Here is a 487,587-nt window from a genome sequence, read left to right as displayed (position 1 = left end):
CCCTGCTGGGGTCAGGCACTGACATCAGCACGTTCACACTAACTATTGTAAGGTCGGATCTTAACAAATGGCACCACGAAACAGAGGAAAGCTTCAAGTGAGCTTTATTAAGGAGCGCTCCCGGGCGAGGTTCACTGGTCCGAGAGAAAGGGGCCAGAGAAGTCGCACCCAGGCAAGGATTGGGCAAAACTTTATAGGGGAAGAAGGGAAAGGGGTGTGGTGAATCTGGGAGGGCGCAGGGTATTCCTTATTTGGTGGTCTTTTCGGGTATCCTGGGGGACCGTTAGTCCCGCCCCTCGAAAGGCGGGAAGGCTGGGCTGGTTTCAAAGTCCCCAGGTCAGTTCCTGGAACTGGGTGGTCCGGAATATCTCCAGGACAGTTTCTGGAACTGGGTGGTCCGGAGAATTTCGTTCTGATGCAACCTGTGAATCTGATTGTGTTCCCCTGCCTCGGGCCAGTTGGCCTTACAACTATACATTTAATTTTCCTCATTTTCTCCCATTTGGGCCCAGGAAGCCTCTGCGGGGAGCTCAGGGTTGTGACCCTGGGCGGGGATACTGGGGGAGGGAAATCACTGTCCCAGCAAGGCAATGACTGCTGCATTTACGGTGGAAGTGCTGTGACCCTCTTTCTTTCAAGCAACCTGTTCACAAAACCGAAAGGCGAATTCCGAGTCTGAGCCCCGGGCCTCGGGGCCCACTGAGACCCCGACGCCACTGCCGCCTCCGCGCGCAGAGCGACGCGCCGCCGCCGATACGTTTAAATAAGGCGCCTTCTTCTCATTGGCCGGGGCTGCTGCCGGGAAAGGTGATTGGCCCCGCGTGGAGGCGGGCGGGGCCTGGGGATCCCATTAGTGGAGGCGGGAAGTTTAAACAGCAAAGAATCTGCGCTGTTTGCTCCTGTTTCTAGTTTGCGAGTCTGTGCCACGCTTATTTGCCGGGTCCCGGCGATTGCACGAGAAGGGGGGCGAATTCGCTCCAATTCCCGCAGCTTCCCGAGAGGACACGTTGGGCGTTCCTCCACGGGCGGCTCGGAGCAGCCTGTTGGGCCCAGAGGCCGCCATGGCGACCAGGCGTCGGGGGCGCGACTGCTGTGAGCGGAGCCCCCGGAACCGAGGCCGCGGGCGGGGCCGCGGGGCCCCCGGGCCGAGGAGGAGGCGGCCTCCCCGCCGGTCCTGTCCCTTAGCCACTTCTGCAGGTCGTCCTTCCTCTGCTTCGGGGAAGTGCTCCTGGGAGCCTCGCGGACGCTGCCCCTGGCCCTGGACAACCCCAACGAGGAGGCGACCGCCGTGAGGTTGTCCCGTGGCCCGGCCGCCGAGTGCGGCTTCACCGTCTGGCCGAGCGCCTTCGTGCTGCAGGTAGGGGGGGAGTGGGCCCTCCGCGGTCACCCCGCCGCGCTCCGGGAGGGGCCTCGGAACGAGCAGCAGCGGACCTGAGGCCTGGAGATAAAGCCAGGTCCTTCCCTCTAACTCTGAGTGAGCCCTGGTCCCCGGGGCAGAGGAGCCGGGTCGGCGGGGACTCGGCGGTGACAGCGCGTCCACGCGCCTGCGCGGAGCATCCTTAGGAGCACTTTCCTAGCTTTCTGTTACAGAGAAGCGTTTTTCATAGGCTTCGGCCCTCGAGAAGACTTGCGGTTCTAGAGTAATGGATGGCACTTTTAAAATTAATATTCTTTCATCTGTCTCTCTATCCATCCATCTATCCATCCATCCATCTGTCTGTATTTAAAACTGCCAGGAGTACTTTGGTTAGAGCAGGGTTTTTTAATTGCTTTTCATCAGTCATCTTAAATATCCACTTTAGTTTCCATAGGGAAACTGATTCCACAGAGTGAGGGTAACTCTAATACTTATCATAGAGAAAGAGTGAGCTCCTTTTTAGCTGAATGTCTATAGCAACAAAGCCAAAAACACCTCTTCAGGGTTGTTTTCAACAAGTATGAACACTTCAGTGTTTTACTCTTTTGTTTCCTTTGCTGTAGTGTAGTTTTTTTGTTTTTGTTTTTTTTTTCTAAAGAGATGGGGAAATAAAGATATATGTATCAACAGAATAATTTTCATTGCAGTGCTTTTGTGATAATAGTAATCTGTAATAATGCAATAGTTAAATAATACATCCATTAATTGTATCTATCAAAATTATTTTAAAGAGTTCTTTATGCTGCAGTGTACTTTTTATTTTTTAATTTTTGGCTGCATTGGGGTCTTCGCTGCTGCGTGCGGGCTTCCTCTAGTTGCGGCGAGCGGGGCCTACTCTTCGTTGTGGTGCGCGGGCTTCTCGTTGCAGTGGCTTCTATTGTGGCAGAGCACGGGCTCTAGGCCTGCGGGCTTCAGTAGTTGTGGCACTTGGGCTCAGTAGTCGTGGCTCGCAGGCTCTAGAGCTCAGGCTCCGTAGTTGTGCCGCACGGGCTTAGTTGCTCCGCGGCATGTGGGATCTTCCTGGACCAGGGCTTGAACCAGTGTGCCATGCACTGGCAGGCGGATTCTTAACCACTGCGCCACCAGGGAAGCCCTGCAGTGTAATTTTAATGGCGATTCAAATTTTGTGACTTTTGTTTCAGAACTTCCTGGGTAGCTTTTCTGCATTGCATTGACCAGAGCAATGCTCCCATTCCTGTCACCAAAATCCAAAGAATTTACATCCTTATTTTGACTGCTCTGGTCTTTCCATTGATTAGAACCTCTGAAAGTGTGAAAAGGAAAAAAAAAAAAAAAAAAAAGCTGAGGGAGTCTTACTCCTTGTCTAAATAACAGCTTCCTAAGGCAGTGAGAAGAGGCTCTAATCTGAGGTCCATGGGCTTGTATCTAAGCAGTGGTTCAGCTACACTTAAGAACCTGCCCTTCCCCTTTAGTTTATAAATGCTTGCTTTACATGGAAAGGTATATATTTTTTCTATCTACGTAATACTTTTTTACTTATTCTTTTTTGTTATGTGGAACTAAAGGTTTGCTGTGTTATTTTTTTTTGGTTTTGTTCTTTTGTTTTAGAATTTACTCTTTTATAGTGTAAAAGCTCACTGTTCTTTTTAAAAACCAATTGTTTATGATGTGTTATGGTTTCTGCTTTAAAACAAAACTTGTCTTTTATTAGCTGTTGATTTCCCTCAGCTTCAGGTCTGAGTGTGCTGATTCCACTTAACCCACCAAGCCACTAAGATAATACATACAAACATAATGTTCACCGTTTACAAATTCTTTTAAACTCTGTTGCCTTATTTAATCCTTACATCAAACTCATGGAGTCCTTATCCACATTTGTAGATAAGGCAACACTGTCAAAGGGTTTGTGTCCAGTGGATCAGGGTAGGCAGCTCAGTTCACTCTTCTGAGTCTTCCGTGTCTATTTTCTCATCCATTGGTTGGAAGTAATGCCAGCTGCAGTTGTGCATGGTGCTCAAATGACAGAAAGCTTCAAGCAAAAGTCTGGACTCTGTGTCCTGAATAAATGTTCTCTTCCTGATTTTTAATGAGGAAATATGCTCAGAGGGTGGAAATATTTACGCATGGTTTTATTCATAGCAATTGACAGAGCTGGGATTCCCATCCAGGTCTTATAATTTTAAATCCCATGCGCTTTCCCTTATATTGATTTATAGACGTGAGACATGGTTCCTCCCTAAAGACATATGTTAGGAGGTTGAGGGAAAAATTCTAAGAACAAGAAGAAGCTACATCAAACAGCTATCAAGGAGGTTGGGATGTTTTGAGGAGACCGGTGGTTCTCACATTTAAGAATGCATCAGAATCACCTGGAGGGCTGGTTAAAGTACTTTTGGGTCCCCACCTTCAGAGTTTCTGATTCCATATGTGTAGAATAGGACTAGAACTTGCATTTCTAAGAAGTTCCCAGGTGATGCCTCTGCTACTGGTCCAGGGACCACATTTTGGAAAGCACTGTAGTAGAAAATAAATATTAGAACATCCCTTAACTACAACACACCCCACACCTTCAGTGAATTAGCCTGTCACGGTATGACTAAGCAGCGTTTCTCTGAGATGCCTCAACCACGTGCGTCAGATTTGTCTGGATTGCTTGTTAAATGAGGGAGATTTCTACTCACCACTCCACACTCACTAATGTGAATTTCTGGGGGTAAATGCAGAAAACTCGATGTACGCAGATGGCATCTAACGAACCACTAGGTAAAGTGTTCTACTTGCCAAATAGTGACAGAAATTCACAATTAGTATAAAAATAGGTCTACAGTACAATGTATCTAGGCCTAATAAGGAGTGAGGACCAGAAGACTGTCATTTGGGATATTTTTGTAGAGCAGATTTACTGGGGCCAATCCAAGGAAAACTTTTTTAAATGATCTTTTGGGTTTCTTTTAATCTCCTAGTCATTCTTTTTAAAACTTCAATAATACTGGTGTGTTAGAATCTGCATAGGACTGCTGTAATGTAGGGGGTTTGTCATTTGGGTCTGAGTCTTCAAAATAACATTCAGTTAAAATCACCAGCCATCCTATTGAATGGGATTAAGCTACGTGGTGTTTCCATCCTGACTGCACGGTACCTCAGTGGTGAGCTTTAAAAAAACCACCGGTACCAGGACCCCGCTTCAGCATCACTCCTGGGGAGGACATAGAGGAGGGTCGGGGCATTTTTACTTTTTACAAACCCCTCAAATGATCTCTGTATCCAGGGTTATGAACAACTCAACTGGATGGTTTAACAGACTCATTGGTGCCCGTTCTGGAAATAGGAGCTTTTGCTCTGCAAACGAGTAGAGGCCAACATGAGGCAGCTCGCACTTCTTCAAGAAAATAAGCCACCCGTCTATTGTGCAATGAGTTTGATTCTAATTTGATGTGACTGGGAGACTTGGATGAACTGACTGGCAAGGCAGCCCCAAACCTGACTCTTCCCTCCTTCACAGGCAGGCTTCTCAAACAGTCATGGTCATTGCACTTATGGCCACAAGGGGGCGGGCCAGATCCATTTAATAACAAGGCAGCTTCAGTTGTCACTGGCTGCAACTACCATTTTCTGATTTGTCACTAATAAAAAGTTTGTAAACAAAGACCACAGAATCTTAGAACTAGATGGAATTATGAGAGATCATCTTGTTTATTGATTGACAATATTTTTTTAATCTTTTCCCAAAGGAGGGAGATGCAGCCCACTTTTTTAATTGTAATTCTGACTTTCTGCTGTCTTTCAGAATCTAGATAAAATAGTAAGATTCTTATCTCAGACACATGGCAATGCTTCTGTTCAAAAAATTAACAGTGATGCATATCCAAGAATGCCATTACTGAAGGTAATAGAGGCATATTTAAAAGAAAGTAGTATAACAGATCTGTTCCCTCATTTGTTTGGTTACCTAAGAAATTTTTTTAAAGGGTGGAGTTGGGGGGTGGGGGAGACCAAATAAAGATTTACAAAAGGGAAAAGATAAAATGCTTTATGTTTTATTTCTGTTTTTAGACCTCTGAGGGTATTTGTCTCCATAAAAGCTGAAGTTTTATAGCTAGACTATCACTGCAGTCTGAAAAGCAGGTATCAGTCATAAATCCCTTTGTGTCTCTCAGAACTGACTCGCTCTCTGTGCCTTAGTCTATATAGATTGTTACAAATGATGGAAGGGCTTCCTCATGGGAAGTTGGATGGAAGCGGAGAAGGCAGAGAAAAGAAAGATGGAGTGAACACTTTGAGCATCTTTTTTGCTCATGTGCTCTCCTCCTGGATTAGCCGATTAACCTTTCAATTAAGGATAAAAAGACTAGCACTTCATTTTGTTATGCCTTAAGAAAGAAGGCCTTTCTTTCTTATGCCTTAAGAAAGAAAATAGACAAACTAAAAATCAAAAGCCTTTGCAGCCACAAAACATACACCTAAGTAATGTTTATAATTCAAATCTACTAAATAAATTACATATATACAACCATCCCCAACATTTTGAAAGATATAATTTTAATGAGAAAGTCATAACTGAAACTTCCTTTGACCCCATAGATAATGTTAATGGCCAAAGCGAAGAGAATAGTAAACTTATTCTTACCCCCAAACTGTTTTTCAACTTTGAACATCACACAAAGCCAAGGAAATTTTCTAAGTCCAGATTTTTTTGTGAATAATAGCTGTGTAGCTAATAATGAACCAGAATTAGTGGAATGTCTTTCACCAGATATGTTTGTAAAGATTATTCAAAGCCTATGCATTTGGAATCAAAACGTGTGCATGAGATTTTCTGCACAATTTTAAGTCCAGATTCTTTCATAAATGATAATTACAGACTAAATTAGGATCTAGAATCGGAGTCAATTAGTCCAATTCTACCCCCAAGTCAATGTGTAAAAGATAACATGGCATATATATCTCAGCATATATGTGAATTATCACCATCATCAAATGAAAATTCTCACAACCTCCTCAAGATGAGAGAAGAAATGAAGTTTTACCTTGATTCCTGAATGTCAGGGTTCAAAATCTCCAAAAGCTATTTTTGAAAAATCCAAGCTTTAGAAATGAAGTCAAATTATTACACTTTTAAGAAACCATAACCAGCCTAAATTTTCTGCAGTTCAGGATATTTCTAATCACAGCCATAATAAACAACTTAAGTGATGACTGCATGAGGTAACCTAAATTACAAGACTCTGATAGTGCCTGGCACAAAGTATTCGACTGTTAGCTGTCACTGTTATTTTTCATAGTATTGAATTCTTTTCTACCTCTTCCAACCTCTTTTTTGTCTTGTTTTTCTTATCTGTGTTCTTGGCTCCGGGCACTTGGCAGTTCAGTGGAAGGCCCCGTTCCTGGTGTGTCACGTCCACTGCAGGGTCAGCTCAGGGTCACCCCTGCCAGGAGGCTGGCCTGCCGTTTAGGTGACTTAGCTCTCCCTCCCCTTGTCCCATGACTCCTCATGTGTACTTCTCCTTATGCAGTGTATTGTGATTCTTTCTACACTTCTGTGCTAGACCGAGAACTTCCTAAGGGAAGAAAATGTTTTATAAAAATTCAAATTGCATTTCAGAATTTAATTTTAACAAATCAAATTCTTTAAGGGCTTAGCTTTCTAATTTATAAAGGGGGTGGAAGCAGAGAAACCAGTTAGGAGGCTCTCCCATTAGTCTGGGTTAGAGGTGATCATGTTGGAACCTGGACAATAGAGGTTGTGAGGAGTGGTTCGACTTGGGATACAGTTTGCAGGTGTAAGTGTCCTGAGAGCTCCTACCAAGGATGAAGTGTCTCTCAGAGCTTACAAGTTAAATAGATTACGTTGTGCTGCATGTCATTTATTTACTTCTGAAAAAATGGTTAAAGCTATGAAAAATCTTGAAATTGACATTGAAGTTAAGCGGTTAATTCTTGGAAGAAAGATGTGGGTAAGAACATTACAGAAATCTTGAGATTAATTCTTTAAACTTTAAATTCTTCAAATATACTCTAGAAATGTTGTATTTCACAGTTTGGCTTTGCTGTCTAAAAATCTCACAAACTTAAATGTGGTCATGTATGTTAAAGAGTGGAAGTATACTTTATTTAAATTATTTCATGTATGCGACTTTCCTTTTTTGCCACTGAATTCTCCATGAAATTTTATTTACTGTCTCTATTTGATTAGTGATCTGAGCTTACTTGCTTTTCACTTGCATTTCAGGAGAATGACAGAAAGTCCTGAACTGGCTGTTGTCATATAATCCTTTGTGGCTACAAATCAGCCTAAAGGTAAGTCACCATTTGATTTTTGAAAAAAAAGATAATTTTTTTAGTATATACTTTTAATAGATTCTTTAATAAAATATGGTTTCACTTATAAAGACATTTGGTTAGCTTAATTGACCTCTCAGTATGAAATTTAAAGTCCTTTAATAAATGCTCATTAGGTTAATAGACCCTGTCATTATATATTATTGCCATTTTGTTATACAGCAATTTTCCTGTTAGTTTCTTGAATATATAAGATGTGGTACTAGATGTAACAACAAGTATAATAAACTCCTTTCTGAGCATTTACAAATGACAATACTAGGATGTTTTAAATACATTTTCTAGTTTAAATTTTTATAAAACCCAGTGAGGTATGTATTATTATTTCTACTTCACTGACGAAACAGAAGCTCAGATGTTAAGTGACTCGCTGAATGACAATGACTGGTTGGGACTGGAATCTACAGCAATCTGATGCCATTGGAACCATTTTGATGGAACATTGCTCATAAAAAGTTCATCGGAATTTGAGTTTTTCACATGGTGCATGGTTCAATAATATTTAGAATGTTAAAACGAACTGAATTAGAAAACCACTCGGGGGACTTCCCTGGTGGTTCAGTGGTAAGGAGTCCTCCCTGCAATGCAGGGGACATGGATTCCATCCCTGGTCAGGCCACTAAGATCCCACATGCCACAAGGCAACTAAGCATGCGTGCCACAACTACTGAGCTCACGCGCCTCAACAAGAGAGCCTGCGTGCTGCAAACTACAGAGCCCACATGCCCTGGAGGCTGCGCACCACAACTAGAGAAGAGAAAACCCGCACGCCACAACTAGAGAGAAGCCCGCGCACCGCAATGAAGAGATCCCGCGTGCCGCAACTAAGACCCAAAGCAGCCAAAAATAAATAAGTAATAAATGAATAAAAATATATTTCAAAAAAGAAAACCGGGGACTTCCCTGGTGGCACAGTGGTTGGGAGTCTGCCTGACGATGCAGGGGACACGGGTTCGTGCCCCGGTCCGGGAGGATCCCACATGCCGCAAAGCGGCTGAGCCTGCGCGTCTGGAGCCTGTGCTCCGCAGTGAGAGACCCGCGTACAGCAAAAAAAAAAAAAAAAAAAAAAAAAAAGAAAACCACTAGGAGTTGACTGTTTTAAAAAATTAATCTTTTATTAAAATCCTCAATGTTTTCATTTCCTTTAGTCTTTAACTGGTGCATTCTTCTATTTTCTTTAGTTTTTTTTTTTACCATTATCATGTCGGAAAATCTGATGGTCCTCAGAGAGATGCATGCCCTCAGGATTCTGCAGCAGGATGGGCACAAAACCCAGGGTGTACCTGTGGTAGCCAAGTCTGTATATCAAAGAATACTGCTTGTTGGTTTTTCCTTTAAATAGTTGCTATGCTTAACTTGTATAGTTTGTTTGTTGGTGTATTCTCCATTACTGAACTTCAGCTGTGACTTTACATTTTGTTCAGGCAGTTAAATTTTATTTAAAAATGATTAATTGATTTTAGCTTATTAACAAAAAGATTTAATTGATTTTGATGAACTAGATTAACTCATGATGTTAATTTTCTTCCTTCCCTCTCCCTCCCTCCCTCCCTCCCTCTCTCTCCCTCTTTCCCTACTTCCTTTCTACAACTCATCAGTTCTCTACTTAGTGCAAATCCAACAGTGTTGACAGTGACCTATTTCTTGGCCTGGGTTATATAGCAGTTAGCTTTATAATTACTCATAATTATACAATGTGTAATAGTTGTAAATTGTTTTTGTGCCTGCATGTTTCACAGTATAAGGTAAAAATAGTCTACTTGCATGAAATTTATTAGTGGGAACCATCACTACATATGATTTTTATTTAAGGACCGGGTACATTTTAATACTAATTATCTTGTAAAAACTATTAACATATGAATGAATAGGTTCTTTTTTTTTTCTTTTGACATAAGCAAGTTTTCTGAGGTAAAATTCCCAACAGTATAAATGTACCCTTTATTTAGGTATGCAATTCAATGAGTTTTGACAAACGTATACAGTTGTGAAACCACTACCACTGAGATAAAATATTTCTGTCACAACAAAGTTCCCTTGTGCCCCCTTGCAGTCACTTCTCTCCCATTTAACCCCTAGGTTCTGGAACCTGCTGATGTGAGTTCAGTACCTTTAGTTTTGCCTTTTCTGCTTTGTCCCATAAATGGAATCACACAGAGGTAGCTCCTTGTGACGGGACTCTTTTACTTAGCGTAATGCTCTTGAGGTTCATCCATGTCGACGCATGGCTTAGATTGCATCTCTTTCTCCACAGACTGCTGTTCCACGGTAGGGGGATATATACCCGCTCTGTTTGACCACCCCCCAATTCATAGATGTTCGGAATTTTCACTGGAAAGAACAGGAAGGTGGAAGTGCATATAGTGGTAGGGATTCATGTGAGGAAGGTGGCTGTGATGCCATTTCCTCAGTGAAGAAGGAGATCATAAACATTAGCTCAGAAGCAGATGGGGGACGGTGTGGAGGGGACATTTGGAAAGAAGAAAACAGTCATCTTGGGGAAAGAGAAAGGAAGCAATTTCTAGGTAATTTCAATCATTGGCATAAAATCAGCCAGCCTGGTTGTGCAGGTTTTCTTTAGCAATGTCCAGCTGTGCAGGAATGGAGAAGGCAGATACCTGGATTCAACTTGGAATCCACATAGAGCTTTCCAGTTGCATTCAATAGGGAAGAGCACCAATGGCGTTAACGGCATTTGCAATGGAGATTATACTGAGGGACCCAAGCTAGACGGGAGGGAAAGGAGACCAGCATTGTGCTGGGTGACAGGCACGGGCTGAGGTCCCCTGAAGTGGACACCACAGTGGGAGGAAGCTGTGAGCCGTGGAAGTATTAAGTCAAAGGGTGTGGATGAACCCCAAGAGGTGGTTCGGGCTGGAAGGCTCAGGCTGAGCAGTCGGTGGCCGGGCACTTTCTGAGGGTGACAGCGGCTGTCTTGTGATTGTGTGACGGGGGGTGTGCTGAGTGGACCCAAAGGAAAGGGGGCAGAAACGGAGAGGTGAGGGGTCGGCTCTTTAGCTACAAGGCTGCTGAAGTTCTGAGATGGGGCAGGAGTTGAGGGAAGACCAGGAACCAGGTTTACAGACAAAACGCTGGGGTTTGGTAGCTGAATAGCCTGAGCTTCAAAGGATCCAGGATCATCCTTCAGGGAAGATGGAGAGAAATAGTCTAAAGTCATAAACGGCCATAACATGAAGCCTCCCACCTGTGTGAGGGCCTGTGAGGGAGGTGATGTGTCTAGGAGGGACCACATTTCAGTTAAGACAAAGCGATGGACGTGAGTCTTCTAAGAGAGGAACTGGGTTAATGCAAGGTTTCTATTCTTCTCACAGACTTAAACCAGATTGGGTGTTGAGAAGAGATAACTTGGATGAAATCGTGAATCCTCTGAAAGCTATTCAAATGGTGATGGACACACTTGGCATTCCTTATTAGCAAAGGCAAACGTCTCAGTATGTACAGGAAAAGAAATAGGAAAGCTGATCACATGTATGGAAAGTGCTTTTTGCTTTCCTTGTACAATTTTTAAAATCTGACTTTGTGTTAAAGTTAAAAAGGTATAGGTAACAAACAAACTTTTTCTATTCTTCGTTTCTTTTATCTAAAATTTAAAATTCTTTTTAAAATTCATTTAAAAATCTTTGCTGATTAAGAAAATACTGTCTTTTGGATTGCTTGTTGCTAGTAGCTAGGCTTCCTAACAGGCTTTCTTTTAATTTTTATATTGTTCACTCAGTCCAGAAAGAGTGATAATTAATCTACTATAGTTCTACTTTCACCAAAAAGAGAGAATTCCGGGCTTCCCTGGTGGCGCAGTGGTTGAGAGTCCGACTGCCGATGCAGGGGACACGGGTTCGTGCCCCGGTCCGGGAAGATCCCACATGCCGCAGAGCGGCTGGGCCCATGAGCCATGGCCGCTGAGCCTGCGCGTCCGGAGCCTGTGCTCTGCAACGGGAGAGGCCACAACAGTGAAAGGCCTGCGTACCGCAAAAAAAAAAAAAAAAAAAGGAGAATTCCGATGGAAATATTTATAGCTTCTTTATCAGAGGTAAATATAATGCAGATAATTATTTACTTACAATTTTCATTTGAGGGCATGTGTATTTGTTGGTATGTGTAAAAAATTCCAACCTATATAGAGGAAGAAGGAAATAGTCCAAAAACCTGCTTATTTCTAGGAATACTTAAGGGGGGTCTACATAAAGCAGTGCTTCTGCATCTTGCATAAATTATGGACCCTTTTTTTCTCCAATTATACAGAAGCCTATTTCAGAAACCAGTCTTAGAGAGTAGAGTTTTATTCTATGAATAATATTCCATTATTACTGCAGATAACTTTTGTATTTGGAATAGTGATGGTTTATTTTGAATTATCTAAATGAGACCAAAATGAAACTTGATCTAAACTTTGCCCTTGCTTTGCCAAAGCATCATTAATTTTCATACCTGCTGAACATTGTTGGAGTATTAGAAACAGGCTCTTCCTGCCATCAGTAATTGTGATGGATCTTTATCGAGGTACATTTGAAGAACAGTCCGGTGACATTTATATTCACCTTAACAACGTTATTAAAGACATAGGTTACTCAGTGTCTTCCTTCTACTGTTACTGTCTGTCTGAGGCTGTCTGGGTTCCATGGCCACTTTCCTACAAGATCTTTCAATTCCATGTGTGTTCCTATCTGCTCTAAAATAAGTGCTGACCTACTGGACAGGTAGCAGTGATCTGCTTCCATCACACCCAGGCAGTTTTCGAGTGAAAATCCATCCTGATTTGTAGCCTCGCTGTCAGCGTGCAGGTGTTTGCTCTTCAGCAACTTCTGTGCTCCACGTTTAGAGATGCTGTTTACGTCAGCGGTTTGAAGTATCCCGTTGTATGCCTTGCTCAAGGCTCAGAATGTACACTTAAAAATTCTGCATTTCTTTGTAAATTTCATGGCAAAAGAATCTTTAAAATTACTGGGTTAAGGATATATTTGCTTTAGTTTTTAGAGGAGCACACACAAATACCTACCACTTACTTTGAAATGCGTCAAAAAAGGACAGATGGATAGATGAATAAGTACATGATTTTAAAAAGTATAATAAAATGTGAACAGTAGAATCCAGGGAGAGGTTATGTTTGAAAATTTTCAAATTAAAAAATAATCTTTGAAAATAAGCAGAGGCCACCTTATATTCCTTAACTGGAAGTCACCCAAATGTCCATGAAGAGTAGAATGGGTGGATAATTCGCGCCATATTAGCAGAGTGGAAAACTGCAGGGAAGGAGTTACCTTCTACAGCCCAAGACCAGAACGAATCTCACAAGCAAAATGTTAAACAAAAGAAGCCAGATATTTTAAAAAAAACCAAAAAACTCTAGGATTTCATTTATGTAGAATAAAACCAGGCAAAATTGACCTATGCTGTCAGAAGCCAAGATTGTATTTATACTGGGAGTAGACCTTGCCAATGACCCGGAGCGGGGACTCTGGGAACTAGTGTATCCTCTTGTTCTGGGTGCTGGTTCACAGATGTGTTCAGTTAGTGAGAATCCATTGATCTGTGCACTAATTGTACATGCACTTTTCTCTTAATATGTTGCATTTTAATAAAAAGTTCCTGAACTGAAATAATAATAGTTCCCACCTCACAGTATTATTTTGTAGTTTAAACTAAAACCCATTAGAATGTAAACTCCATGAGGACAGTCATTGGAATCTATTTTTTCACTGCCATAAACCCAAGACTAGAGCATGTCCTGATATAAACCAGATAGTCGAAGCATTTTTCATGAATGATAATTCAGCACAGTGCTTCTCTAATCACCTGCCACAGCATACAACCTCTCTCAACATTAGACTTTACAATCAATAACATTATTCTATCACTGCTCGAGACAATTAAGGCCACTTTTCCCTTTAGCAGTGCAGTCTAGACAACACTGTTTTCATATCAGGGATCCATTAATTCATGTACCTAAGTTCATCCCTTCATTTGATCTACAGTGGTAAAGAAATCAATGGCCACCAATGAACTTTACTCCATGGACTTACATTGGGAAATTAACATTGAAAATTTACCCTGTTTTTTATGCAGCCTGAGTTAATTATTTTGCTGCTGTTATCGTTGACCTCATCGGTGGTCATGTTCTTATTGGACTGTGGCGTGAAAAGTACTGTCAATTAATGTAGTTGTGTATTTTTAGTGTTTTTCTAAACTGTTTTAAATCAAATATAAGGCTTGTTACAAAGGGACTTAGATGTTGTAAATAATTAACTTTTTTCAGGAGACGTATTGTGTACTTAATGAGGAGTCCCTAGTACTTTAGAATGGTTAAACCCTTTATTAAGCACACCATAGAAGATGAGGTCGAAAGGCTTGGCTCTGATTATCATATTAATCATCTCAGGAGAACTCAGTGCAGAAGGTAAAGTTAACTTTAAATATTCTTTATTCTTTAATAATTATAAAGGGAAATTCTAACATTATTTCTCTTGAGCTTTTAATATAGTCTTTCATTTTTATGTACCAATTTTATAAAAAAGATACTTATAAATATAATTTGTTATAATATTTAGACAGACTTTTTCCTTTGAGAAAAACTACTAAACTATTCTTAGAGTAACATAGCTTAGAAAACCAAAACAAGACAAAAAAAAAAAAACCTTTTACATCTTTAGTTTTGAGGGTATAGGAAACCAGGATCTAAAGACTTCAAAGTGTTTTCAGGCTAACAGGCTAACGGTACCACCATTTGAAGCTGTAAGTTAACCTTAATTCTAATTTCAGACCAGAATTCATTCCTAACACTGCACAGCTTGTACCATTTTAATTCTTTGCTCTTAAAGAGAGAGCTTTCATGTGGGAAATTTTAAAAAGAACCATAAATCATCAGCAAGATCTTTGACTGTTGACACCTTGATTTTTATCCTAATTTTTATTCTTTGGTTGAAGACGGTAAGTAATGATTAGTAGGAGGACCATATGATTCTTTATGTAAATGAGGACATGCCTCAGGGTGAAAGCAGGTTTTATTAATACTCAAATGGGACAGCAGGGGTAAATCAGTACTGTCCAGACAAGCAATACCTGTGGACTCCCTAACTGTTAGAAATCTTTCTACCCAGACTGCCTCATGTGTGAGGTGAATGTGAGTGTGCAAGTGTGGGTTATTTAGGAAGAGTTAACGATGTTCTTGGGCTGTAGGGATAAGAAGCCAGGCAAGTCATTAAGTATCAGCAAGAGTAGTAGACAAAGTAGGAAACCACAGCCATAAGCCTCTTTTAAAACACCTTAGGAAATTTCTTGAAATAAAATATCTGACAGATTATATATAATTGCCTTAGTTGAATAGTTTACTACAAATTTTCTGCCAGAAGAGGCTCTGCAATTAAAATTATGAAAGTGAAATTAATAGAATTCATCTTACACGTTTATTTCTACAATAAGATAATTTTTGCATGAAGTTTCCTTTTATTTTTCTGTCTAAATAGGGAAAAAACAGCTGATATAATTGTCTATTATCTATACCATGAAAACACTGCAATATTCTAGCTAATTTTCTAATTATTGTGTAATTATAATCTTCTTTCACACAAACAAAGAAATGTCAGCTGCCTGAAGACAGGGACCATGACCTTATATTCCCATGCTTCCCCCACCCCCATCTGGAATCTTGGGGGCAAGATCAAGTTAACTATGCTCCTCATTTCATGTGACCATCACTGGCCTATGAGAAGTGTCACTTTTGTTTTATTTACACATTTTCCCTCTTCATTCCTGACCCTGAATTCCATTTCCCTTTCAACCCAACTGTTGAAAACCCAACTGTTGGGACGCACTATAATGTTTGATATATCCTTAAATATGCAAATATGTTTGTAAACTATGTCTGGTTTTGTGTGTTTTACATTCATATAAATGGAAGCTTGCCATAGATTTTATCTCCTTATTGTTTCATTTTACTTGCTACTGTTTAAATGTATTTCCTTGTTGCTGAATCTAGTTTGTTGCCCTTTAGTGCTACCTATCTTCATATATTTACTTATCCACTCTCCTAAGGATGGACACATAGTTTCCTCCTAACCTCAAGTAACTCTGAAATGAGTGCTTTCATGTAATCACCTTATTTCTCTGTGACGATTTCTCTTGCCTGTATATATCCCCCATGTAGGGCTATGGGCTCAATTCCTTTTCTTTGTTTCCTGATTTATAACAGATTAGCATTTCCCTCTGCTTTCTGCCTTTTAAAGAGCTGATTTGTGGGAGCTCTTTGCAGACAATACATTTTAACTTCTTGTCACTTTTAGACATTGCAAATTCCTTCTTCCAAAATGTGATGTGTGTGTTTTGTCAACAGTACTTTTCATGGAAAGACATTCTCAATTTTCATATAATCAGATTCATGAACTTTTGCCTATAGTTTCTGCTAGTTCTAAAGAGTCTTCTTTGTAAATCCCTGGTGGTATGGGTATGGAAAATTGTGAGAATTCTCAGGGGACGGGACCTCCCCTGCGCATGTTTTTATCTGCTCCTTCCTTCCATCAGACTCTGGAAAGTTTCTTTTACTCATAATTCCTTGCCCACTTCCCTCAGCCCTGGGAGGGCACTGCTATTATTTTATGTCTCAGGGTAGCAAGAGGGTTGACTGTCGTCCCCAAGGCATTGAAGGAAAAATAATCCCATCCGCCCGGGTCTTCTACACACCTGCCACTTCCTCCCAACACAAACCCTAGGGGCTGCTCAATAACTGCTTTCTTTTAAGTGTATTTATGATTTTAAAGTCTCCAACGTAAGGACAGATTTTTAAAAATAAATGTTTTCTTTGGAGTATAATGTATGCAGAAAAATGCAAAAAATCATAGGATGCCCCTCTATAAATGTTTACTAAATTTTACTGCACCCGGATCAACATATAGAACATTGATCGGCACTCAGAAGCCTCCTAAATGTCCCTTTTTTTTGCGGTGCACGGGCCTCTCACTGTTGTGGCCTCTCCCATTGTGGAGCACAGGCTCCGGACGCGCAGGCTCAGCGGCCATGGCTCACGGGCCCAGCTGCTCCGCGGCATGTGGGATCTTCCCGGACTGGGGCACGAACCCGCGTCCCCTGCCTCGGCAGGCGGACTCTCAACCACTGCGCCACCAGGGGAGCCCCCTAAATGTCCCTTTTTAAAGGACTAAACCTCAGGTAACCATCCTGACTTCTCTGACCATGGTTTATCTGGCATGAGGGTGACGTGCCAGAGGTGGGTGGAAGAGGCTTCCAAAGGGATGCTCTCCAGAGCCATCCTGGAACAGGAGCCAGTGCTGCCAAGCTCCAACTCCCCAGAGACAAAGGAGGAGCCTTCACCCACCCCCTGAGCTTGAACACATCCCCAGAAAAAGCACAGGAGCCCCAGTAGAGCTGTGGGACTGGCCTGGGCCACCAGCTTCCCTGTGGCACCCTCTTCTCCATCCTTCTCTCCCCCGTGGCACCCTCCTCCCATCCTCCTCTCCCCTGTGGCACCTTCCTCTCCATCCTCCTCTCCCCCGTGGCACCTTCCTCTCCATCCTCCTCTCCCCCGTGGCACCTTCCTCTCCATCCTCCTCTCCCCCGTGGCACCCTCCTCCCATCCTCCTCTCCCCTGTGGCACCTTCCTCTCCATCCTCTCCCCCATGGCACCCTCCTCCCATCCTCCTCTCCCCCGTGGCACCCTCCTCCCATCCTCCTCTCCCCCGTGGCACCCTCCTCCCATCCTCCTCTCCCCCGTGGCACCCTCCTCCCATCCTCCTCTCCCCTGTGGCACCTTCCTCTCCATCCTCCTCTCCCCCGTGGCACCCTCCTCTCCATCCTCCTCTCCCCCGTGGCACCTTCCTCTCCCCCGTGGCACCCTCCTCCCATCCTCCTCTCTGCCATGGCACCTTCCTCTCCGTCCTCCTCTCCCCCGTGGCACCCTCCTCCCATCCTCCTCTCCCCCGTGGCACCCTCCTCCCATCGTCCTCTCCCCCGTGGCACCCTCCTCCCCTCCTCCTCTCCCCCGTGGCACTCTCCTCCCATCCTCACCACAGGGAAGCAGGAGAGGACCATCTGCAGAGGTTGAAAACTGCCAATCATGCGGCAACAGCATTGCCGAAGATGAGAGCCAGGGTCTGGGCCTCCCAACATACATCTCCGGAGGTGGCACTCTCCCCTGAACGACTGACATGGTCCCAGACTGTAGAGTTCTTTGGGTTTGGCCTCAGTTCTGGTCCTTGCCTCAGGTCCAAGGAGGGCATGTGAAGCCCAGGCTGTTGCCAGCCCCACCCTCTCCAGAAGCCATCCAAAGGTAAATAACGTTAGTTATTTGGTGGGAGGCTTGGTGAAGGGGCATGAGAACTGCTGAGGCAGAGGATCAAGCAGAGGCTGGTGGATGGGGGTGAACTGCCCCCAGCCCAGCCATAGACCCTGGGACAGAACCACACATCAAAGCGACAAGCACCCAAAAGAAGAATCTGGGGGGACCCTCTTATATCCAGGGGGCCTCCTGCCTTCCCACCACAAAAAGAAAAAGTCCTTCAGACATCGGAACTGCTCCTGCGGCTGAGGGCCGTCATCTTTGGCTCTTTCCCTCTGACCTCTGCCACTTGCTCCCAAAGCCTGACTCTCCCCTTGTGGGAGCGAGGGCTGGAGATGAAAGAACAGGGAGGCCCTGCGGTGTAGACCGTTTCTCACTCTGCGAGCACCCATCCTTCCTGGCCCAGGACTGCTTCTCCCATCACGGCCCCCTGGGCTGTCCAGACGGGAGGCCCTGGGATCAGGAGCAAGGGACCAACCTCGGAGGCTGCCTCCAGGCCTCCCTCTCCGGGTCTCACAGCGGGGTGTGTGCACCTTGTCTGACGGCTCCCGGCGAGGCCGGCTCTGGGTGAAGCCCAGTCCTGGTGGGAGAGGTTCCTTTCCCTGCACGGATGCCCTCGGCCGCCTGGCTTGACCTCCTGCACGATGAGCCAGGGACCCGGGCGCGCAGCCTGGCCTCCTCGCCTCGCGCGCTGTGTCTTTGGAAGCTCCGGGCAGGCTCTTCTCCTCACGGTCACACTGCTCTCTGGACCTCAAGACTGTCCTCTGGCCTTTCTCAGGTTGGCAGGTGGCCTGAGAAACCGAGTTACCATTCAAGCTCTGCAAACTGATGGAGCTGCAGACGGCCCCCACCTGTGGCCGCTGGTGGAGCCGAGGCAAGAGCGGTGCAGTCCGCCCAGCACTGCCGGAGGACCCACCCGGCCTCGTGCGAAGAAAGGATGCTCAGGGCACCTGGGTGCTCACCAAGCAGGAGCGCAGCACGACCATCCAGGCACTGGCTCTCCTGAATGTCCACGAGTCAACCTTCCACCCCCACACACCTGGCACCGCCGACGGGTCTCAGGTCCTCCACGTGCTCCGTCCCCGCGGCATCTCACCCACGGCAGCTGGGTGGTGGCGCCTTTCAGAAGACGGGAAGGCAGGTGGGAGGAGGTGGTGCCTGTGATGATAGTGGCCTCTGCTCTGGGAAGGCGCCTCTGGCCTGCGTGTCCGAGCTTGATGCCACCAGGATCTCTGAGCCTAGGGGTAGTGGCCTGGGTCAGGACCCACGGACGCCAGGCTGCCATTGGCTACAACCACCGCTTTGGGTAAAGGTCTGTGTTTCATCAGTGCCTGTTGGGATTGAGGGCAGAACGCCTGGGCCTGATTTTTCTCGGCCATCTCTGCTGAGTTCCTGGTTGACCCTCGCCCCTCACCCTGATGGTCGGAGGTCTGATGGGACAGGAGGCGGACGCTGGGCTCATCCTCTGAGCTGCCACCACACGATACTCTTGAGAAGATAAAGCGCCAACCACCCTAGGACCTCAAGTCTGGGTGTAGGGTCGCTTGATGTGTCTGCAACAGCACCTCCCATCATGCAGTCTGAGAACCTGAGAACAACCATCCATCCCTCACATTCTGCCACCGGCACCGATCCCTGCCTTCAACCTTTTGTTGCAGTGGGGCCAGTTCTTCACTTCCCGTTTTACTACATTTCTCCTGGCTCTCTCTGCCTGACAGCCGTGGCAGCTTCCAGAACGGACTGGTCCTCCTGAGGGGTAAGAACCCAGCTGGCACCTGATGGAGGGGTTCCAGGCAAGTGTACCCACAGGCAGCCTGCATATCTGATGAGAGATGGGCATTGGACCTGGAGCAGGTCCATGACTGAGCTCTCCAGTGAGGTGACAAGGGCCCAGGCGGAGTGGCTGGGGGCTTGGTTGAATGAGTGGGGGAGGGGCTCCTTCTTCCAGGAGTGGCACAAGTGGGGAAGGTGGGAGGTGGTGAGGTTGGCAGAAAGAAAAAGGAGGGGACTCAGTAGGAAATTAGGTGGCACGGCGGAGACAATCATAGGTCTGTGAGGTTCACCATGAGCATCAACACTCATGTTGCTGTGTAATATCCCTTGTGTGGATAGTCAGGCGTGTGTTTGTCTTTTCTGCTGTCAGTGGGCACTTGGTTGCTTCCAGTTGGTACCACATGCAGAGACTTGCCAGGAACACTCTCTTACACATGTGGCTGCACAGAGATGTGCTTTCAACGTGGTTTGTACACATTCTGTCGTACTGTTTTCTCAGGAGAGGTCGTACCTGTTTACACTCTTACTTGCAGTGGTCTTGAGCTCCCTTTTCTCCATGTCCGCCCCAACCACTGGGGTAGTCAGTCTCTTCCAGGTCAGTCATTCCTCTGGATGTATGGTTCTATCTCACAGTGATTTAAATTTGCCTTTCCCTGGTGACTGATGAAGCTGAGTCCTCTTTGCTAGACCTCGCACCGTTTAATGTAAGGTTCTCACTCAAGTCTTTTATTTTTTCAGTTGGCTGTCTGTCTTTTTCTTAAAAAACAAAACAAGACAAAAGCCATTCATATGAAAACTTGTAACTGCGTATCTTAAGGAGAACCTCATCTATTCTAGAACTTTCCCATCCAATAATACAGTGGCCAGTAATCGCATGTGGCTTTTGAAATGAGACTAGTCCATATTGGGGTGTGGCATGAGTGTAGATACACACTGGAGTTCAGACTTAGTAGGAAAAAATAATAATGCTTTTAGTATATTGGGTTAAATAAAATCTGTTATTAAAATTAACTTCAACTGTTCCTTTTATTAATGTGCCTGCTAGAAATTTAAATATACATATATGGCTTGTGTTCCTATTAGAACGTACTGTTTGACAAAGTTAGGAAAGGCTTCTCTGAGGAACTGGCCTGCCCAGATTTGTTCTGACTCTTGGGTGTTGTTGCTAGCAGATTACTTCCTGATTGAAAAGGATTGGCAAAAAATACCCTAAAATGTTAAGTAATAAAAATAAGTACTGGGTACTTATGGGTACAGAGTGTCTGCAAACACTTTGAATTTAAAAACCTATTGTCACTTCATCACAAATTGTATGGTTTTAAATATATTTTTCAGTGTTCAGCTTGATATTTTCTCATTTCAGAGAAACCCTGTGGTCTTCCAAGTGTGGAAAATGGAAGGATTGCCCAATATTACTATACTTTTGAAAGTTATTACTTTCCAATGAGCATAAACCAAAATCTGTCATTTTCCTGCTTGGCTGGTTATACAACTGAAACTGGGAAACAAGAGGCCCAGACCACGTGTACGGCAGCAGGATGGTCCCCAGAACCACGGTGCTTCAGTAAGTCAGTGGTGGGGTCAACATCACGTGATAACACGGAAATAAATGAGCTTGTAAAACTAGCATCCCCTAAAATATGGCAGGTGTCTAAACCTTTTGGTAGATAAGAACAAAATTGCTGGCCAACTGTCTTTTTTACAAAATGAAAGCATATACTGTAATTCTGTAAATCACGTCTTTCATTAAAATGTTATCTTCTTTATCTGTTTGTAATATTACCCTGTGAAGAGAATACTGATAGTTATTGAAATTGTTATTATCACATTTGCAAAGAAGAGAGGCACCACTGCATGAACACAACCTGAAGGGGCTAGTGCGCCACAGCTGGCTGGGAGGGATTCTGGGAAAAGGTCTGGAGCTGCCGAAGAGGCAAGAGACCTCCAAGAAGCCTGTGTGTGAGCACAGGTCACAATCCACACCTCCTCTCCCGGGAGCCTGTGCAGCCCGCCACCGCCGGGTCCCAGGATCCAGGGACAACTTCCCCGGGAGAACGCATGGCGCGCCTCAGGCTGCTGCAACGTCACACTGGCCTCTGCCACCGCAGGCTCGCCCCACACTCCATGCCCCTCCCACCCCCCGGCCTGAGTGAGCCAGAGCCCCCGAATCAGCGGCTTCTTTAACCCCATCCTGTCTGAGCGAACAAAAGACGCCCTCAGGCGACCTACACGCAGAGGCGGGGCCAAATCCAAAGCTGAACCCCAGGAGCTGTGCGAACAAATAAGAGAAAGGGAAATCTCTCCCCGCAGCCTCAGGAGCAGCGGATTAAATCTCCACAATCAACTTGATGTACCCTGCATCTGTGGAATACCTGAATATACAACGAATCATCCCAAATTGAGGAGGTGGACTTTGGGAGCAATGATATGTATATATATTTTTTCCCTTTTTTCTCTTTTTCTGACTGGGTATGTCATGCTTCTGTGTGAGATGTTCTCTGTATAGTTTTGCTTTTACCATTTGTCCTAGGGTTCTGTCTGTCCTTTTTTTGTTTGTTTGTTTGTTTGTTTTTTAGTATAGTTTTTAGCGCTTGTTACCATTGGTGGATTTGTTTTTTGCATTGGTTGCTCTCTTCTTTCTTTCTTTTTTTATTACTTTTAAGTAACTTTTTTAAATAATTATTTTTTATTTTAATAACTATTTTATTTTATCTTCTTTCGTTCTTTCTTTCTTTCTTTCTTTTCTCCCTTTTATTCTGAGCTGTGTGGATGACAGGCTATTGGTGCTCCAGCCAGGCATCAGGGCTGTGCCTCTGAGGTGGGAGAGCCAAGTTCAGGACATTGGACCACCAGAGACCTCCTGGCCTCACATAATATCAATCGGTGAGAGCTCTCACAGAGATCTCCATCTCAATGCTAAGACCCAGCTCCACTCAACGACCAGCAACCTACAGTGCGGGATACCCTATGCCAAACAGCTAGCAAGACAGGAACACAACCCCACCCATTAGCAGAGAGGCTGCCTAAAAGCATAATAAGGTCACAGACACCCCAAACCACACCACCAGACGTGGACCTGCCCACCAGAAAGACAAGATCAAGCCTCACCCACTAGTATACAGGCACTAGTCCCCTAGCCAGGAAGGCTACACAACGCACTGAACCAACCTTACCCACTGGGGACAGACACGAAAAACAACAGGAACTATGAACCAGCAGCCTGCAAAAAGGAGACCCTGAACACAGTAAGTTAAGCAAAATGAGAGGACAAAGAAACACACAGCAGATGAAGGAGCAAGGTAAAAACCCAGCAGACCTAAAAAATTAAGAGGAAATAGACTGTCTACCTGAAAGAGAATTCAGAATAATGATAGTAAAGATGAACAAAAATCTGGGAAATAGAATGGAGAAAATACAAGAAACATTTAACAAGGACATAGAAGAACTAAAGAGTAAACAAACAATGAGGAATAACACAGTAAATGAAATTAAAAATTCTCTAGAAGGAATCAATAGCAGAATAACTGAGGCAGAGGAACGGATAAGTGACCTGGAAGATAAAATAGGGGAACTAACTACTGCAGGGCAGAATAAAGAAAAAAGAATGAAAAGAACTGAGGACAGTCTCAGACACCTCTGGGACAACATTAAAGGCACCAACATTCTAATTATAGGGATCCCAAAAGAAGAAGAGAAAAGGAAAGGGACTGAGAAAATATTTGAAGAGATTATAGTTGAAAACTTCCTTAATATGGGAAAGGAAATAGTTAATCAAGTCCAGGAAGCACAGAGAGTCCCATACAAGATAAATGCAAGGAGAACCATGGCAAGACACATATTAATCAAACTGTCAAAAATTAAATACAAAGAAAAAATATTCAAAGCAGCAAGGGAAAAACAACAAATAACATACAAAGGAATCCCCATAAGGTTAACAGCTGATCGTTCAGCAAAAACTCTGTAAGCCAGAAGGGAGTGGCAGGATATATTTAAAGTGATGAAAGGGAAAAACCTACAACCAAGATTACTCTACCCAGCAAGGTTCTCATTCAGAATTGACGGATAAGTTAAAACATTTACAGACAAGCAAAAGCTAAGAGAATTCAGCACAACCAAAAGAGCTTTACAACAAATGCTAAAGGAACTTCTCTAGGCAGGAAACACAAGAGAAGGAAAAGACCTACAATAACAAACCCCAAACAGTTAAGAAAATGGTAATAGGAATATACATATCGATAATTACCTTAAGTGTAAATGGATTAAATGCTCCAAACAAAACATAGAGACTGGATGAATGGATACAAAAACAAGACCCATATATATGCTGTCTACAAGATGCCCACTTCTGACCTAGGGACACATACAGACTGAAAGTGAGGGGATGGAAGAAGATATTCCATGCAAATGGAAATCAAAAGAAAGCTGAAGTAGCAATTCTCATATCACAAAATATAGACCTTAAAACAAAGACTATTACAAGAGAAAAGGAAGGACACTACATAATGATCAAGGGATCAATCAAAGAAGAGGATATAACAATTGTAAATATTTATGCACCCAACATAGGAGCACCTCAATATATAAGGCAAATACTAACAGCCATAAAAAGGGAAATTGACAGTAACACAATCATAGTAGGGGACTTTAACACCCCACTTTCACCAATGGACAGATCATCCAAAATTAAAATAAATAAGGAAACATAAGCTTTAAATGATACATTAAATAAGATGGACTTAATTGGCATTTATAGGACATTCCATCCAAAGACAACAGAATACACTTTCTTCTCAAGTGCTCATGGAACGTTCTCCAGGATAAATCGTATCTTGGGTAAAAAATCAAGCCTTGGTAAATTTAAGAAAATTGAAGTCGTATCAAATATCTTTTCCGACCACAATGTTATGAGATTAGATGTCAATTACAGGAAAAAAATCTGTAAAAAATACAAACACATGGAGGCTAAACAATACACTATTTAATAACCAAGAGATCACTGAAAATATCAAAGAGGAAATCAAAAATACCTAGAAACAAATGACAATGAAAACACAACGGCCCAAAACCTGTGGGATGCAGCAAAAGCAGTTCTAAGAGGGAAGTTTATAGCAATACAATCCTGCCTTAAGAAACAAGAAACATCTGAAATGTAAAACCTAACCTGACACCTAAAACAATTAGAGAAAGAAGAACAAAAAAAACCCAAAGTTAGCAGAAGGAAAGAAATCATAAAGATCAAATCAGAAATAAATGAAAAAGAAATGAAGGAAACAATAGCAAAGATCAATAAATTTAAAAGCTGGTTCTTTAAGAAGATAAACGAAATTGATAAACCATTAGGCAGACTCATCAAGAGAAAAAGGGAGAAGACTCAAATCAATAGAATTAGAAATGAAAAAGGAGAAGTAACAACTGACACTGCAGAAATACAAAGGATCTTGAGAGATTACTACAAGCAACTATATGCCAATAAAATGGACAACCTGGAATAAATAGACAAATTCTTAGAAATGCACAACCTTCCGAGACTGAACCAGGAAGAAATAGAAACTATAAACAGACCAATCACAAGCAAAGAATTTGAAACTATGATTAAAAATCTTCCAACAAACAAAAGCCCAGGACCAGATGGCTTCACAGGAGAATTCTATCAAGCATTTAGAGAAGAGCTAATACCTACCCTTCTCAAACTCTTCCAAAATATAGCAGAGGGTGGAAAACTCCCAAGCTCATTCCACACGGCCACCATCACCCTGATACCAAAACCAGACAAAGATGTCACAAAGAAAACTACAGGCCAATATCACTGATGAACATAGATGCAAAAATCCTCAATAAAATACCAACAAACAGAATCCAGCAGCACACTAAAAGGGTCATACACCATGATCAAGGGGGGTTTATCCCAGGAATGCAAGGATTCTTCAATATACGCAAGCCAATCAACGTGATACACCATATTAACAAATTGAATGAGAAAAACCATATGATCATCTCCATAGACGCAGAGAAAGCTTTTGACAAAATTCAACACCCATTTATGATAAAAAAAACCCTCCAGAAAGTAGGCATAGAGGGAACTTACCTCAACATAATAAAGGCCATATATGACAAACCCACAGCCAACATCGTCCTTAATGGTGAAAAACTGAAACCATTTCCACTAAGATCAGGAATAAGACAAGGTTGCCCACCCTCACCACTGTTATTCAACATACTATTGTAGGTTTAGCCACAGCAATCAGAGAAGAAAAAGAAATAAAAGGAATCCAAATCTGAAAAGAAGAAGTAAAGCTGTCACTGTTTGCAGATGACATGATACTATACATAGAGAATCCTAAAGATGCTACCAGAAAACTACTAGAGCTAATCAATCAATTTGGTAAAGTAGCAGGATAGAAAATGAATGCACAGAACTCTCTTGCATTCCTATACACTAAAGATGAAAAACCTGAAAGTGAAATTAAGAAAACACTCCCATTACCATTGCAACAAAAAGAAAGAAATATCTAGGAATAAACCTACGTAAGGAGACAAAAGACCTGTATGCAGAAAATTATATGACACTTGAAAGAAATTAATGATGATACAAATAGATGGAGAGATATACCATGTTCTTGGATTGGAAGAATCAACATTGTGAAAATGACTCTACTACCCAAAGCAATCTACAGATTCAATGCAATCCCTATCAAACTACCACTGGCATTTTTCACAGAACTAGAACAAAATAATTCCACAATTTGTATGGAAACACAAAAGACCCCGAATAGCCAAAGCAGTCTTGAGAAAGAAAAACAGAGCTGGAGCAGTCAGGCTCCCTGACTTCAGACTATACTACAAAGCTACTGTAATCAAAACAGGGTGGTACTGGCACAAAAACAGAAATATAGATCAGTGGAACAGGATGGAAAGCCCAGAGATAAACCCACGCACATATGGTCACCTTATCTTTGATAAAGGAGGCAAGAATATACAGTGGAGAAAAGACAGCCTCTTCAGTAAGTGGTGCTGGGAAAACTGGACAGCTACATGTAAAAGAATGAAATCACTACAGTCCCTAACACCATACACAAAAATAAACTCAAAATGGATTAAAGACCTAAATGTAAGGCCAGACACTATTAAACTCTTAGAGGAAAATATAGGCAGAACACTCTATGACATAAATCACAGGAAGATTCTTTTTGACTCACCTCCTAGAGAAATGGAATTAAAAACAGAAACAAATGGGACCTAATGAAACTTCAAAGCTTTTGCACAGCAAAGGAAACCATAAAAAAGACAAAAAGACAACCCTCCGAATGGGAGATTTGCAAATGAAGCAACTGACAAAGGATTAATCTCTTAAAATTTGCAAGCAGCTCGTGCAGCTCAATATCAAAAGAACAAACAGCCCAATCCAAAAATGGGCAGAAGAACTAAATAGACATTTCTCCAAAGAAGATGTACAGATTGCCAACAAACACATGAAAGGATGCTCAACATCATTAATCATTAGAGAAATGCAAATCAAAACTATAATGAGATATCATCTCACACCAGTCAGAATGGCCATGATCAATAAATCTACAAACCATAAATGCTGGAGAGGGTGTGGAGAAAAGGGAACCCTCTTGCACTGTTGGTGGTAATGTAAATGGATACAGCCACTATGGAGAACAGTATGGAGGTTCCTTAAAAAACTACACATAGAACTACCATATGACCCAGCAATCCCACTACTGGGTATATACCCTGAAAAAACCACAATTCAAAAGAGTCATGTACCACAATATTCATTGCAGCTCTATTTACAATAGCCAGGACATGGAAACAACCTAAGTGTCCATCAACAGATGAATGGATAAAGAAGATGTGGCACATATGTAAAATGGAATATTCCTCAGCCATAAAAAGAAATGAAACTGAGTTATTTGTAGTGAGGTGGATGGACCTAGACTCTGTCATACAGAGTGAAGTAAGTCTGAAAGAGAAAAATAACATATGCTAACACATATATATGGAATCTAAAAGAAAAAGAAAAAAGGTCATGAAGAACATAGGGGCAAGACGGGAATAAAGACGCAGACCTACTAGGGAATGGACTTGAGGATACAGGGAGGGGGAAGCGTAAGCTGGGACAAAGTGAGAGAGTGGCATGGACACATATAGACTACCAAATGTAAAATAGATAGCTAGTGGGAAGCAGCCGCATAGCACAGGGAGATCAACTCGTGCTCTGTGACCACCTAGAGAGGTTGGATAGGGAGGGTGGGAGGGAGGGAGACGCAAGAGGGAAGAGATTTGGGGATATATGTATATGTATAACTGATTCACTTTGTTATAAAGCAGAAAGTAATACACCATTGTAAAGCAATTATACTCCAATAAAGATGTTAAAAAAAAAAAAAGAATGAGGGGCTTTTACAGAGAGTTCTGCAGGAGACCGAAAAATGCTTGACATTGGCCTTAGGAAGCATATATAGGGTTGTTACTCTAGTATTTTATCATTTGAAAGACTCTCCTTTGTATGACAACTTTTTCTCACATAATATCCATTGAAAAATGTGTTTTTTTGAGTTCAAATTTGTGAAAAGGAAATCTGATCGGCTCATCTCAATATTTCATGTGAGGCTACACTAGAGTCAAACTATCAGCTGGCTTCCATGGAGTCAGGTTACCTCTCTTGATTGACACATTCCCCAGGCTCTGTTTTGCAGAGTAAGGCGCTTTGGTTGAGTCAGTTTCATTCAGAAGAAGTGGGTATGTTGCTTATGGTGGTCGATATGTCCAGTGAATATATCTATTTGGGATAATTATCCACTCCATGACTTGTGGACGGAGCATCAATTTAAGCATTGCACTTTTAGTATTAACATGGACCACAGATTAACTGTAATAAATACATCTCACTCATAACTAGAGCATAAAAGTAAATTAAACATCTTAGATGAGATGATGTGAGAGCAGTGAAGTAAGACCCAGAAAAGGATGTTGCAGGGTTAGCATTGCAGTGTCAGGATTGAGACACCCTCTGTGGCCAGACTGCCGCCTGTGAATACTGCTCCAACACTGAAAAGTGGCTTAAACATTCCGAACTGGACTTTCTCACCTATAAAATGCAAATCATACAGCTTCGATGAGATCATCTTTATAAAGGGCTCGCCACACAGCAAGTACAACATATATTTAAACTAATATTAACCTTGGACAAGTCTCTTCGCCTTTCTGAATTGGTTTGTTATGAGGGTCCGTTAATGAGGCTTAAAAAATGATTAAACTCCATACAATGCTAAGGTAAATGTACTGTCCAACACATCACAGTTCCAAGTATTTAGTAAAAATTAGCTCTGTGAACTCCAAGGTTTTGAGTAGCCTGTCTGTGACTCAGTCACAGTTTACATGGACTGACTATGGAGTCTTACTGTGCAGGTAGGTGATCAGAGGCTTAAAAAATAAATGAACACAGTTTTCACATTAAATTGTCTGCATGATTCTTTGAGGATGCATAGAGTAGGTATATGTGCTTTAGTTACATCATGTTAAAAATTATCAAATGCAGTGGCCTCAAAAGTATTAGGAAGTAAACCCAAAAGAAATTCTTTCTATTTTCCATTAATGACAATTAGTTAGAAGAAGATCCCTGGATATATTTTCTAACGTAGATGAGGTAGGGGTGGGATGACTGTGAGAACCGAAGTTAGTACATCCAAGAATTTTATTGTCAAATTGAATCAACTATTTTTTCCCCACAGCAAAATGCCCTAAGCCTGACCTGAGGAACGGTTACGTCTTTGACACAAAATTATTTTACAAAATTCAAGAGAACATGCGTTATCGTTGTGCATCAGGGTACAAAACCACAACAGGGCAGGATGAAGGAGTGGTTCAATGCCTCCCTGTTGGATGGTCTTCTCAGCCAACCTGTAGGAAGGAACATGGTATGTGTTTAAGAATTATCTCCTAAATCTGAAGGTAAGAGCTTGTGAGTTCAATGCTTTCTTATATGGGTAGGCATTCTTGTTTAAATATAATTGTTATTTTATTATGTCTCTCGATGCAGGAAGTTATTATATTGTTTCCCTCTAATGCTGGGTGTTTCCTTAATCCAAGGATTCCCAACCTCTACCACACACCTACTCCAGCAGTTCCTATTTTTTACTAGTAAACAAAGAATTGGAGTGGAATAAAAGGAAAGACCCTTAATGAAACTTTCTGTCACAACATACATAAATTAGTATTTCCTTCATTAGAGAAGAGTTTGAAATAATGCACATTATTTTATACCTCAAACCAATATCAGATAAACTTAAAAATAACCCAATCAGGGACTTCCCTGGTGGCGCAGTGGTTGCGAATCCACCTGCCAATGCAGGGGACATGGGTTCGAGCCCTGGTCCGGGAAGATTCCACATGCTGCGGAGCAACTAAGCCTGTGCGCCACAGCTACTGAGCCTGCGCTCTAGAGCCTGCAAGCCACAACTACTGAGCCCGCATGCCACAGCTACTGAAGCCCACGCTCCTAGAGCCTATGCTCTGCAGCAAGACAAGTCACCACAATGAGAAGCCTGTGCACAGCAACGAAGAGTAGCCCCAGCTCACCACAACTAGAGAAAGCCCACGTGCAGCAGCAAAGACCCAACGCAGCCAAAAATAAATAAATAATAAATTTATTTTAAAAATAACCCACTTATTTGTATATATATATATATGTATATATATAGTTAGTGTGGTGTTATCTATTTAAATTATACAAATCCACAGATGGGACATCATCAAAAAATCGCTACTGCACAAGTTTTCTATTGAATTGTGACCTTTGGCCAAATACACTAGAGTAGAATTTTAAAGACTGAAGACAGGTAGAGTTAGGATTCAAGGTGCATGAAGAAAGGGAATCCAGAGACAAAGGCAAACTTTGATTATTTTTCAATTTTGCCAAGAGCTGATTCTGTCATATATTGTTAAAATTCATAGAAAATACTTTTTGAGATTTCCTTTTAATATTCTAGGTTTAGGGATGGAGTTCATAAAACAAATGACTTTAATTTCTTTTTTTTTTAGAAACATGTTTGGCCCCTGAATTACATCACGGAAATTATTCCACAACACAGAAGATGTTCAAAGTGAAGGACAAAATACGATATGAGTGTGCCTCTGGGTACCACACAGCTTCCGGGAAGAGGACAGAGGAGGTGGAGTGTCACCCGTATGGATGGGCCCTCACCCCACGATGTGCCAGTAGGTTCTCACTTTGAAGACGACTACTTTCACTTTGAAAACTCCCTCTCAGAAATGGGTACAAGTTGTTATGCGAATTATGTTCCTTTTTTCATATTTTTTTGCTTCTGGTTTTAATGATGTTGACAGTAGGCTTTCATCATTTCAAGCTCTCAAAGAGGGAAAAATCCTTTTAGCTCAGATACTTAAATTAAAATAAGTTTAATGATATTCAATAAATATATAAATTGGCAAGCTTTTACTAGGAATAACAAAATTTGGCAAAGTTGCTGATTTCTAATTCAGATATGGCAGGTAAGTAGTGGGTGAATTTTGTTCTAGCAGGAAAAATAACACTTCTTTGTTTTTTATTTGTTCTTTCATTTTTAGAATTAATATGTTCTTCTTTAAGATCAATAGAAAATGGTTATTTTCATCCTGTGAAGCAAACCTATGAAGAAGGAGACGTAGTTCAGTTTTTCTGTCATAAAAATTATTATCTAAGTGGATCTGATTTAATTCAGTGCTATAACTTTGGTTGGTACCCAGAATCTCCTGTCTGTGAAGGTAATTTTTAAAATTTCATACTCACACAAATAAAATATCATGTCTGAATCAGCTTTAATTTCTTTAATTTCTATGGAAAAAAGTCTCTGATGATATCTAATTCTTCTCCAGAGTGCTATTTTTTTAAATAAATATTGTCTTTTAAATCAGTGCTATTTTCAAGAGTCTTTAATACATTTAATCTGAAGAAATCTTAATTTTTACATTAGTTTGTAGAGTGGATATATCTTTTAAATATATTTTTAAAAATCTATTATAAATTGTAAATCTCTCATTATAATGAATAATTGTTGTTGTTGGGAATTAACTAGATCCAGTTGTCCCAAGTTGGCAGCTTTGTGGAGGTACTTTCTTATTACTTAGCCACATATTCCCTTATGTGAAAATACAGTCTTCAGAACAGTGGGGTAAAGAGCAGGAAAAGCAGCAGAATGTTACCCAGATTGAAAATGAAAACTGAGGTCATCCAGTAAGAGCCACTGTCAAATGGGACGTCTGTGGTTCCATTTATATCACTGGCTGTGTTCAAGCAGGTGGTATGATTATCTGTTAAGAGACATCAATTCAATAGTCATATAATCACACCTGCAGTGTTATATGAAGGAGGTCCTGGTCTAGCAGAGGAAACAGATACAAATCATTGGTACAATGTGACAACTGGTGTAATAAAGTCAGGTATAAGGTGTTTGAACAAACACTGAAGGTTCTGATTGATATGGTGTGGGACAGTGTTTACAGAGGTGATGGATAATGTCTGAACTGGGCCTTAAAAGATAAATAGGACTTGGAGGATTGGGAAGGATGGGGAGAGGTAAAGGGCTTGATAGCCTCTATTGTCTCTGTAATGTAGGAAATAGTGTCATTATTAACAGGCAGGAGAAAGACAGGAAAGGAAAACTTGGAAGAGAGTAGTGAAGATTTGAAACAGTTGCTGGGAGGAACGAAAGAGGGGTCACCAGGGTTATGCAGTGGGGTTTCCCAGAACTGCCATCATTCTCTAAATGCTGCCATCATTCTCTAAATGCTCATCCTCTAAATTCTCTAAACAATGACTTTAATTTTTTTTGTTAGAAATATTCTTTTTAAAACTTTCCAGTGGTGCCCAACAGCCTTGCTCTAACAGCAGAGAGGAAGATTGTTAGCAAATTACCTGTAGCATATTATTTCAAAATGAAATGGCAGACCCCTACCTACTTATCACCTGTTCGCCCCACTCCCACCAAATTAAGTCAGGTGCCAACATTCCTGCTATCGTTTTCTAGCAAACAGTCCTTAGATGTAGGATGGGCAGTGTAGTCGTCTGAGTAATGCCTCCCTCCCTCCCAAAAGAAAATATTCATATTCAAGTCCCTGGAACCAGTGAATGTTACCCTATAGGGCAAAAGGGACTTTGCAGATGTGATGAAATTAAGGATCTGGAGAGAGGAATAATATCTGGGATTATCCATGTGGGCCCCAAATGTAATCATAAGCATCATAATTATATAAGAGGGAGGCAGAGGGAGATTTGACTACAGAAGATCAAGTATGAGATGTGATGATGGAAGCAAAGGTTGGAGTGAAAAAGGAAGGGGTCATAAGCCAAGGAGGGCACGCAGCCCCCAGAAGCTTGCAGAGGCAAAGAAGCTGCTTGTCTCCTAAAGGCTCCAGAAGGAACACAGCTCTCCTGATACCTTGATTTCAGCCCAGTGAAACCGATTCTGGACTTTGGCTTCCAGAAATGTAAGAGAATAAAGGTGTGCTATTTTTTAAGCCTCTCCATTGTGGTAATTGGTCACGGCAGCCATGGGAAATTAATATAGTCAGTATTTTAGAATAGTTAAGAGCAGGAGATTTTAATTCAGATAGACACGGGTTTAGGAACAGATCCACCACTTACTAATAATTTACTTACTTCATAAGTTTTAGTTTCTTTGTCTGTAATATGGGAGATGTAATAGTCCCCACTTAAAGTTATTTTAAGATTAAAGGAGATAATGAATGTAACGTGCTGGCTCTTTTAGTTTTCTATTGGCACGAACTTAACAGCTTGAAACCACACACCTGTGTCTCACAGTTTCTGTGGGTCAGGATTCTGGGTGGAGCTGACCTGGCTCTGTGTCCATGTCTAACAAAGCTGCAGTCAAGGTGTCAGGTGGGACTGCGGTGTCATCTGGGGCTGGGCTCGGGAAGAACCTGCTTTCAAGTTCACTGTGGTTTGTGGCAGCATTTGGAGCTTGGCAGGCTGCGGAGCAGAGGGCTTCAGTCTCCTCCTGGATGCCCCTGCAGGCAGCCCTGTGCCCCCTGCCCTCTGACCCACCCCATTCGGAAGCTCGCGATGAAGCAGCTTGCTTCTCTTCCAGATCAGCTGCGAAAGAGCTTGGCAAGAACGGCCTTACCATACTGTGCTGCGAGAGTATGTGTGCATGGTCACACGCATCCATCCTTGTGGCTGTGTTTAAACAGGTCACATGCATCCCATCATCTTGGCTGTGTTCATTGCTTAGAAGCAAGTCCCAGTTCCTGTTCTTGGGGAGGGGCATGACTCAAGGAAGTCAGCCTCAGGATGTGGGGATCCAGGGGGTGGCCCCAGTCTGTCTGCCATACTTCTTAGGGTCCTTGGCACAATGAATGTGCTTATGAAATCTTAACTATTATTTTTTGGTAATTATATGACTAAATATACTGATGTTTCTCCATAAAAGGAAGAAGAAATCGATGTCCTCCTCCCCCTGTGCCTCTGACTTCCAGAATCCAAAGGTACTCAACCACTTACCGTCACGGAGAAACAGTGCGTATAGAGTGTGGACTTAACTTTGAGAGGCAGGGATCAGAAGAGATACGCTGTGAAAATGGAAAATGGACAGAACCTCCCAAATGCATTGGTTAGCAGCACCTCAAATGAGCTTTCCCTAAAATGAAACCTGCGTGCATGTGGAGCTAAATGGTCTCTTCTGTTTCAATTTTCCCTTTTCAGAAGAAAAGCAGAGGATGGGCTGTGAGGACCCGCCCTTGGTTGAGAATGCTGCAGCAAACCTATCCTCCAAGGTCTATTATAATGGGGATAAAGTGACATATGTGTGTGAAAGAGGGTATCACCTCCGGGGACCAGAAGAAATAACTTGTAAACGTGGAAAATGGACCCTTCCCCCTGAGTGTGTTGGTATGTGTGCTGCGTTTCACATCCAGAGCTAAGCCTAGTGTGTAACATTTTCCTTTGTTTAATTCACACACTTACAGCAACGGTCCATTGCTTAGAAGAGTTTGAAACACACAGAGAGAGCACTTACTCTGCTATTTTTCCTGAGCATATGGAGCTCTCTGTAGAATTTAACTGGATATAAAGAATTGGGAAACAAGTTTTTAACATCTTGATGATAGTACTTTTGCATCTGGCCATTCTGAGCCCTCCACCCTCTGAGCCATATACCTGCTCTTTCATCTCACTGAAGGGCACAACCAGGGTACCACTCCTTGGTGCTACCCATCCTGCCATCCTTCTCATTTCTTTTTTTTCTTTTTTTTTTTTTTTTGCGGTACGCGGGCCTCTCAGTGTTGTGGCCTCTCCCGTTGCGGAGCGCAGGCTCAGCGGCCATGGCTCACGGGCCCAGCCGCTCCGCGGCATGTGGGATCTTCCCGGACTGGGGCACGAACCCGCGTCCCCTGCATCGGCAGGGGGACTCTCAACCACTGCGCCACCAGGGAAGCCCTCTCCTCATTTCTTGATCAGGTCCTGGAGAGACCTCCACAGACATGTTTACCGAGGATATCTGTTGTGTAAGAGAAAAGCTATTAAAGATGCTAGAGAAATTAGCCGAGTAGGAGAAAGACTCTGAAGACAGAGAGAAAAATGGAAATTTTCATCCATGGGTTGATTGAGATCTGAGATGAAGAGAGATGAGAAGGAAAAAATAAAAATGGATGATAACAAAGGTCAGTTTTTAAATGGACCATAATCGTTAGGTTAAAGAACACTGTTTACCTTTCTGTACATTTTAAGAATATCTATAGCAAGAGTCCTTCAGAAGCAAGAAAAGTGAAAAATCCGCTGCATACTTGTCCTTCAGCAAAACATTTGCTCTTTAGTTTGGCTTAGTAAATTTTAACAATACTTAGCTGAATAAAGTTTCTCTGATTCTGGTACACTGAGAGATCAATTGTCCTAAATTACATAGTGAAATATTAAAGTACTATTGTATGCGCAACTGTATTATATCATTATGTTGTTATGTTTGTATTAATTTAAAAATAACTTCTTTTCTTAGGAAATACTGAGAATTGTAATTCTCCACCTGATATAATAAATGGAGCTGTTATTGGTGGATTATTAGCAAGCTACCCAACAGGATCCTCAGTGGAATATAGATGCAATGAATATTACTTATTGAGAGGAGCAAAAATATCTCATTGTGAACAAGGAAAATGGTCATCCCCACCTGTTTGCTTAGGTAAGATAGAGAACACATTGAATTAAAAAAATTTTTCCCAGCCTTATTGAGATACAATTGACATATAACCTTGTGTATGTTTAAGGTGTATAATGTGATGATTTGATACACAAATACATTGTGAAATTATTACCACAATAAGGTTAGTTTATTTATCCTTCACCTCATGTAATTTTGGGGGTTGTTGTTATGATGAGAGCATTCAAGATCCACCTTAGCAACTTTTAAGTGCACAACATTGGGGTGGGTTTTTTAAATTTTTTACTTTTATCTTATTTATTTTTTTATATATTGTTTTGTACATTAGGTCCCTGGAACTTATTCTGCTTATAGCAGGACACATTGAATTTGTTTTACCCTTATGTTTGTATTCTTACGTGATTTTCATATAATGTTTTATAGCATGGAAAAGAGAATTTTGTATATATCTTTCATTCTTCAAGAGTTTTACCTTATCGTTTCTGTCAGCAGAAAAACATCCCTAGTATCTTAGGGTTTAGGCTATACTCGTTCTTACCCCACTGCATTTTTTTTTTTAATGTGGTAACATAAGAACAACAAAACTTTACCATTTTAACCATGTTTAAGTGTCCACTTCAGTGGCATTAAACATAATCACATTTGTGTGTCTGATTACATTTGTGTTGTCTTTCTCCTAACTGGAATTTCCCCTGGTTGTTTATATTCCTCGTTGTCTCTCTTATTGTCCTCAGAATGTCATTTGGACAGAAGAATAATCAATCCCAATTCTTTCCTTGGTAGAGCATGTCATTTATAGCTTTCTTTGCCACTGTTTCCTCACTTTTGTTTTATCTTGTTGAGCAGATAAAAACGTTTGTAGTTACTCTATATTTTGGATTAAGGCATGGATTAATTAATGTTAATGTCTTCAAGTAGAAAACTGAGGCAGCTATCTAAATAATTACCTAAATTGAAATTACTTTGGGAAAACAATATTCACCTCTCATTTCAAGCCTATAGATTTGCCTCATTTTTTAACTTTGCTAGTCAGAGTTACATTTAAAAGTAACGTACCTGGTCACTACAGTTGCAAAGAACTTCTTACATTGTGACTTCTACAAATAGAAAATTGCATGATAAACTCCCTATAAGTTAAAAAAGACGTTTAGTTAAAAATATTAGCTCTTTAAACTACAAAAGCAAATCATTGTTATCTACAAGAAAATTAATAAACATACAGAATAAACTAGAAGAAAACAGAAAATATCAGTAACCTTGCCGGAAACGTCAGTGACTTAGATAATGGTCTTTTACACCTTTTTCTACACCAGCTTCCAACATACATATTCACAAAACTGTATGATATCATGAAGAGGCTATGAATCTTGTTTCTTTCACTTAAACTATATTATGAACATGGTTTGATATATTTCTACATTATATTTTAATGGCTATACAGTTTTCCTTAATGCAGATATGCCATAATTTAATTATTTTTTGATGGACATTTAGTGTGTTTTCAACATTTTTATATTCCACACAGTACATCTTGTACTAAATATTTGTACATGTAAATAATCTTTATTTTTTTAATAAAATAAAATTAATTCTATTTATTTCACATGTTTTGTTTTTGTTTTCAGATTATCTGAAGAGGAATTTCTGGATCAAAGAGATCTGGAATTTTAATTAAATTTCTGATAATTGCCAAACTGCCCTTCATAAAGTTTATTCTGATTTATGATCCTAGCATCAGTGAATTAATGAAGTAGTTTCTTAATCTTTGTGAACTTGAATATCTTAATCTTTACATATTGTTAATTAAGCAATTAAAATTACTTTAATTGGATTTATTTGGGTATTAAACAGTTGACATTTTTCAATTTTCTAATGGCCATAGGTGGTTTTTCAATGAACTGATTGTTCATAGTTTAGCGATTTTTCCATACCCATAAGAGCTTTATCTATATAAATTACATTATCCATTTGACAGTCATGTATATTGCAGCTATTTTTTGTTTTCCTCTTCCTTTTATTTATAGTGTTTTTAATATACATAAATTTAAGTTTTAAGTCAGCTCTTTCAGCATCTCCTTTGTGGTTTCTCTCCTTCAAGTCATTCTTAGTTTGCTGTTCACATTCACATTCAGATATATCTTCACCTGTAGTTTTTCTATTGCTCTCATATTTTCATAAATGATTTTGATGTTAAGCTTTTGATGATGTGATTGATATTGCATTGAATGGAAGTACAGTCATCTCTGAGGATAGAGACTGGACCGAAATTGTAAAGGAAAAGCTAGTAATGGAACAATCCCATAGGGAACAATAAGGTTTAAGGAAACCTATCATTTTCTGTCTGGAGCAATTGCCTCATGACATTTAGGCTTGGTGCCCACAGCCTAAAGCAAATACTGAGTGAAGATCATTTATTGTCATCAGGGCAAGAGGAGAGAGCTTTGTGCATCTTACTTGTCCTGTGGGACTGAAAATACTCTCACTACGAATGGGAAAGATGGTGCCATAATTCCCATCTGTGAATTATTCCAGATGTTATGAACTTCTCAACCTCCCCCCTGCTGGTCTTCCCTGCCCTTATCCTACTTCAGCCAGTCTAGTCTCATTACTCCTCCCCAAGTAAGCCAGGTGTGCTCTCACCTCAAGGTAGTTCCCTGTGCCTGGAATGCCCTTCCCTCAAAAAATGACTTGGTTCAGGGGCTTCCCTGGTGGCGCAGTGGTTGAGAGTCCGCCTGCCGATGCAGGGGACATGGGTTCGTGCCCTGGCCCGGGAAGATCCCACATGCCGCGGAGCGGCTGGGCCCGTGAGCCATGACCGCTGAGCCTGCACGTCCGGAGCCTGTGCTCCGCAACGGGAGAGGCCACAACAATGAGAGGAAATGACTTGGTTCACTCCTTAGCCTTCTGCAAGTCTGTTCAAAGATTACTTATTTAAGCCTGTCCCAACCACCTTACCTAGAAGCACAGCCCCCCTTCCCCCACGCCTCCACTATTAATTTTCCTATCGCACTTATTATATGTAGTTTAAAGATGGCCCCAAATTATAAGATCCATATATTTATTACATTTATTGTTGATTGTGTGTGTGTGTCTCCCAGTTAGAAGGTAATCTCCATGAGGGCAGGGATCTTTGTTTTATTCACCGACGAATATCAAGTGGTAAGTGTCCCACAAATATTACACAGTTAATACATTTTCTATTTGAAGATTTTATTTTATAGGAAGGAAATCAGGATGAACCTAAGTGGTTGTTGCCTTAAACAATATTTTTAATGTTTCAAATTAGGTGGTTTTAATTTATGATATATTGAAGATAATACAAAATATATAAATTCATTTGACAGCAATAAAGTGTATCCTTTATCATGTATATGTGTGAAGAGCTTTAATAATGATAAATGGTAAATATAAAATACTGCTTTTGATGCCTGTCATAATTTTTTTTGTAAAAATATATCACTTTCATACTTGTGAGATGAGTAAAGAATTGAAAAGACCCTTTGTTTTACAGAGCCGTGTACAGTTAACATGGATGACATGAGAAGAAATAACCTAGAGATGAAATGGAATTATGAAGGAAAGATCCTACATGGAGATTTAATAGATTTTGTATGTAAACAGGGGTATGACTTGTCTCCATCAACTGCACCCTCTGAATTATCGGTGCAGTGCAACAGAGGTGAAGTGAAATATCCTTCATGTATTAGAAAAGGTAAAACAGTAGTGCTTCCTGACAATTTCTTGGGTGACCAGTATCACAGGTGATCAGTATGAGTTCAAAGGATAAGACCCTAAGCAATCCACCACCCTCATCATCTAATCTATAAAACTGGGAATGACCTGATCAATTTCCAATCAGCACATACCCTTAAATAGGATCTATGCTGACATCTTTTAATTCTGTAAGTCCGTTTTATAAAGAGAGAAATCATGAGATTTTGTACATATCACCAGACTTTCAGAGGATGGATCACCCTCTTGTGAGCAATCAACAACCCTGTAAAGCATTGCTCTCCTCAGGGTTTGCAGGGGAGCATTGTCTCAGAAGAGGGCTTAAGGTAGAGTGAGAGACTTTGTGTACTCCTTGGGCATGGGACTGTCACTTTTAATAAGGAAACAGGAAGAGAATGCATACAGAAAGCATGGCCTCAAGACGGATCTTATATGCTTTCACTTTTGGCAAACAGGGGAAAAGTAAAATCACAATAATTAATACTTCGCTAGTTTTAAACGTGTATTTAATATTATGATATTCTAATTGCAATCATAAATTTTATGTATGAAGTTATTGCAGAAATGCTTTTGATATTTAAAAATTACTTGAGAGATGTCTTAAAAATGCTTTTACATGAAATATATTGTTTTATTTCTGTAGAAATTATAAAAACACTGGCTGCCTATTGTAGCAATTCATTGCAGACTTTATTATTTTTGCAGAATCTAAAAGAACATGTGCATCTCCCCCATTTATTAAAAATGGAGTTATTAAGAGTTCAACAGTCAGGACCTATGAAAATGGTTCCTCAGTGGAATACAGATGTTTCGAGCACCATTTCCTACAAGGGTCTAAGGAGTCCTATTGTTTAGAGGGAGTGTGGACTACACCACCATTGTGTTTGGGTAAGTACTGCCACATATGTCTCTATTTATTAAAATAAAACCATATTTTTCACTTCCTCTTCTCTTCGAGTTGATATAGCACTAATGTAAAATTTAAATTTTGCATTTTTGTTATTTTATTAGTGTGCTTGTTGAATTACTGGTTTCTACTCTTTCCTCTAGATCATAAATAACTAGAATGCAGCTCATTCTAACAAGTACTTTTTAAGTACAAACCATACATGAGGTACTGGGTTGGTAGGACCTATAGGATGGTTAAGCTGTGTGCTGTGGGTAACCAGTCTAACAGTGGTCATTCAGTGTTATTGGTGCTGTGCTAGAAAACACAAGGACAGCGGGAAACAGATACAGGAATGGTCCCCTCAATCTGAAAGATGATAATGCCTTGTTGATGAGGCATCCTAATAAAAGTAACACTATCTCCCAAAATTCTCAGGAGTCATAAAATAGCATATTTTTAAATAAAAAGAAAATATTTCTTTGTGTTTATATCTGACTTTCATTTATTTTCTTATCTTATTTCACTGTCTTGGACTTCAGTATAATGCTGAGTATAAGTGGTGGGTATCTGTGTTCTGATCTCATAACTAAATCTTTCAGTAATTCATCTTTAAATATGGTGTTACAAATACGTTAAAAAAATCAAAATAAAGATATAGAAACCACCTATTTCTATTTTGCTAAGAGTTTAAGAAAACCTTCAGTGAGTTTAATTTTAGCAATATCTGTTGAAACAATCATATGATTATTACATTTATTTTTTTTTCCCTGGAATTACATTGCTTCTTTTTTGAATGTTAAAGCAGGATTGTATTTCTGTAATAAATCCCACATGGTTGTGATGAATTATGCGTTTTATATATTGTTGAATTTTATTTGCTAATACTCTACGTAGGATTTTTGCAACTATTTTCTTGAGGGAGATTGGTTTGTTATTTTCCTTTTGGGTTTTGTATCAAGTTTCTGCTAACTTCATACAATGGGTTGGGAAGTATTCCCTTTTTATCAATTCTCTAGATTTTGTCTAAGACTGGTACTATTTCTTCTTTAATAATTGTAAGAAATCATCAGAGATGCCACCTGGGCCTTGAGGTTTTTTTTGAGGAAAGGTTTTAATGACAACTTCAATTTGTTTAATAGATATTAGGTTATTATTCTCTTCTCTCCGTTTCAGTAGGAAGTGGTTTGTAAGAATGTGTCCATTATATCTAAATTGTCAAGTTTGTTGACATAATGTTCATGACATCCTCTTAATGGTCTTTTTAATGCCTTTAGTGATGTGTCTTTTGTTATACTACTGTGAAGAAGTATGTCTTTCTGATATATCTTGCTGAGGGTCTGTAAATTTTATTGGTCCTTATAAGCAATCAGTATCTGCATTTTTTGATCCTTTCATCAAATGTTGCTATTTCATTAATTTATATTCTTGTCTTTATTATTTCCTCTCTTCTACTTTATTGGATTTATTTTATTATACTTTTCCTAGCTTGTTTAGATGTATACTTAGAGTACTAATTTTCATCCTTTATGTTTTTCCCTAAAAATGAATTTAAGGATATAAATTTCCCACTGAGCATAACTTCAGCTTCATCCCACACATTTTTATATTTTTGATTTTTACTATCATTCAGCTAAAACTTTATAATACCCATTTTGATATCTTCTATGCACTCTGAGTTATGTAGAAGTTTATTTTTTAAATTCTAAACATTGGAGGATTTTCTAGTTTTCTTTTGGTTGTTGATTTCTAGTCTAAATCCATTGAGACATACTTTGAATTATATCTGTTCTTTGAAATTCACTGATACTTAGTCTATTACAAGCATATACTTGTTTCAGGTAAACCTTTTTACTGGAAATAAATTAATTTTGTCCTTGTTGGGTTCACTATTGTTACATACATATCAATTGAATTGAATTTTGTTTCTCATGTTACTAAGTTCATTCTTATCTGTCCAGATTTATGTTTGTTTGTTTATTTTTCTACCAATTATCAAAAGAAGTGTGTTAAATTCTCTCACATGGTACATTTAAAAATATTTATCATTTTAGTTCTGTCAAATTTTGGTTATGTATTTTGATGCTATTTTATTAGGTGCACACAGATTGAAACATGTTGAATCTGTATAATTTGAGTCTTTCTTTACCTATAGTAATGCTTTGTTTTTGTTTGGTTTTGCCGTAAAATCTACTTTAGCTGTACCAACTGGCGTTTGCCAAGTATTTACAAGGTGTACAATTTTTCATCCTTTAACTTTCAACTTTCTGGATTCTTACTTGTAATGTGTATGTCTTACAAGCAATATATAGTTAGTGTATGTAAAATTATACTTATTCAGTCTGACAATCATTTCCTTTACAATGGATTATTTAGTCCATTTACACATTAATGTGATTACTGATATGTTTGGGTTTATAGCTACTACCTTACTATACTAGATATATATCCTATCTGTTCTATGTTCTGTTTTCTCTCTCTTTTTTTTTTTATTGTTTTCTCATGGGCAAATCAAATTTTTTGTTATACCATTTTACTCTCTCATAGCTTGTGGATTATACGTTCCTCCAGACTTCCTTTAGCTGTTATCATAGAGATTTCATAATGTAAAATTGCCTTATTACAATTGAGTACAAATTCGTAGTTTTACCATTTCTCTAGGACACAGAACACTTTATTTACTCTTCCCACTTTTTGTATTATTATGTCATGCATTTTCATTGTACATATATTAATATTATGTTGTCCAACAATATTCTTTTAGATTTACCCATATATTTATCAGTAATTTGTTCCTCATCTTTTTTTTTTAATTTATTTTTTTTTTAATTTATTTTTAATTTATTTTTTGATACAGCAGGTTCTTATTAGTCATCCATTTTATACACATTAGTGTATACATGTCAATCCCAATCTCCCAATTCATCCCATCACTACCCCCCCAACCGCTTTTCCCTCTTTGTGTCCATACGTTTGCTCTCTACATCTGTGTCTCAATTTCTGCCCTGCAAACTGGTTCATCTGTACCATTTTTCTAGGTTCCACATATAGGCATTAATATGCAGTATTTGTTTTTCTCTTTCTGACTTACTTCACTCAGTATGACAGTCTCTAGATTCATCCACGTCTCTACAAGTGACCAATTTTCCTTTTTATGGATGAGTAATATTCCATTGTATATATGTACCACATCTTCTTTACCCATTCGTCTGTCGATGGGCATTTAGGTTGCTTCCATGACCTTGCTATTGTAAATAGTGCTGCAATGAACATTGGGGGTGCATGTGTCTTTTTCAATTATGGTTTTCTCTAGGTATATGCCCAGGAGTGGGATTGCTGACTCATATTGTAATTCTACTTTTAGTTGTTTAAGGAACCTCCATATTATTCTCCATAGTGGCTGTATCAATTTACATTCCTACCAATGGTGCAAGAGGGTTCCCTTTTCTCCACACCCTCTCCAGCATTTGTTGTTTGTAGATTTTCTGATGATGCCCATTCTAAATGGTGTGAGGTGATACCTCATTGTAGTTTTGATTTGCATTTCTCTAATAATTAGTGATGTTGAGCAGCATTTTATATGCTTCTCGGCCATCTGTATGTCCTCTTTGGAGAAATGTCTGTTTAGGTCTTCTGCCCATTTTTTGAATGGGTTGTTTGTTTTTTTTAATATTGAGCTGCATACGCTGTTTATATATTTTGGAGATTAATCCTTTGTCTGTTGATTCGTTTGCAAATACTTTTTTCCCATTCTGAGGGTTGTATTTTCATCTTGTTTTTAGTTTCCTTTGCTTTGCAAAAGCTTTTAAATTTCATTAGGTGCCATTTGTTTATTTTTGTTTTTATTTCCATTACTCTAGGAGGTAGATCAAAAAAGATCTTGCTGTGATTTATGTCAAAGACTGTTCTTCCTATGTTTCCCTCTAAGAGTTTTATGGTGTCCGGTCTTACATTTAGGTGTCTAATCCATTTTGAGTTTATTTTTGTGTATAGTGTTAGGGAGTGTTCTAATTTCATTCTTTTACATGTAGTTGTCCAGTTTTCCCAGCACCACTTATTGAAGAGACTGTCTTTTCTACATTGTATATGCTTGCCTCCTTTCTCATAAATTAGTTGACCATAGGTACGTGGGTTCATCTCTGGACTTTCTATCCTGTTCCATTGATCTATATTTCTGTTTTTGTGCCGGTACCATATTGTCTTGATTACTGTAGCTTTGTAGTATAGTCTGAAGTCAGGGAGTCTGATTCCTCCAGCTCCATTTTTTCCCTCATGAGTGCTTTGGCTATTTGGGGTCTTTTGTGTCTCCATACAAATTTTAAGACTTTTTGTTCTAGTTCTGTAAAAAATGCCATTGGTAATTTGATAGAGATTACATTGAATCTGTAGATTCCTTTGGGTAGTATAGTCATTTTCACAATATTGATTCTTCCAATCCAAGAACATGGTATATCTCTTCATCTGTTGGTATCATCTTTAATTTCTTTCAACAGTGTCTTATAGTTTTCTGCATACAGGTCTTTTGTCTCCCTAGGTAGGTTTATTCTTAGGTATTTTATTCTTTTTGTTGCAATGGTAAATGGGAGTGTTTCCTTAATTTCTCTTTCAGATTTTTCAGCATTAGTGTATAGGAATGCAAGAGATTTCTGTTCACAAATTTTGTACCCTGCAACTTTATCAAATTCATTGATTAGCTCTAGTAGTTTTCTGGTGGCATCTTTAGGATTCTGTATGTATAGTATCATGTAATCTGCAAACAGTGACAGTTTTACTTCTTTTCCAATATGTATTCCTTTTTCTCATTTTCTTCTGTGATTGCCGTGGCTAGGACTTCCAAAACTATGTTGAATAATAGTGGCGAGAGTGGACATCCTTGTCTTGTTCCTGATCTTAGAGGAAATGCTTTCAGTTTTTCACCATTGAGAATGATGTTTGCTGTGGGTTTATCGTATATGGCCTTTATTATGTTGAGGTAGTTTCCCTCTATGCCCACTTTCTGGAGCGTTTTTATCATAAATGGGTGTTGGGTTTTGTCAAAACCTTTTTCTGCATCTATTGAGATGGTCATATGGTTTTTCTTCTTCAATTTTTTAATATCATGTATCACACTGATTGATTTTCATATATTGAAGAATCCTTGCCTCCCTGGTATAAATCCCACTTGATCATGGTGTGTGATCCTTTTAATGTGTTGTTGGATTCTGTTTGCTAGTATTTTTTTGAGGATTTTTAAATCTATATTCATCAGTGATATTGGGCTGTAATTTTCTTTTTTCGTAGTATCTTTGTCTGGTTTTGGTATCAGGGTGATGGTGGCCTCATAGAATGAGTTTGGAAGTGTTCCTCCCTCTGCTATATTTTGGAAGAGTTTGAGAAGGATAGGTCTTAACTCTTCTCTAAATGTTTGATAGAATTCACCTGTGAAACTTTATTATAACAGAATATCTTTATTCTGTTCCACAGCCGTGAATTCCATCATTCTGTCTTCCAGGTCACTTATCCGTTCATCTGGTCCTGGACTTTTATTTGTTGGAAGATTTTTAATCACAGTTTCAATTTCATTACTTGTGATTGGTCTATTCATATTTTCTATTTCTTCCTAGTTCAGTCTTGGAAGGTTATACCTTTCTAATAATTTGTCCATTTCTTCCAGGTTGTCCATTTTATTGGCACAGAATTGCTTTTCGTAGTCTCTTAGGATGCTTTGTATTTCTGCGCTGCCTGTTGTAACTTCTCCTTTTTCATTTCTAGTTTTATTGATTTGAGCCCTCGCCCTCTTTTTCTTGATGAGTCTGGTTAATGGTTATCAATTTCGTTGATCTTCTCAAAGAACAAGCTTATAGTTTTATTGATCTGTGCTATTGTTTTCTTTGTTTCTATTTCATTTATTTCTGCTCTGATCTTTATGATTTCTTTCCTTCTGCTAACTTTGGGTTTTGTTTGCTCTTCTTTCTCTAGTTCCTTTAGGTGAATGGTTAGATTGTTTATTTGAGATTTTTCTTATTTCTTGAGGTAGGCGTTTATAGCTATAAACTTCCCTCTTAGAACTGCTTTTGCTGCATCCCATAGGTTTTGGATTGTCGTGTTTTCATTATTATTTGTCTCTAGGTATTTTTTGCTTTCCTCTTTGATTTCTTCAGTGATCTCTTGGTTATTTAGTAACATATTGCTTAGCCTCCATGTGTTTGTGTTTTTTTTTTTGCTTTTTTCCCTGTAATTGATTTCTAACCTCATAGTGTTGTGGTCAGAAAAGATGCTTGATATGATTTTAATTTTCTTAAATTTACTGAGGCTTGATTTGTGACCCAAGATGTGATCTATCCTGGAGAATGTTCCGTGCGCACTTGAGAAGAAAGTGTAATCTTCTGTTTTTGGGTGGAATGTCCTATAAATATCAATTAAATCTGCCTGGTCTATTGTGTCATTTAAAGCTTGTGTTTCCTTGTTAATTTTCTGTTTGGATGATCTTTCCATTGGTGTAAGTGAGGTGTTAAAGTCCCCACTATTATTCTGTTACTGTTGATTTCCTCTTTTATAGCTGTTAGCCATTGCCTTATGTATTGAGGTGCTCCTATGTTGGGTGCATATATATTTATAATTGTTATATCTTCTTCTTGGATTGATCCCTTGATCATTATGTAGTGTCCTTCCTTGTCTCTTGTAACATTCTTTATTTTAAAGTCTATTTTATCTGATATGAGTATTGCTACTCCAGCTTTCTTTTGATTTCCATTTGCATGGAATATATTTTTCCATCCCCTCACTTTTAGTCTGAATGTGTCCCTAGGTCTGAAGTGGGTCTCTTGTAGACAGCATATAGATGAGTCTTGTATTTGTATCCATTCAGCAAGCCTGTGTCTTTTGGTTGGAGCATTTAATCCATTCACGTTTAAGGTAATTATCGATATGTATGTTTCTATGACCATTTTCTTAATTGTTTTGGGTTTGTTTTTGTAGGTCCTTTTCTTCTCTTGTGTTTCCCACTTAGAGAAGTTCCTTTAGCATTTGTTGTAGAGCTGGTTTCGTGGTGCTGAGTTCTCTTAGCTTTTGCTTGTCTGTAAAGCTTTTGATTTCTCCATCAAATCTGAATGAGATCCTTGCCAGGAAGATTAATCTTGGTTGTAGGTTCTTCCCTTTCATCACTTTAAGTATATCATGTCACTCCCTTCTGGCTTGTAGAGTTTCTGCTGAGTAATCAGCTATTAACCTTATGGGGGTTCCCTTGTATGTTATTTGTTGTTTTTCCCTTGCTGCTTTCAATAATTTTTCTTTTTTTTAAATTTTTGCCAATTTGATTACTATGTGTCTCGGCATGTTTCTCCTTGGGTTTATCCTGTATGGGACTCTCTGAGCTTCCTGGATTTGGTTGACTATTCCTTTCCCATGTTAGGGAAGTCTTCGACTATAATCTCTTCAAATATTTTCTCAGGTCCTTTCTCTTTCTCTTCTCCTTCTGGGACCCCTGTAATGTGGATGTTGTTGTGTTTAATGTTGTCCCAGAGGTCTCATAGGCTGTCTTTATTTCTTTTCATTCTTTTTTCTTTATTCTGTTCCACAGCCGTGAATTCCATCATTCTGTCTTCCAGGTCATTTATTCGTTCTTTTGCCTCAGTTATTCTGCTATTGATTCCTTCTAGTGTAGTTTTCATTTCAGTTATTGTATTGTTCATCTCTGTTTATTTGTTCTTTAATTCTTGTAGATCTTTGTTAAACATTTCTTTCGTCTTCTAGATCTTTGCCTCCATTCTTTTTCCGACGTCCTGGATCATCTTCACTATCATTATTCTGAATTCTTTTTCTGGAAAGTTGCCTATCTCCACTTCATTTAGTTGTTTTTCTGGGGTTTTATCTTGCTCCTTCATCTGGTACATAGCCCTCTGCCTTTTCATCTTGTCTGTCTTTCTGTGAATGTGGTTTTTGTTCCAGACTGCAGGATTGTAGTTCTTCTTGCGTCTGCTGTCTGCCCTCTGGTGGATGAGGCTATCTACCTCATCTTTTCTTGTTTTTCTCTGTTTCTCATTTTTTGTATGCCTGAAAAAATTAGTTCTTTATTATTTTCTCAGTTTGTGTTTGTCTGCAAATCTCTTTATTTTTTTTCTCCTTTGAGGAATATTTTTGCCTGATATAGAATTCTAGCTTGTCCATTATTTTCTTTCAATGCTTTAAGGATGTCATTTCATCCTTTTCTGTTTTTGTACTTTTTGTTAAATAGTCAAAGATCATTTTAATAGTACTTTTTTGAAAGTGAGCATCTTTTACTCTGCTGCCTTTGAGATTCTCTTTGCCTTCTCAGTAGGTTATTTTGGTTCGACATAGATGTTGGTTTCTTTGTGCACTTTATTCTCCTAGTTGGTAGGACTTCTTGAATCTGTGACTTGATATCTTTCATAGGTTTTGGAAATGTTTGGCTAATGTCTTTTCAAATATTTTTAACATTTTCTCTTTTCACTCTTTCTGTGATTCCATAAAACACATGTTACATCTTTTTCCAGTGTCCCCTGTCTCTTAAAATCAATATTTTCTTTCCTTTTATCTTCTCATTGTTTCAGTTTGGTAATTCTCTGCTGATATATTTTCCAGTTCATGAATCCTCTCTTTAGATGTGTACAGTCTGCTTTAAACTTGTATACTGAGTTCTCAATTTCAACTATTATCTTTGCATTTCTAGAATATCCATTTCATATTTTTTTGTAGATTTGAGTTGTCTGATGAAAGACTTCATCTTAACATCTATTTCTTGACCATATTAGTCGCAATTATTTATTTTTAACTCCTTGTCTGCAAATTCCAATATCTGGATCATCTGTAAGCTATATCTATTTTCTAGATCCATTTCTTGCTATTTCTGTTAATGGTTGATTGAATATCAAATATTTATGTGTGGATAAAATTTTAGGATCTTGAGACAATGATGTCATCTTATTCCAGACAATACTCATCCCATCTTCTGGCTGATAGTGTAGGAAAATTTATTCTCTATTCAGTGAGAGACAAAGCTTTCTCTAAGCTTTTTTTCAGAACTTTGTTTGCTCCTGCTCATAGAATGTACCCTGCAGGGTTCTTCACTAGAGTTTGGTGTGTATACCAAGGTCCCCCTTCCTGCCTGGCTCTGATATTCCTGGGAGATGGCCACTGCTCACTGTAGCTTTCCGTTCACTTCAAGTTAAGCTCCTCATTCTCTCTCTGCACGATCAAGAATAGGCAGATGCCCCCCTGGCAAAGCCAGGGCAGAGTATCAAGCTCATTTCATCATACCTCCCATCTCTCTGGGCTCTGACACGTCAAGTCCTGGCTGTCTTGGCTGACCCACTTTTCTATCCTCAACCCCGTGGGATTTCCAGCAGCTCTTCTGGCTCTGTGTTTGTCGCTGGCCCATCTGTATCTAGTCTCTCAGCTTGCGCTGAAAATCAACAAAGCCCCAAGAGAAAAATGGCACAGAGTGTGGAACTCATCTGAATGGGCTTTTACCAGACCCTTAGCCTCTGGAGTACTGCCTGCCTTGAAAATTCTCTGATCCCTTGAAATACTTGCTTTGGGTCTGTTTTCAGAGTTTCTAGTTCTTAGTAGAAGTGCTGGTCTGATATAGGTTACTCTGTCATGGTTGAGAGCAGAAGTTCCGTGAAAAAATTTTGAACTCGTTTTAATTTAAATTGCATGTTTTGTAGAACATTCTAAACAATAGTACCATTTGACCTCATTTTCAAAACTATTTTTCAGTGACTATAAAGATCCTGTTAGACTCTTTCTAATCATTCCTGTCATTTGTTTTCTATCTATAGCGTTTCTAGGATGACATCTGACACACAGGCCTTCACTTGAGAACGACTGAATAAAGAAGTATTTTAGCGTGTCAGTTGTATGATTCATTTGCTCTGTTAGCAACTCTGGACCTTTTTATTTATCTCAGAAGCAACTGCTTGGTGCTCAGTCATCCAGGAGGCAAATATGAACACAAGCAGCCCTATTTTCTGACCCGATTTGACATTTGGTATTTTAAAAATACCAATGTTTCTATCAAGGAAAAGAAACCAGAGGAGTTTGTTGGGTATCCTAGTTCTTATCTTAAGTTTTTATTTTGTTTTGTTTTAATGCATAAGGAGAAGGACACAATAATACTGTCAATGCTTAAAATTTAAAGCATCTCAATCCAATCTTAATAATCCTTAATAACTGAAATTTAAAAGAGAAGAAAATTACTTTGGACATACTTTATACATCAGGTCATAAATTCTGAGTCAGTGTCGAGACTCTAGCTTGTTTCTACATTTCCATAAAATATTATCTATCCAACCATCAATGGTTTGTCTCATGGGTGTTTTAGCTGCACTTTCTGAAGAAGAAAAAAGAAAAAGAACACTATTTCAATGACTATTATTAACTATCAATGTTTTTTAAAAAACACCTTTTTTGCCTTCTGTCTTTGCAAATCTTAATGGCAAAAAGCTCAGTAACTGGCAGGACATACCCTTTTTCCAAATTCAGGGCAACAGAGATAAATGGCAGGCTGTTTTCTGTGAGCTTTGAACATATTTTCTGACTTGAATATGAATTCTAACTTACTTGCTGCTCTAATGCCTGGGAATTTTAAGGTTATTATGAGAAAGCAACACAATGGTTCCTGTTAATACTGAGAGGTATCAAGATAGTTTTCTTTGTTTTTTATTTTTTTCAGAGCCTTGCACATTATCTTTTGATACAATGGAAAGTAATAATTTGCTCCTGAAATGGAGTTTTGACAATAGGCCATATATTTTGCACGGCGAGTATATTGAGTTTCTTTGTAAGAGAGATACTTACATTGAGTTTCCTATTATCGGATCGGAATTGAGAGTGCAATGTGACAGAGGGCAGTTAAAATATCCAAGATGTATTCAAAGAGAAAGGTAAGGAGAGGCTTGTACCTGCAACTATTTTTTTTTCTGTTCAGGTTGTTATTCATGAGATTCATTGTGTTATAATCTCAGAAACATTAGGTTCTACAACAGTCCTACTTTATGGTCATTATAAAGGGAAAAAAACCACGTTGTCTTTATTTTTTTAAACCAAGCCAACTCCTAGACGTATTAACTAATTCAACAAGCTTTCTGAGTGGTCTAAAGTCAAAGCACTGTTTGCTATTTGATATTTGTGACTCTGGCAATTGGGTAAATAAATCAATTTGAGCAATATTTAAATGTGGAAAAATTACCCTACATGTTCTGAGATAAGAGAAAATCACATTTTCTCCCATTTCTCATTAGAGGTTCGTAATAATGATGGGAAACACAGTTTTACAAACTTGATACTGAGGGAAGAGCATATCAATAACAAAGATTAAAATTATGATATTTGTTTTCAGGAACATGGTTCTATATAAGAATTTGGAAGTTATTTCTGAAGTGTTTTCTCATATATATAGCAATTTTTAAAATATATTTTCTACTACTTGATCAATGGAAAACAATCCTGTTCTTTTCTTAGAGAAATGTTAAAAGAATGCAATAAAATAATGTAATTCATTTTATTGGGTCAGAGTTTTGCCCCCTTTGAAGATACATTATAAAATGGGAATTATACTCTAGGTTCAACTAAGAACATTTTTAAATGACTTAAAAGTGCATGTGGTACTCTTCTAATGGTTATAAAGAATGAGCTGTATGAACTACATAAGGACAGTTTTTTAGATACTTGGAACATTCTAGAAAAAAAATTCATAAGACACACACAAGTGGAAAACTTTTTTATTTTTAATTGCAGTGAAAATCAGAGTAGAAAAATGTATGTGCTATTTAAATTTTTTATTATATCTTGCATTTCCTATTTCTAAGAGAAAAAGGAATAAGTAACTTAGGAAAAAAAAATGTAGAAAATGGTGTTAGTGTAGTTACCGACATTGAGTTTTTAAAAAGAAATTGGTGGTATAATTTACCAGGGATGGTTACTTGCTTTTATCAGTACCTCATTAAAACAAGGACCAGTTATATGAAATATTGAAGGGCTAAGACTGTAATAAATACTTGACCAGAAATGATGCTTATTTCAACCCCCACCTTCTCTCTTTTTTTCTTATCAAGGATGTTGTCTTACCAAGAACGCTTAAGAACATGAAAATGAATGGCAAAAAGAAGAATAACATTTTGACACATCATAAAATCCTTTATAAAACATAATTGTTAGAAGAAAAATGTTGAATTAAAAACCTCTGATTTTTTACTTGCATGAAGATTTGAATCTAAACTGTTTATGCTGGACATTTTCTTTATTTATAAATAAAAGCTACACATGCTATTGTTTCACTTCTGGTTTGGATGACTTGACATGTGACCTCATCTTTGCTGCATGTCTTTCATCTATTAAAACATCAATCTGCACATCAAAATATTTCTGGTTCCTAATGCCAGTTCACTGGACTATATTGTCTTCAATATATGTGCAAAAATTCACACGTCTTTAATCGTCTTTGTTAATATCAGGGTTTTCTGTTACTTTGAGTTCAATATTTATTCAAAAGAACCAGCCACACTAGAGCTGAGAAACTATACATCATGTTAGAGGATTTACTTTATTAAATGAGCCGAGACTGCCCTTCAGACTTCCTAAGTGTAAAGAACTTTTAAAATTAACTGTACTGTTAGCTACCATTTGTTAATAATCAAATGGTTTGTGAATTAGTGAACCTTCCACATGTTTAAATGTTGCCCAAAGAACACAGCTATAAAAAAGAACAACCCTTACTATTTTTATATTATACACCGTCAATTTTTTTCTTAGATCGGGTAATTAATGGAATCATGCAGATTCTGAAAAATAAAACCTGAAGTCAGAGAGACCTTCAAGCACCAAAAAAAGGGTGTGTCAATAATACTAGGGCCTGTCAGAGGCCTGAAATACTGCGTTGTCACTTTTCAGTGTGAAAGAGTTACTCACCCAGTTGTTATTACGGCTCATTCATAAGCACTACCTGGTTCTAGTACCCTTGTTAGGACCGGTTGTTGTTCCCAGAACAGCACATTTTTCCTCCCTAGAAGGTCTTCAGTTCTTCTAACTCAAGACCTTATTTTCCCAGTATGATGGCATTCTTCAAACCCCAACGTACAATTCCTGCTCCTGGGCTATGAGAGTTTCTCTGGAAATGAAGCCACACCTGGACTTAGCTCTGTGGATTAAACATGAATTCATTTAATGTTCAAGCATGTATGTTTTAGAACTGTCCTTCCTTGAGTTCATATGCATTATTTCAATTAATCTCCAAGAGTAGTTTTTCACAGTGGCTCTCATAAAATTGAAATTTGACTGAAATATCAATAGGAAAGTATTAATCCTTTCCAATTAATTCGACCAATCCATTAAGAAATGATACTGATCAGGTGTGGTGTCCCAGGAAACATGTTAGGTAATGCAGGATTCAGAGATGAATAAAATTCAGCTCATTATTTCAAGGAACTCACAATAATGAACTACTTAGTTTAGGAAAAGAGTTAAACTTGTATTATTGGTCATAAACTCTGATGCCTGGGGACAGGCACAACACGTGGATGGGTGAAGCAGGTCTAGTGGTATTTCTGGGGAACTGCTCACGGCATGCTCTCTTTAACCTGGGTAGCTTGCTAGCTTCCTGATTTTAGTTTTTAAATGTGGGTTTCTGCATTTTAAAAGTAATTTAGCAATGGTATGTAAAGTTTTGTAAGTTGAAAAAAGGTATTAATCTTTTTCCATTAATTCATCAATGAATCCACTTATAAATGATGTTGAGTACCTGCTTTATCCCAGGAAACAGAAGTTTCGCTCAGGGAGGATAACTGTCATGTGGGAATGTTGTATCCAGCATTGCCGTATCTTCTGGTTTGTTAATTGTGAAATCTACTGATTTTTATATGGGGAGGGGGTGCATAAAAAATCTGTGACTCATCGTGGCTCATTAGCAGCCAATTTGTAAACTCCAAATGCTAAAGCAATAAAAGTGTGAAAAGTGCAGCGATGGAGCATGTAAAAGGAGTGGCATTGAGGAAGCAGTAATTAACTTTTTTGGTATTAACTGGGCTGTAGGAAGATTCCTGGAAAAAGTTAAGTTTACAAGACTAGGGAAGACATTCCAAGTAGAAGGAATGGCACACACAGAATCAAATACTGAGCACACGCTATGTGCCAGGCCTGAGGCTCCACACTGGAGGTAAAGCACTGAATAGGACACGTTATTTCTGCTGTTAGGAGCTTGTGCTCCAGGTAGATAAAAAAGATATTAAACAAATCATTACAAGATGCGGTGTGTCAGGAAAGATCCTGTCTTAGGCAGCAAGGACCAGGAGGGACAACCTAGCCCTGGATGCCCAAGAAAGGCTCCTCTGAGGAGGTAATACGGAGGCTGAGATTTGAAGGGAGAAAAGAAAGCATTTCAGGTAGAGGAAAGAACACGTAGAAAACAGCAAAGAGCATGGTGTTTCCAAGAAGCTAATAAAAATGCATACTGGATTGAGCGGAAAGGAGGGAAGGCGAGAGTAGAGGAAGGCCTTTGTCCGCCAAATTAAAGATGTCGGAAGTCAGTGACTGAAATGAGATGTTTACAGTGTTTTTTTTTTTTAAAAAAGAAAAAAAATGGTTCTGAGAAACCTAGGGGCAGGACAGGAGTAAAGACGCAGACGTACAGAATGGACTTGAGGACACGGGGAGGGGGAAGGGAAAGCTGGGACAAAGTGAGAGAGTGGCATGGACATATATACACTACCAAATGTAAAATAGATAGCTAGTGGGAAGCAGCCGCATAGCACAGGGAGATCAGCTCGGTGCTTTGTGACCACTTAGAGGAGTGGGATAGGGAGGGTGGGAGGGAGACGCAAGAGGGAGGAGATATGGGGATATATGTGTATGTATAACTGATTCTCTTTGTTATAAAGCAGAAACTAACAACACATCACTGTAAAGCAATTATGCTCCAATAAAGATGTAAAAAAAAAAAAGAAGAATAAGATGAGCAGAGCTATCAACAGACCCTGGGGTTTAGAAAACCAAACAGTGGTTTTCAGAGTCTGTAAGAGAACAGGAAACTCTAGGGCCTTGAAAAATAAGAGTAGGTGAGAAGTAGACATAGACTAGCCTGCCTAGGGACCGAAATCCATCTCGAAACTGTCTCAACCTAAATTGGATAAAGGTGATGTGAGGTAGCTGGTGTTTCTAGCCTAGTTGTCAGCTGGGAGCACAATAAACTCTCTGGAGAAGATGACATCATTCACAACCTTGCATTGTACCTGAGTTTTCACATTTAATGTCCTCAATTAATTTTTTAAAAGTAAAATTGTATTTTTTTTGAAGGAGAATACAACAGATGATAAACAACCTCTTCAACTTCTGCTATGAATACGCACAAGTAAAATTCTAAGAGATAACAACTATAAGCTCTGAACAAAAGCCAAACTAACCCCCAACCCCAAACAGAAGACCAAATACATGGATGCACAGCAGAATGGAAAATAGCAGATTGTGGACGGGAGGATTCAGCTGAAAGAAGGTAATGGAGCTAGTTCTCTCAGGCAGTAACCCATTTTTACAGGTTACTGCCTGAGAGAGCTCTGCAATCAACACGTTTGCAATGGAGTTAAACCTTGGACTAAAAGAAAAAGCCCACAGCATTCTAGCCAGAGGTACCAGTGAAGTGGGTGTGGGGCAGTCACATCCACTGAGAAAGGAGGCGGACGGGTAGATCAGACTAGTGAGAGCAAAGAGAGGGCCCCAAATTTCGTGTGTAAATTCTACATAAATCTCCAAATGACTCTTGGATATCTATGTATTGGGCAAATTCAAAGTAACTCAGATAAGAATAAAAAACAATTGAAATAAGATTTGAGCTGCCACCCCAAAATCAGTGTTCAGCTTGAGCCGACCAAGTTGTTAAAAACATTATTTTTTGGAGGACTAGAAGAGAATCCAGAGTCTCCACAATATAACATTCAATATGTCTAGGATACAAGACAAAATTATGTGATATACGAATAGAAGAATGTGGTCCAGACACACCTCACGGAGGTTGTTGAAGAGCAAACACCTACATGCTGAGAGCGAGGCTACAAATCAGGATGGATTTTCACTTGAAAGCTGACTGGGTGTGAGGGAAGCAGATCACTGCTACCTGTCCAGTAGGTCAGCACTTATTTTAGATCAGATAGAAACATACATGGAATTGAATGGTCTTGTAGGAAAGTGGCCATGGAACCCAGACAGCCTCAGAGAGAGAGTAACAATAGAAGGAAGACACTGAATAACCTATGTCTTTAATAACGTTGTTAAGGTGAATATAAATGTCACCGGACTGTTCTTCAAATGTACCTCAGTGAAGATCCATCACAATTACTGACGGCAGGAAGAGCCTGTTTCTAATACTCCAACAATGTTCAGCAGGTATGAAAATTAATGATGCTTTGGCAAAGCAAGGGCAAAGTTCAGATCAAGTTTCATTTTGGTCTCATTTAGATAATTCAAAATAAACCATCACTATTCCAAATACAAAAGTTATCTGCAGTAATAATGGAATATTATTCATAGAATAAAACTCTACTCTCTAAGACTGGTTTCTGAAATAGGCTTCTGTGTAATTGGAGAAAAAAAGGGTCCATAATTTATGCAAGATGCAGAAGGACTGCTTTATGTAGACCCCCCTTAAGTATTCCTAGAAATAAGCAGGTTTTTGGACTATTTCCTTCTTCCTTTACATAGGTTGGAATTTTTTACACACACCCACAAATACACACGCCCTCAAATGTAAATTGTAAATAAATGTTCATCTGCATTACTCTTACCTCTTGTGAAGAGGTTATAAGCAAAGTATTTTCATTGGAATTCTTCCTTTGTTGAAAGCAGAACTACAATAGTTTATCACTCTTTCTTTATACCAAGAAACAGTGGCAGCTGAACAATATTAAAATTAAAAGCAAGCCTGTTAGCAAGCTTAGCTACTAGCAAAAAGTAATCCAAAAGACAGTATTTTCTTAATCCGCAAAGATTTTTAAATGTACTAGGCTTTCATTGCTACAATGAAAAATTAGAAGTTATAAAGATAATAAAACCTGGAAAAAAATCACCTATTGAGAAAAATTCAACAATTTTGCATAACAGATTGCACAATGTGAATTTCTTCCTCTCAAGCATTAAGCCAAAATACGGTATGGGTAAGAAGCTATATTAGGGATAGATAAATTTTCCAAGGTTGTAAAAGTATGGATTTTTTTTTTTTTTTTGCGAAAATCATAACTATGTAACTTTATATATGTATACATTTAAAACTAAATTAGGTACTTTCCTGGCGGTCCAGTGGTTAAGACTCTGCGCTTCCACTGCAGGGGGCACAGGTTCGATCCCACGTGGCTTGCAACACGGCCAAAAAAACCAAAACCAAAACAAAACAACCAAAAAACCCCACTAAATTAAAAATGACACTCTATGGTTATAATGACATCTACTGGAAATCTGGGTTAATTACAGACAAGAAGGTGAATAAAATTCACCTAACTTCACCAGTAATAAACTCACCTAACACAGAACTAGATTGGAGTTAACGTATTTATATTCCTTCTTTAATACAATGTAATCTCTCTGTAGGAAACAGCAACTTCTAAAGAAAAAGGCTTAATTACCCCTCAACCATTCCTTCCAACAACACACACACATACACACACACACACACACACACACACACACACACACACACACGCCTTCCAGCCTTCAGGAAGCCTTGGAATCCTGATATGGATTTATCACATACATTTAAGAGGAATATCCTTCACATGAAAATAGAATATTATGTAAAATTTAAAAACTTTTAGTCTGAGTTCCAACAATAGAAAAACTGGACATCTAGAACTCACCTTTCACGTATAACTTCATAGAAATATTTCTTGTGCAAATACTAATTGGTTATAACCATCTTAGAGGAAATTAACACCAATAACATTTTATGTTGATTATATCCTAGTGGTATAATTTACCAAGTAAATAAATTGCTTACACTAAAATTCTGTTAAATGAAAGAGAAAAACAAACCATTTGGGAGAGTCAACAAAAACTATAGTATTTGGCATATTCTAAGTAACAAGAGTTCTCCAAACTCCAAACACTTCATTGGAAGAAAAAAAAAATTCTAAAAATTTCTAGTTACTTTCAATATATTCTTTAATATGTCAATATGGTCTTTATTCTAACCAAATCTCAACAGTCTCTGACTAGGTTTAATCCTCATTCCAACAAAATAATAAAGTTAAGTAGTTAAATGGTCTCTCCATTTCTAGCTACTACTGATTTATTTCAAGCACTTTAAAACTGTCCTGGCCCCCATAGCTAGACAGTCTTTGGGACCCGATCAGACTGCAGACAGCCACTGGAATTAGCCTTCTGTGGCTCTGGAATCACACTGGCTCAGTATTGGTAACAGTGACCCAAAGCTACTGAAAATAACAAGTGAATCATCTTCAGGTCTGTGCTCAGTGACTAGACAATGAGTTTCTACTACAAGCAATACCTTGCTCTTCCCAGGTCAAATTACAGCCCCACTCAGTTCAAAGTCAGGAGTTTTTAATATATGAAGGGGTAGGCTGAATTTGTCTAATTTCCTCAGAGCGGCTCATTTGCCCATCTTGATGGTCCCGTCAGTCAGGAAACAGGGGTGCTGTCTATGGCATTTGTGGGATTATTTTATCCTCACTTCTACGTGAGTTGGCAGAATCTTAAATTTTCAACATTTGTTTTAGATAAATGCCTCAATTTACCTATAAAACAGGAATAATAAGCTAATCTTTTCCCTTTAGGAATATGATTATATTCAAACTAATATAATATTTTAAGACAACAGACATAGATAACAGTGTTGGAATCATGTCATGACATTAGTTTGTTATCTGCATAAAGCTATTAAATAAAAGAAACGAAGAATATAAAAAGTTTATTTGTTACATACCTCTTTTGAACTTTAATACAAAGTCAGATTTTAAAAGTTGTACAAAGCAAGCCAAAAGCACTTTCCATACATGTGATCAGCTTTCCTATTTCTTTTCCTGTACATACTGAGACGTTTGCCTTTGCTAATAAGGAATGCCAAGTGTGTCCATCACCATTTGAATAGCTTTCAGAGGATTCATGATTTCTTCCAAGTTATCTCTTCTCAACACCCAATCCGGTTTAAGTCTGTGAGAAGAATAAAAACCTTGCATTAACCCAGTTCCTCTCTTAGAAGACTCACGTCCATCGCTTTGTCTTAACTGAAATGTGGTCCCTCCTGGACGCATCACCTCCCTCACAGGCCCTCACGCAGGTGGGAGGCTTCATGTTATGGCCGTTTACGATTTTAGACTATTTCTCTCCATCTTCCCTGAAAGATGATCCTGTCTCCTTTGAAGCTCAGGCTATTCAGCTACCAAACCCCAGCGTTTTGTCTGTAAACCTGGTTCCTGGTCTTCCCTCAACTCCTGCCCCATCTCAGAACTTCAGCAGCCTTGTAGCTAAAGAGCCGACCCCTCACCTCTCCGTTTCTGCCCCCTTTCCTTTGGGTCCACTCAGCACACCCCCCGTCACACAATCACAAGACAGCCGCTGTCACCCTCAGAAAGTGCCCAGCCACCAACTGCTCAGCCTGAGCCTTCCAGCCCGAACCACCTCTTGGGGTTCATCCACGCCCTTTGACTTAATACTTCCACGGCTCACAGCTTCCTCCCACTGTGGTGTCCACTTCAGGGGACCTCAGCCCGTGCCTGTCACCCAGCACAATGCTGGTCTCCTTTCCCTCCCGTCTAGCTTGGGTCCCTCAGTATAATCTCCATTGCAAATGCCGTTAACGCCATTGGTGCTCTTCCCTATTGAATGCAACTGGAAAGCTCTATGTGGATTCCAAGTTGAATCCAGGTATCTGCCTTCTCCATTCCTGCACAGCTGGACGTTGCTAAAGAAAACCTGCACAACCAGGCTGGCTGATTTTATTCCCATGATTGAAATTACCTAGAAATTGCTTCCTTTCTCTTTCCCCAAGATGACTGTTTTCTTCTTTCCAAATGTCCCCTCCACACCGTCCCCCATCTGCTTCTGAGCTAATGTTTATGATCTCCTTCTTCACTGAGGAAACGGCATCACAGCCACCTTCCTCACATGAATCCCTACCACTATATGCACTTCCACCTTCCTGTTCTTTCCAGTGAAAATTCCGAACATCTATGAATTGGGGGGTGGTCAAACAGAGCGGGTATATATCCCCCTACCGTGGAACAGCAGTCTGTGGAGAAAGAGATGCAATCTAAGCCATGCGTCGACATGGATGAACCTCAAGAGCATTACGCTAAGTAAAAGAGTCCCGTCACAAGGAGCTACCTCTGTGTGATTCCATTTATGGGACAAAGCAGAAAAGGCAAAACTAAAGGTACTGAACTCCCATCAGCAGGTTCCAGAACCTAGGGGTTAAATGGGAGAGAACTGACTGCAAGGGGGCACAAGGGAACTTTGTTGTGACAGAAATATTTTATCTCAGTGGTAGTGGTTTCACAACTGTATACGTTTGTCAAAACTCATTGAATTGCATACCTAAATAAAGGGTACATTTATACTGTTGGGAGTTTTACCTCAAAAAACCCCCGACAGTGTCAAAAGGGGAGAAAAAAAAAAAAAAAGAACCTACTCATTCATATGTTAATAGTTTTACAATGTAATTCATATTATAATATGCCAAGTCCTTAAATAAAAACCGTATGTAGAAATCGTTCCCATTAATAAATTTTAAGCAGACTATTTTTATGTTATACTGTAAAACATGCAAGAATAAAACCAATTTACAACTATTATACAGTTTATAATTATGAGTAATTATAAAGCTAACTGCTGTATAACCCAGGTCAAGAAATAGTGCATTGTCAGTGGTGCAGGATTTACACCTAGTAGACAATTGTCCAGTCATAGAAAGGAAGGAGAGAGAGGGAGAGAGAGGGAGGGGTTCTAATGATTCCTGCATCTAATTTATATCTCTAGACCATTTCCCTAATTTATATCTCTAGACTATTTCTTCTGCCCAGAACCAGAGAGCAACAACGAATGTCCTTACAAGAAACACAGAGGAGGGAGAGGGAGAAGAAGCCCTGTGAAGACTTAGGCGGAGGACAGAGCTATCGAGCAACAAGCCAAGGACACTTAGCCACCAGAAACTGGACGAGCCAGGGAAGGATTACACCCCAGAGCCTCAGACCAGGTGAGGCCCTGCTGACAACCTTCATTTCAAACTTCCAGTTTCAAGAACTGTGAGAGAATAAGTTACTGGTGTTTAAGGCCACTAAGTTTGTGCTAGGTAACTAATACAAGGTCAAAAAGAACTTCTCTAGGAGGAGAAATTTCAGGCATCGGGGTGATTATGCAAGGAGTTGGAGGTTGATGTTTTGGCCATCAGAGACCTTTGCCACCTCCCCAGTAGTGCAGCTTGTCCTACTTGGAAGGGAAAAAATGATACGGCAAAGCTTATTGAGAGCTAATTATCAGCCTTAGCACGTACCTTGTTAGAACCAGGAATTTACCCAATAACTACTAAATACTCTTGGCTGCAGTGTTATTACTTCATTAACTGCTGAGATCGTCTCCTTTAGATTTACCAAAGATTTTCTTCTTGTTCACATGCTGTTTCGCCATTGTCAAGCACAGTCTCTTGCTCATAGTAGGTGCTCAATAAATGTTTGCTAAGTGGATGAATGAATGAATGAATGAATGGTGACACAAAACTATAGGGTACATTTACTGCTCACCTTGAAACCATTCTGGTTCTTACAGGTGTTTCTGGAATAAAGGAAATGCTCATAGATTTCTTCTTTTGTTTACAAAGGATTCTTTCAGTATTCACTTTATGTTTATGAGCTGTAAGTTTATAGAGACTATAAATACGGTCAACAACTTTGGACCTACTTCGAACATCCTACAAAAGAAAATGTGCATTTATTAAACTAATAAGAATTCTATATCCCTTCTATGCTAGCAAAATCAATCACAGTATACAAACACTATGCAGTAAATTAAGAGCTTTTAACAATAAAAAAGCCAAGCTCTCCAAGTTCAGCAGTTAGATTGGTTTAAATTATGAATTTATAAGACAATTATGAAGAAGGCAAATATTCAAAAATTGTACACTTAACTCCATACTAAATAAAAAAGCAAACATTTAAGTAAATATACCTATTATACATGGTTACCAAGTCCTGTGAATTTTACCTTCTTTTTTTTTTTTTTTTTAAGATGTTGGGGGGTAGGAGTTTATTAATTAATTAATTTATTTTTGGCTGTGTTGGGTCTTCGTTTCTGTGCGAGGGCTTCCTCTAGTTGTGGCAAGCGGGGGCCACTCTTCATCGCAGTGCGTGGGCCTCTCACTATCGCGGCCTCTCTTGTTGCAGAGCACAGGCTCCAGACATGCAGGCTCAGTAGTTGTGGTTCACGGGCCTAGCTGCTCCGCGGCATGTGGGGTCCTCCCAGACCAGGGCTCGAACCCGTGTCCCCTGCATTGGCAGGCAGATTCTCAACCAGTGCGCCACCAGGGAAGCCCCGAATTTTACCTTCTTAAAGTTTCCAGCGTTACCCACTTACCTCTGCCTGATGCGACCCCAGGTCAAGTACAGTCTCTTGCCCAGACCACTGTGTGTCTACACTTGCCTCTTTCCTTAATGGTCTCCCTATACCCACACGATCTCCCAAATCCATTCTTCGACCAGCAGCCAAAGTGATGTTAAAACTTAAACTGGAACATATCTCCTTGCTTAAAATCCTCCAGTGGTTTCCCACTGTTCTCAGGATAAAGGCCACAGTCCTATCATGGCCTGCAGTCACCCCTGCTGACTGTAACTCCTGGAGAGGATGCTCAGAGGCCTCACCGGAGAAATGCTTGTCACGTCTTTATGTCACAGCAGGGGGTGAGGAGTTGTGCACATCTGGATTTCTACCTTGCTGGGACAGCTGTTGCTTCTCTCAAGTACATGGGAGCTGGTTGCTCCTAGGGCTGTGACAAATTCTACTTCTAGAATTCAGCTTCTCTGACACATAAGAAACAACTCATATCAGCACAAAGAGCAGGTGTGAACACATGCAAAGCCCTATTTAAGTTGTGATAACTGCTTAAAAGTCTTGGACTTAAGAACATGTAAAGATAACCTCAAAGGAAAAAAACTGATGAATACTTACAGAAGCTCGATTTGTCCTCTTCAGTAAAACAGCTAACAAACAACAAGTTTTTGTGAAAATGCTTCTACTCTTGTCTGCAACTTTGTCACCGGGCTTTTCTTGGTACATTTGCAGAAGCTCCAGCAGTGTATCTACACAGTTTTCTACATCGTAAACTGCTGAAGTCGTTTTCTCATACTGGAAGAGAACAGAACCAAGTTAGAAATTATAATAAACATAGATACTGGGCTGGCCAAAAGGTTCGTTCGGTTTTTTCCGTAAGATGGATCTAGTAGCATCAGTTTTCTTTAACTTCATTCAAAACAATTTTGTTAGATTGTATATGGCAGCTGTCATATCAGCGTGCATTTAAAAAAAGACTAATCAAAATTGATGAAGTTTTGTGTAGTTATTTTAATACTGAAGATGGAAGGAAAAAAGCAACATTTTCAGCATATTCTGCTTTATTATTTCAAGAAAGGTAAAAATGTAACCGAAATGCAAAAAAAAGATTTGTGCAGTGCATGGAGAAGGTGCTGTGACTGATCAAACGTGTCAAAAGTAGTTTGTGAAGTTTCGTGCTGGAGATTTCTTGCTGGACGATGCTCCACGGTCGGGTAGACCAGTAGAAGTTGAGAGCGATCAAATCGAGACATTAACTGAGAACAATCAGTGTTACAACACGTGGGAGATAGCTGACATACTCAAAATATCCAAATGAAGCGCTGAAAATCATTTGCACCAGCTTGGTTATGTTCATCACTTTAGGTCTACGTTAAGTTAAGCGAAGAAAACCTTCTTGACCCTATTTCCGCATGCAATTCTCTACTTAAATGTAATGAAAACGTTCCACTTTTAAAACAAATTGTGATGGGTGATGAAAAGTGGATACTGTACAATAATGTGGAATGGGAGAGATCGTGGGGCAAGTGAAATGAACCACCACCAACCACACCAAAGGCCAGTCTTCATCCAAAGAAGACAATGTTGTGTATAGGATGGGATTGGAAGGGAGTCCTCTATTATGAGCTCCTTCCAGAAAAGCAAACGATTAATTCCAAGAAGTACTGCTCCCAATTAGACCAACTGAAAGCAGCACTTGACGAAAAGCATCTAGAATTAGTCAACAGAAAACACATAATCTTCCATGAAGATAACACAAGACCACATGTTTCTTTGGTGACCAGGCAAAAACTGTCAGAGCTTGGCTGGGAAGTTCTGATTCATCCGCCGTGTTCACCAGACGTTGCACCTTCGGATTTCCATTTATTTCTGTCTTTACAAAATTCTCTTAATGGAAAAAATTTCAATTCCCTGGAAGACTGTAAAAGGCACCCGGAACAGTCCTTTGCTCAAAAGGATAAAAAGTTTTGGGAAGATAGAATTATGAAGTTGCCTGAAAAATGGCAGAAGGTAGTGGAACAAAAGGGTGAATACGTTGTTCGATAAAGCTCTTGGTGAAAATGAAAAATGTGTCTTTTATTTTCACTTAAAAACCAAAGGCACATTTTGGCCAACCCAGTACTTTAGAAACACCAACCAAAAAGGAAGCCAGACGTGATCAGAAGAGGTTCTGCTGTTCTGATATAGCGCAGTGTACAGGCTGTCAGCTCCGGAGGGAGATGGACATGAACCCTCCACCACTGACCACACGCTGGTCCTCGGGCGAGGACCTTACCTCCTGTAAAAATGATTATCCCTTCACTACAAAATGGGAAAGATAATACCATAAGAACCATCTTAGAAGATGAATGGGAGCACTAAATTAAATGATGCATGAAAAGAACTAGCACATAGTTAGCAAGGCCTTAACTAACTTGCTGTTATTAATATTATAAAAACAGGAGAAATAAATCATAAATAATTATAGTTTCTATGTACAGTTATGTTAACAGAGTAAACATTCCCCCCCGAAGACTCTGGCACATAGTAAATGAACTTTAACTCGGGGATCTGAGTTCTAGTGATGAGCAAGCATAAACCCAACTTGCTAGGGGAGGTTTCTTGACCAAGGAACTCTTCATTATCAAGACGGAAACTACCTTGGCGACGTTAAGCAAGACCTGCACAGCGTATCCGATGACCTCCATACAAGGGACACTACGGTTACAGCTTCGGATCAAGACAAATATTTTAGAAATTGCTCCACTCTGGGCCATATTCTCACAGCAAAGTGAAGACAGTCCAGTAACTACCTCTGAAAGGGGGAAAAAAAAGAGATACATTCACAGCAACAAAATCAGTATCGTATTATTATATTCTTTGTACGACTCAAGGGTAAAAACGCATTTCTAACCTTATACAAGATATTGTTAAAACAAACTAACCCAGGTGCTTTAGAGCCTCAAGAATAGCGGAAAGGTACTTGTATGTCAGGAGATAGTGCAGGGCAAGTGCGGTTCTGTGGTAGAGCTTGTTTTCTTCTCGAATCTCCCGGTTAACACACTGAAGTCTCTGTCGAATGGCTTTAATTTTTGAACAATCATTTTTCTTCCTCCAAGAATATCCTCTCCATAACGCCTTAAAGAGACAAACCAGTAACTTTAAGATTACAACCTCTGATGTTGTGGACTTAACATCTACATCTACTTCCACAAAGTAAATGTTTTCAGTAAAATTATATGATGTGATCTTTGCAACTTTGCAACTACAACTTCAATTCAGGTTCTAATAAATAGCAAAAGCAATTTTTCTAGGAAGAAATACATACAATATTCCTGTATATAAGCTAAAGCATCATTCACTGGCCAAAGACGGCTAAATCGATTCAAAAGGCAAAAATGCTTTTGCATCTTTCAGTCATCAACTTCCTCTCTGGAATGTGAAAATAAAGGGCTTAACAATGAAATTATGGTAGCATAGTGCATATGAATTATTCTATTGGCCAATCACAGCTTTTTAAAATGAGTATGACTGTGCTTTTTAAAATGTTAGATGTTGGGGATTCCCTGGCGGTCCAGTGGTTGGGACTCGCCGCTTTCACTGCCGTGGCCCGGGTTCAATCCCTGGTTGGGGAACTAAGATCCCGCAAGCAGTGAGGCGCAGCCAAGAAATAAAATACATAAATAAAAATAAAATTCAATAAAATGTTGTATATCGTGTAGATGAATTGCAAACCAAAGTCTTGAACTAAAATCATAATATTTTCAGTTACCTGGATTTTAGTGACTCTATTATCAAGCTTTTCCTGCTTTTTACGGAGGAGGAAACGGCGTACGGCTTTCTGTATTACTGATGCAGCCCTATTTTGCTGGCTTATACGTTCTTGAGCTTCATTCTGAATTTTCATGAAGCGATGTTTCTGAAGAAACCTCTTATGCTGTAATCTTGCTCGAAACCATCTCTGTTTAAAACATATGAATAGTTTTTTTACTTCAGGTTTCTTAATGAAATAAATAGAACATTTATTGAAATATCTTTCAACCCTCCCCAGTGGCATTACACTTCCACTCTAGTTGGTGCAGAAAATTCCAGGCCACAGTGGGTTTAAGTGTGTGTCTGTGTGTGTGTGTGTGTGTGTGTGTGTGTGTGTGTGTGTGTGTGTGTGTGTCTGAGAATTTAACCGTGCACAACATGTTCCTCATTTCATAATTGATATAAATCTTATCAAGCTGTATATTATTCTTCAATTTCTTTACTCAATATTTTATATGTAAGTATATTAACATATACTGTACAAACAGGATTCTTATCCAGAATACATAAAGAACTCCTATAATCATTAAGAAAAATAAAACACTCAACAGAAAAATGAGCAAAGTATGTGGAAAAAAAAATTTAAAAAGCATACCGTACACAGATAAAAATTTGAATAACCAACACAGAGGAAAGATTTTTTAGAATTGCTAGCAATCATAGGAAATCCAAACCAAATATGAGATGTAATTTGCCATTCATCAAAATGACAAAATCACAAAGTCTTGTAATGTCACGGGTTGGCAAGGAGGTCGAGAGAGAGACAGGAGCCCTGGGTGTCGCTACATGAGGGGTGAATGCGTACAATGCGCCAGAGGATAACCCACAGCCTTAGTCCTGAGCCATAAAACGCAACTCACCTCTAAGCCAGCCAACCACCCTGATGGCCACATGGCAAAAGCTAAATACTACATAACTTTAGCAGGGGTATTTGGAAATTGTTTACGAAATATTAAAAAGTTTCAAACAAAAATTAGGTCATAGTTTTACTGCAAAGGAAAAGCTAACCTGAATACGGATGGCTGAGTTAACCTGTTTATCATCAGCATTCTTCAGAGCCCTGTGAAGTCTGTAGGCTCTTTGAATTCTAAGAGCAGACAGGTGATAAAAGGCAGCTGCTGTGAAGTGAAGAAGCCTAATTTTGGCTCTCTGTTCTAAAATCTAAAGGAGAAAAAAAGATTAACAACCAAATAGTTGACTCTTAAGACAATCAACCAATGTTTATTTTTGTATATCCTTAATACCAAATTATATAAATTAGCAACAATAAACTAACTTGTAACTATTAAAATTATCTACATTGTAACCTGAAGTAATTATACTCCTTTACTATACAACACTTTCAATGGTGTAACCCCTAACTGAGGATATAGAAAGCACAATTATATTTGGGCACTTCACTCCAGAATTTAACTAGACTACCCAAGGGCAGCTAGATAAGGCTTTGAAGGTACTAATTATAATGGGAGAAGTCTAGGAATAGTAAACTGAGAAAGGGTTAGAGAGCTCCAAGCAGAACCGTTGAAGATGGTGACGTTAAATCGGGCAAACATTTGACCTGACTTCTCCAGTAGTGGTCTCGCCACATCCAGCACAAGACTTCTGCAGCAGAAGCTCCCTCCAGGGAGGGGCCTTTGGCCTTCAGAGTTTCAATTTATACTCAGTGAACAAAACACAAAAGATTTCTCCTTTAATTTAATTATTTTCTGTTTACCACTGCTTCATGTACTGGATGCTCAGAACGTCAAGAATTCCCTAGGGAGGACTCTCTCCTGCTGAAGGTGTGGAAGTTATCAACGGAATGGTCCTACAACCCCTGAGAGAGTTGCTTGGTGGTAGCAAAAGGTGACTTGAATAACAACCTCCTTCACGTGTGGGGAGGGGGAAGGGGAAGCTGGGACAAAGTGAGAGAGTGGCATGGACTTATATACACTACCAAAAGTAAAACAGATAGCTAGTGGGAAGAAGCAGCATAGCACAGGGAGATCAGCTGGGTGCTTTGTGACCCCCTAGAGGGGTGGGATAGGGAGGGTGGGAGGGAGACGCAAGAGGGAGGAGATATGGGGATGTATGTATGTGTATAGCTGATTCACTTTGTTATAAAGCAGAAACTAACACACCATTGTAAAGCAATTATACTCCAATAAAGATGTTAAAAACTTAAAAAAAAAAAACTCCTTCACATGTGGAGCCCTCCTCATACTTCAGTTCCTTTGTTAAGATTTATTACACGAGAAAAGTTATTTTGCATTTTTGGTGAGCATCTATGGGAAATAGGATCACAGAACAAAAATCTATGGCAACCAGTGATCTTGTTACATGGGGCTCTTCAGAAGCTGAATAAATTCTAGTTAATGGCTATATCAGTTCTGAAATTATTCTCCAAAATCTCAAATTTCTTAACACAATTTAACATCAGGTATTTCCACTTCATAAGACTGAGATATCCTACTTAAAAATACTTACCCTTTTTCTTACTAACCAACCACGCACCAGTGCTTGTAGAACAACTGTAGATTTTTTTAATTCAACATATTTTCTCCTTTCAGACTTCTCAGTCTTCCTGGCTCGTATGTATCTTTGTATGGTCAAAGCAGCTGATTTCTGCTGGAGAAAGACCTGCCTTCCTTTATATCCTCTGAAATTTGCTTGGATCAAACAAGCAGCTTGAAATCTCTATAAGGAAAAATTTGCAAGTGACACTAATAGATAGAAATAATAGTTCAACCCACTGGAGGTTCTGGAATTTCTCAATGAAAAATAAGATGGTATAATTATGATTTTTTTTTTTTTTACATTTTTAAGAATGTCATATTTCACAGATTTTGAAACCCACAGAGGGCTACAGCTGAAAATGAAGCTTTTATGAAGGCGCAAACCAGGGACCATAGATACCTGGTGTTTTTTCCCTCCCTTCCTCTTGATACTTTTCATTGTGAATGAGCAAAGAACTAGTATTACTACAGGACAAATGCATTTAATACAAAAGCTAGCTACACTCTAGAGAACAGAATGGGCATTGTAAGCAGCTGTGAGGGAAGCTGTCTGCTGCTTCGAGAACCAGTGTACTCCCAGCACATCTTAGATTCCTCAATTCTAGAACATCCTGATAATCAAATTCCAAGACACATAAAGCATCTGGATTGAAACGAAAACTAGGTTTGTTTTACAACATAGACCCCCCCACCTACTAGCTGAGTGACTTTGAGCAAACCCCTTTATCTCTCCAGACCTCAGTTTACTCATTTGTAAAATGGGAATGCTGATAATAGCTACCTCACAGAGTTATCATGAGGATCTGATTAGTTAGTAAATATATAATAGAAGGTGTAATAATAATAGTGTGTATATAATCATACATAGTGAATATGAACATCAAAATTTACAAGTAAAATTTTGATTTCCTTAATAAAAGACCATAGGTACCACCATTGTTCTAGAACCGATGTTAAATATTTTAAATAGATTACCAAATGTGGCTTAAAGAGTATGTGTTGACTCATACAGACAGGATATGCTACATCTATTACGATTTTCTTCAAATAAATCACTTCAAATTGGGTTTGAGAATATGTTATAAAAACAGATACACAAACAAAAATACAAATAGTATGTTTATGAGTGAATAAAATTTTTTTTTTTTTGCGGTATGCGGGCCTCTCACTGTTGTGGAGCATAGGCTCCTGACGCGCAGGCTCAGCGGCCATGGCTCACGGGCCCAGCCGCTCCGCGGCATGTGGGATCCTCCCAGACCGGGGCACGAACCCGCGTCCCCTGCATCGGCAGGCGGACTCTCAACCACTGCGCCACCAGGGAAGCCCGAGTGAATATAATTTTTAATTGACTGCAATGATGTGTTTAAAGCAAATGTATAGTTAGATCTTTAAATCATTTTTTGTTTTCTGTTTTTTAAAGTAGTTCTTTACATATGAACTGTTTTTTTAACACCTACTTTTGTCGTTAAGAATTGCTCATGAGCTGTTCTTCCAGAAAGTACAGCTCTCCACTTTCTCTGAATGATGATTGTTGATGCTCTCACGTTCAAAAACCTAAAAAGTGATTATTGGAAAGCAATTTCAAATTAACTCATTTAGTAAGTATTCATTGCCCACCCCCTATAAATACTAGAGGAGAAAGAAAATATAAGAAAGGCAATGAGAGAATAAAAAAAAGTAGAAAAGGATAATTCATACTTAGGTTCTAGCAATCAGAACTTTACAAACACAAACACACACACACACACACACACACGGTAACACAATGAAAAACAAGTTTTACAATTGGCAATATTTCAGTGGTCAAGAAATATTAAGTTCTAGAATGACAAAAAATTCTGAACGGGATCAGAAGAAAGTAGGATTAGCCAGATCTAGACAAAGCCTAGATAAAGGGGAGGTGGTAGAAAAAATGGTAGAGAATAAAGTCTGAGTCCACACTGTGAGTGAGTCTTTGAGCAGACAGGTGTGGCTGAGAAGACAGCCTGGGAGGGTGGAGTGGCATCAGGCAAATGAGAAACAAACACTTGTTTGAAAGGAAAGATGGCATCATCAAAAGATTTAAAAAGGAATATTCTGTAAACAGAACTGGAGAAAAATTCTAAATGTGAGGGCTAGAGATTAAACTTTAGGCGTCAACATAGCAGTGACAACAATCGAGAATCGGCAGGCTCTTTCATCTGTTCATGGTCCTGTGGAAAAGGGAGAGAGATTAACCTATGTCATGTGGCCACCTTTCCTAGAAAGTAAGGCTGAATATCAATGGGAAAAACTGGACACTGGTCCTTAATAGCTGAGAGCAGCAATTATATTTTTATTTGTTAAGCCCTGACTCTGCCCATGGAATTGATCAAGAAACGCCTGTAACACTAGTGTGCTCTCCCAAAATGATCTTTAAAACCATCACTGATATAATAACTCATCAATTCTGGGAACTGATGAAAAAATTCTTACACTATGAAATAAAAAAATAATATAGACTATCTGGTAAGAGCTTCTGAAAATGTGTTTAAAAGAAATGAACTAGGAATAGGGAAATACGAGTAACATAGATAAGTTGGTAATTAGGTCTTCGTCATTAAGGATAAAGAGTACAGGGGTTAATACAAAGAAAAAAAAAAAGCATAAGAAAACAAATGTTGCCAGTAGCTAAATCAACAGACAAAATGGACCCGTGCACTAACAAGGAAAACAAGACTTACTAGATCATTTTATTAACTTCCCATCCTCAGTCCCTGAGTCCCTCAGTCCCTTATCCTTATGAACCTGAGTTAATCAAGTTTAATATTTTCTCCTGGATTATACCATCAAGGCTGTATCTCAAAAAATAAGACAGTCTCAGAGATAATTTTGTTACATTATTGCAGGAAACACCAGCAAACCATACAAATTAAGCATAGCAACTATTTAAAAGAAAACCCAACAAGCAGTATTACTTGACACACAGACTTGGTTACGGCACATGCGCGCGTGCATGCACAACCCCGCCCGCCCCCCCCCCCCCAACACACACACGCTCTCGCCCACGCAGCTGACACATTTACCGTCTTCTCTGCAGTTTGGTACGGAAGCAACCCTGAATGATTCTAACAGCTCTTAACACAGCCAGATACTCTTTACGTGCTTTCCAACACCTGTACCAGGCTTGAATCTTGCAGGCAGCTTTCACTTCACGTAAATATTTCCTGGCTTTATGTCTCCTCCACGCAGTCTATTAAACATATAAACATAACAAATATGCAATGAGATGTCTAATTATTTTTTTGTAAACTGGAAGACTCAGTATTGATAACAGTTAATATAAGGTCAAGCAGACAGGATCAACTGCAGAAATGCAGTCACACCCCAGCTCCACTGTGGGACTCGCTCACTCCGGACACATGAGCCCCCTGAGAACAGCGGGCTGACCTGTGACCTCCTACTACCTGCTTCAGCACATACCCTGCGGCTGGCTGCTGGCTAAGCCCAATACAACCCTGGAAAGTATTTAAATTGTAAGCTGCACGCAAAGCCTGGGAAGCCAGGTGTGTGCACTGCCCTCACCTTCTCAGTCCATGTGAAGGAATGAAAGGAAATGAACACACTGATGCCTCCAATTCCAGGGAAGGGACGGGAATTCTTCCCACTGCCCTCCCCACACACTGCAGACACATCCTGGGTTCTGGGTCCATCCTGCTGCAGAATCCTGAGGGCATCCATCTATCTGAGGACCACCAGATTTTCCGACTTTGGCAACCTTGTGGCTGACTAAAAGCTTAAGTAACAGCTACAACTTCTTAAGTGCTTAGCGCTATACTAAGCACTATAATTCTTTACAGTAACATAGGTAGGTAATACTATTATCTCTAATTTAGAGATGAAAACAATGAAGGCCCAGAGGAACTGACACCAGTAAAATTACTTGTTGATGTCACAGGTAATAAGTGACAGACATATCTTATTTAATCCTTATAAATATCTTGTGAGATGATTATTAAGATCTCTATACAAAACAGAAATTAACGTCAAGAGACTTGTTACCACATAGCCAGTAAGTGATAGAGTCAAGATTTGAACCTGAGTCTATCTGACTTCAAAACACCTACAGCAAATACAATAGCTCCACCTAACATGGGGATCAGGCTCTAAATTCAGTTGACAGGCGAGAATGATATGTATGGTCAAACTGAACTCTTGTGATGTCCTTAACTCAGAGTATTTCTATATGGTTTTTATGTAAACAAAACCGAATACCAACATAGTAGTATTCATAGTGGAAGCCAGGTATCAGTACTTTTAAAGATTCCAAAGTGATTCCAATGTGTGCTAAAGTTTAAGACCACTGGTTGGTATGTGTTAAAAACTAGATTGCAACATGCACTTTTATAATTTAGTTATATAAAAGAAAAAACAGGGCTTCCCTGGTGGCGCAGTGGTTAAGAATCCGCCTGCCAATGCAGGGGACATAGGTTCGAGCCCTGGTCCGGGAAGATCCCACATGCCACGGAGCAACTAAGCCCGTGTGCCACAGCTACTGAGCCTGCGCTCTAGAGCCCTCAAGCCACAACTACTGAGCCCGCGAGCCACAGTTACTGAAGCCCGCACGCCTAGAGCCCGTGCTCTGCAACAAGAGAAGCCAGCGCAATGAGAAGCCCGCGCACCGCAACGAAGAGTGGCCCCCGCTCGCAGCAACTAGAGAAAGCCCCTGTGCAACAACAAAGACCCAATGTAGCCAAAAATAAATAATTTTTAAAAAACCCCCCAAAAAACAACAACTAATTACTAAAAAGAAAAAAAAAAAGAAGAAAGAAATAACAGTTGAATTTTCCTAAGGTTGTTATTTTGGCTTTTCTAACATAACCCCAACTAACACACGCGCTTGACACCCACCAGTCCTTGACTCCTGGCAGCGTCTGGAACTTGGGCGCTCCTTTCTTCCTCCCTCAACCCTTGGTTTCTTCATACCACAATCTTTAGCTTTCTTCATTCCCTCTTAATACCATATGTTGGCTTCTCCTCTCAGCACCCCTGAATTTTGATGCTCTTTAGGGCTCCAGTCCTGGGCCCTCTTCTTTTGCCCACTTCATGCATTCTCCCTACGTGATCCCCTATCTCCCACAAGTTCAGTTATCACTGTATGCCAACAATGTAGAAGTCAAATTCCAAAATCCGTACTGCTGTCCAAATTACAGCAAACATAGCAGCTGGACGCGTGGTGGTCACGTCAGCTTCACGTACCCCAGGCCGAGCTCATCGGGCTCCAGACCGTCTCCTCCCGTTGTTCCCACGTCAGTGAAGGGTACAATCTACTGAGTCACCTCAGCCATAAAGATGGCTTGGCTCCTTGTTTACGCTCTATACAAGGCCAATCCCATCCTCCACTCACACTGACCCTGACAACCCTGCTGTCAAACGGTGGTTCACTTTCCCTGACCTACTGCCTGCAGTCTCCTGGCTAGCCGCCCAGCATTCAGTTCAGTCCATCTTCCACATCCCTGCCTGAGTAATTTTTTTTTTTTTTTCGGTTGCACCACATGGCTTGGGGGATCTTAGTTCTGTGACCAGGGATTAAACCCGGGCCATGGCAATGAAAGGGCTGAGTCCTAACCACTGGCCTGCCAGGGAAATCCCATCTGAGTAATTTTTAAAAAAATAAACTATGATTCTGCTCTTCTCCTACTTAAACTCCTCTAGAACTTCTTTTAGTCCAGAGGATAAAGACTAAACTTTTTCTCTCTTACACAGCTGCCCACATCTCACTCCTTGGATCGCATCCTGGTCGCCGGTCACCCTTTATTGCACACCTGTTCTCTCTCATTTTTGAACTCCGTGTTACCTCCTACAGCTGGAATACTCCTTGCATACATTTTACTTGGCTGTTTCCAGTTCATCCTTCAGCTTAACATCTCAACTTAAATCACTGTGACTAGCTTAGGTTTCTCTTCTCTGCATTCCCAGCAACATACATTTCTCGTTCTGTATTATCATGAAGAAATTTCCATACACTGAGGTTATGGGCAAGTCATTCTGGCTAATACAGGATTTAATTTGAACTTTATGTTAACTAGAACAGCCTCTTTTGTGGCCTATTAAACATATACTGTGTATCTGCTTTAACCATTAAAGAAAAGAATGCATTTAAAAATCAAAATGGATTAACTGTGGTTCAGGCATCCACAGTGGAGCCGGGTGGCCATTGTGGATGTGGTTTCAGACATGCTCCTACATCACTGAGAACGTGAACTGTATCAGACTCAAGGACACCACCAGCTGTTCTCAAAAACAATATCTGCTCACAGCTGCCAGCTGCAACCTGATGGTCTCAAGGTCTCTGCTTTTAACTGTGCAACCATAGTTGCAACAAGCTTAGGGTGTCACACTCAGAACAATCCCAGTTCTGTGCCGTCTTCGGTGAATTATTTTTGGTATCCTTTGCCCAACCTCAAAAATGTTCCATTTTGGAAGGTAAATGAAAAGGCCACGTAAACTAAGTATTAATCTTTACAACCTGCTTAAGCTCATTTTATAAATTCTAAGAAATACTGGTCAAAGAAAGAATGAAAGCTTTATATTTCAATATATAAATACCTGGATTTTTATGGTGCTATCTTTAATTTTCTGAAACTTCCGTTTCTGTATAAATCCTTCCATTCTAGCCTGAATAACGATAACACTGCTTCTTATTTGTAAATAAACTTCTCTTTGATGTTTTGCAGACAAAAAGGCTCTGTGGTGATTTTGTAAAACGACTGCTGCTTCTCCATACAATAAAAACTGTTTTCTGGTTTGCCTTTTCCTGAAATACCGCTGTAAAGTGATAGCTGCCCTTTTCTGCTGAATGAATCTTCTTCGATACACAGCCATCTGAAGGAAGGACTGAATTCGCACAGCAGCACGCTTGTGCTTTTCCAATCTTCTTGTGACCATTTTACGAAAAGCTTTTTGAATTGTTACTGCAGCCTTTCTTTCAGAATGATACTCTGCTTCCTGTAAGGGACCAACCAGAGAAGCTTTACACCGCCTTTGAACCGTAAGTGCTGGGCTTTGGCCAGCTTCATACTGAGTTTCAGTTCTGTGACAGCAGAATGCAGTTTGGGCAGCAGGGACTGCCATTTCTTCTTCGGGCATGTTTTTAAATTTCTGTCTAAGTTTCATGCCGCTAAGCGCAGCCTGAATAGGTCTTACAGATTTGTGAATGGCTAAAAATTTTTTTCTTTCCATTTTTACTCTGGCGTATGACCTGTAATAATTCTGTATAACAACAATTGCCATTCTCTTTGCCTGATAATCCACTCTGGCCCTGTACATTCGGTAGAATGACTGAATTCGGGTGGCAGCCAGGTGCATGAGTTGGATACCCCTTCGTGCCTTAAAGCCTCTGTAGTAAGACTGTATACAAATGACTGCCTGGGTTTGCACTGCAACTAGTGTTCTGTACCTTCTTTGAACAAAATCTACCTTTGCTCTAAAGTGGAGATGGTGCCTCCTTGTTTTAAAGGCTCTAAAATGCTTCTGAAGAGTAATGGCAGCCTGATGCTGCTTTTCCTGAATCTCTCTCCTTATAATCATATCCTGAAAGTCTGCTTGGACACAGGGTGCTGCTTTCTTGAGTGCATTGTGTTGAAGAGCTTTCTTTTTATTGGCTCTATATCTTTCTTGTATTACTTTTGTAGCCCACTGAAGCTTTTGGTAGAAAAAATACTGCCTGTACATTCTGTATGTGCTTTGTATTATGACAGCAGCTCTGTGCTTTTCCCTTAAAAGCTGTCTTGCTTTCATCCCCTTATAGGCAGCCTGAATGACCACTGCAGAATGCCTTTGTTGGACATAATGCTCTCTTTGCAATTTTGCAGCTCTGTATGCTCGGTAATGTTGCTGAATGAGAATCGAGGCGTGTTTCCAGGTCTGAAAGGTAAGGTGTGTTCTGTGCATTCTGAAAGTTGCCTGGATGAGGGCTGCGGCCCTGTGCATCTCCTGTAACTTCTTCTTTGCCACCAGCCTTCGGTAAGATGGCTGGATTGTAATGACTGCCTTCTGTAACTCCAAGAATTGGTGCAAGTGATGTTTGGCACAAATGGTGGCTCGATATTTCCTCTGAACAAAAATAGCTGCTTTCTTGAGGGAAAGGAACCTTTTCCTCATCACTAAAGATCTAAACCTGCTCTGAATCAGGGTTGCAGAGGCATGCATCCTTTTCAATTGTCTTCTGGTTTGCATACCCCTGAATGCAGCCTGGAGGACCACAGCAGAGTGTCTTTGCTGGAGGTAGAGCTGCCTCTGCAGCAGTTTGGCCCTGCTTGCCCGGTATTGCTGCTGGATGACCCGCGAGGCGTGCCTCCAGGCCTGGTATCTCACACGTGCACGGTGCCTTCTGAAAGCCGCCTGGAGAACGGTAGCAGCCCGGTGCATCTCTTGCACCTTCTTCCTCACCACCCACCCTCTGTACCAGGACTGGATTTTGAGGGCTGCCTTTTGTAACCGTAGTAACTGTTGTAAGCGATGCTTTGCGCAAACATTTGCACGATATTTTCTCTGAATCCACACAGCGGTATTCCTGAGAGACAGGAATCTCCTTCTCATCATCAGAGTCCTAAATCTCCTCTGAATCATAGCCGCGGCTGAGTGCATGACTTTTAAGTGTCTTCTAGCTTCCATCCCCCTAAAAGCAGCCTGAATGCAGATTACGGAATGTCTCAGTTTGTTATACCTTTGTAATTGTATGTTCCTTTCCCTCACTGCCCGGTACTTTTGCTGCACCATTCTTGTCACCTTCTTCAACTTATTAAAATAAGCTTGTTGTCTGTGTCTTCTGTAGTGGGACTGGATGAGTGTTGCTGCGGTCTGCATCCTTCTCAGGGTCTGTCTAACTCGTCCTCCTCTGAAACTGGCCTGGAGAATGGTAACAGCTTTCAAAGTTGTCAGGTACTTTGCACGTTGAGTTCTACCCTGATGATATGCTCTGTACCTTACCTGAATTATGACGGCTGCTGTTCTCATTTGATGATATCGCCTCCTTGATTGCTGCATTTTAAACACGGCTTTAATAAGAGTGGCTGCTGCGTGCAGGTGCTGAGTCTGTCTTCTTACTGTAACACCTCTATAAACAGCTTGGATTTTCACAGCCGCCTTCTTTAACGTAAGATATTCCTTACGCTGACGGTCTGCAATTTTAATATCTCGATACCACCTCTGAATTATAACAGCTGACGCTCTGTAGGTGGCGTACTTCTTTTTGGTTTGGTAAGCTCTGTAACTAGATTGTATAGCGGCTGCCGCCTTGTGGTGCTCCTTTATTTTTTTCCTCACTCTCATACCTCGGTAAGCTGACTGTAGGATTACTACTGCTGCTTTGGTTTTCAAATACAAATGATGCTGTTTTCTCCCAGTACTGTAAGCCCGATAGTACATTTGAATCAGACAAGCCGCTTTTTTCATGATTTTCCACTTCTTTCGCTGCACGTACATTCGGTAGCACGACTGTATGAGGACAGCACATTTGTGTTGCTTCTGAACCTGTCTTCTCGCTGCTCTGCCCCTCCACGTGGACTGGAGCATCACTGCTGCAAGGCGGAGCGCAGTGTACTCCATCCGTTGCCTCCTCCCTGCAGCCCGCGCTCTCAGATGTTGCTGGATGACGGATGCTGCCGTTTTTACCAACCCGAACTCTTTCTGGGCCTTGGCCATTCTGAAAGCAGACTGAATCTTCACTGCAGCTTGATGTTCCCTTCTGATCTGCTTCCGAACTTTCCAGCCACGGTAAGCGGACTGTAGAGAAATCACAGCTGCCCTTGTCTTTAAAAATTGTGTCCTTATGTCAGAAGCAGTCTTGTGTGTCCTGTACCATCTCTGAATCTTGAGAGTAGACTGAAGCACAGATCGATATTTCATCCTCTTACTGTAGCCTCTAAAAGCAGTTTGAATTTTAAGAGCAGCTGTAGATTGTTGTTTGATTAGCTGGCGTACCTTATAACCTCTGTAAGTGGCCTGCAAGCAGATAACTGCTCTTTTGACTTGCAAGAAGTTCTTCCTCTGATTGACCTGCGCTTTGTATGCACGATAGTAACTCTGAATGACAACAGTTGCTTTATAGATTTTCAGGTAGTACAGGCGCATCTTTCTCATCCTGAAATGAGACTGTAGTGAAACAGCAGCTTTTCTCTGCAACCTCACTTGCTTTCGAACCAGGTACCCTCTGACAAAAGCTTGTAGTTTGATGCAAGATGCCCGCATGCGTTCTTCTCTCTTTAGTGCAGCTGCTCTTAAATGTAAATATTGTTTACGAGTTTGCTTCATCTTGACGATGGATTGTAACTTCACTGCAGCATTTTTTAGCCTCAGAAATTTTTTTTTGGAAACATAAGCCCTGTAATATGATTGAATCCTTATAACAGATGTGAGGATGTGAATAAACTTTTTCCTGGCCTGCATCCCTCTAAATGCAGACTGCAGAACAATGACAGCAGATCGTGTCTTCTGGTAAGAAGCTAGAACTTTCTTGGCTGAAATGTAAGCTCGAAAATGAATCTGAATTACAAGGGCAGCTTTCTTCATCTTCTTATATTTCTGTAGTTGTTGATGCTTCCTTATGTGTGCCTGCAATCTGATAATATTTTTCTTAAGGTTTAGAAATCGAAGTCTGTCCTGTCTCATTCTCCAGTATGACTGAAAGACACAAGCAGCGGTGATCTGTTTGCGTAAATTACGAGCTTTCATTCCCCTGAAAGCGGCCTGTAGTCGGATGGCTGCAGCCCGTTTCTGCAAATAGCTGGTGCGCTCAACCTTTCCTTTCAGATATGCTTTGTAGTACTTCTGGAGAGAGAGGATAGACTCTTTTTTCCTTTTATATAACTTTTGGGCTTGAAAGCACCGAAATCTTGTCTGAATGATGACAACACAAGATCTAATATGAATGTATTTCCGTAATTCTCTCTGCATCCTGTACCAGGATTGTATGACCATGGCAGCTTTCTCTTCTTTAACCTGTTTCCTGACACACCGTTCTCTAAAAGCTCTTTGCAGTGTTATTGCAGCTTCTGTTTGTAGCTGCATTTTACGTTGCCTCCATCTTCTGAACGCAGACTGGATTATAAGGGCTGATGATCTTAGCATTTCATATCTCTGTTGATCCTGCTTTCTTCTTAAACAAGCACGCCAATGCCTCTGAATTGTAACTGCAGCCCAAAGGTATCGTTTGTAAGAAGCAACAGCAATGATCATTCTTATCCTAGATTGCAGGATGATTGAATAATATTTCAGCTTCAGAAACTGTTTTCTAGTGGAATATCTTCTCCAATATCTCTGAAAAAGGTAAGAAAGGACACAAAGTAAAATAGACACATCTTTCTATACTTAACACCCTTGAAAGTATTAACGTTTCTAACATTTTGCTTAAAAACAAAGACATTAATTTTAAAAGCAATATATTTTTAAAGAAGATACTTATCTCTTTTGTTTATAGTTTAGTTTCTGTGTTGATACAACTGTAGCCAATCCAAACTAATGATATTTATATGGCATTTGTATTCAGGAGACATAAGAAATATAAACAAGTTTATGCTGTATTAGAATAATATATTAGAAGATTTAAAATGAAACTATAGTAATATTCTGCTATCTATTGATTCTAAGTAATTTCCTATGAATGTATCTCTGGATCTTATATTTTCCCCTTTTATCAAGGTTGCTAAGCTATCTTATAATGATTGAAAACTGTTTATAGGAGGGACCCTGTGTTACAGGCCTGGTAACATCAACACAGGATTTTGAGAAATATCACTGAGTCACAGCACTCTCTGAGTCAGTATTTTCATTAAGAATAAAATTTAGGAATTCTAGATACATGGTTAAAAAGTAGGATTCTGGAAAGACTTGAGAAGTAATAAAGCTTTTTCCTCTTGCTTCCTTCCCAACCACCCCACATTCCCTAACTCCTTAGTTATCCCAGCAACATGCGAGCTACAAAGTCTCAAGCGGATCCTGGCTACTGGTTATCAAGCTCTGGACGTTCTTCTAGCAATAAGACCATTCCTTTGTCCAAAACACTCCAAATATTGCTGAGATGTGGCAGGGACTAATGGAAGGATTAAAAGTCTCAGAAAAAAAACCATCAAAGATACAACTAAGAACCAAATGGGAATATTAGAACTGAAAACACAATAACCAAGACAACAGCAACAAAAAACCTCACTGGCATGGCTCAGTAGCAGAATGGAGATGACAGAAGAATCAATGAACTTGGAGATCAATACAAATTCTCTAGGCTGAACAAGAAAGAAAAAAAATGACTGGGGAAAAAAAGAGAAAGAAATGTCTCAACAAACTAAGAGTAGAGGGGAACCTCCTCAGTATAATAAGAACATTTACACAAACCTACAGCTATCATCAGATTTAACGGTGAGAAACTAAATGCTTTCCCTCTTAGACCAGGAATAATACAAGGACGTATCCTCTCACCAAGCCTATTTAGCATCTACTAGAGGTCCTGCCTAATGCAATAAGAAAAGGACATAAAAGCTATGCAGACAGAGAAGAAATAAACCTTTTTTTTGTTCATAGATGACATGATCATTTATGTAGAAAATTCAAAGAAATGACAAAAAAACCTCCTGGAATAAGCAATTATAGCAAATTTGTAGAATATGGAAACATTAACATTATTAGCAAAAAAAAAAAGAAATACTTAAGAATATATCTAACAAAATATGCACAAGATCTGTCAGAGCTACAAAACTGTGCTGAAAGATAACACAGAATATCTAAATAAATAGAGATATATCATATTCATAGATAGGAAGGCTGGATTTTGTTAAGATGCCAGTTCTTCCCACCTGGATCTATCAATTCAATGTCGTCTCAATCAAAATCTCATCCAGTTACTTTGTGAACACTGGCAGACTGCTTCTAAAGTACATAAGGTGACGCAAAATACCCAGAATAGCAAATACAATAGTGAGGAAAAACAAAGTTGGAGGACTAACATCATACAACTTCAAAAGTTATTATAAAGCCACAGTAACTGAGACAGTGTGATACTGGCAAAATAATAGAAAAATAGATCAATGGAACAGAATAAGGAGCCCAGAAATAGACCCATGCAACATAGTCAACTGATGTTTGATAAACAAACAACACAACTGAATGGATAAAAGATAGTTTTGTCGGGCTTCCCTGGTGGTGCAGTGGTTGAGATTCTGCCTGCCAGTGCAGGGGACACGGGTTCGTGCCCCGGTCCGGGAGGATCCCACATGCCGCGGAGCGGCTGGGCCCGTGAGCCATGGCCGCTGAGCCTGCACGTCCGGAGCCTGTGCTCCGCAATGGGAGAGGCCACAGCAGTGAGAGGCCCACGTACTGTAAAAAAAAAAAAAAAAAAAAGATAGTTTTGTCAACAAGTGGTACTGGAAGAAGTAGACATCCATATGAAAGAAAAGTGAGTCAAGCACTAACTCTTAACCTTTCACAAAAATTAACTCAAATAGATCATAGATCTGAATGTAAAATGCAAAACTATAGAACTTCTGAGAGATAACAATAGAATATCTAAGTAACTTTGGGTTTGGCAATGGCTTTTTAGATATAATGTCAAAAGTATAATCCATGAAAGAAAAAAAATTGATGTCAGAGTTTATTAAAATCAAAAAAAAAAAGTCTGCCCTGTGAAAGACTGTTAACAGAACAAAAAGATAAGCCATAAACTAGGAGGAAATATTTATAAAATATAAATCTGATAAAGGGTTTGTATCCAGTTATACAGAGAACCGTTAAAACTCAACAATAAAGAATTCAAAAATGGGCAATAAGAATTTTAAAATGGGGAAAATATCTGAATGCTTCACCAAAGAAGATATACAGATTGTAAATGGCATATGAAAAGATGCTTAACATCAAATGCACTAGGGAATTGCAAATTGAAACAGCAATGTGATGCCTATACACATCTATTTTTAATGGTAAAGTCTAAAACAGTGACAACACCAAATGCTGGCCAGGAAGTGGAGCAACAGGAACTCTCACTCATTGCTGGTGGGAATGCAAAATGGTACAGCCACTTTGGAAGACAGTTTGGCAGTTTCTCACAAACCTAAATATAGTTTTGTCATATGATCAAGCAATCCCATTCCTAGGTACCTACCCAAAGAAGTTGAAAACCAAGTCCACAGAAAAACCTGCACACAGGTGTTTATAGCACCTTTATTCATAATGGCCCCAAATTAGAAGCAACCAATACGTCCTTCAATAGGTGAAAGGATAAAAACGACTGTGGTACATCAATATGATAGAATGTTATTCAGCAATAAAAAGAAGCAAACTATCAAGGCAGGAAAAGACATAAAAGAAACTTAAATGCATATTGTGAAGTGAGAGAACCTATCTGAAAAGGCTACATATTGATGAGTTCAAATTATAGGACATCCTGGAAAAAGCAAAAGTATAGAGACAGTAAAAAGATCAATGGCTGCCCAGGATTTTGCAGAGGGATAAGAGATGAATACGTAAAGCAGAAAGGATTTTTAGGGCAGGATTTTTGTCAAAGCACAACTATACCACATAAAGAGTGAAACCTATGGAAACTAAGGACTTTAGTTAATTAAAATGTTCATAAATTGCAAAAAGTGTACTATAAAAAAAGAAAGCAAAGCTACAGAAATGAAAAGTATCTGCATTAACAGGATATTATTCTCATGTACTCTTTAAAATATTTATTATGATTGAAAGCAAAACTTATAACATTACCTGATGTGATTTTATTTGTATGTAGGTTTAACAAATAAGACCGCTAAAACATAAAAGTGGGAGGAGCAAAGGGACCTAGATAGTGGTAAGTTTTCTACATTCCATTTAAAGGGATAAAATATTGATTCTAAGTAGATTAAAAGTTTTGTATACTGAAATGCCTATAGCAACCAAAAAAAGGCAAAAAACCAACCAACCAACCAAACAAACAAACCCCAAATAACCAAACCCCTGTACAAGGGGATAAAATAATAACTAAAAAGAAAAATGATAAACTAAAATGTAACACTAAAATGTATTCAAATAATTGAAAAGACAGGAAAGGGGAAAGAGAAGAATGAAAGAAAGTGAACATTCAGAAAACGAAACAATAAAATGATAGACCCAAATCCAAGCATATTGATAAATATCTGAAATATAAATCGTATAAATCATCAATTAAAAGATAGAGATTTTCAAAACATAAAAACTATATGTCAAGACTTTAAGCCATATATAATGATGTAAGCAAATAGTAAGTAAAAGAAAGGAAAAAAATATACCCTGCGAATGATAATCAAGTGAAAGCTGGAGTGGTTATAGTAAGAGCATGCAAGGTTGACTTCAGAGCAAAGAAAATTTTGAAGGATAAAAAAGGAACATTACACAATGATAAAAAATGATTTAAAAAAATTCAACTCACCAATGATAAAAAATGATGATAAAAAACAAAACTCAACTCACCAAGAGGACATAAAAATTCCAAATGTGTATGCACCTAACAAAACATCTTCAAAATACAGGTAGATAAAACCAAAGGGAGAAAGATATATCCACAATTATAGTTAGAGACTTAAATACTGCTCTCTTGGTATAAGACTAAATAAACAGAACACCAGTCAGGATATAAAAGAACTGTTAAATATCATCACCCAAGTAGATCTAATTGACATTTATAGAACACTCCACCCAACAACAGAATACACATTCTTTTCAAGTACACAGAACATTCACCAAGATCAAAGACCAGCAAACTCTGTCTGTAAAAGGCCTATTAAGAGAAAATAGTTGCAAATCACTGACAAACAACTTGTACCCAGAATATAGAAAAAGTCTCAAAACTCAATAAGATAAGCTCTCAATTATAAAAATGGGCAAAAGATTTCAAGAGACACTTCATAAAGAAGATAATCGAAAGGCAATTAAGCATTTGAAGACATATACATAGCCATTAGGAAAATAGAAACTAAAACCAAGACACCACTACACATCCATCAGAACGACTGAAAAACATGGAAATCCGTGTTGCTAAGGATATGGAGCAATTAGCATCCTTACACTTTGGGGGTGGGCAGCAAAGTGGGTTAAGCCACTCTAGATACAGTTTGGTGATATCTTATGGAGCTAAACATACACTTACCAAATGACCCAGCAATCTCATTCCCAGCTGTTTACCCTAATGGAATGAAATCACCTAAAACTGGAAACAATGCAAATACCTCTCAACAGATTAATGTATAATCAAATTGTGGTACATCCATACAATGGAATACTATTCAGCAATGAAGGAGAATAAACCACTGATACATGCAACAACTTGGATGAGACTCAAAGGCATCCTGCAGAGAGGGAAAAAAACCAGTCTCAAAACTTACCTACCGCATGGCTCCCTTATGCGACATTCTCAAAAAGGCAAAACTATGGGAATAGAGAGCAGAGCTTGGGTGCCTGGGGCTGGGTGAGGAGGGAGAAAGAACCGCAAAGAAATAGAATGCAACAGCTCTTCTGGGAGATGGAACTGTTCTGTATCCTGATTGAGGTGATGATTTCACAACTGTGTTTAAACACATGTGTATGTGTGTTTAAATCTGTGGAACCACACACCAAAAAAAGAAAAGCACATTTTACTGAGGGTTAATTTAAAAATTTTAATTTTAATCAACGTAAAGTTAAAATTTATTAAATTTAAATTTAAAAAAATTTATAATATACCTAGGAACAAATGAAGATATTTAAGACCTCTTGCATCAGATCATAAAACCATTTCAGGAGACTTTTAAAGAAGGCCTAAATAAATAGGAAATAAATACCACGTTTAGTAGCTAAAGATATCAATTCTAACTAAACTGACCTATTCAATTAAATCTCAATCAAATTCCAATATTTTTTAAACTTCAGATTCAAAACGTGTGAAAATGCAGAGGACTTTAGAATAGCCAAAAACTTCTTAAAGAAAACAAAGAAAGTTTTATCTACCAGACATCCAGATTTCTTGTAAAACTAGAGTACATGGCTCACTGGTAGACAAAAAGAACAATGAAATAGAAAAAACTCTAGAAACAGAACCACACATATAAGAATATTTTATGTATGCTAAAGATAGCACAGCAGGGCTTCCCTGGTGGGGCAGTGGTTAAGAATCCGCCTGCCAATGCAGGGGACACAGGTTCGAGTCCTGGTCCGGGAAGATCCCACATGCCGCGGAGCAACTAAGCCTGTGAGCCACAACTACTGAGCCCACGCGCCTAGAGCCTGTGCTCCACAACAAGAGAAGCCAACGCAATGAGAAGCCTGCGCACCACAACAAAGAGTAGCCCCCGATCACTGCAACAAGAGAAAGCTCGCACGCAGCAACGAAGACCCAACACAGCCAAAAATAAAAAAAAAAAAAAAACTAATTAAAGATAGCACAGCAATGAGGCAAGTGTGGTCATTTCAGTAAATTGTAACTGAAACAATGGCTATCCATATATACAAAAAGAAAAATGGTCCCTAACACAAATCATATGCAAAAATTAATTTCAAGAGAGATCTAAATGTGAAAGACAACACATTAAAGGATTCAGAATATAATACAGGAGAATATCTTCAAGGCCTTAGGTTGAAAAAACACTCCTTAAATGGTTCAAAAAAAAAAACAAAACCCACTAACCATAAAAGAAAATTAAGATCTTTCACTGAAGACATAAAACTATAAACCACGGTCTGGGAGAAGACATTTAAAACCCACATATCCAACAAAGGTCTGATAACCAGAATAGATAAAGATCTCTTACAAATCCACAAGAAAGCAAACAATCAAAATAAGAAACGGAAAAAAAGATCCTTGAAGAAACACTTCATGAAAGAAGACTTTCAATATGAAAATGTGTTCAATGTCATTCATTATCAAGGGAATGCAAATTAAATCTATTCTAAGATACCACCACACAACGACCAGAATGGTGACCAGGATGGCTAAAATTAAAGAGATAACTTCCAAGTATTATAAACAGCTGGTGGTGCTATAACCACCTTAGAAAAGTCCTTGGCAGTATGTACTAAAACTGAAATATATATACTCTAAGACAAACAGTTGTACTCGTAGGTATATGCCAAACAGAGTGAATATATTTCACACCAAAAGGCACGTTCATAAAAGCTTTAGTCATAACAACTCAAAACCAGAAAGCCAGATGTCCATCAACAACAGAACAGACAAATAAATTGCAGGATATTATAAAATGAAAGTTAAATCACAGTTACACTCAACAACACTGATAAATCTCCACAAATTTCATGTTCAATAAAAGAATTCACACTGTCTGAACCCCTCTATGTAAAATTCAAAAAACAGGCAAGACAATATTAGAGCATTTAAGAAAGATGTATAGGAAAAAGGCATGATTAGCATACATTAGAATAATGGTTACCTTCGGCTGGGCTGGGGGATTAACTGATTGAGAAATGCCTTCTGAGAGGCTAGCAATATTCTATTTCTTGACCTAGGGTGTGGTTACGTAAGTACTCACTTAGTGAAAAACCATTAGGCTCTACATTTGTGTTTTGTGCAATTTTTTATGTGTAATATTCCACATTAAAAAAAAGGTTCAGAGAAAGAGAATTTATTAAATCAGAATCTCTCACTTTCAGTAGTAGTAGCCAGAAACAAATCTCCAAGTTTATAAAATAGATAAAATTCAATGGCATTTACATAGGGTAAATTTAAATAGTACACCTCTCTGATGTTATTAAAATAGAATGTAATATCAAAGACTAACATTTGGATGTAAGGAATATGTCCATTAAGTAAAGTAGATAAGTTAATTTTTTTTTTTTTTACTCAGTAGAAAAATTACATAGGCATTCTATAAACTGATGATAAGTAGTATTTCCAGCACTTGCCAACTAAGTGGGTTGGAGAGGAAGATGTACACTGTTATCCCCAAAGAAAAATTTCCAGGACTCATAGTAAAGATGCAAAAGAGAGTGTGGCTGGGTTTATGGATATACAAGGTAGAAGGATACAGTGTGCCAGCATGACCCACAGTGGAAGATTGCAAACTTCTAATGTAAAGCAAAGAAGACAGCACGGGGTACAGAATTAGACTGTTCCCTCCTTCAGAGCAAAGGAGGTGTTTCGATTTGTTTGACCTTTATGCTGAACACAGCCAAGAGTTTTAAATGTAGCAGGGAGGTATCAAATATTTGTTAAGCTTAAGTACTACATAAAATATAGAAGCCTAAAATATAATAATTTAAAACTTTATCATATTTTACTTTCTTAAAAATGTCATTAAACCCTTTTAAATTCAAAAATTCAGAATACTATACCTGAATAACAGATGCTGATTTATTTTGAACTTTTTCTAGTTTTTCCTTTTTTAACATTAATAATTTTCTCTTCGCTAAGAGTCTTCGCCAATATTTCTGAATGACCAATGCTGCGTTGACCTCCTTTTTGAATTGTCGTTTAGTTAGAAAATTGATTACAGCTGACTGAATAATTCTTGCAGCTTTGTCTCTCTTCTAGAAAAAAAAAAAAAGCACTTACTCACTTAAGACCCTAAACCATTATTTGTAAGAAAATCACCTGTTAAATATTAATCAAATCGATCCTGGAAATAAAATGTCCCCCAGACTTATTGTAAAATATGCTCATCACTTCTGGGCATGTTGAAATAGCTGATATATTGTTGAACATATTGAATAGACGTGCAGATATATTTATATGATAAAACAAAGATTCCTAGGAAATATCATCCTAAAATAATGATCACAGACATGTTTGATTTATCACAGATCATCGGTAGTCAATATAAAGTCAATTTAAATGTGGTATGTGTCTCATTATGGTGCAGTGAATTCATGTTTGATTTGAGAAAGGGATGGATTGTAGGAGAAAAAAAGAGACTCTAAAACAAATGCTTTACAGTATAAGGTGGTACTGTTCTGCTACAATTTGAAGAAAGGAATTCACAAAAAAGGAAAGGCAAAATACCCTCCTTTATCCCCAGAATACATGGTGGCTTTAAGCCATACAGGCTGAAGAGAACAGAGTACTGGGTTGTGATAACTGATGCCAGCATTGCCCTGCAGCATCGGTGGCCAGAGAGGAGCTGGCTGCCCCGGGAGCGCTAGAGGCCAGTGCCCTGCACATCTCTACTTCTTACTTCTAATCATGAATTAGTATGAATAATAAAAGATTAAATACCAGGTGTCAGGCACCATTCTAAACACTGCAGGAATGATTCACCCAACCTCACAACAACCATTAAGAACAGATGAACAGGCACTACTCTCATGGCCATGAGGAAACTGGGGCTGAGCGCTCAGGTAGATAGTCAGTCCACCAGGAGGATGGCCAGGATTGGACATAGGTAGTCTGGCTTCAGAGTTCGTGCTCTTAATCATTTTGCTATACTCTTCAAGGCTAGATCTGTCACTTCAGTTCACCTGAATTAGAAACTGGAATATAAATTATTCATCTAGTGAAAAGGAACAACTTAGAGATCGTCTGATAACCCTTTGCATTGCTGTCTGGGACCACGCACTACGCAAGAGTGGGCTCTACACAGAGATTAGCAGTTTGCCTCTACACAGAGATTAGCAGTTTCCTAGGGAAGGGATCAAACTGCTATTCTGACAGAGGAAAAAGGGAACTAATGGACTGAAACATATACTAAGGAATGGCGGGGGCCATATATTGGATCACACCCTTGAGTGAGGAAAGACTAGAAAGTTCTAAAATTAGGCTGAGGAATTATGTCCAACAAGTGGATTAAGCCATCTAACGTCATTGTCAGTGCCCTGTGAAGCCTGTGGCCTTTAAGGCTACAAAGATCCAAGTTAAAAGCACACCCCCCTTCACCAACACCCACAATTTCAAAACATATCACAAAGCTACAATAATCAAACAGTGTGGAACCAGCATAAAGACAGATATATAGAACAATGTAATAGAATAGACTGCCCAGAAATAAACCCCCATGTAACTGGGTAATTGATCTTTAACAAGGGTGCCGAGACCACTCAATGGGAAAGGGACAGTCTCTTCAATGAATGGTGTTGTGAAAACTGGTGTTTGGATACCAACATATCAGAGAGTGAAGCTGGACCCTTATCTCACACACTATGCATTTATTAACACAAACTGGATGAAAGTCCTAAACATTCAACCCAAAGGTATAAAACTCTTAGTAGAAAACATAGGGTAAAATTTCATAACATTGGATTTAGCAATGATTTATAAGATATGACACCAAAAGCACAGGCACAAAAGCAAAAATTAGACAAAATGGGATTACATCAAACAAAAAATTTTGTTCATCAAAGGGCACAATCAACAGAGTGAAAAGGAAACCTACATACTGAAAAAAAATTTTGCAAATCATATATCTAATAAGGAACTTGTATCTAGAGTATATAAAGAATTGTTACAACTCAACAATAAAAAATCAAATAACCCAATTAAAATATGGGCAAACGAAGATATTTCACCAAAGATGACATACAAATGGGCAACAAGCATATGAAAAGATGCTCAACAACACTAATCATCAGAGAAATGCATATCAAAATCACAATGAGATATCTCTAAACTACTACAAACAAACAACCAGAAAACAACAACTGCTGGCAGGGATCATGGAGTAGCTGGAATCTTTGTTCACTATTGGTGGGATTGTAAAATGCAACCCACAGTGACTACTATTGGAAAACAGTATAGTGGTTCTTCAAAAAAATTCAAAAATAGAATTACCATATGATCCAGCAATACCACTTGTAGGTAGATCTCCAAAAGAACTGAAAACGGGGTCGAAAAGAGGGATTTGTACACTCCTGTTCATAGCAGCATTATTCACAATAGCCCAGAGGTGGAAGTAACCCAAATGCCCATTGAATGGATAAACAAAATGTGGTATATACACACAATGGAATACTATGCAGCCTTTAAAATGAAGGAAATTCTGCTGCAGGCTACAACATGGGTGAACCTTGAGGGCATATGTTAAGTGAAAGAAGCCAGTCACACAGGGATGAATATACTGTATGATTCCACTTATATTAGGTGTCTAAAGTAGTCAAAATAGGAAGTAGAAAGGTAGTTACCAGGGATAAGTGGGGGAGGAAATGGGGAATGGTTAATGAGTACAAAGTTGCAGTTCTCCAAATTGAAAAACTTCTGGAGATCTGTTTCACAACAATGCAAATATACTTAACACTACAAATGGTAGTGATCTGTAAACTTTAAAACTAGGAATAACCTAAAACACAGTTAAGATGGTATATTTTATGATATGTGTTCTTTACCACAGTTTAAAAGAAAAATATTTCAGGGGAATAAAAAGCACCCAACTGATTAGCTTAATAAAGAATACAATGCAGTTCAAAAGTAGCTTTTGAGTCAAAAGCTCTAAGGACCAGGGGCATTTTTGGATGCAATAAGTTGATGTAAAATGAAACTGAATTCAGCTTGTAGATCATCTCAATCTCAAGCAAACTAATGTGGAACAATTGTATGTGACATTAGAAAAGCTACAGAAGGAAAGTAGATAAGTTCAAAGAGCCAAATATATTACAAAAACTAGCAACTATTTGAAAACTTACATAAACCAATGGCAAAAGTTCCCATACCCGCAGTCACTGACCACATGTCATCATTTTTAATTCTACCGTGTGGCTGAGCCAACGTGTTACCAGTTTATTTTTATTTTGCTTTGTATATGTAAAGAATTTACTTTGCTTTGGAACTGGTGCCTATTCACTCAGGAAGAACTAAGAGGTAGAATGTGTCGGGGACCCTTGGATAACCCTGCTTCATTCGTCAGGGAATTTGGGCTGTTTAGCCAATGCTTCTCCATCACAACAAGAGCTTGAACCATTCTATTCTCAATAAATAGTTTATCTAAATTATAATAATGACTAAAGGAAAATATAGAACCTGGAAAATAGCTACCTCAAGGTAATGTTTATGTGCTTACTACCTTGTGATATTCCTACAGGAATATGAAGGGAACCTGCTGCTTAATGTTCCCAATAGCAAATGAAGAGGTATACTTGGATCTCAGTGTAATTGTATAAGAAAAGGAGTATTGTCACCTGGAGAAAGGAGAGAAGCAGTGGTTTTCAAAAAAAAAAAAGGGAAATTTCCAATACTTGGACAAAGGAAATAAATCAAGAAAAGGAATCTTGTGAGGAAAAAGCTAAGAAATTTCTGCAATTGATATGTGTGATTAATACAAGACTACCTTGAGCAGAAAACTAAGATTTCATTACCAAAAAAAAAAAAAAAAACTAATTGATACCTGTTTCTTAAAATCTTAACTGTCTCATTTATTGCCATATAAAAAGAATTAATGAACTAATTTGAGGACTGGCCAGGAGGGTGCCCTCCCTGAAAACTTTGCTAAAACAATTCTCCGATAAGCCTCCAGAAGTGCAAGTTATCCTCCAAGGATATGTGGGCAAGGAGGCGGACCCTGGGAAGATAAGGGGTGAAAGAAGGCACAGAGAATACGTGGCAGCAGAGAACACCCCTTGCGAGTGTAAGCCACTGCCTACTTCCCAAAAGTTACTACCAAGACTTAGTGGGGCCAGAGCAGATTATTTCAATTAGTGTTATTTCCAGGTCTGATATGGTGTGAGAGAAAACATGGTATGTTTATGATTCACCAAAATTTAGCTACTTTACAGCTACTAAGAACTTTATCGTAAGTGCATTGTAATTCAAAACCGAGGCGCAATCCTGGGTGAAATGTATTTCTGAAACAGATCTGATAAAATTTCTTAAGCATGGCTGCTTCTTTGATTTCTCCAAATAAATACAGCATCATTAGTGGAAAGAGTACTGAGATAAAAGGATTAAAATAGTTTTTTCAATTTGATCAAGGAGACCATTTCTCAGATTGTTAAAAATGATATTTTTCTCAGAACTCAAGAAAACTCTTATTTTATGTTAATGCAAAATTCATACTACTGGGGTTGCAAAGGAAAACAGTAAATAACATCCTTCTCCCTGTGCTCAGGTCCTAAACATTTTGAGAAATAAAACGATGGAAACCAAAATGCTGCTTTTAAACTAACAAAGGATAACCTAGAAGACAGTTCCATGGCAGACAAAATGAGCTGGCTAATTGAACTGCAGAATCAGGCAGGCGACACCCAGGCCCGAATGGCACTGGTTGGGGTCAAGCCTTCCAGAGCACAGCATGAAAAATTAAAGGAAAACTCCTGTTTCCCGGAGGCAAGTCAGAGTCCAGGAGGAAGGAGGGAAGAGCTGAGTCAGACCTCCCCAGTTAACTTTTCACCAATTTACAACGTGGTTAAGGTACTCCATGTCCCTTGGGGCAGAGGCTGGAAGAAATATTGAATGAAGGAAACATGAGGAGTTAGGGGAAAATGTTCATCCCCAACTCGAAACACACACAATTATGAAAATTACCTCAGTAATTTCCTACCTCGGTAAAACGTAAGAACAGTATCAAGAATCAATCAGCTGACATCTTATGAACTATAGTTTAGGTTATAGTGTTTTTTCATTTTTGAGGAGTACCTGATGGCGTTTTAGATCCTTTTTTAGCTTATATTTTCTCCAAGTTGTTTGTATAAGTCGAGCGGCTCTCGTTTCTTTACGAAGATCCAAAAGCCTCGCACAAAGAAATGACAAATAGGTAATAACCACCTAAGAGATAACATAAAAGATGAAAACAGAAGTTTCCATGAGACAGAGAATATAAAACTTCCTGTCGTCTGAGACTCTGATTATTAAGAGGTATTATTGGTTAAGAAACTTTTACTTACCTTCTCGTCGGGAATTGTATTTGACATATCTGAGTGATGGATCATAGCAGGTATTCCACCGAGGTCTCTAGCTGCAGACCTGACCAACTGAAAATTCTTCTTTTCATTTTCTAGGAGTTCTTTGTATAGTTCCGAAGTATTTTCTGCAATGCAAGTAAAAGAGAGAGATCAGATTAGACTGCTCTTGCCAGAAATCACACAGGCCAATGAAAAAACTGGAAAAGTTAATCAACCAAAAGGGACTAACCCTGATCAAGTGCTTTAAGAGACAAATCCAGGGAACTTTCATCAGATTCAGATGATGAGTTTAACACCACAGAACCAGTTTGCGTACACTCTACGGTTTGGGTGGTACGCTGACATATGGCAGCAAAAGGCACATAGCAAGGATGGTAGTGGTGGATCAGGTAACATAACACCCGGCCATCTGAGAAAGACACTGTAAAATTCTCCACCTGATTGGAAATATCAGAAAAAGAATGAACTGTATTTAGATAGGAATATAGATTCTAATGGTTTTGTAGTCCATATTTCCTTTGAATAGCTGACTATCACGTTAATTTCTAGTAGCGCCTAGTATAATACCACATGCACGGCCAAATCCTCACCTATAAAATATCAGTCATATTGTTGTTCTGGGTTGGACAGTGTTCATCAAAAATTCATGTCCTTCCCAGAATCTCCGGATGTGACCTTATTTGGATACAGGGTCACTGCAGGTTTAACTAGTTAAGGTGAGATCACACTGGAGTAAGACGAGTTCTTAATCAGACGTGACTGGTGTCTTTATAAGAAAAGGAGAGACGCAGAGACAGACACACAGGGAAAATGCCGTGTGAAGATGGGCAGTGATGGGAGTGATGTGTCTACACAGCAAGGAAGGCCAAGGGTTGCCAGCAGGACCGGAAGTTAAGAGAAAGGCATGGGACACATTCTCCCCTAGAGCCTCAGCACTAGGGTCTTCAGGGCTCTCTAGTGCTTAATTAAAACATAGACGATTACCCATATATTTGATGGTTTTTCTGTTTTATATTCCTTACCAGATATTTTATTCATGTGTGTCAGGACCATTTATTTTCATGTATTTATACTTAAACGTACATTTCATACAGAAATACAGGATCGATCTAACAAATGATTATAAAAGACACAGCTTAGACTCATCTCCTCCTCTCTAACGTCCCTCTGTGGTTTATTTGCATTCCCTCTTGTAATGAGGGTGTGATCCTTTGGCCCACAGTTCAATGCAAGCATCTCCTATTAAGACTCCCAACTAGGACATTTTTTTTTCTTGGTGATACATAAAATAATCGTGCATTATACAATTGGTGACAGATTAGATGACACTAGGTATGTGACAGTACCCTTACTCATTAGAGGAAAAGTTTGCTTATACATATCAACTAAATTATTTAAGAAATTAAAGAAAATATTTCACATGCTAAGTTTGACTTTAACCAAAATTTACTTAAAGAAACTGGGCTAAAACAAAGAACTTACTTTTTTATTATAGAAGTCACAGACAGCATTTACCCAATCCATCAGTAGCTTTACGCTTTCACTATATTGTTCAAAGTGACCACTATGCCTTTTGTCTTTTTTCTTACTGATAACAGCATCAGAATGGCATGACAGTGCAGGCATTGTTCTCTTCATACTCTGTGTGTGCTTTAAAAAGTCAATTTCTTCCTTTAACTGATCTAAATTAAGGGAAATATCCACCTGAAATACGAAAAGAGGATACATATCTTTATATTTTTCATATATTATTTTTGACCCACAGAAGCTAAAGTCTTCTATTATCATGATTTTTTTTTTTAAGGCAAATACAATCTACGTGGAAGTGATGGAATGTGTAAGTGGTTAAGTGCATGGGATCTGCGGCCACGCAAGCCTGGGTTCTAATCTCCTCTCTGCTTCTGTTCAATGCTGAACCCTAACTCCAGTCTCCTCCTTTCCCTATGAAGTAATGACAATTAGCTACCTTATAGGGGCATTGAGAAGATTAGACTGGAATATACTTAAAGCAGTTACCACAGTTCCTGGGACAGAAGAAAGTCTAGTTAGTAATAACTACTACTGTTAGTCTTTATTTGATGAAAAATGCTTTTATAAATCAATATTGAAAATTGATAAAAAGTACAAAATGTACCAAATGTACAATACCTGAAAAGCCAATACTATCTTCCAAAGCAAAGCCAGAGTTTTTTCTTTGTGCCTATCCACAATATCCTTAGAGAGGATTGTATTTCCTGCAAATGGAAAGATAGTCCGTTAGCACAATATGTGTACACATCAATTTTTAGTGAGAAGAAAAGTTTTATAGTTACTCAATTTTTACCATGCTCATCATTCAACTGAATTCCTCGTGATTTAAGAACTTCAAGAACAATGTCAACATTGTGCATCTTTTGAAGACGACTTATTGCAGGAATCCTGAGTTTCTTTGAGAGATTCCAGTTTCGTGTGAGAAGTTCCATGGTTCGCCTAACAATAGAGGAATTTTCAGATGAAATTGTTAGATAAAAACATACATGAAAAATGAACTTCATTTAAATAAAGTAATCACCCACATCAATCTTCCCGATTTAAAGGGTTTTAGGTTAGAAAGACCCCAAAATACTATCTCAAAACTCTGGTTGCTCCACAGTTAGCAAATAGAGTTATTTCTCATTTAAGTCGGGGGGTTAAGGTCTGTGAACAGAATGTAAGAATGAAAAATAAGATGCACACACACAAATGCACACAGGAACAGAACAACAAGGTTCTATAGGGAAAGGAAAGGAAAATGGACATTTATTGAGGGGCTACTGTATTCTACACATCAAGTAAGTGCTTTCTTTTATTTTAGTCCCCATGGCAAATCCCACAATCAGGCATTATTATCCCATTTTTGGCAGATGAAGAAACCAAAGCCCAGAAAAGTAAAGTAAATTGCCTGTGATCATACAGCTAGTAATGACAGGACTAGCTGTATCAGAGCTAAAACCCAGTTTTACAGTTTCCAAAGCCATGCTCTTATACCTATACCAGATAAGATAAAAATGCTTGAGTGCCTACCTTAAGAAGTCATTTATACCACAGTTTAAATCAAACTCTTAGTATCATGTAGTGTTTTACACTAGACAAAGATCCCTGTTTCCACAGAAAAATCAAGCCCCAACTGATTACCATATATAGTTAAAATTTCGCAGAATTGTTTACAGAACCGTATTTCTAAAGGTTAGGAAGCAATGTACGATCATTGTAGGCCAACCACTCAGTCAATGTCTGAAGCGTTTCTGCAACACTAGACTGACTGCCACCTACAGCATCAGTGGATTAACCGTTCCCAAGTATCCTCAAATGACCTTGAAGACCTATGGCCATTTTGCTGACACTGAAGAAAACAGAAACTTGGTATGCAAGATCGAGTCTCTTAACTAGCAAGAGTTCCTGACCAATGACAAAGCATCAACACCCAACACTGGGAAATCCTCAGTAACTCCTATAAAAGCACAAAAATGTCCTTCATTGTCAAAAATAGCACTGAACATAAAGCCAATCACTGCTCCTCCTGGACAGTGGAAAAAGTCTAAAATCGTGAATTCCTACTGGCCAGAAAACAGATGTGGTGGCTTGGATTTATGAAATGAAAAATGAAATATAAAAATAATATGGAAAACATTATCAGCAAACGCTCTGGCCTATATGGAAATTACTCAAGTGAGAGGAAGCTACAGTAAAGTTCAAAAGACTGTTACCTTGCCATGAGAATATATGATCAGAAAAGAAAAGAAAGTTCATGGAGACTTAATTTAGAAGGCAACAAGGGACATGCATGCTGTTTTTGAAGAACTGGGGATTCACAGAGATATAGGGATCCCTTCCTCACAAATGTCAAACGTAATATAAATTAGAGAGTTTCCTAGAAACAAGACGGATGTCTTCAATCCACCTGTCCTAAAGAAGCCAACCAAGGCACAGTGTAAAGCCAGACATCCGGAGCTGATTTCCACCACCACTGTATAAAACCTGGGCAAGCCACTTTATGTCTTCATCTCACATGTCCTCACGTGTAAAACAAGGTTAACACGACTAAAACTGGTCTCAAACGATGCACTCATGAACCCACTGCAGACGTAAAGCATCATTTAAATGTCTGCTAATTTAATTAGTTCCATGCTTTCCCCAACTCCTATTCTGGGGTATCAGTGGTTCCTACTCAGACACTGTCACATGCCAGCAGGAAGAAAAAAATGTGGATAGGAGACAAGGTTTCTGGGCCTAAAATTGACAACATTTTCCCAAACTTATCCCAACTTTTTTAAACCCTAGATTTATCCCATTACGTAAAGGAGCAAGAAAGATTGTGTATGTACAGAAAAAAGTGTTTTCCAGAAAATTTTAGTCTATTCTAGTGAGCAAAATAATTCCATTTCTTATACTTACACAAGACGCACCCCACACTGCAAGTCTACAGCAAGATTTGTAACAGCAAAATCAAATTCATCGAAAGGTGTCTGAACATGGTTCACAGGTAATCCCAGGAAGCTCAGGTGACGGGAAAGGTCACCTTCACCACCTAGGAAGTTTCGTGAAAAAGCCAGAAGAATTTCTTTACTAGCCTATGGAAAAACAAGTGGCAGCTATTATATTCTAGAATTATAATTTTATTTACAATGAAAACAAATTCTTCAAATCATTCTGTGCATATAGAAATAAAATTAATAGTAGTAAAAAAGACGGTCAGTTTCATATCCCGTAGTAACAATGCGAAACTCATATATTTCCAATTTAAGACCTTTAAAGAAAGTGCTCATAATTAATAATACACTCTAAAAATTAGCATTAATTTGATAACATACTAAATTAGGAAAGAAGTTTTCTCCCAAATTAATTCCTCAGAAGCATAGTGACATTCATTCTCAAATCAAAGTTAAGAACAGGGTGATATGCTGGTGAAATGTCAACCAATAAAAAGTTAGGCAGGGTTAGAACTACTGGGTAGGCATTCTTATTCTACTCCAGAGTCCTGTTCTTTGGGAAACTCACTTTTTCTAAGGAGGAAATATATAATAAAAACAGGCAAAAGTCTTAACTGTGAAATATAAACCAAATATAAACTGAAAACTATACCTTGAACTCAGCATCTTTACAGAAGAGACAAGGATCGTGATCAATAAGTCTGGAGATTTTAGCATAATCAAGGAAACAAACCAGCAGCAATAGCTTTTTCAATGTAAACTTAGACAAAGCTTCTTCATGACCTGAAATAAAATACAAAAAAGCCTAGCAAGTTAACCTGTACCCAAGTTGTTTTTTTTTTTTTTTTTGGTTCTGAATCTAGTTTTCTATATTTATTTATTCTGTTGTGCTTTTAGTCTATATATCCCTACTAAGGATTCTTGAGATGTGTTTTATATTTTAAAGTCAAATTATCTTGGAATTCTTTATAAGATTATAAAACTTCGTATGTTTACCTTTTTTTCTGGCTGGGTTGGTTGCTTTGTTTTGGCAGGGGGAACGTAAATTGGTGCAGCCACTATGGAAAACAGCATGGAGGTGCCTCAAAAAACTAAGACTAGAACTACATGTGATCCAGCAACTCCACTGCTGGGTATACATCCAAAGAAAACAAAAATGCTAATTCAAAAAAATACATGCACCCCAATGTTCATAGCAGCATCATTTACAATAGCCAAGAGATGGAAGCAACAACCTAAGAGTCCATCAACAGATGAATGGATAAAGAAGATGTGGTATGTACATAATATATAGACATATAGATATATCTGCAGTTGAGGCAGAACCACTTACCATCTCCATATAGATGAGGAACGGTCGGGTGCCGGTACTCGGCTGCAATATCAGGATTCCAAAGCAAGCGATTCAGAATAAACATTGCCAACCCTGTGACGTCACTGTTGTCTTCCAAAGGGATGAGTTCTCCATATATTGTCTAAAAAGAAATTCATGCTAGAGTTGGGACTGTGTCAGCTCTAAGGGGCAGTGGGATGCAAAAGGGGAAAGACAGACAATGACGGTCTAAGGAACTGGCGCTGTTCTACGTCCTAGATAGCATGGGAATAATAGGAATATTTGCTACAACTCTTTGGACTGAACATATAAGTTTTGTGCAATTTTTAGTGCATATAGTATATTTCACAATGAAAAAGAGACGAAAGCTCATGACTAAGACAAATTCTTAAAAATCATGTGACAAGTAATATTTACATTTTAATTTTTTCCTTTAAGAACTATCAAATGTAGGCCTGTTGCTCAAATTTAATTAGAACTGTCCCACAGAGTATATCATGAAGGTACAACAGACACGTAAATAATTCTAAACTTTCGAATAGTTAACAAATGGAAAACCATCTGTAAACCATGGTTCTAAACTATCTGGGACGCTCAGATCTGTATATAATCAATGACTAAAATATGTCATTAATTTGACATCAATATGATTAGTATTAACGATTTTTAAAGCAATTAGAAAAAACTAAAAATATATCAAATTATATTTTATAATCTTACACTGACAAAACTAGACAAAAGCATGGGAAAGTATTAATATCTGCCAAAATACAGAAATTTTATCTTTGTTTACTTTTTTTTTTTTTTTGGCCTGTGATGCTTTTTTAAGATACTCAAAGGTCACACCCACTAGCAGAACCCTAAGGTGTGGTGTAAAGTAGAATGTTTTGTCCACAATTATTCATCCCTTCCTTCCCTTTAAAAGGTCTTATTCCCGAGCTTCCCTGGTGGCGCAGTGGTTGAGAATCCGCCTGCCAACGCAGGGGACACAGGTTCGAGCCCTGGTTTGGGAAGATCCCACATGCCGTGGAGCAACTAGGCCCGTGAGCCACAACTACTGAGCCTGCGGGTTTGGAGCCTGTGCTCTGCAACAAGAGAGGCCGCGATAGTGAGAGGCCCGCGCACCGTGATGAAGAGTGGCCCCCGCTCGCCGCAACTAGAGAAAGCCCTGGCACGGAAACAAAGACCCAACATAGCCAAAAATAAATAAATAAATTTAAAAAAAAAAAAAAAGGTCTTATTCCCAATAAATGGCATAGACTTGCTGTGTCTCTTGCAAGAGAACAAATATTTCTGCCTCATTTGTGTCTGGACAGATAATGCACTTTGGCCAGAAATACGGTTGGTAGTGATGCACACTACATGTAAGCAGAAGTTTTCAAAGGCATTGCATGTTTCCACCGAACTCTCCTATGTTTTACTTCTGCCACAAAAAAGCTATGCCCCAAATAGACAGGTTCTACTTTAATTGAGGTTCTGGAACTATTTGACATGTAAAAGCACAGCCAGGTGATATATAATTTTCTAATTAATCTTTCACTGAAAGAAATAAGAAATTGAATTGAATTTCAAATCAATTGAAATAAGAATTAAAGTAAGAAGTCTTAGCAAGGACACTATCGAGCTGAGTGACCAGAGTAGGCTTCTTATTCATTGCCTCAATTCCTTGATAAATAGCCAGGTTATTGTAAAGATTCCTTTCAGTACCAAAGTTTTTTAATTCAAAAGCCTAGAAGTAATTGAAGCAAGAATGAGATATCCCACATGACAAAAGTAAAAAGCCTGAACAAAATATGAGTACACCAGTAAAAGACTAAAGGAAATGGAAACACTGAGGATTGTAATAAAAGAATATTTTTAAGAGTCAACTCCTAGTGGCTTTCTAATTCAGTTAGTTTTAACATTCTAAATATTATTGAACCATGCCCCACGTAAAAAACTCAAATTCCGATGACGTTTCCATGAGAGGTGTTCCATCAAAATGGTTCCAAAGGCATCAGACTGGTGTAGATTCCAGTCCCGACCAGTCATTGGCATTCAGCGAGTCACTTAACATTTGAGCTTCTGTTTTGTCAGTGAAGTTGAAATAATAATACATACCTCACTGGGTTTTATAGAGATTTAAATATGGAAATGTATTTACAACACCCTGGCATTGTCATTGGTAAATGCTCAGAAAGGAGCTAACTATACTTGTTATTACATCTGGTACCAAATTATATATTGTATATATTTAAGAAACTAACAGGAAAATTGCTGTATAACAAAATGGCAATAATATATAATGATGGGGTCTATTAACCTAATGAGCATTTATTAAGGGACCTTAAATTTCATACTGAAAGATCAATTAAGCTAACCAAATGACTTTATAAGTGAAACCATCATTTTATTAAAGAGTCTATTAAAAGTATATAATAAAAAGATGTTCCTTTTTTCAAAAACTGAAAGGTGTACTTACCTCTAGGCCGATTCGTAGCCACAAAGGATTATATGACAACAGCCAATTCAAGACTTTCTGTCGTTCTCCTGGAATACATGTGAAAAGCAAGTAAGCTCAGATCACTAATCAAATAGAGACAGTAAATAAAATTTCATGGAGAGAAATCAGTGGCCAAAATGGCAAATCACATATATGAAATAAGTTAAAGTATACTTCCACTCTTTAATATACGTACATGATCACATTTAAGTTTGTGAAAGTTTAGGCCACAAAGTGAAACCATGTACATATATTTGACTCTGAAATAAAAAATTTCTAGAGTATTTTTAAACAATTAATGTCAAGATTTCTATAATCTTCTTACCCACATCTTTCCAGAGGTGTCTGTCTTTTCGAACAATTAACCGTCTAGCTTCAATTTCAATTTCAAGCTTTTTCATAGCTTTAACCATTTTTTCAGAAGTAAATAAGCGACACGCAGCACGACGTAATCTATTCAAACTGCAGCGAGCGGTATAAGCTCTGAGAGACACTTCATCCTTGGTAGGAGCTCTCGGGACACTTATTTTATGTTGACTCTCCAGTCCCAAAAGAAGAGTGGAAGCATTTACTGGGTAAAAACGAAAGAAAGAATGTTTTTGGTTAAACAATATTTATATACATTTTAAAACCCTGCAATAAATGCAATTGAAGATGGCCAAGACAGAACCTATTCCCCGCCCCTTCCAGCCTGCTTCTTCTCTTTCCCACCTCAAAATAAAGGTGTCGCCATTCACTCAGAACCTTAGGCCATGCTATCATTGCAACATCTTTGCTCTTGCCTTCAAACTGTACCCCAAGTCTAACCATTTCTCACAACCACTATTGTCCAGGTTCCAACATGATCACCTCTAACCCAGACTAATGGGAGAGCCTCCCTGACTGGTTTCGCTGCTTCCACCCTCTTTATAAATTAGAAAGCTAAGCTGCTAAAGAATGTGATTTGTTAAAATCAGTTAAATTTTGAAATGCAATTTGAATTTTTATAAAACACATTTTCTCTCAAAAAGAGAACTAAAAATCATGCTTTGTTTACTTTTGGAAAATAAAGAAAAGTACCTCAGAGATCGTCTAATCAAAGGGCCTTTTAATGTAAAATTCCCATACACACTTCTCTGACACTTACAGACCAGTGTCTGCTGGAACACTGCAGCAATGGAGAAAGCATCTCCCTAAAGTCAGCCTGGGTGTTGCTTTGGCAAGTTAAATATTTTAAAGGGTTTTTCCTTAACTTGAGTAGAACTGATCCCTATACCAACTTCCATGGGAGAGCAGCCCAAGTGAAGCTTCCTTCTCTCAGGAGAAAACTCTTTAAATATTTGAAGGATATCATGTTTCCATCCTGTTCTATACTTGAGTTTCTCTCTTTTCCAGAACAAACACTGAAATATTTTTAAAATTCCCCATATCAACTGGTTTTCAGAGCCCTCATAATTATATACTTGTCTACAAACTTCTTAAACTAAGGTACAGTGGAGACAACATCCCTAATCAGGCCACATAAGACTTAAATTGATTCACCAGGACATTACACTTTATTAATGCAGCTAAGACTGAACTGGATTTCTAGGCAGCCATGTCTCACTGTTAGTGCAGATTGAATCTATACTAAAGTAAAACCCATTCACTGCAAAGGCTAGAAATTGAACTGGCTGAGGAGCAGGAAGATAAAGCAAAAAGAAAAAGTAAAGTTCGGAACTTTCAGCACAAAATTCTCACCCGCACGATCTTGAGTATTTGTGTTAATGATCTAGCGAGCCATGCCATTAACTACAATATAATAAACATGTATAACTAAAGAATGAAGAATCACGTTAAAAAACTACCTGTTAAGGGACTTCCCTGGTGGCGCGGTGGTTAAGAATCCACCTGCCAATGCAGGGCACACGGGTTCGAGCCCTGGTCCGGGAAGATCCCACATGCCGCAGAGCAACTAAGCCCGTGGGCCACAACTACTGAGCCTGCACTCTAGAGCCCACGAGCCACAACTACTGAGCCCACGTGCTGCAACTACTGAAGCCTGCGTGCCTAGAGCCAGTGCTCCGCAACAAGAAAAGCCACCACAATGAGAAGCCCACGCACTGCAATGAAGAGTAGCCCCCGCTCGCCACAACTAGAGAAAGCCCACATGGGGCAACAAAGACCCAACACGACCAAAAATAAATATAAAATAAATAAATTAATTAAAAAATATATATTAAAATAAAAATAAGTATTTTTAAAAACTACCTGTTAAAACAAAAGTATTATTTAATTTAAACATTAACTAAATGTTTACCTTCAGAAATATTTGTTTTTACAGTGAAGTCATCAGGAGTTAATATAAAATTTAGCCACCAAGTAAAGCCCTGTTCCTGCTTTTCCTTCCAGCGTTCATCATAAAACATGTTTTTTGCAGCAAACGGCATTGGGTGTCTAGGAATACCTAAGAATACAATTAGGTTATGGCATAAGAAATTTTCCTTTAAATTATTATACAATCTATAGCAAAAGACCATTTTTACCAGCAAAACCACCTTTAAAACACTGAACAATGTTTGCTTTTTCACTACTTCCTAGAAATAGTTGAAAGCATTTTGAGTATAAAATGTAGTCAAAGTAAAAGAGAAAAGGTATGGCCATACCTCCTGGTTTTTTAAAAATCCCAAGTAAAGTGGGTCAATTTCATTGAACTCTGAGAAAATATCCTGTTATTTGAATACACACTTTAACAATTTTTCAAAGCCTTTATTTGACAAAAAAGTATCAATTCATTTCCATTTGAAATGCAATTAATGCTTCATTCCATGTCAGTTTTTCATAGACTTTAAAGATATTAAACACTTGCCTGTTTTTAGTGGTTTTATGAAGGTCAAATTAGATTGTGCCACAGGAACAATGGGTTTTGTCTTTTTGTTTTTTTTAAAATTAGGAGTTCTGTGTCCTAAAGACTCTAAAATATATGAGAAAACAGAACAATAGCATTAAAAAAATGAAATAAATTCTGTGAATGAACTGCTGTCAAGTTAAGGTTTGGGCTCTCCAAAATCATATCCGTTTAGAAAATGCTGAATAAACACTATGTGCCAGGGTATGAACTCGGGTAATAAAACTTATGTCTGAAGTTACAGACCAGAAACTACAGTATATTTTGTGTCTACAGAAGCTAGGGTTCAGATTCAACCAGTTCACTGTGTGTGTGTATACAGCAGACTCCGTGCCAGGTGCTGAGAACGCAGAATGGAAAGATGTGGTCCCGGCCCTCAGGAAGCTCTCGGTCTAGCACAGAAGTGTAGAAAGAATCACAATACACTGCATAAGGAGAAGTACACATGAGGAGTCAGGGGACAAGGGGAGGGAGAGCTAAGTCACCTAAACGGCAGGCCAGCCTCCTGGCAGGGGTGACCCTGAGCTGACCCTGCAGTGGATGTGACACACCAGGAACGGGGCCTTCCACTGAACTGCCAAGTGCCCGGAGCCAAGAACACAGATAAGAAAAACAAGACAAAAAAGAGGTTGGAAGAGGTAGAAAAGAATTCAATACTATGAAAAATAACAGTGACAGCTAACAGTCGAATACTTTGTGCCAGGCACTATCAGAGTCTTGTAATTTAGGTTACCTCATGCAGTCATCACCAGAAACCTATGAGAAGTGCGCTTTTATTCTCTACATTTTATGGAATCAGGATACTGGAGCTTAGAGCAACTAAGCCACTTGGTCAAAGTCACGCATGCTAGTAGGTGGCAGAGCTGGACAGTATAGCTCCAGAGCCTGCACTATTATTCAGTTAGAAGTACCTGGTGGGCCAGTGAAGGATTAAAGTCCAGGCAGTAACACCATCATATATATTTCAGAAGACAGAATGGACAATGGACTGAAAGGAGTCAAGAGTAGAGATGGAAGCCAAAAGGAAGCTATCCCAGGGGCCTAAGTTAGCTATGATGAGAACTTAAAGGAACACGGAAGCACTGGAGACAGATTAGAGAAGAGTTGTTTTCACAGCAGAACTAACAAGGCTTAATGTCAACTGACTAGGCAAGTGATGGAGAATGAGAGCCCTGATGGGTCCCCGTGTCTCACCCCGGTGATGAGGGAGACAGTGGGTGGTCCCTACAAGTAACCTGTCCGAACGCAGTTCACTCCCTCAAAGGCAGGTTTCACACCAGCTCGTGCTGCTGCTCAATACAAACAAGAAGCCAATAAAGACAGAGGAGGGAAAGCTAAGGCCCAGGGCAGAATCCAGCCCATGGCTGTTTGTGTACAGTCTGCAAGCTAAGAAGAATTTTCACATTTATAAATACTAGTTGGAAAAAAAAAAAAAACCCTCCAAACAATTATATTTCATGACACATGAAGATGGTATGAAACAGTCACACCTGTTCATTTACACATTGTCCATGGCTGTTTTCCCTTCCACAATGGCAGAGCTCAGCAGCTGTAACAGAGATCGTATGTCCTGCAAAACCTAAATATTTACTATCTGGACCTTTAGAGAAAAAGTTTGCTCAGCTTTGATTTAGAAGAGTTGAAAATCTACTCCAATTGTCAAAATAAGGAGTATGACCAAATTGTTACACAATAGTTATTAGGTTATAAGGGTCTTTGCACTGTAACATATTTAAAAATAAAAATATGAGGAAAAGTTCCTCATTCTGAAGGCTTGCAAAAGCTGGCCCCTCCGCCTAGAACCATTTTATTCTGTGGGAACCTTCTTTGGACAGGTCTCACAGCTTCTTGTCAGTCATGTAAAGCCAAGTAAAGTGCCCCCACTTCTGTGCTTTCGTGATTCCCTGTGCATAACTCAAAGGACTGGGAACAACTTGAGGACAGGAATGATACCTTTTCTCCTTGTAGCCACAGAGCCTAGAACAATGCATAGGACATAGTAGGTACCTTATCAAGGTTGAATAAATGCATCTTGAAAAACTGACTTCTTTTTCTGCTCTCCTGGGTTTGTCAGAATAGAAAGAAGGCAGACACTCTTAGTGAGTTACCATGCTCATAAATCAGATATCCAGTGTGTGCAATTCTCTTTAAACCTTGCAAAGAGGCTCAGCTCAGCTAGGCGGTCACCTCAAACAAACTGCAGGTTCAAGTGTCAACACATCAGTGGTTTATTTGCTCATTCATTCATTTACTGTGTCATTCATTCATCATTTAGTGTACACCTTGTAGGAGGTCAAAACAGATATGTTCCTTACATTCAAAGAATTTGTTATCTGGTCAGAATATTTCCATAGGAAATAAAATGATGCGAGCAAAGAAATGGAGTTAACAGGTAGATACGAGATGTCTCGTATGCTGCATTCAAATTTGCTAAGGGAATATACATAGAGGAAAAAGTCATCAGGGAATAAAGTACTAGAAATCAGTGAAAGATTTGAGTTAGTGAGAAAACAACATATATGAAAGTTAATAAGAGGATACATGGTCAGGAACAAGATAAGGATGCCCACTCTCATTACTTTTGTTCAACATAATCTTGAAAATCTTAGCCACAACAATTAGGCAAGAAAAAGAAAGAAAAGCCATCTAAATTGGAAAGTAAGAAGTAAAAACTGTCACTATTTGCAGATGACATGATGCTATATATATAGAAAACCCTAAAGACACCACCAAAGTACTGTTAGAACAATAAACAAATTCAATGAAGTTGCAGGATATAAAATCAATGTCCAAAAGTCTGCTGCATTTCTGTACACTAATAACAAACTATCGGAAAGATTCTTACCACATCAAAAAGACTAAAATACCTAGGAATAAATTTAACCAAGGAGGTGACAGGCTTGTACACTGAAAACTATAAAACATTGTTGAAAGAAATTGAAGAAGACACAAATAAATGGAAAGATATTCCTATGTTCATGGATTTGAAGAATTAACACTGTTCAAATGACTATACTATCCGAAATCTACAGATTCAATGCAATCCCTATCAAAATTCCAATGGCATTTTTCACAGAATGAAAACAAACAATCCTAAAATTTGTACGGAACCATCAAGAAAGACCTCAAATAGCCAGAGCAATCTTGAGAAAGAACAAAGCTGGAGGCATCATGCTCCCTGATTTCAAACTAGACTCAAAAGCTACAGTAATCAAAACAGTATGATATTGGCATAAAAACAGACACACAGATCAGTGGAACAGCATAGAGCCCAGAAAAAAACCCATGCACATATAGCGAATTAATTAATGACAAAGGAGCCAAGAATATACAATGGGGAAAGAAGAGACTCTTCAATAAATGGTGTTGGGAAAATTGAACAGCCACATGCAAAAATATGAAACTAGACCACTATCTTATACCATACATACAAAAATTAACTCAAAATGGATTAAAGACTTAAATGCAAGACGTGAAGCCATAAAACTCTTAGAAGAAAACATAGGGGGTAAGATCCTTGACATCAGTCTTGGCAATGATTTTTTTGATCCCACACCCAAAGAAAAGGCAACAACAGTAAAAATAAACAAGTGGGACTACATCAAAATAAAAAGCTTCTGCACAGCAAAGGACATCACCAACCAAATGAAATGGCAGCCTACTGAATGGGAGAAAATATTTGTAAATCATATATCTGATAAGGGGTTAATATCCAAACTATATAAAGAACCCATACAATTCAATAGCAAAAAGCAAACCATCTAATTAAAAAATGGACAGAAGAGCTGAATAGACATTTTTCCAAAGAAAACATACAGATGGCTAACAGATACATGAAACCATGCTTACATCACTAACCATCAGGGAAAGGCAAATCAAAAGCACATTGAGCAAATCACCTCACACCTGTCAGACGGCTGTTATTAAAAAGACAACAAATAACAAGTCTGGAAGGGTGTGGAGAAAAGGGAACCCTTGTTGGTGCAGCCACTATGGAAAACATTATGGAGATTTATCAAAAAATTTAAAACAGAACTACCAAATGATCCAGTACTTCCACTCCTGGGTACTTTCTGAAGAAATGAAAACACTACCTTGGAAAGATACATGTTCACAGCAGCATCATTTACAACAGCCAAGGTGAAAACAACCTAAGTGGTCATTGATGTTGTATACATATGCCATGAAATATTAATTAGCCATAAGAAAGAAAGAAATCTTGCCATTTTCAACAACATGGATGGATCCTGAGGGCATTATGCTGACTGAAATAAGTCAGAGAAAGACAAATACCATATGATCTCACTTACATGTGGCATCTGATGGAAACACAAAAACAAACTCACAGGGCTTCCCTGGTGGCGCAGTGGTTGAGAATCTGCCTGCCAATGCAGGGGACACGGGTTCGAGCCCTGGTCTGGGAAGGTCCCACATGCCGCGGAGCAACTAGGCCCGTGAGCCACACTACTGAGCCTGCGTGTCTGGAGCCTGTGCTCCGCAACAAGAGAGGCCGCAACAATGAGAGGCCCGTGCACGGCGATGAAGAGTGGCCCCCGCTCACCGCAACTAGAGAAAGCCCTCGCACAGAAACGAAGACCCAACACAGCCAAAAATAAATAAAATTTAAAAAAAAGAAAATAAACTTGTTTAAAAAAAAAAACAAATAGATACAGAGAACAGATTGGTGGTTGCCAGAGATGGGGCTGGGGGTGGTGGTGAAATGGGTGAGGGGGGTCAAAAGTTACAAACTTCCAGTTATAAAGTAAGTCCTGGGGGTGTGATGTCCAGTGGGGCGGCTGGGTAAGACTGCGCTGTGTATTTGAAAGTTGTCATGAGAGCAAATCTGAAAAGCTCCCACATAATAAGAAACAATTTTTTATTATAATTATGTATGCTGAGAGATGTTAAGAACAACAACAAAAGAGGATACCTGGACGGAATGGCAAGAGTAGCATGGCGAGAATGTTGTTGAATAATAAGACAGCAGGCTGGATAAGGGGAGGTCACATGAAGAGAATCTTAAATGACAGAATAAGGAGCTTGGAAATCATCTGGTGACAGCAGAGGGCCGCTGAAGGTTCTGAGGAAGGAAGCAGGTAAAGCCACGTCCTGGACACCAAGTGCCTCGAGCTAACTGGCACATCACAAGTTTGAGGTTGGTGGATCTCCAAAACTGTCATCCTTGGTCAGTGCCCAAAATAAAAACCTCATGTCTACCCGCTCTCTCTCTTTCTCAAATCACAGTAGGATAGAAAGATGTGGTAGAACATGCACGTTGCAGACAGGGAGACCTGAGTTTAAACCGTGGCTCTGTTTTAGGAGATTTTGTGACCTTGGGCAAGTTACTGGCCCTTTTGAGGCTGATATAAGGGACTTAGAGAAGGAAGTCATTCTATACAGAGGGGACAATTAACAGCAAATACCCTGAGGGAAGAGAATGTTGAAGGGTCAAGGATAACAAGGAAGCCAGGGTGACAGAAGCAAGAAGGACAGAGAGGAACGACGGAGGTTGGGAGGAGATTGGGGCAACACAGACCTTACAGGGCCTTGTGCATCATCATTGTAAGAACTTGGTTTCCAGTGAGACGAAAGGTCATCAGGGGCATAGTAACGGACAATGTTAGCATCCACTTAACAAATATTTGAAAAGTATGGCCCTGGTTGCTACGTGGAAAATAGACTCCAGAGAAGGCAAGGGTGAAAACAAGATCTGTTAGGGGGCTTGCAGAGTCACAGACAGGCTCAGATGGTGCCATCAGAAATGGTGAGAAGTGATCCAATCCTGAATGTATTGATACTTGGAAGGAACAGAAGATAGGATTTGTCAATGGACTGAATTTGGAATCAGGCAGACCGTGTGCATTTATAGAGAAAGGGTAGGAGAGAAACACACTTAGGGACAATCCCAAGCTTTGGGGCCTGAAATGAGAGGAGGTCATAACAGAAGTGCTGTGTCGGGAGTGATACACCAGGTACACGTGTCACGGGAGTGGGGATAGCAAAGGGCTGGTTTTGGACAAATTAAAGATGCTCACTTGGCAGTCAAGTAGAAATATTAGATGTTGGATAAATGAGTCTACAGATTAGCGGTCCATCCCAAAGATATAAAATTGTGAGGCCTCCATGTACAGATAGTATTGAAAGCTGTGAGATGGCCTGAGATCGTTAAGGGAATGAGTGAAAGTATAAACAAGGTTCAGTGACTAAGTCTTCGTGTACTCCAAGGTTGGGAGGCTGGAGAGACACAGTGCTCCAAAGAGAAACCTGAGAAGCGGCCAGTGCCGCGGGAAAAGAACCAGGAGGAAGTGCGGCTGGCAGGATAAAGCATTTCGAGAAGAAGGAGATTCAAAGCATCAGTCTGCCTAAGAGTTCAAGATGAAGACTGAGAAATAACCACTGGACTCAAAGTGTGGATGTGTTCATGACCTTGACAGGAAAAGTTTTAGTAGAGTCGTCAAAATCTGGTTGAAGCGGTTTCAGCCAATAGGTGAGGAATTGGAAACAGCTAACATAAGCAACCTTCAAAGTGATTTTTTTTTTACACTAGAAAGCACCTTTTAATTCAAGCACGATGTTTACCCGGAAAAGTATACAGAACTCAGTGAACTATCACAAAGTGGATACCTAGGTTCTTTCAAAGAGTTTTGCTTAAAAGAAATCAGAAGAAAGGAGCAGGGCCTGAACGGGTAAGTGGTATCAGCAAAAAGTCTTTGTTTCTTTAGGAGCTGGAGGTAAGAACGGCACATCTGTGTGTCAATCAGAAATGACCCAGTAGGGAGTAAAACACTGGAGATGTGGGAGAGAGAAGGCAGCTGCTAAAGCAACGTCCGTGTAGAGGGCATCGGGCTTTTGGTGCCGGTAGAGCCCGGCCTCACTGGGCGTGCAGACCTTTCAGGCTGTAATAGGAGGGAAGGGAGCCGTGCATGAAAACACAGCGGGGTGGTGGATGCTGCGGAAGTTTCCCTCAGTGAGGCAGGAAGCAGGTTGGGGAAGGAGCAGAGCGCCAGCTCCGGAGCCCTCCTGACCAGGTGGTACCCCAGCCCAACCACTTACCACCCGTGACCTTAGGCAAATTACTCAGCATCTGGATGCGTACAATCCCTCATCTTCAACATGTATTCATGACAACATCTACTCGGTATGATTGCTGTAGGTAGGTATGAGAGGAGGAAATAGCAAAGCACTTACAACCGGGGCCGCGGAGAACGCAGTCAGTAAATGTTCACTGCTGTTATCCACCCTGAGCGGAGGGAGGGGGTGCTTGAGAAGAAGGGAGGGATGAGATAGGCTGCAGCAAAGTGATAAAGTCAATAAGCCAGGAGGATAGAGCCAAGAGGAGCTACGGTTAGTGGTCAGGAATTTGAAGACCAACCAGCAAGGTCCAGGCACAGAGCAGGCAGACTTGGGCTGGGATTGGAATTTGCCGGACAAGCACAATGAACGTAAGAGAGGTGAACAAAGGGATTAGGAGGAACTGTGGAATCCAAGCTGAATAAGTAAGAAAGTGAGGATATAATGAGGTGAGGGCTGGGGAAATGGGGCTGGATTAGTTGGGTTCTAGAGAAAATGCTGAGATCATAGCGAGGGAGACGCCTTTAGGACAGTGTGGCCTAAGTACGCTGGAGCTAACACGCCAGGATATTGGAAGGCTCTCCTACAAGAATCTTGAGATCATAAAGAATCATCGTAAAGTAGTAGTTTTGGAGACGGTCTCGTGAGCCAAATGTAAAAATCTCGAGTTATCTCTCACTGTAACAAGGAGAACTCTGGGTGGGATAGTATGAAAAACGAACTTCAAGCTGTTTGTTGCTGTTTGCTTTCTTTTCGTTTGTTTTTAAGGAAGAAAGGAGAAGCAATAGTCTGGAAGCAGATATGAGACGGCGGGCGGTCCATTGTCCCACCGAGATACTCAAGGCCAGAGGAGCGGGAGAGAAGACAGCCAGTGCTGGAGAGAGTTGCATGAGGGCAGTGTTCTCGAGGGAGGGCCAGGCTCAGCGTGGGAACAGGAGGGAGTATCCAGAAGAGAGGTGCTAAGGAAGGGCAGTGAGTCCACAGGGCACAGACCCTGTAAAGAGCTGCGGAGAAGGAGTGGAAGATGGTCCCAGTTAGGCGGTGTGCAAAGAAAACTGAGATAAAATACAGAGGGGGATATTTCCTAGGAGTCTTAGAACTCTTTTAAAATTACCTGTTAAATAACCTGTGTGGCTTGTTTTCCTGTGGGGACCTTGATTGGCGCCTGAGGGAACTGGGGTTAAAAGGTCATGATGGGATTGGCCCTAACAGTTTTCAAGGCAGACAGCGGTAGTACGGCTGTGAGCGCTAGGGAAGGAATGGTGAAGTTTTCCCCAAAGGAATGAGGCGCTCAGGTGCCCCGTCTTCATTCCTAAATAACGGCCAAGTGAAGGCTGAGCAGAATGATGTCCCCGGAGCACGGGGAGTGTAAAGGCCTCCTCTGCATCCCCCCAGGTGGTGTGATGGGGCCAGGCATTCACTGGGTCCTCCCATCAGGGCCTGGACTAAGGTGAGGCACGTAAAGTACAACACTAGAGGCGGGGGCCAAAAAACTCAGTCATCAAGTATTTTAATGCAAAATTTTTTAAAAATCAAAGTTAATGCAGAAAAATCACGATGAACAAAACGTTAAAAGTTTAAAAAAGAACAAGATCACAGTGACTGCAGAATTCAGCCCTGCGCTACGTTTGCTCCATCTTCCACTAAGCAAATTGGTAAATGAAAAGTACACGTAAATTCAAGCTTATCGATAGTAATTTACTAAACCAAAAGAAACAGAAAATATGCCCTGCATAGCTATACTTTCATTAAAGATTTTATTAACAAGACTCACCAGTTTTCTTCTTCAGCTTTAATTTCTCTCTGTTGCTAATACGATTCGAGGTGGAGGTTATCACTTTCTTTGTGTTTTTAACAGTTGATGTTTTGGACTCCACAGGAGAATAATGGATCCTTTTGATTTCTTGTACTTCTGTGTATTCTGTAACTGTAACCTTCAAATTTGCATCTTCTGTGTTTCCCTCACTCTTTCTTTTACGAGCAACTAAAGCTACCTTTGAGGGAGGAGTTATCACATTTTTACAACTCTTAGGTCTACTCAGTATTAAATCTCTAGCTGGAAGAAAAGAATGAAAATCACCTTTCTCTTTGTGATCATCTGTTTCTTTTTCACACTCACCCACTACAATACTGAGACATCTTTTTGCCTTCGGTTTATCAGCCTCCGTTTGGTTTTCTCTGGCACAAGTGGGCTTTCTTTTAGTAACAGTGGCAGAAAGTATTGGGCGTCTCTTAAGAGGTTTATCGTGGCTGTGACTAGAAATATCCTGAACTGCAGAAAATTTAGGCTGGTTCCGTTTCTTAAAAGTATAACAACTTGACTTCATTTCTAAAGCTTTGGATTCTTCAAAAGTAGCTTTTGGAGATTTTGAACCCTGACATTCAGGAATACAAGGTAAAACTTCATTTTTTCTCTCATCCTGAGAAGGTTGTGAGGCCTGAGAATTTACATTTGATAATGGTGACAATTTACATGTTTGCTGAGATACACATATGTATGCCATATTATCTTTTAAAAATTGATTTGGGGATAGAATTGGACTAATTGACTCTGATTCTAGATCCTGATTTAGTCCATAATTATCATTTATGAAAGAATCTGGACTTAAAATTGTCCGATAAATTTCACATACACTTTTTGACTCCAAAATCACAGGCCTTGAATTACCTTTCACACACATACCTGGTGAAAGACACATCACTAATTCTCGTTCATTATTAGCTGCACGGCTGTTATTCACAAAGGACTCCGGACTTAGAAAATTTCCTTGGCTTTGTGTGATGTTCAAAGTTGAAGAATAGGTTGGGGTAAGAGTAAGTTTACTGTTCTCTTCAATTTGGCCACTAAGATTATTTATGGAGTCAAAGGAAGTTTCAGTTATGACTGTCTCATTAAAATGAAAATCGTTTACAATGTTGGCACCTTCTACTTTTAATACTTCCCCATTTTCAGATGCAGGAAGGGATGTGTAGGTAGTAGACTGATGGACAGAAACTGGCAAGCAGGTCTCCCCATGGCACTCTTGGAAAGTGGGACTGATAGGTGATATGGGTATTTTATTTTCTTCAAGGATTAAAGAATTATTTTCTGTTGGGGAACAGCTTTCGTTCGTAGCCAGATTCTCACATGCTTGTAGTGGGCTCCTAACTCTGTCAAATTTTGAGGAAACATTAAATGTTTTATTTACATTTTGAATATTTGAAATCTTCTGGTTATGACCTGAAGAGGCTGATACTTTCTTTTTATTAATGGTATCCCAAAGACTCCTCTGCAAAAATAAGAAAACATACAGATTAAGTTGATAACTATTGAATAGTACCTTTAAGCAAAATTATGTATGCTACCTCAAGACTGTTAACAAAATAATTTTTACATATTATTATTTTCCTAGAGTAAATTACAGAATGATGAAAACTTAGTACCTTTTTCTTTTTCGGCTCTTCTGCATTTCCTAGTAATATAGCTTGGTGTTTCAGAACATCATTTACAAGAAATGTCACGATCTCTCTTACTCGGCCTCCTTTTAACGGTGTCCAGGTAATAGAAATAACAATTTTTTCTTTAGGCTATAATCAAAAGAATACATTTTAAATGACTATAACAGTAGTGATGTATAATAACCAAAATATATTATATGCAACTTAGAATACAGTAGATGATTAATAATTGTTACTCACCAACACTCTATACCCTAACAACATTTAGAAATCAAATATATTTTCCTACCCTATCTCATTTCATTATAAGGAAAAAAGTTACTAGCAATAACAAGCTTCACAACAAAATAAAATTATAATAATCACTCAGTGGTTTTTAAAAATTTAATCACATATTTCCACTTCTTTAGAATATGTACAGAACCTCTGTACATATATAATGTACAATATAATGTACAAATATAATGACCTTACATTAGAAAGAATTTTTCAAAAAGCAATGTAAAGATGATCAGCTAAATTCCTTGCTCTCCACTTCTCTAAAGTCCATATTATCATTATTGATATTTGTTAAATACTTTGTTCCAGGCATAGTTTCAGGTATCTAATATAACTAGTCAAATCCTCACATCCCTAGGAAGCAGATACTGTGATGATGCACGTTTTACAGATGAAGTAATCAAGGTCCAGAATGCTTTAAGTATTTTGCCAAAGTCATACCGCTAGTAATTAGAACCCAGGCAGCCTGAGTCCAGAGTTTAAACCTTAACATCTACACCCTACAGCCTGGCAGGAATTTGCAAAATGCAAAACCCTCACATGACAAAACAAACTCTGTCTTTGTTGTTTTTCAGGGGAAAAAAAAGACAAGTTTTGTTTGTTTGTATGTATGTATGCATGTATTTAGACAAATTAAAATAGAAGTTTTACTGCAGAAGTTGTATTATGGTAATGCTGGAAGGGAGGAGAGATGGTAGACCAACTACCAACATTAGGACCCACGATCACACAACCCGAAAGACAAGAAATAGTAGAGCTGAACTGGTATCAGCCTCACAGAGGAGGTCAGACCTTTACAGCTTTTCCCCTGGACAGAAAAAGCAATTCTCCTGTCCTCTTCATAGTACCTGGGCTTCTCAGAACTCATACTCCTAGAGTTTAGTTATACAGGTGCCTGTTTTTAGTACCAAGCTTGCCTGCCATATAATAAAAGTCCTTACTTTGATATCTGTCTTTTATTCCCTTCTCTATGCTTGGCCATGGGCCCAGTAGAAGCATACTCCAGTTTCATGATACTGAATGAATATCTTTGGATCTTTCTTGTTGAATTATGCTAACTCAGTTAAGTGACCAGCTACAGCAAAAACAACAAGAATAAAATCATAAGAAAAACTCTGGTGAAGGCTAGCCTCCCCCTTGTCTGGCCTTGCAGAATTCCTGAGCTTCTCAACAACTGAGTATCCATAATTAGGTGAGTGTCCGAGACTCACTTTCAGAGCTCTGAAGGCCTCAGTAGATGGATAAACTGGAAAAATCTCAGTCCCAGAAACCACACACACCATCTTCAACCCACCTGTTGTTATCCTAGGTCAGATCAGACTCACACAACTCTAATAAAAGGAAGGGGGATTATAAGCAAAGGTTAGGGTTGGAAGATCCCCCGAATTTAGAGCCTAAATGGGCTTTGTCTCATTTCACTAAATATCAACTCATCACTTTGTTAAATTAATGTTTAACAGCACATCTCTGGTAGGCTAGATCATTTTGGTTCCAGGCTAGGATGTTTCTGGTTCTGTGATGTGTGCTCCCCATATAGAAATCATTAGGTCAGTGAATGTTCTTCCTTTTTTTGTCATATACAGACATACCTTGTTTTATTTTTCTTTATTTCGCTTCATAGATACTGCATTTTTTTTTTTTTTAATAAATTGAAGGTTTGTGGCAACCCTTCATTGAGCAAGTCTACTGGTGCCATTTTTCCCACAGCATTTGCTCACTTTGTATCTCTGTGTCACATTTTGGTAATTCTTGCAATATTTCAAACTTTTTCATTATAATATTTGTTCTGGTGCTCTGTGATCTTTGATGTTAGTATTGTAATCGTTTGGGGTCCAGGAACTGAGCCCATAGAAGACAGCAGCCTTCACTGAGAAATGCTGTGTGTGTTCTGACTGCTCCACTGACCAGCTGTTCCCCCGCGTCTCTCCCTCTTCCTCGGCCTCCCTGTTCCCTGGTTCCCTGAGACACAACAACATTGAAATTAGGCCAATGAACAACCCTGCGACGGTCTCTAAGTGTTCCAGTGAAAGAAAGAGTCGCATGTTTCTCACTTTGAATCAAAAGCTAGAAGTGATTAAGCTGAGAGAGGAAGGCACGTCGGAAGCGTTGACAGGAGGAAAGGTGGGCCTCCTGCGTCCAGCTGTGAAGGAAAAGGAAACGTTCTTAAAGGTGATGACCTATTTAAGATCATTTAAAACTCAAAATGGAGCAACTGTTGTTCAGGCATCCAAAATGGAACCTGGTGGCCATCGTGGATGTGGTTTTAGACACATTCCTGCATCAGTAAGAACCTGAATTTTCTGAACGGTATCAGACTCAAGGATACTGAGGTAGGAGATAGACGGGCCCTTGGGCTGGACAGCTGGTGTTTGTAAGCGGAGGAAAATCTGTTCTCCCTGGACACTCCAAGGACAAAGTTAATGGCAGGAGCTGAGCTCTGCTGGAGTAACAAGATAAGATGACCACTCCTGACTCCTTGGGGGTCAAAAAGGAGGGGGCACCACCCCATAATAGGTGATGCCAAGCCTCTCACAGCCCCTGTGATGGAACCCATCTTGGAAAAAAGATGCACGCACATGTTGGGGAGGGTCCTAGAACAGGTCATTTGTGGGAAAAGAAGTGAGATAATTGGCCAAAGGTGAACAAAGACCCGGAAGGACTGTCCTATATAAAGGGTTTAAATCGCCTCTTCACTGCACTCCTCTTCGTTAGGAAGGACACCCACACCCTTTCTCCCCAGGTGTGTATTGCTTCAGTCTTAAATAAACAAACTGCTTCTCTGTGTGCTCTCCCACTTGTTGTGCTGTGTCTCTAATAATAAACTTTGTACCTGTTTTTACAGTTTTTGCCTCCTTGAAACATTCTCGCTTTCAAACGGGGGTAAGATCCAGGGCCACTCTGCTTCTAGTCTCTGGCCCCTGGTGGTCTGGCAGCTAGGATTCCTGGTTTTCATCCAGGTGACCCAGGTTCAATTCCTGGGCAGGGAACTAAGATCTCGCTTCAAGCCACGGCTCACTTCCGTCTCTCTGAAATCACTACTACCAGCCGTTCTCAAAACAGTATCTGCTAGAACTGCCAGCTGTAACATTATGGTCTCAAGGCCTCCCCTTGTAACTCTGCAACCCTTTTGGACCCCAAAAAATCCTGGCTTAACACGCACCCTTACTTCTTGCCAGCTCCAATCCTAATCCTTGATGAACAACTTACGTCACCTTCCTGTTTTTTGCCTTAATAAGCTTTCCTCATTTTGTAGTCTGATGGAACACAATTCAAGTACTTTTTGGATCTGTGTCTCCTGGGCTGGAGTCCTAACAAACCCAAATAAACACCTCTTTATTTCAATCAGTTCTTGGAATTCTTGGTTAACAAAGGAAATTAAAAGTGCTACTCCAGTGAACACAAGAATGATAAGAAAGCAAAACAGCCTTATTGCTGACATGGAGAAAGTATTAACGGTCCGGATAGAAGACCAAACCAGCCACAACATTCGCTTAAGCCAAAGCCTCATCCAGAGTTAAGATCCTAACTCTCTGCAATTCTATGAAGGCTGAGAGAATTAAAGAAACTGTAGATGAGTTTGAAGCTGGCAGAGCTTGGTTCATGAGGTTTAAGGGAAGAAGTCATCTTCACAACATTAAAAGTGCAAGGTGAAGCACTAAGTGCTGATGTAGAAGCTGCAGCAAGTTATCCAGGAGATCTCCTAAGATAATTAATGAAGGTGATTGCACTAAACAAGAGGTTTTCAGTGTAGAGGAAACAGCCTTCTACAGGATGAAGATGCAATCTAGGACTTTCATAGCTGGAGAGGAAAAGTCAATGCCTGGCTTCAAAGCTTCAAATGACAGGCTGACTCTCTCCTTAGGGACTAATGCAACTGGTGACTTCAAGTTGAAGTTAATGCTCGCTTACTATTCTGAAAGTCCTACGGCCCTTAAGAATTATGCTGAATCTACTCTGCCTGTGTTCTGTAAATGGAACAACTAAATCTGGATGATGGCACATGTCTTTACAACATGGTTTACCAATATTTCAAGCCCACTGTTGAGACATACTGCTCAGAAAAAAAGACTAAATTCCTTTCAAAATATTATTGCTCACTGACAATGCACCTGGTCACCCAAGAGCTCTGATGTAGCAGTGAGATTAATGTTATTTTCATGCCTGCTAGAACAACATCTATTCTGCAGCCCATAGATCAAGGAGTAATTTCGACTTTCAAATCTTATTAAGAAATACATTTCATAAGGCTATAGTTGCCATAGATAGTGATTCCTCGGATGGATCTGGGAAAAGTAAATTGAAAACCTTCTGAAAGGGATTCAGCATTCTGGATGCCATTAAGAACATTCATGATTCATGGGAAGAGGTCAAAATATCAACATTAACAGGAGTCTGGAAGAAGTTGATTCTAGTCCTCATGAATGACTTTGAGGGTTTCAGTTACTTCCTGGAAGTAACTGAAGATATGGTAGAAATAGCAAGAGAACTAGAATTGTAATAGGGAAGAACAAATCTGACTCCATATTAGATCTGTTTCTTTTACTTTAAACTTTGTACTCCATTGCTTTTGCTACAAGTTAAGAATGTTGCCTATAGCCTGAAATATACAGGATAGCCCATTCTCAAGGCTCTGACCTTTAAAGGCATAACACTTTTCCATTCATATAGAGATTCAAAAGCTGCAGAACAGAGAATAACATTTGTCTTGTTGGAGGTTTATAGGAACATCATGACCTGACCTACAGGGACAGCTGCGAGAGCAAAGGATTCTGACACCAAGAAGTTTGCAACAACTAACAAGAGACCCTCCCCTTTTAATATAAAAGAAGCCTGAATTCTAACTCAGGTAAGATGGTTCTTTGGAACACTAGTCCGCCATCTTCTTGGTCAGCTGGCTTTCCAAATAAAGTCACTATTCCTTGCCCTAACGACTTGTCTCTAGATTTATTGTCCCGTTGTGTGGTGAGTAGTACGAGCTTGGACTCGGACAACAGATTTAAAAGTGGTGCTTGCAGATGTGACTGAATTGCTGCAATTTCATGATAAAACTTGAATGGATGAGAAGTTGCTTCTTATGGATGAACAAAGAGAATGGTTTCTTGAGATGGAATCTACTCCTGGTGAAGATGCTGTGAAGATTACCGAAATGACAACAAAGGATTTAGAATATTACATAAACTTAGTTGATAAAAAAAGGCAGGGTTTGAGAGGATTGACTTTAATTTTGAAAGACGTTCTACTGTGGTTAAAATGCTATCAAACAGCACCGCAGGCTACAGAGAAATTGTTCATGAAAGGAAGAGTCAATCAATGCAGCAAACTTCACTGTTGTCTTGTTTGAAGAAATTGCCACGGCAACTCCACCCTTCAGCAGCTACCACCCTGATCAGTCAGCAGCATCAACATCGAGGCAAACCCTCCAATGAGCAAAAAGATTACAGTTTACTGAAGGCTCAGATTGTTCGCATCTTTTAGTAGTAGTCTTTTTAACTTAAGATATGTATATTGTCTTTTTAGACATGATGCTATTGTACACTTAATAATTACAGTATAGTGTAAACATAACTTTTATATGCACTGGGAAACCAAAACATTCTTGTGACTCGCTTTACTGTGATTTTCACTCTATTGCAGTGGTCTGAAACTGAACCCACAATATCTCCAAGGTCTGCCTGTACAACTGACTTAATGGGCATATCTATCCAATTTTGTTCTTATTGAGATTCAAATGAAATTATCTGTTTAGGATAAATTCAAGAGTGTGAACTCTTACTACTTGCTTCTCAATTTATATATAGAAAATTTTAAAAGGGGGTGTCCCTTCTAAAGAGTTACTGTTATTTAACAAACAGTTATTGAGTGCCTAATGGCATACATAGTGCCTGACACAGGATAGGCATACATTAAATATTTAACTGACAAAATTATTGAATGAATGAAAAGTAGACATGGTCTCTGGCCTCATGGACACTATATTCTTCTCAATAAAAGAAATTACAAAATCTAAGTGAAAAGATAAATACAAAAATACAAGTCCCCAATACTGTTATCAATAAAACAAAAAAAAAGGTTTGAGAGAGCCAGAGTGAAGGGACCTATAATCTCTAACTGGGTGATCAGAGAGTATACTACTAATTTTTAAGCTAAGACAAAGTATATGAATGAGCTGGACAGACAGAGCTAAGGGAGGAGCAATTCAGCAGAACGTGCCAGCATGTACACAGCCCTGAAACAAGAAACTGCTTAGTGTATCCCTAGAAACAAATACAGGACCAGTGTGGCTTCATGTCAGCGGGAAGGCAAATGACCTGCGATACATGAGGTTGGAGAGAGAAGCAGAGGACTATGGTATATACGTAATCTCTTTAACAGATTTGGATATTATAAACAGCATTACTTAGGTGTACATTTTGTGGCTGCAGAGGCTTTGTTTTGTTTTGTTTTGTTTGCCTATTTTCTTTAAGGCATACCAAAATGAAGTGCTAGTCTTTTTATCCTTAACTGAAAGGTTAATCAGCTAACTCAGGAGGAGAGCACATTGGGAAGATGCTCAGAGCGCTCATCCCCTTTTCCTTTTCCATGCCCCCTCTCCATCCACCTTCCCATGAGGAAGCCCTTCGTTAATCTGTAACAATCCATAGACTGAGACAGTGAGAGCGACTCAGTTCTGAAAAATATGTCAAGGGATTTATAACTGATACATGCTTTTTGGACTGCAGTGATAGTCTAGCTACAGAACTTCACCTTTTGTGCAGACAAATACCCTCAGAGGTGTAAAAACAGAAATAAAACATAAAGCATTTTACTTTTTCCCTTTTGTAAATCTTTATTTGGTCTCCCCTGCCCCCCAACTCCACCCTTTAAAAAAATTTCTTCGGTAACTCAAACAAATGAAGGAACAGATCTGTTATACTACTTTCTTTTAAATATGCCTCTATTACCTTCAGTAATGGCATTCTTGGATATGCATCACTGTTAATTTTTTGAACAGAAGCATTGCCATGTGTCTGAGATAAGAATCTTACTATTTTATCTAGATTCTGAAAGACAGCAGAAAGTCAGAATTACAATTAAAAAAGTGGGCTGCATCTCCCTCCTTTGGGAAAAGATTAAAAAAATATTGTCAATCAATAAACAAGATGATCTCTCATAATTCCATCTAGTTCTAAGATTCTGTGGTCTTTGTTTACAAACTTTTTATTAGTGACAAATCAGAAAATGGTAGTTGCAGCCAGTGACAACTGAAGCTGCCTTGTTATTAAATGGATCTGGCCCGCCCCCTTGTGGCCATAAGTGCAATGACCATGACTGTTTGAGAAGCCTGCCTGTGAAGGAGGGAAGAGTCAGGTTTGGGGCTGCCTTGCCAGTCAGTTCATCCAAGTCTCCCAGTCACATCAAATTAGAATCAAACTCATTGCACAATAGACGGGTGGCTTATTTTCTTGAAGAAGTGCGAGCTGCCTCATGTTGGCCTCTACTCGTTTGCAGAGCAAAAGCTCCTATTTCCAGAACTGGCACCAATGAGTCTGTTAAACCATCCAGTTGAGTTGTTCATAACCCTGGATACAGAGATCATTTGAGGGGTTTGTAAAAAGTAAAAATGCCCCGACCCTCCTCTATGTCCTCCCCAGGAGTGATGCTGAAGCGGGGTCCTGGTACCGGTGGTTTTTTTAAAGCTCACCACTGAGGTAACGTGCAGTCAGGATGGAAACACCACGTAGCTTAATCCCATTCAGTAGGATGGCTGGTGATTTTAACTGAATGTCATTATGAAGACTCAGACCCAAATGACAAACTCCCTACATTAGAGCAGTCCTATGCAGATTCTAACACACCAGTATTATTGAAGTTTTAAAAAGAATGACTAGGAGATTAAAAGAAACTGAAAATAACATTTAAAAATGTTCCTTGGATTGGCCCCAGTAAATCTGCTCTACAAAAATATCCCAAATGACGGTCTTCTGGTCCTCACTCCTTATTAGGCCTAGATACATTGTACTGTAGACCTATTTTTATACTAATTGTGAATTTCTGTCACTATTTGGCAAGTATAACACTTTACCTAGTGGTTCGTTAGATGCCATCTGCGTACATCTAGTTTTCTGTATTTACCCCCAGAAATTCACATTAGTGAGTGTGGAGTGGTGAGTAGAAATCTCCCTCACTTAACAAGCAATCCAGACAAATCTGACGCACGTGGTTGAGGCATCTCAGAGAAACGCTGTTTAGTCATACCGTGACACGCTAATTCACTGAAGGTGTGTTGTAGTTAAGGGATGTTCTAATATTTATTTTCTACTACAGTGCTTTCTAAAATGTGGTCCCTGGACCAGTAGCAGAGGCATCACCTGGGAACTTCTTAGAAATGCAAGTTCTAGTCCTATTCTACACATATGGAATCAGAAACTCTGAAGGTGGGGACCCAAAAGTATTTTAACCAGCCCTCCAGGTGATTCTGATGCATTCTTAAATGTGAGAACCACGGGTCTCCTCAAAACATCCCAACCTCCTTGATAGCTGTTTGATGTAGCTTCTTCTTGTTCTTAGAATTTTCCCTCAAACTCCTAACATATGTCTTTAGGGAGGAACCATGTCTCACGTCTATAAATCAATATAAGGGAAAGCGCATGGGATTTAAAATTATAAGACCTGGATGGGAATCCCAGCTCTGTCAATTGCTATGAATAAAACCATGCATAAATATTTCCACCCGCTGAGCATATTTCCTCATTAAAAATTAGGAAGAGAACATTTATTCAGGACACAGAGTCCAGACTTTTGCTTGAAGCTTTCTCTCATTTGAGCACCATGCACAACTGCAGCTGGCATTACTTCCAACCGATGGATGAGAAAATAGACACGGAAGACTCAGAAGAGTGAACTGAGCTGCCTACCTTGATCCACTGGACACAAACCCTTTGACAGTGTTGCCTTATCTACAAATGTGGATAAGGACTCCATGAGTTTGATGTAAGGATTAAATAAGGCAACAGAGTTTAAAAGAATTTGTAAACGGTGAACATTATGTTTGTATGTATTATCTTAGTGGCTTGGTGGGTTAAGTGGAATCAGCACACTCAGACCTGAAGCTGAGGGAAATCAACAGCTAATAAAAGACAAGTTTTGTTTTAAAGCAGAAACCATAAAACATCATAAAACAGATGGTTTAAAATATAAGAACAGTTAACTTTTACAGTATAAAAAGTATAATTCTAAAAAAACAAAACCCAAAAACTTTAGTTCCACAAAACAAAAAAGAACAAGTAGAAGCATTATGTAGATAGAAAAATGTATATATCTTTTCACGAAAAGAAAAGCAAACATTTATAAACTAGAGAGAAGGGGCAGGTTCTTAAGTGTAGCTGAACCACTGCTTAGCACAAGTCAACAGACCTCAGATTAAAGCCTCTTCTCACTGCCTTAGGAAGCGGTTATTTACATAAGGAGTGAGACTCCCTCAGCTAATTTTTGTTTTCTTTTCACCCTTTCAGAGATTCTAATCAATGGAAAGACCACAGAAATCAAAATAAGAAAGTAAATTCTCTAGATTTTGGTGACAGGAATGGGAGCATTACTCTGGCCAATGCAATGAAGAAAAGCTACCCACGAAGTTCTTGAAACAACATAAAATTAAATTTCAATCACCGTTAAAACTACACTACAGCAAACAAACAAAAATAAGATTAAAATAATAAGGTGTTCATATTGGTTGAAAACAACACTGAGAAAGTGTTTTTGGTTTTGTTGCTATAGACGTTTGGCCAAAACAAAGCTCACCGGAATAGTAGTTAACCTGACCCTGTGGAATCAGTTTCCCTATGGAAACTGAAGTGGATATTTAAGGTGACTGATGGAAAGCAATTAAAAAACCCTGCTCTAACCAAAGTACTCCTGGCAGTTTTAAATACAGACAGATGGATGGATGGATGGATGGAGAGACAGATGAAAGATAAGAATATTGATTTTAAAAGTGCCATCCATTACTCTAGAACCGCAAGTCTTCTCGAGGCCTGAAGTCTGTGAAAAACGCTTCTCTGCAACAGAAAACTAGGAAAGGGCTTCTAAGGATGCTCCGCGCAGGCGCGTGGACGCGATGTCACCGCCCGAGTCCCCGATGACCAGGCTCCTCTGCCCCGGGGACCAAGGCTCACCCAGCGTTAGAGGGAAGGACCTGGCTTTATCTCCAGGCCTCAGGTCCGCTGCTGCTCGTTCCGAGGCCCCTCCCAGAGCGCGGCGGGGAGACCGCGGAGGGCCCACTCCCCTCCTACCTGCAGCACGAAGGCGCTCGGCCAGACGGTGAAGCCGCACTCGGCGGCCGGGCCACGGGACAGCCTCACGGTGGTCGCCTCCTCGTTGGGGTTGTCCAGGGCCAGGGGCAGCGTCCGCGAGGCTCCCAGGCGCACGTCGCCGAAGCAGAGGAAGGGCGACCTGCAGAAGTGGCTGAGGGACAGGACCGGCGGGGAGGCCGCCTCCTCCTCGGCCCAGGAGCCCCGCGGCCTCGGTTCCGGGGGGCTCCGTTCCCAGCGGTCGCGCCCCCGACGCCTGGTCGCCATGGCGGCCTCTGGGCCGAACGGGCTGCTCCGAGCCGCCGTGCAGGAACGCCCACCGTGGCCTCTCGGGAAGCTGGCGGAATTGGAGCGAATTCGCCCCCCTTCTCGTGCGATCGCCGGGACCTGGTAAATAAGCCGGACACACAGACTCGCAAACTGGAAACAGGAGCAAACAGCGCAGGTTCTTTGCTCTGTTTAAACTTCCCGCCGCCACCAATGGGGGAGCCCGGACCCGCCCACCTCCCCGCGGGGCCAATCATCGGGCAGCAGTCCCGGCCAATGAGAAGAGGGCGCCTTATTTAAACGTGATGACGGCAGCGCCTGGCTCTGCGCGCGGAGGCGACAGTGGCTTCGAGGTCTCTGTGGCCCCTGAGGCCCGGGGCTCAGACTCGGAATTCGCCTTTCGGTTTTGTGAACAGGCTGCTTGAAAGAAAGAGAGTCACAGCACTTCCACCGTAAATGCAGCAGTCATTGCCTTGCTGGGACAGTGATTTCCCTCCCCCAGTATACCCGCGCAGGGTCACAACCCTGAGCTCCCCGCAGAGGCTTCCTGGGCCCAAATGGGAGAAAATGAGGAAAATTAAATGTATAGTTAGTGTGAACGTGCTGATGTCAGTGCCTGGCCCCAGCAGGGGCTCAGTGATACAGGGAGCAAAACTAGGTAAACAAACAAAACCTGAGATTCCCAGAAATTCATAAGTGATGGTCTTGACTGGCATTGCCCTTGACAAATAACTTCTCGGTTTTCATTTTAATTGTAGACATCTGATAATAATGGTTATCGCTTACATGTTACTCTTTGCCAGGCATTGTTTTAAGCCCTGCTCATCTCAACCTTCACTTCAACCCTGTGAGGGAGGTGCCATGATTCGTGCTTCACAGATGAGCGAGGCCGGCGTCCAGCCAGCCAGGAAGTGGCAAAGCCAGGAGACGGACACAGGCAGCTCGGCTGGTCTTGCTGTCACCCCTGCACCTACTGCCTCTAAAGACAGGAGGAGACTTTAAAAAATAACGTGTGGATGTGTGTACGAGTGCACGAAATATATCAGGAGGAGACTTTAAAAAATAAATTGTGGATGTGTGTACGCGTGCACGAAATACATCAAAAGAAAACTCCCTGGGTGGAAAACCAAAATGAGGAAGGTGGGATCTGAAATTATATATTCACTGACACCCATTTTGACCTGATGTTGAACCCGGTTATCTTAACGATACTGAATCACAAGTGTTCATGGAGGTTTCTTAAAATCCTAATTTAGGATTGATGCACAATGAGACCACTACTCCATAATTTTTTAGCAAAATGTTAATGTGAACGACAATAACCTTCATATACACTTAATTTATATTTATTATTTCATACTGTGAATGTTGTTCATCAAATTAACATTACAAATATAAGCCCTTAAGCTTAAGTCACTGAAATGTTTGTTTCAACCCTTTTTAACATGATAGTAACACATCTTGTTTATCTATGCTCTCCCCTCACAGCTTCTCTTCATAAAGCAAAGCTGTTGACGCACAATTTTAGAAAATCCAGAATGAACTGTATGGATTATTTTTTATTTGCCCTCCACTTCCATCCTCCACCCTTTTCCAGCCTGCTCTTTGCTGTGGGATGCTGGCCTGTGTTCTGTATTTGTTACATCCATAGTTTTTTTACTCTGTAGCTTCTGTTTTATTCAAAGAGAGAGGTAAGGGTACTTCCCCCATTCCTGCCCCCCTTGGGCTGGCTCCATCTCAACATTAAAATCACAAGTAGCTGGAGAGGTGCCCTCTCCTCATGGGTCTCTGGGGATCTGGGTGTGGGGATACCATGGTGTTACTAGTCCCAGGATATGGCACTATTGCTTGTTTCCCTGCATCCCTGTCACATCTTTGCAAATGGTCCCTTTATTAAACTTCCTTGAATTCCACTAAATTGGAGAGGGCCAACTATTTCCTTAGTGTCCCTGGCTGATGCAATAGTGGCCTTAGGAAATTGCCTCTTAAGATCGAATTCTGAATTGAGTTGCTCCTATCTGAGGAGCACAGGGATAAACTCCTGCTAGCGAGAAACATCATGATAATCCACGGGATGCGGTAGCATCCTGAGTCCTCAAATCATCTATCTGTGGCGGCAGCATGAGATGAAGTGCATACGAAGGGCAATTTATTCAAAGATCAGGTGGCCGGGGCACACAGTGGCTATGCCAACACTTTATAAATGATTATAAAGCTTAGAGTGTCACCTGGTTTCACCTGACCACCCTGGAGAGCATACATAGGGAAAAAGAAAATGAAACTCTGTTGAACATCCAAGGGTACCACTAAGAACATATCTTGAGAACAAGAATGTGTGGACGGAAGGCCTGAAGAAGCCCCTCACTTCCTGTGGTCTCAGGGAACACATGGCCGAGGACTAATCCCGAGGCTGCTGGTAAATGTGGCAGCACTGATGAAATGCTCGACCCTACCAGCCCTCCTAGCTAAGGGGAGGGAGGGGGACCCTGGGAAGGAGTACGGTATTTGGGCAAAATTTTAAAGGCTGAGAGCTTGTATTTCTCCCTATTCCCACAAACCTCCCTCACCAGCAGAGGCAGCCCCTCCACCGGTCCTTTATATTGATGACATTTGCTAATTAAATCTGATGAGCAAGAAACAGCTGTCAGGAGCTGGGAGGGTCTGAGACTTACCCCGCTGAAGCTTTACTGGAACACAGAGACACCCATTCCTTTACATGTTATCTATGGCCGCTTTCACACTACAAAGGTGGAGTCGAATAGTTCCAGGAGAAATCATATTGCCTGCAAAGCCTGTACTACTTAGTATCTGGCCCTTTACAAAGAAGTTTGCTGACCTGGGATCTAATCCAAGGAACCAAACAACTGGATGTGACAAGCAACATTCCATTATCAAGTCAAAGTGGTGAACACCAGCCCAGGGCTGAGCAGGCCCCAAGTTCACAAGCTGCACAGACGACACGGGTCCTGTAATATCTCCTCCTCCTACACTGTCTCTCTCAGGCTGTACCTCGGGGAAATCGGGGATCTCCTTGACCATTTCATAAAGGAAGACAAAGCCTGGTTTATGGACGGATGTGTATGGTAGGCCAGATGTGAGCAGAGCTGCGCTATAGCCTCCCCTCAGGGTAGATGAGAACACTCAGGGAGCAGAAGTTTGGATGGTACATCTAGTGCACTTCAAAGGGGAGAAGACACATCTCTGCTCTCTGCTGACTCAAGGGCACAGTCAACAGGTTGGGCAGCGGGTCAAGGGTTTGGAAAAAGCAAAATGAAAACTTGGTGACAAGTTAAGTCTGGGGAGGAGAGGTTTGTAAAAGGACATCTCAAAATAGGGACAGGGGGACTTCCCTGGTGGCGCAAGGGTTAGAAATCCGCCTGCCATTGCAGGGGACATGGGTTTGAGCCCTAGTCGGGGAAGATCCCACATGCTGCGGAGCAACTAAATCCGTGCGCCACAACTGCTGAGCCTGTGCTCTGGAGCCCGTGAGCCACAAGTACTGAGCCCATGTGTCACAACTACTGAAGCCTGCATGCCTAGAGCCCATGCTATGCAACAAGAGAAGCCACCGCAGTAAGAAGCCCGTGCACCACAACAAAGACCCAACGCAGCCAAAAATTAATTAATTTAAAAGAAAAATAGGGACAGGAAATTAAGAAATTTGTGTCCCTAGTAAATGCCATCAGAGAATATCCAAGGTAAAGGAAGAGCTCAAAAATCAGGCAAACAAGACAACCTGTCCTGCTTAGGTGTTAGAACCTCTTTCCTCAGAGACCCCATTCCTCCTTGGTGAACCCATGTATACAATGGCCATAGCCGCAGATATGGGGGCTATGAAAGAGCTTAAACAGTCTCCGTCCTTCCAAGGCTGATTGGATATGCCACCGCTGAGAGCCTGACCTGTGAACAGAGGCCAAGCAGAACCCCCAGTGTGACTCCACTCCCCAGGGACCAACCAGTTACCTGTGGCATGTCGGTTACATTAAACCCTTTCTACCACAGAAGAGGTGGTATTTTCCTCTCTGGAGTAGATGCATTTTCTGAGTATAGATTGCTGTACCTGCCCCCACTATCCATGCACAGACATACAGAATGCTTTCTCTAGAACCAATGAATCTGTGGAGGTTTTCAAAATGTGTCTAAAAATTCTTGGTCACTTCTCCCTTCAAGAGGGGAATCTTAATTTGTGTCCCTTGAGTGGTGTGGACTTAGGGACTCACAGTGGCAGATGTGATGTGCTATCACTTCCTAGATTAGGTTATAAAAGACTGCAACTTAAATCCTGCCTGTGTTCTCTTTCATTTTTTCAGCTGGGGGCAGCCAGCTGTGTATCTATCACCAGGCAGCCCTGTAGAGAGAGGCTGTGTTGGGAGGAACTATGGCCAGAAGTGGGTTTGGAGGTGAAGTCTGCTCCAGGATGGCCTCTAGAGACTGCAGGTCCCATGAAGTTTGACTTCAACCTCTGGCCCTGAGCCAGAGCCACCTAGCTCAGCCAGTCGATTCCTGACCCATAGGACCTGTGAGATAATGTCTGTTGTTTCAAGCCACTACATTTGGTCTAATGTGTTACACAGCAATAGAGAATTAGGTGTCCCACACAACACCGCCTCCAGTGGGAAGGCTTGGAATTCACTAGTCTTCTACCAGCTGCCTGTGGGCTCAGTTATGGTGCCAGATGCAGATGACAGCTGGCCAGGTCGGGTGTGTCCTGTCACTCAGCTCTTGCCTTAGACCAGCAGTGGTCCCTCCTGTGGCCAGAGTGTACAGTTCTGGGAATGAGAGGTAGTGGCGAGAGTGTCCCCTCTCACTGTCGCAGGCAACAGCCCTTTCATGGGATTTTCTACACTTCAGACTCCTTGGGGAAAAACAGCACATGACTACTTCAAGCATAATAGTCCACTATTAATATTTAAACATATTAATTAGCCACTTAAAAACCATTAAATAATGATTTATACATTTAACATATAAAATATTTCATAATGATACCTAGCTTATGAAAAATAAAGAAAATTTTAATAACTGTGCCCCAAGACACTGGTTTTCTATGTGTTCATGATCTTTTTATTCAATTTTTCAGGAGGCAGGCAGAGCACTGCATTGTCATGCTGTGAAAATGTGTTCAATAAAACCTAGATATGCTTTATTAGGACCAAAGAACTTTATTTTAAATATCAAAACAACACAAAGAACTAGTTCAATATACAATACACTTCCTAGTCTTCACAGAGAACTGAATTTTTCTATAAAGACATTGGTACTCAGGATACACGAGACAGTCAAAATATCTATAAAACTCACAAGATACTTTACACACAGTTGACAAAATAATGAATCTTGATATTTTAGATTTTTCTTTGCAATCGTTTTTTAAAAGAGTTCTCATGATTAAAAAGAAAACTTAGGATTGGAGACTGAAAACTAGGTTCATAGGCATTTCCACTTTAGTGTACATCATAAATCCCGTAATCAGAACACTTCCTACACAACACGGAGCAGCCAAGTGCCCACCTCTGTGCTCATGTTTTGGCAGCCGCACGCATCGGTTGTAAAACAGTTTTGTCCACAGGGATAAGAAAAGTCCGATTGTTACAAGGAATAAAAATTTTGTAATTACAAAGCAGGAATACCAAGCAACGAGGCGAAATAACAATGAGAAGTGTGCATGCTCTTCTTTCAAGAAATGTTTTAAAATCGCCAGCAGTAATGCAAGCACCGAAATTACTTCTTTACCTAAGAATTTGGAAAAAAGCAGAACAAAAGACGTATATCCATCTTTGTATAACCTCTAGTCTCTGAATATAATTCTTATTTTCTCTCTATATAAATGGCTACAGAGGCTAAATTTAAATTGGGGATTTTTCAACACAGACTCAAGATCAATGCACAGCAAGTTGAAAAGTGAAGAGTAAACACAGTACAGACGCTCTCTCTACCAGACCTTTCCCTCATCCTCCACATGACCTAATGCTGTAACTTCTACCTTATTAAGGCCACTTCCAAAGAGGAAGCTCAGAAAACATGCAACTATTGCAGGAAAAAAGTACCTTGAAGTAGAAATAATTTTAGAGGAAATAAGGGAACGATCCCCCCTTCCTAAACCACTACAGACTTTACTGAGAGGAATGTGCAAAAGAAAGGGGGGGACCTAAAAAGAACTGTCTATGGTTCCTAGAAATTATCAAAAAATTATTCTCACATTATCCATTATTCAATCTAATAGTAACATTTACTGTAACACTATTAAAAGTTTTAGAAATGCTACTTTTGTTTCTTATTAAAAAATACATTTCGAGTCATTTTAAATTTGGCAATGAATCTTAGAATAATCCAACATGACTTTAAAAGTCCCAATTTTTCCTGAGTTCATCAACTCAATTTGTTTGTTGGTTGGGATCTTGCTGCTTTTTATGAGACCCATCTCAAACCATCACCTCTGGCTCAGTTTTAGGCAAACTGAAAAAAGAAGTGGTTCAGTGTAGAGCTGGGTGGTTTGGTAACTGATTATTAACAAGAAAAGGTGGGGGATGGGAGGAGGAGAGGCAGACACACTGCTCTTTTTACTTTATTTGTCAGATTCCTCTAATGAGCATCTAGAGACAGGCTCAGGAGTGGCTTCACAGTAACTAGAAAGGCCACAGTAGTAGAGATTAAAAAAAAAAAAAATCACACTAGTACTTGGTGCCAATTTTCCTACAAAAACATAAAGCAACCTAAAAACAACTGTTGCCTGACCAGCAGGCAACACACACATAAGACCCATAACAACAACAAAACCACAATCATTTTTTAACCAAAACAATCTAGCCAGCAGAGTCAACTCCAAGCAAGTATAGCGCACTGAAAAGGCACAAAGCATTCAATCCAGAGAAGACTGGGCATATATAAAAGGACACTGTCAAAGAGCTGATGCTCCCCGTCTGACTTTCCACCAATGATACAGCAGAGTGATCTGCTAGGAAGAGAACGCAAACAAACTTACACACACACACCAGTTAATGGTGTTTTTAATTCGTTTGCAATTATAGAGTGAAAAGCAATGAATGACATTTAAATACTTGTTAGCCCTTAACTAATAGCTTATAGTCACTCCTCAAAGATGTTTTGACAATTTTAAGGTTGACAGAAAATTATTTATGTACCTACTTCATGATCTACCATCACTTTAAAGAAAGTCACTTAATAAAGCACCAGTTTAAAACCCTATTTTTGCTACTCCTCTTCAACAGATGACTAAGTTACTTACTTAAAAGTATGCAAAGATCACTGCCTTCACAGTCGTTGGTGAAATCTTGCTGGCATGAAGAACAAACCCTAATCTTAAATAGCATTTTAGGCTGCAAAAAATAGGTGGGGTTTCTTACAAAAAAATCTTCAGCTTGTCTTAAAAAAAATTCTAAGGCAAAATTAATTAATAGTGTAGTGTAAAAAGTAAGCTTATTTTTAGCATTTAATAGTGTCCACTTAAAAGATAACATTCAATTAATTAAACTGAGGAAAACTGAGTATTTTTATTTGTAACTGGTTTGTCAGTATGACTATTCCCAGAGTATTTTCTTCTGTTCTCATTTTTATACATATAAACACAAACATTTAATCTTAGTATTCAAACGATTTTTTAAAAAAATCCATAATCCTAGGACTTCAACTGTGCTTCTTTGGACACATATTTATTCAAACAACAAAGAATTTAAATTCTTTTAAACTATTTTAATACCTACTAAAAATCTTTGGTACATTTAAGTAAAAATGGATTAGGTTAACAAATTCCTACATTTGATAAATTATTCAATTTACATAATAAGTGCTAACTGCTATCAACTACAAAATTAATTTAAAACAATAAATTATGCTCATAAAATAAAAAATTCTGCATGAGGCTAAACTTAGTTGCAAGATTCAAAATTTTAAGTATAAAATTTACAGAATTAATGGGTTTTAGAGTTAATGGAGCATTTGTTCAAAATGCTCCAAATCACAATGTGACAAAAGGTTAACTGAAAAGAGCAGGCCTCATTTCATATTTTTTTGTGCCAACTTCAAAAACTTATATACATTCAGTTTGCTCAAATCCATGAGGTTTTCACAATTGTAAAATTTCGTATATTCTAATTTGGAAATTAGAGGCAGATTTGTTTGTCTGTTCACCCGCTGAGGTTATTTCTTCATAAGAATTATACTACCTACCTCCCAGACTGTTTTCAAGATTACATGAGAAAACGCAGTGCCCGGCACCTTGTAAGCATTCATTAATGCTCCATTTCTTTCCCTATTAGTAGCTCTGCCACTTATTAATGATGTAGGCTTAACCTCAGATTCTTTATCTCTAACATGGGAATACAGTATGTCATTTCTATTTCAGAGCTGGTTATGAGGTTTAAATGAGATAACTGTGAAAGCATTGTATAAAACAGTAAACTATTCAAGTTTGTTATCTACAATAATAACTAAATATAATTATGTTTCACTTTATATAAGAGATGTATTCCAGAAAAGTTCTATACTGTAAACCAATTCCTACAATCAAATCATATATTTAAAGCATTAGGAGATTATTATTAAAAGAACCCTAAAGTCAATACCTTCAAAAAGCAAGGTATTCTTTTGAATGTTGAAAATGCAACACCGCAACACCCTCTTTTTCTGCTACCAAACATATAATATACCACACACATATACATATATACCATTTGCCTTTCTGTAAGTCCAAACTGTTCTACATTGGTTTATATGCAAGGCAGGGTACACTTTTAGATATGATTTCTTTTCATCATACTAAGTTTTTTAGTTAAGTCTTGCAGGTCTTTATGATAAAAATCATAAAGATATGTATTTTTTAAAGTCATTTTGAAAGACAGAATAATAGTACCTCATATAGTCAAGTTCTATCATGTAAGTACTCCAGACATAACATTTCCACACGAAAGTAAGAATGCTTTATAAAGAATTAATACATAAGTAGTATCTATCGGTCCTAGGATAATTATAACCAAACTTTAATAAATGAGGCAAAACTCAGGTTGGTTTTATTACTTATATGCGCTACTTTGGTTAACTGCCCTAATTCTCAACTTTTTTTTTCTTGTGTTTTATTTCCATTAGTGTGGTGAGTATTCCTGTAAAGTACCTTCATTTCTTAAGTGCTTCAGGAAACAAGTTTCCACATTATTAAGTGGTTAAATTTTATTCACTAAAACTTCATTATTTTATTTGTGATTTTTTTCACAAGGGCTGGGCCAGACTTTACACAAAAAAAGTGCTTAAAGCAATTAGGAGTGTAAACAAAACTGAAGTAGAAAACTCTTAAAATTGCTATTTTCCAGTAGTTTACATACAAATGACATGCTAATAATAAATCAACTCTGCCTATTCTCTAACCCTTTAAGCAGCTCTACTAGGAAACATCCTAGTTTAAGTTTAAACTGACGTGAAAATATGGAAAGTGCACATCTTTAAAGGTTATTTTACAATTCTGACTGACTTTTTCCTCATTTAATTTTAATCAGTGAGGCTTTGCTCCAACTGCTATTTACTTTTACCAAGTCCTCAACTTTTGTCTCATACAAAAATAAAAATCAAGGATAATTACAGACATTAGGCTTATTGTAAAGCAAAAATAAAGATCTAGATTACATGTAAATCTGTATACAAATAATGGTTCCCTTTAATTAAAAAACATTAAGTTCAATTAGACACAAATTTTATGTTTGTTTGGCACCTTTTCTAACAATCATATATGAAATCTGTAGGTTCTATTTCCCAGAGTTTCAGTTAGCAAAGGTAAATGAGACCAAAAGTAGCTTGTTAAATTTTCACTAATTAGTTATAACTGCCCTTCCCATAGTAAGATGAAGATATATGTTGTGATATATTATTGTTTCTGAAATAAATGGCAAAATACATAAGGTGAACTTACCTTGAAAAATATCAGTTAAAACTGTCATATTTTGCTTTTAACACATTTTCAACTTGTGTAATTTAATGCCTAGACCTGTATTTGCATTTCTTATTCACAATAATTGAAGCATAGGCAAAAACCAACCATCTGGGTAATTATTTCAATTCTACATTTCCTTCAATGAGCTAATCCTGCATTAGTTAGCTTTCTGGCTTTGAGTTTGTCAAAAGACCAAAGGATAGTCATAAACTGAAATTATGGCCGGATGAAAAAAGAACACCCAACTATCCAAGACTTTCTTATAAATTCAAATTCCTGATTTCAGTTTTTAAAAATCTGGAAGAAATAATCATGACACTTAAGTTAGGATAAGGAACAGTTGCAATTATCAGTTCTATATACTCTTGTATTCTTTCTTAAAAGCTACATTATCCTTAACACTTGTTTGGAAGATGGGGAAGGGAGAAATGAGGAATGAGACTAAAGAAGAATAAAAATTTCCATTGATGACTAAAAACAAATACCCTCATAATGTTAACAGCTAATAGTTTTGAAAAGTTAAAGAAACCATTAAAAATTAGCATTAGCCTTTAAAAAAATCATAAAAATGTCCATTTCAAATATTATACCTCAAAATATGTCCAAATATTCATATGTTCAGTAAACAGAGATACATATTTTTCTTGATTTGAAATGGTTCTGAGGACTTGAGAAACTAGAGAAAATGAAAAAATAGCAGCCCCACTAAGTTAAAAGCTGTCAGCTCTAGGCTACCAGTAACACGTAACCACAGAAAAAGTCTGTGGAATGCTTAGATTTACTCATGAATGATGCTCACGATTAGAAATATTTTGTACAGCAGTGGCATTATCAAGGCCCAATAACGTTCCAAGATAAGACTGTTCTCTAGGATCTAGCATTTGTTCAGGTCGGACTGGATGAACTATATTTGCAGGCTGAGGAGTAAGAGTGTATTTCTCCAGGAAAGCTAAGTCAGCTGCTCGTGGGTAATCAGTGGATGGCTGCTGTGGCGACAAGATCTCGTGAGAAGGTGGAGGGAGAGTAGTGGTGTGACGCACCAGGTCACTCTGAGTGTCAGGCATCTGGACTGGAACCAGCGTTACAGGGACACACACTTCAGCAGACACACTCTGCAACATAGTCTTGGCTTCTGACGGGTAAACTTTGGGCTGGTCCATATATTGTTTTGTTTCTGTTTGAAAGATTTTATCATCGGACGAGTACTCTACTGGCAAGGATACAAGCTTCTCCTCAGAAGCACTGAGAGGATCGTCAGGTGACTTTATGCCATGAACGTGGTCAATGTGGTATTTCAGCTTGTCTTTCCGCTTAAATGTTGCATTACAGTGCTGACAGTTGAAAGGCCGGGCATCAGAATGAATGACCAAGTGTTTTGTTAAAGTTTTCTTAATTCTAAAAGATTGATTGCAAATTTGACACTTGTATGGTTTTTCACCTGCATGAACACAAATGAAATTAACTGTAAAACGCAGTCACTTGGTAAGACAATGATTTTAATTAAGTAGCAAATTTTCCATGGGAATTCTTACACGAAGTTAATAAAAGCAGTAATGCATGCTATCACAAAGTGGAGACAGTATAGTAACTGGTAAAGAGAATGAACTCAAACATCCAAAAGATCTTAGTTTGAATTCTAGCTACACCATTTACCAGGCAAACCTGGAGCAAGCTCCCCAACTTCTAAGCACAGTTTCCTCACCTGTTATAGGGAATAATAACAGTACCTACCTCACAGACTTGGTGAAAGGACTGAATGAGAAAATGAAATAATAGTGCTTAGCATTACACTGGCACGTGGTAAGTACTTGATAAACCTAGGCTGCTTGCTTGCTATTATTCCCACTATAGCCCCTAAAAGAGTTGTAAACTAGAGCATTTGATTTCCTCCCACCCAAGAAGGATAAAAGCTAAAACAGCAACTCGATTAACCTGGTTCTTTGGATCTGAATGAGAAGTAGTAACACCAATGTCTAGCCTGATGTTAGAATAAGGAGAGTTGATGAGGATCAAGAATAAGGAAGCTTGGGCTTCCCTGGTGGCGCAGTGGTTGAGAGTCCACCTGCCGATGCAGGGGACACGGGTTCGTGCCCCGGTCCGGGAAGATCCCACATGCTGCGGAGCAGCTGGGCCCGTGAGCCATGGCCGCTGAGCCTGCGCGTCCAGAGCCTGTGCTCCGCAACAGGAGAGGCCACAACAGTGAGAGGCCCGCATACCGCAAAAAAAAAAAAAAAAAAAAAAAGAATAAGGAAGCTTGGCCAGTTTTCAATTCTTCCTGAGTCAGGTTCTCACACAGCAGTTTTTGGTTTTTGTTTTTTTCCCATGAAACATAAATTCCTACAGTAGCCAGGGTGGTTGGCTAATCCCCGAAAGTTATCATTTTGTTACCTTACATGGTGAAACGGTCTCTGCAGATATGATTAAGGTTAAAGACCCTGAAGTGGGGAGATTAACCAGGTAGGCCCAATGTAATCACGTGGGTCTTTAAAAGCAGTGATAACTGAAGATGAAAAGGTCAGAGAGCTGTGACAAGAGAACTCAATCCCGAACTGCTCGTTCTGAAAATGGAAGGAGGAGGCTAGGACCCACGGAATGTGGCAGCCTCTAGAAGCTGAGAAAGCTCTCAGCTTACAACCAGTTAAAAAACTAGAACCTGGGCTCTGGTCTTGCAACTCAAAGAATCGATTCTACCAATAACCCAAATGAGCAGGAAACAGATTCTCCTCTAGAGCCTCCAGAAAGAAATGAAGCCCTACCAACACCGAGGTTTTAGCTTGGGTCACACTTCTCACCTACAGATTTGTTACATCATAAACTTGTATTGTAAGCCATTTGCAAGAGAGGGGTACATAAGACAAAGTGATCAGTCTAACATACATATAATTGGAGTCCCAGAAAGAAAATAAGAGTATAGGTCAAAAACAGTATTTGAAAGAAAAATTGACTGAGAATCTTCCTAAATGAAAGACAAGTCATAGATGCAATAAGTTCTACACATCTTACAAAATACAAAAAGAAAGAAAAAAAAAAAACAACCCCCAAAACACATCTGGGCACACTATAATAAAACTACTGAAAATCAAAGACAGAAAAATCTTAAAAAGCAGTGAATTAAAGAGAGATTTCTTTTAAATGAGCAACAATAAGACTGCCAGTATGTTTTTCAACAAACACTAGAGAAGGTCAAAGAGGAAAAAAATGACACATTTAAAATATTGAAAGAAAAATAACTGCTAATGTAAATTCTATAGTCAGCCAAATAGTCTCCATAAAGTAAAATAACATTTTCAGACAATCAAAACCTAAGAGAATTTGGTGCCAGCAGATATGCACAAAAGGGAATCCTACATGAAGAAGGAAAATGGTCATGAAGGAAGGAGTGGAGAGTAAAGGGTAAATATGGTTAAAAATAAATGAGTTATTTAAAGCAAACAAACAAAATAATAATGTTTTACATGGTTTAAAGTATATGTAAAATTAAAATACATATAACACGTAAAGGCTGAGAGAGATGAGGTGTCGTAAGGTCTTCGAATTGTCTAGAAAAGAGATCAAGAACTAATTTAAGATAGACTCTAATAATTTAAGAAGAACACATGTTGTGATCTTCAAGGTGACCACTAAAAGAATACTGAAAGAACATACAATTAACAAGTAAACTGAGGGAAAATGGGTTATAAAAATACTTCATAATTACAAGGAAATGAAGACAAGAAAAAGAAAGCATCAAGAAACAGACGGGACAAATAGCATGATGACAGATTTGAACCCAAATAAATGAGAAATCATGTGACATTTAAATGAACTAAACATCCTGATTAAAAGAGGTTACCATAATAAAATAATACTCCAAAGACACACATCTTAAATACAGGCCCATATAAGGACTGAAAGTAAAAAGAAAAAAATACCACATAAATATTATCCAAAAGAGAGCTGGTCCTTTATACCAGCATAAAAAGGGACATTTTACAATGATATAAAGGACCATCAACAGTAAGATATAACCATCTGTACATAGTTAATAACACAGCCTCAAAATATATAAGGCAAAAAACTGAAGAACTCAAAATGAAAAATAGATAATTTATAATCAACAGTTAGGTTAGAGATTTTAACATATAGCTCTCAGTAACTTATAGAATAAGTAGACAAAAATATCATATTAGAATGCAGAATATTTGAATAAAATACATTCTCTGACAAAAGTGGAATTAAGCTAGACATTAGTAACATAAAAATACTTAGAAATCCCCAAATATTTAGGAATTGGGCAATACAGTACAATTTAAAATAAAGCACAAATGAGAGAATAAATCAGAAGACATTAAAAACTATTTTTAACTGAATTCTAATGAAAACATAAAATATAAAATGAGTTGTGAACTGTAACTAAAGCAGTATTTAAAGTGTTTAGAACTTTAAAATATGTATAATAAAAAATAAGAAATGCCAAATTTAATGAAGTTAGGCATCTATATAAAGAAGATAGGGAAAGACAGAAATTAAATCCAAATAAAATAGAAAGAATAAAAAAGAGAAAAGCAGAAAAGAAATATACAACAAATATAAAAGAGAAAAAAAAATCAACAAAATCTAGTAGTTTTTTGAAAGATTAATAAAATCAACAAATTTCTAGAAAGAAAAAACAAATTACCAATAGGAATAAAATAAGGTTATCACTAAAGATCCTATAATCATTAAAAGATAAATAATACTCTGAATTTTGCCAATAGATTTTATATTTTAGATTAAATAAAATTCCTTAAAAATGAAACAAGAATTGAAAATCTGACAGCTCTGAAACTATTAAGGAATCTTTAATTGAAACCTTTCTCCAAAGAAAACAAGTTCAGTGGAATTTATCAGTGAATTCTTCCAAATAGTAATGAGGAAATAATGCCAATATTATATAAACTCCTCCAGTTAACTGAAAAAAGATGTATTATTTCCCAAATTATTTTTTGATGCCAGCATAGTCATAATAAAACCTGTTAGGGACATAACAAGGAAAAAAAATAGACAGTATGTCTCATGACCATAGACCAAAAAAAAAAAAAAAAAAAATCCCAAACAAAAATCAATGTATTTTATCACAATAATAAAGAACAAATATATAATCACCTCAATAAAAGCAGGGAAAAATCTGATAAAATTCAACACCTATTCATGACAAATACTCTAACTAAACTAGGAACAGATGATAATTTCTTTATCTGAAAAACAGTATCTACAAAAATCTATAAAAACCATACTCAGTAATGAAATATTGAAAGCTTTTCCCTGGAGACAAGTATTTCCACTATCAATATACCACTGATGATATGAACCAAAGCAATAAGGTAGAGAGAGAGAGAGAGAGAGAGAGAGAGAGAGAGAGAGATGCAAGGACTTAAAAAGGGAGAAATAAACTGTGATTATTCACAGATGGCCAGTTTGTATGCTTTAGAAAATCCAAAAGTAGCTAGAAGGTATTTGTGTTTGGAAATTTATAAGCTGTTTCTAAATTCAGATGAAAACATAGAGGAAAAAGAATAAGAAAGACAATGAAAAAGAACAAAGTTGGAGTATTTACACTACAAGATATCGAAAGCCACAGTACTTTATATGGTATAGTAATGGTGAAAGAATATACACATAGTCCAATGAACAGAAGAGAGTCCAGAAACAAACCACACATATATGATCACTTAACTTAAAACAAATAGGCCATTGAAATGCTCTGAGGCAAGGATGGTCTTTCCAATAAACGGTGCTAGGGCCACTAGATAACCACATGTCAAAAAAACAAAGAACTTTGACCTTACCTAATAATAAACACAAAAATAAGATAAAGTTCATAATCTAAATATGTAAGTCAAAATAAATCGTCAGAAGGCAAAAGAAAAAATATTAATGACCCTGGGGTAGGCAAAAGTTTCTTAAAGGGGATACAATAAACCTAACTAGAAAGAAGAAACCTGATACAAGATTTCTTTAAAATTTGGGACCTTCAGTCATTGAAAGATATCATTACTAGAGTGGAAAAGCCAGCCACAGACTAGAAGACACCTGTAATTTAGATATCCAACAATGAACTCATACCCAGAATATAGAAGGAATTCCCATAAATCAATTTGAAAAAGATGGACAATCCAATTTAAGAAAATCAGCAGAAGAATGAATCATGTGTTCCATAAAAGTGAATATCCAATGACCAATAAGTGTATGGAAAGGTGCTCAATATCATTACTCATCACAGATATGCAAATTAAATCCACTTTGAGACAGTGCAACATATCCAACAGAATGGCTAAAAAAAGAGACACTATCAAGTATTGGTGAAAATGTGGAGCAACTGGAATTCTCATACACTATACACTACTGGTAGGAGGTAAATTGTCACAATTACCTTGGAAAACTGGTTAGTAGTGTCTACCAAAGTAAAACATATGCATATCCTATAAGCCAGCAATCCCAGGGCTAGGCATGTACACAAGAGAAATGAATTCAGTGTGTATGAAAAATCATAGACAAGAATATTTAGAGCAGCTTTATTTATAATAGACCCAAGTAAACACAAACCAAGTATCTATCAAAGTAAAACGGATAAATAAATTTTGATATATTCATATGAAAATGAAACAAACTACTTTCATGGATGAATCTCATAGACATATGACTGAAAGAAACCAGACAAAAGAGCGCATACTGTATGATTCCATTTATATGAAGTTCAAACAGACAGACTAATTAATGGTGATATAAGTCAAAATAATGATTATTTTGCAAGGAGGTTACTGATTGGGAGGGGCCAGGGAGGGTGCTTCTGGAGTTCTGAATGTCCTACATCCTGATCTGAATGGTGGTTACATAGAAGCACTCATTTATAAAAATTCATTTGTGTACTTTATGTGTTATACTTCAATAAAAAACAGCTTAAAAATTCTGCCAAGTCTAAAATCAAGCCCTAAATTTATCAGCTTTATACCCATTTTAACTGAATGTATTACATCTCAACAAGACTACTGCTGAATAGACATAATTACTACTCTGAGGATTACACAAGCAAAGCACATAAGAGATGAGAATAAGACATTTGTAGAAAAAAATCTTATATCCATTTTCCAATGAATTTCTCTAATTGTGTGGTTTGAAAACATACATGAGTTTAGAGGGTAGTTGTAGGAAAACATGATAAATTCATTCCTTGAATAAATATTTATTAAGCACCTACTATTTACAAGTCCTGGGCTAGGCGCTGATCATATCTATTCATTTGAAGCACTTAAGGGTACTGACCTGGCCAAAACTAAAACCAATCACTTATTTGTACCTCTTCTAAAGAAGGAACAATGGAAGAGAAGAAGTCTGTAGGGACTCCGGCAAGGGTATTCCAAAAAACAAGAATCTAACAGTACAGACAATGCAGTAAGGGTACCTGCACTAGAGAAAAGGAATCTGGGGAACACAATTATTCTCATCACCAGAGAGGTGCACTGTTACAACAGGAAAGATGGCTCAGCATCCTTCACCATTTCCTCAGTAAATGATTCCATACAATTATTACCTAATTTTATTCTATAACTACATTTAGCAATTCTCCTTCTGATGAATAAATTTAGCAACTCTACTTCCTTGAAAAGAGAAAAGGACACCTTGGCCAGCACACATTAATATCTCATTCTCTAGAAGGTTAATAGTAAGCTGACACTCTGGTGATTCTACTTCCAGTGGTTATTGAAGAACTCCTTAGAATACTTATAACTATTAGTGCACAGATATAAAATTGAGTTTCTGGACCTGTAAATCTCAGGAGTGGACTTGGGAGCATAGCACCCAGTTCTTGGAACAGCTGCTCTGTGAAGTCCTGTCTGGGTAGCCTGCTGATCACTTTAGATCAAGAGGTGGCAAACTATAGCCTGAAAGCCAAATACAGTCTCTTGCCAGTTTTGGTACATAACATTTTCTTGGAATGTGGTCACATTCATTTATTTATACCCTTCTATGGCTGCTTTCATGTTACCACAGAAAGTTGAGTGGTTGAGACGGAGACTGTCTGGCCCACAAAAACTTAAATATTTACTATCCAGCCCTTTACCAAAAAAGTGGGCTGACCCCTGCTTCAAATGATTTCTCCCTCTCATTTCATAACAGCCATAAACTTTATCTTATTCTGTAACAGAGCTCATTTCCTTAATTTTCAATGGACAGAGGGACTTGCCCCTAATTTCAACTAACTTTGAGATATCCAGAATTGAGAATTCCACGGTCATTGGTCATCAACTAATTACTACAAATCAGTGTTTTCAAAAAACTTAATGCAGTTAGAAAGCCAGCTCTTATTAACTTTCTCCTCTAGATAATTCCTGTAGTTTTACAATTCTTAAATCATCAGTGGTTTCAAATTAACTTTTCGTAAGTTCACCAACTTTTTCAAATCATGAGTTTATTAGGCATATTACTTACAACTAGTGTGGAGACTAGCATTAATATAGTTTCCTCATTTTTTACATTTTTATATATTTATATACCCCCCAAATTATGACTTTCTCATTTTGAGAGAGGTGTAATTTTATTTTTAACAGCAGTACTATATCAGTAATAAATTCTTTACTGAAATTCTTTGCTATTGAAATTGCCCAAATCCAGTTATTTCCAATTTTGATATTTATGAAATCAATTATTTTTCCCTACCAGAACAGCAGCTTGACAAAATCCAAAGTAAATATAAAGCAAGGCAGCCATAAATGCATTAATGGGTTTCTTTCTTAAAAAGAAGGAAAGAAAGCTTTAAAAATTGTTAATTTACATGAGAAGTCAAACAAGAACTATGACAACATATATGAAAAAATCCAAAAATCTATGTTTCAATATATGGTAGCACTGCCAAGGGAAAAAAGGAAAGATTAAAAAAAAATAACTTCCGGAAACCAGCTGAAGCAAATCATTCTACTAAAACTACCTATAAATCACAACAAATCATTCTACTATAAATCACAACTGACTATGTAAAAAGGAAAGCTACCCAACAGTAACTTGGGGGCTTTCCTGGTGGCACAGTGGTTAAGAATCCACCTGCCAATGCAGGGGACACAGGTTCAAGCCCTGGTCTGGGAGGATCCCACATGCCACGGAGCAACTAAGACCGTGTACCACAACTACTGAGCCTGTACTCTAGAGCCTGCGAGCCACAACTGCTGAGCCCATGTGCCACAACTACTGAAGCATGCGCACCTAGAGCCCATGCTCTGCAACAAGAAAAGCCACGACGAGAAGCCTGTGCACTGCAACGAAGAGTAGCCCCTGCTTGCCGCAACTAGAGAAAGCCTTCACACAGCAACGAAGACCCAATGCAGCCAAAAATAAATAAATAAGTAAATATAAAACAGTAATTGGTAAACAGGACAATGAGGTCATATTTTAATTACTCTTTTAAAAGAGAAGAAAATAAAAGAAATGTCTTCAGAGCATCTCATAGATATAGAGGAACCAAAAACAACCAGAAAAGGGGACGATGAGAACTAAAAGTTGAATAAATTCCCTAAGGAAAAAAATTTTCCCAAATTCTACAAAATGATATTCAAAAGTATTGAAGCTTACATAATAATGGAATAGTAGATCAGAATATTGTCTGTTCATGACATCAATTCTAATAAGTAAAAATCTTACTGGGGGAAAAACAAAACAATTTCACCAAGAACAACAAAGTATAAATGTCCATATTTCACTTCTGAATAATTACACAAAAATATATACAAAATACCCATTAGGTTTTACCTGAATGTGTCCGAAAATGCATTTCCAGACTTGATTTGCCTTTAAAAATTTTCTTACAAACATCACACTGATGAAAGGTTGCTTTATATCTAAGAAAATAAAATGGTTTGAGCTTTTCAATATAATTTTAATAAATAACATAATGAAAATACGTTACAACTCATTTACAACTTCATATATAATTCTCACATTAGTAAAGCATAGAACTCCAAATGAACATGGAAATACTTTTTAAGTATCAACCTTATCTCTGATTCTTCCTTCTCCAGTTATATTCAACAAATAAATCTATAAAAGATGTCCTTAGATTTTCAACTTTAAACTGCTTAATTTTAAGCTTTAAATCAGCAAACTTTTGTATTATTATTTTCTGTTAAAAAATACCAAAGGAAAAATTGTAGGGACAGAAAAAAAAAAATCAATGAGAGGGGTAAAAGGGGGTTGACTACAAAGGTACAAAGGTGGACATTTCAGGGGTGATATAGATCTATTCTGTGTCTCAACTTACGGTAATGATTACATGACTGCATGCATTTGTCAAAACCTGCAGAACTACACACTAAAAAGAGTGAATTTCTCCGTATATAAATTGTACCTTAGTTAAAATAGATGCAAAAATGAAACTGCAGCAGTCTCAAAATCTGCATTCATCAAAAGGGGACACTTTTCCTCGGTAGGTACGCTTTATAACAAATAAATATTATAAACTTAAAATAAATTTTACACCTAAGTAAAAAAGAATGAGATACCAGTCTTTTATTTTTATTGTAGATTAATAGACATAAAAAGCTATAAATTACTCAGAAGTTAACTTAGAAGCAAAGTGTAGTGCCTAAGAGTATGTACTTGTGAGTTAAACAATCCTAAACTCAAAATTTAGTTGTTAGGATTAATATATTTGTAAAATGATTAGCATTTAAGTGATAGTTACTAGGAAAGCCATATCATCTCACCTTGGAAGCAATTCACTTCTAATGAGTACATGGAAAAACAAATCAAACACAGGCTACCATAATGTTCTAGAAGACAGCTGGCCTTAACATATCCACTGAGTGTTACTGGAATGTTTAGCATGTTGTTACTAATATTAAATAGCAATAGTATGCCTAGGGTTTCAAATGCCATTCTCACTTTTCAATTCATCCAACTCTACATTTACAAAGTAGCTACAGAGACACCAGGCAAGGCCCTGTCTTCTAGGAACTTACTTCTACTTGATGAAATGGACATTTAAAAAGATAATGTGGATTTAGTGAACTGGGAGTGTCATTGATAAACTTAGCAAAAGACTTGCAACCTGTATGCCTGGCTTATCTTATTCCATGTATATCCATGTTAAATACAGAGATACAAACAGGGTTCCCACGGGCACATAGAGAAAGCAGCAGTGGTAACTCAACTAGGGGCAGTTTTGACCCCCCTGGGACATGTGGCAATGCCTGAAGACATTTTTGGTTCTCACAACTAGGGGTAGGTAGGTGCTACTGGCCACTGCCATCTAGTGGGTGGAGGCCAGGGATGCTGATAAACATCCCACAATGCACAGGACGACCCCACAACAAAGAATGACCAGGCCCCAATGTCAGTAGTATTGTGGCTAAGAAATCTTGGTCTGTACTATGGACAGAGTGACATTTTAAACACGGATATGCTCAAAACACAAACTGTCTCACAGTGTATGTAGGAAAAAGATAAAATCTACAAGGACCTGCATGGGTCAGGCTCTATGTATATATCTCTCCATTCTCACACAGATGCTGAAGAGCAGAGATTTTCAGGGCAGGAGTGATACACAGTTCCACATGGAGCAGAGATGCCTAGTATGAAAGGGATTTAAACAGGTCTACTGGATTTGGCAATAAGAGACTCCTACTGATAGCAACTGGAGAGGGATAGTAAGGTCAGAGGTCACATCCCAACAGCTTACAACAGTGAACAGAAAGTGAAGGAGAGGATACTGAAGGAGTCACCATTTAAAAACATTCAGAAGAAGAGACATTTGAAAATGACTGGTTGGGGGGCGGGTGCTAGTCTTCATCACTCTCCACGTTCTCTCCTTGAATAATCTGCACATAAAGTGCTCACATGTAATTCTTTATACACAGCCCAGACTTCACTTCTGAGAGGTAGACTACTATCCACCTATCGGATTTTATGTTTCAGTGTGCACTGAGCATCTCAAAGTCAATATACACCAAACTCATCATCTCCCTATGTTATATTCTCTAACTCAGTGGCTGGTATCAATCAACCACTCACTTGGAAACAGGAATTCCTCGGAAAGAGGAATCACCTGTGACTGCTCCCATTCCCTCAATAAAGGCCTAAATATTGGTCAAATAAGTACCTTCCACTGTTCATTATTAAGGCTACTGCCTAGTTTAGGTCCTCACCATCTTTTTCCTAGATTATAACAGCCTTCTAACTGGTTGATCTACTTGCCTCCAGATTTATCCACCACTAATCCAGCTTCCATACATCAATAAGAGTGATGTACCTAAAATACAAATCCAATTATGTCATCCTCTTGTTTAAAATCTTCAATGGCTTTTTATCTCTTAGAAGTAAGTGTTGGTTCCACGAAATGATCGTAAGGCTCCATATTCTAGATCCACCCTTAGCAGCCCTTGCAGAGCATGGAGAATACAGATTCTGGTTCCACAAGTATCTAGGCCAGCAGATAGGTCACAGGCCCTGCTGGCGGGGAGAGGATCCCAAAGGTCTTTCATGGGGTCTACGAGATCAAAATTATTTTCAAAATCATACTTTAAACATGACTTGCTTTTCTCACGATGTTGACATTTACACTAAAGAGCAAAAGGAACAGTGGGTAAAAGTGGTGGTGCCTCAGCTCTAAACAAGGTAGTGATACCAAAATGTACTAATGGTCACTGTACATTTTCACCACGATGTACTCACAGAAAGAAAAACAACTGTGATAAAGCAGTAAAATTACTAACTTTATTAAAGTTCACCCTTTGCACTGTGGCCTTTCCGCTAACCTCGTGATGAGGTGGGAAGCATGAAGCTCTACTGCACGCTGGGTACTCTGTGTGCTCGAGGCGCCTGCGAGACCCGCTGTGAGCCCAGGGATCCCTCCCCTCACGGAGCACCATTCCACTTGAGGAAATGGAAGTCAGAGTACAGCTGGACTTGAGTAGGTGGCAGACATTTTCTTGAAAATTCAATGAAGTAAGCCTGTCACTTCAAGGGAAAAAACTGACAGTATTTGTTATCAGTGATAAAATTTGAGCTTTCAAGCTAATTAAGAATTTTGGAAAACTTGCATCTGCCCCTGTGATCTTGACAGCTTCCCAGTTCTCCTTCTGAGAGACTGGAAGCAATGTTAACAAGCGTGATTTGTTGTTCCTGTACTGTGAAATGTGGTAACATTGGGAAAATCTGCATAACTCAGTGAACCCTTATTTTCCAAATGACAAATGCATATTACAGTAGGTTAAAAATCCACTTCAGAGCACAAGATAGACCAATGGACTGAATGGAAGAGTATGAAAGCTTCATGAATCTTGTTTCAGATTCCTCTTTGCAACTACCTTGAAGAAACTACCACTGGTTTAGTTTTGGTGTGGCAGCAAAGGGTAACAACCACAATTTTCTAAGAAGGCTTAATATTCCTCTACTCCTAGTTTTACCAACTATGTATCTGAGTGAGCTAGATTTTCTTCATTTACTTCAAACAAAATAACACATAAGAGCACATGTGACAATCCAACTGTCTTCTATGAAGCCATTAAAGAGACTTACAAAAATGTGAAACAATGCCACTCTTGGGACTTCCCTGGTGGTCCAGCGGGTAAGAGTCCGCACTCCCAATGCAGGGAGCCGGGTTCGATCCCTGCTCAGGGAACAAGATCCGCATGCATGTCGCAACTAAGAAGTCCACATGCCACAACTAAGACTCGGCACGGCCAAAAATAAATAAATATTTTAAAAATGCCACTCTTTAGTATTTGTTTTTGTTCTGTAAAGTAGTTATTTTCCATAAAATGGCTATTCATGTTAGCATGATGGGTATATTATTACTTTAAATGAATTAATAAGTACTTAATTTTTAATCATTTTAATTTCTAATATGATTATATAATTTATTTAGACAATAATGTTATTTTTATATTATATAATTTCTATAAACAAAAGCCCCCGAAGTACTAAATAATTTTTAAGGGTATAAAGGAGTTGAGAAAAACAGTTATAGAATCTGTGGAGCAAGTGAGTTTCCAGTTCTATTTTCCACCCACTCATACGATATGTTGAAGTTTTTATTTTCTACTCCAGACAGCATCATGTATATCTTTATATCCCAACACTTAGCAGCATTCCTTGTATCTAGTGAATACAAGAGTTCAATGACTACAATGAATACATTGATTCAATGAGTGTATCACTGAACAAAATCAATGAAAGAAACAATAAACCAATACATGAAAATGGAAAAAAGAAATACAAATCAACACTCCTTACTCTTCTTCAAATTGGCCTATCATTTACTACATTTACATATACTATGTGTATTTTGTTGATCATATCATTACACTAAGTTTCTTGACACCCTAGACCAAGTCTATTACTTACCATTTGCTCCAAGTACCTAGTCCAAGAACAGAACTTCTTTGAACATTTTAAACTCAACAACTAATCTCAGTTAAGCCTGGATATCTAAACTGTGCTAAAAAGTTGATGTTCAAAGACAGTACATACCTCCTTCAAATAAAATACCATTTTAAATGTTTAGTGTGAATAAAAAGAGGTTTAAATTCTGACAACAAATATTTTCCAGTAACTGCTGTCACATTAATGACAATATATGTAGGCAGTATGTTTATTTATATTTAGTTCTCCAAGAGCCCCTGAAACCAAACATAAATGAAATCCCCAAAGAAAGCCAAGATTTTATACTAGTCATTCACTTCAATGTCTAGCTCCTCCTAGCCATTGAATCAACCGAAAACAAGTATGAAAAATATGCTACATTCAATTCCTTTAGGTCTGCAGAAAAGCTATAGAAGCTAGAGAAAAATCACTGATTAACCCAACATCAATTACATAAAATGAACTATGAGACAACTTTCCTCCAACCCAGACTTATCAAGGTAATGATGATGAGAAACTCTGCCTTTTCACTTACTTTTGCCACACTTTCTCTCCAAGGTGTACACTTTTGTAATGGACAGTGAGATGATCCCTACGACCAAAGCATTTTCCACATTCTTCACACTGATGAGCCTTCTCACCTTAAAGACCCAAATATTTTCGTTATAAGGTGCATTTCAATTTTTTTTTATCTCCAGAAACAAATTATCCAACAGTAAGATAACACGGTAGAAAACATATACCAGGAAGGTAAAGCCACCCTTTATCTGGGCTGTTTGCCTTATATTCTTACTCAAATATCTTCCTTCAATGACTCTGTACTTATTTTTATGGGTGTGAAGCCTCCTCCCCACTTGGAGAAGGAATCAGTAGCCTTTTGCCGTACACTTCAAACCCTGACGTTCAGTGTAACAGAGTAAGATAAATGAAAGGACCTCAAAACTCAGGATGTGTTTTAGGAATATGTAAGTCTGGATATCAAACACCTCAAATGAATGTACACTTAAGATGAGGCTGTCTTATGTTTATAAAAAGGACCTGAACATTTTCAGATCTTTGTGCTTTACTTTTAAAAGATTTTTCATCTGTGGGGATTTCTTACATTTGCAATGAGCCAAAATACAAATATAAAGGAAAATCCTAGATGAGTCCAATTTGTCATCTCTATTTTTTTTTTTTGCGGTATGCGGGCCTCTCACTGTTGTGGCCTCTCCCACCGCGGAGCACAGGCTCCGGAGGCGCAGGCCCAGCGGCCATGGCTCACCGGCCCAGCCGCTCTGCGGCACGTGGGATCCTCCCGGACCAGGGCACGAACCCATGTCCCCTGCATTGGCAGGAGGACTCTCAACCACTGCACCACCAGGGAAGCCCCATGTCATCTCTATTCTTATATCCAGTTACAAAGGCTTGGCCTTTAAAAACCAGCCTCAACTTAACACCCGTGTGCAATTAAACCATGTGACCTCTAGGATTAGGAATTTAGAATTCTGAAAATGGAAATGCGCAATTCCAGTGAGAAAGTCATCAGACCTTCAACATCTCTTAAAAGTGGCTATAACAACCGCAACCTGCCTCATTGGGGTCATTTAAGAAAATGTTATATCTGTTGCATACTTTATATTTTAATTATGTTTAAAATAATAATAATAATCACCTGTTCTACTGGGCTCATAGAGATGGCTCTTTCCCATTATTGTGCTCATATAGGTGGCTCTTTTAGCACTTCCTGAACATCAATCTGAGAGGAAAATACGAAATGAATCCCCAGAGTATAAAAATTATAAATACAGAATAAAGATCTGAAATTGATCAGGATTATTAAGGTACTCTTCCAAAGATAGGGCTTCAAAAATTCACTAGTACTCAACTTTAACACCCCAATTATAATAACTCTCTTCAAGCATCCAAGTTTTGCTAACTTCTTTCAAATCCAATCAAAATGAGAACTATTATCTTGGCTTCTTCCTTCAAAGAAGTGCCAATAGTAATTACTGCACATATCTACATAATATGCAAAATGCAAACCTTGAGAATTTGATTAAAACAAATTTCAAAATACGGTTTGTGGTCATAAAGGGTAACCAAATGATTAAAATTACAGTGATCAAAAAACATGTCACAAAATTATGTCTCTTTCAGATGCTTTTTAAAAAAGGTTTTTACAAACAGCATTACAAAGAGGTGACCAAATATACCAAATCACTTAAATTACAGCCAAAATAAACATGATGTGGTTTTCAGGTGTTTTTGAAAAGGATCTTGGAAACATCATTACAAAACGCGCCTCACCTGAATGTATTTTCTTGTGCTTTGTAAGGTGATCGTGACGGATGAACGTTTTCCCACATTCATCGCACTCATATCTTTTATCGTCGTGATGTACTCGTAAGTGAAGTCTATAAAGAAAAAAAATTGAAGCCCATTGACACTAGTGACACAGAAGGAAAAAAAAAATTGAAGCCCATTGACACTAGTGACACAGAAGGAAAAAACTTGGTTAACTCTAAATAACAAGAGCTGGCTGCTTACTCAACCACGCTCACCCACTATTTGCTCCATTTCTGACTTTCAGGGTCCTTCCCACTTTCACCACCTGACTCCAGGGCTCCCACTCACCAGTTTCAAAGCAGCACTTCAACATCTGCACAGGCTCCCACGACCTCTGGATGATACTCCTTCCTGCCTTTAAGATCCTAAATCTGCTTCTGGGAACCTACCAAATGTCTAGGGGCGTCAGCCGATGTTGCAGAGGGAGCAAAAGGAGGACTGAATCAGATGGAATTAGAATCGGACACAGGGGGTAAGTGCACAAGTGACTTAAACATATGATGATAGCAAATTACTAAGGATTAATCCTATTCTGGACAACTGACACCACTTATACACTGACAGTTGAGAACTTAGCAAATTTAATAAGTAATCAACTTTCTGACAATCACATTTTACTACTTTTCTTCACACTAAACAAATAAAGTGTGGCTCATTTCATAGTCACCCAAAAACAGATTATAAAAGGTTATTATAATAGGTTATTAAAATTCATTTAATTTCAATTACTTTTATCCCCACAATCCTCCAACTATATATCAATACATGCTAGTGAAATGAACAGCCTTCCCATTCAAGTTGTCCAAAGAGGTATTGATTCCCCTATGACTAAAACCAGTAAATGGACTGGACTACATCTAAAGGGGAAACATTCTGTTTAAACTTAAAAAGAGGTAAGTAAGAAATGATAGTGTAAAAACTAGATTCTTAAGAATATTAACAAAATTTGAAATTGTATACATATCTCACAGTAAGTAATCTATTATTTATTCATTAAAAAACTTTTCATAAATTGCAAATGTAGTCAGCACTCAGCTATACAAGTATTACGTAAGTTACAACTATTACTCAGAAGACATTCTAAAACTGAGAATCCTGGAGTTTTCAATTTTGTCATATTTTCACATCAAAATATTCTTTGATAATTAGTACTGAAAAAACACACCAACTTTAGAACACCAGAGTTTTCACGAATTTTGATTCAAAGAAAAATAATGAAATATTTAAATGACAATGACTTAGTAAAGCATTCACCAAACTTAGTGATGAGGAAATATTTTAAAATATTTTATACTACAAAATGAATATTAAAAGGTAGGGGCAAAAGTCTACAGTTTTCTGCACAACTTTGCTTATCACAAGCGCTAAAACATGTTTTAATTCATCAAACAACTAACGCAATGATAAGAAAAGAGAGTTAAAGTGGAGATATAACTTTATTGTACCTAATATTGGGGAAAAAAATGGCTTGACCTACCTGTATGAGCTTCCATGACGAAAACTTTGCCCACAAATACTACAAAGATGAGGCTTTTCTCCACTATGGATTCTCAAATGTTCTTTCAAAGTAGTTCTGCATTAAAAAAAATATATATATATATATTTAGCTACGGATTTTTTAATGCCAATGTATGTATTAAACACAGATTTCTAGAAAGCTTACTAGAACAGTGTTCAAGCTAACAGATAACGATGTCAATTATTCCCTTTTTCATACAATATGTTTGCTCTTTATTGGATTAGTAGCACCAGCACAATAAACATGTTTATTATGTCTCTCTCCTTAAAAAAAGCAAATAATTTAACTTTGGACTCCTTTGCCATTGGTTTGCTCTAAGATTTAATATATAGCTTATGTAAACTTCCAAGAAATACAAATGAAAAATGCTCAATTGTCACTACTGATTAGGTAAAATTGACGTTAGTTTTAGTGGACAGTGTTTAATAATATGTAAGAAATCCAGTTTATCAGTACTATTCCTTTCCAATATGTGCTCAAAACTTGTTAAAAGAATGTTTTAAGGCAAAGAAAACTTTACAGGCACTTGCAATTTCCAGATGCCAACGTTATAAAGGGAAACCAAATAAAGGACGCAACTCTTGCTAGTCCTACCGACCCTGGATGGGCCACTGTGTAACCACTGCTGCATTTCCGACAGTTCTAACATTCGGAGATTTCCCACGTACATACACTGCTGAGTAAGGATGGACAAAGTTATTCTGAGGGGGGAAGAAAGGAAAACACATGGAAAGGTTGTTTTCTTTTTTGGTTTGTTTGCTTTTTGTTTTTATAGGAAGACCTTTAAGGGAAAAAAATTTATAATGTATAAGATAAACTATAATTTACCAATCTGTAAATACAAGTTTTCATATAAATATAGCACATTGATTTTCCTGCCATCATACCCATTTGTTTTTTTTTTTAGGAAAGTGGCATTTCTAATCTTTTTAAAATAATGAACTTCTATATACTGAAGAATATAAATATACACATATTGTTTAAAGAATAGTACCAAACGCTGATATGCAGGATAAGACAGAGAACACTCCCATCCCTTACAACTCCCCACATGCTCCTCCCTGGTCCTATCCCCCACCACGTCCCTCTCTCAGAAATAACCATTTATGTAACTATGCCCTTTCTTTGCTTTACTACCTATATAGTACAAATCACTAAACTATGTATCGTATGTTTTTGAAAAACTGAGTAGCAAGCACAAACCTAAAAATATGGCCACTACTGGATAAAGGGCCCACAAGGTAATAGCAGCAGGGTCTCCATGTCGGCTTGGCTGCTCAGCTTCCCTGAGCGTTGGCACCAGCCCTTTCCAGCCTGTCAGCAGTAAAGTCACGACCAAATACTGCAAAGCACAGGGTTCATCCCAACCAGAGCATCTGGCTGGCTGGAGGGGACCTGGTACTGTAATCTGGCAGAGACACGGTCAAAGTGAGTAGGCTGCTGTGTATATCTGGCTCCTAGGCGTACCATGACCTACGTCTAGTTCTCATGGACAGGTCACAAAAGAACATTTCTGTGAAATGAAATGAGTATCCTCAGTTAAATCAAGCAGCCAGGCAAACAGACAACAGCAGGAGCCTCTTAAGCATACAGGTACTATACAGCCAGCAGAATACAGATGAAAATTTGGGTCAGCGAGGGGGACATGGGGAGTTGCTGTTCATGCGTATGAGGTTTCAGTTACACAAGATGAGTAAGTTCTAGAGACCCAGTGTACAGCATTGTGCCTGTGGTTATCAACACCACATTGTACACCCAAACATGTGCTAAGAGGGTAGATCTCGTGTTAAATGTTCTTAACACAGTAAAACAATAAAGCCTTGGGGTCAGACCTACTCCAGCGTTCTGTCCACTAGTTAACAGAGGAAACATGTCAGCAGGGATCTTAGCACTGACTACCCTCAACATGTCATGGGTCACAGCCACTATGAGTGTGGACTCAGTACCCATCACATAATCACATGTGACATCCTGGGATCTTCATTCACCATCCTGCACATGTGACATCCTGGGATCTTCATTCACCATCCTGCACATGTGACACCCTGGGATCTTCATTCACCATCCTCCCGTGAACTCCCTTTGCCTCTTTACCATATTAAAAGTCCGGTTTCCTGGTCTTCCTCTTCATCAGTTTACTTTCTCATTCTGGTGAAGCACACCTTCTAGGGGCTTCATGAGAAAGATTACAGTGAAAGCTAATTTTTTGACATCATGAAGAGTATCCTTATTATCCTCAGACTTGTTGACAGTTTAAGAACAGAATTCTAGGTTGGAATTTCTTTTTTTTCCAAATTTTGAAGGTACAACTGGACCACCTTACTTCCAGGGCTGCTGCTCAGAGGGAAGTCCGAGTAACTCTCATTCTTAATTCCATGTGTGTGACTTTCTCCCTAGAAAAAACAGAAGCACAGACAGGCTTCTCCTTGTCCCCAGTGTTCTGAAACATCATAGTGCTGCACCTTGGAGTAGGTTTATTTTCACCTAATGTCCTAAGCATTTAATGTGTCATTTCTGTCTGGCAACTCATATCTTTCAGTTCTGGGAAATCATCTTGAACTATTTCAGTGATGATTTTATTCCCTTCCATCTTCTCTGTTCTTTCCTTCTGGACCTCTTGCCTGGTTTCCAAATGTTCTAATCTTTACTTTTCAGTTCTGTATTTTTTTGCTCTACTTTTTTGGAGATCCCTTAACTTTGTCCTGCAATCCATCTGTTAAGGTCTTTACTTTGTGGATCATGCTTTGAATTTCTGGGAGTTCTGATTTGTCATGTCAGTGACTCATTTGTATAACATCCTGTTCTTGTTTAATGGATTCTATATCTTCAACTGAGGATATTAGTAATTGTTTACTTCTTTTTTTGCAAGTTTTCTTCTTCCTGCATGTTTCCTTCAAGTTTTTGTTTCGTTTTCTGTTGGAATAAATCTCCCATGTTAAAGGTTCTCCTTCTGCGTCTTGTAATTCTTCACTGTTTGCTCATGATTAAGTGTGATAGGCTAAACACAGATGGGAGGATCAGGGAGCATGGGTAGGCCTTGATGACTCTGTGTTTCACTGTAGGTGGTCTGGGTGTATTATTTACCAGGGAATATATTTGTCCTTTGGTTGCTCATGTTTTCAGGGAATTGTTTTCTAATCTACTGTCTGAAGGGTAAAATCTAAAAGCCAAGATGTCCAGCAGCAACGGCCTGTGTGGGTGACGGAAGAGAAGCCAATGATCTAACTTAACTTCTAGAGCAGTTCTGACTCTAGTGCTCCTTACTCCGCCTGTCCTTCACCCTAGTTCCAGAGGCATCTGAGACTGCCAGTTCCCATACCTTTCGTGGCTTCTGGGATGTAAGCTAGGTTCTCAATTTCTCCATTGCCACTTTGGGATCTGTCTTCCTCAGATCTGCTAAGTCAGTTACCACTGATACATCTGCTTTCTAGCTTCCAAACCTGTGTTGCTCTTGTCATTTTTCTGTCTCACTGTCTTTGTAGCTTATGTCTTTAAAATAAATAAATGAATGAATAAACAACCTTCTACAACATATTACATAATTTCTTTTATCCTTAAATTTCAAATTAAAGCATAATTCAGGTATCTTGTGTCTTGTGTTACCCTAATCCTTATAAAATACATTCATTAATTATTTCTACATAACAGTACCAGGATGTTTCTGGGTATTTAGATAATTCCTCACCTTTCTCGTACTGATTTCCCACAGATAAAGCAAGTCCATTTTCTCTTTCCACCATGGGTACACTCTATATGGCGTTTCAAATTTCCAGTGTCGTTAAACTGGCGACCGCATATATCACATGGAAAAGGACCTAAAAAGGAAAAAATAGTGTGCATCTAAACTTTAAGAATAGATACTATGTTAAATTTAATACGTATGTTATAAATTCATGCCTACCACTACTAACGTATATATCATAACACAATCTATTATTATTTTTTACACAATTATTATTATTTTACACAATCAATTATTTATTTATAGTTTTCTCTTCCCTTCTAGAGTGTTTATTTTATTCCCAGCAGACAGGATACAATCATCTCTGTATTCCCAAAGCTGAGTATGGCACCAGGCATCTAATATAACAAAAGCTGAATAAACTAATGAGTTTATTATAAACTGAAACAGCCAGTTCCTAGTTTGAAATCAGACCGGGTCAAACTAAAAAATGTTACATACCAAATTTCTGGGGAAAGGAGGTAATGAGAAGCCTTAAAGAACCAACATAACACTAAGAGAGCTCATGGTTTGGAAAGGCACTGCTGCTCCTTAGAGCCAAAAGATCTTAGTGACACTGCCTCTACCGAAAAGACTGTGGCACATTTCTGTTTAGTCGTACAAAATTAAATACACATTTCTTACAGTAATATTGACCTTAGCTGGATTCAAAATTTCACCATGATTTTACCAAATCACTGGAGAGAAGACAGAGTTCTACCGAAGGGCAAACTGAAAAGATGACAAAGGATGTGTGAAAAAGAAGTATAACTCAGCTTGCTTCACCCTCCCCACCCCGATATCTGTGGATTCAACCAACTCCAGATAGAAAATATTTGAAAAAAATTCCAGAAAGTTCCAAAAAGCAAAACTTGAATTTGCCAGGCACTGGCAACCATTTACATAGCATTTATATTGTATTTACAACTATTGAAATAGTATTTACATTGTATTAGGTATTATAAGTAATCTAAAGATGATTTAAAGTATACAGGAGGATGTGCACAGGTCATATGCAAATGCTACACCATTTTATACAAGGGACTGGGGCATCCTTGGATTTGGGTATCTGGAGAGGTCCTGGAACCAACCTCCATGGATACTGAGGGGCAACTGTATTCCTCATTGTGCAATACAGCCTTGAAAATATCTGAAGATGGCTGTCCTGTCTCCCTTTCCCAAACAAAATATTTCAAGGTCCTTCAAAAGTTTTTCAGATGACATGATTTTAAAGCCCTATGTTGCCATAATTACCCACCTCTAGAATATATGTCAGTATCCATTTTGAATGTGTTATCCATAAATGAATGCAATATTCCAGATCAATTTAAAATCAGCCAGATGATTACCTTCCTAATTCTGAGCATTTTTATTAATGTAGTTTAAAACTACAGTTGTTTTTGTCAGTCATATGACGTTACTGGTTCAGACTGTGCCTCTGCTATTAATAAGCCCATCTGAAAAGTGAGGCATTTGGATTCTGTACTATTTTAAAGCTCTGCAACTCCTAATGATTAAAAAAAGTCAGATCATTCCCATGTGTACAACTTTGTATTTATTCTTAATTAATTTTAACTTTTTTTTTAAAGCAGAGAGTTTTTTTTTTTACTTCTTTATTTTCTGCTGTATCAACTACCCCTGCCAGCTTTATGTCATGTAGCATATTGATAAAGCATGAAATATATTATTTTTATCCAAGTTGTCAATAAAAACATTGAATAGGATAGGGAAAAGGCTACTTGAAAGATAATAATTCATTATTGGGAGTAACTGTCATAAATGTACCTAACTGTACTACCATCTGGAACACAAGTCTCCACCTTGGCCATAAGCATGAGGGAGAGAATTCATCAAATACAATATTGAATTTCAAATATACTAAGTTTACTACACTCTCTGAAAAATGAGTTTTTTCCAAGACAAAAATGCCTACCCCCAGGCACTCACAAACCTATCCAACAATCAACAATAAATAAATGCAGTTATGACCATGAACACATCTGCCACCAGAAAACAAAACAAAACAAACCCCATATTTACTCATCTCCAAGAACAGCAGCAAATCCAGTACCCCTCCCCACATACATGACCTCCTTCTCCTAGTGATTCAACAGCAGCGGCCTCCTCCAGCACGACGTGACCACCAACAGTTGCTATGCTGCTCCTAGGAAAATTAATCTACTTACCCAGATGGAACTTCTCTTGATGCTTTAACCGTGCAAATCGTGATTTAAAATGTTCTTCACAATAGGTACACTTAAAAGGTTTATCTTGAGAATGGAGAATCATATGTTCCTCCAAGTGTGGTCTTCGAGTAAAAGATTTCTTACAAATCTAAAAGAAAATGCACATAAAATGTAAGGGAACCTGAATTTAAAATAAAAATACAAAGCTCATGATGAGAAATAAACACATATATTCAAGTAGCTAAAGAGAAATTTCTCCTAAAAGAAAAAACTTACCAGAAGTATAATCAACTATTGTGCAGAAAAAATACCTTGGAGGAATTACAGTAAGAATTTATTTTAAATTAGTGCTAAAGTTAGCTAAATTTCAACACCTTACATTTCTAATAGGCTAATTCCTAAGATCATACAGTAATCACACTATCTTAATCCTGGTCAACATTTCTAAATCCATTAAATTTATATTTTAAATCGAGGGCTTCCGGGAAGATGGCGGAGGAGTATGATGCGGAGATTGCCTTCCTCCCCATAGATACACCAGAAATACATCTACACGTGGAGCAACTCCGGCAGAGCACCTACCGAACGCTGGCAGAACACCTCAGACCTCTCTAAAGGCAAGAAACCCCTCACGTACCTGGGTAGTGCAAAAGAAAAAAGAATAAACAGAGACAAAAGGATAGAGACAGGACCTGCACCAGTGGGAGGGAGCTGTGAAGGAGGAAAGGTTTCCACACACTAGAAGCCCCATCGCAGGCGGAGACTGCAGGTGGCGGAGGGTGCAGCTTCAAAGCCGCGGAGGAGAGCACAGCAACAGGGGTGCGGGGGGCAAAGCGGGGAGATTCCCGCACAGTGGATCAGGGCCGACTGGCACTCACCAGCCCTAGAGGCTTGTCTGCTCGCCCGCTGGGGCGGGCGGGGCTGCAAGCTGAGGCTCGGGCTTTGGTCGGAGCGCCGGGAGAGGACTGGGGTTGGCGGTATGAGCACAAGTCTGCAGGGGGTTGGTGCACCACGGCTGGCCGGGAGGGAGTCCGGGGAAGAGTCTGGACCTGCCGAAGAGGCAAGAGACTTCTTCTTGCCTCTTTGTTTCCTGGTGTGCGAGGAGAGGGGATTAAGAACGCTGATTAAATGAGCTCCAGAGACAGGCGCGAGCCGCGGCTGACAGCGCGGACCCCAGAGACTGGCATGAGACGCTAAGGCTGCTGCTGCCGCCACCAAGAAGCCTGTGTGCGAGCACAGGTCACTCTCCACACCCCCCTTCCGGGGAGTCTGTGCAGCCCACCACTGCCAGGGTCCCGTGATCCAGGGACAACTTCCCCGGGAAAACGCACGGAGCGCCTCAGGCTGGTGCATCGTCATGCCGGCCTCTGCCGCCACAGGCCCGCCCCGCACTCCGTACCCCTCCCTCCCCCCTGCCTGAGTGAGCCAAAGCCCCCGAATCAGCGGCTCCTTTAAGCCCGTCCTGTCTGAGCGGAAAAACAGACGCCCTCCAGCGACCTACACGCAGAGGCGGGGCCAAATCCAAAGCTGAGCCCCGGGAGCTGTGCGAACAAAGAAGAGAAAGGGAAATCTCTCCCAGCAGCCTCAGAAGCAGCGGATTAAAGCTCCACAATCAACCTGATGTACCCTGCATGTGTGGAATATATGAATAGACAGCAAATCATCCCAAATTGAGGAGATGGACTTTGAGAGCAAGATTTATGGTTTTTTCTCCTCTTCCTCTTTTTGTGTGTATGTATATGCTTCTGTGTGCGATTTTGTCTGTATAGCTTTGCTTCCACCATTTGTCCAAGGGTTCTATCCGTCCGTTTTTTTAAAAAATTTTTTTCTTAATAATTACTTTTCATTTTAATAACTTTATTTAATTTTACTTTATCTTCGTTCTTTCCTTCCTTCCTTCCCTCCTTTAGACAATGAATCATCCCAAATTGAGGAGGTGGACTTTGAGAGCAAGATTTATGATTTTTTCCCCTTTTCCTCTTTTTGTGAGTGTGTATGTGTATGCTTCTGTGTGAGATTTTGTCTGTGTAGCTTTGCTTCCACCATTTGTCCGAGGGTTCTATCCGTCCATTTTTTTTTCTTTTTTTCCTTAATAATTACTTTTCATTTTAATAACTTTATTTTATTTTACTTTATCTTCGTTCTTTGCTTTGCTTCCACCATTTGTCTGAGGGTTCTATCCATCCGTTTGTTTCTCTTAATAATTATTTTTTTATTTTAATAACTTTATTATATTTTATCTTATTTTATTTTACTTTATCTTCTTTCATTTTTCCTTCCTTCCTTCCTCTCTCCCTCCCTCCCTCCCTCCATCCCTTCTTTCTTTCTTTCTACTTCTACTAATTCTTTCTTTCTACTTTTTCTCCCTTTTATTCTGAGCCGTGTGGATGAAAGGCTCTTGGTGCTGCAGCCAGGAGTCAGTGCTGTGCCTCTGAGGTGGGAGAGCCAACTTCAGGACACTGGTCCACTAGAGACCTCCCAGCTCCACATGATATCAAACGGCGAAAATCTCCAAGAGATCTCCATCTCAACACCAGTACCCAGCTTCACTCAACGACCAGAAAGCTACAGTGCTGGACATCCTGTGCCAAACAACTAGCAAGACAGGAACACAACCCCACCCAGGAGCAGAGAGGCTGCCTAAAATCATAATAAGTCCACAGACACCCCAAAACACACCACCATATGTGGACCTGCCCACCAGAAAGACAAGATCCAGCCTCATCCACCTGAACACAGGCACTAGTCCCCTGCACCAGGAAGCCTACAGAACCCACTGAACCAATCTTAGCCACTGGGGACAGATACCAAAAACAACGGGAACTACGAACCTGCAGCCTGCAAAAAGGAGACCCCAAACACAGTAAGATAAGCAAAATGAGAAGATAGAAACACAGCAGATGAAGGAGCAAGATAAAAACCCACCAGACCTAATGAATGAAGAGGAAATAGGCAGTCTACCTGAAATAGAATCCAGAATAATGATAGTAAAGATGATCCAAAATCTTGGAAATAGAATAGACAAAATGCAAGAAACATTTAACAAAGACCTAGAAGAACTAAAGATGAAAGAAACAATGATTATCAACACAATAAATAAAATGAAAAATACTCTAGATGGGCTCAATAGCAGAATAACTGAGGCAGAGGAACGGATAAGTGACCTGGAAGATAAAACAGTGGAAATAACTACTGCAGAGCAGAATAAAGAAAAAAGAATCAAAAGAACTGAGGACAGTCTCAGAGACCTCTGGGACAACATTAAACGCACCAACATTCGAATTATAGGGGTTCCAGAAGAAGAAGAGAAAAAGAAAGGGACTGAGAAAATATTTGAAGAGATTATAGTTGAAAACTTCCCTAATATGGGAAAGGAAATAGTTAATCAAGTCCAGGAAGCACAGAGTCCCATACAGGATAAATCCAAGGAGAAATATGCCAAGACACATATTAGTCAAACTGTCAAAAATTAAATACAAGAAAACATATTAAAAGCAGCAAGGCAAAAACAACAAATAACACAGAAGGGAATCCCCATAAGGTTAACAGCTGATCTTTCAGCAGAAACTCTGCAAGCCAGAAGGGACTGGCAGGACATATTTAAAGTGATGAATGAGAAAAACCTGCAACCAAGATTACTCTACCCAGCAAGGATCTCATTCAGATTTGACGGAGAAATTAAAACCTTCACAGACAAGCAAAAGCTGAGAGAGTTCAGCACCACCAAACCAGCTCTAAAACAACTGCTAAAGGAACTTCTCTAGGCAAGAAAGACAAGAGAAGGAAAAGACCTACAATAACGAACCAAAACAATTAAGAAAATGGGAATAGGAACATACATATCGATAATTACCTTAAATGTAAATGGACTAAATGCTCCCACCAAAAGACACAGATTGGCTGAATGGATACAAAAACAAGACCCATGTATTTGCTGTCTACAGGAGACCCACTTCAGACCTAGAGACACATACAGACTGAAAGTAAGGGGATAGAAAAAGATATTTCATGCAAATGGAAACCAAAAGAAAGCTGAAGTAGCAATTCTCATATCAGACAAAATAGACTTTAAAATAAAGACTATTAGAAGAGACAAAGGAGGACACTACATAATGACCAAGGGGTTGATCCAAGAAGAAGATATAACAATTGTAAATATTTATGCACCCAACATAGAAGCACCTCAATACATAAGGCAAATACTAAGAGCCATAAAAGGGGAAATCGACAGTAACACATTAATAGTAGGGGACTTTAAAACCCCACTTTCACCAATGGACAGATCATCCAAAATGAAAATAAATAAGGAAACACAAGCTTTAAATGATACATTAAACAAGATGGACTTAATTGATATTTATAGGACATTCCATCCAAAAACAACAGAATACACATTTTTCTCAAGTGCTCATGGAACATTCTCCAGGACAGATCACATCTTGGGTCACAAATCAAGCCTTGGTAAATTTAAGAATATTGAAATTGTACCAAATATCTTTTCCGACCACAACGCTATGGGACTAGATATCAATTACAGGAAAAGATCTGTAAAAAATACAAACACACAGAGGCTAAACAATACACTACTTAATAACGAAGTGATCACTGAAGAAATCAAAGAGGAAATAAAAAAATACCTAGAAACAGATGACAATGGAGACACAACGACCCAAAATCTATGGGATGCAGCAAAAGCAGTTCTATGACGGAAGTTTATAGCAATACAATCCTACCTTAAGAAACAGTAAACATCTCGAATAAACAACCTAACCTTGCACCTAAAGCAATTAGAGAAAGAAGAACAAAAAAAACCCAAAGTTAGCAGAAGGAAAGAAATCATAAAGATCAGATCAGAAATAAATGAAAAAGAAATGAAGGAAACGATAGCAAAGATCAATAAAACGAAAAGCTGGTTCTTTGAGAAGATAAACAAAATTGATAAACCATTAGCCAGACTCATCAAGAAAAAAAGGGAGAAGAGTCAAATCAATAGAATTAGAAATGAAAAAGGAGAAGTAACAACTGATACTGCAGAAATGCAAGAGATCATGAGAGATTACTATAAGCAACTCTATGTGAATAAAATGGACAACCTGGAAGAAATGGACAAATTCTTAGAAATGCACAACCTGCCAAGACTGAATCAGGAAGAAATAGAAAATATGAACAGATCAATCACAAGCACTGAAATTGAAACTGTGATTAAAAATCTTCCAACAAACAAAAGCCCAGGACCAGATGGCTTCACAGGCGAATTCTGTCAAACATTTAGAGAACAGCTAACACCTATCCTTCTCAAACTCTTCCAAAATATAGTAGAGGGAGGAACACTCCAAAACTCATTCTACGAGGCCACCACCACCCTGATACCAAAACCAGACAAGGATGTCACAAAGAAAGAAAACTACAGGCCAATATCACTGATGAACATAGATGCAAAAATCCTCAACAAAATACTAGCAAACAGAATCCAACAGCACATTAAAAGAATCATACACCATGATTAAGTGGGGTTTATTCCAGGAATGCAAGGATCCTTCAATATATGCAAATCAATCAACATGATACACCATATTAACAAATTGAAGGAGAAAAACCATATGGTCATCTCAATAGATGCAGAGAAAGCTTTCGACAAAATTCAACACCCATTTATGATAAAAACCCTGCAGAAAGTAGGCATAGAGGGAACTTTCCTCAACATAATAAAGGCCATATGTGACAAACTCACAGCCAACATTGTCCTCAATGGTGAAAAACTGAAACCATTTCCACTAAGATCAGGAACAAGACAAGGTTGCCCTCTCACCACTCTTATTCAACATAGTTTTGGAAATTTTAGCCACAGCAATCAGAGAAGAAAAGGAAATAAAAGGAATCCAAATCAGAAAAGAAGAAGTAAAGCTGTCACTGTTTGCAGATGACATGATAGTATACATAGAGAATCAAAAAGATGCTACCAGAAAACTACTAGAGCTAATCAATGAATTTGGTAAAGTAGCAGGATAAAAAATTAATGCACAGAAATCTCTGACATTCCTATACACTAATGATGAAAAAATCTGAAAGTGAAATCAAGAAAACACTCCCGTTTACCACTGCAACAAAAAGAATAAAATATCTAGGAATAAACCTACCTAAGGAGACAAAAGACCTGTATGCAGAGAATTATAAGACACTGATGAAAGAAATTAAAGATGATAAAAATAGATGGGGAAACATACCATGTTCTTGGATTGAAAGAATCAACATTGTCAAAATGACTCTACTACCCAAAGCAATCTACAGATTCAATGCAATCCCTATCAAACTACCACTGGTATTTTTCACAGAATTAGAACAAAAAATTTCCCAATTTGTATGGAAACACAAAAGACCCTGAATAGCCAAAGCAATCTTGAGAACGAAAAACGGAGCTGGAGGAATCAGGCTTCCTGACTTCAGACTATACTACAAAGCTACAATAATCAAGACAGTATGGTACTGGCACAAAAACAGAAAGATAGATCAATGGAACAGGATAGAAAGCCCGGAGATAAACTCACGCACATATGGTCACCTTATCTTTGATAAAGGAGGCAGGAATGTACAGTGGAGAAAGGACAGCCTCTTCAATAAGTGGTGCTGGAAAAACTGGGCAGGTACATGTAAAAGTATGAGATTAGATCACTCCCTAACACCATACACAAAAATAAACTCAAAATGGATTAAAGACCTAAACTCAAAATGGATTAAAGTAAGGCCAGAAACTATCAAACTCTTAGAGGAAAACATAGGCAGGACACTCTATGACATAAATCACAGCAAGATCCTTTTTGACCCACCTCCTAGAGAAATGGAAATAAAAACAAAAATAAACAAATGGGACCTAATGAAACTTAAAAGCTTTTGCACAGCAAAGGAGACCATAAAGAAGACAAAAAGACAACCCTCAGAATGGGAGAAAATATTTTCAAATGTAGCAACTGACAAAGGATTAATCTCCAAAATTTACAAGCAGCTCATGCAGCTTAATAACAAAAAAAACAAACAGCCCAATCCAGAAGTGGGCAGAAGACCTAAATAGACATTTCTCCAAAGAAGATATACAGACTGCCAACAAACACATGAAAGAATGCTCAACATCACTAAGAATTAGAGAAATGCAAATCAAAACTACAATGAGATATCATCTCACACCAGTCAGAATGGCCATCATCAAGAAATCCAGAAACAATAAATGCTGGAGAGGGTGTGGAAAAAAGGGAACCCTCTTGCACTGTTGGTGGGAATGTAAACTGATACAGCCACTGTGGAGAACAGTATGGAGGTTCCTTAAAAAACTACAAATAGAACTACTATATGACCCAGCAATCCCACTACTGGGCATATACACTGAGAAAACCATAATTCAAAAAGTGTCATGTACCAAAATGTTCATTGCAGCTCTATTTACAACAGCCCGGAGATGGAAACAACCTAAGTGTCCATCATTGGATGAATGGATAAAGAAGATGTGGCGCATATATACAATGGACTATTACTCAGCCATAAAAAGAAACGAAATTGAGCTATTTGTAATGAGGTGGATAGACCTAGAGTCTGTCATACAGAGTGAAGTAAGTCAGAAAGAGAGAGACAAATACTGTATGCTAACACATATATATGGAATTAAAGAAAAAAAAAACTGTCATGAAGAACCTAGGGGTAAGACAGGAATAAAGACTGTGTCCTACTAGACCTACTAGAAAATGGACTTCAGGATATGGGGAGGGGGAAGGGTAAGGTGTGACAAAGTGAGAGAGTGGCATGGACATATATACACTACCAAACATAAGGTAGATAGCTAGTGGGAAGCAGCCACATAGCACAGGGAGATCAGCTCGGTGCTTTGTGGCCGCCTGGAGGGGTGGGAGGGAGGGAGACACAAGAGGGAAGAGATATGGGAACATATGTATATGTATAACTGATTCACTTTGTTATAAAGCAGAAACTAACACACCATTGTAAAGCAATTATACTCCAATAAAGATGTTAAAAAAATTTATATTTTAAATCAATGATATGAATAAAGGTTTTATCATGCTTGCCATATATTTGATTAGGAATAGGAGTAAGAAACTTCAGAAAAATTACTTTAAAAAGTTTATCTCTTGAGGTGGTCAGAAAGAATAGACACAACATTTTAAATAAATTTGGCAGACATCAGATTTAGAAAAGGGGAAGAGGAACTGCTGTACCAATATAGCATGTCCTAAACACCAAGCATAACAACCACCACAATACAGCATGTACTATACACCAGGTATAACAACACAGCATCTACTGTACGCCACGTATGTAACAACATAGCATGTACTATACACCAGGTATAACAACACAGCATGTACTATACACCATGTATAACACAGCGTGTACTATACACCAGGTATAACATAGCATGTACTATAAACCAGGTATAACACAGCGTGTACTATACACCAGGTATAACACAGCGTGTACTATACGCCAGGTATAACAACATAGCATGTATTATACTCCAGGTACAACAACAGCACAGCATGTACTATATAACAGGCACAATGCTAAGTAATTCATGGATTATTTTACTTAATTCTCACAATAAACCTAAGAGGTAGATATAATTGTTATCATTTTGCAGCTGAGGATGATGAAACTTAGTAAGGAGAAGAAACCATCTTATAAAGATCCAAATAATTAATAATTAACTTCAATTCCTAGAAGCTGAAATCAGAGAAATGGTGAGAATCTTGTCATGTATTGGGTTGGCCAAAAGGTTCGTTTGGTTTTTTGCGTCAGATGGCTCTAGTAGCACTTAGTTGTCTTTAACTTCATTCAAAATAATTTTGTTAACCGCAAAAAAACAAAACAAAACAAAAAATTTTGTTAGATTGTATTGTGACAGCTGTCATATCAGTGTGCATTTTTTTTAAAAAGTATCAAAGTTGGTGAATTTTTGTGTGGCCATTTTAATATTGAAGATGGAAGAAAAAAGCAACATTTTTGGCATATTACGCTTTATTATTTCAAGAAAGGTAAAAACACAGCTGAAACGCAAAGATTTGTGCAGTGTATGGAGAAGGTGTTGTGACTGATCAAACGTGTCAAAAGTAGTTTGTGAAGTTTCGTGCTGGAGATTTCTCGCTGGACGATGCTGCACGTTGGGGTAGACCAGTTGAAGTTGATAGCGATCAAATCGAGACATTCACTAGAACAATCAATGTTATACCACGTGGGAGATAGCCGACATACTCAAAATATCCAAATCAAAGGCTGAAAATCATTTGCACCAGCTTGGTTACGCTAATTGCTTTGATGTTTGGGTTCCACATAAGTTAAGCAAAAAAAACCTTCGACCCTATTTCTGCATGCGATTCTCTACTTAAACATAACAAAAACGTTCTGTTTTTAAAACAAGTTGTGGTGGGTGATGAATAGTGGATACTGTACAATAATGCGGAACAGAAGAGATCATGGGGCAAGTGAAATGAACCACCACCAACCACACCAAAGGCCAGTCTTCATACAAAGAAGGTGATGTTGTGTATATGGTGGGTTTAGAAGCGAGTCCTCTATTATGAGCTCCTTCTGGAAAACCAAACAATTCCAAGTAGTGCTCCCAATTAGACCAACTAAAAGCAGCACTTGATGAAAAGTGTCCAGAATTAGTCAACAGAAAACACATAATCTTCCATCAGGATACCACAAGACCGCATGTTTCTTTGGTGACCAGGCAAAAAACTGTTAGAGCTTGGCTGCGAAGTTCTGATTCATCTGCCGTATTCACCAGACATTGCACCTTCGGATTTCCATTTATTTTGGTCTTTACAAAACTCTTCTAATTGAAAAAATTTCAATTCCCTGGAAGACTGTAAAAGGCACCTGGTACAGTTCTTTGCTTAAAAAGATAAAAAGTTTTGGGAAGATGGAATTATGAAGTTGCCAGAAAAATGGCTGAAGGTAGTGGAACAAAACAATGGATACATTGTTCAATAAAGTTCTTGGTGAAAATGAAAAATGCGTCTTTTATTTTTATTTAAAAACTGAAGGAACTTTTTGGCCAACCCAATATATAAGTTGAAGCCTAGGAGTAAACAAAATGATATCTGATTACTCCTTTAAACAATATTTACCTAAATAATGAAAAAGTACTTTAGGAGTTGCGGTAGAATAAAAATACGTACAAATTCTTTGCTACTCCTATCATTGTAAAATGGAGATTAATTCCACTCCCCTTATATCTTCCTAGGCTGTAGTGCCTTGTGTGACCAACAGAACATGTTAGAAGTGGTGCTCTGAGACTTCCGAGGTGAGGCCATAAGAAGCCTGAGAGCATTTACCTCGGCTTCCTGGAACAAACACACACTCACTCCTGGAGCCCAGCTGCCATGCCAGAAGGCAGTTCAAGTAGCCCCAGGAAAAGCCAGCTGTCCTTGCTGAGCTTCTAGCTGTTGACCAACACCAGGTTTCCAGCCATGTGAGTGAGGCACTTTGGAAGCAGCCCCAAACCAGACCAGATCATACAGACCATCCATCAGCTGAAAACAACTGAGTGACTTCAGCTGACACCATGTAGAACAGAAGAATTGCCTAGCAAAATCCTGCCCCCATTTACATTACTGACCCCCAAAATGATGAGATACAATGAAATGGTAATTCAAGGCCACTAAGTTTTGAGGTGGTTTGATATATAGCAACAGACAACCAGAAATGGAAGGAAAATTCTAACATTTTATATTCTGTGCAACAGTAACATCACAGTTTCAGACAACTGTAAAAACATGGTATAGTGATTACAATAAAAATAAAAACTAGGATTTCTATTTTTCAGGTCCATCATTCAAAAACTAACTCATACCAGGCTTAATTTACAAAAATATTAGGATAACACTGTATAAAAGAGAGATTCTAAAAGTGATATAAGCTAAGTTTATATTACTTTAAAATTTAATTACTTTCCCAAAAGGTCACAATACATTTAATTTGGTTTTCTACAACAAATTAAAATCTCTTACATCACATTTCCAACTTTCACTCTTAGTCTTCTTAATGGAAGTAAATTCTTGTGCATTTTCAGGATGAAATCTATAAGAAAAAAATTAAAAGGCTGTCAGGAAAAGATTATATTAGTTAAGTCAATATTCTATCTAATATGTTGACAGTGATTACAAGAATCAGGCACTGATTCCTTTCTTAAAGAGACAGGCACATTTGAGTACTTCAAGAATACAGGTATCGCTATTATTTTAATATATGAATATGTGTGCTTAAAGTTATGCAGAAATAGTCAAAGTGAAGCATAATCATACTTTACATATATTCAGGAACCTATCTATTCACAGATAATCTTCAATGCCATTCACTTGACTTGTTTTAGTCTGTATTTCAGTAAATTTAATTTCTCAAAGTTAAATATGCAATACTATACTAAATATTCTTTCTCCCACAAATTTGCATACACTAAAGACAAAGTTGAGCATGCAGAATAAGTTTCCTACAGTTCTAAAATCATATAGGTTGAAAACATACTTGCCAAAACCCAAGACAGAAAACCCAGGATAACAAAAATTCTGTATCTTAAACTTCTATAGCATAGACTATAGTTTTTGTTTCAGTATCAAAAAACTTCATCTCAATAGCAATAGTAAAAAATATGAACTAACATTTGCTGTTCTTTTCTTAATAAATTTGTAGTCTAGAAAATGTAAGCAATGAAAAAATTGGAGACAAGCACCCCATAGATGTTTTTAGCTCACTACGTATTTAAATTAGAAGGCACACTAAAGTATATTACGGAAGCAAGATAATACTTGCCTCTTAACATGCTTGGCTAAAGTCTTCTTGCTTGCATGAAGTTTATTACAATAAGGGCACTTGTGCTCCTTCTTATGAAATTCTGTTTCATTACTGTGCTTCTTTCTGTGAACAGTTAGGTTAGACTTTGTCGAATAGCGCTGGTGACAAATATCACACTCAAAGGGCTTCTCACCTGTGTGAACACGTGTGTGGCTCTCATATTTTCCTATAAAAAGACAGAAATTAAAATTAAATTCAGTACATTTACTACATAGTGACTGAAATTTGACAGTGGAATAAAATCTCCTGATTAACAGTTTATTTAGAAGCCATGAATTGAAAGGAATTTTCAGATTTGGCAGACCTTTTAAAAATATTGTAAAAGGAAATATAATATGTTATGTATCTTATATATTTTCATCTCTCTTCACAAAGAAGGTAATCTGGAAAGGGCACTACAAATCTAGTATACCCAGAAAAATTTATACTTCACTACAGTCCATTCCTACAAGACCTCTCCAACTTATAAGACATTAAGACACAAGTAAATCACCTGTACTTGACTGCATGCTTAACACTAAGCTACTAAGGCCAATATATATGGGCAGTATCAAGGGAAGTAAGAAAAGGAAAAAATGAACAGGTATGATGTACAGACATATTAATGTGAGATTTGTATTATATTCTGAATGCATATCTGAGTTCCAAACAAATGTTACAGGTATTTGCAATAGAAAGAATCAAAAAATTTTAACCCTCCTACACTGTTGGGAATGTAAATTGGTGCAGCCACTATGGAAAACAGTATGGAGGTTCCTTAAAAAAAGTAAAAATAGAGTTACCATATGATCCAGAAATCTCACTCCTGGGCATATATCCAGAAAAGACAAAAACTAATTCAAAAAGTTTCATGCACACCAATGTTCACAGCAGCACTATTTACAATAGCCAAGACCTGGAAGCAACCTAAATGTCCACTGACAGATGAATGGATAAAGAAGATGTGGTATATATATATATATATATATATATATATACACACACAATGAAATATTACCCACTCATAAAAATAATGAAATATTGACATTTGCAGCAACATGGATGGACCTAGAGATTATCATAACAAGTGAAGTAAGCCAAAGACTAATATTATTCTCATTTATATGTGGAATCTAAAAAAATACAAATGAACTTATTTACAAACACAAACAGACTCACAGATATAACAAATCTATCATGGAAAAGAATCTAAAAAAAAAAATATATATATATATATATATATATCTGAATAACTTTGCTGCACACTTGAAACTAATGCAATATTATATATCAACTATAGTTCAATAAAAAGATAAAATAAAAAAAATAGAAATTTTAACACAACCTGTCCAAAGAGAAAAGTGACAATAAAAAATGAAATACAAGGATACATTTTGGCTTAAATCTTACCTATATTCCTACTTATACTAAAATTCTTTTACATCATTATTTAGAATATAAATTTCCACATTACAGAGGCAGAACAGCATCATAGGTAGGGGCACAGACCCTGGATCCAGCCACCTGGAAATGAATCCCAATTCTTTAAATTGCAGGCTATGTGACCTTGGACAAGTAACCTTTCTAAGCCTCAAATCTTTCTCATCTGAAAAAATGATAATGGAATAATAGATTTACCTCAGAGGACTGTTGTAATAATACATAAATACACATAAAACATTTATAACTGTGTCAACCCATTATAAGCTATCAATTAATGTTGGCCATTATTATTAACCTGTAATCAAGTTGTGAATGTGCACATCTACTAGCTTAAAATATAAATCTCAATTAAGGATACCTCTGAGTGAAAGGCAACAAAAATAAGAAAAAAATACTATCAATATGAAGAGTAATTTTCAATGAAAAGCTTAGCTTTGCTTTGTCCTAAAAAAGTATAAATTTTTCTTCAGGCTAAAGCTAACATGAAAGTACAGCATTTCATCCATATACTTTTAAAAAATATATAAATCATAAATATATCATGGAGATTACATAAAACCCAAAATATTCAAAGGCCACTAAGGACAAAAGATAATCATAATTATTCATCTACTTAGTAAATACATTCATCAATTTATTACATGTATCTAAATATGATTATATTTAATAAACACAGTATATTATCTAAAAGTTAACTGCACTGCACTTACATAAGCATATTGAGGAAAGGGAACCAAGGTATTTTTTTTAAGGTGGGGGGAAGGATGACAATCATAAGCAAAGTAAAACAAAAGTATGATAAAAATCCAGTAGGTATTTAGGTACTGACCATATGATGATGATCTATGCATCTTTTACATGCATGTAGTCAGGAAACTCAGCCAATGTTTGGGCACCTACTAAATTAGCTGTGTGATCTTAATCAAGCCAGTAATTTAACCTCTGTCTACTTGCGTTATTAACACTTCATGGGGCTGTGGGAAGTAAACAAATTAATATATACGCGACACTTAAAACATCCTAGCACATAGTAAGCATTAGTAACTATTAGTCATCATCATCATTATTATTATTATTATTAGGATTACTGGCCACAGGACGGGCACATAGATCTATCTCAAGTATAAATATGCATACACCTGGTTTATGAATATGTTATAACAGATCAAACTGGAGTTTCAGCTCTCTGAAAATACTGTAAGAACTTGACTTTGTCCCCTGGCCATTGCTAAAAACGCCTAGTATCTCCTCAGTTCTCCCTCTGCCACTGCCGGGGCATGACCGCATTGATACATGTATACACACCGGAGCACCACCGGTTCCCCTGCTGTGGTCAAGGGATCAGAGCTAATATGGGGCTTGCCTGGGGGAGAGGCGTGCTTGTGTGTCCCAAGGCGAAATCTTTCCACAGACATCACAAATAACAGGTAGGTTCTCAAAAACAAGAGTTGAGCTACATTATGGCTTAGATCAGTGTTTCACAAACTAAAAATCATGTGTCAATAAAATCAATTCTGTGGGTTATGATGATTAGCACTGGGGGGAAAAAAGGAACAGAACAAAGCAGAAAATATCAGAGTGCATTCACTCTAGATTCAAGCAATTATTTTGCTTCAGTGCATGTATGAGCACATATATATATATATACATATATATGTATTAGCATAATAATATATGTATTTCTGATCTTGAACCATCCCCCCCAAAAAAGTTGGAAAAGCACTGATTTTTATTACTTTTTGCAGGGTATAACCAGACCAATACTGCTATAACATAACTTCTTTGGGGAAATGTTTTCTGAGTTGATTTTAATCTTTCTCTATTATAATATGGCATGCTTGTATTGGATTCCTTAATATTTGTTACACATCTACTGGATATGAGAAAAGGTACAGAATCCAAATATCAGTATGTACTAATAACCCACAATTCTAATTTGGCAAAGGTAGGGGTCATTTTATGGAATTAAAAAAAAATGTTTTCCTTGATTGTGAAAGTGTTCACATTTTTCATAAACTTGCTTTTTAAATTATGGAAATGAATCAAGAGTACACAGTATGAGTTTAAGTGACTAAGTTACAAGTGATTTTTGGAACAGGACCATTCTTACCTGGGGATTGACTGCTTGCTTAGCACTGACTCTCAGGACTGAAGGCTAACTTATCAACCCCCTACCACTCAAGTCTCCTGATTTTTTACACCCAAGTGAACAGGAAGAGCAACTTAATAAAAATCTTAAATTATAAGAAAACTCTTAACCAAAACTTTTATTTTCTATGAAAATGCCTTTGCTGGAAAGATCAATTAGTAGAATTTTCCGTTTATTTGTAGTCAAGAAATTCTTGCTTGCAAATAAAAATTAAGTTATATGTAGTTGAATATTAAAGCCATCAAGTGGCAGTTAAATTAAAAATCAAAACCACTTTTGATTGTTAAACTTCCATTTGCCTACAGACCAGTAGACTTAACCAAAACACAAAAAGAAACAAATAAAATCATTTAAAAATAAATTCAGCAAAGTCCAAAGAGACCAACGAAAATACATAAATTTGAATAATTCATTATAACATTTAGAACCTCTAAAGTAAAAACACATTTTTGTTATGTTATTAATTCAAATTTAATGCACAGAGGCATTGCAGGACCTGTTATCTGCATGGATTTGAATTTCTGACCAACAGAAGAGACAGAACTTCTGAGGGAACGCTGAACTCCAAAGTCAGATAAATGTTCAAAGAAATCCCATGCTTAAATCAATTGGTAGGGATGTGTGGGGGTTCTCCTCAGCATAAACACAATCTACACATATATCTGTTTATTTTCTTATGGGGTGGGGGGAATTCAATAATAATGTATAAATCAAATGTTCACTTCAAAGTTATCAAATAAAAAAAAAACCCTCAGTATTCTTTCACAGAACACTAAACTATGCCCCACCATTCTTAATCACCAACAGAAAACAAATAATATTAAGAAATTTCATCCACAGCATTTTTCTGACTGAATCCCAGTATGAATTGTGTCCCAAATCAGGACACACAAAATAAAGATATTTTCACATAACAAAACCTGACCCTGTGCTTCACTCCATATGGGTCATGCAAAATTATTATCAGATTTCGTATGGAGGTTTTACAAAGAGAAACATCACCAAATTAGCTCATTATATCTCATATGCCAAATCTTAAATTAACCTTGAATTTATTCATTTGGCATACCCTAAAGAATATTTAACTAAAATATTTAACATTAAAGTAGAGAATTATGCTACTGTCATTACTCTTTTCTATTCAGAACCAAGCAGAATCTGTCAGGATGGTCTACACAGTCACATTTTTTTTTTTTAAGTTTTTAAACATTTTCTACCTCTAGAAAAGATTAAATTTAATCTAAGGAAAGATTTTAGTTCCCAGTAGGAACGACAAAAAAGATAAATTATCCAAATTTTTTCTCTCACCCCCATCTGTCATCTTCTCACCATTTTTGCCTTTTCACCAGCTAGGTTTTCGGTACAAGGGGAAAGGTCAAAGGACTCTTATTTTGCATGAGAATAGGCTGAAAGGAGGACAGCTGGGAGCCTAAGGAAAAAATACAACTGGATCAGTCTGAGCAACTATTAAGCACGTCAAAAAAGATAAAAGATCCAAAGTGCTGGAATCAAATTACTAAACTACATACTGTGGAGCTAAAGGTTCCAGCAGAACATCTCAGAGCTTATTAATTCTCTCTCCTAAACCCACTCTGAGACAGCAAGTTAAAGACTTCTTACAAGTCCAAAGTCAGAGTCAACCTTTCACCTTAGTTCAATTAAACAAGAGCTTACTGAAAACTTATTATCTGAAATAACCTGGGGTATCATGAAGGATACTAATCAAAAGTAACATACAAAACCTTCACGCTCACAATCTAATGATATAGGGAAATAACAATCAAAATTCTAGGTGGAATCCTATGAAAGGATTAAAATCCTATGAAAGGAATGTGGGTGATATGAGGATTACTGGAAAGTAGCCCTTGAACTGTTTTATTTTAAGAATAAAGAGGACTTCTGATAGGGATGATAAAGGAGGACATTTAAGAAACACAGGTCTTCTCCATCTGCATATTCTTTTCACTCTATCCATCACCAGTCCACTGAAGCCTATATTCAGGGCACCTCTGATCTACTCCTGTCCCACATCCAGTTCCCAATGCTGCTCATCTGCCTGGTCCAAGCCTGCAACACCTCCAACTTCCTTCTCATCACTGAAGCCAGAGTATCTTTCTAAAACTCCTATGGCCGTCATTTCCTTTGTCAAAGTTTTCTCAACGTTCTATCACTTATCGGATAAAAACTCCTCTGTACTGCATACAAACCACTCAAAACTTGACCTCTGCTTACTTGCCAATCCTCACCTCTTGTCATTTTCATTATGCCTCCTTGCCCACCCCGAAATCACCCTGCCTTTAGCAATTTCCAGAAACAGCTACCTCCATGTCTTTGCAGCTGTGGTCCTTCTGCCTTGTAAGTTCCTCCCTATTCTTTAGGTCTGAGCTCAAATGCTACCTGCTCCGTGAAATCTTTCCTAATTCCTATAAGCCTCTGTATTTGTCCTGATAAGATGATCTTATTGTAATATAATTGTATTTGTGCATGTACTCATTAACCTCTAAGATTCTTGAGGACAGAGAATATATCATTTCATATTTATTTGGCATAGTAGAGACACTCAAAAACTGCATTAATGATCAATAAGAGAAGCTAGCATTCCCTACACACCTAAATTTCACACGATATTTTAAGTGATTCACAAGGACTATCCCATTTAATCCTCATAGTAACCCCCATGAGAAGGTACCATTAGCATCAGCCCACTCTATCTGTGAGGAAACAAAAGTACACACACAGGTTAAGCAACTCACATAAGACCTGGATTCAAAAATGCAGGCAGTCTGACATCACCACAGCTCATACTTTGTAACCAATATGATAAAATCACAATCTCAATCTCTTGCTTGCTCTCTTTCTCTGTACTGGGGAAAAGCCAGCAAGCCCCAACGAAGCTAAGCAAGAGAGGGGCTCAATAAGAGGGGTATAATGTAAAATACATCCAGGAAGGAGGCTGGAAATAAGCTGACAATGTGCCTTACTGATTCCCACAATTATCTGATTATCTGAACTGAATTTGGTTAAAAAAGCTGCAAAACGCCTTCTTCTTAGTACATTAGGACCTTGACCTTGAGCACTCTTTCCCCAAATAGTGTGCACAGAACTCTACTTTCCTGGGAGTTTCCAAGGAAAACTCCAAAAGTGTCTAGTGGTAAAATTATTTGAGGAAATGCCAGGTTAAGTAAAATGAACGGGTTTCTTTACTAAAGAATTTGAGAGCATTAATACAGATAGATGAGTATAGTTATCCCTGTCTTACCTGAACACAGAACCCCTTGCTCATAACATATCTCACGGGCCTAGTTAGTGTTCGATAGGACAGTTTGAGGTCTACAATGCCATTTGCAAACTGACCCCTGCCCACACACCTCAAGTCAAATTAGGTCAAATTAAGGTGTAATACAGGAAGCATGTGCTAAGAATACAAAGTCTAAAAAAGAGACTCAACTTGAAAGATGAAATGTTGTCAGGTATCTCAATACAAAAATGTTGTTCTCGTCTCTATACCCCTCACAGCATCTGTTCACAGCTCTTCAAGGGCATTTACCAACCTGAGTTTAACACGCTACTTGTATCCGCACACTTTTCCAACTGACCTACTCAAAAAAAGTTGTTTTATTCATTTGTATAGAAACTTAAACACAGTAAAAATAACAATAAATAATTATTAAATTGGATTGTCAAAAGCATTCTGATTTAGAAAAAAATATTCAAAGGCATAAGAAAAAGCAAAAAGAGGTTACCACTGCTATGCCATAGTTTATACTATCGAATATTTTGAGAGCAAATAATTACCAATGCCTATGTAAATGCAAATGTAACCAATTTCCACCTATGCCAATAACAAGTAACTCAACACTCCAAGACACACTGGGATATATTAAACTGTATAAGTAATTTTACAAGGTCAAATTACGCTTATCTCTTCTTTTTATCATTCTATGCAGTTGAACATATTTCCCAATTTCATAACTTTGATTTATATGTAAATAGCTGAACTGCTGCAATTTAAAATTTCACATTAGAAAGTCCATATAAGACACCTCCAAAAATTATTTTACTAGCAAATATTAGATCTCTTGAAAGTAAATATTCACTGATAAAATTTTAACTTAAGGTTAGAGACATTTCCTATATAGGCTTTTTTAATAAAGAAAAAGTTGATATATTCATTATTATAATAACCCAAGAATACTATTAGGATACTTCCTGAAGTCTCTGTCTACAGAATGAAATTACATTTAGCACAGTTTTATTCCTAACTATGTATTAGAATAATCTGAAACATCCCAATTCTAAACAGTACTGGATACTGGAAAAGTGACTGTATTTATGACTCACATTATTACCATGCTCAAGGGGAAATAGTATACAAATTATTAAATTACATCTAACATAACCTAACTCAATTTTCTATAATGACTCAAAAATATCAGTTACCTATGAAATTAAATTAGCATATAAATCAAAGCTCTACATTCGTAATTATTGATACTCTGGAATTTTTCACACTAAATACAGGAACTAATGATCTGTCACCTACTGCCACGACATGAGGAAGAGAAAATAAAGGGTAATATAAATACTTAATTCCTGAATCACAACAAACCCATAATAACAGGATAAAATATGTATCAAAAATCAAATATCCTCCCTACTTAAGTTTTCTTTTTAAAAGTTACTTTCAAAGTTTAGCTTCCAACTATCACCTTTAAAATACCCATGAAAAGTAAGTTATGAGAGACAGGAAACAAGCTTTCTTTTCTTACCTATGCGGTCAAACGTCTTATCGCATTTGGGACATTGCAATATTTTTTTGTTACTGTTCTGAATGACTACAGGGGTTAATCCCTCATGAATGCTTCCGACAGAATCACCAGCCTCAGCCTCCTCTTCTGCATCATTGGGATCCTTTTCACTGTGCTCTTCAATGTCAGAGTATTCATCTGACATTTCCTCCTCTAGCTCATCCTCTTCAGCATTACATTCACTGCCGGGATCCTCAGAATCATTTCTATCTGACTTTTCCTTATCAAAACTGTCTTGATTCAAATTGTCTGACCCATCACCACTTTCTTGTTCATCATCACTAGTGTCATCAAACTTAACAGGGCACTTCCGATTCCGTTTTGATCTCCTTGTGGAAAAACTTCTCTCCAGCATTTTTAACCCATGCTTTTTCCCTAATAAAAGGGATCTATGGGTTTTCGCCAAATGATTCTCTAAAGACTTCTTATAACAAAAATGTCTACTACAGAATTTACACTGATGATTACTCGACAGTCTTCCAGTTAACTCACTTAGTGTTTCTTCTGGTGACGATTTTTCAGTTAGCTCAGACTGAAAAGTGGCAACATTTTCGTTATTTAGCAGCTTAACTGCATCTATAATATCCAGGAATTTTGCAGCCTCTAAAACAAGTGGGATTTCATATTTGTACACAAAAAATTCTGATGTGTAAAGAAATTCAAGCAAATGCTGAAAAACGGAGTGAGTTACGTGATCCAGGGTGACAACATCCGTGCTTGGATTTTTGCTCAAACACGCATGAAAATAACTACTGCCAACAGCAACGACGACTTTGTGCGCGCTAAATTCTTTTCCTTCTACTATGATAAGTAAGTCACAGAAAGATGGCTGCTTCTGCCTATCATCATTTAAATACTTCAGCAAGTTCTTATTGTACTGCAAAGAACTCAGAAGTTTTCTCTGATCCGGAGAGGGAGGAAGTTCCTGGTAACAGCGAAGAGCTTCGGGAGCTGGTCTTTCCGTGGAATGAGTGTAGGTTACTTGCTCACACTCCACTGCAACATTTCCTTCCGAAGAATCTTTACGGTAGCCTAGATGGATCTTCTCGTCAAGATGTGAAGTAACCTTTCTCCTTTTCTTCATTGCAGTACAACGGTATCAGAACAAGAAACTTCATAAGTGTCTTGAGGGATTTATAAAGGAAAACTAGATTGTCTTGGATCACAGCTTCTGGAGGGGCGTGCCCGAGGGTTGCATGGTCTGCGAAAAGAGTTATGAACCATGAAAAATAACTGCATGGCCAAGCGATCCTAAATCCTTCGCGGCATTGTAAACAAATCCTTCCTAAACGAAAACTAAATTATGATAAAGTCACCGCTTCCACTCATTTGTGGCTGAGATTTTAGGGCGGAGAACAAGGAGGGCCGGGTTAGAAAACACAGCCAACAAAAGAATTTTAAAGGAGGCAGAGCACACCTTGCAGGCCCGATTCCCGAACCGGGTAGGGGAAAGTGGGGCAGAAGGGGAGGCTCCGCGGAGCGCGCCGTGGGTGCAGGTCGAGGCGGCCACCTTCGCGGTGCAGGGGCGCCGGGACAGTGACAACCAGGCCGTCGCGGCCGCGGAACCCACGTCCCCCATTAATACGCTTCCCAGGGGCGGCTAGGCGCACCTCCTCGGGGCCGGCGAGCGTCCAAATGCTGGAGGCGCCCGGCGGGACGGCCCCGGGAGGCGCGGAGAGGAGAGCGGGTCACCCGGGGGACGGCCGCCGGAGCAGAGCCTCCTCAGGCCCCGCCGGGTGGAGATCGCGCCGCCGAGGGCGCCCCCGCCGCCCGCCAACCCGCTCCCCGCGCAGACGCCCCGCGCGTCCATTACCGGGAACCCAGGGCTACCCGTTGGCTCCCGGCCGCTGAGCTCCACTCCGGGCGCGCTCGCTCTGGCGCCGACCCACTTCCGGGTTCAGCCCCCGGCCCCGCCCGCCCTTCCCCTCTTGACGCCCTGCAGCCGCCGCCACAGCCACCGAGCACGTCAACCGCGCGCGCAGCCTCTCGGCCGCCAGACACCCCAGCGCGCGACCCTGCGCCGGCAATGCGCATGTGCGCGCACCCTCCCTACGCATGCTCCGTGAGGCCCCCCGCCACGCTCGCGGCGACCCCAGCGACTTCAGGAGTCCGTTAGTCCGGGTTTTCGCGGCAGTCCGGTGGCCGCTGTGACTGAGCCAGTCGGGGTCTCGCCGGCAGCCAGGCGGGGACCGGCGGAGGGGAAGATGAGGCGGAGTTTCGTAGGGGTGGGCGGAGGCAGCATGCCGCGAGCGGACCGCGTCCTCATGGCTTGTGGCCGGTTGCGGCAGCCCCTCAGCGGAGGGCGAAGCCGTCTCCACAAACGCTGCCCTGCGTCTGAAGAACCCAGCCGGACGCAGCTAACGCAGTTGCACCTAGAATTCATTTTTAACTTTTTATTGTCCACAGAAAACACTGAAAAATGTACATACAAGTATACAGCTGGCAGGACAGGAAAGAAAGCCGAAACAAAAAGAAAAGAAAAAGGTCCACAAGGATAACTTTTGGAGCCAAGATTGTGCGTTTCTAACACAGTCGCAGGTGGTGCTGGTATTGCTGCTCTGAGGACCACATGTTTAGTAGCGAGGTCCTAGGCTTGTGACTTTACAGACACGAGGAAAATAAGGCAGAGGCTGAAGCCAAATAGGATGGGTGACCAGGTTGGTGAACCCATGTCCGAGTCCCCTGTGGATGGAAGAGTTACAGAAAAGTTATCGCTGACACTTGTTAACGGTAAGGCAAACTTTATTCAGGGCGTCTACTACAGTGGGGTTTTGTACTAGGTCAGAGAGATTGGGCGCAATTCCAGACAAGGGAAGGTGGGAATTTGTAGCCCAGGAGCCGGCTGGGCGTGGCTGGCATGTCCGTGAACAGAAAACGGCTAAGAGAAAACAAGAGGGGTAAGGGGGGCGGAGTGGGGGCCGGATTCTGGCTAAACTGACCTGACAAGGGTTCTTGCGGGAGGCAGGTGGGATGATCAGACAGGGCTCGAGGAGGAGGAGGAACCAGATGTCAGATATTAAGGGTGGGAGATTCTGGCTAAACTGAGGAATGCAGGAACCTTGCTAAAACTGAGGAATGCATAGACAAATAACAGAAGTTCAAAAGTCAGAGGAGCCTAATTGAGAAAGGAGTTTAGGGCCACCTGATTAAAGTTTGGTGAAGGAGAGAATCTTTGTTAGACCTAATCCAATCAGTTGAACGTCTTTACCGAGGAAGCTATTCGCCTCGAGAGCATAGAAACTCAGCCTGATTCCCTGAAGTATTTGGACTTAAGGCTGGAACAGCAATTCTTACCCGAGTTTCCAGCCTGCAGTCCTGCCCTATGGATTTTAGACTTATAAGCCCTCAGAATCAATCATGCAAGCCAGTTCCTTAGAATATCTGTCTATCCTCTATCTATCTATCCAGATAGATAGAACCAAACAAATGTTGGTTCTGTTTCTCTGGAGAACCCTCGCTCATACACCAGCAATGAACAGGAAGAAAATAAAATTGAAAAAATCATGCCTTTATGTTTTCCTCGATCGTATAGCACCAACATCCATGTCCCTAAGGTGTCAGAGGTCTTTGTCAGAGGAAGTAGCAGTGGGGCGGGGGGGCCGAAAAGGAAAGCGCAGGGGCAGAAAGCCAAGACAGAAAGGAAATCTACACTCTTCAGAATCTCTTTCCTGTGTCTTCCTTTTGCTGATCTGTCATGGTCTTAATTCAGCATCCTTTAGCAGGCTGTTTCACAAATTTATTTCTGAAAATGAAAATGTTTTTCTTCATTTATTTGTTGAATATCCATTAAACAACCACTCTGTACCAGGCATGTAACATTTTAAATAAACTTAGTCATAAAAGATGTTACTTGATGGCATCAGAGGTATAAAATACCTGGGAATGAATCTCATGAGTTATGTTCAAGACCTCTACACACAATTCTCTACAACAGGGCTGACAAAATTTTCTGTAAAGGACCAGATATGAAATATTTTAGGTTTGTGAGCTACGGGTAGTATCTTTTCCATTTTATTCTTCATTTTTATGACAACCCTTTAAAATGTAAAAATTATTCTTATCTCATGGACCATACAAAAAACAAGCCATGAGCTGATTTTGGCCTGTGGGCCATTGTTTTCTGAGAACTCCCCCTAAAACCCAACTCAGGGAAATTAAAGAAAACATTGAAGAAATATGTCATATTCATAGATTGGAAGAATCAATATTGTAAAGATGTCAGTTGTCCTCAAATTGATCTGTAGATTTAAAGACATCAATGTATTGGACTTAATCAGTATTAAAAACTTCTGTTTTTCAAAACCAATTAGGAAAATCAAAAGGCAAGCCAAAGATTAGGAGAAGATATTTGAGAAACATATGCCCCCAAAATAAAACGGACTCTTGCAACTAATGAGAAGGAAAAAAATATGTAAAATGAGCAAAATATTAGAACAGACATTTCATGAAAGAAGTACATGAAAGATCTTATCTTTAAATTGCATCTTAAAGGAGATGCTAATTAAAACCACACTGAGATACATCCCTGAGCATAACTAAACTTATAAAGACTGACAGTGTCAAGTGTTGATAAAGATGCAGATCAACTGGAAATCTCATTCACTTCTTTTTTTTTTTAATTTTTATTTATTTATTTATTATTGGCTGCTTTGGGTCTTTGTTGCTGCACGCGGGCTTTCTCTAGTTGCGGCGAGCGGGGGCTACTCTTCGTTGCGGTGTGCCAGCTTCTCATTGCGGTGGCTTCTCTTGTTGTGGAGCATGGACTCTAGGTGCTCAAGCTCCAGTAATTGTGGCACACGGACTTCAGGAGTTGTGGCATGCAGGCTCAGTAGTTGTGGCTCGCAGGCTCTAGAGCGCAGGCTCAGTAGGTGTGGTGCACGGGCTTAGTTGCTCCGCGGCATGTGAGATCTTCCCGGACCAGGGATCGAACCTGTGTCCTCTGCATTGGCAGGCGGATTCTTAACCATCACGCCACCAGGGAAGTCCCTCATTCACTTCTTATTGGAATACAAGCACTTTAGAAAATAGTTGAGCAATTTCATAAAATTACACATATACAAGCTAGCCATTCCATTTTTTTAATAATAAATTATTTATTTATTTTTGGCTGTGTTGGGTCTTCGTTGCTGTGCGCAGCTTTCGCTAGTTGCGGCGAGCGGGGGCTACTCTTTGTTGTGGTGCGTGGGCTTCTTATTGCATTGGCTTGTTGCAGAGCACGGGCTCTAGGCATGTGGGCTTCAGTAGTTGTGGCATGCGGGCTCGGTAGCTGTGGCTCGTGGACTCTAGAGCGCAGGCTCAGTAGCTGTGGCGCTCAGGCTTAGTTGCTCCGTGGCATGTGGGATCTTCCCGGACAAGAGCACAAACCCGTGTCCCCTGCATTGGCAGGCAGATTCTTAACCACTGCACCACCAGGGAAGCCGTAGCCATTCCGTCATTATTCAAGAGAAACCAAAGCATTATATCCACACAGTCTTATATACAAAATTTTATAGCAGCTTTCCTTGTGATAGCCCAAAATTGGGATCAACCTAAATGTCCAACAACAGGTGAATGGAAAAACAAATATATAGAATACTATTACTTAACAATAAGAAGGAACAAACTAATGCCAAAGGCAACAACATAGATGAGTCTCAAAATAACTTGAATAAAAAACAAAATGAGTATATTCTACATGATTCCATTTATCAAATGTCTAGAAACTGCAGATTAAAATGACAGTTTGTTGCTTAGTCACAATGGGTGGCATCAGAGTTTGTGATAAATTAAAAAAGGGCACAAGAAAATTTTAATTATTTTGATTGTAGTGATGGTTTCACTAGTGTATACATATATCATAACTGATCAAATTATTTACTTGAAATGCATGCAGAATATTGCATGACAGTCAATCTTAAAGTCATAAAAAAAAGAATGTCACACAGACACTTGAACAGGGACATACAATGAAACAATAGAAAAATCGAAATTCCAGAGCTTCAAATTCACAGGTTAATTTACTATATAAAAAGGTAAAATTTCAAGTCTGTGACATAAAGATAGAATATCCAATAAATGAAGATAGATAAAGAGGTGGCATCAGAAATAAAAGTAAGTTGTATATAACCTCAGTGAATCAAGATAAATCCCAAATGGATCAAAAATTTAAATGTAAAAACTGAAACCATAAAAGAACTATAACAAAACACAAACTTCTAAATAACAGTAAAATGGTGAAGGTCTCTCTCACCACGAATCAAAATTCAGAAGCAATTAGGGAAACAAATTGTTAAATCAACCATATAAACTTAAAAATTTTTTTGCATGGAGGAATTCCAGTATCAGCAATGGTGAATTAAGTAGCTGGAACCAACTCTGCTGTGAACAGCTAGGACAAAATGTTTTTTTAACAAAAGCTACTGTTTTGGATGCATGGCATAGCTACCAGCGTTATGTGTGAGGAATTGTGAGGGCCTGGTCTGCAAGAAAAAGAGGCTCAAAGAGGTGATCTGGCTTTGGGAGGCGGGGGCTTCTCCCTAAAGGCAGTTACTGACTGGAAAGAAGCAACTGAGAGGCTGATAAAATGATTAGATCCTTGACAGACTCATGAGGCAGGGAGACAAACATTGAAATTTAAGGACCCGGAGAAAGGAAGGGCCCTAATAAACACCCTGTGTTTTCAGCTGGGACTCTGAAAGGCCTAACCTATGAGTAAGAACGTACTAGAAATAGACCACCCATCACAGCGCTGAAGCCCTTACATTTTTACTCCTTTGAGAAAGACAATCAGGAATTGCTTCTTCTCTTAGTCTCTCTGCCTGCCAGGAGCAAAACCAAATGCTGTCTTGATTAAGGTGATGTCATCCAGACTCTTAACTTGTTAATTTTTAATATAAAATAGCCAGCATTGAATCAAACACCCACACACACAGAGGATATTTCCAAAAAAGTAAAAGACAGACAAAACAGATCCAGAGGAGATCAAGAAAATGAAGTTATTGGACCAATACAACAACAAATAAACTATGAGTAATATGTTCAAGGAATTGACAGAATATTGAAAATGGAAATGAAATAGAAATTCTAGAACAGGAAAATATGATAGGTGAAATTAAAAAGAATGGATGTGTGTAAACTAAGATTAGAAAGAGCTGAAGAGAAACTATTGAACTAAAAGATAAATCAGAAGAAATATCCAAAATAAAACACAGAAAGCAGGTATGGGTAATACAGAAAAGAGGAAAAAGAAATATGTAGAACACATAAAACACCAAGCACAAATCTTAATAGAACTGCAGCAGCAGGAGAGGAGAATGACAATGAGGAAGAGGCAGTATTTTAAAAGACAATAGCTGAGAATTTCCCATCGATGAGAGACATCAAGCCAGAGATTCAAGAAATACTAGGAACTCCAAAAGCAGGATGAGTTCAAAGAAAAGTAAAATTGGGCATGTCATAGTAAAACTGCTGAAAATTGGAGATAGGAAAAAATTTTTAAAAGCATGCATAGGGAAAAAAAGTATTGGCATTAGAGGAGCAAAATTAGACCAAGAGCTGACTACCCAATGGAAGCCTAGGAGGCCAAAAGACATCTTAATGATATCTTAATGACGCTCAAAAAAGGTAACTGCTGAGCTAGAACAAATCCTTCAAATGAGAGCAAGATAAAAAGTAGTTGAAATAAGCCAATCTTGAGAGAATTCACTAACTACAGACTCAGAGTTCCAGAAATACCAAATGGAGACTTTTAGGCAAAGGGAAAAATCACAGATGGAAGCAGTGTAGTGAAGGAAAGAGTAAAGAATAACATGAATAAATGCAAATTGACTGTGAAAATAATAATAAAATGACTGTGGGATTAACAAAATAATAACATAAAACACAAGATATATTGAATTAAGAATTTCTAAGGTCCTGTGCTGTCCAGCATGTGTTAAAAGTTCTAATTTATATATAACTTTATTAACTCAAGGATGTTTGTTACAACCTCTGGAGTAACTACTAAAATCAAAATTAAACAAATGTTTAATAAATAGGCTCATAGAGGTGGGGAAATTGAACACTGAAGAATCAAGATGAAGAAAAGAAAGTAGAGAAAAAGAAACAGCATTTGAAACAAATAGAAAAATATAATAAGATGGTAGATTTAAAACCAAATGTAATAATTAATTACTTAACTGTAAATTGACCAAACTATTCCATTAAAAGGACAGTCATTGATAGACTGAATGAAAAAAAAGACAAAAACTTGCTACTACAGACTTGATTACTACAAAAACTTGATTATTACAGACAAAACAAAGTTAAAAGGACATGTTTGGAAAATGATACACTATGCAAATACTAACCAAAGGTAGGTTGATGTGTGTATATTAATATCAGACAAAGTAGACTTTAACATAAATGAGTTATTTGAGATAGGACATATCATAATAATATAATTTGCAATCCATGCAGAAGATATAACAATTTCAAACATGTATGCCTGTACTAAATTATCTACATATTTTATAATATATACTTATGAATTTCTATCTATCCATGTGTATACATATTATGTACTATTTTATTTACTTATATAAAAAGATAAGTATACTATTCCATAATATTTTATATACTAATTATATATATAACATTATTATATATACATATTAGTACCAAAAAAGATAACTTGAAAACCCCAAATGTTTGGAAATTCATTAATACATGGGTAGCCCATAGGTAAATAGCCCAAAGAAAAAGAAAATAATCTCAATAAAATTTAGAAAATATTTTGAACTGAATAATAATAAAAATATATCAAAACAAATGTGACAGCTAAAATCATGTTTAGAGGGCAATTTTAACTTTAAATGCTCACACTAGAAGAAAAAGTGAAAATCCTTGACCTATGCATTCATTTTAAGAAATCAGCACACACACACACACACACACACACACACACACACACACACACACACACACACACACACACACACACACACACACCAAATTCCAAAGAGGTTATAAGGCTGGAAACAACAAAGAACAGATATCAATGAAATGGAAACAGTCACTTAAAAGAGAGGGTCAACAGTATCAAAGTTTTCTTTTGTTGTAAAAAAAAAAAAAACAATTTATCATTGATAAGGAACTCTTACCTTCCTGTGTGCCATTTATTAAGTTATTGTCTTAACTTCAAGTCCACCCTTCAAAATTCTGCATTGTGATGCTGGGCTGGAATTCAGTTTTGCAGGCTGGCTACTTGTTAGTTTCTGCAAGGAACAATAGAGATTTTTAAAAAGTAAGAAAAACATGGTTGCAAAGTGACATTCAAGCAAGTGACATTTTCACTCAGGAAAGTGAAAAGACAACCTGAAAATGGGAGAAAGTATTTGCATATAATAAATTTGATGAGGTTCTAGTATCCAGAATATATTTTAAAATCTTATGAGTAAAAAAAAATAAAACAAAATAACCCAGTTTTTAAAATGGACATTGGATTTGAATAGACATTTCTCCCGAGAAGATATATGAAGGCCAATAAACACATGAAAAGTTGCTCAACATCATAGTCAGTATAGAAATGCAAATCAAAACCACAAGTACATACCTACCACTTCACACCAACTAGGATGGTCATAATTAAAAAGATAACAAGCATTGGCAAGGCTGTGGAAGTTGGAATCCTCATACACTGCTGGTGGAAACATAAAATGGGGCACCCACTTTGGAAAATATTTTGTCAGTTTCTCAAAAAGTTAAGCACACGGGTTACCATATGACCCAGCAGTTCCACTTCTAGGTATATACCCAAGAGAACTGAAAACATATGTTCACACAAAAACTTGTAAACAGATGTTTATGGCAGTATTATTCATTTTAACCAAAAGGTGGAAAAAACCCAAATGTCCATCAGCTGATGAACAAATAAACAAAATCTGGTATATTCATACAATTTAATATTATTCTGCCATGAAAGGGATTAAAGTACTGATACATACTACAACATGGATGAATCTTGAAAAACTGTGCTAAGTGAAAGATGTGAAACATAAATGACCACATATTGTGTGATTCCAGTTATATAAAATGGATAGTGAAATTCACAAAGACATAAAGTAGATTAGTAGTTGTAAGGGTCTATAGAAAAAGGGAGTAGGGGAATGAGTGCTGACGGGTACAGGTTTCTTTTGGGGTAATGAAACTGTTCTAAAATTAGATTGTGGTAATAGTTGTACAACTTTGTGGATACACTAAAAACCACTGAATTGTATGCTTTAAAAGGGTAAACTCTGGGACTTCCCTGGTGGTGCAGTGGTTAAGAATCTGCCTGCTGATGCAGGGGACACGGGTTCGAGCCCTAGTCTGGGAAGATCCCACATGCCGCGGAGCAACTAAGCCTGTGCACCACAACTACTGAGCCTGCGCTCTAGAGCCCGCGAGCCACAACTACTGAGCCCGCGTGCCACAGCTACTGAGCCAGCATGCCCTAGAGCCCGTGCTCCACAACAAGAGAAGCCACAACTAGAGAAAGCCCGCACGCAGCAACAGAGACCAAAGCAGCCAAAAGTAAAATTAAATAAAAAAAAAAACCTAAAAAACAAAATTAAACAAAGGGTAGACTTTATATTATATGAATTATATATATATATATATATGTAGTGACTGCCCCATTGTGTGTACCCAACAGCAATGTATGAGGATTGTGAATTCCAGTTTCTCCACATCCTTGCCTTATTGTCTTGTCTTTTTTTTAATCACAGCCATCTTAATGGAAGTGAAGTGGTGGCTCAATGTAGTTTTTTTTTTTTTTTAACATCTTTATTGGAGTATAATTGCTTTACAATGGTGTGTTAGTTTCTGCTTTATAACAAAGTGAATCAGCTATACATATACATATATCCCCATATCGCTTCCTTCTTGCGTCTCCCTCCCTCCCACCCTCCCTATCCCATTCCTCTAGGTGGTCACAAAGCACTGAGCTGATCACTCAATAAAAATGATATATTCATTTTTGTAACTGTAATAGCATAGAAGATGCTTACATAATAATTTTTATGTGTAAAAGAGTACTTTTTGTTCATATGGTATGGTCACATGTATAAAAAAGTTATACTGAGTAAAGATTGGAAAACGTTGCACCAAAATATTAATAGGAAGTCTCTCTAGGTTGTGGGGTGACATAAGATTTTCTTTTCTTCAATTTTTTAAAAAAAGTTTCAACTTTTCTATTATAAACATGTATTTTTATAATGAGAAAAAAATATATATTTTTAAAGTACCATAAAGAAAAGATGTCAGGGGCTTCCCTGGTGGCGCAGTGGTTGAGAGTCCGCCTGCCGATGCAGGGGACACGGGTTTGTGCCCCGGTCCGGGAAGATCCCACGTGCCGCGGAGTGGCTAGGCCCGTGAGCCGTGGCCGCTGAGCCTGCGCGTCCGGAGCGGAGCCTGTGCTCCGCAACGGGAGAGACTACAACAGTGAGAGGCCCGCGTACCGCAAAAAAAAAAAAAAAGTGGAGTAAATAAAGAACTTTGAAGAAGTAGAAATTAAACCTAAAACCAGCAACATTAAAACATTGAATTAGGTTGTGGAAGGTATTCAAGAAGGGTGAGAACAAATCTTAACTTGACAGCTCAATGCCTAGGCTGGTTCCAGAAGGGTTTCTGATAAGAGACAAGACCAAAGGAGCAGAGGGGAAACAGAGGGTGTCAGAATTTGACCCTGGGCTGTCAGAGCTTCAGGTAACAAAGATAAAAATTGTGTTTGCTTTCTTTTGTTAGAAAGCTTTAAGTTGATTTGTCAAGTACAGCAGATGTTTGTTTGGCAAAGGGGCAGCATGGAGAGAAAATTGTATTTCTTAGTATGACCATCTGCAAGGAAGAGGTTTGGAAATCCTCTAATGAGCGTGCTAGGATAGAAGGCACTCAAGTTGGATTATCAGGCTTTCATTTTGCCTGGTGTGTATGGTGTGTAAGGCAAGGCTAGAGAAGAATTGGGAAAATAGAGGGGATTTTTGAGGTCAGATTGAGCGGAGAGAGGAAAGCAAAGAAGGGAGGAATTTCAAGGAGAGATGACAGCTAAGAAAAGAACCTCAGTTTTAGGTGGTACCTGCTCCTGATTTTGATAGTGTGGTGTTGATTCATGAGAAGCAGAAGAAGATTGAGCAAGGGTTCAGTAACCATAGGATTAGTATAGAATATTGTGGAATGAGTTCAGTTTTGGAGTCAAACTGATCTGTGTTCAAAACATACCTCTTACATCCTGTTGGTGGCAGCTTGTATGCTTCTCAGACTATAGTGAAAAACATAGAGACGTGCTTAGCCTTTCAGTTCTTTCTGAAAAATAATAATTTGACAAGCAGTAATTCATATTTTTCCAATTGAAAAAATCATATACATTTTAAAGAAGAATGAAACACTTGCCTGATGATGTGGTATAATATATCTAAACTATTTCTACATGAAATACAGAGTAAAGGATATTCTTTTAGAAAATATTCAATTTATGCCTGTGCATGTCCAATTTTATCTTTTACTTTTTCTTTTTAATTTTTTCATTTAAAGCTCTTTTACTTTCCCAGCATTTAATGGCCTGTTTACACAGTAGATTCTGAAACTCAGAGCAACTCTCTGGAGACCCAGAGGAAATGAATAGTGGTAGATATACATTAGTGCAGGTTATAAAACATAATTACATTAAAATTTTTAGGTGAAAGCACATTTTAATGCATTAAACCTGCATTGCAGAAGCATACTAAGTTTTTATGGATAAATTTTTTTCCCACTGGAGGGTGCAATTCATCAGTGTATCAAGATTTCTACAGTTCCTTTAATGAATATACTTTATAAATAATATCAAAGAACTGATTATTTCCAAGACACTAATGTAGAATGCTGAGTAGATTTTATAAAACTTTAAATAGATAGAATTTCACTAATAGGAATCTGGGCTTTATTCTACAATATACTTGTGACTTAATTAGGATCAAATGATTTTTAAGCCAAGTGTATTCTTTTATTCTCTCTTTTGGATACTATGTATGACTTTCTTGGTTATTAATACTGCAAAAATGTATGCTAAAAATTCATAATAAAGAGAAATACAGTCCTAGTTATTATGAAGTTTTTGCAGTTCTTTTCTTTAGCAGTCTATGTATTTAATTAAAATTCTCTGTGAAATATAGATTATTAGACTCTACACACAGTAATAATGTGTGGTCTAAAATTAAATGTAAATTTATTAAGCATAAAACTAATATATACATTTAATTGAATTTTTTGTTTTCATTATATATCTTTATGTAGTATGAAGGCTTTTAGATAATGTGTGCCTTCAGTATAACACTAATAAAATATAAATTTTAATAACAGCCAATATTTATTGAACACCAACCAACTGGGTCTCAGCAGAGTTCTGTACTGATTAACTTTACATTTTTAACTTATTTAATTCTCACAACAACCTCAACAAATAAGTAACATTTTCCTCACTTCACAGATGAGGAATCTCAGGTGTCACGTGACTTACCCAAGTGCATACAGTTGGTATGAACTGCTGCTCAACCTGGGTGACCTGACTTCATGGCCCAGACTTAATCACTGTTTAATAGCTATGTTAGACGTGTTGGTGCCAACCCCTGCTACCCAAACAGTAATGTGTTGATTTTTATTTTAGACACCTGAAGACAGGCACTTTGCATTGTGGTTAATGTCTCAAAGATCTCCATCAAATATTGTGGCTTTTGCTTGCCTGGAACTGATAGAACTGCTTTAATTATGACTTAGATGAATGGTGGCTCAGACTCTTCTTTTAAATCGTCTGCCCCAGCAGCTCTCCTCTCCTTCCCTACCCATAGCAGAACACCAAGACTGCCACTCAGAGGAAAAGACTGCATTGTCCCATCTCATGCCGTCTCAGAGATGCACAGTTACATAACCAAGTGGGCAGTGAAATGTTAAGTGTAAGTGTTGGGTGGGACTTCCAGGAAGTCTCCTTAAGAAATAAGGTCTGTGGCCTGTGACATTACTCCAACTTACCCTCTCCCACTGCCCACAGTGCCGGCATGAAGAGCAGCTGGGGCTCAAGCAGCCAGGATGACAGAACACGAGAGGGAAGGAACATCTATCTCCTGTAAGCCTCTATTTTGAGTTTTTCTGATATAGGCAGCTCTTTAATCATATTAACAGTTAAGGAGTTTTCTAAGGTTTAAAAACCCATGTTGTCTATCTTTTGATCCTCAGTCAACACCAGACTACAGCCTTTCTCAACAGATGTGACCCTACCATGAGGCCACCAAATATCCTTTCTATATTAATTTTAAATATGTTATTGGGCTAGTGATATGTGTTTGCTTAATTCTACAACATCATTTCTTTAAAGATCATTTCTATCCATAGTTTAAAATTAATTGCAAAACTTGTTCTACTCAGGGTAAAAACTTGCAGCTTGCTTTTACTGTTGTCAATGATTTAAAATATTTTAATTCATGCCAGGTGTTATTTCCCTTTTTGTAACCAGGAGGAGTACTATGGTGTATTCTTCTTGAGGTCAAATAAGTTATAAAGTATTTTTATGAGATTAGTAACATGATTTGGCAGTAAAGAATATGCATGACACATTTTGTATAAAAAAATTGACAAACTTCCTGGATTCCCAGCATTTCCTCTTTGCTCAGACATAAACCTAGATTATGCTGACCTCTCTTTAAACTTGCCACCTACGTCTAAGGAAAAGAATAAAGAAGTTTGCTTTAAAGCCCTTTCCTTGAAGTTTAATCAATATTTGAGAAAAAAAAAATTCATGAAATGTCTTAGATTAGAAGATGACCAAAGGTGTATGAGAGGTAGAATATCATAGAGGTTTTAAGGTTTTTGCCAGATGTAATAGTAACAGTAGCAACATAACATGGTTATTAATAGTACTGTCTTTCACTTATGCAGCACTCATGGTGTACTTGGCACAGTACTTAATGATTTGTATGTATTAAGCCATTTAAGTCATTCAGTTCTCTCCATTCTAACAGAGGTACTGTTTTACAGCTCAGGGAACTGAACCATAACAACGTTAAACAATTTGCTCAAGGTCACTCAGCTAAAATGGAGAAATCAGGACTTGAACCCATGCTTTTTGACCTTGCAATAGTACAATATTACACAATAGTCCTCCATTCAGAGAATTGTTATAATTATTGTATTAAATTAGCTGAATGAAAGATATAATTAGAGAACTATTTAGAAAGCTATACTGAATATAGCTTCTTTCCTTTTTTTTTTTTTTTTTTTTTTTTTGCCGTGGGTCATGTGGGATCGTAGTTCCTCAACCAGGGATCGAACCCATGCCCCCTGCATTGGGAGCATGGAGTCTTAACCACTGGACTGTGAGGGAAGTCCTGAATGTAGTTTCTTGCTCTATGCTTCTCAGACCCTCTTTCTTGGGATTGAAATGTAAATTTGTACAAACCACTGTCTGAATACTTAATAGTTGAATATTTAGTAATTTTTTTTTATCTCCTACCCCTATCTTGCCCCTTCCCCCTTCCCTCTTCCCACTGGTAACCACTAGAATCTCTATATCTGTGAGTCTGCTACTCTTTTGTTATATTTACTAGTTTGTTGTAATTTTTAGATTCCGCATATAAGTGATATCATATGATATTTGTCTTTCTCTTTCTGACTTACTTCACTTAGTATGATCATCTCTAGGTCCGTCCATGTTGCTGCAAATGGCAAAATTTCATTCTTTTTTGTGGCTGAGTAGTATTCCATTGTGTATATACATATATCACATCTTCTTTATCCATTCATCTGTTGATGGACACAGGTTACTTCCATATCTTGGCAATTGTGAATAGTGCTGCTATGAACATAGGGGTGCATTCTGAATTAGTGTTAGAATAATTTAATATTGAATAAGATTTTTAATTCATTTTTCACCAAGTTAATTTCCAAAGGAAACATTCATGATAGTTATCCAAATTTTTCTTTTTATTTCTATTTTTCTATGGCCTCACCAGATATAGGTATTAGGATAGACATTGTAATCAGGTTTAGATTAAGTCTTGGGAAAGAATCACCATGTGGCAAATTAACTCTATCTGATAAGGGGTTGATTATATCTAGTTCCCTTATGGTTGGTCCTGTAGGTAGAAAAATAAAATAAATTATCCACTTTCATGTCTGCCAAGAGTATGCAAAAGAAAATGATATATAGGGCTGAAAATATCCTTTATAATCTATTAAATACTGCCTGTATTTTGCAGAGAAAGATAAAGTCCATATTGATCAAAACACTTGACCAAGATAATTTACGCAAGCAAAAGGTAGCAGTAAAATATACAGAGCATGTACTCTAGTGTCAGAAGATGTAGGTCAAATCGTGGTTCTGTAATTGATTAATCAAGAAAACTTGGAGTGTTACTTAACCTCTGGGAGGATAAAGATTTTGACTAATAAAATTAGCTAATGATACAATAATATTGCCTATAAAATTGTCTTGAGGATCAAATGAGAAGATATATGTGGCAGTGTTTTGCAAACTATTAAGTGTTATATAAATGTTAGCTACTATTAATTAGATTTTGTTTTCCATTATAGAGAGGAGGTACTATAAAATCTACATATCATCAACAACTTAGAAATTGTTCCCATACCAAGGCAAAGGCAGGAGATACTATAGCTTCTTTATAAAATATTTTTATAAAAAGTTTCAGATGTTATTGAAAGTACTGAATAATTAGATTACAATTCCTAGCTTATCATTTTAAAATCATACATTTATAAACTCATAAAATAGCCTTCAGTTTTGTTTTAGTCTGTTACAAAAAATTACAAAGGATTTTGCAAGATCTGCAAGAGAATAAATCTGTGTAGTTTTAAGCCACTGCTTTTGGTAATGTGTTACAACAGCTATAGGGAAAGACTTCACTTTTAAAGAACTGGACTAACTAATGGGGATGACCCCCTAAAACAGTGGAGACCAAATGGCCATGCTTCACAGTTAGGAGTCAGGTGGGTGCACTTATGGTAAAGAGGAGAAAGGTCTGAGTGGCATTCAGCAGAGCTGACTAATGGAGAGGCTGTGGCTCCCAGAACATAGTGCCCCAAAGAGGCAAGACAGATGGGCAGCCCACACAGACACTACTCAGTCTACACAGTGAGAAGAGATCAAGGATGGATGACCAGGAGGCTGTAGCCAGTTGCTTCAAAAAAACTCATGATTCCTTTTCCAATTTTAGGATTTGAATCACTTTTCAAACCCACTGAGTGAAGAAGAGGTCAGGTATCCAATGGCAAGCACTCTTGAAAAGTGTATATGGCAATAATTTACCTAATGCTACCACAATAGAACCTGTGACCAATTCTTTGGGTAACAGGACAAAGGTGAATACCCAGACACTTTAAGGACTGCTTAAAGTCAGAATCTGAGTTGACTTTGTTACTCAGAAACCCCAAATCTCATCACAGCCCTCCTATTAGACTGAAGTCATATGAGGCCAAGTAATAGAATCCTGGCCCAGATCCAGTTCACAGGGGGTCCACTGGTTCCACAAGTATACCCATTGTTTATTTCCCTTCCTTGAAAGTATAATTGAAGAGGACATACTTGATAGTTGACACAACCCTCACTTTGATTCTTTGGCCTGAGGGTGGGTGGGTGAGGAAGGTCAAGTGGAAGTTTTTGAAATTACTTGCCATTGTGGCCAAGACAGTGAATACAAAACACTATTCAGTGTCAAGGAGGAATGGCAGAAATTACTACCACTCTTAAAGGATGCAGAGATGGTGGTCCCCCCTGTATTTCTATTTGATCCACCAGTTTGTTTTCTACAAAAGGCGATGGTCCTTGGAAAATTACAGTAGATACCATAAATTCTGTCAAGTACTAGCCCCAATTGCAGTTGCCATGACATAAAAGAATACCTTTTCTAGAGCCAGTTTAAAAAAGAATGCTAATCATACTGGATGAGCAAGAAATGATAAGTATCAAGGATGCATTGATAAGATACATTTACTTGAGAGGGAAGGAGATTAATGCTATGAGATTTCAGGGACCTGCTACATCAGTAATATTTTAGAGGTCCAGTCGTCTGAAGCATGTTAGGCTATCCTCTTCACAGTGAAGGAGAAATTCTTGCATCTTGTAACTTCCATCATGAAGAATGAAGCAAAAGGCTTGGGAGGCCTCCTTGGGCTCTGGAGACAGACTATTCCACACTTGGAAATACTGCTCCAGCCCAAATATTAAGTGATATGAAAGGCTGACAGTTTTGAGTGAGGCCTGGGGCAGAAAGGGGTTCTGATGCAAGACCAGCAGATGATGCAACCTCCGCTTGGACAATACAACTCAACAGACCGTATTATTTTAGATGTATCTGTGAGATAAGATGCAGTGTGGAATCTATGGTCAAATTCCAGAATCTCATTGCAAGCCTTTGGAGTTGTGAAGCAAGGCCATGCCATCTGCAGTGGAGAACTATCTAGCTTTTGGAAAACAAATCCAGATGGGCTACTGGGCCCTGGTAGAGATGGAATGCCTGGCTATGAATCATGAGATGGCCCTGCTGCCAGGACTGCTCAGCATGAGAAAGATTCCATCAGACACACCAAGTCATAACGTCAGGGCCCCAGCAGCAACCCAGTTTGAAATGGAAATGTTACACTGTGGATTAGATGTAAGTGGGGACAGAGGGCACAGATACTTCAAAAGCCCCATGGCATCTACGTTCCACCCTTCATGGGACCTGGATCCACTTCTTCATATTCATTCCAGGAGCCGTTCCTTCAGGATTCTAGAGGGCCTCTTTTCCTGGGAGAATCTTTAAGGAGAACATAAGTGGCACTAACCACAACACCCTCATTGCAGCTAATCAAAGGGGTATAACTGGTCTTCTGAATCTTTCTTCTCTACTAAGAATTCTAGATGACGCTCACCCTCACCTGTTCTAGGTGGATTAATGGTGGTTTGACCTAGACCCCAATATGTGATGGGTCTGAGCCCTTGGCTCTCCAGGCCTTTCTTAGGGCATAGCTGTTACACTTGCCCATTAGCCATCAAGATTGGTCAAGGGTGTATCAAGGGCCACCTAGTTGGGAGCCAAACATATTTCTCCTGATGCAACTAGGGTATGGTTGGCTAACAATCTGTAGCTGTTTTCTTATTCGATATCTACCTAACGTTTGAGCCAAGGTCATGGTCTTCTCAGGGAAGCCAGTGAATAAGATGGCAGTACATGGGCCTAGCCGTTTCTGCCCAGTGTGAGATCCCTCTTATGGACTCTTTTAATGAGTTCTTTGCTCCAGAACTCCCCACTGAGCTGGCAGACAACTTGTCCATCCTGCATCATGATTTGATTGATCCCCTGCCAAATTGTTTCCTCCTTTTGTCTTTCATGGGTGTTACCTCCCCTCCTCCAACAGATTAATTTCTTCTCCTAACTCCATCTCTGTGTCTGCTTCTCAGAGAACCTGAATGACCTTCACAAAGAAGTAGGGTAGGGTAGAGACATGTGGATGACCTTTGGGAGTGGGCACACAGTCTGAAGATCTTTGTACCATTTGTGGTAGTGGTTTTAAGTGTCCCCACATTCTTTGATACTCCTCTCTTCAAGAGGTGGAGCGTAGTTTCCCTCCCCTCAACTTTGGGCTAGACTTTCTTCTAATGAAGAAAGTTTACAAAGTTTACACTAGTTTACAAAGTTTACACTAGTTTACAAAGGGCACTGTAGCTTCCTGCTCCTTCTCTCATATCACTTCCTCTGGAGGAAGCCAGCTGCCATATCATGAGGAACCCAGGGGACACAGGAGAGCCCCATGTGATGAGCAACAGAGGCTTTCTGCTAACAGCCATGTGAGTGGCCTTGGAAATGGACCCTTTAGTTCCCAGGCTGCAACCCTAGGCAGCAGCTTGACTGCAACCTCCTGAGGGACCCTGAACCAGAACCAGCTGCTTCTGGATTCCTGAGTGGAAGTCGATGCAGATAAATGTTTGTTGTTTCAAACTGCCAAGTGTCAGAGGATTTTGTCACACAGCAGTGGATGACCATATACTTGTAAATGACCATCTGAAAGTATCCACTATTGAAGAAGCACTAAACAGACAAAGTGACTCACCCAGTTGTCATCAGCCAGCCTCTGTCATCAGCCCCTCCTGTGCTGGTAAAATGGTTGCAAGAATAGAGAAACCATGGGGACAGGGATGAAAGCTATTCGTGGTCCCAACAACTTGGGCTCCCATTCACCAAGGCTTATCTGTCTAGTTCTGCAGCTCCTGGAAGCCTGAACTGGCGGCAATGGAGGCCAGCACTGAAACATTCTACGAGGAAACTCACCTGCCAGTTGGTGGCAACATAGCTGCATTGGACCCTTCTGTGAGGCAGGAGTGGGCGTGGAATCCCACGCCCAAGTGGACAACCTTGGAATCCACAGGTTGTGTCAGTTATATCCCATGTCACTGAACAGCTGCTGGCCTGACAGAATGATGGAAAAGTCTGTCAAAAGCACAATTAAGAAGTCAGCTCACATCATCCTCCAGGACGTAATGTATGTTCCAAATCAGTGACAATGTGTGGCTCTGTGTCCTGTGGGCAAATATGTGGGAACCAAGGGTGGAAGCAGGAGTGGCCCAACCTGTCCTCCTTTTGGGGGCCCAGTTGGGGAGCTTGTACTTTCTGTCCCTGCAACTCTGAGACACTGAAGTGTGTTTTGAGGACCTGATTTCATAGGGGAAATAATTTCATTTGGGTCCCACTAACTCTAAGCTACAGTTGCTAGCTGGGCACTTTGGGTTCCTCATGCTAACGGGCAAGCAGGCAGGGAGAGTCGTCAGCATCCTGATGGGGATAATTCGACCTGATCATCAAGCAAAGGCAGGACTTCAGAGATTTGACATATGCAGAGCTCTGTGGCTGGCTCCCCTGCTGCTCCTGGAATCCTGTGAGCACCATGTGGTACAGCCTGTGTTAAACTGCTGTGATGACAGACATGTGGCCCAGGTACCCATGCTGCCAAATATCCATCATGTGAGTGAGACCATCTTAGTCACCTACACACCAGCCAAACCACCAGCCGAGTGTGCTGGAGGCATGAGCAAGCCAGAAGAGACAGCTGGGTGGTTCAGACCACAGACTCACAATTAAATAAATGATCAGATTTCTAAGTACCTAAATGCTAGAGTAGTTTGTTATAGAGCCAGAGTATAGACAAATAACTCACAAGGAGAAGGGTTGTAGGAACCAGGTTACTGGGCCATCTTTCTTCTCAAACACTGTGTGATCCAAAGGTCTTTCCAAGAAAAATGGACATTTACTAATGACTAGAGTTTCTGAATTAAATCCTTTTCTCATCTATCCTTCTGGTGACTTGATTGAAGCCATGCGTGAATCTTGGGGCTGTTCTTTCCTATTTTGTGTTAGGCTTATCCTGAAGCCATGCTCTTGTGGCCTATCCCCTGGTTCTAGCTTTGGTTCAGGTTGGAATTCTCAACCTTATCACATAGTTGTGCTCTTATGAGCTCTAGTACAAACACATTATGGACAGAAGTAAGGCTGTGTGATTATAGCCTTATGTATTATGGAGTGAACTTGAGAAGTAGCCCCGTACACACTGTGTAAGTATGACCTGTAAGGCTTTTATTTTCTTTTTTTGCCTTATTGCACTGGCTAGAACTTTCAGCACTATGTTGAATAAGAGAAGCTAAGAATGGACATCCTCGACTTGTTCCTGATCTTAGGGTGAAAGCATTCCATCCTTCACTATTTAGCTGTGGAGTTTTTGGTAGAAGCTCTTTATCAAGTCGAAGAAGTTTCCCTCCATTCCTATTTTTCTAAGCGTTTCTGTCATGCATGGGAGTTAAATTTTGTCAAAGGCTTTTTCTGCTTCTAATTATATGCTCATATGATTTTTTTTCTTTAAAGCTTTTAATGTGGTTGATTACATTGATTTTCAAATGTTGAACCAGCCTTGCCTATGAGGAATCAATCCCTTTTGGGCATAGTGTATAATTCTTTTCATATATTTTTTGGATTCAATTCACTAGTATTTTACTGAGGTTTTTTTGCATCTATGTTCATGAGATATACAGACCTGAAGTTTTCCTTTCTTCTAATGTCTTTACCTGTTTTAGGCATTAGTGTAATGTTGGCCTCGTAGAATGAATTAGGAAGTAGTCTCTCTTCTACTTTCTGGCAGAGACTGTAGAGAGTTGGTCTCATTTCTTCATTGAATGTTTGGTAGAATTTACCAGTAAAACAGTCTGGGCATAGTGCTTTTATTTTTTGAAGATTATTATTTGAAGATTATTGACTCAATTTCTTCAATAGATATAGGCCTCTTCAGATTATTTATTATTTCTTGTATGGATTTTGTATTTTCTGTCTCTAAAGAAAATGGTCCATTTTATCTAAGTTACCAGATTGGTGGGCACAGAGTTGTTCATAGTACTTCCTTTTATTGTCCATCTGATCAGTAGTGACATGTCTGTCTTGCTAGGTTCCCTATTTTCTGGTCCTTTGGCTAAAGAGTGCAGGCTTTTGCTCGACATTTATTTGTCTACATCTGTTGGCGTTTTTGAATTTCTAGCTTCTTCAGATCCAAGTGTGGGATACACAAGGCCAAAAAACCCCAAAAAAGAGCTTATCATCATATCATTTCTTGAGCCTCGAGTCCACTAGCCAGTCTGCTTTGCTCTATCTTTTAGAGTCTCTCATGTTTTCTTTACATGTATAATGTATAGGGTTTTTAGTTGTAATTAGCAGAAGGAATAGTAAAAAAATATGTATATTGCATTTTCCTGGAAGAGGTCCCAAGAATATTTTTAGATTGTTAAGTGCTTGAAAAAAGAGCAAAAGAAGAATAAAATTTCATGACACATGAGAACTATATGAAATTCAAAATTCAGTGTCTATAAGTAAAGTTTTAATTGTCCATGGCTGCTTTTGTGCTACAATGGCTGAGGATGAGCAGTTGCATCAGAGACTGTATGGTTCAAAACACTAAAATACTTACTATCTGATCCTTTATAAAAATTTGCTGACCCCTGGATCACATGACAGAATGAATTACTAGAACTTTATTAGCAGAGCTGAGTAGAGTACCTCCTCAATCAAAATTAAAAGAATAAAGAATGTGTAAATTCAGATAGACTCTATTTAGGTTTAGGCCCTGGTGAATACAGATTTGGTTGAAATGTTGGTTAGGAAAGGTGATACTTCTGCAGAAGGTTTCCTGCACTCCTACCCCTAGTATCCATATTTTTTACATATTAGTTTACAATACTTATTTCATCAATTCTAAGAAGTATCTTTCCCTATATTTTAACATCTCTGATGTGACTTGCAATCAATACCTTGTCATAGTTTAATTGGCAGCATTTTTTCCTTCTTAGTAATATAAAAAATAATGATGCATCTTATAGTTGATGACATCCTCGATTAGATGAGATATGCAATTGATCTGAAGCCGTCACAAATACATCCTTGAGCAGTTAAGAATGTATACATTTTTGAGTTTAGGCCAGAAGCTACTCAGGTTATATTAACTTTTCCTTAAACATTGACCTCAAGGTCACCCTTTTAAAAAATAAATTCTTTTTAGTGCAAAACCTTTTTCACTTATAATTTTTTCAATTAAATGTTTTTCTAGCAAAGTCCGGTACGGATACTCTTAAATATTTTTTCTACTCTCAAAATGTTCCCCTCAAAACGTGAATGTTTCCAAAAAATTTTCTCATTTTGATTATACATAATTGTTGTGTGTTTGTAACTTTCATTTGCATATTGGAATTGTATAACCAAGGTTGTCACTGTCATAATGTCGACCAATTCTAATTATGAGTCCTAAAAGCAAAGCACCAAACTAACTTTGAAAGGCATATTGCAAGAAAAAAAAAAAAACCAAACCAAACCAATGGTACTATTTTCCACTTATCTAACCTTTCAAGGGCACTTAGCAGTTAGAAGATTATGATAAGTACAGACAGGTTTCATGATTAGAAGGTTCATTAGTAAGAAGGTACAGAATACTAATCACAAGACTTTCATTTGCACTGACAAGGTCTGACCTAGCTAGCATTCATCAGTGACAATGGAATTGCTCCCTGGTGGTATCAACCCCAGGCAAGGCGGAGAAAACATGTTCTTCATGGAGGAATTCATCAAAAGTAAGCAGCGCTGTACCACACACCACTGCTTTCAGGTGCTCCCCAGAGGGTAGCCAGCATCTTCTCCGAACTGGTTTGTTTGGTCTGTAAAATGCAAAATGCTTAGGGGAAGTTTGCATGTTAAAGAAACAGAGCTTAAACTTTGGAACTTGGGAAAAACAATCATCACACAAATTTGCACCTTAAATAATCTAGGTGACCATGAGTAGGTGCTTTGGTAAATGTTAAACCTATAAGCCCAAGAGAATATTATCAACTATGAATATTATTAACTATTAACTATGTAGTAGTTATACATGTTATAAATTCTTGTAAATATTGCCATTTTAAAATATTGTGACACCGAAAGATTACTACATTAATATCACTCAAAATTGCATATTTGAAGCCTGGAAAGATATTTGTACATTTTAATTATTCATGTATATTAAATGGCTCTTTTTCCAAACATCACAATTTTCAACAAAATATACCCTCATCATGTAAAAGCATTTTAGGAAGAATAATTAAGTTCCCAGAGTTTGGTCTGTGAAGGACAAAACCGAGCACTGCCAATCTGCAGAAATTTTCCCATCTGCAGAAATCTTACTGCTAATTTGTTACAGAATTAGCAAATGAAATAATTAGAAATTATACAAAACAAAATATGCCTGAGTGGGAAGCATCCAGTCTCTGGAGTCAGACAAACCTGATTTTGAATTATTTTGATTACTTAAGGACTCTGGGCCTCAGTTTTCTTATCTGTAAAGTAGGACAATACTACCTAACATACAGGGTGGGGGATAAGTGTTAGATAAATGGTGATTATTGTAGCCAACTCTAAATTGTGTGGTAAATATTTTAAATACAAAAAAACTCCAAAAGAGAAAAAGGAGCTCAGTGAAACAGGTGAGAGTCTCCTGGAGGTGAGACTTGGGCTAAGCCTTAAAAATTCTCTATTTCTTACAATAATAACATTATTATTATCTTACATTTTAATGTTTCTGAAATTGATGTTAAGTGGTAAAAAAAAAGCAGGTAAGGATTAAATTATGATACAGTTAGCATTGCCTACATATTTGCCAATTCATGAGATCCCCACAGATGGGTAAATTTTAGTTTTAATTTGGATCTTTATTATTGATTGCAGTGTCTTCACAATAATTAAACTCTGGTACAGCATTAAAACAAAATGTTACTTTTTTTTTTTTTGCGGTTCGCGGGCCTCTCCCTGTTGTGGCCTCTCCCGTTGCGGAGCACAGGCTCCGGACGCGCAGGCTCAGCGGCCATGGCTCACGGGCCCAGCCAATCCGCGGCATGTGGGGTCTTCTCGGACCGGGGCACGAACCCGTGTCCCCTGCATTGGCAGGCGGACTCTCAACCACTGGGCCACCAGGGAAGCCCCAAAATGTTATTTTTTTAAACAAGGTGTGATTAAAGGCCACAGACAAAACTGGTTTCTCAGAATGAATCATGAAAGTTTTTGTTAATCTAATTTTTAAATAAGTACTATAATTATAAATTTCAAAATTAAGAAAGATAAGTATAAGCAGGCATGCTATGAAAAATCTCCAACTCACTTGTGTCTCCGACCATCCAGGTGTCTTATCCAAAGTGAAATAAAGTTACTGGTTTTTCTTTTTAATTCTTCTACTGATATTTTATGCATATATAAGCGGACACAGGTAATTATAATCCCTTCTTTTTGTAACACAAATGTTACATACTTACTATACACACCATTTTTCACATTGCTTTTTTACAATGTCTTTTGGAATACTTTATTATCATGTTCATAAATAACTTTTATTTTTTTAAAACAGCTGTTTAGTATTTCATTAAATACTCAGATCATACATTTTAACCAGTCCCCTCCCTATATGTCCCTTTTGGTAAGAGGGAAATTTCTCAATATTTTATAATTACAATGAAGCCATGAATAATCTTGTACATAGAACATGAAATTTTCAAATTAGGAAAGGCTGATACAAAGCTATTTATTTTGTGAATGGTGTGTGTACAGATTTCTGAACATTTCTGAATGGAGAGGAGGAAATATGATTAGATAGCAGAGGGCTGTAAACTACAGATTCTCTGAATGCAGTGGATGATAATTAATGATGTGATAGAAAGTAGTATGGAACTATTGAAAGTAATGAGTAGTGTTTAAGGAAGATGAATGTTCTGAGTGTGAGGTCTTATTTCCTGCGTTCTGGAGTGTTGGGAGCGTTCAGAAAGGGCGTTAGGAGATTTTCCAGATAGAATAAAACTAGCGGTCTGATAGGTGTAGGCAGTCAAAATGGCGAGGTCAGAGAAGACAAATGTTGCAGGAGGGAACAGGAAGGAAGCCAGAATCTAAATTCTGGGAGGTCAACTCAGGTGAGAGAAGCAAGTTAACACTGACATTCTAAATAGCAGGCAAAGTCCAGAGTGGAAAAATCCATCAAGAGTGGAGTTAGTAAAAAAAGTATTGACACTTAGATTGCTTCCATGTCCTGGCTATTGTAAATAGAGCTGCAATGAACATTGTGGTACATGACTCTTTTTGAATTATGGTTTTCTCAGGGTATATGCCCAGTAGTGGGAGTGCTGGGTCATATGGTAGTTCTATTTTTAGTTTTTTAAGGAACCTCCATACTGTTCTCCATAGTGGCTATATCAATTTACATTCCCACCAACAGTATATGAGGGTTCCCTTTTCTCCACACCCTCTACAGCATTTATTGTTTGTAGATTTTTTGATGATGGCCATTCTGACTGGTGTGAGATGATATCTCATTGTAGTTTTGATTTCATTTCTCTAATGATTAATGATGTTGAGCATTCTTTCATGTGTTTGTTGGCAATCTGTATATCTTTGGAGAAATGTCTGTTTAGGTCTTCTGCCCATTTTTGGATTGAGTTGTTTGTTTTATTGATATTGAGCTGCATGAGCTGCTTGTAAATTTTGGAGATTAATCCTTTGTCAGTTGCTTCCTTTGCAAATATTTTCTCCCATTCTGAGGGTTGTCTTTTCATCTTGTTTATGGTTTCCTTTGCTGTGCAAAAGCTTTGAAGTTTCATTAGGTCCCATTTGTTTATTTTTGTTTTTATTTCCATTTCTCTAGGAGGTGGGTCAAAAAGGATCTTGCTGTGATTTATGTCATAGAGTGTTCTGCCTATGTTTTCCTCTAAGGGTTTGATAGTGTCTGGCCTTACATTTAGGTCTTTAATCCATTTTGAGTTTATTTTTGTGTATGGTGTTAGGGAGTGTTCTAATTTCATTCTTTTACATGTAGCTGTCCAGTTTTCCCAGCACCACTTATTGAAGAGGCTGTCTTTTCTCCATTGTATATTGTATAAAGATGTGGCACATATATACAATGCAATATTACTCAGCCATAAAAAGAAACGAAATTGAGTTATTTGTAATGAGGTGGATGGACCTAGAGTCTGTCATACAGAGTGAAGTAAGTCAGAAAGAGAAAAACAAATAACGTATGCTAACACATATATATGGAATCTAAGAAAAATGGTCATGAAGAACCTAGGGGCAAGACGGGAATAAAGACACAGACCTACTAGAGAATGGACTTGTGGACACGGGGAGGGGGAAGGGTAAGCTGGGACAAAGTGAGAGAGTGGTAGTGTATATATAGACATATATAGACTACCAAATGTAAAATAGATAGCTAGTGGGAAGCAGTCGCATAGCACAGGGAGATCAGCTTGGTGCTTTGTGACCAGCTAGAAGGGTGGGAGGGAGGGAGACGCAAGAGGGAAGAGATATGGGGATATATGTGTATGTATAACTGATTCTCTTTGTTATAAAGCAGAAACTAACAACACACCACTGTAAAGCAATTATACTCCAATAAAAACGTTAAAAAAAAAAAAAAAGTATTGACAGTTGGTGAATTTTGATCCCAGGGAATAAGCTATGAGATCTCTTCCCTGTGTATACCCTGTTCTGAGTTTGGGAGGTGCTGGGAATATTTATGGCTAAGATGTCAAGTTGTGATCAATATCTACAAGTACCTTGCACTTCCGTCTCTCGAGACAAACAAATACCCACCTCTGGCTTCCTTCTCAGCCTGGTTCAGTTCATGCTGGGTTTCCACAGTCCTTGGGGCAAGGATTTTTAGGTAGAGGTGTCTGTGTTCTTAACCACAGTGAACAGGAAATTTCAATAGGAAAAAGAAGAAAATTAGGAATCTGGTGGAAAAGCAGCCAAGAGAATTGGCCCTAATATTATTAGTTAACGTTTCATGATTCCTTATTATGGGCCATATAAATACATTAAGCATTTTACATAATTAATATTTAATAATTACAATAATCATAAATGGGAACTATTATTTTCCTCCTTTAAAGATGAGGAAACATAGATTTAGCAACTTGCTCTAAGTTATGCAAAGAGACAGAGCAGAGCTGTCTGCATACCTATGTACATGCTTTTAAACACTAAGCAAAACTACCACACGTGCATCCGAGTATAGGCGGGAGGCTGGGACTCCAGGCTTCAGCATCAATCCCTGCACTGGAGACTGAATTTAGCAGCAGTAAATTAGTTCTGGATCTCACTACACAGTTGGTTGCGGGGAGGGAGAAAGAGACAGAGAAAGACAGAGACAAGACAGAGACAGAGACAGTGAGATTCCAATGTACTGATAACCTTGGCTTCCATTGCTTACTGTTAGAGACTAAACCTGCAGTGAAGGAGGGCGGGAGGAGCCAGGAATGAAACTTTTTCAGGGTAAAAGGGAAAACTTGGGCAGGAGGTAAAATGTACTTGCTAGCATTGTTCAGCAGTGCATGTCTTGTCCCTGTACTCATCATCCATGGTGTCTCTCTCTCTCACTCTCTTATCTATTATCAGTTTAGATACCTATGTATCTGTGTATCTATCTATATATCTACGTATCTATTTATCATCTGCTTCTCTATTAAATCTTGTGGTCCATGAGGGTAAGGATTATCCTGACTTGCATGCTGCTGTATACTTGACACCTTGCCCAGGGCATTCATTGCACAGAGAAACTATCCGTTGAGTGGACAAATGAATGATGTTCCATTTGTCATTGAGGTAATTTCAGCTTTGATTGTGCTTACAGTTTTGTGGAGAATATTGATATTAATAAAATAATAACACAAACAATTGTAAAAGTATATCTCTAATTCATGGGACAAAGGAAAGGAATATTTTCCTGGTATTTGAAGAATGAATATAAAATGGAGGCTTGGATTTAGGTAGGTGTTCTGGGTTGAACTGTGTTCTCCCAAATTCATTTGTTGATGTTCTAACCCCCAGTACCTCAGAACTTGACCTCACTTGGAAATAGGGTCATTGTGGATGTAATTATTTAAAATGAGGACATACTGGAGTAGATCGGGCCCCTAATCAAATACAACTTGGTATCCTGATAAAGAGGGGAAATTTGGAGCCAGACATGCACCCAGGGAGAAAGCTGTGTAGAGATGAAGGTGGAAATTTGGGGTAGAGCAGCAGGGCCCAAGGAGTGTCAACTATTGCCAGCAAAACACCAGAGGCTGGAGAGAGGCCTGGAACAGATCCCTCCCTCACAGCCCTCAGAAGGAACCAACCCTGGCAGCACCATCATCCCATACTTGTAGCCTCCAGAGCTGTGAGGAAACACAGCCCTGTTGTTTAGCCCCCCAGTTATAATACCTTGTTATGTCAGCCCCAGGAAACGAGCACACTAATCCATGAATGCCTGCCTGAGGAAATGACAGTTGGTGATGACACCAGGCACTGAAGGATGAATTAGGGGAGCATTTACACAAAGAGAGAATAGCATGTACAGAGGCCCTGTGATGGGAGGAAGCCCACCTGGAATTATCTTGCCATTGTTTTTCTCAGTTTTTCATCTGCTTTGCAACCAGATCAAATATATTAATAATTTTTCTTTAAAGGGCTTGTTTTGGTATTAAAGACAGTTTTCCCCATCCCAAAATTACATAGTTGCATCTATATTATGCATTATTTATTGTCTTATATTTTTCATTTAAATCATTCATCCATCAGAAATTTATCTTGATGAACAGCATTAGGCAAAGAAAAATCTTTTGAAAATGATTTTCAATTCTTCTTCCCATCCTTCGTGGGACCACAGCTTTTCGCATCAGGGAAGAGCCCCACCTTAGTTACAAGTGCCTCCTCGCCATGTTGTTTTCTGTGTGATAGGTTTTTCTTTCCCTTGATTTTCCTGGTGAGCGTCTCTCAATGCCCTTGATATAAAGGTTTTCAAGCAAAGTGATTTCCATCTATCCTCCATTCTGTCCACTTGGTAGCCTTCACCTCTGTATCAGTGATTAAAGCAATTCCATAAAATATGGAAATAACCACCATTTACTAAACAATCAAAACATAGACATTGTGTAGCTTTTCATATTTTATTTGATTTGAAGAAATAGTGCAGTGCAGTGGTTGAGAACATGGGCCCTGTACGCAGACCATCTGATTTCCAATCACGGTTCTGCTTGCATAGCTGTGAAACCTCGTGTAATTTACATGACTTCGTTTACTACCGTTTCCTTATGTATAAAATGGTGTCGTAAGGATTTAAATAAATGAACACATAAGGTGCTTAGAATAATGCTGAGCACATAGGAAGCTCTATAGAAGTGTTTGTAGTTGTCCTTGTTGTAGAATGTTGGAGGTGGCTGTTATTTGATTTTCAGAGCAGACCTATAAGGTGCCTTTTAAGAAACAGGTTCAGCGATGTTAAGCTTGTGCAATATCATGTAATTGCCTGGTATGCAGTCAATACTCATTAAATACACATTTAGTGAATGAAGTTATAGACAGGACTGGCTGACATTGAGTCTTGTGCTTTTAATCACTGTTCCTCAAAATATCTCTTTTACTTATTTCCTGCCAAATAAGATCACTTTCTCCAGAATGGAAGCTGTGTGCTTGACTCTCCCTGGCTTCTTTAGTCTTGTCTTAAAAACATTCTGTTAGAAATTCCTTGAAATTTGTCCCATAGAGCTAGCTTCCTCCCCAAGTCTTCAGTGCAATATGGGGTTTTCCAATATTTTAATGTTTTAAAAAAATCATTTCAGTTGGTATTGTGGTGTTAGGAAGAAGGAGAGTTAGATTATCTGCTTAGTGCCAGCTTACCCAATATTCTCTTGTAGTGATATTTTTCTGTATTCAGGATTTTTATCAGTTACCAGAACTTGAACTAGGTTAATATCTAGAACGATGAATAGTTTTCGGTGATGCTGTTACTTTACTACTGGTGGTAGAATCTTTCTGAATATAACTCATTTTGGACCTAGCTATCCAGTTTGTTTATACCCTAGATCAGACATTAGCAAACTTTTTCGGTAAAAAGCTAGGTCATAAATAGTTTCGGTTTTGTAGACCACGTGGTCTTTGTTGTAATGCTTAGCTCTGCTGCTGTATTGTGAGTGCAGCCAGCTGTAGACAACATGGATGTGAATACATGGCTGTGCTCAAATACAACTTTATTTATGGACACAGAAATTTGAATGTTATATAATTTTTACATTTTATGTGTTAGATATTATTCTATTAAAAACCTGAAACTATTTAAAAATGTAAAATCCCATTCTTAGCTTGCAGGTAATATAAAAATAGGCAGCTGTTTAGAGTTGTTCCACAGACCGTAGCTTGTACCCCCCCCTTTTCCTGCATCAAATGGCCACAGTCCCTATCATCCAGATGATTCCACTTTATTCATCACACTGCAGCTGGGATTATCATCCTTAACTTTAAACCACTCATCTAATTATATTACTCCCTTCCTTATGACCCTTTGTTGACCCTCCAAACTCCTTGGCATGACATTCCAGGTCACAAAACCTGCTGAGTCCACCTCGTCCAGACATCTTTCAATACTTCCCTCTGAGCATCCCCTGGTCAAGCTAATCCCAGTTATTTGCTGATTCCATAAATACATTCATATATTCTGCTGTCTCCTGGGTCTTGAATACTTTTATCACACATTATTTCTTGGCATAGTTTTACTTATTCTTAAAAAGTCCATTTAAAATGACATCTCTTCCAGGAAATTGTCTCTGAATTTTCAGGCAGAATTAATCACTTTTGCATTCATGCTTTCATAGCACTTTGAACATGTTTTAAAACATTTATCTTATTATGTTACAATTCATTGTATTCGTGGTTGTCTACACTGATTTTAATATGAGCTCTTAATGTAAATAACTGGGTTAATTTATCTGTGTTTTCTCCAAACCTGTATATATTTGGGACTTAACAAATGATTTTGAATGTTGCAACAATAGAATTAGATTTGAGTGCTCATATCTGCCATACTGCACACAAAATGTGTTTTATAAAGAAGGAAAAAACCCCAACACTTTTGGAAGGAAAATAGTGTATGGGTTTATCCTTTACAAAGCAAAGATTCACTTGGTAAACTAACAAAACTCTTAAATTTGTTTGTTTTGAATTTTTAAGGCTATAGTTTCATTTGCTAAAACTATCAAGGTTTTAAAGAATTAACAGCTCTTTGTGCTGATACCTTCCTCTGCCACTGCCAGTGAGGTCGAAATTATAAATCTGAGATTTGGGGAGTTTTTTCAGTACTGAGCACTTGGGTGCTGAAATAGTCTCAGAGTTCATCCCAAATGTCCTGGGGATGGAAATGGTGATAAAGCTTCGGGTAGCTATGCATCCAGACTCTGAGCTTCCACTCTGTTCTCTTCAGCCTCCCAATTCATACATCTTTTCTCCTCCTCCACAGAGAGGTAGATACATTTATTTACAGATATAAGAATAATTATTGGGAAGAAATCCACAGCCCTAGTATTTGATAAAAAGCTTCCTGGAGATTCTGCAGGCTCGTGGACCTTACAGTTATTCACCTGGTGTAGTACCCGGGCCCCCTGAAGACCAGGGTCAGCACATGAATCCCTCTGTACTCCTTTGCCCTCCCTTGTCCTGAGTGATGCACAAAAAATTCTATGTAATCATTATTTATAGCAAAATAGAAGAAAAAAGTACTATAGGGTGCTGAAAGTTTTAGTCCACTAAGGATTTTAGAAATTAATATTGATGTCAGTGGTGACAACTTGTCAGAATTGTTCATGTTTTTTCTTAGTAGTGTCACAATGATTTATGATATGAATAGAATGTATTTTTTTATATTGTCTCTCCTACTCAAATCCCAGCTCTGTTGCTATTTCTGCTTTTCTGTGGTGGTGATAATTGAATGAGGAGAAGGAGCAAAAGAGCCTCATCTGTTTTAATTTCTGAGTAGGGACATAGATTAACTAGAATCAGGACTGCCCCCTGAACTCAGGAAGTCAGTTTTTACAAAGACACTTGTGTGTGTGTATATATATATATACATATATATATATATATGTATATATATATATTAAGATATATTCACATATATATATATATCTGAATCACTTTGCTGTACACCAGAAACTAACACAACATTGTAAATCAACTATACTTCAATAAAAAGGTGTCTATATATATCTTTATGAAAGATAATAATTTCAAAGGCAATTGTAGGGTTTGAATAAAGTAAGTTCATATATGCCAATAAATTAATTGAATCATTGCCTTTATCTTATTATATGACTTCACAAATTTATATTTGTGTTCTCTCTACAATTCTAGAAAATATCTCTCAGTTAAACTTTTGCAGAACTCTGTAACACAAATAAGTACATTTTAATATATCTAGTAATTTTGTGGTGGGCATTCTCTTCAATGGGGAGTAATTTTTATGTGACAATGTACAGTGATTTATTCATTGGATTTTGTCGTTGTTTAAATTTAAAAACCTCTTAAGGATACTCAGCCTTGTCATGGATTCTTCATTAATTTTTTTTTTTGCGGTATGGGGGCCTCTCACTGTTGTGGCCTCTCCCGTTGCGGAGCACAGGCTCCGGACGCGTAGGCTCAGCGGCCATGGCTCACGGGCCTAGCATCTCCGCAGCATGTAGTATCTTCCCGGACCAGGGTACGAACCTGTGTCCTCTGCATGGCAGGCGTACTCTCAACCACTGCGCCACCAGGGAAGCCCCTCTCTTTAGGTTTATAATGGGCATTCGCTCCTTTTGGTTGCCAGCATCCATTTCCCCGTCATTTGACAGCAGCATCCTAAATTCCTTTGGGGGAGTTCTTGCTTTTTCATTTGGTGTAGCTTGGTAGCACTGCATGGCAAATCAAGGTGCACAGCCCTGCCTTACTTAGGTAGGCCACTCTGGTTCCCTCTTCCTCGACTTTGACAGAATGGGGGAGATTATTCAAATTCATTCATGTGAGTGGTATTATCCTCACAGAATTATGCGATTCTTATTGTCCTGACTCAGCACCACCATGGTTTCGCTCTATTCAAACTTGTTCTCCTAAATTCTCATCTTCCTGTGAGGCATTGAGTATTCTGCCAATAAATTCTTTATTTTCTTAAGGTTACCTGTTACTTATAATCTAAGTATTCTAAGCTCTTAGATGTGGGTCTAGCCAAGAAAAATATTTATCAAGAATCAATACCTGTTGGGACTTCCCTGGCGGTCCAGTGGTTAAAACTTCACCTTCCAATGCAAGGGGGTGTGGGTTCGATCCCTGGTCAGGGAGCTAAGATCCCACATGCCTTGTGGCCAAAAAACCAAAACATAAAGCAGAAGCAATATTGTAACAAATTCAATAAAGACTAAAAATGGTCCACATCCAAAAAAAAAAAAGTCTTAAAAAGAATCAATACCTGTCATGGTTCAGATCCTGGTTGGAAATGAGCATTAATAATTGTAAGAAGGCACCCACATCCAGTGCATCTGGATTACTGGCACCTATGCCGATTTTGGAGAAACAAGGACTCTTCCACCTGTCGGTCGATTGCTTTGGTCTGGCTGTCTCATCTATTCGCTAGGGAACTTCAAAGTGCAGACTTAGCCCCTTAGAGCCGCAGACATTTTTGCCAAAGCAGTACAAGTTGGGAACCAGAGTTAGTCCTATTGTCCTTAGCATGTTTTCTCACATGACTATCAGGCTTATTCTTTCACCTTAATTCCTCTCACACTTTTTCAGCACATTGAGCTTCTGCCTGGACTTGCTGATTTGTCTCCCTTTCTCACTCTGGGCCTAAGTCCCTGTTTTGAACCCAGTCCATGGTCTTGGAACCCTGAATATCCTAAGTATATCATGTCAGAACTCTCCCCGTTGTGGTCTAGCCCAGTGCCTCATGGCATGACCACTGGCTGAGTTTCTGTTCTGAATGGACCAACTTGGAACCTCCTGAGGTTCTGAATCTGCTCTGAGTCCTTTTGTGGTTGCCAAAACTATAAACTTGAAAACACACACACACACAATGTAAGAGCTGTGAGCTTAGTTTATTCAGTGTCTTATGAGGACTATAGCCTGGGAGAAGCCTCTCATACAGCTCTGAGAAACTGCTTCAAAGAGGTAGGGGAAGAGGCTGGTATATATGTGATTTTAGAAAAGGGGTACATGTAATCAGCATATATCTTGGTAGAAGGTTACTGCTAATCACAAGGAACAGATATCTCTGTTAATGATCTTAGTACTTTTCTTAATATGAGGAGATACAAGAGTCCAGTTTCATTAAAAAAATTTTCCTGAAGTATTTCTAACTATCTGAGGGCCTATTCGGCCTATTTCCCCAGAGCACAGAGTGCCTCATTCCTGATCTTCACCCTGAATTTCTTTCAGGGTGTTCCGTAGGTCAGTAAATGCAGTGGCTAATGAGTCAATCCTTGTAGACCAGATGGTGAGTGACAATTTGCACTATCTATCATCTATCTATCATGTTTCTATTTATTGTCTATCTAACTATAACTACTATATAACTACATAGTTATATATTCTACAGAAAATATATCCTTCACAAACTTTCTACACAGAACTTGGAGATTTCAACTTCATCCACTGTTTTGGATGTTACTGAGTGTCTGAACTCACCATACCTTTTCATTTTCTGTATTTTCAATGCTTTGACATCTTTTTCTGACCTTGGAGAGACTGAGAAAGTGCCCCTCCTAGGACTAGCCAATTCCTAGAAATAGTAAGTCTCCTCTGCAAGCATGCCTTTCAGATGCAAACTAACCAATTCAGAGCCCACACCCCACCACTTCCTTTATCAGACTCATACTCCAGACCACTATTCTCCTGCCCAGATCACTCCAGAATCAGGGACCAGACCACTAAAGACAACCTCTACACACCAGAGCCTGCTGCAATTATTCCAGCTAGCCTGCTTACCCTGCCTCACCCATTCCTTTTATATCTTCTAAACGAAACCTGCTTACCCTGCCTCACCTGTTCCTTCCTGCAGAAACAGGAAGGAACACATTTTCCTACCGTTCCTTCTGCCTCCTGGATGACCATGGTGCTTCCTGTGTGGCCCTGCCTAGCATGAGGTGTCCCCTCCTCTTGGGAACTGTGAATAACAAACAAACCATCTTTTCAGTGGCAATCATCTTCTGATCTGCTGGCCTCAATATACCTGAATAATAATAAAACCTACATTTTAAAACAGAGTCTCTTTAACAGGTTATCAGGTTGTGTGCCTTTGCTTGGATTTCCTGGAATGAAGCAAGGCTTAAGTGCTAATGTTTTATTGAGAGGTTTAATTCCAGAGCAGGAGTGTGGGAATTGGTGAATGAGAGAGAGAGGAGTATGGGAGAAAATATAAAGTGGTACTTTCCTTAACTGGTCCTTGCTTGATAAATCACACACACACAAAAACATTATTTAGTTCTGTCTCTAAGGGATTCAGTTTTGGTAATATGTATTTTTCTAAGAAATTATGCACTGAATCTAGATTTCCATATTTATTTACATAGAATTGTAAAAAGTGATCTCTTAGAGTTTAAAAAACGTCCTCTGAGTTAAATCACTGTATCTCCCTTGTCATGTATAATTTTGTCATTTTTCATTTTTTTCTTAATTTATATATATATATTTATATCTGTAGTATGTTGGACACTCTAAAATATGGGACTCAGCATCCACCCCAGAGGAGATTAGATGAAGGTCATCTGATCTGGAGGCGTAGAGAGAGGGTAATAGGGCTTGGAACTGGAGAGGCAGTGACAGGAGACAAAAGGGCAAGTTAGACCTGGTTGAGGGTGGGAGGCATGGGAATCGATTAGAAAGAGATGAGAGAGTCAGCTTAACTATGAGAGAGCCATGGGGATGTTAAACCAACGTCTAAAACCATGCCTGTCCATCCCTGTGTGCATATATTATCCATTACTTATGTGAAAGAGTTGGTCAGCTATTCTCCAGGCTATTCTAGAAGACTTTCCTTTGAAAACTGTCTGTGGCCTGTTGATTATGTAACAGAAAATTCTGTTTCATGCCCAGTGACTCTGGTCTATACTTGGCCCCAACTGTCCCATGTGTCCTTAACTCCTTGTTGTTAAAAAACCAGGACACTTGGAAGGTTCCATGAAACAGAGGGTGGAGTCCTTGACTCCTTGTGGGGCTATGGTGTTGTGAAAGAGAAAGCCTTAGTGTTGGTATTGGGTACACTCTGGTGTAGTAATCAATAGAGTGTTTTCTCTCCTTTTATATCATTTCTCTTGTACTTGTAAGGAAGCCGAGACCTACTTATCTATAAATCTGTAGAGTCTGTATTATCTATACAGACTATAGATAATGCTCATATTAAATTAATGTTTGTTTTATTTAGTTGAATAAGAGATTGTACCAGCAACTAAAATCCATTCATGAAATCTAGCTTTCTTTTCTGTTTTTATAGTTTATAATTTTTCAAAATCTAAAACAAAGCAATCACAAATGGAAAGCTCTCTAACTCAGTAAATGCTACTGGAAAATGGATAACATTATAAACATCAGTGATATATAATCAGAAAACAAAAAGATGAATAAAAAAGAATAAAGGTTAAAAGACTTTTCAGGATTCAAAAATAGCTCTTACTCTTTGAATAAATAGATTTTAAACTTGATATGAAATTTATTTTTGGATATAATTTACAAATAACCTTTACTTATGAAAATAATCAGAGTTTGGGAGGAAGATTACTGAAATCATCATTAATAATAGAGATCATTTGCATAAACAAAAATAATGCAAAATGGAAATATTAGATTGTAGGAATCCAAAATAGAATAATAACCACAGGGTCAAAATGAATTAAATACAAGAATCTCCTGACAGTATTTTATCAAAACCCAGTGTTAAGATGATCCTTAAGCTTTATTTATATCTTGTTACAATTTATGATATTGAAATTATTTAGAGGATTACATCTAAAATTGCCCTATGAAATTTGCCATATTTATCAGCCCTCTGTAAGAAATATTGACCACTTAAATTTATATTAGTAAAGATAATTTTTGACATTCATTTCTTTTCTTTTTTTTTTTTTGATGTGAACCATTCTTAAAGTCTTTATTGAATTTTTTACAATATTGCTTCTGTTCTGTGCCTTGGCCTTTTGGCCACGAGGCATGTGGGACCCTAGTTCCCCGACCAGGGATCAAATCCCCACCCCCTGCACTGGAAGGCGACGTCCCAACCACTGTACTGCGAGGGAAGTCCCTGACATTATTTTCAAAAGACAAGATCTTATCAGATCCAGCAAAAGGGAATTCATATAAAGTAGAAATTTGTGTGTTAGGAAATACCTAGACATACTCTAAAACCTAAAATTACTGCTTTTATGCATTTGCCCTAGAGAAACTCTTGTGCATTTGCACAAGAGAGGTGTGTAAAATGATTATTGTTAAATTATTGTTTGCATAGAGAAAATTGGAAACAACACTGACACCCAGAAAAAGAAATAGTTAAACTATGGTACATCCATCCTGTGGAATGCCATGTGGCGTTAAAAAGTGTGAGCTGGAGGGCTGCCTTGGTGGCGCAGTGGTTGAGAGTCCATCTGCTGATGCACGAGACACGGGTATGTGCCCCGGTCCAGGAAGATCCCACATGCCGCGGAGCAGCTAGGCCTGTGAGCCATGGCCGCTGGGCCTTACGTCCGGAGCCTGTGCTCCTCAACGGGAGAGGCCACAGTGGTGAGAGGCCCGCGTACTGCAAAAAAAAAAAAAAAGTGTGAGCTGGAGAGCTGGACACCACCTACTTCTCGGCCCCTGCCCTCCCTGGCCAGGTCCTGGTCCTTTGTGATCCTTGGCCGCTGTGGTCTGGAGATGGAGCCACTGCTCCTGGTCTGGAGCTATTTTAGGCGCAGGAGTTTCCAGCTCTGCGCAGATCTGTGCAGACAGATGCTGGAGAAGTCCCTTATGACCAGGTACCGGCTGGACCCTGTCAGCCCTGTGGATCCTGGAGATAAGGCTGAGGGCCCTGGGGGGGGCGGTCTCTAGGTCCCTGGGAAGTGGGTCGAGGGAGGAGGGCCTGGGGTGGGGAGGAGGTTGACTGTGTGGTCAGCATAGACACCTGGAGCGGGACCCCCTGGAGACACACACACAAAAAAGTGTGAGCTAGGTAGATTTAATAATGTGCGGAAATACCCAAGACATATTGCTGAGTGAGAAAAGAAAGTTGCATAATAATACACATACTATAATATTATTTAAAAAGAAAAAAATGAAAAGAAGCCAAATAATTTGTCTGTCAGTCTATCAATCAGTCATCTATATATCTGTCAACCTGTAGTCTAGAATGGTATAAAACAATCTTCACAAACAATAACAATGGTTATTTCTGAGGAGGAGTGTGAGATTGGTATTCATCAAAGATTCTTTAGAGTACTTTTACAAGAATACATTTATAATTTACTTATATAATTAAAAATAAGTACCATCATGACAAGAATTAAGAACAATAGATTAGTAGAACTGAGTTTGAATCTGAACTCTATCACTTATTATATGTTTGACCTGGCTGGCTCAGCCTCTCTTTTGTCGAATCGAGATAACTTCATATACTTTATGGAGATTCGATTCTGTGGGTATTAAACGAGAGAGCGTCCAGGAAAGAATCTGCAGTCCAGAGCAGGTAATCAGCTGAAGATAACCAGCGCTCTTTGCACTCTATTAAGTCAATTTTAAACCTCAAGTAACTGAATGATGAAGTATTTTTTCTCACTAGGTTGCATCTGCTCACTAGAGTGTAGATCCATAAGGGCAATGAGCCTGTCTTAACATATATATATGAATTACTGATGTTTACTCTGGTGTCTGGTATACAACAGGCACTCAGCAAATGTTTGTACATTAATATGATACCTATCTATTCCACCAAGAAGAACTGCTGTCCTGAATTCTGGAGTTGTATTTCCAGATCCTATCACATATCCTCATCTTGCTTTTGAACAGGCACCTCAAACTGAACATATTTTATAACTGTACTTATCATTTATATCTACACACCTTCATCTCCTCCTATATTCTTTGTTTTATGACATCTAGCTTATTGATGAAAAGTCTTCAGTACTTTTTACTGTCATTCCACCGTAGACTTTTTAACTTTAAAGACAAATATTGACCTTTAAGATTTTATTTTGTTCACTTTGTCTTATTTCACTTATTTTTGATGCACTTTAAATATGGTATCTTCTAGGGACTCAGTGGGCTTTTTTAAATTCAAGAAGTCATATTTTTTTACTCATATTTAAAAAATATATACCATTAGGAATTACATCCTCCCCATTTTCTTCCTTCGTTCTTCTGGAATAGAGCTTTCTACCTCTCTTCGTTGTTCATTCTTTTGGACCATCTCCTTATCTCATACCGCTCTATTCTGGATGAATTCTTCGGAACCATCCGCTAGTTAGCTGAGTGTAGTGTTGTCTACCATTTAAGCCATCAGTTGAGTTTTTTTATTTCACTGACTACTTCTCATTTTTAGAATTTATATTTGGTTCACTTTCTAATAGGCCTAATTGTTTTTCATGCATTCTTTTATCTCTTTAAAAATTTTAAACAGACATTTTATAGTGTTATTTTAAAGTCTCTTCTGATAGCTCCATTTTCTTTGAGTCTTTTGAGTGTGAATGTTTCCGTTTGTCATGTCTTCTGTCTCTTATGGCAGCGGGTTTCTAGTTTGATCCATAGTTTTAGACTGTGAGCTTATCTTCAGTAGAGGCTGGCTGCCTTCCACAGGAACCCTGTGTGAACAGTGGGTTACAGCATTCCCACACAATGGTTCCTATCAGGCTCCTCTCACTGGACCATTGATTTTCCTATTTCCAAACAAGTACTTCTTTCTTTCCTTTTTATATTTAATAAGATTTTTGGCTTAGAATTTTGCACCCCATGTTCAGTGCAAGTTGAGACCTCCACATGGTGTAGGTTCACACATGGGGCAGGTCTGGGTTCCTGTTTCTCACAGGGAGCCATCTATCCACGTTCAAGAGTAGGAGTCCTGCTTCCAATCTGCATTCCAAAGCCAATGGGAAGAATTGGAATTCGTCCCCTGCATGAAGCCAAAAGGCAAGCGATTTCTGTCCCAATTGGATATTCCCCTCCCCCCCTTTTTAGAGCTAACCTATGTATTTTTACAAAAGTTATAGTTTGTCCAAATGCATGTATTTCAGTGTGTTTGACTTGCAGGAGAGTGCTTGCTCCTTCTTGTTTGGAAGCCCTTGTCTATATTATTTATTTCTGTGAGTGCATTACTATTATCCCAAGTGCCCAAGCTGGAAAAATTATAGCTTTTCTGCAGCCTTATTCTCTACCTCAGTCCTTTCGATCTATCTAGTTTACTTTTACTCTTTTTTTTTCATTTGCTCTGCCCACTGTCTGATTTAGTTTGGGCCCCATCGCTCTCTTGTGGGCTATGACAACATCCTTTTCACTGGTTTCCATGCTTCTCATCTGCCCTCTGCCAGTCATTGCCACGTGACCAAGGGAGTTATCTTTCCAAATGCAAATCTAATTAAATTATGCCAATCCACTGTTTAAAACCTGTTGATTGTTTCCTTTCTTCATATTAGAAGTTAAACTACCTTGATTTTGTGGTTTACTGAGTTTTATGTGCTGACATTGCCCTGTTCATACTTGTATTTCTGCAATATCAGAATATGTTCAGTTCCTTGATCTGCCCATACACTGTATGCCTCTATTCCTATACACGTGCCCTTTTCCTGAAAAGCCATTAAACACCACTTTCCCTCTATTTATTTGTTTCACCCACACTTGAAAATTCAGCTTAAATATTACTTCTTTTGTAAAGATTTCCTAACTTGCCCCAAATCTGACGCATAGTAGCCATTCACTCTTTTGTTTAATAGCTATATCTGATTATTTTCCTATATTCAAGCTCAACGTATACAATTTCTGCACACATTCTTTGTGTAATATGTTTCCCCAACCACTTATTATCTTTGATAATTTTGTCTTTTGAAAAACCCAAATTTTCTTTGCCTCTTTAATTGTGACACTCATAACACAACTTTACAGAAAGTTTTCTAGTACCGTCAGATTCTATGCCTGGAGCCCTTCATTTCCTCTCCAGTCTATCAAGTGGTCTTGTACATTGTCACTCGCTTAGCCTTGAGGTCCATGAGGTCCATGGTGGAACCCAGTTTTATTTTTTTATTTATTTTAAAAAATTTTTATTTATTTACTTATTTTTGGCTGCATTGGGTCTTCGTTGCTGTGCGCGGGCTTTCTCTAGTTGTGGTGAGCGGGGGCTGCTCTTTGCTGTGGTGCGCGGGCTTCTCATTGCTGTGCCTTCTCTTGTTGCGCAGCACGGGCTCTAGGTGCGCGGGCTTCAGTAGTTGCAGCACTTGGGCTCAGTAGTTGTGGCTCATGGGCTTAGTTGCTCCGCGGCATGTGAGATCTTCCCGGACCAGGGCTCGAACCCGTGTCCCCTGCATTGGCAGGCAGATTCTTAACCACTGTGCCAGCAGGGTTTCCAATAAAATTGAGAGTTAGGTATAGAGATTTCCCATATATGCCCTGCCCCGACACATGGAGAGTCTTCCCCATTGTCAGCATCACCTACCAGATGGTACATTTTTTATTAAATAAACTTACATTGACAAATCATAATCACCCAAAGTCCATTACCTTAGGGCTTGCTCTTGGTGTTATACAGTCTGTGGGTTTGGACAAAAGTATAATGACATGTATCCATCATTATAATATAATACAGAGCATTTTTCACTGCCCTAAAAATGCTCTGTGCTCTGCCTATTCATCTCTCCCTGGAGGCCTTTTTAGGACAGATGGAAGATTTGATTGTTCTAGTATGTGGATTTCCCAGAGTCCACATTGCAAAAAGCATAAAGGGATATGTAAGAATAAAGATGAAAATGGAAACCATAGGGTTTATTGAAGGCATAATGTTCTAGAAATCAATGGGGAGACTCTAGTCCTAACTCTGCCATATCTTTCTAGATGACTCTGGGCAGACAGTATAATTGCTCTGCATTTTCATTCTCTAACTGATAAAATACAGGGATTAGAATAGAGGATTAATACTGCCTCTATAATCTGTAATTATTTTACTCTAATTGTTAAATTGCTCAAGCTAAATTATTTGTATTATAGGGAAAGATCTTTAAAAACAATAACTATCATGAACTCTGTAAGAAATAAAAAACTAAAATGGATAAGCCCCACTATAGCAAGTAAAATCCTCTGGGAGTGGGTCAGCATATAACATTAGTAGGAAACATTAAGCCATCAAAATATTATTCCCTATTTAGATACACAAGCAGGAAATATAGAGACTTTAAAATACATAAACTTCTGACAGAGCTCTCAAGTTTTACACAAAATCTGAAATGTAAATTGCGTTTTGAGTGTAACAAGTAGCCAGTTTTAACAAGGGAGCAAGGCCATGTACTAGCACTAACCTTAGAGAATAAGACATCTGACTTTAACTATAGATGTTTCTGTGAAGTGTCCAAGGAAAATACAGTCTTAAGTACTTGAACAATTTAATCTGAAGAAAAATACCACAGTACTTAGCATAAGTATATATAAAAAATAAGCAAATATATTTGCATTCAACAATTATGGTAAAGCAAAAATTCAAGAAACCCCAGAGGTTATAAATATCATGAACAGGATTAGGAATGGGCTCTAGGTTTATGGAAGAAAAACTGCTTCTAAATAGTCTCCAGAACTCTGTCCATTTTATCAACAACCGTAATCTGACTGAGTTGTGAGAGTATGTTTATGAAAAGGTGACGTGTCTGTGAATTGTGTTCTGAAGATGAAGGTAAATATACAGAAATACAGGGTGTTCCTTTAATAGTTGTCAGATCATAATGATTGTGTGCCAAGACGGTCATCAGAAATTAATTCCTCTTTTAAGAATGATTCAGGACACTCACCTAAAGCAGGCCCTTTTCAGGCAGCATTGTTAAAGGAAGGAAAGTAGTACACAAGGTCTGAGGGGGGATGACTCCAGTCCAGCATGAGGAAAGTCTGCACCAGGTTTGAAAAATCACCCCATCCTCCTGTGTAAGTAAGATGCTAAGAATCACAACTGCTTTCCGAATCTAAGTCCCCAGTCTTCTGTGAGGGAGCTGTAGGAGGGGAAGGGGCAGAGGTGGCACCCAGGGGCTCTGAGACTCTGGCTTCTTTCTGAGTCAGGCAGAGCTCGGGAGCTGGACAGGGACCAGACCACCACCAGCACGTCGGAGCATGTCCTCCACGAGACCATGGCGCTTCAGACAGTTACCCACCTTCTCATCTTCTGCCTCAGTCTCTCACTGCTCATCTCCATAAAAAGTAAGCCTCTTCCATTTGTTGAACTTCTGACATTTCCTGACTTTTAAGTATTTCATGGGAAAAGTGTGTAGTGTTGCATGTTCTACAAAATGAAAGGCTTTAAAAAAAAGTAAAAAGAATTTGGTGTGAGCAAGCGTCCTATGTTAAACAAATCAGTGGGACCAGTCAGTGTGAACAATTTTCTGATTCTATGATTTCCAGTAAGTATTCTAATAGAAAATGTTCTTTTTCAGTCTTTTGAGTGGTGAGCAGGAGGTTGAAATGGCCACATAGAGAAGGTTTTTTGATGTATTTATACTTTTATGGAATAGATCTGGCACTTTGTAATTGATATCCTTTAAAAGGAAATTAATCATAAGCTATAAAGCATTTTATTCCAATACTGTGTATGTATCTTCACTTTTAAAGAACTTGGTGTCCCAACATTTGCTCTCACAATCAAGGAGATAGAGTCTCAATTTTCCCCAAAGGATGATGGTTCAAAGCATTTCTTTTGCCAGAGAGAAATGGGCTTCCTTTCTATTGTATGTGCTTCTGTTTTATAAATGGAGTTGTCATATTCCACAAACTTCCCCAAATTGAAACAAGAATAATGTTTCTGAGATAATCTTGTTGGATGTTCGGCAGTGTGGAAAATCAGAGGAGACCAACAGCCTCAGCTGTATGTTTATGAAGGACAGTAGCTATTGAACATGCTTAAAACAAAGACAGGCAGAGTGTGTGCTTGTCAAAGGGGCCATGTGATTTGTGTCTGTCGAATCTGAATATCAATAAGGCAAGGCATAGATCAGCTGCTGTTGAACAAGACTCCTTGGTGTTAGAACACAGAGTTGTGTAATCTGGGTCACCTGCTGTGGCTGCACCAGCGAGAGCGTTACTTGTATGGTTTACAGCTGAGCGTATATCAGAGGTTTGGTGAAAACAGGAATAGATGCTATAGCTAAGGCAGCTGAAGGCAAGTGGAGAAAGACCAAGTCAAACTAAAAGAAGGAACAGTAAATTCACAACACATACCACACACTCAGGACTTTTTTTCAGAGTGGTACTTATTGAAAAGAGTTGTCATTTAAATAGTATTCATCCTCCTTGAAACTTAAAGTGGGCCCCATGCAATCGGAAGTGAGGCATAGAAGTGATATGTTGAGACGTGGGGGGAGAAATGGAGCAAAAGAAATGACAAGACACGGAAAACGCAAGATGAAGTCAGGTTACAGTACATTTTATGGCAAAGACCTTTGTAATTCCAATGCAGGGTATACTCTAATTCCTAGTGTTTGCTGCACTTAGCTTTTAAGGAGATGAATATGTAACCTCTAGAGTACCATCTCTTTTTTTAGGGGCTCAACTGTGCAAATGAAATTACATACAAATAATTTGTCTTCTTTCTCTTTGAGTGGGGGATTATTTATTGATAGTCTTTAAATAAATACTTTGTAATTACTTGATATATTCTCTAGCACAATATTTTTATTAGTTAAAAAAAATTGAAGCTTCATTTTGTTTAATTTTTAGGCAGGCAGACTCTTATCTGTGTTAATATATTTGCCGGCAAGTTGTGATGATATTGCCTTCCTCGTCAAAACACTTAGTTTAGACTTTTATTTTTAACTGACTTGAAAACTTTCACAACCTCAGCCTTCTTTTCCACCCTTGCCTCTTAGTACTCATGACACAGATCCTATATTCCAGCCATATTAATAAAATAATAGCTAATAGTAAAAGTTGCTGACATTGCTAAGCATTTTATATATGTTATATTTCATTTAATCCTTACAACTCCACCATAAGATAGATATGATAATGATCATCTGTATTGTATAGAATCAGATGGCTATCCCAGGTATCTCAGCCTTTGGTACATAGCAGAGAGCTGGTATGTTTAAGACGCAGCCTCTCAAGTCCAGCCCCAGATATTTCATATGTCTGGGTAGGTCCCATGAGTATGTCGTTCAACAAGCTCTCTGTTTCAAATGCAGGTGATCACAAGTTCTACACTACCCAATATATCTTTCTTGAGAACTTTAGTCATCAGAGTTGTAAGATATAAACATCTCTCTCTCTCCTCGGAAGGATTATTTAGGAGAGAAAATAAGCAGTATGAGCTTTACAAGCATTATTTCCATTTAACTTGCATGACAAGTAGAACTTGTCATTAATTCCATTTTATAGCTGAAGAAACAGTGGCACAGCGAGGTTATTTACTTTCCCGAGGCCACGCGGCAGGGAACGGTGGACCTGGGACTAGGACCCAGAGGTCCGACTCTGGATTCTGTGCTCTTAGCTTACATGTACAGACTCTGTTGAAGGGATAGTGTGGAGGGATTAGCGTGCTGCTCAGAACACAATAAAAGCACACAGAAAATTTTAGTTCTTTGGATCATATGCGTTCAATGAATCAATGATTTTTCTTCTTGAACTTTGAAATACATTCTTTTAAAATTAAGAGAAAAGAGTCACCCTTGACTCCATACTATACTTTTTCATGAAAGTGGTGCCTTGCTGTCCTTCAAGGGGCATGCTGTGACCTTGATGCATGAATCTGTGGTGAAAGGCTTTAAAGAAACTACCTTATTAGAGCTACCATGCATTAGGAAAGTGATTGACAGCGGTATTTCATGAGTCCTTTATGCATCTGGAGGTAAATTGAATATTTGTCAATGTAAATTCCACATCTAGTTTAATTTAAAATTAATTGTTTTAACCCATATTCAAAGTGTGGTCATAGTATACAAGTGAAATGTGGTTTGATAAAATTATTATTTAAGTTATTTGAATAATTTCAAAGACTTTGGGATAGCTGAATTTGAAAAGCTGAATTTGAATAGAGTTATTTTAAAGAATGCTTTCTTTTCAATCTACCTAAAGTATAAAGAAATAGAATCTATAAAGACAAAATATGGTCGTATTTATTCAGTCTTAATGCCGCTATCAAGAAATAATTGAGTTTGCTCAATAGGTCAGAGAAGGTTGATGTTATTCATTAGGGAGTAATCGTCTAATTTTCTTTAAAATGTTACTTATGTAGAAACATTTGAAACTTTTATATTCACCATTCCAGTTAACATCTTTGCATGTTGTAAAGCGCTTACAGAATTATCAGAGTGAGAAAAAGGTATCTTTGCTTCTTCATAAATTAAACAATTATCTCATCAGTTTACAGTAGAAGTCTCTACTTCATGAAGGTTACTCACTGTTCCCTGAATCATGCAGCAGAATTAATTTTAGCTTGTAATTTTTGATGCTTATTTTATGTGAATCAGATTTTTCAGGAGAACTGCATTATTTTTCACCTTTGGTGATTTTCAAAAATTACCATTAATGGTATTACAATATAAAATTTTGAAATTCGAGAGGACAACAACAATCAGGGTTTTTAGTTCTCTTTTATATTTTACTGCTGGTTTATTGGAAATCCCTGAGAAGCCCAAATTTCTCCTTTTAGAAAATGAAAATGAGAGTATCCATCTTCCCCATTCACACCATCCCTGTTCACATTAGATTAAACTTCACTATACATACTTTCATTACAATTTGCATTTCTTTTCATAGTATGTGCCAAAATTTGAAAATATTACTTTTGCGTTGACTTATGTTTTACCTATGAGGTTGTAAGACATGGGTGTTTTGCTAACTGATATATCCTTAGTCAGTGGGTAGCTACTGTCCAGCTCAGGGTAGTCACTCAAGGAATAGTTATTAAATGAGTAAATGAATGATGGAACTTTTATAGCATTTGCTATAAGAATTGAATATCTTCTTTACTCATGACATTTTGGCATTATTTTTTAACTCTTACATTGTTTTACTTTTTATAAAAGACTTTATTATTTTAGAATAATTTTACGTTTACAGAAAAATTGAGAGGATGGTACAGGAGGGCCACCTATATCTCATACTCAGTTTCCTCTATTATTAACATCTTACCTCAGTATGGTAGATTTGTTACAATTAATGAACCAATATTGATACATTATTATTAACTAAAGTTAATAGTTTATTCAGATTTCCTTAGATTTTTTTACCTGATATTTTTTTTCCTATTCCGGAATTCCATTCAGAATACCATGTTATATTTGGTTCTCAAGTATCCTTAGGTTCTTTTTGGCTGTGGCAGTTCCTCTGGCATTGTTTTTGATGACCTTGACAATTCTGAGGAGTACTGTTTAGGTATTTTATAGGATCCTCTAGTGGAATTTGTGGGATGCTTTTCTCATGGTAAGACTGGAGTTATGGGTTATTGGGAGGAAGACCACAGAGGTAAAATGTCATTCTCAAGATATCACATCAAGGATCTGTGCAATCAACATGATTTATGACTTCTCTCTCCTTTTTTCTTTTTTTTTTGATTTATGACTTCTGATGTTGACCTTAATCACTTGGGACGTGGTATTTGTCAGGATTCTCCACTGTAAACTTCTTTTTGTTCCCTTTCTGTACTTTCTTCTTAGGAAGGAAGTCACTATGCACTGCCCACACCTAAGGAGAGGAGAATTATGCCCACCTCTGGGAGAGCAGAGCATCTACATAAATTACCTGGGATTCTTCCGCATGGGAGATTTGGCTTTTCTCCATTGTTTATTAATTTATTCGAGTATTTATGTCACTATGGAGTCATGGATATTTATTTTGTACTCTGGTTTATACTACTAATACTGCTACTACTTTACTGTTTAATACTTACTGTCTAATACTACTTTACTGTTTTGTTTCTCAAGTTGTTCTAGCTTTGGCCACTGGGAGTTCCTTCACTCGGTCCTGTTCTCTTTTATCCTACTCCCTATCAACGTGAGGTGCTTTACTTCCTGACTTTCTGGCTCTGCAAGATGTTCCAGACTTGTCTTGTGTATTTCCTGCCCCAGTCCTACCATAAGCCATTGCTCCCGTGAGCCCTGGTTCCTTTTCACTAGAGAATGGCAATAGAAACCAATTATCTGAATGTAAGGTGTGCTTGGTGCCACTGGGGTATCATTTCTTTCAGGCCATCTCAGCTGATAGAGCACAGAAATATATGTGTGTATATACACATTTCCTTACATATATCTATAGGTACCTTGGTACGTATATTAAGCTAAACATGAGTTTATGTTGATGCCTCTAACTTCATTACCACATGGATCATTCTAGCTTCTTCCCCTTCCTGGTCTGTAAATTCCCACTCTAACAGTGAGAAACCTGCCATCTGCCATTCATTTACTTAATTGTTTAAATTCAGTAAATATAATTTAAAAAGTATGTAAAGTATATAGGAGTGTCAAATTCTTAACCCATAATCCTGTAGAAATACCTTTATCAATTTGAGTACACTACTTATGTGCATTTCCTTTTGTCTTTAGTCTTAACACTTTGCTTGTTTCCTTAGGACAGCACCTTTTTCCCCACCCCCTTCTGTGTGATTGTATTATACATTTTTTTGTGTGTCACAATCAACATTCTTTCCTGGGATCTTTGCATACAAAAAAATTCACTCTTTGTGCTCTAAGGTTCTATAGGTTTTGACAAATGCTCCACTACAATAGTATACAAAATAGTTTTACTACCCTAAAAGTCCCCTGTGATATACCTTTTTCACCCTCCTTTCTTGTCCCCAACCCCTGGGCAATCACCGATCATTTTATTGTCTCTATGGTTTTGTCTTTTACAGGATGGCATATAATTGGAATGATAAAATATGTAGCATTTTCAGACTAGCTTCTTTCAAGTAGCAATATTCATTTAAGTGTTCTTCATGACATTTTGTGACTTGACAGCTCATTTCTTTTTATCACTGGATAATATTCCATTGTATAGATGTACCACAGTTTGTTTATTCAACTATTGGACGTCATCTTGGTTGCTTCCAATTTGGGGCTATGGTATTAGTTTCCTAAGGCAGCTGTAACCAAGTGCCATAAACTGTGTAGCTTAAACAGAAATTCATTCTCTCATAGTTCTGGAGGCTAGAAGTCTGAAATCAAGGTGTCAGCAGGGCCCTGCTCCCTCTAAAATCCTTCCTTGCCTCTTCCCAGCATCTGGTGGTGGTCTTCAATCCCTGGCATTCCTTGCCTTGCAGCTGCATCACTCCAAGCTCTGCCTATATAATTACATGGTGTTCTCCCTTCATCTGTCTATAGCTCTTCTCTTCTTTTTACAAAGACATCAGTCATATTGGGTTAGGACCCATCCTAATAACCACATCTGAACTTGATTACATTTACAAAGACCGTGTTTACAAATAAAGTAAACAGGGCACAGGTACCAGGGTTTAGGACTTCAACATATCTTCTTGGGAGACACAGTTCAACCCATGATATCTATTATAATAAACCTCTGATTTATGATGAAACTGCTTAATTAATACCACTTTTATTGGGCAAAATTAACTTTACATGCAAATGAATTATAAAAGGATTTTTTAAAACTTGATAAGTGCTCAGTGTCATATGTCCATATTTTTCTCTTATTTTTCCTCATTCTTTACACTATCCCCACCTTCCACACATTAAACCTTTGGTTTTGAATTGAGGGCTCAGAAATTTCCTCCCACATAGATTTTCCTCATGACATTAGAGTCTGGTTAATATAGAGAGTGGCACCAGAATTGGGCATAAATGTGTTTTCACATTTTCTTGGGACAAATAGCTTAGCACTCTTCCCCTACATGAATGTTCAATACTTTAACCTACTTTTCTTTCACAAACTGTGTTTGTTACTTGGGGCACCAAAAGATTACTATCTTTCATTATCAATTCAAAACAATGGTTATAAATTACTTTGTTGTAAATGTATTATTTGTTGTGTTTATTAATATAATATCATTCTTTATTTTCTTCTTATGATTTTGCCATAACAGTGAAATTGGAGGCAGGAATGTACTTAGTCATCTAGAACTAGGTTGTTGATATTAACACCCTTTATCAGTCTTCTAGGGTTTCCTTCCCAATTTAATAAAAAGCAGTGACTCCTCTGAAGTTTTCCAGCAATATGTTAGGTAAGTTGTCATATATTCCCATGCCTTCTTTTTGTTCTCAGAAAAGTTCTACTACAAGGGAAACTGAAGCCAGTGTACTTAGAATAATAACAGTATGGGACCAAAAAATAAGAAAAAGCATGGCAGTAGGTATGGGCATGACTATTCAGAGCCAAAATGTTTTGGCTGGAGCAGAAAGTTTATTGGTTCTAGAGGGAAATCAAGTAAGATTAGTTGTCCCTAGCCTCAAGATAGGATAATTAATACATATTTAAAAGTTTACTGTTTACTCACTCATTTCTTCATTGACTCCTTTATTCAACTATTAAGTCTACATGCTTGCCACTGCTCAGAGGATACAGTAGTAAACAAAGAGACCACAATCCTTGCTATTGTGAAGTTTATATTTTAATGGGGTGAGACCAGATAAGTCTCAAAAACCAAATAAGTACAGTATGTAATTATAAGCTGGCAGTAAGTGCTTTGGAGAAAAGCAAAGGATGAGAGACAGAGAGCAGTTGAGCCATGAGGATATCTGGGTGAATACCATTTTGGCAAAGAAAATAGGGGCAACTAGTCCTGAGGGAGGAGTGTGCCCAGAGTGTCTGAGGTATTGCAAGGTGTCCAACGTTGCTGGACTGGATTAAACAAAAAAAGAGCAAAGTAGGAGAGGTCTCAGGGGTTTTGTTATCCATATCTCAAGTCCTACAAAGTAGCTATTATTAAGCCAATTAAGACACCTGAGACCATGGTAGCTTACGTGATATACCTAAAACACAGCTACAAGGTGATACAACTGAGATTTAATCCCAGACCTGTCAGGTTCTAAGCCTCATACCAGCTCACAAAAGCCAAGACATGTTAAAACATTCAGGAATTTTGCAAGCCAGTTATTAAACTGCTGGTGGCTTCAATGAGCAACAGTGGAAGTAACTGCATCACAGAAATTGGCAAACACTACAAATCAGGGTGGTATTTTTTTCTTTTTGAAAAAAATTAGTGCTAGATAACTGAGTGTCCACTTCATCTTTAAAACTTTTCCAAATTAAAAATGTTTACAGTTTCAACTGCTCTTCCACTCCTTTGACTAATATCTGCAGAGGCAAAACTTGCTCCTATGTAACCTAGATTAAACTTTCTGTGGTCTTTTTCGTTCTTCACATAATTGTGCTGATAATTCCCAAATGAATGATTCTTTTCTCTGAATCCAAAATTCTTTTATCCTTAAAATAAGTCCACTGTAGGCAAATTAGTGAGAGCAGAGTGCTAATGAGGCTGGGTTTATTGTTCAATCTCAGTATGGTTCTGTTTGCTTCGCACAGAGACCAAGTGTATACAACGAGTACTGGTCAGTCTGATATGCTGGTCTCAAATTTGTCGCGTTGAACAGAAGGAGAGAGAATGGAAATAGCTCTTAGCAAATCAAGCATCACTACTGGAAAAATCAGTTGTGAGTTAGCAGCAATAACTTTTTCATACAGGGAATTCATTATTTTGATTTCATATCTGTCTATAATTTTAGTGATCCTTCCTTTTAATATAAAGAACAAATATTTATATTCAGCATTAATTTTTAAATAAGTAGAGTCAGGACATTCAGATTTGGGCCCTGGCCCATCATTAGTTAATTGCATATCCATGAATGCATCTTTTACGCTAATTTCTCACTTGTAGAATGAGGGGGGTAGATTATATAATTTCCAGGTTCCTGTGAGATCCACGTTTTTTGATTCCATGATTATTCTAAGTAATGGAATCATAGGCTTGGATAAGTAAAGAGTGTTTCTTTTTAAATTAATTTTTTTATTGGAGTATAGTTGATTTACAATGTTGTGTTAGTTTCTGCTATACAGAAAAGTGAGTAAGTTATACCATATACATATATACATCCACTCTTTTTCAGATTCTATTTCCATATAGGTCATTACAGAGTACTGAATAAGAGTTCCCTATGCTATACAGTAGGTTCTTATTAGTTATCTATTTTATATATAGTAGTGTATATATGTCAATCCCAATCTCCCAGTTTATCACCCCCTCCTTTTCCCCTTTGGTAACCATAAGTTTGTTTTCTATATCTGTGATTCAATTTCTGTTTTATAAATAGGTTTATTGGTACCATTTTTTAGATTCCACATAAAAGTGATATTGTATGATATTTGTCTTTCTCTGTTTGACTTACTTCACTCAGTATGACAATCTCGAAGGTCAATTCCTTTAGCTGCAAATAGCATCATTTTGTTCTTTTTTATGGCTGAGTAATATTCCACTGTATATATGCACCACATCTCCTTTATCCATTCCTCCATCAATGGACATTTAGGTTGCTTCCTTGACCTGGCTATTGTAAATAGTGCTGCAATGAATATTGGGGTGATTGTATCCTTTCGAATTATGGTTGCCTCCAGATACTTGCCCAGGAATGGGATTGCTGGATCATATGGTAGTTCTATTTTTATTCGTTTTTAAAGAAATCTCCATACTGTTCTCCACAGTGGCTGTACCAATTTACATTCCCACCAACAGTGTAGGAGGGTTCCCTTTTCTCCACACTCTCTCCAGCATTTATTGTTGTAGATTTTTTTTTTAAATTATTTATTTATTTATTTATTATTTTTGGCTGTGTTGGGTCTTCGTTTCTGTGCGAGGGCTTTCTCTAGTTGTGGCAAGCGGGGGCCACTCTTCATCACGGTGCGTGGGCCTCTCACTATCGCGGCCTCTCTTGTTGTGGAGCACAGGCTCTAGACGCGCAGGCTCAGTAGTAGTGGCTCATGGGCCTAGTTGCTCCATGGCATGTGGGATCTTCCCAGACCAGGGTTCGAACCCGTGTCCCCTGCATTGGCAGGCAGATTCTCAACCACTGCGCCACCAGGGAAGCCCCTGTTGTAGATTTTTTCATAATGGCCATTCTGACCGGTGTGAAGTGATACCTCATTGTAGTTTTGATTTGCATTTCTCTAATAATTAGAGTTGTTGAGCATCTTTTAATGTACCTCTTGGCCATCTGTATGTCTTCTTTGAGAAATGTCTATTTAGATCTTCCACCCATGTTTTGATTCAGTTGTTTGTTGTTGTTTTTTTTTTATATTGAGCTGCATGAACTGTTTGTATATTTTGGAGATTAATCCCTTATAAGTTGCTTTGTTTGCAAATATTTACTCCCATTCTGTGGGTTTTCTTTTCATTTTGTTGATGGTTTCCTTTGCTGTGCAAAAGCATTTAAGTTTAATGAGGCTCCATTTGTTTATTTTAGTTTTTATTTTCATTACTCTCAGAGATGGATGAAAAAAGATATTGCTGCAATTTATGTCAGAAATTGTTCTGCTGATGTTTTCCTCTGAGAGTTTTATAGTATCCCGTCTTATATTTAGGTCTTTAATCCATTTTGAGTTTGTTTCTGTGTATGGTGTTAGAGAATGTTCTAATTTCATTCTTTTACATGTAGCTGTCCAGTTTTCCCAGCACCACTTATTGAAGAGACTGTCTTTTCCCCATTGTATATTCTTGCCTCCTTTGTCATAGATTAGTTGACTATTGGTGTGTGGGTTTATCTCTGGACTTTCTATCCTGTTCCATATCATTTTTCACAGAATTAGAACAAAAAATTTTATAATTTGTATGGAAACACAAAAGACCCTGAATAGCCAAGGCAATCTTGAGAAAGAAAAATAGCTGGAGGAATGAGGCTCCCTGACTTCAGACTATAGTACAAAGCTACAGTAATCCAAACAGTATGGTACTGGCACAAAAACAGGAATAAAGATGAAGAGTGTTTTTGTAATTCACCCTGTATTACGCAGCTTTCATTAGATTATGCTGCAACAATCAAACTCAACATCTTAGCAGTTTACAACAACAAAGGTTTATATTTTGTTCCCACCGCATATTGCGGGCAGGTTGACTGTAACTCTACTTCATGTATCTTCATCCGGAGACACAGGTTGAAGAGGTAATCCCTTTTTAGAACTGGTGTTTTCACAGCAGAGGGAAAGCGCATTGGTAGAACCATGTCATAGCTTCAGTGCGTATGTGACCTATGTCAGTCTGGCTCACATTTAATTCATCAAAGCAGGTTATGTGGCTAAGCCTGATGTCTTTGAACCAGGTATATATTAAGGCAGAAAATATTTGAAACAAATAGTATGGTCTGCTTAACTTTTCCCTTGTTTCCAACTTCCAGAGGGCAATTTCTATACAAATTTATTTAAATAAACATTAAGGATGAATATTAAAAATGTACTGACATTGACAAACATTTCAACAAATATTTATTAAGTAGTTAATATGAGCAAGGTAATGACTATAGAAAATACCATTGTTCTCCAGGCAAATTTACATTGTAGTGGGCTGGACAGATGTATAAAGGCTGTTCACACATTGTTGTCAAAGAGAATAATCACGCTTTAAAGTATTGTCAGAGATCTGTGCATGTATCTAGGCATTCTTTTCCGATGTAGATAGAGAAAATTTAGTCCAAAAAATCAAACTAGTCTTGTGATACGAAGAAATGTTTTCTGAAAATAAATATAATCAAGCTTGCTTTGAAATCATTAACCCTACTAAAATTAATTATATTTTGAGGTTAAGTTCAACTCAGAATTTAGGCAATAGCATATCCGGTTTGTATATTATAAATTCCTAGTTATCTCCATCCTCATTTCATTTACTGATATCATTAGAAACTTGAAAGGAAAAACTGTTTCTCCCTCTATTCACCAGTCTTCTCACACCCAACACAGTCAACACTCTGGTCACCAACTGTGGGGTAGTTTTGCCCTCACCAAGCAATTCTCCAATTCTCTGTGCACACCAACTGGGTGTCCTACATTTCAGCTAAATTCTGACGCTGTCTACCTGGGGCTAGCTCAGACCTCACAGGTTAAGGGCTCTGTCCCACTCCCATCTCCCCCACTTCAGACACCAATTGCAAGTCTAGGTTGTCACCTGTGCTTCTGACTCGCTGGCTATAAATAAGAGGTTCCCACAACCACTTCCTCAGGTTTGATAATTTGCTAGAGTGGCTAACAGAACTCAGTGCGAAAACAAGTTTACTTACTAGTTTACTGGTTTATTATAAAAGGATACAACTCTGGAACAGCCAGATGGAAGAGATGCCCAGGGTAAGGTGTGGAGGCAGGAGGGACGGACTCGGAGCTTCCACGCCCTCTCCAGGCGAGCCACCCTCCCAGCCCCTCCATGGGTTCATCAACCCAGAAGGTCTCCAAATCCCCACAGTTGGGTGTTTTTATGGATGCTTCATTACGTAGGCATGGTGATCAAATCATTGATCACAGGTGATTACCTCAACTTCCTGTCCCTGTCTCCTCCCCAGAGGTCAGAGGATGGGGACGAAAGTTCCAACCCTCTAATCCCTTGGTTGGTTACCCTGGCAACTAGGTCCCATCAGGTGTTTATCTAGGGGTTTTCCAAAATCACCTCGTTAACATAAACACTGGTGTGCTTGAAAGGGCTGTTGTGAATGACAAGGCACTGCTTTCACCTTTATCACAGGAACTATTGATATTTCAGGAACCAAGGACAAAGACCAAATAATATAAAAATGATGCTCCCAGGGCTCTTAAGAAATTACAAGAATTTGAAGAGCTATGTGCCAGGAACCATGGATGAAAACTTAAAAAAAATATTTCTTATTATATCACAATGTCACACACCTCTGTGAGAGGCTGGGTAAGGAAAGAGAAGAGAAATAAAATGCAAAGCTTTACATTTTAAGTATCAATGCCTGAGAATTGCATCAAACTCACTATTATAAGAAGCTATTATTAAAAGATAAACTGAGCCATATTAAAATTTTAAGAGTTTATCTGAGTAAAAATAGATTTGAATGCCAAATTGCACAGTCAGAATTTGGAAATACTGATTGCACTATTTATGAGACCTTCTAAATTTTGGTACACTGGACAGTTTAAAACTTTTGGTGCCCTGAATTATATAGCCTTTGGGTAGAAACAGCATCAGAGTCTGCCTCCAGACTTTGGGCTTGATGAAGAAAAACATTAATGCAAATATAATGGGCAATGAGAAATCAAAAAGTATAATCAAAGGAGAGAGATGCAGTGGGAACCTCATCAATCCAGCCTGTGAATAGGTTCCACCTGTGAATAATGACCTATTGCTTAAACCATAAGAAATAAAGGTATTAAAGACTGTGTATCACCAGTGCATGTGCTACAAGTATAATTTCAAATATCAACATACTGTATATTCTCAAAGGGAATTTGTTGTGAGACGGGTGAATTTCAAAGAGCCATGAACTTTGGGAATAAACTGACTTCCAAAAAATCTAAATATCATACTGACCATGTATGCTATTAAGCACATTTCTCTAAGGCTTTTTTTTCCCTCAATAGGTAATCATGAACACTGGAATTGTTTAGAGTGAAGATTGTCACAAAGATATATCTCATTAATTCTTAGGGTCAATTGTGTGCCTACCATCAATATAATTGTTTATTTTTTAGGTGAAGGGTAGTTTTTATTATGTCCTTTTCCTGGGAAATATTTCACTGTTTATTGATCAAAGCTGATGAATTCATATTTATGAAGGCAACATTTTCTTATGTAACTCTATTTTCTTTTGCTATTTTATGGAATATATGTAACCATATTTTGCAAACTAAATTGGTCAGTGAGATTGTGTGTACAGCAATGGTTTACACAATTTAAAGTGTAAAATAAAGACATGGGGGGTCATTTAAATAATGGGTTTTTTGTATGGGTTCTAAATCCAGATGTTGTGATTCAGTTATTCCTGGTGGGACCCAGGAATCAGGTTTTTTCTTTTCCTTAAAAACAAACCCCACATGACTGTGATGCATGTCTTTTACAGATTAGACTTTGAGACACTAATCCATAGTTTAACAAAGTAGGAGTTGGTAAATGATTGATTCTTAAAGTGTGGTGAAAACTGGCATGAGGGAAGAAGCAGGGAGAGTAGGGGAGTAACAGGGGTAAGAAAAAGGCGAGAAGCAGCCAAGGGCACAGCGCATTTGGGACCTATTAATAGAAAAAGGGAACGGGGGAGTGACGTGAGATGAGGGGCTGCGGGCAGGGTGCACATGAGAAAAGGCTTTAAGTGCCGCAATGGACAGTGATTAGATAGTCACAGGTGCCCAAATGTTTTCACACCGTGGTCCAAAGAGAAAGGATAATATATGCACACCACACTTACCACGTAGTCAGGACTGTTGGCAGCAAGGGTGACCACCTGGTGGCCTGCGGCTCTGGCACCCCTGTAACCTACTCTGGGCACACGTTTGGGAAGTGCCAGGAAGGACATGGGAAGCCACTGAGGGACTTGAAACAGGAACACTGACATGGCCACAATGAGGAGGTTCTGGAGGGCAAGGCTGTTAGGTAGGAGACCTCGAATGAAATGATGGGGACCTGAACTGTGTGGTTATAGTAAGGAGGAAGAAACAAGGGTGGCTTAAAATATTTCGGGGGGAAATCAGCTTCATGTTTGATGAGAAATGAGAGAGGGAAAGGGAGTATTGTGAAGGATGACTTCCAGGCCTCCAGCATGTCCACCTTAAATAATGCTATGATGTCATCGACTGAAATCATAAAGGCAAAGAAGAAAGTAGGGTGCATACTTACACTTTTTTTTTTTTAATGCCTACAGCACCAGGTATTCCCAGACGGTCTCCCACCCAAGTACTAACCAGGCCCGACCCTGCTTAGCTTCCAATATCAGACGAGATCCCGCGCGTTCAGAGTAGTATGGCCATAGTTGCATACTTACACTTTAAACCTGTCTATTTTGAAACGTAATTGAGACATTCAGGTGAAGATGTCCATCAGGCAGTTAGAGACGCCCCTCCAAAGTTTAAGGGAGAAACTCAATTACGGATAAAGAGTCGAATCCTCACTTGCTAATTCAGTAACTACCATTGAGCCCACACTATGGACTGTTTTCCATGACAGGAACAGGGCACACAAATATCTGAGAGAAGTTCTATAAAATATTTTCACATTGTGTATCAAAAGCCTTAAATAAGAATGTTCATACCTAACAACCTAGAAACTCTTTGAGAAAAATAATAATTGAAAATTAGGGCAAAGATTAACATGCCAAGGTAGCCATAACATTTGCATATAGTGGGAAATTAGAAATAACTTTAATGAAATCAATCAAGCACATTTGTACTAAGAAAATGTTTGAAATATAAATTGTGTTGCTTTATGCTCTGGTATCTAGAGATGCTTTCAAAGACAAACAAAATCCAGTAACCAAAATGAAATTAAAATAATTCAAATGTTTCCTGGGCTCTCTTAAGAAAAAAAAAAAACAGAATATAATACACAGAAAAACTGCAAAAAATACTTTCTCCATTTTTATGTTCTCAATATCTCTGACTACTTCCCAAAGTCCAGTCTCTCAGCCTCCCCAAAGCTCCTTTCTTTTGAAGTCCTCATAGGCCCCCCTTTCTTGCCTCTTGGAAATAAATCTCTATCTCATAAAAATTCCCTGTCCTAGATTTTCAAGTTCCATTTCTCTCTTTTTCCATTATATTAATTTTGCATCACAAAAACCCAGGAACAAAGCTGGCGAGGATCAAATGTTTCATAGTGGTTAGGAGAGGGGTAAGGAGGATGAGCAAACAAAGCCAAATTTCCTCTAGTGAATAAGGAAAGAGGGAAAGAATGTCAACACTTATTCAGAAATTAACTTTTGCCTCTCAAAAAATTGTAAGTGATAAAAAACCCATGCGGGATGTCAAATTGTATAGCATGTACAACACACAGTATGTGATGTAAAAAATAGGCAAAATTTTTAATCACCATAGAATAGTATTTGTACTAAAATAAATCTTATTTCAAAATAGTATAGGTATTCCAACAATTGTGGGCTTAAATTTTAAGTCACAGAGCTTCTGCTAACAGAAGGAGCTATATAGGGAAAAAAATATTAAGTAAATATTTGCTGTTTTTAAGATGCTAAAAATATATACTTACTAGAGAGAAATCAGTTTCAAAAATATGTAAGAAATGAGAAATAGTTTATTTCAATTGTAAGGTGAGTGACCTTGAACCATTTTACTTAAACTCTGCATTTTCCATCCCTGCAAAATGGAAATGGTGATTATGTCCAACTGCATTGCAGTATTGCGAGGACTGAATAAATTCATGTATGCGCGACATCCACTCTGCTCTACCAGTAGCTGAGGTCTTAACTTCAGATTGACAATCAAACTCAAAATTCACCATAGGCTTCAGCAAGCACCAGTTTTGGTTATCTTTAAGAAGGTTTGCAGAACAAGCATCATGGCACACAAAACAACTTGGCAGTAGTCCCATATTTCCTAGGTACAGCTCTCAATGTCCTGGCCATCCTGCACACTGGGTGTGTGGCATCACCAGGGGCAAAGTTGACTAGACACAGCTTCAGCCCAGGGTAGCCATCGGCTCTGAGGTCCTTTCAGCTTTTATAATGAGTCCTGTGCCTATACCCTCTGTGGGTCACATCTCCCCAGGTTGATGTGAATAGCCCCCGTGCTCCAGGACAGCTCCATTCCATTAGTTCCCAGTTACTCATAGACAGCCTTAACGATGATTACAAGTGCTTAGTCTGGGACATGGGATTCTCACTTATCTTGCATCTGATTTAGATGCAACTATTCCTCATTTGCTGCTGCAAGACTAAAGGTCGAATCTTCAGGCCTGCTTTACACAGACACATAGTAAGCACATAAAAATCTTACAATCATTGCATTTGTCTTTCAAAAATGGATAAATCAAGTGTTCATTATAATACTATAATTATTTTAAAAAGAGAACAAGGAAATCCACTGCTTGGTTGACATATCTTTTCTTCCTTGATTTTTTTTTTTTAAATGATCATTGCTGAAATTAGGTGTTCACCCTATGCTCTGTCACAATCCTTTCATTTCTAGTAAAATTTAAACCTACTCTGTCCTTGAAAGCAGTTTGTGTTGCAGGTCAATAATTATCATATCATGTAACAATTCAGTGAAGCGGGAGTGAGGGATTTTGACAAGTTGTGGTCTTGAGTGTAAGTGGCTGAAATAGGTCGGGAGTGAAGGCTACTGTAGTGTGAGATTGGTCGTTAACCTGTGAAGGATGATTCTGATCAACACTGAAGTCCCTCTGGCTGGGAAGTGACCTGGATGGTAGTTGGGATAATTGGTAGGAGGGAGTGGAAAGGCGAGGCTCCATGTGCTCCAAGGGCATGGCTTCTAAGAAGATTGTGCAAGGAAATGATGGCTAAACTACTTTGAATGATAAGTGACCATGGATTTGGGGGTCAGAGAGTAAAAAGAGAGAATTTGGAAAGAAATGGAGGAGTGGGGAGAGCTTGGTCAACTTGGCAGAGGCCACAGCTTCCGGAGAAAAATAGCCAGTGAAACGTTCCTCTCTGTGGGGTGTACAAAGGGTGAGGAATGAGAATGTCAGAGTCTCAATTTTAACTCCTCTGTATTACCGCATTTTAAAGCCTCTCTGTCCCTCCAAACTTTCGGTAAGATTTTATTACCTTTCTAGCCTTGGGGAGTGGAATTGTGAAGAATGGTAATAATGGTGGAACTGAGCTATGAACAGTATATTGTGACTCCCATTTGCCTCCCTGCTGAGGCCAAAGTGATGGGAACAAGGGTTTTTGAGAGATCACAGTCCAGAAGTTTTGAGAGGTGATGCTGGCTCAGGAGGCAACCTCTTCCCATTTTCACCAGAGGACGAGCCTGCCAGGGAAACACACATGCTGATTAAATAGTGAAGAGAATCATCTACATAGAATTAAAGCTGTCTCAATAAATCTTACTTTTAAGGAATTACTAATTTATTTATTCTCTGAATTAGAAAAGAATCTACTTTTTGTAAAGTTTTCCTGGCCTGTGTGAGTGTCTAGGACTTCTTAGCCAGCACAGTAAAGTCACAGTGTTTTTCTAGAATTAATCTTCAGGTTCTCAGTACCGAAGGACCCCTGGGTGCCGTGGATGCCCTCTTAATGCACCACCCAGCCCTGTGATTTTATAAAGAAATCACTAACACAGGTATCATTTTTTGCATTATAATTTTATAAAAATTTTGTTTATATCTGTAATTTAAAGGAAAACCTTATGGTCATCAGAGATAATGAATATTTGATTTGATTATTTAACTGAGTCATTTTGTCTCTGGTTCACGGGTAAAAGGAAAACTGTTTTGAATTCTATTAATTTTTTACTTCATTGAGTATTGGACATTTATGAATAAAAGTTCATAAAGATCAGAGAATTCTCAAATTAAACTTAGGTTGATAGATTCATTTATTGTGTAATATTTATATGCTTTTGAAATTCCAAAAATTCACATTGTATCATATATTCAGAGGTCACAGGACAGGTAAAAAGAATTTCTGGAATATAAACTGAATAAATAGGAGTCAATTAAGAAAGAAATGTCCATCGACAGATGAATGGATAAAGAAGATGTGGCACATATATACAATGGAATATTACTCAGCCATAAAAAGAAATGAAATTGAGTTATTTGTAGTGAGGTGGATGGACCTAGAGACTGTCATGCAGAGTGAAGTAAGTCAGAAAGAGAAAAACAAATACCATATGCTAACACATATATATGGAATCTAAAAAAATAAATAAATGGTACTGATGAACCTAGTTGCGGGGCAGGAATAAAGAGGTAGACATAGAAAATGGACTTGATGACATGGGGTGGGAGGGCGAAGCTGGGGCAAAGTGAGAGTAGTAGCATCGACATATATACACTATGGAATGTAAAATAGTTGTCTGGTGGGAAGCAGCAGTGTAGCACAGGGAAATCAGCTTGGTGCTTTGCGATGACCTAGAGGGGTGGGATAGGGAGGGTGGGAGGGAGGCTCAAGAGGGAGGGGATATGGGGGCAGGTATATGCATATGGCTGATTCGCTTTGTTGTGCAACAGAAACTAACACAGTATTGTGAAGCAATTATACTCCAATAAAAACCTATTAAAAAAAAAAAGAAAGAAAGGTAGAACTTGATGATAAAGAGACTGACTTTGGTAAACACTAAGTTGGGAAGATATAATAAAGTTGGTCCTAGCCCTTTGAACAGTAGAGTAACTTTAACCTACTGTAACCAACCTGGTATCTTCTCCAAATCTCCTGATGCAATACCTGACATTTCTCCTCATTGTTTGTTGCTTTTGCTAGTTCAAACTCTCCAGAAGGTTCATTTATGAAAAGACAATTCCACGTTAATTCATCAATCCATCAACATAGATTTACTTTCAGTTTCTTAACTTAGAGACTTGAAACAACAAGACCTAAAGTAGATTACCTGTGGAGAGCTTGGAAAAGATTGTAAGCATAAGAAACTGGTTATCGTGACCCCTATAGTGGGGACCCTGACTGACCCCAGTGCAGCATGGGGATACTGACTTCTCATTGTGAGAAAGACAGATGCTAAAGAAAGATGCTGGAGGCAGTAATAAGGCAAAATTCACTCATGCTTAATTTATCTAAGTCTTGTCTGAAAATTCTAATTTTCACTCTACTCGTGAAGGAAAAAGAAATACAACTAATCAAATGATCCACCAGGAATTGCCTTCCTTCTTAGTTATACAAACTTGGGTAAAAACAAAAAAAGGGGATTAAGAGGTACAAACTTCCAGTTATAAAATAAATAAGCCATGGGGATGTAATGTACAGCAGAGGGAATATAGTCAATAATATAGTAATAACATTGTATGGTGATGGATGGTAACTAGGTTTATTATGGTAATCATTTCATAACGTATGAAAATATTGAATCGCTATGTTGTACAACTGAAACTAATATAAAATTCTAAATCAGTTAAACTTCAGTAAGAAAACCAAGTGCAAAAAAATAGAAATTCGTTACATTTAAAGATTATGTTGCATTTAAAGGTTATATTCTATTCTTAATTTTTTGAGGAATCTCCAAACTGTTCTTCATAGTGGCTGCACCAGTTTACATTCTCATCAACAGTGCAGTAGGGGTCCCTTTTCTCCACATGCTCTCCAGCACTTGTTATTTTTTACCCTTTTGATAATAGCCATTGTAATGGGCGTGAGGTGGTATCTCATTATGGTTTCAATTTGCATTTCCCTGATGATTAGTGATATTGAGCATCTTATCACGTGTCTGTTGGCCACTGTATGTCTTCTTTGGAAAAGTGTCTATTTAGGTCCTCTGCTCATTTCTTAATTGGGTGGTTTGTTTTTCTGATGTTGAAATGGATGAGTTCTTTGTATATTTTTAGATATTAACCCCTTATCAGATATATTACCATATGAGCTAGCTATTCCACTTCTGGGTATTTACTTGAAGAATACAAAAGCACTAATTCAAAAAGGTATATGCACCCCTATGTTCACCACAGTATTATTTTCAATAGCCAAGATATGGAAACAACCCAAGTGCCTAGTGATGGATGAATGGATAAAGAAGATGTGGTATATATACATATGATGGAATATTACTCAACTATAAAAAGAAATACAGTCTTGCCATTTGTGACAATGTGGATGGAACTTGATGGTATTATACTAAGTGAAATAAGTTAGATGGAGAAAGACAAATACCATATGATTTCATGCATTTGAGGAATAAATAAATAAATAAAACACATAAATACAGAGAAAAGAATAGTGGTTACCAGAGAGGAAGGGGATAGAGGGAGAGCAAAATGGGTAAAGGGGGTCAACTGTATGGCGATGGATGGAAACTAGACTTTTGTTGATGGGCACACTGTGGTGTATACAGAAGTCAAAATATTGTTGTTCACGTGAAACTTATATACTGTTATAAACCAACGTTACGTCAGTATAAATAAATAAATAAATAAACATTTTTAAAAATTAAAAAAATAAATAACGGTCATATTCTGAAGGGCACTTCCACTTCTGAGCAAGATGGAATAACAGGGACTGGAATTACCCTCTTGTCTGAAGCAATTAAAAACTTGACAATATATATAAAATAATGATTTTTAAGACATGGCTATCAGGTAATAAGGGACAGTCATCTCCAAGTAATGAGAAACAAACAAGAGAGCCCTAATTTCTTGAGCTAACGACCTTGAGAGAGTTTCCAGGAAACAGCATTGGGTGGGGGGACCCAAGCTGAGCTCAGCAAATCACTGAACTGAGGGGGCAAAGCTGAATGTTTGAGGAGACTCTGCCAGAAAGTATTCTCAGTATAAAGTTCTTGAGAGGAGATTGCTGCCCAGAGACAGAGGACCAGAGACATATGCAGAGGCTTCCTCTTGCATATTCAGCTGAGTTCGGATCAGCTCATGCATGTGAGGAAACTACCCAAGACCCAGAAAAGAATATGACCTGAAATGATGGAAGATAATAGCACCCAGCACTCACAGAGGACTGAGAAGAGTACCTGTCCCCACCTGCCGGACTAGATAACTTCATGATTGATGGGACATTGGGTAAACAGAGGAACCTGCCTCAGTAGTGGTATAATTAGCTCTGGACTCCGCCTACTCTTGTCCTACTCAACAAATCTTAAAAGCAAACCTGAAAGGATTAAACTACTTCCAAATAACTGCATCACAGGACAAAGTTCAAGAATATATACAGGAGGACAAAAATAACCAGTACCTAACAGGGGTAAAGTTCACAAATAAAAGAGGCATGCAAAGAAACAAGAAAGTAAGACCCAAATGAAGAGAAAAATCAATTGAAACTGATCATAAACTGACACAGATGTTAGAATTAGCAGATAAGGACATTAAAACAGTTACCACTGCATTCCAGATGTTCAAAAAGTTAAGTAGAAATGTGGACAGTATGAGAAAAGATTTAAGTCAAACTTAAAGAGATTAAAACAACAATGTATGAGATGAACAGTACCCTGGATGGGGTTAGTGGCAAATTAGACATTGAAGGAAAGATTAGTGACACAGAAATAGAAACTGTCCAAAATTAAACAGAGAGAAAGAGCATTTAAAAAGAAAGCAAAGCAAAACAAACAGAAAACAGAGCATCAGTGAGCTGTTCTACAACTTCAAGAGGTCTAATATATGTATAATTTGAGTCCCTGCAGAAGGGGATGAGGAAAAAAAATACTTGAAGAAATAATGGCCAAAGTTCTCCATGGGCCAAACTTTTCTAGTGGATGAAAACTGTAAACCTACAGATCAAACAACAACCATCCCCCCCCAAAAAACAAAAAAAAAACCACCCAACAAACTCAAAATTCCCAAGCACAAGAAACATAAAGAAAACTATACAAAGGCACATCATAATCTCTTTGCTCAAATAAGTGATAAAGAGAAAAATCTTAAAAGTAGCCAGAGGAAAAAAAGACATGTCATACAGAGGAACAAAGACAAGACTGTCAGCAGATTCCCCCTGGGTGAATAGGTAACTAGTGAGGTACTGATGGCAGGTTGATTATATTTTACCACTTCTGAGGTGGAGGGGCGGTAATTTACTCCCACTGACATGACATTATTCTGTTCTTGGGTTTTGTTCCTCCTACCCACCATATCTATCAAAGCAACACAGTCTCCATAGTCACCATCATGCTATTCTATCCAAAACTGTATCCTTCTTTCCTCATTTCTATTCTATTTTGTATCGGGAATGTTGTTTAGGGTTAATATAGTTTAGATCATGGGTTACAAAAGGTCAGGATAGAATTTTCACTGGATGAGGAGAGAAATGGCCATCAACCAGTATGGTAGGCAACCCTAAGATGGCCCACAGTGACCCCCCGGCAATATTCATCATTGTGAAATCCCTTCTTATTGAAGGGACTGAACCTGTCTCCTAAGGAATAAAACAACACAAAAACAATGGATGTCACTTTTGAGATTAGATTACAAAGAACTGTGGCTTCTACCTTGGGTGCTTTCTCCCTTTCTCTTGCCTGCTTGCTCTCAGGGAAGCCAGCTGTCATACTGTGAGCTCTTCTGTGGAGGGGATCACATGGCAGAGAATTGAGGCCCCAGGATAAAAGCCAGTGAGGAACTGAGGCCCCAGGATAAAAGCCAGTGAGGAACTGAGGCCCTCAATCCAATAGCATGCAAGGGACTAAATAAACTCTGACAAAACCACACAAGTGAGTTTGGAAATGGATCCTCCCCTCATTAAGCGTTCAGATGAGACTGCAGCCCCAACCTAATGAAAGACCTTGAGTCAGAGGTTTCCAGCTAAGCTTTGCCTAGAGTCCTGACACAAAGAAACTGTAAATTAAAAAATGTTTGTTGTTTTGGAGGTGATTTGTTATGCAATAAAGGATAACCACTACACTCATAGATCCTGGAATTGGAGGATGCTGTGAATGACGAGAATATGAGGAGAGAGCATTCTGGTGTTTTCTTTTATAGGAGAAATAACTTCATTCTGTTAGGTGGGAGTATATTGTTTTTTATTTTATTTTTTGAAGTTTAGGCATGGAACAGTGATGCGTGTTGATGGCCAATAGGCATGCATATTATTACACGAGTTTTGCTGAACAACAGTATTTGAAAACCCTTTTTCTATGTAGGCAATTTCCCACTTTATAAGTTATCTCTTCCCAAGATAAGAGTCAGACTGCTTGGTGGCTAGAACACAAGGCAGGAAATCTAGACTCTGCCAATCAGACATAATATATGCATGAAACTTGGATTTGGAAGTGAACAGATGAAATGGCAGCTCTGCCCAATGGAATTGGTGTAACATATTCAGGCAAGCATGATGTGATGATGATGGAGCTGTTTGTTTTTTCTTCAAACACAAGTGGGCGGAATTCTGGCATCCAATACTGAAAGTTACCAAGACGCAGAGAAAATGGAGTTTCCCTTAAAGCATTCCTTGTGGGATGGCTGCACACTTCAGAGCCAAGACCTCTGACTTTCAAGAGAGGCCCCAGGCTACCCAATATTCTTTAATAAAATTCTTTTCTGCTTAAAGTAGTCAGAGAAGACTCTGTGGTAGGCAACTAAAATCCTTTTCCTGGTACATTATAACTTATGGAATGGTCCATTATTTTCCCACTGACTTGTCATTATACCTCTGTATATATGCAAGGTTCTAAATGAACCTGTACTACTACCATATCATATTAATTCTTAGAAAGTTTGGTATGCTCTACCTATCTGTTTCTGAAATTACTGAGCTAAAAATCTTTCACATGGTTGGCAAAAGGACGTGGAAAATTATCTTTGTCATTTCATCTATTTTTGATCTTTTTAAGCTTTGTTTTGTGTGCTACTAGTTCATAATTTTATCTTTCTGGTGAATTATTTTATTTATAATTATTCTCTTATTCCTAATAATGCTTTTTTTTAATTTATTTATTTGATTTATTTTTATTTTTGGCTGTGTTGGGTTTTCATTGCTGTGTGCAGGCTTTCTCTAGTTGCAGTGAGCGGGGGCTACTCTTCGTTGCGGTGTGTGGGCTTCTCATTGCGGTGGCTTCTCTTGTTGTGGAGCACGGGCTCTAGGCATGCGGGCTTCAGTGGTTGCAGCACTTGGGCTCAGTAGTTGTGACTCGCAAACTCTAGAGCTCAGGCTTAGTAGTTGTGGCACACAGGCTTAGTTGCTCCGTGGCATATGGGATCTTCCTGGACCAGGGCTCAAACCCCTGTCCCCTGCATTGACAGGCGGCTTCTTAACCACTGCGCCACGAGGGAAGCCCCCTAATAATGCTTTTTATACAAAATCTGTTTGGTATTAATTTAGGTACACCAATTTTATTTTAGTTCATAATTTTCTGAGATAACTTTTTTATTCTTTCATTTCAACCTTTCTGTATCACCATGTTTTTAGGTTAATTTCTGGCACAGAAACTACAGTTAAATTTTGATTTCATATTTAATTTGAAACTTCCTATCATCTAACTGATGATCTGAGCTCATTTATATGTACTGTGATTATTAATATATTTGGGTTTGTTTATGTCATCCTATTTTGTGCTTTCTGTTTACCATGTTTTTTCAGAGTCTCATTTTCCTTCCCCTCCTTTTATGCACTATTTTGGGTTGATGCAGTTTCTTTTATTCCTTCCCCACCCCCACCTTCTGATTTGACAATATTATTTTGTTTCTATTCTTTTAGTGTTGTCCTTACAATTTAAAAGGCACAATCTGATTTTTTTAAGTCTGAAGTTAATAAATATCCCTGCACTCCTATTGAATAATATGAGCATCTTATTTTCTTTATCTCTGACCACAATGCTAATATATTGTATGTTACTGTGTATTTTCCTTGCATCTCCTTCATCTACACCCATCAATTTACTATTTTGTTATTATTTTTAATCCAGTTAGTATTTATGTATTAACAATTTCTTTGCTTATTGAAGCTTTTGACATATTACCTCTTCCATCTGATTTCAGTTTTCTTCTTCCTTCTGTAGTTGGGCCAATAAATGGGAAACATCCTTCTGAAATGTCATTATTTTCTCCTTAACTCTTGAATGGTATTTTATCTTTGACGCTATCATGTCTCTGTCTTCAGGTCACAGTTTTTTTCTGTGGAGAGTTTTGCTCTCACCCTGATTTTGGTTCCTTTGGAGGTTCTTTTTTCTTTTTCTGGTTGCTTAACACATTCTGTTCATCTTTGGTATATTATGATGTTCCTTGGTTGGGCATTTTCTTTAAATATTTATTTTATTTGTCATGCTCAAGACTTTTTGGGCTTCTTGAATCTGAATTTTTACACCTCTTATGGGTTTTGAGGATATCTGAGCCTTTTATCACTTTAAATACTGTCTCGCATTCTCTCTTTTCTCTCTGTACCCCTTTTAAATGAATACTGGAGCTTTTTCTTCTATCTTTGGAACCTGCTAACCTCACTAATATATTTTTTCTTTTTCTTTTCAGCTCTGTTTAATTTATTGATTTAAATGTTAGTGGCTACATTTTCCTGCCCAAGAGATCTATTTGCCTTTTAAAAATGTACCTATTTTTTAACACAATATATGATTTTTTTTGTATTGCAATTTCAATTTCTTTTAAGATATATAATATATATTATATACAACTGTATATGTGTATGTATAAAATACATGTACAAATGAAAAGACAAATAAAATACAAATATGTATGTATATATACATACATGTATAGTTATTTTTATCGAGTTATGTGAAAGTTATATATGTTGGTCTGTTATCTCAAGAGTTGGGAATTTAGTCTCCTGTTTATTGCTTCTGTAAACTCATTGCTTTTTTTTAAATAACTCATGATTGTTTTTGTGTGTGAGACTCTTTGAGAGGTTTTTAAAATTTCTTTTATTCAGTTTTATGTATTTGATGAGAACATTTTGTGACCTGAGTTAGGGGAACTTCACTCTGAATACTCTTTTATTTGCTTTTGCCAAGTGGCCAAGTGTACCACTGGCTTAGAACCAGTTTTTTTTGCTCTCTTTCTTGTCTGTGTGTGTGTGTGTGTGTGTGTGTATTTGGGGGAAGGGGATTGAAGATCATATGGCTACTGTAACTGGGCCAGGTGCACAGTCCTGGGGTTTGATTTCTTGGAGAGCAAGTGTGCAAGGACCCTGACATCCTTAGCTTCAGTGTTGCCCCCCAACACCCACAAACCAACAGTGGGGAAGATTATTTGCTAGGCCTTCTTTTCACAGAACACCTTGGTTCCAAATCCCCAGCTGCTTTCCTTGGACATTAAAAACCAAGCTCCTGATGTGCAGGATCCACTTTCCCTCTTCCTCGCTCCCTCCTGTCATCCACCAGGACAGACACAGTGTCAATGTACATAATACTCCTGCTGGTTTGCAGCTCCTCCTGCCTTTGTGTCACCTGGTGATCCCCCTTTCCTTCACTTACACATTTAAATAACTTTTGTTTGATTGGATTCAGTGTTTCTGAGTATTTATAATGGAGGGGGGATTTTAAGTTTATTTACATTTGACACGTGCAGAAAGTAGGAGTTAATTATCCATTTATTGAAGTAAAATTATCTGTTAAAATGACATGCTATCACAGGAAACTGTGTTTCTTGTGCCTGGCTCCCTGGCAGTAAATGTAAGTACATTTTTAATTGTAATGGACTCTAATGAAGAAAGAATCCTTCTTTAAAATAAATACTTTTCAAAATAAGGGATGAAACTAAATACACTGTAAACATTAATCATCTTTTTTTATATATATGCCAGTCTCACAGGCAATTCAAAATTGGCAACTTCTGTAAGTTCGCATTTAATAGGTCCTAAGTAAAAGCAATAATTTCAAGAACCAGAATGACAATATCTTAAACCTTAATCAGTAATATTTAAATACCCATGTAAGATAATACATTTCTTGAACAATATACTCTTTAAAAACTCCATTTGAATGCAGATATTAATAATGAAAAAGTTGAAATATGTACGAGAGTAGACATATATGTCTTTTTCTTCGATTCTAATGATTGAGTTTTACTTTCCTTATCACTGTGGGCTAACAAACAGAAGACATTTCTTTTTTTTTTTTTAACATCTTTATTGGGGTATAATTGCTTTAAATGGTGTGTTAGTTTCTGCTTTATAACAAAGTGAATCCGTTATACATATACATATGTTCCCATATCTCTTCCCTCTTGCGTCTCCCTCCCTCCCACCCTCCCTATCCCACCCATCCAAGCAGTCACAAAGCACAGAGCTGATATCCCTGTGCTATGTGGCTGCTTCCCACTAGCTATCTACCTTATGTGTGGTAGTGTATATATGTCTATGCCTCTCTCTCGCTTTGTCACAGCTCACCCTTCCCCCTCCCCATATCCTCAAGTCCATTCTCCAGTAGGTCTGTATCTTTATTCCTGTCTTACCCCTAGGTTCTTCATGACATTTTTTCCCCCTAAATTCCATATATATGTGTTAGCATACGGTATTTGTCTTTCTCTTTCTGACTTACTTCACTCTGTATGACAGACTCTAGGTCTATCCACCTCATTACAAATAGCTCAATTTTGTTTCTTTTTATGGCTGACTAATATTCCATTGTATATATGTGCCACATCTTCTTTATCCATTCGTCTGATGATGGGCACTTAGGTTGTTTCCATCTCCGGGCTGTTGTAAATAGAGCTGCAATGAACATTTTGGTACATGACTCTTTTTGAATTATGGTTTTCTCAGGGTATATGCCCAGTAGTGGGATTGCTGGGTCGTATGGTAGTTCTATGTGTAGTTTTTTAAGGAACCTCCATACTGTTCTCCACAGTGGCTGTACCAATTCACATTCCCAGCAACATTGCAGGAGTGTTCCCTTTTCTCCACACCCTCTCCAGCATTTATTGTTTCTAGATTTTTTGATGATGGCCATTCTGACTGGTGTGAGATGATATCTCATTGTAGTTTTGATTTGCATTTCCCTAATGATTAATGATGTTGACCATTCTTTCATGTGTTTGTTGGCAGTCTGTATATCTTCTTTGGAGAAATGTCTAGTTAGGTCCAGAAGACATTTCTGAGTAGTTTATTCTAGCTTGTAATTACATTAGGGAATTTAATATCTCAATATTTCCTTAATTTTCCAATATTATTTGGTTATCTGTCTTTTCAAATTAATGTTCTTGATTATTGAAAATATCTCACATTCAAAATAGCCTCAAATTACATGATAAAATTCCATTCAATTGACTTTTGTATCAATTCAGTCATCAAAAATTTATGACTTTGTTGGATATTAGTTCATGCTATTATCTTTCTATAGTAAGAGCAGAATTAGTCAGAGAGTTCATATCTATTTATATTGGTCTTTTCTGTTCCCAGAGTTTTTGGTTAACATGGTTAGTGCTAACTAGAGCACATTCCCAGACAATTTGTCTTTATTTATTTAACTTTTAGATTACATATATATGTATAATGCATAATATTATATATGCAACCATGTTTTATTACATACCAGTCTTTCCTATCCTATCTTCTCCTGGGAAGTCTGTGTGAGATCAAGACCTAAGACTGTTTTACTTGACTGTTTGGGTGGGGAGAGTAACTTTTCCCTAAATGGTATGAGTGATATACTCCAAATTCTTACAAAACCACAAACTTCTTTCAACCTATTGGCAGGATGTAGGAGTCTTGATTCCAGTCCTTTTTTCAGTGTCTGTAGATGCTGTTCAGCTGCCCCCTGGCCTCCAGCCAGTCCAAGACCTGAGTGAGGGTGGCACTGGGTGGTGTCATCCAGGTTCTGAATGTCTGACTCCCACAGGACTGAAGTTGGAAGCCAAGGAAATGTGTTAAGTCCCATTAGGCAGACAAGAGCAAGGGTCAGACAGAGAGTAGGGAAGACTGAGAGCAATTGGGATAGCCAGAAGGTGAGAGCAGCTGAACCTGGGGTCACAGGGGGCAGGGGGGAGGATCTTGCCATAGGATAGAATGTCGTAGGATGCAGAATCTTTGAGGCGAATCATGGGACCAGACACTCAAGGACTTTACAGTCTCACTGAGTTTGTGCCTCATCATGTTAAGTGCTGTCGGTTGTATTTTACTGCTAATGGCCCAATTCCAAGCCTCCATACCTGTGGCAGTGCGCCATGTAATAACTGTTATGTATTTCAGCAACTTTGTTTTAGTCACCTTCCCTTCTTCCACCTCCATGATTAAGACTTGTTAATGGAAATATCTGTTGGATAGAACAAGATTGTGAATTAGATTTTCTTTTTTTTTTTTTTTTTTTGCTGCACGTGGGCCTCTCATTGTTGTGGCCTCTCCCGTTGCAGAGCACAGGCTCCGGACACACAGGCTCAGCGGCCATGGCTCACGGGCCTAGCCGCTCTGCCGCATGTGGGATCTTCCCGGACCGGGGCACGAACCCATGTCCCCGCATCAGCAGGCAGACTCTCAACCACTGCGCCACCAGGGAAGCCCTAGATTTTCTTTTAAGTGCAACATATGTCTGAGATCTAATCTTAGTTCTGCTTGAGACCAGATGTACCTAGGATGCTCCTAGTAAATACTGTGTCTTCATAAAGCAAAGCCAGCCTTACTGTGAAGCAAGGCATTGCATAGCTGGAAAGGGGTTTCTTTTGTCTCTGCCGCTGGCTCTAAGAAAGATGGCATCTGAACTCTTTTGAGATTTTTGGTTTTCTCCTCAGACAAGATAAGATATAGACCTTCATTAATGCATGGAAGAATGGGGCTTTAAGAGTATGGACACCCGACTGGGGAATCTGAGTCCCAGAACTGCTTAAGTTATAAAACGGGTCCCCAACCCCCGGGCCACAGACCAGTACCGGGCCACACAGCAGGAGGTGATCAGTGGGCCAGCAAGTGAAGCTTCATCTGCCGCTCCCCACCGCTCCCCATCACTCGCATTACCGCCTGAACCATCCCCCACGACCCTGGTCCGTGGAAAAATTGTCTTCCATGAAACCGGTCCCTGGTGCCAAAAAGGTTGGGGACCGCTGCTATAAAATACAAATTGCTTCATCTTCTTGGATTGTTTTTTCACATGCAAAATGGAGGCATGAATAACGTTCTTAGGAGTAGTAACAAGAAACACTTTTCATAGAAGGTAAGAGCAGAGGGTTTTCAGCCAGGCTGCTGGGGCTGAAGCTTGTCTCCACCACTTACCAGATGTTTAGCTTGAGAAAATTACCTTTCCAAGCCTCAATTTCCTCATCTGTAAAATGAGACTAATAATGATACTTACATTAAATTGTTTATTGTTTTTATGAAGTTTAACTGACATAAGAGTAAATGATTTAGGACAGTGCCAAACAATGCCTGGCACATATTAACCAGTAAATTTTAATTTCTGCTTTTATTATCCAATGAGATCACTGAATTTCTTTTATATTTTATTCTGTCGAAACTGCATTGCCACAGATTCTGAAGTCTCCAGGTAAGAGGAGAGTGATAGACCTCGGGAACACAGCAAAGTGGTTTAATTTTGAGACCCCACTTATCTGAGCTTGAAACGCAGGGTTCAAGGACCGACTTCTCCCAGTAAACAAGTCTCTTCCTTAATTGACTTCCCTTCTTTGCTCTCCATTCCTAATAGGTGAATTTGGTTCTGTCTGACCTGGTAGCCTCAGTATTTGGATTTTCTAATCCTGTAACATCGAGTTTCTCCATGATTGGGTCACTGAATCCTGTGGCTTGATTCTCTACTGTGAACACTTGGGCACATGAAACCTCACTGATTACTTTCCATGATCTCAGCTCTGTCCTCTGTCCTCTCTTTGGACCTTGTCTAACAGTCCTGATATTCAAGCGGTATGATTTCCTTAAAGTTGATAACCTGATCCTAACTATCCCTTTCCGGACCAAGAGAATACCAGGTGTGCTTTTACATAGGTATGAATTAGAGTCTACAAGGTCTGATGAATCACTGAGTGTGTTGAATAACAGAGAGGAAAGAGCCAGGGATGACAGTCAGGATTCTGTTTTGGTCAGTTGTATGGCCAGCGCTTCCATCAACTTTCTAGCTGAGCTATGGAATATGGCAGGAGGAGAAGTGTTGGGTGGGGAGTGCAGGGGTAGGTGATGACTAGAGGAGTCTCATGCTTGTAAGTTGAGTTAGAATGGAGCTGTCAGATAGGGAGTTAGACTCATAAGCCTCAAGTGGAGGAAAGAGAGGTGCCCTGGAAATTCAGATTTGAGAGACATCAGCCTACAGGTGGCAAGTGAAGATGTGATGGTTAAAGATTGCCTAGGGCGACAGTTTACAGGGAGAAGAGAAATGGGCCCCTGAGGAATACTCATTTAAGTGACAGGTTGAGAAAAAAAGAATCCACAAAAGAGCCTGAAGAGCTTAAAGGGGATAAGAGAGAAGTCAGAAAAGTGTGGAATTATGAAATACTTGAGAGGGTAATTTGCAAGAGGGAGAGACCAGAGAATTTGAGTAAAAAGATTTCAAGTCAGAAAATGACTCCACGAGTTTTACCAGTGTCCTTGGCTTGGGTAGGTTCTTGGGGTGGTGAAGCAGTAATCAGATGACAGCTGACTGGGTACTAAGTAGAAGCTGAGTAAGAGTCAATGGTCAGCATGGACAAGTGTTTCGAGAGGCTTGGTTGTTAGGAGGGGAAGACAGATGCTGCAGTGGCAACAGGGAAATGGGTAGAAAAGAGGGCTATCCTATGGATTTTACTTCTTTGGTTGTGTTTTATTTTTAACAAAGATTTGAACATGCTTCATGCTTATAGAGAGAAGTTGTAGACAGAGAGGCAAAACTCAGGTTCTTTAACCTGATTCTGAGCACTGTAGTGTTTTCTCCTTGGACAAGGAGAGGAGAGCTGATAAACTGGTAACAGGAAGGAAAGGGGAGTACAGGGACATGGATGTAGATTACTTTGTGCAGTTGGTGCGGAGAAGTTGAAGAAGGTCTCTCACAGGTTCTCTTTTCTCTGCAAAGAAGGACACTAGGCAATTCCTGAGGGTGAAAAAAGAGGGATGAGGAGATTAAATGCTTCGGGAGACAGGAAGCTTAAAATATTAGTTGGGTTTCTCCACAAAATGATCTATAAATGCAACGTGAGTCTAATAATTTTCCTGATTGAGTGTTTTGGATGAACTTAATGAGTTGATTCTAAAATGTAGTGGAATAACAAAGGCCTAAGACTAGCTAAAACACCCCCAAGGAAGAATAATGAGGTGGTAGGAATATGTCCTACCAGATAATATAGCAAATCTTATAACACTACAACTGAGAAAGTGTGAAATTGGCTCAGGGGTGAATAAATAAAGCAGAGGCTCAGAAAGACCCATATGGAGATGGAAAATGGTACATGACAGAAGTGGTCTTGCCAATTACTGGGAATAGAATAAACTGTATTTAAATGATGTTGCCCAATTATTTGTTCATATAGAAAATTTAGATTTGGTTTCTGTCTTATTCATACACAAAAGACAGTTTCAAATAAATTAAATAATTAAACATGAAAGCAAAATTTTTAAGCTTTTTTAAAAAAGCAAAAGAACATCTTCTTACCTCAGTGTAGGAATACATTTGTTAAAGACACAAAAGTTCTAATTATGAAGCAAATTAGGGATTAGATTCAACTATGTTAAATTAAAAACTGTAATTATCAAAAATACCACAATGGATGTGAGAAAAACAATCAACAAACTAGAAGAAATTTGCAGCGTATATAGTCAACAAAAAATTACTATGTAAAGCACTTCTATTAATTAATAAGAAAATGACAATCAACCCAATAACAAAATGGGTCAAAGACGTGAAGAGTTGTTTCACAGAAGAGGAACCATGGGTGGCTAAAAATATAAGAAAATACGGTCTATCTCGCTAGTACTCAGGGAAATGCAAGTTAATGTCACAAAAATACCATTTTGCTTCCAGATGGGTAAAAATTAGTAAGTTTTACAAAGCCAACTAGATGGGACCGTGGGACCACATGAGGGCAACTCTTGCATATTATTAAAGGAAGTATCAGTTGGCACAAGCATTCTGGAAAGCAGTTTGACATTATTTTACAAATTGACCATAAATATGCTCTAAGACCTAGTAATTCCACCAGTACATGCTAGAGGAGAAATCTTCAGTGTGTATGTGCAATAGGAAATGTGTACAAAAATGTTCATACAGTGTTCCTAATAGCAAAAATCTAGGGAAAAAAATCTGCCTTGACCAGAAAACGAATAAATAAACTATGATATATTTATACAACAGATTATTAGAGAATGTTGAAAATGAATGAACTACTGTTAATGCAACTACATGCATGAATCCTGAAAACCTATACTGAATAAAAGAAGTGGGACTCCATAGACTGCAACCATGATCTAGTTATAAAGCTCATAATTAACCAAAAACTAAGAAATATAAAGGCCTAAAAAGGGTCTAAAACACACAAGATGAGAGTAAAATGTGGCCAAGTGTGAGCTAAGTGTCAGGAGTGAAGGTGGAGTCTGCTGGTCTGCCTCAGACTGACGAATGGACAGTAGTAGGAAGTAGAAAATCCAAGGTGGGGTCGGAGGCCAGGGTAAAAGAACACCAGACAAGATCTCAGGACAGATGTAGGGCACTATCAACACAGGGCACAAGAGCCTCTTTAGGCCAGCTTGAGCTAAAATCTGTCAGTGTTAGAAATCACATCAAATTAAAATCAGAAGAACCGAACACACTCTTGAAATTAAACACCCCTTTAGGCTACAGGAGCCAAGTGGGAAGGGATGTCAAGTTCTTCCTGATAATTAAAGATCCATCCTCAAGGCTTACCTAAAACACACACATTTCCAAATTTCTCACCTCTCATGAAGCTACACTAAATACAAGCATTCTGTGTGTCTTGGTCTCTAGCATCCTACTTTCTCATTATCAGGTTTTTTGTTAAAATGAAGCCTAAATCCAAATGAGTTATTCCTAATGAAGAGGAGATCTTGGTCATTTTTTTCTGTTTATTTTTACTCTGAAGCAAAAGACTTATTACTCCTAACAGGGAAAAGTAAAATAACACATAATAGTACCATGTTGTATTTACATATAGCTTTGGACATTGTTTATAAGTATTTATTATCGAGCTTTACTCTCTCCAACACCTCTGTTGTGGCCAGTCGGATAGGTGTTATCATCTCGAGGTTAAATATGATGAAATTCAGACCTTGAGAAAATAAGTCACTTGCCCTAGCTAGGTTAATGATAGAACCCAAACTAAAATTCAGCTATTTTGATTCATGCTATCCATGGATAAATTCTAAATAAGTCTCTTTAGATTTCCCATATCTATTTACCTTTTTCTAATAGCTAAACTTATTGTAACATTAAAAGAGATTATCATATACTTGGGAAAAACACTGTTTAAAAAATATTATTTAAACTTAGATGTGTTTCAGAAGAATAAAAAGGCAATACTCAAACGATCTTTCAACAAATCTTCAGCATGCCTTTACTAAGTAGAAGAAAATACGTGTTGACGTGTGATAGTCCTGTTGGTGGATAAGGACATATCAGGTAATTCTAGGTCATTATGATACTAAGACCATCCTTTCCTAAAACCTTCCCAATACAGATCTCAAAAATTGAATTTAATATACCCTTTTGAATTGAATTATATTGAATATAATATACCCTTTAATAATTTTATCTAATTTTTAAAAAGTAATTCAAATGCAATTTGATACCTGCTTTTCTAATGACCACATTTAAAAATATATTGATGTTAATTTTAAATGACATTAAATGTTTAACCGCGTTTGGGAGAGATTGATCTGTGAATGGCAGTGGGGTGTAGTAAAAAAGAATGTTGGATTTAGTCAATAAAGGCGATTTATGTTTCGGCCCCATGTTCTGGCTTAACCTCTATGATCCTCATATTCACCTTCTGTGAGTTAGAGGCGTTTATCCAGGTGACCTCTGTGTAGGTACTGTGGCCTGACTTGCTCATCCTTCATCCCACCCTCCTCCTCTGTGCTTTTCTGCATTGTGGAAGCTGGAAAGTTAAAATCTGCCTTTTCTGTTTCCTTGCAGGTAGGGTTCTATATGTAAATTAGGTTCCACCAATTAAAAGCACTTGGAAGGCAGAAGTGAACCCTCTTCCTCTTTTGGGCTGTGTGTACAGGCTTGCCCAGCTGTGATGATAGAAGGATTTGGGCAACAGCATTCTGTTGCCCACTACCTAGGTGTCAAGAGGCATTTGTGGCATAGACTGTGACGATGGTGGCAGTGACAGCCAGGCAGTCCTAATCCCTGGATCATTGCTCTGGCTCTGTGTTTGGCACTTAGCAATTCCAGTGGCAGAGTCAAGGATAGTTCTGTAGAGTTCTGGAAGTCATTTGAAGCCCAGTTGGAGCCCACTCTTGATCCCCTCCAGTGGTGTTGCTTGCATCTCATTCCCTGTTACTAAGTCTGTCTGTACTGAAAATATTTAGTGTTTTTTAATGTTCTATACTGAACCCTAATGCGGTATCTACATTTGCTTTGGGCTCTAATGTTCTTTAAGTCTGTTATCTTCACAGGGGCACTTTCCTCATGTGGTTTCTAATACACAGTGTCTAATTTTTACAGTTATTTTCTTAAATAATTTTAGTTTCTCTCTATGTGGAGTCTGTATATGGTGTAATTTTAATACCATCCAATAATTATCTTCATTTGTTTTGAGTATATGGGAGTCAAGTGTATAAACATGTTTGTTAATGAATCAGTAGCTTTGGGGTGTTAATAAAAATGAAGAGTGTGTATATGTGTTTAAAATTTTTTGTGTAATAATACAGCAAATTAAAGTGTCTGAAGTGATTTAAAAATATGTAATTGTGTTTTCTAAAAGGATTTTTGGAGGTTAGGATGATGACAAGATATTTTATATATGTATATAATATGTATATAAAATATATATAATGTGAGAGGGAGAGAGGAATAGTAATTACATGGATGACTGCTAATAATCTACACGTTTTCACCAGGGTCCTTTTATAAGTTTTATTTTGGATAAACTATTATAGCACCTGAAGAATTATCTGACTTTTATAATCAGCTTCTTGGTGTCTTTGATAATCAGTATTAACTGCACCTGAACACTTTAGTCTTGAACTTAAAAACATTCAAACACCTTCAATCATTGTAAATATTTCCCCCAAATTGCAATTTTTTGTATTTTAAAGAATATGATATAGAAAAATCTATCTAATGCAGGTGATGAATTATTCATTTTATAAACCTATATTTGGGATCTAATTAAAAAACTAAAATAAGAACTGACCAAGCCTCCACATTTTCAGGCTCAATTCTGGGAAGAGCTCTGTTACTGAACTATAGCGAGTGAAACCAAAGAGGATTAGAGGCAAAACAAGCAGTACAGGATTCAGCCTCAGCCTCAGTAAAGAGTGTCTGATAACGCGCAGCCTCAGGGAGCTGAGCAGAGGAACCGCTCTGACCCAGGAAAGTGACCGAGACGGGCACACACAAGGTCATCAGGCTTCAGAGGAGGCACCTGGCCCCGAGCCTCTGTACAGTGCTAGACACGGAGATTCAAACTGGTGTAAAGTCCAAGATATAGGAGAATAATAGGTCCCAGGGGGTCGGAGGGAAATTAAATGGTCAAAGAAGGAAAGCTGTGAAAAAATTCCGACCTATAATCAGGAGAAACTAGGAGAAAACACAGCATATTTGAACTATCAAGAATGGGAATCATCGCGATAACTGTGGCAGAGATTTCTTGTCTGAGATGTAGGGTTTTTCTAAACCCTAGGGGAGAACTTATCCCATGGTGGACGGTCCAGGCTGGCCAGGAAATCGAAAATACTGCCCTGAGAGACAGAGGCAAAGAGGCTGGCACATGCAGTGAGTGGCAGGGTAGGTTTGGGTGGGTGTTGGGTGGAACAGTGAGACAGTGGGAAGAGAATTCTTTGCTGAGGGCGGGACTTGGGCACAGATGTCTCAAGAGCCAAGGATCAAAGAAGAAAGAGAAATCGGTCCATTGCTGACAATTTAGTTGCAGCAAAAGGAAAATGGCACAGAAAATAATGATGTAAACCCCCAAAGTCAAGTACACGGAGGGCTCACTGTGTGCTTCCTTGTCATCCAGTCATTTTCACTGCTAATGAAAGCTCACAGGTGCTCTTTTCTAAAGCAGGGCGAACGGAAATAGCCATTACAACAGAACATTCCCTATTCTACTCATGTCATGTTGTCAGTTGTGCTCTTAGCAACACACTGAAAAAGAAACTTGATTTGTGTAGCCTGACAATTTTCCCCCCATAACTGTGAAAATAACCCTTAGGTGTAAAATGGAGGCCCATTTACTTTTATTTGTTCCGTTTGAATTTCTTTTGAATACATGTGCTACCTGGAGGCCAGTACAACAGTAACTAACATTTATTAACCACGTTTTATTTGCCTTGCACTTTACCTACAATATTTTACACAAGTCTTCAGAGAACTTAGTAAGTGCTTGTGGAGCTGAGAAGTAGTGAAAGCTTTAGACCCACTGTCAGGATTGCCCGGTTCAAGTTTCAGACCTATTTCTAAGTGGCAGAAACCTTCAGCAGATTATTTCCCCAGTCATCAGTTTTCACAACTGTGAATGAGAATGATAAAAACTGTTTTGCAAATGGAAAGGATTAAAGGGCTTTACATGTGCAACTCAGTCCGTTTAATGGATGTTTATTAACAAAATAATGTGTGCCAAACAGCTGGCAAGGCCCTGGGGATGCAAAGGAAAGAAGCTATGGTTTCTGCCATTTAGGTCTTGAGTCTAAAAGAGGAGAGAGAAATACACACAAAAGGAAAAAAATGGCAGGAACTACGAAGGCAGAGAGAAGCCTGGCAGGAGGGTGACTAAATCATAGTCACACGCAGACCACAGTTGGTGGTGCTCAATAAATGCTGATTTTTTGTTTAATTATTTTAAAATTTAAAAACGATGAGCAGAAATGTCCAAAAACTGTCACTGATGTGTAGATGACCTACACTAGTGGATGGCGGGTTGCTCATTAATCTAATGGTACTAGAGCTTGAAGGTGCAGTGGGCAAGAGCCCCAAGGCTGTGTCAGGCTCTGGCCCGTCCTAGCTTAACCTGATGACCCTGGCAATATTCCTGACTCTCCCTCTACCTGGCCCTTCTGCTTACTAGCTACGTAATCTTTTGCAAATTACTTAAATGCTGTCCTATTATGGGAATAACAATCACTTCTACATCATAAAATTACTGTGAAGCTAATCTAATTAGCTAATGAGCTAATCTATATAAAGTGCTTAGAAAACTAGCAAACAGGTTGGACTCAATCAAAGTTATCTATTGTTGCTCATGTTATTTTTAGTATGATGCCAGTGATAGCGCTTGATGTATTTCTTTGTAAAATAGGGAGAAGAATGAGATTTATCTCTTAACTGTGTTATGAGGGTTAAATTTTAAAATGCCTTATTTAACAAATTCTCAATAAATGTTAACTATTGTGATGATAGAGATTTTTAAGAGAAATAATTCCTTACATATGTTTAACATTTCACAATATATCAGATGCTTTTTATAAATATATAAAATATAAAAATAAAAAATGTAAACATATAAATCCAAAAATGTATGAATATATAAATGTATAAAAAATATATGTATGTAGATGTGTGTGTGTGCAATGTGCAAATGTATATCCACTGATGCTCAAAGAGAGAAATAGGACAGATTTTTCTGTTCCCAGTATTACTCACATTTTGTAGTTCACTATTAGGGTAGTTTGGACTTCTGTGAAGATCTTTGAACGTCCTGTTGTGTCTTTCTGACACACACACAAGATTTCCTAGTTGGTACCTAGGCTGGCATAGGTTTTCTGTTTAGTGGATTTTTCCTTCTGCTACTTCTATTGCTTCCTACCTCCAAAAGAATATTTGGAGTCAAGTATTTAGAGAAATTTACTTCTTGACTGTAGTGGTTCAAAGTGAGGGTTCAGGAAGCTTAGAACACAGAGCACGATAGTATAAGCATACTTGCATTAATATAGGCTCTTGAATGTAGTATACAGCACTTCTAGCAAGTGGACATCTGCTGGTCTAACAACATATTTAAAAAAGGAAACTGAAAAAAACCCACACTTGCCCACTGGCTGATAAAATTAAAATAGGTTCAATGAGTGATTTTCGGTGCATAGCTTTCTTCTTTTAACTTTTTCATTTGGGATGAGCAGCGTCAGTTAGATGGCATGGTGTTTATATGTATGTGATTGATACAGTTCCCTGTCCACAGAGGTTACCCTGCAGGGTGGGATTACAAGAAGTCACCATACTGTTGAAAACAAAATAATTAAAATTTCTAGGTCAAACTTCAAGGAAGGTCCTTCTCTTGAGACTCTCCTTGTTGCCTCAAGGAATGACCGAAGCCCAGCTGGTTTGGCAATTTTCAGAATAGAAAAATATAAAAGAAAATCTGAGCATTTGGGGACAAAGAAGAAAACATTCTCTTCCCCTTGCCTTCCCCATTATCAGGCCTTAGTAGGAGGTTGTGGTATCTAAATCCTTCTTCCTTTACTAAGTTGGAAACTGGGGGCATCTCCTCCTGGAAGTTGTTGGACCCCTGGATGTGCAGACTGCTGCTTTGGTGCAAGACTACAGGCTATAGGGAAAAGCAATTCCCAAGATGACGTGAAGGGAAATCTCAGAGTAACAGCCATGTAATTAGCTTGTTGAGCAGATAGTCTAAAAGGGAATGGACTTATAAATTTTTTAAATGTGTTTTTACCATATTGAGAGTAACTTTAGAATTTTGTCACAAACCTCCTAGATCAATGAGAACTAGTTATACAGAAAACTCTGTAAATAAAAATGAAAGAATATATTAATGGATATATAATTAGAGTGTTCTCTGTGAACCATAGAATTACTAGAGTATTCACCTGAAAACCATGTTTGCATAATTATACTAATTATGTAATGACTTTTATTTTAACAAAAAATCAATACATAAGGCAATGTGGGGTGGTAGGAAACACTATGTGCTTTTGTTTGCATTATATCTATTGATGCCCCTTTGGTCAAAGCAAGTCACACAGCCAAACCCAACATCCAAGTAGTGGGGAAGTGTATTCTACTATGGAGGTGAGGAAAGGAACGAATACTTTGCTGAACAATAATTTCATCCACAGCGCCTGCCTTCCATCGAGCCTAGAAATAAATTTCAATTTCAGAAGATTAAAGATCTAAACCTGAAAAGCTAAGCTACAAAATAATTTTTTCACCTTAATATTTTTATTTTGACATAATTTCAGATTTCTAAGGTAATAGCAAGAATGGTAAAAACTATAAAATATTTGAATGACATATAACAGAACTTTTTTTATAATCTTGGAAAAAAAAAGATTTTCTTAAGCAAGACAAAAACCTCTGAACGAAACGGGTTACATACTCATTTGGTTTCTATGGTGTTTTGTGGTGTGTTTTGTTTAATAGCAACTAATGAATAGTTAGTATGTAGTTATCCTTCCATCCTACAGTTTATTTTCATATTTTTATTTTCTAGTTTCAGGGATGTTAAAATTTTTTTTTCATCTTATCCAATATGGAGCAGCATGCCTAAGTTATATAATTTATGGGAAATCGAGGACATGATAATTGAGCTGTCATTTACAGAAAAGAAAGCAGAAAATATGAGAAAACCCTTATCTTTTACTCAGACATGCACAGAACACAGCTACAGAAATGATTTTTAACTGAAGAAGATTTCATTGGGAAAGAACCTTCTATCTCTGGCAGAATTAACAACAAAATCTCTTTAAAGTTTCCAGTAATTAAAGCAAATTGAAAACAACCCCAAGTATTTAAAGATTTATTCTTTTTCTAAACAACTATTTGTACTTATTTTTATATGATATCATAATCTGTCACTGAAACTGGTGTGAGAGATTAAAGATACTTTGGTAATCCAGTTAAAGTGTTGAAAAACAAAGGTTGACATCTTACTTACAACTAACTGTACATCCTAAACAATACAACTAAGGCTTCCCACTTAAGGAGAACCAAAAACTACCTGAATAATATTTGTTTCATAACTGTTTGAAAAGAAGGAAATTTGCTCCTTGCCTGAAATTTGTTCCTTGTCTGAAATTAGTCAAGGCACGCCACTGGGTATCATTTGAGTCATTTCATAGGTGTTTACTAAGTTGAATAGCCAATACTGTAATCAAATGCTGGATAGTGTAGGGATTTTAAGACAAATCTGCATTTGAACCCTTGCCTCTGTAAATGACAGTTAAATTACCATTCATAAAACCACATTAGGGCAGGAAAAACAGCGTATGGCTACAAAATAGGGGCCATTATCCATTCAAATAAAAGAGAGTGCTTTTATACTGTTTCTCCAGAAATTACACATAACAACATTTAATATTATCCTTGTATTTTTCACTTTCTTTAATATATTAAGTACATGAATGCTTTTCCACAATATTTTGTCTGGTTCCATTTCAAGAAGGTAATAGATTCATTAAATAGCACAGCCAAAATTAGTGAAAGAACAGAAAATGTAATTTGAAGAAATATTATACATATATATACCAATGTAAAATCAGGATCCAGTATGTTTATAAATTCAGATCAAATTTCAAAAACTATTAAAAATCTCAGAAAAGAGGCTCTTTGTAAAACAGATGAATTATGTCTATAAGAACAACTATTTTTTGTGCTTTTATCTTGTAGTATGAAGCCAAATAAATTGTTTACTGACAAAATATTGACGTAAATTGATGCAGATTCTGGAAGGCTTCTCCTGAAGGAATTATTATATTATGCTATCCATAATTTCAGAATAATAAGCAATGTAAATGTTCCAGGGTTAGAGCAGAAACAACTCTGGGGAGGTAGCTGTAATACATTATGTAACTCCAATAACAGGCCTAGACTTGTCTTCCCTCATCAAACATATTTAAGCCCCTTTATACGCCAGGTTCTACGACAGGTAGGGCAACCACACAAAAGACTAAGGCACTTTCTCTACTCTGTTGGGGCACATATCCTAGTAGAGAAAGTAGGGTAAGGGGAGGAAAGAAGCTATATGCTATTAATTGAATTTCTAGGAAGTGTCACGTTTTACGATAAGAGTGTTTTACCAATTTTTCATTTAATTTAGAGGACAACTCTGCAAGGTTTTTATTACTCTCACTTGATATATGAAGAGATTAAAATAAAAGGGGATTAAGCAACTTGTCCTATAGGTATACAGCTAGTAATAGAAAGCGAGCGTGATATTGAGGAAAGAGGATGGAACTTGGAGTCAGAAAGACCAGGGGAATAATAGAAAAGATTCATGATGGTGTTAAATTTAGAATTTTTCTGTAACAATTACCTAAGAAAATAAAAATACACCACCTGTAATTATCACAATAAATACAGATACCACAATAAATGGTGGTTGGAAAAACCACAGTGCTTAGTACATTCCTAACTCAGAGTAAATAAACAAACAAACAAAAATCTTTCTGGCAAGTGTATTAATTTTTTTGGCTATTCTTCTACCTACTACGGAAATAGTGAAAGAAAGAATGAATGAATTCAAATCACATTAGATTCCTGGAAAGCTACCGTTTTATTTCTTTCTTTCCAGCTTTATTAAGATATAATCGATATATAATACTGTGTAAGTTTAAGGTGTCCAATGTGCTGATTTGACACGCAAATGTATTGCAAAATGATTACAGCCATAGTGTTAGCTAACACCTGCATCACATCAAATAATTACCATTTATTTTTGTGGTAAGGACATTTAAGATCTACACTCTTAGCAACATTCAGGTATATAATATAGTATTATTAACTATAATCACCATGCAGTACATTAGATCCCCACACCTTATTCACCTTACAACTGGAAATTTGTACTCTTTGACCAACATCTCCTGTCCTCCCTCACCCCCCAGTCCCTGGTAACAATTCTTTTCTCTGTTTCTACACGTTTGACTTTTCTAGATTACACATATGAGTGACATCATACAATATTTGTCTTTCTCTGACTTATTTCACATAGCATATGCCCTCAAGTTCCATTCATAGAGTCACACATCGCAAGATTTCCTTCTTTCTTATGGCTGAAATTTAATATTCCATTGTATATATTTACCACATTTTCTATATCCATTCATCCATTAACAAACTCTTAGATTGTTTCCATATCTTGGCTATTGTGAATAATGCTGCAATGAACATGGAAGTAGAGATATGTCCTAGAGATACTATTTTCATTTCCGTTAGAAATATACCCAGAAGTGGGATTGCTGGATTGTACGATAGCTCTATTTTTAAATTTTTGAGGAACCTCCGTACTGTTTTCCATAGAGGCTGTACCAGTTTACATTCCCAGCAACAGTACACTAGGATTCCCTTTCCTCCACATTCCCCTCCCCCGCCAAACTTGCTCTGTTTCATCTTTTACATGATAGCCATTCTGCCTGGTATGGGGTAATCTTATTGTGGTTTTGATTCCCCTGTTTAGTGGTGTTCAGTACCTTTTAATAGACTTGCTGACCATTTGTATGTCTTATTTGGAAAGATGTCTGTTCAGTTCCTCTGCCCATTTGTAAATCAAATTGTTTGCTTGTTTTCATTACTGAGTTGTACGAGTTCTTTTTTTTAATAGGCAGGTTTTTTAAATTTTTATTTATTTATTTTTGGCTGTGTTGGGTCTTCCTTGCTGTGCGCAGGCTTTCTCTAGTTGCAGCAAGCGGGGTCTACTCTTCCTTGCGGTGCACATGCTTCTCATTGTGGTGGCTTCTCTTGTTGCAGAGCATGGGCTGTAGGCCCACGGGCTTCAGTAGTTGCAGCACGTGGGCTCAGTATTTGTGGCTCGCAGGCTCTAGAGCACAGTCTCAGTAGTTGTGGTGCAGGGGCTTAGTTGCTCTGCGGCATGTGGAATCTTCCTGGACCAGGACTCGACCTGTGTCCCCTGCATTGGCCGGCAGATTCTTAACCACTGCGCCATCAGGGAAGCCCACCAGTTCTTTATATAATATATATTTTGGATATTAACCCTCTATCAGATATATGATTTGCAGATATTTTCTGCCATTCTGTAGGTTCATTTTTCATTTTGCTAATGGTTTCCTTTGCTCTGAAGAAGCATTTTAGTTTGATGTAGTCCCACTTGTTTGATTTTGTTTTTGTTGCCTTTGCTTTTGGTGTCAAATCCAAGAAATCATTGCCAAGACCACTGTCAAGGAGCTTACTCTCTATGGAGTTTTATGGTTTCAGGTCTTACATTTAAGACTTTAATCCATTTTGTGTTAATTTTTGTACATGATATAAGATAGTGGTCCAATTCATTGTTTTGCACATGACTACCCAGTTTTCCCACCACAATGTATTGAAGAGACTGTCCTCTATTCATTGTATATTCTTGGCCCCTTTGTCATAAATTAATTGACCATACATGCATGTGTTTCCATGTGTCTTTTCTGTTACATTCATTTATGTATCTGTTTTTATTCTAATATCATACTTCTTTGATTACTATAGCTTTGGAATATAGTTTGAAATCAAGAAGTGAAATGCCTCCTGCTTTGTTCTTTTCTCTTAAGATTGCTTTGACTATTCAGGGTCTTTCATGATTCCATACAAATTTTAAGGTTGTTTTTCCTATTCTGGTGAAAAATGCCCTTGGAAATTTGATAGAGATTGCATTGAATCTATAGATCACTTTGGGTAGCATGGACATTTAAAAAATATTAATTTTTCTAATCATAGACACAGAATTTCTTTCCATTTATTTCTGTCTTCTTCAATTTATTTTATCAATAATCTTTTTGTTACCGGTATACAGATCTACTTGGTTAAATTTACTCCTAAGTGTTCTATCCTTTTTGATGCAATTGTAAATGAGATTGTTTTCTTATTTTATCTTTTTGATACTTCATTGTTAATATATAGAAATGCAAGACTTTTGTATATTGATTTTGTATCCTGAAACTTTACTGATTTTTTTATTAGCTCTAACACTTTTTTTTGGTGGAGTTTTGTGGGTTTCCTATATATAATATCATGTCATCTACAAATAGAGATAATTTTAATTCTTTTTAATTTTGGATGCCTTTATTTCTTCTTTTTTCCCCCCTAATTGCTGTGGCTAAGACTTCAGTACCACACTGAATTAAAGTGGTTAAAATGGGCATCCTTGTCTTGTTCCTAATCTTAAAGGAAAAGATTTCAGCTTTTCACCACTGAGTATGATGTTAGCTATGGGCTTGTCACATATAGCCTGTATCATGTTGAAGTATCTTCCCTGGAAACCCAACTTGTTGAGAGTTATCATGAATGGATATTGAATTTCATTAAATGCTTTTTCTGCATCTATTGAGATGATCATATGGTTTTTTATCCTTCATTTTGTTAATCACATTTATTTGTTGACAGCTGTTGAACCATCCTTGCATCCCTACATAAATCAGCTTGATCATGGTGTGTGATCATTTAATGTACTCTTGAATTGTTAATATTTTGTTGAGGATTTTTGCATCTACGTTCATCAGGGTTATTGGTCTGTCGTTTTCTTTTCTTGTAGTATCTTTGTATGGCTCTAGTGTCAGGGTAATCCTGGCCTTGTGAAATAAGTTTGGAAGTGTTTCCTCCACTTCTAGTTTTTGGAAGCATTTGAGAAGGGTTGGTTATTATTCAATATTTAAATGTTTGATAGAATTCACCAGTGAAGTCATCCAGTCCTGTACTTTTCTTTATTGGGAGATTTTTGATTACTGAATTAATCACCTTACTAGTAATTGATCTGCTCAGATTTTCTATTTCTTCATAATTCATTCTTGGTAGGTTGTATGTTTCTAGAAATTCATTCATTTCTTCTAAGTAGTTCAATTTGTTGGTGTATAATTGTTCATAGTAGTCTCTTATGACCTTTTGTATTTGTGTGGTATCAGTTGTAATATATTTTCTTTCATATATATTTTTATTTCTTTGAGTCCTTTTTCTTTTTTTTCCTGGTTAGTCTAGCTAAAGATTTCTCTATTTTGTTTATCATTTTGCAAAAAATAGCTTCTAGTTTCACTGGTCTTTTCTGTTGTCTTTTTGTTCTCTATTTCATTTATTTCCATTCTGATCTTTTAAACTTCCATCCTTCCACTAACTTTGGACTTACTTTGTTCTCCTTTTTCTAGTTCCTTGAGATGTAAAGTTAGGTTGTTTATTTGAGATCTTTCTTTTTTCTTAATGTAGATGTTTATCACTATAAACTTCTGCCTTAGAACTGCTATTGCTGCATCCCATAAATTTTAGTATGCTCTGTTTCCATTTTAATTTGTCTCAAGATATTTTTTGATTTCTTTTTTGATTTCTTCTTTGACTCATTGGTTGTTCAAGAGCTTGTTGTTTAACCTACATGCACAATATTTATGGATTTTTTTAGTTTTCTGCTTATAATTCATTTCTAGTTTTATATCATTGTGGTCAGAAAAGATGCTGGATATGATTTCAGTCATCTTAAATTAAGACTTGTTTTGTGGTCTAACATATGCTCTATCCTGGAGAACGTCCCATGTGCACTTGAGAAGAATGTGAATTCTACTGCTGTTGGATGGAATGTTCTGTAAATGGCTGGTTTGTGTGGTCTAAAGTATAGGTCAAGTCCAACATTTCCTTCTTGATTTTGGCTGGATGATCTATCCATTGATGAAAGTAGGGTATTGAAGTCCTCTAGTATTATTTTATTGCTGTTTATTTCTCCTTTCATTTCCATTCATATTTCCTTTATGAATTTAGGTGCTCCTTGTGGGATGCATAAATATTTACAAATGTTATATCCTCTTGATGAATTGTACCCTTTATCATTATATACTAACCTTCTTTGACTCTTGTTTATAGTCTTTGGCTCAAAGTCTATTTCTCTGATATGAGTATAGCTGCCCTTGCTTTCTTTTGGCTTCCGTTTACATGGAATATTTTTCTTCCATCCCTTCACTTTCAGTGTGTGTGTCCTTAAAGCTGAAGTGAGTCTCTTATAGGTAGCATATAGTTGGGTCTTGTTTTTGTTTGTTTGTTTGTTTTTAATCCATTCAGCCTCTCTGTCTTTTGATTGGAGAATTTAGTACACTTATATTTAATGAGTAATGATTGATAGGTATGGACTAATTATTGCCATTTTGTTAATTGTTTTCTGGTTCTTTTAGATTCCTTTGTCCCTCTTTCTCGCTTGTTCTCATCCTTTGTGATTTGACCTGCATCTGTATCCACAGGGCATGGGGAGTTCTCCTTCGACCGTTAAGAGCTGCTTGTTTGTTTGCTCCAATCTGTGGAACTGATTAATGCAAGCCTCATTGGCTATCAGAGCCAGGCAATCCAGAGCCCCATGCCTTGGGCAGTGGCCACAAAAGCTGGAGTGCCAGATATTTGTATAAGCTCCCCCCAGAGAGATACTGACAACCTGGAGCAGGCTAGAGAGAGAGGGGAGGGAAGATGTCCATAGGCTTGCTTCCTTGGTTTCCAGGGAAGAGCTCAGTCATCCCATAGATGCTTGCTAAATTAGAAGCCTGACTTGCAGGCAGCAGCTTTTAGTGTATAAAAATAGATGCTTCTCAGGGAAAGAAAGGGAGGTGGGTATTTTTTTGTCTGTTCCCTTCATACTGAATCCTGGGGGGATATCCATGGTGAGTTTTTTGGAGCTCATTAAGAACTGTTTCTTTGTTTCCTATAGTCTTGTGAGTCTCATGAATGCAAGTCCCATTGGTTTTCAGGGCTAGGTGTCTGGAGGCAGCCCATCCCTCAGATGGGGGTCTTAAATGTTGGGTGCTAGATGTAGGGTCCAAACACTTTGCTCCTCAGAAAGAAGCCGAGAATTTAGAGTTCCCTCCTGATTGTATGGTGCTGTGCTGGCAGTGAGGTTTATGGTGAGAGTGTGTCTCAGTCTTTCCTATCTGTTTTAATGTGGATATTTTCTCATTCACCCAATTTGTAGGAATCACTCAACTATTTTCTGGATTTCTCTCAGAGGGAATTGCTCCATGTGTATCTATACACTCAGTATGTCCATGGGAGAAGGGGGAGTTCAGGAGCCTCCTATGTCATCATCTTGGACCAGAACTCTTATCTGTCAAATTGAATGTAGAATCACGAAAATTTTTGAGTACTATATTTACATATTCTGAACATGTATTATTATTTGCATATATCAAATATTATATAAAAATTAAATACTAAATTTTATATTAATTTTATCTTAAATACTGTAAAATGTTTGTTTAAAAAGTAAAAAAATCAATATTGTATGAAAAAGGCCTTGAAGAGAGATCTAATTTGACTCTAAAACACTAAACAGTTTTAAGAAAATGCTCATTAATATTAATACCACTTCTTTTATAAACTCTAGAAGTCATTTGTCATCTATGGCTTAAACTGAGAAAATTAAATTATTTAGAGAAGAAAATATTGTATTTCAACTTAGAAATATAGAAATATTCAAAATAGAAATATAGTAAATTAATAGCATTTCTTCAAATGACTCGTGTCTTCCTTGGTCTATTTTTAGATGTATTATATTTTTCACTTTTTTTTTAATGAGTTAAATGCACTTTCAGTGAAGTACACAGATATTAACTGTATCATTAGATAAATTTTTATAAACATATACCTTCGTATAAGCAGCACCACAATAGAGATAATAAATCTTCTATCACTCCAAAAATATACCACATACCACGTTCCAGTCATTTCCTACATCCCATAGGTAATCATTGTTACGATTAGTTTTGTCTGCATGTAAATTTTTAGGACAAATAACACTGCAGGGTGAAAAGAAAAATAATGTGTTAATTATAGTATGAAAATAACTTTTACCTCACGAATTCCATATAAAAGGTCTCCCTACCCCAGTGGTCCATGTACCACACTTTGAGAATTTCAGCTCTTACCACAACAGTATGTATCCTTAACTTACCATTGTCAACTTAGAGTTAGTATTTTTCCACTTCACATAAAGTGTGATAACCTTACAACAGTAAAAAAAACTCTTTACCGTCTCTGTCCTTTGTGCTATTCTTGACATATATTTTACCTTTATGTATGAATAAACCCCACAACGTAATGATTATTTTTGGTTCAAACCATAAGTTTTCTTTCAAGAAATTAGGAAAAAAGCATCTGAAGCCTTTTGTATATGCTGAAATATGTACTAATTCCAGTGCTCTTCATTCCTTCCTATAGATACAAGTTTCTTCTGATGTCATTCAGTCCCTTCAGCCTGAAGAATCAGATATGCTTGTGACTTTCAGCTTTTGTTATCTGAATATACTTTTATTTAACCTGAAAATTTTAAAGGACGTTTTCACCAGTATACAACTCTAGCTTGACAGTTGTTTTTCTTTAAACACTTTAAAGATTCCATTCCATTGTTTACTTTTGACCTCCATATTTTTCTAATGAGAGATTAGTCGTCAATCCCTTCATCTGTAGGCAGTGTGTTTCTGATTCTTTTCCTATACTCAATCCTTAGGCATCTTATAGATTTTTCACTATATATTTATTCTAAGTAGTTTTATTATAATGTGCGTAGGTATGATTTTCCTTGTATTAAGCTTGATTAGGGTTTGCTAAGATTCTTGGATTCTTGGCTTTCTTTTTTTTTTTTTTGTTTAACATCTTTATTGGAGTATAATTGCTTTACGATGTTGTGTTAGTTTCTGCTGTATAACAAAGTGAATCAGCTATATGCATACATATATCCCCATATCCCCTTCCTCTTGTGTCTCCCTCCCACCCTCCTTATCTCACCCCTCTAAGTGGTCACAAAGCACCCAGCTGATCTCCTTGTGCTATGCAGCTGCTTCCCACTAGCTATCTATTTTACATTTGGTAGTGTATATCCGTCAGTGTTACTCTCTCACTTTGTCCCACCTTACCCTTCCCCCTCCCAGTGTCCTCAAATCCATTCTCTGCATCTGTGTCTTTATTCCTGTCCTGCCCCTAGGTTCATCAGAACCATTTTTTCTTTTTTAGATTCCATATATATGTGTTACCATACGGTATTTGTTTTTCTCTTTCTGACTTACTTCACTCTGTATGAGAGACTCTAGGTCCATCCACCTCACTACAAATAACTCAATTTCATTTCTTTTTAAAGAACCTCCATACCGTTCTCCATAGTGGCTGTATCAATTTACATTCCCACCAACAGTGCACTAACCTTACACCTAAAGCAATTAGAGAAAGAACAAAAAACCCCAAAAGTTAGCAGAAGGAAAGAAGTCATAAAGATCAGATCAGAAATAAATGAAAAAGAAATGAAGGAAACAATAGCAAAGATCAATAAAACTAAAAGGTGGTTCTTTGAGAAGATAAACAAAGTTGATAAACCATTAGCCAGACTCATCAAGAAAAAAAGGGAGAAGACTCAAATCAACAGAATTAGAAATGAAAAGGGAGAAGTAACAACTGACACTGCAGAAATACAAAGGATCATGAGAGATGACTACAAGCAACTCTATGCCAATAAAATGGACAACCTGGAAGAAATGGGCAAATTCTTAGAAAAGCACAATCTTCCGAGACTGAATCAGGAAGAAATAGAAAATATGAACAGAATAATCACAAGCACTGAAATTGAAACTGTGATTAAAAATCTTCCAACAAACAAAAGCCCAGGACCAGTTGCCTTCACAGGAGAATTCTGTCAAACGTTTAGAGAAGAGCTAACACCTGTCCTTCTCAAATTCTTCCAAAATATAGCAGAGGGAGGAACACTCCCAAACTCATTCTACGAAGTCACCACTACCCTGATACCAAAACCAGACAAAGGTGTCGCAAAAAAAGGATTCTTGGCCTTCTAAATTGCTGTTTTCCACCAATTTGGGGGAAATTTTGGTCATTATTTAATCAAATACTTTTTCCCTCTGCCTCTGGAACTGCAGTTACACATATGAGAGCCTGTCTGGAATCATCCCACGGTTCATTGCAGCTCTGTTCATTTTAAAAAATACTTTTTTCTCTCCATTTTTCAGATTGTATAATTTCTGTTAATTGTCTTCAGATTCAGGGATCCTTCCTTCTCTGGCTCCAGTATGCTGTCAAGTCCATTAAGAATATTCTTCATTTCAGATATTTGACTTTTCACTTCTAGAACTTCCACTTGGCTCTTTTTATAGTTTTCATATCTTGGCTGAGATTTCTCATTCGTTTACTCATGTTCATCCTTTTCTCTGTTTTTTGGTAAAATGTATTTTTAATGGATTTTGTTTCAGTTTACACATTTCTGTATACTTTTTTGTGTATTCATTAACTTGTTTTTTAAATACACTTTAATTGTGAGGTAATTGTAGTCTCACATGAAATTGTAAGAAATGATACAGGGAGATCCCTTGTACCCCTTACTCGGTTTCCCCAGTGATAACATCTTACAGACTATAGTACAATATCACAATAAAGATACTGACATTGATACAATCCACCAATCTTATTCCTTTTTCCTCCTTTTTACTTGTACTTACTTGGATGTGAAATGTGTGTGTGTTTAGTTCTATCATATGCAATTTTATCATATGTGTAGTTTTTTGTACCCACCACTACAGTTCAGATATAGAACAGTTCTATCACCACACATATCCCTCATGCTGCTCTTTTACATCCATACCCACCTCCCTCCCACAGCCTTCTTTCCCCGCCATCCCCAACTCCTGTCAACCACTGATCTGTTCTCCGGTTATAAAATATTTTGAGAATGTCACATAAATGGAATCCTATAATATGTAATATTTGGGAACTAGATTTTATAAGTAAACATTATTCACTTGAGATTCATCCAGGTGGTTGCATGTGTCAATAGTTTGTTCCTTTTTTTTCCTGAGTAGTGTTACATGATATGGATGTACCACAGTTTGTCTAGGCATTCACTCATTGAAGGACATTTGTGTTATTTCCAGTCTGGGGCTATTATGAATAGAGATGATATGAACGATTGTGTACAACTTTCCATGTGGATGTGAATTTTTATTTCTCTGGGATAAATGAACAAGAGCACAGTTGCTGGGTGTATGATACTTGCATGCTTAGTTTTTATAAAAAACTGCCTAACTGTTTTCTAGCATGGCTGTACCATTTTACATTCCTACCAGCAATGTATATATAAGTGATTCAGGTTCTCCACACTTTCACCAGCATTTGCTGTTGTCACTATTTTAATTTTAGCTATTCTGATAGGCATGTAGTGATAACTCACTGAGATTTTAATTTGCATTTTTATAATGATGAAAGATGTTGAAGGTACTTGCATGATCCTATTTGCTATCTATATATCCCTTCTTTAAGTCCTTAAAAATATTAAGTTATTGTCTACTAATTTCAACAATTGTGTCATCTCAATATCTATTTCTGTTGACCAGTTTTTCATTGGTTATAAGTCACACTTTTCTACTTCTCACACGTCTACTAATTTTTTATTATATGCTGGATGGTCAGATGATAATTCTAGGGGTTCCTGATTGTGTGAGCTTCCTTTAAAGGATCTGGAATTTTGTTCTGTCAGGCAGTTAAAGTTTTTTCCTTATAAATCTTGGTTTTATTTTTTCTTTGAGATGTTATGTTTTGGCTTTGAACTTATAGCATCTTCCTTTTTCAATGGTGTGGTCTTTACTCCCAAACCAAGGCTTTTCTGGCTTCTCAATGCTTGAGATGTCCAGTGAAGTCTCTCTACTCTGGCTGGGCTAGAACTCCAACTGTCTATTTTTCTGGTATTTTAATTTATCTCAGTCTCTCAGCAGATGATATCTGGTAAGCTTCCCAACAACCCGTGATGAATAATGAATCTTTTGGACCCTCGTAAGAGTGTCTCTTTGTTCTCTGGTGCTCTGACCTGCAAACTGTAATTGCTTCTGCAGCCCTATGACTTGGTCTTATCCTCCTGAGCTCAGAAACACTGCTGATTCTCTGATTTTACTCCTCTCAGCATTAAAGTCATTCCATGCCCAGAAAGCCCTAGGTGTCTTTATTTGATTTCTAACACAAATCATAGTTCTGCACTATGTTCAATGCCTGAAAATAGTTACCTCATATATTCTTACTTTTTTTAGTTGTTTACGTTGGCAGGACAAGTGTGCCAAGATTGTGCCAGCTCTTCTGTCGTGGGCAGAAGTGAACATTGAGAAAAGGCAGCTGTCCCTTAAAATTGTTAGACACTCAGTGGGAGCTTAATAATCAGAAAAAACAAGTTGATTTAATTATGTGTTCAGCTGTAAGAAGAATGTGATTCAAGACTAGATAAGAAAGATAAATGCACTGTCTATGATCAGTGAGTATGGTCTTTCCAGCTGGTTTGAGTAATCACAGAAAAGCATTTTGTACCTAATTGGCTCAATCAAAATAACCAAACTAGTCACACATACAAAGTGGTATTAAGTATTTCCTGTGTGTCTGTGTGTCATGCACTATTTGACACATTAGAGAAGTTCATTCTCTAAATCTGTTTCCATTTTGTAAGTAAGTTCATTCATATTAATTTTTTTTAGATTTTGCATATAAGCGTATAAGCAATATCATATGATATTTGTCTTTCTCTGTCTGACTTACTTCACTTAGTATGATAATCTTCAGGTCCATTCATGTTGCTGCAACTGGCATTATTTCATTCTTTTTAATGGCTGAGTAATATTCCATTGTTTATGTGTACCACATCTTCTTTATCCATTCATCTGTAGGTGGACATTTAGGTTGATTCCATGTCTTTGGCTATTGTAAACAGTGCTGCAATGAACATTGGGGTGCATGTATCCTTTTGAACCATGTTTTTCTCCAGATATCACCCAGGAGTGGGATTGCTGGACATATGAAAGTTCTATTTTTATTTTTTTAAGGAACCTCCATACTGTTCTCCACAGTGGCTGCACCAATTTACATTCCCACCAACAATGTAGGATGGTTCCCTTTTCTCAACACCTTATCCAGCATTTATTGTTTATAGATTTTTTTTGGTGATGGCCATTCTGGCCAGTGTGAGGTGATATCTCATTGTAGTTTTGATTTGCATTTCTCTAATAATTGATGATGTTGAGCATCTTTTCATGTTCATCTCGGCCATCTGTATATCTTCTTGGGAGAAATGTCTGCTTAGATCTTCTGCCCATTTGTTGATTGGGTTATTTGTTTTCTTGATATTGAGCTGCATGAGCAGTTTGTAAATTTTGGAGACTGATCCCTTGTGGGTCGCATCGTTTGCAAATATTTTCTCCAATTCTTTGGGTTGTCTTTATGTTTTCTTTATGGTTTCCTTGGCTGTTGCAAAAGTTTTTGAGTTTAATTAGGTCTGATTTATTTTTGTTTTTATTTCCATTACTCTAGGAAACAGCTCAAAAAAGACCTTGCTGTGATTTATGTCAGAGAGTGTTCTGCCTACGTTTTCTTCTATGAGTTTTATAGTATCCAGTCATACATTTAGGTCTTTAATCCATTTTGATCTTTTTTTTAATGTGTGTGTATATGGTGTTAAAGAATGTTCTAATTTCATTTTTTTCACATGTAGCTGTCCAGCTTTCCCAGCACCATTTATTGAAGAGACTGTCTTTCCTCCATTGTATAGTTTTGCCTCTTGTCATAGGTTACTTGACCATAGGTGTGTGGGTTTATTTCTGGGCTTTCTATGCTGTTCCATTGATCTATATTTCTGTCTTTGGACCAGTACCATACTGTTTTGATGACTGTAGCTTTGTCGTATAGTCTGAAGTCAGGGAGCCTGATTCCTCCAGCTCAGTTTTTCTTTCTCAAGATTGCTTTGGCTATTTGGGATCTTTTGTGTTTCCCATACAAATTGTAAAATTTTTTGTTCTAAGTCTGTGAAAAATGCCAATGGTAATTTGATAGGGATTGCACTGAATCTGTAGATTGCCTTGGGTAGTGTAGTCATTTTGACGGTATTGATTCTTCCAATCCACGAACATGGTATACCTTTTCATCTGTCTGTGTCGTCTTTGATTTCTTTCATCAGTATCTTATGGTTTTCAGAGTACGGGTCTTTTGTCTCCCTAGGTAGGTTTATTCCTAGGTAATTTATTATTTTTGATGTGATGGTAGATAGGTTTGTTTCTTTAATTTCTCTTTCTTATATTTCATTGTTAGTGTATAGAAGTGCAACTGATCTGTGTATTAATTTTGTAACTTTACTGAATTCATTGATGAGCTCTAGTAGTTTTCTGGTAGCATCTTTAGGATTTTCTATGTATAGTATCATGTCTTCTGCAGTGACTATTTTACTTCTTTTCCAATTTGGATTCCTTTTATTTCTTTTTCTTCTCTCGTTGCCGTGGCTAGGACTTCCAAAGCTATGTTGTATAAAAGTGGTGAGAGTGGACATCCTTGTCTTGTTCCTGCTCGGAGAGGAAATGCTTTCAGCTTTTCACCATTAAGTATGATGTTATCTGTAGATTTGTCATATATGGCCTTTATTATGTTGAGGTAGATTCCCTCTATGCTCAAATTCTGGAGAGTTTTTTTTATCATAAATGGGTGTTGAATTTTGTGAAAAGCTTTTTCTGCATCTATTGAAATGATCATGTTTTTTTATTATTCAGTTTGTTGATGTGGTGTATCACACTGAATGATTTGCAGATATTGAAAAATGCTTGCATCTCTGGGATAAATCCCAGTTGATCATGGTGCATGATCCTTTTAATGTATTGTTGGATTCAGATTGCTAGTATTTTGTTGAAGATTTTTGCATCCATGTTCATCAGTGATATTGGCCTGTTATTTTCTTTTATTGTGATATCTTTGTCTGATTTTGGTAGCAGGGTGATGGTGGCCTCATAGAATGAGTTTGGGAATATTGCTTCCTCTGCAATTTTTTGGAATAGTTTCAGAAGGATAGGTGTTAATTCTTCTTTAAATGATTGATAGAATTCACCTCTGAAGCCATCTGGTCTGAGCTTTTTGTTTGTTGGGAATTTTTTTATCACAGTTTCAATTTCAGTACTTGTGATTGGTCTGTTCGTATTTCCTATTTCTTCCTGGTTCAGTGTTGGGAGATTGTACCTTTCTAAGAATTTGTCCATTTCTTTTAGGTTGTCCATTTCATTGGCATATAGTTGCTTGTAGTAAACTCTTATGATCCTTTGTATTTCTGTGGTGTCAGCTGTAACTTCTTTTTCATTTGTAATTTTATTGATCTGAGTCCTCTCCCTTTTTTTCTTGATGAGTCTGACTAAAGGTTTTATCAATTTTGTTTATCCTTTCAAAGAACCAGCTTTTAGTTTCACTGATGTTTGTATTGTTTTCTTCATTTCTATTTCATTTATTTCTGCTCTGATCTTTAAGATTTTTCTCCTTCTACTAACTTTGGGTTTTGTTTGTTTTTCTTTCTTTAGTTGCTTTAGATGTAAGGTTAGGTTGTTTATTTGTGGTTTTTCTTGTTTCCTGATGTAAGATTGTATTGCTATAAAATTCCCTCTTAGAACTGCTTTTGCTAAGCCCCATAAGTTCTGTATCATTGTGTTTTCATTTTCATTTATCTCTATGTATTTTTGGATTCCCTCTTTGATTTCATCAGTGATCCATTGGTTATTTAGTAGAATATTGTTTAGCCTCCATGTGTTTGTGTTTTTTACAGTTTTTTTCTTGTAGTTAATTTCTAATCTCACAGCGTTGTGGTCAGAAAAGATGCTTGATATGATTTCAATCTTCTTAAATTTACTGAAGCTCACTTTGTGGCTCAGGATGTGATCTGGAGAATGTTCCATGTGCACTTGAGAAGAATGTGTATTCTGCTGCTTTTGGATGGAATGCTCTATAAATATCAATTAAGTCTATCTGGCCTAATGTGTCATTTAAAGCCTGTGTTTCCTTATTGATTTTCTGTCTGGATGATCAGTCTATTGATGAAAGCAGAGTGTAACACTAATAACACTATTATTGTGTTACTGTTGATTTCTCCTTTTATGGCTGTTAGTATTTCCCTTATATATTGCAGTGCTCATATGTTGGGTGCATATATATTTACAGTTGTTATATCTTCTTGGATTGTTCCCTTGATCATTATATAGTGTCCTTCCTTGTCTCTTGCAAAACTCTTTACTTTAAAGTCTATTTTGTCGGGTATGAGTATTGCTACTCTAGCTTTCTTTTGATTTCCACTTGGATGGAATACCTTTCTCTATCCCCTCACTTTCAGTCTGTACATGTCCATAGATCTGAAGTGGGTCTCTTGTAGACAGCATATATACGGGTCTTGTTTTTGTATCCATTCAGCCAGTCTATGTCTTTTTTTTGGAGCATTTAATCCTTTTACATTTAAGGTAATTATCGATATGTATGCTCCTATTAACATTTTCTTAATTGTTTTGGATTTGTTTTTGTAGGTCTTTGTTCTTCACTTTCTCTTGTGTTCTCTTCTCTTGTGAACTGATGACTAACTGTAGTGTTGTGCTTGGATTCCTTTTGTGTGTGTGTGTATCTACTGTAGATTTTCAGTTTGTGGTTACCGTGAGGTTTTGATATAGCAATCTATAGATAAACAGGATTGTTTTAAGTTGCTGGTCTTTTAATTTCAAATGCATTTCCAATAGACTGCTTTCATGCTCTCCTTTTCTCACAATTGCTGGTTTTGATATATTTATGTGCAGATGATTTCTACCTTTACTTTATGTTTGCCTTTACCAGTAAGCTATTCCACTCATAATTTTCTTGTATCTAGTAGTGGCCTTTTCTTTTTGACTTGGAGAAGTTCCTTTAGCATTTGTTGCAAAGGTGGTCTGGTGGTGCTGCATTCTCTTAGCTTTTGCTTGTCTGTAAAGCTTTTGATTTCTCTGTCAAATCTGAATGACAGCCTTGCTGGGTAGAGTATTCTTGGTTGTAAGTTCTTCCTTTTCTTCTCTTTAAATATATTGTGCCACTCCCTTCTGGCCTGCAGAGTTTTGTTTTTTTTTTTACGGTACACGGACCTCTCACTGTTGTGGCCTCTCCCCTTGCGGAGCACAGGCTCCGGACGCGCAGGCTCAGCGGCCATGGCTCACGGGCCCAGCCGCTCTGCGGCACGTGGGATCCTCCCGGACCGGGGCACGAACCCGCATCCCCTGCATCGGCAGGCGGACTCTTAACCACTGCGCCACCAGGGAAGCCCAGGCCTGCAGAGTTTTTGCTGAGAAATCAGCTGATAACCTCATGGGAGTCCCCTTGTACATTTTTTGTTGCTTTTCCCTTGTTGCATTTAATAATTTTTCTTTGTTTTTAACTTTTGTCAATTTGATTACTATGTGTCTCGGTGTGTTCCTCCTTGGGTTTATCCTGCCTGGGACTCTCTGTGCTCCCTGGACTTGGTTGACTCTTTCGTTTTCCATGTTAGGGAAGTTTTCAGCTATTATCTCTTCAAATATTTTCTCAGTTTCTTTCTCTCTCTCTTCTCCCTCTGAGACCCCTATTATGTGAATGTTGGTGTCTTTAAAGTTGTCCCAGAGGTCTCTTAGACTGCCTTCATTTCTTTGCATTCTTTTATCTTTATTCTGTTCTGCAGCATTGATTTCCACCATTTTGTCTTCCAGCTTACTTATCCATTATTCTTCCTCAGTTACTCTGCTACTGATTCCTTCTAGTGTATTTTTCATTTCAGTTATTGTATTGTTCATCTCGGTTCTTCAATTCTTCTAGGTCTTTGTTAAATATTTCTCATATCTTCTCCGTATGTTCCTCCATTCTTTTTCTGAGATCTTGGATCATTTTCACTATTATTACTCTGAATTCTTTTCCCAGTAGATTGTCTATCTCCAGTTCACTTGGTTGTTCTTCTGGGGTTTTATCTTGTTCCTTCATCTGGAACATATTCCTCTGCCGTCTCATTTTCTCTTACTTTCTGTGATTGTGGCTTCCGTTCTGCAGGCTGCTGGATTTTATTTCTTCTTGCTTTGGCTGTCTGCCCTCTGGTGGATGAGGCTGCCTAAGAGGCTTATGCAGGCTTCCCAGTTCAAGGGACTGCTTCCTGCTGGCTGGTGGGTGGAGCTGGGTCTTATTCCTCTGGTGAGCAGGGCCATCCTCAAGAAGACTTTAAGCAGCCTGTCTGCTGATGGGCAGGTGGGTGTTCCGCCCTGTTGGTTGTTTGGCCTGAGGCAACCCAGCACTGGAGCCTACAGGCTGTAGGGTGGGGCTAATGGCAGCCTCCGGGAGGGCTGATGTCAGTGAGTACTCCCAGAACTGTTGCTGCTAGCGTCTTTGTCCCTGCAGTGAGCCATAGCCACTCCCCACCTCCACAGGAGACCCTCCAATAATATCAGGTAGGTGTGGCCCAGGCTCTTACGATGTCATTGCTTTTTTCCCTGGATCCTGGTGTGCATGAGACCTTGTGTGCACCCTCCGTGACTGGAGTTTCCATTTCCCCCAGTCCTGTGGACTTCCTGTGATCAAACCCCACTGGCCTTCAGAGCCAGATTCTCTGGGGGCTCCTCCTCCCATTGCCAGACCCCCAGGCTGGGAAGCCTGACATGGGCCTCAGGACTTTCACTCCCATGGGAGAACTTCTGTGGTATAATTATTTTCCAGTCTGTGGGTCGCCCATCTGGCAGGTATGGGATTTGATTTTATTGTGACTGTGCCCCTCCTGTCATCTCGCCGTGGCTTCTTCTTTGTCTTTATCTTTTTTGGTAGGTTCCAGCATATTTTTGTCAATGGTTGTTCAGCAGTTAGTTGTGATTTTGGTGTTTTTGTACGAAGGTGTGAGCTCACGTCCTTCTACTCCACCATCTTGCTGGCAAGTCCCTCCAACCCTTGATATTTCTAAGATCTTCATGGGGGTGACAGAGGTTCTAAACATTTTTGCCATCATCATCCTTGTGTCAAAAAAATCTGATTTTGAGTTATTTCAAAGTCAGTTTTATGTATGTGTCTGCTAGCATTCTAAAACTAAAAACCATAAAATCCAACGAACTAATTACTTTATTTATTAACAGACAATAATTACTTTATTTATTAACAGACAAGGCAATTCAACATGAAAAAATAAAGTCTGAGGTATGATAAAGAAAGTAAAGAAATAAGTCTGTTTGGTTTAATTTATGTAAGCCATTTTTACACAAAAACAGTGCCAAATTCAATATCATATGAGAATTTTAAAAATGATTACAACCTTGTAGGGAAGGAGATGAATTAGATTATGGTTATCAAAACATGACTTCTTCAGTATGACACCATATTAGGACTTAATATCTTATAAGAAACTATTATAAGAAAATTACCTTTTATTTATTTATTTATTTTATTTTTAATTTTTAAAATTTTTTGGTTGTGGCACGTGGCTTGCAGGATCTTAGTTCCCTGACCAGGGATTGAACCTGGGCCATGGCAGTGAAAATGCCAAGTCCTAACCACTGGACCTCCAGGGAACTCCCAGAAAATTACCTTTTATATTTAATTTGATTTAAACTAGGAGAGACAACACCAGGCAAAGGCATATGTTCTATTGGGAAATTCTCTAAAATGTCCAATGGTGGCTTTAAAAATATGAGAATAGCAATATTTTACATCTACTTTTTTATTACTCACTTTGAGTCTGAACAGATGGTAATGAAGAGATTTGGTCACCAGTTTAAAAGCTTGTCTGTTTGTTTAATTATATTTCTTTTCCCTACAAAGTAAAACTGAAATACGTTGGATCTCTTTATTGCTTGTAATGTGCCCTCCCTCATTCTTCTCTCTCTCTCTGTGTCTTCTTTTCTTTCCCATTAAATTTGTTTACCCTTTTTTTTTCTCCTTTGTTTCCAGGATTTAGGAGCATTTAGAAGCAAAACTGTCTTGGAGAGGGGTGGGGGGGGTGATGGCAAATGGATCAAAAACTAGCTTCTGGTCATTTGGTGGTTACTATAGCAATAATCATGATGGGAGATTTTCAGCCACAAGTAGTTTCTATAACAACATGATAGGGTGCTTTAGAAATAGACCTGAGGTAAATAGATTCTTTAAGCGTCTCTTAACCCCTTTTATACCACAGGATTAGCATCTTCTTGGAGGATAAATATTAGTTGGCTTATTTGATGGAAGCCTTTAAAATATTGCTTTTATGTTGTAAAGATTAAACATTTTATTTTTCTATAGAGACCTGGCTTTAGCTGATAGGATCTTAGGTTCCTTCATTTCAGAAAATAATTGATAGCATCCTTATTCTGTTTCTGCATTGTGAAATTGAAGTAGTCTTTAAAGCTGATTCTTTCATTGTATTGCCCCAAAATGTGGAAAGCGATAAATACTCCTCACTATAGCATCTATCAGTTCTCTCATAGGTCAGATGTGCTTCAAATTAGGCATGGTTTCTATTTGACTTATAATTTACTAGGTATTATAAAAGGACGTTTATTGGAATTGTTTTGAATTTATGGTTTTATCTTGGTAAAAAATGACATAAGAAGAAAATGAAGGCTCCCATTTCATACATAAGTATCATTCAAGAGCCCCTTCTAAGTGAAAGATTAATGGGAGTGTACACCAGGTATATGATGCAAGAATAGATGGTGGTGGGCTGGGGACAGTTTTTCAAGAGAAAAACACACGGAAAGCTTAAATTTAGTGACACAGTCAGTTACATTTCGGGAGACAGGGATTAAGCTTGCTTGGTTCAGTTCCATTATGAATTACTGATTATTGACTCTATGCTGGATATGGGAGGTATATACAATGATAACTAATACATGGGATTTACTTTGAAAACAATTACCATATCAAGTGAAAATATTTTCTATTATTAAGCAAAATATCAGTTTACTTAAGTTTATTGATTAAAAAGTAATTAATTATTTGCTCAAGTTCATCCTTCTTCTTTCCCCATCTACCCCCTCCCTCCACAATATTTTAAGTGCAAAGACACAGCCATGCCTTCCTAAAAGAGGTGATTATGGGCATATTTAAGCCCAGGTGATTCATCCAAGGTACAGTGTCTCATGTCTGCACATGTAGCTCACTTCTATGCATTTTCCACAATAGAACTATCCTTATACTTTTATTATTTTCTATTCAGTTAAGCTGCCAATTCCCAATATGAGACACTGTCTTTCAACTCTCAGGAGGATGTCAACAATCACGCGTCTCCCTCTGAGTTTTCTCTCGTTCCCCTGGTGTTCTGTGCTCGGTAATGAAGGCTCAGCCTTCATTCCGTGTGCGCTTGCCACAGCCTTCTGGGGTAGCGTTTGCCAAATGGGCCCCTGGGAGATGGAAACCCATCCTCCATGTGTGTCACGGGGTGTGCAGCGGAGCTAAGGCGTGCCTGTGCACCCCAGGGCCTGCTCAGAAGGCAGGGCACACGGGCAGGGGGACATCCACACTCCAGAATCTTCCCCAGACCAAAGGCGCAAGAGCATTGTACTTGCTGCACTCAGTGTCACGGGGCTTTTAGCTGAATAAAAAGAAAATGAAATGTATTCACGATGGTTTCCAGGTTATCTAGTAACCACAGTAACTTGGGCTTTCCCCAAGTCTGGCTCACAACCTACAGTGACCAGACCAGCAAATCATTCTCTTTCTGTTACAGTGTGGTGAGCCTTAAAGTGGAAAGAGCAAATTGCCCCCGGGGGAAAACCAATCAATCAGCAAAGCAAACAGTCAGCGTGGACTTACTGCACTATTCAGGAGCTAGTGTTCCGAGTGTGGTGGGAACTGAATACGCAGAGCATATGTACAGACAGACTGAAAAATTGAATGTTCTAGTTCCTGAACTTAAAGTGTTTGTTTGCTAATTATGAAGACAAGTCTCCATAACGTGAAACAGAACAATTCAGGAAATTCATAAATAAGTGTGATGTTGTCTTAACAATGATAAGTTCTGTGTCTGCTCGGGCCAGGAGATGAACAAGAATGCAAAGATCTGGGACGACTCATGGGAACGTAGGCTTCTAAGGATGTGCACGATTTGAATGTACATCATAATTAATAGACTGTTAGAAAGTACCTTGACACCTCTTTATTCATGCCTACTGCTATAATCATATCATAAAAGAAGATAATTTAAATCCTAGAGGACTAATGACTTACTCATAATTATAACCAAAAGTTATTTTTCTAGACATTAGTCCCCTGTACAAAATAATGAGAAAACTGTTGAGATCTGCATTGTCCCACATAGTAGCCACTAGTCACATGTGGCTCTGAGCACTTAAACTGTGGCTAGCTAGGGCTGAGGTGCACTGTCAGTGTAAAATGCACATAGGATTTCAAAGACTTAGTATGAAAAAAGATGTAAATATCTCATTAATTTTTAACTCTACATATTAGAATGATACTGTTTTAGTTCTATTTGGTTAAATAAAATATATTATTTTTAAAAATTTAATTAATTAATTAATTAATTAATTTTTGACTCTGTTGGGTCTTCGTTGCTGCTCAGAGCAGGGGCTACACTTTGTTTCAGTGCTAGGGCTTCTTCCTGTGGTGGCTTCTCTTGTTGCGGAGCATGGGCTCTAGGTGTGCGGGCTTCAGTAGTTGTGGTACACGAGTTCAGTAGTTGTGGCATGTGGGTTCTGTAGTTGTGGCACGTGGGCTCAGTAGTTGTGGTGCATGGGCTTAGTTGCTCCGTGGCATGTAGGATCTTCCCAAACCAGGGATCAAACCCTTGTCCCCTGCATTGGCAGGTGGATTCTTAACCACTGCACCACCAGGGAAGTCCCTAAAATACATATTATTAAAGTTAATTTACCTGCTTACTTTTACTTCTTAATTTAATTGTAATTTTTTTTAGCATCTTTATTGGAGTGTAATTGCTTTACAGTGTTGTGTTAGTTACTGCTGTATAACAAAGTGAATCAGCTATATGCATACGTATATCCCCATTTCCCCTCCCTCTTACCTCCCTCCCACCCCTCTAGGTGGTCACAAAGCACGGAGCTGATCTCCCATGCAGCTGCTTCCCACTAGCTGTTTTACATTTAGTAGTGTATATATGTCAATGCTACTCTCTCACTTCGTCCTAGCTTACCCTTCCCCCTCCCCATGTCCTTAAGTCCATTCTCTACGTCTGTGTCTTTAAATTATACTTTTCACTAGAAGACTTAACATTACATATGTGGCTCACATTGTACCTCTGTTAGACAAGGTAGAGATGCTTGCTATTTAAATTGCAGTCTCTGGACCCTCAACATCAGCACCCCTGGGGGATTATTAGACATGCTGACTTTCGGGCCTCACCCTGAAAGAACTGGTGAGTCAGAATATTGGCAGTGTTCATGAGATCCTCGTGGTTCATATGAATGGGGAAGTGTGAGAAGTGCTTATCTACATACTTCTTAGGTGCTTCCTTTTAATGATTCTATATTCATGTTTCGGATTTTTTCAAATAAATGTTTTAAAGTCTTTTTGGCATCCTAATCTACCACATATTAGCTGCATAACTTTGGGGAATTTATTTAACATCCCTGAATCTCAGTTCCTTACTTACAAACTGGCTGTATTCCCTCCAACCTCTATAAGAACTAAATGTGACATTTATCCCCAGAAACCAATAAATTGGAGGCATTTTTGTAATATCAATAATAAAATTGAAACAGATTATTCTAATTTTTTCATTCTTATATCGTCCATACTATTTTGGTGTACAGTGGAACAAGCTAAAATTTGAAGGGCTGTTTTCACTTATTTTACCAATTTTCTTTATTTTTTTTCTTTAGCCTTAGTTACGTATAATATAATTACTTAAAAATCTGATAAAAATCTAATGGAAGCTATTTAAACTTTCAGGTGCCTTTTTAGAACAAAAGTGCCATGTAGCTAAATTATTCTTCATGATGGTTTTATAATTAATATTGAAATTATGTCTGTTGATCATTGATCGGTTAAATAAATGTGGCTTTATGGAGTGAGAAAAAAAAACTTTTATTTTTCTCCTCATTTAGAACATTTTTAGCTTTACTGTGGGAATTTCAATTCGCTAGAGGCAAAGGAGCTAGTAAAATGTAAGTATTCCATTAAATAAAAGGGGTTATTTAAAAGCCTGTCCTTATTAAAGTGTACATGGATTATAATAAGGTCAGTGTTTCTAGGCCTGATTAGCTTTAAATGAATTTAATGTCAAAGGAACATATTAGACCCTCATTAAAACTTTCAGTGATTGACATTTAGTAAAAATGACCTTCACAGTTTGCATTATTTAGTCATGTTCTAAGGATGACACAGGGCAGGGCACCTTCTCTGGGGTTAGTGGTGTGTGTGATTGCAGCCACAGGCAGGATGTACTTGGTCCATCACCCTGACCCTATTGACAGAGACCTGATCCCATCCAGACCTGTGATCAGGCATATTCTGTGTAGATGAGGACCCCGAGGCTTCTATTCTCATGGGGAGGATTTGAGAGCAAAAGAAAGCTTTGGAGAAGCAGGCCCCTGATTTCATCTGTGACAATGTTAATGATCAGAAATTGTACATAAAAGCACCTAGCAAGATGGCAACCATATGTAGGGGATTTAAAATACCTCTGTGGAAAAATTTCTTGGTGAGTCTATGGACACTCTATAGAGGAGGTGAGATGCAGATGACACCAGTGAGCTTTGGCACAATCTTCTCAACTGGAGCAGCAAAATGGTGCTTCAGAGTTTGCATGTGAGTTAACTGTGCTAAATTTGCAGTTGGCCATGCTGGGCTCCTACATGGACCCTGAGGACAGATTCTCAAGAATGTGTGATGACAGTAAATTTATACTTCCCAGAACTCAAAAACTAATAACTCTTTCCAATATCATATAGTCTCATTTTCCTTGGATTCATTCTTTTATTAAACATGCATTTATTTACCAAGCACCCACTATGTCAAGGTACTGTGCTTGTCAGTAGAAGGGGACCAAGGCAACTATGCTTTGGACTCTGCATTGAAAGGAAAAACAAATAATACTGATAAATCATTACTTATTATACATTTTTATAAAGAACTTTATGTATGTTATCCTTTTTATCCCTCATGATAATAACAATAATAACTATAATACAAATTGGCTGACAACGCTCTCTCTGTTACAAGCACTGCTGGGAATTTTATTTACGTTAAATAATTTAATCTCCACAATAAAATTATGGGGTAGGCATCGCTTTTATAGAAATGAGAACAAGGCACAGAGGTGTTAATTATCTTAATAAAACTCATGGCCTCTGTAAGTGGCAGAGTCAGGATATAAACCCAGGCTCCAAAGTCCATGTTCTGAAGCACTGTGCATATGGCTACATAGTATCTCCCTTAGAAACGAGGAAACAAGCTCCATGACACTGATTCTGCTAAGACCACAGGTATGGGTAACAGCAGAACTAAAATTTAAACCTCTGTCTGTCTTACCACAAAATTATACTCATGCTGTTACATTAAATTGGCCTCAATTTAGAATTTAAAACCATGTCTATAGAAATAGCTATGTATGAGAGAGTGAATGCCTAGTTTTTTAGAGGCCACAGGAATGCAGAGGAAAGGAATGGTCTTAAAGGGCCCATCTACTTCTTTAACTGTCCCGTGAGAGCCTATCATTCTGTGCATTAAAGTAAGTGATTTACCCGATGATTTGCTCTGCTTGATTAGGAACTTCACAGCGAGGCTTAAATGATAATTCAGGTTTTCTTGCTCATTCATCCATTATTCAACAAATTTCTATTGATTACCTACCATGTGCAAGCTATTTGACTACTTCCCGAATAAAGATTGGCCCCTCCTGCCACATTCATCCTCCCCCGGCCGGTCCCGACCCTGGAGTTATATTTCAGTCTCTGCAGAATGCTAGGCTCAAGAAAATTCAACCAGACACTATATTAGGTTGACATTCTTCAATCTGGAAATTTCTCCTCTATCTCCAGTAGCATTGTTTAAAACTTCTATTTCATTCTAAAGGCAACTCATCATGGATGATTTGAAACCTGAACATCCCAAATATTTGCTGTTTGAAATCCAAACTGTGATTGAAATTGTTAGGTGGTTCACCAAAATGACAAGGGCCATCCGATTTACCAAATTTCTGAAGGAAGAGACAATAAATCTTGAATAAAAATTTTTTTCTTTGACAGCTGAATTAAATCCTCTTTATTAAGTCAATGGCTATTCCAATTATAGAAATCAGTAGTGGCTTTTGAGATGTGGTTTAATGAAATATAGAAATCTATATTAACTTCTAAAATATCAAGGATGTAAACATAATATCTATATAAAGACAGTAGATTTTGTTGTTTCTTAATAAAAACAAAAGTACAAATAAAATAAAAACAACTCACTAGCAAATGTTTACTTATTCTTCTATAGGAAAAGATCTTTTATATGAAAGAATATCAGAAACGATTCAGTAGATGTTGCTGGGAATATCAAATTTATGGTCACAGTTCCTCAATTCATCTTCCATTTTTACTGAGGTAAAATTAGGTTAAATGTATATTAAGAATGGAATTAACATTAAAAAAAAAAAACCTGTGCCATAGTATGTCAAAAAAATTACTTTATCCTGCAATGGGCATGTCCTGCTCCCGTCCCAGGCAGCAGCTTTCCCCAGTCCCTGCCCACGTCTCAGTAGTTTGAGGAAACAACACAGTAAAATACCTGCCCCAGAGCAATGAGCTCAGAACACTTTATTTGTAATAGTGGGAGTACAGGTGAGTGTTTGATCTACTTAAATGTGAGGCGTATTTAAAACTGCTAATTTAACCCAGGTATGCACAATAACAGTAGTTCCACCTACAGCCCTTCCTTCTTCTGCTAACAGATTTGATTCTTAGAATTAATATCAATAAAAATGAGGACTAGAGAGTGATATGGGGAGAATTCGGCTAATAAATCCTAGGAAAAGACTAATAAGAGTTGTATACGAGGGCATTTAAATTTAAAAAAAAACAAGGGTCAGTAGTTAGCCCTACAAATACATACACGTGTACACATACACATGCAAAGTGTATACGTATATACACTTTATACAGCAAGGGACATCTTTAAGGTAAGGATCATGGCTTTGACTATTAATATCCACAAAATATTCACTGAGCATTTGCTGGGCATGAATAGGCACTAGGAACACAAAGATATAGCAGATCCTCTGAACAGTAAAACACTTATCACAACTCTCAGTTCATGTGGTATTTCTCTGAGCCCCAAACTTAAATGATACTCAAAATATAGTGAGATGGTAAGATACTCTTGGGTGAGAGCAGATTTTTTCCTACGTCTAAACTGCATTTACCTGGGTTTGATCCTCAGCAACTCCAGGTACTTTACGGGAAAAGTGTCTGGTCTGTTGAATGAGCCCATCGGTAGGCTCTCCGTGTAAGCGTATACTTGGGTCTGTGTTTTGTTTCCTAAAATAAAATTCCTGCAGTGACAATGTGTTAGTAAATGGCACTTTTTATGTTATTATTGTTATTGCTATATTTTGTATTAATCTCGTAACTTCTCTATTAGGAACCCCAAACGATCTCTAAGCATCTTATAACAATAAGACCTAACATTTATTGAGCGTTTACCATATGTCTGCCAAGAGTTTAAATCTAGTGACTTAATCATCACAAAACCCCTAAGAAGTGGGATCTACTGTTCTCTCCTTCCTTGAGGCTGCGCGTGGCAGAGCCAGGACTGATAGGGCGTGTTTCACTTCACAGACTTTGCTCCTCCGTCACTCTCCCTCTCTGGCAAGTCTCTGATGGTTGGCCAGTCCAGACGTTGCCAAAAATGTTGGTAATAAAAAGAAAGTTGATAAAATTTTCAGATTCTTGACTGATGATTATTAAATCAGAGAATTACCTATTTCATAGATAAGTACATTAAAACCATCAAGGACAAAGGAATGAGTAGTCTTCATAGATAGTAATCTGGGAGATATTAAAATGCTTTTCCCTGAAATCACCTTGCAGTGTTTCATTGCTCTGAATAAATATATTCTACCTTATAACTAAGCTAAATTACCAAAATGGCCATTTTCCAAGTAAATCAAATTATTAGAAAATACCCACACACACATAAATAAATACTAAAATTTGAGTGCTCATCTTCTTTAAAACTGGTCAAGTTACGTTTTACTTCTCAGCAAATATATATATATATATATATTTGTATATGTATTTGTATGTAATGTATATATAATGTATAAATATTTTATTTTGTCCTGAACAGAGAGTTCAAATTGCTCTTCAACCTCTAAGGGCTCCCTGCAGGCATCTCCAGAAAGTGTGGGAGGCTGAGTGACTGGACTGCAAGGTCTCCTCCCCTTCTTCAGCCTGAGCTGGTCCACATTCCAATTTTGTGTGTTGGGATTACTCATGGCGTTTTCCTTGGAGGAGTTCTGCTGTAATTAAGAAAAACGAAAAAGCCTGAAACCCATTATTCTAGAACTTCTTATAATATCCAGTAGATGGCAGACTTTACTACAAGAAAATAGTTTGGCATACTGTATAAATTGGTCTGAGAATATCAGTTACACTTCACACCCAGTAAAGTTTTTACCCTGTGTCTAAGGCTCATATGAAAGCTGGAAACAAAATTCTCTTCCTATAAGGTTTTTGTGTGTATGTCCATTTAAGTCTTGTTCTTTAGGTATTATCATTATGAGAATTATTTTGTTGTTCACTGAACGTACACACAGTGTACATGGTATAATGTAATAGTATATATGATAGATTGTTTTTCAACTTAGGTGCACAAAACTGAAATAATCATAACCCTTCATGACACTGCCATCATTGGTCTGTGCATATTCTGCTTTTATTTCCTTAGTTGGCTATTTAATTAGTTGTTTTTAATAAGGCAGTAAATTGCAGTTCCTTTTTATATTTGAAAAATATTATTTTCTTTTTGATAGGCAATTGTCTTTGCTTGTTTAGTAGCTGAAGCATCAGTTAACAATGCCTAGGTCACAGACCGCATTTCTAAGAGGGCCTGTTGGCATCTCAACTAGGGACACACCCGTAAACCCAGACAGCAAATGGTGCCAATAACAACATCACCCCCAGAGAAGACTGAGTAAAAGGATGTGTTTGGTGGATCATCTTGTCCAGTACCAGCACTGAAAACATAATTCGAAGTGCACATGTAAGCAAAGCGATGGGTGTGTGTGCATGTGTGTGTGTGTGACTATATTATAAATCTACCTATTTTGCTTTAAAGGATATTTTTTATTACATTTATTCAGTAATACTTTAAAAGTTACTGAGAGTTATAAGGAAACAATAGTACAGTTCTTACCACCCCCATGCCTGCTTCTCATTCCCAGCCTGCACTCCCCAGAGGCAACTACTTGAAACTCTTCCTGCTCTTTCTTATAGTTCTTCTTTATATATTTTTAAATAATAGGCTAGGCTTTACTTTTCACTTTTAGCTACTGACATAATCTCTTGGAATTCTACTATGATAAAAGTGGATTGAACCTTCCTGCAGGTCTCAAACACACACACACACACACACACACACACACACACACACACACACACAGAGTCACTCCCCCAGCTCTACTTGATATCATTACATTATTACCATTATTGTTATTATAAAGAATTCTCTTCAGTTACATGGTATATTATGACTTCATTTCCTTTCTTATACAACATTCAATTTTCCTAGAATTAATACTGGTAAGAGGTTTTTTTCAATTGTTTTGTTTAATTTTCTAACATATGGTACTCTGTGCATTTTTCTTCCTGGAATCCTTCCTGGAGCTCCACTTTTTCTGCTCTCAGGGCTGGTTAATCTCTAAGCCAGCAGCACACCTGCCATCTGGGAGCGATTTTCAGTAACATTTTTTGCTCCTTTCCTTTGTTAGATCCCTTGTACCCTAGATTCCATTCTCTTTCTTGGCTTACACCCTCATTTCCATGGCCCATATATCTTCAAGAAGCTCCCTGAAAAGTGAAAATTTGAATCCCTGAAAATGTTTCTCTTATCCCTTCGAATGTGATTGATAGTTTAGCTGGGCGTAGAATTCTAATTTAGAAGTTATTTCCTTTCAAGATTTTTAAGGCATTGTCCTAACGTCCTCTAGTTTCCAGTGTTTCTGTTGATCAATCAAATGCTATTCCGATTTCTGATACTTTGTGAATGAACTGTTTCCTGTCTCAGGGAAATGATGTGCCTTGCTGTGGATTTATTTTTTATTCATTTTCTAGGGCACGTCGTAGAAACTTTAAATCTGTAAACTTACTTGTTTTTAATGATAGGAACATTCTTTATATTCTGTCATAACTTTAAGTTTCTTCCCCCTTCTCTCCTTGTCCCCCTCACCTCCTCCCCATTTTCTTTGGTGTCTCATATCGAAAGTCCTCCTTGACTGATCTTCTAGTTCCCTGTTTTTTCTACCTCCTATTTCCAATCTCTTGGTAATTCTTTTGTGGGGGTGAGGTGGGGGAGATTTTTCTCAGCATTAACTTTCAATCACTCAACTGAATTTTTAAATTTCTGCTACTTGTATTTTTAATCTCAAAGATCTCTTGTTTTCTACAAGTTTATCTTTATAACCCTTCTACTCATTTCATTGCTGCTGTATCTTTTCTTGACTCTTTAAAAATAATAATTCTCAAACTTACATAAGTTTTGGTCCTCTCCCTACACTGTCTTTGCCTCTTCCAAGTTACTTTTTTTTTTTTTTTTTTAAATGTGTGTTTTGGTCTTTGTGTTTGATCTTAGTTAGAGGTTTTCCTCAAATGTCTGGAAATCTCATACAATCTGTTCATATTTAATAAGGAAGTACTCTTGTTTCTTAAGTTGATTAGTGAATACAAAAATGTTCATTTATCATTATTTTTTAGAGTATAATTTAAAGTATAATTAAAGGATAACTATGCCCTATATGCTTATGTACATTTCATATATAGCTCTTATTAAAGAGCTATTTGAAAGCTCTTTCTTTATGTTCTAGGATCTGCCAGCTTATTAGGATTTATTCTAGAGTGATCAGGCTGGGTCATTTCAATGGATGACATCCCATATCAGTATCTGAAAGTGTTTTCACTCAGGCTGGCCAAGAGAAATAACTCTGTTTCCTGCTTGGAGTATAAACCTGGTTTCTAGCATTTTTAGAAATGAATTGGAAATGAGCTTGCGGAGTGCCTCACAATTCTGTATAGACATCCACTTAATTCCATCTTCAGCCCGGACCCAGCCACTCCTGCATCACCAGTGTCTCTGAATCTGCCTTCATGGGAGTAACGGACTTGCAGTTTCCTAGTGTGAGAGTTAGAATATGAGCATCTAACTGCTTTCAGTGAGTTTTCCAAACAACCTTCCTTTTTTCAGCCCCACTTCCACGATCATTTCAGAAGTACCTGGAACGCCTAATTCCTGAACCTGTCTGGGGTTCTGTGGCATAAACTGGCCTGGTTCTGGGATTCTCCCACTGCTGGCATGGTGTCTGCTCTTTCTGGCTTCCTAAGACTAGTACTACTCGCCCACTTCCAGTGTGTATGTGTATGTGTATTTATGGCTGTCTACCTCCTCAACCTCTGTCCTGGCTCTTGTAAGTTTATGATGACTTATTCCTTTCTGTATTATTTTAGGATTTGTAGGGGGGTCTGATTTATTGAGGTATAATTTACATACAATAAAATCCACCACTTTTAAGTGGCAAATGCATACGATCAGTGACTGCCAGCACAATCACCATACAGAATGTTTCCATGAAAATTCCTTTATGCCCCTTTGCATTAAGTCCCTTCAACCACTTCCATTCCCTGGTGACCACTGAACTGCTTGCAGTGTTATAATTGTGCCTTCTCTGGAATGTCATAAAAATGGAATAATACAGCAGGTCTGGCTTTTTCATTTAGCATAATACTTCAGAGATTCCTTCATGTTATTCTGTGGATCCGTAATTTGTTTCTTTATATTCCTCTGTAGTAGTCCAACATATGATATATTAAAATTTATTTACCAGTTGATGAACATTTGGGTTTTTTCCAGTGTTGGACATTATGAATAAGGTTGTTAAGAATTTTGCAAGCAATTTTTTGTATGCGCATTATGTTTTCATTTCTCTTGGGGGAAATACCTAGGTGTGGGATTGCTGGGTTACACGGTAAATGTATGTTTAAATTTATAAGACACTTCAAAACTCTTTTCCAAAGTGGCTACACCATTTTGAATTTCCCCCAGCAATGTATGTAACTGATACAGCAATAATAATAATGATAAAAGTAGTCTTTTAAGGTATGATGTATTATTAAAGACAAAAAATGATATTTTATGAATATACTGGGGTCAAATCAGCAAGATGATGTAACCATTCGGAATTTCTATGAACATAAAAACATTGCTTCAGAATATAAAAGTGAAAATTGTCAGAACTAAAAAGAGAAATAGAAAATTTATAATCACTATGGGAGATTATAATGCATCAATCTCAACAGAGAGAAAAAGTAGAAAAAAATGAGTACTGCTATAGAAGCTCTAAATAACACAATTAACAAACTTGATCTAATTGATTCTTGTAGATTTTCCATGGGGCAAAGAAGAACTCACAATGGAAATTAGAAAACATTTTGAATATAATGAAAAGAAATTTTAAGAAACACAGTAAAGCTGCATTTTTAGAGAAAATAATTTTAGTCTTAACTTAATAAATTAGAAAAAATCTGAAAAAGTAAACAGCAAGTTAAATCCAAAGAAAGAAAAACTAAGAAAATAAGGCAAAAGCGGAAATGTATAGGGCAGAAAAGATAGTATAAACAAACTCTACAAAGTCGAAGTCCATTATTTGAAAGACTAATACAATTATTAATACATAGACAAGAAAGATCCGTTATAATAAAGAGGGCATGAAGGAGAGTTCCATTTTCTCCACATTCCCAGCACTTGGTATTGTCAATCTTTGTCATTTAGCCGTTCAAATGGGTGTGTAGTCATACTGTTTTAAATTTCTGTTTCCCCAATGATGTTGAGCATTTTTCATTGTGCTTATTTGCCATTCCTTTAGGTCTTTCATGGGGTTTGGAAGGCAGCAGAAGTAACAGTTATGTGAATATCACCATGGTTAAGTAGGAAACTCTATTCAAATTATCCTAACTTCTAAAATAATGCAGTAAAAAGAAATGGACTTTGGAAACAGACACACGAGAGGTTCAAATCCCACCTCTCTATGACACTGTGCAAATGACTTATTCCTTATAAAACTTAGTTTTACATCTGTAAAATGTTTTACACAAATGTTGTTAGAAATTCAATTTTTAAATTGCACTGTAAGGGCCTTGGATATAAATGCTAATTACTTTGCTGTGTGTTTTTCCACACAAATGCTTCAATTCATGGCTTAAATGAAGATACTTGATTTCTGAAGGAAGGAAAAAACCATCACCATTACCACTAACAAACTGAAGCAAAACAGAACAAAATCAAAAACATAATTTCATAATAGACCCTTGACAGTGGGAGTTAAGAGAGCAGACTTGTAATATTTGATTGTCTTTTTTTCAGTTTGGACACAAGAACTTTAAGTACTCCCAAATGTTTGAACTATTAAATATCTCTTCATTTTTCCTCCCTATTCTCTGCCCTACACCCTCATATTTTTCATACTATTGGCAGAGAATGCCAGTACCTCTCATGTGTTTTTTCTTTCTTCTGAAAATAATACCCTTCCTTCACTTGCATTCATTTAAAAAGACATCTCAAGTACCTTTTCTTCAGTGAGGTTTTCCCTGGTACATTTGCCCTGGGCCCTGTGATCGCACAGCACTCTGCCTTCCATGTTTCTGTGGTGACATTTCTCCCCCTTCTTCCAATAAGTATGTACTGAGCACCTACAATGTGACAGGTAACGTTATAGACCCAGGAAATACCAGAGACAAGATCTTCCCCTTTCCTCCATGGAGCTAAGATTGTAATGAGGAAAACAGAAAACAAACATACACACAAAGAAATAAGAACATTTCATATGTATTAGAAAGCAAAACAATAAAGGTTTAGAAAAGTTCAGAGAAAGCTTTTCTCAGGAAGTGACATTGTAGCTAAGACACGAACAACCAGAAGCCAGTCATACATTTGAAGATGTGACTGGAAAACCAGCACCTGAAAAAAAAAAAAAAATAGTAAAAGGATGAAAGGATGATTAGTTGAGTTTTTCCATAGGGACTAGAAAAGGTTTGCTCTCAGATCAACCCTCCTGATAACATATAAGCATATGTTAATCTTCTGTGCTCACGCACTGGAGGAAAACTGTCAGCTGCCAGAAAGACTCCACTCCACGGAAGATAATTGTGAAAATCTTCTCACTCTTGTGTGATGAACCAGTCAATCATTATCTTCTCCATCTTCTCATCACCCAGTTGGTGGCCAGACCACATTAAAAAGAACAACTTCTCTAAACTCAAAATGGATTAAAGACCTAAATGTAAGGCCAGACACTATAAAACTCTTAGAGGAAAACATAGGCAGAACACTCTATGACATAAATCACAGCAAGATCCTTTTTGACCCACCTCCTAGAGAAATGGAAATAAAAACAAAAATAAACAAATGGGACCTAATGAAACTTAAAAGCTTTTGCACAGCAAAGGAAAACATAAACAAGATGAAAAGACAACCCTCAGAATGGGAGAAAATATTTGCAAAGGAAGCAACTGACAAAGGATTAATCTCCAAAATTTACAAGCAGCTAATGCAGCTCAATATCAAAAAAAAAAAACAACCCAATCCAAAATGGGCAGAAGACATAAATAGACATTTCTCCGAAGAAGATATACAGACTGCCAACAAACACATGAAAGAATGCTCAACATCATTAATCATTAGAGAAATGCAAATCAAAACTGCAATGAGGTGTCACCTCACACCACTCAGAATGGCCATCATCAAAAAATCTAGAAACAATAAATGCTGGAAAGGGTGTGCAGAAAAGGGAACCCTCTTGCACTGTTGGTGGGAATGTAAACTGATACAGCCACTGTGGAGAACAGTATGGAGGTTCCTTAAAAAACTACACATAGAACTACCATACGACCCAGCAATCCCACTACTGGGAATATACCCTGAGAAAACCATAATTCAAAAAGAGTCATGTACCACAATGTTCATTGCAGCACTATTTACAATAGCCAGGACATGGAAGCAACCTAAGTGTCCATCAACAGGTGAATGGATAAAGAAGATGTGGCACATATATACAATGGAATACTACTCAACCATAAAAAGAAATGAACTTGAGTTATTTGTAATGAGGTGGATGGACTTAGAGTCTGTCATACAGAGTGAAGTAAGTCAGAAAGAGAAAAACAAACACCGTATTCTAACACATATATATGGAATCCAAAAAAATGAAAATGGTTCTGAAGAACCTAGGGGCAGGACAGGAATAAAGATGCAGACGTAGAGAATGGACTTGAGGAGACGGGGAGGGGGAAGGGGAAGCTGGGATGAAGTGAGAGAGAGGCATGGACATATATACACTACCAAATGTAAAATAGATAGCTAGTGGGAAGCAGCCACATAGCACAGGGAGATCAGCTCTGTGCTTTGTGTCCACCTAGAGGGGTGGGATAGGGAGGGTGGGAGGGAGATGCAAGAGGGAGGAGATATGGGGACATATGTATATGTATAGCTGATTCACTTTGTTATACAGCAGAATCTAACACAAAATTGTAAAGCAATTATGCTCCAATAAAGATGTTAAAAAATAAAGAAAGACAGCAATGCTCCTACCCGTGGGCAAAGTCATGGTGGCTTACGGTACAGATAGCACCAGCCCCGTGCACTGCATGCAGGGGATCCAGCAACTGGCTCTCTTCCTTTGGAGAGTGTTGTTTCGTGAAATGCAAGATTAGAGAATGATTAATGAAGAATTAACATTAATAATATTACCAATTATAAAAACTAACAATTGTAAAATCTTTGCTATGAGATAGGTATAAAGTCAAACATTTTGCATGGATTATACCATGTCATCAGCAGAAAATAAAATAAAAAACAAAAGCAAACAAACAAACAAAAAAACTAAAAATAGAACTACCATACGACCCCACAATCACACTACTGGGAATATACCCAGAGAAAACCATAATTCAAAAAGAGTCATGTACCACAGTGTTCATTGCAGCTCTATTTACAATAGGCAGGACATGGAAGCAACCTAAGTGTCCATCAACAGATGAATGGATAAAGAAGATGTGGCACATATATACAATGGAATATTACTCAGCCGTTAAAAGAAACGAACTTGAGTTATTTGTAGTGAGGTGGATGGACTTAAGAGTCTGTCATACAGAGTGAAGTCAGAAAGAGAAAAACAAGTACCATATGCTAACGCATATATATGGAATCTAAAAAAAAAAATGGTTCTGAAGAACCTAGGGGCAGGACAGGAATAAAGATGCAGATGTAGAGAATGGACTTGAGGAGACAGGGAGGGGAAAGGGTAAGCTGGGACGAAGTGAGAGAGTGCATGGACATATATACACTACCAAATGTAAAACCGATAGCTAGTGGGAAGCAGCCGCATAGCACAGGGAGATCAGCTCTGTGCTTTGTGACCACCTGGAGGGGTGGGTTAGGGAGGGTGGGAGGGAGGGGATATGGGGACATATGTGTACGTATAGCTGATTCACTTTGTTATGCAGCAGAATCTAACACAAAATTGTAAAGCAATTATACTCCAATAAAGATGTTAAAAAAAAAAACTTCTCTTTCTGCAGGAAGAGAGGGAAGAAATTTATCATTATACATATTTACCAAAGTTTACATGCTATTTTCTTCTGACAGTAGTTGATTTATATCTCATAAGAGCAAACTATTCATTTTGTAATTTTTAAAATTATAAGCCTGTACGCTTACCCACTATTACATTAGTGAGTAATATTGTGAGACAGGAAGTAAAAATAAGAGAATGATGTATTAGATAAATCCACATGCAAAAGACAGTGTTTTGTGAGCTGATGCAATTGAGTTGCCAAATCATAAAGATTCTCTGTGATCATAATGTGTGTAGATTCAGGGAAACTTTGTACACATGCATATAGCCAGTGAATTTGGAAAAGAATCATAGAATTTTTGCTTTCTTGCAGGTTATCATTCCAATTAGAATTTTAAAAATGTATCCCTAGAACAGAGAAGCATTCAGAAAATTGAAAGTCCATAAACTTTACAACATCTGCTTCCTTGCGGTGGGACTTAATCTGTCATCTGTTAAGATGTACACAATATTGTGTTGCTGTGAGGATTATAAATATCTGTGAAACACCTGACATGCTTGGTACAGAGAGTAGACCTTCCACAAATAGTTGGTATTTTCTTCTATTTTTATATTTTCACTTTCCTATGCTTTTCTTTTTAGAGCATAAATGGTGATTGTGATAAACAGTCATAAGCCAAAGTATAGTATTTATTCAAATATTAGTTTCAGTTCGTATATTCAGAGACAATTTTGTATCTCATCTCCCAGTATAGCCCCAAAATTCTCCATGAGAGAATGTGAATTTCAAAATTTGGGATTTATGGGACAATTTAACAATTCACCCCATTGCTCAACAGCACTTATACCTGAGAAAGGAAAATGCAGGAGAAGCAAAGAATCTGAAACCAGCCATTTTTGTTTCTTATTAGAAGTATATGAAAAAAAAAAGACAAATCATCATTAGTGACAAAAGTCATTATTAGACAAATTTGACAAATTCATCACCAGAATGCAGTCAATTTTGTATTTCATTGAGTTTCTTTGAGATGCATGAAGAGCAGAAAGAAGGAACTTCTTTAATTTATTGTCCACCATTTATTTGTAAGCTTCATCCTGATGTTTTTTATTTCCTTGTAGATTCCTTGTGCAATAAAAATGACACCAAGTGCCTCTCAGATTCTTGCCAAAACAATTCTACATGCAAGAATTTTTCAAAAGACGGCAGTTGCCATTGTTCAGGCACAGCCATTAATTTGGACAAAGACTGTGACCATGAGGAAGACGCTTGCTTCTCCAGTCCCTGTCCAGGAAATGCCACTTGTGTGAGCGTCCCAGGAGAGAGGAGGTTTCTGTGCAGATGTCCTCCTGGGTACAGTGGGACCACCTGTGACACGGCCATTGCTCCCTGTGGCACCAACTCCTGCCAACACGGAGGCTTTTGCCATCAGGACCCTGTGCACCCTGTGTGCATCTGCCCTGCTGGATATGCCGGAAGATTCTGTGAGCTGGAGCACGATGAGTGTGCGTCCAGCCCCTGCCACAACGGTGCTGTGTGCCAGGACGGAATCAATGGATACTCCTGCTTCTGTGTCCCAGGCTATCAAGGCAGGCACTGCGACTTGGAAGTGGACGAGTGTGTGTCAGACCCCTGCAAGAACGAGGCCACGTGCCTCAACGAGATAGGACGGTACACTTGCATCTGTCCCCACGATTACTCCGGTAAGTGTGATTCCACTCAAATCCCAGATGATGTAATTAGCATTCCCTTTAATGTGACAGAAGCAGAAGTGGCCTATTATGTCCCATCCAACTGCTTATGAAAATGGCCTTGACAGGAACTCATCAACAGATAGAAAGCTTCCTAAACTACTAAAAATCCACTGAGCTTAAGCATTTGTGTACTGTCACTGTCGTCGTTTTAAATGGAGTCCTACATTGTTTAAAACATAGATTTAGCCTAGAATTAGTGGGCTCTGCAGGACCTAGCCTTCCGGGTCAGGGCAATACAGGCTCCCCGGCAGGGCAGATGCCCTTCGTCCTAGCTAACCTAACATGTGCCCTCTCCTGCCACCGCAGCCTGGTGGGGGCAGGCCACAGGATGGACATGGGTAGATGGGTTTCTAGTGTTGGAGTGTGATAAACACACCAAGGATAGCAAGGCTGACAGAGCATGGCAGATGAGATAAGTCACGAGTTTACTCCTAAAGAAGTCGCTTCTTGTTGAATCTCTTGGAAATAGCAAGTAATAGTGCCTCATACCTATTCACAAAGTTTTTGCTGATGTTGATTTAGTAATAGAGTAACAAGCAGCTCATTCATTACAAGGCTACGTGCTGTTCATCATCCTCGCGCTCAGTCTCCATTCCTCCCCCCTCCCGCCATTCTCCTGAGTCAGCTGCCCATTTAGGTCAGTTTTTCATGCCAACAATCTTCCTTACACCGTTTTACTCTGTGGATTTTCCGTCTACTGTAAGGGGTCTTTGCTTTCTCACGTTCGTTCTAACTTCTGCTCACCACTTTCCCGGGCTTCCTAACTACTAGCTCTGTGACATCATTCTCCTGTTATGCCTCTTTTTCCCTTAGTTCGTGCCACTTTTGTAGCCTCCTGGGGTATTTGGCTTCCAACTTGCCTTTTCCCAACCCTTTGACACTTACTTCTTGGTCATGTCATTCTTTTTCCAAGTATGCTAAGCAATATAATTATTTAACAAATATTCCCCTTCAAAATTTGTACCAGAACCCTCCAGGATCATTTTGCTAATATTACAGATTCTAGAAATGTCTATTTTACAAAGTAGACATATCCCTAGTGGCTCTGATATAAAATTTGCTCCCTCTCCCTTGACCTTCACCTACAGCTAATCCTCAAATTCTGTTGTTTTGACATCCAGGAGGTCTCCCAAATTGAGCTCATCCACTCTGTTGCCAGTGCCTTGCCTCATGCCGTCAGATCTCTTGTGTGAAGCACAGTACATTCTCCAGACCCTTATCTTCCCCAACTGGTTCTAAACAATGCCTCCAAAATAATCCTTCTAAAATAGACCTGGCTGTGCTGTTCCCTTCTGAAGGGCCTTGAGAGCTCCCCACTACAAAGAGACCAATTTTAATGTCTCACTAAAAACCCTCCATAATTTGTCCCTTACTTATGGGTCATATCTCCACCCACCATTCCACCAAACCATTCTATTTCCTCAAGGCATCTTCACTCTTTATTCTAGTGGCTTCCATCCTTCTGGAAGGCCCTTCCTCGATTCACAATATCTACTCTGTGAAGTTCTTCTTTACTTTAAATCCTCAGTTCACCACCCAGCTCAAGAAGTATTTCTGACTTAACTAGTAGCTATGTAGTAATTATGATTATTTATTACTTCCATAGTAGTTTGCACCTCTATTAAAGAACTCCCTGTATTCTGTCCTCTTCTTCAGATATGTGTTTTTTGTTTTTTGGTTTTTTTTTTGCGGTACGCGGGCCTCCCACCGCCGCGGCCTCCCCCGCTGCAGAGCACAGGCTCCGGACGCGCAGGCCCAGCGGCCATGGCCCGCGGGCCCAGCCGCTCCGCGGCACGCGGGACCCCCCCGGACCGGGGCACGAACCCGCGTCCCCTGAATCAGCAGGCGGACTCTCAACCACTGCGCCACCAGGGAAGCCCCAGATATGTGTTTTTGTCTCCTCCCACTAAAGTGTTAGTTTTGAAAGAAGTCATGTCTTATATTTGTTCTTTAATTCATCAATACTTTGGGGGTATTTATTATATTAAGTTAGTGAATTAAAAAGAGTAGTACTCAGCACAGTGAATAATGGTGGCTTAATAAACTGTTAGTGAATTGTTCTAATTAATTCTTCCTTAACTTTCTGGGCACCCTTCCTAGTAATGAAACTGATGTATAATAAATAGATATTAAACTAGACTTTACTTTCTCTTTATGCATACTTCATGACGGTAGAATGCTTGTGTCAAGTGGAAAATTATTTTGTTGAGTGCCTTTGAATTACCAATACTATGCTAAAAGTTATGGGGTGTACTAAAGGAGTTTATAAAACAGTACTTCTACATGAAAAAACCCCTTGTTCATATGCCATACTATCATATCCATTCTCTTAATTGAGTTATAGCAATTGATTTCAATTATTAAGTTTTAAATTTTTTTTTATTGAGGTGCTGTTGATTTGTAACATTATGTTTCATACAAACAGCATTATATTTCTACTTTTGTATACACTACAGTGTGCTCACCACCAAAATCAATTTTATTAATTTTTGAATAAAAATGAGAAGTAAATTTTTGTAGGGCTGGTTTGGGATTGCTTCTGTTTATGAAGGTCACATTTAAAAACCACTGTAGTTTACTAAGATAATATCTTCGGTTTCCTGCTCTTAATACAATATCCTGAATGGTGACTAAAAGGAATCGATGTGAGATCACATGTTTCAGCCATTTTAACTACAGTTTTCTGAAACAGTCTTATAATTGCAGAAACACAGCTTGAAAAATTATGTTTTACAGTCTGCGTGTTTTTACATTTACATTTTAATTTAATTGGATTGCAATGAATCTTTTAAGTGGTTTAAATTTAGGCATAAAAGATGTCAAAGGTGTGTCCCAAATGTGAAATGTAGTAAAACTCCATCATAAGGCATTTCACTGTGCAATAAATTAATGTATCCTGTGGCTGCATCATATCCCTGCTGGGCCTAATAAGAATCAATGCCTTTTCCTCACTAAAACACGCAAAGTCCACAATGAGGACACTTCCCTTGCCCAAACCCTGATATAAAAGTGTTGTTCCCTATTTAAATATGTTCTCCTTTTGTTTTCCAAGAAATCAGCTACATTTTAATATTTCAGCTTTTCAAGGGACGTATATACAACTTACCCACAAACAGCATTTCAGTGAACGACTCAGAAGGCATTAAGAACAAGGTCTATTATTAGCTGGGTAGGCTTGTTCGGAGAGAAATGTGTGGTTTAGGCTTGATCACCAGTCTCCTCCCACAGTGAGGTAGCCGGCGTCTGGGATCTCCTCCGTGGTTCTCAGGCCTGACTGCACAGGAGCAACTCCCCACGGAGCTCTGAGCCAGAGGTGCTCGTTTCTGCCTCCCGAGAACCACATTTAGCTGACGGTTCTAATGCACAGCCAGGCTGGAAGCCAGAAATTAAGTTTATGTGAACCTAATTGGAAAATTTTCTTGCACAGCCCCAACCTTTAGACCCTCAAGGAAGCTTGTTTTTTTGGCGCTGCCCTGTGGTTGCCAGTGTTCATGGCAACTCAGGCCAATTAATGAGAAACCCAAAGAAGTTCTATAGAATCAGGGAAAAAGCTGGAGCTGAAAAGGACAGAAGAAAGCTCTCGGCCCTCAGCACCGGTTCGCGGAGGCTCCGGCTCGCCCCGGCCCTCCAGGCGCATCCCGGAAACTATATCGCAGGCCCGAGCTGTCGCGGGCCATGTCCAAATTTAGAGTGATCATAAAGAACCCGGCTTACAGGAAAAAGCCCGCGTTCCTCTGAGCAGCACAGCCAGAAAACGCAATAAATTTCCAAAGACAGGGAGGCAGGAGAGGAGAGAGTGGTAGCACTTGGAGAGAGGGTTCACCCTAAGGGGCTTCTCCGCTCTGCGCCCTCCTGCCGGGGGATTCACGAGCTATACAGCAGCGGGCTCCGGCTCCAGAGGTGCTCAAGGTGCTGGCGGGAATCTGCACTGCATAAGCAAAAACTCCGTTTCAGCTGAAAGCGAACAGCGGCCAACTTTTTTTTAATGAAAAGAATATTAGCTTTGAGTATGTGACTGCTTTTAGTTCAAGGGCTTGCAATGGATCATTCTGTAATTGAAGTCTTCGTTAGAATTAGCCCGATTGACTAATGAACATTTTTCACGTTAAAATGTCTGCAGCATGAGAAAAATAGAGCTACAGGAGGGCAGGAGGAAGGCCAGTTGGATGCACGGTGAAGCAAAACAGTGTAGGAAAAGATCTTAGTTCCTCAACTGTAAAACAGATCTTTGGTATAAAAATAATCTTTAGGGGGCTTCCCTGGTGGCGCAGTGGTTGAGAGTCTGCCTGCCGATGCAAGGGACATGGGTTCGTGCCCCGGTCTGGGAAGATCCCACATGCCGTGGAGCGGCTGGGCCCGTGAGCTGTGGCCGCTGAGGCTGTGCGTCCGGAGCATGTGCTCCGCAACGGGAGAGGCCACAGCAGTGAGAGGCCCGCGTACCGCAAAAAAAAAAAAAAAAAAAAAAAAAAAAATCTTTTGGGAAATAAGAAAAAACACTATATTAAATGTACTTATCGACTGTAAGATCCATCTCTATTTCAGAAACAAAAATATGTGAAGAAATTCACTTTATATTCAAGAAAATGTCTTAGTATACGGAGACAAGTTAGCACATGGAGACTAGTTAGAAAGCCATTGCAAGACCAGGTGTAAGACGTTAGGACCAGGCCTGGAAGAGGGGTATAGGCGTGTAAGGGAAGAGTAGGTGTACCATCCCTAGGAAGAAGACTCGCTGACATTTATCAAAGCCGGAATATTTCCAAACTTATTTTACCAACAAAAAACTTGAAATCCCTAATACGAAAATGAGAATGCATTAAAAGTTCAATTGCCATTTCCAGCTTAATGAATTTATAATCTCTACCAGTGGTTCTCAAACTTTAGCATGCAACAGACTCACTATTAAAGTACAGTTTCCGATTCAATAGATCTGAGGTGGGGTCCAAGAACTGCATTTATAGCAAGTTCCCAGGCGGTGCTGATGCTGCTAGTTTGGGCACCACACTTTGAGAACCACCGATGTAGACAATTATGTGGATTCTCATGCGGCATCCCTGATTCTTATTTCACAAACTTTATGAGACGAGGAAAAAGAGTCAACACAAAGTAGTTATATGTATATTTTAATATATTTTATTTTATATACTTATATATTTATTTTATATATGTATATATATGTGTATATATACTATTTATTACTGGAAACAGTTCCAGATAAATGATATGGGTAAAAATAAATGTTTGTTGAGTTCATTCAGTCATTAATTTAGTGAACAAGCACATATGTATATATTGGGTCCCTGCAATGTGTCAGGCATTGTTTTGTTTCTGTAAATATAATAAGAAAAGTGATGAAAAAGTCCCTTACATTCAAGAAGGAAGAGATAGACATGTATAAAATAAGTAATAGGTAGATAAAAATATGTAGTAGGGTAGGTGGCGATAAACTCAGTGGAAAAATGTAAAACAAAAAAAGAGGGAATTAGGGATTAAGCTTTAGGTAGAATGACCGGGGAAGGCCTCACTGAGAAGTTGACAGGAGAATAAAGTTCTAGGGAGGTGAGAAAGGGAGTCGGGCAAATGCCTTGTGGAATAGCACCCCTGGAAGAGGAACAGCATGTGCAAAGGCCCTGAGGCAGAGTCCATGGAATGTTGGAGACGCAGCAATGAGATGTATGTGATTGGAGTGAAGTGGACAAGGAGGAGACATAATAGGATCAGATTACTGAGACTTATAGGTCACGATAATGACTTTGGCTCTTCCTCTATGTGAGATGGGAAGTTGTTGGAGAGTTGTTTTTTTTTTTTTAATGTTTGTTGAAGTATAGTTGATTTACAATGTTGTGTTAGGTTCAGGTGTACAAGAAAGTGAATTGGTTTCTTTTCCATTATAGATTATTATAAGATATTGAATATAGTTCCCTGTGCTATACAATAGGTCCTTGTTGTTTATCTATTTTATACATAGTAGTGAGTATCTGTTAATCACAAACTTGTTGAAGAGTTTTGAGCAGAAGACTGAAATGGTTTGACTCGCATTTTATTTATTTATTTAATTTATTTTTGGCTGCGTTGGGTCTTAGTTGCAGCACGTAGGATCTTCGTTGAGGCATGTGGGATCTTTCGTTGTGGTGCACGGGCTTCTCTCTAGGTGTGGTGCATGGGATTCTCTCTAGTTCTGGCACGTAGGCTCCAGGGCGTGTGGGCTCTGTAGTTGTGGTGCACGGGTTCCAGAGTGCGTGGGCCCTGTAGTTTGCGGCTCACGAGCTCTAGTTGAGGCACACAGGCTCAGTAGTTGTGGCACGTGGGCTTAGTTGCCCCATAGCATATGGTATCTTAGTTCCCCAAGATCCTAGTTCACCGACCAGGGATCGAACCCCCGTCCTCTGCATTGTAAGGCGGCGTCTTTACCACTGGGCCACCAGGGAAGTCCCTTGACTTGCATTTTAACAAAATGTCTTTGCTTATTATGTTGAGGATATGCTGAAGGGAGAGGTTAAGGTAGAATTAGGGTGCCCAATGGAGAGTAATACAATAATCCAAGTAAATGGACTATTATTTGAGAGGAAAGAGTGAAAGAGAAGTATCACAATAGCACCTTTTTTCCTTTAAAATTTAGTACAGAAATGAACACTGAAGGATCACGGATCACGCAAACGAAATGAGAGCACACTTTCCCCGGCCTGCTCTCTTCTGCCCTCTGGCGGGATGTCCAGATTATTCAGCACAGGTCTATCCTTCACAATATTTCTAGCAACCATGCAGGCTTCCTTAGAAGTTCAGATCGACCATATCGTCATGCAGCGTCTTTCACATCCACACCTGAGACTTACCCTACTTCTCTGCATCTTTTTACTCATTTAAAATTTCCTATCAGAGCTTTTTTTTTTTTTTGATAATTCTTCATGTTCTTCTCTGAGCTTTCTCCAGTAGTCCTCATCCATTCTGATTGTAAGAGGTAGTGAACTCTGACACTGCAATTACAGTGGCATTTATTAAAGGCATATTTTGAATTTCAGTCATTGTGGAGATTAGAACCTATTCTTGATGTTCCATTATGCCTAAATGTATTTTTGATCAACTAAAGCACTTTGAAGCATCTATGATGAATCAAGTGGGTAATTTAATGGTCATGAAAATAATCTGGGAAAAATAAAAGTATTGTATATTATAAAATATAAGCTTGTTTCATGAGAAATAATATTATTATCGTTACTATTGAAAGTTTTTTTTACTGAAAGTATAATCCTGATTATAAAATTAAGACATAAAACTTGATGAACATACATCAATTTACCGGGAATAATTTTTAATAAATAGTCCATATTTATATAAACATACTCAATATATGATACCAGTTTAAATAACACTTAAATATTGATTCTATGAGCACCTACCTAGATATCTCAAATTTTACTCACCATGTAATATACCCATAACAATTATCTTTCAGACCTCAAAGGAAAATAATGTATAACAGCCTAAAGAGAAATTCTGAATTTCACAGGCTGTATCTTTATTTTATCAAAAGAAAATGGTTGTTTTTCTATATGCTCTTAATTATTAAATTGACCAACTTTTGGTGGTGTCATGTAAAGGCAATTAAACACTGTTCAGGCCTTTGCTCAGGACTAGAGCCATTTGAAGTAGTTTTTATGATGAAATGTAGTTTCTGGCTTTTGACAAATGTGTGTTGAATGAGTGCATAAAATAACAAATGCTATTTGCTCAGCAAATATTTATCACAGCCTTGAAAGGCACTGGACACTGTGCCGGACCGTGGAAATATAAAGATGACTAAGGCAAAATTTATTCAGGGAGGAGGAGTGTAAACAAAAATTACAGTCTCTCTCTGAACAGAGTGCAGAGGAAGCACAAAGGAAGATGCTGCTCAGAGTCAGGAAACGCTCCAGAGAGAAAGCGGACCATAGCAGAGCAGGAATGCACCACTTCCAGGATGCAGAGCTGAGACTTCTGTCCTCTGGCTACATTTATTATTATTTTTGAATGAATAACAATGAGCTGAATGCAAGGGGGAAGGACTGCAGACATGTTTTAGAAAGGGGTGATGTCTCTCCCGTCGTGTTTGCTCTGATGTTTGCTCTGATGATTGGCTTGTGGTTCAGGCAGTAGTTACAGATGACGTGCTCCATCCTAAACTCTGTATCTCTCTGACTCCTCCTCTTAGTGCCTTCCCAGCTATGAGCAGGGTGCGCGGGCTGAGTGAGGAGGAGATATGGTCATACATGGTACTAGCCTGTAATATGAGGAATTAGCAGGAGACAGGGATTCCAGGCCCAGCTTTGATGTTCTCTAGTGGTTTGGTATTGATAAATAACAAGAGTTCTGAGCTTCTGTTTCCTCATTTTAACATATAGGCATAATAATATCACCTAACTTCAGGGACCTGGTGAGAATGACATGACTTAATGAAAGTTTTTTCATAAACTATTTAAGTCTATGCATATGCTGGTTGTCACTATTTTAACATGTTCAATATTGCTACTAATACCATTGCTGTTTGTATTTCTCTAATAATTAGTGATGTTGAGCATCTTTTCATGTGCCTCTTGGCCATCTGTATGTCTTCTTTGGAGAAATGTCTATTTAGGTCCTCTGCCCATTTTTTGATTGGGTTGTTTGTATTTTTGATAATTCAGCTGATTGAGCTGTTTGTATATTTTGGAGATTATTCTCTTGTCAGTTGTTTCATTTGCAAATATTTTCTCCCATTCTGAGGGTTGTCTTTTCATCTTTTTTATGTTTTCCTTTGCTGTGCAAAAGCATTTAAGTTTAATTAGGTCCCATTTCTTTATTTTTGTTTTTATTTTCATTCCTTTAGGGGTTGTGTCAAAAAAGATCTTGCTGCGATTTATGTCATAGAGTGTTCTGCCTATGTTTTCCTCTAAGTGTTTCAGAATGTCTGGCCTTACATTTAGGTCTTTAATCCATTTTGAGTTTATTTTTGTGTATGGTGTTAGGGAGCATTCTAATTTCATTCTTTTGCATATAGCTGTCCAGTTTTCCCAGCACCATGTATTGAAGAGACTGTCTTTTCTCCATTGTATAGTCTTGCCTCCTTTGTCATAGATTAGGTGACCATAGCTTCATGGGTTTCTCTCTGGGCTTTCTGTCCTGTTCCATTGACCTATATTTCTGTTTTTGTGCCAATACCATACTGTCTTGATTACTGTAGCTTTGTAGTTTAGTCTGAAGTCAGGGAGCTCGATTCCTCCAGTTCTGTTTTTCTTTCTCAAGATTGCTTTGGCTATTTGGGGTCTTTTGTGTTCCCATACAAATTGTAAAATTTTTTGTCCTAAGTCTGTGAAAAATGCCAATGGTAATTTGATAGGGATTGCATTGAATCTGTACATTGCTTTGGGTAGTATAGTCATTTTCACAATGTTGATTCTTCCAATCCAAGAACATGGTATATCTCTCCATCTGTTTGTGTCGTCTTTGATTTCTTTCATCAGTATCTTATAGTTTTCTGAGTACAGGTCTTTTGCCTCCCTAGGTAGGTTTATTCCCAGGTATTTTATTCTTTTTGTTGCAATGGTAAATGGGAGTGTTCTTTAATTTCTCTTTCTGATCTTTTGTTGTTAGTGTATAGGAATGCAAGAGATTTCTGTGCATTAATTTTGTATCTTGCAACTTTACCAAATTCATTGATTATCTCTAGAACTTTCCTGGTGTTATCTTTAGGATTTTCTATGTATAGTATTGTATCTGCAAACAGTGACAGTTTTACTTCTCCTTTTCCAATTTGGATTCCTTGTATTTCCTTTTCTTCTCTGGTTGCTGTGGCTAGGACTTCCAAAACTATGTTGAATAATAGTGGCGAGAGTGGACATCATTGTCTTGTTCCTGATCTTAGAGGAAATGCTTTCAGTTTTTCACCATTGAGAATGATGTTTGCTGTGGGTTTGCCATATACAGCCTTAATTATGTTGGGGCAGTTTCCCTGTATGCCCAATTTCTGGAGAGTTTTTATCATAAATTGGTGTTGAACTTTGTCAAAAGCTTTTGCTGCATCTACTGAGATGATCATTTGGTTTTTATTCTTCAGTTTCTTAATATGGTGTATCATATTGATTGATTTTCATATATTGAAGAATCCTTGCATCCCTGGGATAAATCCCACTTGATCATGGTGTATGATCCTTTTAATGTGTTGTTGGATTCTGTTTGCTCGTATTTTGTTGAGGATTTTTACGTCTATGTTCATCAGTTATACTGGCCTGTAATTTTCTCATATTGTGGTATCTTTGTCTGGTTTTGGTGTCAGGGTGACGGTGGCCTCATAGAATGAGCTTGGGTGTGTTCCTCCCTCTGCAATTTTTTGGAAGAGTTTAAGAAGGATAGGTGTTAGCTCTTCTTTAAATGTTTGATAGAATTCACCTGTGAAGCCATCTGGTCGTGGACTTTTGCTTGCTGGAAGATTTTTAATCACAGTTTCAATTTCAGTGCTTGTGATTTGTCTGTTCATATTTTCTATTTCTTCCTGGTTCAGTCTTGGAAGGTTGTGCCTTTCTAAGAATTTGTCTATTTCTTCCAGGTTTTCCATTTTATTGGCATATAGTTGCTTGTAGTAGTCTGTTATGATCCTTTGTTTTTGTGTGTTGTCAGTTGTAACCTTTCCTTTTTCATTTCTAACTTTATTGATTTGAGTCCTCTCCCTTTTTTGCTTGATGAGTCTGGCTAAAGGTTTATCAATTTTGTTTATCTTCTCAAAGTAACAGCTTTTAGTTTCATTAATCTTTGCTATCGTTTTCTTCTTTTCTTTCTATTTCATTTATTTCTGCTCTGATCTTTATGATTTCTTTCCTTCTACTAACTTTAGGTTGTGTTTGTTCTTCTTTCTGTAGTTGCTTTAGGTGTAAGGTTAGGTTGTTTATTTGAGATGTTTCTTGATTCTTGACGTAGGATTGTATTGCTATAAACTTCCCTCTTAGAACTGCTTTTGCCACATCCCATAGGTTTTGGGTCATTGTGTTTTCACCGTCATTTTTTTCTAGGTATTTTTTGATTTCTTCAGTGATCCACTGGTTATTTAGTAGCATATTGTTTGGCCTCCATGTGTTTGTGTTTTTTACAGTTTTTTTCCTGTAATTGATTTCTAATCTCATAGTGTTGTGGTCAGAAAAGGTGCTTGATATGATTTCAATTTTCTTAAATTTACTGAGGCTTGATTTGTGATCCAAGATATGATCTATCCTGGAGAATATTCCATGTGCACTTGAAAGTGTATTCTGCTGCTTTCAGATGGAATGTCCTATAAATATCAATGAAGTCTATCTGTTCTAATGTGTCATTTGAGGCTTGTGTTTCCTTATTAATTTTCTGTCTGGATGATCCGTCCATTGGTGTAAGTGGAATGTTAAAGTCCCCCACTATTATCGTTGTTTACACCATGTTGACCAATAATTTTTACAGGTATCATTTTCTTATACCTGAACTGCTTTCTTTTTGAATATATTAGACTCATAGGAATGGGTTAACTGAGGTCATAACCTCTGCACTCTGTTTATGAGTTAAAACTGGAATATTCTGATATGTCTAGGCAAGAATTTAATTTCTGAAACTGCCATATCATAAAATAAAGGATTTAAGAAATTGTTAATATTGTAACTTTTCAAATACTCAGGAATAACAATTATCCTAATGAAGAGAAACATAAGAAAGATGTTTATGATGAAAAGATTGTAATTACCGAAGGGTGAAATGTATAATATTGGCATATTTAACATAAAATGTGAACTTCATAATTTTCCTATAATCTTCCCAAGAAACTTAAAAAATTAAGCAAGCTATAAGCCACTCAGAAAAGTAGTGTGTTTTTCAAACATAGCATCTTGGAGACCCTGAAATGGGTTACTCCAATTTAAACTTGGTATAGATTTTCTCACTTTTACACATTAAAAATGTATATCTACACACATATAAAATATGGGCAGTAGATTAAGGAAGTCATGACTATTGACTTAGGAAAGTAAGATTTTAAAATCAAGTAACATCTTTGTACATGTTATGACATTTCAGATGGGATGAAGTTTGGAGGTATAGCACAGAGACGGGTTGAGAGAAAAATGGCTGGAGAAGAGGAATGAAGGGCGAGCTGGTTAGAGTAGGGGAGGCGGAAGAGCATTTCCACAGTAGACCAGCACTCTAGGAAGGGTCACAAACAAGGCAGAACAGGAAGGCACTGCCGCTCTCCGCCTGCCCTTAGGGCTGACGAGAAAAGAGCCGTTCTTTCCTCTCCTGGAACGAGGTCTAGCCTCCATGAATATTCTGGAAAGATGGGGATGAAATAGAGTCAAGAACATTCTTAAACTTTCACGAATGATAAGAGGAGGAGGGAATAGGGCAAAATATGAAAGGGGTTAACAAAATGAGCAAAAAGCATGCTTAATATTAAAGAGGTTATTCCAGTTATGACTCTTGCTAAAAGCATACCTTGCAGAAACAAAGAAGATTTAGATAGCTATAATAACAATGATATAATTAGTTAAATAAATAAAATAGTGCCTATTGCCCAAGAGTATCTCTCGTGGTTAAGGGTAGCCAATGGCCTGGAAGAGTTCAAGGGTCATGAAGACACAAGGCATCTGCCTAATTCCAAGCCTAACCTACCCAAAGGAGCTTATTCCACCTGGTGGCAGATGTGATGGGCCCTCCTAAGCCCCCCAGAGATGTGCGGGTCAGGCAGCAGGCATCCTCTGTGAGAGACCCTGGAGGCCTGGGAGCCAGCTCTGCGTGTGCTCCACACATTGCTCTCTGGAACAGGGGGAATCCGGGCCAGAACCCGGCTCAGGAGAGGCCAGTTCCGTATCTTGTGCTCCTGGGGGAAACCAGACATCTGCCAATTACAAGCCCTAATCCACCTAATGATGCCCGTTCCCCCCGAAGGCACAGCTGGCAGGAACTCACTGCCTTGCCTTGGCCAGCCAGGTGGTCTGCCTGGGGACCCTCCACTTGGGGCGCCTGGGAGCCCTAGTTTTTGGGTAGGGAGAGGCTGGGTCCCTGGAGTAGATTCTGGTGGGAATAATAAAGTATTAATAATACTTTAATATATATTATAATATGTAATAAATATTATTAGAAATAATAAAAGAATACATCTATTTTCATATTTTATCAGGGTTAAATTCATCATTGATAATTGATAATTGATCATTGATCATTGATCATTGATAATTACATTGACTAAAATATAGCACAACACCAAGGCACTGTTGATTGTAAAGTCCATGGTGGTTTCTAGGAGTTAAAAATATGAGGGTGGGGCTTCCCTGGTGGCGCAGTGGTTGAGAGTCCGCCTGCCGATGCAGGGGACACAGATTCGTGCCCGGTCCGGGAAGATCCCACATGCTGCAGAGCGGCTGGGCCCGTGAGCCATGGCCGCTGAGCCTGCGCATCCAGAGCCTGTGCTCCGCAACAGGAGAGGCCACAGCAGTGAACGGCCCGCGTATCACCAAAAAAAAAAAAATATATATATATATATATATATATATATATATATATATATATATATATATGGGGGTGAAACATAGCAATCTTGGAATTGATGAAACTTAGTTGTCCTTCAGAGATGAATCCTAGGCTTGTAAAGTCTACTTTAAGTGAATGCTTTTTAAAAGGTGTGTTAATAACTTTTTGGTATCTTTAGGAAAGGTGTGTCTAAATGCACAAGCCAGAGATCCTTTTGGGTAAAAATCCAAAGATGTTCCCACTGAAAATAAAAATCCCGACTCTAATCTCTCATAGCATCTTGCTAATCATTATTTTACTAGCTTGACACTATTAATCAGAGCAGGAAGTGGCACAGCCTCTTTTCATTGTTCCAGGATGTTAAAAGATTATACCTGATATATAGAAATCCAGACCTCTACTGTAAACCCATAGCTATAATGGAAACGTGTGCTATGTACCTCTGCACTGATACTGGGTCCAGATTTGCACTGACAAGTGTTGTAACTGATGTACCGTATATCATTCCTTAAAGACCCCAGAAATAGCATATATAATTCTTATTCAAAAGGAAAATGTTGTGCATAGAGAGGCCTGTTAGATATTAATTATATTGGGTGGACTCTGAAATTTAGGATGATAACTTAAAGCTAAAGTGGAATTATTTCCAAAGTGTGGGCTCTGCAGATAATGAGAAAGGTGATCAGAGTGGTTGGTCAATGCCACACAGTGTGTGTGGCTCCCTCTATCCCCACTGTGATGAGTGATGACAGCGTCGGTGACCAGACCTGCTCCTGGCTGATAACCTGTGATGTGCATTATCTTGCAGTAGAGTTAACCTTGATCTCTAATTGCTGAAAGATGCATATTGAGCTGAAAAATCTCTAAATGCTGATCAGAAGTTTAGGGCACAATTGTTCAGAAACAATGCTTTGTTTAGACATTTGCCAAAGCCACAGATTTGACTTTATGGCTTTGATTTTGACTGGGCCCAGGCTTGTGGAAGCGTTGAGAAGCTGCATCCTGGCATGCCGATCGCTTCCAGGAGAGAAGGTGAGTCACTCCATAGCTATGACATGATCATTCAGTCACAATTCATTGAACATTTGCTATGTCCCAGAATATGTGCTAAATGCTACAGATCTCAGTGTTAAAAGACAAAGACTTTGACCTCAAAAATCTAGCAATTTTGTAGATAAAATTGACAAATAAAGCGATTGCTGTACAATATAATATATACTTTTATATTACAGTGAAGTGGTGCTTAAGGCAGGTCTAAGTGGTTCACTACAGTTTCCAGGATCATGTGGTACTGGACCTCAATCTTGGAGAACTAACTGGAATCAGCCAGGGCAGAAGGGAGGGAGGAGTGGGCTTTACAAGTAAGGAGAACAGCTCTGTGCAGTCTAGGGGCATGAGACACGGTGGGCTGCAAGACCATCCTTGTAGGTGGCCCCAACAGAGTCCACATCTTTTAGAAGCTTCTACAGCACTCCAAGACACTGTACTTTTTCCTAGACAAGGAGAAAGTATTTTAAAAATTTACACACACAATAGTAAAATCAGATTTATATCATATAAAGATCACTGTCAGAAATGTAGAGAGTGATTAGGAAGAGAGAAGCCAGTAGTAGTCAGACCGGATGAGAGATGGTGAGGGTCTGGATAAGTTTACAGCAATGGGGATGGCACCTTAGATCCATTTCTAAGGGAGAAATGACAGGATTTGATGACTAATTAGGATGTGGGAAATAACAAGTGAGATGACGATAGTTGCTAGAAATCTGGCTTGGGTGACCTGGATGATAATCCCATTTCCTGACAGGGATGGGGGTGTAGAGGGTCAGAGAGGGTGGACGGAAGAGAGAGAGTCTGTATTTGGAATTGTTGAATGATGCCTGTGAGATAGTTGGCGGAGATATCCTGTAGATAGCTGGATTCAGAAGGGCGATCTAACCTCGAGTTACACACTGCTAATGTACAGTTTCTATGGAAGTGTCATGGGAAAAACTGCTTCCTGATTTCCAGAATAATGGTCACCTGCTTCCCCCCACTCCACCCCCATAGTCTTTTCTCAAATGCAAGTAAATAAACAAAACATTTTTATTTTTTTCCAATGCACCTTTAATTCCTTGGCCTTTGCTGGAACTTGGTATTTTTCTGATGAAACCACTTTGCACACAACACTTATTAAAGGGTTCCTCTCCCCTTGATTCTCAGGGCCAGGAGGAAAGTTGGCTTTCTCACTCAGCCCACTGCTCCTGAAAGACCATGGTTTGGTTCTTGACTCTCTTCTCTTCCTTGTAAGCTGTTACTTACTTAATCCTGACTCTACCCACTTTCTAACTTTTTGATCAGCTTCAAATTTCTTAACTTCTCTGGGCTTCAGTTTCATCCTTAATAAAATGGGCATCATAGTAGTGCCTCATGGATAATTTTTTGACAATTAAGCAAAATAAAATCATTCACATAAAATGCTTATTAGCACAGTATCTGGTGTGAAATAAACTCTCAGTGAATGTCAGCTGTTACCATTAATAATAGGCAAGGATCTTTGTCTTCAAAGCAGTTGTGGGAGATAAGCAAGTAACAAATAAGTAAAATATAATGGTGTAAGGGCTGTCAAACACAGAGAATGAAACCAGTAAGGAAATAGGGGAAGACTTCACTGAGGATGGGACATTTAACAGAAGCCTTAAAGGAGGACTTCATCAGGTGGACAGGTGGGAAAGAATTTTCCAGAGAGAGAGGGAGAGAGAGCAGTGTGTCCAAACTCGTAGGAGGGTAGAAGTACGTGGTGGGTTTGAGAAAAAGCAAATGGTCTGATAGGACTGGCGTGTAAAGGGATGATAGGATTGTCATGGGAAATGAACTTGAAAATATTACAAAGGTTTTTAGGTACCAAAATAAGTTTTCGGTTTATCTAAATCCAATTAGTAGCTATTGCAGAATTTTATGGACCAAGCTTTTGGAACTTCTTGAGCTTCTTAATTTCGGTGACCTCCATCTCTACTCCACTATAGCCGTACAACGCCACAACTTCAGGTTAGACCCTGCCATTGCTTTACCACCAAAATTCTCACCACAACCCGAGCTTCTCACTTTCTTGCTTCTGTTGAAATCTTACTTCATCTTTAGCAGAATCTCAGTCACCTGGCCTCTCCACACTCATGCTGTCCATCACTCCTTCCATATCTTGATGTCTCCTTAACAAGCCTGAACTCCATGGGGAGCTGTTTTACTGATGTGCCTCTGTCATCTCTATTGTTAACTTTCTTGCCCTTGACCTTCAATTAATATTTTGCAACTTTCCAGTCCTGGAAAGCCCCATTGCCTACTTTCTTTTCCCCTGATTTAAAGTCTATTGACCCACCTCAGATATTATCCAATTGTAGTTATGTATTTACTATTGTTCAGCAGGTATTTATATGTCGTGGTAGATTTTTAAAACCATATTTAATATAGTGGCTGCTCCAAATTTTTCCAGTTTCTAGCTCCTATACTCTTAGCATCACATCTGTGTTTAACTGAGTTTGAAGCGATTCCAGATTCCCTTGCAGAGTTGTCTTTGCTTCCAATTACTTTTCAAAATTTTTAAAGATTCTATTCTCTACTTGGAGAAATTGAGGAAGGAATACAGGCAAGAACAAATGACTGCAGATAATACCTACCATTCACTGAGCACTAACTACATCCAGCCTCGCTAGTAGCAGTGGAGAGCAGAGCGTGGGTCTGGGCGGTCTCCCCACAAAACCCGCGTCCCTCTGCTCTTCTGTGATGAACGGCAGAGGAGAGGGGGAAGAAGGAAAGCAATAGTAGCAGGTACAATGTTTAAAATTCTCTAACTCAGCATTATAAAAAAGTAATTACTTCACTTATTTTGAAAGCACTTGGCGGCTTTAATGTTTCCACAAGCATTCTCTATAAAACGATTTCACTTACTCAGGTCCTGTGTAGTTTTCTCTCTTCGACCATTTTGTGCTACGGTGGCTTGGCAATTATGGTGGCCTCATGTGTTTCCAGAGTTCTAGAAGGAAAATGGGACACTAACAACCTTTTTCCTGGGATTCCAGCACATATCTGCGGTTCTGTCAAATCCCCAGCCCACCTAGGTTGGGGGTGAAGAGTACGGGGCTTCTACTCCAACTGCATTTGTGCTGTATCTGTGACCCTCAGCTTCTCTCCTTTAATCTGAAGACTGGACCGAAACCCGAACAGTTCTGCTTGTTTGAGTATGCTACTCCAGTCTTTTCTATCTTAGGTCTGTGTATCAATCAGGATTTGGTCAGGAAAAAATTCATTCTATATATTTCAGATATGAAGAGTTTAATGTAGGAATTAAGGGCTTGTACACAGAACAGCCTATGTAATTTGTAAGCCCTTAATTCCTATTTGAGGACAGAGGACAGAGATTCTGGTGATGCTTCTATAAGCCAGAGGATGTCAAAGATTGCCAGTCGACCATCAGAAACGAGGGAGAGGCCTGCAATAGATTCTTCCTCACAGCCCTCTGAAGGAACCAGTCCTGATGACACCTCGATCACAGACTTGGAAACAGTGAGGCAATGCATTTCTGTTGTTTAAGCCACTTGGTTTCTGTAGTTTGTTATGGAAGCTCTAGGAAACTCATACAGGACCCTTCTAGGCGCAGGGCCCTGAGTGAGAGCGAAGGTCACGTGCCATCAAATCCAAGAGGCTGGCACTGCTTGTATGATGGCCAAAGGAAGTCAAAGAAGTTTCCAGGAAAGATCTTTGTCCAAAGCACCAAAGTGGGGGTTCTTGAAAGCTCCTAGGAAAGCGCTGAAGTTCTGAAGAATCTCGGGGAAGTTTCCAGCCATCCCATCCTGCAGCAGTGGAATGAGTGGTCTCCAGACTCCCTAGGAAGCTGTTATGAGGCACATCTGTGCATGTGTGGGACCAGTCTAGGAAATGTCCAGAGAATCCTGGCTTCTCTCCCACCTTCCAAACCCATAAGTGCCCCTCATTGGCAAGCTCAAGGCACGAGGCACTGGGAGAAGGAGACTTGAGAAGGTGTATTTTCTGGCATCTCTGTGATGCAGGGGAGGCCGTCTTAGGAAGGGGTGACAGCAGTGCTGTGCCGGCAGTAGACTTTCCGGCATACTTGGGCCGACACTCTGCACTCAAAGTTTGGATGTCACTTTTCTAACACGACAGCCTTCCGCCTCAGGCAATGGGGTGTTCTGACTGGATATCTGGAGGAGGGGGAGGCAGGAGGGCAGGAGTGGCCCTGGCCCTTCTCTTACCCTTAAGGGCATGAAGTGAAGATTCACACTGAAGTGGAGTCTCCTCCCACCAGTGAAGCAGATCTTTCCATATAAGGAAAAGGGAAAAAGAATGACGTAGCAAGTAACCAAGAAGGGGAAAGAAAGGAGGGTCAAGGAGAGAGGGGGGCGTGGGAAGGGAAGGAAGAATCAAGCCAAGAAGCGTTTGAAGAGACAAAAGGAGGACCCACTGAAAGCGCCGTCCTGAAAACCAAGATGAGGTGGAATGGCTTTTTGCTTTAAATTAATTATATAAGAAGAAGGGGAGCATTCTTAGATTATTTTCCAGGAATGCTGCTTCTCTACCAAAGCCAGCGCGTCAACTTGGGAATCTCTCATCGTTTTACCTTTCTACTTAATACTTAAGGGAAATGCGTGTAATTCCAATCCCTCTTTGAAACTGATACCTTTTTTTTTTTTTTTTTTTTTTTTTTTGCGGTACGCGGGCCTCTCACTGTTGTGGCCTCTCCCGTTGCGGAGCACAGGCTCGGGACGCACAGGCTCAGCGGCCATGGCTCACGTGCACAGCCGCTGCGCGGCATGTGGGATCTTCCCAGACCGGGGCACGAACCCGTGTCCCCTGCATCGGCAGGTGGACTCTCAACCACTGTGCCACCAGGGAAGCCCTGAAACTGATATCTTTAAAAATATTTGGGTGTGAGGGAATTTCTGAACTTATTTTGACAGCTAATGAAAATTGCATAGCTCAGAGTGGAACTATCCCTGACCGCCAGGAATTCATGATCTCACATCTTAGTCACCTGTATTGATGTAGAGATGCCACTGTGCATGTTAGCACAGCATTAGTCATAGTGAGTCGCCAAAGCTGATAAAGTCAGAGGATTTTTTTTTCCTGCCCTGTACATTTTTCTTTTGGTGAAGAGTTCCCCTTATTTGTGTTTTCTTCCCCCCAACTCTTTTTATTTTCTTTTGTTTCATACAGAATTATAAACCAATTCCAACAGATTGGTTGGGTTCCTGGATGAACTTTGTGAAAGAATTTTGCAGATATGAATTTTCCATTTATTAGACAATCAGCCACAGAAGTGCTACTCAGTATAACTGCATTCAATTTCTATTGCTACCTAGAGTTATAATGACATGGCGCCATACATAGTAACACTAGTCATAAAAAGAATGTTTCCAGATAGACTGGACCACACTGTGTAGGTATGTTTTTGAAGGTCAATTAACTGTCTATACTTAATGGCTGCATGCATGTAACAGTAAACATCCAAATGAAAACTGAAAGTCATAGTTTTCCAGATGTTTTACCTATGAAGCCAAGCATCTGGAAATACAAAAACATCTGGATGACTGACTGTACTTATCACTTTTCACCCAGCCATTTTGGCATCATGCAGACGTAGACCAAATCACTTTTTTTTCCCATATCAGTAGCAGTGAAAAGCTGCAGTAAGAATCACATTGCTAAGTAATATTAAGAGTAATACAGGGCTTCCCTGGTGGCGCAGTGGTTGAGAGTCCGCTTGCCGATGCAGGGGACACGGGTTCGTGCCCCGGTCCGGGAAGATCCCACATGCCGCGGAGCGGCTGTGCCCGTGAGCCATGGCCGCTGAGCCTGCGCGTACGGAGCCTGTTGCTCCGCAACGGGAGAGGCCACAACAGTGAGAGGCCCGCGTACCGGAAAAAAAAAAAAAAGAGTAATACAAACAAATCAAATAAATCTAAAGTAAATAGTTGTTTGAACTGAAATTGTATTTAAGTTATTGAAACACGTTCTTATACATGCATCAGGATCACTTTAAAGCTAAAGCATTTGAGCGACATTGTTATAAATGGAGCTGCAGTATTTAAAATAATGGTTTATAATGTATTTCTTAAGGATTAGGAAATAACCTAGGTGTATAACAGATGAATATATGAATTTTATTTGAATTATGAAATAAAATTTAGGAAAGTGTTAACAAGTTTTAAACCACTGGTCTGGCTTTATATGTTAATAGTTTTCAACAAATACAGATGACTAAAATACCAAAGGACATAATCCGAAGGTGTTATGGAGAGGTGGGTTGACCAGGAGGAGACAGGAATGGCAGAGACACTGTCATTTACTAACTATGGGACACAGGCAAGTCAGTGCACCTTAAATGTGTTGGGATGGAATAAAAGAACACATGTGACATCACCTCACCCTGCATGTGCACATTGTAGCTGTGTGATAAGTGCCAGTTGCCGTCTGCGCAGAGAGCGCCACAGGAGCCCACAGGGATGGATCATTTTGGGGTGAGCAGAGTTCTCTCTTAGTCCTGATCGATCAGTGTCATTTTAACGGAGTGCTAACACATTATAGTTTCAGTTGCTACATGTGTTTAAAAATAATTATATAAAACTTTAAAAAAAAATGTATCATTTTTATCTTTCATATATTCTTAGAAAGTATTTAAAAAAGAGGTTTCTGTTATTGTATTATTTTACATGGCAGAAAAAAAGATACGAAAACATTGCTGAAAAGCTGTTTCAGAGACAGAATGAGAACACAGGTCTCCACCGGACGGTTCAGTGCTCTTTCTCTTGACCTTTCTGATACCAATGAAAACAGGTACGGAAAATCTCATTCACAGACTGGGTGAGAAATAACCTCAAATGGCAGGCCATTTACCTGCAACAAATACTATTCCACAACTTTCCATCTTTAGTGACATAAAATTTAAGTTCTTTTTCCTCTCAGAAAACAATCAAATTTACTATGCTGGCGTCTCTTTTCACTTCCGCATTTGTAGAATCTAGTCACAGTTGTAAATGGCAGGTGGTGTTAGAATATCCTATTGTATTTTCTATCAGGAAAGAGGGCACAGTATCAATCAAACTACTAAAAACCTCTGAGTTATTTGAAAACTCCTCAATATCATTTTAATAATTTATTACCCTGGGTCATAGGCACAGGAATAAAGATTGACAAATATAGGTAGCCCCCCTTCTGTGTCTTTTAAAACCTATGGGAAAATTTGATTGTGTATCTGATACTGTTTTGGCAGATTCAGTAGTTTGCTATCTCAGTGTGACCATTTTTGTAAATCTTAAACTTGGTTTGCTTAGAAAATAATCTTCACCTACTATTTGGGCAAGGGGGTAAATACAGATTTTTTTAAAATGTAATGTTACCTTAAAATGAAGTAGCTTCTAATAATACCACTAATTACAACGAGTTTAAGTCAAATTGATTTTCTATTTAAAAGCAGCATTTTACAGCACTATAGAAAATGTAAATATTTCTGTGCAAAAGGGGCACTTAAGGAAAGAATTGCACATCATATTTGTACAATAAATTTTGTGGAAAGAACAAGTACTTTTTTTTTTTCTCTAGCAAACAGTATACACCAGGTACTATCATAAACATTTTAGAACACACTGTAATTGTAATAATTATCCTATGGGGTAATTACAACTATTGGTCCCATTTTTCAGGTGAAGAAACTGAGGTAAGGAAAGGTTAAGGAACTTTCCCAAGGTCACACAGCTAAAAAAGGCTGTGCCAAGATCCCAACCCAGGCCATTTGGCTTTGGAGTCTGAGCTTTTACCCACTGTTCAATATGACTCCTATTAAAAATAATCTAAAGACATTGACCGGTCCCCTTCAGGCTTCTAACAGAAGTACAGTAAACAATTACTTTGTCCTAAGAATGATTTGTGTCCTCGGACCAAAAAGCCACGAGCTGTTGTATGCAATAATTCTTTGTAAGTGACAGCTGCTCTGCTTTGTGAACGTCCCACGAGCATGCCAGAAAGTTAATATCAATTACAATTAAGGAGGAAAATTATTTGGGGCAACACCACGTTTCACAAGAGCCTTGCTAAATAAAGCATTGACAAAGAGCGAAAATATTAACGCTTTGCTAAAACTTTGCCTTTCTTTTCTGTGCCGACTTTTTTAAAAGGTGTAAACTGTGAATTGGAAGTTGATGAATGTCGGTCCCAGCCCTGCCTCAGTGGTGCAACCTGTCAGGATGCTGTGGAGGCCCATTTCTGTGACTGTGCCCCTGGCTTCCTGGGTGCTGGCTGTGAGCTCAGCACTGATGAGTGTGCCAGTGGGCCGTGTCTCCATGGAGGGCTATGCGTGGATGGAGCCAACAGGTACATTTTCTCCTACATTTGGGTCATTGGCTTGGAGCGAACTCACTGACCAGAAGCTATTGCACCAGTCATTCTGGTGAATTTGGAGATCTCACATCCTTGGCTTAAAATGTGCAGATTGCTTTTTATACTTTAAATATAAAAAAGTTGTGACATTCACATTTTATTAAAATAATGCAACCTTTGGACGCCATCTGTCTCAGGAGGGAGCATTTTCTAAGTCATTCTTGTAATAGTTTTGAACTGGTTCTGTTACAGAAAAGCGCCAGCCTTCCAAATCCATGAAACAAATGGAATCTACCTTCCGTATCTTTTGTAGATGCAAAAACAAAGCTAGAGATTATTCTATATGTGAATATAAGATTGTATTTATAAAATAACAAGCATATAAATCAAGTGGTGAAAAATAAATCCTTTAGGAATTTTATATAAACAGTGTTGGAAAGGGTGTTGATATTAAATTAATTATATCTTGAATTTCTAGGTGTTTGGAGAATTGAGTGAATACTTTGAAGACAGCAGAATGATGAGAAGTAGCCATGTAATTCTGTTCCAAATTAGTCTATCATTGGCTTTTCAGTAAAAACAAAAACAAAAATAAAACAATAAATTACACCTTAATATGATGCATATAAGAAATTTGGGTAATGGTAGTTGAATTCATATAAATATTTTTGAAAGAACTTTCTAATACTTATTTAAACCACAAGCATCGAGTTATTAAACACTTAAGTTTTAACAGCATTAAAATTTAATATTGCCTTGACACATCCTTCAGCGGCTCAGTGGACAGCAAGATGGGCACTAAAGCTCCCCCTTTACAATAAGGAGTCTAAAGTTCAGGGAAGTTAGGTGACCCCCCCATCCCCCCACAAATTCACACAGTTAATTCTTTGAAAAAGGAGGCCTAGAATTGAACTTTCCTTTATTTAATAAATAAGATAATATATCCCAAATCTGAATTTTAAAGTGAATCAGACTCAAAAGGGCAGCAATAAAAGGCACGTGTGCTTCATATATACCCAGGAAAATAATGTGATTTTAAAAAGAGCAAAGTGGTAGAACATTTTTTTTTTTGTAAATTATAACCATTCTCCACGTCTTGCCTGTGACTTTCAGTTACACCTTACACCCAAATGATTCTCCAGTGGCATGAATCTTCAGGCCTGGAGACAGGTAACTGGGCAACACATAGATCAGAAAGGCAGTTTCCACACAAGCGCTCCAGACAAAAGGAGGATGCTCTCCCAGCCATGCTTCACTGTTTCCAGAAAGCATCAGAACAGAAGGCACACAACGCTTGTAATGTCTATGGAAATGCAAACAGAGCAAGGCTGAACCTGCCAGCTTTCCTCTCTTCACCTGAATGCGTGCCATGAATAATTTTTCTATTGTATCCACATCTCTCTTATGACCTAATTTTTGAGATCATCGCAAGGTCAGCAATTACAGCCTGACTTTATTTTCCCACAGCAAAAAATTAACACATTTGCTATGAGGAGCGTGGGAAAGTCAGAAACTGTACCCCATGAAAGGTTCTTGCAGACAAAGGAAGATTCAAATGGAGACTGATTCCATGACTTGAGGTCTACTAGCCAGCCGTGACCACAGGGCTCTTGTCTCCAATGTCTTACACATAGTAGATTTGTAGTAGGTATTTTTAATCAAGTAAATGGAATAGTGAATAGAGGATTTCTGGCTAGCAAAATTATGTGTAAAAATTATAGTCACTTATATTTGCTAATATTTAAGTTTCCTTAGTGAAATCTTAATATCTGTGTTGGTGGTAAATAGACACACAGCCGTGGTGAACAGGACTGTTACTCTTTATACAATACTAGGTATCCCTCCCCCCAGACACTCATTTTATCTAAGCTGAGTGTGCAAGCCCATGTTTTTGTGATACTAGATCCTCGAGGAGAGACCGTCTAAATTGAAAGCCTATTATGATAAAGTGAACAGTTCTCCCCAACAGATTTGTATTTTAGGTCTGTCAGATAATCCCACTTAATCAGTGAATGATTACAAATAGCAAGACTAAAATATTCTTGTACTCTGAAAATAAGAAAACATAAGTCAAAATTTATATAATGAGAATTTTTCCTATTTTTTTCATAATTTATTGTTTCATTTTTCATAAGGGACTTCTTTTCTGGGCTCTCTATATAAAAAAGTGCCTTGATGATATAAATCAGTTTCTACTGCTTCACAATATTAACAACTTTATTTGGTACTATTCAGTAGTTTTATTCAGTATTTTCTGCCCTTTGGCATGCCGTGTCCATTCTTTATATGCACATTTAATTACGCCAACAACTCTGTCACAAAGGTACCATTACCTTCAATTTACGGGTGAGGAAATTGAAGTATACAATCATGGTTTCCCAATAATTTTGATTGAAAACTGTACTGTAAAATTTTAAAGATAAAAAGCTATTAATATGGAAGCACATAATGCTTTCAGGCTTATAGAGATGATTCCTCAAGGTTTTTGATAAGTATTAAAACCATGCCATGGGTCTGGGGTTGATGGACAAGTGAAGAGACAGGATAACAATATTTGATCTTAATATGACCAAGAGTTGATGTGACAATTTCATTTTACTCTCCAGGTACAGCTGTAACTGCATGGGTAGTGGATTCACAGGGACACATTGTGAGACCTTGATGCCTCCATGTTGGTCAAAACCCTGTCACAATAATGCTACATGTGAGGACAGTGCTGACAATTACACTTGTCACTGCTGGCCTGGTAAGTGACAAAATATCTTCCACCATTTTTTTTTTTTTTTTTTTTTTTTTTTTTTTGCTTAGAATAGAAACAAATCGCTTATAGCAAATAGAAACTAAAAATTCTTCTTTCTAAAGGTTTAAAACCAACTCTTTCTTCTAGTTATCATTGTTTAATTTAATTGTATTCTTCAGTGCTCAAACATATCTACTGCTACACTATACATTGTCTGAAGTAGGTTACCAAGCTGCCCAATCATCAGAATCTTCCGGAAGAAACACAGAGGAAAAAAAGTCAGTGGAAGGGTCGATTTCAGCATGGTCTTTGTGGAGTAAACTTCACTGGAAGATGCTTCCTTTTCCTCCAAGATGTTTTCCTTGACACCTAGAATATATTAAAACCCATGAAACACTATTAAAATCCTAAGTGCTTGTATTATAATTCATGGAGTCAGTGTGATCATAATGGTCCCCATAAAGGGTGTAGGATGGTATTCCAGAAATGGGTGTATTCTCCTAGCCTTTTATAATGTAAAAGACAATACAAGTTACACAACACATAAACCATAACTAAAAATTACACTTAAAAGGTAATTAGACTTGAGTGTAGAGGTGATAGCAGAATCAGGAGGAAACAGTATGTAATACTTGAATCAACAGGCCACCCATAAATATTGATGTTAATTTTGGCAATGAACCTGCTTGACATATTTTAACCTAATTCTTACTAGGATTTTATTGCTAGAAATGAAAGAGCATTTTATCTCTCTTCTTTCTTTCTTTCTTTCTTTTTTTTTTTTTTTGCGGTAAGCGGGCCTCTCACTGTTGTGGCCTCTCCCGTTGCGGAGCACAGGCTCCGGACGTGCAGGCTCAGCGGCCATGGCTCACGGGCCCAGCCGCTCCGCGGCATGTGGGATCCTCCCAGACCGGGGCACGAACCCACGTCCCCTGCATCGGCAGGTGGACTCTCAACCACTGCGCCACCAGGGAAGCCCCTCTCTTCTTTCTTGATCCATTGGAAAATACTGATAAATTTATGATTATTTAAAATCTAGCTGTTGCAAGCTTGCTGATCATCTGCCCCCTCCTCCCCACTCACATTACTGTCTGAGGAAAGGATGACCCTGTGGCCGGGGAGGAGGCATGGAGACCAGGGTCAGTCCTGTCAGTAGCAGCTTCTGATGGAAAGACATCTCATTGCCTGAGGCACGTGTAACACGCTTTGGTTAAATGCATTTTGTAGGTAAAAACAACGCAAACATAAAAGTATAAAAGGAAGTTTGGAATTCTTCTGTGGCTCAGAAATCTATGTATCTCATGTGTCTCCCCACTTCCAGATAACGAATAGGGTATATTTTTATCCTTTGGTCATTGGCTCTGGTCAGTAGGAAACAGTATGTAACACTTGAATCAACAGGCCCCCTGTAATACTGAATTTTTTCCAAAACATGTTATTCCACATTCTTGTCATCAACCGACACTCAACACTCAATCAACACTCTGGGCAGGACCTCAGTCCCTAAGCAGGGCATGGAGCAGACAGCTTGGGAGCAGGACAAGTCCACCATTTGTTAACCAAGTAAACTAGGGTGAGTTACTTCTTAATTCTTAAATTTCTCATCCGCAAATGAAGGATAAACAAAAAAACTACTTGTAGTGGTGTTGTGAGGGGTAAAATTATAAAAATAGAGCCTGGCACATATTAGGTACTCAAAGAAAAGGCAACTATGTATTACTACACACCAAGCTCTACACCAGGAGGTGGAAATTGTGTATGAGAGGTGGTTTCTGTGCCTTAAAGGCTTTGTAATGGAGCCAGGCAGTTAAGAGGAGCTGCCTAAAAAAAGACCAGTATGTTGCACAGCAAAGCCAGTCCTGGTCTTTTTGTAGGCAGCTCCTCTTAACTGCCTGGGTCCAATACAAAGCCTTTAGGGCACAGAAACTAACATGGTATTGTGAAGCAATTATACTCCAATAACAATTTATTTAAAAAAAAAAGACCAGCATGTGTTCCATACATTCAATCCACATGGATTTCAGTGCCATGATTCCTCATATGAGGAATCTGGCAATCAGAAAGACATGGCTCCTCCTTCCAAGGAGCTTAAATTCCATCTGGGATACAGTGTGAAAAAAATGTGTACAGTACAATTTTGTGTACAATAAGAAGCTCTAATAAATTCTGTAAAAGGGATTAAGGAGAGAAGAAGTTCAGGGGTGGCTTGACCAAGGAGGCACCATTTTAGAAAACTTGAAAGATCACTAAGCATATCCCAGAATTGTACCCACCAGCTGTGTGACTTTGGCCATGTTACCACTCTGAGCCTCAGTGCCCTCATCGATAGAGAAAGCAGAGATGATGATGATAATATCCACCTCATAGTGTTGTTGTGGAGACAATTCCAGCAATATAGAAGGAGCTCCCAGCTCAGCCTAGACCATAGGGAGCACTTGATAAATGTCAACTAGATACTAAGATTAGGAGATTGGCCATTCTAGACCCTATGGCCAGCACGTAGCAGCTCATTACTTATTTAAGGATAGAAGAGAGGAAGAGAAAGAAGAGGGAAAGAAGAAAGGGCAGCAGGCACACGTGGAAGAGAGCATGTCTAATTGTGGAACTTGGAGTGGTTGCTTAAAATGCTGGACTACACAGGGCTGAGGGTGGAGAGATGGGGCTGGGGAGCAAGATGTGACTGAAGCTGGGTCATAATGCTGTTTGTGTGCCCTGCAAACTACAGGGCAGAGAAGTGACAGAATCTGACCTGTTAATTTAAAAACAGCTCTCTGGCACTTTAGTGGAAGGTGATTGAGAGAGATAAGGCTAAAGGCAGGGAATCTGGTGTGAGTTCTGCAATAGTTTAAATAAGAGATAAGCCAAATGGCCGGAACAAAGACCATAGTGGTGAGGGTGGAGATGAGGGGATTGATGGCCATGAGAGCACTTTAGGAGGTAGAGATGATGTGGGGATTGAGAAAGGGACACCGATTTAGGACAGTTCTACTTCTGAGTTTCTTGGGTCGCTGGATGGACGGTGATTTTGCCTAAAGAGAAAACTCAGAATGTCTTTGTACCCAATTCTCACAGTTATATAGAAAGAGAAGATTTAATGCTACAAGCTACTCCATATCTAAGAAAAGGAGACCATTCCTTTGGATCACGAGACCACTGCCACTGAGCACGATGGCAAGAATCCACTGCTGGAATTGCCCAGGGTCTTCATTTCAAGAGTAATTAATTACAAGAAGGGTTAGTCACTTTAAATGCCTATCTTGAAAGTTTTCCTGTTACCCAGAAAAGATTGGGTTTGTTTTTTTAAAAAAAACATAATTTAAGAACCCTGGGGTCTTGACTCAGCATCATATTGTTTCTTTGTACAGAGTTTTACAGGAAAACTTGTTAAATCTATTCAATGTAGCCTTGATTGGAGGAATCTATTTATATACATGGTTAAAGGGTACAGCACAGCCCCACAGGGCCCCAGTGGTGGGGACAGGACTGGTAAGACTATAAATCAGAACCTTCCTAATGTTCAGGATAAGAATAAGACAATGCATGAGCCGGAAAGCCAGAAAGGACTTATGAAGGTTCTAAATTACTTCCTAACCTGGCCTGTGTGTGAGTCTTCAAACTTAGAATGAGAAGAAAATTGAAAATAGTCAGAACTTTCGTTAGTAAATCGACTATAGCACAAGTTTTTGTAATGGCTTTGTGACAACCATTATTTAGTGAATATTTGTAGATCCGTAAGTATGAAATAGAAGCACTTAAAAAGTAGACATTCAGGCATAAAAGACTGAGGGTTCTGGGGGAGGGTCACTACCAAGGATTGTGGGACCTTGATCTGACATGTGCTTTTAGTTTCCTTTTTGACTCTTAAGTTTCTTCTTCAGACCGATGACAAAGACCCCAGGGGTCAAATGTGACAAAAGTATTATATTGTTGAGCAACAGAATTTATGTTGTGCTTACGATCTGACATAGGTCCCCATTCAGGTTTTTATTAAAATTACAAAATAAGCGATTACATCATATTCTCATTATTTGCTTATTACGAGTTCATCAATTCTCTAGTTTATCTGCTAAGCTAGGATTATCATCTAAATTGTTGATTAGAACTATCTGAATCTCATTCAGACATTGATTGAAGGCCTACTACTCAGGTGTTGCTCTGTCCTGGAGTGGAGAATAAAAAACAGTCCCTGCTTTTGTGAAGCTTACAGTCTGTTGAGGGAGAAAGCTATCAAATACATCAACAAATGAAAGCTATATATGTAAATAAATTTTAAAAGATAACTATAAAAGTAAGTACATAATATCAATCATTGTAAGACAATGAAAGGAAAGAATTGGGTATATGAGAGAAAAAAGGATCTTACTTAGATCTGACCATGAGGAAAAGAGAACGTAATAAGAGATGGAGCCTGAAAGCTTAGAGTTATCCAAGCACAGTCTTGGAGAAGGGTTTTCTGGAGAGGGAACAATGTTATGAAGGCCCTGGGGTAGAAAACATTCTAGGGACAGGAATGCAGAGATGGGATTAGGGCCAGATAATAAAGGGCCGGTCAGCTTAAGGATTTTAAATTTTATTCTGTGTGAAGAGGGAAGCCATTGAATGGTTTTAAAGTAAAGAAATACCATGATTTGATTTATAACTTTTACAACTCTGGATTGTAAATTTAACGTGGATAGACCGTGCAAGGGAGTTCAAAAAGCAAGTTGCAGAAGGATGCGTGCAGTACAATTCCAGTTATGTTAACACACACACAATAAATATATACATATATAGTTTTAACAGGGCATATGTATGTAACACCAGAGGAATAGTTCTGATAGGGACTTTTTTTATATTTAATATTAAAATGTTTTATAAAGTACTAAATCATTCATGTTTTATTGTTTTTATTCTTGTCCCTAACAAAATGACCCAGCTAAATCCATTCAAATACAAATCACTATTTTATTGTCTCACTGAGTGTTAAGAAGCAACCATTTACCTTTACTTTGAGTTTTAAGAGAAGAATTTAGGGTTGGCTATGTAGATCCTGCTGACTTTACAGCTATTCTCCGGAAAAATATATCATTTTTTTTCCTTGCTTAACATTCAAACAATTGGAATATTTGATGAATTGGAGTCTAGTTAAAATGTCCAGGTTAGATCAAGGTTATCCAGAAGTTCCTTGTTCATCCAATCTTTATTAAAAGCATTGATCGATATTATAGGAGTGACTCCATTGTTACTATTACTCATGTTCGTGGAAGCCTCCCTTACCAGATCCCTTGCCAGCTCCTTGAGGGAGGGCCAGCACCTTGTTAACTGGTGCCAGCACAGTGGCCAGCCTCCGGTCAGGCACATACTCTATGGTTGAGGGGTTTTGACTCAGCAGCTTCTCTGAACGTTTATCCTGCAGGATACACGGGGGCCCAGTGTGAGACCGACATCGATGAATGCAGTAGTAGCCCCTGCCAGTCTGATGGGGAATGCGTGGAGCTGTCTTCAGGGGAAGGGCATGGGCGTCTTGCCCAGCTGCTGTCTCTATCCGGCCACCCCGAAGCCTCAGGTTACATCTGCATCTGTCCACCTGGACTCACAGGTGAGGCCCAGGGCTGGGGAGATGCCTTGACTTTCTAGCGTTCGATGGCAGATCACGCATTCAACCAAATTGTGGATGAGCAGTGAGATCTGTGCCATATAACCTCTGTTGCTGTGGTGCAAAGGGTCCCCCTTGTGGGCCTGAAAAATACCTCATGTCACATATCCTAATTCCTCAGATCATGAGGAAAATGTTAAAAATAGGGATAGAAGAGGTGTACGAAAGGGGAAATACCTGTATACATTATCCTGGGAATTAGAAGCTGACTCAAATTCTTCACCTTATAAACAGAAAATGTTGGAATTTTTATGTCATTATATTTTATAATGATGTTACATTTTATGTTATTCAAATTTGCTTAAATAAGTTAACGTACTTATATTTACACAGAAAAATTATCTAGTCTCAAGTAATCAACTATTCTATAGCTAAAGTTTTTCCCTATATCAACTTTAAATGACTCTAACTTGTTCTACAGCATTCTTACTCTAAAACGCAGAGGAAATGTGCACGTTTGTTTTCCAATGAACAGTTGTGTTTGTGTCTGCTCCCATTTCTGAAAATTTTCAGAAGTTTGGAGACAGTCCCGTATTTGGTAATGAGTAGCAACTTACCTGCAATTGCATGGATACCACTGAGAAAACTAATTACAACCTAGATTTCTATCTTATTCTTTTCTCAATAGATCCAGTGATATCTGAGGAAAATATTTCAGCTGCTATCGGGGATTTCTGAGAAAAGAAAATAAGGAATAAGAAAAATGGGGGAGGGGATCTATTTATTTGATGGCAATGTTTGCTGTAAGGTTGCTGTAAAAGATTTCCTTATTCACTGTCCCCTCTACGAAAAACACACAGGGGAAAAGCCTCTCCAGTGTCAACATCAGTATAAGTATTGTTTTTCCTGAATAGCTTCTAGCTTGCATGCTTTTTCCCTTAGTAAATGTGTGCAAACAAATCTTGATAAATGAAAAAAAGCATGAAATAAATCTTGTAGTACATCACATTTCCCAACAATGTAAGATACCAGAAATCTTATAGGTAAAAGTGGTTTCTACAAGCATATATGTTTTTCTGGAATATATTTCTGTATTTACCCTACCTCTGAGATTACTTAAATTTCCTGTTTCTGTTTCTTACATTTGTCTTTTTTTTTTCTTATTTTTTCTGAATTGTTTGATCCTGGTATAGTGTAAGTATTTTTGTCAGCTACTTTAAATCCCTCTTGGAACAAGGTAAGGGAGTTCTAAAATTTTTTATTGGGTTTAGGGTTATAAAGAAGAGATTCTATCAAAGTCAGAGGCCATTGCTAACGTTGCCTTATCAGATAAAAGAATATGGTTGACCAAAGAATCTGCAGATCCAAACAGGAGAGGCAGTGAAATGTTCCAGGGAAGTGTGTTGGCCTTAATTTCTGAAGAGCAGCCAAGAATGACTATATGAGTTAAGAAGTCCTGGGCTGCCCCAAGTATGGCTTAATGAAATTGCTTATTTTCCACTCGTGTGAATTCCAAAAATGGGTTCTCATAATCAATTGTCCTTCAAATAGTGATTCAGGGTCACAGGTTCCTCTCTTTTTTTTCCATCTTCAAAACGTGGTTTCCAAGTTTACCATGCTCTGTTGCAACAAGCAACTGGTGAAGGAAAGACAATGGAGTGTGGCATCTAGAAAGTTTTTTATGGCCCTAAAAGTGGTGACTATGTCTTCTACTCACATACCATTGGTCAAATTTAGTTTTAGGACCACATTTAACTGCAGCAGAGACTGGGAAATCTAGTTTTGTGGTGTACCTAAAATAAAAAGAAAATGGGCTTCATGAAGAGTTATCCACTTTGTCTTCTCATTCTTTTGACATTTTCTTTGGCAAAGCAGAAGTTTTAAATTTTAGTGATGTTTATCAATTATTCCTTTCATGGATCATGCCTTCAGTGCTGTATCTAAAAAGTCAACTTACCCAAGGTTACCTATCAAGAGGTTTTCTCCCATGTTATCTTCTAGGTGTTTTGTAGGTGTTTCTTTTTGTATTTAGGTCTGTGACCCCTTTTGTGTTAATTTTTGTGAAGGGAGTAAGGTCTGTTTCTAGTTTTATTTTTCTGCTTGTGGCCACCACCGTTTATTGAAAAGACTGTCTTTGTTCCATTGAATTGCCTCTGCTCCTTTGTCAATGATCAGTTGTCTATATTTACATGAATCTGTTTCTGGGTTCTCTATTCTGTTCTATTTATCTATTTGTCTGTTCTTTTGCCTGTACCACACTGTCTTGATTACTGTCTTGAAGTCTTGAAGTTGGGTAGTGTCAGTCCTCCAACTGTGTTCTCCTTCAATATTGTGTTGGCTATTCTGGGCCTTTTGCCTCTCCATATAAACTTTAGGATCAGTTTGTTGATATCTATGTAACAACTTGCTGGGATTTTGGTTGAGATCTCATTGGGAAAAACTGACACCTTGACAATATTGAGTCTTCCTATCCATGAACGTGGGATATCTCTCCATTTATTTAGTTCTTTGATATCTTTCACCAGGGCTTTGTACTTTTACTCATATCAATCTTATACATATTTTGTTAGATTTATACCTAAGTATTTCATTTTGGGGGTGCCAATGTAAATGGTGTTGTGTTGTTAATTTCAAATTCTACTTGTTCATTGCTGTTATGTAGAAAAGCAATTGACTTTTGTATATTATACTAACCTTGTACTCTGCAACCTTGCTATAATCATTTATTAGTTCCAGGAGATTTTTTGTCAATTCTCTCATATTTTCTACATAAATAATCATGTTCCTGCCTTTTAAAAAAATTAACATTTGCATGGTATGCCTTTCTCCATCCTTATACTTTCAACTTACTTATTGAACTTGAAGTGAGTTGCTTCTAAATGGCATATTAAAAAGCATATTATTGGGTCATGCTTTTTCAAAATTATGCTGTCAATCTCTGCCTTTTAATTGATATATTTAGACCATTTACCTTGAAGTAATTATTGATTTATTAGGGATGAACTCTGCCATTTTATTATGTTTTCTGTTTGATTTCTTTGTTTCTCTTTTCTTATCTTTCTGTAGGTTACTTGATCATTTTTTTAGGATTTCATCTTGATTTATTTATAGTATTTTCAGCTGTATTGTGTAGTTTTCATAGTGGTTGTTCTGGGTATTACAATATACACATGTAATTTATCATAGCCTATTGGTATTAACATGTTACAATTTTGGGTGAAGTGGAGGAAAACTTTATTTCCACTTAGGTCCCTTTGTCTTCCCCACTTTAAAATATCATTGTTTTGAGGATAAGATAGTATTATAATTCCTATTTTAATCATTACATATGATTTAGAAAACTCATGCAGAGAAGAGTGTTCTATTATATTTACCTGCCCTCTCCATTGTTCTTCCTTTCTGCCTTTTGCCTCAAGATTCTTATTCTACTGTTTACATTCTGTTTAAAGAACTTCCTTTAGCCTTTCTTTAAGAGTAGGTATGCTGGGACTTCCCTGGCAATCCAATGGTTAAGACTTCACCTTCCAATGCAGGGGGTGCAGTTTCAATCCCTGGTTGGGAGCTAAGATCCCACATGCCTCAGGGCCAAAAAACCAAGATATACAGCAGAAGCAACATTGTAACAAATTCAATAAAGACTTTAAAAATAGTCTACATCAAAAAAAAAAATCTTAAAAAAAAAAAAAGAATAGATGTGCTAGTGACAATTCTTCTGGTTTTCCTTTATCTGAGAAAGTCTTTATTGCCCATTTGTTCCTGAAGTGTAGTTTGTTGAATATAGAATTCATGGTTGACAATTCTTTTCTTTCAGCATTTGAAAAATTCTACATCGCTTCCTTCTGCACTCCATGGTTTCAAATGAGAAATCTGCTATCATTGAAATTGGCAGCTTTTCTCTGGCTACTTGTAGAGAAAAAGTGTGGTAGTGATAACACCTTCAACTCTGTCTTTAGTTTTCGGAATTTTATTTATGATGTGTCTTGGTGTCAATTTATTTGGGTTTTTCCTATTTGGAATTCACTCAGCTTTTCAAATCTGTGGATTTATGTCTTTTGCCAAATTTAGGATCTCTTTAGCCAAGTTTTTCTTTGAATGCTCTTTCAGCCCTACTCTTTTTCTTCTCCTGCAACTCTGATAATATAAGTTTTGTGTCTTTTGCTATTTTCCCACAGATTCCTGAGGTTCTGTTCATTTGTTTTTCTCTCCTTTGTTTATAACGGGTAAATTCTATTGATCTGTCTTCAAATTCACTAATTTTATTCTCTTTCTCTTTCATCTCCTCTCTACTATTGTACCCATCCAGAGAACTGATTATTTCTCCTATTTTATTTTCCAGTTTTATAATTTCCATTTTTTGTAGCATCTAATTCCTTGCTGATAATTTCTATTTTTCCTTTCATTTCTATTTTTCCTTTTATCTACCTTTCCTTTTTATCTCAAGAGAATTTGTAATTGCTTATTAAATCATTTTATGATGGTTACTTTAAATCTTTGTCAGATAATTCTAAAATCTGATCCCGCTCAGGTTGAGTTGATGACATCAGTTCATTTTCTTTTCTCACTCAAGTTGTGGTTTTCCTGATTCTTGGTATGATGGGTGACTTTTCAGTCGTATCCAGGACATTTTGGATATTATGCTAGGAAACTGTTAGTCTTATTTGAATTTTTAAAATTTTAGCGGGCAGTCACCTTTTTATTTTGGGCAAACAGGTCATAGCCCACTTTTGCGGGCTATATAGGTCCAATAATCAGGTAGATTTCAGAATTGTGGCAGTGTTAGTTTAGTCTGCTTGGTATATCTGGTGCCACCAGGGCTCTCACTGATCTCTGCTGAGGATATAAATGACACAGTTTACTTTTTTGCAAGCTATACATATGTGCAGTTCTATCACTTGTTATATTAAAATAAATTTCCATCATGATGAAAAATATAATTGTGAATAATACATTTAATGACAGAGCTCCATTCAAAGAAACCATTAGAGTTGTTAAATATAGCTACAAACATTTCCATTTTTTTAATTATAATTAAGGATGTATTTGTTGCTCTTTACTACATGTACAGTTATGTTCCAAATTAAAAATGGTTTTGGTTGGATATTGAATGCAATTTTTTAGCTTTTTTATAATGTAAAAGTGAAATATACCAGAGTAGAAATTAACTGAGGGTCCCTGAAGACAGTACTCAGAGAGAGAGAGAAATAAAGAGAGCTTAAAGCCATGGAAAATGGGAAATAGTGAAAACATGGGTAAAAGGGGGCAGAGAATCCTAATGAGAGAAACCAAGCCCCTCTGAAGGGGGACCAGCTTTTACCAGGGTTTCTTCTGGGACTTTCAACAGGTAAGGCAAGTTGAGCCCACAGAAACCAGAAGTATTATTTGATAAGATGATTGAGAAAAGTCTGAAGATCCATTTAGGTATTTTAATGATCAGAACTGAAACTTGGAAACTCATGAGCCTAGATGCAATAATGGTTACTCTTCTCTAATAATCTCAAAATCATTAAAAAATATTCTTTGGCAAAATATCCTTACATACTGCCATAGCCAGTTTGTGCCTATAGCTGCAATGCTCAGCTTGAAATGAGAATGGCGCATAAACACTTGATTTAAAGTCTGTGCATTTACTTAAAACCCACATATTCACATAATTTTAATGGCAAACTAAATAATTCTATAATTGGAGAAGGCCTGTAGTTGAAAAACACTGTGCAGTCCAGTCCAAAGCTGTAAATTATCTTTATTTTGTATGACCATCCTTGACCGCTACTAGAAGGAATGTTGGCTGCTTCTTTCTATCATGTTTTAACTTTTCACTTTGGGGTACTGGACTCAGTTCTAGGGATATAATGATGAAAATACATGGTCTCTTCCCAAAGGAAAGTGAAAGAGCGGGAGGAAAAAGATGCACAAGAATACAAGAGGGTATGATAACTGTCACAGTGAAGCCATAAAAAGGTACAGTCAGAGAAATCAGGAAAGAGGACCTATTGCTATTTTTGCCAGATAGAATTTAGTGGAAATTATGAGAATCCAAATGACTTGGTAGTTTTTTAATACAAATGATCATGTTGCTTCTAAAAATTAAGAAAGGATCTCATGACCTGTGTGCTTACCCTTGAAGCATCGTGTTCTAACCAAGTTAAATTGGAAACAATTGACTCATGTCTTTAATGTGAACATTTTGTTTCTGTTTATCAAAATGTGATAGTGATAATACCTTTAACAAGTTTCCCAACTGCTCGTAAGCCAAGTCCAATTTTCAGCTCTAACTTTCACTCACCAACTCCAATTAGCATTTACTCCAGCAAAGAGCAACACCATTGCTGGTCTCTGGAGTGCTTCCTTGTTGCCTCTGAGGTGGAGATTTTATTCTGCTTCACCCATCTGCTCTGTGCATGGGAAGAACTGAGCGGTGCAGCAGGGGATCCTGTGATGTCCTGGCTTCAAACCTTAGGCAGAAATAGAGGGGTTCTCAACAGTAAACACCCTGATGAGTGCCACCTGGCAAAGTGACTGTTCATGGGATCTCTCGTTCTCAGGTTCATCTGCCTCAAGCACAATGTTGTTAAAAATGAAGTGTTCACTTTTCCTTAAAAGTTAAATCCTGTCATTCTACCTAAATCCAACTAAAATAGGCACATAGGGCCGAACATGTGACATTGAAAGCTTCCTGTATTCGTGAAGCAATGAAGCAAGCATATGGGGCAGTCAGCATCTCCTGCCTACAGAGAAATCTTCCATAGAATTTGTTCATTTGTTGTTTTTGGCTCGCTGTTCTTAGAGATGCACTTTTTTCCTTACTTACAATTTCAAGTTTGAGAGTGTAGATCTTAAATAACTTGAACAGATATTAGATACACATATAAAACTGTAACCCTAGAAGAGCCAACTTTGCTTCCATCCTTATTTACTTAATAGGGCATTTATTAATATTAATATTTTCAATAGATTAATCCAATTCATTTACCTTTGCTTTTACGATGAATATTAACATCTATAAACGAAACTCTTTTTAGTACATATGAGCACATTCCTGCTTGTACTACTTTTGATTCTGCTCTCTTAGCTACAACAATTAAGAAAGGTGTGTCACCTCCTTATACATAGATTGATTTTGAAAATCATGTTCATTATGCTTACTACCTACTATCAAAAAAGATATTATATCTAATAGGGAAATTTAACAGTCAAGATTTGGAAGATCAAATGCAGATCAGATCCAGAGATGGACATGTCTGTGAGACCATCAGGACGGAGACAGGGAACAGCGGCTTCACGGGCTGTGGCTGCTTTATTAGGTTAGCATTATTTTGTTGACTTACCATCAAACAAGCTAAGGCAAAGCTCTCAAATGGATAATCAGCAGACAGATGTCAGTTCTCCACATCAAGGATTCTGGCCAACGTGTATTTGAAAGAGAAAACAGTTTTCTAAAGCTAAAGAATAAAACCACTGCAAATCCTTCACCAGGAAATTCATAATTAAATTCTCAATAATCCACATCGTCATGCCACAGGCGCTGTCCTTGCAACTTGGATTCTGTTTTTGTGTGAGAGATGTGGGCCTCCACCATTTCTTAGACCTGTAAGGGAAGTACCATTCTCTAGTAATAGCCAGGGATTGTTAGAACAAGGACTTGAAACAGATGTTCAGAGAAGAGGTTGAAGATACTAGGAATTGTGCTTACAGGAGCCCACACGGCAAGCCTGCATATAACCAGGCCAGCTGCGTGTTTGCTGCTTGTGAGGATGGCCATCTGGAAACCCCATTCTGCTTCTTGCTGTTCAAGATCCCCCAGAGTTTCTTTAAGCATGCTAATCTTTAGAAAGAGCAACATTAGTGACCGCCAGCTGACCAAATCAAAGATTATGGCATTTACCAAAGTCCGCTGCTGGGATTGTTTATTCAGAACATTGTCTTCTGACATTAACACGGAAGACTCTTCAGAAACACCCTTCTCCCCCCGCCCCATCCGCCTCCCTGACCACCTCCACGTACACATTTGTCTGGAGCTTTACTCCAGCCCTGAGCAGCTCAGGTCCCAGGCCTCAGGAAAGCATCCAAAACCTTAGATCAACCAAATCTCTGACTAAAGGGTTGCATCTCTTTTTCCCATGAAAGATTTTGTTATACCTGCTCTTGGTAAAAACCACCCCTCCTTCCGCAGTGGTCCTCTTCACCTCTTCCTAGTCAGCACTCAAGCAGCTATTCTTGAAAAGGCTGAAATCAGAGCTGACTGTAACTTCCTCTGAAGTCCGTCAGGAATGGTCTCACCGTGACTTACCAGTCAGCTTACCTCCATCACTCACAGATGTCCCAGCACCCCAGGTCTCTTCATTCCGGCCCATCAGGCCCTAGTCTCTGATGCCAAAATGCTCTGGCCATTGCCTAATTTCACCTGATTTCCCATCCTTTTCTGAACGTCCCACTCTATGCTAAAGATCTCAAAATTTATTATAAACTCAATTGTCACTCTCCTCAACCTCTTTTTCAAACATTTCTTTCACCTACGTGCTTTAGCTACAATCTAGCTATATTCTCAGGGTACTATTCTTCTGCAGCCCTCTCAAATGGCAGTTGTTTTTTATTCTTCTCCCAAATCCCATGTTCAACTGGTCCCCAAAGTCAACTCAATGTCCTTTTCACTTTATTTCTACCTCTAAGCAACTGCTCCTCCCTCTTCATTCAAATCCCCAACTCATTTGGAAGCATATGTCTTCATATACGATGGCACCTACTGCTCCTCCTTATTACAATCCTCCTCCCACCCCCTGACACCTTCACTTTAGTCATTGAAGATTTTAGTATCTTACTTTCTTATCATTCTTGGAGACACCCATATGGAATATCCCTGCAAACCTTATTTCCCAGTCATTTGACCTCGTTATTTCCAAATGACTCTGACTGCCACCCGGCAACTTCTACCCACTTCTGTGGTCACAGTGTAGACCTTATTGTCACCAATAACTCACTAAAAACCTCATTTTCCATCGTTCTATTCTCTGACCATAACCTCCATTTCTCCAGTTCACTTACATGCCAACACTTTTTCATTGCACCTAGTCAGTTGTTCCAACCAATTTTTTATTCATTGCCTCACCCTCTGTCTCAGCTAAGACTTCAGTCTAGTACTGCAACTATTTCCTTGCGTATAACCTCAGCTCCCCAGATCCTGTCTCTCTCCATTGTACTTACCTGGTAAAAGTACACATAAGATTAAACCTCACACTTCATCTTCTGCACACCTACAGATAATTTGAGTGCGGCTGGAGAAAAACTCACAACTCACACACTTAACTGATGAATATCACTTGATATTTATGACCACAAATTTCCAGGAGACTCCTAGCCCTTAGAGAACACTTCTTTTCGAGGTCTACTTCCCAAGATGACCTTTTTATACTTTCTCTTTCTTCAAACTTCCATTACCTCCTCCCTCTTTGTTACCCTCAGTTATCATCAGGTTTCTAATTTCACTCAGAGAAGAACCACCTCATATTCCGTCCACTAAATCTATTGGATCTGAGATTTGATTTTATCCTACTTACAAGTTCATAACTTAGTATGTTACTGCTTCATGGATGCTGGCAGAAGACATAAGGCTTTTGAGTAAGGAAAAAAAATCAAATATACTTCAATGAAATTTTTTAAAAGTCTGTGCCACCTCTTAGTGGTGCCAGCAGCCTTATCAGAGAATAAAGGCGTGTGGAATGTCCTTTGTTTATCTTGACTATCCGTCCATTGTTGGGGGCCTTTATAAGAAAAAAAAATGCTACTGTCAGATTGCAGAAGGCCTGGAAAGCTGAAAACTAGAGTCAGCTGATCAGAATGGAACAGCAACAACATAACCTGAAAATGTATCTCTAGTGACAAGGTGCCAATGGCAGTCCCCAGGGAGAGTCAGAGATCCACTAGTCGATTTTCTAAGAGGAGACAGGAAAATGCTTCTCTGTGGAATGTGACCTCCTTCACTGCTGGACTATTGGACCAACTGTGGCAGGAGTCAGAGCCTGGCACACAGTGGTCCTTCTAGATCATAGTCATGTCTTCCCTGATGGTTGACCTATTGTTTTGTCTGGTACAAGAATGGATCCAGGCAGTGATAGCAGTGATCTGGGTGGTTCAGGCTTGATGGGCATCTTGATTTAGCCTCATCAGACAATGGGCCCTTCCCCTGGTGATCCGTGTGACTGGACCAGACTGTCCGATGGGCATTTGAAATTTGCTTCCACAATTGAAGGCCCTGAAGAGGAGGATCTTTAACCAGCCAGCCTGTGGTCTTCCAAGTGGCAGATCATTAACTGTAGCCCAAGAACTAGTAAAAACATAAAATGCCTGGTCCATAGGACTGTTGTCTAAGGCAAGGAGGACGAGCTTTCCATTCAGGCCATTGTGCTGACCAGACCTTATCTCAATCAGCTTTCTGGAGTTGTTGGGGCATGGATGACCAATGCTTTCCCATGAACACCATCAGCCTTTAACTTGGTCTGATCAGGCCCAGGCATAAGAGGATCCTAATCTCTGTGGATGGAGGGCCCCATTGAGTAAGTGGTTATATTCAAGGTAGTTGAATGGGGAATAGTTTTTTTTTCCCCAAAGGAATGGCTGCCACATTTTCATGTAAAACCAAAATGCTGCCAAGACCAAATCAGCCGTGATCTTGAATATATCATTCACGTTTGACCAACAGGGCCTGAAGGTCCTCTCCATATTTGCACTGAAGTCCAGGTTGACCATTCGAAAACGGGTCTGTCATGTCCGGGAGTCGCAGGTTGCCATGAATCAGGTGCAGTCAGTTGCAACAGAGATTAGTAGCTGCCTTTGTGTGTGTCTGTTTTCAGAGGGGTGTAATTGGATTAGACCAGGTATATTATACAGAGAAACAGCCTCTATCAATTCCCCAGCATCTAAAGCTCTGATACTCCTTTCTCCTCCTCAGATTCTACATTGTTTCTATTGCACCAGCCTGGAGGGGACAATACATGTGGCAAACCCTAAATGGGAGAAACCCCTCTGACACTTCTGGATTGGGGAAGTGCAGGCATAGAACCCATTATTTCCATTATATGTATGGATGTGGAAGCCACAGCTGTGCATCGATTCAGCCCAGGGTTCCCACCCATAAGGTCACTTTATCCTTTTCCTCTACCAGCCCCATCCAAACTCCATGCATTGAATTTGGATGCCATTTTTATCTCAGGAACACAGACTAAGGACTGTAACCCATGGTGACTTAGGAGATAAAGCAACAACCACCAAAAAACCCACACAGTCTCCCAGCTGGGAGTGCAGGAGTGCTAGGTGGGGGGAGGTTTGCCCTTGAGGAAGAGGGTGGAGGGTTGCCGGAAAGCTGTTCACCCAGTTTGGTCCTTACTCCAGGAATGGAGTCCAAGCGCCAGAGCTACTCCCTCCCCAGGGTCTCCTGATGTCTGGTGAGCCCCTGGGCTGGGAGGCCCCTTTGTTTCTGCCCTTTGCACGCCCTGCCCTCTGCCCTGTCAAAGGAGGCTCACCAGGCAAGAGCAGCTCCACCTCTTGGTGAGACAGTGACTCCACACAAATATTCTGTGTGGACAGGGATATTTGTCCTTAAAGCAGCTGAAGTCATGTTACAGGGGGAGGGAGGTACCAAGGGTCATGCAGGGAGACAGCAGGTCCACACCACACAGTACGTTTTTGCATCATTCAGTTTCAGTTTCATGTGACTGCTTGTGACTCATCCAAACCAATCTATAACATTTTGGTCTATCTGAGGTTCTGTACTGAATAGCAAGGTCCTCATTGTTGACAGAATCTATTTCAGCTTCCAATTCTCCTTGACTCAGCAGCACACACCTGCTGCCACTCAGCTGGAGCTGTGGGGCTTGCTGCCTGTTGCCAGGACAGCATCCTTTCCTCCACCTGCCCAGGGAGATCTGGCAACCACCAGGGCATCATTTGGGGCTGCTTATTTTAACGCTACCCCCTGTTGCTCAATCTTAGGTAGGATGGTGCAGGTCCCCTGCTTTCCTGTCTCACCCATCACTTGGGGGAGAGGCCAGAGAGTCCTGCTCTGTCCCTGAACCCATCCTGAAAGGCCCTTGACATTCTTCTTCCAGAAAGCTGTGTCTCTGTCAGCATCTCATCTTTGTTGCCATAACTGTTGGGTCTGAGATTTAATTTTATCTTCCTTATAGCCAGTGAGTTAGCCTGTTGTTTCATCGATTCTGGCAGAAGACATAAACCTTGGGTTAGAGACAAAGGACTTTATTACTCACAGCACAGCAGGCAGCTTGAGCATTGAGTTCACATAGACTTTGCCAGCATGCAACTCTTACACGGATGTGAGATGGGCTCAAATGGACGGGGTGCATGCAGTGAATGTGCATCACACAGGGGAGCAATCACTTGGGGAATCCACTGCTTTTATAGCAAGCAGCAAGCCAGTCTGACTTTTATCCCAAAGGGAGATGTAACCTCATCCCTCAAAGTTCCTTGCTGCAAAAACCAATGCTAAGTATTGGCCCAGGTAAAGAATGGTTAGGGTCTTGCATTCTTGGTACACCCATCAAGAATCTGCAGGGATGCTGAGTGCCAGGGGCAGACTGAGTCTCTACCACCTACTTATTTACCTGGGTCCTTGCAGGCACAGGAGGGAGGCCAGGGAGATCAGGAGAAGCAGGTGGGAGGGGCCCTCTAGGAGGAGCAGGAGAAGAGCGGAGGGTGATTGCCCCACCCACTCAGGCCCAGGGATCCGGCTGAGCTCCCAGGACAGTCCCCTGCCCTCCAAGGCCCCCCCTTCCTCTCCACTCCCCCCGGCCGCATTGGTCCTGGGGGCATAGGAGGGAGGCTGGGGAGATCAGGAGAGGCAGATGGGAGGGGCCCTCCCAGGCCCCAGACTGGAGGAGCAGGAGAGGAGAGGAGGGCGTTTACCCTGCCCACTCGAGCCCAGGAAGCCTGCTGGGCTCCCAGGTGAGGTACCCTGCCCTCTGAGACCAGGGGTGGGGGGCACACCTGGGCCCCTTCTGTTCCTTGAGCCTAATCCCCACCCCCCCACAGCCCCCAGGGCCTTTTCCAGCCCTGTGGGTCCTGAGCATTGGCCCCGCCCACCACCCAAACCTCACCCTTGCTTAGGCCCCACTCTCTACAGCCAAGGCCTTTCCCACCTCACTTTTTTTTTCTCTTTTCCCTCCTCCTCTTTTTTACTATTGTGGTACTGATGTACCTTCTGCTTGTTGATTCATCTATATTTTATTTTTACATTCTTTCTAACATATCTGTTAGTTTCCTAGTCTAATTTTATTTTTTACTTTGTTATTGTTCTCTCTCTCTTTTTTTTTTTTGCCACCCCATGCGGCTTGCAGGATTTTGATTCATGAGCCCGGGGTCGGGCAGAGGGTCCTGCAGTGGGAGCTCTGAGTCCAAACCACTGGACTAACAGAGAACCTCAGACCCCAGGGAATATTCATTAGAGTGAGGTCTCACAGAGTTCCTCATCTCAGCACCAAGACCCAGCTCTACCCAATAGCCTACAAACTCCAGTGTTGGAAGCCTCAGGCCAAACAACCAGTAAAACAGGAACACAATCCCACTCATAAAAAAAAAAAAACATGAGGTGGCAAAAAAATATGTCACAGAAGAAGGAACAAGGTAAAAACCTATAAGACCAAATCATTGAAGAAGAAATAGGCAATCTACCTGAAAAAGAATTCACAGTAATGATAGTAAAGATGATCCAGAGTCTTGGAAATAGAATGGAAGCACAGATTGAGAAAATACAAGAAATGTTTAACAAAGATCTAGAAGAACTAAAGAACAAACAAACAGAGATGAACAACACAATAACTGAAATGAAAAATAACTAGAAGGAATCAATAACAGAATAACTGAGGCAGAAGAACGAATAAGTGAGCTGGAAGACAAAATGGTGGAAATAACTGCCGAGGAGCAGAATAAAGATAAAAGAATGAAAAGAATTGAAGACAATCTCAGAGACCTCTGGGACAACACTAAACACACCAACATTCGAATTAAAGGTTCCCAGAAGAAGAAGAGAAAAAGAAACAGTCTGAGAAAATATTTGAAGAGATTATAGTGGAAAACTTCCCTAACATGGGAAAGGAAATAGTCACCCAAGTCCAGGAAGAACAGAGAGTCCCATACAGGATAAACTCTAGGAAAAACACACCAAGACACATATTAATAAAACTAACAAAAATTAAATTCAAAGAAAAAATATGAAAAGCAGCAAGGGAAAAACAAAAAATAACATACAAAGGAATCCCCATAAGATTATCAGCTGATTTTTCAGTGGAAGCTCTGCAGGCCAGAAGGGAGTGGCAGGATATACTTAAAGTGATGAAAGAGAAAAACCTACAACCAAAACTACTCTACCAAGCAAGGATCTCACTCAGATTCGATGGAGAAGTTAAAAGCTTTTCAGACAAGCAAAAGCTAAGAGAATTCAGCACCCCCAAACCAGCTTTACAACAAATGCTAAAGAAACTTCTCTAAGCGGGAAACACAAGACAAGAAAAACACCCACAAAAACAAACCCAAAACAATTTTGAAAATGGTAATAGGAACATACATATCAATAATAACTTTGAATGTAAATGGATTAAATGCCCCAACCAAAAGACACAGACTGGCTGAATGGATACAAAAACAAGACCCGTATACATGCTCTCTACAAGAGACCCACTTCAGACCTAGGGACACATACAGACTGAAAATGAGGGGATGGAAAAAGATATCCCATGCAAATGGAAATCAAAAGAAAGCTGGAGTAGCACTACTCGTATCAGATAAAATAGACTTCAAAATAAAGACTGTTATAAGAGATAAGGAGGGATACTACATAATGATCAAAGGATCAATCCAAGAAGATCTAACAATTATAAATGTTTATGTACCCAACATAGGAACACCTCAATACATAAGGCAAATGCTAACAACCATGAAAGGAGAAATTGAAAGTAACACAATAATAATAGTAGGGGACTTTAACACCTCACTTACACCAATGGAAAAATCATCTAAACAGAAAATAAATGAGGAAACACAAGCTTTAAATGACACAATAGACCAGATAGATCTAATTGATATTTATAGAACATTCCACCTGAAAGTGGCAGAATACACTTTCTTCTCAAGTGCACATGGAACATTCGCCAGGATAGATCACACCTTGAGTCACAAATCAAGCCTTGGAAAATTTAAGAAAATTGAAATCGTATCAAGCATCTTTTCTGAACACAATGCTATGGGATTGGAAATCAATTACAGGAAAAAAAACTGTAAAAAACACAAATACATGGAGGCTAAACAGTGTGCTACTGAATAACCAAGAGATCACTGAAGAAATCAAAGAAGAAATTAAAAAATACAGAGAAACAAATGAAAACACGACAACCCAAAACCTATGGGACACAGCAAAAGCAGTTCTAAGAGGGAAGTTTATTGCAGTTCAATCTCACCTCAAGAAACAAGAAAAATCTCAAATGAACAATCTAACCGTACACTTAAAACAACTAGAGAAAGAAGAACAAAGAAAACTGAAAGTCAGTAGAAGGAAAGAAATCATAAAGATCAGAGCAGAAATAAATGAAATAGAAACGAAGAAAACAATATCAAAGATCAATAAAACTGAAATCTGGTTCTTTGAGAAGATAAACAAAATTGATAAACCCTCAGCTAGGCTCATCAAGAAAAAAAGGGAGAGGACGCAAATCAATAAAATCAGAAATGAAAAAGGAGAAATCACAGCTGACACTGCAGAAATACAAAGGATTATAAGAGACTGCTACAAACCTATATGCCAATAAAATGGACAACCATGAAGAAATGGACAAATCCTTGGAAAGGTACAATTTTCCAATGCTGAACTGGGAAGAATTAGAAAATATAAACAGACCTATCACAAGTAATGAAATTGAAACTGTAATTAAAAGTCTTCCAACAAACAAAAGTCCAGGACCAGATGGCTTCACAGGCGAATTCTATCAAACATTTAGAGAAGCGCTAACACCAATCCTTCTCAAATTCTTCCAAAAAATTGCAGAGGGAGAAACACTCCCAAATTTATTCTAAGAAGCCACCATCACCCTGATACCAAAACCAGAAGAAGATATCACAAAAAAAGAAAATTACAGACCAATATCACTGATGAACATAGATGCAAAAATCCTGAACAAAATACTAGCAAACAGAATCCAACAGCACATTAAAAGGATCATACACCATGATCAAGTGGGATTTATCCCAGGGATGCAAGGATTCTTCAGTACACTCAAATCAATCAATGTGATACACTACATTAACAAATTAAGGAATAAAAACCATATGATCATCTCAATAGATGCAGGAAAAGCTTTTGACAAAATTCAACACCCATTTATGATAAAATGGGCATAGAGGGCACCTACCTCAATATAATAAAGGCCATATATGACAAACCCACAGCAAGCGTCATACTCAATGGTGAAAACTGAAGGCATTTCCACTAAGATCAGGAACAAGACAAGGATGTCCACTCTCGCCACTGTTATTCAACATAGTTTTGGAAGTCCTGGCCACAGCAATCAAAGAAGAAAAAGAAATAAAAGGAATACAAATTGGAAAAGAAGAAGTAAAACTGTCAACTATTTGCCGATGACATGACACTATACATAGAAAATCCTAAAGATGCCACCAGAAAACTACTAGAACTAATCAATGAATTTGGTAAGGTTGCAGGATACAAAATAAATGCACAGAAATCTGGCATTCCTATACACCAGTAATGAAAAATCAGAAAGAGAAATTAAAGAAACACTCCCATTTAACACTACAACAAAAAGAATAAAATACCTAGAAATAAACCTGCCTAAGGAGGCAAAAAACTTGTACTCTGAATACTATAAAACACTGTTGAAAGAAATCAAAGATGACATAAACAGATGGAGAAATATACCATGTTCTTGGATTGGAAGAATCAATATTGTGAAAATGGCTATACTACCCAAAGCAATCTACAGATTCAATGAAATCCCTATCAAACTACCAATGGCATTCTTCACAGGATTAGAACAAAAAATCTCACAATTCACATGGAAACACAAAAAAACCACGAATAGCCAAAGCCATCTTGAGAAAGAAAAATGGAGTTGCAGGAATCAGGCTCCCCGACTTCAAACTCTACCACAAAGCTACAGTAGTCAAGACAGTGTGGTACTGGCACAAAAACAGAAATGTAGATCAATGGTACAGGATAGAAAGCCCAGAGAGAAACCCACGCACATATGGGCAACTAATTTATGACAAAGGAAGCAAGAACATACAATGGAGAATAGACAGCCTCTTCAATAAGTGGTGCTGGGAAAACTGGACAGCTTCATGTAAAAGAATGAAATTAGAACACTCTTTAATACCATACACAAAAATAAACTCCAAGTAGATTAAAGACTTAAATGTAAGACCAGGCACTATAAAACTTAAGGAAAACATAGGAAAAACACTCTTTGACATAAACCACAGCAAGGTCTTTTTTGACCTACCTCCTAGAGTAACATAAACAAGATGAAAAGACAACCCTCAGAATGGGAGAAAATATTTGCAAATGAAACAACAGATGAAGGATTAATCTCCAAAATATACAAACAGCTCATGGAGCTCAATGTCAAAAAACCAAACAATCCAGTTAAAAAATGGGCAGAAGACCTAAATAGACATTTCACCAAGGAAGACATACAGATGGCCAAGAGGTAAATGAAAAGATGCTCAACATCACTAATTATTAGAGAAATGCAAACCAAAACTACAATGAGATATCACCTCATGCCAGTCAGAATGACCATTGTCAAAGAAGCTGGAAACAATAAGTGCTGGAAAGGGTGTGGTGAAAAGGGAAACCTCTTACACTGTTGGTGGGAATGTAAGTTGATACAACCACTATGGAAAACAGTATGAAGATTCCTTAAAACACTAAAACTAGGACTACCATATGATGCAGCAGTCCCACTACTGGGCATATACCATGAGAAAACCATAACTCAAAAAGAGACATGCACCATAGTATTCACAGCAGTAGTATTTACAACAGCCAGGACGCAGAACCAACCTAAATGTCCATCGACAGATGAGTGGATAAAGATGGTGTGGCACATATATGCAATGGAATATTACTCAGCCATAAAAAGAAAGGAAATTGAGTTATTTGTAGTGAGGTGGGTGGACCTAGAGTCTATCATACAGAGTAAAGTAAGTCAGAAAGAGAAAAACAAATACCATATGCTAACACATATATATATTGAACCTAAAAAAAAATGGTACTGATGAACCTAGTTGCAGGACAGGAATAAAGAGGTAGACATAGAGAATGGACATGGGGTGGGAGGGCGAAGCTGGGGTGAAGAGAGAGTAGCATCAACATATACACACTACGGAATGTAAAATAGTTGGCTGGTGGGAAGCAGCAGCATAGCATAGGGAGTTCGGTTTGGTGCTCTGCGATGACCTAGAGGGGTGGGATAGGGAGGATGGGAGGGAGGCTCAAGAGGGAGGGGATATGGGGACATGTGCATACATATGGCTGATTCTCTTTGTTGTGCAATAGAAACTAACACCGTATTGTGAGGCCATTATACTCCAGTAAAGATCTATTTTAAAAAAACCCTGAAATCCTTTAAAATTTGGTTGAGTCCTTTTTTATGATTTCATGATTTCTTTTTAACGGATAATGTCAAATCTGTAGGAGTTATTATTGGGAATGTGATTACAATCACTTGTACAATGAAGCACTTTGCCACTTAAGGCAAGGTTGCCCCAGCTCTGTGCCTGCTGTTACCCTTTGGCGTTATCTTTAAGTATTTTTAGTTCATTGGTTTGTGACAAAAGTAGCTTTACCAGTGAGATGTTTTAGTAGTGCTGTCCTTGCTGAGTTGGCTTCTTACATACAACAATGTTTTGTGGTTGTTTTTTCCAGTTTGACTTTCCTGGTTTATCTCCCAAAGTGTGTTTGGGGTAGGGGAGAAAGGAGATAGGATAAAGCTATGTATGGGTAGGCCCTGTTTGATACGTAAAACTTTCAATACTTCCCAAGTATCATACAATCATGCAGATGTTAGCCATTGTTTAAAACTTTTTAAACCCATCCAAGCAAGATTGCTAGCTCTCCACAAAGAAGTTGATTTTTATTTAAATTGGATTCACAGTTTAGATCAATATGTGTTTATTATTTGAATTTTTCCAGGTAGTTACATACCTGTTGTTTTAAATTATACCACCACTTTTATTGAAATATAGTTGATGTACAATATTATGTTAGTTTCAGGGGTACTGCATAATGATTTGACATTTACATGTATTATGAGATGATCACCAGGGTAAGTCTAGTAACCATCTAGCCCCATACAAAGTAATTACAATATTATTGACCATATTCCTTTTGCTGCATTTACATTCCTGTGACTTATTTATTACATAACTGGAGGTGTGTACCTCTTAATCCCCTCAACCTATTTTGCCCAGCCACCCCTCACCATCCCCTCCCTTCTGGGAGTCACCCTTTTGTTCTCTATATCTATGAGTCTGTTTTCATTTTGTTTTGTTTGTTTGCTTTGTTTTTTAGATTCCACATATAAGTGTGATCATGCAGTATTGGTCTTTCTCTGTCTTATTTCATTTAGCATAATATCCTCTGGATTCATCCATGTTGTCACAAATGGCAGGATTTTATTTTTTCATGGCTGAGTAATATTTCTTTGCATATTACAAATCTTCTTTATCCATCCCTCTGTCAATGGACACTGAGGTTGCTTCCATTTCTTGGCTGTTGTAAATAGTGTTGCTATGAATATATGGGTGCCTGTATCTGTTCGAATTAGTGTTTTTGGTGGGTTTTCTTTTCTTTTCTTTTGTGGGGGTGGGCACTAAATACCCAGAACTGGAATTGCTAGATCGTATGGTGGTCCTATGTTTAATTTTTTGAGGAACCTCCACACTGTTTTCCACAGTGGCTGCACCAATTTCCATTCCCACCAACAGCGCAGCAGGGCTCCCTTTTCTCCATATCCTCACCAACACTGTTATTTGTTGTCTTTTTAATAATAGCCATTCTGACAGGTGTGAGGTGGTGTCTCATTTTGGTTTCGATTTGTATTTCCCTGATGATTAGTGATGTTGAGCATCTTTTGTGTGCCTGTTGGCCATCTGCGTCTCTTTAGAAAAATGTCTATTCAGGTCCTCTGCCCATTTTTTTTTTTTTTTTTTTTTTTGGTGTTGAGTTGTGTGAGTTCTTTGTATATTTTGGATATTAACCCCTTATCATATATATTATTTGCAAATATATTCTCCCATTCAGCCGTTGCCTTTTCATTTTGTTGATGGTTTCTTTGCTGTGAAAAGCTTTTTAGTTTGACGTAGTCTCACTTGTGTATTTTTGTTTCTGTTTCCTTTGCTTTAGGAGACATATCCAAAAAAATATTGCTAAGGCTGATGTCAGAGAGCTTACTGCCAATGTTTTCTTCTAGGAATTGTATGGTTTCAGGTCTTACATTTAAGTTTTTAATCCATTTTTAGTTTATTCTTGTATATGGTATGCGAAAGTGGTCCAGTTTGATTCTTTTACATGTAGCTGCTCAGTTTTCCCAATACCATTTATGGAAGAGGCTGTCTTCCATTGTATATTCTTACCTCCTTTGTCATAGACTAATTGAACATAAATGTGTGCATTTAAGTGTATTCTGGGATCTGTATTCTGTTCCATCCATTTATGTGTCTGTTTTTGTGCCAATACCACTCATTTTGATGACTGTAGCTTTGTAGTATAGTTTGAAATCAGGGAGTGTAATACCTCCAGCTCTGTTCTTCTTTCTCAAGAGTGTTCATAGCTGTTCTATAGATATAGATTAGCCTGGTTTACTCCCATCTTTTTTCATTCTCAATCTCTCTCTCTCTTGCTTTGCTCACATCTCTCTTTTTCTATTTTAATGGTTCTTAATAAATACATTAAAATTTTATACGATAGATTCCCTAATCCAAAACTCTGTCAACCCTTCTTGACGGAAGAGGAAATAGACTCACTTTTAATGCCTCTGAGATGAAGCTATGTAATGAAGCTATTTCAGGCTCATTTTCAACTCCTCTCATCATGGTCTGACTCTGACAAGGAAGGTCTTTATGAAACATTTCATAAGTATCACAGATACTCTGCTGCTAAAGCCATATGTATATAGTACAGTCTGCTTAATGGGTTTTCTTTAGAAGCCTCCCTCCTGAAATTGTAGTTTACTTTCTCCTGAAAAACCTCACTAATCCAGATATGGTGATTCCTCTTCCTTTTTTTGTTTTTGTTTCTTGTAAACATTTTATCGAGGTATAACATATGTGCAGAAAAGTGCACACGTCATACATTTATAGCTTCATAAATTTGTTGTAAAGGGAGCACACTCATGTATCAAGAATCCAGATCAAGATAATGATTAAACATATGCTACTCTCTTTTGAAGGAGACAACTAGAATCAGCATAGGTAGTTACAAAAGCAAAACTCAGTTCAAAGGAATGACTTTTAGACAATTAAAGCTGTCTTACAAATGGTACAAGCATCCTCATGAAGAAACAGGGTTCTGTGGGATTGGAATTGCTCATGGGTAGGAAAGATGAGATCCTGGATTGAGTGGTTGGTTGAACTGGATGACTTCTTTGATTCTTTCCAACTCTAAAAATGTATGTAAAAAGCAAACTAAAGATCAATGTCCTTGTGGTAGCACAAGGCAATTATAAATGTGCACAATGAAATTCTATTTTCTAATTATCATTGAAGATGATATTTAGAAGACCCTTTAAAATGACTTTTCAATTTCAGGAAGCACATTAAGAATAGTAGGATGGGTTTTTTGTTTTCCATATTTATAAAATATTTTATTATAAATTTAGAATACTATCAGTGACATCTTGGTAGGAGGTTAGAATAAGTTTCATAAGATGGAAAATTTATACCTACCCTCATTCTTTGGGTCAGTTTTGGCAAATAGTGAAATTTTTATGCCTCTTCTTATTGAAACTAACATAATTTTATTTTAACGCAAAGATGCTGCCTAGGTAATGACTATAAAACTTTTTTTGTAACTCTGCACCCAATATTCAACAATAGAGTTAAGATTTCATTTTTTGTGCACCTTTTCATGATGGGGAACTTTGTCTCTTTAATATTCTTCCATATGTGACCATTTCATTTTGTGATTTAAATGTTTTAATATGTTACTTTGTTTCAATGATTTAATAAGTAGGAAGAAAGAGGCAAATAAAGATAAAAGCTGTCTAATTTTCTACTTAACACCTGGGTTCTGCAGAGCCTAAGGTGATTAAATTGAAGGCAGCATTCCTTCTGTGTCACCTATTAAACAAATATTCTGGAATATCATCAAAAGTTTTGACAAAGGAGAATCATTTCTTGTATGGGAGGTTAAACAAAGGCCAGGGCCTCAAATTTATCTATTTCTTTGAGTGAGCTTTAACACCATTGACCTGGCCAAACTCCAATACCATTCATTATATCTTGCCTGTCTCAATCGCCCTTGAAATTTTAATAAGGCCCTATATTTCTTCTCTTAACCCACTTTCCTACTATTGCTTGGAGCAGCCATCCAGCTGTGGTCTTTCACTTAAGTAGCTAGATTTATCTAGCAGTTAAGGGAATCCCTGTATCTCTCATTCCCCCCACAGAAGCGGGCAGAAGCTCAGAGAATTTGTTCCAGTGAAAAGATTTGAACAGCTTAGACAAATAGGTAAGGAAATTCAAGTAAGATAATCCAATTTCTCGTAGTGCATTCATTAGGAAAAATGATAGACGCAAGCACCCAGCTGAGCACTTAACTTCAACCACAGTTAAATTCTGCAAAGCTCCAAAGGTAAAATGCTACAAGAAATTAAAACACCGGGAAGCTTTGCACCAAGATAACTTCCAGATCATCTGAAGCCTTTTTTGCCTTTGAATTCTCACAGTTGGCTCTTGGGCGCTTTGATCCATCCAGTCTGAACACATCACCACGCCAAGTTACACAAAGCAGCCCAGCAGGACTGAGAGGGCCCAGGAGCCAGCACCGTGTGTGTCTGGCGCATCTCTCCTCGTTGAACTGTCCTCGTTGGTAAGAATTTTTAGCACGCAAATCATGCCTCTCAAAGCAGTAGAAAAAGGAAGAGATTCCTCAGCGCCTCGCTGTTTCCAGTGAAGGATATGTTTCTTTTCATGACCCTAGTATCTCATCTGACAACCATTCCCTTTTGAATTATTCCTCTTAGATCCTGACAAATCATTAATTACTATCAGCTTTATGACTCTTCATTTAAGCAATACCTCACCAGCACCTTCAGGCAACTTCTGTTAAATGGGTCCCTCATTCTGGTTTACTCTCATCCCTCCCCCATTTTAATATTGTAGCTTGTTCAGGCAGTGAACATTGGAGTAATAGGAGAATTTTGCAGTGATTTTAAAGAATATATTATAATAGAGAGATAAGATGAGAATAGATTATGACTATAATTGGCTCACTCAGATTGTCTGCCTAATCCCCATTTACTACATATTTCACCAACAAATTTAGATCATAGCAAGCATGCTGAGAAAATAAACACTTATATTCTTTCAGATGCACAGAATAAGTAATTATTTTCTCTAGGGCCTTACAGTGATATCTCTGAAAGGTTTTCTCCATGGAGAATTAGGACATCAATTTAATTTGTATACGTGTAACTAAAAGGGCTTCCTCGATAAACATAATTAATTTTTGTCCTTTGTAATAAATTCTCTGGCTGTAATGTATATAATTGATTTGGTCAAACCACGAATCTATAGAAAATGATTAAAGACACAAGAGGTTATGCCTATAGCCTTCAGTTTGTCAGATGACAGCATAACTCATTGCAATAGCAATAACGAACATTATTCCTGCCTCAAATTAATATGAAAACTTAACACGACCACTTAACTCACATGAAAAATTTTGGAAATTTACATGCTGATTGGCAAAGTCAAGTACATACCAACCAGTGAGATAGCTGAGCTCCTTAAAAGTGTTCTGCACTCTTTAATGTGAGGGAGCTGAATAATTTATGGGCTTTACGGAGTAAACTCTTCCCCACAGATGGGTTTGATGCTTTCCAAATGGCCTCTCCTCCTTTAGGCTGTAAGAATTTGGCTAAATATGCAATTTTCAAATACATATGGTGTGCCTAGCACTGTGCTAGGCATTCCTTTATTAAGCCAAGTGAAGAGAAACTGATGGTGATTGGGAGCATGGACCATGGGGCCAGACTTCCTTGGTGTAAAGGCAAATTAGTCTATGTGTCTGTCTAGCTCCTCACTTACAAAATATAGATAAAATATTACCCTCATTTACACAGTGCTTGTAAGGAATAAATGAGTTAATATGTGCAAGATGCCTAGAACAGTTCCTGGTGCAGAGAAAGCCCAATATAAGTATTTTCTATCATCATGTGTCCTCCTTGAGGGCAGTGATAGTGAGGCTCACCATTTCCTTTCTAATACCTGGCACCATGCCTGATGCAGACTTGATAACTGGTAAAGTATGTGATAAAGGAATGATGAATGAATGAATTCAGTGAAAATGTCTCACCTCTTTTAATGATATATAGACATTTCAAATTTGTTAATTCATTTAATAATTTACTTATTTATTGGCATAAGAAAGCAAATCTCAGAGAAGATGCTACAGTGGTCCTTCTAAGATGGTAAGATATTTTCCAAAGGACCATCTGTGTTATAAAGCAGCCTGTTTTAAGTGTCAAGTGAACCTGCTTATCAATTGCATCCAGCCGAAGCTGCAAAATTAAAAAATATGCCCAAACCAAAATTATCATTGAATAAAAAATCACACATGTATGTATCTGGATGTACAATAACAGTTATGATCATGCACTCAACAAATAGTAAGAGCAGACTCTGTGCCAGCCACTGTTGCATGTCCTGAAAATATGAAACAGACATTAATCTCTGCCTTTGTGCGATTTACATTCTAGGGAAGGAGGAAGAAAATAAAGGTATATACATAAGAACTCATTTCAGGGTACGTTTTGCTGCTTTTTTAAACTTCCCTGACCTCCCAGGATGCATTTCTTTCTACAGGAGTTAGATTTAAATTCTTCTATAGCAGAAATAGAAAACTGATGACTTCCCTGAAAAATCTCCTAGGCTAAGGTTATTTGCCCACTATTTTTGGTGCAGAATTCTGGAGCTCTGTTCTAGAGTCATTCAAGGACTTGAATGGGCCCAAAGTTACATTTTGAGAGTTCTTGGCCCCCACCCCTATGTTCTTCTCCCCTCTCACTTGCAAACCCCTCCCTCCACCCCACACACCTCTTTGGTTTGTGCAGTAAACGGATCTTCTTTCAGTCAACCCATAAGATAACTGTATCACTATGGAGTTTCAATATGAACCCCAATTAAAACTGTTGATATTTGGGAAAGCTAAAATCGGGATCATACTCACAATTCTTTCCTTGAGATTTTCTAAGATGCATCTGAAACTGCTACCCTCTCCACTTACCTGCTTCTTGCAAATACCTTTACATGACTAGGTGCCTAGGGTTGGTCCTGAGGGCCGAATTAAGGATCTGACGCATATAGAAATGCTTTACTTTTTCCATAGAACTGCTACTTAAGTTAGTTACTCTTTGTTAAATGTTGAATGTCTTTGTCAAATGTCCCTTATACAAAGACCCTTCTAAGAAATTTTAGAGTTCAAAATTGAAAGAAATTTCTTTCAACGATGTGATATGCTGCTTCTCTCTGTGGGACAGTGTGACCTCAGAAAAGTCAAGGCATTTCTCTTTTTGTCTCGGTTGCCATGAAACTCAGAGTTCATTTTTTTCTCTTCTCAAAACTCCTCTGAAGTACTGTCATTGTCATCATTCGAATTTCACAAATGAGGAAATTAAGGCATAGAGAGATTCAGTAACTAATCTTCCAGGGTCACACAGATAGCACAGGGCACAGCGGGGACCTGGACCCAGACCACTGGGCTCCGAGCACTCCCAGGTGGGCCATGCTGTGCCCTGAAAAGAGAAATCCAGAGGCCTGGGCCCATGTCCCTCCTTGACAACCTGGCACCAGTAGCTGGTCCTGGAAACAGCCCTGCCTCTTCAGATGGTCACCTGGTGTGTGTGGGCATCTCAGTTTACGACCCTTGCCTTAATTCTAACTTCAGAGCATATTGTCTTGAGATGGAATTGCATCTTAAATATATTTTCCACATTCTGTAGGTGTAGGCTCTCCTTGAAGTCAGTTAACATTCATGAGTCCCCCAGGCCTCCATAGCTCCCTGTGAAGCCCTCAACAGTGACAATAAAATGGGCACATGAGCACAGAAATACCTTTCACTGTGACGCTTGCAGAGCATAAAGGCAGTTTTACCTAAATTTTTCCCCAAAGCATTTCACACTTAATTGTTCAGCATTTACGGATAATGAGGACGTGAATGACCCCCTTTGCTATTTACATTGCTCCTTTGCCCGCATGCCGTAGTCACTGCCTTAGAGAGAGATTTGGGTACCACCTGTTCTCAGTCAGTTATCTTTTCTCTCCAGTAAAGATTTTGGATAGAAAAAAGTACAAGTAAAAACTAATCTCCTTCATTAAAGGTGGAGAGACGTGTAATAAAAACGGGACTTGCTCTGCACTTCAGAGGATCAGCAGAAACCTTTGAAGGATTTTCTATCTGAGGAGTTTCCAGGGAGGAAGGGATGTGATTTAGTCAGCTAGCCAGCTAAGCTCATTAATTCACGCAACTTGTTTCTAAAACGGGAATCTTCCTTGGAAATTTTGCTATTGCAAACTTTTTTTTTTCCCATATCACAAATTCTAGCCTCTGAGACAAACTGCTGTTGTTAATTTGTTAAATTAGTTGTACAATTGTGCATTGTCATTTGTTAAAATTGTTTTACTGATTCCCAAATTGTAATTTAAATTAAAAAGCAATGGAGGATTTGCTTTTTCCAAAACAATGTCTTTTTTTAATGTAAATAGATAAATGAGGCATTTTTAGAAAATGCTCTCTGTAATTCTCTTTGATATTCTACCCGAAAAGCATGCTATATAATGTAAGATGTAAAATTATGAAATAGGAAGTAAGTTTTCAGGTTTCTCTTCTTTCTTGAGTCTTTTTCCAACTCTTCAGGGTACTGGTTTCAACAGGTTATTTATAATAGTAATAATAATAATAATATATTAGAATATATTATACTCTAACAATACATATTCTATATATAACATTAATGTTAATAGAATATATTAATATATTGACATCAATATAGATACATTCATTAATATTAATTCTAATATAATATATACTATTATAAATACACCATTATTATTAATAGTATTATTCTTACTCTTATAATTTTTAGGCAACCTTTACTTGTCCTGGATTGGGGGAAGGTGGTCAAAGGGTACAAACTTGCAGCTATAAGATAAATAAGTTCTGGGGATCTAATGTACAGCACAGTGACTAGAGTCCTCAGTACCATTTTATATAATGTAAAGTTGCTCAGAGAGTAGATCTTAAAAGTTTTCACCACACACAAACATACACAAGAGTATGTGAGGTGCTGGAGGCGTTGATTAACCTTCTTGTGGCGCCCGTTCCTCAATATATTCAATATATGTATATCAGATTATCATGTTGTACACCTTAAACTTATACAAGCTTGTAGATCATTTATATCTCAATAAAGCGGAAAAAAGAAAAAAACATAGCCTAATTAAAATATTTAAATTCCCTTCCTTTCTCATAAAAATTACAACCCCAGAGTTTCTCCTTGATTCTTGGTGATCAAATGTCTTTTTAAATAGAGACACTTCCTATTAAAATTATCATTTTTCTAGTCTGAGGCCTTTAAGAATATGCTGTGATAGGACTTAACAATAAGGTCATGCAAGCATAGTTACTTATCCATTGCAGGTTCATATATTTTGGAGCAAAAACATTTTTTTTAATTCCTAGAACTTGTCTCAATACTTTCCAAAGAAACTGTTTCCCTGGGCAAGAGTTGAAGGCAGAGCCAGTTTCCTAACAGACAGCAGGAGCGATTGCATGCCAATTGCAATTAGAACAAGCAAGAGAATTCACCTAGAGACCAGAAACACAATTCCTGTTATGGCTCATTCGAAACTCGCCAATTTCTCTCGGTAGTGGTATTCATCAAACAGCTAATGTTCTGAAACTCCCCTAGAGGTTGTTGGAGGGAAGACAGATTTGTTTTTAGGGCGGCATCCTCAGGAAAGAAGGCTTATAAAGTCGCTTGCCTTGTTGACCTGTCCACCTGCTGTAGTAACTGTTGCTCCCACGGGCTAATTTCACCCCACTTCGATAGAGGGGCAAAGGGTCTACAGCCACACAGAGTCTCACAAATTTCTTGTGACTTCTGATTCCCTTCAGAGGAGTTGTTTAACGGTATCATTTCGAAGAGTATAGATATAGAAATGCAAACCAAGTGTCTGCTGTGAAGTTGTGACTGTAATGGATGATGATCACATCAGAAGTTCAAATGGAAAAGGATGTTTGTAGTTGCTTGTAGTTTTACTGTTAACAAGCAAAGTGAGCACCATAAATAAGTCCACAGACCAGCAGGCATCTCTGCTTCTGAGAGCTGCATCCTGAAACTTTATAATTAATTCCACTCTTGGGTTTTGCACATCCAAGGCGCTGAGTTCTTGTTTATTGCGGTTAAACTTAACCAGTTCCCCGAAGTGTATTGCCATGACGGAAAGGCTCTCCAAGAGGTGCTGGTGAGTCAGCCTGTGGGTGCAACAGACAAGAATTAAGAAAAATGTCAGGAAGGATGGGCTAGACCCTCCCATAGTAATAGACATCAGGGTGACAAGTCAAGTTCAAGTCTTAGAGAGAGTCAGTACCTGAGAGGGTCCAGGTCTGAGTGTGATGGGGGATCTATCTGCTTATAGAGTTTGCAGCTGAAACTTGGGGCATCTTCCTGCAGAGGCACCCAAAGGCACATTTTGTTGCAGTGGATGTACTCAAGAGGAAATTAGGGGTGAGGCCAGGGAGGGCTTTGAAGGCTGGTACAGGATACAGCATCCTGTGGTGCCCACATCCTAGAGAGATGTGGGCACCACCTAGAGAGAGCTACCAGGAATCCTGGTAGCTGTGGAAGGTACCAGGATGGTGTGGCCAACACCTGAGGGCCACCTTCTACTCTTATTCCACAGCTGAAGTTCTAATTTTTCTCTCTGATGACAAGGCAAAAAAAACCCAAAATCACTTACATGCAATTATATATATATGTATAAATTTTAATAGAAAATATATATGTATATCAGTTTTGCCACTTGCAAGTGAGGAAAATAGCTCCTAATATCTTACTCTAGCTAAGACCTCAGAGATTGCGTAGCTGGATGAGAAAACCTGCAGGATAAGTGGATCATAATTACAGACTGTTAGGCACTGGTGCTATGATGAAACACAAATAATTTACTTCCATAATTTCCGTATTTCAACCTGTTGTACTTGAACACACTCTGAACAGGAAAGAAATAGATTGCATTAAAAATATACAGAATTATGTGCTTAAGCACAATGTAAAAATAAGACCAACTTGGGAGCTGGCTAGATTGGAAAAAGTATATATTAAATCTTTTTGGAAAATAGTCCAAATGGAAACAAATACATTTCACACCGATACTTGGAATGTTAACTCTTCTTAGTAAGGTATAATAATTATTTCTCCTGGTGCTACTACTGGATACCCATTTTCCAATCTCTGCTGCCATATTGTTGAATGCCAAGGACCACAAAAAGGAGAAAGGGTAAGGGGATGAATTGTTTTCGTGAAAGTAGTTTCATAAAACGTGGACCGTAGAACAACGAAGCCCTTAAGCCTCACTTAAATGAGTCAATATGACCACAGAGAAATTGTAATAAAACATAACTTTAAAAAATACCCTTGATCAAATATAAGATGTGCAACTAGATAAAACTGTGACAGATCTGCAGTGGACCAGGGAGGTTGCCCTCGCGAGGAAATTAAGTCCTATTGGAAATGAGAAAGTGCAGCTGCAGAGCTGGGAATGTCATTTTCTGGAGCTGCCACCACGGTGGCCAAGTAGCGAATCAGGTTACAAATGCAGGCCGCCTTTCAACTTGGCACCTGGAGAGAAAGTCCTTACATGGTGCCCTGGGGAATGTACAAATACATATACTCTGTAGTCATATCCAAACATATACTGGATAATTACATTGAGTATCTCTATTACAACATAAGTCATATCCAAACATATACTGGATAATTACATTGAGTATCTCTATTACAACATAAGTATAATTAGGACTATAAATCAAATCAAACTTTTTTTCCATAGAGTTTATGGTACAGATTTAAAATAGATTAAAATTTAAAAGTACATGCAAAAGAGTCACAGGAATGAACACAGACAAAAAATAGAATTGCTTGCTCAATGTTTTATCTTCCTTTCTAGAAGCAGTCATGGGAACTAATATAACTACTGTTTCTTAAAGCTATGTTTGCTGCTGCTAAATTAATACCTTCAGAATCCCAACCTCCACGATGTGGTTGGGAGAAAATCCACAGGTAAAGACCCAGCAATAGTGTAGCAGAAGAAGGGGAGCTACAGCGGCTCAGTAGCTGATATTTGCAGTTAAATAGCTGAGCTGTTTTCAGTTTTCCTTTGCAAGTCTAGATGAATACACCAGGTATCGTCAGCACTACTAATTGCTTAAAAAGTGGTCATTTTTTCAAAGGATAAAAATTCATTGTTTAAGAGGTGAAACCAATGGGAAAAAAAATACTATTATTTTTACTAGAAAAGGTCTAAAGGTTTAACAGATTTAAATAATCGAACTTTTACAAAAAAAAGTAATTACCAGTGCTTCAAACAATTACTACAAAAAAAAAAAAACAATTACTACAGATCATGTTTCAGCCAATGAAATTTCAGATGTTTGGGTTATGATATATTATTACAATCCTAGGCCTTTATAAACTCTGCTTCTGTTAGTAAGAATGGAATTTTTATGAAGATTAAGTCACTTTGGTCTCTTCTTTTACTTTATTTTTTTCCAAAATGCTTACCTCTACAAAGTGCATTTAAATAAGCATTAGAAAAACAGAATAAAGAGAGGTGAATATCTAGTAACAAAAGGTGCTTCTGTTGAAATATTTTTTTTCATTCAAAACTACAGTGATGGTCTCAAGACCAATTTTTAAATCTCACTATATATAAACAGTGTATAGGCAGCCTTTTAAAAAAGTCACACAAAATTTATGAAGTTTTGGGTGGTATTATATATATCTAGAATTTCTATATATATAGATATTATAAGAGTACTTATTTTATATCAATTAACCACCTAGAGGGGTGGGATAGGGAGGGTGGGAGGGAGACACAAGAGGGAGGGGATATGGGGCTATATGTATACCTATAGCTGATGAGCTTTGTTATACAATAGCAACTAACATAACATTGTAAAGCAATTATACTCCAGTAAAGATGTTAAACATATATAGAGAGAGTACAGTCTCATCCAGTTTTCCCAGTATGTCATGTTATTTTCATAATCATCTTTATAAAATCTTTATTAGATATCAGATGAAAAATGTTCATTTCATTCATAACACATACTTATTAAGCCATGTGGCGAAGTAATAACAATATTTTAAATTTTAAAAATCCAGTATACTTTGAGTTATATTCTATAACCAAATTGTAGTTTACCTATTAAACCACTTGAAAATTTAAAAAAACAAATTATAATTATATATATTAATTTCTATAATTATAAATTATAATTTAGTTTCTTAAAAATAATCCTAATGACTGTAATCTTCAATTTGCTTTTTGCTGTTCCCTTTCAAGGAATCTTGTTGATTTCAGTTTCATTAAAGTCAGTTTCAACACAAAGATACCATTTCTGGTCAATGACAGGATTAGCTGTCAGTCCCTATTTCTCCAAAGGTGGTGATAACATTTTAATTCAGTAGGTTGTCTAAACCATTCACAGAAATCACATTTTATACCAGAAATCCCATTTATGTATTAGGCTGTGCTCTAATGAGACAGGTATCTCCAAGTCATATCTGTGTGTTTCATAACTTGCTTAGTTCCTAAGGCAACCAGAGGAATAAATAATTCTGACTTATGAGGCAGTCGAGGAGCATGGTTTACACCATTTAGTTTTCATACCAACTCTGGGGTGTAGTTATTATTATCAGCCTTGTAGAGAGAAGGAAGGTGGGGCCTCATACCTTAAGTAACTTGCCTGAAGTTACAGTTTCCACATAAAGCAGCAAACCTGGTCCTTCCAGGGCCAGGGCACAGGAAAGAGTAGAAGAAGAAAACCTTATCCTGTAGGAGAGGCAGGAGAGAACCCTGTGTCCAGCCAGAACCTTATACCAATACCACTGGAGGTCTCCCACCATTGGAGAGAGATTGAAGCTCTGTCCTGCACAAGATCAGCTGCACGCACAAGGCAGGATTTGGCTGCCATGGGCAGGAGGGACGGGAGTCCTAAAAAGCCCCAACTCCAAGATCTAAACCTCAAACCCTACCCAAGACTGAAGCTCCCCCAGGACAACGGAGAGCACCCCTGCCCCTACCACCAGCCTAGCCAGCACCCAACAACAAGCAACAGTTCACCACCAGGGAGACAAGAACACAGAGAGATGACTTCTGTGCTTCAGGCACATGGCAACCACTGAAAAAGCAAGAGGCCCAAATATGGCCCAGATGCCGGGAGTAGCAGGTAGGACCTTTAAGATAACGCTAATCAGTATGTTAAAAGATCTAGTGGAAAAGACAGACAATATACAGATTGCTAATTTCAGCAATGAGATGGAAATTCCAATAAGCATCAAATACAACTGGACTACATTAAAAAAAAATACAGTATCAGAAAGGGTTACTTCTACAACCTCATGAGTAAACTCAGCACAGCTGAGGAAGGAGTCAGTGAACTTGAAGACAAATAAATAGAAATTATCCAAACTGAACATAAACAGAAAATAAAAAGAGTGAAAATTGAAAGAAAAAAAAAGACAGTACATCCAGGAGCTTTGGGACAATATCAGTTTAACATACCTATAATTGATGCAAAAGCAAGAAAGGAGATGAAACAAACAAAATATTTAAAAAGAAAGTGGCTAAGAATTCTCTGAAAATAATGATAATGAAAGACATTAAATCCCAAGATAAAGAATATCAGAGAAAACTAGAAAGAAACCACACACACACACACACACACACACACACACACACACACACACACACACACACACACACACACACACACACACACACCCCTACATACATCATTTTCAAACTGCTGAAAACTATAGAGAAAGGGAAAATCTTGAAGTCAGCCAGAGGAAAGAGATATTACATACAGAGAAGAAAAGATAGGAATTTTAGTAGACTTTCAGCCCTTATGTCTTATATGACATCTTTAAAATACTAAAAAATATAGCCTGATCTCAGAAATTTATAGCAGGGTTGGCAAACTGTAGTGCACTGGCTAAATTCATACCAATGCCTGTTTTTGTAAAGAAAGTTTTCTTGTAAAACTTCCATTCATTTATTTTCTACAGCTGCTTTTCACAACAATATAGAGTTGAGTGGTTGTAAGAGGGCATATGGACCACAAAGCCTAAATGTTTACTAAGAGGCCCTTTACAGAAAGAGTTTACCCATCCCTAATTTATACAATTAATTGCTTGTATTAGGAAAGTTTGAAAAATTTCAAATAAATAATCTAAGCTTTTACTGTAAGACACCAGAAAAAGAAGCAAATTAAATCCAAAGCAAGCAGAAAGAACATAATAAAGGTAACATATAATCCAGCAGAAATCAATTGGGATGTAATCTGCTTCCAAACCTTTTCATGTGTTTGCTGACAGGATTCAATTCCTTGAGGGTGGTTGGACTGAGGGCCTTCTAACAATGGCAGTTTGATCAAAGTCACCAACAGAGAGTCACCTGGCGAGGTGGAAGTCCCAATCTTTTTAACATAATCACGCAAGTGAATCCCATCCCCTTTGCCATACCCTATTGTTTAGAAGCAAGTCAGTCCCAGCTCAGACTCAAGGGGAAGGGATTACAGGAGTGTGTGGATACCACGAATGGGGATCTTGGGAGCCATGTAAGAAGTCTGCCTACCATGTGTGAGGATCAAATCAATGAAAGCAAAAGGTTTAGCAAAACATCTCACACTACTCAGCCATTTTTATCCCAGGAGTAAATGAACTAATGAATGAATCAGTGGTTCTGCAGTTAGCCTGAGTTACCACTAGATGGTGGCTGCATCCTTCATAGCTTCTATCATTAAAAGTGGGTCAGAGACTTTGAACACAGGAGCCACCAACAGAAACCAGAAGTAAAAGAACATTCAAAAATGATAAAATAAACAAGGATACACCTTAAAAACAGGAGCATTAAGCACCTTTTCAGAACTCTTGGATCTCTAGTGCTCTTACAAAACCTGTTTGGCTTTTTTCTTCCAGAGTAAACCATAAACCATGCAAACAAAAATAAAAACTCCATTCAGCCTCACTGATGATCAAGATTTCTCACTCAGATATTTAGCCAGCCCTAATTTAAGTTGTCTTTTGTTTTAATTTGGCTCCCGGAGGCTTGGATGCTTTTGTATTTGCTTTTTGAAATATAATGACTGTTATATTTTCTAAATCAAAGCAATGTAAAATATGCTCATTGTAGAAAATTTGGAAACTACTGAAAAGAATGAGGAAAGCTGAAAACAATCCTAATCCCTCACTCAGAAATATTGTGGTATATTTCTTCTGCTTTTTCCTCTTCTCTCTCTCCTCTCAAGTGTTTTCTGAAAACATAATTCGGGTGGACTAAATCTCTGCTTTGGTAAATCAGAGATGCTGCAGTTTACATGAAACTGCATGATGAATGAAACAAAGTAACATTTAGGATTCTATGGGCAGAGATTCCAGTGAGAACTCTGTCACTTGCCAGCTGTGTGAACTTCACCTTTCTGAGACTCAGTTTCCTGATACCTAAATACGTCTGTATTTCAGAGATACTAAAAGGATACAATGAGCTAATGTTCAGGGCCCAGGAGAGTGACTCAATTTTAAATGCTGCATAAAAAAGGATTACGTTTTGTTTGCAAATAACTCTTCTTTCCAATAGCTACAATTTTTTTCATCTCTTATTATAATGACCAAATCTTCTGACAAATCTCAAAAGGTATATTTACATGTAATTATGTATTAAGAGTAACTAATGTGTAATTAATTACAATTAAGTATAATCGAGTGTTAACTCATGTTGGGTTCCAGATTTTACCGTAGTCTGCTACCATCTGTGCATATTTGGTAAAAGATAGATGGACTTATCATGTTGATCTTGCATGCTTCCACCTCACTATTCTAACAGAATGTTATTTCTAGAAATGAGGTTGGATTTTTTTGAACTGATTTTTATCACCTACTAAAAGAATCATGTTTTTACTGTTATACATATTGAATGTAAACTATTGACAGATTTTCTAGTATTAAATCATCTGAATTTTTGGAAAGATCAGAATTTTGAGTTGCTTCCTTTAATAATTTTTTAAAAAGATTTCCTCATTCTGATTTTTTATTATTTTTGTTTTTAATTGTGATAAAGTACACATAACAAAAACATATCTTCTTAGCCATTTTTAAGTGTAGCGTTCAGTAATGTTAAGTACATTCACATTATTGTGTAGCCAATCATCAGAACTCTTTTCATCTTGCAAAATTAAAATTCTACACCCATTAAACAATTCCCCAGGGCCCCCCTCCCCAGGCCCTGGCAACCAGCATTCTACTTTCTGTCTCTATGCATTTGACTAGTCTAGGTACCTCACATAATTCAAGTTTTTCAGTATTTCTCTTTTGACTGGCTTATTTCACTTAGCATAATGTCATCAAGGTTCAGACATCAGTAGCATGTGTCATAATTTTTCCCATTTAAAGGCAAAATAGTATTCCTTTGTGTGTATATATTACATTTTGTCTATCCAGTTACCCATTGACAGACACTCAAGCTGCTACCACATTTTGGCTATTATAAATAATGCTCCTATGAATATGGATGTACAGAGATTTCTTTGAAACCCTCCTGACAATTCTTTTGGGTGTTTACCCAAACTGGGACTGTTGGATTGTATGGTGATTCTATTTTTGTTTTTGAGGAACAGCCATGCTGTTTTCCATAGTGGCTGCACTATTTTACATTCTCACCAACAATGTACAAGGGTTCCGATTTCTCCACATCTTTGCCAACACTTGCTACTTTCTGTTTTTGGTAGTAGCTATCCTAATGGGTCAGGTGGTATCTCATTGTGGTTTTAATTTGCATTTCCTCTAATGCATTATAATAAACTTTTTATTTTAGAACCATGTCACACATACCGAATTATTTCAAAGATATTACAGAGTTCCCTTACACTCCACACCCAGTTTCCTCTGTTATTGACCTCTTACATTGTATGGTACATTTTTCACAATTAATGAACCAATATTGATACACTATTATTAACTAATGTCCATACTTTATTCATATTTCCTTAGTTTTCCCCTAATGTCATTTTTTTTCTGTGTCAGGACCCCATCCTAGATACCACACTACATTTAATTATCATGTCTCCTTAGGCTCTTCTCGACTGGGACAGTTTCTCAGACTTTCCTTATTTTCGATGACCTTCCTGGTTTTGTGGCGTACTGGTCAGGTGTTTTGTAGAAGGTCCCTCAGCTGGGACTTGTCTGTTGTTTTTCTCATGATAAAAGCAGGGTAAAATGTTTTTGGAAGGAAGACCACAGAGATAGAGTCCCTTCTCATCATATCATATCAAGGGTACATACTCTCAATATGACTTCCTATGGTGTTGTTAACTTTGATCACATCTTAAAAATAGTGTTTGGCAGAAATTTAAAAAAAAATTTTTTTTTTAGTATCTTATTTACAATAGTATTATTGTATCAATATACATAAATAAGATTAGCTTATACTCTATTTTGGATAATCTCACATTTAGATGCTGATTTTATGATAGCTAAATATAGTGATTTGAATACTTTTCCATCTTTTTCTGGAAGATATTATCTAACATGGGGATTATTATTAATTTATAAAAACTGTTTAGCACCTGAGCCTTTTGTTGGTAAACACCTCTTGAAATATTTCTCCTAGCTGTTATCTCATTCTATTCCACCTTTAGTCAAGTTTGATCATTTTTATTTCCCAGAAAATTATACATTGTTTTCAGGTTTTTGAATGTATTACTATAAATTATAAATGGTATTCTTTTATATATTTTATTTTTTGTATCTGTTTTTACAGTATATTTTTTATTTGTTCTTAATTTAACATTTTTTCTTGAGTAAATTTATTATGTTATTTACTTATCTTTTTCCCTCCATGGAAATAAACTTTTATAGCTCTTGAACCTTTCACTTCTACTGTGTATTAAGCTTAATAATCTCTGCCTTTATCTGTTTTATTTACCACTTCTGATGCTTTATTATTTTCTACTTCCAAAATTTAAAATTTGAACAGTATTTATTTTTACTGCATTTTTTATTATTTTCTTTTTTTATAAGATCTTATTTTTATTTTTTAGTTATGAATTAAATCAGGAATAAATCATTATGTTCAATGACTTGCTTCTGAAAACAGTTTTAGCCGTTTAAAATGTTTTCACATATTTACTATTTACATTTTTATTGTGGTAAGAATATTTAACATGAGATCTAGCCTCTTAAATTTTTAAAAAATTTTGCTACAACATTGAACATAAGACCTACCCCATTAGCAAATTTTAAGCATAAAATACAGTATTACTGACTGTAGTCACTATGCTTTACAGTAGATTTCTAGAACTTATTCATTTTGCATAAGTGAAACTTTGTACTAATAACTCTCCATCTCCCCCTCATTCCTGTCCTCTGGCAGCCACCATTCTCCACTCCCTGCTTCCATGAATTTGACTATTTTAGGTTCCACATGTAAGTGAGATCATGCAGTATTTGTCTTTCTGCTTCTGGCTTATTTCACTTAGCATAATGTCCTCCAGGTTCATCCAAGTTGTCATATGTGCAGGATTTCATTCTTTTTTAAGGCTGTGGTATCAGTTGTAATGACTTCTCTTTCATTTCTGATTTTATTTATTTGAGTCTTCTCTTGTTTTGCCTTGGTTAGTTTAGCTAGGAGTTCATCGATTTTGTTTATCTTTTCAAAAAACCAACTCTTAGTTTCATCAATTTTTTTCCCTTGCTTTTATTCTCTATTTTATTTATTTCTGCTCCAATCTTCCTTTCCTTCCTTCTGCTAACTTTGGGCTTAGTTTGTTCTTCTTTTCCTAGTTTCCTGCAGTGTAAAGTTAGGTTGTATATTTGAGATCTTCTTTTTTAATTTAATGTAAGCTTTATCACTATAAACTACCTTCTTGGTACTGTTTTTGCTGATCCCATAAATTTTGGTACGTTGTGTTTTCATTTTTGCTTATTATAAAGGACACAACTCAGGAACAGCAAAATGGAAGAGAAGCATTGGGCGAGGGAGTGGTGGTGACTGGCGCTCAGTCCCCTCTCCGACAGGCCACCCTCCCAGCACCTTGAGGTGGTCACCAACCTGGATGTTCTCTGACCCCCGTCGTTTAGGAATTTTTTATGGAGGCTTGATCACGTAGGTATGATCCCTGGAGAATATGGGGTGGGGTTGAAAGTTCCAAGCTTCTGATCTCGGCTTGGTCTTACTGGTGACCAACCCCCCATCCTGAAGCTATCCAGGAGCCCACCAGAAGTTGCCTCACTAGAACAAAAGCCAGTGTTATCATCCAGGAAATTCCAATGAATTTAGGACTTCTGTGTAGGACACTCCTAACATCCCATCACTCAGGAAATTATAAGAGTCTTAGGAGTTCTATGTAGGAACCAGGGGTAGAGGCCATATGTATTTCTTATTATGTCATACATAGAAACCAGGTTTTCCTGCATATTATCATGAACATAGTGCAGTCTCCTAAAATCTTCTGCATCTTCCTTTATACATCAAAATTTGGTCCTTTGTCCTAGGAATCTGCATTTTTAAACACATACCCCCCACTAAGTGATACTTATGATATTAAATTTTAAAGAGTCACTGCTATGAATGTTCTCCCCAGAAAATGCAATAATAACAAATCACAAAATATTTCATATATTTTCGAGAGGTTGACAGACCTCAGATGTCCGTTCATGGGTGCTTTAGACATCTGTGAATGCCAGGTCCAGAGCCCCTGCGTAAAGACTAGAGTCATCTTCCAATACATTAGACTTTTCTTTTATGTATGAAAAAGACTGAATGCATGTTTGCTTTAATTCTGGAAACATAGGACAGTACTGCATTCATTTCATCAGAAATACACACATTATACTGTACCATTGTGCAGAACTGTTTACAGTATCAGTACTGTTGTATAATGCAGTGAACTAGAAAGTAAAGATAGAGGTGTTCATACTTACAAACCTTACAATGCAGTTGGAGGAAAGCAAGTCACAAATATTAAACAATAAATAGCACTACAACGTAGTCAATTCTGGGTTCCATGGAGACAAGCCTGGGATTGTTGAGGGCAGAGCGTCACTGAGACTTTCCACGGAAGGCATTCCATAGGCCTGAACACCCGCTAGGCTGAGCCCGGAAAGAAAGTTGGGATTTTGAACAAGTGGAGAGAGGGAGAACGCTTTGAATGTGCTTCAATTTTCATTCTACTAAAAGTGTTTTAATACAGACCCTTTATGTAGCGGGCAGTGGAAAGTAATGCCGGGGATGGGGGCAGGGGCGGTGTCGTAAATAAAAGCCAGATTGTAGACGGCCTTGAATGTCAGGCCTCACCAGGTCAGTAATTTCCTCAGCCTTGGACGTTATTTTGTGGCTGTGCAGAACAAAATATTAGTAAACGTGTGAGAGAACGATTGTCACTACCAAAGAATGGAAATGCACTTCTTACCATGGCAGAGAGAAAGCAAACATTACGTGGAATAGCAACGCATCCAACCCAGCACAAAGCAGATTTTTGTAATTCATCATAACCTGAGTGTTTTATCATTCACTTTTGACAAGAAGAGGGGGAAAAGGACTAAGCAAGAGCAGAGCCATTTCTGATGATTTACTGATCAAAGCCAATTAGGATAGTTCTGGTTGAACTGGGTTGACTTTCTCTGAAATTACTTTTCAAAGTAAAGAAAACAAGAGTGAGTATGTGCAATGCTGTATTTTCTACTTGTTAGTCCATAAAATAACTAAAAATCACCCCCTCATCTCCGCTGGGCTTCAAAGTGGGACTTTTGAAGTGTAAAAATCAAATGAATCGTAGACCTGAAATGCAAAGCTTTTTTGCAGCTCTTTTGTCTTTCGTTTGAAGATCCCAGCATACTTTTCACACAATAGACTGAATCAAATCTTCCTCTGGGCTCGGTATTTTTATCTGAGCTGCTGTATGGCTCTGAACAAATGTCAGGTCTAGAGAGTGTGTGTATGTGTCTCTTGAATCAAAACTTTAAAATAGTGTAATAATGAAAGAGATCAAAGGAATGGATGCTGAAGAAACAGCCCCATGCACTATGCTGTACACATACACGTCTTAATAAACAAAATAATCACCAGTGGTAGAACCATGTTCATCTGATGTCATTAAGGTTGGGGGGGTGGCCAACGTAAAAGACATAACACATTTTTATAATTCTTGTGGGAAAGTGTTTTCTTTTAACCATTTTGCATTAAAATATTTCAGAAATATATTACACATTTTCTTGCATTTCTGGGTGGAAAAGTTTGCATGCACTTACGTATTTTATTGATGACTTTTGTTATTGATTTATGTTATGTCATTGTCCTATGCGATGAGGCCTTAAGATACATATTGATTTTGTTCCTATTTTCAATGTCTCCCAAGTGCTATACTGTCCTATATTATTTTATGCCAGCTCATTGTATTATTTTCCTTGGAGGCAGCATGACTTAGAAGAAAAGAAAAAGGCTCATCTCAGGAGTTAGGCAGATTGGGGCACCAGTCACACCTTGGCTCAGTTTCATCATCTGTGAAATGAAGGTAGCAACACACTCTGTCGTTAACTGAAATAATTAAATGTCCACATAGCTGAGACCCTTCACACAGTGCCTGCAACAGATCTTGGGCTCCACCTACTCACATGCACTGTCCAGCTCTCAACTGTCATATCTCTTGTTGCTAAAAATATACATGGTAGCTTCCCCTTTTCTTTTCCTGGATACTGGATAATCAAGCTTATTTTAATTGTGTCTAAAATAATAATAAATGGTGAACAAGAGCTTGAGGACATAGTTAATAAATTTGCAATCTCTGTTTTTAAACATAGACGCTTTTAGAATGTATCTTCATGATTATGTTCTGGATGGTTGAGATCACTTCCAGTGACCTCTGGAAACGTGGAATTTAACTGTAATCAACTGAGAGTAAATGATGGATACCAAAAAACCTAACTACCTTCTTGAGCAAATAAAAATGGAGGTAGGAGATTTTGGCAAGACAAGCAGTGCCGGATAAGCCCCTAGCAGGACCTGGACCTACAAGCTTAGAACAACTGTCTCATGGATTCCTTGTAGCAGCCTTCTAAGGAACATACTGCTCTCTCTTTTGTACAGATTTTGAAAGCTGTGACAAGGTTATGAAGATGTTGGAGCTTATTATATTCAGCATGTTCTCTGCCATTATTATTTCCTTAGCAGTGATGCATACAGCACGTCTTTTACTTAGAAATGATGAAAGAATCTCAGGGCTAAAAAAATCATTAGAGGCCATTGAACTCTATAGCCCATCTTTTCTTTAATTTCCTGTATAACATCCATGCTGAATGGCAATCCTTTCTAAATGTGCACGTCTTCAAGGTCAGGAAACTTCCTGTCTTTCAAGACAGCTGATTCTATGCTTTGCAGCATCTATTACTAGGAGATTCTGTGTAGTGAGCATGAATATAACATCCTATGGCATCTTACCATTGGTGCCACTTTTCCCTAGTAGGACCAAACAAAAAATATCATGGGATGGACTTTCAGCTCCATGCAGACCCTTCTGATGTGCCCTAGTACCTGCTTTTCTCTGGGTTAAATATCCTCATTTTCTTCAAGAATTTCTCTAGTGACATGATTTCAATTGTAATATATTACAATTATAATAGCTTTCCTTACTGGATTTGTGCATGTTTTAACTTTTCCCATTAAAGGATTCGAAACAACAAAAATATTTTGAGATCAAATCTGGAATTTGAGAGGGATGATCATTTTCTTTCCCTAAATACTATCATTCCCTGTGACAGCCCCAAAACCACATAAAATTTTGGAAGCTACATCACCATGGATCCATACTTCAAAGATAAATTGGGATAATATATATGACAGTAAACCATAAACTATAATACACTCTATAAATGTTAATAATAATTACTACTGGTTGTTATAAAGTTTATTATCAGTTGAAGCTCCTATGTCTTCAACTGATAAACTATGTCTCCTCCAATTTTGTGGCTGCTTAATCTCAAGTGAAAAGAGTTAACTCTTCTCCTCAGCTCATAGGAAACTGTCTTGTCTGGTTTGCATGGGAATCTTTATTTCTATTCTCTTCTATTCCTTCCTCTATCCGCTGTTCATTTTTTTCTTCCCTCCTTTTGGAAATCTCAGTAATATATTAGACATATAGACATTAATTTGCATGTATTCACGTAATGTTTTCTAAATCTGCATGTATTGTGTTAAAATCCTCATTTTCTTTCTCTCTCTCTCTTTTTTTTTGTCAAGTGCCATGTTATTTAGCTCTATCTGTGTTGCTGGGTTTACATCTGTTTCTAACTGTAATACACATTTTCAGGCTATACATCCCACTGTTTTCTTTAATCCTCATTCTCATGTCCTATCCAGTTTTTTATGCACTCTTCTCAGGCTTGTTTAAATTTTAATAAAATTTAAGGTAAGGAGAAAATGTACAAGTTTACATTTTTCTTTGATAAAGTTTCTTTTAGAGTACATTATTCTTGCCTATACAGATCTTTCTTGATCCTGGTAAGTGTAACATCTTCAGTTAGGATGCTTTTGGATAAAAAGAAAATACACACCTGATAATGAATTATAAATTTAGGAAAGTCTGTTATTTTTAGGAAAATTTAGGATTCACATTCTCAGTATCCTGCCATGTGTTTTGAACGTATCTCCCATGGCTGTAGCATGTTTAATGCAGTTCCGGGAACACATCTGTACAAGACGATGTCAGATTAAAGGGGCATGTCTTTTCATATTAGCAAGGAAAGCCCTTCCCAGAGTCCCCCTAGCAGAGCTCCCTCAGGTCCTGTTGCCCAGGACTGGGTCACATGCCCATGACCCAGCTGTAAAGGAGGATGTGAAAGAATATATTTGTCATTTGCATCATTTATGGTTGTGTTACTGAACCGAGGTTCTGCTGCTGGCCACTCATAAGCCAATAATTCGAGAGGCAAGTGTCAGTAGAAAGGAAAGTTGCTTAAATCAGAAAAGCCAGCAATCTGGGGAGAAGGTGGACTCGTGTCTAGAGACCAACTCTGAAGATTCTGCTCAGCCATGATGGTTTTTTTTTTAATTAGTTGTCATAGGAACATAGTTGCTTTACAATGCTGTGTTAGTTTCAGGTGTGCAGCAAAGTGAATCAGTTATACATATACATACATCCACTCTTTAGATTCTAATCCCATATAGGTCATTACAAGAGTATTGAGTAGAGCTCCCTGTGCTATAAAGTAGGTCCTGATTAGTTATCTATTTTACATATAGTAGTATGTGTATGTCAATCCCAATCTACCAATGTATCCCTCCCATCTTCTTTCCCCCTTGGTAACCATAAGTTTGTTTTCTACATCTGTGACTCTATTTCTGTTTTGTAAATAGGTTCATTTGTACCATTTTTTTAAGATTCCACATATAAGCAATATCATATGATATTTGTCTTTCTCCATCTGACTTACTTCACTCAGTATGACAATCTTTAGGCCCATCCATGTTGCTGCAAATGGCATTATTTTGTTCTTTTTTATGGTTGAGTAATATTCCATTGTATATATGTATCACATCTTCTTTATCCATTCCTCTGTTGATAGACATTTAGGTTGCTTCCCTGTCCTAGCTATTGTAAATAGTGCTGCAATGAACATTGCGGTACATGTATCTTTTCAAATTATGGTTTTCTCCAGATATATGCCCAGGAGTGGGATTGCTGGATTATATAGTAGCTCTATTTTTAGTTTTTTAAGGAAACTCCGTACTGTTCTCCATAGTGGCTGTATAAATGTACATTCCCACCACAGTGTAGGAAGGTTCCATTTTCTCCACACCTTCTCCAGCATTTATTGTTTGTAGATTTTTTGATCATGGCCATTTTGACTGGTGTGAGGTGATACCTCATTGTAGTTTTGATTTGCATTTCTCTAACAATTAGTGATGTTGAGCATCTTTTCATGTTCATCTCGGCTACCTGTATGTCTTCTTTGGAGAAATGTCTATTTAGATCTTCTGCCCATTTTTCGATTAGGTTGTTTGTTTTTTCGATACTGAGCTGCATGAGCTGTTCGTATATTTTGGAGATTAATCCCTTGTTGGTTGCTTCATTTGCAAATATTTTCTCCCATTTTGTGGGTTGTCTTTTCGTTTTGTTTATGGTTTCCTTTGCTGTGCAAAAGCTTTTAAGGTTAATTAGGTCCCATTTTTTATTTTTGTTTTTATTTTCATTACTCTAGGAGGTAGATCAAAAAAGATATTGCTGCGATTTATGTCAGAGAGTGTTCTGCCTATGTTTTCCTCTAAGAGTTTTATAGTGTCTGGCCTTACATTTAGGTCTTTAATCCATTTTGAGTTTATTTTTTGTGTATGGTGTTGGAGAATGTTCTAATTTCATTCCTTTACATGTAGCTGTCCAGCTTTCCCAGCACCACTTATTGAAGAGACTGTCTTTTTCTCCACTGTATATTCTTGCCTCATTTGTCATAGATTAGGTGACCACAGGTGCATGGGTTTATCTTTCTATCCAGGAACTTTCTATCCTGTTCTCTTGATCTATATTTCTGTTTTTGTGCCAGTACAAAAACAGATGACTGTAGCTTTGTAGTATAGTCTGAAGTCAGGGAGCCAGATTCCTCCAGCTCCAATTTTCTTTCTCAAGATTGCTTTGGCTATTTGGGGTCTTTTGTGTTCTCATACAAATTGTAAAATTTTTTGTTCCAATTCTGTGAAAAATGCCACTGGTAATTTGATAGGGATTGCATTGAATCTGTAGATTGCTTTGTGTAGTATAGTCATTTCCACAATGTTGATTCTTCCAGTCCAAGAACCTGGTCTATCTATCTGTTTGTGTCATCCTCGATTTCTTTCATTAGCATCTTACAGTTTTCTGAGTACAGGTCTTTTGCCTCCTTAGGTAGGTTTATTCCTAGGTATTTTATTCTTTTTGATGTGATGGTAAATGGAATTGTTTCCTTAATTTCTCTTTCTGATCTTTCATTGTTAATGTATAGGAATGCAAGTGATTTCTGTGCATTAATTTTGTATCCTACAACTTTACCAAATTCATTGATAAGCTCTAGTAGTTTTCTGGTAGCACCTTAGGATTTTCTATGTATAGTATCATGTCATCTGCAAACAGTGACAATTTTACTTCTTCTTTTCCTATTTGGATTCCTTTTATTTATTTTTCTTCTCTGATCGCCATGGCTAGGACTTCCAAAACTATGTTGAATAAAAGTGGTGAGAGTGGACATCCTTGTCTTGTTCCTGATCTTAGTGGAAATGCTTTCAGCTTTTCGCCATTGAGAATGATGTTGGCTGTGGGTTTGTCATATATTGCCTTTATTATGTTGAGTTATGTTCCCTCTTTGCTCACTTTCTGGAGCGTTTTTATCATGAATGGATGTTGAATTTTCTCAAAAGCTTTTTCTGTATCTACTGAGATGATCATATGGTTTTTATTCTTCAGTTTGTTAATGTAGTGTATCACATTGATTGATTTGCATATATTGAATAATCATTGCATCCCTGGGATAAATCCCACTTGGTCATGGTGTATGATCCTTTTCATGTGTTGTTGGATTCATTTTGCTAGTATTTTGTTGAGGATTTTTGTGTCTATGTTCATCAGTGATATCAGCCTGTAATTTTCTTTTTTTGTGATATCTCTACCTGGTTTTGGTATCAGGGTGATGGTGGCCTCCTGGAATGAGCTTGGGAGTGTTCCTGCCTCTGCAATTTTTTGGAAGAGTTTGAGAAGGATAGGTGTTAGCTCTTCTCTAAATGTTTGATAGAATTCACTTGTGACACAATCTGGTCCTGGACTTTTGTCTGCTGGAAGCTTTTTAATCACATTTTCAATTTCAGTACTAGTGATTGGTCTGTTCATATTTTCTATTTCTTCCTTATTCAGTCTTGGAAAGTTGTACCTTTCTAGGAATTTGCCCACTTCTTCTAGGTTGTCCATTTTATTGGCATATAGTTGCTTGTAGTAGTCTCTTATGAACCTTTGTATTTCTGTGGTGTCAGTTGTAACTTCTTTTTTATTTCTAACTTTATTTATTTGAGTCTTCTCCCTCTTTTTCTTGTTGAGTCTGACTAAAGGTTTATCAATTTTGTTTATCTTCTCAAAGAACCAGCTTTTAGTTTCATTGATCTTTGCTCTTGTTTTCTTCATGTCTATTTCATTTATTTCTTCTCTGAGCCCTGATGGTTTGTAAAAGGAAAAATGGCGAGGGGAAGTGAAGAATCTCAGTGAATCATCAAGGCAGGAGTTTGGGTTTTGCATCATTCTCCATCAAGTGACGGCTGGGTGACTCTCTCTTCAGATGTTATCTTGCCCATGTGACCAGCCTGCAGGAGTCATTAGGGGCTCTTGGGGGTAGAGAGCTAATCATTCTTTAACTATTTAATTCTTCATTCTTACTTCTTCTTATCTGGGAAAAGAATCAACAAGTTAGACAAGGCATGGTGTGCAGTCAGGAGAGTATAAGTCAAAAGTTAGTTTCAATTGCTTAGTAATCTCATTCCTATAGTTAGATTTTTAAGGTTAGAGGGGGACAGAAATTGGTAAACAGGAAAGGGGGAAAAGATCTGCTTTCAGTGGAGGCATGTTCTCCCCATAGGAAGGTGGGTGGGATGAGTTGGGGAAGTGACTGCTGGGTTGAACCATCATTTCTGCTTCAGAGCAGTCATTGTCTTTAACAAGTTCATGTTGCCTGCAAATTTGGTAAACCTTCTACATTTTTATCCAAGTCATTTATGCTCAAGTTCACCTATTCATTACACACACACACACACACACACTCACACTACTGAAACTGTTTTAAAATACTACTATGCCCCAAGCAATTATAGTTCCCATTTTGTTCACACAAAATAACTGTTTAATAGGCTTTATTATGTCCACTTTATAGATAAACTTCAACTTAAAAAAAAAATAGCTACTCGCCTGGGTTCTCCTAGCCTAGTATCAAAGTTGGCATTTGAAAATCAATTTTCAAGGCTCCTGTTCCCTGTTTATTCTACTTCATTATCCTGGCTCCCTGATGATTGCTGGAAACGTCTCTCTGAGCTGATCCATTGATCGGAACTCTGAATATGTTGCTTGTCTTCCCCACCCCATTCTCACCTCTAGCCCCCATGGCCTAGCTTTGTCCTGCAGTCCCCAAGGCCCCCGTCTGCCCAGCTCTCCCTAGGGCTGTAAACTTGGCCAACCTGTGTACCCCATGAAGCAGAACCCAGGCTCCTTTTACCCACCATCCTATTTCCAGCACTGCTAAAAGGTTGAATGAATAATAGATGAATGGAGCACATTCGTCCAGCACAGGTCACAGGTAAAAGGTGAACCAATGACAAACAAGTGAAGAAGTACACTACTGCAAGGACGCCGGCTTTGCCTCTTTCCTGCCTCCCTCACCACCTGGTTTCCACCACAGCTTACCAGGCTTAGATCCATGGCAGACTTTTAAGGCTTGGTGATGTCTCACCCTGTACTGCCCGAGTAAAACCTCTGCACATCCTCAGGTCTGCCTCTCAGAAAATGTTAAAAAACAAATGTCAAGCACCAATTACCCTAAGTACATCCCAAACACCTTGCCTACTCTAATTGTTCTGTTGTACAAGATCAAATACCATTGTATTTAAGACGAGTAGAGCATGGTTATTTTTTCATAGAGAGTGGAATTTAAGCCTGAGAGCATTGCACAAATAACTCTTTTGCCACAGTCTGTTAAGTCTAATGAAAACCCCTGCTGTTTTCTTGATTTCTCTTTTCCAATTTCATGCATAGATATTCAATGGATTTGAAGTTGCCATGAATTTCTTAACTGCTATTCAAAAGCAAAACAGAACAAAAAAGAGTTAAAACAAAACCAAAAAACGGCATTTCTGTTGTGAAGAAAAGTATAAAACCAAGCTCTAATTTTCCATGATAGAAGTTACCAAAAATGGCAATCTGTCCGTAGAGTCCCCCAAAACTCATTTTTCTGTGATAAAAGTGTCAATGTTCACTCTTGTGACTTAAAAAGGGGAGGCCCCAGGTATAAGTAGGGACTAAGAATGTCACAAGTCTGCTTGGTAAGCAGCACAAACGGGTCTTACACTAAGCCCCACAGATCTGGCACCCAAACTAAGTCCTCACAACTCTCTGCCTGAAGGAAGAAGGTGACACACTTTTGGAAATGGAAGAAAATCATCAGAAACTGGTCCTGTCAACCTAGTAGGTGTTTGGATGGATATCTCTTTTTCTACAGAAAAATGTTTGGAGCCAGGACACAAGGTTTTCACATTTTAATGGTGGTGCTCATAGGTAACTCACTCTTTTCTTATTACTTGTATAAGGTAATTGCTACCATTGTTAGAGTTTTTAAGATGTTTATTTAGCAACTACTATTAATGCTATATTAGATATTATTATCAACTGAAAATTAGAAGTTTTGAGGAACAGAAAGTAATGAATAAAGGAAATACTTATGCAAGGAGTCCTTGGACTTTAATTTTTTCTTGATTTCAATTTACTAAAATAAAAAAAACACCTGTCAATTAAAATAGAGAAAGATGAAACATATGTGTATATAAGTTTTTTCAGAAATAATATTCTGATAACTTCATTAACCATGACTTTCAATAAAGTGGGAATATAGCAAGGTCATTTTAATAGCCCGTGATATTTATATTAAACATAAAGTCTATGTCCTTTTTATCCATTAATATAATTTATTCTGATGTAAATATGGGATATTCCAGGTATAGGACTTTTCCCTATCCTGATTATTTTTTGAAATACAATCTTATCATAGAATCATATATGAATATAAAAGAATTTTAGAAAAATAAAAGGAGTGACCCTTTTGAATTAAATGAATTGACTTCACATAAACAAAATAACAGTCAGCTTCAAGCAGTTCACCTCGTACTATAAATACATGGACATAAATAACCAATTCATTGTCAACTAAAATACCCAGTTAAGAAGACTGAATGACACAGGTAATCCCACAAATATTGCCTAATCCTTTTAACTTGATTGACAGCAGATCTTCTTTGCTGAGCCAGTCAAATAGCCAATAAAAGAAGTTTCAGTCTTTCTTCCTACTTTAGTTTTCCGGGTCCATCAAATAAATATGTCTAACCTTATTTTATGTTGGAGATATCAATAGAACAGATTTTAAACAAAGTAAAAGCATAAATTACTGTGTATCATTCTACTTTTAATATCTAATTCTTCTTATTTTCTTCAGACTGTTGACCTAAATTCGGGCTTTCTCTCCTTACTTTTTTTTTTCCTCCATGAAGGTAAAATTTAAAACTAGTTTCTCTGTTTATATTTAAAGAAAATACATAATCAAGTGATTGATAGTTATGTTGTGAAAGATTAAATATATAAATTTTAGGAATTACAAGATAAAATACAGTAAGCAAACGTAAAGAAAGTATCACCCTCTGTACTTATTTGCTGACCAATGATAAATGAAAGGGTACTGTAAATTATAAAGGAATAAATGTCTGATACTAGGCCCTCATAATCTTAGGTGTGGACAATTTTAACAACTGTCTAGCATGTTCCTGTCTCTGGTTTCTTCCCACTTCACTCTGTTACAGATCCCTGGGGGACTGGTCTTTACAAGAAACCACTTTGGTCTTCCATCCAACAACTACCAGCTTATTCCCCACTGCCTTCCAAAAATAAATAAGTAAACAAATTAATTTTTAAAAAATAATTAAAAACTCCCTAAATTCCAGACCTTCTTCACTCTGGCTACATTTAGTCTTTCTGACTTGCTTTTCCTATGTAAATCCTCCATCCCAGCTAGATTGCCAAACGCACTGTCACCTCAAAATGGCGTATGGTTTTCTGTGAAAGAGTTTTTGTGTATTCAGTTACTTCTGCCGATCTTTGTCATACTTGAAAACCTATCTAAAATTCTATCACTACAAAATCTTCCCAGCCCAGCCCAGCCTGAAGAGCTCTCTCTCCAGAGCAGCTGTTGTTCATACAATTCACTTGGAATTCATTATACACTGTTCAGTGTTCTCTTCAGTGTTGTCTTGATTTACACTATCATTTAACATTTGACAAATTTGTCTTGCTTTTCCATTAAACTCACTGAGGGCAAGGACCAGTTTTTATTCCATGTTATCCACAGTATTCTATACATGGTAGATATGTAATCAACATTTGTTTATTGGTGTAATTTAAAATTTTGAGTTTTCTTAAGATTTGTGATGATCTCTCATTCAGTGCTTTTTCTTTAAAACTTGGCTAAATCTTCTCTAATGTTCCCTGAGTTTGATCCTCACATATTTTCCATACACTCTTTGAGAACCTGCCGTATGCAGTGCATTTTCCGTATTTTCAATGTATTTCTGTATTGCCGTTATGCTGTAAGCATATTGAGGTCAGGTCTGTCTCTTCTGCTTTGCGTATCTTACAATCCTCAGTGAGGGTCGTGTACAGAGTAGGGGTTTTGTAAATTTAAGAAAACAGTAAATTAAAGTTTCAACTAAGAGGTCAAAATATGGTAGCTGTCAGGAACCAAAGTGAATTATGAGAGACTATAGTGCAGAATGTCAAAATCAAGACAGATGACAGACTTCAGGCTTTTGAAATGTTTGCTCATTTCAAGTGTATGTGAAAACTCTTGAGAGACAGTTTTGTTTTTTTTTTTTAATAGTTAATTTTTTAATTTATTTTTGGCTGTGTTGGGTCTTCGTTGCTGTGAGCAGGCTTTCTCTAGTTGTGGCGAGCGGGGGCTACTCTTCGTTGCAGTGCACAGGCCTCTTCTCACGGTAGCTTCTCTTGTTGTGGAGCACGGGCTCGAGGCGCGCGGCCTTAGTAGTTGTGGCACGTGGGCTCAGCAGTCATGGCTTGCGGGCTCTAGGATACAGGCTCAGTAGCTGTGGCGCACGGGCTTAGTTGATCCGCGGCATGTGAGATCTTCCCGGACCAGGGATCAAACCCGTGTCCCCTGCATTGGCAGGCGGATTCCTATCTCCTGCACCACCAGGGAAGCCCTTGAGAGGCAGTTTGAAGGAGTGAGTCTGTGCAGAGTTTTCTCTGGAGACTTGCTGCTGTGCCAAGCTGTAGCCCAGCCCTCAAGTGTAGGGTTGGGAGCTACATTGTAACCCCAATGAGTGGCAACAGCTTCAGTGAGACTCCAGTCTCACCCAAATTGGGGGAGAGAGGCGAAGGGCAACTTAGACTAGATTCTCCACCGACCTGAGGAATATAAAAGGTTTTTAAGGAAGTTTATTGTACTTAAGGGTCTGTACCATTTGTGTGAGAGGAACCCAAAGAGGGTTCACATTTGTTTTAAAGCTTATACCCCTTAACCATTCACAACTCTGCTACTTTTATTTTATCTTAGAAAGAGATGTCAATATAGACATATTTCAGGGTTAATAAAATTAACTTATCACAAAGATTTTTTTACAAATGGAGCTGTAAGGTTATATTTGAAAATAACCCTCTTAAAACCAGCCAACATCTTTACAACAAACTTTTGCTGCTGTAACTGCTAGAATTACCAAAAAAACATAGTTTCATCTTTGTACATCTGTGGGGATCTGACCTGAGACCATACTTCCTCTCCCCCACTCCCACCCTTTAAAGAAATATGTGTTTTTCTCTAGAATGATTCTAAAATAGTGTCTGCACTTTTTCTAACATCTTTATTGGAGTATGATTACTTTACAATGTTGTGTTAGTTTCTGCTGTATAGCAAAGTGAATCAGTTATACATATACATATATCCCCATATCTCCTACCTCTTGCGTCTCCCTCCCACCCTCCCTATCCCACCCCTCTAAGTGGTCACAAAGCATCGAGCTGATCACCCTGTGCTATGTGGCTGCTTCCCACTAGCTATCTGTTTTACATTTGGCAGTGTATATATGTCCATGCCACCCTCTTGCTTCATCCCAGCTTACCCTTCCCCCTCCCCATGTCCTCAAGTCCATTCTCTACATCTGCGTCTTTATTCCTGTCCCGCCCCTAGGTCTTCAGAACAATCTTTTTTTTAGCATACTTTTTTTTCTTTTCTCTTTCTGACTTACTTCACTCTGTATGTCAGACTCTAGGTCCATTAACCTCACTACAAATAACTCAATTCCATTTCATTTTATGGCTGAGTAATATTCCATCTTCTTTATCCATTCATCTGTCGATGGACACTTAGGTTGCTTCCATGTCCTGGCTATTGTAAATAGTGCTGCAGTGAACATTGTAGTACATAACTCTTGGAATTATGATTTTCTCAGGGTATATGCCCGGTAGTGGGATTGCTTGGTCATATGATAGTTCTATTTATAGTTTTTTAAGGAACCTCCATACCGTTCTCTATAGTGGCTGTATCAACTTACATTCCCACCAACAGTGCAAGAGGGTTCCCCTTTTCTCCACACCCTCTCCAGCATTTACTGTTTCTAGATTTTTTGATGATGGCCATTCTGACTGGTGTGAGGTGATACCTCATTGTAGTTTTGATTTGCATTTCTCTAATGATTAGTGATTTTGAGCATCCTTTCGTGTGTTTGTTGGCAATTTGTATATCTTCTTTGGAGAAATGTCTGTTTAGGTCTTCTGCCCATTTTTGTATTGGGTTGTTTGTTTTTCTGATATTGAGCTGCATGAGCTGCTTGTATATTTTGGAGATTAATCCTTTGTCAGTTGCTTTGCTTGCAAATATTTTCTCCCCTTCTGAGGGTTGTCTTTTCATTTTGTTAATGGTTTCCTTTGCTGTGCAAAAACTTTCAAGTTTCATTAGGTCCCATTTGTTTATTTTTGTTTTTATTTCCTTTTCTCTAGGAGGTGGGTCAAAAAGGATCTTGCTGTGATTTATGTCATAGAGTGTTCTGCCTATGTTTTCCTCTAAGAGTTTTACAGTGTCTGGCCTTACATTTAGGTCTTTAACCATTTTGAGTTTGTGTATGGTGTTGGAGAATGTTCTAATTTCATTCTTTTACATGTAGCTGTCCAGTTTTCCCAGCACCACTTATTGAAGAGACTGTCTTTTTGTCCATTGTATATTCTTGCCTCGTTTATCAAAGATACGATGACCATATGTGCGTGGGTTTTTACTGGGCTTTCTATCCTGTCCCATTGATCTATATTTCTGTTTTTGTGCCAGTACTATACTGTCTTGATTACTGTAGCTTTGTAGTATAGTCTGAAGTCAGGGAGCCTGATTCCTCCAGCTCCGTTTTTCTTTCTCAAGATTGCTTTGGCTATTCGGGGTCTTTTGTGTTCCCATACATATTGTGACATTTTTTGTTCTAGTTCTGTGAAAAATGCCATTGGTGGTTTGATAGGGATTGCACTGAATCTGTAGATTGCTATGGGTAATATAGTCATTTCACAATGTTGATTCTTCCATCCAAGAACATGGTATATCTCTCCATCTGTTTGTATCATCTTTAATTTCTTTCATCAGCGTATTATAGTTTTCTGCATCCAGGTCTTTTGTCTCCTTAGGTAGGTTTATTCCTAGGTATATTATTCTTTTTGTTGCAATGGCAAATGGGAGTGTTTCCTTAATTTCTCTTTCAGATTCTTCATCATTAGGGTATAGGAGTGCAAGAGATTTCTGTGCATTAATTTTGTATCCTGCTACTTTACCAAATTCATTGATTAGCTCTAGTGGTTTTCTGGTAGCATCTTTAGGATTCTCTATGTATAGTATCATGTCATCTGCAAACAGTGACAGCTTTACTTCTTTTCCAATTTGGATTCCTTTTATTTCTTTTACTTCTCTGACTGCTGTGTCTAAAACTTCCAAAACTACATTGAATAATAGTAGTGAGAGTGGGCAACCTTGTCTTATTCCTGATCTTAGTGGAAAAGGTTTCAGTTTTTCACCATTGGGAACAATGTTGGCTGTGGGTTTGTCATATATGGCCTTTATTATGTTGAGGTAAGTTCCCTCTGTGCCTACTTTCTGGAGAGTTTTTGTCATAAATGGGTGTGGAATTTTATCAAAAGCTTTTTCTGCATCTATGGAGATGATTATATGGTTTTTCTCCTTCAGTTTGTTAATATCGTGTGTCACATTGATTGATTTGCGTATATTGAAGAATCCCTGCATTCCTGGGATCAACCCCACTTGATCATGGTGTATGATCCTTTTAATGTGCTGCTGGTTTCTGTTTGCTAGTATTTTGTTGAGGATTTTTGCATCTATATTCATCAATGATATTGGCCTGTAGTTTTCTTTTTTTGTAACATCTTTCTCTGGTTTTGATATCAGGGTGATGGTGGCCTTATAGAATGAGTTTGGGAGTGTTCCTCCCTCTCCTATATTTTGAAAGAGTTTGAGAAGGGTAGGTGTTTGCTCTTCTCTAAATGTTTGATAGAATTCGCCTGTGAAGCCATCTGGTCCTGGGCTTTTGTTTGTTGGAAGATTTTTAATCACAGTCTCAATTTCAGTGCTTGTGATTCGTCTTTATATTTTCTGTTTCTTCCTGGTTCAGTCTCGGAAGGTTTTGCTTTTCTAAGAATGTGTCCATTTCTTCCAGGTCGTCCACTTTATTGGCATAGAGTTGCTTGTAGTAATGTCTCGTGATCCTATGTATTTCTGCAATGTCAGTTGTTACTTCTCCTTTTACATTTCTAATTCTGTTGATTTGAGTCTTCTTCCTCTTTTTCTTGATGAGTCTGGCTAATGGTTTATCAATTTTGTTTATCTTCTCAAAGAACCAGCTTTTAGTTTCATTGATCTTTGCTATTGTTTCCTTCATTTCTTTTTCACTTATTTCTGATCTGATCTTTATGATTTCTTTCCTTCTGCTAACGTTGGTGGTCTTCTTGTTCTTCTTTTCTAATTGCTTTAGGTATAAGGTTAGGTTGTTTATTTGAGATTTTTCTTGTTTCTTGAGGTAGGATTGTATTGCTATAGACTTCCCATAGGTTTTGGGCTGTTGAGTTTTCATTGTCCTTTGTTTCTAGGTTTTTTTGATTTCCTCTTTGATTTCTTCAGTGATCTCTTGGTTATTTAGTAGCGTATTGTTTAGCCTCCATGTGTTTGTATTTTTTACAGGTTTTTTCTTGTAATTGATGTCTAGTCTCACAGCATTGTGGTCAGAAAAGATACTTCGTACGACTTAAATTTTCTTAAATTTACCAAGGCTTGATTTGTGACCTAAGGTATGATCTATCCTGGAGAATGTTCCATGAGCACTTGAGAAGAAAGTGTAATCTACTGTTTTTGGATGGAATGTCCTATAAATATCAATTAAGTCCATCTCATTTAATGTATCATTTAAAGCTTGTGTTTCCTTATTTGTTTTCATTTTGGTTGACCTGTCCATTGGTGAAAGTGGGGTGTTAAAGTCCCCTACTATTATTGTGTTGCCATCCATTTCCCCTTTTATGGCTGTTGGCATTTGCCTTATGTATTGAGATGCTCCTATGTTGGGTGCATAAGTATTTACAATTGTTATATCTTCTTGCATTGATCCCTTGATCATTATGTTGTGTCCTTCTTTTTGTCTTCTAATAGTCTTTATTTTAAAGTCTATTTTTTCTGATATGAGAATTGCTATTCCAGCTTTCTTTTGTTTTCCATTTGTATGGAATATCTTTTTCCATCCCCTCACTTTCAGTCTGTATGTGTCCCTAGGTCTGAAGTGGGTCTCTTATAGACAGCATGTATATGGGTCTTGTTTTTGTATCCATTCAGCCAGTTTATGTCTTTTGGTTGGAGCATTTAATCCATTTACATTTAAGGTAATTATCAGTGTGTATGTTCCTATTACCATTTTCTTAATTATTTTGGGTTTGTTATTGTAGGTCTTCTCCTTCTCTTGTGTTTCCCACTAGAGAATTCCTTTAGCATTTGTTGTAAAACTGGTTTGGTGGTACTGAATTCTCTTAGCTTTTGCTTGTCTGTAAAGGTTTTAATTTCTCCAGTGAATCTGAAGAAGATCCTTGCTGGGTAGAGTAATCTTGGTTGTAGGTTTTTCCCTGTCATTGCTTTAAATATGTCCTGCCACTCCCTGCTGGCTCGCAGAGTTTCTGCTGCAAGGTCAGCTGTTACCCTTATGAGGATTTCCTTGTATGTTATTTGTTGCTTTTCCCTTGCTGCTTTTAATAGTTTTTCTTTGTGTTTAATTTTTGATAGTTTGATTAATATGTGTCTTGGTGTGTTTCTCCTTGGATTTATCCTGTATGGGACTCTCTGCGCTTCCTGGACTTGATTAACTATTTCCTTTCCCATATTAGGGAAGTTTTCAACTATAATCTCTTCAAACATTTTCTCAGTCCCTTTCTTTTTCTCTTCTTCTTCTGGGATCCCTATGATTTGAATGTTGGTAGGTTTAATGTTGTCCCAGAGGTCTCTGAGACTGTCCTCATTTCTTTTCATTCTTTTTTCTTTATTCTGCACTGCTGTGGTTATATCCATTATTTTATCTTCCAGGTCACGTATCCTTTCTTCTGCCTCAGTTATTCTGCTATTGAGTCCTTCTAGAGAATTTTTAATTTAATTTATTGTGTTGTTCATCATTGTTTGCTCTTTAGTTCTTCTAGGTCCTTGTTAAATGTTTCTTGTGTTTTCTCCATTCTATTTACAAGATTTTGGATCATCTTTACTATCATTACTCTGAATTCTTTTTCAGGTAGACTGCCTGTTTCCTCTTCATTTGTTTGGTCTGGTGGGTTTTTACCTTGCTCCTTCATCTGCTGCATATTTCTCTATCTTCTCGTTTTGCTTAACTTACTGTGTTTGGGGTGTCCTTTTCACAGGCTGCAGGTTCGTAGTTCCCATTTTTTTTGGTGTCTGTCCTCAGTGTGTAATTTTGGTTCAGTGGGTTGTGTAGGCGTCCTGGTGGAGGGAACTGGTGCCTGTGTTCTGGTAGATGAGGCTGGATCTTGTCTTTCTGGTGGGCAGGACCACGTCCGGTGGTGTGTTTTGGGGTGTCTGTGATCTTGGCAGGGTTTTAGGCAGCCTCTCTGCTAATGGGTGGGGTTGTGTTCCTGTCTTACTATTTGTTTGGCATCAGGTGTCCAGCACTGGAGCTTGCTGGTCATTGAGTGGAGCTGGGTTTTAGTGTTGAGATGGAGATCTCTGGAAGAGCTCTCGCTGATTGATATTACATGGGGCCAGGAGGTCTCTAGTGGACCAATGTCCTGAACTCAGCTCTCCCACCTCAGAGGCTCAGGCCTGACACCCAGCTGGAGCACCAAGACCCTGTCAGCCACACAGCTTTTGGGAAATCTGAGGTCTTCTGCCAGCATTCAGTAGGTGTTCTGTAGGAGTTGTTCCACATGTAGGTGTATTTTTGATGTATTTGTGGGGAGGAAGGTGATCTCCACGTCTTACTCCTCTGCCATCTTAAAGGTCCTCTATCTGTCTGCATATTTTAAGAAAATGCTAGAGACATTATATGTATGCCATTACAAAAGTATTAGGAGGCCTATGTATTCTACTGTTTACCATTGCATTAAGCTGCACAAAGTTTATGCATTTTTAATGCATTTTTCTCTTCTTTCTAAGCTCAGTATTCTTGTGAGCTAACATTTCCTGAATGGTTTCTTCTCTGCTCCCTCCCTCCCCCCTTTTCTTCTCCTTTTTTTTTTTTTCCCCTTTCATCTTTCCTTCTCTTTCTTTCTTTTTCAGAAACCACCTTATCTATTTTTAGGTGTTTCAAATTCTTAAAATGTGAACTGTTGGGTGGTCTGAAATTTGGCCCTCTAATGACTCTGGGCTTTCATGGCCTGCACATGATTTTATTTCATCAGAACTTCACGTATTTGGACAGTAATAAACAATACATAGTCTAAGCAGATCTGAAAACTCTTTTAAAAAAAAATAAAAGATGAAAGGTTGTGACTGCTTACCTGGGGCAGCAGGAAAGAGAGAGAAAGAAGGGGAATTGCTGCTGGGCTGTGCTGGGCTGGGCTGTGCTGTGCTGGTCAACAACCATGCTCCCCTCCACCTGCAGGGCAGAGGCCCGTGGACCTGGGGTCCTTGGGGAGTCACGGGAGGAGTGTCAGTCAGTGGTCAGTGTAAAACGGGTCCTGGTCCCCCTCAGAAGGCGCAGGAAGAACAACAGACAGAGTTGGTGATGTCAAGTAAACCTTAGGAAGCCAATGAGGAAGGGGCTGGGGGAGGGACATCGTGAGAACAAGGCCTTGTGGCTGGAGTCTCAGCTGGAGCGATGGACCAGGGGGCTCCAAGGACCCCACAAAGAGCCCCAGGATAAAAGTCACCTTGAAACACCTGCCAGTCTCAGAGAGAGTGGAGCCATCTAACGCCGGCACCAGTCAGGGGAAACTTTCTGAACCCTTCTGACACTCAGGCAGAAGTCTGGAGGTGGGGAGGGGAGGGAAAAAAGAAGGGGGCACCCTTCCTGGTCCTTTTTCAAGACAGCCTGAAGTCGACCTAACAGACAAAGAAAAAAGATTCAATTCCAAAGTGCACTGAAACTTACATTTCTTTTGACTGGCCATCCTTCTTATTGTAGGTCTTTAAAATGTGATCTTAAGACTTATTAATCAAGGCTGAACAGAAAAGGCTTGGGGTCTGTAGGAGATTTTATCCCCCATTAGATATGTTTAAAGGCACAATGGGTGGGAAAAAAGAGTTTTTCTTCAATTATAACTCATGAGCTGTTCAGCATTCCTCTTAATTAAATGCTTACGGTTTGATTTTTTTGTGTTTTCAAAATCCTGTGAAAATCAAATTTAAGTAAACTATCTTCTAATAACAAAAGTTTGAACTTTTCGTAAGTTCAGTTAAATGAAACTTGCATTCTAACATTCCTTTAAAATATAGCCTGTAATTTCTGTGTCAGTTCTGTTACCTATGAGGATGATTATAGATCACATAAATCAGTTTGATTTAGTTTTATTTTTTCTACTCATCCAGCTTTTTATAACACACATATGCACAGCACTGTGCAGGGACTGTGGGAGACTCTAAGATTGTAACACGTTCCCTCCTTTCACAGAGCTTGAAATACTTTTGGATTAACAAAGATTGTATGAAAGTAATCCAAGTAAAGTAAAATATAAGTACAGGAGGGTCCAATCAAGGGTCTAAATATATGGTACATAAATGGCTGTGGGCAAAAATTTAACCACTGTGCCACCAGGTAAATTTATCTCAAAATAGACACAAAAAGAGCACTTTGGGCTCTGGAGTAGATGAGGTTAAATGCAGTATAAAAATTTTAATCACCTTACAAAGGTCATCATTAATCAATTCATACAAAAATTAATTACCTAGTGCCAAACGTGAGCCAGGCATCGTGCTGTGCTTTAGACATACGTTGGTAAATCAAACAGCTTCCCTTCCCTCGTGAAGAGCATGATCTAATGAGATTCCAGCCTAATATGCTGTCCAAGTCAATCTCTCATTATGTAAAGTTATGCAATTTGTGGGTCATTCCGTATGCCCACACTTTCTAAATAGTCTCTCTCAATGATGACAGTGCTATTTGATTTTGTCATGTGAGGGTAATTTCTTTGGTTATTACTTTTTAATTACAGCCAACACTTACTGAGAAGTCACTTATATATCAAGCAATGTTATGAGCATCTTATGTGTCTTTACTCACTTAACCTTTAAAAAGCCCTGTGATACAGATACTATTTTTAACCCCATTTTATAGATCAGAAGACCTAGACACAAAAAATAAATGTAAGCTGCTCACTGCCTAGCTGGGATTCAGATCCAACATTATCAGTATAGGAGCCTTTGATTAAATTTAAGAAGCACACACTTAGGCGTGGAGTTAAATGGGAAAATAGGACAGACATGTTAGTAATAACAAAAAACAAGAATGCACTAAGTTATCAATTAAAAAACAGAAAGTGTCAGATTGGATTTTAAAAACCAGATTGTAGAAGTGCTTTGGAGTTTAGACGTCAATCTTTCTAAGCCTCAGTGTTGTCTATGAAAGAGAGCTAAGTCTATCTGCCTTGAAAACCTCAGGAGATTGCTGTAAACACAAACACATAACGTGGATGATGGTGCTGTCGAAGCCACAGAGTCCTATACATGTGTCAGTTTTTGTTAACACTATTTGTTCATTTGAACTTCGTTAAGAAGCAATAGCCATCACTCTTAAAAAGTGTTATAGTTCTTTTTGTTACCTGGATTAAATGAATTCTAACAATTCTCTAATTAGATACCTTTTTTTGACTTAGAACCAGGAAAAAGAGTAAAAAAAAGTAAAGAAACTAGAAACCGGAACTTGTTATTGGATAGATTTCATGGTTTATACTAGACTTGTGGAGAGGAGGTTATGGGACCTTCCATTCTCCTCAGAACCCCTCCACAGAGAGAGTTGTCTGGACTGTCTGTGTGTCTAGGGATTACGGGGAGGTACAAAAAATGGAGAAGGCAGATCGCTGTTTCCAAGTAGAATAGAGTGAAATTAGCAGCCCAGGGCAAGATAAACAATATCTGGGAACTAAGTCCCCAAGTAAGTAATTTGTGTCTAGCATTGTTCCCAATAGCAATCTAACTCTCTTTTAAAAAAATTTTTATGATATTCAGTGTCACATATATATCTGACAATGATAGTTTGAGTCAACTATTTTTGGCAAATAACCTATTTCTAGAGGGAGAATTCAAGGTTCACCATGACTGCACTTCTGTGCACCATACGTGCAGAATGATGGAATTGGTATCAGCTCCTCAGTCTCTAGTCACATTTCGCTCTGTTACACTCCCTACACCTGAGCTGGTTCTGCACCTCCAAAAGATTATACATGAAGATTATGAGAAAGTTCTATTTTTGATCTGAATATATGTAATTTCAATCTGTTCTTTATCACTGAACAGGGGTCCACTGTGAAGAGGACGTCGATGAGTGCTCTTCAAGCCCTTGCCAAAACGGTGGTACCTGTGAGAACTTGCCTGGGACTTACACTTGCCGTTGCCCATTTGATAACCATTCTGGAGCATTTTATGGAGGAAGGAACTGTTCTGATTTGCTCCTCAGCTGTACTGATCACCCATGTCTAAATAATGGAACATGCGTCCCTCACCTCCACAATGGCCAGCATGGATTCGGCTGCCTGTGTCCCTCTGGCTATACTGGGTCACGGTGTGAAACGGTCACCACACTTTCTTTTGAGGGTGATGGCTTCCTGTGGGTCCCAAGTGGCTCAGTGACAGCCAAGGACTCCGGTTGTACAATAGCCCTCAGGTTTCAGACTGTCCAGCCAGTGGCACTTCTACTCTTCCGAGGTGACAGGGACGTGTTTGTGGTACTGGAGCTGCTCAGTGGCTACGTCCACTTATCAGTTCAAGTCAGGGATCAGCCAAAGGTGGTCCTGTTCATCTCCCACAGCACCAGCGATGGGGAGTGGCATGCAGTGGAGGTGACATTTGCAGAGGCTGTGACCCTTGCCTTACTTGACGAGTCTTGCCTGGGAACATGCATCACGAGAGCTCCTTCTCCATTTGGAAGCGATGGGTCAACATGTGCTTTACAAAACTCCTTTTTGGGGGGTTTACCAGAGGGAACAGCCCACAGTGGTGTTGCTCTGCTTAACGTCTATAATAGACCATCCATACCTTCGCTTGTGGGCTGCCTCCAAGATGTTCAACTTGACTCGAATCCCATCACCCTGGAGAACATCTCGTCCGGCTGGTCATTAAATGTCAAGGCAGGCTGCACGAGAAAGGACTGGTGTGAGAGCCAACCCTGTCACAACAGAGGACGCTGCCTCAACTTGTGGCTTAGTTACCAGTGTGATTGCTACCGGCCCTACCGAGGCCGGAGCTGTCACAGAGGTGAGAGGGGCAGGGCGCCAGGAAGGCTGTGCCTCAGAGCAGAGCTGGGACAAAACAGCCAGGCCGTTCCTGCTGGTTATGAATCATCAGGAGCCCTCAGGACTCTGCGGCTGGCTGCCCACTGACAGGAAAAGGAAGAGGCTGATGATGTACCTTAATTAAATCTGAGTGGATTCATAGGACGCCAGGGTTTCACTCATGCAGAGAAGTGAAAACTAAGCCCATAGCTCCCATCCAAATGGGTTTACATCTTGGTGTTTACAAAATGCTATTACAATTTTACCATTTGTTGTGTATCAGAAACTTATTGCAAATCTTATTTGAAAGAGGAGTAATCTTTTTGGAAAAACAGGACCGTTAGACATGAAACTAGTCAATGCCGAATTCTAGAACAATGCTGCGTGCATAGTAGACTCTCAGTACGTAGTTACTGCCTTGCCCTCCTCTCTATGCAGTTCACACTAGCTCCAAAATCATGCTTAAGTTTAGCACGTTTACAAACCACCAATTTTATGCAAAGGTGTATTTTCCAGAGTTGCATTGGAGAAAACAGGTATTTTACCTATGTGTCCTAAGAAAAAAAAGAAAGAAAAAAGTTTAAAAAAAGTAACAACACTGAAACTTGGTAGATGCCGTAAACTAATTGATCTAATTTCTCTAGCAAATCAGTTTGAAATGCATTTCAAAATCCTTACTTCCGACATTGTTGCAAAGACTGCTGTTGATAGTGATCAATACATACCTGTTTCTTTTTATTATTCTCTTGCATTGCAAATGTTGGAAAGGTAATTGCAACAGACTGCTTTGAAGTGCAGCTGTAATTTACCCCAAGATTTGAGAGTAACGTGAAATAGGACAACATCTGGTAAATAGTCTTCTTTGCTTTATATGAAGTAAAATTGAAACCAGTCTTGGTCTATACCCTACTCCGTGTATGAAGGGCTAAGAATTATTAGAAGCTATTCACGGTCTCCCCCTGACCACAATATTCATTACAAATCACGGACCTGCTTGACTATGAGGCCTGGCGTCTACTAGCTCTATGTAATATTTTAAAGGGAATGGCAAGTTGTTTTGTGATATTTTTAAAGGAGAAAAGGGGAGATTATGCTGAAGCAATGTTCACTTTTTGAAGAAAAATTTAATTGACCTAAGGCAATATTTTTACTACATATACAAAATAACAAACAGATGCTGACTCATTTTGACCAGCTTCCAAGTGCAGTGACCCATGAGGTTAATACTTGACTGTGGGGATGCTAACTGTCCTGGTAAATAGATTCAAGGGATGCCAATCCAGTGGGTTCTGGTTTTCTTTAATTTATTTTTTCCAACTTGGAAAATCACAGAGTCTTTAAGCCCAGTTCCTGAATTGGTTAACTGTCCCCTCTCTTCCTCCAGTTTCCTTTTCCCCCGGCCGCCCCCCACCCCTCCACTATTTTGAAACTGTATAATCCTCATGAAAATGCTTAGCTTCAGAAGATATCTTTTTAGGGAGTAAGTTCTGTAAAATCGTCCCTTTCTGAAAATTCTTGGTATAATTTTAAGAAAAGTTATATTTCTCATATCACCTCTTAGTCATAAATTTAAAGTATTTTGTATTTGCTATCATCTTTGAGGAATGTTTGCTGGGGAGTTTATTCCCATCACAAAAGATGCTTACAAGCTGTAAGGACAACCTGGAATCTTCCTGTCATTGTACATAGATGTTCAGGAGGAGATGGGCTAAAAAGTACAAGGCAAAAACTTCACCCAATTCATGATCCTGGCTCAGCGTTTCCCAAACATGGTACCCATTGCAAGGAACAAGCAGACTGGATGGAGGATTTGGCTGGCTGACGAAACATGACAGACAGACAGGCTTCCTATATTTTAAAGTTGATTTTTTAAAAATGATCCAAGTGTCTCAATAAGAAGAGTTCAGAAAAGAGTTTCTCAAAGCTTAGTTCCCAGAGCTGTCTGCAGGGTCGTCGCGGTGTATCTTATCGCCCTGGCTGTGTCCAGGAACGTGGAGCTTCCAGGATACTGTTCAGGATAAAGGTATCACCGACCTCGTCCCTTCTAGAGAATATTTGATTAAGAGAGGCAATTGACATATGTTTTATCTTCAGTCGTACATCTAAACTTTGACACTCTTATCTGCTTGGAATTAGAGTTTCTTAGATATAGAAGGAGCTTCACTCCATGACTGAATTTTTTACACTGTTGTGCACCCAAGTGTAGTGGCCCAAACCTCTGCTTACACACCTTCAGGAATGGGAAACTCACTCACACTCCATCTTCCCAGAAATCCCCTAGAAGTTGTCTTTTTTGTACTAAAATAATATATGATGACCTATAGCTTCCATTCATTGGCAGCATTGTAACTCTTGAAGCCAATGTCAACCTTACTTACATGTCTTCTTCTTGAGAACACAAATATTTGAAGAAAAGTGTCTTGTACCATCCAAGCCATCACTCCTATCATGCTAAACACACCCAGTTTCTTCTAATGTTTTCCACCTGACATCGTTTTCAGACACTCCATCCGCTGCTTGCTTGCTCTGGAATAAATCTGCTTATCTGGCTCCTAGATGTGCCTGACAGTGCAGAGTGACACAGGACTGTAACCTTCTCATTCCAGAGAATGTTCTTCTATTCTGCAGCCTAATGTCCCATTGACCTTTGGGCAGCCACATTCTATGACTGGTTCACTTTGAGCTGTTCTCCCTCTTGGTGCCACAGATTTCTGCTTTTTCCACCCTAAACCAATGAAGGACACTTAGACCCAAGTGGCTTTTATTTATTCTAAATAAATTTCTTCTTGTTGTAGTCCATCAATCCTTAAAACTTGGTTATTTCTTATCCCTATTTGTCGTCCCTCTTCATGACACATCAACAACACATATGAGAATCATTCTTTTCGTGTCCACAGACAAGTCATATATGGCGTCAGGTGTTTCTAAAATCATGTAGTAAATCATGTGCTCTGACTACTTGCTTGTGATTTCTGAAGAATAGGACTGCTGGAGAGTCAAGCTTCTGAGAAAAAGAAACAGCTCTGTGTTCTGTCTGTCTTTTCATCTGGATCCACAAAGTGATGCTGCAGGCGTCCCAGGATGACCAGCGGGGACCACCCCTGAGGCAGAGCAATTCTGTGCGTATTCCCAAACCTCGGGAACTTCAAGAGCCACATTTTCTTATTGAGCATTTTATCTGATATGAAAGTGCTGCCGTGCATTCAGAGATGTTAGCCTCTTCAAACGGATTGTTACATCTAACAATGCACTTTGAAAGCTACCTGTAGTTGCCTGGAGCAGGTGGTCTCCAAATGCAGATTCAAAATGTAACGTTCCTGTCGAAAATCAAGGCAGAATTCTGAAAATGCAGACTTTTATGCAGAAGGTCTTCAAACACAGATGGTTACCTAAGCAAGCTTCACTATAATTCAGCTAAAATAAAATATGTCCCACCTTTGCTCAAACTTCAGTGGAACCATATGACAACATTTAAACATGCTGGAATGTGCTTTTTTTCTGGTTAGGATTGGGATGTGAAGACTTGAAGATAGCAATATGTTTAAGACAATGCTCTTGTCAAGTTCATCAGTGATTTCCAGATTGCAAGATTCAGTGGTCATTTTTCAGTCCTCATCTGCCTTGACCTCTCAGCAACAGTTACCACAGTTGAATACGCCCTCTTCCTGAAAACTCTTTCCTCACTAGGCTTATGGGGTGTCACTCTCCCTTTGTTCTCTTTCTGTCTTACTCTTTTATCATCTCCTTTACCTCCACATGTCTGATGCTTAAGGGTTCAGTTCTTGGACCTCTTCTTCTCTCTCTAGATTCACTCTCTTGGTGATCTCTTCCAATCTTAGGGCTTTAAATGCCACATTTACACTGACAAATCCAAAATTACTGTGACTAGCCTAGAATGTCTCCCCTGAACCTCTATATCTAACTGCTGACTAGAAATTTCCACCTGGATATCTAATAGGGCATCTCAAATTTAATATGGAATCTCATTTCTCCCCCAAATCTGTTCCTCCTGTTTTCTTCCCCATCTCTGCAAATGGAAACTCAATGCTTCTAGTTACTTGGACCAAAAGCCTTGGAGAGCAACTTGCCCCAGAAAATCCTGGTTTTGGTTCTACCAAAACATTTCCAAAATCTGACCACTTCTCCCCATCTGCACCATGACCACTGATCCAAGCCACCATCATTTATCTCCTGAATTTCTGCAGTAATATCTCTACTTTCTTCGGGGTTCTGCTCAAATATTACCTTCTCAGAGAGTTCTTCCCTGATGACTCCATTTAAAATGACAGCTCCACTCCCTCCTGCAGGTCTTCCTAGTCCCTTTCTCTGCCTGAGTTTTTGTATATCAAAGAACCTATCGCCACCTGACATACTATATAACCTCCACCCAAATGGAATGTCAGCTTTAGGAGTACAAGAACTTGTGTTCCTACTATATCATCAATGATTTTGAAGGTCAGCATTTATTTTTATACTTCTCAAAGAGTTTTCTTGTGGTGATGCACATCGATAGCATTGCCACGTCAATGCATTAGAAATCTCTCTGTCCACAGGAAATGTTGGGTGAGTTCAGAACTCAGCTTTGCCCTAGTACTTTGTGCCCCATGCCTCTCCTTCACCCACCCAGGACCAAAGAAGGAAGAGTCCTCCTCTTCCTTTGTTCAGCTGCCTTGCCTCTTAATATTATTAGGGGTATCTTCCCAAAAGAGGATTTGCAAATCTAATTCTTGGTTTCTGTCCTTTACAAGGAACGGTTAGGTTTGATGCCATTTGTTTGAGCATGGCCCCAAATAGCAGCGATGACGATTGCTCAGTCTGCTTACATGTGTTGCAGGAAGAGCTCTTGCTTCCCAAATTTCTCCAAATCAAGTTGGAGTGCAGTAGTATCTGATATTCCATGTTTAAGCCCCACCTTTTTAGGGCAGTGAGGAAGAGGTTCAAAAGTTTATCGGTGCAGAAATCTTCTCTTTCTCTTTGTGATCAGTGAACTTCAACTATAAACTATAAACCAAAATCTAGTTATTTTCAGAATAAAGTAAACTCAGAAGTTCAGAAAGTCAGGGATGACTTTTCAAATTGTCATTCTATTGAATAAGCCTGTCTTGAACTTTTAAAAATATGAATGTGCATATATGTATATATATATATGCATTACTTGTGTGTCTTCAGATGTTTCCTCTTTGTCTCTCCTCCTCTATTAAAGCGTATGTGGCAGGCAGATTTGGCCAAGATGACTCCACTGGATATGCGGCTTTCCATCTTGACAAGAGCTACGGAGAGGCCTTCACGCTCTCCATGTTTGTTCGAACACATCGTCCATCGGGCTTGCTCCTAGCTCTGGAAAATGGCACTTGCCAATACATCCGTGTTTGGCTAGAGCATGGCAGACTAGCAATGCTAACTCCAGGTTCTCCCAAATCATTAGTAAAATTTGTTCTCAGCGATGGAAATGTCCACTTGATATCTTTGAAAATCAAGCCAAATAGAATCGAACTGTATCAGTCGTCACAAAACCTAGGATTTATTTCTGCTCCTACGTGGAGACTCCAAAGAGGAGATGTCCTCTACATTGGTGGACTGCCTGACAGACAGGAGACTGAAGTTAATGGTGGATTCTTCAAAGGCTGTATTCAAGATATAAGGTTAAACAACGAAAATCTGGAATTCTTTCCAAATTCAACGAGCAACGCAGCCCAAGATGCAGTTCTTGTCAATGTGACCCAAGGCTGTCCCGGAGACAACCTGTGTGAGGTAGGATTATTCATACCAACTATGTCCATATTGTGTGCTAAAAGTTTCATTTTATTAAATAGATAATTTATTATAACTGTTCTTTGTATGTGAATATGGTGTTACTGACCCACTAGCTGTAGAATAATGCTTCATCCATACTTTCCCAGCAGGACTCGGGGATTTATGTTGAGCCATGAAAGTGTGGCCTTGATCTTATTGCCATTATGGTCCATTTAACCAACCAAAATAACTACGTCTTCTACAACCAAATGACTTAAGAATAATTGTATTTTAATTCCCAAATTCTTAATGGCATCCCAGAGGTTTAACTGAATTAATTCATTTTGAAGATACCATTAACTTTATCTTAAATGCCCACCTACCATTGTTTTGAACATCTACTAAGTCAATAAGGAGAAAAAATCTGAGAGGTAACTTCCTTCTGGGAGTTGGATTTGAAATTTTCTGTAATATAATTACTCAGAGCCCATGCTTTACTTTGTATATTTTGTATGCTACTTCAATACGTGAATTTGTCAGCTCTGCATGAGCTTTCAGAGGAAAAGAAGGAAAGGCATTTTATCTGTTGAACATTTATTGAGCTCCAACTATTGCCATGTACTGGGCTTGCTTCTAAATACACAAAAATGAATCATTGTAGCATTACTATAGGGGCACCTCCAATGTGCCAGGTGCGATTTTCCATGGATCAATCCATTTCATTCTGTGGAAGGACTACCGTGCAAAGCAGGCATTTTTATTCTCTCCATTGATGTTATTTACAGAAAAGGAAATTGACGTTTAACAAGGTTGGGTCACTAGCCTAGATCACATGTTAACACTGGAATGGGCATAAATAAAGACGGAGCTCTCAGAAATTCCTTTATCAATACTTCCGTTTTGAACACTTTGTGAGAAACCTTGTGAGAACTCAAATTATGATACGCTTCTGATTCAGAGGCAGAGCTGGAGGGGAGATGGTGTCACTCCTCTGGGGACCCAAGTACCAACTTCCCTGTTTGACTGTTGATAGAATCTTGGACAACGAAAGGGACCTCGGTTTCCTCACCAGTAAAAACAGGAGGAAAAGTCTCTAACTCAAACTATCATTAGTGACAGTGAAAGTGCCTGGTAATTTATAAATTACAGAGAATATAATTACACCTTTGAAAATCCTCCTTGTGCTACAGGAGATCAGTATTGTATATTTTTCTTTATTTCCCTTTTCCTCTCTCTCGATGGTAGCAGTAAGTTTTATTCTATTTATCAGCCAATGGATATAAAAAGTTCGAAATGTAAATATGTAGGAAATTAGCATTCACAGATTAACAGGGTCTTTTCCATATTTAGTTGCCGGCGCTTCTAATGCCTTTGACTTATTGTCTGCTCAGCCCAACCCCTGTCACAACGGAGGCATCTGCTACTCCCTGTGGGATGACTTCTCCTGCTCCTGCCCTGCGAACACAGCCGGGAAAGCTTGCCAGGAGGTTCGCTGGTGTGAACTCAGCCCGTGCCCTCCCCGGGCCCAATGCCAGGGGCTGCCTCGAGGATTTGAATGTAAGTGCACTTCAAACTTATCACCATCCAGTTCAGCTGGGCATTTCAGTTGTTCCATGAGTCAACCCAGAAAAAGAATACAGACAACTCCAGCTCAGCAGAGAAATGTGTAGCTGCTTCTCCCTGCGCGAGTAGTGGTATAACAAACCTAATGGGAGTGTAATAAGCCAGAGTAGCCTCATCCTGCCCCTGGGTTTCTGAGTGGGAAACGGCGGTCATAGCAGCACCAAGCCTAGATCCTTGATCATTTAAGACTAATTTCTAGAGAAAGAATTAACCGGGTGATGTTTGGCTTTTCTTTTCTTGTTACTGGCAATACAGAGTGAAAGTGCCAGTGTGAGCACATTGTCATTGGTTAACTATGAGGCTTCTGGCAATTCATACGTCTCAGTAATCTAAAGCTTCCTCTGTAAGAAAAGGATAAAACGTCTACTTGATAAGTAGGTAACTATGGGTGTGTGTGTGATGATTATATGACCTCGTGTGTAGAGAGCCAAGCGCAGTAGGCACTCGATTGGTGTTGGCCATGAGTATTTCCCTCAATCTGAATGGTTTTCCTGCCCAAATTCAGTACTACTGAACACAATTTACCAAATGTTAGCAATTTGAATACTATCTTTACAATTTTGACAGGTCTACGTGGTAGCCACACTATTATTTATAGTATGTCTTTTCTTCTAGTTCAAATAATGCACAGTTCAGTCTATAGCCAACTGTCTATGTTCGCACTCAATTCTAATCTCTTCCCCTTGTTCAAAGATTTTGCTTCTGAAATTTTTCTCTCACCCGCCAGCATCATCAGTTTTCCCCTCAGTATATAAACATACTGTCAAATTTACTCATTACAAACTATTTCCCTTGATATCCCTCCCATCCCCACCAGCTACCATCTCATGTTCCTGCTTCCTTTCTTAGTGGGAGAAACCCTCTAAGAGTTGTCCTCAATGTGCATCCGATGTCTTTCTGTCCAGTGTTCTTTGACCCCGGCAGTTAGCTCCCATGCACCATCACCATCTCTACCCTGAACTCTGTCAGCCCAGAGCTTCACAAGGGCCTCATCCCTCCATTCCCTTTTCTACCCAAGTGCCCTCTTCCCTGGCTTTACTTTTCTTCATGGCTCTAATCATCCTTGGATGTTTTGTTACACAGGTATTTGTTCACTTGTTCATCATCTTTTCCTTGATGGAATATAAGTTTCAAAAGGGAAGGAGATTTTCTGTCTGGTTTCCCACGTTACTCTTAGCACTTAGAATAGTACCAAACATGTAGGAGGTTGTCAGTAAATATTTGTTAAATAAATATATATTTTTCTTCAATTTAGCTCAGTATTTTCACTTAACTGCTCTAGACTTAAATTACATTATCTGCATACAATTAAAAAAATACATAAAATACCTTGGAAAACACTGCACTAAAATAATGGTCTGGAGCTAGGCGTTGACTGACCTGAGGCCCAAATCAACAACCAAGCCCCAAAGTGACTGAGAATGAGAATACAGTTACTTTTATGTTTCTGTATTTTAAAATCATATATCAAAATGGTATGTGAAATGTATTGCACAGTGTATATACTTGGGGGGCAGTTTCTAAAAGAATACACATACTCTTATGTTTCATATTTAAGAAATAATATGCTACACACATGAATAAAGCTTGATGAATTTGCGTAAAGAATGAGATCAGGCCTCTAATATGACACAGAACTTTAATGGCACCTTTTCCGTTTTTCTGCCCTCTGAATTGCTTGTTTAAAATAGTTTACTACTTATTAATTTTACTGTTAATCTTTTGACAGAAATACTAAAGTTCTCAGTCCCAGTTATATTCTACAATGGGGTTTAAATCATTTTGAACATTTTCACGGGGAAAAAAAGAATAGGGTTTCTAAAAACAGTGGTGGTCCAAGAAGCATACCCTGGGTGCGTACTGCCCTCCGTCTCCACATAAAGGATTTGGATGCCCCACGTCAGAAAGGCGTGAATGATCTTCACTGCTACTGCATGGCCACTACAGAAAGTGGAAAAAGCTTGCCTCGACCTTTCAAAAAGTCTCAGTAACATTTTTTTAATTATGACTTATCTTAAGGGAGAAAATGTAAATTAGTAGGAGGGGTGCAATTTTCCTAACCGGTAGGTATAAACCCTAGCATTCACTTTTGCTATTTTGTATAATTTTCATTTGATGTGACCTCATGACACTATTGTATTTATTTCTAGGGAGATGTGTTGGGAAGATAGTTCTGCTAGAATAACATACTCTTGAGAGTATAGCTCGTGCATGACCCCGAGTTTGCCCTTAGTACTTAATCATTTCTATCTCTGTATCCTATCCGAAAACAGACAATTAAAAACTACAACCCACCTTAGACACAGGTGTGTTTATTATGATAAAGTTCCCTGAAGAAAAGGCAAAGTATAAATGTTAACGTGCACTGCGGTTTTTACTCAGATCACAAGAAGTGATTTCCATGTGCTCAGTCGGTCAATGAAACTAGTTTATACAGCATGACAGACAGTATTCTTCCTTCAGGAGTTGGAGGGCTAATGAGATTTGTCATGTTAACATTTATTCAGAAACATGTAATGAGACACTTCTTGCTCTTTTCCTGCCTAATCCCAACCCCAAATTTGCTGGGAAAAAACACCACAGTCAAAAGCAATAAAATCAAGTGAAATGTTAATCCAGTCAAATGATACATTTGAATGATACCCTTGAATTTACTCCTGCTGTGGTTTCTAATCATTATCTCACTTTTCAGAATTAAGGATTGAGTTATTTTTATAGATTATTCATTTAGTAATATTTACTGAGCACCTGTTTTCTGCCAGGCAATGTTCCCTGCATCGGGTTTAGTGAGAACCTAGACAGAGAAGTTCCGTGATCTCGTAAAAGCTCATGTTCTAGTGAGGAGAGACAGACAAGGAACAAGTAGGAAAGTTAACAGTATAATTTCAAATAGCTACAAGATGCTATGAAGAAAATAAAGCTGAGTAATTAAAAAGAGAGTGGGTTGCGGGGGGTGGGGGGAAACATTTTCACTTGGATAGTTGGGGAAAGCATCTCGGAGGAGGTGACATCTGAGCGCATATTTTGTTGAGAAAGAGTCCGGTATGGGAAGATCGGGGGCCAATATTGTGTCTAAGCAACCGCAAATGTAAAAGGCCTGGTTTGGGAACAAGCTTGGCGTCTTCAAAAAATAGCAAGAAGTTTTTGTGGCTGTAGTACGTGCATGAGGAAGGGTGGCAGGAAATGGGATTGGAGAGTTAGGGGTCGGGTCACATAAACTCTGTCCGCCATGTTTAGGATTTAGGAATCCTTTCTAGATGTGATGGTAACCATGGAGGTGTTGAGCTAAGGCATGGTTGGTACATTGCTCTGCAGCGCAATAGAAGCCAGGACACTGAGAAGTGGTTGGAATAGGCTGTATAATAAAGTGTTCGAGGTTGGGTGTGGTGACCCACACATGAGGTAAAGACAGTGTCTTGAGGTCAATTTCTACTGAAAGCCGGAAGATAATGAGAATAGAGAATTGACTGCTGGATCAGTAACACAGAGGTCACCATGACCTTGACAAGAGCGGTTTCAGTGATGTGATGGGGAACAAGGCTGAAGGTATTAAAAAGAAAATGGAGGATGAGAAAGTTGAGACAAGGTGAATCTAAAACTATGTGGAGAAGTTTTGCTGGAAAAGGAACTAGAGAAATAAGAAAGCAACAGGGTAGAGGGAGGTCAGGGTAGTGCTCTTGGATCTTGCCTGTGTTTTTATTTTTTAAGATTGGAGCAATTACAGCATATTCTTATGCTGATGGGAAGCAACAGAAAGGGAGGGAAAATGATGATGCAGAACAGAAAGAGATTATTACGTCTAGAAGTAATATCTAAAAAAGGTGAGAATGAAACGGACCCAAGGCGTGACTGGGAGAGTTGCCCTTGGATGTGTGCTGGAGCACCTACAGTTTCCCACCTGAGTAGGGAAAACCCACAGTAGGAATACACGCACAGCACTGCTGACACCTGATATGCGGGGGTCCCCCCACCAAGCAATTCTGCTACAGTAGCTGGGTGTCCTACGGGTCATCTCAATTTAATTCAACTCTGACACTATCCGCCCAGACATAGTGTCAGATCTCACAGGCTAAGGGCTCAGTCCCACTAGAAGACCCCCCACTGCACTTCAGATGCCAATCGCAAGCCCAGGTTGTCACCTGTGCTCCTGACCGATCAGCTATAAATCTGAGGCTCCCACGACCCCCGCCTCGGTTCAATGAATTTGCTAGAGCAGCTCACAGAACTCGGGGAAACCCTTAATTGTTTACCATTTTATTAAAGGATATGATAAAGGTCCCAGATGAACAGCCAGATGAAGAGATACATAGGGCCAGGTCTGGGAGGGTCCCCAGTGTAGGAGATTATTTCCCGAGGAGTTGGGGTGCATGACCGTTCCAGTGTGGGTATGTTTAACAAGTTGGAAGCTCTCTGAACCCCATGCTTTTGGGATTTTATGGAGGCTTCCTTATGTAAGCATGACCAATTATTAACTCCATTTTCTGCACTCTTCCTTCTCTAGAGGATGGGCTGGGGCTGACAATTTCAAGCTTCTAATCATGACTTAGTCTTCCTGATGACCAGCCTGCATCCAGGCTCCACCTAGGAGCCCACCCAGAGTCGCTGTCTCATTAGAACAAAGATGCTCCCAGTGCAGTGCTCTTATCACTTAGGAATTTACCAGGGTTTTAGAAGCCCTGTGTCAGGAACCAGGGGCAGAGAACAGGAGATCTTTTTTCTATTATTGTACAGATGAGAATAAGGACAATGCATCCATTATAACAAATGGAAAGCAGAGTGGATCCAGATTTGTTAGGTTTACAGATTAGGTGGGAAACTGAAGCAGTTCTTCTTTCTCCTGTTTTCTCAGGAAAGTAACAAAGGAGATCATAAACAGAAAGGGTTCGATATTTTAAGAGATAAAGCAAGCTGTGAACGAGTGATCTTGTGGAATTGGAAAAACAGTCTAATAGAAAAATGCAATAAGATTGCCCAAAAGTGCTGTGGTCCCATGTGGTCACATGTATGCGGGCGTATATTAGAGCAGAGGGTACGGTAGTATAATTTTGCCCAACCACAGGATGCTACTTGGAGTTAGGCACAGATTGGTGACTCAGCACATGACTGGAGTTTGCCAGGTAGTAAATCAGTCATTTAGAATGCTACTTTTAAGTGCCTCCCGGTCAGCTTACTCAGAAGCCAGACTCCACTGTTAATTAACTGTGTCACTTGAGGCCCAGCTTATAGCTAGACTTGTGAGTTCTTTGTGCTCGATTTCTTTATGTGCAAAACGGGTAACCAATGCTTTATTTGTGGGAGCAGCTGTAAAATAACATTAGAAGGTACTGCATTTCAGTGGAAAAGAAAGAAATGATTTGGGTTTTGGCATCTGACCACCCAAGTTTGACATTCTGGCTTAATTATCTATTAGCCACTTGACCGTGAGAAAATTACTTAACCTCTGTGAGTCTCACTTTCTTCTTCTGTAAAATAGAGATGATAATAACAATGAACCTACATTCGAGAACTTCATATTAAAAATAATATAAAAGCGACTAACAGAGTGCCTAGCCTGTATCATACAATCCATACATGACGGTAGTAACGTGATGATCATTAAAGGTACTTAGGCAAACATTACAGATTTAGTAAAGTTGCTGATTGGCGTTGCCTTCTCTCTTTAGGTATCGCAAATGCTGTTTTTAATGGACAAAGCAGTGAGATATTATTCAGGAGCAATGGGAATATTACCAGAGAACTCACCAATATCACATTTGGTTTCAGAACAAGGGACGCAAATGCGATCATATTGCACGCAGAGAAGGAGCCTGAATTCCTTAATATTAGCATTCGGGATTCCCAGTTATTATTTCAGCTGCAAAGTGGCAACAGTTTTTACATGCTGAGTCTGACAAGTCTGCAGTCAGTGAATGATGGCGCGTGGCACCAAGTGACTCTCTCCATGACAGACCCACGGGCCCAGGCTTCCAGGTGGCAAATGGAAGTGGACCAGCAAACACCTCTTGTGACCAGCGCAGTGGCTACTGGGAGTCTCAGCTTCCTGAAGGATGATATAAACATTTATGTGGGTGAGCGAGCTAGTGACAACACGCAGGGCCTGCGAGGGTGTCTAAGTACAATAGAAATCAGTGGCATTTATCTCTCTTACTTTGAAAATGTTCATGGTTTCATTAATAAACCTCAGGAGGAGCAGTTTCTCAAAATCTCTATACATCCAGTGGTTACTGGCTGTTTGCAGTTAAACGCCTGCAATTCCAACCCCTGCTTGCATGGAGGACATTGTGAAGACACGTACAGTTCTCATCACTGCACCTGTCCCGTGGGATGGTCAGGGGCACACTGTGAACTCGACATTGATGAATGCCTTTCAAACCCCTGTATCCATGGCAACTGCTCCGACAGAGTTGCAGGCTATCGCTGCAGGTGTGAGCCTGGCTACACCGGTGTGAACTGTGAATCAGATGTAGACAATTGCCAGAGTCACCTGTGTGCAAACGGGGCCACCTGCGTCAGTGACACCAGTGGCTATTCTTGCCGCTGTCTAGGAAATTTCACAGGGAAATTCTGCAGGTGAGCATAATATCCACATAAAGTGTGTTTCGAGCTGTGTTCTACATCTTCAAACTGGAAAGCTCTCTGCCCAGGTATGAACATACAGGCTGTGCTGAGCAGGGGGTGACAGTCAACGGCCATCACAGTTTGGTCTTGCGAAGACAGGATCTCACCTGCTGGCATGTTCTACAAAGAGGAAGGGCAGGGTTTGGACCAGACTTTGAGCAAAATGTTTTCTCAGTCATCTCTGTTAGAATGTCTCAGGAACTACAGCCCCAGAGTCTGACAGCCTTAAGGCCTCAGGAAACAAATACATTTACAACAAATGCAAGAGCTGAATTTTAGTATTGTTGGAGGAAGCATGACTCCTACCCCTAAGAGAATACTCTGGGGTATTTCAGGCAGGTAAACTCATATAATTCTGAAAAGACTATGTTAAAGTATAATTTCAAAAGGGTGAAATCATGACTCTCAGAATGAACGTTTTGATGACTTTGTCATTAATTAATGAGGGAACCAGTAAGACAAAAATCAAAATGTCAAAGGATAATCTAATCATATACATAAATATGTCCATATAATATATATACACACTTGTAAATAGGGATGAATTTACCAATAAATGCAAAATTTTTTAATAGCCTATAGGGCAACAAAATTAGTACTTGAACCACACTATTTCTACAGTGTGACAATGGACTGTATCACTTCAAATTCATTTGCACTTCAATGAACAAGATCCATTAGTATTACTATAATTTTCTACAACTTACAGAGTTGTGAACTAGCTTGGTAAAGAAAACCTGAGTCATACACATTAGAAAAATCAGATAATCTTAGAGGGTCTTTTATATAACACCCAGCATTCCACTGAAAGAATACCCAGTGATCTCTTTTGCCCATTTCAAAGCATTTCACAGTTTTTTCTAAAACTATAAAGCTTAGTTCTGGCAGTCACATCCGTTTCATGTAATATAAATAGAAACAGGAATGAATATTTTCCTGCCAAGTCACACTGCTTTAGTATTTCTATGTAAGTAGAATTCATTATTGTTTTTATAACTTATACTTGTTTTGAATTCACTAAACAATTGAGTTGTTATAGGCACGTGAGACGGTTATTTCTAGCAAGCAATAGATTCCAGAATGTGGACAGGAAGGCCTGGAGTTGGCTGGCAGCCTGCAGACATTACACTAATTCAGAAGTGGTACCTTAACTGGATGAATCTCCTAGTAGACAGAATAGGTAGCCACACGTGTAAGAAGATGTATTTGTCTCCATAACATTTATTGCTGTTCAGAGTCTGTGAAGGCATGACACAGGGTTAGGTGCTGAGTGTTGACATTCCAATAAAATGTCACTTCTCATGAGTTAACCAACTCATTGGCCAACAGGTAATCTGAATGCTTAAAAGCAAAAGACATTCAGGATCAAAATTAATAGTACTGCCATGGTGACTTTGGATAAGTAAAATAAACAAATATGCCCCAGTAACCAGTGCTCCAGTATCTTTTCTGCCTAATTCATCAAAGTCACGTTTTCAAAGATTAAAGTTTTGATTCAAAAGTACTTTGTAATGAGGTTCAAAATTGTGTATTAACATATGATGTATACAAAGCTTCATATTTGCATTGCTAATTGACCTCTTTCAACGCTGGTTGACGCTTTTGGCTCCTTTGAAAAGTCCTTAGGGTATTTTCTTTTTTTTTTTTTTTTTTACATCTTTATTGGAGTATAATTGCTTTACAATGGTGTGTTAGTTTTATACATATACATATGTTCCCATATCTCTTCCCTCTTGCATCTCCCTCCCTCCCCCACTCCCTATCCCACCCCTCCAGGCGGTCACAAAGCACTGAGCTGATTTCCCTGTGCTATGTGGCTGCTTCCCACTAGCTATCTACCTTACGTTTGGTTTAAAGTCGAATTGATTAGCTCTTGTGGGAAGAGACACATATAGACCGGTTTCTCCATATAGACACATATAGACCGGTTTCTCCATATTAGCTGCAGCACGCACAGCAGGACAAATTAAATTCATCTGATATTTCCTGAATATTAACTATGTATCCAGTTCCATGCATAACATGCACAGTGGGTCGAAGGACCTGAACACCATAAAATCTTTTTAACCAGTCCCTTCACACCACTGGATTTTATCACACAGTAAAGTTCTGCTTAGCTTCTAACAATTTGTTCTGCCCCTTATAAGGATTCCTTAATATATACAGCTCTGTTGATAAACGAAAGAGCCAAGCTCAGAATTCACACGTGGTCACCACTGAGTGCCGTGTACAAACCTCCTGGACAGCACATGGCTTGCATTCTGCTGAGCTGTGAGTTATTAGATGGGGGCAGCAAGTGTTGGCAGGGCAACTGGAGTTCAGCTGTGAAAGGCAATGGAGAAATCACATGAGGGCTTGGGTACCAGAGTCCTGTCCTTTCTTTCCTGGCCTTTATAGAGATGCAATTTTCCTCTGGCCCTAGCTATAGCAAGTTTCTTTCCAGCGCTAAATTTATTGCCACCCCCCACCCCCCAGCATAGATCTTATCTCACGAATGAACACTGGGTAGCAGTGGAAGATGGATAGCCATGCTCCGAAACAGCGCAGCCCTCCAGCAGGAGCTGTGGACTGAGAAGGTGATTCTGGAACAAAACAGCACAGTTAAGCATTCGTGGCTCAGCCAGACTGAGTACCTAGTTAGTTTGGCATTGACTATATACATGAACTTTTCTAAAACGTTTTCATAAATGAAATGAGCAAGGTGAACAGTGTGGCTGTTACTTTTCTCTCTAGATACACCAGATTACCCTCAGCGGTCTGTGGGAATGAGAAGACCAACCTCACGTGCTATAACGGCGGCAACTGCACAGAGTTCCAGGGTGAAGTAAAATGTGTGTGCTGGCCAGGTTTCACTGGGGAATGGTGAGTCACAGCAGAGCTTTATAGGAGAAAAGCCTGGGCTGAACAACAGCGAGATTATGCAAAGTTTATTTCTCCTCTAAATTTTCATCTCAGTTCCCATAGGAAATCTGTGCTGAAATATAGGTCCGGACAGAGACAAATAATAAAAAAGAAGAAAAATTACAGTTTAGGTCAAAATCAAGAACACTTTTTTAGCCGAGACTTAACTAAGGAAATATGTCTTCGAAAACAGTAAAATGTGATATTGTTTTTTTAGAGGTACTTCTGGATGCGTGTTTCTGTCCCACTAACTCTAGTACGTGATGTAGACACGGTTGTTGGTGAAGGTAGAATGTAATAAACCTTAAAGATTGCCCCTAGAATTACCTTCAACCCTAAAAGTATACACACTTTATCCAGATGAATCTACCTTTCCCAGAGAAACCCTTCAGCTCTGCTGTACCCAATGGTATGGGGTTGATCGCTGGCTGGTTTCGGTCTGTGACTTGCTGAACATGCAGACAAATTTGCATATGCATTTGACTGGCCGAGGTGAGGGCAAGTGCAAGAAGGTGCGTATTCCGTAGCTTTTATCGGATTCCCAAGGGGATCAATGTTCCCAGAATGGTAACAAACTGGGGCTCTACGAGGTAGAGATACTATAACAGCAGGTAACAGATACGCAGCCATTTTTTTCTAGTGCTATGCCAGGCACCGGACAAATTGTTATTATTGTTAGTGTTATTATTGTCTCTAATTGTTATTATTTCCATTTTGCATTTGTGTAAATGGAAGCCAAGAGGTTAAGTGACAGGTCAGGTGCCAATCCAGACACGTGCTGCTGCAAGGTCGCACTGCCTTCAAAGCCTCTGCTCACCTGTAGATGTGCTAGCATAAATGTATGACTAAATCTTTACTTGCAACACTTAAAAGAAAAGGGAAAGAGTTCTCCTCCATCTCATATATCATGCAGGGTAAGATAATACTGATCTCTGATCAAACTCCCTCCGAACAAATTAGATCAATTCAAGTCCAACACGTTGGACAAAGAGATCTTGACTGAATTAATTTTCCCCAAAAGAGTAGTTAATAAAATAATGGGTATATTTTTGCTCCACAACAACTAGAGTTTGGATTAATTTGAATTTTCTTTTTTTCAACCAGTTCTTTGGGCACCACAGAGATACAGCTCTTTCGTCACGTTTACAAAACAGCAGGCAATCTTGGCCACACCTGCATTTTTCCCTTCCAACATTCAATGATAAGGCTAGCTAGCTCTTGCCTTCACGGCTTGTTTTCAGTGGCTGGCTCTAAGCAGCACAGGCAGTCCGAGTATCCACGTGCACGGAGTTGTGTAGCCTAGAGTCACGTTCCACTTTTCATTGCACCATATTATTAACCCAGAGACCATTCGGTTGGCCTCCAATCCCACATATATCAAAAACACTGCAAAGATTTTCTTATCCTAAAGTTTGAACAACACTTCAACTATATATTTAAGTGCTGGTTACTTCCAGCCTTCAATGTCACCATTTAATGCTTAATGGCACATTAATGTTTAATGGCCAATGCACAGAACTCATTCAAAGCCTTGGCTTATTTTTCTCCACTACTCACACCTTATTCCTATTTACAACAAACATTTCCCTCTCCTCCAACGTTTATTTGTTTTTTAAAAAAAGGAAGGTATCTGGCATTTAAATTCAAATTGTTGACTTGAAATGTGGTAAGAAAAGGAAGCTCAGCATTTCTGTTCCTCTCCCAGGAGTCTTTTCATCCGGATAAACTTCTCTACTGAAAATGGATTTCTAAAATAGTGAACACATGTTCCATGGATTCTGTGCTTTCACAGTCCTTCTCCATCATTAGTTAATTCACTGGATGCCAATGGATTTATTTGTTTTGATTTTCTACCTATTAATAACCGCTAATGAAAGCTCCAATAATGTTTATAATGATTGTGTGTATATTGTGCACTGTTCAGCTCAAAAGAGAAGTAGATAAGAAACAGAGAAAGAATAGCTGGAGGAAAGCTAGAAAATACTGGGCAGTCTCCCAAGGCCTGGGGGGATGTGACTTCCATAAAGTCCAAAGATATTGCAAAGCTGTCCTCTAACAAATTGCCTTCTCTTCTGTCGGGTTAGACCTCCAGCTCTGTGCTGTCACCCTGGCAGGTTGTACATGATGGATGCTGTGAACACTCTGGCCCACCCAGGGCAGGGAGTACTTGGCAGGCTCCCTCGAGCTGCCGAGTTATGCTCCGGTCTAATCAGAGGAGTCTCCTTCCAGCCCAGAAGCCTAAGCCAAAAAAGGAAAACAAAATGTCTCAGCTATGCTTGGTATCTAAGGGGATAAGGAGCTGTTTTTCTGGGAAGAAATCTTTTTCCCTTTATGCCTTGGGTTGGCCCTGCCCAACCTACCACCTCATCCCTTCAGTTTGAGCCTAGGGATTAGTGGATGACCCAGGCACGCACGCTTACCTCTTAGGAGGTGAGGAATGAAAAATTGTTTACAGTGGACTTCAACCTTGTGAGCTGCTCTATAGAGATTCCCAAAGCTGAGGTTTTGTATGAATTTCCCAAAGTAAGAAAGACGCCTCAGTTACCCGTCTATCCCAAGGCCTAGCAGGGGGTTTGGCACATGGTTAAGTGCTAAATAAATATCTACTCAATGAGTGATTGGGGAGTGATTGAATAAAACACGTAGTAGTTCATGGAAAATTAGGGGGGAAATGACAGTGTCCCAGGGAAGAGGAAAGTTTCTGTTTACCTTAGAATTGATATCACTTGTTTTTGGAAAATTTGGCTTTTGAAAATCATTCTCCCTGAGCATGCAAATATTACACTTAGCTATGAAACTGATTTATTAGCAAGTGCAAGCTTCTATTATCTCTTTTGGCTTTTTGTTAAAAATGGGTTTCCCAAGGATAATAATCCCAAATCTCTCAGAATAAACCAAATACATTTTTCTGTTTCTGAGGGGCTTTACCCCTTCGCCTGGGGGCACTGATGCATCAGAACCCTCACAGCTGCAGTGGAGGTCTGCTCTGTAGATGCTAGGTCGAAAAACTACAGCTCACTCTCCTGGTCCTCGTGTACCCCAATAAACTGAACTTTTATAAGGTGGCAACGACACTAACACTCTTGAGGGAGAAGTTGACTTATGCATGGCCCCATTTTGTCTTGGTTTCTAGATATTTGCACCTGTTTTCTCTTTCTAATTAACTGTGTATGCATCTGTGTGTGTGTGTGTATGTGTGTGTGTGTGTGTACAAATTATTTTCATTAAAAGAAAAATTTGTGAAAGGAATTTTGAAGATTATCTCCCACATTATCGAGCATATACAACAAAGGGCATGGGGATTGGTCAATTACACCACGCTGGTCTAGGTGAATCAGGCCAGAGTTCTCCCTCCCCATTCATTTCACAGCCAATTTATTGAACTGGGGCCCGGGTTTCTGCTGTTTCCGTTTTCAAGGTGTGAAAAGGACATTGATGAGTGTGCCTCCGATCCCTGCCTCAATGGAGGCCAATGCCACGACTTGCTGAACAAGTTCCAGTGCGTCTGTGATTTGGCCTTCGCCGGCACGCGCTGTGAGCTGGACGTAAGCGGCCTCTCCTTCTATGTCTCCCTCCTGCTCTGGCAGAACCTCTTCCAGCTTCTTTCTTACCTCATTCTGCGCATGAATGATGAGCCCGTGGTCGAGTGGGGTGAACAGGATGATTATTGACGTACCTGTGAACATTCCCAAACTTTAAAGCCATGAATTTCAAGAGATGCCTTGAAATAAAAACCATCTTGAAAATCAAAATAAATTCAAGGACTATTTTAAGCATATTGCAGGCACTTTATGAGTATGTCAAATATTTACCTATTCCGGCTCTAAATGTAAAACAGAATTGTTGTTCTTAATATGAGCAGAAACATCTCACTGTTGCGAGTATTTAGTACAAATGTGCCATCATTCTTAGCGCTTCTGTATTTGAATGACCACTGCAGTAAGAAACAACTTTCTCCCACACCCCATTCTTGTGTGTGCTTTTACAATATAAGTTGCCCTCATCTGCCCTCATCCTCAGTCATTTATGTTCTTTCATTCCTATCTATTATTCATGACATGACAATTTGAAAATTACTGATTAAACTTTTTGTATCCATCTATGCTCTTATACAAGCTGTTCAGATGAAGTGTTGCCAGTTCTCTGGTAAGTTAAAAATATATATAAAGAGAAAGTGGGAAATTCCATGAAATCCCTCAAAATCTAGAAAGAAAATTTTCTAATACAATTGGTATCAATTCTCAAGTTATATACCTCACCAGTATAATTTACAATTCCATAAAAACCTTCCTTCCTCAGAAAAAATGACAGATAAAACCTTTCTCCATTTTTTTCCTGCAATATTTTCTATACAAGTAATAACTTTTTGTTAATTGCTTACAGATTTATGAGCTTATCGACATTTCTATCAAATGGACTAATCTCAATTGCTTTTCAATGCATATTCAATAAAGAAATAAGCATTATTGTATATGCATACACTAAAAATGTAAATTATAAAGCTTGAATTTCTTGGAGGCATATTTTTCTAAAATTTGCAAGTAAATTTATCCTCTTCAACTATCTGAGAACAAAAGCATAGTACCTATTATAATCAAAGTATATTTGGCATTATGACTTTTTTAAGAAATAAATACCTGAAATGACAGATCTACAAAGTAAATTAATAAGGTATGCAAAGATTAATATATTCTTGCTTAGAGTATATAAAATAGTAATTAGAAAATAACTTTATTTGCTAATATTTTTATTGCTTCCACACTGCATGTTATCATTTATGCTAAATATCCTTGTGTGGATATACCTTCCAAAGGAGCCATTATTTGTGTTCATTTAAAGGGAAACTAATTTGATCCTATGAATTAATTTAGAAAGCAACTATAATAACAATGGCCCACCAAATATCATTTTGTAAATGTGTTTGTGTCTTTAGGAGCTGCCCTGGTTTGAAAATATGAGGGTAATTTATCCATTGGGTGATATCCAATACTCATTTAGTCCCAATTGTTTTAAGAAACTTGTTTTTCTTTGGAAATAACCAAGGTAAACTTAACTATACCATGAAATCAAAATTACAAAGTAGTATACTATAAAAGAAAAGGAAATATCTTCAGTTTTATTTTTCAACAATAATAGAAGATTTTATGCAGCAAATTTATCCTGTGGATTGCTAGCAGGCACTTAACTGGGAGAGTCTCATGTTGAAGTCTTTCCTTTCTACTCCCTGCTCCCCTCGCCTCCACACAGTATGTGCCATCCTGCCATCTCAGCTGATCTGTTCCAAAGCTAGATTTCATGGCAAGAGACGTGGGGAAAACCTTCCCATCAATATTTGCATTCCCTTATTATCTGAAGTAAGCATAAAATTGATACAGCCAAAGACCACATGTACAGTTTTCACATTTGCTCCCATTGGGCATATCCATAATTATATACTTACAGGTCATTCCAAGTGTAACATGTTTCCTTCCAAATATATTTAAGAATCACTCACCATCTCTTTCTCTGTACAATTCTGATGGCTCTGTTGTCACTGTAATTGTCAGTAGTTGCTTTTCTGTTTTCCGATGTCTTGTCATAGCTGACTTAAAAACACTCCCTTTTCTCTGTCTTCTTATTTTCAATTGCATTGTGTGTGACTATGGCTTTTGCACATTTGCACAGAAAAATAAAACCATTGTTTCTGTATCTCTACTCCTCATCCTCTGATAACTGTCTTCATTTGGCTTGACTGTGTCTTGCACGCTAAGATGTCCACAAGCCAGGCGCGCGCACACACACACACACACACACACACACCCCCCACATAATGAACACAGAAGTACCTGTGCTGATCACCCTGAATTGTGGTCTCTTTCCCCAGATGTGTTACTGCAGGTAAACACCTGCGGCAGTCAAGGTCAAAGTTCCATGTATTCATACTTTCCCTCTGTGGCAGGTATTCCTCTAGTTGTAATTCTAGTATTGATGACATCCTCAATTATTCTTACTATTGTTTGCATCGTCCCCACCAGAGCTAGCCATAGTTAACTTGGCTCTGAGGAGGGGCCATCTCACCTGAGTGACAGAAATTCACACAAACTCCTCTGGACCCCATTTCTGAAGCATAGCCTATAGTAGTTGAATTTTAAATTTTTTTATTTTGTTCTTTTTTAAGGTTCAACATTTGAACTAAACAAGGCTATATCTCTGTCTTTGGCCATGCCTCTTCCTTCTGTGTGTGTGTACATGAGGAGTGGTTTTTATCACCCTCCTTTTTGGAGAACAGGGAAGCTGAGAAAACAGGGAAGTTGGGAGAAATTAGTGTTTTGACAGCACAGAAAGACAAATTCACTTAACACTATCAAGAACCTTCTCTGTGCCAGGGACTGTGATAAACCTTTTATAAATACATATTTTTTTCAATATAAGGGCAACCAATATCTCTCACTTTCCAAATTCTTCACTAAATTGTATTTAAAGATCCTTTTGCCATGTCTGAGTTTTAAAACAGAAGTTATTCAGCTTTAATTTTGCAAAATTTAAATGGAGCCTCTTCTAGAAATGGTTATACATAAAATTTGAGTTTAGTGATTTAGGAAGAAAACCAGTGAAAGAAATACGAAAATTATTCTCAACTACCAAAATTATTACTAATGTGGACTAATTTCATTTCTCTACTTTACTCTTTTGATTTATTCAACAAATATCTGATGAATACCTACTATGTGCTGTGCCCTGGACTAGGTACTGAGAATACAACTGTAGATTAGACACAGCACTTGCCCGCAAGTTGAGGGTCTTGTAGAGCAGGGGTCCCCAACCCTGGTACCAGTCCACAGCCCGTTAGGAAGCCGGCTGCCCAGCAGGAGGTGAGCGGTGGACAGGTGAGCTGAAGCTTCACCTGCCGCTCCGCATCGCTCACATTACTGCCTGAGCCATCCCCCCGTCGCTGGCATTACTGCCTGAGCCATCCCCCTGCACGCCCCCGCCTCCGGGGTCTGTGGAAAAATTGTCTTCCACAAAATGGGTCCCTGGTGCCAAAAAGGTTGGGGACCGCTGTTATAGAGGATGTAGGTCAACAGAGGAGGAGAGTTCCTGGGTCCGTGTTAGGATGGAACTTAGTGCCGGCTCTAGAGGAGCACAGAGGAGGGGCATTTTTGCCCAGTCTTAAAGGCAGAAGGTCAAAGAAAGTCCCAAAGCCTAAGGGGAGATTCAAAGGCGAACAGACATGAGGTTGTGTCAGGAGGGCTGGAATAGCAGGGGGCATGTCAGCAGAAGGGGCTGCAGCGGTGTGCAGTGTGGCCATGTGAAGTTGGCGGGGGTGGGGGCCGGGGAGGGCGGAGTAAGCCTGAGGCTGCAGAGTCAGCGGAAGTGAGTCCTTGGAAGCCGTGTCAGGGACCTAGGCTTTTCTTCCTAAGAGCAATGGAGAGTCTTTGATAGGGTTCAAACAGAGAGGTGACATGATTACGCTTGCACTTTAGAAGATTACTTGGGCTTCTAAGGAGAAAATGGATTCAAAGCAGGGCAAGACTGGACCCATAAAGACACATTTAGGAGGCTGTTGCAGCGATACAGACAAAAGGGCAGGGCACTTTGAGCTACCTTCTATAGTGAAACGGGATGTAGAGAAAGGGCTTCATTTAACAAAGTTTCAAGCAGTAAGATCTTATGATTGTTTGGGAGAAGCTGTAGATCTGAGTACGTGAAAAGTTAAATTTGGTGAATCTTATTTTTTAAATTTTTGTTAGTTGAATAAATGAATACATGTAAGTTCAATGGATTATCCAAGTACAATTATTAGTTAGTGTGAATATTCCAGTCTGAAGTTCAAGAAACATGGCAAGCTGGGAGTATACATTTCGGAGCCTTATTATAGATCTATTGAACTTTTGTATTTTATTCTCCATATCTGTATTATTTTTTGTATTTTTGAATTTTGTTCACTTGTATTTTTTTTAGTATTTTTCCAGCTTTGTTGAGATATAATTAACATATAACATCCTGTGAGTTTAGGGTGTCCAGTGTGTTGGTTTGAAACACTTGTATTTTGCAAAATGATGACCACCTTAGCATTAGCTAACACCTCCATCACATCACATGATTACTATTTCTTTTTTGTGGTGAGAACATTTAAGATCCTCTCTCTTAGCAACTTTCAAGAATACAGTATTATTAACTATATATGGTCACCGTGGTGTACATTCGATCCCTGGAACTTATTCATCTTACAACTGAAAGTTTGTACCCTTTGACCAGCATCTCTCCATTTTCCCCACTCCTCAGCCCCTGGCAGCCACCATTCTGCTCTCTGCTTCTTTGAGTTCAACATTTTTAGAGTCCATATATGAGTGAAATCATACAGTGTTTGTCTTTCTCTGTCTGACTTGCCTCACTTGGCATAATGCCCTCCGGGAGAGGCCACCGTAGTGAGAAGCCCGCGCACAGCAACGAAGACCCAACGCAGCCATAAATAAATAAATTAATTAATTTTTAAAAAAAGAATATATTTTTTGATACAATAATCTACTATGCTGCTTCCTTTGAAACTGAAAGACTAACACCATCAGTTCTTCCTCATTCACCCTCTGAAAGGCATCTTTATCATCCATAGCAAGAACGGACTGGGCCTGGATGCTTGTCCTGTTCTTCACATGCTTTTGAGAGCAAACTTTGCGGTTGGCATTGCTCTGCAGTCAATCAGTTTCAGGCAAGATCTGTAATTGAATCAAGGCAATAACCGGGGGAAAAATAGAGCATCTGGGAAAGTTTATTTGGGTGGTGTTTTTCTTTTTTAACTCTTATGGTAAAATCATGATGTTAGAAAAATATTCCATTGTAAGTGTAGGGTGTCCTCTAAAGGAATATTAAGATAATTCTCTTTCAGTCATTACACGGAAGTACATGACACTGAAATATTAGACAGAACCACGTGAAATTGCATATTTTGCAAACATGGCAACTTCATATTGTTTTACCTATTACATGAGAAGGGCCTGATAAGTGCCAGGATGCTTCTCCTAAATTTGGAATTATTAATGCAGAACAGAGAATCAAAGAGTTAAAAAGTTCTCATAAACCATCTAGTCCAACTTCTTTCTATAAAAGATGAAGAATCTAAGGCTCTGAGAGGGTATGCCTTACTTGATGTCTATTCATGTCCTTCCCTCCTTTTTTAATTAGCTTTTTTTTTTTTACTACTGAGTTGTAGGAGTGCCTTACATATTCTGAATATTAATCCCTTATTAGAAAGAGAGTTGGCAAGTATTTTCTTGGAAATTTCATAGGTTGTCTTTTCACTCTGTTGTTTGTCTCCTTTGCTGTGCAGAAATTTTTAAGTTTGATGTCGCTCTACTTGTCTATTTTTGCTTTTGTTGCCTGTGCTTTGGGCATTGTGTTCATGAAATCATCGCCAAATCCTATGTCAGAGGTTTTCTCCCCTATGTTTTATTCTAAGAGTTTTACAGTTTCAGGTCTTATGTTTAGGTCTTTAATCCACTTTGAGTTCGATTTTTGTGTTTGGTGTAAGATAGAGTCTAATATCAGTTTTTTGCACATGGATTTCTGGTTTTCCCAGCACCATTTGTTGAGAAGAGACCATCCTTTCCCTGTAATGTATTCTTGGCACCTTTGTCAAAGATCAGCTGACTATAGATCCAAGGGTGTATTTCTGGGCCCTCCATTCTGTTCCATTGGTCTATATGCCTGTCTTTATTCTAGTACCATACTATTTTGATTACTTTGTAGTATATTTTGAAATCAAAACTTGTGAGGCCTCCAGGTTTCTTTTTTCTCAAAATTGTTTTGGCTACTCAGGGCCCTTTGAGATTCTGTATAAATGTTAGCTTTTTTTTTTTTTTCTGAAAAAAATGTCATTGGGAATTTAATAGGAATAATATTGAATATGTAGATAGCTTTAAGTGATATGGACATTTAAACAATATTCTTCCAATCCATGAACACAGGATGTCTTCTCATTAACTTGTGTCCTCTTTCATTTATTTCATTAATATTTTATAATTTTCAGTGTACAAGTCTTTCAGCTCCTCAATTAATTTTATTCCTAAGTGAATTATACTTTTGGTGCTATTATACATAGGGTTGTTTTAATAATTTCCTTTTCTAATTAGTTGTTCATTGTTAGTGTATGGAAATTCAACTGATTTTTGTGTGTTGATTTTGTATCCTCCAACTTTGCTCATTTTGTTTATTAGTTTTACAAGTTATTTGTGGAGTTTTTACAGTTTTCTACATATAAGATGTCATCTACAAACAGACAAATTTTAGTTATTTCCAATTTGGAAGACTTTTATATCTTTTTCTTGTCTAATTGCTCTAGCTCAGACTTCCATTACTATGCTGAATAGAAGTGGCGAGAGTGGGAATTCTTGCCTTTTTCCAGATTTTAGAGAGAAAGCTTTCAGTTTTTCACCATTGAGTATGTGGTCTTTTCATTTATGGACTTTATTGTGTTGAGGTAATTTTCTTCTATTCCTAGTTTTTTGAGTGTTTTTATCATAAAATGGTATTGAGATTTGTCAAATGCTTTTTCTGCATGAGTTGAGATGATCATGTGATTTTTCTCCCTTTATTCTGTTAATGTGGTGTATGACACTGATTAATTTCATATGTCAAACCATCCTTGCATCCCTGGGATAAATCTAACTTGATCATGGTGTACAATCCTTTTCATATGTTGTTGGATTTGGTTTATTAGTATTTTGTTGTGGTTTTTGCACTGACGTTTAGCAAGGATATTGGCCTGTAGTTTTCTTTTCTTGTGGTGTCTTTGTCTGGCTTTGGTATGGGGTCATGTTGATCTTATAAAATGATTTTGGATATGTTCCCTCCTCTCCACTTTTTTGGAAAAGTTTGAGAAGAAATGGAGTCAATTCTTTTCTTTATTTTTATATTTTAAATTTTTAAATAATAATAATTATTTTTTTTGGCCACAGTGCACAGCATGTGGGATATTTGTTCCCTGACCAGGGATCGAACCCGCACCCCCTGCACTTCATGCATGGAGTCTTAACCATTGGACTGCCAGGGGGGTCTGGAGTTAATTCTTTTTTAAATGTTTGGTAGAATTTACTAGTGAAACCATCTGGTCCTGTGGTCTTCTTTGGTGGGAGGTTAAAAATTGTCACATTTTCGGGCTTCGCTGGTGGCGCAGTGGTTGAGAGTCCACCTGCCGATGCAGGGGACCCGGGTTCGTGCCCCAGTCTGGGAAGATCCCACATGCTGCAGAGCGGCTAGGCCCGTGAGCCATGGCCACTGAGCCTGTGCGTCCGGAGCCTGTGCTCCGCAATGGGAGAGGCCACAACAGTGAGAGGCCCGCATACCGCAAAAAAAAAAAAAAAAAAATTGTCACATTTTCTACTACTTACATTAATAACTCTAGTTTCTCCCCCTCATAATCACGCTAAGAGGCATTATTATCTTTATTTAAAGATAAATAGAGACTTAAAGAGGTTACCTGAATTGCTCAAGGCCAAATATATAGGAAACATCAGAGCTTGGGTTCATCAGAGTCTTCCATTTCTCATGCTAAAGAAAGGTTTGAGATTACCAATTAGGAAGGGGATGTAGTGATAATTAGCAGGAGTTCCTTTGTTATTGTGGTCCAAATTGGCAAAAATAAAAAATGTTAGCCATCATCAAGAATGGTTTTGAAAACCAAACAGGAACTTCTTTCCAATTCAACCCTGAAACTTTGGTGCCTATGACTGTTTGCGACACCTCTAGAAAGAAAAGGGCGGTGACTGTGTAATAGAAGACAGGGGATTTGAGGAGTGGGCAGATGGGTCTAACAACAAAATTCCTCTTTATTCTGGCTAAATGAAGAGTCTGAACATTCATGTAAATGAATAGATGGCCTGATTGAGGGAACCTGTTCAGAAAGTCCCAGATTTTCAGGGTGGGAACCATTCATTGAAACACAGTAAATCTAGCAAGTGATAGGAAATTCTTCTTTATGCTAATAAACTTAAACAAAATTCATTAACTTAAGAGAGCAAAACAGAAAAGAAAAATAAACTCGGCAGGGACTTGGGGTTGTTTGTGGATGACAGAGTCATGCACGGTTTCTGAGAGGATTAGGGTTGTGTTTGATCCAGAAGGCTGATGTCAAGGGTGACGCCAACCGGCCCACATCCTCGGGCTCCTGATGGGAACAGAGCACTGGCCAAGGGCACAGCATCTTTCTCTGAACAGCAGTCTCTCTGGGCTCTCCATTTGACTTTCAGGAAAGAGGCACCCAGAATGACATTCTCTTCAAATCACAGTTTTAAAAAGCCCCGTCACTTTTCACTGAGTTTCCGCTAATTAGCATTCAGGAAGGAGTAAATATAGCACTAACACAGGAAAAGGTTCTTAAATGTTATTTTGATGTATCTCAATCACTGAAATCAGGTCTGATTCAGTTCACTAATCTGTTTTCCTTTCATCTTTTCACACATTATTAAGATTTCTGCTTCACCAACTATAATTAATGCCCTTCATTTCTTAATGTGAGGTCATCGCCACCGGCTTCACAGAAATCATGTAACATAGAGTTTCACCTTCAGAACACATTTCTTCATGTCAGAACACATTTCTTCATGTGTCCAAAGTAGAACGGAAACCAGCGATAGGGAGCAGGGCTCCTGGATTGCAGGCGTAAGTGAATTAATTGGTTGGTGTTAAATCACAGACAGCAGAGGGAAATAAGCAGGTTGAAGTCTGCCGCTGAGTTGACTAGCTAACCAAATCATACAGCTTTTTGGCTACCTGTCAAATCAGTTCTCATCATTAAAAAAAAAAAAAAAAAAAACTCCCTGAAGTGATCCTTGACTTTTGCTACAATATTGGACTTCGTGGAAACTGATTTCTAAAATCAGCTATTTACCCATTCATCCACCATTATCAAGGGTCTGCTATAAACAAGGCTCTGAGCCAAGCTTGGTGAGAAACTAAAATAGACGCAAAAGACACGCTCCTGCTCTGAAGAGCTTGGACTAAGGGAACTGGGTGACTTCCACGTATAGCTCCACCCACACAGTTCTCCAATTCTGTAAACCATGGAGATATTTGAAGTGAACGTAATGTCGTGTGTTGGTTATGACACGGATGAGTGTACTACTTATTGTTCAACTGGGATACTTTGAGAGGGAAAGGAAGCACTATTCATAATTACATTGGCACAACAGCCTGAACTGACATTGTTCTAGGAAAACCGAGACACATCCTAGTTATTCCCCCCGGAGAAGCATCATCTCTACCTGACACACTTCCGTTCTCTTCAGAATGTCACTGAAGTCGATCACAGATCATTTTAGAACTCAGATGACCACGTTACAAACCAATTAACTTCCCAGAATGACTCAAAGTGAATAATGAAGTTGATTGCATCTTGTTATCGTTTTCTTGAGTTATTCCGCTTGCTTTTTACTCAAGAAAAACTTTTGGCATTGGTTCCATCTATTAAAAACAGAGTTGTGATCAACAAAACTGAAGACTACTATTATGCAAGTGAATATCATGATGTCGTCTAGTTCAACATAACATGAATTTAGTTTCTCCTAATTTTTCTTTTCAAAAATGGAGTGTGTAAATTCTCATACAGTATGGATTTTCTTCTCGACTGACTTATACTGGCTTTAGGAAAGGAGGCTGCAGCTCACTGAATCCATTGCTAATCTTTTTTGGGAGAGCCAAAAACTAGGCACACTCTAGGAGATTTCATATGTGAACAAATTTAAATATCAAGATACCTGACTTGAAATTCGTACTTGTTTTAACTTTATTTTTCCTTGACACTTTTGTGACTCATAATGTATATTTATGGGTTATATGTATATTATTTTCCCAACCTTGATAAAAATAGAAAAATTCTTTCCTTCTAAAAAGGCATAAGGATCATGGCTATTATCTTCTTCTCACATTGTAATGACTGGACCACAGATTATTTCACGTGGGGTGGAAATCTATTGGAGACTAACTGTATAGAGGAAGAAAGCACCGTATTAAATATAACTCCTCCAAAAACAAACAGGCTATTTGCAAAGAAATATATTTGATCATTTGGAAAGCATATTCATGATTGTTTCATTGTCTACCTGACTTTAATTTAGTTGCACATCAATCTCTGAATAATATTACTCCCACCCACTTCCCCTAACATTTTTTGATAATCCTATGCTGACAGCAAGACTATGTTATAAAGGAAATTTGAGGTACCCGTATATTTGTTATTCAAAGTGGCAAAGCACATATTAATTTCTGATGAATGAATGAAATCACTCTGGTTGATACCTAAAACTCAGGAAAACATCTGTTTTAAAGCGAGTATGTTCCCTCAAATTTTTCAATAGCCAACTTGATGTCGTGTATAGTAGATAATAAATATTAACTAACCAATATAATGAATGAAGTGTTTTTGAGGTGAGTTCAAAGTGGCAGTTTCTAACTTTGAGAACCGTTTGTGTGTATGTGTGTGTATTCAGCCTGTCCCATAGTTATTAAAATTAAGATGAAACTGATAGTGCATATATTAAGTACAGAAAGTTGGCCCATTTTCCCCGCCAAATTCTCAGAACGAAAAAGGCAAGGCTTGGTCTTTAGTAACTCCTTTGGTGATGGTAGTGTCTTGAGGATAAGTGATCTACATTCTCCGTTAGGGGAACGTTACTTCCATCCAAGAAACAAATGCACAGAAACCCTATTATTCATGTTGAAGTGAAATTTGATATAAATTGGCTCTTTCCTGAACCATTTCCCAGAGGAAGCTTAGATTCATAAAGATGTGGGCTCTCACCTCTAACATAGTCACGTGGACACCCAAGGACGCTCTCAGAGCAGCCCTCCGGGATATATTTAATTTGACTTCCTCTTTGCTTTTAGGAAAGCATTCCATTATAGCAGAATGGATAGGGCCCCTAAAAATCTTAGTAATTCAGGAGAGGAGTGCAAGTTTTCTTCTCTTCAAAGATGAATATGTTGAATTGTTAAAATCCATGTCCTTTTAATTCACCTCCTCTAAAACCAGTAGGAACTGACCGCTGTTGCAACTTGGAAAAAAGGCATTTTAAAGAATCTGTTGCTCTTTGCTCTGTGAGCTTTGAATTCTCATTTCATCCTTCTTTGCCTGGTCAAGTATATATGTGCTCAGAACTTGCCAGTGAAGGCTTCCTTTCTCTTCTCCCTCCCCGTCAGGGCTGGGAGTGCCTTCACGCTCCCACACCATCCCAAACACACCTCCATCGTAACATTTAATGGTAACAAGGCTAATAAAGTTTAATAACTGTAGAGCTTACTCTGAGCCAGCCACTGTGCTAAGGGCATCTCACACATTATCTTAATTATTTGTCACAAAAATGCCGAGACTTAGGTGGTATTATCTTCCCATTTTACTGATGAGAACACAGAGTCAGAGGTTAAGCACACCTTTCACAAGCAGATCCAGTTCAGAAGGTGTCGCACCGAGCATCCAGGCTCTGGGTCGTGTGCCCCACTTACCCAGGAGCAATGGTGCAGATGCTCCTCGAGGCTGTGAGCGTCAGGAAGGCTGTTTAACTTTGAAACCTCAGTGCCTGGCAATCCTGCCTGGCAGAGCAGGTGCTTCAGTACTTACTGAAGGGATAAATAGATGGACGAATGAATGATTTGTGGTATGGGGTTTACACAGAGGTGGGGAGGGCAGGGAGAGTTACGCATGGAAGATAATTGACCCAGGTCTTAGAATGAGCAGGAATTTTCTTAACAAAACAAAAACTCATGTTTTCCTGACATGATTTTTGGTTTTGTTTGATTGTTTGTTACCCAAGGGCTAATTAAATTGGTTTTCACAGAAGAAATTAAGTCACAAATAAAGTTGTGTGCCTGCTAGCAAAGAGAGCTCAGGATCCCAAGTTCTCGTTCGTGTGTAAGGGCCATGCTGCGTTTATGATTACCCACTGCCTAGATGATCATGAATTCTTCTTTGTATAACTGCATCTGCCTCTCAAGGGTTTGAGAAAGGAAAGCTGGAGAAGAGCCATCAGAGCCATAAACTTCCTTCGGGATCAACGGAAAGAGGCTTTAAAGACCTAAGACAGGGAGGGAGATTTATGGCACTGATCCCAAAAGACGATAAACATCGGACTGACTGTTGAAGAGCCCTACGCAACGAGAGAGGGAAAGATGCCGAAGAAATTCAGGTGGTGCCAGGAGAAAAGGAGGACCTGGGAAGGAGCTAGAGTTCTTCCCAAGTAGAAAGGGCCCTACGGCTGCCACACACGCCCGGGGACGTGGATGAAATGCCCATATTTGCCCCGAGAACACCATTAGCAAGACCAAAGCTTATCATTTTTCACAATTTGTCTGGTCAGACAAGCCTCACAAAGAAATGCCCAAATGTTCTACCCTTTTCGAATTCAGCTGCACCTGAGGGTTTGAGCCGTCCACTCCCTCCTCCTCATTGCCAACTTATCCTCCCTCTGAGCCACCTTCTTCTGCAGTAACTGCTCCCGTGGGATGAGCTGACATTCTGGGCCTCTCAGCAGGAAATCCAAAGTTTTGTCCTTGCACACGTCCCGCGACGACGCAGGGAACTGCCGAGTCAGTGCCGTCGCCTGCCCCCGAGAGTCAAAGAAGTAACCACCGCATCCACGCATGCATTTCTACAACCTGTCTGACAGTGGGCTGGACACAGGGCGCGAGGAAGGAGGGCAGGGAATCAGGGAAATAGAATCTATAATCCCTGCTCTAAGAATTTCAAGAAAACAACAATCTAGTTTCAGAGGAAAAAGAGAAACTACAAGACATATTGAAAACAGCCCCTGATTTATGTTACTGAGTAAAAGCACAGTATGAATTCACAGAAGTCTGGTCACTATGAGCTATTCCAAGAGGGGGAGTTTTCATGGAGGTTATGGGAATTAAAAGAGGCCATAAAATACGAGAAAGATTATTTGGAGGACAGAAAACGGGAGAGCATTCAAGAGAGAAGGAAGGTCACAAGAAAAGATGCGATTGTGGGAACAAAGTTTGGATGATGTGAAGTACACAGAGTGACCAGGCCTGACTAGGACAGATGAAGGATGCTGGGAAGTGATGGGATGTAAAATCAGATAAATTCAAGCTAGGGCAAGATTATGGATCCAAGCTCCTGTTGAAATCCAGCCCGAGAAGCAAGAGTCATTTCCTAATAACATGATTTAGGCCTCTCCATGCTTTCCTCTAAATTATTACCAATAGGTTGTGATTATCTGTGGGCTGCCACTCACTTTGATTAGAAGGATTACCTTCCACCAAAAATGGTAGCACCTTTCTTTAATGATGGTTTTATTTGACTGATGAAAACGCCTCAATGATATTCTCAGTCTTATTCTTTTCTATTAGAACTCAAACTAATACAAACTGTTCCTTGTTTCAGATATTCTATTTTTTTTTAATAATGCTGTTCAGGCAGGAAGTTTTGTTGAATAGATTTGGTGGGGTGGGGGGCTGTTTTTTCACTAGCTTATTAAAGGCACATATTCTTTAACTTAATTTTTGATTTCTACCAATTAAAATTTCCTCTAGGCATCATTTTGTTAACTACGATTGGCTTTAAGCATCTTTTTTAAACTTCATTTGTATCTTTCTAAAGTTCTTATTCATTAATTGAGGATTTTCAGGCCCATGATGCTCTCCCTTTTCTTCTCAAAGGACCAAAGGCATGTTTTGGTCTGAGGAGATTCAGATTGTCTCCCTTCCCTAAAAATTGAGCAAATTCCCTGGATCAGCACCATGAAGAAAAGATTCTTTGAGGCTATAGACTAATGCTGCTATCATTCATCATCTTAAAGTACGTAAAATTAATAAATACATTTAGTCACTTTTTAAAAATATCCCAATTGTGCAAATCCTTATAAAATGTACCCTAGACCAAGCAGGAGGTGGTTGAAGCATTTCTGTGGTTAGTGCCATCTATTTTCAGAGCTAAGGATGCCAGAAGTTTCTGAAAGTGGACCATCAACTGCCCAAGAAGAGTCACCAGCCCAGGAAACCCCACTGGCTCAGGGACCAGGTGACCAGGGCCCCATGGTGTCTCTTCCTACGGGAGCTGGGCCTTCTCTGATGTCGAGCTGTCCTGATGATCAAAAGTGCCCAACGTGTAGTATCTCATTTAATCTTAACATCAGTAGGAATGTTGTTGCCACTTTACAGATGCCAAAACTAAGGCCCAAACAAGTTAAGTGATTTACTCAGACTCAACACTGATTTTCCTCCAAAATACAATCTTGGGTTTCTGTTTCCTAAATTATAAAACACAACACTTGGAGATTGTTTTTAAGCAGACTGCCCTACCCAAATATTTCAGAAATGTTAGCATTTCTTAATTATAAAATGGGTGTTTGAAATAGGTACCATTATATATAGTTTAAAGAAATGCAAGTTCTTCATGAGACAAACTGCATCCAGGGAACTCTGGAATGTTTTGAAGAACATTTCCAGGGAGAAAATGAAAAAATGGAAATGGAAAATGATTGTAAAATCTCCTCTGTGGCTCTCATGGAATCCAGTACCTATTTATTTTTACCAGTTAAGTCCTGTGAATGCTAAAGATATTCACAGCTGGCAGTATGTACGTTATCCTAATTTGCAGCTTCTTGAGGGTAAAGGTCATGTGTGTTTGAACTGGGATAACTCCATTGCCACTTAAATTACCAAAATAAATGCTCTTGAATTACAGAAACCAATATAAGCATCTCAGTTTAATATTGTATTTGCAGAACCCTAAGTGATGACTTTGAGCTTCCCACTCACCTTGTGGGGTGAGCTCAAGAGGTACAGGTTCTGAGTAATTGCATATAATTTGTCTTCTGCCCTGAGACAGAAATGGTGGCGTGCTTGGCAGGATTCCCACCACGGCAGTGGAGGCGGGTTGGGACTATAACGTGCACCTTTGTACAGAGGCATTCTGGGATGTAAAGAGCCTGGGAGGCATTGTGAGAGTCACGAAGGTGATGTGCATTTACAAAGGGCAAAGCATTTGAGTGGCTCCCTGATCAACTAAAATATTCTGGGAGGGAGGAGTAGGCTGTGTCCCGCTTATTAACTCACATGGCACTGTTAGCTAGAGCAGATTTGATGAGGACACCATCCTTGGCCCAATTCCCTTTTAAGGTATTTGTTCACTGATTTACTCATTCCAGTGGTCACAGATTGCAGTTACAATGACAGGCTCCTGCTGAGTTCTCTGAGTTCAAAGTGAGGCCCAGGTGGGCCTTGACACGCAGATCTACCAGGTCTTCCTCTCTATCTGACAAGTAAACCAAGTATCACCTGGATAGATCAGGAGCTGCTCGTCATCTATGTCAAGTTTGCTTTTGCATTTGTTTTACAATGCTATCTAATTTGTCAATTCAGTCAAAAATAACTCGAGCACCTACAATGTGTCATGAACTCTGAAGTTGACAGGAGAGAAGAAGATGCTATATTCTGTTTGAGTGCAGCTTTCTAAATATAGGAAAGTTTGGATCTTGAAATCACACAATAAGACAGACACATGGCATGTAATGAACTGTAGGAGTCCACGGCCGAGAATACGCCAATTAGAATTTTTGCTACACAATTCAAAGCGTGTTCTTTTTTTTGGGGGGGTGGGGGGGCTATACGCGGGCCTCTCACTGTGTGGCCTCTTCCATTGCGGAGCACAGGCTCCGGACGCACAGGCTTAGCGGCCATGGCTCACAGGCCCAGCCGCTCCACGGCATGTGGGATCCTCCCGGACCGGGGCACGAACCCGTGTCCCCTGCATCGGCAGGCGGACTCTCAACCACTGCGCCACCAGGGAAGCCCCAAAGCATGTTCTTATAAATAAAAGTAGGTAGACTTTATAACATTTTGTACACAGGTAATGCTGCCTTCCCTGATTTTGTACATGGTAGTGTAGGATAACATTTTTGCGCCAGACTTTATGGGTAGTCATGTGCCATTGCAGTGGGACAGCTTAAGTGCATTTTAGGGACTCCTGTATCACCATCCTCATCAACCGGCATTTACTGAGCGCAGGAACTATAAATCATACTTATATACTTTATATAGAGTAAAATATGCATGCGTGTTTTCACATAAACAATGTTGAGTCCACTTTTTTAAATCTACAAGAAAATAGGAGCTCCTATATAACGGTTTTGAAATTAGTGTCTCAAAAGGAGTATAAAAACAACCCTGTCATTCTTCCAAGCTCATGGAAACCTTAAATCCTTTGGCAGTGGGTGAAATGTAAAAGGCCTTCTTAGTTTGCCCCTGAGTGTTCCCCAGTGTCCTAAAAGCATTATAGACTTCTTCATCCAGGAGGAAGCAAAAGAACTTTGGGGAACCAGGTATAAATGGTGCTTTGGGGAACCAGGTATAAATGCTATAGCTTCCAGAAGGATTAGCTCCTTTTACTTGGAAATTAGCAAATGGATGTACAATTTTTAATTATAAATTTTAAACTTTCCATCAAAGTCAAATTGTGCTGATGTTAGTCAAACCTAATCTAGGCATTGATTCAAGAACCTGCTGATGGAGTAAAAAATACATGGAAACTTGTTAACAAGAAGTTCAATTTTCTACATCTCAGCAAATCATGCCAGAGTGTCATGTAATCTGCTGAGCTCAGGCAGCCCAGAGCCAGGGAAGATCTCTTTCTTTCCTTCACCATTAATATTTACAGTTGGAAGCACTATGTGGCTGCAATCTCAGTGCTGCACCTACAAAGGGAGTTGTTGGCTTGATACCTTGTTTTCTGACACTGAGAAGCGAGGAAACAGCTACCTTCTTAATCATCGCCTGATAACATTGTGTTGAAACTGGAGGGTAGCACAGGGCTGTTTTATACAAGCAACAACCCTGGGAGATTTTCTGCATTGTTTCCTTGTTTTATTTCTTGATAGACATGCTGGGGTGTTAAAAGCATGGGACTGAAAGTTGTGAATTCTGGGTCCTTTTCTTTGTTCTCCCCCTGAATTTTTCAGGGTCTATGCAGGCACAGTATATAGAGACAGCTTACCTCCCAGACAGCCACTGTGTGCTGGGCACCTTCCTAGAACTCACAAACAAAATCCTTCCACCTCTCAGCCTACTTTGTTGGAGTTTATTCTGACATACAAAGTCCCAAAAAATTAAACCAACACCGACAAGCAGGGAAACGCAGCTGGTTATATAAGTGCTGTCCATAGCAAGAGACCTGAAGTGTAAAATAACTATTATTACTCATCTCTCAGTGTGTAAATATGTCGAATAAGGGTAACTTAGTTGACATTCAGGGTAGATTTGGGGTTACAGCTATATAGTGCTCTACCTAGGATGCATCTGTGCATAACTGAACAAGCCCTGACCGTTTGGGTACCGGATCTGCTGCTTAAGTAATTTGTTACTTGGGACAAATTGCTTAAAAGATCTTTTAATTAAGGGCAATGATCTCTGTATCATTAGACTAGTGTGAAGATTAAAATGAGGTGACTTGTCAGATGCCAGGGAAAGATTAAGTCCTCAGGTTTTAATTACTTTTCCTTTTTCCCCTATGTACCACCTTTTAGTTCCAAAGTGTTTTACAGCTGATCTCATTGTAGAATATCGAAAAGATGAATGGCCTGGGTAGAATGTACAAATAATCAAAGATCTAGTTGCCACCTTGTAGTAGAAACACTAGATTTATTCTAGGTTCCTGAGACCAGGGGAAGAGGCCTAAAAAACGGTAGCAAAGACATTTTAATAAAAGAGAACAATGAAACCATTGGGTAGAGGGCCAACCTCTAAGAACCTCTAAGGATAAAAATGCCTCTTAATATGGAGGCGATTCCTCCCCAGGTCCGCCGCGCAGAGGAGTGGTTGGCTGAGGTGAGCCACGTTGTAACTCTCTTTCTCTTCTCAGAGCCGTAGCTATCCCTTGTGTCGTTAAATCAGAGCAGATGGCTTCCTTTGACACCCCGCGCTGTCAGTGGAATGTAAATGCTTCTCCTCACAACACTGAGAGTCCTGAGGCTGTGTGTTTAATCTGTGCTGTGCGAGCAGAGTGACCCTGAAAAGAACATGAGTGCAGAGCACGTTTGGAGAATTGGCAGCCATCCTCGTAAACAGAATCGGGGAGGATTCTGCAAGCCTGGTGACTAATCTTGGTTTTCTTCCCGAGGCTCTTAGCACAGCCATATCCCTGAGGACAAGTCATCTAAATGGTGGTGGAATAGAAAAGTTATAGACCCAAGGGAAATACTTTATAAAGGTGGGAGAGAAGTGTTATTCTGGGGTCTGGGAAAAGAAGCAACAAAACTGAAGAGGCTTAGTTTATAGCTTGAATTCTCAGTTCTCAGTCTCTTTGGGAGTTTAGAAAACAAAATTTCCACATGTTTCAAATTATTTAAGTTAGTAAGGGGAATATTCTTTAGGCAATTACTCCAAACTTCAGGAAAAAAAAAGAATGTAAATAATTAAAATTTCAGTATGACACAGAATATGAGAAAATGCAGCAATCAGCAAAGTTTATCCGGAGAAAAGCCTTATATTTTGGAATATTAATGACAAATTATAGAACTAAAACACAATTTAACATGTTAGCTAGGTTATCTCATTCCTTCTTAAAAAGGTCTCTGAACTGGATAGGAAACAGAATCTGATCTTCTTCTTATTAAAACAGTCACTAGAAATTAGTCAGTGGCAAAAGGAGAAGATTTGTCCTTTGAGCCCTTTGTAGGGAAGGAAGAGAACTTCTCAGGCAAGAATCTCCTAAACCGTTATTTCAAAAGGCAATGCAGACACGTTGTATATCATAATTACTGTGTACATACACCTAGAGCTCCAAAAGTGTAAAATAACCAGCACAGCTATATTGTCTGGTCTCATTTTATAATAGGCTGTCAAAGTCTATGCTACTTGAATACATAGAGATAGGGCAACTGTAGTTCAGCAGGATTTTTAGACTGAGTTAAATGCTGTTAGACTTTATTTTTGTCCCCCCAAGAAGGAAGGCTGTACATCCTCAATACCACTGTAAATAGATCTTTACCCCCAGTTGCATTTTGGAACATTTAGGTGGACTATTATCAAAATCAGACATAAGGTTTTTGTGTTGTGTTTTGTTTTGTTTTAATCCTGCCATAGACTTTTACCAAATGGCTTATTTGGAATTTGAAAGCCTGACTTCTGAAAGAACTCCTTAGTTCTAAAACTAAATACTACTTTAATCAATCTTCCCAATATGAAGGTTTCTATCTTTGCTGGTGGTAAGGTACCCTGGTGTTCTAAGTGGTGACAAGCTCATAGATTTTTAGGAATGTTCACTTTGGATCCGACCAACCTCAGCACGGCAGGCTCCTTCCCCGTTTAGACGTAGCAAGTCTCAAAACGATTCGGAAGGGAGAGAGCTGCACTGTGAAAGGATTCCAGTTAAAGCACGCAATGCTGCTTTCATCTTCCACGAGGCAGACTTTGAAACTGAAAATCTGATAATTTGATGTAAACCAACAATGACAATAGAAATAGCTACTTCTGAGATTTTTTTAAGAGAAGGTACAGGGCATAGACATTCATCCATGAAACACTGGAAGCAAGGGTTTTCATTTCTATTGTTGCTTTGTAAAATAAGAATAGAGTAAATGGCACAATAGATTATATAAACAACGACTTCAATGACAAGCTGTCAAAGTTAAGGTAATATATTTCACATGGGTGACTTGATGCCACACTTTATCACCTGCACGAGGGGAAACCAATTTGAGTCTGGTCAATAAAATACAACCTCCAGAGCTGGGCCTGGGGCACAGCTGACATCATGCGGCAGAGCCTGGTGACTTGGCACTCACTTCTGCTGGGACCCAGCAGGCGCTGGCACGGCTGCCATGTGGGGGAGGTCAGACATTTAAGCTCGATTTGGTTAATAAACATGGACGCAGGTATGTCAGGAGAGAGGATGCCGTTGATCTTCATGCTCTGCTAATTTAATGCAGGTCTGAGGTATCAGTGGAACTAGTTATTCAAAAGCTGGATTTACTGCAGTCTCACAACTGTTGAAAATTAAACTACATGTGCTGCACGTTAGGGGTTACTGGAGTATCTCATTATAGAGGCTGTTTTTTTCAGAGGCTGGAATCTTTGCTGAATTACTGAGGGACCTATTTGAATGTAGACTTGGACCAAATAATTTTCTGATAAGTTGGCCATAAATCCTCAGTAAAACAAGCTTGGTGTTCTCAGCATATCTGTTAGCGTTTTTGATCATTTTTATGGCTTTCCTTTTGCTGGTCAAATTATCCTTATATGCCCCTAAAGCCCCCCTGATGTGGATTAAGCCAACACAAACCAATAGACCTTCATTACTCTGGCAACTGGTTCTGATTTGGGGGCAATAAATACAATGACACAGGCTAGATTACCTTTGCCAAAAGGACATGTGATAAGCCATAAGGATGTTGGGGATTTGGCATTCTTTCTCCTGCTTAATGTGAGAATGAATTAATAGCAGCTTTTCACCGACTGAAGAAAGTTGGTAAGAAGAAAGAATTCCAAGTGAGGAAAGGGCCAAGGTACAGCCTTTAGGTCAGGAAGGACAATGCCAGGAGATGGTGAGGAAGTCCACGGATGCCCACTGTGTGCCTGGCACTGCGTTAGGCTCCAGCAGGAGGGTTAGGGCCAAATGTGTGAGGAAACTGGCATGTGATGTGATCCATGAATGTCTCAGTGTCTAGATGGGAGATAAAACCGTCGATGGGAACAAGATTTACTAGGCAATAAAAGTATAGCAGGGAGAGAAATCAGCAAGACCCAGAGTAGCAGAAGAACAAACAGATAGTGAAGAAGCAAGATCCACAAATTGGGGGCTTAGAGGAATTATTTTCACGGTAACATCATTTTTAAAAGTATTACTTTTCTAATTTTTTTGGAAAAAAAAATGAAAGCTAAAGAAAATCAGAAAAAAAAATAGTGCAGTGAACACATATCCTTCATCCAGTTTCAACAGTTTTTTAATATTTTGCTCCCTTTCTTACCTCTATATACATACTTTTTTTGCTCTAGCTTTAGAAAGTAGGTTGCAGACGTTGTAACACTTTACCACTAAATATTTCAGCGTCTCCGAAGAAAGAGGACTCCCTTCTACAACCATATACCAGTATGGCATTTAAGAAATTTACCATCTCATATACTATCCATGTTCAGATTTCTCTAATTGTCCCAAAATTGTCCTTTAGATTTTTGTTTTTGATCAAGGATACAATCAATTGCATTTAGTTGTTAGTTGTCATGTCATTTTAGTATGATTTAATCTCAAAAGTCCCCCTGCCTTTTTAACTTGTTTGCTGGATATTCTCTTGCTTTTGAAATGTTGTATAAAATCAATTGATATACTTATCAATCACCTTCTGAAATCTATAGACCATGTCAGAGAATGGGTATAAAGAAATTTAAATCTTTCTGTGTCCTCCAAAACCCAGGTTAGTAGAGGACTCCTGGCCTATGAGGCTGATAGGTTTCTTATAAGAGGTGTAGGTCAGATGTGCTAGGAAAGAACCTGCAGAGAATATCTATGAAACTGCGCGTGCGATTCTGTCCTCTGCTTCGCTGAGGGAGAGGAGAGAAGCTTCCTGGAAGGGAACCTGTTGTGGTTACTGCCCAGGTTGGGTGAACGCTTTCCTGACACGTGGGCTGCTGCTTCTCCGCGTGGGTCTCTGCAGAAGCAAGAAGCACTTCCCTCCACCGGCCTCCCAGGCAAGCAGGAAAGGCCCAGGCACGCTTCTCCTCTCTCCCGCTGGATCGTGGTGTTTCCTTCTGCCTTCAACACGCTTCCTCACCTCCTTCTTCCAGCAGCTCCCTTTAAGAAAACTGGAGCATGTCATGAAGTCCACCTTCTCGCCTTTCTTTCCTTCATACTCGCCTCTAACCCGTCGCCTGAACTGTGGCGGTTTGCATAGCCGCCCGGCCCGGGACTATCACTCCACGGTGAACTCTCTGAAGGCGATGCCTATGCCTTTGGATCGCGTGTGTCCAGGACCCAGGGAGCTGCCTGCCACGGTGACGGTGTTCACTGACGATGCGTGAGTGAATGAGCGCATGAACAAATGGGTGGACCATGTCCCCACCAATAAACTCCCGGCAGTAGAGAAGTCTCCCGACGACTGAAAAAAGAATCGAATCAAGGCGTTCAACAGAGCCACGAGCACTACCAGTGGGTGAGTCAATAACAATTGATCGGCCACTCTGTGCAAAGCACTGCACTTGGTCGTGTCGGAAAGTTCCAGAGGAAACAGATACTCATCCGTACAATCCTGAGGGGCGGGGTGGAGGGTGGCCTAACCCCTGATGAACAGGGCAGCACGTTCAACTGCACGGGACAGTTCACGCCGGACAGGCCGGGCCGCAGCTCTTCTAAACGGGGCTGAGCCCTGGGCTTCCGGGAATGAGATGCAGGGAGGAGAGCCCGCGGGGTGCCCGGGGGGACTGCAAAGGGCAGCTAAGCCCCAGGGTGCTCTGAGCAGAGGAGAGGTCTCCTGAAAGGGCGTGTTCAACCTGGAGGAGCGGCATGGGCGGGGGAGGGGCGGAGGAGGCTGGTTCCTGCTCGAGAAGGGCGGGTAAGGACAGTCGCTTTGCAGACGTGCAGGGCGTAGCTGATGCTGACCTTCACAGGGAAATGGGGGCAAAGTCAAGACGAGCCTTGACTTAAAACTCAGCAGGTTAGGCTTGACACGGTTAGGACTGATGCGGATAGCATCCGTGGGCTTCCCAGCCAGGTAAGCAAGCTCTTTTTTTTTTTTCTGTAGGGCTGGCTGGCTGGGGTAGATCCTGGGGCAAGAAAGGATGGCTAGAGGACCGTTTAACCAGCCACGTAAGAGACAGTTACTGTCTTAACCAGGTTGCGACCCTGAGAATGAACAAGAGAGCAACCCGAGCGGAAGGGCAGGGGACTGCGTTCTGAGTGGATCCCAGTGTAAAATAATGAAGATGGAAAGGGCGTCCGATTGACAAACACAAGTGTGTGCAGCTCACAGTGTGGTGCGCACTACACAGCCCGAGTCTTCAGCTGGCGACCACTGTTTTCTGGAATGCAGAGAGAAAGAGAAGGAAAGGAAGTATGACTGTCTACCCAGGTTTTCTGAGACCAAAATGGGCCATGATAATGTCCAGGGGGTCACCTAGCGGAGACAAAAAGAATGTTTCACACATAGAAAATGGTATTAAAAAAAAAAAAGATCTCTCGCATCTCCTGCTTGTGTCACCTGATGACATTCCCATCTGGGCTCTGGTGCAGGAGAAGGTGAAAGCAGACTGTTTGTGGCGGATTCCACAGAAAGGAATAGTAGCCAAGTTATATAATAATAGTAGCCCCCTTCACTCTTTGATCACGTGGTTTCTGATCTGCCGCACCCCCCGCTCCCCCCCCCCCCCCCCGCCCAGTGTCTGCCCGCAGCCCCTCCGAGGCGCCCTGACCCTTCAGCGGAGTTAGAGAGCGGCTGTCTCTCCTCTTGTGGGTCACAGGCTGAGGGTGTCCTCCTGCAGGAATCCCTGGGGAGAAGCTCTGTGCATGAAGTTGAGAGCTCGCCATGTGCTGCTGGGCAAGCCTTCTGCCCAGTGGCGATCACCGCGGGGTCCCTGGGGCACGGATGCCGGTCCAGGGGCTGGGAGGCAGAGGATGGAGCTGCACCTTGATGGAACTTCTGCCTTGGGAGGGGAGGGACTTCCCCCGTGAACTGTTAGGTGTCCCAGGGCGTGACGTGCTGGAGAGAGATGAAGCTGATTACAGTTAAAGAGGACAATCAGGCAAGGCCTCCCTGAGAAGGTGACAGGATGTGATAATCCCTACCTGGAATTTAAACGTTTCTGTGCGTACAACATCTGGTAACCCCCCTGACCCAGGGTCAGCAGAAAGGGCAGCAATTATCTTCAAACAATGAATTTACCAAAACATAATGAAATCTGAGTTTGGGCTGCTGGGATTTGGTTCTTGTATGAGGCAAAGAGTGAATTTTTAGTCATAAGACCTGGTCTTCCAAGGAGAACAATTATATCACTTACACCACCTGCTTAAGGAGAGAGAATAGGAAAGCCGTGTCTCCAAACTTCTAGCTACATCTATGCTTCTGCTGAAAATGTGGCATCCTGAGTAGGAAAGAGCTTGTGAGACATCGGGGCAAGAATTCCAGACCCAACACTAGATGGGTGGGGTTGGGAACTGCCGGGCTCACCACTGTATTCTAGCTCCCACTGTGCTCACACAGAGGGCGTGTTCAAGAACCACTTGCTGAATGCAGGAATAACTGTGTCCCTTCATGACCAGTGTCACAGCACCCCTCAAATCTCAGAATAATGGTGCTCTTCCCCTAAAAGCCCACACACGTCATGCATGGGCTGGTGGTCAGTTGTGAAAGAAGCGATGCTTTCAACTAGGGCTGCAACCCCAAACGTGCAGCCTTGTGCTGGACCAGCTCCTTTTCTGATTTGTCTCCTGTGTACCAAATTTCCAGTAGCGATTCCAACGTCTTCGGTGGGGCCTGATGTGGAAATCGCATTAGAAGGTTCCCAGGACAGCACCCCTCCGGGAGTGGGGGTGGTGCCCGGAACCACCTCGTGTCGCCGGGTTTCTCCATCACCAGGCTGTCAAGACGGTCCCCAATTAGTAGAGTTGTAAGGAACTGTAATTACTTGGTGAGAGTTGGTTGAAAGACTATGTCGGCTTCCTTTGAGAGCCTGTGTGTCTTCTGGGAGAGGCAGAGCAGCGGATGAAGAGATGGGAGCACCAAGGAGAAAATGCTACTGGGCTTGCAGTTCAGACGCCCCCCTGGTCCCTGCAGCCGTCAGCTGCCTGGAGAGGGCTCTGTGGCTGCCATGCTTCCCAGTCCTGAGCATTTTACAAGGTGGCAGGAGCATCTGCTGGGTGGTCCCCTCCCTGTGCCAGGATGCTGCCCAAGGCCCCGCTTTCAGCTTCTCAGTACCCTGTTTCCCCCCTTATAACTGTAAAGGGGACAGTGTATTTATGGTTGAAAATTGGCTGCTGCAGCAATATTCATTTTAAAAACAGAGTTCTGGCACATATTCAATATTACTATGGAAACGGCTGTTCCTAGCAATTCACTAATAAGAGATAGTTCAAGGACCCAGGTCTGTGTGGGAGTTTTCTACCATCCACCAAATTGAAGACCTACTTGTTACAATAGTGATTCACAAGAACTGCTTGCTCTCTCTCTCTCTCTCTCTCTTTCTCATCTATCTCTTCTTTATTTTTAATTTGAAGGATGAGAGTCAAAGAGATGTCCTCATTTCACTTTAGATACACAGATGGAAGGTAAATATTATAACCAGCTTTGTAAAAACACAACATCTTTAAAGTATTTTTCCCATTAATCACTAACGCTCATAATAGTACATAACGTACTATTATGTACTTGTGTAACACTACACACACACACACACATTTCAGAAACTCACATATTGAAGCTGGAATATAACCTGTAATCAACTAGCACATCCAAACATTCTAACTTCTTGTCTTCAACTGTCTCCACATATTTCCACACAACGGACATATAAACTGAATTCTAAGAAGGATTTGGGGAATTCACTCCACCCTAGTGTTTTTCAGGAGCCAGTTTTTAACTCCCAACATTTCTGCTTTTTTCAACTACAAACGTACTTCTGCTGATTTTACAAAATCCGACGTGAGAAAAATATGCCCCTAAGGGGGAAACCATGGCCTCAGTCCTAGAATTTCCTCACCTCAAGTCAAAGCTTTAACGTCTTCACCTCCTTTCACCTGGAAATAGGAGGTCAAGTTTCCTAAGATATCCTGTTTTTCCAGGCTCCTTCCAATGTGCTTATTATTTTCACGTTTTTCCGAATTGGCCCTAAATATTATGACAGGCGGATCCTCGTGCTGAGGACAGAGATAGTCTCATTACTTTTCCTTTCCAGACAAGCCAGCTCGTTCCGTGTTTTCAAAATCAGATGAACTGACCAGCAGTCAGCTAGTGAGGGGCTGTGGGCCCTGACGGCCAGATGGCCCAGGCCCCTGCCAGCTCCAGGTCAGTGGCTGCCCCTCTCGGCTCCCAGGCTGGGCTCTGAGTCCCGACTTGTTGCCAGAGTGGGTGGCATCTGGTGGGTGTCCTGACGCCCAAGCAGGACCGGGGAAATCAGCCGGGGAAGGGTCATCCCTCTGAAGAGTGCTAAACAGGAGTGGCCACAAGGACTGACTTCCCTTCTGAGCCTGCCCCTCAGAGAAGCTCCACACACCTGGATACTCCACGTCTCAGAGCAAGCCTAGGACGCAGGAACTGTCACTCCCGCTTTACAGGTGGGCAAACAGCAGAGATAAGTGTAGGACACCAGTGGCAAAACTGGATTCAAACCCATTTCCGTCTGTTTCCAGTCTCCCCCAGGGGAATCACAGCATAGAATTCCTCTTCTGGAGTTTAAGGGAAAAAAGCTAATGTGCATTTCCAGCGTGTTCTAGCCTAGGCTCAGGTGAGAAGGTTCAAAATAAGTTTTGGCAGTTTCCCCTGAGAATGCCAGCGTGCATCCTTGCCTTGGGTCACATTTGGCCACAACCAGTCAATGTTTCAGAATGAATCTTCCATGGAGGAAAAAAAATGAAGCACCTATTTATTTCATTCTGCAGATGGGGAGTTCCAAGTCACCACAGTTTAATGTGATCATGTATAAAATGTACATTTAAACGGGATGTTAACGATACGGATTGCAGCATAAGCCATCTGAACAGTAATTTTCCATGAAATTTTAATGAATTTGGGGTCTATCTTTTCTGAAAAAGGTTACTCAAAAGTGCAGCATTAGCAGCACAACCCATCCATACAGGCCTGGCCTTAAACTCACGCTGTTTTTCAGGATGGTCCACACCTGGCGGCCTTGTCAGTTCCTGTGTCCCAGCAGTTTCAGTTATCAAAGGATCCATTCCAGGGCTGTGTATTTTAAGCCCAGTTGAAGAATAGCAGAGCAAAAAAGGCCTTTCAGCCAGGGGAATTCAAAAGCAAAGGGCCCTCCAGAGGCGATTTCAAACTGACTCCCTCAGCTCCCCACCAAAGCCGAGTGACGCGCCCTATCTGATATCGCTAGGCCAGCCATTTCATCCAAAACTTTATCTGAAGCTCGGAATTGCCGTGTTAGGTTTGTAGGTTGGCTCCCGGGTTGTATCCCGAGGCACTGAGGGAGTTCTACGTCATCTTTCAGAATTGAATGAAGTCAGCGAGGTGATACATCACATCTTCACGGTTGCTCACATTCTCCCGTGCTGGGAACTTACTCTGGGACATTCTCTTTGGCTTTTGCATGTGTTGTGTCTCCTGACTCCCATCCCTGGGAGTAGATGCTAGGATCTGGTGTTACAGGTGATCAAACCCAGTGTCTTGCAGGGACTGGCTGAGGCCCGCCACTCAGCACACAGCCGGTAGAGGCAGGGGGTTTCTCTCAGGTCTGGAGCTGGCCCTTCCATTCTCTCCACATTGCTGAGAGCAGTGGAGCCTCTACAGACAAGAGCCTTGGTTCCCCGCAGGTCCCGAGATAAGTGAAGCGGATCAGTCCTCTGGTTCTGCCAGAACTGGGGTCCCAACGAGAACTCAGCGCCTACACCTGCCATGTCCCCTCCCTCTCCAGCTGCAGGGTGGCAGGGGCGAGGGTCTGGGCGGCATTAGCTTTCCCCGTGCAATCATTCTCAGCCCAAATGAGAAGACGCCGGAGAAGTTTAGAAAACAGAGGCAAACCAAGTGATCCGTCTCCTCTCTGTGTGGGTGTGGACCCTCCCAACTCACCCACCCAGCAGAACAACCATTGACTCCCAAAGATGACACAGTTTACTGGACAGATTAAGGAGAATTCAGCATCTAGGAACAAGAGGGTTAGACAATCTAGAGGTCCCCAGATAACACCAAGGGGTCCATCTGCCTGCTGAGACCCAGGCTCTTGAGCTTTCAAGGCCAGGTCTATGGCTGTATTCATCTGTCCCAGCCCACAGTTATTCCTACAGATAAAGGATGTCATTGCCACACAGTGTGGCCGGAGAACCTGCCCTCTAGTTGAGGTAAACAATTTTTCTCAAGAACGAGTGAATTCTATGAAACTCTATATGCTTTTTCTCCAATAACTGGAAAAGTTGCTGTGACCCAGAATTTTAGACAATAATGTGGAGAGTAGCAGCGCACACCTGAATGTTGCCCAGGAACCTGACGCTAGCTTTTCCCAGCCTAAAGGCAGTCTTCCCATGCACGCCTGTTTCTGCTCCTGTGTATCTTATCCCAGCTAATGAGACCCCAGCCAACAGGGTCATCTCCTGTGGTGACCATTCTTGTCTTCCCTCCGCTCCCCCCAGCCTCGCTCACACAGTCTGCCGTGGACTGGCTCCGCCTCCCAAGTCTCTCTCCACCTTTTCCTCTTCGAGTCTCACTCCACTGGCAAACTTAGACCGAGGTCATCTCACCACGACTAATACAATAAACTCCTATTTCCTCCACCTCCAGCCCCACCTTCACTTTCCACCCACCCTCCATCCTGTTACCAGAGCCAAGTTTTAATGAAACACAGACTTGATCATATCATGCTCTCACTTAAACACCTTCACTGGCTCCCACTGACCTCATGACCAAGTCTGAATTTTAGTGTGGCCTTCAAATTTCTTGTCCAGATTCATCTACCTTGTAGTTCTGTCTCTCACCAACTTTTAAAATCCTTTTCCCACTCAAATGTACACATTTATGGACAATACATTTCGTCACGCCGGATTTCCTACTGTTTCCCCAAACTCTAAGGACTTTTATATACTCTTGCCCTGTTGATTTCAAATTGTTTCATCCAAGTAGAATTTCCCGCTCAAACTATTTGAATGTTCATTTATCCTTCAAAAGGTAATCACATGCCACATTCCAATATTACTCTACCTACACCCCTGTGCAGTTCATTTATGACATTATCATAACGTGTTTATAATGTATGATTATCTGTGTATATGTGTGTGCGTGTCTGAGCTCCAGATTTCAGACTTTGACTTACCTTCTATTTTTATCTCCTAGTTCAGTTCAGTGTTTATAGCAGATAGTCAATAAGCATTGTTGAATGAATGAGGAAACTAATGAAGCACATTCAAACAAGGCTCATAGTGAGTATACCCAAGACAATATTATGAAGAGATACAGTATTAAAGGATTATATTAATTATATAATGGCTAAATCAAAGCACAGTGAACAACAGCAAAGTAAAAACACAAAGGAAAACAAAGGTGTTTAAAATTCCCTAGGATGTTAAACTAACAAAGATTACATTTATAACAGTAGCTTGGTTAGGTAACAGGGAATGGGTCCTAGAGAAAGCTAAATGAGAAGGTAAACTAATTTACTTCTGCTTTTACTTACCCTGACAGAAATGTTTCTTTGAAAACCTGTTAAAAATTCAAATAGCAACTGTGTCCTGTCTTTAATATTTCTATGCAACTAAATCAGTTTCATTTTACCCATTGCTAAAAAAGTGCTTGGCAAACACATTGGAATCAACATTAGGCAAACCACTCTGTCCAAGGCACACCCCTGAGAGTCCAGGACCGAGCTACTCCATGTGGGGCTCTGCCTGCAGTTTTCTGTTCCCAGGTTTGGTTCCATGTGGCGCACGTGTGTTTTCACAACCATTCAATTGTCACATCGAATCCAAGTCAGAGTGATGACTGTGGAAAGCAGCTCATTGCAGCCCAGCCTATGTCTCAAGATCTTTCCCATGAGACCCAACTAATTTAATTTTCTTCCTTTCCCGAGAAAGGCTGTAAAACAACAATTTTTTTTCAGTGCAAAATCAGAACTTTTTGCAAGGGAGTCGAAAGACTGTGAGCCATACATCTCTATAGATGCAGAACTATTTTACAAATAAACGTGCGGGTTCATCCTTTGGCCTTGATGTCGCACAAATGACCTCAGTCACTGAAATTAAGACACAGAGTAGACACAGTAGGTGTCTCCTGCCTCACTTTCTGACTCTAGACCTTGGACTCTAGAGACAGTCACATTCTCATGATCTTGGAATAAGGACACCTGACTTTCCTTCCACACCTTGATCTTTCTCCAGCACTGAGTGGCACCTGCGCTCTGCTTGGTTTCCATTCCAGGGTAGTTCCTTGACCTGGACGTTCTCCTTTGCTCTGTAACTCACATCACAATTATTTCTATCCTTGCAGTTGGCAGACGACTTGCTCTCAGACGTCTTCGCCGCCATCGGTTCAGTGACTTTAGCCTTGTTGTTGATCCTCTTCCTGGCAGTGGTGGCCTCCGTCGTTGCCTCCAACAAGAGGGCAACCCAGGGGTCCTACAGCCCGAGCCGTCAGGAAAAGGATGGCTCTCGCGTGGAGATGTGGAGCATGACGGCTCCCCCTGCAATGGAAAGGCTGATTTAGGGCCATCCTGTCTCTAGAGGAAGAGATCCACACACTGCGAATGGGACACTTGTACCTGAGTGTTTTTCTGACAAACCTGGAGACATCAGGTTACAACTGGGACCACACTGAAACTGTGGGAAGGACTCCTTTGACCACTGTATGGATGTTCATAGTGGTTCAACTTGACACCATTGTTTTATTGTATTATGTTAGCCAATCACGGAACACTGTTTCTTGTGCCAATAATTTCAGCCTCATAATTAGGAAAAATACCTTCCTGAGGATGCGACTTCTGGGAAAAGCTCCAGTGCCTGACATTTACACTCTGTACTCTTTGCAACTTGGGGACATGTTTTTAGTTTGCCCATCAGCTGGCAACTGCATTTTTTTCACACAGAAACTACAGAAAAAAAAAAAAAATAGACACATCTCTCACTCTTCCTGTAGCGAAAGGTTTTAGTTTGTACCTATGAGGAGATGCACATTTTTTTGTCCTTCAGTCATGGATTCGAGAAAGTTATGGGAAAGACCTATGGTTAAAAAGCGACTCATCATCCACAAATAAAAATTGAAATGTGGTTGTTCCTCTTTCTGAGTATTTTTTTGCATTTTGTGACACTACATGTGACAAAAGTAACCTCTAGGAGCATTTGAAGAACGTTTTAACTAAATCACCCCGAGCGCTATGTTTAAAGTCCTTGCCCTTTGTAAGGTGTTGCTTAAGGTCGAAACACTTTCCGAGGCAGAAAACAGAATAAAAGGAAACCTCGTGTTCTCAAACCTGAAGGACCAAGCTTTTTCCTTCCAACTGCTTTTTGACAAGTCAGTGTCAGACAGTGACCTTGTCTAAAGGTAAGAACCCCAAAGTACAGTGCACGCACCTCAACGAGCATGTGTGTAGGACTATCTGTGTGGTTTGGAGGGAAAATACTGGGCCTTCTGTTTATGTATTTTTTCCTCCAAAGATTTAATTAGATTTTTGTATGTGTTTTGAAATGCATATAGCATGCTATTAAAGTAGCATATAAATAAAAAATTTAAATGTATGCATATATTGGTTTGGCCAAAAAGTTCGCTTGGATTTTTCTGTACCAACTTATGGAAAAACCCGAACGAACTTTTTGGCCAACCCGATATACTTTGGATATATGCTTAAAAATTAATAACATGAATTTTTATATATGTTCTATAGCAAGCCATGCTCCTCAACTACTCAAGGACACCACTCCAGAAATCGCCCCTCTACCTTCCACATCATCAACATTCCCACCGTACTAGATCATTTCCAATAGCACCAAACATGCTGCCATATTTTCTACCGTATAAAATTACCTTCTGTGGCCCCATCTCCCTCCAATTACCATCCCGTTCCTCACTATGCCCGTCAGCAAAACGTCCATAAGAGAGTTTTATATTCTCTGTCTCCCCTTCCTCTCCTCCCATTCTCTCTTGAAATCAAACTAATTTGGCTTTTCTCTGCACCACCCCACGAAAGAGCTCGTGTCAGGGTCACCAATGGACACGTTGCCAAACACAACAGCCCATCCTCAGACTTCAGCAGCCTTTGAAACAGCGGTCATTCCATTCTTGAAATACTTGCCACCCAATGGGACACCATTTCTTCCTGATTTTCCTTTTACCCCACCGTCCAGCCCCTCTCAGACTCTTCGCTGGTTTTCCCTCATCTTCCTCTGCTTTATTTTTTTTCCATACTGTTTATCACTACCTGACAAATCACACAATTTTTGCTGTCTGTTTCTCCTGACTAAAGTTTAAGTTACATGGGGACAAGAACTTTGTTTTTCTGCTTTCACTGCAAAATCCCTCATTTAAAAGAGGCCTAATGTACAATAAAAACAGAATGAATATTTTCTGCATAAATGTACAAATAATAAATGAATGTTATTTGTGCCTGCCACCAGCAAAATCCCAAAGTGCCCAAGATTTGTGTGACTTGTCATTGGATGTTCCTGCTACTAAACTGTAATAGCTTTGTAGCTATTAATGGCTTAATCTTTGGCTTTCCTCAATTTTTCATATTGTTTTAAGTGTTTGTCGAAGAAAATGGATGTCTCTGGGTGTCTGCATGTGGAGTATGCCATAAGACATTTTCTTTACATTTACATCCCATTAGAGTTACAGCTTCTTAATAGAGGCTTATATGGACAGGACAAAAAGAGCTCTTGCTTAAAGAAAAAAAAAAAGTAGCTGACTAAAAAACTACAAACTAAAAAGAATCACAGAGGAGAAGTTGGTCCTGTTGGGATCAGCAAGGGTAAGAAGAAAAAGATAACTGTCAATGGTAATACTTTAAGTGTAGAAAAGATGTCTAACTAATCTGGCTACTCACCCTCCTCCAGTGCCTAGTTCAGGGCTTCACATAGGAATGCATGTTCAAATATATATATGAATGAATGCATGCAGGCATTAATAAATGAATGATTCCATGTGGACGTGCCAAACATATAGGAGGTTACTTACTGACTAGCCCAGCAAGTCAAATCTGCATCTTTGAACAAGCTAGATATACAATATCTTATGTCAGAATGCTTCCAAGTTAGCCCTATGGAGTATTTGTACTGAATCATCTTTAACAAGATAAATCTCACCTTAAGTAGAAAAGTCTAGTAATTGCATCACCAATGTTGGGGCGACTTTTTTTAATTAACTTTTTTTTTATAGTAGTATTGTTAATTTACAATGTTGTGTTAGTTTCAGGTGACAGCACAGTGATTCAGATATATATATAATATGTATTATAGTATATATATATATATATATATATATATATATTCTTTTTCAGATTCTTTTCCATTATAGATTATTACAAGATATTGAACATAGTTCCCTACGCTATACAGTAAGTCCTTGTTATTTACCTATTTTATATATAGTAGTGTGTATGTGCTGCTCCCAAACTCCTAATTTACCGCCCCCCCCCCCACTATCCACTTTGGTGACCATAAGTTTGTTTTCTATATTTCTATATTTGTGAGTCTATTTCTGTCTTGTAAATAAGTTTATTTGTATCATTTTTTAGATACAAATAAAGTGATATCATATATTTTTCTTTCTCTTTCTGACTTACTTCACTTAGAATGATAGTCTCTAGGCCCATCCATCTTGCTTCAAATGGCATTATTTCCTTCTTTTATTATGGCTTAGTAATATTCCATTGTATATATATACCACATCTTCTTTATCCATTCATCTGTTGACAGACATTTAGGTTGCTTCCATGCCTTGGCTATTGTAAATAGTGCTACTATGAACATTGGGGTGCATGTATCTTTTAGTTTACTCCTGATGTATATATCCAGGAGTGGGATTGCAGGATCATATTGTAACTCTATTTTCAGTTTTTGAAGGAACCTCCATACTGTTCTCCACAGTGGCTGTATCAATTTACATTCCCACCAACAGTGTATGAGGGTTTCCTTTTCTCCACACCCTCTCCAGCATTTATTACTTGTAGATATTTTAATGATGGCCATTCTGACTGGTGTGAGATGATACCTCATTGTAGCTTTGACTTGCATTTCTCTAATAATTAGTGATTTTGAGCATCTTTTCATGTGCCTGTTGGCCATCTGTATGTCTTCTTTGGAGACATGTCTATTTAGGTCTTTTGCCCATTTTTGATTGGGTTGTTTTTTTTTTTTTTTTTTTTAAGGTGTATGAGCTCTATGTATATTTTTGAAATTAATCCCAAAACTGGAACAAAATTTTTTTTTAATTTTTATGGAAACACAAAAGACCCCAAATAGCCAAAACAATCTTGAGAAAGAAGAACAGAGCTGGAGGAATCATACTCCCTGGCTTCAGACTACCCTACAAAGATACAGTAATCAAAACAGTATGGTGCTGGCACAAAAACAAACATATAGATCAATGGAGCAGGATAGAAAGCCCAGAAATAAACCCACACACCTATGGTCAATTAATCTATGACAAAGGAGGCAAGAATACACAGTGGAGAAAAGACAGTCTCTTCAATAAGTGGTGCTGGGTAAACTGGACAGCTACATGTAAAAGAATGAAATTAGAACACTCCCTAACACCATACACAAAAATAAACTCAAAATGGATTAAAGACCTCTGACGTAAATCACAGCAATATTTTTTTGGATCCATCTCCTAAAGCAATGGAAATAAAACCAAAAATAAACAAATGAGACCTAATTAAACTTAAAAGCTTTTGCACAGCAAAGGAAACCTTAAACAAAACAAAAAGACAACCTACAGAAGGGGAGAAAATATTTGCAAATGATGCAACATTCACATCATGTGTATTTTTGCAATTTGTGTTAGCTTGGTTTCAGAGATGGTGGAAACAATTCCTCTCGTGCTTGTTTGTACTGTGCTTGCCACTGCTCCTCTCAGGAGGTGGGTCTGTTTGCTATCCCCTGAGTCAGGGCTGGCTTTGTGACTTACTTTGACCGACAGCATGTCATGGAAATGATGCTAGGTGCAAGAGACTTGCAGGTTTTTTTCCTTCCCTTAGATGGTTGTCCTGAGACTTCCATGCTGTGAAGTCTGGAGTGAATGTACCAACTGGAGAGAGGCTCAGCTCTGCCAGGCTCCCAGCCACCGTTCCTGCTGGATGCAGCCACATGGTGACCCCTGTGAAACCAGCAGAGGAACAACCCCATCAAGCCACGGAATCAAAGAGAAATCATAAATCATTGTTTGACGTCACTAAGGTTTAGGTTGATTTGTTACATGGTGGTTGGTGACTGAGACACACCTGTCCACACCAAAAAGGCAAACCAAAGAACACAGCAGGATGCAGGACTCATCTGCTTCTAATTCCTTTGCTTGCAAAACTGCTGCTCTGGGAACCAGTGGGCCATGCAGTATTCATCTTCAGAGTAAGGATAATTAGCCTAATATTAATAAAAGATGACAAACGCATGCTGATTTCTCTCAGAGTGGGAAATATGGTGAGAATCCATTCACTCCAAGCCCTGGTCTGGGTGGTTGAGGGTCCCCTGTCCTTCCAGGGGTGGAAGGACAGCCATCTACAGGCTTGGGGGCTGGGGTGTAAAGGGGACAGAGCTGTCCCGCTTCCTGCCCTGGTCGAACCCTGGCCGGGCAGCCAATGCAAAAGGCACATCTGGTGTGTGTTTATAAGGAGGGACAGGAAGGCTCCTTCAAGGGGCCTTCTCCTCTCACACGGCTCCTGTAGGCGCAGTGAGTGCAAAGGGCAGCAGGAAATGACAAACGACTGTAACTTAAACCAGCCGTCAAACCTGCCCTATTTTACTTCCTTAAATGATCACTGTTTAACAGGCCTTCATCTCAGACAGAGGAAGGTGTGGTCCCAGAGTTTGGCCCTGGGTAGCACAATTATTATCATTATCAATCAGTATTAGCTGCAGTTATTGAAGAGTAACTGGTATCGTACCTAGAGGCGGAACTAGAAGGGGTCAATGTAATGAACGCTTCCATTATTACAAGGACAGTGAGGGATCCTTTGGGGAGCTCTGGCTAAGGGCCAGGACTATATTTAGCTACTCTGCATGCATCCGGCTCATTTAAACCTTACGACAGCTCTCTGAAAGAGGAACTTTTATCTTCACTTTAAGAGCCTTTGGAGACAAACATAGGTTTAAGTGTCTGCTCTGCCCCATCCAGGTGACATGAACTTAGCCTGAAAAAACAGGCTCCCACCTCCTACTCATCGGTCTGCCAAACCAATGCCGTGGGTAACTGCTCCTCAAACCCCCTTCCCATCCATCTTATGATGTATTTGTAAAATAAGCAGATTTCGTGCAAAGAAAGGTTACTTCTTCATGTCGTTCTCATGTCTCAGATTGCCCCTGTGATGGCAGCCCCATCCGACTGGAGAAATCACTTCATCTGTAAGACTGGCATGAACTGTATAGACCACCTGTATGTCCTCAATAAAACGGTCAGAAAATAAATCAAAGGGCGCAGGTCTCTCAGTCCCCCAAACAACTGACGATAAGAATGAAAGAAAACAAAAACAAGTTTTCTTTACAGAGAGTACTTTTTTTTACCCAGCCTTTTAGCATTACTCCTTAAACCTCTTGTGTTAAGGAATCACAGTCATCTACAATCATCACCAGCAAGAAAGACTGAGTTTAAATCTTTCTCGGTTTAAATCGTCCTTTTGATGATGATTAGCTAGCCAACTTTACCTGGTTTTATGCTCGACAGGGATATGATTCAAATCATGAAACTTCCCTTAATTCTGGAGTGAATATGACCTTTCACATTTTAACCGGCTTCCAGCAACTTTTACTGCTGTGCATTGCATTGAAAAGCGATGTCAAAAATGCAAGTCTCCCATTTAAGACCATTCTTCTGTAATTTTGGTGCCCAGGCTTTGCTTTATGTGGTCCCAGAAACCTGGGAACGACATCCATCCAATATATTTGGCAGTACCTGCCTGAGGACAGCCGCTTTAAGAACCAGCCATGGGGTTGGGTGACAAACTATCCTTGAAAACTGCTCCCGAATCCACCTCTCCCAGCTCTAAGAAGCACCTCCTGGAGGTGTTCATGGTTTGCAGCTCGAGGCTCCAAAACTGAAGTTTATTCAGGCTGAAATAAAGTAAACACCAAATGGAAACAAGTATGTGTGTTGGTAAAAGTCCCCAAAGCATAGGTGCTCCTGAACCCTGTTGTGACTCAGCCCTTCATGTCATGGATTTGGAGATGTCATAGGTCAACTCATTCAGTGACACAATCAACATCCAAAAGCCTTTTACTGCCGGGGACAGGTATCCACAGATACCTTCTAGGTGAGCTTCCCCAGAGGTCATTCAGAAACCTTATTTTGCCAGGCCAGTCCTGTTTCCAGAAAACAAACACAAAAATTGCTCTCCATTTGAATAATTTTGGGATGTTTAATTGTGCAAAAAGGTAAATAACTAAATACTAACCACCAAGAGGAGGTTTAATTTGAAAATACTTTGTCATATGAAAAAGGTCAGTTAAGCCTAACTCTTAAGGTTGCTTTTATGAGGTTCCCAAAATTATTAAATCTCTGAGATCTGGAATATAGGTATCCCCACATGAACTCAAGCTCAATTTTTTTCTAAAAGTCTTTGCTGTTTTTCGAATGAATTGGTATTTAATTCTCTGATAGACAGAAGAGAAGCCAAAAGGTCCTCTTGCCTGGTGATCTGAACAGTACATGGATTTCAATTCAATATCCCTGCACTACTAAGTACTAATGTAGTTCAATTATTGAACCTGCAGTAATAGGACTTAAATATTCCAGACTTGAAGAGGAGCAAGGATGATCAATTTAACAGTTATTAAGTATCTGAAGCATCTAATGACCAGAATCACTGATTAGAGGAGATTCCAATTATGTCGGCTTATTTAGCATTTGGTAGAATATTATTACTTTGGTAGAATGGGAGGCCTTGTCATGGGAAAAAAAGAATAAAGAAAATATTGTTTTCAATTAGAAAGTAAAATATGATATTGTCATCTGAATTGGTAGAAGCCACTTTAAATCATTTGAAACGAAATACAAATTAATTCCAGCACCTCTCTCTTGAAGAAACTAGCCAAATACGTCCATGTGATAAAATTACATTTATTTAGATTTAATGGAGTTCCAGTAACTTACATGAATATTGTTTTGACCTTCTGAATGCATTTCAGTAGATCTAACATCTGCCCTCAAGGGTTACTAGTCCAGAGATGAGACAATTGTAAAAGACTCAGAAGGGCTATAAAAATAAACACGCTGTTGCCATGAATAGTTAGTTAATCTTAAAACCTGTGTCATAAATATTCTCAGTTTGTTTTAAAGAGGATGATTGGACCTCTTCTCAGAGGGTGTTTCTTTCTGTGTTCTCTGACCCAGAAATTAAAACTAGAAAAAATGAAGCTAGGTGGGAAATGCTTCAAGATGGTAGATCAATTCTTAGCTCAGCATTCAAGGTAGATCCCAGTAGTATTCAGGAATAAACTTGATCAAAAATAGTCACCTTGCATGAAAGCCATTGCTGACAATAGACTAAGCAAACAGACTTCACGTTATTTAATCAATTATACAGACAAAATAAAAACAGATTATTGGGTTGCTGTGGTATTTTTCATCACTGTTACAAGTTATATATCCAAAATTCAGTTCTTAAAGTCGGTTTACTATCTTCTCCTTAAGACTATAACAATTTCTCTTTACTGCTATCAGATGCTGGTCAGGGTGTGTGGAGGAATTATCAAGTCTCTGTCCTCAGCTGTGGAGTAAGATTTATAATCCAGTAAGTATCATTTCTCTCCAGAAACAGCTCTCTTTATTTAAAAAAAACAAAAACAGGTATTTGTGACCATTAATTATTTGAAGAAATAATTGAAGAAATGGGGCACTGGACATAAATATGAACTTTCTGACCAACTGTGTTTAATCCAACTGTGTGTTGTAACTTCTGTTTCCCACTAAACTTTTTTTTAATTGGGATATAGCTGCTTTACAATGTTGTGTTAGTTTCTGCTGTACAGTGAAGTGAATCAGCTATATGTATGCATATATCCCCTCACTTTTGGATTTCCTTCCCATTTAGGTCACCACAGAGCACTGAGTAGAGTTCCCTGTGCTATACAGTAGGTTCTCATTAGTTATCTATTTTATACATAGTAGTGTGTATGTGTCAATCCCAATTTCCCAATTCATCCCACCCCCCTTCTCCCCTAGGTGTCCATACATGGACATGGAAGCAACCTAAGTGTCCATTGACAGATGAATGGATAAAGAAGATGTGGAACATATAGACAATGGGATATTAGCCATAAAAAGGAACAAAATTGGGTCATTTGTAGAGACGTGGATGGACCTAGAGACTGTCATACAGAGTGAAGTAAGTCAGAGAAAAACAAATATCACATATTAACGCATATATGTGGAATCTAGAAAAAATGGTACAGATGAACCTATTTGCAAAGCAGAAATAGAGTCACAGACATAGAGAACAAATGTATGTTTCCCACTAAATTTCTGAGTGTAACCCTCTTTTGCGGACCATATTCTTCTGGTGTTTATTAGTAAAAACTCATTAACTCAAAGCCCCCTCTAGAACCTCTGAAACTCCAATCCCCATAATGTTCTTGGGGCAAAGTTGCTTTTTCTTATTTTGATAAGAGATATCAATTAGTCATCTCCACTTTCCTTTTTATGACAAGATAATAAAGGGCACCCCCCCTCCCTGGAAGGTGACCTATTAGGGGTAGAGGAGGGTGGGTCTCTCTAGGCTGTGCTGACTTTACAGGTGTCTCCTCCTTGTCAGGAGTGGTGGTGCTGGAGCCCCACCCAGGCTGCAGCGCCTCCTGCAGGGCCGCTGCTGTAGGAGGGTGGTGGCATGTTCTTTTGCATCCTCTAAAGGTCCCTAGGCCAGCAGCTGCCTCACCCAGCAGCACTGTCCCCTTACCCCGACCTGGATCCCACAGGTGACTCTGCCACCCTCACTAGCAGTGACAGTAACTCAGCTCCCGCCGTGCTCAGCACTTCCCAGAAGTTTCAGTCTCCTCAAGCGCACTAGGAGGTTAGGCTCTCCTACTGCCCCCCTCACGTCTTCAGAGTCCTCTCTTCTGTCCAGACCACCTTCCCAAGCACGTGCACCAACTCCCTCCAAGAGTTCAAGCGATGCTCTCCACCTGCCCCAGAGGGCTGCCCAGGCTCAGGACAGAGACGGGGGCCTGGCTGCCCCAGGATCCTCCAAGACAGACACGCACACAGGACTCTAACTGGTGACCTGCAGAGGCATGTGGATGGTGAAACTCTGTCTAGCAAGAAACTGGCAGGATAAGGTAAACATCCTTACGCAGACGTAGCCATTTTCCCCCACGAACTGTTGTGTCCCAGTCCTCCTATATCAGCATGATCGCCCTTTGTAACCTGTGAGAGGACACGTCATCTGACTTTTTCTTGCCCGGTACTATTTACTTTTCAACATAAATTCTTCTGTTCTGAGTTTAAAATCCACTCCTTGATCATTTTCTTCCTTCTTCTTCCACCCAAAACAAGGAAGCAAACTGAGTTAGCTGGTGGCTCCTGGATCTCTGGTAAATTCCCCGACTCTCACATTCTACGTATTGATTCACTGAAGTTAAGTTAAATACACTGATTGGATGCTGTCTAAAGGGTCTCCTCCTCCCCTTACACCCCAACCCATTCTTTTGTTGGCAATTTCATGAATGTCCAGACCTCCAAGGCTTTTAGCACTCCCCAACCCAAAATGAGGTTGTTCAAAATGCACATTTTCTGAATCGTTCAAACATATCTGGAACATACAAGTCTGACTTTAAAACCAGTACCTATAATAATACTTCCCTCACATTCGTTCTCAACAGCAGAATTATTCACTTTGCTCATTTAATGAAAAAAAGTCACCAAATGTCTTGCATTTGCTGCTAAGTACAACATAATTAATTGAGATCAAACATAACATCTGAAATCTTACCTAGGAGGAGAAATGGTGGGGTAGAGAATATTGCACAAAACACAGAACACAGAAATTTCTGAAAGGAGTCGATTATCCTGAAAGGAGATTGTTTTACTGTCCAGGGAGGCATGATGTCCTCTCATGTGGAGGGAGGTATAATGGATGGAAAGGGTGGGAAGGGAGAATTATATAAATTATATACAGTGATATATATAATTATACAATCTATATATACAATTATATAAATACTGGCCTGGTGACATTTAAAATGTGACAGGAGGGGCTTCCCTGGTGGCTCAGTGGTTGAGAGTCCGCCTGCTGATGCAGGGGACGCGGGTTCGTGCCCCGGTCCGGGAAGATCCCACGTGCCGCGGAGCGGCTGGGCCCATGAGCCATGGCCGCTGAGCCTGAGCGTTCGGAGCCTGTGCTCTGCAACGGGAGAGGCCGCAACAGGGAGAGGCCCGCATACCGAAAATAAATAAATAAATAAAGCCTCTAATTAAAAAAAAAAAAAAAAAGTGACAGGAGGAGAAGGATTACAAAAAAGATTCATCCCGCAATCAAGGGCACCCAAGACAAATCACAGAAAAAGATGCAACGAATTATGTTGAAATTCTAATGTTGCTGAGCATGTCATTTAAAGTATTCACGATATCAAAAAATGAGAACATGACTTACTTTACAATGTGCCAAAGGTCAAGTATGGCCTTGATTCTATCAAATAATTGAAGCACAAATAAGCTTTAAACTTCTAAATTTTTCCCATTATGCTAACGTTTTCAAAATCATTAAAGAAATGTGTAGAGCAATTATCGGAACAAATGAAATGCCAGTTGCTTGTATATATTGTTCAGTTTAAATCTTAAAATACACAATAATCTCTACTGTTAACACTATTAATGGACAAAAATATGTAAAGGAAGAAATTATGCTTAATAAAAAGTTTCACATTTACATTCATTTCCAAAGAACATGTAATAATACCTTCCTGTACTGTAATTTGAGAACCTTTACCCATAATTCATGCAGAAATGACTACAGGATTAACCTCCTCCTGGGATTTGAGTTTTAGAAACAAGTTCCTGACTGCTTGCTTCTTTCCATCCCACTTCCGTCATAACTTCAGAGTTAGTTTCAGACTTTTAGTTTTACTGCTACTAAGCTCAACACCATTCCTTCTATTTTCAGTTTTGCATGCCTGGTGTGAATATTTAGTGGACAGCCATCTCCAAATGAAGGGATAGTTAACAGAGAAGTATAAGACCTTTCCAAGGTTCTTCCATCTTGACTAATGATATTCTATTCAGTTTCATTCAACACAAAGCTACTAAGTATCTACTGTAAGACAGATGTTGTGCTAAGAACTGGAGATTCAAAGATGAACAAAACAAGAGGTAGCTACGATGGTGGAGCAGGAAGCCCCTGAGCTCACTTTCTCCCACAGACACACCAAAACTACAACTATTTACACAGCAACTATTGATGAGAACAACCTGAAGACCAGCAGAAAAGATCTCCTACAACTAAAGATATAAAGAAGGAAACACAACAAGATGGGTAGGAGGGGCAGAGATGCTGTATAGTCAAAACCCACACTCCCAGGTGGGCTACCCACAAATAGCAGGATAATCAAAATTGCAGAGCTTCCGCCAAAGGAGTGAGGGGTCTGAGTCCCACATCAGCCTCCTCAGCTGGGAATGCTACACTGGGAAGACAAGCCCCAGAATGTCTGGCTTTGAAGGCAGGCAGGCTTGCATTCAGGAGAGGTGGAGAGCTATGGACACTACATAATGATCAAGGGATCAATCCAAGATGAAGATATAACAATTGTAAATATATATGTACCCAGCATAGAAGCACCTCAATGCACAGGCAAATATTAACAGCTATGAAAGGAGAAATGAACAGTAACACAATAATAGTGGGAGACTTTAACACCCCACTTACATCAATGGACAGATCATCCAGACAGAAAATCAATAAGGATATGTAGTACTTAAATAATGCATTAGACCAAATGGACTTAACTGATATTTATAGAGCATTCCACCCAAAAGCCACAGAATACACATTCTTTGCAAAGGCACATGGCACATTCTCCAGGATTGATCACATGCTAGGCCACAAGACAAGCCTCAGCAAATTTAAGAAAATTGAAATCATATCAAGCATCTTTTCCAACCAAAATGCTGAGACTAGAAATCAACTACAAGAAAAAAAACTGCAAAAAACGCAAACACGTGGAGACTAAACAATATGCTACTAAACAACTAATGGGTCACTGAAGAAATCAAAGAGGAAATCAAAAAATACCTAGAGACAAATGACAATGAAAACACGATAAACCAAAGCCTATGAGACACAGCAAAAGCTGTTCTAAGATGGAAGTTTATAGCAGTACAGTCTTACCTCAGGAAACAAGAAAAATCTCAAATAAACAACCTAAACTTACAGCTAAAGCAACTAGAGAAAGAATAACAATCAAAATCCAAAGTTAGTACAAGGAAAAATATTATAAAGTTTAGAGCAGAAATAAATGAAATACAGACTAAAAAAAAATAGAAAAGATCAATGAAATTAAAAACTGGGTCTTTGAAAAGATAAACAAAATTGATAAACCTTTAGCCAGACTTATCAGGAAAAAAAAGAGAGAGGGCCCAAATCAATAGAATCAGAAATGAAAAAGGAAAAGTTACAATGGGCACCACAGAAATACAAAGGATCATAAGAGACAACTACAAGCAACTACATGCCAATAAAATGGACAACCTGGAAGAAATAGACAAATCTCAGAAAGTCACAATCTCCCAAGACTGGAACCAGGAAGAAATAGGAAATATGAACAGACCAGTTACCATTCCTGCAATTGAATCATTAATTTAAAAACTCCCAACAAACAAAAGTCCAGGACCAGGTGGCTTCACAGGCAAATTCTATCAAGCATTTAGAGAAGAGTTAACACCTATCCTTCTGAAACTATTCCAAAAAAAATTGTAGAGGAAGGAACACTTTTGAACTCATTCTACGAGGCCATTATCACTCTGAAACCAAAACCACACAAAGATACCACCAAAAAGAAAATTACAGGCCAATATCACTGATGAACATAGATGCAAAAATCCTCAACAAAATAGTAGCAAACCAACTCCAGCAAAACATTAAAAGGATCGTACACCATGATTAAGAGGGATTTATCCCAGGGACGCAAGGATTTTTCAATATCCTCAATCAGAGTGACACACCACATCAACAAATTGAAGACTAAAAACCATATGATCATCTCAGTAGATGCAAAAACAGCTTTCGATAAAATTCAACGTCCAAATTAGGCATATTTTTAAAAAGCATTTCTCTTTTTGTTACTTCCCTTTACTTTTGACAAGGATGAACTAGCTATAAAAAGAATGTGGTAGATAAACAGTACATTTTAATCCTGTATTAATGAATTAGAACAAACAGAAGAATTTCCATTTTTACATATTGTTATATGCCTACTTATAAGTCAAAGATAATGGCCAAAGATAGATAGGTCTTTATTCTTAATTGAAGCATGAAAATTATAAATTAAGAAATGTATAACTCTTCAAGAAATAGAATATTACTTATCATCAGCATTATGGACTGAATTGTATCCCCCCCTCAAATCCATTTATTGAAGCCCTACTCTTTTCTCCCCCAATACCTCAAAATGTGCCTGAATTTGGAGACAGCCCTTAAAGAGGTTATTAGGTTAAAATGAAGCCCTTAGGGTGAGCCCTAATCCAATCTCACTGATGTCCTTATAAGAAGAGGAGATTAGGATATACAAAGAGATACCAAGGATGCAATCACACATGGAAAAGGCCCTGTAAAGAGGCTGCAAGAGGGCAGCCATCTGCAAGCCAAGGGCAGGCTTCAGAGGAAACTAACCCTGCAGGCACCTTGATTGTGGACTTCCAGCCTCCATAGCTGTGTTTAAGCCTTCCGGTTTATAATAATTTATTATGGCAGCCCTAGAAAAGTAATATGATCATCAAGCCAGAAAGAAGAAAATTAGCCTTGAAAAGGAAAAATGAGGCAAAGAAAAGTAAGTGAAAGAAAAATCTAAAGAGAATTATTTTATCTTGGCAATTAGTTGGCCATATGCCTTTCCAACTCTTTCATATTGTTGGTCATTCAAAAACAGTGGAGAGAGTAGAAATGGACCACAAAGGCTTGCCTCACCTGTTAAGTTCTTCTAACAAATCTCTCTTACATTCACAGTGTAATGAGGCAAGTTAGAAGTGAGAGTGAGTGAAAGAGTCAGAACCGGTGTTTCTCAATACTTGTTGGGCTAATTTTTATCACCTTGAGGCAGGGCTGTAGATGGAGTGAAAGCACACATCTGATGCCTCTTCTTGCCTTGTGAACCTTATCAGACTGCACCAAACCCCTGCCAGGTGTGAGACAAAATATATTCATCAACGGTAGAGAAACCACACTGAATTTGCTAATGTTCCTTTAATAAGCTCATCACATCCAATGTTAAATACTCCCTACAATTTAAAGCTGTGCTGTCCAATGTGGTAGCCACTTGCCAGATTTGATTATATAAATTTAAATTTAATTAAAATGTCAGTTCCTCAGTCACATTAGCCAGATTTCAAGTGAGCCACACGTGGCCAGTGGCTACCATATCTGACAGCAGTGATATGGAACATTCCCACTGTCATGGGAAGCTCTACTAGCACTGCTTTAGAATATAAAATTTGGCCAACTTTATAGCTATAGCAGCCATCGCCATTTAAATTATTTAAATCCCTATATGACCTGTATCTTCCTTTCAGTATTTCCTCTGTTTCAGGGAACGCATGATTTCCCTGTGCTTGGGTTTAAAACAGAAACACAAGTTTTAATCTGTACAAAAAAAAAAAAAAAAAAATGATACGGTTGGCAACTTCTGAGCGAAAGCAAATGTGGTGAGGGCACAGGGGGTTTCCCGCCCCTTTCTCCCCAGAAAGATGGTCTTTCACACAGTGTTAAAAATCGTTCCAGTTCGTTGAGTCCAGACTTTTCACTTACAGACACCTGCTGTCCATTCAGAGCCATCAGAGGGGCTTGTGGGGTGGGTGTTTCCGGTGGTCTCAGCTTGTCCACCAGCACCTTTGGAGAAACAGAGGGTGCAGTGCCGTGCCCTACGGCACCTGCATCGGAGCATCAAAGTAAAGCCCACATTCCTCACCACACATTTAACTCTGCAATCCTACACCGGGAAGTGTTCTCCCTGACCCAGACTGGTAATCAGCTTCTGCCCTAAAGCATGAGAAAAAGGCCATTAATTCTACAGGGAACTGGGTTTTACAAGGATCACTTCAGCATGAAAAACAGAATACAAACAGCCTTTAACTCGTGTTTCTTTGTCCCTCCCCTTAAAGTGGAACATGGGAGGGTTTATACTACTTATTTTAGAAAGAAGGGAATATTGGCCCCCAATTAAGAATATTGCTGGAGGCTGTGTAGAGAAATGGAAACGTGAGAGGTTCAGGTGGAAAGTATCTAAGTGTCTTGCTAGGGGCGCACTATTCTTTCTTCTCTTTTAACTGCAAAATGTATAAAAGGTGTTAGAGCTTACAGAACCTTTGTATTGTTTTGTTTTACAGCTCAAAGAATGGCCCACGGAGATTTAACCCCCTTTACCTCTAAGAAAAATGTGAACCTTCCCATCTGAAGGAGGGGGGAGGGGAAGAGTCGGGAAGAGAAAGATCGCTTTCTAGTCCTTGGCATGAACTGCCCCAAAGCTGGCGTGGGTGGCCGCCACCCAGATGGCTGTTCCCTTTGCAGCCTCACTGGAGAGCAGACGCCTAGGGCTGCTGTGAGAGGGGAGAGCTCCCGTCCCACCCGGGGCAGGTCAAAGTGCGCTGATGTCAACAGTCTTAGAATCTATAGAGAGGCTGGGCCAGGCCTGGCATCCGGGGGAGATACGGGGGGCCTGCTGTCTTTGGCAAAGCTCTGTCTATCTGAGAAGCTACCACCACCTCTAACACCCTCCCCGTGGACATAGTGCGACTTAAGGGGAAACACGGGACTGAACGCCGCAGGCATGGGGCTCGCACGCTGCCTGCTGTAATTAGCCGGAGATCATCTAGGCTCCCTGATTTTCTCTAGTTCTTCAGCTGCAAGGCAGGGATAATAAGATCCATCCCATCACATCGCTCGGAGGAAAACTAAAATACGTAAAGCTCCCGGGCACGTAGTAGGTTTCCAATCCGTGGTGGCTCTGAGGGTAGTCACGACTCTGTGGGTGCTTTTCCTGGACTCACAGAGACCCTGCCCTAGATTCTCAGTGTCACCTGCACCCAAATACTTAGGGCTGTGTTCAGCTTTCGGAAGTGACAACTGTGCTGGGGCAAATATTATTTTTTGTCCAAAACGTCAAATGTTTAGAGTGTCCCTCTCAGGGCCCTCCCCTTCTGCACCCTCGCAGGAAAGGCGTGCCGGCTCCACACCAGCTCTCTCGGCTTGGGCTCCCGTGACAGGATGTCATCATGAAGCGACTGCGCGTGGTGGTGAAGCAGGAGAAAGGGGTCTCTGTGCAAAGGCAGGAGTCATGGCCGGAACTGGGAGAATTTTGCCGCCAAAGGCAAGGAGCAGCTGTGGGTGCAAAAGGAAGAGACGCAAGAGGAAAGGGGGCTTGTGAGAAACGTTGCAGGGGGTTCAGAGATGTAAGGTGGGGGGACTTACTACTTTGAACGTCCTGCTCTATTGGCCAGGGTGTGTTTTGACTACATCACCACGCCAGCATTAAGCCCCGCCCTCACCTTTTCAGTTGGGTTTACACCTGGGTGCGTCCTGCTGACCGCTCTGCGCAGACGCGTCTGAGGGGGTGGAGCCCTCTTTGCTCACCTGCCACGCAGGCCCCTTCGTGTGGACGCGGGACTCTGTGGGCTGATGCGCCCCGTCTCCCCTGACCTCAGCGGGGGCTACTTCAGACCAGGAGAAAGGTACGAAGGGGGTCTTTACACACTCTGGGTACCCCTGGTGCACCTCAAATCCGTGCTCTTGTGCGTGGCATGGGGGAGAAGGGAAGGTTGGGGCCCAGGCCCCTTTCAAATGTGGGACGTTTTATTAGGAGACGGGAACCGCCCAGAGAGCGGAAAGCTGCTGCATGCTGATGCCGGCGCCCACAGGAGTGGCCTCAGGTTTGCAAATATCCTTTCCTGTCCGTCCAGCACCATGTGTCCGCCTTCGGTGTCCAGGGCGGAGACGCTCAGAGAATGTGGCGTCCACTCTTCCCTCGGTTTACAATGTCCCGCTGCCTCTCCTGGCGTTTAGAACCGCAGGAAACTGTGAACGCTCTTTGAAATTCCCGGTTGGGGCAATTGAAGACCTTTCGGGAGCCTTAAACACCGAAACTTTTGTGGTACCTCTCCCACATGTCTTAAAAATAAAAACAATTCTTAATTCATAAATGAAGACTACGATAATGCAACGGAGTTTTTGTTTTAATGTTTAACTTCGATACTTCTAATTGAAATAGCAAGTATCATCCTTCAAAAGTAGTTTTGGGGTCTCTAATTTGTTGGCACCCTGAGTCTGGGTTTAGGTTGCTCTTGGGTAAGTTTTTGCTTGGCGGCTGACGCGTGGGTGGAGAAAACAGATGAAGGATGAAGCCGCCTTGTAGAAACACGGGAGCATGGCTGGACCCTGAAATTCCATCGCGTTAACACCAGGTGGAGGTCATTGTAATTTCTAAACTAGATGAGATAATCTAGCCTATTGGTTATTTTGTCTCCCTGGTAGCACAAAAGGACTTTTCTTTATGACAGAGTTTTCCCTGATAAACCTTTTTGGAAGTATCCACTTTGACATAACATAACAATATTTCAGAACCATTTGTGTTTTTCGATTTTCTCCAAGTTATGTTTCCAGGGTCCAGAGAACTGATAAAATAATCCTTATTACAGTAGGAATGGTATTACCATGACAATAGTGATAGGATCACAAATATCTAACAGCTGCATTGTACTTTACAATTGACAAAGAATGTGATTCCCCAAATATCGTATCATTTGAACCTCATATCAGTTGTGTGATGTAACAGGAGAGTTATTAAAAGTCCTATAAGTGAGTTAATGAGCCAACCTCCTTCACATTTTAACAGGGACTTTCTGGAGATGGAATTTCTTGACACCCAAGATCAAAGCATTGTTACTAGCTTACAATCATGATTTTATTTTATTTTATTGTTTTGCAGTGGGCAAGGGAGAGGCCGCATTGGCACAATAAAGAACACACTATAAAAGGTACCAATACTCCTTTTCACAGAATCCTCGTTCTTTAAGGCCTAGGGTAAGTGTTACCTCCTCTGGGAAGCCTGCCTTGCTGCCTAAGGAGTATTCTTTGTTCTTTCCCTTGCTGCCAGAGGTACTTGATCAAAGCTTCTATGTTTGTATCCTCCATGGATTGTGAGTTCTTTCAGGATTGTTTTATCCTCTTGTACATGAGCGGCATGTAAGCCAGTACTTACAGCACAAAATAGATGCTCAGTAAATAATATTGACTGGCCCATGATGTAAATGAGGAAATGAATTAATAAATGATTCATAAGTGGAACCACTTCTGTGTGTTGAAGATGGTTCACCAAGTCAAGGCTTCTAAATTTAGCAAGGATTTATAAACTGGAGGATCTGGAGGGGCTCTGAAGTTGTAACTCAGAACCCCGCTTGTCAGGGTCAAGTGTAGCTTGACATCAGCACCCGGAAAGCTGCATCTTTTGAAATGCTTCAAAATATGATAACAGTCTTAAGAGATATGCAGATATACAGAAATTGATTAGAATATTAGATGTGTCTAATGGTCCTTAGGAGGACACCTTATCATTCCTTCCTTCCCATAAACTAAGAAATTCATAAGGAATGGAATGCATTCTGGTTACTCTTTTAAAGGCTTGCAAACATCCTCAAAGGCAGCATCTTGCAGGCAAGGCTCCTGGCAACAGTCTACTGATTTGTTAAGTATTCAGTTCTGAAAAAGAGAAGGCAAATGTGGAGAGCGTCTTCTGATCCTGGCTGCTGAAACACAGCGGTTATCACTAACGCTGATAAGCTGCTTGTCAGCATTCTGACTCCACGTTATACGAAGCTGCAGGCTCTCCTCGCTGATTAGCAGAGAGCTAGTAAAAGGCTTCAATAGCGACATTTGAGACAGATCTTCTGTAGCTTCAACCACGGAGTCAACAGAGTTCTTTATGGAAGCCCAGCTGAAGTTCATACTTCACACCTTGGTACATTAAAAACATTAATTTCACTCAGCCTTTATAATCAGAGAGTCCCACCTACAGACATTTATTTGAAGATGTCTGAGGGCCCGCACAAGTAGGGAAGTAGTAATACTCCTTCTAAAGAAAACTGCTCCATGGAAAAGGTAGAGGTTAGGAAGAGTAATAATTATACCTGAAATGTTAATAACTGGATATCTTTTTCTGAACTCTTACAAGTATTTACATTTAAAAAGATTAAATTGCTAAAAAAAATTAGAATGAGCAGTTTTAGTGAAAACTGGACAATTTTCACAATTTTCCTTAGTGATTTTTCTAGGTGAGCCAGAAAACCTGAAGGAGACCATTATTATGCAAAGCAATTCTGGTACAGATGACTTCATGTATCTCATATGATAGGGGATTTCTTGGGGAAAAAGAAGAAGAACGAAAAGAAAAATGAAGCATTCAGTGTTTGGGGTTTTCAGTGAAAATTCATTGCTGTGCTTGCCAATACTATCCTGCAGCTGGATGTATGCTACTGCTACATCCCGTTTCATCCCCAGGAGGGGAGAAACTAGAAATTCAAACAACTTCATATTAAGCTCTTAAATTCAAGTTAGGGGACAATAGAATATAACTTTTAATAAATTTTAACATTTCTCCCTTCACAAAGATTATGTAAGAAATATTATTCAGAGATTGGAGAGTATAGGTAGAAAACATCAAATGTCTTTAAAATTTTTGTGAGATAATATTAGAGAAAATGAGAAAAGCAAGCACTGTAGGTTTTTAAATTCAATATAAAGGAAACAAATGATGTAGTCCCATTAACAAAGCAATGAACTCAGCTACTAAGAACTCTAAATCTGTAATATTTGCAACATCTATCTGTAGTTTCCCTCTTGGCCCAAATGAGGGTTGGGTTTTCTTAATGTAAAAGGGAAATCAATCATGTCTATTTCAAATTTAGATTCAAGGCTAACCTGTCTCAGAAGAGAAATTCCTGGAGGGCTGCTGGGTTATGACAGCTCTTCCCTTTGACCCGCTGCCAAGGCTAAGCTAATCCTGTCTCAGTCCTTTGTTCCCATCTTCCTCATCCATAATCGTCAGTCTGGAAGGGGTGGAGGAAACATAGTTAAGAGGGAAATTTTCGTATATTCGGATCTCCAATTCCATATACATAATATTCCAAACTACTTAGAGATCTTAAAATGCTTCGTGATGTTATTCAGTAACACTTATAGTAATCTTGAAGAATGAAATAATCATCAGAAGGTTAGAGAAATGCAAATAGTATTTGGATTTTTTTTTAGATATTTTTATTGTTGATAATTTCAAGCATATTTGAAAATAGAATAATATAACAAAATCACTTAAACTTATTACACAGCTTCAGCGTTTATCCCCTCTTGTACTATACCCCATTGCCTACAATGTATCTACTTTCTTCAGCCTGTAAACTTTTGAAGTAAGTCCCAAACATCCTATTATTTCATCTCTCCATTTCAGTATGTGTCTCTAAAAGAACTCATTTTTTTTAACATCTTTATTGGAGTATAATTGCTTTACAATGTTGTGTTAGTTTCTGCTATATAACAAAGTGAATCAGCTATACATATATCCCCATATCTCCTCCCTCTTGCGTCTCCCTCCCACCCTCCCTATCCCACCCCTCTAGGTGGTCACAAAGCACCGAGCTGATCTCCCTGTGCTATGCAGCTGCTTCCCACTAGCTAGCTATTTTACATTTGGTAGTGTATATATGTCCATGCTACTCTCTCACTTCATCTCAGTTTACCCTTCCCCCTCCCCCGTGTCCTCAAGTCTATTCTCTGTGTCTGCGCCTTTACTCCTATCCTGCCCCTAGGTTCTTCAGAACCTTTTTTTTGTTTTGATTGCATGTATATGTGTTAGCATACAGTATTTGTTTTTCTCTTTCTGACTTATTCACTCTGTATGACAGTCTCTAGGTCCATCCACCTCACTACAAATAACTCAATTTCTTTTCTTTTTATGGCTGAATAATATTCCATTGTATATATGTGTCACATTTTCTTTATCCATTCATCTCTCGTTAGACACTTAGGCTGCTTCCATGTCCTGGCTATTGTAAATAGAGCTGCAGTGAACATCGTGGTACATGACTTTTATTTTGCAGTATGCGGGCCTCTCACTGTTGTGGCCTCTCCCGTTGCGGAGCACAGGCTCCGGACGCACAGGTTCAGCAGCCATGGCTCACGGGCCTAGCCACTCTGTGGCATGTGGGATCTTCCTGGACCGGGGCACGAGCCCATGTCCCCTGCATCGGCAGGCGGACTCTCAACCACTGTGCCACCAGGTAAGCCCCCATGACTCATTTTGAATTATGGTTTTCTCAGGGTATATGCCCAGTAGTAGGATTGCTGGGTCATATGGTAGTTCTATTTTTAATTTTTTGAGAACCTCCATACTGTTCTCCATAGTGTCTGTATCAATTTACATTCCCACCAACAGTGCTAGAGGGTTACCTATTCTCCACACCCTCTCCAGCATTTATTGTTTGTAGATATTTTGATGATGGCCATTCTGACCGATATGAGGTGATACCTCATTGTAGTTTTGATTTGCATTTCTCTAATGATTAGTGATGTTGAGAATACTTTCATGTGTTTGTTGACAATCTGTATATCTTCTTTAGAGAAATGTCTGTTTATGTCTTCTGCCCAATTTTTGATTGGGTTGTTTGTTTTTCTTGATATCGAACTGCATGAACTGCTTGTATATTTTGGAGATTAATCCTTTGTCAGTTGCTTGATTTGCAAATATTTTCTCCTATTCTGAGGGTTGTCTTTTCATCTTCTTTATGGTTTCCTTTGCTGTGCAAAAGCTTTTAAGTTTCTTTAGGTCCCATTTGTTTATTTTTGTTTTTATTTCCATTTCTGTAGGAGGTGGGTCAAAAAGCATCTTGTTATGATTTATGTTATGGAGTGTTCTGCCTATGTATTCCTCTAAGAGTTTTAGAGCATCGACTTACATTTAAATCTTTAATCCATTTTGAGTTTATTTTTGTGTATGGGGTTAGGGAGTGCTCTAATTTCACCCTTTTACATGTAGCTGTCCAGTTTTCCCAACACCACTTACTGAAGAGGCTGTCTTTTCTCCATTGTATATTCTTGCCTCATTTATCAAAGATAAGGTGACCATATGTGTGTGGGTTTTTCTCTGGGCTTTCTATCCTGTTCCATTGATATCTATTTCTGTTTTTGTGCCAGTACCATACTGTCTTGATTACTGTAGCTTTGTAGTATAGTCTGAAGTCAGAGAGCCTCATTCCTCCAGCTAATTTTTCTTTCTCAAGATTCCTTTGGCTATTCGGGGTCTTTTGTGTTTCCATACAAATCGTGAAATTTTTTGTGCTAGCTCTGTGAATAATGCCATTGGTAGTTTGACAGCAATTGAATTGAATATGTAGATTGCTTTGGGTAGTATAGTCATTTTCACAATGTTGATTCTTCCAATCCAAGAACATGGTATAGCTCTCCATCTGTTTGTATCATCTTTAATTTCTTTCATCAGTGTCATATAGTTTTCTGCATACAGGTCTTTTGTCTCCTTAGGCAGGTTGATTCCTAGGTATTTTATTCTCTTTGTTTCAGTGGTAAATGAGAGTGTTTCCTTGATTTCTCTTTCAGATTTTCCATCATTCGTGGAAAGGAAAGGAATGCAAGAGATTTCTGTGCATTAATTTTGTATCTTGTTACTTTACCAAATTCATTGATTAGCTCTAGTAGTTTTCTGGTAGCATCTTTAGGATTCTTTACATATAGTATCATGTCACCTGCAAACATTGACGGTTTTACTTATTCTTTTCCAATTTGTATTCCTTTTATTTCTTGTTCTTCTCTGATTGCTGTGTCTAAAGCTCCCAGAACTATGATGAATAAGAATGGTGAGAGTGGGCAACCTTGTCTTGCTCCTGATCTTAGTGGAAATGGTTTCAGTTTTTCATCATTGAGAATGATGTTGGTTGTGGGTTTGTCATATATGGCCTTTGCTATGTTGAGGGAAATTCCCTCTATGCCAACTTTCTGGAGGGTTTTTATCATAAATGAGTGTTGAATTTTGTCAAAAGCTTTTTCTGCATCTATTGAGATGATCATATGGTTTTTCTCCTTCAGTTTGTTAATGTGTATCACGTTGATTGATTTTCATATATTGAAGAATCCTTGCATTCCTGGGATAAACCCCACTTGATCATGGTGTATGATCCTTTTAATGTGCTGTTGGATTCTGTTTGCTAGTATTTTGTTGAGGTTTTTGGCATCTATGTTCATCAGAGATATTGGCCTGTAGTTTTCTTTCTTTCTGACATCGTTGTCTGGTTTTGGTATCGGGGTGGTGGTGGCCTCGTAGAATGAGTTTGGGAGTGTGCCTCCCTCTGCTATATTTTATAAGAGTTTGAGAAGGATAGGTGTTAGCTCTTCTCTAAATGTTTGATAGACTTCACCTGTGAAGCCATCTGGTCCTGGGCTTTTCTTTGTTGGAAGATTTTTAATCACAGTTTCAATTTCAGTGCTTGTGATTGGTCTGTTATATTTTCTGTTTCTTCCTCGTTCAGTCTCGGAAGGGTGTGCTTTTCTAAGAATTTGTCCATTTTTTCCAGGTTGTCCATTTTATTGGCATATAGTCGCTTGTAGTAATCTCTCATGATCCTTTGTATTTCTTTTTCTTTTTTTTTTTTTTTGCAGTATGCGGGCCTTTCACTGCTATGGCCTCTCCCATTGCAGAGCACAGGCTCTGGACGCACAGGCTCAGCAGCCATGGCTCACGGGCCCAGCCGCTCCGCGGCATGTGGGATCTTCCCGGACCAGGGCACGAACCCGTGTCCCCTGCATCGGCAGGAGGACTCCCAACCACTGCGCCACCAGGGAAGCCTGATCCTTTGTATTTATGCAGTGTCAGTTGTTACTTCTCCCTTTTCATTTCTAATTCTATTGATTTGACATTTCTCCCTTTTTTTTCTTCATGAGTCTGGCTAATGGTTTATCAATTTTGTTTATCTTCTCAAAGAACCAGGTTTTAGTTTTATTGATCTTTACTGCCGCTTCCTTCATTTCTTTTTCATTTATTTCTGATCTGATCTTTATGATTTCTTTCCTTCTGTAACTCTGGCATTTTTTTGTTCTTCTTTCTCTAATTGCTTTAGGTTTAAGGTTTGGTTGTTTATTTGACATGTTTCCTGTTTCTTGAGGTAGGATTGTATTGCTATAAACTCCCCTCTTAGAACTGCTTCTGCTGCATCCCATAGGTTTTGGGTTGTCATGTTTTCATTGTCATTTGTTTCTAGGTATTTTTTGATTTCCTCTTTGATTTCTTCACTGATCTCTTGGTTATTTAGTAGTGTATAGTTTCGCCTCCATGTGTTTATATTTTTTACAGATATTTTCCTGTAATTGATATCGAGTCTCATAGCATTGTGGTCAGAAAAGACACTTGATACAATTTCAGTTTTCTTAAATTTACCAAGGCTTGATTTGTGACCCAAGATATGATCTATCCTGGAGAATGTTCCATTAATACTTGAAGAAAGTGTAGTCTGCTGTTTTTGGATGGAATGTCCTATAAATATTAATGAAGTCCTTTTTATTTAGTGTATCATTTAAAGCTTGTGTTTCCTTAATAATTTCATTTTGGATGATCTGTCCATTGGTGAAAGTGGGGTGTTAAAGTCCCCTACTATGATTGTGTCACTGTCGATTTCCCCTTTTATGGCTGTTAGTATTTGCCTTATGTATTGAGGTCCTCCTATGTTGGGTGCATAAGTGTTTACAATTGTTATATCTTCCTCTTGGATTGATCCCTTGATCATTATGTAGTGTCCTTCTTTGTCTCTTGTAATCGTCTTTATTTTAAAGTCTATTTTGTCTGCTATGAGAATTGCTACTACAGCTTTCTTTTGATTTCCTTTTTTATGGAATATCTTTTTCCATCTCCTCACTTTCAGTCTGTATGTGTCCCTAGGTCTGTAGTGGGTCTCTTGCAGATAGCATATATATGGGTCATTCAGCCAGTCTATGTCTTTTGGTTGGAGCATTTAATCCATTTACATTTAAGGTAGTTATCAATATGTATGTTCCTATTACCATTTTCTTAATTGTTTTGTGTTTGTTATTGTAAGTCTTTTCCTTCTCTTGTGTTTCTTGTCGAGAGAAGTTCCTTTAACATTTGTTGTAGAGCTGGATTGGTGGTGTTGAACTCTCTTAGCTTTTGCTTGTCTGTAAAGTTTTTAATTTCTCTGTCCAATCTGAATGAGATCTTTGCTGTGTAGAGTAATCTTGGTTGTAGGTTTTTCCCTTTCGTCACTTTAAATATGTCCTGGCACTCACTTCTGGCTTGCTGAATTTCTGCTGAAAGATCAGCTGTTAACCTTATGGGGATTCTGTTGTATGTTAATTGTTGCTTTTCCCTTGCTGTTTTTAATATTTTTTCTTTGTATTTAATTTTTGATAGTTTGATTAATATGTGTCTTGGCATGTTTCTCCTTGGATTTATCCTGTATGGGACTCTCTGCACTTCCTGGACTTGACTGACTCTTTCCTTTCCCATAATAGAGAAGTTTTCAACTATAGTCTCTTCAAATATTTTCTCAGTCCCTTTTTTTTTTCTCTTCTTCTGGGACCCCTATAATTTGGATGTTGGTGCATTTAATGTTGTCCTAGAAGTCTTTGAGATTGTCCTCAATTCTTTTCATTCTTATTTCTTTATTCTGCTCTGAGGTAGTTATTTCCACTATTTTATCTTCCAGATCACTTATCCATTCTTCTGCCTCAGTTATTCTGCTATTGATTGCTTCTAGAGAATTTTTAATTTCATTTATTGTGTTGTTCATCATTGTTTGTTTGCTCTTTAGTTCTTTTAGTTCCTTGTTAAACATTTCTTTTATTTTCTCCATTCTAATTCCAAGATTTTGAATCAACTTTACTATCATTACTCTGAATTCTTTTTCATGTAGACTGCCTATTTCATCTTCATTTGTTTGGTCTGGTGGGTTTTTACCTTGCTCCTTCATTTACTGTGTATTTCTCCATCTTCTCATTTTGCTTAACTTACTGTGTTTGGAGTCTCCTTTTCTCAGGCTGCAGGTTCGTTTTTTCCCTTGTTTTTCATGTCTGTACCCAGTGGGTAAGGTTGGTTCAGTGGGTTGTGTAGGCTTCCTGGTGGAGGGGACTGTGTTCTGGTGGGTGAGGCTGGATCTTGTCTTTCTCATGGGCAGGACCACGTCTGGTGGTGTGTTTTGGGGTGTCTGTGACCTTATTATGATTTTAGGCAGCCTCTCTGTTAATGGTGGGGTTGTGTTCCTGTCTTGCTAGTTGTTTGACATAGGGTGTCTAGCACTGTAGCTTGCTGGGTCGTTGAGTCAAACTGGTTGTTAGCATTAAGATGGAGATCTCTGGGAGAGCTTTTGCCATTTGATATTACATGGGGCCGGGAGGTCCCTGGTGGACCAATGTCCTGAACTAGGATCTCCCATCTCAGAGGCTCAGGCCTGACACCCAGCCAGAGCACCAAGACCCTGTCAGCCCCACAGCTGCTCCTGGCAGATGGTCTGTGAAGGTCACTGCTGAGCCATCCTTTGTTCCTGCCCTATAGACCCCTTCAGGTCCAAGACTATTGTTGCTGTTCTTTCAGCACCACTGGAACATGCACAGGGATAGTGATGTGCAGTCATGGGTATGTTGTTGACTTCTCTCTGCCTTCTTCAGTTCTGCTAATTTCTTCATTTCTGCCATGAGAGATGCTTCTGGGAGAACTAAGAAGTGGCACGTGAGAGGGGTCAGAATGTTGTCCCAGTACTGAGGCTAATCAAGTCAACCTTAAACGGCACATAACACCCTTTGCCCTGGATTCGAGTCAGTTTTATTTGCTGGGATACAAAGTCCAAAGCCGTGGACTCCCCCAGAAAGCTGATGGGGGGACACTCCTGCAACCTGTGACTTCTCCCCGACAGGATGACGGGATCAAACTCAGTAATATAATAAAAATTTCAATATCCTATCTAAAAAAACTGAACAACACTTTTTAAAATACTATCACATATCCAGTATGCATGCAAATCTCCCATTATCTCATAAATGCTATAAATGTATTTATTTCATAGTTTTCTGAATCAGAACACAAGGCCATATGTGAAAGTTGATTTTTTTAAGTTTTTTTTTTACATACATTCTTTTTCATATTCTTTTCCCTTATAGCTTATTACAAAATATTGAGTGTAGTTCCCTGTGCTATATAGTAGGTCCTTATTGGTTATCTATTTTATATATATGGTAAGTCCCCCACATACGAACCTTCAAGTTGTGAAGTTTCAAAGATGCAAACATGCCCCCGTATGCCAGCTGTTGTACTGTACTACTGTACTTTTCAAGATACTGTACTGTAAGATTAAAAATGATTTCTTTATTTTTTGTGTTTTTTTTTATGTATTTGTGTGAAAAATATTATAAACCTATTACAATATAGTGCTGTATGGCCGATTGTGTTAGTTGGTACCAAGGCTAACTTTGTTGAACTTATGTACAAATTGGACTTACAAACATGCTCTTGGAATGTAACTCATTTGTATGTAAGGGACTTACTTTAGTAGGGTGTTTATTTTAATCCCAAACTCCTAATTTATCATTCCCCCTGCCCCCTGTTTTCCCCTTTGGTAATCATAAGTTTGCTTTCTATGTCTGGGTCTATTTCTGTTTTGTAAATAAGTTCATTAGAATCATTTTTTAGTATTCCACATATAAGTGATATCATATGATATTTGTCTTTCTCTGGCTTACTTCATTTAGAATGATAATCTCTAGATCCATCCATGTTGCTGCAAATGGCATTATTTCCTCCTTTTTTATGACTGATTAATATTATATGTACCACATCTTTTTGATCCATTCATCTGCTGATGGACATTTAGGTTGCTTCCATGTCTTGGCTATTGTAAATAATGCTGCAGTGAACATTGGGGTGAATGTATCTTTTTGAATTAGAGTTTTCTCTGTGTATATACCCAGGAGTGGGATTGCAGGGTCATATAGCAGCTCTATTTTTAATTTTTAAAGGAACCTCCATACTGTTCTTCATATTTCCTGCACCAATTTACATTCCCACCAACAGCTGAGTTTCTTTTAATTGTTGGCTTTCTTCTCTGTCTCTACTTCTCTCTCCCTCTTTTATTTCTTGCTTTTGTTGTGTTGCCGTTAAAGTAATACAGTTTGTTTTCATGTACTTGAACAGCTTCCTCTGTCTTCTATATATCCTGAACATTGGTAGTTGATATAGAGGTTTGATCAGATTTGGATTAGATATGTTTCCAAGAAAATTTCATGGGTGGTGGGGTGTTCTATCAGAAGGCAAAAATTATCTGATTTTCTACCTTTTGTGATGTTAGCAGACATTGATGCTCAATGCTTAGATCAAGTAGTTCATGAGGGAAGAAAATGGTGATATTCTAGCTCTATTCTTCCCTCTTCATTTATTAGCTGGAATACTATTATAAAGTGAAACTTCGCTGATCTAAGATTATCCAATGGTATATTAGTATGGGAAAGGCAGGATAGATGTTTGATTCTTTCTCATTATGTACCCATTTCCAAAATAATGAGTTCAGTTCCTAGTATACTCTGATGATGACCAGTTAGCTCTTTTTTTTGGTATTATAATAAATTCATGGAAGTGAACGTTTAATATACTTCAGTACATTGCATCTACTATTTTCATTGGTGTTCAAATTAAATCATTTTAGCCCATGGGAGGCTCTTCAATTTGGCTCTTGAGATCGTTTGAAACGAATAGTTTTTGATAGATTCATGGCTATATTGTATTACAAGATATTTCAGGTATCTTGCATGTTTCCTGTCCCAGACCTGGACAACATTTTTTTCTAAAGATCCTCAGGTTCTTTTCAGTAGGAAATGGTCCAGTCTGTGGAGAACAGCTTGGATTTTTAGGAACTAGTTTCACATGCCACACTTGGGTTGGTCATTGTTTCCTTTTCAGTAGACAGAACTAGGTAACAGTTCTTGTTTTTTAAGGAGAAAATATTTCATGCCTTGTATCATATTTTCTTCTAATATTCAGGTTTTACATTTGCATTTTCTTTCTCATATGCTATCAATCTTAGTTTTATGGACATATAGTTTTTATGTCGATGTCTCCCTAGTCATTTTTATTCTCTGAAGCTCATTTTCTGGAATATTCCTCAGGAAAGGTTTAAGGGTATTCAGGATGAACTTGTATGTTGTTAACAATTTGTTGGTAACTGGATATAATTTCCTGTCTCACACTTTGTTCTTTGGGCATCTTAAAGAAGTTACTCCGTTATCTCCTGTGATTGCTGCTCTTCAAGAGCATTGCCATTGTAAAGTCTAATTGCAATCTGAATTTCTTTCTTGCTTGGAATTTTTATCTTTAAAGTCCAGTGGTTTTATTAAATATTTTTGGTGCATTATTAGATTTTTATTATTGCTGTAATAAAATACCACAAAGTTAACAACTTAAAGCAACACAAATTTATCATCTTACAGTTCTCTAAGTCAGATATACAAAATTGGTCTCACTGGGCTAAAGTCAACATATCAGCAAAGAAGCATTCCTTTTTGGAGGCTCTATGGGACAGTCTGTTTCCTTGTCTTTTCCAGCTTCTAGAGGCCACCCACGTTCCTTGAGTCATAGACCCCTTCCTTCCTCTTCAAAGCCAGCGCCATGATATCTTCCTCGATTCTTTTTCAATAGTCACATCGCTCTCCCACCACAGGCAAGAAAAGTTCTCCTCCATTCAGGATTCGTGCGATTAGATAGGGCCCACTCAGATAGCACAGGATAATCTCATCTCAAGGTCCTAAAACTTTCTTTTGACTTTTTAAATTTAATTTTTATTTTATATTGGGGTATAGTTGATTTACAACGTTGTGTTTCAGGTGTACAGCAAAGTGATTCAGTTATACATATACATATATCCATTCTTTTACAGATTCATTTCCAATATAGGTTATTACAGAGTATTGAGTAGAGTTCCCTCTGCTCTACAGTAGGTACTTACGGGTTATCTATTTTATACATAGTAGTGGGTAAATGTTAATCCCAAACTCCTAATCTGTCCCTCCCCACTGCATGTTTCCTCTTTGATAACCATAAGTTTGTTTTCGAAGTCTGTGAGTCTGCTTCTGTTTTATAAATAAGTTCATTTGTATCATTTTTTTAAGATTCCACATGTACGTGATATCATATGATACTTGTCTTTGACTTACTTCACTTAGTATGATAATCTCTAGGTCCATCCATGTTGCTGCAAATGGCATTCTTTTATTCTTTTTATGGCTGAGTAATATTCCATTGTACATACGTACCACATCTTCTATACCCATTCCTCTGTCAGTGGACATTTAGGTCGCTTCCATGTCTTGGCTATTGTAGTGAACTGCAATGAACTGCAATGTAATGCTGCAATGAACATTGGGGTGCATATATTTTTTGAATTATGGTTTTCTCCAGATATATGCCCAGGAGTAGGATTGCTGGATCATATGGTAGCTCTAATTTTAGTTTTTTAAGGAAGCTCCATACTATTCTCCATAGTGGTTGTACCAATTTACATTCCCACCAACAGTGTAAGAGGGTTCCCTTTTCTCCACACCCTCTCCTTCATTTATTGTTTGTAGACTTTTTGACAATGGCCATTCTGACCAGTGTGAGGTGATATCTCATTGTAGTTTTGATTTGCATTTCTCTAAATATTAGTGATGTTGAGCATATTTTCATGTGCTTTCTGGCTATCTGTGTATCTTTTTGGAGAAATGTCTGTTTGACTCTTCTGCCCATTTTTTGATTAGGCTGTTGTCTTTTGATATAGAGCTGCTTAAGCTGTTTGTATATTGTGGAAATTAATCCCTTGTCAGTCACTTCATTACCAAATATTTTCTACCATTCTGTGGGTTGTCTTTTCATTTTGTTTATGGTTTCCTTTGCTGTGCAAAAGCTTTTAAGTTTCATTAGATCCCATTTATTTTTGTTTTTATTTTCATTAATTTGGAATTGGGTCCAAAAGGATATTGCTGCAGTTTATGTCAAAGAGTGTTCTGCCTGTGTTTTCCTCAAAGAGTTTTATAGTATCTGGTCTTACATTTAGGTCTTTAATCCATTTTGAGTTTATTTTTGTGTATGGTATTAGAGAACGTTCTCATTTCATTCTTTTACATGTAGCTGTCCAGTTTCCCCAGCACCATTTAGTGAAGATACTGTCCTTACCCCACTGTATATTCTTGTCTCCTTTGTCATAGATAAATTGACCATAGGTACCTGGGTTTTTTCCTGAGCTTTCTATCCTGTTCCATTAATCTATATTTCTGTCTTTGTGCCAGCACCATACTGTTTTGATGACTGTAGCTTTGTGGTATAGTCTGAAATCAGGGAGCCTGATTCCTCCAGCTCCACTTTTCATCCTCAGAATTGCTTTGAATATTCGGGTTCCTTTGTGTTTCCATACAAATTGTAAAATGTTTTGTTCTAGTTCTGTGGAAAACGCCACTGGTAATTTGATAGGAATTGCCTTGAATCTGTAGATTGTTTTGGGTAGTATAGTCATTTTGACAATATTGATTCTTCCAATCCAAGAATATGGTATACCTTTCCATCTGTGTCATCTTCAGTTTCTTTCATCAGTGAATTATAGTTTTCAGAGTACAGGTCTTTTGCCTCCTTAGGTAGGTTTACTCCTAGGTATTTTATTATTTTTGTTGCAATGGTAAATGGGATTGTTTCCTTAATTTCTCTTTCTGATTTTTGTTGTTAGTGTATAGGAATGCAAGAGATTTCTGTGTATTAATTTTGTATCCTGCAACTTTACTGAATTCATCGATGAGGTCTAGTAGTTTTTTGGTAGCATTTTTAGGATATTCTATGTACAGTATCATACATGTCACTGTCATCTGTAAACAGTGAGAGTTTTATTTCTTCTTTTCCAATTTGATTCCTTTTATTTCCTTTTCTTCTGACTGCCATGGCTAGGACTTCCAAAACTATATCAAATAAAAGTGGTGAGAGTGGATATCCTTGTTTTGTTCCTGATCTTAGAGGAGATGCATTCAGCTTTTCACCATTGAGTATGATGTTAACTGTGGGTTTGTCATATAGGGCCTTTATCATGTTGAGGTAGGTTACCAGTATGCCCACTTTCTGGAGTTTTTATCATAAATGGGTGTTGAATTTTGTCAAAAGCTTTTCCCACATCTATTTAGATGATCATATGGTTTTTATTCTTCAGTTTATTAATGTGGTGTATCACACTGATTGGTTTGTGGATATTGAAGAATCCTTACGTCCTTGGAATAAATCCCACTTGATCATGGTGTGTAACCCTTTAAATGTGTTGTTGGATTTAGTTTGGTTTTAGTATTTTGTTGAGGATTTTTGCATCTATGTTCATCAGTGATATTGGCCTGTTATTTTCTTTTTTTGTGTGGTATTTTTGTCTGGTTTTGGTGTCAAGGTGATGGTGGCCTCATAGAATGAGTTTGGGAGTTTTCCTTCCTCTGCAAGTTTTTGGAATAGTTTCAGAAGGATAGGTGTTAACTCTTCTCTAAATGCTTGATAGAATTTGCCTGTGAAGACATCTGGTCCTGGACTTTTGTTTATTGGAAGTTTTAAAATCACAGTTTCACTTTCAGTACTTGTAATTAGTCTGCTCATATTTTCTATTACTTCCTTTTCAGTCTTGGAAGGTTGTACCTTTCTAAGAATTTGTCCACTTCTTCTAGGTTGTCCATTTTATTGGCATATAGTTGCTAGTAGTAGTCTCTTATGATCCTTTGTATTTCCAGTGTGTCAGTTGTGACTTCTCCTTTTTCACTTGTAATTTAATTGATTCAATCCCTCTCTCTTTTTTTCTTAATGAGTCCAGCTAAAGGTTGATCAATTTTGTTTATCTTTTCAAAGAACCAGTTTTAGTTTCATTGATCTTTCTATTGTTTTCTTCTCTATTTCATTTATTTCTGCTCTTTATGGTTTTTTTCTTTCTACTAACTTTGGGTTTTGTTTGTTCTTCTTTCTCTAGTTGCTTTGGGTGTAGGTTAGGTTGTTTATTTTAGATTTTTCTTGTTTCCTGAGGTAAGACTGCATTGCTATAAACTTCCCTCTTTCTAAGTTCTGCTTTTGCTGCATCCCATAGGATTTGGATTATTGTGTTTTTGTTTTCCTTTGTCTCTGGGTATTTTTTGATGTCCTCTTTGATGTCGTCAGTGGTCTATTGATTGTTTAGCCTCCACGTGTTTGTGTTTTTTACAGTTTTTTTCTTGTAGTTGATTTCTAATCTCATAGTGTTTCAGTCAGAAAAGATGCTTGATATGATTTCAGTTTTCCTAAATTTGTCAAGGCTTCATTTGTGGCCCAGCATGTGATCTATACTGGAGAATGTTCCATGTGCACTTGAGAAGAGTGTGTATTCTGTTGCTATCTAATGGAATGTTCTATAAACATCGGTTAAGTTCATCTGGTCTAATGAGTCTTTTAAGGCCTGTGTTTTCTTATTGATTTTCTGCCTGGATGATCTGTCCATTGATGTAAATGGGGTGTTAAAGTCCCCCATTATTGTGTTACTGTTGATTTCTCTCCCTTTATGTCTGTTAACATTTGCCTTATATATTGAGGTGCTCCTATGTTGGATTCAAATATGTTTAAAATTATTATATCTTCTTCTTGGATTGATCCCTTGATCATTATGTAGTGTCTTTCATTGTCTTTTGTAGCAGTCTTTACTATAAAGTCTGTTTTGTCTGATATGAGTATTGCTACTCCAGCTTTCTTTTGATTTCCATTTGCATGGAATACCTTTTTCCACCCCCTCACTTTCAGTCTGTATGTGTCCCTAGGTTTGAAGTGGATTTCTTATAGACAGCATATATATGGGTCTTGTTTTTGCATCCATTCAGCCAGTCTATGTCTTTTGGTTGGAGCATTTAATCCATTTACATTTAAGGTAATTATCGATATATATGTTCTTTTTGCCATTTATTTAATTGTTTTGGGTTTGCTTTTGTACATGATTTTTCTTCCCTTCCTCTTTTTTCTCTTTTCTTGTGATCTGATGACTATACTTAGTGTTGTCTTTGGATTCCTTTTTCTTATTTATATTAGATTTTTTGTTTGCAGTTCCCATGAGGTTTTGATATAGCAGTCAATATATATACAAGATTATACTAAGTTGCTGGTCTCTTAATTTCAAATGAATTTCCAATATCCTGCATTTGTACTCTTCTTTTCTCACAATTGCTTGTTTTGATATCATATTTGTGTGTGGATGATTTTCTACCTTTACTGTACATTTGCCTTTACCGGTGAGCTTTCCCATTTGTAATGTTCTTGTTTCTAGGTATGGCCTTTTCTTTTCCACCTAGAGAAGTTCCTATAGCATTTGTTGTAAAGCTGGTTTGATGGTGGTGAATTCTCTTAGATTTTGCTTGTCTGTAAAGCTTTTGATTTCCCCATCAAATCTGAATGAGAACCTTGCTGGGTAGAGTATTCTTGGTTGTAGGTTTTCCCCTTTCATCACTTTAAATATACCATGCCACTTCCTTCTGGCCTACAGTATTTCTGCTGAAAAATCAGCTGATGACCTTATGTGAATTCCCTTGTATGTTTTTGTTGCTTTCCCCTTGTTGCTTTTAGTATTTTTTCTTTGTCTTTAATTTTTGTCAGTTTGATTTATATGTGCATCCTCATGTTTCTTCTTGTGTTTATCCTATATAGGACTCTCTCTCCTGCATGCACTTCCTGGACTTGAGTGAGTGTTTCCCTTACTATGTTAGTGAAGTATTCGGCTATAATCTTTTCAAATATTTTCTCAGGCCCTTTCTCTCTCTCTTCTCCTTCTGGGAGCCTGACAATGTGAATGTTGGTGTGTTTAATGGTATCCCACAGGTCTCTGAGACTATCCTCATTTCTTTTCATTCTTTTTCTTTATTCTGTTCTGCAGCAGTGATTTTCACCAGTCTGTCTCCAGTTTACTTACTCTTTTAGGTGGTGTTCTGCTGCCTGAGAGCATGCATGTAGGGAAAGGAGCTCCTATGGCAGTGCTGCCCCTCTCTCTCATGCCCCCAAACAATGGTGCCTTGACTCTCTGGTGAGCCCAGGCTTCTTCCTAGTGCACCATCACTTGCCACACTCCAGCCTCTTCAGGCTAGCTCTGTGCAGCCAACCCAGATCCTCTCCCTGAATCTGACCTCTGAAGCCCAGGCTTCAGCACTGAGCCCCTGCAGACACCTGCAGATGAGTGTCTCAGGCTGGGGAGCCCAGGGTGGTGGTACTGACCACCTGTGAAAGTTTCCATTTTGCTCTCCATTTTGCCTTCTGAAGATTGGTTGCTGCCCTCTCCTCTGTGGCTCCAAATCTCCCCTTACATCCAGACTGGTCTCCCCACAGTGAGAGGACTTCCCAGGGTGTGAGAACGTTTCTGCCTTCATAGCTCCTCCCCTGGGGCACAGGTCCCACCTGAATTCCTTTCTCGCTCTCTTTTTTTTTCTTTTGTACTACCTGGTTACATGGAGGTTTTCTTGCTATTTCGGAAGTCTGAGGTCTTCTGCCAGCATTCAGTAGATGTTCTGTGTGCATCAATCCACTTCTAGATGTATTTTTGATGTATTTGTGGAAGGAAGTGAGCTCCAGGTCCTCAACCATCTTTATTCCTTCAAGGTCCTTAACCTTAATTACACCTGTAAAGTCCCTTTGTCAGGCAGCTAACACACAGTTCTGGGGATTAGGGTGCAGACATCTTTGGGGGGCCATTATTCTGCTACCACACTTGATATTATTTGTTCTGGGTCAATTTCCCAGGAACGTGGTGGATCATTTCAATATGGGGTTTCAAATCTTAACCTTATGTTTGAAACATTTTCTTGAATTACAGCTTTTTGTTGCTGCTCTTGTTCTATTCCATTGCATTGCTTTACTTTTCCAGGGACTTCTATTATATATGTTGGAGCTCCTTTACTAGCTCCTAATTTATCAATTTCACTCTAATACTTTTTATTTCTTTCTATATTTCTCTTTTATTTTGTTTTTTTCTTTTCACCTATTCCTCTTAAGTTACTATATATTGAGTTTTTTTACTCTTGTGTTTCTTTTGGCTTAATCTTTATTTCTGAATGCTTTTTTCTTTTATTTTAATTCTCTTTTGGCTTCTATCACTTTATTTACAATACACTTTTTTTTAGAACAGTATCAGACTAACAGAAAAACAGAGGAGATAATACAGAGAGTCCCCATAATCTCCCCTCCCCCAAAAGAGTTTCTCTGTTTATTAGCATCAAACATTAGTGTGGTATATCTATTATAATAATTAACCAATATTTATATATTATGACTAACATCAATAATTTAAATTAAGGTTCATTCTTTGTGTTGTACAGGGCTTTGGGTTTTAATAAATGCATAATGTCACATAATACCCTACAGAATAGTTTCTCTGCCCTAAAAATCCCCTATAAATGGGTGTTACACCTATTCACCCCTCATTTCTTCCTCTAAGCCCCTGGAAACCATTCATCTTTTACTTTCTCTGTAGTTTTGCTCTTTCCAGGATGGTCATATAGTTGGAATTGAAGAGTATTTAGCTTTTCAGATGACTTTGTTCATGTAGTAATATGCATTTAAAGTTCCTCCATGTGTCTTCATGACTTTGTAGCTCATTGCTTTTTATTGTTCAGTAATATTCCATCATATAAATGTACCACAGTTTGTATATCCAGTCACTTACTTCTTGGTTGCTTCCAGTTTCTTACAATTATGAATAAAACTGCTATAAACATTCATGTGTAGGCTTTTGTGTGGACATAAGATTTCAATTCCACTGGATAAATATGTAGGAGTAAATTGTTAGGTAGTAAAACTATGTTTCGCTTTCTAAAAAATTGTCAAATGGTCTTTCAAAGTGGTGGTACCATTGTGCGTTTGCAGCAGCAAAGATGACAGTGCCTGTTGTTCCACATCAGAGCCAATGTTGTCAGGTTTTTGGGATTTAGCCATTCCAATAAGTGTGTAGTAGTATTTCATTGTTGTTTTA

General features: G+C 38.8%; 4 protein-coding genes, 1 long non-coding RNA gene and 2 pseudogenes across 19 annotated transcripts; 3 read left to right on the top strand and 4 right to left on the bottom strand.

Moving 5' to 3' along the window:
• Window positions 1-884: 884 nt before the first annotated feature.
• Window positions 885-52,858, top strand: F13B (coagulation factor XIII B chain). Of its 9 annotated transcripts, XM_033850505.2 has the most exons (13): window positions 885-1,357; window positions 7,608-7,675; window positions 21,154-21,354; window positions 29,528-29,713; window positions 30,837-31,013; window positions 31,383-31,559; window positions 34,244-34,423; window positions 34,516-34,701; window positions 35,804-35,986; window positions 39,477-39,677; window positions 40,403-40,585; window positions 51,256-51,466; window positions 52,637-52,858. In XM_033850505.2, exons 3-13 carry the CDS (start codon window positions 21,234-21,236, stop codon window positions 52,668-52,670), a joined length of 1,839 nt encoding a protein of 612 aa, XP_033706396.1. In that variant the 5' UTR covers window positions 885-1,357; window positions 7,608-7,675; window positions 21,154-21,233; the 3' UTR covers window positions 52,671-52,858. The 9 variants fall into 9 exon arrangements, with proteins under 9 accessions (XP_033706396.1, XP_019776080.1, XP_073656258.1 ...); XM_019920521.3 differs by lacking the exons at window positions 885-1,357; window positions 7,608-7,675 and adding an exon at window positions 11,697-14,129; XM_073800157.1 differs by lacking the exons at window positions 885-1,357; window positions 7,608-7,675 and adding an exon at window positions 14,198-16,891 and having other exon boundaries at window positions 17,752-21,354.
• On the bottom strand, window positions 19,140-20,141 carry LOC141276535 (ataxin-1-like; annotated as a pseudogene).
• Window positions 52,859-55,414: 2,556 nt separating the features above from the next.
• LOC117310771 (uncharacterized) lies at window positions 55,415-68,917 on the top strand. 2 transcript variants are annotated; one of them, XR_004524850.2, is made up of 4 exons: window positions 55,415-56,064; window positions 56,842-56,951; window positions 61,577-61,767; window positions 68,646-68,917. It is a non-coding gene; the product is annotated as an uncharacterized lncRNA (long non-coding RNA). The 2 variants fall into 2 exon arrangements; XR_012329886.1 differs by lacking the exon at window positions 68,646-68,917 and having other exon boundaries at window positions 61,577-62,314.
• ASPM (assembly factor for spindle microtubules) lies at window positions 59,470-126,797 on the bottom strand. 4 transcript variants are annotated; one of them, XM_033850178.2, is made up of 28 exons: window positions 126,354-126,797; window positions 115,792-115,935; window positions 114,143-115,637; window positions 105,259-105,363; window positions 104,710-104,856; window positions 102,757-103,002; window positions 102,411-102,478; window positions 99,950-100,091; window positions 99,269-99,399; window positions 98,582-98,757; window positions 96,492-96,637; window positions 96,317-96,402; window positions 95,651-95,872; window positions 94,398-94,605; window positions 94,151-94,293; window positions 93,903-94,031; window positions 88,682-88,876; window positions 75,968-80,677; window positions 72,445-72,611; window positions 70,858-70,954; window positions 69,372-69,581; window positions 67,914-68,066; window positions 66,865-67,053; window positions 66,038-66,230; window positions 65,753-65,907; window positions 63,732-63,908; window positions 62,312-62,478; window positions 59,470-59,726 (listed from the first exon to the last, which is right to left on the bottom strand). In XM_033850178.2, the coding sequence occupies exons 1-28, from the start codon at window positions 126,636-126,638 to the stop codon at window positions 59,624-59,626; spliced, it is 10,389 nt and encodes a 3,462-aa protein (XP_033706069.1). In that variant the 5' UTR covers window positions 126,639-126,797; the 3' UTR covers window positions 59,470-59,623. The 4 variants fall into 4 exon arrangements, with proteins under 4 accessions (XP_033706069.1, XP_033706282.1, XP_033706236.1 ...); XM_033850391.2 differs by having other exon boundaries at window positions 78,350-80,677; window positions 126,354-126,796; XM_033850345.2 differs by lacking the exon at window positions 62,312-62,478.
• A 4,983-nt stretch (window positions 126,798-131,780) lies between these two features.
• ZBTB41 (zinc finger and BTB domain containing 41) lies at window positions 131,781-182,853 on the bottom strand. 3 transcript variants are annotated; one of them, XM_033850011.2, is made up of 12 exons: window positions 182,748-182,853; window positions 180,896-182,135; window positions 179,678-179,722; window positions 172,514-172,721; window positions 171,715-171,784; window positions 160,700-160,847; window positions 158,478-158,607; window positions 154,751-154,846; window positions 153,235-153,341; window positions 151,481-151,586; window positions 146,335-146,423; window positions 131,781-138,013 (listed from the first exon to the last, which is right to left on the bottom strand). In XM_033850011.2, exons 2-12 carry the CDS (start codon window positions 182,016-182,018, stop codon window positions 137,358-137,360), a joined length of 2,778 nt encoding a protein of 925 aa, XP_033705902.1. In that variant the 5' UTR covers window positions 182,019-182,135; window positions 182,748-182,853; the 3' UTR covers window positions 131,781-137,357. The 3 variants fall into 3 exon arrangements, with proteins under 3 accessions (XP_033705902.1, XP_019776019.1, XP_073656229.1); XM_019920460.3 differs by lacking the exon at window positions 182,748-182,853 and adding an exon at window positions 182,545-182,712; XM_073800128.1 differs by lacking the exon at window positions 179,678-179,722.
• Window positions 182,854-182,857: 4 nt separating this feature from the next.
• Window positions 182,858-450,449, top strand: CRB1 (crumbs cell polarity complex component 1). The gene is made up of 13 exons (XM_019920459.3): window positions 182,858-183,664; window positions 225,535-225,672; window positions 304,583-305,164; window positions 327,868-328,063; window positions 330,676-330,815; window positions 336,205-336,387; window positions 397,710-398,666; window positions 403,887-404,434; window positions 405,808-405,973; window positions 411,703-412,609; window positions 415,391-415,519; window positions 418,977-419,103; window positions 449,674-450,449. The coding sequence occupies exons 1-13, from the start codon at window positions 183,580-183,582 to the stop codon at window positions 449,887-449,889; spliced, it is 4,374 nt and encodes a 1,457-aa protein (XP_019776018.1). The 5' UTR covers window positions 182,858-183,579; the 3' UTR covers window positions 449,890-450,449.
• On the bottom strand, window positions 240,255-240,373 carry LOC117309663 (5S ribosomal RNA; annotated as a pseudogene).
• Window positions 450,450-487,587: the final 37,138 nt, after the last annotated feature.

The sequence above is a fragment of the Tursiops truncatus genome, chromosome 1 (assembly GCF_011762595.2).
Source record: "Tursiops truncatus isolate mTurTru1 chromosome 1, mTurTru1.mat.Y, whole genome shotgun sequence".
NCBI classification, from domain to species: domain Eukaryota; kingdom Metazoa; phylum Chordata; class Mammalia; order Artiodactyla; family Delphinidae; genus Tursiops; species Tursiops truncatus.
This window is presented reverse-complemented; position numbering and strand designations above follow the sequence as displayed.

Bases quoted from the DNA above. Each gene is read 5' to 3' on its own strand.
- CRB1 (XM_019920459.3), top strand. From the start codon at position 183,580: ATGGGTGACCAGGTTGGTGAACCCATGTCCGAGTCCCCTGTGGATGGA. The intron at 225,673-304,582 runs GTAAGCCTCTTC...ATTTCCTTGTAG, and splicing joins ACTGCTCATCTCCATAAAAA to ATTCCTTGTGCAATAAAAAT. The intron at 419,104-449,673 runs GTAAGCGGCCTC...CTATCCTTGCAG, and splicing joins GCACGCGCTGTGAGCTGGAC to TTGGCAGACGACTTGCTCTC.
- ZBTB41 (XM_033850011.2), bottom strand. From the start codon at position 182,018: ATGAAGAAAAGGAGAAAGGTTACTTCACATCTTGACGAGAAGATCCAT. The intron at 160,848-171,714 runs GTAAGAGATTTT...ATTTTCTTTTAG, and splicing joins GTGAAAGTTGGAAATGTGAT to ATTTGTAAGAAATCTTTTAC. The intron at 154,847-158,477 runs GTGAGGAATTAT...TTTTTAATGCAG, and splicing joins GGGAAATCAGTACGAGAAAG to AACTACTTTGAAAGAACATT.
- F13B (XM_019920521.3), top strand. From the start codon at position 14,066: ATGAGGTCGAAAGGCTTGGCTCTGATTATCATATTAATCATCTCAGGA. The intron at 14,130-21,153 runs GTAAAGTTAACT...TTCTCATTTCAG, and splicing joins AGGAGAACTCAGTGCAGAAG to AGAAACCCTGTGGTCTTCCA. The intron at 34,702-35,803 runs GTATGTGTGCTG...TTCTTTTCTTAG, and splicing joins CCTTCCCCCTGAGTGTGTTG to GAAATACTGAGAATTGTAAT.
- ASPM (XM_033850178.2), bottom strand. From the start codon at position 126,638: ATGGCGACCAGGCGTCGGGGGCGCGACCGCTGGGAACGGAGCCCCCCG. The intron at 88,877-93,902 runs GTACTCCTCAAA...TTTTTTTTCTAG, and splicing joins AGGATCTAAAACGCCATCAG to AAGAGAGACAAAGCTGCAAG. The intron at 70,955-72,444 runs GTAAATGTGTCA...ATCACTTTTTAG, and splicing joins ACCAAACTGCAGAGAAGACG to GTTTTTGAACGTGAGAGCAT.